Source organism: Ammospiza nelsoni, chromosome 5 (assembly GCF_027579445.1).
Source record: "Ammospiza nelsoni isolate bAmmNel1 chromosome 5, bAmmNel1.pri, whole genome shotgun sequence".
NCBI classification, from domain to species: domain Eukaryota; kingdom Metazoa; phylum Chordata; class Aves; order Passeriformes; family Passerellidae; genus Ammospiza; species Ammospiza nelsoni.
In genome coordinates, this window is record NC_080637.1 from 37,813,703 (window position 1) to 38,378,218 (window position 564,516).

The 564,516-nt window shown below is 37.8% G+C and overlaps 1 protein-coding gene across 3 annotated transcripts; it reads left to right on the forward strand.

Annotated features, from left to right (window-relative positions):
- Positions 1-223,011: 223,011 nt before the first annotated feature.
- On the forward strand, positions 223,012-474,579 carry NAV3 (neuron navigator 3). Of its 3 annotated transcripts, XM_059472358.1 has the most exons (39): positions 223,012-223,406; positions 293,492-293,609; positions 294,329-294,381; positions 317,996-318,068; positions 321,573-321,750; positions 334,954-335,022; positions 337,708-337,847; positions 344,864-345,902; positions 353,251-353,366; positions 366,480-366,588; positions 368,356-368,739; positions 372,100-372,219; positions 407,996-408,134; positions 411,435-411,711; positions 413,799-414,504; positions 416,055-416,543; positions 422,909-422,950; positions 425,262-425,422; positions 427,255-427,443; positions 429,824-429,876; positions 434,465-434,488; positions 436,770-436,847; positions 444,887-444,970; positions 446,610-446,721; positions 447,554-447,675; positions 449,495-449,667; positions 451,992-452,145; positions 455,016-455,190; positions 458,900-458,997; positions 459,633-459,728; positions 459,980-460,148; positions 460,891-461,126; positions 464,429-464,583; positions 465,474-465,545; positions 465,973-466,169; positions 466,786-466,904; positions 469,526-469,729; positions 471,895-472,042; positions 473,262-474,579. In XM_059472358.1, the coding sequence occupies exons 1-38, from the start codon at positions 223,164-223,166 to the stop codon at positions 472,012-472,014; spliced, it is 7,086 nt and encodes a 2,361-aa protein (XP_059328341.1). In that variant the 5' UTR covers positions 223,012-223,163; the 3' UTR covers positions 472,015-472,042; positions 473,262-474,579. The 3 variants fall into 3 exon arrangements, with proteins under 3 accessions (XP_059328341.1, XP_059328340.1, XP_059328342.1); XM_059472357.1 differs by having other exon boundaries at positions 471,895-474,579; XM_059472359.1 differs by lacking the exon at positions 422,909-422,950 and having other exon boundaries at positions 471,895-474,579.
- Positions 474,580-564,516: the final 89,937 nt, after the last annotated feature.

Sequence of the window (564,516 nt, forward strand, 5' to 3'; positions counted from 1 at the left end):
TCTTCTTTATCACAGGAGTTGTCTTTGTTTTCTTGGTATTTCTGACATATTTTACACACTGTCATTGGGTAGCTTTTGAATTTTCTTCTTCCCATCCATCTCTATGTGTAGCTGCCAGGAATTTTTTGTTTGTTTGTTTTGACAGTGTTATTGGCTCTATGCCATCAGATTCCTGCAGTACTGCAGTAATAGGAAATCAGTGACTATATAGGAAAGCATGGGTGAAAGAGAGACGACATCATTATTTTCCATGTTTTTGCAGTCACAGAACTCTGATGCATTCACTAGTGCTATTTATATAAGTGCCACTAAGCAGTCAATAATATCTCAGTGTTAAAATAAAACATGGCTTAAAAAATCTGTAGTAAAACCAAATGCACTGAAATGTGAGAGTTTCTTTTGTTTAAACAAAACAAAACTTTTGATTCCAAAGACTATTTTCTCCCAGTGATGGAGCTGAGAGAAGTAATTGTTTGCAACACAGATTTATGACAGTTCTTCTTCCAAAGTGTAAAGGTTTGGAAGGGGTGGAAAACGGAGTTAGGTGGACATCTGAGTCTTAAATCATGTGGTTTATCAGTAGATAGCTGAAGTGTTACAGAAGGGGGTTTAGGGGGATGAAAAATGGAACAGATGCTTTATAGTGCTTGCAAGCATGAGCTGGCTCTCTTCAGGTTGGGAGTGGGATTGGTGCTCTGAGGTAAAGGATGCTTCTAGCAGACAATGTTTCTCATGCCCAGACGCTTCACAGAGTGGGCAGGTGGCATGTAAGTATCCATGCTGGCCTTGGTTCCCTGGGAAGGACTGGCGTGGCCAGAGGAGCCTTACTTTGAGGACATGCTTAGAAGAGCTCCATGGGGGATAACCCGTGCCTGAAGCACGGGGGTTGTCCTCATGATGGAGAAGTACATGGGAAGAAATGCCAAGGGTATCTGAGAAGGGATAAAACTACAGCATGAGTGTACAGTCACCTGTAGAGTTCAAAAAATGCAATAGCTACTTCTCCTAAGAACACACACTTAATCTCCCTCTATTACAGGTAGATGAGTATCATGTGTATGCTAATTTGAAGTTTTCTTTATAACTTACTTCATTTGCAAATCATGCCATTCAATTTTTATGACATGCAAACCAAAGGTCCTGAAAATGAAATGAAATTTATTGTTTTAAGGAAAGATGAACAGCAGAATAAATCAAGCATGAGGACATCATTGTTCCATGGCTCTTTCCTTTTGGAGAACATACAGGAATGAGATTTAGAAAAGGGGGAGGCAGTGCTTGTACTAGAGAAATATATGGTGGTGACTGACAACCAAAGCATTAAGTATAAAGGGACCCATGTTTTCAATTAACCATGTCCAAGATCAGGCCTTGAAAATATGAGATAGTCTCTATGTAAACTATGCAAAATTTTTGCCAGTCTGTGTCCAAATGAGACAATATCACAATGTGCATTAGAATGGGTTGCCAGAGGCAAATGCTTGTGTGATAACTCCCCTAAGGGAATAAAGAAAAGAGCCAAATTTCCATGGTGTCAGCTGCAACATTTCATTTATTTGGCAGCCATTTGCCATTTGGGAAGCATGCTCTGCAAGCATCACAAATACACCCTTTACACTCAAGAAGAAGGGGCAGAGAAGTAGAACATATTAGGCTATATACTTTTGTTTGATTCTAATGGGTTTTTTAAAGTATTTTTTGGGGGAATCTTTATCACTCATGTATATAAATTTTCACTAATTTAATACATTGCTAGTCAGTACTGCAGAGTCTAAATTTGTATCAGAATTGCTTTTTCTGTGATATTTTAATGATCTATTACAGTCATCTATACATTTTTCCATATAGCTCTCTTTTAGTGGTAGGAATAATAAAGTGTTTGATTTGTACCTGAATCAAAAATGGATTCTGCTGATAAAAAAAAATCCAAAATAGCTTAATTATAGCTTAATATTGGCTGGTGGGTATATCTGACACTAGACAGAGTACAGAGTATCTTGTGGAAGCTGCAGGTGTTTCCTCTCCATTCAGGGAGGTGCAGCTAGTGAAAATACCTTGTCTTTGAAGGTATTTCAACTCCTCAGTTGCAATGAGCTAAATTTGCTGAGTGTGTTGATTCATGTACAGTATTGTGCTGGAACATTCTCCTAAAGTGAAATCAATTTTTTAGACATACTCTGACAAATTTTCTGTGTGGAAATATGTATTTGCTCTGCATTTAGGTTCCAATTTCAGAAGCTCCATATTGGTCTCAGGTCTATGCTTTTTAACAGCTGTTAGACTGCAGGCCTCTCAGACATGGTCCCAGTAGGAAAGTGGCACTTTCTTTGAGATAAATCTTGGTTATTAAGTAGTTGCAAAGACTGATGTATTTGCCCCTCTAGCCCCTATGAACATCTCAGTGTGGGGCTTGGCTCTGTGCACAACATGGTTTGAGTAGAGGCTGTGTTCAGTCCCACGCTTCCTCCATCTCATCTGTTCCTCTGGCTCACATTGTACTGGGTTGAGCAATGTGTGAGTGCACAGTGAGTCAGTTCAGCCAACTGATTGGACTGAAAACCTTTTGGCAGATTAATCTTCTGCCAGGCAGGTCACTGTGCCAGCTGGTGCCGTGCTCACATGGCTGCTCCTTCTGATGCTAGGGCAGAGCCTGGTGGGAGAGAGCTCCTTTCCATGGTAGCCCATGGTTTCACCATCCTGGGTGTCACTTTGTTCTGAATTTCAGGATTGGTGCCTGGATTCTGAGGCCTGGTGAGTGGATTTAATGCAGTCATTTGTTATGCAATTCATGCTGGACTGATTTTCAGTCTCCAGAAGCACTGAATTGTAACTGCCAACAAGCTCTGAAATTGCATTAGTCTTTATGAAGGGGTTTTTGTCTTTACATATTATGTGTGATTAAAAGCTACAGTAAATACTGTTAAAGGGTTATTTTTTTTTCTCCCCTGTTCATTGCTACCTGTATTGTTCAACGTATTGATGTGAATTTAGCTAGGCTGTAGTGTCCTGGATTCTCTGTGCATTTTTCTAAAGTTCAGTTCTCAGAAAGTGTTTTCTTTCTCCCATGGACATCTCCTCTGTTTATTTTTGTTTTGGTTATTGCCCATAAACAAGTGAAGGTGAGTTAATGTAAGCAGGTGGCCTTTTGTGTTGCATGACAGAAGAGGAAAGTGCTCTTTCAGTACAGACCTGCATGAGCTCTCGTGCAGCTCTTTCCAAAGCAGCAGTTACAGAGAACCATCACAGACAGCACTTTACAGAACACAGAGATAAAGCAGCTGTTCACTCAAGGCAGCTCCTGAGCTCAGACAGGAACTTTCCTTCTGATCCCTGGGAAGTCCTGAGATCACTGTTTAGGGTGATTGGTAGACTCTGTAGATCCAGGTCTTTGCCTGCAGGATGGATGATGCTCTAAGTTTTTGGGTGCATTACTCAAATATTTGGTCCCATTTTAGTACCTCCTTATTAGGTTTTTGTTGGAGAGAGATCTTTTATCCTCTAAGGAGAGGGAAGGAACTTGCTTTTTCTTATGACATATATCTCCTCTGGAAATTTATTACTTTTTTCTCTCTTAACAATTTTGTTTTTCTATTCCATTAATGCTTTTATCACTTATTTTAAGAATTCTTACCATCCACTTTTCTTATTTGTGTTGGTATTCATTTCTTTAATTTGAGGTTAAGATGTTTCACTTCACTTCCAAAGCCCTCCTAGTGATGTATGGACTAATGCCTTTACAATGCCAGTTTTAAGACACTTTTGCAAAACTTTCATGTAACCACTTGAGTGCTTCCTCCAGCCCCTATCTGGTGACAGTCCCATAAATATCTGCAAATGTGTTTTGGAGGTGTGTGCTGTGTATGTTTGCTTTCCATCAGATTCCTCCTGTTGTAATATGCTGAAACCAATGGCATGCTGCTGTGTTGTCTTGGCCAGTTGACAGACATATACTTTCTCTGTTGTTTCAATCTCTCTTTCCCCTCCTTTCTCATCTCTTCCCACATGTTAGCTCTCTAAGACAGGAATATTAATTTTGATTTCTTCTGAAGGTAATCATGCCCAGTGGGGGCTTGGTCTATGATAAGGATCACTTTTTTCTTAGGTGTGTACTACTAGCTGATACCCTTAGGCCATGGAAACCTTTGCTGCAGTACCTGTTCCTCAGCTTTAGTGCTTTATTTTCCTTCCAGCAGTTGTTTTACCCCAATCTAAAAATTACCACTGTTGTTATTTATATAAATTCTGGAAAACAGTCACAACTCAAAGAAGTCTAATTATTTCACCCAAAGTGAAAAAAGAAAAACAATTAAAAATCAAGTGTCTTGTGTGTTCTTAGTTTGTTATAATCTTAATAATGGTGACTTAATTACAGTTGTGATTGGAAGCTCTCTCATATGGAAAATGATATTTATATGTGTCTGGAAAATGTTACAGAAGTAGAACTAGGATTTTGAGGCTGACAGGCTCTGCTTGAATAACCCAGCTGAAAAAATTATCTCGCTCATTCTTGGGATGGCAAGTTTATCTCACCCTCCCGATTTTTCTATACTCTAAATTTTATGATCTTCTGCTCAGTAACAAGATCAAAATATTCCTCCTGTTCTCTTAGTTGTCACAGTTCTATACTGTAGAAGGTCACGATTGCACTTTTAAAATGTTCATTGCTATTTAGTGAAACTTGTTTCAAATAACTTGATGAAAAATTGTCTTAAAGGATGTTGGCTTCTAATATAACTGACTAAAAATATGAAAAATATTTATGACTAAAACATAGTTACTAGAGAAAGAACTTTGTAAAACTCTAAAAACAAGATCAACTCAAAAATTCTTCACTAAAATAAGAAGCTATTTGAAATCAACATGTGTGTAATGGAGAGTAGAAATAAATTGTTCAATTATGAACAAGTTATTTCTGATAAAAAGTAGTAATAAAACAAAATATTTTCTTTTTTTAATCTTTTAAAAATATAGTTTTTTATAAATAAGGGACCATGTTTCACTGTGATCATTGTACTTGCCTTATACATGTATGAAATAAAATCTTTTATTCAGTGAGTGCTGCTTAAGGCTCTGAACCCTGGTAAATCACATACTTAACCTGAAGCACTTAGGTAAGAAAATCTCAGTAATAAAGCTTAGCTGCCTAGTATCTCAGTATAAAAATATGACTTTATATCTATGTGAAAAACTCTGCTGCATTTGGAAACAAATCTTGGACAATATCAGATGATGCCAAAATGCAGATCAAGTAACAAAGACAATGGATAATTACAAAATTAGTCAAGATCTGTGAGATACATTAGATGATTTCCCAGGGCAATGTTGATTATTTTATGAAGATGGTATTTGCTGAAGATTTTTATATGCATATATATATTAGCTCTTTTTTATCCTTTCAAGCCCTTAGGACAGTTTTTAAACCTTTGGGTTGTCCTTTGCTTTGGTTTTTCCTTTCTTCTTGTCATATCTCACTTGAATCAAGTACATAAATTAACTTTGCATACATGCAATGCTGATTCCGTTCTTTTGTTCAAGACAGTCTTGCTTTATACAATGAAAGTAAAACATCCTCTGCTGGACTTCCAAAGACCTCTCTGACATGTTGCATACTATTCCCCGATGTTGTGTACTCTGTATTTCATAGTATCTGTTTCACTGCCCAGTATTATGTCATTCTCTTTACTGATCTCCATGTTCTACTTTGTTGGAGTTCTGGATGCACTACTTGTTTCTTCTTACCTGTCTAGTTGTTATAAAACCTCTCTTTTCCTCTAGGAAAGAGAAGCTGTGCAAGTTCAGTAGTTAACTGGTGCACACCAAATCAAAGAGCTGAAGATGGGTCTTTAATCTGAAAGTTCATTCAACTGCAGTGTATGAAAGACTCCTGAAACTTCCTGCATCAAAACACTGAGATAGTTGTCTCATGCTATTTTTGCAATATGTTCCTGCATCTACTTGTAAAGAATCCAGATACTGACACAAATCACCCAAATACTTGAGCAAGGATGGAGGATCATTCCCTCATAGTGTATGATAGGGACAGTGCTGGATGGAAAATTCATTTGCTTTGTGATTTCTATGCCAATGGGAGACCTCTTTCCTAGAGTCACTGACATTCTAACCAAGGCATTGACTCCTTAACTGAGGCCACTTCTCCCCTTCCTGCCCTAGACATCATAACAACAGATTCTTGGCTGAAAAGGATGGTTCCAGATGGATAACAGAATTTCAAAAGTTGTATGAACAGGAGTGGCTTGAGCCTTGCAAGAAGCATGTGCATTGAAGGGCAGAGAAGGTTTTTAGGACAGTCCTCCAGGAGCAGCACCAGTCCTGTGGCATTTTCCATCATCAGTCAATATAGCTCGAATTGTGGTTTAGGTTAATAGAGGCTTCAGTCATGAACAAGACAACTGTAATAATATAGTACATATTTTTTCTATCATTTTCCCTGCAGAGCAGAGCTCTTCCCACCATTTCTTTCCCTTTTAATCCAGCTTATCCATGTTTTCAGGCTATGAAATTCATCCTTGACTAATAATACTGATAGAGAAAAGACTATGTTTAATACAGTTCTCTGGTTGAAACATTAGACACTGTTTTTCAGCTTCCAGGAAGAAATAAAACAAAACGGTGTTGAAATCATTTGTGACAAAGCAGGAAATGGCTTGGGCATGCTTTCTTACTCTTGTCCTCAAACATGATTATGTTCTTCTCCTTATTGTATATTGCCTTATCAGCATGAGGATTAGACTTAGCAATGAATAAATTACGAGGAGAAAAGTATACTGCTGTCCAAGAATAATCAGTCTTATTGGATACTGCATTCAGGAGGATGTTCAAGCAATGTTAAAGGTCATTTCTGACTTCTGTAGTGTATTGTTCTAAGACAAGAGTACTGTCCCTCTGACTTTTCATGTTCTCCACTGTTACTGCTGTGTTTTTCTTTGCGTAAATATGTTGGAAAAGTTATAGCTCCATGTAAAGCATGTGAAATATTTCTGCTTGGGTGCGTTCCTGAGGTACTGGCATCCCAAACTCAGCATATGCACAAGCTGGTACACATAACCTTTGTGCAAGGATGTTGACAGAAAAGGTTTGCTCCTGTCACTGTCCCTGGGAGCAGCCAGGCTCAGCCACACGTGATTAGACATAGGGACCCAGCAGCTTTGTGGGCTGAACCAGGGTAACTCCCCACCACTCACTGCTGTCAGCTGTACCAGCTGTAGGAATTCTGTTCTGTTCTTTGAAGACTGGGAGAGCAACATTTCCAACCCAAACTGCTCTGTGATTCTGTAAGGTACCTGCTTCCGCTCCCATGGAGTTTTAAGCAACAAGACAGCCCAGGCTGGGGGGGCTTCATGGCTGTAAGAAGTTCCAGTGAGGGTTGGCCTCTTCTCTCAAGCAGCTAGAGAAAGGACAAAGGGAAATGGCCTCATGTGGCACCAAGGGAGGTTCAGGGGGGATATTGGGAAAGATTTCTCCACTGAAAGGATGGTTAAACATTGAAGCAGGCTCCCCAAAAAAGTAGTGGAGTTACTTGGGAGTGTTCATAAAATGAACAGACAGGGCACTTTGTGATATGGTTTAGCAGGCATGGGGAAATTCAGTTGGAGGTTGGACTGGATGGTCTTGGAGGTATTTCCCAACCTTAGTGATTCTGTCCTGTAACACTGGAGGGTTGAATGCTTTCAGATGGTGTCACTCTGCAGCTTCTTGCAAGAAAGGGAAGCTTGACCAGCTGACTGAAGTCCCACCCTTAACGGATATCCAAAGCTGTGCAGGTCGCTCAGCTTAAACCCAGGTGAAAACCCACATTTGTTTCTACAATGAGAACTGTCAGAATAAATGTTTGGCAAGGGGAAGCAGCCCCACTGAGGGCAGTGGCAAGGAAGGAATTGCACATGTGGTTGGTACTTTGCAGTCACTGAGTGGCAGCAGGCACCCTGTGAAGTTCACAGCTGCTACCTCTAAATCTTGCTGGTGCCTCCCTGTGGTCTTACTCAGGGACTCTGCTTCCTACCAGTAGTGCTGATCCTCCAAGGGATGCAGGGCCACGTGGAGGGAGCAAGGAGCCATCCCTGGCACAAGAGAGAAGCATCATGCTACAGCTTGGATCACAGCTAGTGTATTCCAAGAGGGAGTTGAAATCATGACCCCATCTATCCAGCCTTGAGAGAGAGCAGTCTCTCTCCCAGTGATCTTAATCATGAAGGAAATAGACCATTTAACATTCTTCCTCTGTGCCCTGGAGTCCTTGTAGAGAGGCCAGAAATAACTAGCCTTCGATGCTTTCCAATGCAAATTTGATTTGTTACTGCCAAAATGTGTACTTTCTGTTTTGTTTACATTTGGAGAATTGTGGTCTTAGACAAATTGTCATCACTTCCAAGTAAAATAACCTATTCCTTGATATTGCTTTCAAACTTCAAAGATAGACTGAGGGGCTGGAAGTGTCAATATGTTATTAATTTTACAGTGGCAAGTTCCTGGCACTAGTCATTCAGATGAAGAGCTATGATAAAGTGGAGCAGTTTGAAATTACAGCAAGTTCAAGGTAGATATAGTACCTCATTCACAGTATCTTCAGGCAAAATACTGAGATGAAATTGGTGAACTTTTGTTGATTGTTAATGACACCAATGGACTGAGTCAATGAAATAACCTGTCTTTGCAAAGCAGTGTGCAGCCATTCATTTCTATCTTACCATTCATGCATTTTGTGCAAGAAGTAGCTTTTAAAAATGAATTAAAATTGATGCAAGTAGTAGGTAGTGCAGATGCAACGCATGTGAATTCCAGCAATACCCATTTCACAGGGGCAGGGGAGACAAAACACACTTTCATTATCCCACCAATCATATTTGATGAACTAGATTAATGTGATTATAGACAGGAAAATAGCTCTGAGGGAAGGGTATCACCTTGCCTTGCAGTTCAACCCCCCAGAGTGCTGAGCTGTATTTGCTCATGCCCATGGAGAAAAGGAAGTGCCAGTACAGCAGTGAAGCAGCAGTAGTAGTGTATCCCTCCTCATGTGTTATACTGAATTCTTTTTACATAGACTGGCATCTCAGCACTTCTTTTCACATAAATTTAACATGAAATGTCTGAGTTTCAGAGCCTCTCTGAAGCAATGTGATTTTTCTGATTTTTCTGTGTCATTACCTTTCACTGCCCCTATAATAAGCTTCCAGTTCATTGTGGTGGTCAGAATGCTCTTTCTGAAGTGTCTGAGCCTCTCTGGTGTGTTGCTGCTGCTTGGAGTGAGAGCCATGCTCCTGTTCTCTCCTGTCCCATTCCCATGACTTCATTATCTATCCCTTTCTTGCAGTGACTGTGCTGCTTTTTGACACTATAAGCTATTTAATCCATGGAAATGGAAGAAGACTCCAAGTTTTCCTGCATGAAGTAGTTTTGTTACATTTTACTATTCACACACAGTGCTTGCTCTCATTGAGCAGGCAGTGCTGAGGGAGGAGGTGGCCCGAGGAGTTGGGGACACCTTACCTGGTGGGCCCATCTGTTGCTCAACCAGCTCACCTGAGTGCAGCTGACTCTGCTGAGCTGAGCTCGGTACATCTGACATGTGAGCCTTGTAGCAGTGTCCGAGCAGGGTGCACAGGCGGGCACAGAGAGAGACCGTGCATTGCTCTGGCAGTGCTTGCACAGAAACGGGTTGGACCCCTTCCTGAAAGTATTCCCATCTCTTTTCCAAACATCACCAAATACAAATAATAATTCTTTGTACATGTACTTGAGGAAGAGCCCCAGACTGCTCCTATTTCTACAGCTGAGGAGGGAGCCACGTGCGATGCTGAGGAGAGTGAGGGTGTTCGCTGAATATAGGTAAAGCCTTATAAAATAAGGGCCTGTTACCCTTGTAAAATCGTGGCTCAGGCCTGCTGCTTAGGCTAAGTAGAAGGGAACTATGGGAGAGTGACTCAGCTGGAACAGGGGTAGAAAGAAATGAGAGACATAAGAGATGTGCTGCGTGACTGCTGCCACGTCCACATCATGTCCACATCGTGGTGAATGGGGTTGGTTGACTTGGGCTTGCTGTGCCTTAAAACTATGCAAACTAACAACCAGCTAACTGCTTAAAAAGGCCTGGTTTTTGGCAATAAAGAACACTCTTTTGCACCTGCCTGGGAACTCTGTTGCTCTGCTTCATACAGGTGGTGTGTGCAGGGGCAGCCTGGGAATAGCAGCTCTCGCTCTTTGGATGCATTTGGAGGATGTGGAGGAGCACTGTGCAAGAGACAGCCCTGAGAAGAATTTGTGTTGAGAGTCCATGTTGAATTTGGAGTACTGGCAGCACAAACAGTGTACTTTGATTTGCAAATGGCTGCATTCTATATGCAAATTACTGGAAAAAAGATAAATGAGGAACCCCACAAAGTTGCTTTTAGTTATCGTCAGAATGGAATCCAATTTTAATGAATACAGCCTAAACTTTTAAAGAGCTTTCACTTAATTGGAAAAATGTTTATTTGCTGTGTTCATCTTTTTTTCTTAACGAATATTTGAGATGTGCTTGGACTATATTGCATAACATCAATAAACATTTTACTAGCAATATGTCTGGATTTGTGTGTGTTTGAATAAGTTTACTTTCCTCTTTTTATACCAGATTGTAATGCAGGAACTCTATTATCCATCTTGCAGCCTGCAAAATAAGCAACAATTTAATGACTCACTGGGACTAATTAAAAATGAGTCTTGCTGTTCACTCCCCTTAGTTTCACATAGACAAATTTGGAAATAGTACATCAAAACTTTAGACAGCTTCTTGTCCTCTTATACATTCCACCTGATCTGTGAAAATTGCCTGCTCACTGCAGGTGGGAAGGTTTTTCTCCCCTTTACAAGACTGTGAGGTCAGTGTGCAGCTCTTCACAAAGGGAGACAGTTTGCTCCCAGTCTGGTAGAGCAGAATCTCAGCTGGGCTTTCCAGAAGGTAAGCACAAGGCTTTGGCTGTGTAAGGGGCTGGACACAGAGGGAAAATGGCTTTTTACGAACAAATGGAGCTGACAGGGTGACAGGATGGTTTGGAACAAGTTGAGAGGGCAGAAGTGCAAAGGGCAAGAGACTGTAGCAGGGATTGGTATTTGTAAAACTTAAATACTGAAATGCTAGAGAAGTGGATTTTCAAAGGGGCAGAGGTTTTTCATAGACAAAGGGATTCACTACTTTGATTTCTGTATGGCTGTGGTCCTAATTTAAATGACAGGAGATGAGAATATAAATGTTAAACATATTCTCTCTTCACCACCCTCCCTTGCCTTTGGTGTTTTTTTTTTTTCCTGTGGTAGTATTTTTCAATTAATTCCACAATTTGAAAAAAGAAAGCTTTTTTCTCAGACTATAAGAAAGCCTCTAGAATTAAACCACAAAGTGTTAGAGCTATGTGATTTGTCACATTCATGTTGAAATAAGGTTTTATTTTTGTACATAAAGGAGGTGTTATCAGTCTCCCAATCAAAAGACCTTGTTATCTATTCAGTCCCCCCAGTCTGGGTTTTATGAGTCTTCTAATTTTTTGATAGCAAGAATGACTTAATAAAACAATCATGAAAACTATTTAAATCCAACTTACACCACTGGAAAGAGACAGAGGCATAGGACAATGTTTCAATTTAATTTAATTCTAATTTTACCTGGAATAACTGAATAATTCTTTTATCCAGATCTCCAGTATTATTGAAGTTTTAAGTAAATATACTTATTGCCTATGTCTGCCAGTAAAATTCTAATTTTTTTAAAATTCAGAAATATTATGGATTTATGGCACTCCAAATTTCTATGGGAAAGTAAACTGTGATTAGGCAGGCAAGAAATCATTTTCCTTGCCAAATGAAATTGGCTTTCACGTTAATTACAGAAAACAATACTGTTATTAATAATAAGACCAACATTTCAAAAATAAAATATAAATACCTTTACTCATTACTAAAATAAAATGTTTGTGATGGTTAGTTTAGCAACAGCTTTCTCCAGCAAGCTTTCTCAGTGAGTCTTCTGGCACCCTGACACTGAGATCTCTAATGGAAGATACTCTGACTCAGGCACCTTGAGTTTATTGAGCTGAGGATAAGGATGGTGAATTGTTTAAAACAAGGGAGAAAAAATGTTGCATGTCCTCACCTCCTCAAAAAGGTCAATCAGTCCTGAGTACTATTTCTCTTATTTGATCACTGCCTGGAATCTATCCTTTCTAATTTTTTTTTCTCTATAAACTTTTATAATCTTTCAGGAACAAATTAGAACACAGGTTTGTGTGAAGAGCAGAAACTGCTAATTTATTTAGGAAAGGGTGAGAAGCCACCACACATTTTAGCCTAAAACTCTATTAATTTGTTGACTAGTAAGGAAGCTTTTCAAAGCTTTGTATCTGTTCTTTGTGTTTCTCCATTTTTGAATATTCATCTTAGAGGAGTCGAAAGGTTGAAGAGGTAATGCAGGGTAAGGTCACATGGCCTATTTTGAATATGCCCTTTGTGCACCATATTTGGTGAAATATCTCAAATGAACACATCTCAAATACAGTGACTTCGACTGGGTGGACATTGTAAAAAAGAAACAAAACTATTTAACTGCTCTCATTGCTCAAATACTTCTGAATCCCACATGCAAAGGTGGGATCTGACAGAGACTCTATATTTTTCTGGTAAGTGGAGAGGTTTTCATCTTATCCAGGCTTTGTAGGGCAACACCTGGTTCTTGAAATCAAAAGTATAAGAAAAATTAAAACGCAGAAATATTGTGTGAATAGCAGAAATGGATAATTTATCTTGGAAAGGATTGTGATTAGCAGCTGCCACACAAATGTACAAGATATGATCAAATGGTAATATGTGAACTCAAGTAGTGTTTCAGCCTCTCTAAAACATGTTATGAATGAGCTCTCCTGCGAATTAATTAGGCGGGTCTTATATCCTTTTTCTCATATTTCACTATTAAATAAATAGGTGTTTCCTGTTGCTGATGAACTGTTGAAACAACATACTCAAATGCAGAGAGATTAAATTATCTATTCCTTATAGCACTTGGGCACTTCTTGAAGATCTAAAAATTATAACTTGATATTACTAATTTCTTCTTTTTTCTTTTTATACAAACCCAAAATTGCATAAATGTAAGATGCTATCTGAACACACTTGAAAACAACTTCCAACAACAACATCCACTAAAAAAAATTAAATTTGTAACATTTCCCTGCTTATTTCTGTCCCTACCAGCTGCCTTCCCTTGCTGGCACCAGTGGTTTTGTGTCAGCTTCATGAACTAGCTGAGGAAAAAAGCCCCATTCTCGGATCTGATTCATCACAAACTGTGGAGGGATAGAATGTAAGAGAATAAAGATAGTGCAGAGGTCATCTCACACCTGAGGAGTTGTAGCTGTACTAATCACCAAAGATTAGGAACAGGCCTGAACTTAATAGGCCACAGCTGTGTCCAATAAGGAGATGAGTGCTACAAAAGAGTGGGTGAGCTGGGTGAGGAGAGAGCTGGGGTTTGTTGGTTGAGCTGTGAAGAGAGTTGGAGTTTGTTGGCTATGAAGAAGGAGTCAGTGCTGCAAGGAGCTGCCCATGAGAAGTCACTGAGAAGGTGTGGGGGCTTTGCAATGACAACAACAAGCCTGTTGAGTAAGTGGCTAAAAATGGGAAGACCCTGTAGGGAGTGAAAGTAATGGCCAAGGGGGCTGAAGATAGGAGAGGACTGCTGGTAGGGGAGGGCAGCTGTGATGATGAAGGTTGTTGCTGAGCACTGTAGGTTCATGCTGCACTTACCCAGTGAAATTGCAGGCTGCCAGCAAGGGGTAGGCCTGCTTCTTCTCTGTCCCGACTGATTGCAGGCCAAGCCTGTGGGAAGAAAACCAACCTAAATGGAAGGTCTGTATTAGATCTGATCTTTAAGCAGACTTGTAACTTCCTCCTTGCTATACCAAAGGCAGGTTTACCAACAAGGTATGGGATGTGGAGAGAAAAGGTAATAGCCTCATGGTGACAACCTGCATGTATGAACTGAACTCAACAAACTGCATGAATCAGTCCTCATTTTTTGCTTTACATTACCTGCTGAAGGTGGGAAGTTAAGTTGTCTTAGGGAGTGAGGCTCCGTAGGATTTTTATTGGCATTTGTTTGTCTGACTTCCTGGATTTTATAAAAAAAATTCTATCTTGGGGGTATAAAATATTTGCTGAAGAGCTGTAGACTGCTTATTTTGGTTCTTCCAAGATTTTAAATATCAGTACTGTTATAAATTGTAGCCACCAAGACTGGCCTCCATGAACTAGAGTACTAAATCACAGTAAAGATGAACCCTGTTCTTAGAGTCTTATAATTTAAATTATAAGACTGGAAGTTAATTTAGGACTGTTAAAAAAAGGTTAAAGTTAAAAGTTAATTTAAGACTGAAAAGTAAGTCTTACTCTCCTGATTAAAGATGGATTGAATCTTAGTAAAATTAAAGAGGAAATGTTCCTTCTGCAAAAGTGAGTCAAATAGCTTATTTTTAACAAAAACTGTCCCCTTATCGTGGACTTGCTTAGGGAACAAAGAGAAGAAATCAGATTTTCTGACTCTCAGTCCTGCATCTTAACCAGTCATTCTGATCATCTCTCTTTAATATATATTTCAAAAAAATTGTTTTTAACTTAACATTCTGCCTTATTAAGAGAAGGCAGAATGGCTTGGTTAGTGCCAGAGAAACTGATTAAATTCCTTATGCTGAGAGAAAGGTGTGTTGGTTACTATGAAACATGTCCTTGATGTAGCCTCAAGCTCAAAAGGCCATTAAACTGTTGCCAGGAACTGCTAAAGGAGAATTTCTCTATTTGCCTTTTTTTTCTTACACTCCTTCTTCAGGCATCTGGTATAGAGGACCCTCACAAAAAACCCCAAAATCCTATACCCTTAAAGCTGTCCCTAATGATGTGAAGAAAACAGAAAAATACTATTTTGGAGGGAAATAAAATTAAAACTCCAGATGATTCTCCAGACAAATGAGACCAGAATAAGGGCCACTAATTAGAATCATGATGCTGGGCTAAGTTGCCATTTGGTTGGGAGAAGAACATGTCTAGTCTCAAAGTTTTAAATCCGAAAACTTTGACATTGATCAAGGAGCCCTAGAAGGCCCTTTCAGCTTGCAAGGAAGATAAGCTCGTCTGACCTTCAGTAGGAGGTCCATTTGATTTGTTAACATTTGTGTGCTGAAGCTGTTAATCTTGATTAACTGTTGCAGACTGATTTAATACTGTCACTTTTAGATCAGTATGCAAGGAAATGGTTCCTGAGTGGCAGAAGGCATGAAGAAAACCTGTCTGACTTGGGCTTGTTCTCAAATCATCCCTTTCAGTTAGTGTTCGTGTTTCTTTTCGAAACATGAAACTTGCCAGAATGATGATCACTACTGTGAAAAGTGCCTTAAGAAAGTTTCCTGTTCCCCTTTAGCCATTATTTCCTTTGCCTATTGTTGCATAGGTTGTGTGTACCAGTCTGGTAAGTGACAACTGGTGGTAGCAATGAGCCTGCAGACTCGTCTCTAACTAAAACCTGTTCCTCTTCCCATTAAATCTGCAGGATGTGTGTTGCCTCATTAATCCAAACAAGGGCTGTAATCTCTTCTCCCCGTTCCCCACCCCACCCTGAGCCGGGCATTAGCGCAGATCAGGAGCTTTTTTTACGTGCCACCTGCAGGAATTGGCTGCTGATCGCCGCTGCCTTTTCGGTCTGAGTGGGAGCCCCTGGCCGCTCATCGGTCAGCCGCAGGGAGCCGAGGGGCGGCCGGGTGGCATTTGCTGCTCTCAGCAGTGGATAAGCTCTAGATGCCCTCGTCGGTCACTCGGCACCAGGAATGGAGGAGTTTGGCAGCCGGGTCCCTCTGTCTGGAGCTCGCATGGTGTGTCTGAGCCACCTGCTTTTGCAGAAAAGGAGGGCACCTCTCAGAAAGGCCGGTGAGCTCGGCGGGGACAGGAGACTGCCAGCCCTTCCCTTTAAGGGTGGGCGGCTGGGCCTGCCGGGCCGGTGAGCGATCTCTGCTCGGACGTGGAAAGGTTTCTCTGTGTCATTCATTATAACTACCTGATAACTTGAATTCTTTGTTCATGAGCTGGAAGCTGCAGTTGCTGCTGTGATGCAACGCCGTTTGTGTGCGGATGCGCTCGCACGGATCCCCCTCAGGGCTGTCTGTCTGTCCGTCCGTGGTGGCCTCAGCGCTGTGCCCGTGTGCAGAGCACGGGGTGTGCACCGACGGCTCCAGTTGCTGTGGGCACAGTTAGCGAGGGCTTCGGAGAGGCAGACTCAGTCTGTCTGCATAGTTTCCTTATTGTTAGCTCCTACCCCTATCTATCCTACCCCAGCTGGGCGGAGTTAGCCAGGGCTTCTGAGAGGCCGAGAGTCAATCTGTCTGCGTAGTTTGCTTAATGCTAGCTTTTACCGTCCCTCCCCATTCCACCCTGCCTCCACTGTATTTTACCCCCCTGAGGAGTCACTGGAAATACCTATATGCCCTTCGGTGGGCTATTGCAACAGCTTTTTGTTTTAATCTGTAGCTAGTGCTGGCAGAGAAGGCTTATGTGGTTTGTTACTGTAAGACTGCTCTTTGTTAGTGCTATGGTGCCTTTTTTTTTGTGTGTGTGTGTAATTACAGATATATTTACCTAAATTTATGTGACAGTAATGTTCTGATTTGCAGCAAGAGACTCCTAAATCAGGAATACTGTGCATTGCAAAACAGCTGAAAAACATAACATATTTTCAAAGAGGTTTCATAATAGAGTTTATTTTTTATGGTGTTTGAATATATTTTTTGCCTCAATTCTAAAGAAAAAGCATGAAAATAAGTTAGAATAGTAAAACTCATGGCAAGATGTTTATAAATGGTGGCTGTGTAGCTGTACACAGAGCATGCTCTCTTTGGATTAGTTTCCACTGTCATGTTCTTCTGGTTGCAGGATATTCTAAAGCTTCATAAGTAAAAGAATTTTCATCACAATATAAATGACTATTGAGGGGAAAAAAAGAAATTGGACACTATATAACCTGGACACTCCAGTGTACAGATTTTGGGATACCAATTAAGATGAAATAATGTCATTTAAACTTGAAAATTAAAATGCTGCCTCTTTAAGGTAGCATTTTTCTTCTTTACTTTTGACAAAGACAGCTGCTGTCACTGTGCCAATGTCCCTTCAAGGTGCAGTGGTAGCACTCTGAAATTCGGCAGGTTGAAGTTTGGAATTGCATTATAGTGACAACCTTGGCCCTTCATACCTCCCTTTAAGGTAGAAATCCAGAAAACAGTACCTAGTTAGTAATCATTGTATTTGTTGGCATAATGTATATTCCTGAGAGAAAGGCAATTGGGCTAAAGTGTCATAAATAAGGATAAAACTAACTAGCAGAAATTGGTTGCTTAATAGATGTGATTTTTTTAAAAGCTACTGGTCAAGCTTAACCACCCTGGAAACCTTAAGGATAATTCAAAGTGATCTTTTAAGGTGATAGGGTGCCTATAGGGGTGGTGATGCATGTGCTTTCAGCACATGAATTATCTGTTACCTAGACTGCTGCCTTTCAAGGGTGCAGTCAACTGAAGGTCTTATTTTGTTGGTATATGGAAAAACTAGATGCTGGGTAAGCTGTTTTTCTACAGTGAAAACCTTTGCAGAGGCAATGAGGGCTGACCATGTCTGGGGAGTGTGATTGATGGCAAAAGAAAGGCAGAAATCACATGGTGGAGTAAAAACTTCCAAGCTCTTGAAAGAATATCAAGGTTGGAGAGGGCTTTGGTTTATTTGTTTAGTTTTGCCTTTGTTTTTTGGTTCCTGGGTTTGTGTGCGCTGGGTTTTTTTAAATTATAATTATTTTGGCGGTTTTCTGTTGTTTATTTCTTGTTTTTTTTAGATGTCTGGTCCTTTAGGATATATTCAGTTTATGCCTTTGTATTTTTTTCTTGCTTAAACTATGAGATTCAGAAATCTCCTTTTTAAGTGGAACTACAGGGGTGTTTTAAAGCTGTTTTTTTCTTTTATAATTACAAGTAGCATATAATATGAAAAAAAGGTAGTGTTTGGTGTCACTTAAATTATGTTGTCTTGTTTGCTCCCAGCTCCATTTATTTGCCAAGACTTCCTAGCATCTGTTTTGCTTTGGTCCTGAAACCGTCCAGGCAGCTTTTGCTCTGCAGCGAGAAGGCTGAGAGCATGGTGGGTCAGTAGGTAATGCCGTCCTGCAGATCCAGATGCAGGAGTAAGTTTGGGAAGGCAGCAAATGAGGCTTTGCCAAATGCTCGTGTCATGTACTTTTAACAAGATTTGTTGCCTGATAACTTCAGCTGTAAACCCCGGGGCCAGGCCGAGCTCTCAGAAGGCTGCTCTGACTGGATCAAGTGTCACTCTGCCAGCCAGGAGCATCTGGAGGAGTAGGCTCATGCTCTGCTTTCCATTGACAGTCTTGGGGTTCCAGGGCAGGTGGGATGGTGGGCACAAAAGTAAAACTATAGCTGGATGCAAATTAAATTTAAAATGTGTCAAGCTAGTCATAAAGCATTCTGCTTCATATTGTGGGTTGTGCTTTTAATCTAGTTTCCAGTGGAAGGCTGTGTACTTATTTCCAAGCATGATGTAGACGTGATCAGAAATTTCATAAGACCATCTGCTTGGATTTCACTCTAGAGTATCTCCCATGTGATAATTGGTCTATTTATTAAGCTTTCTAGTAAGCTTTATTCTTTCTGAAGATAAAGCAGCACTGAAAAAAACAGCAGGTAGACTGTGCATTTGTAAAACTCCCTGTCTTAACAGGGAGCTTCCTTCTATTTTGGTGGAATGCCAGTTCTGCCATACTCCAAATAGCTTTTCATTATCACTTAATACCCATGCACATGACAATGTGAAAAGTGCTTATTTTTATGCTTTTTATCACTGCTAAAAACTTTTTCTGTTATATATAAGTTTATTATTCTGAACACATGGGGTACATGAGGTAAGTCATGAGTGCACTATGGATTTTCCCTATTTCTTGCCAGTACCAAATTTGAAGGAAAAATCTTCAAGTTCTTTGAAGTCTGTAACAGTGAATGTTTGACGTGGTTACGGAAATATCTCATTGTTTTCTTGTAGTGTAGACAACATATGTGTAGGAAGGCAGAAGGAAAATCCAAAAGCTTAGACTCAAAAGACAAAAAAATTAAAGATCTTATTTCTTCCTCCTAACTTACATTGTTAGTTTAAATATTTCTTAGTGTCATTTTTCCTCTCCTCTGTTGCTCATGGGAATGCAGGAAATATCTGAGCTAAATGTGTCTTTGGAGCATTGCAGATCTAAGGTCCCAGAGTGAAATCTGTGTTTGCTTCTGCAGGTCCCAGAGCCCTGAGGTGAATGGGTCCAGTGGGATCTTCTGATTTACTCTTTCAGTTTAGCACTTTAGTGAGGCCACAAAGTGAAAGTCCTGTGTAGGCAGAACTCAGACTGTTTTTCACACATGTTGGTGCTCATCAGGGAACACAGTCTGTTGGTGGAATTACTCAGCTGCTTCTCTGATAATGCAGGTGTTTGGACAGTGTACAACCCTACTGCTTCTTCTCTGTGCCTGTCTCACTGAGAGGAATCACCTGAAAGTATCAGCTGTGGTGCATCAGGCTGCTGTTGTAGTGTGTTCGTTAAGTCCATTTAATTCCTCCCCCATTTTATGTATCTGTTCCCCCCCCATTTTGTGTAAAATGGTTCTGCCCTCCTCAGTTTTCCCGCCACAGCCCTGCCAGTTATATTGTCAATCTGTTAGGTTATATAATTCCTCCTCCCCTTTTTCCCTAGTATGTATGCTTTTTCTCCTCCCTGGGCCAAGTCAATCACCCCCCCACTCCACCTAGTATTCCAGAAGCTTCTCCTCTTTGGGGGTTGTGGTTGGCTGGGGCCCCTCCCATACCTGGTACCTATTGGGCTCTCCACTATGTCATTTGTGTTAAGTTCATCCCCTCTCCTCCCCCTTTTGGTCTTCTGTAAACCCCTCCCGGGTCCACTTCTTCCCTTTATAACCCTGAAGCACCTTTTGTTTTGGGTCATTCGCTGATACATCGTGGGCTTTCCAATAAACCTGTTTAGCCCCCCAGCGAGTGTCCAGCTCCTTCCTTCTCGTCGTTTAGCAGCGATCCAGTCCGCAACCAGCACAGCCCGAGGCCTTACGACACTGAGGGGTGCTGGCAGACTATGCAGTGAGGTGTCGGCCTTAACCTCAGCTAGCTGGACTCTGACCTTCTCTGCTCAGAATGCCAAATACACCTCGCTGCAGGCTGCTGAGTTTTTGAGTACGAGGCAGGGATTCCCTGGCTCCACTGGAAGTAGTCCTGCAGTGATCCCTATGGGTTTCCCCTCCTCCATGCCAGCATTGTGGGCCAAAGTGTTAAAGAAATAGTCCCTCTTTGTGTTCTCTTATTTAATTTTTTTGGCGATTACATGATGCAGGTTTTTTCTAGGCTACAGAAGTAATTTCTGGGCTTAACACAAGCTTTTTGCACAAATTTTTCTCTTTTTGTATGTGGTTTAAGGCTAATGTGTTTTCTTATATTTTGTATGTGCTAGATGGGACTGACTTAGTAGAGAATTTCCAGGCAGAACTTACGACATTGTGTGTGGTTATAGGCTCTCTAGAAGGGGTAGGAGGGAAAGGAGAGTCAGTGGGGTGGCTCTGTATGTTAGGGAGTAGTTTGACTTTATAGTGCTGTGACTTTATAGGACAGTGATGATAAGGTTGAGGGCCTTACTTGTGTAAGAATCAGGGAGAAGGCCAACATCCTGGTGGGGGTCTGTTACAGACCACACAACCAGGATGAAGATATAAGATGAAGTATGATATAAGTAACTGGCTGATGTTTTTATGATGCTTTCGGCTTCTGGGAGACTTTTATCTTGATGGCTGCCTGCTGGAAGCTCAGCACAGTGGCGAGGATGCAGTCTAGGAGGTTTCTGGCGTGTGTGGAAGATAAGTTGACATAGCTGGACCTTCTGTTTATGAACAGAGGAAGGCTGGTGGGAGATGTGGTAGTCAGAGGCCATCTTGGGCACAGCCACCACAAAATGATTGAGTTTTTGATTCTTGATGAAGTAAGGAAGGGGGTCAACAAAACCTGTACTTTGGGTGTCCAGAGGGTGGACTTTGGCCTCTTGAGGACACTGGTTTGGAGAATCCTTTGGGAAACAGGCCTTAGAAGCTAAGGGGTTCTAGAAGGCTGGATATAATTTCAGAAAGACATCTTAAAGGCACCAGGGCAGGCCATCCTTATAGGCCCAAAACCAAGCCAGAAGGCAAGAAGATGAGCCTGTCTGAGCTGGGAGCTTTTGCTGGAACCAAAGGGGGGAAAAAAGAGAGCTTAGTACTTTTGGAAGAAGGGATGGGCAACTCTGGAAGAGAACAAGGATGTTGCTGGGCCATGTAGAGAGAAAATTAGAAAGTCAAAAACTCATGTAGAACTCAGTCTGACCACCATTGTTAAAGGTAATAAGAAGTGTTTTTATAAGCACACAACAAAAACAGGCCTCCATTCTTTATTGGATGCAGAGAAAAGCATAGCTAAGGATGAAGACAAGACTGAGATAATTAATGCTTTCTTTGCCCCAGTCTTTAACAGAAAGCCTAGCTATCCTCAGAGTAACCAGCCCCCTGAGCTGGTAGGCAGGGATGGGGAACAGACTAGACCCTCTGCAATCCAGGAGGAAGTAGTGACCTACTATGGAGGTCACAAGTCAGACCCTCACAGGTCTATGGGCTGGAAGGAATCTATCTGAGGGTCCAGAGGAATGTGGAAGAAGGACAGCCAAGGGATCAGGCCCAGCCAGCATGTGATTAGGAAAGGCAAGTCCTTCTTAAAGAACCTGATTTTCTTCTGAGAGCAGGTGACCCACCTTGTGGGTGAGGGAAAGGCTGTAAATGTTGTCAGCCTGGACGTCAGTGAAGCTTTCAGTACTGCCTCCCACAGTGTTCTCCTGGAGCAGGTAGCAGCCATGGCTTGGACAGGTGCTCTCTGTGCTGGGTGACGCCGTCTGGGTGGCTGGGCCTGGCCCAGGGAGTGCTGCTGGATGGAGCTGTGTCCTGGCGGCAGCTGGTCACTCTGCTCTCTCCAAGGACCTGAAAGGAGGCTGTAGCCAGGTGGGGGTTGGTCTCTTCTCCCAGGCAACAGGGACTGGACAGAAGGGAATGGCCTGACACTGCATGAGGGGAGGTTCAGGTTGGACATCAGGAAGAGTTTTTTCACTGGAAGGGTTGTCAAGCATTGGAACAGGCTGCCCAGGGATGTGGTGGAGTCACTATCCCTGGAGTGTTTCAAACACTGGGCATGGCATTTTGTGCTATAGCTTAGGTGGCATGGTGATGTTTGGTCAAAGGTTGGACTCTGTGATCTTGTAAGTCTCTTCCACTCTTAATTATTCTATAATTTTGATTTTACAATTTATTTTGGTATGATTGTTTAGTGTCTTCAGTCACTGGATGAAAAATTTATATGTTTCTTTTCTTACTCTTCTGTCCAAGATAAACAGCAGTATGTGTGATTTCTGGTTAATTCAACCACCACAGCTCATCAGGTAATCTTTAAGTATACCAGTAGCAGATGAAGCAGGTACTTCACAGATAATTTCATAGCTCTATCCAACATAAGATTTTATCTTGTTTGAACAAAAATCACTCAATTTCAACACTGAAGAAAGGTGGTAGTGGCTGTTGAACTGATTAAAAGAAAAATCATAAACTGATTTTTGCTGGATGTGGGTGCAGTGTTAGAATTGCCACTTATGCTGTGGTATACTGGACTTGGCCCTTGTAAAATCAAAATGTCAGAATGACTGTGTTCATAGTGTTTAGACTGCAGTAAGGTATGCATGTGTCTTTCCTGAAAATGTTTACATCATATTTGTATGAATTAGCTTGATATGTGCTTTAAATGTAAATAATTTTAGGCATCATAAATGGGAAAAACTATTTTTCAACCTTTTCTGTTAGAAGAGAGTTACACTGTATTGTCATGTCTTAAGTTGCATGAAACTTTCCTGAATATTAAAGTTTTGGGTAAAAATCTTCTGTGGCTCCTGTTTGTCTCAAAAGATCTTTGAGGGAAAGAGGTTTATATGGAAAATATACCAAAAGCAACTCTCCATTTCTCAGAGCCAGTGTATGAAAAGTGAGTTGTTTTGCCCATGTTAGACTCCCACAGAAATATTGTTGAGAAGCTGTTCTCTTCCTAAAGTGTTTTATTTGGGTTTTTGTTTGTTTGTTTGTTTGTTTTGCTTATTAGCTTGGTTTCTTTTTTATTTCTGTGAAGGCATGGATCTTTTTGCCATTTTCTGAGGAGACTTGTTTGGTGTGTGGGTTTAATTTTTAACAATTGCTCAAAGCTGATTATGAACCTCTGGAATCTGTTTTCACAGTTACAATATTACAGCTGGTTGAAACTTGGCATGCGTGTTTTCAATGAAATGCCAATGCTGGATTTTCTTTTGAATGAGGATGAAAACAAACATTAATTTGTCCATAAAACTGATTTTTCAAAACATGTTATTTTAGCTTCATTGAAGCACTATTTTAAGGAAATCAAAACATTGTATTCGGCTTTTGACTCCTCTAATTGTTCTATATAATAAGAAATAACATCCTAAATGATAGGTCTTTGAATGAAGCATGGCTTTTTCAGAAAGAAAAAAAACCATAGGACTGAAAATATGTTTTGTTGTTCTACTTCTATTTGTTAATTGAAATCCTTAAAAGGAATCCTTGAAATTTCAGTTTCATCAGAGTGGCCGTTTCCACCATTGGTTCTGGACACAACTGAATTGTTCAGGAAATTAAGATTTCATCTTCATGCAGCATTTTCCAAGCCAGGAAGCATGGACTGAATGAGATCTCTCTGTAGCTGCTTCTGTCTTTGGCCAGGAGACAGAGCTCAAGACTATTTCATCTCTACCCTGTTATTTGTTCCTGGGCAGCAGGGGGGAATTTATGGTTAAGAGGATGTAAAGTACTTCCTTGCTTTTAGGGAGCTGGAAATGGAATATTTGAGGTGACAGTAGACTAACTGCAGGTGAAAGATGAGACAATGGGGTGGGTTGGGAATGAAGGGCTGTGCTGTGATGCCAGCAGTCACCCTGGGTTTGACCACCGTCCTGTCATCAGCAAGGACTACAAATGCCACTGAGGATGCATGTGTTGCTTCCCTTTTGTAGCTCCCAAAAGAGGGCTACAAAAACACTGCACATGGAGGGCTACTGCCAGTTCCATGTGCAGTGTGGTATTGTGGATCTAGCTGTTTCCTCTGCTCATGTTCTTCCTTGGGGGAAGTAAATAAGGAGCAGGTATTTCACTCTTTGTGAGGAGAGGTGTGTAGAATCTACACAGCGGTAAAATCTCAAGCAAATGGAAAACAAGTCTGTTCTATGTAACATGGTGTAGAATCTGTTGCCAGACAGAACTAGTTTTGATTTTTTTTAAAAGTTAGTGTTCCTATGCTTTGTGTTCTTGAAATTTGTAGTAGTTGTGACTGAGTTGTTGCTTTTTTTAATATATAATTTATTCCTTAGTTTTGCTGCTTTTAAGTTTTTTATTTTGCCAGTAATGATTCTCATTATGGTTTCCAGAATTCTTCTGAAGAATGATTTACAGAAAGCTTTTAAAGCTAGTGTTTAGCTTCTCTCTCAGAATTTTCATCAGGAATGTTTGAACATGGGCAGTATTGAATGCAAAGCTACTGTTTTGCTTTTCTCAAAATGATGTTTGCACTTACCTGCCCTTTCTCCAAGTGTTGAAAGAAAAAGGGATGCATTTGCTGTTGTTTAAATGTGGCTTTGTTTTGCCAAATTGATCCTTTCCTTAGCAGCAGCCTGCAGGAGAGCCCTAGGGAGGCAGTAGCATCCCTGTGATTGATTAAATTTCCTGCAGTGTATGCGAGGAGAGGTTTGTGGATGTGGGGCTGTGTGGTCCCACAGCCCTGCTTGTCAGAAGGGCTCTTGGACAAGAGACTCCCTGGGTAGCTGCAGGCTTTGAAGAGCAGTGACATCCACAGAAGCACTGCCTTCCTGAGCTGTAGCCAGACCTTTCTTTTTCTCTTCAGGTGTCCCATTTAAATATGTATTCAATTGTTTTCCAGGTGCCTTGATAAAAGCCACAGGGGAGATTCAGTGGCCACTCCTGGAGGAGTGTGAGCACTGTCAGTGACTGCCTATGTTTGGTGAACTACAAAAAGCAGGCAAATTTCTGCTTCACCTTTGCACAAAGGTGAAATTAAAATTAGAGGAAGCAGAGGTAAAAGAAAACCATGTGCAAGGTGAAGAAATAAAACTTGTGGGGATGTAATTCAAACTCCTGTTTCTCATTAACATTGAGAGACAAGATATAGCCACAAATCAGCTATCTAAATTAAACTACAAATTAAGCTTATAATAAAATTTAACATGGCAATAAGAACTAAATACAAGATTACAGTGGCAGTGGTAGATTGTAGGCATATTTTCTGACTTGAAATCAGGTTTACAGCTAGAGATTTTAAGGTGTTTTTCTATAGTGAAGATACAAAAACTTTGTGTGAGGGTAGATTGCTGGAATAATCTTGTGCAAGTAAAAAGCTTGAACTATACTGAGCCCTATAATCATTATACCCTAGGCTATATTTTAACTAAGATTTATCAGCATTTTTCAACTGCATTACGAAGTGTAAAGCTCCCAGGCATGCTTATGAACAATGCATAGTAAATATGCTGCCAAAGTGTTCTCTGCTCCCTTCTTCAAACCCTCCAACTCTTCAAGTTGAAAAAGTAGTTTTCTACATGTACTGTCTAATCCTTTGTTATTTAAATATATAGGGATGGTAGGGGCTGTATTTTTCTATTGTTTCTATGGGAAGCAGATTGCATTTCCATAAGATTTGAATTCAATTTGCAATTATTCTCCAACTTGGCAGTTGGTGCACATCTCTGGATGCTGGCCAAAAGGGAAGGTGGGAGAAGGTGTGCAGGCTTCTAAAGAGAGAATATTTGGTTTTAAACACCAGGGAACCACCTCTCCTTTTCCTATTCCTTATGTGCTAATATATCTTGGGGTTGATTGCAGTTTGAGACTGGTACCTGAATTTAAACATTTACCATTAGTTCTTACATATGAATAGGGTGTCTGACTCCTGTTCTATTGGTGAAGATCTCAGAATTTCCTGAACAGGCACCCCTCAGGCCTAGCATTGGGCACCCCCTGTGGCCTTTGGTTGCTATTCCTCAGATGTGTGAGTCTTCCATCAACCCCATCTGGTATCTGCCATCCCCTGGGCACTTTAAATGATGTGGAACTCGGATGGCAAGGCAAATTGCATGGAGCTTCAAGTCAGGACAGGCTGCAAGATCCTCGAGAGTGATTTGACTTTCCCTGAAGTAGATACTTTAAATCCATTGCCTTGACTAGTGACTATACTGGGAGCTTGAATGCTTTTCAGAGACTCTTAAGTATGGATGTTTTAATTTTGGATAGATCCCAGCCAGAGCAATTACCTTGCCTCTGATAACATCTTGGGATTTTGGCTGCCTTAGTTGTTAATTCACATTATGAGAACTTAATTTTTGTAGAACGTCAGCTTTCACTAATAACCTTTAATAAGATTTTCTGTTTTAGTGCAGGCCTTCTTTCTTATTAACTACATAATGTTGTTGCTAGAAAACCTATATATAGATGTGAATACCTAGCTGGAGAATACTTAGTTCAGTAATTGTTTGAGCTCAAAGTGGCTTGCTGGGAATAATTTGTACATGGGCGTGCATATAGTCTCTCTGTGCACATATACACTAAGAGCAGGTTTCTTGTATCATCTGATTTCATTTTGAATTATCCTAACAGCACTTAACATTATTTTACATTGTTTCCACTGAACAACTTATATTATAAATAATAATTATATAAAATATTTATTGATGGATTTTTATGTGGTCTTGGTTAAAATAGTACCTGCAGCAGTAGAAATGCATCCAGGAGTAGCCTGCCTCTTAATCCCTATCCCTCCGACTTTAGAGCTGCTAGGCATATCTGTAGGTCCTTTCTTTATTTCAACACTAATGTTATTAAAAAGGCAAAGAAAAGCAACAAAAATCCCAATAGCAGCGCGATTATGTAAACCACTTTATTTCCTGTTTTATATTATTCTAATCACAGAGTTGTTTAGGTTCAAAAAGATCATAGAGTCCAACCTTTGACAAAGCGGTGATGGGCCAACTGAACCATAGCATGAAGTGCCATGTCTGCTTGTCTCTTAAGCACTTCCAGGGATGGTATCTGGTGATGGACATCTCTCTGGGCAGTCCATTCCAATGCTTGACAACCCCTTCCTGTGAAGAAATTCTGAGGCTGTTTCTTGTCCTGTTGCTGGCAGAGGAGGCTGCCTCCCACCTTGCTACAACCAGTAACTGCTTTGTGGACTGTATTTTACAGAAAGGCTGGGGTAAATTGTTGGTCATGGAATCTGGCAAAAAAGATTGTCATTTAAAGCTGTAACAACAGATTCTGGACATCTTCTAGTTCAGGGTGATGTAAGTATGTTCCCCATTAAGTAACTGAAATCAAGTTTGTGAAGAGGGGTAGGAGAAAAATGTCATATAGATAAAATTAGACCTCCAGCTCTCAGAAGAGGGTCTTGAATTTTTTCCCTTTATATTAACTAATGCAGGCTGAAACATTTTTGCCAAGAACTAGCAAAGGTAGGAGGAAGAATTAAATTTGAGTAGAATACTAATGTTTTGTTTGAGTTTGTTAAAACTTGATTTTGAAAGAAACACAAAATAATGAAAAATGGGTGGAAAAACTAATTCTTCAGTGATGAAGTTGAGTGAGATATTTAAGCATATGTTCAGCTTTAAACATTCAATATATTTTTGGGCTAGATCCAACAAGAAAGCAAGTAATTTATTCTCTCTAAACAAAAAATTAAAAATGTCAGATTACTTTCTCAGTTACCATCTATCCTGGAGGGAAGCAAATTGTATTTGCAGAAAACTTCAATATTTTCAAATACTTCTTATGAGATTGAGACAATTCATTGACAGAATAATGGTATGATTTAAACTTGATTTTGCCTTTTCAGGTTTTAATACCATTTTCTTTGGAAGCTGCTGTCCAATGTGAAGGCATTTCTGGATTCTGTTGGTTCCTGACTCCGCCATTGCACTGAATGGGAGAACTCAGGTTTTTAAATTAGGGTTTGTGGTTTGGATTGTACAGCTATCTGCTACTAAGCTGACCCTTCCTTCACCAAAGTGTAAGTTGATGTGGTGCATAAGTCACTGGAGTGTTAATTTGGGCTTGCAGATAATTTTTAAGTTTTCTAATGTTTGAAATAATCACATGTAATATAGCTTTATCGTTTTAGACCTGGTGCAGTAAATGCTTTGTTTACATTCAGGTGGGTTTTTTTGGATCTTTTAGTGTGGAAGTTATGGTTTTGCATAAGGATACAAGGCAAAGGATGATTAAAGACTGATAGTAGAAAACGAATCTGGTGTGTTGTTCAGAAAAATGCAGAGATATTTTGTTTAAGAACATGCCCCATTTTCACACCAGGGGTGAAATACAGCCAGGAGCAAGGTAACAGTTCCAACATCCTGGGTCATTCAATCCCCTTCTGCACATAGATCCCACTGAATTGGAAAAGGCATTTCTGGGCTTCCTCTGGCTGAACACACAAGGTGCTGTCAATGGCTGCAGATACCCAAGGAAGAGTTGATGGTTCAGGTTGTAGCTGAGGTTACTGTGATACAGCTGGTTTGCAGAAACCTGTGAAGTGCAACTTGTGTGCTTAGCTGATAGTCAGCACAGGACAGCTGTACTTGGTTTTCTTTCTGGCTAAGTGAAGCCTTTAGCCCACACCAAATGCCAGTTAGCATGTGCAGAGAGAGTTGTTTGTCTTTTGAGCATGAAACAAGTAACCTGCCCTAACTCGCTGCATAAGTTTCCCTGTTTTAAACCCTCTTTGGAGGACATATGACCACTACTTGCTTCTTCAAACTAGTAAGTAGCTTGAGGAGAGGATGTAGAAAATAGTATGCTGACAGGGCATCATTTCCTTAGGCTCACTCAGTGAGGAAAGCAAACAGATGTGTTCCTTGCAAAAAGTTCAGCACTTCTCATTTTAGAAAGTACTAGTTCTTCATTCCATCCCCACCTCTCTAAAAAGGCTCTTTAGAAACTGGGCCAGAATCCTTTAAGATTTCCCTAGAACTTTATTTTTGAAAGTCTGGTTTCTGCAGATTGCTCTCTTTGGTGCAGCTGATTAGTCTTACCTTGTCTGTTTCTTGTCAAATCTTTCTCATGTCTGTCTTTTCTTCTGAGTGTCTACTGTGTGATTTTTCCAATTTGCTTTAATCTAACGATTATTTAAATTGTCCATGATTCAGTACATACATGTGTGGGTCTGCTTAGGAGAAATACCTATTTCTGCAAATTTTTGCTGACTCGCTATTCCTACAAGGAAGGTGGCCATCCTAGATTTTACCAGGGCATGGTTTTAAATTGCTTATTTTCATATAGGTCCTGAGTTAAGTTTTTCTTCTGACAAACACGGCCATTCTTCCCTTGATTGCTGGTCAGAGCAGCTTTATTGGAGCAGACATGCTGTTCAGTATTGAGCCTTAAACACTGAAGGAATGGGATGCTCTGGGAATCACTTTTTAATGAAGGTTTCATAGCTAAGGTTGCAATTGGAAGCATAGTCTAGCTGCACTACAAATAGTAGAGTAACTGACTGTGCAGTATGATACAATTAATACAGTGTCCATATCCCAGCACATATTTAATGTTTCATGTGATGCCCTGACTGATGCCAATGATGGTCAGTTATGGATGATGATGAATGACTGATGTCAATATGATGGAACAATATTTTCATTGCTTTTATACAGATTTCACTTGCAGTTTTTTTATCTCTTCAAGCTTTAGTGCCTTAGAGAAAATAGTTTCTCAGCCTATTATTAGAGTCAGGTTTATGCTGGCCAATCCATGAATAAGAAACCTTTTCCTTAACACAGTTCTGCTCAGGTTCTGTTTTGTTTTGCATTTGATGTCTCAGTACGTGGTGTTTGGATTACAAAACAACCCAAGCCCTCACAAAATTCAAAAAACAGCACCACGAAGTAAAAGAAAATTTCCAAAGGTAGTGCAGGAAACAAGGATGACAAAACTGCCAGCCATACTTGGTTTATAAATCAGGTGACTTTGTTTTCATGCTCAGCAATCACAATTAGGTTTCAGTGTTTCCTTCATTAATCATCTCTCAGATTTGGATTCCAGGTTTAATATGACTAACTCATGCTGTACCTCCATAATGGTGGGTTTAGAGAGGCAGGGTGCTGCAGAGGCTGTAATTGCTTGGAAATTACTGATGTCAGGACTCTGTACCAACAGAGTCCTTGTCACACTTTCCAGTGATGGGGCAGTGATAGTGACCATGTGGGATACCTATTCTGCCTGCTGAGCTCCAGTCCTGAGGAGGATACTGTCCTCTGCTGTGGAGCACAGCTTCACAGTCAGATCTTCTTGTCAGGCTGACACACCCTACTCTGTTCCTATTCTCATTTGTCAGGGCAAGTAATGTCTGAGACGTCTGTGAGCAGTGCTGCTTGCCAGCTGTGGATTTGGACATCATGATGGAATGACTGTGTCCTTCTCTGTGCTCACTGATGATGAAAGGCATGGTCTACAAAGATGAGATCCAGTTTCTCATACATCTCAGTTCTAGAAGTGTTCTGAACAAAGGCTCGTGTTTGTGCACCACCTCAGTCTGCCTTGTTGTGTGCTGGACTGCATGCACAGTGCATGAACATACAAAATCTCAGGTTCTTCTCTGTGTGCTGCTCCAGATGGGCCTGTTAATCCCATCAAATAGATCCCTTCTTCAGCCCTGCCCTTAGGAGAATGTAAATCATAACTTTCCACTGTTCCTGACTACACTAGAGCTAACCATGTGGCCATTATTGGGATGTCTTGCAATACAGCTGGACTTAAAGTTGGACTTTTTCAATAACCTTCCCTCCCTGCCAATCTTTGCAGCAGGATAAAGCAAACCTACCTAGTTATATATAAAAATTGGATCCCAGATGATTCACATGAGTCACAAAGATAATTCTGAGGCGTTTCTCTGAAAATACAGTCTTTACTTTCTTAGATTGCAAGAAATTTGTCTGTGCAGAACTTAGAGTATTAAAATTCAGCGTAGCGTAGAATTACGTCATGTCACGCAAGCTCTCAAAAATAGCATCTTGTTGATGGCAATAAAGTAACAGTATTTAATTGTGTATTTTTTCACAGATTTTCAAGATGCTTGGTGGAATTGTACATATCATAAGAAAGCCAAATGCTTTTTTGCTGTCTTTACTGAAAGAGCTAGACTGCAGCCCAAGGATGAGAGAGGACAAAGCATTTCATTTTGCCCTCAAAACTTTATCTGCTCTGTTTTAATTGGCAGAGCTGTGTCCAATCTACATTTCCCTGCCTCTCTTTGAAACTCTCTGGTTAGTAGAAAGCATTTGAGGTTGTAAGTGTTGCGCCTGGAGTCAGGCAGCACTTCAGCCAATATCTGCAATGGCTAAAATTGTGACTTTTTGATGGGGGATACTGCTACAAGTACAGATTTTCTCTGGCAAGAGACAGGTTTTACAGTGGGAGTTTGTTCTAACTTGAACTCTTCAAATAGCTCTAGGTCACTCAAGTAGGATCTTTCAGTAACAAATTTCTGCCATAGAGGAGAGAACCATTATGTTCTTTGTTCATTCCAAGCATGTTGCTCCCAGTGCAGGGCAGAAAAAATGTTGAGACCAAGGCTTGGCACTGGCAGGCGTATGCTCGCAGGAAATTGCCTGAAATAGAGTTTTGGCTGGTGAAGTCTGGCAGGATAAGAGCTGCTTTTTGCTATCTCTGTGTGAAAAGATGATTCGTGCTTGGGAATATATCCCTGTGCCTTTTGCTGCATGTGTAGGCACAGAGCAGGTGGCATATAGATTGTACCATATAGAGATCCACACATGCAAATTAGCATGAACTTAAATACAGGATGACTCTAGATGGAAGTGCCATGTACCACACACTTGGGAAATGGTATTGCATCTTGTGGAGCTCTGATCTGCATGCTCTTGCTCTCTCTTCCCAAACAGATCTGCACATGTCCTTAGGCTAGGGCAGCAACTTAAGCCATCAGACCTGGTGTATTTGGACAAGATGAACTCATATTAAAGAAATATTCGTGGCTCTTTCCTGGATTTGGAATGTAGACATGCTCTGAGCACCTACTGGTTTGAGTAGTGGACACGTTCTGTTCTCTCATTAATTACCTAATGCTTCCCACATCAAACAGTAAGGTAGTTATAAAGAGCAGGAGATAAGCATTTTGATCTCATGACCTGTGTTGGTTGCCTAAATATGGTGGACTTCATGTTTAGTTTTTGTTTACATTAGTGTTTGAGCTTGAATTATGGGTTCACTTTTAAAATCAATATTTCCATTTTGGTTCCTGGAGCAGTATTGGAACACTTAACTCTAGGATGAAACTACATGTTCCAACCACCAGTGTGTGTTCAGTCCATGGAGTTACTTAGGAATAGTCACCTTCCCACATACTCTGTGTGTATCATGGGTATCATATACTCAGCACCAGCTGCTTCACACTGCAAATCCTCTGTTGGGATTTGCTGCTTCCTGATACAGCCCTAGAGCTCTACTCAGCTGACAGGAAGAAGGATGGGTTCTCTGACTCGGGGTACCATGGTGGGGGGAGTATCTCATCCTGGAGATACAACCTGGTTCTGCTTTGGGGTCTAAACTAAGAAAACATCACTCTCCTTCTAGAGGCAGAGGGCTGGCTTTATGAAGTGATAATCAGACTGTCTAAAAATCTGTATTCAATACACAAACCCTAATTTGTGAAACCCATCGGCTAAGGTCAGCGTCTTAGCAAACTATGCTTTGGCAGCTTAGAAATCTTTTAGTCCCAAAACTCATTTATGCAAATATGTACCTATATAGTAGAGAAATTTAATTAATCATGTTAATAATATAAGAGAAGCACTTTTAAGACCTGTGGATTGCAGCACCTCGTATCCTCTTGTCAAAGTGTGAAATATTTGGCTGTTTTGAGCCTGTAGCTTGAGAGCCTGCCACGGCTTTATTGTATGCTCAGCTAGATAATAATTCAGTTTCAAGCTTGCATAGCTGTTTTTTTGACTGCTTCACAAGTGCATATGATGGCTGAGTTCATCTCTCCATGCATATGCCTGATTTACCAGTGCAAGATCATATGCATTATATGCATTTGCTGATCTTACTTTTTCTCTCTTTATGTCCTTTAATGAATATATACTTCTCAAGGGAAAATGGTGATGATAACAGCCCTATGTAGGGCAACTTTTATGCAGTTACAGGGAATTGTAATCCCAATGAAGCTGCAAATTTGCACTTTTAGGTCCTTCTTTCTACTGTTATGTTCTTTGTACTCATCAAAAAGAAGTCAGAGGTGGGTTTTCCTCTTGCCACTCTTATTAGGAACTACTGTTGTGAAACCCTGTGTAACTTAATTTGTACTTTTTAATATTATTGTTTTTAAGCTCTTTACTTGTGAAATGCTGGGTCTGTGGGTGTCCTGTCTCTGAGGGGGTCTTGCCTGTATTGGAGAAGATAACACCTTTGGACTGGCCACCCCACTGTAGCTTCACAGCCCCACTCCCACAATGATTCCTGTCTGTCTTTCATTCCCCAGTGCCTCTGCTGACATATAAATCAGAGCAGAAGTGTGAAAATGCTCAGATGACTTCTGAAGACTTTCTGGCACACCCATGCATTGCTCATACCTCCAACCATGCCTGTGAACCCTGAGTGTTAATCCTGGGAGCTGCTGTTGAGTTGTGCGCTCATGTTGAGTTGTGCGCTCACCCGTGTGAATCCCATACGAATGAATGCGTGTAGCCTGCCAGGACAGTCAGAGCAGGGGAAGAGGAGCTTGCTTGTGCTGCATGCTCCTCTTCTTGCTGTGTTACTGCTCCAATCTTGACTTAATCCTGTGGCAAACCCTTGAGCCTCCCTGGATTTTTGAGGTGCTCTGATAATTCCTATTTCTACTACTTATGTAGAAACAACATTGATCAATTCAAAGCCTGACCTCTTTTTCTACTATAGAAAGATTATTTTTTACAAGAATATGCGTTTTTTTTTGCTTTTCTGTCTGGTAATGGATTTTTTACAAATCATACTGTTCATTGCCACCACTGCTCAGCCCCCTCTTCTGTCACCTATCGTCACATTACAATGTGTTTATTGCCTCTTGTCTCATCTTGTGCTTTAGGGGTTGCAGGCCTTGGTCATTGTTAACGCCACAAGATCTTGATTGCCTTGGAACCTCTGTCTATTACCCTAATGAAAATATTAAAGAGTAATTTCCTCCTCAAAGGGCAATGGATGTAGCATTACTGGGACTCTTGAACTGCTTATCAAATAGAAAATTTATCTTAACACCTGTAGCTGAAATGAAGTAAAATATTTGATGGCTGCTATGCTAATGTTTCCTCAAAGGAGAAAAAACTGAAAGTCTATCCAAAGCCAGTGATAATGTGTAGTAAAAATATTTATATCCAACTTTATGAGTTGGTGAGGTGAAATGCTGGTGAGGTATAGTTTAATACTGGCATTTTTATGGAGGAGTGATTTTGATTGGCATTCTGTTGAGAGAAGAAACTATCAAGCATGTTTCAGCTGTGGGTTAAGATAGGATGGTATTTCCCTCTTTGCCCCCTCTCTCTTGCTCTTGTGCAGGAATTTATTTTTTGATCAGTGCAGGAAAGGTAAATGTTGTCTGCAGTGCTGTTGGCTTATTCCCAAGCTAGATGATTCTATTAAGGAAATTATTTTACAGTATGTTATGGCCTCTGAACTGTGGTGCGATATCTTTTGAAACTAGAGCCATAACTCTGCCTTAAATAGCAGACACCAATAGTTCCTCAAAATTGTGGTCTTCCTCAGGTCTAAGAAACCATTGTGTCAGTGAATGCAGTGCAAGGGGATAGTCTTTGAACAGGTACCTCGTCAGAGTTACTCACCTATTTGCAGACAGCTTTGCATTGTCTGCAGCAGCTCTTAACTTGATTTCTCCCAGGGTATTGAGATGCACAATTAAAATACTATTATACTTTGATTCCTGTTTTCTCTGTCATATTATACAATAGTATTTATGGTGCTATGGCAAGAATATCTTTTATGAGTATCCGCTGCTCTGGGTGTATTTCTGTGTTTAATCATTCTACCATGAGCAATACCCTCGAAAGGGTAACAGGATGTGAACATCTTGGTTCATGAAGAACATATGCAATAAGATTATTAAGCAATTAGTCTCCATAAATCATATGTTCTTGGTTTATTACTGTAAACTTCAGGCCTGTTCCAATGCTTGACAGCCATTTCCATGAAGAAATTTTTTCATATCCAATGTAAATGTCCCCTTAAGGCTATGTCCTCTGGTCCTATGGCTTGTTACCTGGGAGAAGAGACCAATTCCCACCTGGCTACCAAGTCCTTTCAGATAGCTGTAGAGAGGGATAAGCTCTCCTGCAAGCCTCCTTTCCTCCAGACTAAACAACCCCATCTGTCCCCCACAAAATTTGTGTTCCAGACCCTTCACCAGCTCCGTTGCCCATCTCTGATGGGCAGAGCTTCAGCACCTCAGTGTCCTCCTGGTAGTCATGGACCCCAAACTGAGCATGGTGCTGAAGGTGCAGCCTCACCTGTGCAGAGTACGTGGGGAGATTCACTGCTCTGCTCCTGCTGGCCACACTGTTCCTGATAAAGCCAGGATGCCATGGCCTTTCTGGCCATCTGGGCACACTGCTGGATCGTGTCAGCAGGCTGCTAACCACGATCCCGAGGTTATTTTTTACTGGGCTGCTTTGCAGCCACACTTCTGCCATTTTTCTGCCAGCCTGTAGCTCTGCACAGAGTTGTTGTGACTCATCTTGCAGTATTTTCTTCTTCCCCATTTCATCCTTTAAATGTATGCAGCTGAATTCTTTCTGTGCCCTCCAGAGTTTCTAAGGGAGAAGAGCTCAGAAATGGACTGAGTTTTACAAGAAATATTACACCCTTCTTCTGAAATAATCAGTGTTTCATAACTTAAAAGAATTTCAAGCCTGTTAAACCTTTTGAAAAAATAGACTTGAGTATCTTTAATAGGAAACATTATTAAAATTCCACTATACTAAGATGGCCAAAGTTCAGCTGTCATTAATTATCATAGACCTTCAGTGAACAAGTCCAATCTAAAATTCTATATCAAAATATAATTCATTATTAAAGCTAATTGTCATTTAATTATTCACAGAACTGTCATTCATTGATTTGTCTACAGTCCTGGGCTAGAATTTCACTCAAATTTTAGAAAAATTATGCAAAACATTTCTCTAATTTTATTTGCAGCATATGTAACTTTAAAAGTGTTTGTTTTGGTTCTTCATCCTTGAAAGCATTTTGGTTTATCTGTTAATAATCTCAATCTCAAAAATGAGGAGCACAATTCCTATCTGTGGATTGATTCTGAAGTTCTAATTTGATCTATTGCCTGATATTAAAAGATAGTTAAAGGAAAATTACAAGCCTTTGCATTAACTTCTACATTTATTGCTTCTAAAGAATAATGAGATAACTTGACAACACAGTAAATGTAGACTGAATGGAAAAGTTGATATATATTAAAGATGTGAATCCTGTCCCTCTCCCTTTATAATTTAATTGTATATTTATGGCTGAGGCTATACTAACTCTCTGTTTTTTCAGCTCTTTTGGTATTGGATGCCAAATGTTGAGAACGTTTTTCTGAAAGCGTATAATCTTAGCCATCATTGATTTAAATCCAGAGAAATAGGGATGGCAAGCAACTTGGCCATATGTCCACTGTGTTCCCACATGTGATCAGCTTAAGGCACTCCTCACCAGCATTTGAAAAACTTGTTGAAGTTTGTGTGTGTTTGTGGACCACATCTGTTCACTTTTTTCCTTTTAGGTATCCTGTGTTCTAGACCTGTGGATGTCCTCATGGTCATTAACTCAGTTGGTTTCAGAGGCTTCCCATCTTTATGGACATGCACAGATATGTAAGCCTGAGCACTGAAGAGAGCATGACTGTTTATATCTTGAGTGTCTTTTGTGTTTTGAAGTGCTGGCTAGCTTATCTCTCAGTATGAAATGGGCTCATCTTTTAATGAGTGACTTGTTTCTACCAGTATTAAAGAAGGGAGTGAGCAGTGTGATGCCTAGAATGCATTTGCAGAATATTTTCTCTGTAGGTGATGGTGTTCAGTCAAACCAGTGCACAGCAGTCTCAAGTATGCTTATATTGTATACTCATCTAGCTTCTCCTCAGTTTACAATCTTCTTGAATTGAAGTCATGTGTGAACACTATTGGATGCTGAATTTTAAGCAGTAAGCTTTCCTAAAACATTTTTGGACCTCTTTTAGACTTTTAACATATGCTGCAATGTGTGTCACTGCTTTTCTTTTGTCTGGAAAGAAATTACTTTTCCTTTTTTTATCATCAAACTTCTGTTTCCTGATTTAATTTTGACACTCCATATATCATTAGAATTAGGGAATATTATTTTCTGGTTACCTTTCTAGGTGATTTGTGATTGTACAGAGATTTGTATTGCTTCTATATTGTCTCTCATGCTCAATCTGAGTAGTTCTGCTTTATAGTCCTCTAATACAAAAGTCTTTTCCATTAATTTGTTGTCTCCCTCTCTGTTTCTTGTCTCAGACTTCTGTGATGAAAGACAACAGAACTCCATGCAGCATTCAAACTCATTCAGCATGCATATATATATATATAGAGAGAGAGAGAGAGAGAGAGAATTACCGCTGAAGATTGCATTTTAATTCTTTCCAATATTCTGTTGTCATTTGGAAAGCCATCAAACTGAGAAATGTCTATGGGGTGGCTTTGGTTGTGTGGGGCTTCTTGTTGTTTAAGTGTTATTTTTTTCTTTTGTTAAATGGTGCATTTGTTAATGAGTCTACACTACAGTCCTGAAATGGTAATAGCAAGTTTAGAGCCTATTATTGCATTTGGCAGCCAAAGCAAGTCTTGGTTTTGTGCCTTATGTTGGTACTTGAATTTCACTTGCATTTTATTGCCTGGTTTTTTTCAGTGCTGTGGGAGTTTTCTGTAGCTCTTCATAGTTTAGATTTTTGGAAATTTTTCAGAGTTACTAAAGGTGCTTTTCATTCATATTCCTTTTATCATTAAGCACATATTAATCTTTAAGTTTCTTTCCTCAATTTCAAGGTGGCCATGTTTTTCCTAGTTTTTAATCTGGAACCTTGCTGGTTTTGTGACTGCTGTCCTGCTTCCTGATCAAAGGCATTTTGTAAACCCGTGAGATTATCTTTTATTTGCATGCTAGCTAATTCCGTCAAAGAGTTTTTGATATTTTTGTCTGTTATCAGTTCTCTTGCTAAATCTATGTTGGCTCTTCTCCTGTATATCATGGAGATTTATTAATCTAATGATGCTATTCTTTACTGTAATTTCCAGCACAGCAGATGATTTAAATGATTGTACAAATGGGTTATTGCACAATGGTTATGACAATCCTTTGGCAATTTCACATAAGAAGTCCTTCAAATCTCTCGGGTGGAAACCATCTGGCCTTGAAAATTTGTTACCATTTTTTATCAATCTGTCCTACAGCTATTCTACTGACACATTAGTTTAAGATGACATTCTACAAAACAGAATGAATTGCTGTGAGATCATTCAGACATCTTCTAGGGCAAACAAGTCTTGTAACCATTTTGTAAGCTTTACAAATTCTCCTGTAGGTTTCTCATTCACTTAATTGTATTTGAGGGAAAACAGCTATTGCTGCTATGTCACTAGTAAATTGTTTAAAAATTATTTACTAATAAACCACCTTGTTTTCCATTTAAGTTGCCAGAATAGAGTGTGTTTTATTTACTTGTAACTTCTGTGACCAGTAGGTGACTCTTGTTGTCTTACTGAACAGGCAAACAAGGTGATTACTTTGGGGATTTCCTGGTACTTCTGTAGGGGTTTCTTGTTTGGTTTGGGGGTTAGTTTACTTGTTTGTTTGTTTCCCCCTTCCAGATATTTGTCTTTGATTCTTCCTTTTGCTATGTAAATGAGCACAAGAATTAGCACTTCTGGACAGATTATCCACACATGTGGAGAGGTGCTCCCTCTGCACCCAGCAGTGCAGTCTGAGCTTCACTGGCATCACTGACCCTGCTTTGCTTGATTGGGACTTGCACATTACAGGGCAGCTCCAAGCATCCTGTTCAGCAGAGTGAGCCAGAAAATGTGTGAGCCCCTGCTAGGCTTGTATTCATGTTTGCTTTCACCAGCAGATTTTGAAGTTCTCTCTGATTTTTGTGTTTGTTCACTCCCTCTGCTCTGTTTCTCTTCTGGCAGAGCACAGATCTTCTCCCTTCATTTAGTCTATGGTTTTGTGGTTTTGTTTGGGTATTGGCTCAAAATTAGAGACAAAGGTCCAATTAGTAGATGCACAATTTCATCTGGTCACTTGGGAAAGTCTTGGTATATGAAGTTTTTGTTTGTGAATGCTATCAGAAACTAAGGCTTTTTTACATAATTTGTTGGTGTTTTCTTTGCTGTTTTTTTTTTTTTTTTTATGCTCCATGTTCTCAATGGTTGTTTTGTTGCTTTACCAGAGCTTTAGGAAGAAAGTTAGAATACAGTTTGTGTAAAGGCTTAGATAAAATTAGAAGATGCCTTGGAGGTTCAGAGCTTTCATGTCATTTCAAAGAAAGAAATGAGGTGTTATCCAAGGGGATGTGTACAACTGATGTGCAATGCTTCAGGAATATCAGACAATGTTTGAAAAGGTAACAAATGAAAACATGATGGGATTAATACTCACGAAATTAAAAGCAGGATATTGTTCTTCATATTGCAAGTTACATTAAATGTTTACGTCTGATTCTTCTGTGACATGATGGACACTTATCCTAAATGTGTTTCCTTACAGTGATAACATTTTTCTACTGGTCCTTTTTTTTTCTAAAAACCTGGCTCTACTTTTGAGACATCCAGCAGCTTTTCAGATGTTATTACTGAAAGTATATTACGCCAATTAGAGAAGGGAGGCAGGACCATGTAAAATCAGAACATTGTGCATAAAATCTTAGCTATTTCTATCTAATCTGCTATTGACTTTTAACACTTAAAAACCCCCCATCCTCTCCCCTAAAACCATTGAAGAATCCTATTTAAAGATATCTTTATGGACTCTCTTTATCGAGTATCTTCTTAGTTGATGCAGGTTGTTACAGCTCTGTTAAAGTCCAATGACTTGCTTCAGTTTATGTGAGGTGAGGCTTCATGTGTGTAAATCTTGGACTGTGGGAAATATTTAATTGATTTACTTGAGCATGGTTTGGGTTCAGACAGCATCCAGGGCTTTATTCTTGCCACTGTCACTATACTAAGGGCAGCAGGACTGCAGGGTGCTCTTGTGGAGTTACTGAGAGCAGCTGCAGGACTGATGCAGAAAAGTACGGTTGAGGCCAGGTTGGAGCCAGGAGATGCTTGGGGAATTCAGTTGCCAACTCTAGGAAGTCTTTGAGCATGCATGGACTGCTCCCTTTTACTCAGTGGGGATTTTCAGAGATGGGAAGTTGTGGTCCAGTCAGCAGAGATGCTGCCTGGCTATTTTGAAACCTGTGCCTCTCAAACAGCAGTACCAGCTTGGTGCTGCTGTTTGAGAGTGGGGTCTCCATCCCAATTCATGGGATGCAGGGTGCATGCCCATTCATGAGAATTTCTTGCAAAAAATCTGTCTTGTTATGTCTGAGGAGTGTCCAGTAATAATGGCTTGGCTATAACAGATTTCATTTTTTTCTGGTTATCCCTTTTCCTACCTGCACCTCAGCATTTTCTCACCCCACCTGTTTCTCAGGGTGTTTTAATCTTCTTTCCCATCCAGTTAGTGGGCATGGTGGTCTGATGAAGAAGAATGCAGGGAAAGGAATAGGTGTGGATAGGCTTTGCAGACTGAGGAATTCCTCTGGTTGGCAGAGAGTTGTAACCAAAGGAAGTTTTCCTCAGATGCATGAAGCACTCCTCTCTCATGCTTTAAAAAAAAATTAAAAATTTAAAATGCTAGAGTTCCTCAGCCAAACCACTACCACCTCATTTGATTGATTTTAGCAGGGATTTAGTAGTGGAACTGCTAAGTCAGAATTATCTGGAACTCTGTGCTATCATCTTCCATGTTAAATGAATGCATCCTAGATTAGGTACTCTGGGTAGACTATTTCAACTGAAATAGTTCAGGTTGTCAAAGATATAATTGATCAAAACCAGTCTTAAAACAATTTGTACAAATAATTGAAATTGGTGTTTGCGGCCTCACCTCTGTGCATTTGCAGACATCTCTGAACCCTTCTTTAAAAATACGCAGTTATGGAATAGGAGTATACTGTTAACTCTTCATTCTAGAAGCTCAAATAGCTTTGTAATTCAGGATGGATGATTCTTCAAAGTCTTTGTGAGCTGGATAACTATTCAGTTTATTTTATGTATACCACATAGAAGTGGGCTGTCTTCAGCATCTGGCTGAAGATTTCACTATAGAGTTATATTTTCATTAGTAATGCTGTCATTAGTGAAAGTGCCAAGTTGTTAGTGTTTTGTGGCAGTGTTTGGTGAAGATCATTTGAGCACAGTGGAATTCAAGCAGCTTTTTGGCTGGAGAAAGATATGTGTTTATAGGATTAATCATTTGGAGGATATTTTTATATCTAATAAAGGGCTTAACTAAGAGTTTGATCAGTCCCTCAAGACATTCAGGTGCTCAGATTTCAGTTAAAAATTAAATAATAAAGCACATACCGAATATGATAGGGAGTATTTAGAAATAAAATGTGAATATATCCCATATATGTGAATATATCCAGTTGCTATTAAACACATTATAGAAGTTCAGTAGTAGTACATACTGTCATGTGAGCCAAGTAAAATAAGCTTTGTCATTATTTTTCTCACCCTCACAGTTTCTCTAATGCTACAGGCCTTTTTTCTTTAATTTGTCAAGAGAGTCTTAGCAAAAAATAAAAATGTACCTTTAGCTGAGAGGATAAATGTGCTTTAAAATATGAAATATGGCTACAAAAATTGCACCTTTTGGATCTCTATATTTTTTGTCTGTTTCATTCATTAATTTTAATGACTAAAAGGTCATATTTCACTGGTTTATCCCAGTAGGTTAGTAAACTGTCACGTAGCGAGAAACATATTTTATTTTCCTTTATATTTAAACATTGAAGTTGATTGCTAATCCTCAGCTGCAGGGCCTAGTTATTCCAAGTTTGGTCAGTCAAATTCCACAGTATAAATTGTCTTAAATGCTAAAGAACTGCATTTGAATAGCTGCAGATAATTTTTTTCCTTAATGTAAGTTTGATAGCCCTAGCTGGCAGAAGGGAAATTAGCTCATACTTCAAAACCCACTAGGCTGTGTTTTCCAGCTGCTACATCTGTGCTTCTACAAAGAAATTTTCTTTAAATTAAGGCAATTCAGTCAAAATAATTAAGGTATGCCCACAAGCATCCTCAAGAATTAAAGCTAGGAAGAGGTGGGACTAGTTCATGGGACTTCAGTGGGCTTTGGACCATTCTAGTGAAAATGTTCTTAACTAGTTGTTGACATCATAAATAAATTTGCCTTATAGTTGTTGCTGTCATGTGGTTTTCTGGGGGCTGGCAATATGGGTAGGGTTGACATATTCTTAATTAATTTTTAAGATTAGATAAATAGTTTCTACTGTCTACTGCTGTTTTGACCACAAATGAGAAACTACTATAAATTAAAATGTATATTTGTGTTTTTCATTCATTTTTAATTTAGGCTTTCAAAGCTTTGCTTTTTTTCCCCCTAATTTCCTTCTTCTGGTGACCTGTTTTGCTAATATGCTTACCATTCTGTTTGTACATTAAAATGACTACCAACTAAATTTACTTTTATGTTATGTTTATTTAAATCTTGTGGGGAAAAAAAAAAGCTGTTCTGTTTGTTCACAATGCCCACAAAGGGCTCTTCAGACATGGTTCAAGCAGTGTCCTCTATGGAGGAACATAGACATGCACGTAGGTTGAAGGAATTGTATTTGGACTAAAGGTTTTTAACTGCAGAGCTCCTCCTTAGCTTGTAGAAGTGGAGGTGGGCAGAACTTACAGGTGCCTGTGCATTTGCTGCCTTAGCACAGTTGTGTTACTGTGGGAGCACAAATTCTACCTCAGGGCGTTCCTGTCTCTTGGAGTTTTTGAGTGGTGTCCTGACATCCATGTTGGCCAGCAGTTGAAAGTTAGTTCAGCTTCCTGCCCCCTGTTCACCAAATAAAAATTGCTTTTCCCTTCTGGTGTGAGAGGTTCTGAAAAGTGAGAGTGAAGGGCTGTGGAGGGAATCCCATGTTTTCTTTGATCAGAGATGTTGATTCTGTTGCCTGACTTGAAACATTCAAAGGCCATTCTCAAATGGAGAACTGGGAAATGTTTTATCCTTTCCTTATTGGTATATGGATTATGGGAGAAGGGCAGACCATGAACTTGATACTTCTACGTTTATTTTGTAAAGGTCATCTCTGTACAAATTTACAGAAAGATCTTACTGATTCCTTCTGTGGTACTCTTTTGCTGAGTGGAGAGCCTCTAATGTAGAGAAATGAAGTTGTCACTTGGTGTAACATTTGTTGGCCTGGAGATGGGGAGAGTTCAGTAACATAATTTCTGAGCACGTATGTAGTTTACCAGAATAATCAGATTATTTTGTTTCAAGTAATACGTGCATGTGATAATGTAATTCATACAACTGTATGAAATATAATAGTTGGTCAATTAATAGATTTTTTTGCTATAATGAAGCCTGATTTGTATATAAAACTAATGTCTAGATATGAGTATCCAAGCAAGAAGTTACTACTTTGATGTGTGGAGATTCTTCACTACATCATTGCCTAATGGCTGAATGTTAGAAAAAAAGGTTTCAATGGCAGGATTAAGCGTTGGGGAGTAATTAGAGACAGAACTTGCTCGGTTCTTCCCATTAACTACAAAATAACTGAAATATGTTTTACTGAACTGCAGGGGTATAATCTGTAGCCCAAAATATTCTTCCATGTTCTCTTTAACTAGCAGAGATCCATTCCAGGTCTGTTTTTACCTTCTGGGGCTCTAGAGTAGTTGCCAATATGAATATTTGGAAACTGCATTAATCCTGTGCTGGCTTTTCTGCTCTCCAAAGGTGACAGCAACTGATGCTCAGGGACTGAGGTGGCCTTGGTACAGCTGCAGCAAGCAGGTTCCTGTGTCTGCAGGCAGGTGCATCATCTCAGTTAGCATGGGAACCAGAAAAAATACTAGATCAATTAATGAATTTAATTAATTTTTTCCAACAGCTTGCAGATAATTGGGTAGGAAGAGATAATTGAGGATTCAGGGGTAGGTTTCTGAAGTGTACTATAATTTGACAGGTAATTGATAAACTTGGTTTGGCAGCTCTGTTTTGTTTTAACAAGTGAGAGGATACTTCTTTCCTCTGGCATTAAGTGATAGCATGCTCAATTTCCAGTAAAACAGCAGCTTTTGTCTAAAGCATCTATACAAGTGTAAAAAAAGCTTGGTTAATATAGCGATATAATTTCTATTTTAATACCAAAAATTAGATGGCTTAGTTATTAAAACCAAGTCTTGAAGATAGTTACCTTGTGTGTAATGCACATCCTGGAACTCCATGCCGAGATCAGATATTCAGACTGGCTTCAGCTGATTTACTTAACTTGCTAATTTATGCAGCAGCTGTGCTCCTATAGCAATCGGCAGAGGAACTCTGTAGGAACCTGGCTTTGTTTGGGCTGTATAAGGGAAATGTGGTGGACCAGATTAATTCCTGCTCTTGAGCTACATATAGAGTTACTCTGTATCATGCAGCTGTAGGAATTGTTCCTATTCATGAAGCTTGATATAGCTGGACATCTGGGGAGTAGCTCTGATAAAACTCCTTAAGAATTCCAGTGTATTGTTTTGTTACAGAAATGTAATGCAGTCTGTAAAGGATACCCTGACTGGCCACAGCCAGTGCTGTGGCCAAAGGTGTCACACAAAATGTACCTGCACGCAAAACATGATTCAAATGGAAACCTCTGGCAGCTGATTTGTAAGGAAGGAGAAGGGGCTGAGAGAAAAACAAGTGGGGTTTGGCTGGAACCAGAAGGTGACAGGAACAGTGGTTCCTGAAGTGGGAGCTGCAGGATTGAGACAGGAAGGGTCTGGTCAGGGGCATCAGGAGGACTTGGGTATGGGTATTGCTTCCCATGGCCTTCCTTGTACAGACCTCTCTGGAGCTACAGTCCTTGGCATCAGATAAATGGAAACTGTGATGTTTTGTTTCTGTTTGTTGTGCTCTACCTATTAATTTTGCCTCCACATGCTTCCTGTAATTTGCCTTTACTCTTTTTGCATTTTGATTTTTAGTATGGAGAAGAGGAAATAAAGAAGCCCCTAAATGCTTCAGGTAGAGCTGTTGAAACACTTGATTTGAAACTGTGTCCTGTTATTACAGACTTGAAATTATAAGGCAGACCCACATCTCCTTTTCTGGTTCTGTGAGTGGCTGCTGGGAAATCAACCAAAAAAGTAAAATGTAACAGATGAATCATGACATCCCTTTCAGCATTTTGTTAGTCCAAAATTATTCGCCACATGTATTCTGAATTTGTATACAGTTTTGACCATCTCAATGGTATTTTTCAGTGAATGAAAATTTATGTGGAAGCATTCTCTCTATATAACTGACATTGGGGATCCTAAAAAAATTAGGATGGTAGAATAGTTCTGTGAAAATAAATTATCTGGCAAATGCCCCAGATACTTCTAAGTTCTCTACAGGCAGTTTGACAGACTACTTGGTTTTCCCTCTGTAATTCTGTATTACTGATTTCTGCATAATTCAGCACTAGCCTTCTTAATCTGTTTTGATATGTCTTACTGTAATAGCAGGCAGTTAAAGCAAGACTTGAACCATGAGCATTTGGTTCTGCTTGTCAGGCATCTTCTCTTTTTTTAAATTTTATTTTACTTTAGAAGGAGAGATATATAAAATGGGGCGAGTTTAAAAAAATTCCTTCTTTGGGAAGTAAGACCTGGGTTCTGAGTTTGTTTGATAGCTGCAGTGTTTTAGAGGTAGTTTAATCCTTAGAGTTTTATAAGAAGGTTTGATACACTTTGTTGAATGCATGTAGGTGATTTGGATCTGCTTCCAGATCCTATATTTTCATCCACAAGGCTGACCCTGTGGATGAACTGTGAGGATCCAAGTTTTCTCTCCTCAGGCTGTTGCTCTGCCTGCACATGGCCCCTGTGTAGGACATTGATTTCCACTTAGTCTTTTCACAGGGGTACAAGTGAATGTCACCCAGCTAAGATTTAAGGTGGTTTCTCTTTATTTCTGTCATTTTGTAGGTGACTTGTAGGTACAGAGGAAATGCTGTACCTTCTATTCACATGTGCCCTATGTGATATTTGGTGCACATACTTGGAGAGGGGAAAGGATTCATATCTGCCTATAAGATCACAAGATAAGGGTTTCTTCCATCCTGTTCACAAACCCAAGTTGTACATTTTGCAAATCCACAGTGGCTGAACTTGGTTTTTAAAGGTTAGTGCAACACTTAGAACTACAGTGGATGATGTGGAGCTTTGTTTGTGCCTAGGAAAGGCTGGCTGAGCAGGGAGGCATTTCTGGAGCAGTCTGGCATCCCCGTGTTTCCAGTACCAGCAGCATACTGGATGATTTCTCCTACTGAGTTCTTGTCCACCCTGCCTTCCCCCACCCCTGCCCCTTAACACGACTAGTTCTTGGCTCTTAATATTTCTTTAAGAGAAGAACCAATTTCATGTTTGTTACAAATGAAGTACTGTATTTGAAAATCACTGTGGGATTTTATCCCTTGCTAAGAAATCTCTGTTGGAGGCGTAAATTTGTGGAAACTTGTAATTTTCCAATACTATCTTTAGTCTATATTTTTTGTAAATAATACTTTCACATTGAGTCTATAAAAGCCTTTGTGTTGGTTTTGCTATCTTCATTCTTTGTATCAGCTTTTTTTTAAAAATTGCCCTTTATATTGAAATAAAATTTTCAGCAGTGGAATAATGATGTTCCACAGAAAAAGGAGGCATTGGTAGAAATAGATCCTTGATTAATTTCATGTCAAAATTTTTTAATAATTTTTAAAGTAGGTAATTATTAAAATTGAATGTGTGAATCATTATAAAATAACAACATCCTGCATTTCTTTAAAGGTTGTAGGTACTGCTTTTATTTAGCAATAAGTGTATTGGCAAAACTTCTAATGCACATTGTCAGGATCAGGAGTAGATGGTTGCTGCATGTGTGGTTAGCACTGGTATTTGGGAGTGACATGGAAAGCACTGTGGATGCTCCCTGTGCCCATCTCTGTGTCATGTGAGAGGAAGTGTTAAGAGAGCTCCAAAGCAGTGCTGGAGTCATGGCTAGTTTTGTATTTGTGTTTTTTCTATATTTTTAATTTTTATTTCTATGTTCCACTCCCTAGGAACAAGGAGATCAGAAGCCATCTTTACATTTGTGTGTTTTGTCGTTCTGGCAAAAGCCCTGGTTGAGAATAATTTTAAATATATATAGGAATATGCTTAAAACAAAAAAAAAAAAATTGCAGTTGTCAGGTTTTGACATTGGATAAACTATTATTTATTTAAATCTTGCGACTGTCAAGATGTTGTAAGGCACACGTGTCATGCAGACACGTGTGGAATTATGGCTGAGCATTTAAAGGCAAGAAGGAAAAAAAAAGTCAGGAAAACTCAAAGTGGTGGTTACCAGAGCAACTATGATTCTTCCACACTTGTACTCTTAGTAGTGCTGTGTGCTTCTCAGTGACACCAAGTGCTGATGTGTTAACACATGCATGCAGCATAGCTGAGTTACTGAGGGAACCAAAGGTGGGGAGGATTTTAGATTAAAAATGTGTGAAGGTCTCCTAGCTCAGCAGTCAGACAAAAGCACAGGGTAGGAGACATGCAGCCTTTCACGTGGCAGAAAATTATTATTTTCTTGCTCCTGGTAAAGAAAATAAATTAAAAGATTAGATTAAAACCAACAAACTTAAAACTGTTTTAAAGAGAAGGATCTAGCTGGAAGAGTGATGCACCCTTCCCACCAGCACGAGGCTGCCAAAGCATTGCACTGAGAGGCACAAATGGTGTTGCCCGAACTCTCCCTGTTTGGTAGAAGATCAATTCCAGACCAGTTTCTCCTCCTATGTGGTGCAGTGAGAGCTCCCCCTCCTGTTTTCTGCCTTACCTGAGCTTTCAGATAGCACCAGCCTTCATAAGCATTTCTAGACTATTTCTGAAATCTGTGAGGAGCTATGAAGCCAGTGGCCAATGCTTCTGCAAAGGGGACAAAGGCCTTTTAGCTAAGACAGAGCGTGACCCCATGGCAGGCTGTGCCTTTGGGACCTTGGGGCACCAAAACAGCGCTTGAGCTGAGCAAATACAAGACTGGCAGTGCCATTTGATGAAACAGTTAACAGTTTTTGCACAAAAACACCGTCCCTCTGTCCAAGAGGGAAGTTCTTCATGTCTTGTAGCCAGAGAGCCTCTGCTTTTTCAGACTTCATCTATTTTTGAGCTTTCCCCAGTCAACAATCAACCCTGTACAGTGAATGGCTGTTTTCTTGCTGAGCCTGGCAAGCAAGACCAAATAAATTCCTGTAGGAGAGGACATGATATGATGATGGGAAGAAAATCAGGAAGTTTGCAAGACAAGTTAACATTCCTGCTTCCTTGTATCTCAAGCCCTTCAGTGGCAGCTTTATTCAAGCAGAGTCATTCCTTTTACATTAGTCAGAAAGTATGACTGAATTTTATTCTAGCTTAGTGCTTTTTGTGCCAGATAAAATATCTGATAAAGTGACAGCATTACTGATAGAGTGATACCTTATCTGTTGTAATGCAACTGCACAAGCTGAACTGTCAGAATTGTTTGAGCTTAGATAAGATCAGTTATTTATGTCATGTAGTCATTGTGGTTTGAGTCCAGACATTAAAGTTGGATTTTCCATCCTGTCAATTCAAAGTTCTGGGAACAATCACAAGAAAATAGGCAACTTAAACTTGCAGGCTGAGCCAGCGTTCTTCACACCTTTATAACTCAATTTTTTGGTGGGCTAAGAAGTCAGATACTTCGTCTAGTATGGCATATCCTTCACAAAGATTATAGGTTTTATCAAAAATGGAAATTATTGTCTCATGGTAATGAACTGGAGTTTATATACTCTACTTTTTAGACTTCACCTGTAGAAATATAATTCTGGAGAGAAGTACCAGTTAAACACCCAGCCATGTGACCAATTTCAACTTTGCCTTTTTTATCTGGATTTTTGATTCCTGAAGAGAAATCAGAAAAAGCTCTATTGATGTAATGGATGCTGCATAAGATCTAAAATATCCTTTAACTTATTGCTGGAAGTAGATATCTGATAAAGACTGTTGGCCTTTTTGACCATGGTAAGCAGATTACAATAGTTTGAGAAAGGTTACAAACCTTGTAGCTGTGCTCCTAAGGTAGGAAGTGATTCATTATCAGTACATAAGTGAATCTGCTAAAGGAGGCTTCATTCAAGTGACATAATCACCTTAATGCTTCTTAAGTCAGCCTGGGATACCTTCTTCAGAGCTGCTCTTCGTGCAAAGTGGATCACCTAATGCCATCCACATTTAAAAATATTTAAATAACAGTTGTTTGCTGCCTTGTAACAGGCTTCCCTCCTCTTGATTTATTTTTGGACACAGCCTTGTTCTGTTTCTTCTTGAGCAGCACAGTAGAATTATTCCATAAATAACTTGGCACTTTAGTATAGCATGTCTAGCAGACAGATTTTTTTTTTTTTTTGTTTCCCCTGAATATATTCTTGTGTAGGTTACCATTGCTGGATTTGGTTTTTTCTTTTTTTCGTGACTTTTGAATGAAGCCACAGTAATCTGATATTAATTTAAATGTCAAATTAAGAATGTGTCTATGGGAGTCAAGTATCCTACCCTAGCTAATTATTCACTAGGGCGTCTGCATTCTATGTTAATGAGGTATAACACACAGAAGACAAAATAGCTGAATATCACAGCTGCTATGTGACTATCCAAGTGACTTAAAACCAAAAAAGCCCTGTACAGCACTTTCTCAATGTGTATATAAAAAAGGAGGTATGTAGATGGCTTAAAGCCATAATAAAATATGAATTCACATCCCTATATGGCAGTGCAGTGAGGAAAGCTATCCACAAATCAGTTCATAGCACATACCTATGACAGCCCAGACATGAAACTGATAGAGCTATGCAAATGTGGAGGTGATATTACCAATTTCCAAAGAGGGTAGGCCACTATTCTGAATGAGTATGAAATTTAGACAACCTGGATGTACTGTAGGGAAACCTGCAACAAAACTGCTACTAGAATCCTCATTTTCATTTTAGTGTTTGGCTTAGCAGTTTTTTTTGGTTAAACATCATAAAAAGGACTGTGCATCTTTCATCTGCCTAGAGTGGAGTATTGAAAGCTGCTGTCATTTTTTCAGGTTGACCTTGCTCTGTTCCTTCATGTGTGTCTGCCACCTTGCAATCACACTGATCTGATGTGTTAGGTAAGAGCAGCAATTTCCCACCGGCCTTCAGCAAAGCCTGCCTAAAGCAGTGGATTGGGACCTGTTATGGCAACCAGCATGTTTCAGTAAAATCCCTGTTTTTTGCAATTTGAGAGCTTTGAATTTTTCTAGATTAGTTAAGAGGGAGAATATCTAGGCTGTTTTTGATAGCATTGACAAAGACAACATTACTTTTTGTTGTGGTGAACTGGAGCAGGCAGTTATTGAGGTATTTTTGTGAAATCACTGGAAAGGATATGGGAGTGTTTATAGTCCCCTGGTGCTTTATTTAGTCTGTAGACCATTATAGGGCTGTTTAGTGAGCATGGAGCAATTTTCTGTTTGTTGCAATGACATTGATTAGATTGTGATTCTATCTGTAGCACAGAATTCTACACCACAGAAAAGGCCCCTCCAGAATGCCTGACATCTTCTATAAATCTAAAGAAATAATAAAAATAGAAAATGTTGTGTTGTGCCCAGAAAACACAGACAGTAACAGTTCACCTGGGAAATACCTTCTGACAGATTCACTGATTGGGAAATTGCTGATGGGATTAGAGAATAGTCAGGGACCAGTGGTGTAGAAAAGGAGGAGTTTCCTTCTTTGAACTTAACAATGTTTGTCCTTTAGGGCCATTTAATCATATATCAGAAGTCTTTGTTTTCTACAAAAATTGTTATAGATAATGGTTTTTTTTCTTAGGAAAATTCTTTCCTATTTTATAATATTCTTTCCTATTTATATAATAAACACCTATAGGTGTTTATTATAAAGTGTACTAGCGTTGATATTTGTATATATATACATATATAGAAGTTTGTTTCATTACACTGTAATGTAATGAGGAGTGGAATTTTACTAGTGACTGTGGTATGTTTCATGAGCCTAGCCCTGGAAATAGACTTTTCTTGGTAGAAACTTAAAGCAGCCTGTGAAGCATAAAGGATATCTGTGGACAGCCAAAATATGACAAGAATCCTGTCCTTGCTCACATGTCTTTGAAACATTCCCAGTGTTGTCTGACATCATAGGTAAGTAGCTATAGCAAGACTGACATCTGGATCAGTAGACACATCAAGAATGCTGCAAGAATGTAGTTGCTTTGCAAAGCTTTATCCTAAGCAGTAATCAGTAGTGTGGGTGCTAGTACTTTGTTAAATTGTACTGTACCTGAAAATTTGTAGATTATAATAACCCTTTGAATCACATTTGAGGTACCCTAGTTTGGCTTTGGCACCTCATATACCTGAAAGAATATTTGCTCTTGCCATCCTACACTTTGAATTCTAATCTCTCTTCCTGGTTGACATGGGCTAGTTGTGAATTTTTGTGGTAGTTTCTGCTTATGTCATCATATATTGTTTTCTTGCCTCATCCTTTCATCTGTCTTTCAATGCTTGGTGTTCTCACATTACTTATAGTTTTCCCTCCACTTCTTCATTATTTCTGCATTGCATTGTCCTTTCACAGTATCCAGCGGTTTTTAATCCTTCTTTTCTTTTAAAATCCTTCTTAATTGCTTCTTTATTTTTCTCATACCTTGTAAAATGTTCATCCTCCTCCTTCCTGCTGTCTCTCTCCTTGCCAAGATGTTCACCTCTTCTCTCTAGATCCAATATCCCCCATCCTCTCTCTGTGAACTTTTTAATTTTTCATTTCTTCTCTATGGTTACAATGTTCAAATATGCTTCCATGTGCATCTAAGAGATGAAAAAAATTTCAGTTCTGTTGGTGCTAATTATGACCCTTCTTACTGTTTTTTTTCTATCCTTCCAAAGCAGAAGGTGCTTTGTGTGTGCACATAAAGTTGCACTGAGCAATAAGACTGGCTCATAATATTCCTCTGCACATTCTGATTCAAACAGTAAATCAGATATATATTGAGGATTGGAGGGGTGAAGGGGGATAATATTAGGCTCTTTTTTTCCACCTCCTGTATTGAAATAGCATCTAACCTTTCTGGCCTTCTTTGATAATATGTTATTGAATAAATCAACACAAAGGAAAAACATTTAGAAGGAGGAGAGAGGTTGAATATATATTGCAGAAAAGAACAAAAAAAAATCCTGTTCTTTTCTGCTGAGACAATACTGGATCTCTGATTAGTTTCAGCAGTGTTTTTTTTTAGCCATGTGAGCTACTGAGAGTGAGGTAGGCTTTCAGATATTTCACATGCATATAACATTTTACACAGTTTTGACCTTGGGTTGTACTTGCTATGTATGTGTCTTCTCAATGATGGAATTATGACCTTGAAACTCAGTGAATGTTGGAGACATAATTTTTTTCCTTTTTTTATGATTATATTTTAGTCTGTCTATTTGTGTGCTCTAAACCTCTGTTCATTTAGCATTATCTCTTGAAATGATCTGAGAATCATATGAGACTCAAGGTTAAGCTGTTGAACCGAAATCTCTGATTTTTATTATGAACTTTTAGAAACGAATGCTTGTGCAATTAGTTGCCCCCAAGTGGTAAGCAGATCACAAGCAAAAATATTTTCAAAATGTGTTAGACATACCAGCAGAAACTCAGAGTAGATACTGATACACTGATTCAAATGTCAGAGGTCTCAAAAAGTTGCTGCTTGAAGCTGGCAGGGCACATTGGTTTGCCTTATAGCTACAGTGATTTTTATGCTGTGAACATCTGCTATTGGATTTTGCCTCTAAAACAATTCTCACTGTGAATTTTGATGAACTTTTCTTCAATAGTTGTGTGTGACATCTGTTAATTAGGACATATTGACAAACCTGTCCTTATAGGCTACAAGATGATATAGGAGCTCTTACTGCCATATCTGTAGTTTGTCCATGAGATTTTCTAAAACCCATCACAGGTCCTAGGATTAAGATAAAAACGTAGGCTTGGCAGCACGGGGGAAGGTGTGGTAAGTCTGACTTTGAAAAATAATGAATAATGTGTAATGAATAATGTGTTTTCTAAGAGCTCCATTTTTCCTGTTCCTTGGCAGTGATGAATTACAGGAGCTAGAGGTCATACAGGACAGTGTCTTATGTGCCTCAGCCTGCCTTTCAAGCTGACAGAAACAGTGTGTGCTCTGTAAGCATTATATTGCCTGGTGTTGATCATGCTCATTTCCCAGTGCCTCTAAAGGGAGGTGAGGGTCCTCAGCCTCACTAGGGTGGTAGATTTCTTCCTGTTAGCCCAGATGTGCCAAATTGTAGCTCTTCAGCCTTGCTGCAGAGCAAGGATTGTAAACTGGTTTACACCAGTGGATGGGAGCCATCAGGATTGCTGTCCTGGGTCCTCAGCAGTCCCATTTAGAGAGCTCTTATGCACAGGCTTCAGCTGAGGCAGCTCCCAGAACACACCAGTCCTGGGAGGTGATGCAGCCCACAAGCAGATCTGTCACAGCCTCTGTATGATTAGTTGATGCTGTGAAGCATGAAATAGCATTTGCTTTCTGTGCTGCTGCTATCAGATGCTGTGCCCTTCTTATTGCTCAAGAGGTATGATAAACAGCTGTATTTCATGAACTGGCATTTCCAAAGAGGTCTTGCTTGTTGAACTGAAGCCCATTAACACAAAATTTAACCAGCAATGACACATAAATCTCTAAAGCTAATTAATTCTAATAGTGAAAACCTATCTTAAGAATGATTTGATGTCTGGATCATTAAAATACTGCATGCTTTAGTTGAATTTTCTCCAGACCTGCTTACCATATTGGATATAAAATTTTGACCTTGATTAAAGATGGGATTACTTACAGGTGATCATTAGTTGAAGACAGGTTATAGTGATGCTATATAAGGGGTATAGCTAAAATAACATCTCATCAGTATGATGGGAAGAACTGAGGGTCCATAGTTGTTGGAAGATGCACCTGTCAGAAAATGAGGAAAAAAGAGAAATCTTGTTTCAGTTGGCTGATTTTAACAGAAGCATGTTTTAGAGTGATAGGAGGTTTTGTCCTTGCCAGCAAATTATTGCAATGAGCATTTTTTCGAAACACAAACTATTGGACAAAATCTTTAGCACTGAGCACACTTTCAAATACTGTTTTTGGGATTACTATTGTTTGCATGACACTCAGTACTTGTCTAATTTTGAAAATTTTATTTTGGATTAAAAGCTACTCTTGTTTTTGTTTAGGGGATGAGTCCATTAAGAGGATTGCAGCAGCAATCAACCTCATGTTTCTCTGGACAATGCACTTATCAGCTGTCGAACACAGACAGGATATTACAACTTGAGCCTCTGTATATGCACTGTTCATGCTTGGTTTTGGGGAACAACTACTTTTGTTTCATACAGAAATACAGTAACAAAATCTGATTTTTTTTCTACGTCTATTCACGTAGAACAATTTATTTACATAGGTTGCCCCCCTTGCAGTTGATTTGTTTGCTAATTTTCTGTCAGCTATACTCATATTTCTTCTAGAGTGAGTCAATTATATAAAAGTTACAGTGAATATTTGCCAAATTATTTGTTTTAATATTAAAATAATGTACAGCACAGTAACTTCTGATCTACTTAAATGCCTGTATCTTGAATCCTTCAATTTTTTTCTCTTTATATGATATATGACTTGCTGAGATGATTACATTAATAATGCATAACTATAAAAATTAAAGTGCATTGCAGAGAACGTACTAATAGGTTTAATTGATTTAAATTTGTAAATGGGTGCCAGCAATCAGAAGCCAGGTGCAAGTCTGACTTCAAATGAACTGATAGTGATAACAGTGCCAAAATCATTGCCAAGATTAATAGTCCTGGTGTTGAAGGAAAAAATAGTTAAATGCTATGAAGTTATTTAAAATTAAACTTGAAGAAAAATGTGAAGTACATCCACTGGACTTTTACACTGATACTTTTTATTGCTATTATAAGTTTAATTTACTAGTTTTATCCTTTCCTATTTAATTTCTTTTTGAATTTAGTTTCATATTGTAAGATTAAAACTAATTGTTGAGTAAGATTAGTTTTATGCTATGCAGATGGAGACAGTAATTTTCTAAAGAACTAATTTAGATTTCAAAGCTTCAGGAAAACAGTGAATATTTCGCACCAGTTAAATGTGGGATTCTGCCATTATGTATTATTAGTCTTTCTGCTTCTAGCTGTTCTAAAAGCAGGGGGAAATGGTAATATTCTTCATCTCATAAAAAACAGAGCATTTATAAAGCTTGGCTGTCATTTACACGAAAGTATTTTTCTGTTTTATTAACAAGAAACTTTTGTAGAGATTTGGGATTGTGAATTTGTGTGTCTCTAATTTTGATTTATATTTGCACTTTAAGGTAACTTTGCACTTGAAAGTGACTTTGAATTTCCTAACTTGTGTAGGTGCTTCTGTTAAAATTTGCAGACAATATTTTAAAATCAATTAATTATCAATCTTCATATGTAAAGTTTACTGCTGCAAAATAGATTTCTTTAAGAGTTTGCTTTTGTCCAGAGTGTACCATGTTCAATATTGTGTCTGAAGAGTGGAAACTTGAGGTCTGGAAATAAAGAAGTTGTCAGCTGTTTTCTGACCACTTCAGATACTATGATTTGAATACTGGCTTTTTTTTTTTTTTTTTTTCTTTTTTCATGCAGACCTCTTCTACAGCTTTTGTATCATACCAGTTACATTGAGAAACCTACTCTTTGTTTACAGAATCCCTTGTTTAGGAGGTTTTCTTCATGGGTTTTAGTTTATATTTTTCCTGTCTGTGCTGTAGCATAATCCTTCAGAAAGCTTATCTAGAATCTCTGCAGGATGCAGGGGAATACCAATATCTTAAATGTACAGACCTGAAGATAAAAATGGAGGCTTGTGGAATATCATGGAGGAAACTGGTATCAGATCTGGAAATTGAATCCACATTTTAGCACATAACTGTATACATCAATTGACTACTATCCATGTCCTTATTTCCTGCAAATTTAAATTTTAGACAGGAAGCTTTGCAGATCGTGGGAAAGATTACAGACTACTGAGATTCTTGTGGCTTTTTTTAGAGATCTTTATAATACAACACTCTTCCTTTTACAAGGGATAAATCAGTACAAAGGTCCACCCTGTGAATTAGCCAAGTACCTGACCCAGATGTGCCTTGCTATGCAAAGATAAGGCAAGAAACTCTGAAACAAAGGGGAAGGGGAAAAAAGCAAAAATAGAGAAGAGAATCCAGCAGAAGCAAGTATTGGAGTAGTCATGTTAAATATACCTTGAAATTTGGTGGTTCATTAATCACTTAAATGATTGGCCTCAATCCCTGCTTCACTCAGGCTTTGGAAGCTGCCTGAGATGCTGATGCATGGAAGTGGGGGTGGAACTGCAGAGTGGTAGGAATGAGGATGGGCTTGTAAAAACTGGCAGTCAGTGTCAGAACTTCATACTATCTCTAAAGTCATGCAGTCTTTGGTTAGATCCTTCACTGCTACAGCAGTAAGTCTCAATGAAAATGTTGTGGGTGATATTGCTGTTTAATTCCTTTGTTTGCTCTCTTGCCTGTGGTGGGACTGCAGGGAAGAAGGCAGCTGCCCATTTGTCCTATCCTGCAGGCTGTGTGCCAGTTTTGATGAAGACTCTGGAAAGAGGATGATGGCTTGTTCCCAAGGGGAGAAATAAATGTGCAGGAGGATGGTAATTCCTGGGAACAGCAAGGAGGAAACACATGGGAAGCAGCTGGGGTCACTTTCTGTGGGCTTTTGGGTTTTAAGAGAGCCTGGTGGGGGAGGTTGAGGGGAGCAAGAAACCTCAGAGAAAGTGTAAGCATGAACAAAAGGCTCCTTTTGGAAAAGGCAGGCTGAGCAGAGGAGGAGAGGGATTTGAGTGTCCCTTACTGTTACTCTGTTTTACACACCAGAGAAGAGTTCCCTCTGCTTTGAAAGGCCCTACCTTTTATTCTAATAAAAGCCAGCATGGGAGGCTCCAAGCCCTTCTTGTTGTCTTTGGGATGCTCAGTGTAAGAAAAGGTGTAGTCTAGGCCATCTGAAAGGTCATGACTTAGTCAGAAACCCAGAGGGCAAAGATTCCTTATTTTTCAGACCTGAGTCTCAAAGTTCAAATGATTCCAAAACATTGCAAATGGTGGTGACATTAATTATCTGTGGGTACCATACATTATTAATGAACAGTTGATTCAAATTATATTTTTTGCTGCATCAGTTTTTTATCTAGAAACATACTTAAAATTCAGATCAGGAAGCAACATTTTCTTAATCTTGCCCTAGAATGGATTTTCTGATTTTCTTCTTTTATAACTGAGGTTTGGCTAAACAGTAAAAAAAATAAAAGGTGCTTGATGATGTGTGTAGTGGGAGATAAGCTGATTGAAAAAATGCAACAGTTAATTACACTTCAGGTGGTGGTGGTGAGAGGCTATAGAGGGTTGATATTTACCTGCAGACTCCTGTTTTCTTGTCTACACAAGGGAAAGAAAATTGAAAAAATATTCTGCAAACATATTTTTTTCAAAAATGTTTTCCTCAGAAGTCTGTCGGATTAATTTCTCATACAGTAGTGGAAGTTGCATTATATATGCTTTACATGTCTCACTTGTCCTTTTTGCCTGCTGATATTCAAATAAGAATTAGTAACTCAGTCTTTTTTTTTACCAAAATTTTCATTCAAAAGGAGTTGAAAAACATGAACACTAGTTATGAATTTATTATTATAAGATTATTCTCTTGTGCATTCTGTTTCTGGGCACTGACAGAACAGAATAAAATTACCGGCCTTTTTAAGCAGCACCTTATTATTATTATAGCCTGGTGTATTTAATTGTAATTTTTCTTACAGGTTTTATGAGGTGTGGATTAAAGGTAAAAATCTCTGGAGCTGAACCGCCAATACTCATCCTGTGGGTTTTAATTATAGAATAATTTCTCCATTTATTCTGCTTAATTTTAGGAAACAAAGGTCACAGGAATAAATTTTGTTTGTATGAATAAACACTGGGGAAATTGAGGACCCAACTATTATTATATGAGATGACAGTCAGTTCTATCAATCTAGATATTTGCAGGTCATGGTGATGGCAAGTCTGTGCAGTGTTATTAGCAATGATGTTACTAATCAGAAATTTTAAGGGAGCCTTTGAAAATGTTCTCTCTGGGGGTGGTTGCTCCATTAAAGCCACTGCAGAATCTGTAGGTCTTACCATGAACACAGGTAGATCAATGCTGAACCTTTTGGTGAATTTCTTGCTTCTTTGTTTAGCAGTATGGGATAGAGTAGTGAATGCTACAGATGTGTGGAAACTCCTACAGCTCCTGTCTAAGACTGCATCAGTCATGTCCTTTCAGCTCTCTGTCTGGTTTTACTCACCCTTGATTTAGAAATCAAGATATTTTCATACTAGAAAAGATGGGGTGGGCTGATTGTTGCTTTTAAATTGTTGACAGTCTCCAAGGAATATCTACAGCATAAGAGTAGTGCAGAATATTGTTACATTTCAGTGTTTTAATCAAAGGTCATGGAGGATTGCTTCTGAGTGTCTAGAAATCCTCTTCTGCATCACTTGAATGTTAAGCAATCCTCTAGATATTGTAGTTGCTACCTGTAATTTCCACAGCTGTTAATCACATAAGTGTAACATGTAGAGTGCCATGATGTCAGAAAACTCCTCAGCTCTCTTCAGATACTGTTCAGTTCCTTGGAACTGGAGGGTGCCAGTGTCTCTGAGCTTGGAGAAGGGGGTGGCCAGGGGAGGCTGGGGTGCCCTTGGAGGCTGTGGAAAACAACCTGGCAGGACCTGAGCAGTGTGGCCTGACTTTGAATTCACACCTGAGCAGTGTGGCCTGGCTTTGAATTTCACTTTGTTTTGTGCACGGGGTCAGACCAGATGGCCTCCAGAGGTCCCTTCCCATCTGAGTACTTTTATAATCCTAGACTTGGCCTGGAGCATGCTTTCCCCCACTTCTCCTTGCCCTCTGTTCTGCATTCCTATATATTTCTTATCCTATTTCCTTGGCTGAGGAAAGCATCCACATCAGAACCACCAGACTGGAACAGACGTGTAGCTCTCTGTTGTCTCAATTAGCTTTGCTGTGAATGCTGTCTCAGCATTGTGGACAACATACAGAGAGGTTTGGAGGGGCTAATGGAATACAGCTGAATGAAAATACATGCTGGTTTAGAAAGACTGATACTTGGGAACATGGGCAAGGATAAATGATAAAAGGCATGCAGTTTTTCAGATGAAAAGCTATAATGGAGATCTGTCAAGACGAGGCCTTAGGGTAGGAAATGAAGAACAGTTTTATTCCTGTGTATAAATAGAATCCAGAGCTCCTTGACACAGTGAAGTAAAAAGGCAAAGATTTGTCACTTGGATGTAAAGGAAATGTGGGAGATTTATGTTCCTCCACTAAAAAATTTCATATATATAAACCAGCCAACCATTTTAGTTTTGTCAAATGAGAGGGGAATAATTATTCATTCTGGTTGATAGTCTATAAAGGAATGTGCTTATTCAAACTAGATGCATCTGATAGAAAATGTAAAGCTTTGCCTTTTTTGTCTATAAAAATCTGGTTTCTTTTTTAATGGTGATATTTTAAAGGAAGAGAAAAAAGTTAGCAAGTAGTAGCCAAAAAAAACCCAGCAAAACCCAACCCAAATCTCCAAACTGAAAATCTTTTGTGGTAGGGGAAGGGGGGAATTGTAATTAATTTTATGTGTTTAAACATAAAACAATGAATAAATGCAGGGAAAAAAGAACTGAAGGAATTGTAAGTGAAACTCCATCGTAAAGATGAAATTGTTTGGTTTTGAATCATCTACAAATTCGGGTGGAGATTTTCATGTTTGTTGAGCATTATTTTAGTTTTTCTCTGAATTATTCAAGTATGAATTCGTTTACACATAGCTGGGATAGGAAGTCTTAAGAGAATTTTGTGAAAGATGGACAAGATCACAGTAACAAAAGTGATGTCTGCACTCTTAACAAGTGCTCTAAACTAATTGCAGATGAGGCCAGGCCTGGAGTCCAGACAACCTGGTGAGACCCTGTGGAAGGGTACTTTAAAATCAGACACAGCTGCTTTCCCTTCTTTTCATAAGGAAACTTTTAATAAGACTGCCAATCCTTAGGTTTTTCTTGCTGGTCAATGTCATTTGACATCTCACTTCTATATGTGTTTGTGGTAAGGGAAAGGTTTCTGTTGCCAAACTGAAGCATAGGGATAAGTTAGTAATTCTGAAGAGAGAGCTCTGTGTTTGAGTTCTCCTGTTACTATCAGAGCCTCTACACTTTCATATTGCTGAAGCACAATTTTCATGCTTCTAGGACATTTACATAACTGCTTTGTTTTTGACTCTGAGGAGTCAGTTCTAGATGCTTTTCCTAGCAAATGATGATTTTTTTTTTTGTCATGTAAGAGCTGTTAGAGAGAAATGTGTTATTTACCAAGACATTGCCCTTTTTTCCTTGTGCCTATATTTCCAAATCTGAGTATGTGAAAATGATGGTTTTTTCAAGGTTTTGTGGATGTGATTCCTTGGTTGATTTCTTTCCTCTTTGAGGTGGTGCCATACACTAGGCATACAAGCAGAGACAGGATATTGCTGTGCATCATGGGGATATTACATCATGTCATAGCTCATCCCTCATGACACCAAGCTCAGATGGTGTTTCTTTTGTGCTGCTTGAGCTTTGCTGTGCAAGTGAAATCTGTGAATCAGAATATAGATAGCTCTGAAAGTGTTTATAAATGGAAGGCATCAAACTAGTGGCTAATAGGTGTGCTTAATATGTAATAGGTATTAAAGTGTTCTTATTAGTTTGGCTAGGCTTTAGTGGATGCTGGGCAAAGTCTGTTGCCACCTCATATGTATAAGAAGCCAGAATGAGATTAGTGAGGAATTATGTTAAAAGAAGGAACAACTTTAATTTGAGGGAGACATCAAAGACTTCCTGTGACTTCCTGGGGAGCTCTAACAAGAACTCCTTCAGTGATCCCTCTGATCTGGGAAAAGGAGAGGAGGAGGAGGAGTGTGTAAATATCTGTGAAGAAGTGATAAAAATCTCTCCCTGAATTCTCTAAATAAAACCAGCCATATGTCCAGAAATAATTTTATCAGCTTGTTCCAGTGTGTTTTCTGACAGAATGTATCTTAAAATTGGAAATGCTTTCTTATACTTTTAAAAGATTAATTTCTTAAAATATAATTGCATTTTTAATGGCAGTGGCGCTCTTCTAATATATTGTTTCTGAAACTTAGGATTTTTCTTAATAATAATTTTGAGCAGTTTTAGAAAAGTATTGAGCTTTCTTACTGTTTCTCAGCATCATAAAATATATGATTAACATAGTTACCATTGTACATAGATGACACTTTGATTTTTATAGCTATAGTTCAATGTCAGAGCCTACTTTAGCATTTTATTTGTACTGTGGAGAAAAGGAGAAAATGTAAATATAAAACTGCTTATCGATTATATTTTACCTTACTTAGGAGGATTGAGATGCACAGGTAATATATGACAAATATTTTTTAAAGTGTTTTTTTCTGTCTTCTCTTGAAAAGTCATTTGCTGTCATCTGCATGGCAGCTGTGATCACTGTTATAGAAAGTATTTCAGCATTCTCGCTCTTCAGAATGTTTCCATGAATCTGACAGTTGGTACCCAAATAAAGTCATTTCCGAAAGCAGCAGCAGAGAAGAGAATGTGCTGCTGCTATTACTTTTGAAGAGAAGATTTATTTTTAAACTCTGCTCAACCTGCTATTATGTGCATGCTGGTTTTACCTTGTTATTAAAATATCACAACAGGGATCAAATTCAGCTGTGAAGAAGAACCATGCTATCTGTATGTAATCTATTGCTTAAAAATATGATAATAGTCACCTGATGAAAAAATCCCCACAGTCTAAGAACTTATTCAACTGTATAAAGATGAGGCAAGGCTTAAATATTCATAGTTTTAGTTTTTAATTTTATTAAGAGATAGAATGGAAATGCAAGTATCTGGATCAATTTTTCAGGCTCACGTGAAATGTACTAAATGCAAGTGGTGTGGGGAGGTATCTCACCCTTATACACAGGGCTAAGAGGGATTTGGTTGGCTCTCACACAGCATGTGGTGGCTGAAGGCAGTTCTAGTTGATGCTGACAGTGACAGCCCCATCAGGGCTTTTGTTGGCGTGTGAACTGAGATGACTTTCTGTCCCACATATATATTTCAAAAGTATGGAAAAGAGACAGAATAAAATCCACTACTTTATCCTTTCTTTATGCTCTTTTCCTGTTCTTTTATGCTATATAGACTTGTATTTCAATAAGCTGCCCTGAAACATGTGGAAGTTATTTAGGTTGCCCTTTTATAATCCAGGAATTTGACCATTTCTTTGAGAGGGGCTATGAGATAAGGAGGGATGTGAAACTGTAATTCCCCAATGTTCTTGCAGTCTTCAGAGGAATAGCTATGATAATATAATAAGCAAAGCAATGTAATAATTCATCTTCTGTCACTGGCTATCACACAGTCTTATTTCCTTTGCTTGCCAACTGCAATGCAACGTTCTGGAAACTTGATTAAGGTGCTCCATAGCCTTTTAGCACCTTTTTAGGAGTGAAGCCAGGAGGATTTTTCACTTAAGGAAAGATGCGGTAAATGTACCAATAATAGCTGGAGCATGGCTGCCTTAGTCTTCAGAAATTGTATTTATGTGGGGGAAAGCACTCATCTCTCAGTCAAATAGTCCTTTTCTTTCCCTTGGGCATTCGCATGCCTAAATGTTCTAGTGAGCTGGGACAAATGGGAAAGCTATTGTTTTGGTAGAACAGCTTTGATCCAGCTCTTTGTGAAGTCTGTGGAAAGAGTCCAACTGACTTTCCTGGGAAATACAAAGTGGATGAAATATGCAGTCCATGGGAAGCAAAGCTATTGCATTTTCCTTTTCAGATTTAACTGAGACATATTAAGCATTTCTGTGCTCCAGTTTTCTTCAGAGGGCAATAACGTTTGTCACCCTCCTTCCCTCTTCTGCCTACAGAAAATCTGGTTTTGCTGGTGTCTTGTTCAATTGGCTTTTTTAATGCAAGTGTGGTGATACAGCATATACCTGCCTTATTTGCAGCATGACTGTGTGTTCTGTTATGAAAAAGCCTCATTCAGGTTGTTAAACAGGAGAAATTGCTAGCATAAACTGCATTTTTCTCTCTGCCTTATTCCAGTGGCTTAAGTCTAAATTGGGAATTGTCAGTTCTAACAGTTGAAAAACCTCTAACCACTCTATCTGGGGGTAACAGAAGTGTAGCTAAGAGATGGCTGTAGGTAGCACTTACTGTCTAAAATGCAAACTGTGCTTGTGTGTGACAAAACAGGACCGAATAAAAGCATTCATTGCCTAGAGGATGGCACTTCACACAGTGGATACAAAACCCCATATTATCTTCCTGTGGAAACCCAGAGCACCTGGAATATTTCTGTCTGCTCTGAGGTGCCCTGACACCCAGGGGAGCACTGACTTTGACTCTCATGGAGAAAGTTTCCTAGATTTCAAGGTAGACTAGAATCCACAAAAGCATGAAACGGGTTATATAGAGTGGTGTAGAGGTGTCACTTTGTGAGAAATTTAGGGTTTGGGATTTTTAGTATGTTGTGGATGGAAGCAAGATGGAGGGCACAGGGTGTCATCCTGGGTTTCTTCCTCCTTCTTCATGGGTTTGGGTGGCATTTTGTGATTGGGCAGAAAAGTCAGCATTGCAGCTCTTTGGGATCAGTTATTGGGTTAAAAGGGAAAATAATCTAGGTGTCAGTTCTTAATTGGATAGTTTAGTCTTAAAAGACCTTGTAACAGAAGATTGTTAGCCATTTTTTGCCTTCTAATGAAAAAGTGCCAAACTGACAGCAGTGAGACTGTTTTACTGATAAGAAATAAACACCAGAGTCCAAACATGAACCCAACAACTGGTACTGTCACACTTCCTCGTTGAGCAAGGCAGGCCTGAAAGCAGTGTGACTGCTGGTTGGTTACCTCTTTCAAATGTGTAGCTGCTTGTGTTGTTTTTTTCCATCTCAAAGGTCTTTTCCAACCTAGTTGAGTCTGTGAAAACGAGGCAATGAAGCTTGAGGGTTACGCAGGTTGAATGCTTGCATGTACTTGCACTGACCCCTCCTGATATAGTTTGTCAACAAGCTCTTGAACTGTTCCTACCTATCATTACCTGAAGCGGCAGGAAGGGAGTACAGAAGTCAGCAGAGTGTAGCTGTCCTCCTGGGCCTTGCATTCTCTTGCTGTGACTAGTATGTTCCTGGGGAGAGCAGAGAGGGTGAAAGGTGCAAGACTGTGTTATGTGCAGATATCATAATTTGCAAGAGGTGAGAAGATCTCTGCCAGGTGAAGATACCACCCTTCCTATTCTTCTGTCCTAATTCCTCATTCCCTCTGCTCCAGTGCTGTAATTTAATATAATGGGTTCAACACCGAATTTCACTAAATGCTGCAGCAGAAATTGCTGGGCAACTCTGTAAAGACTGCAGTGCATGGAACTTCTTATTTCCTACACAAGAATGTTTAGTGAGACTTTCCCTTATTTATTTTTATTTGTAAGGCCTGGATATTTAGTTTTACTTAAGGAAAAGTTAAAATCCAGAACACATAATCTCATCAGTTGTTAGCTCACTGAGTTACTGTAATGCCACTTCATATTTGACTTCCAAACATCTTGGGGATGATGGGGAGTAAGAGAACAGCTGTGAAAAGGTCATTCTTGGCATCATCATTATAATTAACTTTCATTTGTTGACTAGCAGATGTTCCTATCATCTGGGGACAGGAGTGTGTTGGTAACAAATGATAAAGTGACAGAACAAAGTGACCTGGTAGGGCCTGACAACAGAGTTGTTAAATACCTTCCCTGTAAAGATTTGTTTCTGTTTATCTCATGTAATTTCCATGTGTATAGATAAAAACAGTGGTGAACTTGGGAAAAGGGAAATTTCTCTCACTTTTTCTTAAAGTGTGTCACTTACATGAGAAAATAAGGAAGGACAGCAAAAGCTGTATGGAAAAGACAGTTTTGGAGGACATTTCCTGTGAGTCTTAAAAGGGGGAGCCCTTTTGCCTTAACCTTCCCAGGCAGCTTCACCAGCTGAATTTCCCTTTTGCTGGTTGGTGGCCTGCTTCTTATAAGGTCTCGTTAAGGTCTTCTCTGTATTGTCTGAGCAATTTCACAGCAGATTTGGAAGTTCTTCAAGGTTTGGTGAGTGACCCCTGGAGCTAGATTTTACCATAGATGGCAGGACAAAAGCATCTATTTTATAGTATTAAGACAGGTAAAATCACTTGTTCTCCATTATGCTTAACTTCCTGTTAACATTGGAGTATCTGACAACTTCTGTTAATAGCTGAGATGGCTGGGTTGGAAACCCGGGTTCTGATGTGTGTGAATGCTACAGGATACCTGTCCTGGTAAAGAAACATCATTCAAAATGTGAAGGTATGAGGGCATCCTAGCTATGGGTTATGATGTTTGAGGGCATGGCGCCCTGGTTGCTGAAAGGCACAGGCCAGTATTGCTACAGTGTGAAAGTGCTTAGTGCAGTATTGACACTTGTCTGCCTTGAGGAGAGCTTGGACCATTTGCTTGAGTCACTGAAGATGAGATGAAAGAGGATTTTTGGCAGCCAATTAGATAAGGTACTGTGAGAGAAGCAGCAGCTCTAACTATACAGAAATTATAGGTAGTACCATTTGTAGTCTTAAGTTGGGAGCCTCTGTTTCAAAGGAGTACTGCAAGAGGGTACAGATATTGGACAGCATAGCCAGATGTAGCTGCAAGTTCTGTAAACTAAGAGCCATGATGAACTTCTGCTGCTCTCATAGGTACAAGTGTGGAGCTTTATTGGGGAAGAAATAAGTTTCTGATGTTATCTTTGCATACAATTTAATTAGATTGTAATGTTACTAACTGTGGTTCTTCTCTTGAGAATAATAACAGGTATGAGGAGGACTTGATCTTTATGTGAGACCATATAGTTGCAATACAGGTGTCTACTTAAAATGACTGGTGTCTTAGCAATCATTGGGCATCTAAATTGGTGGGTTTTAGAGGCTTTTTCATTAAACTAGGCTATATAAATTAAATTATCCTCATGTTTTCCTTTCTCTTGTACATAGAATTTATCTGTATTTAAGTGGAATATAACATCTATTAAAAAAAAACTAAATAGAAACATTTAGAATTTGCATGAAGAAAAGATGATATTTGGGGAAAAAGTTTTCACATTACCTTATCCAAAGTAAACAGATATTTCATTATAAATTTCTATTTCTCTTTATTTTCTGAGGTCACTTATGATTCAAGCAGTGTTTTAATTGAGGCTTTAGGGATTTCACACAGAATCACAGAAGTTCAAGACTGGAAGAGACCTATAAGATCATCAAGTCCAGCCGATGTTCTAACTGTTCAACTAGATCATGGCAGCAAGTGCCACATCCAGTCTTTTTTTGAATTCTTCAAGGGATGATTTCCTGCATACAGTGATTCAAATGACTTTCAGAAAGTTAGTTTAACTTCTGAGAAACTGGCCAACAAATAAAAGCTTGTGCTTACTCCTACTTTGTATATGAAAATGCTCCTACCATGTAACAGAAAGTTTTAGTAAGTTATAATGCAGGTGGATGGGTTTTTATTATAAACTATTTTATTTCTTTCCAATTCAGAAAAAGCCTAATTTTCCTTCTGTTCTACTTAACATGTTTCCAAAGGCATGTGGTAACATAGTTATAGTGTATTTAGGGATGGAGGAGGAGGAAGGAAATGAATGAACAGGACAAACTTTCAACCATTCTCAGCTTGCTTGAGCTCCTTTTATTTAATAAAGGGAATGCAAAGTTCTAAATTGGCCTCTTTGCATAATGCCTGTTTATTCCGGAGCCACTAAACTTAGGTCCCAAGTAGTTCTGAAACATCACAAAATATTTGGACAAACATTTTCTAGAGCAGATTTTAGGAGTTTCCCTGAACAATGAGATAGGCAGGCTAGGTAGTACAGGGCAATATCCAGCTTGGGTGATGAAGCCTTTCTAAGAAGTCCCTTGTGCCACTCCTGAGTAGGAGTTTACCATTTGTTAGTGGCATGGTAGGAGTCCTATAGACATTGGGCACTGAACTGTAAATGAGCTCTATGGAAAAAAAGCTGAGTAAAAAGTAGCACACAATCAAGGATTTCTCCATTTTCATACATTTAAACATAGTTACGTGAGTTCTTTGAACAAAGATTATTGGCTTAAGCAAGTGGATGGAAGTGTCTCCATAATACTGTATATTGAGTTTGATTTAAATGTCTGTGGAAGTACCTAGTAAAACTGTCATATGTAGTTGGATAAAAATCAGCTGGTTATAATCAGCTGCTATGTTAATTTAAAACATATTCACCATGACAGAGACACGCCATGTAATTGTTGAATCTCCTTTGTATTTCTTATAATGGAATATTTAATTATAATTTTAAAATGATAATGTAACTAGCATAATTTATTTTTTAAAAAATCCCTGTTGCTGTCCTTAATTACATTATTTCTAACAATACTGCACATTAAAGATAGTCTGATAAGGGTTCACATATTTGTGCCTTGGTACTTGCCCTCTAGACATCTGATGGTAATTCTTACATTTCTGAGGGAAAAAATCTATCATTTCAACATTATAGAAATTCACATAGTTTGACAAATCAATCCCATTAACCTCCTTCACCCCATTGGTTTTACTATTCAGAGCTTTTGGCATGAAACCGTAAAAGCATGAAACTACAGCAAAGTAGGTTTAAATTCAAAGTAGGTTTAAGTCTGTTCTGCTTTCTGGATGTTTGTATCACTGAAGATGTTCTGAGAGTGTGGAATCCAAGTACAGGGTATATTGGATTGTTCACTTTTAAAGACTCATCTTTGAAGAAATACCTGTTCAATGGTATGAACTTCTAGTTGAGCCAGATGTCACGAATGTGATCTGAACCTGGTTGCTTCTAGAGCAATGCCTATTTATATGTTGTGTAAACTGGAAACATTTGGGATATAAACGTGCAGGGAAGCACGGACAGTGTTCTTGAGGGAGCTGAGGCTGTGCTGGCTCTGTCCCTCACAAAGGGGCTGTCTGTGAAGGCCTGGGGAGGATCAGCCAGCTCTCACAGCAGCTCCCAGCAGTGGGAGCCTGGCTGATGTGCCAGCTCTGTCCTGGCTGATGTGCCAGCTCTGTCCTGGCCAGGGTCACGTCGGGAGTTGCAGCTTCCTGCACGTCCCTGCGCCCCCCAGCTCCTGTGGGCAGAAGTGATACCTTGGGAGCTGCTGCCCAGATGTGGGATCTGGCATGTGAGTGTCCCTGCGTCACCAGTCCGTGCCTCTCTGCCTAAAGCTGGGGAATCTTTCCTGCCTTACTCAAGCCACTGGTGCCAGGAAAGTGACCAAAGCTTTTCTGTGTCTATAGAAGATATCCATGTATAAAATATTTATTACAATTAAAGAAATAAATGGTTTGACTGTTCTGTGTTCTCACTTTACATCTTCTTTCTGGCTTGAGTTTTTTTTTTCTTTTCATTCAAACAGAAGCTATATTTAGGGAGAAATATCAGTGACGTCGAAAGGAATGCATCAAGTTGTCTTTGGAACTCAAAAATCTTGGCAGTGGCAGGACTCAGACTGTCTGTGTCTGGGGATGCTGGACAGATTTTAAGCATCTGGCCAGATGCTGTGGTTGACTGAAACATTTTTATTTCACAACCCTTGCAAATTGTTGGTAATTTTAACTTGATGCTCCACTCTTCTCTTCTCTCTGCTTATACAACCCGGCATGAAGGAAGCCTTTTGTTTTTTCTATTTTGCTTTACCACTACAGCAGACGATCATCACAACTCAGTAGGGAGATAATATAGTTTAACAATGTTACACATGTGCACGCATGCCACTGGAACAAATCTTTTATACTTCTTGGTTTTTTGGTATGCTTTTTGATTATTGTTGATTTTCTTTATTATATCATACAAAGGAGCAACTTAAAGTATTCAGCTAATTCTGAGTATTAAACAAATTAAATAGGAGAAGAAAAAAGCTTATAACATTTTGGAGAAATAAGGTTAGATAAAATAAGAAAAGACCAAGGTTTATTGGATAGAAAAGGAGTTGTTAATCCTATGAACTAGAGAGGCTGAGATGAAAAGTATAAAAGAAAAAAGTAATGAGCATAGAAAATTAGTTGTTTAGGTAGGGAAAGATCCAGGTTGTATGCAGAGGTGGCAAATGAGGGATTAGGGAGCAAAATAAGCCAGTTACTGGATCAAATGTTGAGCAACCTGGATCAGTACAAAGGGGTGAAAATCTAGGCTGCTTGGGAAAGGATTAGTATTGAAAAGTGATAATTGCAGTTGAAAAGGAAGACAATAAGGCTTGCACAAGAGGGGGAAAAAGGATAAAAATGAATCTAAAAAGCAAAGTAGAAAACCCAGGATTTTGTGGAACAGAAGTCTGCTATGTAATAGAAGCCTCTCATTTAATCCCGGAGGAGATGATGATAATAAAATGAATAATCAATTTGCTTTCAGTTTTTCTCACATGGTGTGTGCCTCATGATCTTTCCTGGAGGACAGAAGCAGGGAAGTCACAGTTGTGTTTACAGGAAATTGATTTGGAGCACTTATTTTCAGCTGCTGCCAGGTATGCTCCAAGGGGTAAATATTCAAAACTACAATTGGAAAATGTGTGTAAAAAAGCTTGGGGTTTGTTTGGACAGAAATGGATTTGGGATGCATCTCTCTTCCACTGAGTTTCAATCCTTACATTTGTCAAGAGACCTCCCATTCTTCCCTAGAGTTATGCATTTATTTATTTAAATGTCTATATTTGGATAGTGGTAGGAAATTTCTGTGTAATTGGTGTGAATTTTGTTTTCTTCCCTTGAGTAGGAAATTGTGGTGGAAGAATAACTTAACTTGCTAATAATAGAGTTTGGAGAAATTTTGGCATTTTTCTTCATGGAATTTAGTGAAGCAATAATTCACAGAGTTAGTATAACACTAGTAAAAGTATGTAAATAATTCTCTGATTAGAAGAGTTATCATTGAATGAATTATTCATAAGCTATTTTTTATACACAGATTAAAGCAAAATGTATTCACATTTTATTTGAAGCAATATTGGAAAATTAAAATACGTTTGCAATTAATAACTTCAACAATTGTAGGCATGGTTCATGACGATTTTTACTTTCTACTATAACCAAGATATGGAAAGGAGTAAGTCAGGTACAGTGATCTGCAATGAAAATGTTTCTTTATGCTGCAGATCTGACCTCTTCCAAGGGAAAGAAACCACTGAGTCCCTTCAGAAATGTTCTTTAGCATTTTCACTTTAGTATCCAAGGTTGATACTATTGGCTGCATTAATCTGCTTCTTTGTGTGGAATAAGGATAAGGTAGTCCAAAGTTTCAAGTAGCAATTAAGAAATTGCTTCACGAATAATTTCTTAAATTCATTTTCACTGTCTGAGGATTCAATTCTTATAACTTCTGCATTTCGTTTAAATTTTGTTCTTGTCAATAAAGTAAACCATGGAAGTGAAATGAAGATCTGTGTGTTTGTGTCTTCCTTGGTTCAAGGGTGGATGCATTTTTTAAAGCTCTGTGCGAGTCTGTCATAAGTTCTTGGTTTCAGTCCCAGATCAGCTGTGATGGTCCACGTTATATGGGCCATTATACACTAAACTACATTAGAGGACCCAATCTGGCCTTTCTCAGCCTTGAGTTGTATCACCCTTGAATAATATATATCTGTTCAGTGTGAAACAGAAGCAAAAAGGGTAGACTCTAGTTTCAGATTATGTACATCAGTAAAAGGTGGTTTTCATCTTTTAACAAGAAGACTGTATTAATTGGAGGGATCTAACAGTAGTTGCTAACATTCTGAATTTTTGGTTACTGCTGTTGGTGCACTCTGACACCCCAGATTATAATGCTATCACCTGAAGCTAGAAGAAAAAATATATGTAATGCTCTTGGTGTTCTTCATGTAGCTTCTTTCTGTCAGGGAAGACATCACCTCTCGTTCCCTTCTCCTCTTGTCAGGCATAGCAGTGATGACCCTTTTTCACTTTGCTTCAGGAGGCCCTCTGGTGTTGGTGTGCAGTGCAAGAAAGAATTGTGTGAGTGGTGTGCAGCTCCCATTGCTCATCCTCCCCATTCTGTGGTGCAGCTGTGTCAGTCAGACATCTCCTCCCCCCACGCACCTTCAGCACCCAGTTGTTCCTCAAAAGCTGTGTCTCCCAAAATGGTACTAAGGACTAGGACTTGGCAAGCTGATGTGGCAGATGTGGAGCACAAGGCTTGGGACAGGATGGGGCCTGGGCAGGCCTGTGTCTTGTTGGGCATTGGTAGGGATGTGACAGCTTGTGCACGCTTACAGTGCCCTCCCTAATGGCAGTGTCTGGTGTGTATGTCTGCACACTTCCTTATGCAGTGTTTCTGGGTTGCTGCTGCAGTCTCACTGCTCAGCCCTGCAGCACCCTCAGAAGCAGGTGCCGGTCTGCTGTCAGGGCAGGTGGCCCTGCTGTATGAATGGCAGCAGGAACTACCTTCCTCTTTCTCTTTTCTCTTTGTCCCATCTTGTAGCTAGACACTGCAGTTTGAAGTTAAAAGCCTGGATTGTGTCCAGAGGTGGACAGCAAAGCTATTGAAAGTTCTGGAGTACAAGTCTTATGAGGAGCAGCTGAAGGAGGTGGGGTTGTTTAACCAGTCAAAAAGGAGGGCTCTCTACACCACCCTGAAGAGCCTGTAGCCAGCTAGGGATCAGCCTTTTCTCCCAGTTAACAAGCTATAGGACTAAAAGAAATGACCTCAAGTCGTAACAGGGGAGGTTTATACTGAATGTTAGGATAGGCTTCTTCACCCAAAGGCTGGTCAAACATTGGAGCAGGCTGTCCAGGGAAGTGGTTGAGTCACCATACCTGGAAGTGTTCAAAAGACATGTAGATGTTGTGGTCAGAGACATGGATTAGTGATGGGCTGATAGTGTTGGGTTAATCCTTGGACTCCATGATCTTAGAGGTCTTTTTCTACCCTAATGATTCAGCAGCTCCAAAAAGGCTAGCTGCAACCTTATTAAATTCAGGTCATGAATCCACATTGTGGTCTGTTAGTCATCTAGCTTTTGTATCTTATTTACCTTATTTATTCAAACCAGATCTTGTTTTTTCAGTGGTTTTTTTATTATTTCTGAGTATGTAAAAATTCATTTTTGCTGTTGACACATAAACCATTATTGTTGTTACCTTACGTGCTGTTGGTCACAGCCAAGTGCTCTTATACCTCCTCTTGCCTGGCTGCGCATGCAGGGAAATTTGAGTTATTTTGCCCATTGAAACTTACTTTATTATTTAGATTTTCACTGTGCCATTTCTGGACTGTTGCATCTGGCTCAGAATGTGTTCTAATTAAAGAAACTATTTCTGCTCAGTTCACAATGGATCTGTATCTGAAACAGGGAGAATTCAGTGAAATTTATTCATCTTGTGTGTGAACAGCAACACTAATGAAAGGAAATGAGTTGCTGTTCAGAGGTATGAAGAGAGGAAAAGTAGCTCTTCCTAGTAATTCACTGTGGTTAAAAGAAAACATTTACTGGCTTGCTTGGTTAAAATGACGCGACTACAGAAAAAGGTGTTTGAAAATTGAACATTTTTTCTCATCCTTTTTAGACACATCCCATATTACGAAATTGAGAACTGTATTGCTAGCTTCTAGCTGTAGGGAGTATTTTTTTTAAGTGATCTCATGTTCTAAATTAGGTTTTTTTTTAGATTTGGGTAAAATGTCGTATTTCAGAGTAATTAATCTGTTTGTGTCGAGTTTATTCTGGGGACTACAGCCATATTTTAAAAAAGAAGCTATGAGGTCATAAGACTTTTATGAAATAGGCCATTGATGGAAAAAGCATAAGATGAAGCAGCATTCATGTAGGCAGTGTGGGGAGTGGATTTTGGCACAGAAGCGGCACCCACAGCGACTGCGAAGATCAGCGTGTCTTCCATTCTGCTGTCTTGGAGCACTGCTTGGTAAGGAGATACCAGCTGCCACTAATCAGGTATTGACACTTCCAAAATTCAGGGGGTTTTGGTCTTGAGAGCTTAAAAAGTCTGTGGGTTTAGTTCTTGTCCTCCATAAAGAGGAATCCTATCACAAGTTGTTAAATTGTTCTGCCATGTTCTTTATTCTCTGCCTCTGTTAGCAGTATTAGTAGTTATTTGTTGAGTCCAGTCTGACAACAGTAGATGATGGCAGTGAGAGTCACATAATAGTCTAGTACTACAGTCAGTCATGCAAGAAATGACTCATGAAAGGGCACTGGAACATCTAAATTTCCTGTATTTGTGTTTTGAGGCGTGTACTGGCTTGTACCGAGGACTGTCAGGAGGCAGTGTAGATAAATGATTGTTATCCTGCTATTTTAGATGCAGAACTATAATTAAGCACTTAAATATTGGGCTACTTAACAGGAGGAGAATAAAGAAACCCCTAGGAATCTGAGAGAATTTTTTATTCCACTCTTTGCTTTCTTATGTACAGGCCCTTTTTCAGATTTAAATTTTGCTGGCAGTTTAACTTGCTTCCCTTGCCTGATCCTTTCTGACTGAGTCTCTTGATCTTCTTTGGTTAATTTGAAAGCAGTTTTTTCCTGCCTTGTAGTTTTTTAAAAAAGCCTTGGTGGGGTTAAGTCTGTCTTTGCCAAAATCAATCTGTATGATTTACTCAGTTGCTCTATTTTTAGATTTCTTCCTGCTCTGTGGGAGATGCAACAAGCAGAACCTTCATTTCTATGCGGAATCATAAATTCTGTAGCATTTCTAGTGCATATGTTCCAAGTCAGGCAGAACAGGGAATTGTACCTTTGCCTGCTACATGCAAGCTTAAAGTGGGGCTCAGCAGGATGCAGACATATGATTTTCTTATTTCCCCCGGCTACGTTTAGATATCAGTGCTGGATGGATACAACCAGCTTCAGAATCTGAGAACTGTGGGGACTTGGTTGTCTTCTGGCACTTCCCTCAGAACTGAGGCTACCTTAGAGAGGTGTTTTAGGTTTTTTGGATCCTGTGAGGGCAAGAAATTAGTGAAGTGTAGAAGGACTTGCAAACATTGACAGGGAAAAATGGAAATGCCCCAGAAGTAACAGGGTGCTGAAATGTAGACAAAGTGTTTTGTGTGATTAGATGCTTGTAAGTCTCTGCAAATCTTGTTCTCCCTGTAAATGAATGTCTTAAGTAGCCTGAGGTGATGAATAGGAGCATGGATAAGATTTCCATGCATAGAGTGGATTTGTCCATGATTTACTGAATACCGCTAAAATTCTCAGAAAGGAGACTTAGCATTTTATTATGTAGCACTTAGCCCAGGAAATCATGGTCTTGACTAGAATCTCATGGCAGTACCACAGGAAAAAATATATAATAATAATTCTTAACCAAAACAGCATTGTAGTCGATGCTTTCCAGACCACTGGAGAAAATGTTATCCCAGAATGAAGTAGAGAAATCGTGATGATTTCAGTAGAAGCCATTTCTTGCCAATGCCATTGAGAATGGCAGACTTACAGCTTCTGTGAATCAAGCTGCGTAGATATAGTTTTAACTTGCATTTATTGGAAATGCTTGCACCCAAGCATCTGTAAAACTATTAAACAGCAAATTATTTATTTGCTTCTTGCTGTAGCAGATAAAATGAACAGCCACTTATGCTTACAGAGTATTAATCAGTCCTGAACCCGTGAGCTATAGGAGTAAGTTTTAAAGGCCCAAACAATAAGGAGCTAACATTCATATCTGTGAAGTATCCTTCATATCTGAAGTCCTACACAAATTTGAAAACTAGCTGAATCTGCTCCTGGGTTTGGTTTTCTCAGCCAGAGTTATCCTTAAGAAGTAAAATGGTGTATAATTCAGATCCTGAATTCTAAAGTACCACTATTGTTCCCAAATATCACATAACTTGTTCCTAAGGGAATTCCTGAAAGCTTGTGCCATGAAAAAGTACACTATGTAGTTTCATGTTTCAAGCACATTTGGAAGCCTTTTACAAGTATCTGGTGGCATGAATTCACAACTGCTGGTATATGTTTTTGTGGTGTCACTAGACCTTGGTTATGTCCTGGGAGGTCTTCAGTGCTTACTATTATGCCTCTCTTGTATCTTTTCTATTATTAACAATCTAGCCTGTATAAATAATGATAATTTGAGAGACAATGCTAGGTTTGGGTTTTCTGGTATTGCAGTGATACAGCTTTTGTTGACACCTGCTTTCTTCTAGTTAGACAGGCTATAGAATTTTTCTTTTTTTTGCTTCTTTCATACAGCAAACCTAAATAACAACAGTAGCAATGTTTGCTAGAAGCAGAAGGTGATTCTGTCATTTTTTGAAAAGGTAGGTTTTTTGGTGCCCCATATGATATTCTGTTTATGGCAAATGTATGAAATGTGCTCAGAGAGAATCAGAAATATTTCTGAGAACTTTTTTCTCATATTTCCTTTTTTGTTGATTATTTCATTTGGAAGATAGCTCTATAGCAGGTTAAGTGCAGTTGTTTTCTGGCTGTACTGCTTCATGGTTCTGTTTCAGTTAAAAATCTGATCTGAGGCAAGAGCTGTATTTTTGTCAGTCTCCCTGTGTTAATTCAAACAACTCTTTAAAGATGAAGTTCCACGGTACAAAAGGCATTGGACTTTCTGGTGGAAAGGCTGAATAAGCAAACCTGAATGTGTCTGCAGTAATAATTGTGATCAATTTCTGTCTGCTAAGATGACAGAGGTTAGATTAACATTGGATTCTGCCACAAATTGCGGCTTTGCAACAGGGCTTAGTAATATGTGTGTCTGCCTGTCTGTCACAGTGTTTGATACATGTCAGACTCTAGCGTAATCTTTTCCTTGAATGAATAGGGCACTTGAAAATGTGTCAGAGAGAATAGTCACTCCATACACAGGCAGAGTGATCGACTTGGAGATTTATCAGCCTCTTTGCTGATTGGACTATGGTTTGCCCTATATATACATACTTTTACTATCAAAATACATTCTATTGTTGTAATTCATATGCAATTAAAATTTGATTTAGTAATATCCTCATACAAAAGATATTTTCCTTCCCTACTTCACAAAAGGAAACTTTTGAACTAGAGTGAAACTGGTTTTTTTAGTATATAGCAGTGCTTCCTGTTCACTTGAACACATGCTTAGTTTTAGAGAAATTTCTGTTTGAAGATGTCACAAAGCTTCAGTTCTGTGAAAGGTGTTTTGCTGGCTACAAAGTCCACTGATGATTAGTTGCTTAAGGCCCTTTTCATGTTCTTTTTTTTAAGCTTCATTGCAGATCAATTCATGCAACTGACAGAGTGACAAACCTTAGGCTCCTAATTATGGTTCTATCAACCAAAGGGTTATTTTAGAGAAGAATAGAATGCAAGTGATGGACTCTATTTTGTGCAGAGCCACCATTACATGCAAAATTTTATTTGTGCAATTGTAGTGCTTGTATATTTGTCTACCTACTTACATCTATCTGCATATGGAAACAGATCAGTTGCATTTTCTGTTTTTTAAAAAATACATGGCTCCAACATGAATAATATTTTATGGATGAAGTTCATTTGCATTAGGCTTAATTTTTGTTCATTTGCCTTCCATTATCATTGTAATTTCCTGAAAATTACAGTTTAGTCAAGAGGGACTTCAGGATGAATAATAGAGGGGTGAATGAATGCAGCATGTATGTTACTGTTCCAGCCATCTGCTGTAGGTTTATCCTGGGTGTTTCCACTCTGATTGAATCAGTACTGTAAACTTTGTTATCCCATCCAGCAGTCTCTGACTACAGAAGTGCAGAGAGAAATTCCCCTTTTGCACACATCTGTGCTTTTCAGGGTTAGGTAGCTTTGTCTGGTGTCCAGTGGTACACCAGTCTGAGCTCCAAGGTTGCCCTATGCCTATCTTTCAGTATGGACACTTTCTCTTAAATGAGATTTTAAAATTTCAGTCATGATTCATTTTCTTGTAAAGATGCTGCTTACCCTTTCAGACAGATACATTTCTTGATATAATAGAAGGGAAACAGACTCTGAACTCTGCTTTTTTCAGGACACACCAGGACACTGCTATCTGTTCTGCTCCTTGGGTGGTGGGATGTAACATCTTGGAGCTGGACAAAGTATGGAATAGCTTATGAATACCATGTTTGCTGCAGTAGGTGCATACTTTTTTTTTTTTTTTTTTTTTTTTTTTCTCTGCTAGGGGTTTTGCAGAAACTAGAAACTGAACTTGCACATCAGATTTGAGGTGAAAGTCTGATCTCTTGCCAGCAACTTCCATCCCTTAAGTGGGCAGGAAGAAATTCAACCATAATAGCATTATTCTGAGGGATAAAGGGGAGGTCTCTCAAGACTGAGAGGCTTCTTAATATACCTAAAAGTATATAAAATAGCAACTATTTCGTCACAGAGTCCAAAAGTATGTAATTCTGTTTGGGATTGTAAGCTTATCTCTAAAGTTAGTTGTGTAGGTGCCATGTACTTAGAAGTTGGTTATTTTCCTGTCACATTCACTGGGATTCGGCCTTTGTAATTTTTTTTTTCTTTAGTCTAGCAAATGCTTAGATGTAACAAGCCCAATGAAGCTGACTTCACAAATCAGAATAGTGCAGCATTTAGCCACTGTTACTGTTATGGATTTCCCCATTTTTTGCTGTGTAGCATTTACTCATTTCTTCTTGAGAAGTCTCTTCTTGTCTCCCAAATTTTTCATATTTTCTTAATGTAGTTAAATGTTTTCTAAATTACATACTTGAATTCTATTGTAATAGAAAATTATCATCTTGATTAAAATACCTGATTAAGTTATGTTCTTGGTCTTCCACTGTCTGATTTTTCACTTCTAGAAGTTTTAATGAATTTATATATTTATAAATTTTTATATATTGATACTTTTGACATATTAACACTTTTGCATGTGGTGCAGAAGCTGAAGATAAAAATAACTGTGAGAGCAAATACATATTTTGCAGTGAAATTTAATATTTTCTATCTTTCAGTTAGGAAAAAAACCCCAAATAATGTATTTTTTATCTATATGGAAAAAAGATGTAAGTGTTTCAACTTCTTCATTTTCACTGTGTTGTTTGACGGTTGGGGATTGGTTTATTTTTATTTTCATGATAAAAGCAAGCTCAGATGAAGTTTTCTTGCAGCTGGCTATTTTTGCTTCTATACAAATCCTTGCTGCTTCTAGCAAATATACAATTGATTACAAATAAATGCTATAATAAAAAATGACTATGGTAAAGAATAATTGAAAATCTAGGTGGCCAAGAAACCATTGAATCAAGAAAGAAACAACTTTTCAAAACTTGAAACAAAAGCATACCAAAACAATTATCAGATCTATGCTGATAGAAGATTCACAAAATTGCTCAGATTCAAATTTCCTAATGTAAGATTCTCACTCTTGTGTAAAATTCAACTTATTTGCTTTTGTCCAAGTTCTTGGTCATGTATGTGGTTTGTCATGTAGTGCAGCACTTACTAGAACTGTCTGGCTTCAGATATTCTTCAAGTGAAGTAACACATCAAGAGCTGCTGAGCCATGTTAAGAGTAATTGATTCTCATGATAACTAAATGAATTTTTTTTTCTGTGCTCTCAAATGAGAGCACTAGTTTAGCTTGGGGAAAGCAGCATTAGTGTAAGCATAGAGCTAAATACTATAATGAGATTCAGGAACTTTTAACTTACTTCCTAATAAGGAGAATATTCTTTAATCAGCAGAAATACCTGCTGAGATATGCATGCGTGCCTTCTCTTTAGCCCAATTTCTTGATTTTTGCCTTAAGGGTTCCTAAGGGTTCCTTCTTCCATTTCATGCAGACTAAACATTTCTTTGCAACATCTTTTCTGTGCAAAAACCTATGTCTGCCTCCTTAGCAGCATTTTGTTTTTCAAATGTAAATATATAAATAAAGAAAGCCTTAGGGGAAAATAAGACAAAGTCTCAGAAAAATTATTAATGCCGGCTATGTCCCTATAGCAACATGAAGATAGAGGAAGCAAGTAGGAAGTGTAATCTCTGTGGAGAGGAGTTGCATTTCTTGCTTTAGCCTAGCTCCTGGATGGTCTGTTCAAGTTCTTGCAGACTCTAGACCAGGAAAGATGCTGGTCTTACACAGGCTGTGCTGGTGATAGCACTGTCTTCCTCATCAGCTTCAGTCTTGTACTCTGTTGTCACACATTTCTCAGTGAATTGTCACACTGAGTCTCAGTGCACGGTTTTGTTCTGCAGGTGCAGATGAAAAGCTGGAGAAACTGTTGCACAGCTGTTAGGTGTTGTGGGAGTCTGCACTGCTGCTCAAGGCTTTACAGAAGAACTTGCAAGAGACATCTTTTCCTTGAGACTCCAGCACTGAGGTTGTTAGCACTTCTTTCTCATGATTATTTGAGAACAGTGAATGTTTTAAAGCACCTGTCATGCAGTAGAGCATTATTAGATATAGGAAATGTAGAAAAAGGTTTAAATTCTTTTGTGCGCTGATTTTCAGCTGGTTGTTCTCTTACTTCTGATGTCCTGTATCCCATGTGAACTTTAAAAGGAGTCATCCCAAAGCACCAATTATCATTTCTCTTTCCTACAAATTCAGACATAAACATGTAGTGACTTTTTTTTGAATGGCAGCAGTCACTTGTGACAGTAATTGCTGCTTATGATTTCTTATAAAAGTATAAGAAGTCTTTTATATGCTTAATTATATAGAACTCTATAACATTGGAAAGTGTGGTCTTTTTCAAATTGTAGTGTGGAGCTGATGTGCCTAATTGGTGAGGAAATACAGTAATAGCTAAAAATGTGTTATTAATAAATCTGAGGATCTGTAAAGACATTCCTTCAAACAAATAATTTTCTGTTGGGAATTTTGTTTTCTCTTTTGTTGTTGGATTCTTCCCTAGTAGAGATCATGTGAAAATGTGCTGGCTTACCCTGGTATGAGAACAGCTCTGAGCACATAAATGCAGTTTTGTGCTTAGCTGAAAATAAAAGAGCTGATCATTATTCTCAGTTCACTGCACGATTAATATGATTTTTTAAGTACTGATGTCTTGTAAGAATATAAACAGATACTCTTCTTCATTGGAGCTATGAAGCACCATCCAGCCAGTGTGTTATGAGCAGGAAATGAATAACCTTTTTACTAGCCTGTAGCATAATGCTATTGTTTTCAACTTTGTGATTTATTACATGCTTCTTGATTCCTGAGTAAGCTGTCACAGGCTGCTCTGTGCCTGTTAAATGAATATATGCTATGAAAAGACACAACTCTATCCTGGTAATATGACTTCATTGTTACCGATAATTTTCTGAATGTTTGTGGCAATACTTTTTCTTTGTTATTTTTATTTTATAAGCTTCTGATACTAGTAGTGTGTTCCTTATACTTTCTCCCATTGGAACTAGGGAAGAATGAATTGTTCTCTGATGATATTCTGAAATGTATAAACATTTGGGATGCTGCATCACATCTGACTTTCCCTCAGAATAATTTTATTTTTTCATATGTCCATGATGGAGATGGGGGAGGAGGAGAAGGGAGGGAAATTGTCCAGACTGAAATGCAAGTCTCTGCGTAGGCTTTTAATTAATTTCCCGAGAGAATTGATAGTGCACAAAGGATGGAAGAGAAATGCTGCTAATGGCCCTATTTGTGACACAAGGGAATATAGTGATGAACTTACAACCTGCAAACAAAATGGGGGCCTTTTGCTAGGGATGGGCTACTTTTTGGGAGCTGAATATTGTGTTTACTATAATCAAGATCCCAAATGGACAAATCCTCCTCATTCCAGCCAGGGGCTGGATACTCTATCCAAAGAGCAAACTGACTCCATAGTCAGAGCAGCCATTGGCCAAGCAATAGAGATTTTGCACATCACGAGAAGAGACTCCATGATTCATCAGTGTAGTCATAGGACTGGTGCTGGCAGCAGAGAGCAGTCCTTAGATGCCCTTGTGGGGAGAATGAAGTGGAGACAGTCTTGGACATGCAGGGTTGTGTCAGGTAAACTGTTGAACTCTTGCTTTGCTGCCTGTGGTCATATAGCAGGGTTTGATTTTCTGTTTTTCTGTTCATTTTGGAGCTTTTACCATTGCAGAAATAAAAAATGTTGAAATAACTTGATTCAACTTTGCACATAACTGCACTTAAGGCTGTGAGTCATGTGTCGGGACTAAACAATACCAGTCCTTCAGGCTCTGTGTTATGCGTTGTGCTACTTAATTTTTCAGCTCTGTAAATATTTCAGTCACTTCATGCTAAATGGCTGTTTTCCCTTCTTCCTGTGACCTTAGCATTTATAATAGAATTAAGTTTTTCAGGATGGTTTTGTCAAATTGATCTAGATGTTGGTGTCTCCGGGATGTTTATCTTCAGCAGCCTCTTTGAGAAAACACCATTTGTTGTAGTGTCTAATACTAACTGCTTTGAGAAGAGTAATTGTTAATATTAGGAGTCTCCAAGGAGGAAAAATATAAATATGCTGTAGTCCAGGTTGGCACATGGGCTTCTGAAGGACAGAAGCTGTGGGGAGGGTATGGAAAGACACATCAGCGTGAGCAGCTCACTGCCCACAGAGTCTGGGAAGTACAAGATAGATGTGTAGGCTCTTGTGTGGCTGAGCTTTGAAGGAGTTGATGATAAGGCTTATCACCAACTGAAAACAGTCATTTTTCATATTTTCCTAAAGGAAGTTTTTAGGTTTTTAGCAGTATCAAGGAAAAATATCACTCTGATGTGAAAATATATAAGGTGGTGGAGGAAAGTTTCATCTTTTTCTATGGGTAGTTGTTTCTGGAATAATCTTCCTGCTGAGATGGGCTCTAGTCCTCTGTTTTCAGACACAAATGAGAATCATAAGCAGCTCTACCAGATGTGTGGTGTTCTTCTGTTTCCTGAAGCACGAGGAGACTGATAGACAGGACATCACTGACTAACTCCAGATGTGCTGTGGCAGTAGCACTGTGTGCTTGGGTGGTGTACAAATCCCATGTCATTAAGTAGTGATGTGAAAAGAAATTTGTGTGTTTCAAAATTATCAGTCCTGTGCTAAGATAATGCATCACATGACCTGTTAATAGACTGGTAGAAAGCCTTTCAATAACTAACTCAAACTAAAAACCAATGGGCAAAGATTTTGGTGTTTTTCTCCTGAGCTTTTCTTGACAAGTAATCTGTCCTCAGCTGTGTGCATTGGCAAAGGCAAGTAGAGCAATTAGTCTTTACATATGTTAGGCCTTTAAAAATACATGTGTATGAATGTTCTGCAAGCATAGCTGCACGATGAAAATAAAATGGCTTACAACAGAGTTGGATGGCATTAGAGACTTAGAGGATCAAGTCTCTACTCTTGCTGGAAAAGTAATCAATTCTTCACAGGTGAACAGGCCCTGGTGATGAAATGATGCAGATATATTGAGCAGAGGACAGAATGGGAAAAACTTGTTTCCCAGGCTGCAGCTCATGAAGTCAGGGTTGAATAGTTTTGCATGCAGCAATAAACAAGACTGTCAAATCATCCTAATAGTGTGTTTCTCACCTTTTCTGAAGCAGCAGTATTTCAGAATGAAGCAAATTATATTTAATACATACATACATACAATGACTTTATATTAAGGCATGTGTTCCTTAATTTGTTACAGAAGGTACTAATCAAAAAAATCAGTTTTACAATATATTTAATTCTCTTCATATGCTTTGGTACAGTCACTACTTCACTGTCAGAAGCTGTATTATCTCATCTTCCTCTCAGTGTATTGTGTTTCATTTGGCCAATTTAGGATGCCAACTCTTCTGCCAGTTCTCTTTGTTTTTGTTACATCTGAAAATTTTATCGTCTAGAGAAAGGATGTTGTTAATTAACATAGTCTTTTTCAAGACGACCTGCAGAATCTATACTTAAAGCAAGCCTACTGCTTGTAGATGTATTAATTAAGTTTTTTTAACCTAATTCTGGTAACTCTTGCTTCAATTGCAACTCAGACTATTGGTTTTCTGCTAGGAAGATCTGTATAATAACTCAGCAAATCAGATGAGTTGCATCTATTTCTGCTGGTATGGATGCTCATTTGCTTTCTTTCCTTGTGAAGTTTCCGATGTACTGAAGTTTAATTTAGCAGTCTGCTTTGATGTACTTCCTTCAACATTCTATTAGATACTGAAAACTTTCTGATCTTAAACAGCTTGTCTATATTTACTACAGAATATGCCAAAATAATCCAATGGAAGTATATTGACACTTATACTACCTTATTTATGAAGTCTGAGATTAGTGGGTTTTAAGTTTCATTTTTTCATATTTTAGTAATTGAAAATTACTTGAATATTCTCAGTCACCAATATTCAGTTTACTCATCACTAAATCATCATAATTTATCTCCTAAAGAATTGAAATACCAAGAGACCTCTACCTGGCAATAAATATTATGGATATAGAGCATTAGTGTAGCATAGCATAGTATGTAGCAAGTCCAATTCTACTCTGCTTTCCAGAGATGGGAATGTGGTAAAGATAAAACAGTTGAGTTGAAAAGAAGATGCTCAAGGGAGATGCTATCACTCTCTACAACTTCCTGTAAGGAGGTTGCAGCCTAAGGAGGCTGGTCTCTGCTCCCAGGCAACCAGCAGGAGAAGAGCCCACAGACTTCATCTGCACCAGGGGAGGTTTAGGTTGGACATCAGTAAGAAGTTCTTCACAGAAGGGCTGGCTGGGCATGGAATGGGCTGCCCAGGGAGGTGGTGGACTCACTGTCCCTGGAGGTGTTTAAGGGAAGACTGGATGTGGCACTTAGTGCCATGGTCTAGTTAACAATATTGTGTAAGGTCATAGGTTGGACAAAACGTTCCCAAAGGTCTCTTCTGACCTTCTGTAATGACCAGTTGCAAATTTATGAACCTTTCAGAAAAGCAATTTTCTGAGGTTTAGTAATAAGTTTCCAACAGGTATTTGATCTCCCTCTTCTTACTCATTTTCCTGCAAATATTATGTTATGAAAATAGTTTGCTATTTGATGGTCTGGTTGGAGTGCAAGAGTGCATAACACAGATTTTGTCTCTGTGGCTGAATTTCAGGATGTAGAACTAAGTGGAATATGATCCTCATAATTCTGCCTCTACAGTTTGCATATTTCATCATCAAAGGGCAGATGGAATGTCAACAGGCAATATGGAAGAAGGCATAATAAATGTGTGACAGCACTATCAGTGATGACTCTAGAGATTTGGAATGAGGGGGGTGGTAATTTCTCTCTCAGTAATTCCTAACAGACTGGAATGAAGTTGCATTCTCCTTAAGCAGAAGTGTAATAAAATATAGGCATTCTAACATTAGTGTAGTTAAAAAAACCCTACCAAACCAAAAACAATGAAAACCCCAACACCATAGCAGTGTGAGATTTACTAATTTTCTAATCCTGTGTATTAGAAATATAGCATGGTAATTAAATGAATTTTAGAATAGAAAGAAGCTGTAAATAAAGGTCATGAATAGGCACTGAGTGTGTTGTTTCATTTGTTTAGTTTTCATGGCTCATGAGAAAACTACGGAGACAGTGTGAGTCATCTGATCCTGCATTTTAATATTGTAATATAGTACAGTAGAAACAGGTAAGGCTTACTCTGGAAGGTAAAACCATAGAAGCTAAGGTTGATTTAGGCTGGGAACAGATTAGGTGGTTCGCACATGCATGAAATAAATTGCATTTTCTGAAGAGATCTTTAAATGAAGCAAGTGTAAGGGAGTGCTGGTGGCAAAGCAGGGTAAGGCTAGGCTGAGATGAAACCAAAGAAGTGGGCACATTGAAGTAAAAAAAATTATGTATGTGTGCATATTCATTTAGCTGCTGATTTCTAGATTTGGAAGCCTGTTTTCAGATTGTCAATGAAGTTTCATTGGGTTGTGTTCCTTTTTGCTAAATTTTGGTTTTGAAGAAATAGAAGGAAGGTAGCATGATATCCAGTCGGTGGGCTACTTTATATGCATGGATTTATTGTTTCTTGATGTGATTGAATGCAGCAATAGTGAGATACCAAAATAATGACGCTGTCTGATCCAAAACCCACTGAGCTAAGCAGGGAAGAAAACAGAATGATGACTTTTTGGTCAGGCCAGAAAAGTGCCCCTTGTAAGCTTGAAACCCAGATGTTTTCCCACTGACCTTGTGCTAATAGATCTGTCATTGCAATATTCTGTTCCAATTACAGGGCTTGTTGGAGGTATTATTGCTCTGTTTCTACTGTGTGTGTTATTATCTTATGTCAATTGTGGTGTAATCCCCATCCTCGTGCACCGTCTACTAAACCATGGTGATCTATATGATGTGGGTTAATTGAAGGGAAAGGAAGTCCTGGGAATCAGTGGTAACAGGCATTAGCAGATTATTATGTTTTATTGGCTCCTCATTATACAAGCTTTGAAATCTGGAGAAGACTTCCTTTCAGAGGTTGGGGGCTGGGAAGAAGAATCTGCATTTCATATCAGCTGCCATCCCAGGCTGCCCTCAGGCTACCTTATTTGCCCTTCTTTTTTTTTTCCCCCCCTGCATTTTCCCCCCCTTTTTTTGGTTGGATATCTCTTTGTCTTAAGAGCTGGTTAATTTCTTTTTGTGTTGCAGCGCTGTTAATTTTTGCCTTTTGGAATAGTTTGAATGCAATGTGTGTTAAAAAAAGGCAATGAGAGCTTGGTTTTATTTTGGGTAAGAGCTCTTGTTCTTGGGGGAGGCCAAAGAAAAGACATCCTGTAAAAGAATTACGATTCATCAGTTTTAGTGACTGACATGTATCTTAATAACCCTTAGCTCTAATTGGCATTTTAATTAAAGATGACATTTTAATTGGTTATTTTACCAATTTAGCTTGGTTATTAGCATCAGCTACTTCTTTCATTACAGATAATTTATCTATGCCATCTCAATATCCATACTAGATATTTTAAAACAGTATTTTGCTGTTCTGACAAAACTGAAATCCTTTTTTCTTGCTCCTCCAATGCACTTCGTACTGCTTGACCTGAGACCTACAGTGTTTACCATTGAAAAATGTGGAATAAATGTGTCATAAATAGTGCAGATGAGCAATAAAAATATCTCAATAGCAAATAACTATAAGTTAATTATCATTGTTGGTACATTAAGTCTTTAGAATGCAAACCAACTGTGCGATATTACTTGTAGCTTACCTGCCAGTTGTTGTCTGGCTATGCATTTTTCAGGCATTTAGAAATATAGTCTCGTAATTGTTTCCCTCACTATTCTTACTCCATCCTGGTTTTGTGTATGATCTTAATTTCATATTTGGAATTTTACATGAAGGTCAATAGAAAACATACTCTTAAGTCTGAGATATAGTAATAGGATATTCTTCTAGAAAGTAGGAGAGTGCAAAATATTCACAGGGAACAGAAAACACCCATAAGTACTGCACAGAAACTTCAAGGGACACACAGATAAAGTCAAGATGGGGCAAAGGTGTGTGCTTAATAGGGTTTAGTAATACTGAGATTTTAATTTCTCTTTGAAAAAAGATCCTTGGGTTGATGAGGAAAGCTAGAAGCTTCAAAGAGGCCCACAGGAGCTCAGCTGGAGCCCTGAATAGGCTTTGAAAATTCCAGCTTAAGAAAATTTACCCTCAGCAGCTTTAGATTCTCCATTATTATATTTTGCTTTTTAAGCAGCTGTCATGTTGTTGTCACCACATTGTGCCATAGAAGACAGGAGTGTGGATGAAATGATTGTCTATTCTTTAAATACGCCTTTTGAGAGCTAATTAATATTAAGCACTTGAAAATTTTCTGGCAAAAGGGCATGATAAAAATGGAATATGTGAGAAAAAGTTTTTTATCATGAAAACAGCAGACTACTTTTAAATACTAGTGAAAGAGAACTAAGGGCTCCTCTGAGGTGCCAGATTGACCATGTTTCCTGATCCTGTACCCAGAGAATATATGCACCCTAGGCAGCAGTAGGGCAAATTATCCCACCTGTGTGCCTGCCTGTCATAGACGGACAGACAGGCACACAGCTTTCCTCCTGGCAATGCTAAAACTGACATTTAATAGCTGCTTTTGTGATTATAGGTTTTTTTTTACTATGGGTGGTTGCCTGCTGTGAACAGGATGGAGACTATCTTCTTCTCCATTTCATTTTTCATTCTGTGCAATGAAGGACATGGTGTTAAATGGTTTATCTAGCACAACAACAATTTTTATATAAAGGAAAGAGAGCTCACTAAACAAGGTGATGAAATGTGAATCTCATGGTCATTGTCATTAATTCTTTCCCCATTTCATGTGGAGATAGGAAATTGTGTTCTTGTAAGTGCAAATGGCTGCTGAGATGCTTCTCAGCCTGATTGTAGGAGCTGGACCAGAAAGTGGTTTGCTTATAAAACGTTAACATTGTTTTGATTACATTTTATTTTTGAAAATATTATGCAGAGAAATGTTACTATGAGTACTTAATGAAACAATTTCAGGTCATAAGTAATAATAGGGGTCTCTGCATTTTGACTGTGTTATGCTACTAATATCTGTTGTAAAATGCACAGATAACCTGTCTTTGTTACTAGTCCAGTTTTTGTGAATCAGTAATGAAAATTGGCTATGTTTATTTGTTTCAACTCATTTTATTAAGGAGTAAAAATAAAAAAGGGGTAAGGGGCGGGGGGGATGCATGACTAGTTTTTTGCTCCTAGAAGTTAGTAGCATGTTCAAGGTAAGCAAGTATGTTCATAATATACAGACCCTAAAAGCCTAACCAGGTTTTAACAATTGCTTTAAACATGACTTTAAAAAAAAAATGTTTGTGAAGAACAAATTCCTTTTTTGGCTCATTGGAAGAGAGCCTTATACTGCTCTCAGCGATCTTTTCTGTATGTATTAATTCAGATATATTTAATGCAGAACATAATTGTTCCAGTTGAAGATATTGATGTTTAGTGTGTGTGTCCAGCACTGTAATGGAGTGCTAATAAAACTTGCTGATGTCAGAGCAGTAAGTTCCTCTAGACTGTAAATACTAGTGTACAATTTGAACTTACTGAGAAGTTATGCATAGAAATATCTAGCTGGGAGAGCTAGCTGAGACTTTTTTTGTTATTATTTGTTTACAGTATAGCTGATTATATATTTTATTGCTTACAAATCTTTCTTACCCATCCCTAACTCAAACTCTTATGGAGCATGCAGCTTTTGCTTGCTTCAGTTACATTGAATGACCAGGTCATGAATTTTCACAATGATTCTTGTGCAAAAGACTGTGTTCTGCTTTCTATTATCTAGGAATGTTGTGTGCGTAAATGTTTAGTTGCTGAGTTAGACTGGTTTGCTTTCTGCTGTTGTTTTGGAGAAAGTTTAGTCAAATGCTTCTATAACCTCAAATGCTTCTATAACCCCAAATGTTTCACAGCTTTCCCTTTTATTTTTGTACTCAAGGGTTCTATATTAGAGATCCATTTTCAGTCAGAGGATGTCTGTGCAGAGTAGTCTTGCAGCCGATCGATACTGCTCCTAATGTGGCAGGATAAAGCTGTGTGTTCCACTCCAGGGGACTGCCTTTACTGCCTGTGCAGCTCCCCACTGCCTGCCAAGACCAGGCTTGGCTTGTTGATGTAGTGGTATGGGGAACTAGGCAGTGGGCTGTAAAGGCTAACAGGCTCAAATTAAACAGAGGTGTTCTCAATTTGTGGTACTGAGAAATACAGAGAAGTCTCTTTTTCTGAACTGCAATATCTAAGCTAGCTTGGTAGGCTGCATGGTAATGCTAGTCTCTGATGACAGCAGGCATCTAACATGCTGAGGATTTAATGCTCTCAGGCAAGTGCTTTCCTCTGTGTATCAGTTTCTGGTAAGGATGAGCTGTCACCACTTGATCTGACTGGAGAACAGAGGTCTCCTGAAATAAGGCTTCATTATACTTCCTGAAGAACCATTAAATTTCTATCACTGCAATATGATCCCCTCCTTGGGTAAAGACATTGTTTTCTGAGCCTTCTCTTCTGTCCTACCCTCTACTCATATGATGCTATATATTTTTTTTAATTTACAAACAGAAAGAATGTAGGAATATATAAGTAGTAATAATTCAGTGTTTTCACAGAATCACTATGCTGGAAGAGACCCTGAAGGTCATTCAGTCCAACCCATGCCCTAACACCTAAACTAAACCACAGCACCAGTGCCACACCCAGTCTTTTAAACACTTGCAGAGATGGTGCAGGCTAAACAGCCCCAGCTCTCTCAGTTGTTCCTCACAGGATTTGTGTTCCAAGCCCCTCAGCAGCCTCATTGCCTCCTCTGGATGCACTCAAGCATCTCAATGTCCTTCCCAAACTGAGGGGCCAGAACTGGACATGGCACTCACAGTGTGGCCTCACCAGTGGCAAGCACAGGGGAACAATGATCTCCCTGCTCCTGCTGGCCACACTATTCCTGATAGAGACCAGGATACTATTGGCCTTCTTGGCCACCAGGGCACACTGCTGGCTCATGTTCAACCAGCTGCAGCCTAGTACCCCCAGGTTGCTTTCTGCCTGACCACTGTCCAGCCACACCATCTCCAGTCTGTAGTGTTGCAGGGGGTTATTGTGGCCAAAATACAGGACTCAGCACTTGGACTTGTTAAACTTCATCTTATTGGTCTCTGCCCATCCATCCAACTATTCCAGGTCTCTCTGCAGCGTCCTTCTCCCTTCCAGTAGATTGACACACACTCGCAGCTTGGTGTCGTCTGCAGATTTACTGATGAAAGACTCAATTCCCTCATCCCTGTTGTCAATAATGATATTAAACAGAGCTGGCCCCAGCACAGATCCCCGAGGGACACCACTGGTGACTGGCCCCAGCTGGATGCAGCACCGTTCACCATCACTCTCTGGGCCTGGCCATGCAGCCAGTTCTGAACCCAGCACAGAGTGCTCCTGTCCAAGCCACGGGCTGCAGCTTCTCCAGCAGTGTGCTGTGGGAGACAGTGTCAAAGGCATTGCTGATGTCCAAGTGCACAACATCCACAGCCTTTCCTGCATCCACCAGGCAGCTCACCTGGTCATAAAAGGAGACCAGGTTGGTCAAAGACTACCTGCCCCTCCTAAACTCATGCTGGCTGGGTCTGATACCCTGGCCATCCTGTAAGTGCTATGTGGTGACACTCAATATAAACTGTTCCATAACCTGGGTACTGAGGTCAGGATAACCAGCCTATGATTACCAGGGTCCTCCTCCCCACCCTTATTTTTAATGGGCATCACATTGGCCAGCTTCCAGTCCTCTGGAACCTCACCAGTGAGCCAGGACTGTTGGTAAATGGTGGAGAGTGGCTTTGCAAGCTCATTTGCCAGTTTCCTCATCACCCTGCGATGGATCCCATCTGGTCTCATGGGTTTATGAACATCAAATATATTGTCATGCAGAATATCATAGTGACATGATGAAAAATCATACATTCTTATGGCCTAGACAACATTCACATCACATTCCTTTATATAAATTTGTGGAATTTGGGAAGCAGTGCTCTATTTTTAAAAACAAATCAATATTGTACCAGTATTTCAATGTGGTTGCTACATTATCCAGTAATAACTATAACAATCTTTATTTTGGTTGAGGCTGTTTAGACTGGTTCATCTAAATTACGAAAAGAAAAAGTTGAGTTTAGTTAAGGGAAAGTAATTGTGATACATTATAAGATGTACCAAGATTTTGTTTCTATCTGAAATTTGTGTGCATGCTATTTAATAGCAGTCATTGAATTTGTGTGCAAGTTTACATTGAGTGCGTAAAAAACGTGTGGAGCATTTTTCTGCATAAAAATAATATTCTGTGTATGTTGGCTGTATTTTTAGATGCAGTAATATGTTCAGGATTACCCTTTTACTCTAAAATGTTATTAGCTGTCAAAAATTAATAGGACAGGGACATCTTTTTAGGTGAAACCTTTTAATATTTGTACAGAAATATATAATGCAATTAATTACAGAAAGTTCTTCAGGTAGATACTATTTTTGTGGTAGAGTACATAATACATTTTACAAAACTGTTTCAGTCATCTTTTTGCCAGTCTGTGCATCTGGTGAACAAAATAATTAAATTTGAGTTTTTAATTTCAGAAACCAGATTTTTTTAAAATCTAACTGCTAAATTTCTCTGAGTTTTTTCCATACCTGATTTCTGATTATGTAAGGCTAGTGGTAAATTTGGTTTGTTACACATATGAGATGCAGGTATTATCCAGCTAAATACTGTTCACAACTCCATGTGTGTTTTATCACATGAAGCAATGGTGCTTATTTTGTTATTGTGGATGATCTCTGACCTTTGCGTTTCTTTATCTTGAATGATACAGATTCTGTGTGTTGATTACCAAGTGTGTCTGGGAGGCTGACAATATTTAGATGTAAATACAGCAGTGCAAGCAGTGTGCATTGTGGTCTAATTCAGCAGTGTGTTTGTGACATGAATCACATTTTAATAATTGGAAGGGCAAATTACAAGACAGCTGTCTCATCAGAGAAAATAAGAATTGTTTGCATTGATAATTAGCATTTCTTTTTTCTTTAATTATTGCCCATTTCAAATAGAGTTAATTTTTTGGCACTTTTTGAAGGGCTGGAACATGTGTTTGTTTAAAAAGAGGAATAGAACATCTGGTAGCTCACCTCAGTTGAGTTGTAGATCAGTTTTAACTACTAAATTGTTCTTATCGCAACATAAATGTTTTTCTTTTCGATTTCCTACCCCATTCCATCATGGTGGGAGGGAGGGCGAAAGAGAGGTTGAGCAAACCATGCTCAATTTTCAGCTGGTCTTAAAATCACAACATAGATCCTGTAGTTAATGTGGATGAAGGTGGATTAATAACCAGAAATTCACTGTTGAAATTTAGCTTTTAGGATCTGAGGAAAGTTTTATACTAAATAGAGGATATTAAAAATTGCTTAGAAATGAGAAACAAAATCAAAAGCACTACAGACAATGTAATTCATGCAATAAGTAGTAGAAGATATTACAAATAGGGTTACAAAACATGTTGCAAACCGAGCCTTTGATTTAAATTTCTCTAATCTCACTGTGTGACAAAGAATCACAGAATCTCTAAATATAAGCACAGGATATGGGTGAGGAGGGAACTTGTAGGTAGGTCAGGGATCCATGTTACTCAGATCTAAGGAGTGGTATTGACACAGGTAGAACTCTTAAGATTGTCCCAGTTATTGTTATTTTTCAGGGCAAGTAACTTGTATGATGCAATAAGGAGGTTGTCAGTGTTATATTACAGAAATAGGTCAAGCTACGTCTGCTAAGAAAAGACTGTGTCAAAAAAATGTTCTGCATATTAAGAGGCAAAAAACCTCTCAAAGCTGTTTTAAAGGTTTGAAAGAAAATAGCCAAAGGCCCAATTTCAAGTGTCCTACTTTTGGCCATGACAGAGTTAATTTTTTGTAGTAGCTGAGGAGCTATGACTAGGAGGTTTTTCTGTATTATCTCACAGTCAATGCCTGGGATTGGGCACAGGGTCTCTCTTTTGCTTTTGAAAAGGATGTTCCTTCCAGTGGGAGAAAATGTGGTGGGGAAGAGCTGATTGGTCTTTGATTACTGTTTACTATTGCAGGCTTTTTTGGAAATTCTTTCTTTGTCTTACACCTTTTCCTAATAATATTTGTGTTATTACTGTTTTCTTATCTCATTGCTCTTTCTAATAAATGGTTGGTATCTCAACCCATGATCTGTGTTTTTTGTGCACCCATTGGCAGGGGGGAGGGAAGCAAGTGTGGAGTGGTTTTAGCAGGACTAAGTTGGGGAGTATCATTCCTAAACCACAACAAGTTTTATTGTTGACTTGAGTAGCTGTAGAATACACTTTCTTTAACATAAATGAAAATGAGGAAAAATTTTGAAGTACTTGGGGTGTATTTTTGGCTTTCCTACTTAAAAGGAATCAGTAAGTTTTTGAGAGACTGTTGAAAAACTATCTACCAAGTCAACATTAAACTTTTAAGAAAAAAGAGGCATAGCTCTCAGTGAAGCAATTGTTCTAGGTAACTTTGTGTGAAAGGAGAAGATTCATTTCCCTTGGGGTAGCTCAGTTATTTACACCTGTGACAAAACAGAAAAATCTCATGTTCCTGGGCATCCACTTTGAATAAGGAGATAGCTGGTAGATTACTTGTATGGGATTGTTCCAGTAGGACTTGATTAGATTTGTTGGTGTGTTTAGACTTCATTTGTTTTTTGGGTTTTGGTTTTGAGTTTTTTGGTTGTTTGTTTTTTTTTGTTTTTTTTTTTTTTTATGGCTTCCTAGGATTTGGTTGAATGTATGAGCCTCACATAGTCCATCCTTTAAGATGCAAGGTTTGAAGGAAAAGATTCCTTTCACCTGATTTCATACATACAACAAAAGTCTGTGCATTCCAAAGCCATTTAGGTCATTACTCCTCTAGGTGATGGTTGATCTCAGCTAGTTGGGATGAGAAGAATTCCATTCTGCCTATTTATTTTCTCAAACTATAGCAAGACCACCAAGCCATGATTTTAGACTCATGCAGCAATGTTTGTTCAGATGAATCCAACTCAAGATTGTCCCATAGACACTGGGTAATTTGGTGTACCTAGTGATGCAAATCTCTTTACAAGTGAAGTGTGACATTCTTTGAGTATGTTATTGTCTTGAGATGTAATTTAAGCATTCACGAATGAACATGTGCTCTAGGTAGACAAAAAGACCTTATACTTCCCATAACAATTATTTCCTAGATGTTACCTCAAACCCTTTTTAATTCTACATTTTCAGTCAAGCTTAGGACTGTCTAGGTATTCCTGTATTTCCAGTCCATGTTATTGTTAGTTAAAACCCTTTTAACATAATCTGTGAATAGACTTCCATCTTTGAGATTCTTGGGAACAACTGCAAGTTTGTTTAGATACTCGTATTAATAAAAGAAGATTTTTTAATATGTTGCAAATTGTGAGGTTACAATTGTATATAAAAATATCTGGTGTTAGCAATAATCTGTGTTGGTAAATATTGATACAAATTGCTTGAAAAATGTAAAATTCAGCTTAAATTTTAAGTCAATATACCCATCTTTTGAGAAACTTCTTAGAGGATTCTTTTCTATTGGGCTGTTTAACATTCTCATATGGGGAGCACTGTGAGCTGTGTCACTTGGGAATTTAGAGTAATAGCAGAGTAAAGCATTAGGAAATACAATGTAGTAAAGTATTCTGCACTGGCAGATCAGGAAGTAATTTACCCAGAAGGCCTTTCCCAGCCCAAATTTAAACTAGTTTGTGATGCAGTGATTGCGAGGACAAACTTCTACCATCAAAGGTCATCTTTTTATTTCACCATTAAGATAGCACTGCCTAGTGATGCTTTTTGTCTTCAAATATTTGGAATATTTTTTGTCACTTGGGTCTTTCTATAAAAAATGTGCATAGTCCCTTTTCATCCCCTGTTTCCCCCTCTCTTTGCCTCCTTCCCCTACCCCAAATCGGCGGTCTCATTTGGTCCGTTTTCTCTCTGCTCTGCAGTCTCCAGGAGTTGTTGTTTCAGCCACATACTTGCTTGAATAAATTGATTTAATTGCAGGAGACTGGTCTGGACATGGATTGAATACTGAGGTAACAAAGCACTGTTTGCAATGTTTGATCAGCATCTATATGTGATTTCTTGTGGTGAGCATGGGGTTCACCTGGAAAGGCTGCCACTAAACAAATACTGAAAGAATTAATTGGCAGCCTTTGAAGCAGCTGTGAAATTGTCTGTGACCATAGGTAATATTTTTTGCTTTATCACTTGTACCAGGCATTGAGTTAAAAATATTCTGAAAATGCAGCTGAATCTTTTATCCAATTGAGCTATTTAGCAAGCCTTGATAGATCAAGAGAGGCTGTGTAATTTAATGATATTCTTAAATTTCAAGAACTTAGATTAATCAAGTTGGGGAGAATAAGTTCTTATTTCCAGTAAAGTAGGAGAGATGGATTTAAGTATTTCATGTAAGAGTAACTGGCAACCCTTCAGTATGCTGTTTTTGTGTTTGAATATGTAAATTGCTCAAAGTAGCAACATACGTGAAACTTTACATGCGCTCCTGTTGGTCATATTCACAGCCTGTGAACCAGAGAGACAACACCTCCTCTTAGGCTGCATTCCATTCATGGATGGTAGCAAAGTTTTAACATAGGTGGGGTATTGCAATATACCAGATATGTTAGTCTCCATAGGGCTACCATATATCAACATATTTCCCAAAGCCCAGGGGCCTTTTTCTGCCTAGAAATTTTGTGAAGTGCACCAAAAAAAGTGTTTATGCAATTTTTCTGGTTTTTTTTTTATGTCTTGGCAATCTGATTAGAGCAATAGCTGTAAATGATTAAAACTCCCAGAAGATTGGCCACTGCTCAGACACAGGTCAGCTGCATCTTTTTTCAGCATGCCAATCAAACTTAAAAGCAAGAGAAATGAAGGCTTAATAGCTCCCTAGGAAACAAAATTTCAAAGGTATGTGAGCTCTCTGCTATTTTTGATTAGCCTTTCTCATGAGCCTCATAAATAGTTTTCTTGCATAAAGAGGCTGCTTTGGTTAATGGGTCAGAGCAATTTAAGATCCTTGTAGGTGTACTTGTATTGTTTGATTGAATTGTATTTCCTTGCTTACTCTTTCTATTGTATACCTAGAATATGAAAATATGCTTTCTGTATTCCCCTTTATTTCCACCTCAGTGTTGTCTTTCTCATATTCCATCCAGGTTTTTGGTAGGCTTTGGAGAATATTTACCTATCTTTTTTAGGGTAGCTCTTTTATTAGACATGCAGAGTTATAAAAAATAATACAAATATTGCAGAGTATTTAGCATGTAAATAAATAAGGAATATTCAGTCTTCCTATTCCTTTCCAAATATTACAAACGTAAAAGCTACACCATGCTGTTTTCATCTATTTCAGTAGAACAGAGGAACATTCAAAACAAATTTGGACAGAAATGGAGAAATATTCCACTGAAACTGGAGTTGGAATTGATGTAAGGTGGAATTTGTCCTTTGCAGCATGTCTGCAGAAGTGCTGTAAGGCACAGTGAAATGTAGACGTTTCATGAATCTCTTAAGAGACTGCATATGTAGCAGGGCAGTGCTGGGTAAGATAACCAAATATCATTTAGGTCTGATGCTCAGATCCTGGCACAGAGTACTGTATGTGCAACAAAACTGTCATCCCTCACAACAAATCTTTGGGAGACATCAGAGTAAAAGGCTAGACTGGACTATCTCTTAAAAATAGACTTTGTGTTCCCTTTCTTATGCTTCTTTATCTCTGATATTCAGTGGCAAAAGAATTGGATGATGGAAGAGAGAAGACATTCCTGTCTGGTACTGGTTCCAAACCTGAAATAAAATTGTCATGTAATAGCAGCTCTAAATTCTGTATAGAGAGTTCAGAATGGAGGTTTGATGGAGGTTGCAATGTAAGATAAAAAGGATTTGAGAAAACCAGAAAGATTTGAGTTGTTGTACCATTTATAAGAATGGTTTCTGAGAATAGAACAGTCTCATATAAATGTGTATGTGTATATATATATGATTTTTAAATTTTTTTTTCTAACTCATTATGTGCACTGGTGTTAATTTGTGCATTCAGTTTTGATGGTTTTTGAGGCAATTGGCATCCTGCTTAGCAGAATAGCATTGCAAGGATGTAAATATTACATCACCCCTTATCTTTAATCTATACAAATATGAAAATAAATGTATTATTAAGCATTGGCTAGAGCCAGAAACACTGCAAACAATCATAATTCTATCCTCGCTGATAATGTGGTGGCTCCACATAGTATTCTGTGCTGAAGAGGGGTTTTGCCCTAAGAATAAATGCAGAGGATAAAGTGACACTACTTACAGAAATAATACCAAATGCTCTTAATAAAAGAAATACCATCTCTGGACTTGTCCTTATGGGGTCACTTTTTATCTAAGTAAAAACCATTACATTGTTTAGAAAGAGCTGTAAACACTGCAGCTTTTTGTATTGCTGTGAATCAGGCATGTGTTTGGAACAGAATTAATTTTGTATCAGAATAAATAATTCTGTAGGCAAGTCTCAGTGCTTAGAGATATGTTTTTGGCTCACCAGCTGCCTTCCCAGACTGCTTTTATCTGGTGCAGACAAGCCTTTCTATGGCACTTCTATCATATGTGTGTGCAGAGAACAGATACTGGCTTCTTATTCTGAATGCTGGCTAAAAGCAATGTTCCCTGGAATTGCTTTCAAATCCTCCAAGAGTCAACATCATCTTCTTTTTATGATAACTCTTTGTGTGCCTGATCATAATGTTTGAAGTTAGACCCATACAGAGAGCCTTAACACTTTCTCCCTGTGGGAAAAGACTACAAAGAAAGATAAGAAGCTTTCATGCTTAGAGTTTTTTTTAAGGCCATTGTGAAACTATTGCTATGGGTGAGTTATTAGAGCCATACTGGGGTTCCACATCACCTAGAAGATTCATAGGATCATGTGAAGTATGGAAGTTATACCCCTGATATTTCTGATCTGCCTGTCTTCAATGTGAAGCTGAATCATTTTGCAGAATGTTAGTGGTGAGCCTTATCAGAGTCAAGGACAGTGGGGCAGAGCATGCCTTGCACAAGATGTGCCCCACTGCCAATCTCAAGGGAGTCATAGTGTCTTCGTACTCTCCCACCATTTCTCTCAGCCATGCTGCCATCCCTGGGAGCACCGATGGGCAGGAACAAAGGCTGGTTTGTATCTGGGATTTACTTTAGCTGTACACTGAGGTTTACAGATGGCTCTTGCTCATGGTCCTGGCATACACGCTGTTGTGTTTGAAATAGGTAAATGGGTATTGTCTCCTGTTTGTTCTCCCTAGCAGCTCCAAAATTCCACATATATTATAACTGCACATAAATTAGAAGCTCCAATTTAATAATGAGGTATTAGTACTGAAAATTGCTGTTGTGTCCTTCTAAAATTTGCATGGCATTTCCTATCAGCATATCCAGAAAATAATTTCTCTATCTAGATTTCCAGAAATTTTAAAATAAAAACATAACTCTTATTAAGCATAAACCATTATCAGTACAGCTGATGATACTCAGGATGCAATTCACTTACCCTGTACACAAACAAGAAAATATGAAAACTGTAAATTAAAGTTTTATACCTGGACCTATCTCAAAGTTGCTTTAATAGTATGGCAAAAATTGAGAATTTCCATGTGGGCACAAGAGGATTTTGGAAGAGAAGGCTGAGTCTCTAACATAGCCCTTGTCCCCACCAGATAACAGAGCAATGCTTTGGTGTGAAGCCTCCCCGGTAGAATGCACCTTACGTGGCCATAGAGTTCTAAAACACCTGAAGGCCAATGACAGTGGGAAGAAACTTACGGAAAAAATCATTATCTAAAGTTTTCCTACAGCAACTTTTTCATTGTAGATTTTGTAGAGCTATTAGAATTGACTAAAACAGTATTTGCTTACAACTCCCCCTCCCTGAACATTCTCCTCAACCAGGTTGATTTGCAAAATCCAGACCCTGTAAAGATATTTGTGTTAACTTCCATTAAATATTTAATGAATATGCCACTTATAGGATAATATTGTTTGTATTACTACTACTTTTCAAGAGCTATCTGTATTGACAGTAAGGGCAGTATAGAAAGGATAATTCTGGTTGATTCTCAGAATATATTCTGGGGTTGTTCCCCATTAGTCTGTCAGTAATCTGTAGTTCACAGAGAAGTAGAAGATATTTCAGACACATTTCACCTGACTTAAGTCCACTTGAATTTAGGCAAGTATTTGAGATACTTAAACCAGAACTTAATCACCCTGAATGCTTTCCATAGTTTCTCTAGAGGAGGAAGTCACTAACCTCCACCCCCGACACCAATCGCAAATAATTTCCACATAGGATTTTCCTCATTGTGTTATTTAGCAGGAAAGTCTAAAGATGTTCCTGGCGTGGATAGCTTGCTCTACTTCCTTTAGGCCTGTGTTTCCAGTGTTAAGTGCATCTGGAAAACTATATTACTATAAGGATCTCAAAATTATTAAAAATTGTTATTGAATGATGTTTTTGTGTCTGTTAGGAGAAAAAATTGTAAAAAAACTCTAACTCAGCTTGACTTCTATATTTGTAGGTGACCTACTAACAATCTATTATTTAGTCTGTGATCATCATGCTATCCAAGACTATGGATACTTAATTCTGTGATTGTGTATATGTTAAATATCAGTGTAAAATAGTGAATAATAAATTTGGTATACTGTAAAAAAAAAGAAAAGCCAGTGAAGAGCATTTAATTACAGCTGTTTGTGTTGAAAAGGCTGAAGACCATGGAACAATGTGCTGAATGGAACAAGCAAGAATTGCCACCCTGTGCTTTGCATGTTAAAAGTAATGAGGGCAGTCCAAACAAAATTATTTGCATTCTGTCCAACTTTGGCTTGAAAACACCATGTAGTTCCACAGAATAGCTTAATTGCCTAGCATAGCATAATTGCCAGGCATGGGAAGTAATATAATTCACATGTCTGACCATGAAATGAACCAGAGAAACTGCTGGGTTTTAACGGCTTGGTTTTGACTTACCTTGGCTTTACAGCTGTAATAAGCATGAATCCAGATGTTGATCCCTGCAGCGGTATCTCATGTTTCATCTTCCTGCATCCTGGCATTACTGTTTTGTGCATTCTGTGGATCTGTGAAACTCTCAAATGGTGGAAATCACAGGTGGGGGTGGGAATAGGCTGCACCTGAGAGTGATGTCTGACTGTGTCCTGCTGTGCTCCAGATTCTCTGAAAACAGGGTGAGAAAAGCTATGTGTGCTAGGGAAGGTTATAGTATACTATTGAATATGATTTACTTCTTAATCCAATAAAATCATAAATTTATGGAGCTTTTAACAGCATAGTTTTAATGACTACTTCTTATTTTATGGGCAGTTAACACCTTAGTCTTGCTTTTATTTCAGTGACTTTCCTCAGGATGCTCTAAATAATGAATAGAAAAATGGTCTCTAACCATTTGAGTTTCCTTTGGTGAGTGTGTTTCTAATACACTGCTTATCTGCAGAAGGAGGCGATTCTCAAAAGTTAGAATAGCAAGGAAAATTCAATTGATTTTGAGGTAAGGTGTATCAGGCTTAAGTGGTGCTTAGGTAATAAGCTGTCTGGGTATATGTTCTCTCATATAGCAGCTTAGTGTACTATTGTTTATATTCCTGTGATTTCCCAAGGCAAATGTGTCTTCTGTTTGTTTCTAGTTATTTTTGTAAAGGATTTGTTCTTATTGCTTGATTAGTCCTTTATGGCTGTCATGTTCAATTGGATGTGAAGATAAATATGGATAAGAATAGGTGCCTCACACTGTGGTGTTGAGAGTAAATACAATTTTGTTTGTTGTTGGAGCACTCTTTGGGGAAGAAATTGTATCTCACAGGTACTATGCTATCAGTGCTTCTTTGTTTCAATATTGATTTCTTGATTTTGTCTCATTTTTGGGTATATCTCACCCTTGTGCCTTTTTCCTGTTTGTAACTGGATCACAATAAAAAAGCTTTGAGGTGGGAGTTGGCATTTTAAGGAGGATTTTTTTTGGTCCATTTTTAATTTAGTGTTTTCAGTATTTTAGTCAAATAGTCTTTGCTTTTCTCTTTCCTATAACTTTACCTTTCCATTGGTAGCTGGAACTCACTAGCTGCTTGCAGTGATGGGATGTAGAGGGGAATGAATGGGATCATGTATTACTTCATCCTGCCAAGTACTAAATTAAGTCGTTACTTCAGTACCACTTAAAAAAAGCAAACAAAACTGAAAAACCAAAACAAAACTAACCAATGAAAAAAAAAAAGCCCACCTCAACCCAAAACCCCCATGGCAAAAACCACACAAAATCCACATGCACTAATGAAGACAGATAATCAGCTATAGAGTGACAGAAAATTGTAAATCAATCCTGATGATTTTTTTTTTTATCTCAACAGGTTCACAGTCAGGATGTAACCTCTTGTAAAATGGAAACCTGTGAAGAAAGATACAGATAGCAGTTGGAGTTAAAAGTGGCAGATGAACATTTATCTTCTTAAGCATCAGCTTTTAAGAACGCTATGGTGATTTGGAAAGTCTCAAGAGTGAACTGCAGAGTTTTCCTCAGCTCAATCGATGCATTTCTTAGTCATTTCTCCAAGTCGATGTTCAGAGATGGTGTGTGATGGAAAAAAGCACCATGTTTCTGTGTTTGTAGCCCCTGCTTTTTGGATTAGTTTGCTGCATTGCTGAACCGATTTCATTTTGAAGGGCAAGGAATGAATGTGATGGATTTATCTTCAGAGATGAACAAACATGGAAGGAATCCAGTAAGTCATAAACTAGAAGATCAAAAGAAGGTAAGATTATTTTTAATTACTTAATTATATTTGAATGACTTGCAAACTCTTTGATTTTCAGTAAACTAGAAGTGAATGTGTTTTGAGGATTAAGTAGTTTGCTATGCTCACATGATATTGCAATGCAGAGAACTCCCAGAATTTGTCTAGCAAACTGTCTGTCAAAATCTGCACTTGCTGACCTGAAGCAAAAATCTGACATCAGCTTTAGACAGGGTGAGATCTTTGTTTTTGACTGTGGATGCATGGGTAGACCCTTCTTATTCTGTCCCACACATAGTTCTGGATAATGTATTCAATTTTCATCCTTCAGTATCTAAGGCAGTTTAACTAAACTTCCATAGTATGGGAAGTTCTTTCAGAAATCCCACTTCTGCAACACTCTCCGAAAAATCTCACCTTCCAACTTCACCCCCTTTACTTACTCATACTATGTCTGGAGATCTCTCTCATGCCTATTTCATAAACCTCAATTTGATGTCTTAAGCTTTATGGGGATAATAGAAGGACCCATGCTTTATTGGTCTTTTGGTATTACATTAATGAATTTTTTTCAGTAAAAAGCTTTTTGCTTGCTTCGTTTTCTGGGTTTTCTCAATCTCTAGTTTATTAAAAGTTCAAAATGCTCTAATTTTCTTTTTGCCTGGGTTCTAAGGTAAGGCCTGCCCTGATTGGCAGCCAGCAGAGAGAATATGTTCTGATGTAGCATCTGAGGCTGTGGTGTGCTTCATGCAATGCCTTGTAGTGAGATTTACTGGCCTCTTTGACTTATTGCACAGGTTTAGTGGGACTGTCCAAATAATGTATTGAAGTGCAGGTTACATGCTTTGTTATTACACAGACTTAAAATACATGCTTCTGGCTTGGGTATTTATTTTTTAATTTTTGGTATGAATGTTTGTCTAATGTTTTAAATACTTTTGATCTTATTTGGGAAAAAATCAAAATTGGTGTAGTTTATGGACAACATAAAGCAATTTTAAGACCTATAAAATCAAATACTTGCTTTTAGTGTCTCTGAGATTTGTATATGCTAATCTAAGTGATTCAGTTATAGCCAATAACCCTATAAAGTGCAGAGAATTTAGGTAATATGCCATCATAACACACAGGATGAAATTATTACAGAAAATATATATTCAACCTTTGAGCATTTTTTTTAATGGAGGAGAGAGGTATATGATAAATGATAATTAGTTTCAAACATGGTACTTTCTCCACTTCATAATTCCCAGCCTTCTGTGGGACAAAAGAAAAGCTGAGAAATGTTAGCATTAATCTCACCATCTGGTGAACTGTGTTTTGAACCATTTATTATGTGACCTGGAACCCAGAGTCCCCTTTTCCTCCAACCCACCTCTTATTTCAAAAGAATTTTTTTCCTTCATGCCTAATACCTGCAGATTCACTCTTAGACACGAGCTCTTTGGATTGTGTAGGAGGGGAAGGTTTGCTTCAAAGAGCATCTGTTGTACCTCAAGGTCAAATCTTTTCTTTGAGCCAGTCTGTAGATATTTGATCCCTCTGTAGAACTATGCAATAACCAGCAAAGGCTCTGCTTTTGTGCTGTGGTTGATGCTGAAGAAGTAAATGTGATGATAATAAACAGAAGACTTGTTAGTTTTAGTTTCATTCAGGGATCTTTACTAGAAATTGAATATCATTGATATGCTAATATCATTATAAAAGGCTGATATTTAAAACAAAAGAAAGGTTTATAGGTAGTGGTGAAACATAAGTAGTAGTAGTGATTTGGCTATCTCTTTTTGCTGTATTGTCTCTAAATCAAATTTTTACCTAATTTTACATTTTATCACTTTAGGAAATATTGGCTGACTTACTGGCTGACATGAGTGCCTTAGTTGCATACTACCCAGATCACACTAGGCAAGAGTCAAGCTGAATGTCTTGCATACCTTATGTCCTTTCAGCAAATAAAAAATATTGCATTCTGAAAAGACTCAATTTTTGTGTTGCTGCAGAACATACTGTTACTGTTTTCTGCATGAGCAATTTAGGAGAAAAGTCAAACTGAGAAAAAAGCTTCATATAAGACTTCTCAGGTAGCTTTAAAAATGCAGACTGTACTTTGGGATGCAACTTTTCTAATAATTTCATAGCTCTGCTATATACATAATAACATAGGGTTACTTTTCTGTGGTCTGGATTTAGGCCTGAACAACTATATTGAGATAATTTTTCATGTTGCTATGTATGTATGACATACAAATATACTCCTTATCTCAAAACTCATCAAATGTTATCACCTTCCTTTTAAATAGGTGCATACTTCTTTTGTGGCTGCAGAACTGTCCAGTTCCTTATTCTTCCTGTAGCTGCAAGATGCAATGACATTTTTAATGATTTCTGGCAATGGCTTGCTTATATTTGTGAGACTGGCATGTGTCACTGGGTTGATGCTCACAGTAAAAGATGAAGCTTGGTCATGAAGTTAGAGCTTTAGTTTAGTAGCCACGTGGAAGCAATAGTCTGATTTTTGTGGTTGAAGTGTTGAGAACAGGAGGGAGGCAGGCTAATAGAGCAGAGAGGTAAAAGGTTTTAGAAAGATTGTTGTATTTAGTTAATTTGACCTCTTACAGAAAACAGGCATAGGCCTTCCCTCTGCAAATTCTTCTGTCTGGATGCAAAGCCTCAGGAAACTAGGAATGAGCTGGAACAGGTAGTTCTGGGGTGTCCATCTTTTCTATCTGCCCAAGGACCGTCTGTCCATGGAAACTCTGTCCAAAAGAAGCCTTTTCTTCCTCCAGGCTTGATGTGCCAGCCATACTGCTTCATCCACTTAGATATTTCAGGTTAAATGCTCTGCCTCTGCATCTGTTTGCCCTTTCCACAGTGTACTGTAATTCCTTATTAAATCAGTATGATGAATCTGCTGAAGGCTTTAGGACAGAAATGTCAATGAGGAGCAGGTCCCTATATTGCTGTTTACAGTATGGTGTGCAAGTTCATGATTTTAGCACATGGCAGAGAGAACCACAAGCTAGCCTTTTGAACAACAGATTTATTGAGGCAACTTTGTTAAAATTAGCATTTTAAAACCTGAAAGGGGCTGTCTTATCTATCTCTAATTGTTCAGAAGGGTTCTTCTGTTTTCAAAATCAATGTTGCAATTTGTAATATTCTGCCACATACGTGGTTAATGCTAGCCAATCTCCAAAATGCATGTTCAAAATTTCCCGACTACTCCACTCATTTAATTTTAATGTTTTCCTTACAGAAAAGTCCCATTGTGGCCATTTCTTTGACAGACTATCCAGGTTGCATTCTATCTTCAAAAAACACCTGCTTGCTGCAGGCAGGGAAAGCCAAGCCTTAGACTGCTGCTGTTGCTGTGGCCCTGTTAAGTGTGGAGCCTGGGGGTGGGAGCCTGGCTGTGGCTCACTGTGTGTGTGCAGATGTCTGTGAGGCAGCACACAAATAAACAACACACGTGGCCGTACCCCCAAGTATCATTCATGCACTTGATCATGTGTAAATCTGTGAAATTGTTTCAGAAATACAGGAATGCACAAAATGTTTCCCAGTAACAATAATACTCTGTGCCTTAAATGTTTGGTGTATCTGCTTTGCTTGCCAAACAATTTACTGCTTTCTGTTCCACTATGTCTAGGGTGTTTCAGACAAGCCCTCTGAGACCCTATACTGACTTACAAGAAAAGATGTGTGTCTGGATTTGAAATCCATTATGCAGAATACAGTAGGAATGATATTCTTGCAGAATTTCTTGTTTCCAAAATAGGAGACTTTGTACCTCTACACATCTTGTCCATGCCTTGGAATTCTGCACACCCAGAGTGGTCCCAGGGATAGTTTTTCATAACATTTCCTTTAAACTCTCTTGACAAAAGGCCTTGATTTTTCTGTTTAGGGGCAGATCCAAACCTAATGAAAATAGAGGAAAGTTTTTAGCACTGCACAACCTCCTCTGCAAATATATGCTTTGAAGCTAAATATGAGAATGTATAAGAATTTCTGTTGTTTTCACAACAAATGACATTGTTTTCTTGTCTTTGTTTTGGTAGGCAGGTGAGCCACTGTACCTGGAGGGACTTTCAAATAGACACCAAGGCTCTGTTACTGGACAACAATTAAATATAACTAATTAGCAGGAATGTCAAGCAAGCCTTGTGTTAGATGTTTTGCTGATCTCCTTGGTAGCCATTTGGAGATTAATCAGAAGTCTAGTAATCGGTCAGGTTTTGCTTGGTAGGGTAAAATAATAGTTTACTGTCAAAAGCATCAGGCAGTCTTGATACACAATTCTTTAAAACAAAAAATCAAGAGAGAAGATTTAGAAGGGACAGGTATAACAGGAGTAATCAGCATGTACATTACACTGTTCCTCTGTCCCCTGTCTCCTTTGTCCTACTCAATATTCAGTGCACAGGACAGCATTTCAGGAAAATCAGATGTCATCCTCATGAGGCAGTTGGGCCAGAAGAATAATTTATTCTCATGAATACTCTACTACTGCTGTGTCTGTGCTCTCCATTTTCACACCTCAGTTTTCATTTTTATAGCTAAATCTGTAGTCATCCAACAACTGCTTTGAAAAATAGTGGCATGAAATCTTTGGCAGGCCAGAGTTGTTGCTATTCTTGTTTAATAGTGCATTTTCATTTGAAGACATAGGATCTGATTGATGTTGCTTGTTATGTGAACAAAAAGGTTGATGTCTCCCATTTTGTTTTATTTCTCCAAGGCTGCTCTAACTGAAATTTCTATCCCTTCTCCTGTGACACCCCAGTCACTCCTACATATATGTACATATACATGTATGTTCTGTGCAGTTCTTGTCCATCTGCTCATCTGTCTGACAAGGGATGCTTTGCAAACAACAGAGGTCTGCAGAACTGCTGAAGAATCACTGATTCATTAGGCTCAATGCTCACTGTTTTCCCATATTGCACAACAAGTGGCAGGGATTTTGTGGGGTGTTTTTCAGGACATATAAGTATTTTAACCAAAAATAGTGCAGCAAGGGAATAGTGAGGGGTCATCAGAGCTCAGGGAAGATACTTGTTCTTTTTTTGCCTTTTTACTTTGATACCCTAGAATTAGGCACAGATAAGAAGAGCCAAAACAGCTGATAAGAAGTAATGGGCTGTAGGGATAAAACTACAGTTGCTTTTCTATATCAGCTTGTCATACATTACCTCTGTCATTCCTTCCCTTAAGCTTTCTCCCTCCATATTCCATGTGTTTTCTGTTTCAAAAGTTTTGCTAGAAAGACTTGAATTATCTCCCTGTCTATCAAACCTCCCTGGGGCCCCACCACCTGATTCTTCTCACTTTCTGAAATTGTTCTGTACACGCTGCTATGGAAGTTCAAGTTCAACAAAAAAAAATAAACCAAAACCACACAACCTTTAAAGTCTTAATAAATGAAGTTAAATATCATTTTATGGAATATGAATCCATATTTAATAATTTATAAAGTAAACTCATGTCCTCTGCTGCATATTAAAAGGGCTTTTCTTCCTTTTGGAGAACCATGATGTAAATAAGATTGTACATGTTTCTCTTTTATATTTTTTCATTGCCTTCCCCAAGCCACTATTTGCAAGAAAGACTTGATTACAGAGAAGTATTTTGTCCCAGGGCTGCACCAAAACAGCTAAGAAATTAAATACTGATTAAATGAATTATTTTCTTAAAATTATACTGGGTAGCTGTTTTTTTTAATATATATTTTGCTAGTGTGCCTTGGTTTTGTAGATGGTTTCTTTCTTCTCCAGTCGCTATAAGTTTTGTCTTACAGTTGTTGCTGTTAATGTATGGCTGATAACTGAATAAAACTTGGTTTTATTCAGGAGTACCAAGTGAAAGTTGTACAGGGTGTCATCACTGCCTGGCTGGAAGATCAGCTGCTTTGCAGCTGTTACTGCTGGCAGATTTTTGTGTAATCAGATAGCTGAAATGAGTACTGTTCTATATGTATGTACACAGCATGGCTTGGGATATGCACTACAGAGTTGAGAGAAGAAAGTGGCTTCTCACTTGGGTTGATTACTTCCCTCCCTCTCCCCACTGAAAAAATAAACAGATTGACTGGCCTTGGTCTTCACCCAGTGCTAAGGACACAGTTTCCAATCTCTACTACATTGCAAAGGTAGATTTAAGTGTTGTGTCTCAAATGGTCTTCCCTGATTTAGAGTAAGATACAATGGCTAAGAAGCAGAAAACAGTGAAATTAATGAAGTTAGTATCTCATGATTGCACAAGATTCCCTAGGACATCTTGGTGGTTAAAAACTACCTGCAAGGCTTAAATATGTCAAGTAAAAAAGAAAATGAATGACTTTATAGTACAAATCCTGGTTTTTGATTGCTGTTTCTCCTACTTTTTTAAAACAAAGCTTTTATTAGCCTCAGTACAAAGAATATTTTAAGTGATAATAAATAGCTAGGCGAGTAAATGAAGCTTTCTTTTTTGTTGCTGTTTCTCTACAGTGTCACTACAAAGAAAGGAAATCACTGTAATTGTTATTTAGTATTTTCTTGCTCTTAGCATTGTTATTTTTCAAACTGTTCTCAATAATATTTGTTTGTCTGGTTTTATCCTGAGATCATCATCTGGGAAAATGTTATGAACTTCAAGGATTAAATGCTGAATTAATCAGTAACCTTGTCCTATCTTTTGTCTTCTAAGAAGGAGCATTAGCTTGAGAAGCAGTTGCATATGACACTGTACAGTGGAGAATCTGAGCTTGGCCTTCTAGCTGATCTCTTCTCCTGCACTATGACATTGTTTTGTTTATTTTATCACCCAGCTTCACAAAGATCATACCTCCAAAAGGAGCTTTGAGGTTTCTGCTGCTTGAAATCTCATCTTTATGACAGGTTCCATAATGAGTGCATTAGCACTTAGCTATCCTGCTTGCTGATTTTGAAAGTATTTTCCTAAATTTTATTGATTATCCTTTATCAAACCATAATTTAGAGGAAATGCCTCTTTTATTGTTTCCCTTCCCTTGAACTTGCACTTCCTATGGAATTCTTCACTATTCTTTGCTAGGCTTCATATAATAAACATACAATAAACATATAATAAACATATAATAAACACTAAAAAATGAATAGCCAGAATTCCTCCCAGAATGTTGGAAGTAAGTAAAAATCATCTGAACCTCCTCCTCATTGCAGCTCTGGACTAGATTTGAATCTCTGAAAGACACAAAAATCACGAGAGCAAGGTTGACATGGCTGCAACTAAAGCTTTTTTCGCTTTATAATTTTTGTACTTTAAGTGAAAAGTACTGCTGTGCTTACAAAGTAGTTGGGAAAACCTGCTGCTGCTGTTGTTGTTATTTTTACCATATTTGCATTGAGCTAGTTTCTTGAAATCACTCTGTAATGGTACCTTGAGATTTAAGTGGATCGTAAATTCAGGTCAAGGACTGTGCAGCTTCCTCATTAACTCTGCTGTCTTGCAGTACAAGTAATGCATTGTAAGTGTTGTTGAATCTGTATGTCACTTGAGGAGGTCCTACTGTTTGCCTCTCTAATTCCCCTGGAAGGCTAAATTTTAGAATTGGAAGGAGAAGCATCTGCTGCTGCTATATCAGAAGTAAACAAGCGAGGAGCTGTGCTGCAGTGTGCCTTTGTGGGAGGGATATAAAAACCTTTTTAAGATTGCATTTTATAAACATTAAAGCAAGAATTTTCTTGTGAAGCTGTATTGTGTGTCTGTTTATAGAGCAAAGTTAATAAGCTTTTAAAATCATTCTAGATAGGCCTAGCCTAAAGCAATATATGACAGGACAACCTTGTCTGGTACTGTGGCTTTTAGCTTCTGAATGAAATCATCTGGTGGAACATTGAGTGATTGCCAACAACAATTAGTAGTCCCAAATTAAGCCAGTTCTTGTTTTCTTAGATACGATACGCAAATACACACTCTGAATAGAGAAAATGAGAAAGGCTTGTATGAATGCAGAAATGATGCACAGAAAATTTAATGCCTAGCTTCTGCAAATGAGTTTTCCTGGGATTTTTGCATCCTTACTGTAAGAAATACATGTGAAAACCCCCCCAAACCTCAAAATTAGGGACAGAGTATACTGTGAAGGTTGCATTAGTTTGTCACGTTAACTTTATAGTGCACACAGCCCTTGCATATGAATCTCTAGAGTCTGGATATTGTACCAGAATGGAAGACTGTGCTGTGTTACAGCTTAACCTGAAGTGCCAAGGTGCATTCATGCTGTGCATTCACAATAAAAGATTACTGCTGGGAAGATGCTTCATTTTTATCTTTTTAATGCTTAGGTACTGATGTTGGCTGTTTTCCAGTGCTCAAGTACAAAAGAATGCAAAGGCAGGAAAGTATTCTGGAAATGGTTATAATTTTCTTCCTTCCTTTCACAGCTAGTTACTGGCAAGCAGGTATATATTGACTTTGATTTAAATATGTATAAATATGTATATGTACAAAGCAACATAGTTATGTTTTGTTTCCTGCAGGTAAATCAGAAAAGCTTCTTTGTTAGAGGAGAATAAAAAGCTCATAGGGCTATTGAGTTTAATGCCAATGTTTCCTGTATTTCACATCTAGGTTTTGTGGGTTTTGTAGTTGGGTTTTTTTTTTTGTTAGGGTTTGGTTTTTTCGTTTTGTTGGGAGTTTTTTTGTTTTTTGTTTTTTGTTTTTTTTTTTTTTTTTTTTTTACTTCAGGATACTCTACAGTTAGTTAAGTGAGCCTTGGAATATCCTTTTCGTAACAGGTTAATGTGTAATAAAATTGTATCTCAGTAGGCACTGGTTTATGCAAAATCCCTATACCTTTTTGATACTAAAAGTCCTTGATGTCTTCTAGAATTGTCAGTATTGGGCACAGAAATGTTTCTTAATAGCATTTTTTACCTAAGTCACCAAATGTAGCTTTTACCAGGGTGAGGGACAGCTTCAGAATACAGGAATATATCAAAAGTTTGTAGCAAAGTAGATTTGGTACCAGTTTAACATTTATTATTTTTGATGGAAAAATAAACCTGTAGTTGAAATGCAAGTCAGCAGGCTGTCTTTATTACTTGGGCTTTTGGTATTATTTCTTTTGCCTGACTCTCCTTTCCTATTGTCGTTACTGTTATTTTCTCCTTTCTCTGTCAGGAGTATTCTCATTACTTGTCATCTTCTCTCTATCCTTGTTGCATGTTTGTTGCCCTCTGTTTTGTTTTTGTTTTCCTTCTCCTATGCTCAACTGACCCCAGCTTATCACGTTTTTCAGTATGTGTGCATATACAAACATTCAGATAACTGTGTGTGTGAATATATGTGCATGTACATGCTTACCTGCATTGTATATTTTTGCATACAAGTATTTTGAGTGAATGCTTATATATGAATATGTAATATTGACAAGCAATGCATAGGAAAATCTCTAGTGTGATTGAATCTGAAAATATTTTTTTCTCTGTGGTCCATTTGTTGTTTTTTCTGGAAAATAGTATCCTTAGCACACTGTACCTGTGTGCACATTTGTGCTTAGGACAGGAATCACAGCTGAGGGCTCTTGAGTGTTTTAAAACAATCATAGTAATAAATATATTATTTAATTTTTTTTTTTTAAATTGGATTCTTTATGGTGGTGTTGGTGAGGAATATGTGTGTTTGTTTCCTCTGATAGATCCTGTCAGTGTTCTCCACCTTAGTCAGAAGCATAGTTGTTGCTCTTAGCCCTTGATATAAGAGGTGCAGCCTTAAAATACTTCTGGTCCCTGTGCCATCTGACTGACATGGATTAAACTTTCTCCTCTGTCTGAATTGCTGCATTGATGCCACTAGTGAGTTGCATGCTGAGTCCATGACAGTAGTCATTAGTAAGTATGGTGTAGGCATTGTACCAAGAAAAGAGGGCTGGGGGGAAGGTGCCAAAAATTTTTTTTGTTGTTGTTTGAAATTGCCTGATGTAAACACTGTGTCCATAATGTTTAATTTGGAAGGGATAATTTTCAGCAGGTGCTATTTTTGGCTTGGTTGCAGAGATCAGGCGACTTTGGATTTATTGTTGGCATTGCAAATGAGAAACAAAGGGAACTACAGTGCACAAACACAAACCACCCCTGTAGATCCACTGCCCCCCCTCTACCAAAATCTGGCCACACAAATCCAATACAAGGTAGCAGATCAATATTTAGTCCCAGTTCTGGAAGGTGGCAGTTTAGTTTGCCTGAACATACTCTATATTTAGAGTGGAGCAGTTACAGCTTTGTGAAACATCATTTCTATCTGTTGGTATTATGCAATAGCTTATTAATAATATAAATGTAATGTAAATATTCTTATTGCTATATGGTAGCTGGTGTATTATTGATTTTAGGAAGGATTATGTATTTTAAGGCTTAGGCAAAAGACTATTTCTCTTCTAGCTTTGTCAATTTTCTTTGTACCCTCAGGCAAGTTGCTTAAACTGAGTTTTATTCATCTGTAAAATTGAAAGATCTTCTGAATCATTTATCACTGAGCTTTCTCAGAGCATTAAGATCCTCATATTGAAGGTCAAATATATTTACCTAGTGTTTAAAATAAATATACTGCACTCATGGCTATTTATTTGCATTCTGGAGTCTCAGTTATGAATCAGGATACAGTTCTGCTGCTGCTGCTGTAGGAATACAGTAAAAAACACTGATTTAAAAGATCGTACTGTTTGCTTGTTATATCCCTTGATTCTATCCTTGTATTTAATCCCTAAGAGATGAATGTGTCTATTGGTAGAATGTGATCTCCTATACAAAACCACATGTCATTTAGAAATATGTGTGAGGGAGGAGGGAGATTGTGCACAGAAAAGAAGGAATACACAGGCTTTTTCTTTGTTATGCTTACCAAAGTACTTATCATGCCTTAGCTGTTACTGCATTGTATCTCTTTTCTTTATCCTAATTTCCCAGTAGTAATCTATGTATGTTCTCAGGAATACAGGAACCTGTTTGACTGTGCATTAGATAGGGGAATACTTTCTTAATTAATTCCATTTAGTGATAGCTAAAGTAGATGGCACTTTCTTGTCATTGTCTACTGCAACACGGCTACTTGGCCACTTCTCTATGTATTTCCAAATGGTCATATAAAGAAATAATTTCAGGATGACCAAATGGATCAGTCAGAGGAATGGAAGATAGAAATAATAGAAGAAAATTCCAGGATTTTCCTAATGTTTTCCTTTGTGAATGTAGGCAACTGGGATTGTGTTCTTTTTTGAAAGCAGATGGAGCTGGTTACAATTTGCTCTGGAGTAGCACCAGTCCTGCTGTAAAATGAGACTTCTGGCTCAAAATCCAGAGGAGCTGTGTTCTTAAAAATACACCAGTAATGCAAGCTGATTTTCAGAATTGACTCAAATACAAAAAAAAAAAAAAAAAGCCAAAATTATCCATGAAAGAAATACTCATGAGCTATAGCTGTCTGTTAGAAGTTGACATTACATCAGTATTTTATTTGCATCTCTTGCAAAAAAGGAGTTCAATATTCCATGTTCAACAGTAATGATCTAAAATGGTATGTACAGTGGTATAAACAAAATGATCCCAAGAGTCAGATTCCTAAGTGGATCTATAATTCAAAAGTACCAAAGAGTGATTGTGAAGACCTCTAGTTCATCATAAGCAAAAATAGTGCAAGTCTGCATTGTTCCCTTATCCTCTCCCCTAGTGTTTTTGCTTTTGATTAGCATTGCTATAAATGAACTATTAACTAGTAAAAGAGATGCAAAGTACCTTTACAGTAGTTAGTCTCGTTCTTGCCCTTTACTTATCTGTATATTTCCATCAAAGGATTAAAGCAAATCAAGTCATTCCTCCATAACGTGTATCTAATAATGGTGGCCAATCCAAATTTTCTCTGTTAAAAGTCTTGTGTTATCTTGATATGTCACAACTAGAAAGAAAGGAGGAGTTGTCATTCTGCTAATGTAGACAGCTGTGTGTTCCAGGAATTAATTTATTATGAAGGTAAGTTAAATTTCAGATTTTAAACTCTTAAATTTTCAGCTCTGGCTGTGCTGCTTGCCTGAGTAACAATAGAATTTCAAAGGAGCTAAAAGGGAAACCATGCAACATATGTTTGAGGGGTGCTGGTCTTAATTTTTATTTTCCTCCCCTGTAAAGGAGTTTTCTGTGACTGAAGTTGATTGCTCTGACAGCTGTGCAGGGAAACCAAAGACTCTCCTGTCTGGTAGCCAGCACATGTATACTATATGATCCTTTTTTCTTTTGTATCTTGATTTTCTTAGGATATTTTTTCATAATAAAGCAACAACTGATGCCTTATTAAGGGGGAAAACAAGTCCATTCCTGTTATTTAATATTTTCCAAAAGTACTTGTTCCTTCCTATCATGAGATCCTTGTGAGAGGAAAAAGGAGATGTGGACACTGGTCTTGTCTCTGTGATGACCAGTGACAGGACCCAAGGGAATGGCCTGAAGATGTGTCAAGGGAGGCTTAGGTTAGGTATTAGGGAAAGGTTCTTCACCCAGAGGATGGTTGGGCACTGGAACACGCTCCCCAGGGAAATGGTCACAGCACCAAGCCTGATAGAGTTCAGGAAGTGTTTGGAAAATGTTCTCTAAGTCAGTGGTGTGAATCTTGGGGGTGGTCCTGTGCTCCTGGAGAAGCTGGACCCAATGATCCTTGTGGATCCTTTCAACTCAGCATATTCTGTGATTCCGTGAGATACTGGTTGTCAATGTATTTTTGGTAGTCTGAACTCCATTTTTCTTCTTCCTTATTTATTGCAGTGTGTGTTTGGGAGTGCTGTGGACACCATAATCCTAGAAGTACACCAGTTGAATCATAAGGGTTCTAGTAAAGAAAAATAATAAAGGAATAAAGGGTTGCTAATTCAATTCTTCATGGTAAACTGCCCCCCCCCCCCCCCAATTTTTAGACTTGCAAATTTATTTCTCTGTGTGTTTTTTAATGTTCTTTAAGATTTTTACCATTTAATAACACAACTGGTGATTGAAGGGGCAGGTACCATATATTATATTTGCATGACACACTGTGAGAATTTTGGTACTGTATCTACTGCACCTTGATAAGGGCTCTAGGCATGTGCCATGAGTGTTTGTAACATCATGTTTCTCAAAATCAAATCATTAGCTGCACATGAATTTTTAAAGAGATGTAGTATTGTTGGCAACCTTGTGGTTTGGGCTGTGCTTGGATTTACATTAAAATATTTCACAGTTATACTCTAAAGGTGTAATTACCCAGACCTCTAGATAACAGTGGGAATCTTTCCAATGATTCTTGGCAGACTTTCTGTAGAAAATTTTCATTTCAATTTTTGATGGAACATATTGGTTAATTTTTTTCTATTTTTTTGGTTTTTTGTGGTTTTTTATTTATTTATTTATTTATTTGTTTGGGTTTTTTAACTCACCAAACAACCCAAAACTAAAAAAGCAACAGGCCCAAATGTATCTAGTCGCAGCAGGTGAGAGTTACGATCCCCATCAGTTGCTAGTTTCTGTGTATGCATGCAGTCTGTGACAAAATTTGGGCCCTGGGGTTACATTAAAGTAAGATATTTGTAGCTGTTAACTTTGTTGAGAGCAGCCTAAATTCAGTTTGCCAGACAAAGACTTATCAATCTGCATCAAATTATCAAAGCTATTGCAGAGCCATTGAAGTCCATAATCTTTTGTGTTACGACTTGGAGAGCATTAGTTAACTGGATTTGAAAAAAATAAGTCTTAATAGTAAATAATAATAGCAACTATTATTACAATTATTATAACAATAATATTAACAATTAATATAATCCAAAAGTTAGAAAAGGAGGTTCCTCAATAGCTTTGTTTTTAAGTCAACAATGCAGATTGCTTTTAAAAACTGAAAATCTTCCAAACCGTGTTTTGTCTGAATGAGGCCCTTAAATGAGACTGACTCTTCAGACAAGGGCTGAATTGGTTGAATTGCCTCTAATGTTGTTTGGAACAAACACATTTCTCTTCTAGAGGAAACATTTTTGTGTTTCCTAAAATTCTTCATTGAATGTCTTTTGCTTTTTGATTTGCTTAACAGAAGGTCCAGAAAGCAGAACATGAGCTGGTACTTAAAAACAAGATAATACTCTGATTTTACTTAAGCATTATTTCTCATATAGTCACTTTGCTGCTGAAAATTTACCAGATTTCTCCAGATCTACTGCACACTATCTTTCCAGACCTTCCCATCTTATGATTTGCAGAGTTCACTGTTCCCACGTGCAGTACACCCAACCTGCCTTGATAGAAAAGGGAAACCTGTGAGTTAAACTGAAGGGGTTGATACAGGTCTGGGTGTTATCAGTATTCTTCCAATGGAGTGAGCTGGGGGAGCAGACTGCTGATAAGGTGCCTGTGCTCTGTGTTTTCTGGGCTGTCCCATCAGTGGCCGCTCCACAACACATCTATCCGGTCCTATGTCTTGGTGAGTAAAGTCTTTTTAAGAAGATGGAGAGTGTAGATGACAGAAGGGGGAGCAGCTTTTCCAGTCATTCCTCCTCTTATGAACAGGAAAATACTGTATGTTGTTATGTACTCTCATTTAGCCAAGAGTCTCTAGATAGCAAGAGAGAATCATCTTGAGATGGATTATGTTATTGTCTTCTAGGTTTTTCTAATGAAGGATTCTTATTCCTCTTGTGGTTCACTTACTGAGTATGAAGTCTCAAAAGCCTTAATTCAATTTCCTTTCCTTAAAAGGAAGCATTTCTATGGCTTGGGACCCACATAGCAAATTCTGTCAATAAGTGATTCTTACATTATTCTTACCACATTTTTTCCCAGTGTTCTGAAGGCTGTGGAACAAAGTCATGATGTCAATTAACAATTAATATAAAGTTATATTTGGAAGAGGTCAACATTGATGAGAATAAAAAAAAGCCACTTGCAGGTTATCCCACAATACTGTTGCAATGGTCCACTGCTTGTACGAGAATTTGCCATGATAACAGAAGACAGAGGCACCTGTGTTTACAACTGTCTGAATCTTAAAGTACAAATTCTATAATTATTTATGGTTGTACAATTACAAATGCAACCATTTAAATGTTTTGGCTTAGGCATTATTATACAGCCTATGTACAGAATGGACTCTAGAATTGTTGGTACTGCTTTGAGAAAACTCTGCCTTTAGCTATATCTGTAGTTGCACTGGAAGACAAGAGCCTGTTGTCTGAGAACAGCTGAAGCCAAAATGTAAAGACCTTTAAGTCACACATCTGCTACTGAGAGTAAAGTTTGATGAGCAGGAGTTATTTTCCGCAGTTGGTATTACACCAGCTGAAAACAAAAAATGCTTGATTATCAGTCTCAAGGTGAGGTGAAAAGCTTCTCTCCCCTCCAAGTACATTTGATCTGTGTATCATGGGAGAAGTCCAAAATATTTACATTTTGCTTTCAAAAGTGTTAGTAAGTGCTGTGATTGAATGCAGCAATAGAAGCATGCAGTATTTAGTGTTTCTAGCCCTTCCTGCATGCATGATCAGCCACTTTACACTGCTGCTGTAAGTGAACTCATGAATGTGGTTGATTACACAGCCTGCTTGTGAACCATATAAAAGTTCAAAAGGAGAGCAGTTCTGAAGAACCTTTTGGGCAGTTCTGTATTTTTCATGTTGTCTTACACCACTTCTCCCTAGTCAGGAAGATAAATGTGTGTGAATAAAGATTGCTTATTAGAATTTAACTAAATGGCTACTGAATTAAATACATGTACTTTTTATCATTTCCCTGACTCTTTTCCTAGGAAATGAGGCAATACAAAGGAAATAAGCTTTAAACACTCTTCTAGCCCCCTAGTATGTAGATTAGAATTTTTATTACCTTTGAGCAAAAGAAGTGGGGTATTGCATGTACACACACTCAGCTATTTTAACAGGATTTGCTTCTGATGTAATGAAATTTTTGAAACAACAGTAAGAGAGAGCTCCATACATTCAAAATAAAAGTTTAATAGATGGTATAGAGGTAGAGATTTTTTTTCATCTTTATTAACAAAATTCAGTCTTTTGATTTTGAAGAATTTTATTATCTCATGGGGAATTTTTTCCCCTCTGGGGCTTGATGGGTAAGTCCAAATTGTACTTTATTAAATGAATTTAGGTATCAATTTTCCTTTTATCATCACTTACACTATATTTGAAACCAATCTATATTTTTGATGAGCATTAATCTAGAATATTTCTTTCTAACAAAGATATGATGTTAAGAATCTTCTTGTTATAGTCCTAATCTATTAATGAATAGTTGAAGTTCAGTAAAAAGAGTATTTTTCAATTTTTAGGTTTTTGTCGATAGCCTTTCTGATTTAATATTTCAGATTATTGAATTAAAAATGTGATAAACATGGAAATAGAGATTAAAATTTTAACCATATAAATATTAATTTAATCTTTCTGGAAAATTATTTTATAGCTCTTAAAATGCTTTGTAAATGTGGTAATTACTACAGTACTGGCTAAATAACCAATTAAAATTCTAATAAGGATATCAATTGAACATTAGCAGTCTTGTGATAACCATTTATCATCTTATTCTGTTATCAGTGTGCATATAAATTTATGAATCTATGCACTTAGATTTGTGTATATATATGTAAATCTATGTAATATTTCTTTAATACTGCAGTGAGATACAGAAGTCAGTTGTAGTCTTTCAGCATAACTGTGCTTCAGTGGATAGTGGTGGGTCCTTGTACAGCACCAGTTTTTATTTGAATATGCACTTTGGAAACATTTTTATCATCAATCTTGAAAAATAAATAAATGCATATAAAGAACAAGAATTGACAAAAAAAGATTCTTTTGGAAGGCGCTGAAGGAGCTGACTCAATTTGCATATGCATTACTACTATTCTGATCTTGGTTTTTCAAAATAACTTTCAAACAAGTAGCAGATACAGTGGGAAAGTAATTCAGTGGTATCACATAAGGCCTACTCACAATGTACTCATAAAATTCATAAATATGATAAAACTCCAGAATTATGCCATTCAGATAGTACACTGTATTTTAATAGGTGTGCAGGTAGGATGCTCAGGATCATTGCTGTTTAACATCTGTGAGCCACTGTAAATAGCAGGAATGTCCGTGGCTGTTACGGGGTTGTCAGGCCATCTCCTGCTGCCTCAAGTCAGGCGGAGAAAGGCCACTCTGGAATGAACCACAGCATCATCTGTGGTGCTCCCCAATGGTCTCTGTGTGGCAATCAAGACAGGGGACCCTGTGCACTAAAACACCTGTAATTTATCCTATTGTGTACTAGAAGAAACTGGACAATGCCTTCCACCCAGCAGATGTGTCTCTTTGAAATACTTACAGCCGTGCTTTTCGATGAGTACACCTACAGGCCTGGTGGAGGGCACCCTGTGGTTTTTATCACTTTGACAGTGAACAAAAAAAATAGTGTTGACTGCGATGTTTCTGAGAAAGTAAAAATCCTGCAGTTATTTCCACTATTTAGCTGACATTTTTAGATTTTGAGCTTCTAAGCTGCAGGTGCTTGTGTCCAGGCGCACCATTCAGACATAAATTCAGTGACTTGTCTCATTGAACCATCTCTTCACAAGGTCTTTACTATTAAGAAATCCATCTTATTTAGAAATTCATCTTCCAATCTGTCCTGAAAGGCAGCACATCAAGTCTGAGACATTGGATGCAGTAAAAGGATGGAATATATCACTGTTAGGTTTGCAAAATGAAGATTCTGTGGAGACTTGACTTTGTTTTTAACTGAGAGATGTTCGGGTTTGGCTGTATAGGTGGGGGGAGAGAATTCAGAAAGGGCTGGGGAGCTTTAAAGCAGAAGAGAGTTTGTAGCTAATCCTTATGTCTTTTAACTCCAGCTATCAATCCTTGCTTTTCAAATAATTGTAAGCACTGCAGGAAATGGAATGTGTCAGTGTAACATCTTTCTGAACCATGGTGGCTTTTCTCTCACACAAAAGGTTGCAATCAAGGAGCAAGAGGTAAAAATCAGATATCTCTTTAACTGAGTACTCAGTTTCCAAGGAAGATGTAATCAAAGCAATGCAGAAGTGCTAGGCTTTCTAGAAGAGCTCATGTATTACTTATTGGGTACTGAATCTTTTCTTAGGCTGGCAAAATATTTCTCTGGTATTAGTTGCTCTATTTAATACTGTTTTATTTCTTTTTTTTTCTAATTAGTTTTCATCAATGAATGAATCTTCAAATAATTTTTTTCTAAATGTGAGTCTTGGAATTTGTCTTGTAATGGGTGTTTGACAAGAGAGAATTTTTCTTAATAAGCGGTCGCACTGGACAGTAAACTAAATGCTAGATTTGCTATTAAAATACTAAAAATAACTAATTTTTTCATTATTAAGTGCTAGATTCACATTCAAGCCTATAAAGTGTTTTAAAATGTGTCCCTCATCTGGAAAATATACATATATATTACTTTCAACACAATCAACTTAAAAGAATGGGCTTTCTACACCAGGATTCTGAGATTTGAGTTACTCTTGATCTCTCTATTGTTCCTAAAAGGTTATCTTGGATTGCATTTTTCTTTGGATAGATTTGTCTCATATTTGTTTCTCTTTGGGTAGAAGTTCTCCCATTCTTTACTTCTTTTCTCTTTCTGCATCTATGCCATTGTATTTGAATGTTTCAATAATCACTTGGGCCTGAGCAAATAACTTTGGGCCCAAACCTTTGTTGTAGGTGTTGCTGTAGCAAGGCATTACAGTTTGCTGTCAGTGTGTGCACCTGAACAAACCCAAATACTTTCTGCATTCAGATTTCAAGATTTTCAGCTGTGAAGGACGGTCTCACCTATCAATGCTGGTAGCTCATTGATGTCTACAGCCATGAGTGCTGTTGTGGTCAGTAGGTCTGCTTCCCTCTGTTGCTTTTTTGCAGCCACCTTTCTGAAGGCATAACTGTGTTGTAGTGGGAGCTTTTTGTGCTTTAATATGGCAAGACACAGCTCTAGATTACCTCGGCATGGTGCCTGTGTGATTGTATCTGGCAGGTGTGACTAAGCTTCTAAATGCCATTTGTCAGTGCTAAGGGGACAGATTATATTGGAGCATCCAGACAATGAAATGGGAAAGGTTTCATAGTAACCTGGCTTCACCTGGTTTTGTGTGCCTTGTATGCAGACATCAAATATATTTAATGCTTATTCATGTCGGACAAATAAGAGCATGGTGAGCTGCTTAGCCAGCAAATATAACCTTTAGCTTTTCTCAATTCTGCAAAGATATTCATAATTTAATGTTGCAGTTACATAGTTTTATGCATTTAATTCCTAATTTTTTTTTTTCAAGTACTGCCTGCCTGGATACCCAAAGCTTCATCTCTCTACTGAAGCTTGTGTGTTAAGATTCATCTAAAACTTGAGCTGTGGCATGTGCTTTTTGAAGTCTTTGAACTGAATATAGCTTTAGTTTGAGTTCTGTCTACTTCAGAGGGAAAGGAAACGCTTTCCTATTCTGCTCACAGACAGCCTATGCTGGAGGGCTGCTGCCTCTCATCTCACGACTGCAGCAGCTAATCATGTGTAATCCCTGTGTTACACCTCACAAAGAAAATCAGTGTCATTGGAAAAGCATAAATCTGTGCATATACACATTTTACATGAGTAGATGCTTATATTTTATTTTATAAACCATATCGTTTTGGATCTATTGTTATTGTGCTTTTTATGTGACACGTGTCAAGATTTTGGTTGTACAACTTTGCTATTGTGGGTTCCTAAAACATCTCTGCAATGAGAGGCAAATCAAGGCAGAGTTTTTATTTTCATTCTTTAAGATAAAATGATTATCTGTTATAAACTATCTAAAAACTTATATAAACTGTATGCGTAATAAACAAGATGCTATATGTCTGAGTCTTTTTTCCCACCTTGTGCAAATATTGTTCATGGATATCTCTTTGCCAGCCTGCCAAAAAATTCTCAAAACCTTGGACAAATAGCCATTGCAAATGCATGAAGTGATTTTCTATTGCTGTGGGTCCAGTGCAGCAGGGTTTATCAGAATATGTGAGTTATGAAATGCATGTTTCCACCTTCATTTCCAGAATTTTCCAGACTGACTTATGAGACCCACTGAGTGTGATGGATTACACCTTGACTTACAATTTCAAGATCTGGATGGTTTGATGCTCCTAAGCAAATGGGGGTGCAAAGTTTCAGCATTTGCAGATGATGGTTTATATGAGATTGCCTGTTTCCATTATTGTATTCCAAATTGAGTTGAGCACAGTTATATTTTTTTTATTGATGGTTTGAAAATTTAGCCCACTGATGGTATCAAAGTGCTAGCTACAAGTTGGCACTTGGGCATTCACCCTTGCTCCCTGTAGAAAAGTCTGAGACGGGTTTTCTCACAACAATGAAGGAAACATAGGTGTTTTGGGATCTTCTGTTGTGGTTTTAGTTAATTTCTTTTTACTGATTAATTCTGGTATTGGGTTTTCAAAAGGGGTAGCAGAATGGTGTTTAAATCTTTCTGTTATTTTATTTTGATGGAGTTAAATTTGATGACTTTTCTGTTCTACAAGCACTCTTATGCCAATCCAGGATTTAGTTTTTCACCTCTTCTAGTGACAATACTAGGTCAAGTATGTTTCTACCCTATAATTATATCTGTGAAACAATTCTTGGAAGGATTTCGCTCACAGCTGAGAGTCTGAGTCCAAATTTCCTTTTGTCAAAAGCAGACTTCATTAAATATGGATTTTCTATTATCTTTATGAAATTAAGGCAGAGATAAAAATTATTTCAGCTTTAGTCTAAATCATGTAGAAGAATTTTTGACATGTGAGCTCAGTATTTGTAAATGACATTAGAGTTATGTTTAATCTGAGAAGTTTATTAATCTTGATGAGTATTCCCCATATATTTTTCTAAAATAGATGTCTTAAATATATCCTTATCTGTTAGGGTGACCTTTTCTTCCAGATCAGCCTTTGCAATTTTTATCCCTATATTTGTCACAGACAGATTGGATCCTGGTGTTCTAGCCTGAGTTTAGCAACATCCAAAGGGCATTCAGAAATTCTATTTAAATAGTCATTTTTCTTACTTAATCATGTCTCATATAGATCTGTACTCTGTAGATAGTATAGCTGATAATTCATTTACAGCCTTTAGAATTTCTTAGTAAAAGAAAGGGAAATCAGGTCTTTTGAGATTCATTGTAAAACAAATAAAAACACTGAAAAAAAAAAAGATGAGTACACTTGGTATGTATTTATTTATAATCGAGTCTGCTGTTCTGGGTAATAAATGAGGTGGGATAGAGAAGATAAAGCAAACCCACAAATGTAAAACATATGTAAAATAACAGCAAGAGTATGCTGTACCTAATTTATATTTAAACATAAAATGAAGATATGGAGTGAGGTTAAAAATGAAAAGGAAAAAGTTCAGCATCTTTTCTGCATGTGTTATGGTTAGTCTGAAATCTGGATAGTTTTGCCATGAGTAATTGAAAATTGACTATGCTTCACATCTGCTTTGGCTTAACTAAAATTTGTCGACTACTGCTTCCACTCAGAGCAGAAGTTCTTTGTGTCTTGTTCAAAGGTGTCCTTAACCTGTGCCATACTTGTTACATTTTGCAGAATGTAGTTGAGGCCCACAGTGTAACTGAAATAATTGTTTTAATTGCTCTCCCTGATCCCATTTTTTTTTCTTTCTTTTTATTCTGTAGTTCTAATGTCTATTATAAGGTACTAAAGGAATTCTGTCTTTCCTATTAAGGCCATCTTTACAGGACAAAGATATCCTGTGAATATTGGCAAGGAAATCTGACCATCTTAGCTTGGATAATCAGGTAGACCATACAGGTTTGTTTTGTTGATTTACTCCTGTCTTTTAAAATCACTCATTGTCTCTTGTTCTTTAGATACTGCAAATAGTGAAAGACTGAAAGATAAATTATCCTAAAGATTTAGACTAGGACTTTTTTATTATATTCTTGATGTGATCTGATTTGTGCTTTCAGATGCTTCAATCACAGTCAGAAAAAATTGTGTTAGTGTTTGCTGTTCAGCCAAGATGTACTCCCTCTGTATTACAAAATTCAAGCTGCTCTTTAGATACATTTCAAGCTACTCTTTCAGCTAGAGAATATACAGAGTAATCATTAGTTTTTTATTTTATTGTGTCAGGGAATATTTTAGGGTGAATTTCAATTCTGTTTTAGAAAGAGACACTTTATGTGAAGCTTCAGAATTTGCAGAAAAAGAGCAACCCTGCATTCAGTTCTGCTCCTGTGCTCCCACACAGGGAGAGGTGTGGTGCCACGTTTTGCAGTGTGAGTGCTGTCCTCAGAAAGGATTGTGAAAGAGGTGGAGGAATCCTTGACTGCTTAAGGGATGACATCATGGGTTTCCAGCTGCTGAATCCCATAAAAAACTGTCATGGCCCTACTTAAATATTTCTTGCTGAGGTGGTTGTCTCTTTATGTGTATTAATCTACTTCAATATTTAGCTGTATTCATGGCATTTCTGAACTTTGACATACTTATCTGGTGTTCTGGCACGTTGCAGAAGCTTCTTTGCTTCCTGAACACCATTTCCTAGAAACAGTCCAGTCTTTGCTTGCTAGGGGACCTGGCTATGCAAATGTGAATATCTGTGATTTCAAGCTGACTCTGCAGGGATATGTGAGGGAGCTGTCTAAATCAGTCATCTCAGGAACTGTTGTATCAGACAGGTAAAATGTTTCTGAAAAGATCTGGGGGAAGGAGGTGGGGGCAGATTCTGACACTAATTGCCTTTACTATATCTTTAAATAAGGTGCAAAATCAGCATCTGTACTCCAAATCTAATTCAAAGAATAGAGGACTGCTACTGTTCTAAGCTTAGGAAAAAACCCCAGAATCTTGGTTTAGAAGCAAAAATTAAAAGGTGGTAACTTGTTTTGCTCCTGATTCCTTGTGCTCTCAGAGCACAGACCCACGTTGCCCAGAGCATGTTCCTTCATCTCCCAAGTCTTCACCATCCTGGGCAGGGCTCATGAGCACCTAAGCCTGAAGGAGAGGAGGCATCTTCCCAAAGAATGGCACCTGAGCAGTGTGGCTGTATCACAGACTGAAATCTGTGGTGGGGAAAGATAGAGGAGGGCTGAAGGCCTTGTTCTTCACTGCCTTTGCAACATTTCAAGATTCTGTTGATGAACAAAATGTGCAGTCTTGTGCTCACAGGAATGCATCTGTTCCCCTCTCTTTTTGGTGCAAAAACATTTGCCTCTCATCCTGTATGGTTCCAGTTCAGAATCATCCCCTCCCTGATAAACTCTGCCATCCCTCATCACCAGGGTGGTCTTTGAAGTAGTCTGTCTGTGCTTCCCATATAATCCAGACTTTTGTTCAAAAGTACACAGTGAAGAAGAGATGAAGATAGAGACAGATTTTGGTGTGTGTGTGTAAAAAATTAGGATGCCTTGGACATAAAGAGCTGTGCCATGGTTTGAGTTTTTACAGAACCCAGAAATCATCAATCATCCAGCAGGTGGGAAAATTGCCTTAATATTAAAGCTCTTCAAGGATCAGAACAATAATATAAAAGCCTCTCAAAACTTTAGTTCTTCATTTTTACTCTTGATGCCAGCTTATGGCTTTGATTTCAGTCTGACTTTTCTGGAATTATAAATGTGCCTCAGTAGTGTTACATGTAGAGCTTAGGTGAAGCCTTATAGGAAGATTGCCCTGCTTTTTGTAGCAGTAATTTTTGCAGTATGTTTTAATTCTGTCCCAAATAAACCATACTATAGAAAGCAATTAATTTTCTTCACTGGATAACAGAAAACCACAGCACTGGCATTTATCTTTGCACTTACAGACATAGTCTCTCTTAATATAAGCTTGCAATCCATAAAAATTATTGTTTTGTATATTGCTTGATCCATATGATCTTGGGCAAAGGCTGTGGAGATGCTGTTTTAAAATTCTAGACATCTTAATACATCTGAATTTAGCAAGTTCTTTAATAATTGACTAGTTTTAGATTGGAAAGATAGTATGATTCTTTGAAAAAGAATATTTGTATTTGGGCAATCTCTAGATTTATCAGAAATTTTTCTATGTTATTGGAGGCACTGTCTTTCCCACATGCAAATCTCTTTTGTGAAAGATGCACTCACAAGTTCAGAAGTGAAAAGTATTACTTTTCAGAATCTGAGATCAGTTTTTCACTTTTATTTAAAACCAACCTTTTTGTTTATATAACAAATGTGTCTGTATAGTTGGTAGTTATTTCCAAATGAAATTTTTGCTAAGGTAAAGTTGGAGGCCTTTCTGGTGGAAAAAGCAGAAGTCCTTTCGTATCAGTGGATGTGTATCCAGCCATATATCCTGCATACACAGAAAAAAAGTTGTCTTTTTCCATCCCTTTCCCCAGGGGACTTTTTTCCATTTAACAGTAAATTCTGGTGGGCAGATAGAAAGCTGAAGCTGACTGCTCCAGTGTTTGTGAAGTTCACAGCATTTGGAAACTTGGACATTAAAGCTGTGCAAATATGTTTTGATTAATCCAACTCTGTTTGCAGTACTGACACTAGCACCCCAAATTTGATTTATTTCTAGCTGTAATTGCTCTGACTGCTGAGAATGGAACTATTTATTTATTTGTTTTATTTGGGGATCCCTGCCTACTGAGATTAGTTGCTATGGGAAATTATTTTAATTCTCTTAATACTGCAGGAAACAGTTTTTTAGAAAGCCAGGGTTATCCACAGGCCTGGAACTTGCAAGGAGGAATTCTAGCATGGAAACTGGACCACAATCCCAGCTGAAATAGCACAAGAGAAAATGCCATTTTGCAAGTGACAGCTGGAAGAAATCCAGGATGCAAAGTCAACAGCTGTCTTCAGTTGTCTCAGTACAGTGATTTCCTCACTGGTTCACAGTGAGAATTGTGATTTTTACCAGCCTCTTGTTTTGGGAGAAAATTACTATTTGTTTGTAGGAATGCTATAGCTAAATGATTTTGTGTCGTAAGAAAAAATATAGCATGAGAGTAGATTTTTGGCACGGCTTTTGATGCTCTCTCACACAGCGTTCTTGTGTTAAGGTGTTTGAAGCCTGAGATGTGGTTTGATCTCTTTGGATCATTGAGCCCAGAGAGTGATTTTAATGGGTTATACTTTGCTTGGAGGCTGGTAGTGAGGGAAGTACTACAGGATTTTGTTGTGGTCGTGTTCAATATCTTGATCTATGACTTGGAGGAGGGAACAAAGTGCTGCTCTTGGGAGTCTTGCTCCTGGGAAACAACAATTCCCCACAAAGAGTCTGAGGTGAACCAGTCTGTGGAAAAAGCACTGGGGCTGTGGTAGGGAGAAAGACAAGCATGGGACAGCAGTGTCTGCCTGACAGCAAAGGCAGCAAGAGCCTCCTCAGCTGTGTGAAGGGACATACAGCCTGAGATCAGGGGAAGGGATGAATCCTCTTTACTTGCCAATTCTTATACCCCATCTAAACTACTCCTTGCAGTTTGGGGCCCCTCTGAACAAGAAGGGCTGTAAATAAATGTGCTGTAGGGAGTTCAGCAGAGTGCTACCTGTGATGAGTTCAGCAGAATACTGCTTGTTTTGTTTGGAAGAAGGGATATCTTGAGGAGCAGTCTGTCGGCTCCTACCAGGAAATCATCAAGGGCATGGTACCAGACTCTTTGTCTCTTGTTCTCCCACCATGTTCAACAGGAGTAAATTGAAAAAAGAGGAGCTGTACTGAAAGGAAAAGGTTTTTCACCATGAGGACAGTACAAGTACTGTAAGAGATGGCACCTGCACAGGCTGTGCAGACAGTCCTTGGAGATTTTCCATCTGGGAACAGCCCTGAGCAAACTGACCTGAACTGACTCTACTTGGAAAAGATGGGAATAGAGGGCTCTCTTGACGTCTCTTCCAGCCAGTATTATTCTGTGATTATCCAGAGGGCGCACTTCATGAAATAAATGGAACAGCTGTGTCTTGGTCTCATAATTGAAAGGAAAAAAACCCAAACAAATCTCACAAAAAATAATCAAAACCAGCCTCATCAAAAACCCACCCCCTCCTCAAATATTTCCTATATAAAAAGGCAGGGACATCAATAGATACATATATCCTCAGAACAGAATGAAGTGCCCCTTCCCCCTCAAGAGTCCTTCTCCATCCTGCTGCCAGACATGCAAAATGAGAAACAAACACAGAAGGGTTCTGTATATGACATCTGAAGATGAGACTCTGAACAGAGGCTTCTCCCTCAGCTAACTATTCTGTTGGCTCCTCTTGAAGAAGGGGTTTTTCCTCTTTGGTTGGGACTCCTATTTTACTTTTTAAAATAGCTTTGATCACTACCATCTGACATCTGACAAGAGCTTCCCCAGGGCCTTTTCCAGAATCATGACAATATATCAGTGTCATCCCTAAGGAAGAGGGAAACTAATATGTGTGTGTATGTGCATGTATGAATGTATTTCCTGCAAGTGGGGGACAAAGAACAGGATATAATGATTGCAGAGAAGATGAACACAGAGAGCTGAGGCAGTCAGGCACAGGCACTAAGATGCATGCTCAGTCTCATCGCAAAAGAATGTTAAATGAAGATGATCATAAGAGAAGACAAGTGCTGCCACAGAAAACAAGATCTAGCTCTTTGTGAAGCATTTTGGGAAGGCTGATCTCACATACAGTCATGGCTTAAAGCACCACTGTTCCCATGCAGCCCTCTCTGGTCTCTGTCCTACCCCTTGTCCAGCTTAAAGCATTGCCTCTCTTGGCAAGGTCAGGGTCCCTCAAATGCGCTTGTGGACAGGTAGTGCAAACCCAGGAGCACCACTGATTAATGCTGAGGAAAAGTAATTTGTGAGAAGCTAACTGTGCATAGTGGAGCTGGGGTAATAAAGAGGATAGGGAACTTCTGTTGCAGAGGCAGAGCTCCAGTTAAAGTTAAAGCAATGTGTGGGAGCAGTCAGTTTTAAGAGTTACATCTTTGTCCTAGTGATGACAGTAAAGAGACATAAACACCAGTAATGTGGAAGGGGTATGATCAGACTATCTTAATTACAACCAAAAGAAGACAAACCCCAGCACTTCTTGCCTGGATAGAGCAAAATTCCTTACCAAAGTGCTTCGTTGATCAGCTGTTTGATGAGCACGAGTACTTCCTCAGTGTGTTGCAATGGAATCTGTGCCTGAAATTTTCCTCATTTCATCAGAAGTAATTCTTAAAATTTCTTGACACATAACAATAGAGTACCTTGTGACCTTGTCCAGCTCTCAGCACTGAGAGTACAAATTGATTATTTCTTGGGATGTTGTTTTCAGTTGCCTCCTACTGCCACATATATTGTTCTGCTTATATACATTTTCCACTGATCCACAGTAGACAGGAGACAATGTATAAATCATGCTTTTCACATACCTGGGTAGAGCTGCTGTTGATGAACACATTCATGAGAAAATGACTACTGTTTCACAAAATCTTAAAAGAAATCAACTACTGAAATTGCTTTTTTTACTTGAAGCAATTCTGACTATCCCTAGGAAAGCTTTTGGTGTGAAGGCCAAAATGGTTGTGTTTTCTACAGTACAATATTAAAAGAATTGAAGAAGAAATAGAGTTATCTACCAGATATTTCTGTAATATCTATCTCAATTCCAGCTTTCTAGTCTCACATAGAACAATGTTTAAACCTGTGTTATTTTTCTCCCTGCCTTATTCCAGAGACACATGTGGGGATAGTATTCATATTCTAGTGTGCTGCTTTGTGACAGGATGATTTTGACTCAGATGATATTATCCAACTGGGATTTTTTCTCAGGTTAGCTCCAGTGTTATGTCACCAGTTTGATAAAGTAGATCCTGTCATAGACAAAAATCATTTCCCAAAATAAATTCAGTGCAGGTTTTTTTTTGTTATGTATGAGTTGTCTTTCTAGACGTAGTATCAATATCAAAGTGAAAAGTTCAGGTCTCTGGTTTTTAGCCATTCAAATTCATTCAAACCTTTTCTCTGTCCCCTGATGCTGACCCACATGTGCTGGTTGTTGCAGACACTCATTCTGTTCCTTATTACTGACATTTTGGCATTTAGACTACTTTTTTTTTTTTTTTTTTTTTTTTTTTAATCCTGGATGAGCAATTCACAGCTATACAAGTCTTATTGTAACAATTCTCTAGACCATGGCCTGGTGTAGAAAACAGATGCATTCTATCTGAATTTACCGCTCTGAGTAGTAAAGCCCACAGATATGACCCAATTCTGTACCAAAATCTTTATTAAGCATTGATGTCCAATGTTGGTTAATCAAATTAGTTTTGTATTCTTCAACAGGAGAGACTGAAATGGATTACTATTGACAAGTATTTTCTAAACAGTGAAAAAAAATCTTTCAGCTGAAAGATATTTTATATTCATCAAGTCATTCTATTTGCCATTGACAGACTGATTGCTGTCCCCAAGGCTCAGGGAGACCAATGTGTCATTTATAATGTATGTCTGGAGTTCGTAGCTTGAGGAAAGAATTTTCAAGTGTTCGCATACAAATATGACATTCTGTCTGTATGTAAGCCTCAAAAATCTCTGGTTTATTAAGAAACAAAACAAGAAACACCAGCAAGCAAAAACAAACACAAAGGGGTTTTTTTGTTGTTTTCACTTTTTTTTTTTTAAGATTGTGAATATTTTTATGTTTCTCTGGTTTGGTGTTGTATTTGCCTTACAAAAACCTCATTATCCACAAATCCTTAATCAGAACATGAAAGGATCATTTTATCTCCTGTACTACTTTTTGTGCTCTGTTTCCCAAGGCTTCTATTGATTTTTTTTAAATGTAAATAACTTAAAAGGATTTAATTTCAGTTGTTGCAAAGCAATTACCTTTAGTTAGAAAAGGTTTATTTGTGATTTTATTTGAATGCTGTATTGGAATTTCTTCTAGTTTGTGATGTTTCTGTGTTTTAAATGAATTAATTATGTGTATGCAAAAATACTAAAGTATTTATATTAGATTAAAAAAGAAAAAAAGTTTTATTAGAGTTATACTAGAACTGTGTAGAGATTCCCAAACTGTCAACTGCTTTTTGAAGAAATTTTTAAGAGATGTATTATAGTTACTGGATTTTTTTTCATTATAGCCTTCCACAGTCTTAGATACAAATTAATTTAATGTAAAAGAAATAGTTAGCATTAAGTAGTCTGAGGATAAAGACTATGAACATATTTTTAATGATATGAGAATGTGGGGATGTTAAATTTTTAAAAAAAGTATTAATTTTGTCAGACTTCTAAGACAACTGGTCATATCCTACTGCCATGTGTAGAATTTTATAGTGCCTGAATTGCAGGATGATGTTTTTTAACAACTGATGTAACTGTTTCTTATGGTATGAGTACATTTAATGTTGTATGGAAAGCTTTCACTGTTCCTACATAAGAATCAGATTTCTTAACTGATGAATGTTCCAGTAACTTTGGGATATTTGCATATAAGCACTCCCCTTTGTGTTTTTAGCTAGATCTAATTCTCTGAAATTAGAGAATTAGAGAATTATTGTTCTCCAGAATCCTCATTTCTACTTGATTAGAAAGTATGGACTTCATTTGGGACAGTGAAGGGAATTAAAGATGTTGGCCTGTGTTTGCATAGTTTGAATATTTTATGTTTTAGCTTTCCAAAATTTTCTGGGTGATTTGCCCATAAAATAAATCTCCCTCTTAGTAGACTGTGTTAATGCAATGGGTTTGAGAATATTGAGAATATACTTATAGTGCTTGTCTCTTCTGGTGTGCCTCAGTCATATGCTGACACCCCTGTCTAGTGCTGAGGGGCTCTCAGTTGGGTGCAGCCTCAGGAACCCCAGTGACGGGGGGAAGGAGCAGGATGGGGCTGTGTGGGTGCAGCCAGGATGGCTGTGAGTGCAGACAGCCAAAGGTGCTCTTGTGGCTCTGTATTGAAGGGGCAGCACGAGAGAGCACACAGCAATGATGGCCTGGCATCATCAGCTGTTCCCAGTCAGTGCCAGCTCTCTGCAGTCTGTGCCAGTGTGAAGCCATGGGCCGTGCCCTGCTGCCCCAGGAAGCAGGATGCTTATCTGTGGGACAGGAGGGGCAGACAGCCCTCAGAGCCAAAAGCCTTCATGTCAGACACTGCCTCAAGTGTGTGTCTGTCTGTCTTTCGATAACCACTCAGTCAGTATCAGTATCTTTTGATTTGTGGTTGAGACTGTGACCTGCAAATTTGCCCATGTCAGTTCTGGGGCACTCTAGATTGTGCCAAAAAGTTAGGGCTGACAGTTCTCTCTAGTTTACCCCCCCTTCCCCACAGGCTGCTGTAACACCTCAGAGTGCCTCACTTTTCACATCCCAGAAGTGACTGTAAGGGAGAGGCAGCTGCAAAAATGCCTTGAAAATGCTTCCTAGACTGGGCAGCAGATCCTGTGTGCTGAATCAGACATGGACAGCGCAGAAAGGCAGTGTATCCATAATTATTAATCAGGGGGTTCTGTGAAAGGGACAGGGAAGATTTTTAGTGCAAAGGTTCAATTTCAGGAAGATGTGGTAGTGCTGCTCCTCTGTGTCATCTGCTCCAGCAGCAAGGCAGACAGTGCTGAGTCAGAGCTTCAGGACAGATCCTCTCTATCTGAACTGAAGGGGAAATCTTTCTGCCTTTCCTGTTAGAGCAGTTTGTTTCAGAGGAAGGTGTTGATCTTGCAGTGCCTTTGGAGTCAAGGCTTCAGGGATCCCAGTCTATGGAGTCAGTTCTGTTTCTCTCTGTCCCCCCCCAACTTTATTGTCCCTTTCTCAACCTTTTGCTCCTAAACATCCTTGAAACTGGGCTGAAAGGTCCTCTATTGTGTATGCGTTCAGGGACAACTTTCTCAGGCAAGGAACTGTTTAATCCCAATGTGGGGGTGAATATAGGGGCATTTTTTTACCTAACAAAAGCTCTTCGAATGTTAGTATTATCTGAGCAGTTCCATCCTTTATGAATCAACTGTCCCTCTTAAAAGCCTCTTATTCTTCAAGGCTATGTACTTTTATTTTTGTAGGAACATTTTTTGGTAACACTTGCTGTTGCCATTCTTCTTTATTTAGATGTTTTGACAATATTAGTGGGCTTACTGTTTCAAAGGCATCATTTTAAGGCAAGTAACATCTTACTTTTTTTGAAGATCAAGGTACGGTGCTATTTGTAGCTAATGTTTACTTTTAGCTTAAATGCAGTTAGTCTCATTTTGAAATGACCCCATGTTTTCCTACAGCAGTCTCCTTGACAAGAACCAAATGCACAGCACGTGTGGGTTTTATGTATTCTTACAGAGCAGGATAACATCCCTCAAACAAATAACCTCCTTCACTGAATGCAAGGAAAGGCTGGAAATTTACCTCTGCAGCTTGTTACTGCATTTATCTCCTATTTGTGGTGTACAACTGAGAAACTGTAAGAGCTTAAATAGCTTTGCAGCTGACCTCTTGACCTCATGAGGCTTTTTTTTCACTGCCTCATTCTTCTTATCTTTGATTATGACACTGAAATGCAAGTATGGTGGAAAAATCTCAAAATTTTTAGGGAGCCTCTGAGATGCTGAGCATTAGTACAGATATTTGCCACTACATTAGAAAAGTTGTCATTTTGCTTCTGTTATGTATGTATATTGTTGGTGCTTTACGAAACATGGTATTTAGTAGATTTTTTTAAAGTTGTGTGCGTGTGTCAGCTTCAACTCCTGTTACATTTTGATTTTCATGTTATGATAACAATATCAAGGAGAGAGAACAAGTTCTTTCTTTCTTTTCTGTAGTTTCATTGACTCTCACACAGCAGTAGAAATTTATTTTTGCACCTTTTGCCCTTCAGTCTTTCTACGTAGTAGAGATAGTAGTTAACTTTTTCTTAGTATTTAAAAAGATTTAATTTTCATCATGTGCACTTGCTTGAACATAAATGTGTTGTGGGCATATGCTTGATCTATGCACATTTCTCTACTTGTAGCTGTGGTAAATACTCTTACTTGAACTCATTGAGATTGTATTTGTTACGTAAATGAAAGTACATGGGTGTGTAAAGATGTAATCTCTGTCTGTTGCACACATCTAATGTGGCAAGACAACATGGATTTGGTGCAGAGCTGTTTGTGGTGTTTACGTAAAACAGGAGAGTAAGTGCTTTTAGTGTTGCTCACTTAGTGATTGCATTGGCTTTTCTCAGTATTTAAGATGTGCTATTGTATGATATTTTCAGAAGTGTTTGCATTGATGGAAGCTTTCTTTCTGTCAAAATCCTAGCTGTGGATTTAAAAATGATCCATGTTGCTTAGTATTGCTTAATGGCTTAAACTTCAGTAGAACAAAATCTCAGAGGGGTAAATTCAACAAAATTTGCATTGGAAAAGAATGGATGCTTGCTCCCTGTACCTGTTTCTGCTAAGGGATAGACAATTCTGTAGAAGGCAGAGTATTTTCCTGGTAACTTTTAAGCCCATTTGAGTACAACAAAAACCTGTTAGCACAAATATGTTTCCTGCTACACTACCCTAAGGATCAAAACCCAGTTGTCCCTGAATAGTGGTACTTTCTTACAACCCTCCCTACTTTTGGCATTTAAATAGACACTTACATCATCTTTAGAGGTGAATGCTTCTGTTAGCATAGAAGAAATTATGGGGGAGGATCCAGACACTTGTCAGTGTGTCCTAGTTTTAGGAACTGCCGAGAAAGTGAGGACTTAATGTTCTTTGGTTTTGATTACAAATGCCTTTTTTTCAGACAGATGGTTAAGTGAGGCCTGATTCAAGACCAGTTGAGGTGAAATGCAAAAAATCCCATTTTTTTAGAACATCAGAACAGTTAACCAGTTTAAAATATTTGATCCAGATATTAAGAAATTAAAGAAAATATAATTTATTAATCTGTATTCACCTGTATAGTCTGAGATCATCTAGAGATGGCACTTTAGGTTAGACATGGGCATGCACTTGTTTTGATTTAAATGAACATGAGAAGACGATGTGGAGTCCATTTGGTTTATGCTGGTTATGGAAGGACAGATCATATCTGGTTTGATGTAAACCCTGCTAGTACAAAGCTCTAAGTTCACACAGAATTTTTAAAAGTATCAGTGGCTCTATGAAAAAGGGAATTTTGAGATTACACAGACACTAATCTGTTTTCAGAGCCCCTCTTTCTCTGCCTTCCTACTGTAAATGAAGTCCTGACCATTTTTCATGATTGTTTTTTCTTTCACAGTACAATTCCTGTTCAAAGAAATAAAATAAACAAAAAATTGTCTGTGACACTCATAGTAAATTTGGTCAGAATACTGTCAAGTGACAGTTGATAAATATTTTTTATTTATAACTGTACCATCATTTCTTAGCCAACTGTGCTCTTTAAATGGAAGTTTTTCTTTTTAAAACAAAATGTTTAATGAAGATTTATGAAGAAAGTAAGTTCTTAAATTGTCTGCTCACAATTTATGAGCAGGAGAAAATGCAGTATAAAAACCTTTCCCTGTGTAAATAAATGTATGTCTCTGTGTTTAACGCTAAGATTGCTATCAGTGACTTTTCTCTTAAAGTAAGTGGTTAGATAATTTATTTTATGCAGGTTGTTGTCAGGATTTGATAGATAACAGCTGTTCAGTTATTTCGCAAAAGTGTAATAGACGGTATCTCCCAGCTGGTCTGTTTGGTTTGGGGAGTAAGTTTTGGGAGGTCACTATGAAGAGGGATTTTATAAATCATGTGCAAGTAACTTGTGCTTTTGGTGAAACTGTGGTAAATATTTGGACTTGTTCTGTGATTTAATAAAACCATTTATGTGAGAAAAACTTATATTTGTAGAGGAAAAAATCCCTTCACTTCTGTACTTTACCACAGGTCGTGTGTTGGAGTGAGGAAAGCATGAGGACTGTATAAATCAGTAGCTAATTTAAGACCACTGGTTTCAGAGTAGTAAATGGGAATGTTACTTCTCTGAAAAGTCAGAATATAATAGTTCTGCCATTTTTCATAAAAGTACTGATATAAAGCTATCTTTAGATTTATGAATAGAATGAAGTATATTATACAGCCCTACATTGAAGAATGAGTACATTGAGGTAGAAACAGGGAACTCCACAGCTTTATTTTAGTTTATTTCTTTCTTATCTACACAATGTTGCCTATGTTCTACATTAGAATTCAAGTCATATCATCTGCCTTTCTGAGTGGCTGTGGTTTTATCATTAAATACACAGACGAATAGCAACCAACAACTATAATTTGCTTGAGGAAAAAGTCCATAATGAAGAGTGTTTAGAGCCAAAATCTGTGCCTCTACTGACATCATGGGAATTGCAGTCTAGGCTAGAAAATGCCACTGATCACAAGGTCACATAGTAGAGGTTAGTGATCTGAAATATAGTCCTTAAATCTCCTAAACTTTACAAACTGTTTTAGAACTGCAAATTACATTACTTTGGTTAAAAATCTGAAGGAAAATATTTCCTGCAAACATGGAGATAAAAATTTTGGGTGAGGAAAAAAAGAACAGATGCAGCTAAGCTCTACTTAATAAGCCCAACAAGTCTTGATTAAATGGAAAATCGCCTTTGAGTATAGAGACATATATGTACAGAATTCATCTTGATAGGAAAGTTCAGTAAACTGGATATTGTGAAAAGTTGGGAAATGTGTTAATCTCTGACTATGACTACCTGGTTTATTTGGTTTTGTCTTTTTGTTTTTCCCCAGACTCTCAAGATGCAGAAAATAAAATTAATTTAATAATTTATTTAAATACATTTATTTATTTTTCCCTTACCTCACACTTATCAACATACACACCTTATGCTATCTAGAAACTTACTATTTTATGAAAATATAAAAATAATCATAGTGCACTGAAATCACTGGAGAGCAACGTTCTAACAATTGTTTCACAGTTTTGAACACAGCAGAGTTACTCATTCAGTGGTAGCATCATGCTCTCTTATTCCTTATGAAATTCCTTTATATTGTGTATGACTCAAGCATTTTCCTTGTTTCTTCAGGCTCTCCTAAGCTTTATCTACATTTTATGGAATGCTGATTTCACTGTGGGACAAGAGTTCTTAATTCAGTCTTTTTGGACTTTTTAAAGAGTCTGTTAGTCTGTAAAGGTAGAAGAACAATTCCACGTACACTTTGTCTTTCACACTTGTCAGAGGCAGATCTACCTTTTGGTGTGGCAGTGAGTATGAAGTTACGTCAGGACTGAGCACTAAGTCTCAAATCTAAATGTCTGTCTTTGGATTTGTGCCTCTATTACCATCCCTAAACTCATGGAAACAAGGAAGTTTATCATATTATCATGTAGATTCAGAACTTTAAAGATATGCTGTATGTTTCAGTTTTGAGTACTTTGATGATAGGCCCTTTAAAAATTTGAATACCATACCTGAACTTTCTGCCAGACAGAAGGCAGGTTGCACCACCATGCTTGTTTAAAGCCTAAGACATATTGGGCACTGGCAGTTTCAGAGAATGACAGTCTGTTCTTTCAGGGTATTTAAGATAAAAATGGGAGCTGCTATACTCAACAGCCATGAAAATAGGGTTAGTTTCAAATGATCTACTGATAAGTGGGTAAAAGAACATGTCTTCAGACTCCTGGAGGTTAAAGGGGGAGTCAGATCAATGGTGGGAGGTAGAGATTTTAAATGTGAACATAAATATATCATTTTTGTTAGCATATTAAAATAAGTATTGCAGATTCTAAATTATGCATGAAATAAATAGAAACATAACACAGGTCATAAAGCTATGACTCTAGCAATATTTAATTTTTGAATATCAGTCCAGATGTATTCTGCTTGCATCTGTCCTTTTAGGTACGAGAGATGTTAATAGGACAGTCTGACCTCCTCAGAAGGGAAAGCAAGTGCACAAAGAGTTCTTGACTATATTTTTCTGCAATATAGAATATCAGTTGCAATCTGAATGAGAGAAATCAGTGTTGTTTATGACTGTTTGGGCTTTTTGGCATGAAGGTATTCTTGATTTCAGATTGACAGCATCATTGAGACAGTGTTTGTTCACCCTGTGAATTTTATCTGAAGCATCCTGCTGTTGAACTCAGAACTGTAGTTCCTCAGTGTGATTATAATCTTGTCAATGTTATTTGCAAATACATAAGTCCTGTGAGCTTTGCTTGGTGATGTAGTCTGACTCACTTTCAGTATGAGATCAGGTAATACATTGGCTGGTTTTTATTCTACCTTTGTAGAAAATCACAAATCCATTCATTGGCTATAGTAAAACATTGAAAAGATACTGTATACAAGAGACAAAAATACCATTTGCTTGGTGATAATTACTAGTGTTCATTTTCTCACTTAAGTGATAGGGCACATCACACTGTTGCCATAGCAACCCCGATTCTGTCCCATTAACTGCCTAATGTGAATTTATGAATGCAAGTTTCAATGTGTGGAAAGCTGCTCAAAATAGGGAGTGATTCATCATGTACAGCGCAGACAGCTGAGTTGCAGACTAAGTCAGGGCTGTCTCATTTGGTCTTCAGTGTTAAAAGGCTATGCTGTGGTGTAGGTATCCAATTAAAGATGAAGCAATTTGATATTTAGTGAGATGTAAATTGATGGTTGAATAGCTGTTTTAATTTTTGAAGTGTTCTATACTGCATCACAACACAAAGAAAAAAATCTGCTAAAGATAATGGCATTTTTGAGATTTGAGATATTTCTAAGGTGTACCCATTTCAAGTTAGCTTGCTAATGCTGAATATGCTCTAGGATACAGAGTTGTAATGGATTTATCACAAGTTTTAATTAGCAGTTTACACCTCAAAAAAAGAACCCTGCGACTAAGGAACTGAAAAGATATCTGGGTTCAAATCCTGACTGCCCCATGGACTTCTCTGATTTTGTGATACATGTTAAGATCTGTGCATGCTTTTCTCCTGTGAAATAGAGGAAAAAATTAAAGAAAAAAAAATCCCCTCTTTACTTTCTCTTCTCTGTGTCATGGAGTTGTTAAGGTCGAAAAGGACCTTGAAGTTAATTTAATCCAACTCTTGACTCATGCAGGTCCACCACTAAACTGTGTCCCTAAACCATGTCATAGCTATTTAGGCTCCAGTCCTGTGCCTGTTTGCAGTTTTTACACTTGTGACAAGTTTTAGTAAATGCATCAGCATTTACAGGAATAGTCTTCTAGCTGAAATAGAAAATATGTCTCTGCTTACAGTCTGCCTACTCAGTCTCAGGGTGCTGTGCCATTCACCAGCTTTGTGCAGTCCTGAGGGTTGCTGTGGAATAGATGGTATCAAATGCACTAAAACTGGGTTAAAGAAATAATATAATGGATACGAAGCTAATCACATAAAGGTGGAATTAAGGTAGCTTATACAGTTTTATTTTACGTTTGTGCATCTGCAAGATGTTGCAGTCCTTTATCACATTATTATAAACTATTTTTATCAGGTTTGGAGTTACAGAAGTGCTGTATGTCTTTCTCTAAGAAGCATGTTAGTCTATCACTTATTATCATTGGGACAATAAGTGTTTAATTGAGATAAAGAAATGTACTTCCTTTTACAATACTGCTATCTTTTGGAATTAGATTCATAGTGTGGGGCTATGCACCCAACGTTTTTTGAATAGCATAGCTGTGGAGTCAGACTCCAGACTTCATGCTTTGCTTTTCTGTGTATTATTACATTAGACTGAACATTCACTTCCAGAGAAAGATTTCTGCTTTGTTGTAGTTGATAAATTTGCCCTTCAGGGTTGTTCTGTATGGAAACAAAGGACTCATTATTTCTGCTGTTGTACCTCTAATACATATAGCCAAACACAACTTACCCCATTAATGCCTCTTACCGTTATGGTTCCTCTGCTCCTGTGTGCACCTGCTCATCTCTTCCAACCACTACTGGCAGCACCATTTAGTGAGGACAATGCCCCTAACATTACTAGTCTTCCAGACAGAAAGGCCAATTTTGCTTACAAATCCTTAAACACAAACTTTAAATTATGTAGGAAAGATCTTGTTTTCTTTAATGCATAAACTAGGACTTGCAGCAAGTGCTTTGAAACCTCTTGCTGTCAGGATATGCAGCTAAAATGTTTAAAGAATTAAAAAGCCTCATAGTCTTAGGCAGCCATTCATGTTACCAGTTCCCAGAACCACAGATTGGGTCAGGTTGGAAGGGATCACTGTGGGTCATCTGGCCCAGCCTCTCTGCCCAAGCAGGGTCATCCTGAATATAATTAAGAAGAGGTACTTATATCTTAGGTAATTTGTTGCACAAACCCCATGGTATCACTGGAAGACAAGCATATATGGTGTGTTTAAGCCATAAATGTACATTTACATGTGTAGTCTCACATGTGTGCACGATTGCTGATAGAGCCTTTGGCTCATGTGCAGCTGATACAACTTCATTGTCACGGTCCAGTCTGTCTGTGCTGGTGATACAAATGCTCCCAGGCTGATAGGTGTAGCTGTGTGCAAAGGTTTTGGAGATCAAATTCAAATGTTGTGAACTTCTACAGTTTGTTTTTGGATACTTGAAGCAGAAGTTGTCTTAGAATCATGCTGCAACTGGGCTTATTGAATATTTTGACATTTATTTCCAATTTTGACTTCAAAAGTAACAGGAGACATTTGCTAAAAGCACCTGATTCCTTAAGAAAAACCCCTCACAAGAACAAGAAAATAACCTATAAAAATCCCAAACAAAAACAATGCAGAAAAAACCACTAGAAGAAAGTAAGAGGCTTTATATATCTTTTAACATTTCTCTAGTACTAACAGAGTAATTTTACAAATTGCACATTGTTGACACAGCAAGAATATACACTTATGCTTACAAAATGAAAAAACCCAAGATTCAAATTCCTCTTCTAATAGTAGCTCCTCTAAACTCCTTTCTGTGTGAAAATCATACTGATATAATTCTTTTGTTTCTATTTTTTATTTAGTTGGTTCATTACTGAAGTGACAGAAAGTGGTATTTACAGAGCTAATTCAATTAAAAAATGGTGGATTAATTTCTTAGTGGATTAAAGAAATATAAAAAATTGAGGATTTCAGAGGGAAAAGATAAAATGTTATTAGTGTAATAAGAAATATATGAACCAAAAGCAATTTTCTATTAATTATTTATGCAATTATAATAGCAATATGTATTTTCTCTACAAGCAGGAAAAATCAGTGTTTCTTCTTCTGAAGTCTGTTTTCCTAGTTTTCAATAGCTCATTTCTCTGAGATAATGGAGAACCAGTTTGGATAATAAAGTCTTCTAGAGATTCCTCCCTTGTAGGATACAGACTGCAGGTGTGCTAAATTTGCTCTGGTTTTTCTCATGTGGTAGAAATTTATTACTAGCTTAAAATAGGTACTAAAAAGTAAAATTAAAAAACAGAGATTTCAGAATTATGCTTTTACCTGATATGTTAATTTGTTTTTAAACAAATGCTTTTGAGACATCTACTTTTCACATCTCCAAGAAAAACCTAGATTTTAATTTAAAATCCTGTTAATTTAACAGTATTGCTATTGGCTGCCAGTGATGAAAGAATTATTACTACTAACAGCTCTGATCTCCTTTATTAGTGATAATTCTTTTATAAAATCAATTTTTATAAATGAATCAGGTTCATCAACAAACTTTTCATTGCATATTGGAGAGCTGTTCACTTAAACCTCATGTTCCCTCAGGTTTAGTATTTTTTCTTTTACTGAGGTAAAAATGTAGGTGGCCTAAGCATAGCTGCATAAAAATTAGGTTTCTAGTCTGTATTTGTTGTCTAGCATCTCTGAATAGCAAACACAGAAAATGTGTAGCTTCAGAAGGTGTGTCACTCTCGCTCCTCCTTCCCAATATCTATAAGAAAAGCTCAAGTGTAGATGCTAAAGATGGCTGAAATTTGCTACAGTGATGCTCTCATTAGTGCTGGGCTCTTCATATTGGTATTTTCTGCATTTCCCACCGGGGTTGAATTAACATTGAGTAGAAGCAACACAGCTTGCTTTATCTTTCCAGAACAGACTGTTTGCCGAGATGATTTCAGGGCAGTCAAACAGAGTAGCTCCTGAGTTCTGTTTTCAAGCTTTCTTGTGATGCTGAGCTATCTTTTGAATTTTGCCTGGTCTGTCTTGGCTTGTTTAGTGGAGCTGATGATATGTGCTGTGGTGGTTTACAGACCAGACTTTTCCTGTCTTTCCACACTGTGAACACCATAAACAAGCAAGCAAACAAAGAGATGCTGCAGATTATTAAAAAAAATTTTAAAACCTCTTGACTCAAATGAAGCAAGAACGTAGTGCCTGGATTCTTTACTAAAAAGGAAAAACAATGCCAGGTCCAGGCAGATTTACTTGAAAGTGCCTGTTTATGAAAAGTAATCTTGCTGCTTTGCAGTTGTATTTCAAAGTGGACTTTAAAGGTGTTTTTATTCTTCTTTACCCGTTGTGTAAGCTTGTTAACAAGATAACGACATTTTTAAGAAAAAAAAAGATGGCTTCATTTAAATATAGGACCAAGCTTGCTTTTAAGAAAACAGACTTTCTCTTTCTCCCCCCCTTCCATCCTTCCTCCCCCCATTCTTTGTTCAAAACCATACTCAGCCTAGTAATTATCTTGAATTTTCTAACGGGCGTGTCTTCTGAAAAAATATGAGTGAGACCAAAATCCTTCTGAGAAAAGATGTCTCTTGCTTTATCGGAAGGACAAGTCAGCTCCCTGGAAAGGCACCTCACCTCAAGCAGTGGGTGGGAGGTTGCCACTGTCTGGTGCAGCTTCTGTCTCCGTTCTGGGATGCGGAGGGCAGTCCCAGAAGGTAACACTGCCACCTTGGGCTCCAGCGCTGTAAAAGCACAAGCAGGAGGTTCTGCCGAGAAAATCATTTTCTGATGCTCGAGAGCTGCTTGTTGTCTTAGGGTAGGGAAACACAAACCCTGATGTTCCTTCTAAAGCACAGCATCCCTTCTCCCAGACAGTTCAGCAATGACTCATTGAAATGAGATTTTCTTGCTCTAACTGTAATTGGTTTCTTCTGGTTGCTTTGTGGTGCCTTTAAGAATTTGCTCCTCAGTGGATGCCTTCAAAGGAGTTCTAAAGTCCGTTTCATTTCCAGTAGCTCTGTAATTTAAGAAGTTCTATTTTCCTGCACCTTCTATAATTTCATGTTTTATTGACTATAAAACATATTTTGCCTTTCTCCTTAAACACATTCTTAGCTTATTTGTCTTCAGTATGTATTAATTGATGTTTCAGCAAATGCAATGTGAATAGGCAGAGGTTTGTATGGTTCTGCTTTCTAAGAGGTTTCTCCACATGAAAAAAAAAAGGTTTTTTGTAGTGAATTGTCCCATATATACTTTGGGTGATATATTCCTATGCCAATCCCATAGAGTATAAAGAAAAAAGCAAACTAACACATCAATATTTTTTTCTTGTTAGACCCTGAATTATGTCTCATCAAACTACTCCAATAGCTAAGTGTGCATCTAATACTTCCCTAATTATTAAGAAGATATGGGAAAAAGTAAGGATTAGCATGTCCTTCTTATCTTGCCATACAGCCCTCACATATATGACTAGAATATAGAGGGTGCCCCACTTCAACTCCATGTTGAAGACATTTAAAAATCAAATCAAATTCACCAGCATAATTCTTCTAAATTTTGCATACATATTTTTTCACCACTTGTTACTTGCACTGTTCTGGTTGTTATTTGTAGCTGTGAATGATCAAGGACAAAATAAATGAGCTGTCTGCAGGGCAAAGTAATTATGGGAAGGGTGTGCACCTGATGCAGCTGGGGAAAAGAAATAAAATTTTAAAGGTCAGATATCTAATTAAAGATACCAGTTGCCTCTAAAAACTGGGGAAAACACACCTTTCCTCTGCACAGTAAAGCATTCTCTCCAATTACTCTGGGTAAAAGAACATAAATTATTTTCTTTCATAAAATAAGTATGTTTTTCATACACTGTATGTAAATGATCCTTGGAAATTGCCTCATCTTATTTAAAGGAGTCTAGGCATGGATTCTGTATTTACCGAAATCATACTTATATATATGTGTTATATAGAAATAAAAAATGCAATATGAGTAGTATAAAAACATTCTGCACAAATCTTATGCAATCTATTCCATGGCTTTATTTTTCCTAATTATTATGACTAATTATGCAATTATAAAGAAAGTGAGCTACACCCTTGTAGCTGGAGTGGTGTGATACAATAAGAATACGTATCTGAAACAAGAGATCTTAGATACATTTTAAAGAAAGAATAAGTACTAACAATGGAATATGAAAAAGGAGTTTGTTCTGTATTTTGGGCCTTGTATATTTCAGGCAACTGCAAGAAAAATTCTGAATTAGTAATGAGGAGTTTTGACCGATGGCTTGTGAAGCAGTCTCAAGGGAGTTAATAAACCATTAATGTGATGTTCATTTTTCCTGTCTGGTCATCTTTTCACTTCAGTGCCCGAGACAGTCTGTCCCTATGTCACTTCAATAAACAGCATGTTTTATTCATTCTCCTAAAGAATAAAGGCATTATGGTTGATCTCATATGCAACAGGAGTGGTAGAGTGGTGTTATTTAAAATGTTTTTTACAGTGATGGAGATGTTCAGTCACATTTGTGTTATTGGGTAAATACTACAAGACATCCAGCCTATAGCTTGAAATTGGTTGTGTTCATGGGTAGAATAGCAAGTTGGCTTCTTGGCCATGGTAGAATGGCAGGGTAACTGCTCATGGGAGATCTTTACAGAATTCAAATTTTTTCTCCCTATCTTAGAGGAGATTGATCTATGGTTATAGTTACTAATTTTTTTTTTTTTTTTTTAGCAAATGAAAGAATTACTTTCCTGCCCAAGCATCTCAGTATAATCTAGCTCCTGCATGTTACTTCAAATATAATCTTGTGCCCATTGCATAACAAAATTACTAGCTATATTGCAAATACAAGAACTAATCTCTCTTTGAAAAGCTGCATAAACAGCACGGATTTGCTTTGAGGATAAAGGGAAAAGAGTACTCTCCAAATCTGTTTGCAGCAAGGAAATCTGCTCTGTAGTTGCTATTATGCTCCAGGAGCTTCTGCACCCCTTGCTGTGGGCTCAGGAATGCTTACATCTAGTGCCAGCAAGGCATTTAATTGTGTGCTTAACATTTAATTCAGCAAGACCTGTACACATAGTTAAATTCAACACTTGCTTGCCACTGCTGGAAAGAGTGGTTTGCTCCTCTGAGATTACAGGAAGGGAAGACAGATTGTGCTGGTAAAGTAGATATACATGGATGCATGCATCTATACCAGCATCCAAGAGGTCTTTTTTTGGCTCGGAAGCACTCAGATCAAAACCACAGTGCTTCCTTTCCATGATGTGCATAGCAGAGGAAAGGAGACAGCTCTTGCCTCTCTCTAGAAACCTCTCTCGTCATTCCACATCCTGCATGTTTGTCAGGACAAGTGAGGGTGCTGCGGAATTGCCTTTCTTCCTCTGCTTCTTTCCACCATAGAGTGGCTGGCATCGAGGTATTATTTTTTCCATATTGCCTCATGCCCTTGATGCTGCCAAAGATAAGTGTGGAAGGAAGGCTGTAGTGACCCACTGTACAAATGATATTTCTGTTATTCTCTCAGAAAATGTCAAGTCTCAACACTGTACAGTCTCAACATCACAACTTCACAGATGCTCACTCAGTGCCTGTCCATTTCTGTAGTTAACATTTGTAGGATAGAGCTTACTGCTTAAATTATTAACAAAAAACTCAAATTAACAGCGGCCAACCTGCATTGACTTACAGTCTAATGCAGCTCCTGCTCAGCTGCCACACTTTCCCTTGGGATTCACCTGAACTGCTACTATAGTCAGCTCTGTGCTGAGCATGGAAAACCACAGCCACAGATTTCTGACAAGGTAAAGGCTTCAAAAGAAGATGAGGTGTAAGGGATGCCAGACAGTTAATAATTGGGATGGAAGCATATGGTCATTTTTTAATGATAGGCAGAGGCTTCTAGTGGATTCCTTTAAGGATTTCTGCTGTACATGTGAAAAGGACTGTGAAAGAGAATCAGCATTCAGCTGACAGAAATTTTTATGTGATACAACATTATATACTGTAATTCATTGCTGTTAACTTATTTTCTTTTATTTATTTATTTATCATTGGTGTAAGCAGAACGTTTGAATGCCTCCTATTTTTTAATTAGAGAGTTTATGCATCAGAATTCAAATGTAAGTTATAGTTTGCATTTTGTTGGCCAATTATTCAGAAACTATGCCCAGTCTAACAGCTTTCCTACTGGATCATCCTGTATTAATACACACAGATCTTAGGAGCAAGCTGTCTGCTCGTTTTGCAGTGCTGCAAGGAGTAGGTTTGAATCCTGGACAAGCTGGCACCAAAAAGTTGGAAGGAATTCAGAGAAAGCCATCAATGATGATTAAAGATTTAGATTTCATGAAGACTTACTAAAAACTAATTATAGAGAATTCATCCACATGATGAAATAACAATATGCCAGTGCAGAATTATCCTCACAGTAGAAAGGTGAGAATGACTAATGAAGATCAATTTCCAGTCCTCAACACCCCCCATCCCCTCCCAAAAAACCCCCAAAACAGTGTCAAGCTCTGTGGAGTACACCACTGCTTTCCAAGTCTACAGAAACAGCTTGCTAGAAAGGAGTATGATTTGTAGGAGGCAGTGTCCTTGTCTACATTACTTTGTATAATCAACTTAATCTTACTTAATTTATAGTTGAATTCTCATTCCCATTGCTGTTTCACACCTTTTTCCTCTCACAGATTCTGAGAGTGAAGTTCATGGTAGATTAGCCACTCAGTGTGCACTGTGATTGCCTGCTGCATAATTCACAAACGTCAAACGACTTGACAGTCAGTGTAAGGGAGTTTCAAGCAATCAGTTGGAAATCAGAAGCTGGAGTCCCTCAAACCTTGCAAACCTTGGTCAGGAAAAAAAAAAAAAAAGAGCTTTGTGCAGCTATTAAATACCTCCAGGATAACAGGATTTGACTCTGATTAGGTGCCTGAGCCCTCAGAAGTATTGTGTGTTTGTGTTGGGTTTTTTGAATGGATTAGCACAATAGGATCTTGAAAATCATAGTGTAACCACAAGCTCAGTAAGTAACAGAACATTGTTTGGTTTTGACAGAGCCTACAGGGTACTGATGGAGGATCCTATAGGTTTTACTTCTATGAACCGACCTCCCCAGTGATAACTTGTGCTCTCAGCCTAGGCTCTTCCAACCTGCAAAGGAGGTCTGCGATGGAGGATATACCCCTCCAACCCCAATCAGCATATAAGTAGTTTTTTCCTCTACTCAATTGAGTCTCAAAAATTTAAAATGAAGAATTTAGCTTTTTTTTTCAATTTCTAAGATGTTTTTTGTTTTGCTTTCATTGTCAATGGGTTGCATATCTCTGAAATGTGGAAAAAAATTGCACATTTCTGCCTTTGCAAAAGCTCATTTTCATGCACATCCATTTCCTAAGGGATACCTCTTTTTAATAACTATATTAGAGTGCTGATCACAAGCCCTAGTGAAGATGAAGGATGTGCTTTGCTTGTTTGTCTTTTTTTTAAGAATATGGTCTGGAGGAAGGTAGCAAGTGAATGATGGCTGATGAAAATGTGTATTTAGCCTAGGTATCTTTGATTGTGTGAGATTTGGCAAAAATAAAATGTCTCAGCTTTGGGAAAGTAATGGGCTGTCTGTAACCCACTTGACAACAGCTGCCATTGAAAATGAAGACAGCACATCTCCTTGCTTGCAAGTTTCTGCTCTGCTTGTATTATATTCAGCTATCCTCCTCCAATTGTCATATTAGAAATGCATACCTTCATTTCTTCTTTTTAAACTTGTGAAATATGAAGCATATTCTCTAAGTAGCTGATAATCAAACAGCATGGGGAAGTGAAAAATCTACGTACTGAACCTCATGATAGAACAAAAAAAATATTTAGAAAGGAAAAAATGCAATGAGGAAGGAGCACAGTAATAAGCTTTTAGCTGTTTTACAGACATTCTCAGAAGCATATTAGCCTTAGCCTAGTGTGTACACATACCAGATTTCCTCTTGAGCACTGCATAGATGCCCATGAAAACAGGCATGACTGAAAAACAAAAGCCAATGAAGAGCTACAAAGGGAGCATGGAACAATCCCGTTTTTGCTGGTTAACTGAGTTAAAGCATGAAAGAGGAAGCTGAAACTATAATAAGGTGAAAGACATGCATGAAGTAGCAAAGAATATTTCAGAATGCTAACAGGGATGAGTAGGCTAAATGAATATTGCAAGCGACAAAAGAAACAACCTTTAAAAATCTGCCTCTTTAACAGGGTTTCCTGTAATTATTTATTCTGACCAAGATAATCCACTCAATTAATGCTCACCAAATTGCAGTTAATGTCAAATACCATTTAAATAAAATCTAGAGTCTTTGAATTTAGGATTTTTTGTCTGTCTTAATAATTCCTTATGCCACCAGTAGTGTTCAGTCTATTAATTTTTTACACAAATTTTATAGTGCTTCAAAACAAGGTTTATTCTTTAGCTCTGGAAACTGTTTTGGCAATACATAGTTGTACAAAACCAGCAGCCAGTGATTCAAAGTAGCATTCTTCAAGAAATATGAAACACAAATCATAAATCATATTTGATTCCTTTTGCCTTCCAATTTTTCAAACATTAAGAACCACCCTCCATTTCACCAAGGCAAACAATCCAGCTGCACTGAATAAACACCTGATTAAAACCTTAATATCTAATTCACTTTGTGAGAGGGGGAGAGGCTAAAAAATAAGCCTGGTTTCTAAATCTTTAGATCTACGGATCAGTGCTTAGCTGTCAATGTGAGCTGCATCTTAAACAGACAGGAAGGACTTGATTTATCTACAGTGTCTGCTTTGTATGATAAAAGAGATCATTTGACCTAGCTAGAATGTGTTCCTGAGACACAGAAGATGTGTGTTGTTTTAATGGCCTTCAAAATTAAAAATGAAATGCAAGTGATGTGAAAAGTACAGTAGTCCTTGCTTATAAGTAAGCTCTCAGTATTGTTACCTAGCTGACTTGACTTAGAAGGGAATACTGGAAAGCTGAGGTCACAATAACAGTGAGGAAATTTACAAGTCTTACACTGGATAATGGAGACCATAACTACAGCATTAGAAGATTTAGTTGGCAGTGCAGGCTAATGAACAGGCTGGTTTTATATTTAAACCCCTAAACAGCAGGATGGCCAAGTGTAAGTTTTGTGCAGTGTTTATTGTGTCCTCTGGAAAAGTTGCTGTGTGGAATTTAGGATAAAATTGTTCAGCTTTATATGTGACATATTTTAAAAACTTGGAGATTTGCATAAATTTTGCTCTGACCCCCTCTATGGCATATAATCTCTCTTGTGTGGAAAATGGGCACAGGGAGTCTCCTCTGACTTTTCCTCTGCAGTGTGTTTATGCTACCTTCCTCTTCTAGGGAGATGCCTTCTCACCCTCTTTTCAGGACTGGCAGCAGATTCTTTAAAGAAAGGTGTGTGCAGGTGTTTTGCCCCCGGGCCACTTTCATTAAATACACCATCCTTGGGTCAGTCTTTCTCTTCTTGGCTCCAATTTATTTATCAAGGTATAGTCCCTAGACACAAGGACCCCAACACAAATGGGTTTAATTTGTTCAAGTTGGAACGGGTGTGGCATGTGACGTCTCATGTAAAGTATCCTAATACTTTACATTTGTGTTTCTTAGCCCATGTTTTACTTTAATTGAGAATTGGCTTTATTTCACTACTATACATAGTGTGACATTGTAATATCATCTGCCTTGGTCATTAAAGACCTTCAGTGATGGAATATGCTTGACAGACACGGAAATAATACTTACATCCATTAGATCTGTTCAACTTATGGTTAATTTTAAATGTTTGCTCTCTTGAAAGAATTTACTTTTTTAAATGTGTACACACTGTATTTTACTTTCACAGCTGCTCCCTTTTTTCCTCTGCTATATATTGATGACTTGGTATTTATATTTTATTGCCCTTTATTTTCCCTTCCTGCTCATTCTGTCCCCTTATATTTAAAGAAGAAAACAATTTCAGCAAATCAGAGCAGAGGTGAAGGCACCATATTTGAATCCTTAAAATGTGACAGAACTTCTGGGAACTGGCTTATTATTAGCTCACTTCTCCATTCATTAATATGTACTAGAATTCTTCATTTGGTAGTCTTCTCTTTTTCTGCTCTTTTTCTTACATCCTGTCCTAATGTCTGCCATTGTTTACCATCAAGATGGGTCCTCTTCCTCTTGAGGCAGTGACTGATGATCAGTGGTCACACTGTTCCCTTTCTCTCACTGCCAGAACATGGGCAATCTCTCACTATTGTCTAGTGGCCCACATGAGAACCTGTGTGCTAGATTTACCAATAGGGCAATGAAGCCTTGTTTCAGGCCATGAACAGGGCTGAATGTTGTACTAGCAGAAAACATTGAAAAATCAGCATCTTAAACCTTTTCGATTGTTGTTGTAATGAAATAGTGGAGGGTCCTCTTCAATTGTGGCTTTTTATGTGGCCGTGGAGAAACTGTCCCTCCAAAACATGGATAATTGGCTATGATTCTCTCCACTTCCAAGCCCATCATTATAACATAAAAAATCTCACTTCAGGCAGTGCTGCTGTAATGTCTTTCCTTTTATGAAGAGTGCACTGATTAATCCATAAATGTATAACTTAATTTTTGGGATGTCAGCTGTATATATCCCCTTAGTTTTACTTCTTTTCTCATCAGGTGACAATTTATACTTAAGAGACTGAGACATGTTTATTGAGTTAAACTGATTTACGATGGGATGTAGCATTCAAATACAAACCTCTGGGCAGAGAGGTGCTGTGCTTTGTTTTGCCAGTGTCTGTATTTTTGTATCCTGCAGTGAGAGCTCAGCCAGACTTCCCTCTCTGCATTTCCTAACACATAATCTATGTTTACCTGGCATAAAATATTTTTGACATTTTACCTTGTCAATGTCAACCAATATGAATGCAAAGAATGAGGAGAAAAAAGGAACAGGTGTCTTTTCTGACATTGCAGATGCCCGAAGTGTAGATGCTTGTATGACCTTTCCATGTATTACAAAGGTCCTGGAATTCCTGCAGGTACTCACTCTAGAACACAAGTAGGGGGCCATGTACTCAAATGATGACAAAGCAGAGATGAAAAAAAAGAACTTTGCTGGCCAGAACTTTTTTTTTTCTTAATTAAGCCTGGTGAGTTTAGTGAATCTCATTATTCTAACAGTTCAGTAGGGACTGAAGGAGATAACTCAGCATTTTGTAAGAATGCATTTTTAATGTACACATACAGTCAGCTAAGTCAGGTTTTGTTATATGCAATTTTCAGTATAATCTGCAGAACAGTGCTTGGATAAGTGCAGAAACACACAAGGTCTGGAAAATGGTAAATAAATGGCAGAAGAAAGTTAACTGATACTGAAAATGATAGTTTTAATGAACAGGCATTTGTTGAATAAGTATCACTTGGCCTACCCACTGATTTTCCTGTCTAAGACTAAATAAATGCCTAGGTTCTGCGAGTTCTTTTTAATTCTAAAACATACATAGTCATGTCCTGAATCAAAGTTGATACCTATGTGCACATGCACATTAACTTAGACAATGTGGTGATAACATCTGTTGGTACAGTGATCCCAAAATTTGCATTCCAAATCAGAGTCAAATTAGGATTTACAGCAGACTCCAATAGAAGATAGAAATTAAATCTGAAAATGAGAGCTTTGCAGGTGACTTTGGAAGACCCATGATCAAAAGAAAGTGTTGGCAAGGCTCAAGAGAAGAAGAGCTGAGAGCAGGAGTGGCATTCTGCCCTGTGGATACTGTCCAGTGCTGCTGAAGGGCAGGAGGGCTCAGGGAACCATAGCACCAAAAACCACAGCCCATAGCAGATAAATCTCATGGGCTGCCCAGGCTGCCTCTTCCATACAATCAATACTGCCTGACTCTGAGCAAGAAAGACTGAACATAAATCACCAGGCTTTCTTCCAGCCTCCAATTTAGCTGGCAAATCACTGTCCCACGCCTGTTACAGCTTTTGCAATTCTTGTTTTTTGTGTCTGGACTCTCGCTGTGTGATCTTGTTGAATAACTCTCTACCCCTCTGGAGGGCATCAGAAGTGAAAATATGGATTAAAATTTGCAAGGCTAATTAAGGATTTTAACCTATTGTGCTCAGTGATGTTTTTTTCTTTTTCTTTTCTTTTTTCTTCTTTTTCTTTTCATGGAATGTGTCAGTATATATCTTCAAGGTACATCCTTCAAGAGCAAGTTAGGAGCTGACAAAAAAATGGCTTTTACCCTTTCTTTTATGTATGTTATTCCTGTTTGCTGTTCTGTTCTGGCCTATTATTATTCTTCAGATTCCATCCCTGATCTTTTGAATACAGTAAGATACAAAGTGATACAAATTTTCACTCTAAAATGTGTGACAGCACTACAAACATGTAATTTACTGTGTACCAGTTGCTATCCAGTAGTATTGACTGATTTATCTGGGGAAGCTTATTGCTTAATTTATAGGTGCAAATGCTGTAGCTGACCTGAAGATTATAAATTTAAGTGTCAGACGTATTACTAATGAGACAGAATGCCCCACAGGAAGACTTTAATGATAGACTTTGATAACAGACTCTTGCAAATGAAGTGTTAGACTGTGGAGATGTTAACTCATCAGTGTAAGAACCTTTGTGTTTATTGCTGAGTATTATCTGGAATTATGAAATAATCTTGTTGTAGGGCAAGAATTCTGCATATTGAAGGTATTGCATGGATGGATTCAATATCTTACCTATTTGAAGTAGAACATTTCAAAGCCATAAATGAATTCAGCATGTCAAGAGTAACCTCAGATGTACAAAGAGGAACACAATGCTCAGGATAAGAAACTTAGTAGCATATAATTTCCTTTTTTCTTTTTCTCCTTTAAAATGCCTTAACCAGGTAGATATGAATAGCTTAGAAGCTATGCTCATATTTTTTCTGTCTTTCAGAGACATTTCCATAAAATAAAAATTAAAAATAACAAATATTTAAATATGGCTATAATATGCAATACTTTGTTACATAGATTAAAAAAAAATCTGAACACTTGATAGTATATTAAATACACATGCACTGTATAATGGTCTCTATAAAGTATAGTGTTTCCTCTCACAGAAGTTTGAGAAGCTTAGTTTCTACCTATGGATATCTTTGTATTTAAAGGAAAGATAGTATCTTCTTATGTATATTTCTGTATGGAGCTGGTTTTTATTCTGTAAAGCAACCTTTAATTATGAAAACACGTTCACCAGCTTACTGGTGTCTCAATTTTCTCTCACCGTCTTGGTTTGTTTTCCTCCTCCTCATCCCTCCTCCCCCACATTGTAAAAATAAATAAAGGATGAGCTTCTGGTGTTTTCTATAGAAAGTCAAGCTTCACTGACACTGACTAATTTCTTCTACAGCTCACATACACTTTGAATTTAAAATTTAATCTGTTCAAATCAGCTTGCATTACCAGGGAATTGTGCTTAGCATGTTCCATGAATGATTCAATAGATCTTAATAGCTACCTTAGTAATTTCTTCTGAATCATTGAAAGAGATCACATTAGTAAACATCACTAGTAAGTGCTAAGTACATTTTTCATAAAATTTTATTTCTTGAGTACTGTTGATTCCAATATCTGTTGTGTAGCTTTCTCACATAGAGTTGTATGTTGTACCTTAGATTTATTGTGCTTGTAAAGAAGAGTACTTGATTTATAAAATTTTTTTGAACTCTCTGCAACTAAAACAAACAGTGCCCCAGCACAACCACCATGGCATTGTGCTGGCTAGCTCACACAGAGTGCCACACTCCAAGGACCAACTCAAAAAGCGATACAAATGTACCTCTGGCTTCCATGTGGAGCCTTTTTTACATTGTACTTACCACATATGCTGATTCTGATTTCTAGGAAGACAAAGAGTGCTATTAGCCATTGGAGGAATAAAAATAACACTTGAAAGAAATATGTATTAAGGGAGCTGGATGTTTCATAAACTTTGTCCCAATGACTTTGAAGTAGCTCCTAACTCAGCAGTAAGAAAGTGGAGGGATTTTTCTTAATTATGGTTCTCTTGAATACTTAAATTATGAATGAAGAATGCCATTGTTCCTTGAACAATGGTAATACTTATTTAAATTCAGTCCCATTTATAAAAAAAAAAAACAGAAAGAATAAATATTTTCACATTCAAAAGCTTCATTAAACTGCATACTCACAGTTGTCACATATTAATATTTAATATCTTCACTTTTATTTTGAATTTATAGAAAAGCTAATACAAGAGACTTTTAAGAGTTGTTGTAGTTTAAGAGAAATATATGCCACTATGAAGGAATCTGTGTGTTTTATTATCATCTATTATTTGGATGTTTTCAATTAATTGTTTCAAGTGTGATTTTAACATTATTATTGACTAAATACATGAGCCATAAAGCTACAAGAACACAGAATGGATAATTATAAATTTAAAGCCTAGGAGTATCAGTGAAACTACTTACATATCTTTTGAACATTTTTTGCTTAGAGTAATTGCAATAAAAATTAACTTAAAAACCCAATCACATTTCTCTTTCAAGTGTGAGATGGGAGGACAAGGATCCCAGACCTGAGGACAAATCTCGATCATGTCTGTGCACACAGAAATACCTGTGGTCCACAGTGAGCAGGGTCAAAAGACTGAGACAGGGCACATTGAATCTCTCTACTGTTCTACAGAGCATCAATAGATGTGGTTATTTTTGCAGTCCCATAAATATCCATCATTCATAACAGTCCTGTTTTGAACTTTATAATTATCTGATTTCATAGCATCCCAGAATGCAATTCAAGGTATACAGAACTAGATGCATAAAGGATTCTGACACATGCACATCTCTGGCATACATCACCTGTACTAATAGGAACAGGGAAGAAACTCTGGCAAGCAGTTCTCCTAAACTTTCTACAAAAGAGCAAGCAGGACATGCATGGGTGTTGTGATGTGGGATTCCTTCTTTCTCGCTCTGGAGAGTTGTTCTGTGCGTAGAGACTTCACAGTTTTGTGTTTGTCCTCTTACAAAACTCTCAATCAATTTAGGCTTGTGCAAAAGTGGTTTTGTCCTTGTGATAGTGTCTGTGTTTTGGGGTTTGGTAGTGAGAATACATCCAGGTAATGAGTACTCTTCTTATGACTTATGGTTTGGAAGATCTGGCTCTGATGCATGACAGTCATTAATTGGGCACATATGCGGGGTGAATTAAGGTGGGACATATAGGCATAATTCTGACATTTCCTAAAATTTTTAGTGTTTGACTTTGCAACTACAATATTTTTATTAGTATAGCCTTTGGTTAAACCAGAAAAAATCATTTTTGAACATGTTTGGAAGCTGTTAGAAGATATTTGTGCATGTCAGGTGTGAATTTTCCTCATGAACAGGAGCTCAAACTAAACTACAGGAGGAAAAATTGGCCTTGATTTTGAGATGTAAATAGAAATTTGAGTGAAATGAACCATGTGTCAGCTGACGCTCAAGAAAGTCTGCCCTTTTCTAAGAGAGATCCATTGTATTTAGCTTGAAACCAGGCACTATATTTCATCTTTTCTCAGGAATTTCTTACTTTTTTCATTTCTATCTTAATTCCAGACAATAAAAATAGTGTGCTTTTCAAGTAAAATTCATCATGTAGCTGTATAAACAGGATTATATTTAACTTTGTCTCTGGAAAGCTTATGCTGGAAACCATTGATTTATATAGGCATAATAAAGGTTAATGTAAGCAGCAACAACATTTATCTCTGGCCATAAGGAGTCATCACTTTTTTTTAATAGCAATATATACCCATTTTGTTGACATAGTAGTAAATCAAAGACTTCAATAAGGATTGGATTGGAGCAGAAAATTGTACTGGAGTACAAAAATTTGCCCTTTTTGGAGGAACAAAATAAAATCATAGAATCAACAAGGTTTATGACAATATATAGGCACAAAATAATGTGCAAGCAGATCTTTCTCTTCTTATATTGTCAGCCATTGCAAGGGAGTTTTTGGATAGCAGAGTACAAAATAGGAGTGTTTAAGTGTGGAAGCTGTATTGTTTAAAAAGAATTTTGTTTTAGTTGAAAAAAAATAGATATCATTTCAACAATATTTCTTGCAGTTTGTTTTTTTTTAAGTAGGTCAGTTTTGAACTAAAAATCCTTTTACAGAACAAAAGGTTGAAACATTCTGTTTAGAAAATTACTTCTAAAAAGTCAAAAAGCTAACCCAGGATTTTCATTCAGCCAGAATTCTTTGCCAAATCTGACTTGAAATTGTGAGTAATTTGGCCACGTCCAAAAAAAGCATTTTTAGTTAGACTTACTCTCAGCCAATAAATTGTTTCCAGCTCTGTTATTGTGTCCTTACTGTTAGCAGAATGGAGACTGTTAAAGCCAAGAAAAACATCTCTCTATATTCTTCTAGGCCTCTTAAAACATGTAGGGCACCACAGCTTGCAAAAATACCTTAATAATGTTGTTTAAGGAACAGTTGCAATTAGTTTTGATTACTGTATATAAAACTAATCAGAAGTAGTGCCAAGTGAGAGCTTATACATACACAAACCTTTTCAGTGTTTCAAATATGCTGAAGCAGGCATGAAAAGCATGAAAGATAAAGGAGAATTTGGGGTATTTTACAACCACATTAATTTTCAGAACAGATGCAGGGGCTTTCTTTTTTGTTGTTTGTTTTTATCGAAAATGTTTCATCTGCAATGAAAGAGCTGCTTTTTCAAATGGCATTTTTGAAGGTAATTAGCCTGTGATATTTCTATACTTCTTGTTTATATTTCAGAAATATTTTTAAATAATTCAGCATTTATTGTTTTCAAAGTCCTAAGACTAGTTTTTTTCCATGCATCTATTTCACAGTAGTAAATTACATGTTACATTATCAGCATATAAATTCTGTTTCATTTATTTGGAACGATTGCAGGCACTGTGGAATTGAATGCACCTGCTAATTCTTCTCTCTCGCACTCCCTTGCATGTGCGCTCATAATTTGCGCATTTTTATCGTTCGTTGTCCATAATTTCAGAAGTTCTCTGTAAAATGGTGCCTTGAGTCACATCCCCATGTCCCCATGTCCCTGAGGAGCAGTGCTGCAGGAGTAGCTGCTCCTCGTGGGGTCTATGGTGCCAAGCCCCCCATCTCTTGGCCTTGGTAGTGGGTGCCCGTGTCACATAGTGCTGGCGATCAGAACACGCCTTGAACATGTTTATCTTGCATTTCTGTCATCCAGCATGTATTTTGAGTAGCCTGTGGCTGCCCTTTTCAGTCAGATAGCTTGAGGATTACTGTAGCAGAAGCTTGTGGTACTTGAATTAATTCCTTTGTTTTAGAATGAGCATATGCAGCTATAGGCCTGAGATGCAGTTTGGCAGAAAATGTTACAAAGAGTCTGACCTTGGGAAAGTATATTCTTACATGTGGTGTCTGAGATTGATATCACTTAGAGGTGATGAGCTGTGTGCTACATTTTCAAAGGAATAACTCTCATTTTAGACATTTGTGTAAAAAATGTTGCATGTCATTTCTTTCCCAGCTCACAAGAGAGAGAGGGGAGATGTAAGGCTCAGAGAACTGTAATTTAATTGTGATTGTCACCTCTTCCCTTCTTGTTGGGAGGAACTCTGAGCTGTTAGCAACTGAAAATTAATTATTGTCTTACCAACTGTCTATTGTATAAAAAATAACTTAGCAATTGTGCTTCAGTTTTCAGTGCCAGGTTATCCTCATGACACATACAGTGATGCCAGTTGGTCTAAATTGTCAATTGTCCATATAGTTTGGACTTTAGGAGAGAAGAAGACAGAGGGAAAGAACTGACCTGGGCATAAAATGATGGGTTTGTCATCTCTGTTCATCACAGAAATTACAGGATGCTGTTGAGGAATACTAAGCCATTGTTCTCTTTTGATCCCTTTGAACTGATCAAAAGTAATGAGCTTCTTAGTTTTCATAACTTCAAAATTTCTTAAGCAATTTTGATTATATTTCTTCAGTACTCCTATTTATTAAAAAATAGGTTTTTTGCTTGCAACACTAGATGTTTGTGAAATGTCAGCACCCCAAAGATGTTATGTTACTTTGCTGCTGGGCTAATTATTTAGTCATGTTGAAAATAAGGAATCTTGCTTATTAAAAATAACTAAGATTTATCATTGACTTCAGTTTGCTGAGCAAAAGATCATATCATTGTATTTCTTACCAAGGAAAACACATGCTTTATTCAAATTTTACTTTTTTTAGCCTCTAGCAGCTTAGAAACATCAAAAGCTCTGTTCTTGAAACTAAGAAAGTTGTTTCTTTAAAAATAGTTTTATATAGGTCTGAAAGAATATTTAGAAGCAGAAAGAAGGCAAAAAAAAAAAAAAAAGTTCAGACAATTATTTTTAGCCCTCCTCCTCAAAAACCCTTAGGCTCAAGGAATTTTAAAGTATTTTACTTTTTCATTACCTGTACCTGCAAAAAAGTTTTTATTTCATGGACTCAAAGGTGAGCTTCTACAGAGTAGCACTTAGTTTCTGATTTCAAGCCATGTTAAGAGTTATGAATTCTGTGTTCTGATACATAAAAGCAGATCTCTGAAGGGTCTTGATGAAGGCAGTGTTAGAGGCCTAACACATAATCTGATCTATGCAAACTCATAGAGCAGTTTTCCTCTGCTGAAGGACGAGAGGCTCATTAGGGTACTTGAAGCTGGAATAACTTGATTAGTGTAAATACAAGACATAAACTAGATCAGCTGAAAAAAAGGTAAAAACCCTCTTTTCTAATACTGATTAGTTAGTTATTTTTTCCTCAAGAATGATTTTGCTTAAATTAATACAAGCTAAGAAACACTGGCAAAATACTTCCTTTATTACAGAATCTTGTACTCACAGATGCAGACATAAATTCAGGATTCAAAAGTGGTTTGGGGAGATTCTAAAAATGTAGAAAAAGCAGCTTCATCCTGTCTTTCCAGTTGGGAATATGGGCAGGTGGTATGGAGAGTCAGGTGGGAATTGAGAATTATGAAGCCTGATTGCACACAGACATTAAAAACTGAATTAATGTCATGAATCATGGTTGGACATGGACAGTTACAGTCCGTGACCTTCCCCTTTTAATTTCATCAGTTATGTCTGCCCATGTTAGCCTAGTCTACATCTCCAGCTATTAAAACATAACTATGTTTTCATTTTAAATAGAAAAAAATTGTGACAGACATCCTTTATTGGCTCATTCCATAAGATGGTACATCTCTTTTTATAGAGCCAACTTTAAAACATTAGAGATAACTAATGCTTTTATGCTTTTAGACCCTTGATAGTAAGTGAATTTGTACTTTGAATGACATTTCAGGGGGTTTTCTTTTAACTATTTATGTGTTTCATTATCCTTTTACAAATGTTACAAAATACTGAAAATGAATATCAGGTTTTATAAAATCATTATATTACCAGGTTTTTTTACTTGATTTTTTTTTTATCCTGAGAAAGCACATGGTGAATTGTGCCTTGTGAAAACCATTTTGTTTTAAGAAAATAAAAGAAAAATAATGGTGTCCATTGTTTGAAAGAGCTTTTAGGTTTGTGTTTCAGCTTTGCATGTTAATTACATTGAGATTCCTACTTCGGTACTTTATATAGTTAAGAATTACGTATGAGGATGGGTTAACGTTTCTTAACTATTATCAGTGTTTTTCAGAGGGCCTTTTTGCCTCTCTGTAACTTCACTGTACTGCATGTGGTATCTGCCACCTACTGGATATTGTCAGAATTGCCAGTTGTTTACAAACTATAAATAATTGCCAAGTGCCTTCCTCCCCCACCTGTTACAGAAATGAGTGCAGTGGGTATCCTTGCACAGGTTAATGTACCAAAGGAAGAAGACCACAATTCTCAGACAGCCACTTTAGCTGTGTGTAGTGGTTTTAGATTGAAATCTGGGCAAGTTTTAAGCAGTGTTTCTATGCCCTGCATCGTTCTAACAAATTGCTCTAAAATAGTTATGCCTTTTGACCAGGCAATGAAAATAACATATGAAATAAAAGGAGTAAGCTATCAAAAAATATGCAAACCAAGCCAGCTGCGAAACGTACACAGAGTTGTTCAGGTGGGAGGACTGTGCTCATGTTACAGAAAAATTGGAGACATGGGGTGAAAGCTCTTCAAAGTTAGGTATAAATGTTCTGGAAATAATTCTCAGATTTTATGTGTAGCTTCTGATAAAAAGTGGGGTTTGATTTATTGAGTCTAAATGTGAGTTAAAGTGCCTTGCCAAGTCCCTATAACTGCAGTGCCCTTTAGTCCCAGCCATAATTCATTCTTTTTTCTACATGCATTAATTTGCAATAACCTTTTCCCAAATAGAAATATGCTGAGTCTAGTGCACTGCCCTTCACAGTCCTCTGTTGGTACTGGAAAAATCTTTCTACCCTTGTTCTATGACCCAGTCTCATGCATGCAAAATGACCACAGGCTGCCTTCTTGGCTTAAAATGACAAACAGGAATAATTTCTTATGTGCAGTAATAGTTGAACCTAGTTTTCAAATTAGGCTGCTACCTAATTAGGGCTTTCTTTCTGGAAAAATTAAAGTTCCAGCTTTCTCAGTCTCCTGGACTCCATCAGTATTTAATACAATGTAGGCAAGATCTTTGTTTGCTTCTACTGAGATTTTCCTTATTTTCATTTGTTGCTATTAACAGGCTTAATTTTGTCTTTTGTCTAGTTTCCAGTATAAGCTGTTCTCTTTAATAAGATTTAATAAGATTTAAACTCTAAATAAGATTTTAGATTTCATACCTGAATTGCATACAAGCTCAAAGATAATTGAAAGATGAGCTTTTTCAAGTCTGATGGGTAGTGAAAAGGAAGCCTGGACTTTATAGCAAAGCTTGTAGCTTGACATGATACAGCAGAAATTTCAAGCAGAAATGCGTGAAAATTATGTCAGCTCTCAAGGCTGTCCCTTCAGATATTCTTTTTCCAACTGCTGTTTCTCTTAAAGAGTTGCTCTGTGCAAGCTGTTGAAGTCCTCATGGCAGCCAGGAATTAATTCTTTTAAATCTTTCCAGAATATGTCTTCCTGGGGGAATTTCAGCTTCCAGTTCAGAAAGGCAAAATGCTGGGTTTTTCTCCTCAGTTTCCTAGTGTCAGTGTGCTGGCTGATGAGCTGAAGGAATTTTACACCCCACTAACTGCAAAAGAAGGGGGGAAAACCTCTGCTCTTGAGATTTGCCTGAGTGAACTCAGTTAATTTTTTTTAATGCAAAATAGGAAGCTAATGTAAGACTAAGTGCCTTAAAGCCAAGCTATGTGTGTCTCTGTTAGTTTAAGCTTTTAAAGCTCTAGATGTACATTCTGGATGAAGCATGAGATGGAAGGAGAATTAGGAAAAAATGTAATATAAAGAATAATAGCTTTAAAGTGATTGGTATGTAATTGGAGCAGAACAAGTAAACTATGAAAAAGCTGCACTCAATACTCAGCAGTTCATTTCAGGCCACTCAGTCAGAGTTACTGCTCTTGAAGGGATTCTAACCTGAGCCTACAAGAAAATTAGGCACTGTTTCTGGAACATGGAATTGAAGTAAATATCATAAGGCAAAGCAATATTCAGGTCAGATTACAAAGTATATCCTAGACCAAATATTCCTTTAAGTTTCTGCAGTACAACTTCAAGCAATTGCTTCTTAGGGAAGATCTTAATTCTTGTTCATTGGGTAGAGTTCTAACACTTTAGGCTAAATAGAAGGCAAAAGTTCCTTAGAAAAGTGTGCAGCACTTCCCTGCTTTCTGACATGTGATTCATTCCTGCGGCAGCTTCTAAAATGAGAGTTGGTTTGAATACACTTTTTCCAGAAGGTTTGGTTGCATTCTTCTTCACTCAAATGCAAAACAGAGTTCATCCTCAAACCTTGTTAGCCAAGAGATGCACAACCATGAAATGTAAACAGTTTAAAACACAGAGGTTAGAGGGTGAAACCAGAAACATGTCAATTCCCAGCCCACATAGTCTTTCTATCTCAGGGGGGTGAGACAGTCACTCAGAGTTGTATTTTGAAATCCTCTGGATTATAAAAGCAACTTCAGAAAAAAACCAAAACCACAGCTCAAAACCTGTTCTCAGAGGAGTAGCCAATAAATATATATTTTATGTACAGTCAACTTGCTCTCCATTAACACTTTTGATGTACCACATTAAAGCAAGCATATGGAATTAGGTTCACTTTCATGTTATATTTAACTGGTATTTCCTTTAAAAGGAATGTTTTCCCTCTTACTCTGTAAAAGTTAAGGGAGTCCATGCTTGTCTCCACTAACTCTTTTTCCATGTTGCAAACAACAAATACAATGATTAAAAGAGGTTTGAGTGACACCATCATATAATTAAGCATTTACAATTGCCTGTTTAAAAAAAAATTTCTACACTAAGGTTTATTTAATGACTTGATGGAAAGGACTGTTGAGCTTTTGTTTGTGCCAGTAGGCACTGGGAAATAAACTTGATAAAATATAAAACTGTACTCCTGGTAGAGCGTGAGCATCAGTTGCTAAAACTTGCTATTTTGTTTTCTTCATCTGATTAAGGTGAAGCATCAGAAAAATAGATTTTATCTGATGTAGCTCAGATGAAAATGTCTAGGTAATGTCATCTGGGATTTGTTTATGTAATGAGTGTGGTATATTCAGAATTAACACTTATACAAGCCTAGACTGCATTCACAGAAATGGGTCCCTTCACCATGGATAGACTAGAGTTCTGACTTTAGAATAAATAATTTTAATACGAAGGGAGGGAAAGAATCATGCAGTCTTGTAACCCATTTTTATGAAGTAGAAGGGTGACAATTAGATGAAAAAGGGCTGTCATTTTGACAGAAAAAAAAAGTAGCAAATGTAAGGAAAGCAAATATTTATGTGACTTTTGAGGTAAACTGCATAGATAATGAAAGGGCCATAGTTAGAGTGGTCTGGAATTCACTGTGCTCCACCAATCACATCTCAAGGGCTTATGCCTAAATGTGAAAACTCTGGAATTACTTTAAACTTTGAAACCAGGTATTATTTGTCTAATTAAAGTATGGCTGAGTAACTAGTACAACTGGCACAAAGACTGAAGGGTTTGGTATGTATTAGTATGGATGGCAAAGAGAATAGATAAAATAAATTTACTTGGATCAACATCACTTACAAGAAAATGGGATAATAAAGACATACAGATTTTGATGTAGAATGTGGTATCTTTAGAGTTGTTAGAGAGAAAAATACTTCTGAAATGGGCATCAATATGGAAGATCAGTCCTTAGTTACAAATTTGAAAGTAAACATTTCTAACAAAGGTGGATCCCAGCAGTCTCAGAAATGACAGCAGTGTTTCTCACCACACTGCCAGTGAAGCAGCAAAGAGAAATTTTTTACTTTTGATTCTGTTAAATTGTGAAGACATTGTAGAACTATGAGCAGAAAGGATCCTTGGCTAATGTGGTCCCACATTGATACCATTTAAACAAAATGTAGACTTCTAACAGCTTTCATTTGTAACATAGCAAATTCTGGGGAATTAAGGAAGCTTCCCAACAAGGTTGATTAGGCTTGAGGGTTGGAGAACTTGGGGGTTTTTTGTCAAAACTGAAGGATTTAGAACTTTTATTCTCCCTCCCCTTTCTACCCCCCCCCCCCCCCAATAAAAAAAGAAAAAAAAAGGTTTGTGTCTTAACAAAATAATATGAATGTTTAAAAGAGGTATCTAGATATGCAAAGAACTTGAGCAAGCAGTACTGAAAGTCCATTTTAAAAGTCAGGAAGTACTGTGAATAAGTGAGATTCCTAAAGTGAAGCTGATTAAGCATTTTTCAGAAACTTACGAGAAATTGTGGTAGGTTCTTTGTTCACTTGAAAAGAGAGAGGAGAAAGATGGGAGATCATCACACTGTGACTGTAACATCCTCATTAAAGGCAAAGTCAGTGTGATCTCACAACTCAGTGAATACTTTGAGTCACTTTTCAGTAAGGATATTGATGTTGAACAGGAGGCCAAAGGCCAAGTGACTAAATGGCTGGAATGAGTGTGTAAAATGGAAATTACCATACCCAAGAGGCACGAAGGACTGTATTCTCCGTAAATGGACTGGAACCTTTTGTTCATAAGGTACAGAATGGGGTGAGGAGGAGGTGGGGGGCAAGTCTGGCATATATGAAACTGCTTGCTTTGAGTTTTACTGACTATCAAACCAAGGATGGCACTGGATGAACAAAAAGTGATGAGTGTTTCACAAATATTTTAAGAAAAAAATTAATTCAAGGAGCCATAAAACTTCATAAAATGCTCTATGAAATACTTCAGAAGAATGAATGTGTAGAATCAGAGGTAAATGAATGATGAGCAAGGAAGTGACATGGATTTACCAAGGTAGGTTATACCGTCTTGTCTTGACTAGACATTTGACTCTCTTACTGAAGGATATGTAATAGACCACAAAATGTGAATAGTCATGTGATGAAGTATTTATTAAGACAGAGAAAGTTAAAATTAGTACATGATTAAAAATATGTGTAAGGAACATTAATGAGGAAATCTCATACTAGGGTTTGAAGGAGATTGCTTGAAGACTTGCTGTAGGATAGGTTTGAGGGTGGATCTTATTCAACATTCTCATTAATGACTGTGGCACAACAAGGTTTTTACCAGTGGCACTTGGAGATCAAAAAGTTGAGATGCGTCATCAAAGGAGGATCAAAACATCATGAGAGTCTCTAAGGTCCATGAAATAACATGAAATGGGGCAAACTGACTCTGCATTTATAATTTATGAGCTGCTTCATCAGGAAATAAAAGAAAAGAAAATGATACCTGGTGATCATAAGATGAATATAACCTCTAAGAGGGATGAAAAGCCTAATGTGATCCTCTATCTAATGTTCAGTGAAAATAATGGCATAAAAACTTCCTTATCTGTGGTGTTGCTAGGTGTCATTTGGAATGTTGTTCTCAGTTCTAGCCCTCATAGTGCACTTACTGGAATACAGCTGGAGGGCTGCTGGGATGGTCAGGAGAATGCTCAATTTATCTTGTCTATTTCACAACAGCTTGTCTAGCCAAGTGAATCAGAGGTTGAGAGGGGATATAATTTCTCTTTATGATAGGGAGGAATAAGCATTAGGGAAAAAAACAGACTTAATGACTCTTCCAAGAAAGAAAATTCCACATCAAATGATCCTAAAATATCAGAAATATAAATTAGAACCATAAGAGAAATGAAGTTATGGAATAGTTTTCAAATTTATATATCGGGGTGGGGGGGAAGTGAGTAATTTCAAAATGGAGTGGGTAGTAATCTATGAAAAGAACATTGTGAAGTGCTTGATCTCCATCCTTTGAACAGAAAAAGAAAAAAGAGAAAATGTTGATTCACTTAAGTCACTGTTATATAATATTTAAAAATATGCATTTATGTCAGTAGGACTCTTATTTATACCGACACATGCATTCTTTTTTCCTGTTGCTTCTATAAATCAGTTTTTGCTTGAAATATTGAAATTTTGGCAGTTTTTACAAAGCACTCCAACTTTCTGTTTCTGTTATCCTACGCTTATGTGCATAATCCTGTTTGTTTCTGGAAGTTCCATTTCTATTATGTGAGTGCTTGTAAACTTAGTTGTTATGAATAAGGATGTAAACACCAAGAAGAGTGGAGTTATTTCATGTTGCCCTAGGAGAAAGCTGATAATAATAGGATATAACTAAGCATAGCAAGAGAGGTGAATACCAGAAAGCTGAGAAATCCCTATCATAGAAACATATAAAACTCCACTGGAAAAATTCCTAATATAAAATGTAGGGAAGAAAGATACAGTCCTGGGGAAATGAAAAATTGTACCACCCGATTTTTCTGTCTAATGTTGATTTTTTTTTTTCCTACTGCTCTTCTCTTTTTTTTCACCAGTGCATTGTTATGTTATTACAGTGTACATTTCCGTGTGGTGACCGCACGTAACACTATGAGCACTAAGATGACTAAACACTACTGACTCATAACAAAATGTGACAGGAAGAGAGGAATTACACTGTAAGATCATCAGTTAAGCTACAACCAGCTTTACTGGTTCGACCACCCTGTTGCTGCTGATACATATTTTAATCCTTAGTCAAGATACAAGTGAAACAGCTGTTTTCCCTTAAAATCTTTGAGTAAATCAGCCCTATAAGAAGTCATCAGTTTATCTTGCCCCTAAACCTTCAGTACTTGTTTTTCTGAATAATTTCTGCTTCATGTCAGTGCTACTGTATGTCATTGTACTTTGTTCCTGTCTGCACACTATCCTGTCCTTGCATTCTGCTTTATTTCCTTTCCTGGACTAATTCAGAATGAATGGATGAAACTAAGCTTAGTGGATTTTTGTTTTGTATTGATGTGGATTTTTCTGGCAGCTATTTTCATCTTATTTGAAATGTCTTGGCTTTGTTCTTATTTGGATTTTCTCTCTTGGCATGAATATTATACTATTATACTGGCTAGTTGATTTCCAAATCAAATAGTTTATGAAATAATTGAAGTAAAGTACACTTATAATGCTGAAATACTTTGTACTGCACAATGACATTTGGAATGAGTATAATTGCCATTTCTGAATACTCCTTTGTTTCAGGAATAATTGTGGGTTGTGGATTTTTTCTCTATAATTTTTATAAAGCAAAGTAAAATCATGTAAATGCTGGGCATTTTCAACTAAGTATTAGCTACCAAAAAGAAACTTGTATGGCAGCAATGTCAGCTTTCTGGTTTTATTCTGGTTTGGAGCATCGTGATTTCACCAATCTTCCCTTTAGCACTGTTTCTGAAGATCCTAGAAATAGTCAGGGGTCTTTCCACCAAAGCATGTTATTAATATCTGAGTGCTGCCTTTCCTTCTTAACAGTTTAAGCACCAAGCTGAGAACAGCCAGCACTAGCAGTTCACTTCCATCTTAGAACTCATCAAAATCCCAGCAGGAGAAACTTCAGAGCAGACAAGAAAGAGCCTGAATGAAACCATGCAGATAGAACACTTGGAGGAGAGGCACAGGAAATGCTCAGAGCCCTGGCCTTTGCTCTCTGGGGTTTTTTTGTGTTATTATCTGATGGAAGTCTCATGTAAAATACATGCAATTTTCAGGAAGCTGGGTCTGTCCTCTCACAGCTGAGTGTCCTGATCACAGGGTCAGGTTTTACTTGATCTGCACTGCAGCTGATCACAGTTTTTGCTTGCATGGTGGACTGGAGGAGAGAGTGCTGTGTACCTGCTGGTGGCCTGGAAGTGTAGGATAGTCCTGTTACAGGAGATCTGATTTCATTGCTATGCAAACTGAATACATCTGAGACCTAGATGTCCCTCGCGCAGGAATCTGGTCTTCAGCCACAGTCTTGACCTTTGCTGCTTTGCAAGGATCTTTCTGAAAAATGGGAGTGCAACTCAAGCTTGTCTGGGTGAACATCAACAGGAAAAGAATTTCGTCCTTTCAGGACACACTCCCAGCTGTCCTACTGAAAAAATTCAGACACTTCTTGTTTAATCGAAGTGTTCATAATGCATATATATTTTTTTTTCTCTTCTTTCCACAATTTATTAACTAATGCAACACAGCATTTTTGCCTTAAGCATACTCTAGATTAGTCACTTTACACTAAGTAGAAACTGTGCAAAATGAATCCAGGCTGGCCAAATTCTAACAAACTGAGGTGAGTATTCATAATGGTATATGTCTGGATTTGACACAAAATGAAATTGTCCTTATAAAAAACGAAAAAGAAACCCAATGAAGTATTATAACATTGTGCATCTTTTAAAAAGCCATTTTTTGTTAGAAAAGGTGTACTTCGAAACAGAAAGCTATTTTATAGTATTATATAACTGTCTTAAAGAGCACTGTGGAATTAGTGCCAGTAGAGGATAACAATAAAAGTTAAAATAGGGAAATTTTGACACAATTATTTTACATGTTTGCATTTTACCTCTCTGTTGCTTTTTAAAAAGTGCTGGTTTCATAAAAACATAGTTCTTTTTAATGCCTGGTGCTGCAGGTGGTTCTAAGTTCCTTGACATTTATGCTTTTATCAGATATTATTTTTCCTTCATGTTGCTTATATTTCTCTGTGGGAATGGCAAAAAAAATCTGGCAGAAAATGAAAGGAAATGTGCCCTGAAAGCTTCACCAAGTGTGGTATTAGTTTAGATGTCTCAAATAACACAATCATTTTGCTGGAAATATGGCATAGAGTCAGAGGTACTCTTCTGTCCTAGGGCAGAGCTCATGTGATTTTTCTGTAACCTGTTGACTGCTGCTTTGGTTGCTGTCCTGTGGGTTTGTGTGCTCTGGGACTGACACAGGGTGGCCACAAGTCTCATGACTTGTCACTTGCTTCCAGCTCTCAATATTTACTGTGTATGAGCAGAGCAGGAGAGGATGTAAAATCATGACAGTAGCTATCATTTTAGTAGTAAACAAAGGTCATAGAAACAATTAGGCATCACAAAAGAGTAATTATCAACTTGAACAATTTTTTTACCAGGGTGGTTTACAATCAGTCAATCAAGAAAAGAGCAAATAGATATTAAAGCAGAGGTGCAGTAATTCTATAGCAATTCCCTTAATGTGAACAATCACATATGACATAATGAATAAAGAAATAAGGCAAAGATTAAGAAAACTAAGATATTCAATTTATGTTAAAAATAGCATCAACAAGCATGAAGGTAAATGGCACAAACTAAAAAGCCCCAAACTTCCAACGTCCTGTCCCCCAACCAACACATTTTATGTCAATGTGTGTATAAATGGGTGAACACATTATAGGTCTTGAATAAACCCCTTCTTCTCTGCTTAGCTTCATTAGAACACATAAGCACATTAACAAATATGCCTGCTGTCATGGAAGCATCACAAACTTTGATCAAGAATTGAATAAGTAAGCATAATGAGCCATAAATCTTTTCCTTAATAAAAGTAAAAGATAGAGAATTATTACAGTGTAGAAAAAATACAAATATTTTATAAGTGAAATGAAATTTGCTATTGCCAGGAGAAGGTTTTTTTTTTTTTTTAAATATACAAATTATTGATGAGCTTTGAGATGGTATTCATTTTTTTCTATTAGTTTTTGTTAATATACCTCAGGGTTTATCGTTAACTAACTAGCTCAGAACATATGGTCTGAATATTTGCTGACATGGTTATATTAATTTCAAGTATTTTTGTGAACAGCCATATGTGAATTCTGCTGAGAATGAAGAATTGAATTTTGATAAAGTTCTGTTATTTTTTCTGGAGGACTCAGCTTGTTTGCAGCCTGATAATGTACAGTTATGCCAAAAAACCTTTTGTTTACAAGGCCTATTTCAACCTCTATAAAGCAGAGCATCAGTAGGAGAATAGTGCAAAGTTTAGGAAAGGAGAGTAAAGTTAATGTGTATTTACAAGACCTAAGTGCGGCAAGTGTTTAGTCTTTCACAGTACAGCTTTGGAGTGCTCGTTTAAAGTCTTCACATTTACATGCTTGTCAGAGGTGGTACGAGTCTCTGTGTAATATATTTATCTTGCATCTCTTTGTTGCCCCTTCAAAGCCCTGTAGAAGTAATACAGAGTTCCCTTGAGTTTCTTGGACTTGCTGTTGAAAGTCATTGCTTAGAAAACTAAGACAAACACTTTAGAAAGAAAAAAGATGTCTACCAAGAACTGAAGTAATTTTATATACGATAAACAATGTTAATATTAGTATTTATGTAATTTCAAGAGGAAGAGAAGGTTTTAGTCCCAAATTATATGGTCACATCAAGATATTGGAGCTTATGAAAGTCACTTTAGAGTGACCTACGCTATTATAACTACATCAGCTCTCAAATACAGAATAATTGGGAAAAGTGAGACAATGTTTAAAAAAGGATCAGTCTCCTCCTACACAGTAACAGATGTGGCACAAGGTGTGTGCCTGTGTAGATTCCACACCCAAATTATGGGTTAATTACCCGCAAGCAAACTAGCAAGTATGGGAAAACCTGGTTGAAAGCAAATAAATATCAATCAGAAAATATATTTTGTTCACATTGTTTGAAAACTGTGACAAGTTGCTTGTTTAAGGAAGGATTTCAAAGCATGCTAGAGGACAACCTCCAGTCAGAGGGAATGTAGCCTTTGTGGTGGGACTCCTGCATAATACAAGCCTGGTGCTCAGAAGTGGTTGACTCAGAAACCCACACTGTGTAGCTTTTCAGAGTTTCAGTATTGCCACCACAGTTCAGAAAAGAGTTGGAGGGGAAATTGCTCAGAAATAAGATATGTTTTCCTGCACATATAGTTTCCATTGCTCTTGGATACAAAACAGATGGACTCTCAATAAGGAGATGATTTTACAACTAATTCTTGACCTCACCTATCCAAATACTATTGTGTTTTAGTTAAGTACCTTTGTTAGTACTATAAATGTGTGAGTAGATGGTAAAGAATTAGAAACCTCTAGTTTATGAAATTTATGTGAGGAGATGCAGGAATCTGATATGAAAGTCTGTAGTCTGAAACTTTTTGCTGATTATACTAAATAAATGAAGAAGAAGAAGAATATACCTTGTATATTCTTCATATTAATGGTGCATTACATTAGGTTTTGATTAGGCTTAATGAGATTTACTTCATGTCTGCAACAGTGTTCAAATTACATCAAAATTACAGAAATGGAATAAAATGAAAATACTCTCCTTCAAGTTGGTTGAACTAGCCTTAATTTCTGTTATTATGCAGCCCATTGAGCTCTTTGAAGAACATCCAAGCTGTTTCCACACTTATTTTTATAGGGATATGGTTTAAATAAAAGAACTATCAGAACTGTTCTTGTATTCAGCCACATACATTGTCATTACTGGCAGAATATCATCCCATTCCCTTAAAATTGGAAATGTTTGTGAGATATCACAAGTTTCAGCCACTCTTCTCTGTGAATTTTAATTAACATGCCATGTTTAGTGAGCTGCCCTGAAGTATTTGGCTCATTTTTATTATGAGTATTTCCAGTGTCTGCTTTAGGATTCGAAACCATGATACAAGGGTTCTCCTAGGAGCTTTATGAGTTTTCTGCATCGATCCTCACTTTTTACCATTTTCATTATTAGTTTTTACACTGTTATGTGAAGTTTGAGCTGATCATTGTCCATTTTGCAGGATGTAGTCAAATGGGGAGAAGAACATGGCCCAAATTGGTCTTTAAATCAGAATGAAAAAGAAAGAAAAAGCTCAAAAAATCCCCCTCAAAACCCAGCAGACAAACAGTAGGCAAACATTAATGCTAGAATCCCATGGCAGCCTAACCACAAAATCAGCAAGGGGCTCTACTCTCCTGACTTGCAGATTGGATCCGGCACACTGGCAAATGTTTCAGAGAGGCCCCACAGACACTGGCAGGGGTTGGTATCTGAGCTAGCAAATCAAGGTTCTGGTACCCCAGTTGCTTTTTCAGTCACCTTGTCTCTTCATTTCCCACAATTGTGTTTCCCCCAGCTCCTGACCAGGGTTAGTTGCACATGAAAGCAATCTCAGGTCCCTGGCTCTTCTGTCAGATGAGAGGGTTTGCTTGCTCTAGGTTGCCTGACAGGTGCACACCCAAGTTTGGTGGTGAAAGGAGTGAAAGAACTTAGAACTTGGTCCTGCAGACATCAGGTCTGGTAGACATTGAGTTTGAGGTAGTCTGGTGGGACATGGTCTTAGAAACAGTCTTTTGAACGTACTCTCAGGCAGCAACTTTGAGATTGCTTTAATATATAGATAAGACTGGGAGGATCATTTAAATTCTCCTCTCACCTCACACATTACATGGTGCTGTTTATAATGAGTGCACCCTTGATATTTAATTGAGAGATAAGTTTCTGTAGATAAGTTGCTTGAAAATATCTTTTCCATTCAAATGAATTTCTATTTTTTTTTATTTTTTAAAAACATAGCTACATTTCCAGTAAAAGTAGTTCTTTTTATTATACCTTTCATGCAGTTATATTGGATTTTAACTGAAAAGCAGAACTAAAACTACATTTCACCTAGTAAATTCAAATATTTTCAGCAACAATCCCATTCTCCTTAGAATTCTGCCTTAAATTAAACCGTATTTTTAGCCTTGAAAGCTTTTGTAGAGAAAGCATTTTCATCAGCTTTGCCTGCACACAGGAATTTTGGAAGAACAGGCTGTGGTTTGTGCTGAAAGAAACATCTGCACCCGCATGGAGTACGGCAACCTGCGAGTCCGTGCGAGCGCTGGGGCAGCCAGCACGGTGGGGAGGTGACAGATGTGCCAAGCTGTTAACAGGCATACATTGATCCAAATTGCCTGCTAAGGGGCAACAACTACTATTTCAGTCCACAGCCAGCAAGAGACTGAACTGAGGCTGTGGCCTTTTAGATAATTATAGACCAATTTGTCTTCAGATGCAGAATTGTGGATTTCAGCCACAGTTTATTCTTTGGATATTAACAAAGCATCAGCCTCTTGCTATATTCATATACAGCATTTATTTAAAATTCACTTCTTTCACTAGAATGGCAATATGCTCTTTTGTTCAAATTCATTGTCTCATAGGTTTTAATGCTGTCATGAAGTGTCTTAACTTCATTGCTGGGACCTTGGGAAGTACACTGAGCTGTTACAGCAGATTTACTCATAGGAGATAGGGAACTATTACCAATGTGGAATTATTGGATATTGTTGCTAAAAGCAAATCCTAATCCATTAAAGACAATTAAATTTAACCAGAAATTATTTATTCTCATGGATGTTTTCCAAATAACAATGATAATGTACTCTATACCATTGTCTGTGTACATCTATCCTACCTTAAGATATGACTATTGCAGGTTTTTTAATTTTCAATAATTATCTGTAATTTTGTTGTCTAAAGAATCTTGTTTTATGGTAGATAGAATGAAGCACACATTGCTCAAAATGTGATTAATAGTTAAAACAGGTTGCATTATTTAGACTTGCTCTAATTCCATTTAAATATAAAATAACATACTAAATTTTAAGGATGGTCAATAGTGGCACAGGTTGTGCAGAGAGATCATGGAGTCACAAACCTTGGAGATTAATATTAAAAACTTGACTCTACATGGAACCTGAGCAACCTCTTGTAGTTTGGCCCTGCTTTGGGCAAAGTGTTGGACTGAATGATCTCCAGAGGTCCCTTCCATCTCAATAATTTGGTGATTGTGTGAAGTTTTGGAATTGTAGGCCACTGCCTCTTTCATTTAACTTCATTCACTGATAGAATTCTTCATTATGAAAGCTCTATAAAGTTTGATAACCAGCAAATAAAAGACAGGCATTTCTAAGCTCAGTAATTTCATGCACTGTCTCCTCCTCATGGCTGTCTCAGCATGTTTAGTCAGTTCAATTTAATTTTGAATGGCTTGATTTAGTATCCTTTGCTAAAACATAGCATCTTTCTGTTCCCTTGCTCATACTTGCCTGGCTAGATAGACTTCCCAAAGTGGTTCTTCACATAAAAATCTGAGAAACAGGATGTGTTTCTAAATGGTGTTTATAGATACTGTATTATTAGCCTTTCAGTACACCACTATGGTTAATTGTGAAATCAAGAAATTTCAGGTTTGTTTGTGTTGTTGTTTTGGGGGTTGTGTTTATTTGTTTGTGGGGGTTTCGTGTGGTTTGGTTTTGGGGGTGATTTTTTTTGTTTGTTTGATTGTTTTGTAAATAGAAAAATCTCTTTTTTCAAACAGGTGATGTTGCAGCTACTGCTGCTAGGCAGAGGTCAGTAAATAAATGTGTGAAACTAGAATAACATAATATCTTTATGTTCCTATGTAGGACAAGTAGCTGGGTCTGCATGTTTCCTGTTGATGACAGCATATATTCTCTTTTGAAATTTTACTAATTAGAAAAGGGGGCAAGTGGCAGATAGCATAGGCAGAATACTGTTCATTAGAGGTTCATTAATGTGGGAAGCAGCAGTACACGTGTTCAGGATACTAGACATCTGTGTTCTTGGGACCACTAAAGCTTGGGGACACTGACATAGAGTTTAGCCAAATTGCACTTAATTTTAATTAAATTTTGCCTTTTCATCTTCTGTCAGAAACTGGTTCTGAAAGTTTCAGTCAGCCACTCATGTTTGGAAAAAAACTGGGAAAAAATTTTTTTTTAGAATTCAAATCATTCTGATATTTCAATTTAAGTAGTTTAAATATGGTGGCCATGTGACCTATGTGTCAAACACAGGACTTTTTTGTAGTTGTGAAAACCTGTCCAGATCTGAGAGATTAATAAGTCTTTGAAGATTGTCATTGATCAGACATGTTCAGTAAAGGCTTCTGTGGCCTGTTCTGTGCTGGCACAAGTTTTTGTCTGGAAGACTTTCGTGTGTCCATGAACTGCCCAGGAAATGTTTGCCACAGTGATTCTGTGGTTTTCAACTCAGGCAGGTAAAGCAGGATTTTCCTGAAATGTTAGTATTTTGTGGAGGACATAAAGAACTCTGCTAGTTTAGGCAACCAGTCATTCCTGAATTCTCAGCAATTGTCCTGTTCTGCTGTCTTCTAAAGCAGCAGTTTGCTTTAGTTAGAAAGCTTGGATAGGGGATGAGAAGACTGGCACCAGAAGATAAGACAGTGAGAAGGAAAAAAAATTGTAAGGGGCATTATGATGGAGAGGTTTGGAAATCAGCAGGAGAGATTGGTAGAATTTGGACTGGTTTTGAGTGGGAAGGCAAGAGCTGTGAGCCAGCTACTGGTGAGGGCCATGGAGATCACACAAGCCTAGAGGAAGGGGAAGCAGAGTCTGGCTGGACAAACAGAATATTCCTTTACAGAATTCTTTATTCCCTAGTCCCCTATACATTGCATGCATGCATGTCCCAAGTAAATTGTGGTTACAAAGGATGACATTTTCTTCCTTTGCATTGTGCATGTACGTTATATTGTCTTCTTTTCAGATTTGCCACACCCTTTTTTTCTCATGTCTTCTTAATAAAAAATTCTAGGTTCAAAATACATTATTTTTGTTTACAGGGAGAAATCACTAAAAGTGAAGCAAAAAAGAAAATAATACTAAGTCCCTTTTACCATTTAGAGCTTTCTCAGGTCTCCATGCATTTTTGTCTTTTAGGGAAACTGGCAACATTTCTGCAAGATGAGATTTGCGTCTTTGCTGTGATTTTTCTGGATACTTACTTTTCCAATGCATCTTTGAAATGTCATTTCTTTGCAGAGGCAACCACTGCCCTTTTAAATGGTTCTATTAAAATAAATTTAAGGTACCCTAAAGCTTTCTCAGGCAAATCCCAGCAATAACAAATTGAGCTTCCTTAGTGAATGATTGATTTGGTAGACCTACTATTCCAAATAGCAGACTTTTTTTGTTATTTTTCCTTCTGCTTTTAAGCAAAAAAAGTAAATACTTGTCTTTCTTTTTCTCATTTGTTTTCTTTATTTCAGAGGAGTAAATTTTAAATAAAATCGATAATGACATCAAAGAGATTGCCTTGGTATAACCTTTATGTAAAGCATTCTTTAGGTTTCTAGTAAGTTACTGTACTTGCAATGAGAGTCAGAGTATAATTTGATTGAAAAAGCTCTAACCAGAGCTTTATTCATGGCTCTGCATTATTAATATGTAGGATTACTTGTAATTATTTATGTTATTTCTCTTTCTACTCCACAGACAATAGCTATTCTAAAAAAATTTGTGGTGGAGCCATCCTTCTCTAAAGTCAAGGAATTTTCAAAGCTGGCTTTTAAAAGGTCACTAAGACATTCTAGTGTCTCAGAGGATCTGTTATTCCTCCCCCCCACCCCTCTTTGTTTTGGATCCTGATAGAAATATGGAAGAAGAAAGGAAATTCATTTGGATTCCTACCATGTGAAATTCAATGTAATTGAAGACAAAACCAGTACTTTTTATAACTGTTGACATTAATAGAAGCATAGAATGATTTTTTCCAGTAAAGCTGTATTCAATTTCCTTTTCCTTATTAAAAAAAAAAAAACAAAAGCCGGTTTTCAGATGGTTGATGATGCCCAGTTATGAAGAGCATGTTTCAAAAATATTATTCTTAAAATAAGACCAATAACCAGAGCTATTCTGATATTTTTCAGGTAAATTTCAGTTTATTCTGTAGCTTTTAACAGATACATAATCTAGTTTCACTGCTCAAGCATCTAACTAGCATCTTTACTGGTAGGTAAAGGTGATAGGTATTATTACTGATAAGTATTATGAAAAAGTATGCCAGAAAAATGAGTAAGTAATATAAGCCTTCATATGTTCTCTTTTTTCCCTTCTTTATTTGTACCACTGAATTTAGATTGAAGGTTTAAGCAGAAGTAATGGCTAATTATGGTAATAGTTTGAAGATTATTACAAAGCTAGTCATTCAACTGCTAAAAACATCACCTCTCATCTCTGTTGCAACACCTTTTGATGTTTATTACAGACTTTGAAATTATTTTTTTTAATATTACAAATCACTTCATATATTACTCATAGAAAAGCTGTTGTGTGGCTGCAGAGACTTAAAATTCTCTTTTTAGTTCATGCTTATATTTACTTAAAAATAAGGTGTTAATGCCAGTATTTTGAAAGGAAAAATATTGGCTTAGCTGAAGACTGCCTCTTCTTGTGCATGAGACAAATCTGACTCCATCTGGTAAATGTCAAGGCTGTCATGGAGTAAAGACAATTCAAAGGAGAGTGAAAGATGCATCCATGCTCCCTCTCCCTGCAATTCTAATTGCATGTCTGTGTGTCATTGTATTTTTTAAACATCTGCCTCAAGGCCGACATGACGAGAATGTTGTTTTCACCTTATCCACCAATATATCCAAACATATTGTTGGCTTTTCTTTTTTTTTCAAAAAATAAACCCCTGACATTTGTGTCACTGGAAGGTTAGAAATGTTTTAAAATCAGCTGCATCTTTTAACTCTTTGTGCACTGTGTGGATCCCAGTGGGAGGAAGTGATGAAAAACATAGAGAAAATGGGCAAGGAATTTACAAGCTTAAAGTGATGAAGGATATATGTTCTTACCATATAACATGAGATGATTTGGGCATGGCAGGCTGCCATTATACTGTTGTTCCTCTTCCCTTCTCCCACCTTTGTTTTAATGATCCAAGACTTGAGGGAACTTTTGAATCGGTGAAACAGGCTCTCTGAAGACCAAAGTGCCTTCTCTTGCACAAAGTGCACATCTTGAAAGACAAGAATATCTATGCAAAGATAGAAAAATATTTCTGAAAAGTGTCACTCCTTGGTTTGGTATTCTGCATAGGAGTAGCAAGAAAGAATGACTTCTTTCGCACATATTTTTAATATAGACCTTTGTTCCTTTATTGAAAATGTACCCAGATGTGTATTCCAAATGACCTTACTGGAAAAAGGTCCACAGGCATTTGAGACCTTAAATGATAACAGGGATTTTGATCACAGCCCACTGCAGCACTTGCTGGAGCAGATGAGTCTCTAGGCACCTTTTTCCACTCTGCATAGTAACTCACAATAATTCAATACTCTATCTCATGGTGGAAAAAGAGGGTTTGTCTCTTGCATATTGATTGGCTTGTCTAATAAATCTCTTCATATATATATATTTGTGGAAATGAGTTGGAGGTAAGGTAATTTTCTATGTATTTTTGGGTGAAATACGAAGTGAACTGTCTCATAAGGTACTGGACTTGGATGCTTCATTACCTTGTAAAACCTTGAGCCATTTTTATAAATAAAAATAACTTTAGTGCTCTGACAGACAGTAACTGACTTGTCTCTACTGTGTGCTACAGCTTTGGTCCAGGCCTGTGCTGCTATTTTGCTCAGCAGTAAATGGGTAACTTTGAGCAAAAATTTGCAAAATTAATTACCCTAACCTCAGTCATTTGGTGGGCCATTGGGACTTGAACAGACTTCTGACTTGTGTTTTTCAAGGCTGATTATTTAAAGCCAAATTGTGTCACTGGACATGATCAGGCTGATATTTAACTGTGAAACTTAAGAGTGCAGTGGGCTTGTGCCCTCAGTTCTGCATCTGTCCTACTTCAGGCTCTGCTCAAGAAACTTGCCTTTGACTATCCTGACCCTTGAGGATGTGGTACTTCTTTCTTTGTATGCTTACTAAATTTTACAAAATGCTTCATATGCTAAAGCTTGTAAATATAATGCCATCTAAATGCTTGATCTTATCCTTGAGTATAACCTTAAAAAAACAAACAAAAAACCCCACCAAAACCTCTAAATAACATCAGTAAGGAGGAAGCCTTAAACCGCAAGCAAATTAATACAGATGATTAGAGTAATTTTATGTCTCTGGAAATAATTTATGGCTTTTAATAAAAATGGACCTAATGAAGTATGACCTTCAAAATGTATTTATTAGCTTGTATTTTTCAGCTGATTTTGTTTACCAACATCTTCTAATTGGGAAGATGCTTGTATGTTGATTTTGCTGGGAGATATTTATACTTGTGTTTCCTCTCCAATGTGTGAATTTGTGGTGTCTCTGCAATCCAGCTGTGAATGTTTCTGCTGTACCAACGGATATAAGAAGGGAGGTAACAAAGTAGAAGGATGCAGCAGAGTGGAGCCCTGGGGATCAGCACCCCAGTGGCTTTAGGGCATGTCTTTAGGGACCTTGTGGCACCCAGACAGTTTCTCATGTGGCTCATCTAGCTGCTCAGCACATCAAATGTATCCCTGCCCAGCAGGGCAGCTGCAACCCAGGCTGGGGCCATGACATCAACATAACACTTTAATGTTAGGTTTAGAAAAAGGAAATTATGCATTTTATCTTTCTTCCCCCCTTCCCCAGATACTGGAAGTGCAAGGTTCCTGTCAATATTTCAAAAATATTTTGGACCTAATTTTTTCTTAAGCTGTTCTGAACTATTTAGGAGTTGTTACTTATTTTTTCTGTCGTGCTTTGTTCCTACAACAATGAGAGAAAACTTTGATATAAGAACTTTCACTGCACTGTACAAAAAAAATTATGAATCATTGCATTTATTTCTTCTTCCTAGACTACAAATACCTCACTCAGCATATTTCATAACAAAATCTATTATTACATTTGCCTGAAGGCTACAATCCCACTAAGAGGAATCATAGTTCCCATACTAAAAGTTGACGGAATTTCTATCACAAGCAGGTTTTAAAGGGACTTACAAAAATAATAGAGAGACCTTATATCTGTGTATGTTATTTAACTGTGCTTCGCTCAACAGTAAAGTACAGTTCGTAAATGTTATTTCTGCATGAGGTGGTGGATGGGAGTATATCTCAAAAAAGATGGTGATGACCTGACTTTGGCAGTATATATGTTATTTGCAAATAAATCCTACTTCCTTTTCTTTATACTTTGGCAGAATCACCATGACTTCCTAGCATTTTGGTGAAACATAGCACTAGCATATCACTAGATGAGTAGGAGTTAATTTAAGAGAGTCTGAACATAGATACACAGGAATAAATTTCACAGCAATTTGTACATCATCTATATATTTATTCTACTGAGAAGAAGCTTCCAAATTAGTAGACTTTTATAGGTAGTCTTAAGTTTAGTGTGGTAGAAAAGAGTGTAGGCATCCTAAATGAGGCTCAGAGATCACCTAATTCTTGCATTCTTTGACAAAGAAACATCAGCTAAGTCTTCAAGTGTTTATTCTTCCATCAGAATGATACATCCAGCGTGCACTTTAAAGTATTGTCCCACATCTTCCAATGACAAAATTTAAAATAACCTGTTTATGGTTTTTGATTTATTTCTATCCAGAGAAGGAAGGATTTGTAGTTATTATCTGAAAGGAAAAGTGACTAGTAATTTATGAAAAGGACATACCTGGGTTCAAGAGGAATCACTTGAAGACCTAATATTTCTTATCCTCTGGCAATTCAAATCAACATGGTATCCTCGTGTCCCTAAAGACATTACTGTGATCATATCAGAGCTGTGAAAAAGCTGTTGTGTTTCTGCCCACAAGGCATTTCAAGTCACTGCCCCCTTTTGCCTGTGATTCAGCTTCTCACCCAGCTGTGAATTAGGGTAGCTGAGGTGTAGGTGCACATTTGCTTCTGTCAGTTCTTCTAGAGGTGTGATAACCTCTGGCAAAGGAATGAGTAAGATAACGGCGGTTGTGTATTTGAGAATATGTAAAAATAAATGACTAAAAGACCTGCTAAGAGTTCCAGAACTGTAGAAACTGTCAGAGACATGAGGCAGGATGTGTTGGTACTTGACTCTTTCACTTCTCCTGACCAAGGCTGTGGTATCAATTTTTTTCTTACTATTGAATTTGATGTGATTGTATTCCTGACAGACAAATGAGTTTATAAATGACACCTTACATGCAGAACAAACCGGGATGAAAATCTTCAAGGAGAAGAAGTAAGAAAATTAAACCAGACTATTTGAAATTTGAAATTTTTCAAATTCTATGAAAAAAAAAAGTAATTTCCTTTAGAATAGTTCTTACCTTCCTAAGAAGAAACTTAGTATCTAATATACCTAGAGCATGTTAGTAGTTTTCCCTATTTATTTCTTTATCTCACTCTTCCTCCTTTCCTCCCTCCCTTGCTCACTCTTTATATCTATACTGTAATAATTTGATCTAAATGCATATTGCAGTTCAAGGCCAGTCATTTTCCTACTACTCACAAAGTAGTAAGCTATTCCATGACATCAACTATTTTAAATGATCCTTCTGCTTGATTATTTGGTAGGTTATTTAGGAGTAATATTGGAAATATTAGACTACTTTGAGAATATAAATCATATACCGCCAGACAGGCGGGAGTTTGCCTTGTCCAAAATTAAAAGATATATGACTCATTTTTATCTTTGGTTTTCCACTGTAAAGAATGGGTGTCAGCTTCCTGTGTAATTTTGATTTGTTTATCCAGCAGTTTTGTTTGTCCATGCAGTTTTCTCTTTGCCATTTGTGGTCTATATTTGGTTTCCATAAAAGGTATGTTTTTTTTTGAGGCTATCTTCTTTTTATTTTTTTACTATTGCCAAAACCACAAGTGATGCACCATTACTTGGACTTTTGTTCTTAATTTAAACTTGGCATAGTGTCTTCCTCTGGTGTAAAACATGAAATAAAATTCTTTCTGACATAAAATCTAGGAGGTAACTCCTTCATTTGAGATTGAGTGTGGGTTCTGTTGTATCCAGTGAGCTGTTCTACTTTTCTTGCATTGGGAAGTGGGATATCAAGGATGAGGCAATAATATTTACCTGATGATTGAATATTTACTGGAGTCAGTTTGTCTTATGGAGTATAGGGAGAAGGCTGTAATAAGACATATAGAAGTTAAAAGTTGGGGAGAGGTAGTTTATTTTGATGAGAGTGTTCCATCAGAAAGCTGTACCAACCCTTTCTTACTTTTTTCCCTGGTCTGAATGACTTCGGTGTCTTTGAGCAAACTGGAAATATGTGAAAGTGGAAAAAATTGGTTCCAGTTGCTAAAACATAAACACATGTGGGTTTGTCCAGTAGCAATGGTAATAAGAAGTTCTGATGTAAAATACTTGTTAGACTAAGATGACAGCAGCTGAGAAAGTTTCTTTTCCTTTCCCTGCTTTTTCATCCTCCTCCTCCACCCCTCTTCTCCTTCCCTCTCCCCTTCATCCCCTTCTTCCATTTCCTTTTCTTCCCTCTTTACTTACTCTCTTTACTTCTTTTCTTTATTTCCTTCCTTATAAGACCAAGCTTGAAATGCCAAATTGGTGTGAAGCATGACAAATATGGAAGAGTGGACCACAGGGAAGTAATAGACATGAAAGCACAAAAGGTTCCTGTATTTCACCTTGTATTATAAATGCAATTTATTTATTCATCCTGGAAAGAAAGGAAATTGCAATATAATCTTTTATGTTATGCAGTGTTACCCAAGGATACCCAAAACAATTAGTGAAAAGCATATACAAAATTTCTATGGATAAGATGGTGAGCTTGCTTACCTCCTGCAGGCTATGGCAACCTTTGTCTTGTCATGATTGTCCCATCTATTTGCCCACTCCCAAGAAGTGTCACTGCGATCTCAGACGCCAACTGCTAAAGTTTTTCTGAGAACAGGCTGTGAAAGTACAGTCTTTGGCTTTCCTCAGCCCTTCGCTTCTACTGAAATTGGTATAAGTTCAGTCTATGTTGCAGTATAGAATATTACAAGCTAGTTTTTAATTATTTACCTTTCTCTTTCTGCCCTTTATTTAATAGTTTTTGTTCTTGGGAAAATCGCGTCAAGTTAGAGGCCAACACAAAGCTGTTGATTTACCTTGTCTTAGCCACACAGAAGTAAGTTGCTGTGTTTGAGCTCTTTAGTGCCATCTGTATCTCAGCAGGGATGAGAGAATTAGGATGTGGAGAAGGGAGAGGACATGAATTGTACAAGCTATACTGCTATGTCACAGAGTCTCTTTTCTTCCCTTCCCTTGTTCTGAAGTGAAAAATGTTGCTATTAATGCCTTCAAACAGTGGGGAAAAGAAAAGAGAGTATACCTTTCTATTTGTTAGAGCAACTCAGTTCAGATAGCAATATAAATAGTGTCAGCTCAGAACTTAAGAAGGATGGTTCACCTATATTTTATAAATAAAGGTGAAAAATGAAACAAATTGAAAAACTAACCTAACTCCTCCTTAGAAGCAGATCAAGTACTCTGCTATTTGGCCTAGACATGTAAACATGAATCTCCAGGTGTCTGTATCCTTGCTCTTGTGATGTTTAATGGTGCAAGTCATTCCAACTTCATTCCTACTGACTCTTTTAACTGATGCTTTTCTGAAATTTTCAAAGCAAAACCCACAATTGATCCTAGTAGTATCTGCACCAGATTTAATATCATCACATGAGTTTAACAGCAGGGTGGGGTCTGTTGGTAAAGCAAAACTTCATTTTGTAATATACTAATTTCTTCATATCTTTATCAAAATTTTTGCAGCTATAGTCTGCATTGAAAATAAAGAGAAGAAGTCTCTCATTTATGTAACAGCGCAGCTAAATAGTGCTTTTGGCATGCAGGGTGTGACTTGTCAGTGTTTGAATCTGAGTGATGAAGAATACAGGTATGCAGTTCAAAATCCCCATTTCTGTGCTCTGCAACTGAGAGGAGCGTGCCTGAAAAGCCTGGGGAAGGCAGCACTCTGTTAGCTCTAATTCTGGCCAAAGTCTCATAATTGGCATAAAAGTTTCTGTTGCTTTAGGGTTCTCAACTGTAAAAGTGGTAGTTTATTGCCTTCAGTACAAAATACTGAAATGGCTAACTTATGTAATGATATCTAGTAGTAAAAGAGAACTAATACATTGAAATGATTGAAATAATTTGAAATCATCTAGTAATTTCGATTTTTTTTTTCCAACAGAAAGGCCCACAGTTTCTATGGCCCTTTGATTTCTTCAGGATTTCCATGTACAGTTCATTGGAAAAATCACATGCAAACCACAGTTATGTAGCATAGCTTATTAGATAATTTCTTTTTTGATAGGTTTCTATATATGATCTAGTAGAGAATCTATGAGAGCCACATTATATCACTAGTCATTTCTATCACCACTTATAAGAATAAGAAAATTGAATTTTGTTTAGCAAGGATCAATTAGAAAAATGAAGAGAGAAGACTTTAAGCACAAGTCAGAGGATGCTGAAGTCAAGTGAACTCCCCAAAGTATTAGAAGTCTGCTTTGTTGCTCTTAAGTTCCTTGACTTTTTTTCCTCTTAATCCCATCCAAGATATTCTCCAGCCATATAAAATGAACTTTTGTTTTTATGCTGTTCTCAGGGCTTAGTTGAGAAAGAGGAGTACAGCTGTGATGGCCTTGGCCATAGACTCCTTTTCACTGAGACACATTCCTTTCTCCTTGCCTGCATCACTGGGCTCTTGTCCAAAACCAACTACATCATGTTTATATTGTGTCCTCCTATGCTTTAGCCTTCCTTAGGATCCTGTCCTGCTCAGCCCTCACACTATGTCACATTCATTACAGCAACTTCTTTATTCCCCTTTCCTCAGATTAATTGTGAGAACTGTGTCACATCACTTTGTGCTGACCACATTTAAGATTTTTTTGGTTAAAACAGATACAGACAAACTATTACAGGGATACCACAAAAAAAAAAAAGAAAAGTCTTCATCAGCAAAAATTATTAATACTCTTCATAATTTTAGCTTCAGCTTGATTTTCTAAGGATGTTCAAGTTCTGTCAGTCAGAATTTCTAAAATATCTAAAGCTTCAAGTGCCAGACTGTCATCCAAGACATGTCTTGGATTGCTTTGTGCCTTTTCCACTCTTGTGTTCTTAAGACTGAACCATTTGCTTCTCACTCTCAGCAGAAATACATGGCTGCTAATGAAAAGGCATTTTGCTGGCTGAACAAAGTAGTGAATACAAATTGACAGGTAATTCCATTTTCATGTGCCTTTGGAAAAATTCTTAGCCACTTTACCCTTACAATGAAAGAATTATGTAAAACATTCTAATCAATTTGTGTTGATGTGTCTTGCTGCAGAAAATTAGGTTAGTATAATTTTCATTTTAAAAAATTACCCTTTCTTGTGTGGCTCACTTTTGGATGATTATTGCAGTTCAGTTTTTCAGTACTGCAACTGCAAAACTGGAGAAAACAAAACTGCCAAAGGTCATTGAGAGAAGTGCATATAATTTGCACAGCCCTGCAATTTAATGTACAAGTGATTGAATTAAGAGTTTGATCCTTTCCTTCCCTTTCTGATCCCCTTCCTTCTTTTCCATTCCCTTTCCTTTTGATCAAATAAAAATAACATCAAAAATCTAAGTCTCCCTGGAGTACTAGATCACATTTTACCATGAAAGCCAATGATATTATGAAAATATATGACGATCTCCCTGAGGCCCTGTGTTACAGTTTTGTATCTAGTGTTTATCAGTGATTTATTTGCCTGTTATGCACTGCTCCATCGCTAGATATTGCAAATATCTTTTCCACAGCTGAAATGTCTCTTGGCTCATAAAATTTTCTCTAAATGAAAAATATTGCAGATCTGGCCACAATAAATAGCAGGGAAATAATTTTATGGTGGACGTTATCCATAAACAAGTTAGCCACCACATCTTCCATCAAGTATCACAAACATAGCAGTGCATTCTCCTATCTACATATGCTGTGTATTCTGTCAGAAGTATATATGCCAAATGCAACTTAATGAACTATCTATTTTTTTCTTTTTAGTTAGGAAAGAAAAAGATTTCTTCCAGTCCCTTTTTGATGATAAATGACAGAACACATGAGATTTCTTAATATTTTTAATTTTTTTTTTGGATTTAAGGCAGAAAGAACATCCAATGTTGAAATTCCAGTGACACATTATGGCAAGTGTATTTACTAGAAGTTTTTATAAAATCTGTTTCTCTACACAAATATCTCCTTTTGGCATCTTTAAAGAAATGTTTGAGGTACTTTTTAAATCCAGAAACATGTATCAGGCTATAATCTTTAAAGCAAACTGTGTACACTTGGACTTTTTTGGGACTGAGGGGAAGATTTTTTTAAGTACAATTTGCATGTAGCTGCATATAATTGTGTAAAAGCCTCTTCTGGAAATTGCCTAGAATGTCCTCTGCCTGGATGATCCACTGGCTTGGAGTGTGTCTCTGCAAACCCAGCTGCATAGCTGAGGTAATGTGATTAGTCCAAACCCAATCTGTGTATCATCACCCAGGAAATTTGAATGGAGGGCCCACAAGAATTTTTAGAATGAGAATTAGACAAAGCAGTATATCATTTAGTGAAAAGCCTGATCTGGTACATTAATGTTCCTGATGCTTTACTATGTCCTTTAGTGTGACTCCTGTGTCACTGTGTTGGTGTCACTAACAAACTGGATGGAGTCTCGTGTTCTTCTGGCAGCAGTTCTGCTTCTCCTGCAGAAGACGGACTCCTGTTTCCCATTCCAGCTACTTAAGGTGACTTTTAGCACTTTTAAGTTGACAACCTTTTGGGAATTTGCAAGATGGAAAGTAAAGAGAAAGAAAATGAAGAGTATAAAGTTTAAATTTAGATTTTTGACTCCCTGAAAATTTATCCTGGCCAGCAACTGACACAAACAGGAATAAAAATGCCTGTTGGGGAGGACCTGGCATAAGGACCTTATCTTATTAAATAGAAATTTGTTTTAAATATTGCACTGACATATTTTCTTGATAATTGCATGGAAGACACAAAGCTGAGCCATCCCATTGGACTAAAACTGCTGGACCTCCTGACAGCCATAGCGTGTGTTTACAAGGTGAAATCTCAGTTGAAGAGTCATGAAGGTTCAGACTCTGGGTGGGAAAGAGCAGGAATTTCCTATATTCGACATAAGCTTCAGCCATGGGATTATAGCTTACCTGTAGAGGTCAGTGTGTAATAGACGTTATTTGAATAGAACTTAAGTAATATTCATGAATTTACCTAATTTCTTTGTATACATAAACAGTGCTCAGGGTCCTCTGCATCCATATATACCCAAATACACACATTTTTATTATTTTTATGTGCATGGAGTAGCACAATTTTCCAGGAAATTCCCAGCTGAGAAATGACTTCAGGCTGCACATCATTCTTCTGATCTTTCTTCTTCTCATGAATTTTAAACCTGCAGGAAATGCATTCTCACACTGCTGAAGGGTGAAGTAATTATAGGTTTTCTTTGCTTTGGACACTCTTATTTCTCTGGGGGTTCCTTTCCTAAATGTGGAGCATAAGAACCGGCTAAATAAAACAGGTGTCAGAAATTGATTCGCACAATCGTTTTTATAGTGAACTGAGTAGCTGAACTTTCTAGACTCCTGAACTCTGCTAAAACTATAAGGATTCTCCTGTGTAAAATTAGGATATGAGGCATTTAACATTTCAAAACCTTTTTTTCATGATGTTAGGCCCAAGCATTACAGGGTAAATTCATGTGTGTTAGGAAAATTTGATGTGATTAAGTAGATGAAGAAAAGATTTCTTTTTCATTTTGCCTAATCTCTTTGTTGTCAATCATTATTAGATTTTAAGCTGAGAACTTTTCATTAATAGGGAGTTGCTGGAGTTCTATCATAAATTTGTATTGTTTTTTAGTTTAATAATGATAAAAAAAAAAAATTTAAAATCTCTGGCCCATGCTAGAAAGTGCTCCATTATTCTTATCTCATGATTAGAATTCAAGAGACACTGGAATGGCTGCAAATTTATTTGATAAAGAATAAGATGATCCTCATCTGCATTTTGGACTATGCTGTACTTACCTACATAGAAAGGCTTATTCTACTGCTTTTGAGAATGGGGGGACCATCACTTCATCTTGAAAAAGTAATTTAAGTCCTTTTGACTCTGTAATGGATGTTATTTCCATGGTTACCCATAAAAGTAAGAACTTTGGTATAAAATACGCCTTCACTGAGGTGTTGTCTGAGGTTGAAATAAATAGTTAAACAATACTAAAAAACAGACAAAACAATTTTCACTTGTTCTACAGTTTGAATGTGAGTTTTAGAGGAGAGAACTTCCTTGCCAAAAGCAGACTGCTGGGAACAGAAAAACAGAGCTAAGAGTGAGTGGGTGTGCAGGACAGGAACTCGGCTTTGGGATACATTTCTTAATTTCCAGTCTGTTCCTCTGAAATAAGGCTCTCATCCTTCAATTCTATGCTGGTTTTCCCACTACAGGATTGCAGTATTTGTCCTGAAACATTTTGCATCAAACTGATGGGTGCTTCTGCTTTTCAGCAGGATTGATGTAGTAGCACCAGCTACAGCACACTTAGAAGTATTTCCTTTAATTAATTACTAAAATCTACATAGGAGTTCTAAACTTGCTAGCCAGAATTGGCAAAATGTCCTAGAGTTGTGTCCATTGGTTCAGTTTCTTTGGTAGAAACAGCACTGAACCCCAGTGTAGAGCTGGGTGGCCCAATACTCATGCAGCCAGTGCTGGCTGCATGCTTATAACATCTGTTGATAAAAATATTTCAGAACTCCAAGAAGTAGAAAAGTGTGTGTGTATATAAAAGCAGTTAAAAACATTGTACTGCTGCTCCAAGAATAATGGTGCTTTGGCCATTTTGTTTTTCTGAAGTGTTTTGCTTCTTAGGCAGGACATACTAAGTCAGGATATATTAAGGCAGTGTTATATTAAGTAGTACAGTCTTTAAAACTGGCTCTTAAAATAGGTTAATGTAAATATAGTTACAGGTAATAGATTCTTCTCTCCCTTTTGAGCAGATCTGGTCTTAAGCTCTTTTTAGAGGAACTATAAGAACTATAAAGGGATGCTGATTTTCTGAACTCTAACTTTCTACTTAAAGCTCCAATGAGTTCACAGTGCTTCTCCTTATTAAAAAAGTCATTGCATAGTGCATTCAGCAAACTTTAGTCCTAGAAGTAGGACATCAAATATTATTCTATTATTAGAAACTTCTTTATTATTTAAGAAGCAGGAGTAGCACATTCTTAATGTAAATTATGCATGGGAATTAAAAAATTCCTGGGTGACTGGAGGTACAAAGCCAATTAAAGGCCTGAATTGTTGAGGTAGTTTGAATATCTCATCTTAAATGAAGTACAGAAAACAATTATGATCTTGTGGTAAAGTTCATGAAATAAGCTGCAGGGCATTATAATTTCTGGTTCTGCTGTAAGGTGACGTGTTTGATTTTGGAGAAGCAGATTTCTCTGTGCTCAACTTCCATACCATTAAAGGAGGAATAGCACTGCAGAGACAGGCAATGATGATAAATCTGTTGGATTTTAAAAACAGTTCCTGTGCTGATTGCAATTAAAAAAAAAAGTAGAAGCCCTATCAAAAATACAGTACAATGATATCTCATTATCTCTCTTTTTAAAATCAGTCTTGACATAAGGCTGCTTTATGTTGGCTTCAATTTCTTTTTTTTTTTTTTTTTTTTTTTAATCTCCTTGGCACACACACAATGCTTGATTGCCGAGAACAATCAATTTGTAGAGACGAAAATGGCTTCCAGAACTGTGAATATTAAATGATGTCTTGAACATTTTCTGTAAAAACATATTGGTGGTTATGTTTGAATGGGTGAATTCTGACTGCTTCAATTACTCCTTCAGATAGTTATGTAGTAACTATTAGTTAGTAAAACTCCTCTTCCTTAGTTCTTTTCACTCTCTAAAGACCAAATCCAGTTCTCATTAGTGGGAGCATTAAGTGCAACTGTTTTCAACAACTGCAGATCAGGTCAGTGAGGGTACTAAGTTTAAAAAAAAAGTTAAATTGCAAATATGAAATAACAGATTGTACTTAACTGTTTTGTAAAGATTGATAAAATGTGGGGAACATTCAGCATTCCCTAGTGGCAAGATCCTCAAAATTGTCAGGGCCTTCTGTTTCCGTCTTTCTGTGGCAGTGAGACATCTTAATGTTGCTGAGGATTTGGATTTAATTGATATATCTTTAGCCCCAGTTTACAAATAAAGGCTAGATTTTCAAGGTGTCTTATCATGCAAATAGGTATTTATGGAGTTTTAGAAATACCCTTAAGAATTTACCAGCACGTTAGGCAAGAAATGCCTTTAAAAACCAGACAGAAGTGACTTCAAGACTAGGGTTTAACACAGATGTTTAAGATTACTGACTTCTGTTTATGTCAGTGGGAGTTACATGCTTAAGCACCTTTGCAGATTTTGTCATCTTGATGTGAGAGTGCTTTACATTTCTGAATCCATATCTCTGTATGCAGTTATTTAAATATCTATCCCTGAGGATGAATATGTGCTTCATCCCATGTGTATTCACTGGGTTCCATTTTAAACTGCAATAAATTGCAATCTTCCAGTACGTTTTATGGGAATTAGATTATAAAATACATTTGAAACCTTTATCAAATAGTTTTTCAGTTTCAAGATGGATTGCAGCGTGTTCCAGATGTAAACGAGCTCTGCAGTTTTCTGAGCCATGTAGTTAAAGTATCAGGAGTGGACAAACTGTTTGTAACTTGGTGTTAACCCATAGAAAGAGCCATACTGCCCTGGATCACTTAAAGCAGCTGCAGTCTCTTTTAAATTAAATATTTCAGTGCTTTCAAATGCTTTCTTTGTTTCTTGTATTTACTTAAGCACCACTGTTATGAGTGCAATGTAAATCTGGAAGTATTAGACATGTAATAGAATGACTCTGTCTTGGCACCATTATAAATGCAAATATAGTCATTTGTCACCCCTGGGGTACCTAAACAATAGGCTGGGTCAGTATTCTGTGTAAAAGGAAAAGAAGCGGGCATAGAGCATCTGTGACTGCGTTACTGAGGGTATAACAACAAGGTAAAATGGTCAGCTTTTTTTCCCTGGATTGCTAACTGCGCAATTAGAAAAATTTCTGAAAAATTAGAAATATGAAGAGGAAATTCTTAATATGCCATTAGGGGAGAAATATTAGATGTTCTGAAAAAAGATTTCAGGAATCAGAAGGGTTCATAACACCACAAGAAGGACCTAAAATCAGAATTAATACTAAAAAACTGAGGAATTTGTCTTGATCCAGAACTTCTACTAAGGAAAAAATTGCATAAAAACAATTGACCTAAACCCTAAAATCTTGCCTTTCTTAAGACAATATAAATCTTTCAGAAGGTCCTGGTTCTGCAAGTATTGCTTGCAAGTGAGGATTCCTTTTGTGTTTAATGGATTTGCAAATGGTTTTTAGGCTGCTAGATCATACTTGCTTGCACTATGGGATAGAAAAAATTCCTGTTCTTGGAAAAGAGCTAATGAAAGCAATATCAAGAGTACTCTTGAGAGTCACTGGGACTGTGCATGTGAGTGAGTGTACAAAGACTTGTAGGATAAGGACATGGAAAAGTAAATTATGTGGCTCTCCAGTATCTCTGTGTAAACTCAGTTTTAATATGAAGATTTTTGTTTTTCTTGGCCCTTCACAAATTCTTGCTTTGTTTTTGATAGGTTTGTAAGTGTATTTATTTTGGTTTTAGGGGCAGTAGTTAAAGTAGGGAAAGATGTAATTGCCTTTTCTTTTTGCTTAATATTTTAAGTATACAAAATAAAACCCATAATTATTCAGTTGGCTAATTGCATATTTTTTCTGGCTCATTGTTACCAGTGGATAGTAATTTGTTGTCATAGATGGTGTGTTGTCATAGATGGTTGGGAAAGAGAGTTAGTCTAGTCCAGTGGTGATGGAACAGACAGGAAAATGAATTGTTGAATTACTTTAGCACACATTTCTTGACTGCTTTGAAGCTTCCATGCTTGTTTCTCCACTCTGTGGAATGGCACATAATATTCCATGGGTAAAATCAGTGAGAAGCAGTCCTTCAGCAGGGCCAGGTTTTACACCTGAGGTTTATCTCGCAGATAAACCACAGGAGACTTGTGACAACAAACTTAATATGCTTAAAAAGGCTTCTTTTTAAATAGAGTGATACAGGTTTTGTGTACTAATAAGAATATATGTTGTACAGAGAACTTTGTATTTTGAATATTCCATGTGCCAGTGTTTAATTGTCACAGATGAGGATTTTCACTCTGTGGTTTGTGGTTTCTTGAGGTGGCTTCCAATATACTACACAGTGGTTGAAGTACTTCCAGGAGGTCCACACAGAGGCCTTCATTGCTAGCAAAGTATCAATTCTTAAGTCTTTTGTGGCTCCATTTATAATACTTTAAGTTCCAAAATAATTTTGGGACCCTGCATTTTAAAATATGAAAATTTCTTAGCCTGCAGTTCAAATTCTCCAATATTAGGGCTCTTGCCATCAAGATAACTGTAGTCATGCTTTTTCTGAAAAGCCAGGAGATGACAACCATAGAAGTAGTGGTTCTGTAAATGCAGATGTGAGTGCTAAAGTAGAATGCCATAACCAGGGAATGAAAAGTTAACATTAGGAATATAAGGAAAAAAGATGGGTCATAGCGCGTCATAAGTGTTGCCCACATTGATAAAAGTCTATTGCATCTAGCTCCCTTCACACCATTCTAATGGTAATTGTGATACTTTCAAGCAGGCACATATCCAAAGAAACAGTGCATTGGAATTGCATGGCTCTGGGATAGGCAACTTTAGGATATTTCCTTCTTAAAAAATGGCCTTCAGTGTGACCACAATTGAAAAGCAGTATTCCAGGTTATATTTGGCCAGACACTGAGTACAACTGAAAGAAGAAAAAAATTCTTTGTTAAAATATATAAAATATGGGGAAAGGAGCAGAGTCTTGGCTAGATCCCAGGCAGTTAGTGGTCACAGGTGATCCTACTATGTAAGAGCATGAGAACTAGGAGCTTAATTCCGTCCCTTGAAAACCAACAAGGTATTCTCCATCTTGGTTTTTTTGTGTCTCATCACAGGATGGCTAACCCAAGGGTTTCTGTGCCTCTTATTTCATGTTTTGAGGGTTTGAGCAAGACCAAAGTAGAGACTACATCTTCACTGACCTCCTGTGTTAAAGTGAATTTCACCCAAAAGGCCTCTTTTGGAATAAACAGCTTTTATTTCCTTAAGTAAAAACAGAGTTTCTTCTGATTTGCTGAAACCAGATAAAAGAATCTAAATCCATTCAGTTCTGTTTGGTTTGGGTTCTGAAGAAAGGCTTCATCTCAGTTGGGTTCATACTGCAATTTATTTTTTGAGGGTTTTTTACATTAGGGAGAAGAAAGGGGATGTGGAAGGGAGAGATAACTATGTTAAATCAGAAGCAGCTCTTTTCTAAAAAAGAGTTGAGTTCCTTTTTCCATAATTAGCACGGTTTTTAAACTGCTGACAGGGCTGCGTTGCTGCTTATTATGAAATAAAAGCTGGACATGGATAAAGTTGGGTTGAAATCTTGCCCAGAAGGTTTTGAACACAACTATATTTTATGTTCAAATGTTATATTTTTATCTTAATTTTATGTCCCTTTTGACTGCTATTATGAGATTAAAGTTAGATGGATAAAGTCATTTGAGAAGCTGGATAAAAGTTAAATTGGCTGAGTCAGTTCAAACAACCAGAAACAAAGATGCATTCTTCCTGGGTTGAAAGGATTACTTCTGATCACTAAAATGGTCTTTTGTGACATTGAGATTAAGCAACGTTATATGATAGTGCTCAGACTCAATTCTCCTCATTCCACTGCAGTACTCTTTCCTACCAGCTGTTACTATCATCAATTCATTGTTTTCAGGTTGGCTCTAAGGATCTTCTCTCATTAAAGAAACATCATATTGATCCTTCTGGGCATTTTCAGGGTATCAAGACATGAAGTAATTTAATTAGTGTCATAATAGAGAATGTTTTCCTATAGTCTGGCACATGATAATAAGCAGAAAGGCTGCAAATATAGAGTGCTGCTGTCAGTCAGGTTTGACATATAGTGGTGTGAGGATGGTGTGTGTGTGATTTTTATCTGAATGCTAGAGGTAGCAGTAGCAAAAAAGCCCCCATATGGCCATATTTAAAGCTTGGGTTTGATTTTTGCTCTGCATCTTTCCATCACTTACCTGCAGTTTGGGGGGACTGAGAAAGTTTGGGGTTTGTTCTGTAAAGATATGTTTCTATTTAATCAAGAATTGTTGCTATGAGTGTTCAGGTGTTCGGTCAATATAATGTAATTTTTGTTCCTATTTAACTCATAAAGGGAGAATGTTAATTGCTGTGTTATGAGCAAAATGCATGGGAGATGTGGAAGACTTGACTGAATACCAGAGAAAAAAATGGAATCCTTCCCTGCAGAAATATCCTCTTTTCTTCCCATCAGTTCAGCAGAAGTGTATCTACTGATTAGGTTAAGGTGTAATAAAAAGTTCACTTGCAGATGGAAGTACATGAGACACTTTGTCATCCCAGTGAGTCTTTGTGTGTTGTCCCTGCAGAATACTCTTAGAAATGGAAAACCTGGGAGTTGCAAGCTGGAGGTGTCACCAATTCAGGGATTTCTGTCCAAAAGGTGTCTTGATGGCTCATATGGAGATACAATGAAAACACTGTGGCAGAGAAAAAAAAGAGCACAGAATACTAAGTGGTTCAAGTGTATGTGTATAGATATTCATGTATATGTATTTTTTTTTCTAAGCTTATTTTTTCACTCTGCCTGTGTTTTCATTTTTTACCCTTTTGTTGCTCTTGATAACCTCTTTTCTAGCTCTTCACTTTGTGTGTAGGGGAGCAATAACATTTCATTGTAAATTGTACCTTTTAGTCCAGATGAGAGTCATTTTCTTCCTGGACCTTTTCTGAGATGCTGAGGACAGATGTCACAAGCAGTTCTTTGCAGCGCTTGGCTCAGGCAGATCCTTAGAGCTGTGTCCCCTGCGTGCCATGCACAGCAGTGCTCAGTGTGCACTCTTAATTGCCCTTTAGTAGGTCATCTGTCTAAAACCTGGGAGAACTGTGTTCTTGTTATAAAGTTTATTTCATCCATGTAATGAAGAGACAATTTAAAGAGAATGCTTTTTGAAATGCTTTTATTTCACTGTAAATCTTGTCATATGAAATACTGTTTTGTACACTTGGGCAATGCATCAATAGAAACATAGTTCAAAGAATGAAGATAATTTCTTCAGTGTTTTGAGGCTGCCTATACTGAGCAGCATTCTGGGTGAAGGGTAGACATTTTAATGGAAACTATTTATTCACCTAAATTCAAAATCTTTGCTGCAACTATTGCTAAGCATTCCATAGAGCCATCTTTTATCTTCTCTCAAAACATAAGATAGATTTTTTTTTCTGTATTACTTGTTCAGTATTTCAGAGATTTCAACAAGAATATCATGAAATGGAAAACTCTCTGTATGACTTGTATTCCTTATGTGTAGCAGCTGTCAGTATAAGGAAAACCCCAAAAACCCCAAATATAGAATCTTCTTTACTCTTTGATGGGAATGCTTTTCTCAGTAACCCAATGCTCCTAATCAGGAAAATGGAACTAAAATATTACTTCTCTTTTCTCTTTTTCTTTCCTTTTTGGGGGGGGGGGGGGGTTGGTTTGTGTTGGATTGGTGTTTTGTTGTTTGTTGGTGGGGTTTTTTTGGGTTTTTGTTTTGGTTTTTTTTTTTTTTTTTTTTTTTTATCTGTAGGGTTTGGAGTTTTTAAAATTGTATGACTTTCCAGATGCATTTGCCAGTGCCCAGGAATCACAAGATGTCTTTCTGCTTCAAAGAAACTGTTCATATGAGATTCAATATGAAAAACATACTGTTGCAGGTGCCTGCAGATTAGACTGTGCATTTTTGAGTAAAGTATCTTCTCCTGTAGGTACCGAGAAGTCTGTAACAACCATCAGTGGGAGCAGGCTAAAAAAATGGGATTAGAGGATGTCATGCATCATGGCAGGCTATCAAGTGTTGTTATGTCTGCTTCTAGCACTGCATGACATGTCAGGTCTAAATGCAGGTGTTGTGGGAGGTTGTTTTTGTCTCTTAAAATAGCTAACATTACAGTCCTATGGGTAAGTTTTAGCTTTTTTTACTATTTTTACACATAATCTATAATGCTTTACTCAGTGTTGGTCTTTTAATGGTGAAAGTTACTTCACTAAATCTAATGACTTAGGAATAGGGGGCTTATAAACATTTAGAAGGAAATTTTAATGCTACTGTGAGATAAAAAATTGAATTTTTGGGCTTGTCTGTATGTGTAGGTATGAAGACTGCAATTTTTGAGTTGAAATGTCAAATATATTCTGATTTTTCTTATGGAAAGATCATATTATATTAAAGATGGCAAAATGTTCTCTGTAATGCTCTCAGCAGTAATGGAGCTTGTCAGAGAACAAGGCTCCCAGCAGGGAAAGAGTTTCTACAGTGTGATCAGATATGTAGGCAAAACTTAACCTTCTGCACCTAGGATAAGGCACCTTTTTCTTGCTAGGAATCGCTGGATTACAGAATAGTCAGGGTTGGAAGGGATCATCCAGTCCAACCCCTCTGCCAAGGCAGGGTCAGCAAGACCAGGTTACACAGGAAAGTATCCAGGTGGGTTTGACAAGGAATATACAGTGGGCTCATGGCTGGCATTGCAGTTGTTGTGCTGCTTCCCTGCAGGTCCCAAATCACCAAATCTCAGCAGATGCCTCTTCTGCCCACGCCTGAGTGTGCCGCTGGTGCTCGAGGCTCTGCGTGCCATGGGGCAGGAGATGCCCCGCGGGATTTGCCTTGTCCAGAAGCAGCAGCTCCAACTAATTCGCTCACTGCATAACAACCTTGGGAAGTGCATCTTAATGGGGTTTTAAAGGGTTTTGAAGCAAGATGTTGAGGTCTCATTTCAGTGCACTAGAGCTCAACTGGAGAAAACCAGCAATATTTTCTTTTCATTTCATTGCGGTATACTTTTCTAAATTATCAAAGCTGCACCTTTCCAAGTTGAAATTTTGGGGAACATACCTTCTGGAAGGTGTTTGGATAGAGTGCTTCCAACTGGAAAAAATTTTTGGCATGTCCCTAAATTCTGGGTCTTGATAGAAAAACAGTGGAAAAACAAGTATTTTTTTAAACGTGGGTAAACTCCTGCGTAAATTCTAAAATAGAACTTTTCATTTTATTTGAATTTCATCATGTTATAATTTGTTGTCCTAGAGGAATAGAATGCTAAAGTGAGAAAAAAAATAATTGGAAGTTGTTCAGTGTTCCATTAATAGTCCCTGATTAGGAGAAAATTAAAGAACAATACAGTAATGATAAATTATTCTAAGAGTGGCTGAAAAATGTGCCTATGTTCATGGAAAATCAGGGACATAAACTAAGATACTTCAGATTGAAGACAATTAATTATTTACTGTTTTTAAATTGGGATTGCCATACTGCAGGAAAGGTGGAAGTTCACATGCACAGAGAGAGGAAAGACATCGAGTCTAAGAAATATTTGTGACAGCATGAATTTATGCACTCATTCCTAAAATGGGACTTAAGTAAGATGTAAGAAGTACACAAGTCTTGTGCCAGCTCTCTGCACAGGGGTGAATTTAATCTAGAATGAATAAGGGTCTTTTACTTATTTTATTTATTTTTCGCAGTCTCTCTTGCCCACTTCCTAACCCTGTGCTTTTTAGACAGTATTTTGGACAGCAATGCACCACCTGTAAGTCAAATAGCAAGGGCAGTGTTTGTAGGAAAGTTAATATATTGCTTTAATCTAAATCAACATATTGGCTTTATGGCTTACTCAAATGTTAATAAATACACCAGTAATTTCTAAATGTTATAGTTTAGAACAAGTGCTTAACATTTACAAACTAAGCCAAATGACAAAAAAAAATATTTACTAATAATTGCAACAGAACTGGACTGGATGGTGCAGCACCTGATAATTACTGGCATTATTTGTTCTATGAGTGCATTTTGCATGCTATCCTGTTTAGTGCAGCATGTGGCTGCAGATTTTGCTACTGTTTCACCATTAATCTGTGTTGTGAACTGTGGTTTCAGCATGCTGAGATGTAAATTCAGCCAATTAAAGATTTTAAATATTATATTTCTGAATGTTCATGGGAGTAATCTGATTTCTTCTTAATACAACTGCTGTAAATGGTGTTAACACAGCTAAATTTTCTTTTAATATTGATTTTTTAAATGTATCATTAAAATTTAGACCCTGGGAGAAATGTATGGTAAAGGAAATTGAAGGTAATTTGCCTTTCATCAACAAATATTTTTGCCCAACGTTAAAGTAGTTTGCACTAAAGACATAGGAGGCAAGTTTGGAGTTTTGTGTTTGAAATGAGGTGTTAATTATGATGAAATATAAAGGCCTTCAATAATGGAGTTGGATCACAATATATTTCACATATTATTCTATTTGGATGTTTCCTGTGTTCAGCTGAACAATTACTCTTTTTATTTACTTATCTTTGTGTGCATTTTGATATATATGCATTTTTAATTTCTATTTCTTTTAAAATAAAGTTTTTTGGTAGATGGCCTTTTGTAAAGATAGTTGTTACATACAATTTTGTTTTGTCCGAAGTTACCCAGGGTTGGAACTATCTCCAACACACCAGTAGGCACAAAACTTACAAAACTTTGTAATGCAGATCGTGCTTTCCTTTTGTGTCAGACATGTTTTCATATTAATTCTTTGGTAGATTTTTAAAACCACAATCAGTCTTTTTTTTTTTTTTTTTTTCAATGCATATAGTTCATACAGATTGCAGGGGGAAAAAGTTATGGCTGTTTTGAAACCATCTTAATCTGTACATATGCAAGCAATCTTCCTGCTGAACTCTGAAAATAAGATCTGATTTTTCAAGGGAACTCTCATGCATGAGGTGGAGGTATGCCTCTGCTTTTTTTTTTTTTTTCAAATATCAAAAAGCACCTTGACTTTATGGATGTTAGAAATTTTAATGTAAACATTTATCTAAGCAATAGTAAACTTTGCCTCAAGCATTTTTTCAAGGAAAATTATTGTCATCCTACAAGGATACCATACATTAAAGAAAAAGTGCATACAGCTGCTTGTGGGGGGGACTGTATTCAGGAAGATCTTTTGTGGCAGTAAAAATCTTAGCTTTGGGGCTACTTTCAGCTTACCTCTGTGCAAGAAGTAGTGTAAATATTTTGCTTTCCAACTGTGCTTTACAAACAATTCATAAAATGTTATGTGAGGATGAAATATACTTGTCCTCAGGCTCCTTCATGGAGATCAAAGTGGCCATGAAAAAGGCATGAACTTTGAGCTTTAGGTTATCATCTGTAGGTTATAAATAAGAAGATACAGCTATAATCTTGTAGTGGATGCTTTCTGCAATTCTTTTTGAGGCAAGTAATACCTTATGGTAACTTTTGCAGCTAAGACAATGTCTGTGATGGATGTGATGCATCTCTTTACACTTTAAATAGGGAGTCAATTATTGAATAATGTTACTTGAAAGCTCTTTCTGTTCAGGCTTATTTAATAGCCAGATCAGGCTTATTTAACAGTTTATTGACACAGCCAGATCAATATTTAAGAAGGTGCTCAACCATAGTGATTGGATTGCTGAAGTTTATGGACAAGTTACAAAGCTCTGGATGTAGGAATTTAAAACAAAAGGACTGGAAAATCCTTAACTGTAATGCCCTCCTTGTCATCAGGCAGCTGTGTCATGGTTGGAGACATGTTTTACAAACAGGTCATTACTTATTAGTGGCCCTTTCATATTCTCTTCTTCCTTGTGTTCACACATCACATTATTTTCCTTTAGTGATCTTACATCCAAGTTAGTATTGAGAATAAACCTCTCAGATAAGTACCAGCTAAAGTAAAGGGAAGTAGTATATGCGCTACCCATAGAGCAGAATACTGTTTTACTTTTGAAATTGTAGGTTTTATACTAGGTCATGGTTGGACTTGGGAGTCTTTTCCTATATGCCTCCAACTGTATAATTACACAAACTCATGAACATTCACAGAATGTTATTCTCTCTCCTTCCTCCTCCCACCACTCCCATCTCCTGTCACTTGAAAAACCTGTAAATTACCTCTCATCAGTCTACAAATGCATGGCTGTTTCCTCCTTTCAGGAAACATACAGTCAATCCTGCCAGATTTGATGGGATTAGCAAGAGACAGGAGTAATCACAGAGGACATTTACTCAGGTAGTTACCTGCTCAGTGCCCTAACTATAATGCTTCTCAGCCTCAGTATTCCACAGGAATCCCCAAAAAAATCTACCAGTAGCCTAAAGTAGTTTTTCTAATAAACTTCATAGGGTGAAAGGGGCATGTTTTCTTCTCCCACTTCAAGGAAAACCCATGATGATAGCTCTGAAGCCATAAGGATGCCCCTGGTGTGTGTCTCCTGTTCCTCAGATTGCGCAGGGTAACCTGCTGTGACCCAGACATCTCTGGAGGTAGTGGGATGGTGCTCCATTGCTAGGAATCAACCTCATACCATTGTAAAGGGGGAGCAAGGCACACTCATTATGGGGTGTGCACCCTGCCCCTTCTTGTACCACCACAGGATGACACTGATTACACATCATATTTTTCACACCTTTTAATAGGTGTATGGCTTAGGTCTGAGGAAGGCATTTGAAACAGTGCTGTTAATACACAGTATTTCCAGCTCTGCTGCATCAGCAGGCCTTTGTGGCCTGGTGTCTCCATCTGCATTGATTACTTAGCTCTTCAAATGCTGCTGGATCTGGAGGTAGAGAAGATACTGTTGAGAAGCCTTGATTCCTCCAGCAATATGCACCTACCCTTGACTCACCTGAGGCCAGATTGATACTAGCTCAAATCACACAGAAAGTGGGACCAGACAATCAGAAAACCAAAGCAGTCAAGTGTCTGCCTACGTTCTTTTTTAACACTTTTTCATTTGTTACAGCTTTCATTTTTTTCTTTGGCTTCCACTATAACTGACATCTGCCTTTTAGATTTTTTTTTCTACAAGATCTCATCAAGTTGTTGAATGCCCAACAGTTGCTTCTTTTCAGCCTTCTGAATTCAACATTTTCCTTTGTCAGATGGAAAATGATGCTTTCAGCTACAGATATTTCAGCTTTCATTGATGAAAGCAGAGCTTATGGTGTATAGGGAGATGTGCTGTCTTTTATTATAACAGCTGATACAGCTGAAGGAAAAAACAAGCTTCTGAGCTCACAGCCCTGCTGAAGGACAAGCTTGTGAGAAAAAATTTTACTCCCTGCTTGATCCACATTAAATAGAATGTGGATAAGTAGAAGCTAGGAAAATCTCTGAGCAACAACAGCTGCTCAGTGTTTTGCAGTAGTTCAATACAGAAATGTTATTTCAGCCCCAACTCTCCTTTTTTTTAGCAAGTAGTGTTGCTGTGTTCACAAAAGGAAAGTAAGTAAATTCCCTTCCACCGTCATCTGCAAGTCTCCCAGTAAATGTCTACATAAAGACATGTTTTATTAATATACATTGTGGTTTAAATTATTGAAGAGATTCTATGTGTATAGAGACATGTAAATTCCATGTTTACTGTGGTGATTTTTGACATTTGGATAAACAAAGCAATATCTGCTTGGTTTGATTGCTTGGTAAATCAAGCAACTGGTCTCACCATCAGTAAATAAAATTACAATGGGGTCCTGGGATGGAGGTCAGCCTTGTGGCAGCTCTAGCCATGCTAGAAACACCACAAAATCTCTTTAAAGCAGAAGTAGCCCTTCCCTGAATAAATCTCTTTTTCTGAGTTCAAAGCTGGAGTTGGAACACAGCTCCTTTTCTATCTCCCTCCAAACATCCAGGATGAGGAGTAACCTACTCAAGGAATTTCCCACCCTATTCAAAGGACAGAGAACAGAAAACACAAAGGGGAGAAACTCCCATCTTTATTTTTATTCTCTGGTGTTTGGAGTACCCATGTTATATCAGTTGCCTTTTTCTCTTACTCTTAGAAAACAGAGGCTGAATTTGAAGTTTGCACTGTCAGGGCTGTTTCTGCCTGAGAAATACATTGCATGCATATCTAGCTCTCAGTCTCTCTCTTTTACATTTATAGTCGCTGATTGGCTTTATGAGTTTCTTCTTAAAATGTAGAAGCTGATTGGCTTCTAGTTTCTTCTTAAAACTGAGGTTGACTGACACAAGAGATGATGGGAATACTATGTGGTATCCGGTCTGGATTTCTGAGTCTCCAATAACTGTAGTTGAACTATGTCTTTTCATCAAAAATTTAGTGTTACCTAAAAAATTGCTGGTAAGGAAGATATCATCACAACCATTGAATGTTACATGTTTATTGGTTAATTATTCTGACAGTTAGGAAATGTATATGTATTTTCTGATTTTAAGATGGGGGCTTGAGTTTTCAGCCCTCCTACACCTTCTTTCTATTTTGCAGTCGACTGTCTACAGAGGAGCTTGTGTGGCATTTGCAACAGCCTACTTATGTCAGTTGTGTTAAGTCGGGCCTTAGGAAGAGGATTTTTCTCCTCTATGTCTATTAATCTGATCACAGCATTCACATAATGAGTTGAGATTGCCTCTTCTTTTTTATGTTAATAAACCAAGAAAATCTATCAATCTACTCAAAATATTTATTACTTTAGGAGGGATAAAAATCATGACATTAGGAAAAACATACTTTTATTAAGTTCATTATATGTTGGAAATCGCACTTATGGTGATCTAGAGTTTAATGTTGGGAAAAGCTGGCCTATTTTTGAGATTCCGTTTGCTTTGATCTCTTATTTCCTGGGGATTTTCCACAGCTTCTGTGTCATAAAAGCTGCTTTGCCTCTGACCTTAGTAAAAGTCATATGGCAGGCTGTTTCCTTATGTTTGTATAGCCTGAAGTTTCTCTTTATTCCCCTACACTTTCTGTTATGCAATCCTTGACTACTCTTTTTCCTTACATAAATTTTTTCCAAGTATCTACTCTAAATATCTTCTTCAAAGCAATAAGATCTGTCTTGTCTTCCTTCTTCACTAGAATGGCACTCAGATCTATACACTGTCAGTACACTAAGTCTTTTGCCAGAAGACAGAAGACACTGAGTGGAATTTGGCAAAATTGTGGCCTTTTTAAAGCTAGCTGGAACATATGTAAGAGCGAAATCCATGACATTTGTTTTGGGCGAATTCCTCAAAATTTAAACCATAAATTTCAGACAGTTCATTGCTTTGCTTCTCTGAATCTTGCTAAGGATAATGCACATCCCCTTTTTGTCTTTCATCATGGCATATAATGATTCTGTTGTTTTGACATGAACTTCCTGTTTTTTCTTCCTCTGCATATTTTAGAGTAGCAACTTCTAGTGACAGAGAGAGAGATTTGAACATGCATATACTTTTGGAAAAATACAACTATCCTGGATGAAATAGCTAAGAAGGTAATTTTGTATTCTGTTAGAAACTCTTGAAATGAAATGCAGTTTTGACCATGATGCTGCCATGTTTATAGAGACAAGACATTCCTCTGGAAAAAAGTGCTAGTGTAGTCAAAAGTTTGTCTCCTGTCAGTGGCTTCTGTGCACACACTTTATCAAAGCTTAAGGAACCAAGTAATTCTTTTGTTCAGTTAGCATTTCAAGAGTTTTATGTGATACAATGGCTATGTAGGAATATACAGTTTATGGAAGGGGTGATTTTTTTTTCCCCCTCCTTTTTCATGCCTTAATTTTTGCTCTCCTGAGACAGAGTTTTTCTTTTGCTTGTGAAATAAAATAAATCCAAATCAATCACAGTTTCTTTGCACTAAATCCTTTCATTTTATTTTTTTCTTTTCTTTTTCTCTTTTTTCTTTCTCTTTGCACTTTTTCGCCACAATTGGGTTGAGATGTTCAGTCCTACTTTATAACTAACCCACAGTTTTGTAGCTTTTTCCATGGTGAATTACAGATCAGTTTTTCTTTTAAGGATGATAGACATGGACTTGGTTAGACTATTGTATCTGTCTTAACTTGGGTTCATTATATTCCACTCTAGAAAAAAAATGTCTTTCCAAATATTTTTATTGGCTTGTCACCTTTACTGCTATAAAAACTTTAAATTGAGAACCTATTAAAACCAGATTTTAAAATGCCTGAAAGTCACAAGTATGTCTTCTAGCAATATGTATGGGGTAATTTTAGTGAATGTCTGATTTTTCATGAAGTTTTTGTAATTTTCAAAATCAACCTGCCTAATTTAAGAGCTCCTTAGGCTCCACAAATGCTGTCTTTTACTGTTTCACGAGGGAATGGATAATTAGTCGGAAAACTGTGAAAAGTTTCAGCTAAATTTTCTCTCTGAAATGTCAGGGGAGGACATGGTAGGAGGAACTGCCCTTTGAGCAGGATGATCCGCAGCATCACATGGAAGGTAATGCCATATGTCTGGCAGAAAGGCTCCAGGAGACAGACACTAGGGCAGATTTTCAGAAGGGAAAAAAGATTGTAAGGGGCTGAAATATCTGAGCCATTTGATCTGAAATAAGAGAATGAACTGGAGAATTACAAGGCATCTTTGTATTTTGGGTGGAATATGGACCTGGATACCTACTAAAGTTTTGGTGGACTTATCTCCATTTATAATGATTTCCAAAACATTAAAGACATGTACAATTTATTAAAACTGAGTCTTTGTATAATATATGTGAATTTTGATTTGCAATACTCTCCTGAGGTGCACTTTCTGATGAGGGCTATGATTAAATGGAATATCCTTATATAATAGCAGAGGTATTAGCAATGGTTTTTTCTTCCTTCCTGCCACCGAGCTGTCTCTAGGCCAGTGACTTTTCTTCTTTTCTTCATTTTTCACCCTTTTGCATTGTTGAAATCAAGATTAAGTTACCCAAGAATTAAATAATAGGGAATCCAAAACTGAGTATGTTTGAGAACCATTTTCAAAGTTAAAAATAAAACCGATTTGTACACTTCTGTTTATGTTTATAATCTCTTGCTGATATATAAATTAAAGAAATACAACCTGATTGTTGCCTGTAAGCCAAATCCACTTAATTTGACATTGATAGGAGCCCAGGCATAACCAAAAGACCAGTAGACCTAACAGTTCCATGAACTAAAAGTTACACTTGTGCTCAGGTCTGCTAGGAACTGCAGAGTACAGCCAAAAGACCAGCCTTTATTAAAGATACCCTACATTGCTGAATAAAATTGTGGCAATCGAATCTCAACATAGCAGTCTTATAAAATGTTTTTTTTTTGCTCCTTGACTCAGTATGGTAGGAGAAATTCAATAGGGTTTTTAAGTTCTCTCAATAAGATTTAGTTGCACAGCTCCCACTAATTAATTTATTTTGCTAAAGTTGTCACTTAAATTGTAAAAGAGTTGAATATACAAATAATTTTTTACAGAATCAAGGACCATTTTATCAATGTATGCATTTTAAAAAGTGTTTGTCCTTTATTTGGACAATCTTTTGCTTTATTTTGTTAAAAATTATTTTTGTTTGCTTTCTTTGTATATTGGTAAATTTTCTGTTGAAGGACAGGCTATAGTAACATTATATGAAAATAAAAGTAGTTAATGAATTTTTTTTTCCCACTCTGGTCTTAAATACAGTGGAAAAGTTGCAGTGTGAGGTGTGATAAAATCAGTACCCAAGGATTTAGGGTATAAAACATGCAAATATGTATTTAAGAACATGATCAGTGGCAGAAAAAAAATTGACTAAACTTACTGAGGTGTTGCCCACAAGAAAGATTTTAGGGCAACTTCCCAAGTTACAAAAGCAACAACCCTAATACTTCCTGCTGCTAAAGGCCACTCCCATACACATGCTCCCTTGTCATCCAAACCTCTCCCCAGCCAGAACTCATGCTGTTACCAAAACACCATGTGCCAGGAAAGGCTTTCTAATTGCTTTGAAGATAAAGTACTGGAACAGGTTGCTTAACAGAACTGTATTATCCCCTTCATGGGAGATGGTGAAGAAATGCTCGGCTGATGTGTGTGGCCCCTATATTTAATCCGCCTCTGTGCTTGGTGGTTGACTGGGTACCCTCTGGAGAGCCCTTCTTAGGCAAATTTCTAGGATCTTTGTGATGGCAAACAGATGTGATGTGATGTGGTAACAATTAGTAGATGATTGGCATTGATATTCCTCGTATCATTAACGTAGAAGGACTGAACCAGTACTTGGACAGAGTGGAAAATTTCCCCAAAGCCCTCAGCACAGACCCAGTTTGACTTGTAAATCAGTAAACGTTTCAGTTAAGGCTACACATGGCCCTGTGATCCTTATGTGCAGGGAGTGACTGGAAGTGGAACTAGTTAAAGTAATTTCAGTCCTTTTTTTCGTCTGGATAAAAATGCAGATAGCCCAGGTTTTGCCACCTGTCATATCAAGCCAGATGAGGTCATATGAGCTGCAGTCATAGCATAACAAATATCCCATATACATCTGTGCTACTTCTGCACTGATATCCTTGGAGATCTTTCACCCTGAGGACAGAAAACCTATCAAAGAGAGGAAATGAAGAGTGAATTGTGCCTTTGAGCCAAAATATACTGTAAGGACCATCCATAAGCAATAACACTGAAGGATAAATTTGTGATAAGTTACTTCATAATTTCAACTCCATGTGCCTTCATAAGAAACTGTTTTAAATATTGGGATGTTAACAAAAAGAAAGAATTAAATGTATAAAGCACAACCACACGTGGAAAACCACTTACTTGATTGACTTTTTAAATTGCTTTTTCCTGCTAAACACATAAAAGCTGTTCCCAAAAAGGTTTCTGGGTTTTATATATGAATACTTTTTGATGTGTTTTAATGAAGTTTTCCTATAACCTGATGTTCTTCAGACATGTAACTTATAGAATAAATTTATGCCATTCTGCTGTAATATTCTGGAGCTGAAGTCCCCTAAGGAAGCCTTAAAGGTTTGACATGGTTTAAATGCGGAAAGCTCATGTTGTTAAGTTTGCCCAGGTACAGATATTCTATTCGCTATGTTATTACTTGTTGAAATTCTGAGAAAGAAACTTGGATTTTTATATATTGTTACTATGTGGCTAGCAGGAGATGGTCAAAGACATTAAGTACTAGATGGGAAGTACTTTGGGAATTTTCCTTATGAATTAAGAGAAGAACCTGAGATGATTCAATTAATGTATGAGTTTCTTGTGTTTCACATAAAATTGTTTATAATCAGTGAAAGATAAGAGGTTGTTGCAAGGATATGAGTTTAAGCTCACAGTTTGAGCATCAGAACCAATTATTTACTTGTCAAAAACTATGTTTAAATTTGTGGATATGTACAAAATTTTTTGAGACTTGAGATTGATTTTATGCTGAGACTAATTTTTTTCCACAGGAAATTTGCAGTGGTGCAATTCTCTTAACCCACTACAGTTTTATCTAACAGTATTCACCACGTAAATAGTCCCATATGTATGGTGAAGAATAAAATAATAACACTGTGGGTTTGTTGCTGTTTGGGGTTAGGTTTGTGCTTAAGCAAATCAGTCTTGTCGTGCTGCCTGATTCAGAGCTGTAGTTCCTAGATAATCACAGGGATTGCAGCAAAGCCATGGTTGTGTTCAGTGCTGGTCTTTAATATGCGTTTTGTGTCCTGATCCTTGTTTTCATAATCAGGATACATGGAAGTCTGTAGAAGCACCGTAGGCTAAGAATCATCCAGAAAGCTTGGGGACCATCAGTTTGGAGATGTGCAATATCAGCCATTGACCTAAAGAACTTGCAGTCTAAGTGGATGCAAGGGATTTCCTGTGGGTGGCAAGTGGGACCATCTCAGCTTTGGATGGAGCACAATCACTGTCCTTATATATGGGACCAGTGCACTGTCCCAGCCTCAGAACGTGTCTTTGATGACTGGTCGTATAGGATGCTTCTGTCCTTAGCACCAAAATTTGGGTTGTCTTGGATGTTTGGATTGTAACCTGAAGCTCATGTTACTGAGTATGATATGGACTCGGGACTGACTCAAATTACACTTGTTTTCTTGTTTTGTGGTTTTGGTTTTTTTTTGTTTGTTTGTTTGTTTGTTTGGGTTTTTTTTTTCTTTTTTTTTTTTTTTTTGCCAATGCAAGCAAATGCAAAAGATGGAGGAAAGCCCAAAAAGAAAAAAGAAAAGAAAAAGAAAAAAACAGAACAATCAGTGTCACCGGGGCTTTTTTCAGAGTCAACTCAGGAGAAAACAAACTGTTGGTTGTTCTGGAGTTAGATTAGGGAAACTATCCTACCCTTAGGAAATACTAAAAAAAAAAATAAAATAGAAATGGATAAATGTTTAGAAATGGATAAATTCAATTGATAGTCATGATTGGCACTGCAAAGGAGAAGAGGCCTGTGTCATGGAATTGGAAGTAATGTTGGGGTCAGGAAGAAAAAGGTGTGAATAGTCTAATTGAGTAATTCAGTGGTTTTGCCTCATTTTTTGTAACTTGAAACTGTAACCTTGTCATACCAATCCAGTCATACCTACAGGAGATTCACAGTGTTTGGTGGAAAGAAACAGGCATCTCAGGAGGTTGGTTAGTGTTATACACAAAGCAGCCACTTGTTTCTCTCTGTTGAACATAATTACAGCTGGGGCTGACTTGTTTGCACATAGATCTATGAAGATGCATGAGATTAATTCCTGCTTCCATGTGTCCTAGAACAGGCAAAACCCTTTCTGCCTGTTTAATTCTCTTACTCTCTTGTGTGACTCCTTTCTTTTAGTACAGACTAGGTCTTAACTATGACTTCTACTGGTCTTCTCAAAGGCTCCCTTTCCATATTAAGTCCTCAATTCTAGTGGCTCCCTGCCTAGCATTAAATAGCAATTATATGGGATAAATTTAGTCATCTGTTAGTCAGACAGATGAAGCAGACTTAACAGTTGAAGAAGTAGGTTTCAAATTGCAGTTTCAATGGTTTTCCAGTGTCATTCTCCCACTAAGATGTCAAGCATCTTTTGCAGGAAGGGCAGCTGTCTGGCAAGGAATTTGATAGGTTTGCTTTGGGCAAGATTAGACATATGTTCTAACATAATACAAAATGTAGCTCATAATTTCATAGAGACATGTTCCTCTCTGTAACGGATACAACAGACAGATGGGGGAGCACAAGTTTCAAGAGACACAATTATGATTCATTTGTGAAAACAGGCGTGTTGCACAACAGCTGCTTGCCAACATCAACTATTCTTCTTTTGCCTTACAGCTGTGCAACTCTATTTTAAAAGGTTTTAATTGTTTTAGAGAGAGAAACGGATTTTGTTTGATCTAGTATGTTTTAAATACTTTTTATAAATAAACCATCTAGAATGTTTTGAAATGAAACACTTTCAAAATTAAGAGTAAAATATCTGGAAGAAATGTGGCGAAGATATGCTTTTCAGTGCTTTTTTAAAATGTAATTAGTCACGGAAATTTATCAGTACCTGACTTAAAAGGTAACTTAAACAGGTCAGTTTGAAAGAAGAACAAAGTAGTTTTCAGACAAGAAGCAGGACTAGTTTTAAAAGAAGGAATAATTTGCTGTTAGTAATTTTCAGTCTGGAATTTAGATTTTCTTACTATATCTTACCTGTTTTTTTATTGAAACATTTCTTTTGTTGCCATCTGTTTCCTCATGTTTTTATAAACTCCCTTTGTCAAGTCCCAGTCCAGATCTGAATCTGTGATGGTCATATGTCTTCAAAGTTGGAGGAATAGCTAAATCAATTTCCTAATAAAATCACTATTGCCTGAAATATAAAGCCTGTATTTTTACAATTATTTATTAAGTGCTCAATAGATATTTTATTGCTCAGTGGATAACAAGGAAACATAAACTCTGCTGTTGTACTTGTAAGTATAAAGTTTATTACTCCTATTACAATTTTTCTGGCTTTCTTAGAGAACTGACTAACATCTATACATTAGAGTAGTAGCTTTTAATTGTTTCAGAACTTTCCTGGAAATGTGGGATGATTTAATATTTCATGTGGTTTTCTTTCCTGCTTTTGTGCTTCAAAGGATGGTGAACAAATTAGCAGAAACCTCAGAGCCAGCTACCGTCCTATATCTGCACAACTCCCACCAGCTTCAACTTGCAAGTTCTGCTTAATGACTTGAAATGGATATGGCTTTATAGTCTGCATGTGATGATTGAACTCATGATGTGATGAGAAATGAGTATGTGCTAGAGCTGCAGGATCAAACCTTTAGGAAGTACATTACCCTAGTGTACAGCTTCTAGTATGCCTTAGCTTTTTTCACTACAATTGAACTCATGTATTTTAATCTATACCTCATCATATTTGACTTAATGTGAGAAAGAAAATTTAAAAATTGCTCATTAACTACGCCTATTTATGCATACATCTAACAAACTCTATAGACACGGATTGTTTCAAAACAGGTTCCGCTGCAAGCAGAAAAAATGTCTGGTGACTCTCAGTTCTCCTCTTCAAGAGCTTATAAAACTTGGATTTAGTATGGAATCTTTAACGTAAAAAAATTATGGTGAGTTAGGAATTTTGTAAAAGTGGAAAAAAACCCAAGTATTAATTTCAAGCTGGACCCATAATAGTTATAGGGTAGGTTTTCAAATCTATATAATTAAGGGCTCTAGAAGGATTAGAAGGAAGCTTAAATCATAGGATTTTTTTAACTGAAATGCACTCATAGGCTATGCATAATAATGTGGATTTTTTCCTACATTGATCAGCTGAAGAACAGTAGAATGGGTAATGATGAAATTACTGTAGAATCCAGGTCATGACTCAAAAACACTCAGTACTGTGAGCATAAGAATACAGCAGTACTGTTTTCTTTTTCATTAGATAGGTATACAAATAAAATGAACAGGAGAATAACGAGTGGCCAGGCTCCCATAATACTTTTGACATAGATGCATGGATGGATGAATGGATGATGGATGGTGATAGGCTCTCATCTTGCCTTTCCTGCAAGTAGATACTTTTTCTGAGTATCTACTTTGTTCCATCTGAATTCTACTGACTATAAGATCATAATCTCTCACAATATTTTTTTTAGAATCATAGTTATGATGGTTTCCTGATTGGACAGTTCAGATCTCTTCAAACAGACTGGCATATGTTGAGGTATTACCAGCAAAATCTGGATGACTCCCAGTCTCTCATCCACTCTATTCCCTAAGGGTGGACAGACGTTTTTGTTCTCTGTACAGATCTGGGGTCCTGTAGTTATGATTCTTATCTTGAAGCAAATAGAAAAAGACTACTGAGGTTTGATAGGGCTTTCCATTGCTATACAGTCTCATCTGTATAAAATTAATAGCTATAGGAAGGTTTCTAACAGACTTCACAAAGACTCTGGGTGCCCTGCCTTTGGGGTCAAAACTCCAGGGCATGAGACTTAGAATTTGGAAGCATTTGGGAATCAACACTTTACTCTTATATCATGGCAAAAAAGCAATGACCTCTCTCTGTGACCCCTCTCCAGAAGGGAGAAACCAACATATTTATATGGATTCAAAATAATTTAAAAAGCATCCTAGGCTTCCAGATTATAAATCCTTTTCTGACTTCTCAGACTAGCGCTATCAATATAACATTCACAGATTTACTTCTGGGCAAAAAGTCTCAGCTTTTACATAACCCTCTGACATTCAAATGACTTTTTCCAATCAGAGTTAAGGTTTGACTTCAACTTGGCTGCCAGTAGCGTAAGAGAGTTTGAATAAATAAATCTTTAAAACCAGCCTTGATAAGTTTTTTAATCAGTTCAGAAGAGCTTCTGCTTAAGCCAAATTAGTTTCAAAGAGTTTATAGAAGTGATGCCGAATAGGTTAGCCTGCCAATTTAAGCAAATCTCATAGTGGTCCTAAAGTTTATACCATTCCCACTAATTTCTACATTTTCTTTGAACTCATTTACATAAGTGAATAATATAATCCCAGCCTCAGAGTCCTTGAGTGAGAACTATTAGCACATGTGGCCACCAAAGTCTATGGAAAGATTTCTGTCTGTGGAAAGATTTTTGTGGAAATTGGGCTTGGTTCTTGGGTTCCCTGGGACCACTGTAATTAGGAATGGATTTTTCCTCTCCCTTTCATTGAAATCAGTGAGAATTGCTTACTCAGAGACCTTTAAAGTAGAGACCTTTAAAATTCTAGCCTTTCAACAGCCTAGCTTGAATCCATGTTTGAGAACTAGCTATTCTGTAAGATTTTGATTTCATTTGTACACTGTAAATCCAGATAGTAGTGAGAACTTAAGGTGGTCTAAGCTGAAGTTTAACATGACTGGATATTTACACCCTGCTGAGGGCATGATCCAAAAGGTATGGCATAAAGGTTTAGCTCACTTTAACTCTATTTCCTGTTGGGAAATTCTCCAGTTTAATGTTTTTATTTTTTTTTAAATTAAAGCCAACTGTCTTTCCTCAAAGAGGGGGAAAGTGTAGGAATCTTGAAATCAAAGATCAAAGAAAAGCAATTCTCTAGTCACAGTAGGACAATGTCAGAATTTCTGAGCTCCAGGTACTTTGGTGTTATGTGAACAAACAGGGTGGGTTGAAGCCACTAGCACGCACAAGAATATCTCTGAGACCCTGCTGGCTTCTGTGAAGAGCAAACAAAGGGTGACATTATCAGCAAAATTGTTTAAAAAAAAGCCCTACTGGGATAAATTTTTAAACAGAAGTTATAACTTAAGAAGGATTCATATTTTGTTAAATCTAGTGAATTGTTGGCATGTAATATAAACAATAAATTCTTTCCTGCTGGAGGAAAACTCACTGGAATTAATTAAATTTATACCAGGGATAAAGTTTATGCAGCACTTATAAAGTACACTTCATTGAAATAATTTTTATTTTTAATGAGTTCAGTGGTTACAAAATAGTTGTCTAAAGGTTTAAAGATATAGATTTAGTGAACTTTTTGAACTGCTTGCTATTTGAATAATATTAGCAGTCTAGAGATTAATAAATAATAACAGTTCTGCAGACTTGAAAAAGAGTTGGACAGTCATGCATGAAGCCTGTGTCAGCACAGAAGAATACTTCTGTATTGTTCTTAAAGAATTTCTCTGAGGAAAAAAATACTCCTCTCGATACATACATTCTCAGTAATTACATTTTCCCTTGATTTGGAAGTGAAATCTTTCGAAATATGATTCGTATTAAAAATTCCAAATATTGTGTCAACTTGTAGAATAGCTTAAAGGAAAGAAGAGGGGGCTATGGTGAAGTTGAATAGTCACAAGTGTGTTGGAGGATAGCAATCTTAAATAGTATAATATCTGTGAGCAACCAAGAGGCTACATTCTGCTCTCAATTACTCTGGCATAAATCTAGAATTACTCATTGGAAGTTCAAAGTTTTTGCTGCAGATTTACACCCATATAATGAAGAACAGAGTTCAGTTATGCAAGGGTGGGAAAATCAATTTGGCCGGAATGTAACTAGCCTGGAACGCAAACTCTAATCACAAAGGAAACCTTTTCCAGGTCAGAAAGCAGACTGCACATTGTGTATCCCTCTTTTATTCTTCCCTCCTCCTCCACCATCTTTAGCTCTAATACATTCAAGCAAGTATAGACTCCTGCTCCTTGCATTAACATCCCATGGCATTAGGCATTGGAGTGCTTCACCTTTATTATGTAAGGAAGCATAAAAGTGCTCAGGTATATTAGAGTCAAGAAATTCCATAGAAAGCTAAAAAAGAAGTAGTACAATATAAGCAGAAGTAGCTGGATTATACTTTAGGTGAGTAAAATATGAAGCTAAAATCAAAGTAATGGGATATTGGGAAATTTCCTAATTTGAAGTAGGTTTCTGAGAAGACCAAAATCTTTTGAGAGGTTATTGGAGGAGATTTTTGAATAGTCTGCTAGTTACAGATCGCAGTGTTGCTCAGGTGCTTTTTACTGCAGAAATTTTCATGCTGTGCTGCAGCAGTTTCTGAAAAGAAAATAAAAATACTGCCTGCACATCTTGTTCTTATTCTGGAGAATATTCCTTCACTGGGTGCAGAGAAGGGAATGGAATGAAAAATGAAAATTTCAAAGAGAATATAAGAAAAAAATAAAGGAATAGAAAGGAATTATGTATGGAATCTAATTATATCTTTTCTAAACAGAGACAGAGACTGTACTGTATGTCTTGTACTTGGCCTAGAGAAGTGGTGGGAATCACACAGTTTTGTACCAATAGAGACTCCTCCTGGATCAGGAAAGTTACTGTATTGTTGGCTGTAGTGCTGCATGAACATGTAATGAAGATCTTTTCTTTCTAAAGACATATCTATCTGAAGCAAATAGCTTCTGCCTTTGTCACCATTGAAGGTGCACATGCCACCAGTGATGTTTTCACTAGTGGCTGTTAACTTCTTGCTGATTTATACCTAACAGTGTCTGTTTAGCTGAATGCTGCAGCTAAATAGCCAGTTTAGTCTCCCTTCTGGTTTTGATAAAACTGTACTTTCTTTGTAGCTCATCCTAGTTATTGTAGGTGGAAAAAAAACTATTTTGGCTTTCCGTTTATTTTTTAATTTGTGAATGCTGATGTTGCTTTTGTGGCTGCCAAATGCTTGTTACATATGTCAGCTCTAAAAACCCAAGTGATGGATGAAAGCTGGGAAAAGAGTTGTATTATTTGTCTCCCATCTAGCTCTTTTCTTGCACTGGAAGGTAAGACCAATATATAAACATAGCTTCCTTTTTTTTTTTTTAATAACATACCACATCTGTAAGGTCATATTTCTCCCCAGTATGCAGAAAAGCAGGAAGGAAGCATCTAACATCTGCAGGATTTGAAGTTATTTTTGACAGCTGTGTGCTATTGAGGGTTTGATGGTTTCTGTTTTCTTTTTTTTTTTTTGTGAAAGATAAAGCAACCCAGGTGAATTGCTCAAAGGACATTAATGTCTGACATATTAAACGTGTGTACTCATGTGTACATAAAGATACACACAAAAGATAAAATCATGCATCTTTAGACAGTGATGAAGAAATACAATTTGCTGACTGGAAAAGCTGCTGTTGTAATTTACTCTTAGATTTTTGTTGGGGTGACACAAGGTGTATGGTTTAGCATAGATGGGAGATGTTTGGTAATGAAAAACAGCAGTTCCTTGACACTTATTGATCAAAAAAGGGGAAGGTTTAGTCTAGTGACATACAGAACACATTTCAGAAGTTGGTCTGGAGCACGCTCTGCTCACAGCAGAATGGAGAAAGGCACAAGCTTTCAAGGCTCACTGTAGGAAATGTTCACATATGGCCAACAGGAGACCAAGGCAGATGGTTGAGATTTTTAGTATGTTAGCATTAGACCAATTTTTATTTGAAAGAAAAGAGCACCCACTTACAGCTCAACTAAATGTGGTCAAGGTATTGACACATTCATTGACACACAAGGCCTGTCTGCTTAATATTTTCCAGGTAGAGGTGAGTGACCATCTCTGCCATAGTTCCAAGCTGGCCAAGCACTAGACAAGAGCAGGAAAATTACAGTGTGTATAGTGGTATGCCTCGGTGAGGAAAGGCTGTTGAAAAATGTAGATTCTGTATAGTGTTATCATAACTCCTCAATAAGAGCAGGCACACAACACATGGTTAAAAGAGCATATCTGTGGATCAAAACAAACAAAAAACCTTCGAATGGCTTCAAGGTACAATATCTGTTCTTCATGTAGCAACTTGAGATCCAAAATGAAAATACTGGTAACAGAAAAGATTCAACACTCAGGATGGTGCCTCTGACCATTAGAAAGAGATGATGTGCACGGGAAGTGTGCAGCAGTGAATCATACAATTATTTATGTTAGAAAAGATCCTTAAGATCGTGAAGTGAAGCTGCAAACCGAGCACTGCCATGGGGCGTAATGCTTCACCAGTACATCCACCCAGCATGAGAGCACTGCAAATGCCAGATTTTCTGATGGGAATTGTGTTAGGGAATGTGATATAATGATGATCTTCTAAAACTTCACCAAAAACTATAATGTTTTCTCATTCTTTGTATTGAGGTATTATGTTTGCCAAAGGAAATCTTTAAAATGCCTATCAGTGTCTCCTGAATTGCTGCAAATCACAGGAAATATAGGATAAATATCAAATATTTATGTGGTTAAAGAAGATGAAAATAATAGGGGCATTGTAGGAAGGGTTACTTGATAACAAAATTAGTTATAATGATTATCTGCAAAGGCCAACAAGAAACCAAAAACATTTCTGGGATCATTCCGCTATACTGATAAGCAGTGAGGAATAACAGGAAGTATTATGCAATAATTGCTACTTAGATCAAGGTCTGGGGTAGCAGATGGGTAGAGGTGGTATAGCTATAGTAGGTATGAACTGTGGGGGATGCAAGTTGGCATTGAATGATTACAGTCTCAGAGCAAGAAAGAAGCAGACAGTAGATCATGAGTCAGAAGTGCTCCTCCAGCTGCAGTGCAGCTTGCACTTGTTTAAGGTCAAATATCAAAGCTAATCCCTTAAAATATATCCATCTTTGTTTTCATGAAGTATTCTCTAAGTATTAATATAGGTTTTTTTTTTAGCACCTATTGCTAACCTTTCACTCCTAACAATTTTCATGATTGTTAAAAAAATTGTTCTTTTCTTCATTGCTGTCTATATACACTTTTGGCAGAGCAAGTTTTCTTCATATCTCCTAAACTCTCTGCAGTAATTTCCACTGACTGCAGGACTATCTGCCGGTGATAGCAAAGCTGATTGACTTCAAAGTCTCTTACTGTTGTTTCTGCACTTGGCCAAGAGTCTGATCATGACTGTAGCAGATGTTTCTAAGCTATTTTTCTACAGTAAATTTTTTTTTTTTTTAATAGACCAGTGGGAACCTTATGTAGAAGTTTTTCACTGCAATGCTAAAGTGAATGCCAGCATAACTGTGATTTTGAAACCCTCTATCAGATCCACAGGGCTCGTAAGAGGAAAGTTTCCTGCAGATGAAAGCATAGGTTTGCCACTCTGCCAGCCACCTGATGGCAGATAATCAGCAGATTCCTTCCTGCTTAGTCGCAGTTTCTTTTTAAGTGTTAGTTTTTATAGTTTGCTAGGAAATTTTATAGTAAGAAAAGCAAGTCAGTTTCTCTGAAGAAATTTCGGATGAAAGTTCTGGACAGTTTGCAGTTAGTATCAAGAGTCAGAACAGCTTTAATTAACCACAAATAACATCATTTCCTTCTCATCTAATTAGAACTTATAAATATCTTGATAGCATCATCTGAAATATTCCATCAAAATTTTGGGGCATATGTACATTGGGAAATTTTTTTCCAGGGGAATTCATATTGAAAGCAGTAGTGATTGCAGAGAATTCATGAGGACCATATTTCAAGGGGAACACTAGATAATTTAAACTTTGATCAAAATTTCAAATGGAACAAAACCTCTTCCATCAATATCGTTATTAAAAACAGGCTAGGAATTCTGTTCCTCACCACTTCTACTGAAAGTAATGTTATCACTTAAGAGCTTAATCATGCATTCTGTAAATGTCTGGGTTTGTTGTGTCTACCTTAGACTTTTCTCCAGCAGTACTACAAAGAGCTGAAGCTCTTAATTACCCTTGTAAGTGGGAGAAATGCTCTTTGACAATGCAGCAGTGAAGTAATGTATTTTAAGACAGAAAAATGTAGGGCAAGCAGTAGAAATAATAATTTGCCAGGGCCCACCAGAAGTGATACAAAGCCAGAAATCCTTTCAGAGGAAAAAAAACAAATCGGGAGGAGAGCATAAATGGAAAAAGGCAAAGATACCTGTCAGTGTCCAGGAGGATACTAGAGATGTCAGTGTGCCTGCTATGACTATGTCTGGGAAGGGCTTTGTAAATGAGAAACCAAGGAGACAAAGGAAAAAATATAGAAAAGCTGTCACTTCAATCCTTAGGATGACTGTTAGATTTCTGGCCAGTGTATGGGTTTTTTGTGGGTATATTTCCTTGTTAGCTGCAGTTAACATCAACTTTGAGAGTCTTTAGCATTTGTTGTTTGGGTCATTTGCTTAGAAATGAACAAACAGAATATCCTTTTCTTTCCCTTTTCCTCTTCCACCTCCCAAAGAGAAAAGCTGATCCTTTCATTAAGCTTTACCAGCTGGCTGTGTGGTCTAGCCAGTAGATCAGTATGTAAATACTTACATAGTGTGTTCAGTTGCCATCAGTTCTTTCTTATCCTCATAAAAATTTTAGTTTATGTTTTCCAATCCTATAGTATTTAAGCTCAATTCCTTTAAGCCAAATACTTCATGATTAAATAGAGTGGACAACAAAGCAAAAAACCTGTAATTTTTAACCTGCACAGATTTAGAATTAAAAAAAAAAACCCACCCTCTACTTAAGAAAGAAAGTACTGAAGCCCCATATGGATCTGGGAAGTTCATTTAGCCTCATGGTTCCACTTGACAATATTTTAGTATACCTCACATACTTCACAGGGTGGATTGGTACTAAATTACACATAAATGTTTGAAACTATCTGATGGAAGATGCTGCAAACATACAGCATGAATGGATTACAGAAAACTGGTCACTTTATCAGTTACTGCTTTCAAACCCTTTAACTCCTGTCTGAGTTTTGAAAGGCCAAATTGTTCAGATGATAAAACTGTATCCTTATTTAAAAGTTGTCCTCTTAAAAAACTTCCCCAAACATTCAGCCAAAGCAGAAGGATTTCCTTTAGGAAGCCGGATGCACCTTTTTCTGTGACTGTAACTGGGCTTTGGATTATATATCTTTTGAAATACAAAACTGTTAAGAACAACAACAGCAGCTTACTCAGTAGCATTACATACTTGCAGAGAGGATTAAATACTTGTTAAATGTCTTGCCTTGAGACTAATGGTTTCACCTGATTTTTTTAATAACAAAAATATTGTCCATAGATTTATGCTGGGAACATGAGTCGGAGCTGAAGGATTTGTCTCATCAGTATCTGACAGGTTGAACGTATTTTGTTACACCAAACAGACATGTGGTGTGTGTTGGATTTGCATTTTTAAAGCTCAATCCTGTCTTATCTGGAGTAAATAAATAAATCATCTTGCTTCAGGTACCTTCAGTATTTTAGAACCATTGGTTGCTTTTTCAAGAGTTGTCCATCCCCAGCTGGGGAAAGCTTTCTGCTCAACCTCAAATCAGTGAGCACAAAATCTTGAGATTGTATCAGTTCATTCTGAAGTTGGCCTGGCTCATGTAAACTCTATACACAGCTGCTACATCAGTGGGATGAAGTGGGGAAACAGCTCTGAACAGAGCTCTGCAGTCTCTGGACCCCTGACATTTCCTGTTTGACCCTCTACGCATGCAACAGCTTCCTTGTTGAAGATCATAGAGCAGAAGGAGCAAACAAATATCTTGGCTCCACTTTTGAGGCAGGTGTCCCCTCTCTTGATATTTCCTGTGCTCTGGGACACACTGCCAGCTGTCTGTTCAGTTCATGCGAAGTTTGTCTGAGGGCTGGGGGTGCAGAAGGGGAGCAACCTTCATGGGATTTGTACTGATATCAGGCTCAGTGAAGGAAAGGAAATATATGCTGGGGTGTTGTGCTGTGAACAGTTATTTCTGTTCAGTCTTGAGAACAAAAATTCACCATAACATTACAAGTGACTGATACCTTCTTTTATGAAGTGGTTTAGACTTCAGGTGTGTTAGCTCCTGCTATTTGAAACAAATATTACATTTTTTTTTTAAGGATGTATGGACTATTATACTGAATGCATACATGCTGTGTTACTTTGAGGTACAGATCATTAATATAATCTGTAATTTCTGTGAAAATGGATTGTGTGACACTTTCACAGTCATGCTTTACAGCCAGGTTGTCACTATTTTATCAGCTAAAACAATGGCCCTACCTTCAACATATCACTGGAGCTACCACTACAAAACTACTAAAGATTGTGTTTTGACCTTTGCTTTGTTTTCCTATTTTTTGGCTCCTCTTTACACTTCTATGTTCTTACCTACCATCCCAATTGAAATGTTGCCCTCTATTTTTTACTCATAACTCTCCAACCTTTTCTGAACATAATTTCCCTTGTGTCAGGACTTCAGTCATGATTTCTGGTCATTCTCCTGAATCCAGATGATGTCCCCTACCTGTCTGGCTGGAGGATGTCTACTCTAAAGTCTAAGAGGATAAATTACAAACCTACAGTTCCTATCTGAACAATGCTTAGCCTGACCTGTTTCTCTGCAGTCCCTTATTTCTTTCAGTCATATCTTTTTACTCACTGCTTTCTCTACCCTGACTGGAATTCTTTGTCCCTCATGCTAGAGAATTGTGTTTGATTTCATGTAACTCCAGGTTATAGCCTTCTCCACCCTTATTTCTCACAGATATGCCTTTTTTTCTGTTTGGACATTATTCACACATATCTAAATCATCCTCATTTTGACTCTAGGTTCTCCCTGTCTGCCTTGCTTGGCCGTCACTTTGCTTTCCACTACAGAGATACTTAGGAAAATACTACCAAACTTACATGGTCAGCTTGATGCCTGACAATGTGCCCTTTGAGCTTCCAACTTTACCCTTTCCCCTCAGTTCCTTCCCTTACAGAATCTTTGGACACCTTCTGCCTGCAGGGTCATCCCACCAGCACCTGCATCTGGTGTGACAGTTTGTGTATGCTGTCCACAGATGCTTGATCCTGTACTTTCCTGTTTGTGTGGAAAACAGTACTGAAGCTTATTTGTTAAATATTCTTTCCCCCAAGACAGCCTTCATAAGACCTACATTCACCATGAAGTACACAAGGGATTTCAAGCAAAAATTGTAGTTGATTTCAAAGAGTAGCAGATGTTTGTTTATTTATCTTTTGCTTAGAGTTAGAGAAAACAAGAAAAGGAAGACTAGGCTTGTAGCTACATTCTTACTTACAGAGTAAAATTGTTTTTCTCAATTTTTCATGATTCCTGCAAAGAATCTTGCACACTCTTCTTTGCATCCTCAATAGCTCAGAAGCACTTCTGTGATTTATCATTGTATAAACTCTAGGTAGTTTCGGTTCTGAAGCTGATGGCCCTGACCTGGTACTAGCTTTAAAGTCAACATATAATGAAAAATTATTTCAAAAGAGTAGCAGTAACACCAGCCTCACATCATTGTTTCCAAATCCTGTTGGTTATGTATTACAGATGACTCCTAGTAAGTTTGCTTACTTATTACTTTCAGGGTTTCTGTGCTGGGAAAATGGGTTGCAAAAGAGACTGTGGGTATCATGACCTCATCATTCATACTCAAAAGAAGATCAGCAAGATTACCAAAGTGCATTACTTTGTAAAATTATAACCCCAAGAAGTAATAAGATTCAATTACATTTTTTTGGCAAAGTTCTTTTTAAGAAAGTATCTATCTCATGGCTGTAGTTTATTCTTTGTGTTGATCATTGGGTAACAGTTCTCATGAGGATTTTTCATCTTCTCAAACCTTGCAAGAGATAAATCCTTCTTTTCCTGTGGTCCACTTCAGTCTTTGCATATGTGCATTTTCTGAAGTGTTAACTGTTAACAGTTGTGCCTAAGAAATCTAAATTCCTTACACAGCATCAGTGCTTTATAATGCTGGAAAACAAATACAGACTGTGCAAGGAGCTTTCTTCCCCTTTGCTCTGCAGAAGATCTGAAGTATCACACTGAACAAAAATATTCCAATCATTGGAGCAAATTGATGTATCCTGTGGGCTGAAGTTGTCTAAAATGCAGAGCAGCTACCTCTGCACATTCTTGCACAAAACCCATGGCATCTGTTGTTAATGGTGGCAAAACCAAATGGCATATAAGCAGAGGATGCTGAAATGTGTTTGCTGATTCTCTGTATTCTCCCTTCAAAACTCAGGAGATTACTACAACAGGTTAAATTCACTTCTACAAACCACAAGCAAGAATGGAGTAATTTGTAAGTCGATACAGAGAGCTGAATTTATTTACTGCGTCAGTGTGATCTTTGTAAATGAATGATAGAGGCAGACATCACACATTTATTCTGCAAAATAATTTTAAAGCATGAATTAAGATCTTTTTAGTCTGCTTCTCATTTACTTTCTTTTCAATGCTTTTCTAAACTTTTGCCATCCTTGTTTTGAGAACATAAAAGTCCAGAGGGCTCTTATTTTCTCTTGTGCTTTTATCTCTGGTGGTAATAGTACATGCTGTCCAAGGAAGGTGTAGTTAATACCATGTAGTATATTGGGGCAGAATAAGTCAAGTCATCTTATGTTTTATTTTGGAAGACATAACAAAAAACCCTGTGTCTATAATGCTGGGTGATAAAATCCCATCGGAGTAGTTGAATGGTGTGATGTTTCTGCACAGGTTTTTTCCTCATGTCAGTTTAAAAGGGTTTCCCCTGCTACAGACTCTCAAAGGAATTTACAGTTGTTCTTTTAAGTAAGTGTTTATGCTGCTCAACAATTTGGACTGTCCATCATGACTCATTTTGGAGCTTGCTCTGCCTGCCTGACTTGTATTTCTATGTGCAAGGATTTGAGATTGCCAGAAAGAATATTTCTGTGAGCAACAAGCAGAAATGATGTGTTGGACATGGACTTCACGGAGCTTTCAGTGTTTTTAGAAAGGGAAGTGTTAACACTGAATAGATGACGTTAACACCACCACCAAGAAAGAAAAAAAAAAAAAGAGCTCTGAAAACTGTATTGACTAAATCTTCGAACAATGCTTGAAATTCTCCTATATCCTACTCTGTTTTTGTATGGATTTTTCATAGCACAGACAGATGTTACCCGCAGTGTGATTCGGTGTCTGTTTCTAGCCATGCTCTTGCACGATTTTAACCTGATTTCACGGGAGGAGCAGAGAATGAAACACCGTAGCTCATGGTTGTCAGCAGTGAAAAATAGCCAGGAATCAGACAAACAGCTTCATTGCTGAGATTATTTCCGGGATGAAAACTCGTCCAACAGCTGTTTGCTTTGGCCACTACTCAGGTCCTTTTTTTCCCCTTAAACAGAAAAAAAAAAAAAAAAAAAAAAGAGGTTTGTTTTTTTTTGAGATGTGGGCTGGTTATTTATGTAGTCAGGAAGAGGTCTCTGCTTCCAGTGTTGTGGTCTCTGAGCTGTTTTGACAGTTGGAGTACGGGGAGGTTTCCTCTCTTCTCTCTCTCCTTTTCTCCCGTCCTTCACTCACTTAATGCACAGACCTGGAATGCTGTAGGAAGAAGAGAAAGCGAGTTTATGAGTTCTTTAATCCCAGACAGGCAGCTCTGTGGCAGTTACCTTCAAGAAAAGTTCACGCCCCAGAGGAGCGTTTAGTCTTACAGAGCCACTGACTCACTGCGCAGTGCGTGTGAGCGGCTGCGAGGCAGAGGGGAGAGATGAAGGAAAGATTTTGCTTCCTTGTGAAACTCGCAATATTGTTTTAAGACTTTTCGAAAAGATGACTGCTACTTTTGTTTAAAGCATTTGCTCTGAAATTGCTGAAGCTGGAGCCTACCAGACTGAGGTCAGGAGCATTTTCTTTGGCAGAAAGAAGATACTTTTATAGAAGCCATGCCTGTGCTTGGGGTTGCCTCCAAGCTGAGGCAGCCAGCCGTGGGGTCAAAGCCTGTGCACACTGCCCTCCCGATACCCAACCTTGGCCCCGCCGGCTCACAGAGGTACTCACCAAAGTCCTTGGAGCTTACTGGGGCAGAGAGCTCCATGCTTTCTTGTCAGCTCACGTTAAAGTCAACCTGTGATTTTGGAGAGAGGAAAACGCTTCAAGGAAAAACCCAGGAGATCGAAGATAGCAAGGTTAGTTGTAAACTTTACCTGTGGAACTCAATTATATATTAAAAAAAAATTATTTGCTTTAAAAAAAAACTTTGATACAAACTTTCTGCATGCAGAGCTTGGGGGTAAATGAGTAAATAGACTTTTGCTGTCATCACTGGACTCCCATAGCAGCCTTGAAAATTTGTTTTGCTCAGTGCTGCTGTCTGAACAAATATTATGTTTTTAAATGTTAGTGTTACTCACTTCACAGATTAATTTTGATAAGCATCAGTAGAATCATAAGGAGAGAAAAATCATTCTGGCACCCAGTAAACAGAGTATTTAAAACAAAAAAATCTTGGCAGCTTTATGTTATATTACGAAATTTAAAAGGAGATCTCACACCCACACCTATTCCCACAGGGAGGCTCTTTTAAAATAAAAACATGCAATTGATTTTCTTTTCAATTTTCAAATGATCTGGCTATTCTTGCTGCAGAACTGCTGAACCAGAAAAACAGCTTCTCAGTGAACAGTACTTGTGCTTTTCTCTTCTGCAAAATAGCTTCTTCCTAGCCCCTATCAAGCCCCAATTCATTGTGATTTAAAAAAAAAAATATTATCTGAAGTAGGATGCCACAATATTTTTTAGACTGCTTAGGGTTTTTTTATTTTGTAAGGGGATTATTTTTGAGTCCTAATTAACTTTTAGAAACACTTCTGCTTGGTTTTCAACTAGGCTTTCTGTTGTAGTTGAAAACATTTTTCATGTTTTGTACATGAGTACTGAGTCCCTTCTTGTCAGCAGCATATATTTCTGTAGATCTTCAGTCAGTACATTATGCCTGCATGTGTGGTTTACACAGCTTCAGCAAGCTGTGAGGCTACTTCCTCTTGCTTTTCTAGTACTCTTGGTTTGTGGAACTGATTACCACCCTGGAATTAAACATATATTTTTAATTGTATCTTAGTTTGAGAACACTTAAATGTCCTTAGAGTTGTTACAGTGGCAAGATGCACATGTATGTACTTGTTTTTTCTTTGTTTTTAGTTACTGGGTTAATTCCATTTTAGTGAAGAAAGTTGGTTTTGTGGTTAAAGCATAGGGTTGAGATTCTGAACATTTGGTTTCCTTTTTAAACCTTGCCACATATTTACACATGAGATTTTGGTCATGCCACTTAACTTTTCCCTTGGAGTTTTCTGTGTCACATCTCCCTGTCTCCCAGAGATGATGCACTGGTGGTGTCAGACATCCTATACAGAAATGTAAATAAAGGAGCAAACTGTTCGTCTCTTGATAACCACAAGTGATGAACAGCCTATTTCTAGAATGTGAGTATGACGATAATATATGTTTGAAGATAATAATTTTTCAACACAATGCAATTCCTACTTGTTACCTATTTTTTAGTAGAAAATATTCTTTGCTTGTTTTTTAATACTGTTCCATAATGGATAGTCCATGGAAAGTAAATTAGATTAGCAAATACTGTTTTCCAAGAAAAAAGCAAAATGTTATGTTGGCTACTGAGAATTGTTTCTTGTTTACTTATAGAAGTGTGGAGAAAGATACTTTATATCTTGCCTCCAGTATTTAAACCACTTGGGAGCTATTAGTAATTAGTGTGAGACCAACTGGTCTTCCAAGGCATGGAGTCCTGAACTCTGCTGAACTTCTAGCGAGTAAAATAACAGCCTGGATGGACACAAACGGTGACACCAATTTGCCATTTCATTGACTATACCTGTCATCTCGGAGACTGTTTTTCTAAAGAACAAAAAGCAAAGCAACTTCCCAAAATCAACCTACCAGCCATGACATCCTTCTCTATCTATGTTCTCAGTGGAGGCTGCTGAGCAGTTTTAGAAGATGATCCATAAAGAGTAAGACCAGGCTGTGCACATGATGGTTTTAGAACTTCCCCCAGCCACCTGGATTTACAGAAGTGCTGAACATTCAAAAAGTTACTAATTCCTGTAGCCTTTCTGTGTTACCCCCTTATAAGTCTGACATTCCCATTAAAGCTTAGTGGCAGCCCTTTACTCAGTTTTCTTCCTGGCCCGTTTTTTGAAAGATGCTCTTTTATTCACCTTCTAAGCAAGTTGCATGAAATCTTTCTGCAAAAGGGGTTTGGACTGTAAGGTGGATGGTTATTTATGAATATGACATTATTTTAATGCTTTTCTTACTATTAAGCTTCAAAGGATCAGCCTAAAAGTATTAATTCTGTTTTCTTCATCAGTGGTGGAGATCCATGCCACCTGGGTAGCCTCTGAAGTATGTGTAGGTTATTCAAACAGTAGTTCTAAGCAGAGATCTGTTGGAGCTGTTAGAGTTAATGTCTCTTCAGGTTTGCTGAGCAGATGCAAGTTCTGCACTACAGGTTGTGTTGTCCCAAAGCTTGACCATTTGTAAGTGCTGATTTCAACAGACCTTTTGTTAGCAAACACATTAATCCATGTGATATCTCTGTGTGACTGTTGTATGCAATGCTGTACATTGGGATTGTGTGACTATAAAAATGGTCAGATAAAGGGTTTTTCAATCAAAATGTAGTGAATACCTAGTCTGAGTTTCCAACTGAGAGTAAAATCTGACTAACATATTTCTTGTATGCTTATGTTATATATATCATTACATATAAGGCAACACTGATTTTTGAGGGAAAAAATATGGGTCTCTATCTGCAAAAGACAATGGAACATATGAATTCATCATCTGGTTAACTTTGGCTCTTGTCTGCTGAAAGCAGTGCCTTTTGCACTGCTTGCTTTGGTGTTTTACATTTGCTGCACTGTGGGTCCCAGGTGTTCTCATCCTGGCACTTAGATTGACACGTGTGGTCACTGTGACGTATCCTGTTGCTACCTATTAAGGGCTAAGAACTCTAAAATAAATTTGGGTTATACATGTCAATGCAGTAGGTCATTGCCACACAGCTGTTTCCTCTATGAACTTCACTCTCACCAGACCTGAGTGTTTGAGAATTTTGTTGCTTGTGTTGGTGTTCTCACAGGCCAAGGCTGGTTGGGAATACAGCAGCAAACATCAGTTCTCTTTTCCCTCACTGTTTCTCTCATCTCACATGGTTTTGTAGAACTTGCACATGTAGTCTTGGTTGTTTTCTTGTTTGTGGACATAATGAAGTTTGAGGTTTAATAAAAGTGATATTGCCATGAAAACTGTGGTAGAAGTAGTTTGAGGTGATTATGTTTACCTTTTTTCTTAATTGTAATGAACTTAGTTTAGCTTACGAAAGCAAATAATCAGTTGCTAATGATTTAAATTATTCTGTGTGTAGTTTATTCAAATGCACTTTTGTTCAAGATTTTCATAATTTGTGCTTTGGTACCTATGTCTCATACAACAGGTCCATCTGCTTTCTTGCTAAACCCACTAATGTTTAGGCTGACTGCATGAACACTTTATGCTGCAAATAGTCATGCAAAATTTTTGAACACAAGTATTCAGAGCACATTCTTTTTCCCTGAGTATCATATAGACAAAAGTTTATTCCTATATATGTACACAGGAACAGAATCCAGCTGCTGGATTCATGAGGTGAAATGCTGGCTGTCTTTGAAGCAGATGGAGTTTTGCTGTTCAGCTGGACCATAGAGTGTTTTTATGCAAAACCATGTCTGAAAACACGACTGTATTTTCAAATATTTTTCTAACTGTGGATATAGTATTATTTGTATTTCTTTACCACCACTTTTATACTGCTTGCAAAATTATTCATCAGGTCATGGTAGGTTGCTTTTTTGCTTTTGAGCCACTAAACGGTAACAAAGTGAATAAAATATCCATTGATACTGTAGAAAGGTAAATTAAGCAATGACTTAAAACTATAGGAATGAAGAAAGAATTTATTTGGAAAACCAACTTATTTGGTCACTGAATCCTATCTCTGCACTATATTATTTTAAGGGTGGGTGTTGAGAGGCTGGGGCCAGGCTGTTCATTTGTGCCTAGAAACAGGGCAAGGATCAAAGGGCACAAACTGAAGCACAGGAATTTCCATTGAATTTCAAGAAAAAAAATCTTTACTTTGTGGATGACAGAGCACTGGAACAGGCTATACAGAGAAGTTGTGAAGTCTTCTCCTCTGGAGACATTCAAAACCTGTATAGGTGCAATCCTGTGCAATCTGTTCTAGGTGAACCTGCTTTAGGAGGGAGGTGGGACTACAGGGTCTCCTTCAGTGAGTCCATAATATTGACCTGTAGCAAAATGCAACAGTGTTTTACTTCAGGTCACCTGAAAGCATAATTGATTCAGCTGCTTGCACACATTTGATGGTGAAGTGACAAGTGTGTTGCCAGGAGTCCTCTCCAGCACAAAGCTGTGCAGCTGCTGAGAGTCAGCAACCCCTGCTAGACACACTGCTTTTCTGGTCTGGCTTCCTTGGGCTGATCCTTGCAGTGCTCTGCTTTATGTTCCCAAAGTTTTCCTCCCATCATTACACTTCCTTCTTTCAAGAACTCTGCACCATCATTTATGCTTCTAAAATATATTTTCTCTGAGATTAATCTGATATATTAATTGTAGTGTTTTGGTTGTATGACTTGGATGATAAGAGTTTAGCCTTCTTTCTGAGTTAATTAATTCCTTTACTGTTGTATTATCTTATTTCTTTTGGGTTTCTTTTTTTGTTTTCAGTTTCTCTTTGTTCATGCTATCTGTCTGCTGCTGTCTGCTTTATCTGCTTCTTCTTTCCTGTTGGCAGACATCTTTACAGGCTACTGAATATGACTTATTTTTCTCTGTATCCCCTAATCAAGTCTTCCTGTCTTGCCTGCAGCATTTTTCATATCACTGTTCATTATCAGAAAGTGCTAGTCAGCCTCCCCAGCTGATCCAGTACATAAATGTAAACCTAAAACTTTGCTAGATGCCTCAGTTGCAGGGGCTTGTAGTAAGGTCCTAGTAGTATGGAGCTACTGGTATCCATAGGATTAACATACAGTTGTTTGTGACCTCCGTCACAAGGGTCCAGCCTCACTAAGTTCATTAAACAATTCAATTTTTGTACAGGAAGATCTTAGGGGAGCTCTGGAAATTGACCTTCTGCTAGGCCTTCTGGAAGAAATGACAAAGAATACTGTGTGTCCACCTGGGTAAAGAGACACACTCTAGAGCACAGTAATCTGAACAATTAACCTGGGGAAGTAGTCCCCAGTAAATCAGGAGGACAGAGCAGTGCTACCTGGGGAGCATGTCCAACAGAGAATGAGGTCCAAAACACTTAGTTGTAGCAAGTGAATATTGTTAAAGTAATCCAAAATGAATCTCAGTGTGACAAAACCAAGCTAAATATTTTGATCTGATTAGGCAAAGGCATGTGCTGGAGCTGTTGAAGTGACTCTTAAGGTCCATTTAATTTGGCATCTTACCATTGCATCTCAGTTTTACTCTGGGGCCTTCTAGAGTCATTCAGCCAGCCCTTTTGCAGTAGGTCATTATGATGTACATGGAAACCTCTCATTTTTCCCTCATCAATTTTAAGTAGTTTGTCAGTGATGTGGTAAATCCTGCCTGTCACAAGACACCAAACTTACTTGGAGATCTTTTTATAAAGCAAGATCTCAAGACAAACATTTTTGTTTTCCATACATGGGTGGGGCTCCTGTTCATGTCAAGGGAGTGCTGTGCACATTGGAATACCAGATGTGTGCCATAAATGACTTCCATATCTCTGTCTTTCCTCAGCTAACCCTTCCACACACTTACTTAGGTTTCATGTGACCCTTTCCCACCATTCCCCAAATCTCTCCAAAGCAAGGCATCTGTTGCAATCACACATCTCTTTGACTTTTCAATTTCTTGGATGCATTTTTGTCTAGTCTCTGAGGGCCAAGCTCCACAGAGTTTCTTGACACACTGAATCTAGGGAACATAAATAAATGAGTTTCTTTCCGCATTTTGTCATACCCTTCCTTTTCTCAGCACTAGTGCCCTGGAGGTATCTGCCTTGTGGGTTGGCAAGAAAAGAGGCTGCTCATTGTGCCGAGTGTTTCATTTACAGCACTAGAGCCAAGGCAACAGAAAGAGCAGGCAGAAGCAGCCAAAAGCTGCCTATCTTCTCCCCATAGTGACCACTAGTGATGGGAAGCCAGCAGTGTTTCAAAAGCATTGAACTAGCTGCCAGAAATTTCAGTCAGCACTGTGGACACCTGGGACTATGTGTGTTTAAAATTCACACAGCCCCAGTGAAGCCAGGACAGTTGGCAGGAGTTCAGATTGTCAGCAATTTCAGCTTCTTGTCTAGTGCTCTGAATTATTTCTTTATCAAAGAGATAACAGTGTCTTTAATGTGCTTTATGTATCCAGTACCATCTGTCTTCGCTATATTATAACTGATTTAAGAGCTTAATTCTGTATGAGCTTGGACTAAATTTCACTGTTACATGTTTATTGTCTAATCATCTGTATCAAGCACATTTTCATAGAGTTGAGATAAATGCAAAGTAACACAATATCAACTCTTAAATCTTTTGCATTTGTGAACAAATTGTATTGAATGTAGGTTGAATGATGTTTCTTGCCCTGTAATTTTTTAATTGGGATCATGGACAGGAGGGTATTCATCAACCTGAGCTTAAGTACTCTGCCCGAATTTCTACTGCTTTCATGTTATTTCTCTTACAAAATAGGAAGACAGAACTCAACTTACTTGATATCAGTTGGTGCTTTGTGAGTTGGTATTACACATCATCAGAAAACAATCACACTTAAACACTTTTGTGTTGCATTTGTGCCTGGGAAGCTGCTTGGGGATTTTCTAACCAAACAACTATTTAATGAAAATCCTTTTCTCAAAAATGGGAGTGTGTCTGCAGGATGATGCACTGTGAATGCACCAGCAGAAGCAACCCAGTAACAAACCCAGTAACATTTGCTTGGTGCAGCACTCTTGCAGTCCCCTGGGATAGGCTGTTCTTCATAACCACAAATGGAGCTAAGTGGTCTCCATCTTCAGATAAAAATTATGGGCTTCTATTATACCCCAGGAGGTTCTAGTTAGGCTTTAGTAAAACTTCCCAGCTGTAACAGTAGTTAAACAGAAGAACTTTGCCTGTGGAAAGTACAGTATCTCCATCACTGGAAAACCCAATGTATACACTTGCCAGTCATAGTATTATTAGCAATGGTTCTTCATTGTGCAAAGGAATTGGTGACAACCTTGATGGTCTTGTCATTCTCTTCAGCCATTCGTTGGTTCAGCTGACTTAGGTGCGTGGTAACGAAACCATGCTTCCCTGGGAACCTGAGCTGACAGCACCGTGGCCCAGGGTGATGCGCATATGCAAGGACTGACTCTCTTTGAAGACAGATTTACTTTCCCAGAAAAAGTGCCATTGTGCAGTGAGGGTTGTTTGTGTTTCCAGGGGCATTGCTCTGAAATATTGCCGTTCCTGTTAAGTTTCCCAAAAGCACTGATAGAGTGTTCTTGGGGCCCAGAAAGCTGGTGGCTTGCTTGGAAACACTTATTTTGCTGGCATATCAGTATTGGAGTGTCCTCATGCCTCAGGAGCCTGTGAGACAGTGGAGTGACTCTTGGGGGCTAAGTTCTTTACAGCAAGGAACATGAAAGCTCTATGAACTTAAAAATCCTTAATTTAAAATCCCTTCAAGAGCACTGTAGTGAATACTTCTTCTAGTTGCATTTTATAGGGGGGTCCTAGAAGATGGAAGCATCCCAAAATACCCATCAGAGTGACGGGTGCCACTAAGATTAGGGAGTTTGGTTGCACTGAAAAGCATTTCTTCTCTCAAATAAAAATAATGTTCTTTCTGTGGATTTTTTTGTTTATTTCAACCATACCTTGATCCTATAAGTTTTTACTAGATTGATGCCGTATTATGGCAGGTAGTGTGCATGTGTGCAAAAGTCAGTCCAGCCCTGTAGAACATATGGCTCTATTACATGGACTGTGGGAGAAAGGGAAAAACATAATCCCCACAGTGCAGAGGGAAGGGAGAGATTAAAGGGAAAATGGATGATTTTCTCACACTCAGGCTGGGACTTTGTGGCAGGACTAGGAATTTCAAGTCATATATATCTCAAGTCCCGATCTCCACATCATAACCACAAGCCTATCCTTTGTCTTTTCTAAGGGATCAGTTAAGAAGGCAACATCCAAATAATGAGTTATTTTTCCTGCTTTCCTCAGAAGGACAGTTTTGGCTTTGTCATCGTTTTCATGTCAATAGCTAGCGTAAGTGTGGGCCCAGCTCTGAGCTGGAGGTGGAATTTTACTCCAGTAGACATATTCTCTTGATTTTGATGTATCCAACCAGCACAGACTAGCACAATTTGTTAAAGATGCAGAATATTTTGTGCCCTTTGTGAAGCAGTATAACACTCATCAATGGTCCTGTGTGTAATGATGTTGATAGGCTGCAGACTTGTTAAAGATGATGTGGAAAATCTAAGTATTTGTGAAGCAGGCCTGTTTTGAAGAAAAATGGCTTTTTTGGGTCCTAATTTCTGCCTTTGAGTACACTGCCTAGATTCTTTGTAGCAGAAACGTGTATTTAGTAAATACTAATGGCATGAATTACAAATGAGAACTGCTAATTTTTTTGACTGAGTATTCATTCGAGTGCTCTAGGTCCACTGTCCCTTTTTGTCCAGTATACTGGACTATTCTTTGAGTCACACGGTTTTTCTTGTACTTACTCACAGGGCACGCAAAGAGCAGTTCATTTAAATCAGCTCTGTGTTTCACTCTGACCTGATTCACAGGATGTGGTCTTGGAGGAAGCCCATGCCTTAACAATAGCCTTTTGACAAGTGAGGGTGTTTGGGGATTAAACTGGAAGAGGAGGAAGCATATATCTTTTCTCAAACCTAGTAGTGGACTATTTTGTGTGAATCTTCATTTGCCCATGATGTTTTTAAGGTCACAAACCTTCCTTTTTGTTTTTACTGGCAAGAAGATGTTGGCTGAAAGATAGCATAAGTTCTTTAAAATTCAGAAAAAGAATGCAGAGTGTTTTGTCTGGTAAACGTGAAGGGATAATTCCCTCATGTAAGATGTGCAGATTTCTGATGGCTCTTGTGTATGTTCTGTGTAAACCAAGCTGAAAGAACTTGGAAAGTAAGCAAATCAAAAGGAAGCATAATTTTGAAGTGGTTAGAGCTGGATCATAATATTTCTGGATATATAAACTGAGCAGGTGCCAGCCACTAATTGTACATACTCTGCATAAAACATGAGAGAATTTGACCAAGTATAATATTAGTATTGTCCTAACCTACTTTCAGCATGACATTTGATCTGACTTATCTTTTTAGTTATATTTTTTCCTTGTAAACCCTCCTTTCCTGCTCTTCCCGTCTGATCTTAATTCAGCAGAAAGCATTTCATCCTTCAATATATCTCTCAACAGTTGATAAAAATATTTTGTTCAGGTAAAACTCTCCAATTGCAGCAAATTTGGAAACAAATTGGAACAAAAATAGTTGTTGAGCTCTCTCTTGTGTTTTTTATTTCAAATTATCTCTCTATGACAGTTTTAACACCTGGCTTTGTATCTTGTTGATGTTGTGTTAAGCTCCAAATGATTTGGCAGTGAAAACTTCCTGTTGTGCATAGGATTTGAATTACAGGGCATGAGTAAAACCATCACAGCTTAGTAATGAGCATGGCCATGCACAGAAAGATGACTTCCTAGCAAGTGTTCTAAAGCATTTGACCACTTTCATTAATCAGGAAAGGCTGCGTGGCTCATACGTGATTTAGGGGTGAGTAAGACATAAGTCAGGGTGCAGGATTTTTACTCACCGCTACAACAATGAGATTTCCTGGCAGCACATCTATGCAGTAAACAAGTTGGTTTCTTTTTTTTGGGGAGTATTTTTGTTTTGGTTTGGGTTTTGTTTTTCAGGCTCTTTTTTTGTAAGCTGTCTCTGTAGTGGAAATAAATAGGCATTAAATAAGAATGTGAAATAACAAATAAAAGTTCAAAAGGAGTTTAGAAATTTCCTCAGCTGAGCAGTCTGCCTGCTTTCGTCATTGCTGGCCAGCTCACTGGCCATAGACAGAGTGCTGGAAGAACTGAAGGAATCTGTTTCTCATGAAGGAACAGCACAAATCTGAAAGCTTGAGAGCTGCAGGTTCAGATTTTCTTTTGAAATGCTTCTGAGAGGGAGTAAGGCTGAGCGGCTCACGTGAGAATTCAAAATGTATTTTCATTTCTGGTTACTATCAAGTACCTCCTTGAAATCAACTCATATGTGAAATGGTAATAATGAATGGGTTTTTTTAGAGTGAAGTTGTTCCTTGGCTAACTATTAATTGATTATTATTTTTTAAATACCGAAGAAATAATCTGATGAGCTACTTTTCAAAGTGTTATTTAAGTTACTTTTAATTGTCATAGGAAAAAGATTTTTTTTTTAACCTAATCTGCTACTGATGTTTTCAGCTTCCTGTCTGTCAGGCTAATAATGAATCCATTCTTTTTTCCTGCCTGTAATAAGAAGACAGAAGTAGAAGATATTTTATATAAAAAATGCCTTTTTTTCTGTATAACCTTGTGATCCTGACAAAAATAAGGCGAGAATAACAGCATCTTTGCTGTTTCATTTACCTTGCTGCAGTATTACTCTGAAAACTGGTATGGTTCTATATTATTAGCTGAAACCTAAGAAATAGGTTGCTCCACAAAGAGACTATTGTAGTGATTGACAGTAAAGTACTCTGTTCACAGGTGATGCCATCTGCAGATGTGTGGGGGAGGTTAATTTGCAGGACTTGCACATCCAGACCTCTCCTGTGCAAGAACAAGTTTTCTCCAGCTGGGTGTTGGGAATGGGTTGTTGTTTGTGTTACCCGTGAACGAGAGCAAAGCAACCCTCCCCATCTGTGACAGCTATGTCAGTCACAGCCTGAAGAGTTTTGGCTTTTAAGATAAGCTATTAGCACGAGGGAGTGGGGAATAAAAAAAACTGTGGAAATGAAAACAAGGCCTTTTCCCAGGGCCCCACCAAGTCAGAGCAGGACTTTTTCTGAGTTATTCAGCCTTATTTGTGGATGTGAAACAGAGATGTAGACTACTGAGGGGAGCTGATTAGGCAAAGTTTCAGAAAAGGGAGCATGCAAATCTCACCACACTGAGTAAGGCCATGTGGAATTGAATAGTGTCATTCAAAAAAAATTATTTAAGGTGATTTGGCAGAAGAAAAATAATATTGTACAGGAGATTAAGATCAGCAAGACCTGATAACTCAGACCTCCTAAAAGCAACGGAATTATGGATGTATTTCCGTCAATGGGAAATATTTTCCCTTTTCCCTGGACAGTTAATAGTCTTTATTTGAGTAAAGTTGCAAGATTTTATTTTGACATACTTATATAAATGCCAGCAAAGACAGAGTGATAGTAGTCCCATTTCAGTCTAAGGGACAAAACTTCACTTCCCAGTAAAAGTTTTATTTTATAAAGTCAGTATTTTCAAAAATAATTTTCACTCAGATGTATATTTGTCTTTAAAGGTCTCAGCAGCCTTTGCACAGAGTAACGCAAGATTCACAACACCATTTCAATATAAAAAAGTTACTTTTTCCTAATTAATTTGAGAGAAATATTTAATATATTCATCAAGCCATAAATCAGTGTCATATCCAAATATTGGTCTTTTGGAAGGTATAGATGAATTTTGGTTCCAGCCATATAGTAAGCCTGTATTTGTAATTTAGTCAATTTCTCATAAAATTCTGCATGGATGCAGTAGTTAACCTGAAGGTTGAGTAGAGGCTTTTTACAATGTATGAATACTGCCATCATTTCAAAGCAACAAAACACTTGGGATCATTTTGGAAAAGGCTGGGATATTACTTCACATATATCCACTATGAGGCAAAGTGTAATTTATTGATAGTTCTTGAGCTGCTTGATAAGATTAGTGTGGATTTATCACTGTGTGATTAAATATTTTTTTTCTTTTTAATGCTGAAACACTTTAACAGAAATATTCAAGTGGAACCTTAGATACAAAAAAAAAAAGAAAATTCCAAGTGCAACAGCACTCTTCTACAACTACCGTTGGTTTTCTTATTTAGACTTTAGAAATTATGATATTTCAACTAATATTTGATACAATTCCAATTGGATACTTAAGGACTCTGTAAGGCAACATTATTTTAAAGTGCTTTTTCTTTGAGATCAACCCAGTGTCTTCCTTTGAGTGCAGCTTGGGTGTTTTGCCCTTAGCAGTTCAGCTCTATAAAACAGCTATTTAACTAATATTTTTTGTGCTCATATGATTAATTTCATTCTGCTACTGCTTTTAGGATACTTTCACATGTGTTTCAGTGTGGCAAGCATTGGTTTGCCCCAGCATTTTTGGAGTAGCAGGATACAGCTTGGATATGACTCAAACTGTTAAACCAGCAATTCATGGAATAGATTAGTACAGCTTCTCTAAAGCCACCATGAGATTTGATTTTTTAGCACATAGATAATAATCATAGGCTTAGCATTTTGGCACCAGCAGTGAATCCTACATAGAGTGAAACCACTATACATATTCAGTCTATGGTTCATAGACATGGGTGTTTGTGCTCATATACAGATCCTGTTAACATTTATCCATGTATTTGCAAAAGTTGAAAGAGTATTCTATACATTTATTTCAATAATGTGGAAGGTGGTTTAGAGATGCATATATGGATGTTACACATGTGCACATATATCTACATATACATCACATGTCATATATGTTCTCTTTTTGGTAAAGAAAGGATAGAATTACTGCTTATAGTAACATGAAAAACATGAGATGTAGAACATACCTTTTTTCTTATCATTATTTTTTTAATTAATTGTAGCCTTAACTGATATGTTCAATACTGAAACAGGCAAACCCAGCAGAGCACTGATTCCCTGTGCTGCTCAGCCCATGTGTGTCAGTCAGTGCACCCTGAGCACTCAGCAGCAGCTCAGCAGCCCACGCTCCCAGTGACAGGCCTGGGGCTGGCAGGTGCTGCTCCACTCTGTCCCTCCACTATTCCTCTCTCAGGCTGCATTACCCCCTCCAGTTCCTCTGGGGGGTGAATCTGCCTCTGCAATGCTGAGGAGACTGATGGAGAAATGGTAAATACATTCCTTGCCTTCCTGAGTGCCCGTTTCCAAACAGATTGGATTCTCTTACCCTATATTTGAATGCTTCTGCAGCTCTCTCACCATCTTTGTGATGTCTTCTAGGAAGATGTCCATTGTTTGCTCCGTCAATTTGAGCTCTTCATTCTAGACACATGACAAAATAATCCTTCTGAAATTAGAACTTGCTGTGTTCTTTAAATTGGTGGGAGTTTTTCTGTTACTCAGTGGAGTAAGAACATCATCCCATTTTGTTGTGGTTAAACAATTTACAACCTCTTACATTTTCACATGGTAAGATTTTCAAGCCATGCTTTTGTGTCTCATTTTTGGGAATGTTGAGCTATGTTTGTATCCTGTGAAGTTTTATGTCAGCTGACTGGTATTTTCTGATAATCATTTAATCTGAGATATTTATTCATGGAAATCATGCACTTAGAGAGAGAAAAAAAAAGAACAACTTCTACTTCTTTGCACACTGAAAACATTCAGAATGAATTGTTTTATGACAGTTGGGCTTCTTACAGAATAAAATAAAACTCTGTCCTTTTAATATTTTTAAAAAATTCTATCTGTTTAGATGACCTATGTAATTTGGTTAATTAAAAATTCACAAATATTTAGGTTATCCTTGTTGCTGAAATATTTGGACATTTAGATATTTCTTATAAGTGATACCCTGTTATGTTTTTGAACAAAAATTTAAGAACTATGGTTGGCATGTCACTGCCTTTAATTTCCTTGTATGGTACAGTATGCAGTTCATGTCCATTTTATGCACTGTATAGCCAACTGGAGTATGCAGAAACAGTATAAGGAAAGGGTAATCAATCTGACTGCGTGAAAACACTGAGGAAATACTGATAAGTACAACAGCTCATAAATTCTGCAGAGAGAATTGTTCACATTCATGGCTCTAAAGATTAAAATTGAGGCTCCTTCTGCCCCACCCATAAATGACTGCTGGCAGTAGAAATGTGGTCAGTAAAAATGCACTCACAGTCTTTACTGCCAATCCATGTCAGCTTTCTCTGTATTATTCTGTGTACCCAAAGAGTCCAGTGTAATGTAGGACCATTGTCCTAAAATACTGTATTTGTTTTAGGAAATCTTTCTTTCTGAGTTCAGTAATATTAGGTCCTGATAGCTGAATGTTGCTGTTAAGTCAGGACTAAGTGTGTGTGATTAATGGTCAGTATGAATAGAATATGTGGAGCAAAGGCAATAGGCTCTTTAGGACTGCTTTTTCCTGTCTGCAAATAGCTTGGGACCAATGGAAAATATTAGGAAACTTAAGAGAGTCCTGGCAGTTTTTTACTGCATCATAGGTCATTGAAGTTCAGAATCAACAAAGAGTAGGGAGCTCAGAACAAAAATTAATTGACAAAAATTTTTAATTCTGTCTTGTAATTTTTGTAGTTATTGAGAATTAGAACCCTAATAATTATATTAGTCAGTTTAGGAATGGATGAAGGTCCTGCTGAAAACTGAGAACTCTCTACACCCACCTGAAAGGAGCTGTAGCCAGGTGGGAGTCAGCATCTTCTCCCAGGCAGCCAGCAACAGGCCAAAATGACAGTCTCAAACTGCACCAGGGAAAGTTCAGGATGGCCATCAAGTAGTATTTCTTCACTCAGCGTGGCACTTAGTGCTGTGGTGTAGTTGGGTATGGTGATGTTTGGTCAAAGGTTGGACTCAATGATCATGGAAGTCTTTTCCAACCTGAATGATCCTGTGGTTCTATGAGGCTCCAGTCAGAGTGGAATTCACCTTACCTCATTAAAGCCAGTTAAAAGGTTGGCATCTAGTCTGAGCTCCTACTCTATCCAGATGGGAGAGATAAATGCTTCTTGAGGGCAATTCCTTCATTTTTTCTGAGCTGTTTATGGAAATGTAGAATGACTCCACCTCTGGCAGTTTGTGCATCTATTGCTTAATTAAGGAGATGAACCATCTAATTTAAGGTAAACACTTGATTTTCCATGTCTGAAATTAGCTGAGATAAATCTTACCTGTAGTACAGAACTTCTATTTGTGAAGTTCTTTTCAGATACTTGCTAAAATATTACCATTATTTTGGCAGATTGTACAATTATGTTTCAAAGTACATTATTTAAATCTTTTGAGGCTACTTTGCAAGCTACTTTGTGGAGATATAGCCCTCATAAGGGTGATAGATCTGGGCGTGCTTTTATCAGAGGGACATCCTGTTTTTGATCCTTAAAACAGATTAGGAATATGAAGGTATGGAAAGTCCCTGAGAAGAGGTGATGAGAAGAAGTAGGCAAGCAAAAATAATATTCAAAATGAGCCATTGCATGGGAGATAGAGACATCTCTGTGAAGGAGACAGGTTTCATTTTGATATATTCTCACAGCTTTCTGCTTGATGCTGCAGAGATTGTAGAGATAATGAAATGGATCATTAACCAGAAATACTGTAATGAATCAGTTTACTGAATGTATGGCACCCCAACTGTGTGTATAAACACATGAGTCTGATGTGTGCACACACAAGGAGAAATATTTAATGAGTTGGTGGGCAGTCAGCTTGCACATGTGAACGTACACATGGGTATACTTGCAGAAATGTTGAAAGTTCTCTGCTATCTCTACAGAATCTCATACAGATGTACACAGCACCTGCATTCATCTGCCAGCATTAGAAGCCCTCCTTCTTCACTTGCTGTCACAGTCTTTGTGAGGAGAAGGGTGGCATTAATCTAGAAGCTACTTATATACTTAAAGAGACAGAATCTGAAGACAAGTAATTCAGCCAATATAAAAATGGGATGCTCATGAATGTGTTCTCAGGCTTACAGAGTATTGCATACATCATTTTAGGAAAGTTTTTCTTGAGGATTACCACCTCCCTTGTGAATTATTTTTCTTCTTGTTAGGAGCTGAATGACATTGCTGTAACTGCTTCAGCCATTGCTTATGGGAAAGGATATCATTAAGGAATTGTGGTTTCTGCTTAACAACTTGAAATAAGCAGGAAGGCTTATAGCAAGTGACAGGGCGATGTGCAGGCTTAATCATGTTGGATGTGTGCTCTGCAAAGGGTGCTGCTCGTTGGCTGTAGTTGCTGTAATCTCTCTGGTAAATCCCTCATGAGCTGTAAGCTACTTTGCTTGGCAAACTGTCATGACGTAGAAGTGTTTGGAAAGCATTGGAACTGTCACCTGTCTAACCAGTCTGCTTATTTTCATTTTGGACATCGTGCTTGCTGTGTTCGCTAGAGGGAATGTGCAGATTGGTCTGAGTGTGCCCTGCAGGTGTGTGTTGTTCCTGACAATTTGGTTGCTGCCATTTGTATTTCAAACCAGGCAGTCCCAAGAACACAGATGCAGAGCCTTATACCAGTGTAAGGAAGAGAAGGCATCAGTCAAATTATGATGGTGTCTTGAAAAATAGACATCAAAATGTAGCTAAATGCCTGCCATTTCAATAGTATAAACATTTGATGTTTAAGTCTTAAAGGTGTATGGGAAATGGTTATATTAAAGGGTTGACTGGCTTTTGCATCTGAGGGCTTAAGGTCTTTACAAAGCGCAGAAACTAATTTCCTTTCAAAATTTTTAAGTTGGACAATATAATATTTGAGGCTATACAGCTCACTAGATACATCTAAAAATCGTTCCTCTTTATTCAAAGCACTGCTGATCATGCTGAAGTGCCTAATACCGTGTTAGTTTTCTCATGTCTCTTCCATTACATTAGAAGTGAAAATAAAATATTAACTAAGAGAAAAGTAGTTCATCAAGTTGTTAATATTTTCATGTCCTTTGGAATCAGTTTTAAACAACAAACTTATTTTAAATTGTAGCAGGCTGAACTTAATATTTTTTACCATTTCTCTGAAAATGTTGGATTACTTGTGAAATCCAACTGAAAAACTGGTGATGTTTTTCAGTTTTGTCCACTGTGGCAGCTGTGGTACAACTACTGTACAGCACAGCTTATTCTCAAAGGACTACAGTGCTTATTGTTAAAGGGCTCCAGTTCCTGCTTTGTGTTCTTTTATTGTACCTACTTCCAGGGCATTTCTTAATAGATCTTCCAAGCTATCTTTTTAAGGCTGAGGAAGCTATATTCTTTAGCTTCATGATGATAAATTTGAGAGTGTATCAGAAAATAAATATGGCGTATTGTAGACAAAAGTTCAATTAAAAAAAAACAAGCCCTTTTATCTTCTACCATCTTATGACTTAAAAACTATTGAATCTAAGTACCTAAATGACAGGATCCGTGATACTATATGCTATACAAGTGGAATAGTGATTTAAATTCCATTTGCATCATTTGTGATGTACAAAATGTCTCATAAGTGAGGAGAGAAGGAAGCAACTCACAGATACATAAAAATTTTTATCTATGTTTATGTTAGAACATAAATGTTTAAATGTTGAACTTCTTTTGGCCCTGCTGTAGTATGCTAACTTATTTCTTGTCAAATACCTCAGCAGAAATTACTCTTTGGAAGAGGCAGTCAGAGTCCTAGAGACTTTCAGTGCCCTGGGGATGGAAAGCAGCATCTATGTTTGGGTGAAAACTGGATGAGTGAGGAGCAAGGCTCTGCTATTGCTCTGAAGACAGTGGAGCAGTGTTAGCAGTTGGATAGCTATGTAAGAGCTGTGTCTGTTTGATAGAGCCTGAAGTTAAAGACTAGAAAATTGAACTCAAGTGAATTGAAGGAAGGATGTTCAGAGAAATTGACAAAAAAATCTTCACAGCTGTCTCTTCTGTTTGGCATGTCCTAATTGCTGTGATTGTTTTTTATGCAGTGCTTTGATGATTAGGGGAATCTTTTCTAAACAAAGTACACATTGAGCCTGATACTGCAAAGTTATCTGAAACTGTTTGTATGAAAATGGCTGCAACACAATTGCCACAGTCATTGCATTCACTTGCTTGTTCAGGCAGCCTTTACTTTCTCATTGAAAGAGAGCTTTTCTCCTAACTCCACGGGAGGGTGGAAGCAAAGAAAGCAGAAAACTGATAATAGATTCTTCTATCTTATTTGTCCTGTGTCTGAGTGTCACTGTGCTTAGAACTAACATGTCCTTCTCAAATTTTGCTTGCAAGGCTCAAACTCATCCCTCAAAAAGGATTTTAAGGAGGGGTGAGCAGGGAGAGAGATGGGGACCCTGAGGAGACAGGATTACCAGCTACAGAGAGGATTGTACACCTCAGTGCTCATCGCAAAAGGCTGACTCAGCCTCTGCCATGACAAGGTTCATAGACACGGTCCAGCAAGTTTTCTATGTGCACTGACTCCAGATGCATTTAGGTTCCCTCACTTTCTACATTACTACTCAGAGACCTTATGACCTTAATCCTGCAAAACGCAGGATATTTGAAATGTAGATATTTGAAAAGGAAATTACAACTTGACTCTTCTCTGATTGTTTACAAGAACTGAAATTCAACAAAGGCAAACGCAGCATCCTGCACCTGGGGAAGAATAACCCCAGGGACCAGCACAGATTGAGGGCTGGCCTGCTGGAAAGCTGCTCTGCAGGGAAGCACCTGGGGGTCCTGGTGCACAACAAGCTCTCCATGAGCCAGCAGTGCCCTTGTGGACAAGAAGGCCAGTGGTGTCCTGGGGTGCATTAGGAAGAGCAGATCCCTGCAGATCAAGGGAGTTGATCCTGCTCCTCTGATCAGTCCTAGTGAAGTGAGTCTGCAGTGCTGTGTCCAGTTCTGGGCTCCTCAGTGCAGGAGAAACATGGAGCTCCTGGAGCAGGTCCAGCAAAAAGCAGCAAAAGATGATGAAGGGACCGGTGCATTTCTCTTATGAAAAAAGGCTGGGAGAGCTGGGCCTGTTCAGCCTCCAGAAGAGATGGCTGGGAGGAGACCTCATCAATGTGTACAAGTATCTGAAGGCAGGGTGTCAAGAGGAGGCTTCCAGGCTCTTCTCAGTGGTGCCCAGCAATGGGACAAGAGGCAATGGGCACAAACTGAAGCACAGGAAGTTCCACCTGAATAGGGGGAAGAACTTCTTTACTGTGTGAGTGACTGAGCACTGGAAAAGGTTGCCTAGAGAGGTTGTGGAGTCTCCCTCACTGGAGGTATTCTAGACCTGTGTGGATGCAGTTCTGCACCATGTGCTCTAAAGATGACCCTACTTGAGCAGGGGGGCTGGACCAGATAATCCACTGTGGTCCTTTCGAACCTGACCCATTCTGTGATGAATAAATCTACCCATTTATAGGTGTGTTTTACTCTTTTATAGCTGACCTAATTAGAGTCACAATTTAACTGAACCGTGAGGTAAATACCTTATGTTAATTCTGCACCTCTTCTGCTTCTTAAAAACCCTTTTATCCAAGGTGTTTCAGAAAAATACTGTGAATCATCTTTCAAAATTTACCACTAAAAGAAAAAAGAACAGCTTTTTCCTTTGACTTTACATTGGAAGGTGTTTATATGAGATGGAGAAAACTTGGTAAATTTTGCCAAGTTAAGGATAGGTGCTGTAAAATGCAGAGTAGTGAAAATTTTCTGTCAAGAGTAATGGACTCAGCTGCTCTAGTCTTTGTAGGTGGTTGTCCTTTCTGATTCCTCATTTGCCCATGCGCAAAGGAACCAGATTGTGGTGCCACCTCTACTGCTTTGGAAAAATATTAGTTGGGATGGTTCCTGAAGCACCTCAGTGAGCTCTTGGTTTGATTGCAGAGGATAACTTGGGAACAGCACCGGATGAGTAATCCTCCACCCCTGCCTTCATGGACTGAATATTTCCCTTTCCCAATCCTCTCAGTTCTTGTTAGGCTATTCCTGCTGAATAGAGCTGTGGGAAGCAGTGCCAGCATGGGCTTCTCTCTAGGAAGCTCTGATTCTGGAGGACTGTGAATGCTGTCAGTTATAGCAGATTTCCCTTCCTGAAGCTAGTGAAAATTTCACCAGCAGTGTAGTTTGTATCTGTGGGGTCCTCAACATACAGAAAAGTGGCTAACTGCAGTGTTTGAAGTCTGTGTCATACCTGACTGGTATGTAAGCAATCATTGGTGCTCTGCTGGATACTGCTGTAGCAGCATCATGCTGCTTCTAAAACTGGATATAGTTTCATGATTTTTTTTTGGCTTTTTAAACCCAGAGATATGTTTTAGAGTATTCATTTTTCTGCCTATACATGGTAAAATCAACATAAACAATGCTGAGCTAAATAGGCAAAGTCTAGCTTTTAGGGGCAACTATTCAATTTTGAACCTAGAAATACAAGCTTCAGTTGTTCAGTTCTACAGTTCCTGCGTTTGAATACAGCAGCATTATGCAAGAAGACAAAAAAAACCAAAATAACATTAACTGTTGGGCATACTGTATAGCAATTCAGTTGAAGAGAAAAAATTTATGGTCAAAATATTAGAAGCAGCTGTGGATACCTTAAACAGGTTTAAAATTTTAAGAGAAGTGCATATGGCTTTAAAAGGGAGCAGGGTGTAGCGTTGGCATTGGCTCATACAATTTTTGAATGGCAGGGAACATAATATTTCAGTAAGTCTTAGTCTTAGTCAAACTGTTCTAATTAGTCTACAAAAGAAAAAAGACCTTATGAACTGAAAACATCTTGCACTGAATGGGTAAACTTGATCAGTTTAGTCTGAATTTTTTGGCTTCAGTCTACATGTCTCATTTGATGTTTGTTGGCCTTTGTACAACTGCAGAAGAGTCATGTAGGAGAGAGGGGCTGGAAGCACTGTAGGCTGTTCTTTTCAGAGACATTTGTCCCTCAAATTTGTGTACTTGAGCCAGAAAGTTCAGGGTAATGCTATGAAAAATATTGCTTCTTGAAGCATAGCCTTATTTATCTGGCTTTAATTCATATACAGTGGATACAACACTGGCACAATTACAGAAAAGGAACTGATTACAAAAGTGTATGGAGTGGTGATTTTAATAGGGTAATAGTTTATTAAAATCATAGAAAATAGAAAAGGAAAACTCTTTAGAAATATTTTCTTATTTCTCCTCCTTCCAACCTCTCTTCTATATGTATTAATCTATTAATATCTACTGTTTTTTAATTTTAAATCTAAAGAGAAAAAGATATAGTATCCTTGACGGTTTCATCTTTTTAAGGCTCTTCAGGCCATCAAAAAAATCAGAAGGTCACTCTAGCACACTGTTTTCACAGTGATGAAGGCAAGTTCTGGAAGATTAAAATTAATAATATGTAAAATGCTATCAGTTGTCCTTCTTCAGAATCCATACCTCAGAAAGCATTTGCTGCATGTGTAAAATATGGAGATACTGTGAATATTACCTAGTTGATCCAGCTCTTCTAGCTTTTTAGGGCCTAACTTAAATTACTGGTGAACAGAGGCCAAAAGTCAAATATATATATACACATACATAAATGCATTTTTGATTTAGAAAGGACTTTGGATGTCTGCAAGTGCACAGACACTGTTTGACCCGAACTCTTCTGACATCAACCACCTGTTGCATAAGCTATAGGACTAATAAAATAGAGTTGCAGAAGTATTCTGTTCTTTTTACTTTCAAGACAGCAAAGCATTGCAGCCAATTTTTGAAAACTGAGCGGGAAACAGAAAGGAGGCAATAAAAAAACCCTCTAGGGATGTGGAGTGTTTTTCCTCTTGGCTGTTTATGGTACTGTCAAAGATATAGTTGTGCTCTACAGAAAGGAGTAAAACTGCATTACTGGAAGCCATTTAAAAAAATTGCTGCTTGGACTCCATCCAAAAATCTACTGCTAATTACAGGTAGATCAGTTTCTATCAAATACTCAGAGGCGAAACTGTGTCTGAAAGGATTTTACAGTAAATCTCCAAATCATAATATAATTCACTTTTAATTCCAAAATGTATTTATATTTACTGAAGATTTTTTTTTCTTTTTCCAGTCTTTCTGGTGTTTTCTCAGTAGACATTTGGTATTCTTGCAAGGTTTTTTAAACTTGGCTTTCTGTAACTCTTAAGGGGCTTTTCCAGATGTTGGATGCTCATTAAAATGATTCTGTTCTAGTTCAAAAGTCTTTGGAGAAGCACTGAGTAAGGCAACAGTCCATTGATTCTCTCATATTAGACTCAGTGTTGGGTTCATTTCACGGACTTAAGTTCAACAAGTAAAAATGTGCAGCTGTTAGTTCATTTCTCAACGGTGTTTTTGGCCAAAGAAGACTTATGTACTATTGCAGTGACTTATAGGTTTTTTTTTTTTGTTTTTTTTTTTTTTTTTTTTTTTTTTTTTTGTTGTTGTTGTTTTTTTTTTTGTGGTAAACGATGCTCCTTGCTTCCTTTGATTATTGTTGTGTGAATCTGATGCACCAATGATGAATTGCTTTTAAATACACACTGACAAAATTGAGGTTTCTGCCATTAGTTAAAGAAGCTAGAAACAACATCATGACCAGACTTTGCTGAGTCTTCTGAGTAATTTCAGCATGTTTAGATTGGCTTCTTTTATGACTGGGAGAAGAAAAAAAGAGAACAAGAGTCAACTTGAAAATTCGTTTTAAGACTAGGGTAATCCCACATAAAGTCAGAACACATTACAATGGAGGGAAGTAAATTCAAGAACACAGAGGCTATATCCTACTTCCTTTCTTTTTATACTGGCACATAGTAACTTAATAGACTGTACTAGAGAAGTTGATAGGGGAAATATATTTTTTTATTTTCCTAGGGAAGACAATTTATTTTCAGATTTGACTGCTAACTGCAGCCTTATTTTTACCTAACACATATGAGTTGCTCAGGTGTGTTATTTATGGGTTAGTAAATTGCTTATCCCAATAAACTTCTTTATTTTTAACTTAAACACTTTTTCCCATCTTTTGAAACAAATTGATTCTTCCTATCTTGGTGAGATTGTGTTGATGCCAAAGGAGTTGTCCCTTTTAAAACATTTCATTTCAAAAAAAGTTTCTAGAGTGTAGGGAATAGCATGAGTTATTTATAATTAATACTCAGGTAGTTTTAATGCCAGTTTTAAGTATTCCCCCTGCAAAAATTACAGATTGTTGATTTGCTTGTTTTAATCTCACTGTTCCACTGCCATCAAAAGAAAAATCTAGTTCATGTTAGAGCTGTTGCCATCAAATGGTAATTAAAGATTTCCTTTTTGCCTGATAACTGAATTTAACTATGAATGCTCACATGGCTTTACGGACTCTATTAACACAGCCATTATTGTAACCATTGTAAACTGGACAGTGTAATATTCAGCCTATCTGATATATTAATTCTTTTACTATGCTAAATCTTACTGCATTAGATATTCTTTTCTTTTGGCCTGCTTTTAGTGAATTGAAAAGCTTTGAGTTTTCTTATAGGGAAAAAATACAAATTTACTTGATGCAAAATATATAAGATGCTTCTGGTTGGCTGAGTGCAGGCAGCATTTGATGAGACTTTTAAAGGCCTATATGGCAGAAAGATAGTTGGAATATGTACAGAAGGAAAAGAAATTATTGAGCTGAAAACATTTATACTTAAAATAATATGAAAAGAAACTATGGGAAAGGCACCTAAAATTAAGAAATTTAGCTTTCAGATTGAAAACGTGATTTGAAAATAGCTTTTCTATAGCTTACCCCATTTTCATGGTTTACTGGAAAAGTTTTGTCATTACTCTATGAAATTTATGGCAGATTCTGAAGGCATCCCTGCAACTAAGGCCAGTATTCATTAGCCCTGAAAGCTTCTACACATTTATCTGCATGAGTAATGACCACAATACTAATTACCACTAATCCAAGGATTGGGATTTCTGTTTCATTACTATCATGTGATTATATCATGTGCAGGTTTTTCACTGTAGCCTTAAGGCAAGGAATAAAAACCACCAGTTTACTTCACAGTAACTGGTTCTTGTTCCCAAACTTAATTACAGAAATTACTTTGGTTTTACCAGGGCACACGGGAGGACAGGAACCACTGTTACTGTGTGTAACTGTCACCAATATCAAAGGCGTTTTTGCAGCAACTTCAGGGGGGCCCAGATTAAAGCAGATGTGAGATGAGACAAAATTCACACCAAACCTGACATCACTTTGGGCTGAGCATTTTATCTGTGAGTACATCTGGGATCCATGCATATCCAAGGACAGAATATAATCCTTTATCTTTTTGCCAGAAGTTAAGGATTTGAAAGTCCCATTGGCCTCATGGTTGTTATTTATTCTAATGAAACTATCCTAGCACTTAAAGAATTTATTTATAACATATATTAGGAGTTGTCTTTCTTCTTCAGAAGACTGCACATGTGCACAACAGCAGTCTTGTGGTGGTTGGCAGGTATCCTTGCCTCACTCAAGCATCAAACTGTTGAGGTTTTTTTCCTGAAATTCCTGCTCAGGAGAAGATGATACTCATGGTCGCCATCTGGTTGGCCATGTTCTTTTATTTTCAAATGGCAGGGAAATCTGCATCAACTGCACAAGGTTAAGTTTTTGAGACCTGATTTGACTGTACTGATTTGTTGTGTGTAGGTCTCTTTCTAGGCATCATATCTTTTTAAAAAACTTTACTGTTTGTATTTGAAAACCTGTAACATCTTAATATGATAGACTTGAGCATAAGGATTCATATTAGAGATCTACTCATAAGATGTAATTTCCTTGCAGCCTAATTTTCTTGGTAAACTTTCTCCTCTTCTTTGGGCAAAGAATTATTTTCTGACAAATATTAGGGTAAAATCTTCATATTGCTCCTCACTGCTTCCTTCACCGGGTCTTTTGGTGAAACCTGTGTTCTTCTGTACTTAAGCAGGGTCTAATACTGGAATTTTTGCTCCTAAGGTGTTTCTTGTCAACAAAAAGGGCAGCATCCTTTAATCAGCACACAACTTTCATCAGCCACATGTATTCTTTATGGCATCTATTACTCTTCAGTAAACACTGTTGAATTATACCATTTCTTCCTAAAAGTTTCCTTCTGTGATTTTACCTCTCAGATTGACTTCAACTTATCAAAAAAAAATAAAAAATCTCTTCCTTTGCTGTCAGTGTATGGCATCTACATTGAGGATAGGATAATGATTCAGCTTACTGCTGAGCCACAGATATCTGTACCTTTCCATGATTCTCAACTTTCAATCTTATGGAGAGAGAGGGAACATATCTCTGCACACATGACCTCTGTGTGTGCACCAGGATGCCAGGAAATGCAGGTATTTGTAAAAACTGAGCAGCTCTATAAGGTCTGGGTGTACACGATCAAAGTACTGCAAATCCTGTAAGCATAATAACTCTGCCTAAAAGACTTCGGAGCTAAGTCTTTTCCCATTCCTCAGCCAAAGAATAAAACTTTATTTCTAACAATTTCTGCATGCCTTCCTCTTGAACAGAAGGAAAACTGCAGATTTTACAGAGATTGCCATTGCAGAAAATTAGAAGGGCTGATGGTCTTGGATGCCCATGGTAGCCTTGGGATGGAGCAGTAATTCAGATTCTCATTACTTCATGCTAAGTTAAAAGATGGTGCACCTCGCCTCCCCTCACTGCAGATGGGAAGATGGATGATCTTAGCAGACATCAGCTCTTCCAGAGTTCCTGTGTGTTTATGACATGATTCCCTCCTCTCTACCACCCACTCACATCTGTTTAAAAATTTGGTATGATTTCATATATCCCCACAACTCCAGACACAGCTCAGAGCTTCCCTTCATGATGTCCTGTGAGCTAGAAGGAGTTGCTCTGGCACCTCTTATACTTGGTCCCTATTCAACAGTAAATAAAAGAGGCCTCAGCAAAGGTGTTGTCTGTTTGTCTGTTTTTGTCTGTCTCCTACTAAAGCCCTCTGAGCAAGCTGGCATTGATCTTGGAGTTGAAGCTAGTTTCTGGGTCACTAATTCTAATTTGGACTTTGTAAAGCAGACTTTCTGAAAGGCAGCATGAGGCATCATTGTGAATTGTAAATAAGATGGTGATGAGGTCTAAAACAAGAGAGATGGTGTCCTTTGCGTTCAATCTAGGTGTCTCTCTTAACATTGTTTCCTCCTAGATAAATTCATTTTCATCCAGTTTTATTTCACTTTCTTTTCCTTTACAAGGGAAAGGATATTACCGTGACAGGTGCAAAAACCCACCAAAAACACTGAGTGTTGTCATTTAGCCAAATTATAATCCATTAAAAGTGTGGCAGAAATAAAAGAAAGATTAGATATTAAATGCAAAAACATGATTATTGATACTTAAATCTAAGTTCCTGTATTTTTGTTTTCTTTTTTTGCCACAAATGTTACTTAATTGTGGACAGTCCTACTCTTGAATGGTCTTAATTCTCCTCATAAGTGGGCAGGTAAAAAAGACAGTATAGGCACCACCTGGTTCTGTTAAGTCTTCCATTAATGTCTGTCATTACAGAATTTGTTCAAATATAATATCTGAGGAATGTATGGTTTTGACCGCTTTGATCAACTGGCATTTTCTGGGTAATATGTACCACTTCTGTCATGCTGCTGTAGATACAGAAAGAGGATGCTCATAAATGGCCTCATCTGTTATTTGAGGATATTTCTGCTATTTATAGGGGATTATGTAGAAACCCACTTATGTATGATATTATTTTTAAAACTGAGAGGTCTGTTTGATTTTAACAGGGCTCTGCTGATATCCAAGAAATTTTATTAAACAATTTACCAAATCCTTTTTTATCTCCTCATGTGTCTTATACCTTTCAAGTCTAAATGAATTTAATGTCAGGTTCTCATCAGCACATATGCAAATCAGAAAGGCAAGTACTGAACATTAAAAAAAATTCTGTAGAGCTACCCTTGAAAACACATTCATATTTTTGTACATTGGTCAGTGCCTCTTTGAGAAAGTTAACTAATATTAGGTAAAATGGTTTTAGAAAGTGAGCTTAGGAAACTCCCTGAAAATTACTGAAACAGTATTGTTAACTATACTTTTAACTACAAGATCCTACTGGATGCCTAGTGTGTAGTCAAAGTTATGAAGAAAGAGCAAAATGGCTTCATTCCTAAAATTTAAATGGTGCTCTTTTCAGTAACATTTATTTCATATGTACATGTTGGCCAAATAGTTTCATAATCAGCCTATGAACTACACATCTCCCAAAGGCTGCCTCTCATCCACACATTACTCTGAATATTTCCTGAAGTTCATGTGCAATGCATGAGGCATTAGTGCTTTTCCACCTGCATTTTCTGAATAGTGATTAGAGTATCTCCAGTCCTGCTTTTCCAAACACTCAAAGTATGGCTGTTATTCTCCTTTTGACTCCTCTTACACTCAGTCTTGAGCTAGCATGAGTATTTGGGTAGTGATGTAGACAAATAGATCAGAATTCATAGGTTTTTATAAGTTAAGTAAAAAGCATGACTTAATGTGGATCTGTTTTCTAGTACTGTTCACAGACTCTTGTAACAGGAGATGAAGGGAGGAGTAAGCAGTGGGTGTAGGAAGTGGATAGGACTTTCACGGCAGTTGTCAGTTTATATCAATTTTAAAACAGACCTTAGAATAGGACTCAATAGCCTCAGATTAAAAATAAAAGCACCTGAGATGAATAGGAGAAGCTTTTTAAAGTTTGTATCTATGTCTTTGATGGATAGGAAATTCTTATTTGAAAGTACAGTGGATAGATTTAAGATAATTCTAGTGTTGAAACTCTTGTTTGAAAGTATTGTGGGTAGACTTAAAATCATTCTAGTGTTATTTCCTAAATTTATCTAGAATCACTGGAAGATCATCTGCTCATCAGAAAATCTGAACCTGAATATTCTTGGCTTAAAAATTAAGCATTAGATTTATACAAAATAAAGCCATGGAACTCTGAAGTTTTATGTAAGAAATAAATAAAAAAGGAATTCTACAGATGATGCAGGATACTGAGTATTGCAAGCTTTTTATAAAATGACTGCCAGAGGAAATTACAGCTCTAACATGTCTGGAGTTAGTTTCTATCTGTGTTAATTTACATATCAACAGAACTACATGACCAAAATCACCTTCCCCCCCTCCCCATCACAACAAACAGTAGTTGAACCTGTGCTAGGTCTTAGGAGTTAAGAATAAATTTTCCTGTGGACCAGACAGTGTTCATAAAGTTTTGTACATTTATATAGTTTTGTAGGAAGATCTGTAAAAAAAAGAAGGAATGTTGAATTCTACTTTAAATAAGAAACATAATTATGCTTCAAAGGACAAACACACATAATTGTAAGGAAGGAAACATTTAGTCGACTAAAAATTTCTTTTAAATTAGTGCCTAACAATGAAAAACAGGTATCTATGTATATATGCTTGGGAAACATGAAGGGAGTTATTTCTGATCATTAAGAGCAAGTCAGCTATTTCCTTAGCTAATCAAATTTATCTCTCTTTTTTATTATTCTTTTTAAGGGAGCTACTAAGCAGATTTATGAAACAAGTAATCCTTTTGAAATTTTATTGCTAAAGCAAGATGAGATATTTCCAAAGACAATATAATAATAATAATAATAATAATAATAATAATAATAATAACTAGTATAGTATAGTATAGTATAGTATAGTATAGTATAGTATAGTATAGTATAGTATAGTATAGTATAGTCTGACCAGAGGTCAGCTTGTTTTCTTCTGCTCTACCCCAGGTTTCTCTTTTTATTGTTCCTATGATGAATTGCTCAACAAACTCACTTCCTTCAGTTTGTCTTTCACTCCATACCTCTTTTCTGCCTTAAGATCTTCTGCTGCTTCTGAAATATTCTCTGACTGCATCCTTTGTCACATCTCCTCCATTGTTTACATTCCTTTTTTCTTGTCACACCTTTCTCCTTGCCCTTCATGGTGTCCCTGAGTGTGGAAGAAAAACAGAGGGGTGTTGATGGGGTGTTTGAGGAGAAAAGGGTATTTCTGATTCTGTAAGAGCTTTTTTATTTTCCTAGCATGTCAGTCACAGGAGGAGAATTATACTATATTGGAAGAAATTTTAGAAATACAAGAGAGACAGAAAGAGTACTGTGAACTTTGGCTTGTTCAGATTTTTCCTCATTGAGTTAATTTGGAAGGTGGACTAGTCAGTTAGCACATACTGCCTTTTTGTTCAAATAATTGAAACATTCTATTTACCTCTTCATCACAGACAGTAACTTCATGATAAATACCTTATGCAACAAAACATTTTTCACTTAAGCATGAAACTCTTATGAGCATAAAAGAGTTTTGAACCACAAAATAATAACTATGGTCTGTAATCTTCATAAAAATATAAAGAATATGCCCTGTGAAGAGGAAATATCATTAAATTATGTATCAACATAATTTTTGACTTTATATGTGTTTTTACACTGTGGTAAAAATAATGCAAAAGACGTATTTGGGGTTTGGCATAGAATGTAGTTACTTAATTTTGTTACAGCTGTGATTAGAAGTTATGGAAGGGAGAGAAGAAAAGCCTTGAAAAGGAGAAGAATAAATTAGAGAGTCTGTCAAATGCAGAACTCTTTTTCCAGGAGGTGAAAGATACACTATGGAAGGGGAATTAATCCCATTCAGTGGCCAGACAAAGAGAGGCATTGGAAAAAGAAGACATCTGTTGATGAAGTAGAACATAGATTGGCAAGAGATGAAGTGAGATGACTGAAGGAAAACTTTTTAAACATCTCAGAGGAACATATTTTAAATTATATTTTGGAATGGAACGGACTGAAGATTGTAATGCATTTTGATCTGAATATAGAAAGACGATGCCAAATTAGGAAAAAAAATAACATTCTGTGGTGGAATTGAATATTAAGGAATGAATTTATTCTAGATGAACAGTGGAAAAGAGTATATAGTTTTTTTCAAAAGTAGGCATGTGATTGTGAAAGTGAAAAGTGAACAAGATTCTGGTTGTAAGATAAAGATCCATGCTCTGAGCCCCAGGTAGAAGGCATTTGAAGAATCTCCCTGATTAGAAATGCTGACTAACAGTGGCAAAATTTATAGCTGCTGGGACAATGCTTCTTGATACATTAAGCCAATATGAGCTGATCCATCTTGACATGAGGGAGGTGGAAACAAGGAATGCGTTTACAACCTCTTTGAGATTATAATCATAAAAATAAAGGACTTGATCTTAAGAGCAGTCTTGAAAACAGTAGTTAAAGCCAAAAGATACTATATTAACAGTGAGATCACAAATTCACAAATTGGATCAACCCCCAGGGATTTAGGAAAACAAGCCAAACAATTTTGCCTCACTTTCTAGCCAGTGGCAGGTACACTTTAGTTTTTCCTCAAAGAACTCAAGTGCCTAAGTGAAAAATTCTGTTAGTCTGGGTGCCTCAGAGAGGCTCCCTGTGGTCAAACTGAAAAGCTATGTCCCTGTTTTATTCATGGGGCTTTCAGGGATTTGCTAGTCCCCAGAAGGTCTTAGTTCTTGCACTAAACTCCAATCACATATCTTATTTTTCTTTCAAGCTCTTGTAGAAGGAGTATGTGTTTACTTTGTGCTTAACAGTTGAGTATTGTACCTAAATTTTGTACCCACAACAAAAAGCAGAAGACATGAATTTTAGGCTTTTCTCAACTGAATTCATAGGCCCCCCATTTCCTTTAAGAGTGCCCTATACACTTCCTTCTGAAAGCATTCAGAAAAAAAAATTGTTTCTCTTGTGTAAGTGAATAAGAATAATTCTTTTTAGAATAATTCTTTTGGCCTGTAGTATCAATTTTGAGGTAAATTGAATGTTATTAGATTACTTGATGAGAAGGCTGACAAAAGGAAGAGACAAGTTCCTCAGCAGGCTGCATCTGTGGCCTGAGCAATGAGTGAGATGGCTGCTGCAACTTGCAGAACACAGACCTGAGAAGGAGCTATAATTAACCACTGGGGACTATTCAAAGTATAGCTGGTGATTAATTAAAAGGTAAAGAAAACCCATTGCCTTTATATATATGCTCCCTACAGTATGTAGAAGGGAAATCAGTTTATTTGAATTTCAGTGTGACATGATCCTCAGGTTCCTATTACTTTACTCTGCAGAGGATGAAACATGCTCCTATGGACTGAATATATTAAATAGGTCCCCAGTATAATGTGTCTATGGAGAAATGGAGAAATAGGTGTCTAAAAGCCAGATGCATGAAATAACAGGATAAGGGCCCTTAAATACTGCTCCTTGTGAAAGCTGGCTTTGCACAGTACAAGTGAAGAGGCAGACCACCAGTGAACAACTCGATTTATAGATTTATAGCAAACATTACTTCTGCGGGATTAGATGACGTGACAATTTTTATAATACTCTAAACTTGTTAAGAAAATATAGAAAATAACCACTTTTTCTGTGAGAACAGGAATTTCCTCAACCAAATCCTTAGTTTTCTGTTTTATTTTCCAAAAGAGCAAAATGGATTTAATATTAGAAATATGTTCTCTCTGGATCCAATTTCAGTTTTGGCCACACTCTCTAAATAAGAATCTATAATCCAACTGACCGGTCTCACAAAGTTCCCTCTAATGTATCTGTAAATGAAAATATGTGTGCTAGAACAGACTGCAAAAGTTTGACTAAATTGGCTTGAAACACACATATTTTAGCTAAGTGAGTGCAGGATTTTGTGCAGACAATGTCTATATCACCTGCCTATGTGCTCTGTTTTAGTTAGGAAATATAAGAATGGAATGTCTGTGGGGGGAGAAGAAAATTCAGTTATAATCAGTTATTAAAGGATTTTTAATGCAAGCCATGTTATGGAGGAATACCTACCAGTTTTCAATTGGTTAGTATGAATGTTACTGTAAATCTGTAAACTTTGTTACTTATTTTTGAAAAAACAAAATCCCTTTCTTGCTGGGAAATATTTTTCCACATTAATAGGAGGAATAAAAAGAAATATCCATTGAGATAAACAGAAAATACTCTTTTAATGTTTAACACCATAATTTAGATCCTTTCAAGAAAAAAAAAAAAGAACCAAAATCTGCTCTTGATTGTACATGATTTTCAGTGAGTCAAAAAGGGGTAGCACAAGCACATCCAAAGAATAGAATTTAGCTCATGGGGCATAAGACAAAGAAGCGACTGGAGAAATAAAAAATAAGCATCATCATCATTATTATAGTAACACACATTTGAATTTTACAAATTATATGAAACTACTAAAAACAAAACAGCAACTAAAAACTATTGCTGTTCAATAACAGGCACATTAAAGGGTTATCTGCAAATTTACATGAGACATATATTTTTAATTCAATTCTTCCAAGTTGTGTGTCATTTGCTTTTGAGGTATTGGTGTGGGTTTTTTTGTTTTGGTTTTTTAATATAAATTATGCATTATAATTATATTTACCTTAGAAGTTTTACAATAAATTCTTATTTAAATGTTCAAAATTTAGAATTGCTTGAAAGGGTGAATTTTTCCATTAAGAACAGTTATGGTAGAATCAAAGGAATGGTGAAAGCCTTTGAGTGCTGTATCTTTGTAACTGTGCAATTTCAGACCAAGAAGGAGTTGCTGTGTGTCTGGTTGTGTCTGGTACAGCACCATAAATAACCTAGTATCCATTGTATTGATAATTACAAGCTCTAGGGAACTGGTGTAAGAGCTGTTGGCAGAAATGTACTTCCTTCCACCACTTGCAAATGAAGAACACAAGAGAGCTGAAACTAAATAAATAGCTGTTCTTTTCCCTGGTTGATAAGGTGATCCTGTACCAGAAATCTCCATGACAGTACAAAGCATTGGAGACAGGAGGAGAGGAGGGTATCATGAGCTCTGCAAATGGAAAAAAAGGATCATGTGAGCAGGAGGACTATTGATTAATAAAATCTTGCAATATGTTTTTGTGGTCCTGAGTGGAAATTATCATAGTTGGTCTTCCTAGATAAAGGCTGGATACTTCAGAGTAATGTTTGGTAACTAAGTACACTGTTACTTTTAGGTAACAAAAAAGATCAGATTATAGAGAGTTTCTCCAGAGGTTGATTTTCTGTCCATTTCAGTGCCCAGCAGATCTCAGCATCAAGCCTCATCTTGGTTGCATTCACTGAAGTCCTGATTCTTTTTATTTTAGAAGTCAGGCATGCAGAGCTGGCAAATCCTAACATTTCTTTCTTTGATTTCCTATCATAGGTTATAGTGCTATAGTCCCATTCATCAGGCTAAGCTTCATTTATTTTCTGAGACTTGAGTCAATGCATCTCACTCCACATTCTAAGTCATAGTTGATAGTGACTTGTGGAAAGGAGTTGGTTTCTGCTGATGATTCAGAATTTTAAAAAATGGATAGGTCAGTGAATACTCCTACATGATTCATACTGTTTTTTCAGGATTGCAAGAGTGCTTGCCACACTTGAAAGGAAGATCAGAGGCTTGGAATGGAAAAGGCTTTGAATATTTATTTCAAAGATACTGGAAGAGAGATAGCAAATAACAACCACAAGTCTGTAACTGCAGTCTTCCTTTCACAGAGCTCTCTCATTGCTAATAACACCCTGGTTTTAAAAACTGTTTGAACTTTGGATGCCTAATGGAATGTCCCTACTTGGACCACACCTGTTGTTAATATTTTGCTTGAAATAGACAACACTGATGTAAATTCATGTCCAATCTAAAAAATATATATATTCTTCAAAAATATTTGTTATTGTTTTTTCAAAGAATGTTTTTTCTGCTCTTCATGCCTACTCTCTTTATCAGTGCCAGGGATAAGTGCTGTCCAGCTCTGCTGGCATGACTGCAGGAAACACAGACCCCCAACAGAAACACCAATGTAGATCACTGCTATTTCTCCCTGTTTTGAGTCTGAGCTGCATGTGTTATTTCACATACTATTCACCAAAGCCAAGGCTTGCAGGAATGCACCATGGCTGTTTGAAATGTCAATTACGGCTGGGGACAATTTTACTCTTTAGCTGCTTTGTAGAGCAAAAATGCATTGGTTTGGCCTTGCCTCAGATCAAGCACACTTTATTTTTATTGTCATTCATTACAACAGCACAGTGTTGGAAATGAGATTGGTAAAAATAATTTTTCCAATAAATTACACACAAAAACGCTGAAGAATGATTTTACTATTAAAAAACATTGCATAACCTCTTTATTTGAGGAAATAAAAAGGCTGGGCCCAAGCCAAAATATCAGGTGTTATCCTGATATGTATTTTACCACTATATTCTTTTCTTCAAATAATAATTGAATTTATTGTGGTAATTTAAATTATTAACATGCAAGGAAGTTTGAAACCTATTCAAAATTTGCTGCCTTTTTGCAGTTAGAGCTGTAATTCATTCTCATGCAGGGGAAATGCATGAAAATAGAGGTAGCCCCTAGCAATGCATTGGAAGGACAGTTCATAAAACTTTGGCTGGGCCCTTGCACAGTGGGAAAGTTGATCCTAGGCAAAAGCTATAGATTTTATTCATGCTGAAAGTAGTTTGATTATTTGTAGAATCCTGCTAGATAATTATTCAAATGAGACAACATTTGTAAGTGCTAACAGCTGCCAAAAATATTTGCAGTTCAAATTGCAGTTATGAGTGTGCAGCCAAAATTGGGAAGTAATGTTTAAGCTCATCTCTGTAAGAGATGCAAAAAGTTCACAGCATTTTACAAAAGACATTAGAAAGAGTAATAGGACAAGATTTGGGGTCTTAAATTTTTTATTCCATTTGAGTAAAAGTTTTGTTTTAATTAAAAGGGTAGGTGAATTGGAGTAAAGAAATTCTGTTCATTAATTCTATGCCATTCTTACTGCGCTGTGGATTACAGACGAGTTCTGCTCTGAACTGGATGAAAAGGTTCCCAAGAATTTTTTTTATACATTGTATATGAAAAAGTGGCTTATCCAAGTTCAATATTTCATTGAAATTTTATCTTAATCTCTCCCTTAATTAAGACATTAATTCATTTCTGAAACTGAACACATTATCAAGACTCATAAGTACATCCACAGGCTGATTTGTCTTGAAAAATCAGCTAAGAGAGAAAGTTGAAAGTGTGCACAAAAAAGAGCAATAAAGTCAGATTCTTAGTGAACATGGGGAAAGACCCTTCAGTTTGCTCCTAGTAAAACATCTTGATGGGTAAATTTTGTCAGGCAAGGAATTTATCCACAAAAGATGGAAAGGATTTTCAGGCTAGAAAAAATTAAAAATTGTGTCTTCTGCAGGATGATTGAAATTTTTCAGCCTAACATCTCTTGATATCTCAGCCTTCAGTATCTTAAACTTACCAGATGTCTCTCAGTGTAACATTAGAGTCCACTAGAACATGACTTCTGGCTCTGGAGGAAGCACAGGCTGTCCAACTCGTCTGCCTGCCATGAGCCAAAGATTAAAAGCTGAACAGAAGAGTCTGTGTCCTCCCCCAGGAAGGTACTCCCACCAACCAAAAGCTCTGAAACACTCATTTTGCATTTTAATGTGAGTGGATTGACCACTTTTGGTGAGGCATCATTTTAAATAAAAAGGTGTGAAACGTGGCAATCATCCTCTTGTCTGATGACTACAGAGACCTGAGAGCAAGAGTCTGAAGTTTTAAGCTGAAATCACTAGACTATGGGCAAATGTAGCATGACTCCTCTATTGTTTTTTAATTACTGCCAATAATGGAAGACTTGGGAAGAATATCTCACTGAATTTGGTTTTTTTTTTTCGGAAAAGGTGGGCCCTGATTTCCAGTCTCACTTTAAGGCCTGTTTACTTAGTGTTGCTTTAATGGACAAGTTAAAGAAATAGTGGGGAAATGAACATACAAATGATTTCAACATACCAACTACAGAAGTAAACACCATCTCTGCCACCTCAGATGTGACACAGAAATGTAAGCCTTACTTAGTTCACAAATCCTGTGAGAAAAATCCTCAAGAAAATGGAGCCTTCTCTGAGGCTTTTATCTGAGTCTCAGTCTTTGAACATGCTATGCACTGAAGTATTTCTTTAGACATTTGTAATTCCAGTTAGACTGTTTTTTGTTGATGCCTATTTTTTCACAAGCTCTGTATAAGTAGCCTAGGTGACTCAGAAAGATTTATGTATTCTTCTTTGTAGCAAAATGTTTAAAGACAGGCAGTTAAATAACTGATTTCTTGTACCTTTTTCATTTAACAGAACTGATCTGCTTTGTTAGGGTGCTCCATATCTCAGCTTGATCACTTCAAATATACTTTTTTATGAGATGTAAAATAATTAAACTTCCTTGTATGAATCAGTACATATTGCTGACTCTATGAGAACTGCTTAGGAGACCAAGAGACACGATGTTCCTGCTTAATCCAGAAAACTAGGTCATTGAGAAACATAAAATATTTATGGTTATATGTGGTGTGGAAACAGAGGTACAGCAGATGCCTATAGTGGGATATGAGGTGGAAAAATAGGTGCAGCAGATTTTCCCTTTGTAACTGTTGAGGTGATTCCTGGAAAGTCTGCATCAGTTTCAGCTAGAGGCCACCCAGCTTCCTTAATGAGTCAAAAATCTTGTGAGCAAAACAGCCTAGGCTGTCCTAATAGACCATTTTATTTGCTAATGAGTCTTTACTATCATGTTCTCTTTTCTCCTCACTCCAATTTATCAGGGTTGAATTTAGTTGCTGTGATCACTGAAGGGAAAAAAAGGATAATTTGATGCCTGGTGTTCTAGGTTAAATCAACTAATGCATATTAATGACTTCATGCTTCTGTAATCAAGCTAATAGTGACCTCAGACCCTGCTAAGTGTGGCAAAAGCCAACTAAAACAGAGCTCTAATAATTTTGTAGACAAAGTGGAGTTTTCACATAATGTAGGAATTCCATTTGGCGCCTATCTATTTTGGTGAATTTTGCTGAAGAATGAGGAAGAACACAGTATTTCTAATAAGAATGTTTAGTTGATGAGTTTTCTTGCAATCTCATTTAAAAAACAAAAAGCATTAAGGATTCTTACGTGCTTTAAATTATCTTCCTGTGTTTGAAGAGATTCTCAGCGACCATTTTAAGAAAAATCTCTCCAAACCATGTCTGAAAGAGGAAAAAAAAACTTAAAAAAGGAAAATCAGAAACTAAAATTAGGGATTTAAATGGATTTAATGGGAAACGGTAACTAATGAAAAGTCAAACTAGTATGAACATCGTAGAGACTTTTATTTCTAGGAGGCTGTGATTCAGTTTAAGTCCAGATCAGTCATAACTGGCTGTGTTAGGCCTGTGTAGGATAAGTGTGTGGTCCTGCATGTGAACAGATGTTGATATTCCAGAAGTCTACACCACAACTGCAACTAATTAATACCATGCTGGAGAACACAGTGAGGAGGCAGTGACTGAGATAACTTAGAGACTAAACTGTCCTCTGACCCAAGAGATGACTTTGCCTGTGGCAGCTGACATAGTCATCATTAAGGAACTTGCTATCCTCTGTACCATATGCATGCTTTGGATAAACAGAGAAATTACACATTTTTAGGTTCCAGAGGCCTTTAATGGTTGTTCAACTTGTATAAAATAGGGTATGTAAAAATGTTAAACCCCAGTGTCCTTGTCTTGTTTTCATGCAACATTGTTGATGGTAATGATTTGCATAGTTAAAGTAGTGTTGGCAGATCTTGTAAAGCCAATTAATTATAAATCCTTATTTGTAATGATGGTAATGAAAGTCCCATGGATACTTTACTGAGTTTAAATTTATGTTACTTTTTAAAACCATGTGTGTGTACAGAGAGGTGGAAACTGCAGCACCTTAATAGAGATCCCTTTGTATCCAGACACATTAAATGCTGAAATTATATGGCTGGAATACCTGCTCTTTTAGGGAATAGCTTACAGTCTTGTGGAAGATTTCAATGTGGAGAAATTAGGGTTCTTGACTAAATCATTTGTGTACAGTTCCATACAGTTACTTCCAAATATTGGACCCATTTTAAAAAGCAATAGATGTGTAGGGTACCACACAGATAGAAGTTCATTGTCCTGCCAGTGTATTAAATTTCAGCTTGCTCATTGGAATCTGAGGTAATTTGTGACATTTTCAAGATGGTGAAGAGGTCTACATCAATTTTATGTTTGTGCAGTGAGATGCTGCCTGCCAGTGGAAAGTAGATGTGTTATAGAAAAGGAGCTGAGTTTCTGTGTTAGATTAGAAGTTACAGGCTTCTCCCCACTTGGGCCATCGATTGTTTTAAGCAAAGGTGATTAATAATTGCCTGTCTCAGAGCTGCCAGAATAAGGTATGTAATTATAACTCTGTAAGACAGCAAATGTATGCAGGCATAAAGTAACTATGGGAGATTTAAAAAATTAGTTAGGAGTATAAAGTGACTTTCTGAAATCTTCTTGAACAACCTTAGTTTTGAGGACAGGATCTTCAAACCAATTTGGAAAATTTCGGTCATTGCATGTAAATGATGCTATAAACTATAAAGTTACTGTCTCTAGCATTATTTGATTTGATCTATAAACAAACAAATATAAATAAGTATATGCAAACACTTATTTCCTTCTACTTTGAAATGTTTCTTCAATCATGACAGTAATGACACAATAGGTCCTCAAGTCCCTCCTTTTGCTTGTTGGAAGTGTGTTTCTTAGCTTTTTTTTTTTCTTACCTCTGTGTGAACATGCTTTGCTCTTTCACATAGATAGTGACTAAAGACACATGTAAACACTGAAATGAAATAGATTTAAAGTGTGGTCTGAGTCCAGCACTTCCATTGGTGACCCACCCTGAGGTCCTTGTGTGAAGCCCTCACGATTTGTGCAGTGCTGGCTGGTCATCAGCAGTGGCTTTTGGGTTCTGTGGCAAAGTACTTCAAAAAACAGCAAAACAATGTAACCTTTTTAATGCTCTGTAAGTGGGAAAGGAGAAAGTTCTCAAGTGGTGAATTTCTTTGTTAAGACCTGAACCACATTTGCTGTGCAGGACCAATTAAAATACTGCTGGAAATACTTCATTGCCAAACAGGACGAACTGGGACAGCCATGAATGGACAATCTTATCTTTTATCTTTAAACATTGCTTTCCTAGTACCATTTTCTTTACCCATTTAAGTTTTCAGAAAGAGCAGGGAACCATAACCACAGGAATCCTCATGCAATTCTTTGATCTAAATCATGACAGTAAAAGCATTTTAAGATTTAATATGCACAAAAGCATTACCTTTTCTGTGTGTTTAAAGGTTCAACTAAATTATAAAATGGATTTAGCTATGCAGTGCAGGTGGGTGCTTGCAGTTGTTATTTCTATTGTAAGCTATCAGGAAGTCAGAAGCCTAAAGCTTTTAGAGATGCCTAAAGATCCTTTTTAAAGTGAGTGTATAAAGATGAAGTCAATTTTAGTAGATCTGTGACCCCAGAGGCTTGTTAAATTACAAACCTTGGGTGAAAACAGTGCTATAATAAACATATAGTCAGAATATTGTATCATATTTAACAGTGCAAAAATAATAGCTCATTTCAAATGGCAATGGTATGCTTTACCAAAAACTGGTAATACATAAGGACATAAGGATTCAAGAATGCTGGTTTTATGGTAGGTCCATCTGTAAAGCCATCTAATAGAAAAAATTATTTTCAAAACACTGCAAAATACATTTTGGATTTTCAGATTGCCATTACTACTTCTTATATTAGATTTTATAACTTTGTTGTAAAATATGTGCTGAGCTGTTTTACTGAAGTTAGATCTGAAACTGTAAGTCTGGGTCAGTGCCATACACCTGGCTTCTTATAATCTGAGCTTTGAGACAGAAACCAGTTCAGTTTTAGGGTACATCACTGTTTACATGGCATATGTTTTTTAACTAACTTTTGGTTTTCTTTCAGAATATCAAATCAAGCCCACAGGTCAACAGAAGTCAGTGACTTAAACCAGTTGTGTCTTACCCAAAGGTCATTAAAATCCTTGAAACAATTCTAATTGACTTCAGCATGCTTGGAAATAGTGATGTTTAACTAAACATTGAGCAAAACTCTGCTGTTGTGTTTCTGAGACATCTAGATTGTTGCAAGCAGTTATACATGGGAAGCGGTTTTGACTTTCAGTGCAAATTGTTTGGCTTTAAAAAAGAGAGGAATTTGTTTGTTTTTTGGGTTTTTTTTTTAAATGCTCTGGGTCACCACAGCACGATAGCTGAAGGGTCCTTAAGATTCAGAAATAACATATGGCAGTTACTGGGGTTAAGCAACAAAATGAGTTTGATTGTACATAGTTAGTCATCTGTTGGGTTACATCCCATCCTTTCCATCAGAGGAGCCAGAGAGAGAACAATTGGGTGGAAAAGACATAAACAAAAGAGTTAGAGATGGCCCTGAGGCATCCCCATTTAATTGGTGTGTGCATTTTGGATACACATAGATGCTGTTCCCTCTTGCTCATGTGCATTCATTATGCTGCGTTTCACAACATTTACTCAAGTGTGTTGACTACATGTTGTCGTGCAAGGACCAGGACAGGAAAGGTAAAATTTTTGTCACTTCCAGTTGCTAATCTGTCCACAGAAGTTTGAGTAACTACTTCCGTTAGCTGGTTTTGATTGGATTTTTCTCTCTTTTTAAAAAAAATAATAACAACATGCAAGCAAAGCAGATTGTATATCTTGACCCAGTTTAACTGGAAAGAAGGTGTGGCTTAAAGCTTGCACACAAGTAATACTTCGTGTATTGTGAAAGCCATATTTAAATATGTGCTCAATCTTAAATGAAGATCGAGCATATGTATAAGCCTAACTATTTAAATGTTGTTCACAGGATTCTTTGCTACTTACATGTTTTATGCTGTTTACTGTGTTCTTGTTTTCCTTGCTAACACATTCTTTGCTGGGGTTTTCCTGAAAATTCTTTGAACACAAGGTTTTATTCACCAGCAATTTATACTCTGTTGTTGTGACCCTTGACCTTGCTTCAGAGGTAAGCCTGAAGCTGGGAAGACAATCAGTAATTAAATAACATTGTCCCAAAATAGTGTTTAATGACAAAGTTAAGCAGAAATAATGTTTGTTAATGAAGAGGACATTTTCCTCAAGACCCTCTCTTCTTGTGCCTATGGCCAGCACTGATGCTTGTCAGACAGCTGGATTGATTCAGCTTGCCCACCTTTTCAGTAATCATTTCTCTCCGGTTGTCAGGCTGGTTTCTGCTGTATTAAATTTCATTTGTTCAGCAAGGTGAGTGATGGCTATCCAGCTTTGGAGAAGACACATGGTGCAACAGGAGCAGGTGACAGATGAATAGAACAGGACATAATTCTGCACCACATCATGCAACGTAAGCTTTCATTTTTCCTCATGCATCTGGCTTAATAGCCACAGTTTCATTTCCTACATGTAATGCTCTTTATTTGCTATATAAGCTAAAGGAACAGGAGGAATTCCATCCATACATCGCATATCCAGTTTTGGCGTTAGCTGTCTACCCATCTCTTTAGTAATTCTTACTTTCATTTTCTGCTTTTATCTGCATCAATATAAGTATTTAATATTAATTTATTGTAGTAGTATTGAGTCTAATTATCTTTCTAAGAGAAGACAAAGAGAATTTGGAAAAGGATCATAATATTAGTAACTTAAAGTAGCCTTTCACCTTGATACCTTGATTGTAAAAGGGAAAAGATTAGTGGGCTGTGAGTATAAAGGTTACCCTGCATAAGCCTATATAGGCAGCTTGGAGTTCCAAGTGTGCTGCAGTATTTTTTCCCAGGTAGAGTTTGATGATGGTTGAAAACTTCATGCATAGTAAAATGGTCCTTCTAGGACCCAGCTGAGAAGTAAAAGAGGCAATAACATTTGTCAGTAAGCCATTTTCTGCTGATGTAGGTTTGCTGACCACTTGGAGGTGATACAAAGGGAATTGTATCTGGAGCTACAGATACTGCTGGAAGCTTAACATGAGCAAGGAGCCCAGAAGTGCTCCTAAATCAGGTCTGAATTGACAAGTTTCGCTGTGACCATAAATAATTTTGAATGTGCTTCCTTTTCCTTTTCCTCCTCCTTGCTCAGCTGATCTTCCCAAGCAAAGAAGAATTCTTCAAACAAGGGTGTGACTCATAGAATAAGTGTCCTTTTGCTGATACTTGAGCTCACGATATGTGATTAGTGAACCCAGATATTGCAAATGTATGGCAGCTGTTAGAATTCATCTCCTTGTGATCACTTAACCTAAGCCCTTTAAGTTGGCAAATGGTTCAGGTGGGATTTTTACTTATGTTAAAACTCCCCCCTTGTCCCAGGTTTCAGAAGAGTTTAAAATATTTCAATTATCAAATTATTCCATTTTGTGAAGTAAATGATGTTCCTTGTCTAAAGGTATCAGCTTTGTACTCTACTTCTGTAACTTTTCCTTAGGAGTCTATAGTATGTTTTTATATGATTGTATCCAAAGACAGATAATGTGTGGGAAGAGGTTATCAGTTGAGATATTTGTATTTATATATCTTTAAAGTGAATTCAGTGTCTCTAGATTATTTTTTTTTCTTATCATTTGCTCTCAGTTTTTTAATCTGCTTTTAATGTTTTTATTTAATCTTTTTGGCTTGGGATGTTCTTGAGATATTAACAGAACATGGTGATTCTGTACTTTCACATTTCTTTCTGCATTGTATATGAAAACTAGAGGAATGCACAAGTCTTATCTCTGAGCTCACTTAGATGTACTGATAATTTAAGGACTAAGTAATCCAACTTTGGAAGTTAGTAATAAGCAGTTATTTCTGTATTTCAAGACCATGCCAGAGTATTGTTCAGAGAGAATAATCAAGCACAGATTTCTTTAACTTTTTCGTGCAGAATGAAAAGCCATGTCCTTTTGCTTTTCAGATGCTGTATAAAATGCTGACTATGAGTCTTTCTATTCCAAAACAGCATTTTTTATCACTTCCTTGTACTTTCCATCAGTTATAGTCTTTTATGTTCCTCTCTCCCTTTTACATAGTATCTACAGATGCTGTCATCAAAATACCCATTTAATGCCATACAGGTAAATTAAAACTGCATGTCAAAACTTCCTTGCCTGTTCTTCTTCTTCCCCTTTTGTGCTTTCCTTGGGATAAACATTTGTCATTCTTTTTTTCCCAGGTACTTTTTATAGATCGTATGGTATAGTTATAGTATATTGCACTTTCTAAGGTATACATTCATTTGTGAGAGAACTTTCTACTGAATATCTAAATATCAGTATGTATTGGTTGATGTTCATATTATTCTTATAACAATTCACAATGACTGCATGTGAAATTTTCTTGTTTGAGCCTCAAAGGACTAAAAGCTTAACTGCAGTTTTAAAATTCTTAATGATCAGCAGAAAGTGTAATGGTGAAAGGAGGATGCTAAAACAATAAGCATAAGATGACTCATTACTATTTAATCTCTTTAAAATTAAAAATGGTGAATACTGGAACACTGCATGTCCAGTAGTCAGTGAATAATATTTGAGGAAAGAACATAGGGCATTGAGGTTTTTTTCTTCAATTTTCATCACAGTACTACCTGCAATATGCAATAATAAATTAGTCTGTACATAATATGTTCTTGATAGATTTTCTTCAACAGAGCCCTATATCTAATGCTGCCCAAAATTATACCCTTACACATATTGTATTTGTGGATATTTAAAAAATGTGTGTGAAGACTGGCTTTACCCTTTCCCTTAAGGATGACTTTTTAATTACTAACAGAACTTATACAGCTGTTAGTATTTTTATTATACAACTGTGAAGAATTACATGGGAGCTGCATTGCTAAAATTGCAACAGCACGCAGTCTTCTTCCGGTTACATCATTGTAAACATGAAGCACAGATTTTAAGAAGTTAGCTTCAGCTGCAAAACCATGTACCTGCAGAATACAGGTACTCTTATTTTAAAAAATCACAAATGAAGAGTGGCATTTTATATGATCTCCCTAAACTAGCTGGCCACAAAAGGACAATGAAAACAAATTTAATTCAGGAAATACATAGTCCCCTTTTTCTGCTGAACAAATAAAGCATTTCATTGACTTCCATATGGTTTTGTGGTTCCCCTTCCCCCCTTACTTTCATATAAAAGAAGACATTTTTTATGGAATTTCCGGGTTTATTGCTGTATTTTTAAAAACTGAAAAGCAATTATTACGAAGGAAAAGCATAACAGGAAAGCAGATCCAAATACTCTGAGCCTGAGTGTTGGTGGCTGTATTTGAATAAAAACAAACCCCAAACCTTCCTGTGACCACAGTCTCATGCCTGCTTTTACTTGAGCATTGTTTAAACTCTGAGGTTACTGTGAGTATTGTAAAACAAATGATGCCAAAAGTGAAATAACAGCATGTTTTTCTCTGAAAAAAATTGCTCCCCACTGTTGTTAGAATCTCCCCATCCCTTGTCAGTCAGTTAATGGCACAGAGTAGCTGACAGTACATTAAGATCCTAGCAGGCTTCACATCAAATAACAAATGGCTTTAGTGACTTCCCCAGTAAAGACCAAATTCCTCTAACATATTTATTGGGCTTTTGCAAACTGTTATTTCTGCCTTCTTGTACTTTCAAGAGTTTAAAGTGTATGCTTGCCCACTTCTGGTTCCTTTTCCACTCTTCATTCCTTCTCCTTAAAGGTGACTTTTACCCCCTTGGGGCCAATATGGTCATCTGAAGTTCCAACACAACATTTTAGTTGTCCATAATATGTTTTTTCACTTCAGGTAGTGTTTGATGCTGCAGGAAATCTACATTCAGAGAAAAAATCAGAAATTGTGATATCTTTCATATAACTGGGAACACCTTTTATTGTGGGTGTTTTCTTTATGAAAACAATATTTTGGGAAAGGAGCCTGAGAAAGCTACTTCACTTAGGCAATTGTTTCATTTATAGGCCTATTTTATAGTTGATTGAGAAACTTGAAGAAATGCTATTTTTAGAATATGGGTTGTGGTCTGCTGGGACTGACAGAAAATTATAATTTGTATTTTGGATGGGAAAAAACCAGCACAGCCTGCATGTTAAATGCTTAAAACAATTAATAAAATTGCTGAACTATGGATTATACTTTGGGACTGTGTTACTCCATTTCTGAGTGCCATAACGTCCATGCCAGAGACCCCATAGCAAAGGGGGGGTGCAGTTACCTCCAGCTCAGAGGGCTGGGCTGGGGCCTCTGCTGAGCCTGCCCAGCAGCTGCAGGGTGCTTCTGCCACATGTGGCTTCTGACTCAAGGGCTTATTTATTATTGTTCCTCCTTCCAGCCAGCTAATTAGCACAGTGGACTGTTCGTATGTTGTGGATTTTAATTCTGACTCCATGTCTTTTTCCAGCAGAGAATTTGTAACTGCAAGCAGATGATGCACACGCTGCAGAAAACTAGTCAGGTCCTGGAGGGGAGGCATCTGATCATGCAGGCTCACTGAGGTTCTGCACACAACTGTCCTAGGGTGGGATGAGGGGTTTCAGAGAGACTTTCTGAAAGACTGGAGTCTCTCACTGACTTTACAGTTTAGTGATACCCACCCTTTGAAGTACACTGCAGAAAGGAGACAAGAACCCTGTAATCTGTCTCTTTATTTCCAGGGAGGAGATAGTTGACCTTCCCCATGCATGCCATAAAACCTCCCAAGAGGAATAAAGCTGAAGTAATGCTTCTGAGCAAATTTTCAGAGTGATTTAGGGACCTGGCATTTAGAGCTCAATGAAATTCAATGCCATTCTATCAGATATATTAAAAGATGTAAGGATGATGGATATCTCTGTTTATCACAAGGCCTTGTTTCCAGCTGTTTATAGCTTTGACAAGTTTGAATACATGGGCTGATACTTTTAAGGCAAGTACTTGCTTTAAGCAGAAGTTTTAGAAGATTAGCAATCAAATTATATTTCACTTATTTAAAAGAATGAAGATGGAGATAGGCACTATGGTGCTAGATACAATGAGGACAGCCTTATGACTGTTTCACTATGAAACTATGACAACTCTGTTTTGGAGCAGTCTTCAGATTTGGCAAGGGAATGCTGGAGGGTCAGCAAAATGCTTTTCACTCCTTCCCTGTGAAAAATCCTCTGCTATTTGAGCAGGATGTGAGCGTTGGAAAGTCTCAGTTCACACAAGCTTTCTAAACTTGGAGATTAGAAAATAAACTGCCCATAATTATCCTTGCACTGAACGCACTCCAGTGCTTGGGCTTGCTTTTCCCAGCAGCCAGAGGTCACTGTAACACTGGGCATGGGCACTGAGGGTTCTGCCCTGAGCAATAGGATTTATGTTCTTCAGGCCTGGTTGGCATTTGGGGGAAACAGCATCAATGAAATAATAAAGAGGTTGTGGTTTAGAGCACAAACCTGTTGAGAAGAGAAACCAAGTTTATGAGAAAGCTGGGGCTAAATAAATAGGTGAGAAAAAAAAAGGGGTCTTGAAACTTGGATGAGAAATCAGAAGGAGTGCCACCAGTGAGAATTAAGTGATAATGTTGATCTTAGCCATTTATAGTAGGGTCATAGCAGGAGTGGAGAAGGAAGCAGTCAAAACTAAGTTTTGGGAACACTAACTTGGCAGAACAAATGTCCTCAGAGCCCATGATATTTGGGTAAATTAAGAAATTGCTAAGAATCCTTATTACTGAAGTAGAGACTGAACTGTAAAAAACAAGAAGGCTGGCTGAGGCACAAAATACTGGGAATGCATTAACTGTGGCTCCCCAAGGTGCCTGGCTACCGTCACCTGGGCAGCACAGGACTCAGAAGTCTTCCAGTTTGCTTTCCAGAGCATTGCTGCTCTGGAAAGTGCCCCTGTCCCTGCTCCTGGGGTTGCCCCTCCTCACCTGTCAAGCACAGGGCCCTTCTTTATACCTTCTTTATACCATCAATGGAGTTTCTCTGCTAAGGTGATAAGAACATTCTGAAATTGAACAAGGACAAGCAGATTTTTCCGAACATCAGATTGAAGCTCTAGCTAGGCTTTGTAGGATTCTTCTTAGTCATGTTGCTTTTAAAATTTTTGAGGGTAAACAGTGCAATTTAAAAAAAAATCATTGTAGTGATATTTTTTCAGTAGCTTCAGGCATAGTCTTGACACTATTTCCTAATTAAATATAGTTCTGGTTCACCCAGCTATTTCTCCACTAACACACTAAATAATCCAGTGCTTCACAGTTTGGCCACACATCCACAGAGGTCAAAACGTCATAAAACTTTTCCCCTTTGCACAGTAATTGAGTTCACTTCCAAATGGTCAGTACCTCCAGCTGTAGAGACTGACCTCTAATGCCACATATTAAGAGCAGAACATGTGCACACTTTCTTTACTACCTTCCTGTACTGCAGAACCTGTTTATTTTTCCCTTAGAAAAGGCAGATGTTGATTTTGAAAAGCAGAGTATTTTGACTACTACATTTATGTTTGTGCATAAGTCATGGATAATTTGCCTTTCAGTTAACCTCATTCACTGTGTGAATATTGCAAACATTTTCTTTTGTAAACTGTGCATTTGCAAGAGGATCTTGAGGCCCCTGTTGGGATTCATTTGAATCTGCATGTAGATAGTAATGATTCAGAAGAGTGTAAAAATAGGGTAGCTCACAGAGCTGTCTCTGCATGAAACACCACTGGGACTGTGTCCTGTAAGGAAAGGGGTGGAGTTGCAGAGAAATAAAAGCTCCCTTATGGCTATTTAAATCACAGTTCTTGCCCTATTCTTACTTTATTTTCTGAATGCCCTTTTCTACTGTCTGGTGTCTAACAGTTGCTGAAGAGTGAGTGTGATTCATTTTTCTTCTTGCTTTGCATTTTTCTTGCTCCTCTGCTCTTAAGACACATTTCTCTCACTTCATTGCCCAGGGCCCCACCTCCACTTCCCACCTCCTACCTGCTGGAGGAAAAGAGGATCCAGTTTTCACAGTTTTCTGTCTGTTGGCAGAAAGTCAGAAGTACCAGTCACAGCATGTCTCTTAATTCAGAACTATGGAAGAGCTACAAGGATGAACAGCTGCTTTGGAGGGAAGGGAGGTGCTTAAAAGGAAAAATTTGTGAAAGAATTCAGGTCTTTCTGAAGCAGTTACTTTCAGACTGCCATTCTCCAGGCAATTTGAGCTCTCACATTCACAAAATAATTCATCCTAATAATTAATTTAAGAAAGAAAGAGTTGATGGGGCTTTTTGTTGTTGATAAACAGCTTCAGTGGGGGTGATTTCTTGGTTTATCAGCTGGTCATTTAGATCTGAGACAGGCACCACTGCTATGGAAGAGGATTTTTCTCAGAATGCAACAGCTTCACAAGCTTCCTTTTCAGGAAGCTTACTGTTTAAGAAGGAGTGCAATTGTTGTTCTTTTGCCTTTTCCTCCTTGCCTTTGTGGCACTGGATCAATAGAGTGTTCAGCAGAATTCCAGTATGTTACTTTTTGGTGACAGACCGTAAAATAAGACATATTTTTAATTAGGTGACATACTGATGTGAATAAAATCCTGTTCTAGCTTCAACCATCAGTATTTTCATATATTAATTAAACTACTTTCAGTGCCAAGCCGCACGTGATACGAGAATTTTTAGAGTGATATTTCAGAAGATAAGTAGCATGGTTGTAAAAAATCTGGGCAGTCTTTCTCAAAAGGGCAGAATATAATTTAAATAGTGTTGAAAATTAATCCAAAAAAAGTGAGGCAAAACATGAATTAGATTGGGTAGATCATTTGAGAAGATTAATGTGCTAAAAACTACATGGTGATTATTCTAGTGAGAAATAGGAAAAAAAATGTAAGTAGAAGCCTCTTAGCTAGAAATATGTTCTACGCTTAAGTTCCAACAAAACAGGTATGAAGTAGCATCCTTCCAATATCAACACAGACCAAAAGGAGGGCTTTTTGGACTGTGCAGAAAAGAAGATATAAACCATTTGGCGTTTTCTTATATTCATCATCTTAACACTGAAAACTGCCTCCTTAGCAGGCCAAGTAAGCTATAGCGTCTTGTCTGAGTCTGTATGACCTGAGTCTTAAAACACACGGAGTGTAATGCCTAAAGTGAACGTGATGTTCATTGTGCTGGTGCTGTGCAGTGAATGTTGTCTGCTCTAGTCACCCACGTTAGTGTCCCATGCGTGCCCAAAGGCTCCTGTCCTTGGCAGGGCAGACACCCCATCCCAGTGAGCTGACTCAGTACTTCCACATCTCGTTGCACTTTGACCTGCGCATTAGTACTTGTGCACCAGCAGAGCATGAAGATACCACAGATGGAGGCTAGAATTCACTCCCTGAGGGACAGGACATTTACCCTTCAAGAGTATTTCCTGGGTGATAGAGTTTATTAGAGTGTACTAGCACTTAAAGAGAGTGGGCATGTCTGGTGTTCTCCTAAAGATGTCTTTTTCTATCAATCTGCAATGTCCTCTCTTGTAGATAGATCTTACACTGTCTAAAGCAAGAAATACTTTTTTATTCCTTATTTATGTAGTTGCATTGAAAATCCTGGAGTGTAGGAGGACTTCTTGATCCTGTAGTACTTTAATTAGTAACATGCACAGCACTGTGTTCAGCTGCTCTAGAATATTTTTGAATCTCTGCAATGGGGGAGTGTTATAGTTTAAATCATTACAGCTGCTGCTGTTTCTGAAATGCATTTCGAGAGCAGTGCAGTAGTTGACACTCTCTAGATGTTTCTCTTCATTAATGGTGCTGCACTGGCTCTAAGAGCATTTGGGGAGTGTAACAGGTGCCAAAAGAAAGGACTTGCTGGTGGAATTGCAGAGATTGGGCAGGCTCCAGGGAGAGAGAGGTAATATATTTTTTGGTTTAAATTTCACATATTAGAAATGGTCTTAGTTTCATTAACAATTTTCTTTCTCCTTACTAAGCTGAGATACTTTGGGCTGTCACTTGTTCTTCTTCAGGGGGACAAAATACCAAATTTTTGTTTTTGTCAGCGTTTTGAAAATCTTGATTTGCACTACAATATCCTGAGGAAAGAATTTGAAGCTCATGTAAGACTGTATAAGCTGGCAGAAAAGAAATAATGTAATCAGCACCAAATGTGTTTTCTACAATGCTAGTTATTCTTCCAGTGATTCTAGCATATGTTCCTGAAGTTTTCCTTTGAAAATAGGATGCAACTACATCCTGAATGCTGTGAGCTTCCCCCAGGCTCTGTTTGCTGCTGTGCTCCCTCCCCAGCACCTCTCCTTATTCTGTCAGCTCAGTGCATCTGAGGGGCTGCCTAAGTAGGGCTGGCAAGCTGCTCTCACTGGAGCTCAGGCTTTCCTTTGCCTTCAGCTTCCACACAATTGAAATGAATGATACACCTCGATGCTGAGAAGGTGCAGGCTGTTCCTGGGAGAGCACGGACAAGCTGAGTACATTCAGATGGTTCCACAGGTTTCCAAGCAGAGGATATGGGTCCTGCCCTTAAATTAAAGCTGTTTTGCTGCCAGTCTAAGTGCTGCTAGTGATGAGAAGGGCTCAGGAGTTTTGTAGCAGCAGCAGCTGCTTGAGGAGATGTGTCTTCAGCTGTGTGAGGAATCTCCAGCAGTCAGGAGCTGATTGATGCAGTGTGGAGGCTTTGGGACAAATGGCTGATAGGATGAGGGTCAGAGTGGACTAAAAGCACATACAGAATGTTATTAGTTTGCTCCAACCAACATCTGGCCTGCTTTAAAAGGTGTTTGAATGCAGCTATTGTAAAAAACAGGACTAATTTTTTTCATCAAAAACACATTCCTGGCAGAGTGGCCTAGTTTCCTCCCCCAGTTCTGATTTGTTTTCCTATTGAACTGTGAAGTTGGTGGTGTGGCTGGGACAAAATGTTGCTTTTCTTACACATGTACACATGTTAATCAATAATTAATTTTTTTTTCAATTCCAGTTAATGCATTTTGTTTTTTTCTCCTTAGTTGACAGGTGTTCTGATGATATTACAGTTCCATGAGTCCAAGTGAGGGTCAAAAAGTATTTCTAGAGGGTCTGGTAATTCTAGAGCAGATTTTCACCTCAGTCTTTGCTGCAGTTCTTTGGATTTCCATCATATTTTGAGAGAATAGAAATAACAAATTCTCCTGTTATTACCTGTACAGCACATATTTCCTCATAACCAATTTAAAATAAAATTATATTTTTTTCTTTATTTGAATATGCCATGGTATTTGAGACTATCAAGCATTGTGCAGTGTATACTTTGGTAGTAAGATAGACAGACCTGTGAACAAGTTCAAAGGCTGAGGTAGGATTTTTAGTTGGTACACCAGCCAGCTTGTAGGTTTTTCTCACTTTTTTTCCAGAATTTTTTGCTGGAAAATGTTCATGATCCCACATGGAATAGGATCCTATGGAATAGTAATAAGGAATACAGAAAAGGCAAAGCAGACTGGGGTCTGCCTCTGCCTAATGGCAAAACATTCTTCCCTGTCAGTTGATAGCAACCACACATGTAAGCCAGGAAAGATTTTTGAAACAGAAAACTTTAAATAGCTTATACTGATTATCAGAGTGTTTTTACTTGCTTGCAAGGCTGTTGAATTCCTATCACCAATATGCAAATATGAAATATGTTTCCTGTTGCAAACACTCTTATGTGATACTTCAGAATAAGAGATCAGGTGATCTTATAGTGATCCTTTCATGATGTGGGTCTGATTTCTTGCTTCACATTCTGATCTGGTTTGGGACAGTTTTTTTCTTTCTCTGGCTGCTCTATATTCTTATTGACTTTTTCCAAGCAGAGACTCAGGTGCTCTTCTAAATTTTAACATCATCTTAAAGATTCTGGCTTGCAGTATGTCCTGGGAGGTTTGTAATAGATTTCTTCATAAGCTATTTATGTTCTTTTATTAATTCTTTTAGTCTTGTGCAAAAAAGTTGATGACCTCATTTTATACTTGTTTTGATGTGATGGAAAAAGAAATGTTTCACATTGAAGATAAAATAGATTTTTTTAAGAGGATGTCATTAATAATATCTGGATTAAGTTAAAAGAGCAAATACATGCTGTTGGCTGTATAGAATACACTGTGGCTCTGGCCTGCTTATGGATGCCATATATTTTGTTTACATAAAATGTCTCTTGAAAGAGTTCCTTTAGAGTTAATAAACATTTGTAACCACCTGAGACTTTGAAGTGCAAATGATTTGACCAAAAGTGCCCTTGAAGCAATAGTGAATGAGAAGGTGGAGACAGTCAGGAGAATGAGAGTTTGGCAACAAGTTGAGAGTCTGGAATTGCTGCTGTAGAGGGCATGCCAGTGATATAAAAAGAAAATTGAGGCTAGGAAAAGGGTTACAGATGCACATCAACAAAAGTCAGGAGGAAGTTACCTGTTGATTTGTCTTGGGATAGCAGTGCCATTCTTTCCTGCAATCTGAAATGCTTTAGTGGTCAGTGTAAGAGTGTACATCAACACAGCCTACATCTTCTTGGCTGTAAGCAATCCAATATAGTTCTTACTCCATATGAAACACTCTGCAATTGGAATTATGTAAAGAGTCCAGTTTTTACCAAAAAACCTTTCCAAATTCTTTCTGCAAAAAAAAACAAGTCAAGAAAGCACACCACACTCGTAACAGTCTAAGCTGCTGCTTTACAGTGGCTTAACAGTGGCTTTTATCATACTCCTTCCCATTTTCACTTTAGACATTTGAGTGACTTATCCAAGAAACAACCACAAATTGTATGTAGTTTTCTTTTACACAATGTAACAAACAAACTGTGAGAATCCTACAATTCTTGTTTGTCTCCAAAGGCAGTAATTTTTAAATGCTCTTTTCAGATTTTCCTCTTGTAAATAAAATATGTGCCTAGAAACAAATAGTCTATGAAACCAGGCTGGGAACAGTTCTCTCACTAAATTATTGATTTGTTCAAAAAGTTGACGTGGATATTACAATTGATGGCAGCTTATCACACTGATAATTTCCTTCCCTTTCTCTCACCAAGGATTTACATTAAAATAAAGCTTACCAGCAGCTTTAGTTCTGTATGTATGGACTGTTTAATTGGAACCCAAAACACCATGTCAAAGTATGACTCTTTCCCTCAGGATCTTCCCCCAGTACCAGACTCTTAATATTGCCTTGTTGTATAGCCAGGTGAGCAATGATAGTTTAGGTCAGTTTAGGTCGGACTTGGGAGGATTCAGAGCAGCACTTTCAGCAGGTGGGATGGGTGTCATTTGATGAGGGTCCCGGTGGGGGATGCTCAGTCTGGTGGGCCAGGGAGAGCCATGACTGCTGGTAGGTCTGGTAGAGCAGCTGTAGCTTGGGACAGCTTCAGCCCCTTAACTGATGAGACTATAGAACAATTTAGTCAGCTGCAACAAGGTGAAGCATTTTTAAGGCTACTTTAATTAGTGCCAAAATCTTGTCCTGATACAGAGCTGGGCTCAGGATCAGAGGAGAATGAAAGCAATTTATTGTGTTCATCTGTATGTGCTCTTTATATGTCATATAAATGTATTAATAGTGCTTGACATATTTATATTTTTACATTGAAAGGATGGATAGCTCTGCAGTAAATTACTGCTGTTACATTATTTCTCATATGCAAACTGAATATATTCTCATATTCTCAAACTGAATTTGCTAGAAGCAGTTGACTGCATTTCTATGCTGTATCAAGTTATTAGGCAGCTGCTTAGATATACATTCTCACTTCTCTCCCTATATCACCTCCTTCAGTGAGATAAACAGAGGTTTTGCCACATTATGAAATCCTGTTCTCAACATATTTTTCTGTATTTTTATTTCTGGCTTTCAGTTCCTACTCAATACGTGATCATTTATTTGGATGTGTGACCAGCTTGTTCGTAGCACTGTATGTGCCAGGCCCGGGATACTTTCTGATTCTGCAGGTAGAAAAACAAAGAGGGGGCAGTGAGACAGTGAGATACAGGTGTTTATCCATATTCCAGGAGTGTGGCCCTCCTGGAATACTTGCATCTCCATAACCTCTTGCTTTGCAAATTCCTGCTGTCTCTTTGCAAGAAAAAGTCACTACAGAACAGATGTACTCCATTCAGTCTTGCTCTGGTAGAAATCACCAGATAATTTAGCCAAGATTTCACTAAAACTGTGAGGAAAACTGTCTGCTGTGCACTTTTTCTACAGACCCTTCTATTCCACTTTCTCAACCAGATGCTCCAGAGTCAACCACAAAATTAGAGTTTAAAGATAGTCATGCACTACATGTGGGATTAGTCTCATTAGTTTTTGTCCTCTAAAATATAGGAATTTTACTCCAGAGAGGAATTAGTTCTTGTATTAGGCTCGCATCCTTCTTGGGTTAAACTGCTTCACAGCTTCTGTTTCTCTCAGTACTGAATGTGAATGGAGCCTAGATGCCTACCTCAGGCTAGATGCCTGCATTTTGGAGGAAAAGATCTGTTTCTTAAATACCATCAACTTCAAGCGATCACCCATATTTATTTCCATATCAGACATACTGGTATGGAATATGCATATAAGTATTAATGAGTTAAATGTGCAGATGTAATCAAATATGCAAAAATGAGAAGTATTGCAGCATAGTTATGCAAAGTTATTATATTCTGTATTATTTGATATATCCTGTTGCAATTAGTTAGTGCATTTATTCTGTGAGTGCCTCAGGTGTGGGAGCAGCAGAGGTCACAGATCTGAGCTGGGAGCGTGTGCCCCCACTGGATGCAGCCCTATTTTTCCGTAGGTGTCTTCCTGTGCAAATTCTGGCTGTTGGTGCTCTCCTGCACCTGTGTGTCACTGAGCTGTGGGCTCAGTGACTGCCATGGTGTGAGGGTGGCAGGTGACATTCCTTCTCCACCAGGGTAAGTCACAGCACATCCTGCTTTCCCTGACTCACCCGCTGGCCTTGGTGCCACCCGCTGTCCTGAGGGCTCCCTTCTCAGGCTTTGCTGTGCTGCTGGCAGTGCTGGCCCTCTCCTGCCTGCCTTGAACTTATTTTTGATGCCTGGCAAAGAATACAGTGTTAGAGAAAGCAGTTCATTGCACCTAATTCCACATGAAAAAGGATTATGGCAGAACAAAGTTTTGAATGGCATTAGTGAAGCAACTGATCCAGCACAGAAACAAGGCAGCTTTCTAAGTATCTGCAAACAAGACAGAGCATCAGATACTCATTAGTACCATAAGCTTACAATAAGCTGTGATGAACCCTTCAATTTGCTCAGCAGTGCCAAGGGGGGATGTGGTTGGTTGGTTTGTTTGTTTAGGTCCAGGCCCTACTTTTTACCCTAAATGCAACAATTCTTCTGTTTGTATGTTGTCTTTAGTGGAGATATTTCTTTCTTATGGTAGAGGTAGGGGGAGGCCAAACCCAGAAACTGTAATGAAAGATTCACATGAAAACAGATGAATGTGTTTTAACTCCTTTGTGAGGAGAGGAATGTTATTTATTTTTTGCATCAGTATATGCTGCAGTTGGATATTCTTGAGGGAAGTGAAGATCTTGCCTGTACCTGATGTCATGCCATTGGGTGTCCTGGTAGTAAACAGATTTACTGAAGCACATTCCTAACCCTTTGTCTGGAATAGCTAGTAAAAAAATTCAGATTTTAGTAGGTTATTCCTGGCTGAAGGAAGAAAAGAGAAAATTTTAAATCCTGTTTTCTACCTTACATGAATTTGGGACAACTATCTATCTTAAGAGGTAAAATACCTAAATAATCCAGGCCAATCTCTTGCCTACATCCCAAGATTATTTTAGCCATAATCTTAACATGAAATGTTTACTTTTTCTGCACATTGATACTATACAGGTTATTCTGTGATTTGGGCTTTTTTTTTCCTGCAGTGATTTTTCTGACCCTGGGTTTTGTCTCTGGTTCTTCTAGTCAGCTCATTTTTCTTTGTTCATCATCTCAACAAAAACAATTTTCACAAAGTCATTCTGACAAATTTATCTGAATCCCTGAAAACCTCACAACTGCCTTTGCTCCTAGCAAAACTCCATGCCTAGCTGTGTCTTACAGATATAGCTTATCTCTTAATTTAGATATAACTTCACAGAGACATATCAACCTGCTCTCTTAAGGGAAAAAGCAGTAATGAAAATTATGATATAAGAATATTTTATGAAAGGATGTCTTCTTTCCTAATTGTTTCCTTCCTTAGTTCTCAATATTTGATGTTGTATGAAATATTCCCTCCTTAAGATTTACAGCACAACATACAGCAGACCACTATGAATCAGTGGACTGTTTTTAAGGCATCTGTGAAAAGTAGTTGAAAAAGCACTTACTGTAAGTCCATTTATATTGCTTTACAGAAGATAAAACGGTTCTGCAGGTAAATATTTTGAGGCCATTAAAAATTTTGACAGCCACTCAGGTTCTGGATTCAAGGTAGAACCATATACAAGGTCTGTCAAGAATATATCAAGAAGTGATGGCAAAAAGGATCTTTCATGCAAAAACTGGAGAAGTAATTATATGAAAATATTTTCTGTCTTTGCCCTCTTCAGGCTGAGAGCAATTGACTCTTCCCAAAGATGAGTGTAGAGAGTAAGATTAAAGAGCATCTTAAAGCTTAAAAATTATGGTGCTAGAAAATCAGAAGCATCTGTTGGAGCTTGTACGTACAGAAAGGCAAAAATAGAACAAACGCTACTTTTGAAAGGTGGCTGTTTTAAAGGGACAGAGCACTTGCAATCAGCTTACACAGGAGCGGTGGATACAGATGTATCCTGCATCCTGGGTCCACATGACCTGCTTTGGGGTTTAAGAGAGCATTTCTACTTCAAGGAGCCCAATTGCAGGCTTGGAATGGACTAGGCCATGTTGTGTCTGTCATGGCTCTCTAAAAACTCCACAGTCACAGTGGCAGGGGAAAACACACCAGTTCCTTCCAGCCAGGAACAGAGAACAGACTCCAGTGACTTTATGAATGCTTTCAAGGAACATTGAAAACAGGCAATGGGAAAAAAAGGCCGTGTTTGTTGCTTTAAGCCTTTGCTCTGCCTCCTGACTTCAAGTGAATAAATACATGAAGTTTGTTTAGAAGTGTTTGGGTTTCCCTGCAAATTCTGATTCTGACAGCTTTCCACAAAAAATGTTCACTTGTGCCAAAGTCAGATGGTCTGGTCAGTTGAAAAAGCAACATAAGAAACTGGGCATGCCACAGCTGCTTTGAGCTGTTTGCACTGTCTGTTCCCATTAAGGGCACCAAGAGGGCTTTGTACATAGCTGGGGATTTACACAATTCTACAAGTTGTGCTTCAACATCATGCCTTCCCTAATTTTTGTTGCCTCTCTTCACATGATTTTGCTGTTCATTTAGCTGTTAGATCCTTCATGAACTCTGCTTACATAGTGTTTGTTCAGTGACTGAAATATATATAGCTAAAACAATTAGATAATAACCATACTAGCTACCTGTTGAGATATTTTCATTCTCTCAATTCTTGGCTTTCTTCCTGTGTCTTTGGGGTAAATCCATCTAAATGCACACTGCAGATTTTATGGTTTTGTGCTTTTTTTTTAAAAAAAAAAAACCTAGTTACTGCTGAAGGACATGGGTGAGCCTCTCATGTAAACTGGAATGCCCAATAAACTCGTAAATTTTGTTTTGCAAAGAATGGACAATATGCAAATACATGTGCATGCTATTGTTTTTAAATAGCTTTGCTTCCCATCAGGCACATGCAGATAGGTTGCCCACTCTATGAGCAGTTTGTTGGTCGAGCATCATTTCAAAGCTGATTATGCAGAATTGTCCTGTGCCCTCTGTATCACTGTGGCTGTTGTGTGATTGGAATTTGGAGTGTGCTGACACAGTTAATGGAAATATATTGTTCTTAAGATAATTATTTACAGAAATGTGTTCTGCCACTGAATATCACTGTGAGCATTTTAAATACCATTTTCAGAGTATAATATTTTTAATGGCTTACAATACAAGACAGTTTATCATTTTTATGCTAAAATACATCTTTTACTGCAGTATTTTCATTTTATAGTGTTCCTTGGGGATTCAAATCCTGCAAGCTTGTTTGACAGTCATCTATTTTGCACAGTTGCTTAGAAGAGAATGCTTCTGTGGATTAGAAGTTGAAGAAATATAATTAATATACACAATACATTTATATATGTATATATATATGTATATATATATATGTGTGTATATATATATATATATGTGTGTGTGTGTGTATATATATACAGTATAATTATATCTATCTATATATTATGGTGAGGTACATTTAATCTATTTAGCTGATATGGGTGTTTTTTTTTTTTTACTTTAAAACCACAGACTAGAGAGTCCATTTGCCCACTTTCATTCTTCTTTAATGTATGGAACATCTTTTTTCAGTCAAAGGGACACAGATGAACCTTGAGTAGTTCAGCAGACTCCAGATCAGAGCTTGAGACTTAAAAGAGTTTTACTGCTGTTACTCAAGAATAATTATTAGGCAGATAATGCCAATACCATTATAACCTGTAACAAGATGATGACAGTAACATAAAATGAAGCATTGGTGTAAGTATGGAATTTTATTCCTGATAGTGAAGTAAATTAAACTGTCCAGGGAAGGTGAGAACAAAGCCATCTGGTGCAATGTTTGAGAAACCCTCTGTGGGACTGAACAACTTGAGAGATATATCAGTTTCATAAAATTTTAAACTTCACTTTCCATTCCAAGTTCCCAAATGTAAAAAAAGGAAAATGCATGAGGGTTCTTTATGCTCTCAGTAAGTTCCTCCAAAGCATTTGTCCTTACATTTACATCAAAATGAGAGACATTCAGCAAGTGCTAATAAAAATCTGCAGTCCTCTGCTATCAGGGACCTTCAAGAACAACTATAAGAATTTAAGGAAAAACTTGTTTTAAGGACTATTCTATTACCTATTTATGCTCTAAATAATCTAGGAAATGGTTGGACTCTTAACAAAGGATATTCTTTGCACAGTAATTCCTGAAATATGATCTTCCCTCCTCCCCCAAAGAATTTATGTTCCTATGACCTATCTCTCTTGCATTTTAGGTGTCTATATCCATCATTCTCATCCTCAGAACTCCCACTCTGCAGCTGTCAATTTTGGCAGTGCTCATGTTCCGTCCTTAGCCATTGCAGGTTTTTACATTAAGGATCTGTACAGACATGAAATTGTACCTCTGAGATTGCTCAGAAGCTGCACTGGCTTCACAAAGTCAAGCACCTTGCCAGCAAGGTTTATTTAAAGGGCAGGTGAAATAAGCACCTGCCTACTTTAACAAAATTTAGAGCTGGGGAAAAAATAACCTTGCCAGCATTTCAGAATGAAATATTTATTATTCATCAGCAATAAGTATTTCCTTTAAAAAAAAAAAAAAACAAAACAAAAAACAAACTAGCACATGTAATTTATCTTTTTTCTTATGTTATCAGGCCGTTAGAAGGTTTATGGGAAAAGGTCCAAAACCACCGTTTTTCTTGTTGAAATAAGTAGACCAAATGGAGGGGTGTCAACAGAAGTCTCCAAAGTAATACTCCATATCCCTGTGAATGATTGAACAGCTGTGTGGGCTGTCCTGGAGTGCCAGCCTTCTCAGAGCTACCTGAGGAGAGAGCTACTGGTGCCATTAGTGCTGAGCAGCGCCACAGTCCAAGAAAAGAACTGAGCCTGATGTGGGATGGGGCACAGGGTGGTAGGCAGCTGTGTTAGGGACTCATTTGAGAGAAGACATGATGCTTCTTTTACTGGATCATTTCCGTTTCTTACTTACATTAGTAGGACAAAATACAAAAAGGCTCTTGGAAGGAATGGCTGGCTCACAATCGCCTCTGTCCAATATAAATGCTATAATCTCTAGCCAGCAGAGTTATTTGTTTGTGTTTTCAGTGAGTCCCTTTCTTCCTCATCTGCTTCCTGCTCACAACTTCTCAAATCTTGAATTATTTTCTCTTTAGTGGTATGGCTGCAGTGAGAGTATCCCCTTCCTAATCCTTTACAGAAGCCTTTAGTCCCAAGGGGTGAATGTGTGGGAGGTGGAAGATACGGATTTAATTAAATTTACAGGCAGTGGCCCTTTAAAGTGAGTTAGTCAGTCCTTATCCTTCATTTCTAGTCTGTCATCCAAGAGACATGGTATCACCAGAATGTGTATTTTAAAAGAAAATATAGGACAGTGAATGAAGAGTTGCAGATGTGGAAAGCAGTCCTCTGAGGAAGAGGGCCCTGTGTATGGGCAGTCATGAGGGCCCAGGAAACAAGCCTCAACACTAAAGCACATTTTGTCTCACAAAAGAAGGTGGTTTCATTTCAGAGGTGAATCATGGGTGAAAAAATTTTGAGTCATGGATCATATCTCTTTGGGGCTTTTTTGGATGGTGCTGTGGTCCTATAGAAGGGTGTAGGAGAATCAAAATCTGGTAGAATGTATGCATGGGAGACTGCAGATTGAACAGTGAACAAAAACCCCCATGCCCTGCCCTAAAGTCCTCCCTCTGTGTGACTGCCTCTTCTCATGCAATGTGTAGCCAAAGCATTCACTAGAGGCATTTAGGCACCTTTTGTGATAGAAAGGAAGGGTGTTATGGGCATTTTTAGTAGGAATCTAGAACCTTTTTCTTTCCATTGTAGGATCCTTCCAAATCTGGTTGTGTTACAGAAGGTGTACATGAGACCCATCTTCCATTAAGAAATGAGAAAGATTAGAACACTGATTTTCATTCTGAGATGAAAAATCTTCTGCTGTCGTAACTATAAGATTACTTTCTCCTCTTAATTGTTTAAGAATACTGACTGAGAGAATTTACTTAATACATAAAATTCATTTCCCTGAATGATTGCGAATTTAAGTGTTATTATAATCAGAATGGGTAGGTATTTGTTATGGGCAATGCTTTCAGTGTTGATCAGAGGGAAAAAAAGGAAGTGTCCTGAAGTGGTATCCCTATTGTACCAAGCTGCATTTTCAGTCTTTCAAGTCTTTGAAACACTGCATTTCTTGAGCTGAAGAGATGTAAGTATAGGCTGTCATCTGTGTAAGCATAATTTCATTTTCCTAAGGTAAATAGGAAGCAAAAGGCAAAGCAGTTGCACACAGGGCCATTACAACTCTCACATTCACCACCAAGGCCTGTTTTAACAGAGATTCATGACAGTGAGAGTCTCAGATCACAATACTTCAAATCATTAGCTTACTCAACATTACTGTGTCACCTATAGCACCTCAATGGTCTTCTGAATGTGTACAAGACCATAATTGATATTAAAATCATAGAGTTGATGAAAAACAAGTTTTGAACATCAAGGCACAGAGAAAAATCACCCAGGAGTTAAAATATCTTGTTTAAAATATGTATCTCAGAAAGCAGTTTATTTTGTTTACTTTGATTTGTAAAACTATTCTTCCACATGAGACAAAACTAGAGAATTTAAATTAGTTATCTAAGCCTCAAAAAGTGCTGAAGACTCTATATTTAAAGTTGTTTATGGGCTTACTTGCTACTGTTTTCTCACAAGAAAAGAACAAATGTATGTCTTAATATTTTTGTATTTTTATATATCAGAAATTTGCCTTTCCACACTTAAAAAGAAGTGCTGGCAAAGAGGGTTATTTTGATCCCTGGGCCAAGTTCTTTAATGCCAAATTGCAGTGTGGAAAGAATCTCCCTGTCCAAGTTATAAATCCTTAAAATGAGCTTTGATGGAAAATCTGGAGTAGTTTCACAGTGGAATCTTCTCAGCTCCATGTAAGGAGCCCCATTGCTGATTTGGAAAGGCAGGTGTTCACCCAGAAATGGTCTGTTTTATAGCAAGAGTGGCTTTTTGCTTGTGAACAGAAAAAGAACCAACAAAGCAATAATGCTTTTGTTCTCAAAATTATTTCATGCTTTCTACTAAGATTGTAGAAGTCTTGTCCATTCATCTGTGTGTTTTACTGGTGAGCCATAAAGGAAACCTGTTCAAATTCAGTTCAATTTTCCCTTTAAAGGAAACTTAACTCTGTTTACTGTGGGTTTCTTTAATATAGTGAATGCAGGACTGGTCATGAAACTTATCTGGGCAGTCACAAGACAGATATGAGACTGGAGAGTCACAGAAATGGGGTTTCTGTTATCCTGGATACCAAGAAAACTAAAGCATTGCTTTCTTGAAGGTTTTAGGGTTTTTTGGTTGTTTTTTGTTGTTGTTGTTTTTTTGTGGTTTTTTATGTGAAAGGGATTTTTGAGAGAGACCAAGTGATAGGAGACCACCTTTAGACTCACACTGCTTATCTGAACTAAAATGCTGACCCCTTATTAGTTTAAATCAATGTTTTCTGTAAAAGCTGCATGGAATAATAGGCCTAATAGTTTATTTTACTTTCACTACATGGATGCTGAAATGCACTTTAAATACTATCTATATATATATATATATATATAGATATATATAGATATAGATAGATAGATAGATAGATAGATAGATAGATAGATAGATAGATAGATAGATATAGATATCTATATCTAAGAAATACTTCCAAAGTTGTATGAACAAATAAATGGCATATTTAAAACAGAAAGTCTCAAGGTCGACTGCTTTGGAGGATTGCTTTGTATGGGTGGCACTTAATATTGCCTCCTGATAATTCAGGAAGCTGGAGGCCAGTGTTAATAACTGTGGTGCTGTTACTCCCTTGCCAAGTACCACTTCCCCACAGCACACAAGCCTGTAGAGTAGCAGCTGTCTGTTCAGGCTCCCTGCAGCTTCAGGACGAAGATCTGGCTCCTTCCAGTGGCATTTTATTGCTATTGCACAAGACTGAAGCCAGTAAATAAAACGATATGATTAAACTGTAAAGCAAATCAGTAGGATTCTTTTCAAAGTATGAACAAGTTAATTTATTCTATAAAGTGTTGGATTTTTATCTGATCCAATATAAAAATTACTCAGTGAACATTACACATACACACACAAATACACATTCAAAGAAGCATATACTGTTACCCTCCATCTGGCACAGAAGCATCAAAAGCCTTGCTCCTGTACCATTGGTGAGTATTGGCCTCAAACATATGTGTTAAATAAATTCTAAGTTGGGGTTTGGGAAGAAATGAGTAGAAAGGGAGCACAGTAAGCCAGTACTAATGTTACTTCAGTGACTCGGTCACAAACTGCAAGTGGAACTTGGAAGTATAAAACAGCCCCCTTAAAAGTTGGGTAAGTCATCTAAAGCTTGCCAGTGATTGTTGAAGAGTATTGTTTCTACTAATTTTCTTAGCTGGGATTAGTGGAATTTTGTTTAATTGTGTTTTTATCTGTAAACTGCTGAGTAGTGTTGATGGATACATGCTGCTATTTACAAAATTGTACTACAGGGATTCTGACATTTTGGTTAATTGGCATGTATCCCTCTAAGTGTTTTCTATTCCTTAACTCATAATTGTTCTCATTTGCTCAGTGGGATTCAGAAACAGGGTTGGTGGAATGTCATTTAATACTCATTTCATTTTATTAAATAAAGTGCATTGGCTTCCATCTTGCCTATAAATTAAGTCATTCTAGCTTCATTTTCTGGCTATATATTTTTAATTGTGTAAATATTTTTCTTTCTCATGTAATTTTCTTGTTACAAAAAGTGCCACCCCCAGACCCTAGATTTACTTCATAGCAAATGAATTGCAGAGTATTTTCTATAACCAATTAAATCAAGACATAAATTGAATGGTTGATCTGTCTCTTATGGCAGTCTAAATGTGAACCATTGTTTTCAAAGTTAGTCTTTTTACTTCCTAAGTGGAGGACTGAAACTAATAAATTATTCTTCTGCATCCCAGACACATAACCTTCAAAAAGAAAATATTTAAAAGGTCAGATCCTCCCTTCCAGTTGAGATTTCCTTAATGTATAGGCAGTGGGAAGGAGAAAGGCTTCTTTCTGCAATCTGATTTCCTCACCCTAATCTAACACTAATCAATGTGTTGCCCAGCTTCTCTTTATAAATACAAACTGCTTCAGGGACACTCTAACACATGCTTTGCTACCCACAATTTATTAGCCAAGAATAGCTAAGTTGAAATAAAGTTGTGGTCATGCCCTCTCCTCTGGCATATCCTCTTTCACAGGGACTCTGGGAGTGTTGCTCAGGCTCTGTTGGGTATTCAGCATCCAGAGTAGGCCACACACTGGACAACCTCCCAGGAAACAGATATACAGCATTTCCAGCCCATTTTGTAACATACTGGGCAACAACAGAACTCATCAATCTCTTCTTTTTCAAGGGCAATTTGAAAAAGTGTTCTAAGTGCTATCAACTATCAGTTGTTTCCAATGGCAACATTTTAAGTAGAGTGAAAACATTACACTAGAAGTCACATAACCCTTTTATAAAGTTAACAGTGGCATATTTCCATTTTGGCTGACTGTTAATACTCTAGTCTTGGGGCTATTTAATACTTTCATTTTCCTTTACTCTATTTTTCATAAAGAAAAAGAATTATGAAATGTACTGTTTTAATCCAAACATAGAATAAAGGACACACTCTCTCTGCTCTGCTGAGAAGTAGCATTGTGCATTGCTGTGAAATATTGCAACCCAGGTATACTGCTAGGAACTTTTTTTTTTAAATAGATAAATTTTCCTTCTCATTGTCTCACTGTTATTTGCCACAAAAAAAAACACTAAAGAAAAATGTGAGAGAAGCTTGCTCTTGCCTACAGATTCCTTTTGGGAAATGAAGTTGTTAAAAAGCCTCCCCACCCCCAAAGGTGATTATGCTAGTGAGCGTTGGAGGACAGCATTTCAAGTCTGCCATGCTAATGAATGGGGATACAGTTGCCTCCTGCAGAATATTTTAAAGGACAAGTGATGAGAACTGGATTCTGCCTTTTCATTCCACATAACATTTTCATTTAGTGGAAAAATATTTACATATTTTTGAAAATTAACCTATACTCCTAAATGACATGGATGTCTGTCAAGGTCTTATTGCACCTCAATTGGCAGCAAGTGCTGTTCTCCCTGAGCAGCAGCTCTGCTACATAAGGGAGGCGTGTGGAAAGCCATTTCTTGGCAGCAACAGGGGACCAATTCAAGAGATTCTTTTTCTGTAGCAAACAAACAAAAAAAATTCAGGAAGGATCCAAATTCTTGGAATATGCATTTTCCCAGCAAGCATTTTCCTAAAAGTACCTGATATAAAAGCTCACAGAAGAAATCACTTTCAAGTCAGAATATCTGGGATGTAGTCCCAGCTGTTTGCCCTTGAGTGAGCCACATCAAAAAGCAGCCTCTATGCCTCAGTTTCCTCACATCTACAGAAATAATAAATAGAAGGAGTGATCTCATTTATGCCTGGAAAGCATGCTGAGCTGATCTAGTGAGAGACACTGACGAAGTGTCATGCATTATTATTGCATTAGGCTGACTGCACTTCTGAAACCCCTCTGACATTTCCCACTTGGCCTCGATTGTGGGCGGTAACATTTCTGTATTAAAGAGGATGCTTTATATCACTGCCTGATGTAAATGACATGGTTCATGATTAAACATTTTCTAAAAAGGCAGTAACCTGTGAGATCCTCTCCCTTTCTCACTTCATTAAGCTACCACATTACAAAGTGTTCTGCTTCATTATGGATCCTGCCAAGCAGCTCCACTGCGCTCCTTGTAGCTACATGTGAAGTATCAAGGTGAAGTTCATAACTATATTTGGGTATCAGGGTTTATTTCCTCTACTCCGTTGAAGGGGAGCATGACGAGCAGCTGAGGAATGCTAGGGGAAACCGTCATTAGCATAAGCAGCCTGTGCCAGGGCTCGGGCTGCCCGCTGAATCCCGTTTGTGGTGTGAGCAGTTAAATCACCGGCCTTTGGCATGGGGCTGGGACCACACAAACACAGCAGGATCAGCTCTGCTCCGCTAGCGTGCTCCTGAGAGCGGGGCAGAGCACGGCACAGAACAGAGGCTGTCCCTGCACTGCCACCTGTCACAGGTGACAGCGGCTGTCCCCTGCACTGCTGGCTGTCACAGGTAACAGCGGCTGTCACAGGTAACAGCGGCTGTCACAGGTAACAGCGGCTGTCCCCTGCACTGCTGGCTGTCACAGGTAACAGCGGCTGTCACAGGTAACAGTGACTGTCCCCTGCACTGCCAGCTGTCACAGGTAACAGTGGCTGTCACAGGTAACGGTGGCTCTCCCCTTTGCTGTCACAGGTAATAGTGGCTGTCACAGGTAACAGTGGCTGTCCCCTATGCTGTCACAGGTCACAGTGGCTGTCACAGGTAACAGTGGCTGTCCCCTGCGCTGCCGGCTGTCACAGGTAACACTGGCAGTCACAGGTGACAGTGGCTGTCCCCTAGGCTGCCACAGGTAACAGCGGCTGTCCCCTATGCTGTCACAGGTAACAGTGGCAGGCCCAGGTGACAGTGGCTGTCCCCTAGGCTGTCCCAGGTTACAGTGGCAGTCCCCTATGCTGTCCCAGGTCACAGTGGCTGCACTGCCTGCTGTCCCAGGTGACAGTGGCTGTCCCCTATGTTGTCAGCTGTCCCAGGTGACAGTGGCTGTCCCCTAGGCTGTCCCAGGTGACAGTGGCTGTCCCCATGTCTGTCCCTGGTGACAGTGGCAGTGCCAGGTGACAGTGGCTGTCCCAGGCTGTCTCAGGTGACAGTGGCTGTGCCCTAGGCTGTCCCAGGTGACAGTGGCTGTCCCTGGTGACAGTGGCTGTCCCCATGTCTGTCCCAGGTGACAGTGGCTGTGCCCTAGGCTGTCCCAGGTGACAGTGGCTGTCCCAGGCTGTCCCTGGTGACAGTGGCTGTCCCCTGCGCTGCGGCTGCTGCCGGAGCGAGCTGTCCCGGTCTGTGGGCCGCGGGGCCCGGCGGGCGGCAGCAGGGGAAGCCGGGCAGGAAATGAGTCAGGCCCCGGCCGCAGCCCGGCCCGATGTGAGGCTGCAGCGCCGCGTTACTGGAGCAGCGGAGAGGGGAGGAAGTGTTGCAACAACTTACACTCGTGTCTGTGTTTCTCTCTGAAACAGCCTGGTTATAGAAAAATCTAAGATAAGAGGATTTTGGGGAAGCGTTGCTGCACAGTTAGTGCAAGATGTCGTGACCTATTGCTAGTTCTGAGAAGAGGGAGAGCATGCACGGCTACTCCTCAGAGCTGCTCTGCACCCAGTGGAAAGGGAGCACTCATAAAAAGGAGACTTTCATGAAGTTACTGGTTTTTGATCTTCTGTTCTGAGTTTTCTCCCATGATAACTGAGTATTGTGAATGATGGAGCACACTGAAGCTTTATATTTTCCCAAGGATTTAAAGATAAAACTTAGGAGGTGCATTGATACTGAAAGCTGTGTAGGGTAGAGTCTCTATTTCTCATTACTTTTACATGAGAGAATTTAGTGTAAAAAGGTTATAGTGGCATGTGTACATTCTTATAATTTCACGTGTCTCTCTTCATGCTTTTCATTTTTTACAAGACTCCTGAGCAATTGGGTCCCCAGAAGAATGAGATGAATGAGAAAGGCATCCTATGGGGAAGGGAGTAGAAACAGAAGCAAGTGGTATTTCCTACAGAAAGAGAGGAAATAAAGTGTGACATTCCACTGCCAACTGGGTGTTGGTTTGCTCTATTGTCTCCATCCATAACTTTTTGCCTTCTTAATTTTTTTATAATACATCTGAAGTGAAAAATCTCTTCTTTTAGCACAGGCTCCTCCCAGTACTGTTTTTGTACCATTGCATGACTATTAAATGCTGACCATCAGAAAAAAATTGGTATGATTTAGATAATCAGCCTTTGCTTACAAAATGCTGATTGCATTCTTTATGTATATCACTTTTAAATTCATGAAAAAAGAAAATGATGAAGGGGTGGATGGATCAGTAAAGTCCATTCTTTGAATACTAGACACTTGCAAAGCAGCTGCTATGTTGAAATGTCTTTGTCTGCTTAGTGGGAGGATAGTTCAAATTGTAGTCAGAATTAGGACTGATACACCCATTTATGTGAGGGTGTGACAAATGAAAAAGGAATTGCCTGGTATTTTTATTTGTAATATGAAACTAACCTATAATAATACTAGTGGTATTAAATTTTATATGTTCCAGTGGATCAGTTTCATTGGAATACAGAAAATAGTTCTGCTTATATTAATAGAGAGTATTTTTGAACCATTACTTTAAAAGTATGACTGAAGTTGAAATACTAGTAGTAGGGAATATATGATGCTATGGGTGTGGTATGTGTCTTTTATCATCATGGTTTCATATTATTTTAAATATGTGTTCATACAATCTTTATAGAGACCCCACATTCACTCCATATGATTTTATGGATGAAGAAACACTTCCTTAGCTACAGTTTGCTTTAAAAAAACCCCAACAATTTAATGGAGTCTTTTGTGTTACTTGGCTGTAATAGAGAAAAAAAGAATATCAGTGAAAACACTGATTTCATTCAGTGAGAGCACAGGAGATTTAAGTGGACTTTGGGTGTAGCAGGGAGATTAAGGGTGCCATTGAACAGCAACATCCTTTGACTGTAGGAGAGCTGAATGCGCTTCCATAGTTTAATTCTGTGGAGTTATTTAAAGTTCTAAAGCTGTTAAGAAAGCAATGACAAATCAACTAGTGGTCCACCTGCAAAAGCATGGGAAGAAATAGAGTGGACCAAACAAATGCTTTTTTTCTCTCTTTTAATAAAGAGGGAGAAAATCTGTGGCAAAGGTACTCAGGTAGTAAACAAGTCCTTATCAGGTGAGCATGGACTGTGGTGATACTTTTGTGGGGTGGAAAGCAGATAATGGTTCTCTGGGTTAGGCTCTGGACTGGGAATTGCATCTGCTTTCCCACCCTGGGTCTGCCACAGATTTCCTTGATGAAATAAGCAAGTTGTTAATGGCTTTGGCCTCTGTTTTACTCTTCAAAAACTGGGATTCTGACCCCTTCCTCTCCCAAGGGTCTATGAGGTTAAATAAAAGGATGTTTATAAAGTAAGCTTATATTTTATTTTTTTTTAGGAAAAAGATGCAGTTTCAACATTTTCAAACAATATTCTCAGCAGAGGAAGACTCTTGGTTATTACATTTACTCACACGGTGGTGCTATCATACATCTGTGCTTTCTCTTAGTGTTATCATCCCACAGCAGTGGGAGGCTTGGGAGGTTCTGTACAAGTCCTGTTTTCTGGAATGAGGAAGGAGGTCACAGACACCCTGCAAAAGGGAGCCAGGGCTGACTGCCACAGATACCCTCCTGTTGTGTGACACCCCCTGCCAACCTCCACTTCTGTGAGCTCCTTCTGCATGCTGGGACACCCCAGTAAGGTGTGAGAAGCTCTTGGGGTGCACTCCTCCTTCAGTGTAGAGGGGAAGGTGTCCCTCTTTTCCCATCCTAAGGAAGCCTGGTTCTGCTTGTGTGTGTGCTGTAGGTGTTAGCAAATGCTCTGTGTACTCACACACCTTATGAAATGCCTCCAGCCTCTCTCTTCATGCCCCTCTCCTCCCTTATTTTGCAGGATGTAATTCAGCTGGTCCTTTTCAACCTTTTGTTTACAACTGCCGTTTTTGTGCTGCCAGTTGCCAAGCATTTGGCACTGCTCAGTCTCACTGTTCCTCCCTCCTCTTTAGGCAAAGAAAGGGCACAGCATATCTCCAGAATGTATGTGCTCTAATTCCAGTGATACGACTACTGTTCATCTGGCACTCTCAGTCTGTGCACATTAGAGCACTTTGAACTGTAGGCAAGGGGTAAATGAACTGTCCCTGGGCAGTGGGACACCGTGATTCCTGCGTAAAGTGTTACAGAGGCACCACCAGGTGCAGGAACACCAGTGACAGCCCAATTAATCCTAACACAAACACAGGCACACGTCTCTTCTATCACTTTCTCTTAGGCAGACCCAGAGTATGAATGCTGTTGGCAGGGCATGTGTGGAGGTAAGAAATGTGGTGGGAGGTGGAATTTTGGTAGATGTGATTGATTTACGACAGGAGTTTCCTTTACAGTCATAAGGGGAATTTTGCTTGGTCACAGCAAGTTTGAACCCTCATGAAAGGCTGAATCATTTGAAGCTAAAATAAAACAGAGAATGGCAGGGGGGAGGGGCATGACCGTTAGGGAGGAAAAAAAAAAAGTCAAAAAACACATTAAAATTGTTTTCCTTAGTGCTGACTTCTTAAATGGGAATGTGTTCCAGAATAGTTCTGCTATGTAAGCCAACATTTGTTTTAAGACTTTTTATTGTCTTTTTCCCTCTCTTCCCCTTGCCCTCCCTCTCTGCTCTGCAGATTTACACTGACTGGGCTAACCACTACCTAGCAAAATCTGGCCACAAGCGGTTGATCAAGGATTTGCAACAGGACATTGCAGATGGAGTTCTGCTAGCAGAAATCATCCAGATCATCGGTAAGACCAGGGCTGAGGGGAGCACTGTGAGCTGACTCCTTGCGTGGGGGAATATATAATTCAAGTTGAATATATTTAACAATAAGATGAACCCTGAATAATGCAATTTGACTGGGTCCATATGTCTCTGATATTTGTGTGGTTCATCCTTGTCTTAATTAAAAAATATGTTTATGTGAGCATGTTTGGAAGTTGCTGTTTAACCATACTTTAAATGGCCAGAACTGTATCTTACACACTTTGAATTGTCAGAAATGAATGCTCCATTAAACCATATGTCTCCCATGTGTGCATTTTGTTAGTTGGAGTGGCTCATACTTTCTGGGATGCCTTGAAACTGTATCCTGACCCTGCAAAGACAATTGTGGAAGATTTTATGTCAGCAGTTATTTTGCAGGGGCTGAAGAATTAGCAGCGACCTCCTTCGCACTTCCCCCTTTGCATGATTTGGTATATGGAAGCAACTGCTGCTAACAAGAGTGTTGTTACTGTAAGACTGAGCTTTACTTAGAAAAGAGCTCTCTGTCAACAAAACCCTCTGCATTTTATTGCTGTGCCTTTTCTGCTTTTCTTCAGGTTTTTTTTTTTGTGTTTTGATTTTTAGGTTTTTGGGTTTGAGTTTTCTTTTTTTCTTTTTTTTTTTTTTTTGACCAGGGGTTGGAAAGGAAACTTTTATCCCATTGTTTACTTTTGCTTTTCCCCTCACTGTTTTTGTTTAGCAAATGAAAAAGTTGAAGATATCAATGGCTGTCCACGGAGCCAATCTCAAATGGTAAGAATAAAATATATTTTTAGTTTGTGTTGGCACCACTCCACTTTCCTAAAATGTTTTTTAATAAGGATTTATATAAAATATGAATATTCTGTCCCATTATTACCATAAAGTCCTAATTCTCATACAGGTTCCTGATATTTATTTTCCACACATGCTTAGTGTTTTTAACTTTGTTTCTGTGCTAACTTTGGATCTTGAGATAACCTGGCAGCAAAACTTCATCACTTCTAATTAATCCAGAATTGCTTTATCAGACCTGTTCTTCTGTGGATCCAAATAATTCCATTTAGCTTCATTTTAAGGACAGTGAATTCAAGAGTATATTATTAAGTGGAGTCTTTGTGTCTGGAAAACTGGTTTGATAAACAGCACTTGCCAAATTATTTTTAAAATATAAATAGCCTTTTGGATTGTCCACTGTGAAGTCCAGTTTGATGACTCCAAGGCTTTCAGAAATAGCACTTTAGTCATATAGCTCTCTGAGCTATAGCTGGCAGCTGTCTAAAGACTTTTTAATACTCTCAGACAAGAAGCATTTAGTGACTGTGATTCATATGGAGTCCTATTAATCTTTTACTGTGTTTATGGCTAGTCAACTACATTTAATAAGATGAAACCTCCTTAGAATACTGTGAAAGTGACAGACACAAAATCTGAGCCTCAGTAAAATCACTATTCATTTATTGAATCATTTGCAATCCAAGTCATGTTCTCCCATGCTGAGGTCTTTGCCTTTCTGTTCACATTCAAATAATATATAAATAAGACGCATAATTGTGTAGCTGGCAAGGATTTTGGAGTATAGTGATTTAGTTTAACTTGCATAATGGTAAACTGCTGAAACTGGGTTTAAAATGGAAATTAAACAGGAAAAAGTGCATTTTTTTCAGTGCATTTTTAAAGGTGGAAGGTGTTTGCGGCTTTTTTCCACAAAGTGCCAAAAGGGTACTAGTGAAGTGAATAGTGAGGTCTTTTGGTTCTTATTGTTCAAAGAATGTGCAGATTTAGAATAAGTTTTTTCTCTGACTTTCAGACTTTTTGAAACAGTCCATAGAAAGCAACACACACAATTTCCTTAATAATAGTTATTATTTTAATTACTCATATTACAGCAGCACCTAGTGGCCCTGGCTGAGAACTTTGGGAACTCCAGCGTGGAACTCTAATATTACACACACAGATCAAGAGATAATCATTCTCTGTTTCAATCATGTTAAAACTTGCCATTCCAGACAGGCAAGACAAACAAGGAGGCACAAAAGCACAGGAAAGGGGTGTGATTTCCCAAGGTTATATAAGTGGTCAGCGGCCATCTAGGACTGCTTAGGGACCCACCACTCTGTTGTCTGTCGAGCTTCATTTCCATGACAGAAAGATGAACTGCAGAGAGAACTATCCACTCTAGCAATGTTTGTATCTCCAAAACATTGGTGTATGTTCCCTGTTGCATTCTTATGTGGAAAAGGGATTCTTGATTTCATCTCTATCTCCGTGCAGCTGTGGAGGAAATGTGGTCAGTGCATGCCCGTCGTGCAGCAGTACTTGTGGCTCTCCTTGTGTCCATCTTTCTCCTCCCACAAGCCCATGCCACAGCTCAGCCACGCCACAGAATATGTCCCAGGTGCTCTGGGTGTCAAACCAGGTGCTTTGAAAGCTGCTGTACATAGTCATGCACCAGTGTTTGCACAGTGACTAAAGTGTCACATTTAGCCACTTTAACTTCATAGTAATGTATTTATTTATCTGTCCTTTGACACAGTCTCTTTACTGAATTGTTTTATGTCTACAGACTGATCAGATTATTCTCCTGAATTTTCACATACCAGTTCTATACTGCTGATTTCTTAACTGAGTTAGGACATTTAAAATGTACAGAAGTTAAAGTAATTCAAATGTGTCAGTTTTTCTCTCAGAGACCCCAGGTTTTATGCCTGTTCTCCATTTGTTTCCTTTGAGCTCTGCACTGGTTTAACCTAGCCAAAGACACAATTTTACCATATTTTCAGGTAATTTTCTTTGGCAGTGCTCAATTTTGCTAGCCTGCTCAGTTAATTGTAGGGCAATTCTCCTTATAGCAGTGGACTCTTGAGGTGTTCGTGATATGCAGGGTTAAAAAAAAGAACAGTAGTCAAAGCTAGTTTGCATGTTGTATGTTTGTCATACACCAGCATGTAGCAATATGTCCTGTCAGTACATGCTAGAACATCAGCCATGAAACCAGCAACAGTCAAAATACTCTATTAACATTTGTTAGCCATTCATTCACTGCTTTAATTTAAAACTTTTTAGTTATTAAACCTCAAGAATCCCACTACCCTCTTCTTGAACATATGTTTTCATAATCCTTGCTCTCATAACTTGCAATTAAGGGGAAATGTTTTCTCTATTCATCTGCCATTTGATACCCTTCCAGGAGGCCTTTGATAGCCATTTTCAGGAGGTCTAAGATATTTTATTATTAGCTTAAAAAAAGCTAGGGAGCACTGACATGGACTGTCTGCTGTTGGAAATTCTTGATACTCTCTGTGGTGAATGATATTGATACCAGTTCATAATTAATCACTACCAATACTCCCAAAGTCTGTTCCACTCATAATTTGATTTTCCTCTTGCCAATGGCATAATCTTTCAAGTGAATGATGCCAATGGCATAATCTTTCAATTGAGGCATCTCAATTCAGCTGTTATTGAATTTAAATTGTAAACATATTTTAATGTTTATTTTAAATGTATATAAAATACTTAGTTTTTCTTTAGTTAGTTCTATTGCAATGTCTTGTGCACTGTGCTCATTTTGGCATTGATGTATAAATACTTGCAGACCAGTTGAATTGGCTCCATAGGTCCAAGTTCATAACAACTAAAAACCTGTGAAGCCCAGCAGCACCGAGCTTCTGCATAGTTAACTTTACCAGGATTCATTATGTTCACTCATTTGATGTTGCACACAGAACCTGAGTATCTGAGATAAATTATCTCATATTCAAACCTCAGAAGTTTTAAGTAAATTAAATTAGAAAGAAAATTGGGAGGTTTGCTTGTTTACTGGGTCAGTCTATTGTGGTGAAAAGGTTTTAGTATTACTTATGAATCATTTTTGTAAATACAATAAGGCTTTAAACCTCTGTGTATTGCAGCATATGTCTGTCTGGAGTGTCATGTAGAGTCTTGGTTATTTTTTGCCTTACAGTTATGCTTCCAAGGAGCAATATAGAACTTCTATTTTTTCATTATCTTGTTGAATCCCTTCAATGGAAAATAATCCCACATTAATTTTTATCTTTTCCTTGTATAGATTATTCCATAAGTCTATCAATTAAGGACATTTCATATCATCTTTGTTTAGAAAGTTATGGGTTTATCTGTTGATAAAATCCAAAGCTAATTCCTTTCTGCTTCTTTATAACTCATTTGTTTCTTTAATTTCTGTTTTAAGTTCCCCCATCATTAGAAAAAGTGAGATAGCTTTTTTTGGCAGAAAATACATTATAAAGCTTTTATCTAATTGTTCAGAGAGAAAGCATTCAGGGTTTGGGTTTTTTTCCTCTTGAGCAAATGATAAACATAATGGGAAATCTCCAGTGTTTCAGCTTTTAACATATCACATCAAACACACAGTAATCACACAAAACATACCAATTCAGTCCATGCTGGAGTAGTTGAAGAAAATGCAAAAGAATCAAAAGGTGCTGGACTGAAAATCCTTTAATGGTGAGATTTTCAGTTTTGTCCCTAGTGACTTTTTCAAAACTCATGTTTATTTTCTTTCCTCACATAGTTTACAGTGCTGTCAGTGGCATAAATGGTAAAATAAATTCAAAGTTGACAAAAACTTTTAGTTTGTTGCACTTCAAGTTCATTTTTCCTTCAGAGATCAATGCTGCCTTAGTAGGTGTTTTTTAGAATTAGCTCTCGCTACTTCCCACAAGAACTGTCTCTGCTGATACCCATCCCGGTACAAAAGTGTCTTTAATTTTTGTTGGCAGCAGGGGTTTTCTCATAGTTATGATAGTGCTGGAGAGACCTTTCTTATTAAAGAGTTTCCTAGTGTTGTTGTATGCACTTAATGAAGACGATTTTTTATGTTGTCAGTCGGATCTTTGGCACACTTTTCTACTAGTTTTTACAACTCAAGGTATGCATCAAAGGTAATTTTATGATTTAGAATGTAGATATGCTGCTGTCCTACAGAGAAAATTGAGTTCACTAATAATACATGTCTTGTTCCTCCTGGAAAACAGGGAGGAGAGAAAAGGTGTTGGAGATGTAGAACATTGCCATATTGATAAGAATCTTTACTAAAAAGCTTTAGTTATCAGAACTAGCACCAATTTTCAATTAGCAGCAGTATGTCTGATAAAAGTGGGAATTGGTGTGACTATGTTTAGAACTAACAAGATAATTTCTACAACACAGTTCTTGATTTCATTAATTATGCCTTCAAAAAGATGCTAAGTTTAGAATGTTTTGTAAAAAAAGACAGAAGAATGCCAAAAATTTTGCTTTATTGTATGAGACTGAAGAAAAGTTATGTTTGTTAACAAGAGGAAGGTAACAGGAGTGGGTGAATCAGTCTCTGCTTAACCAGGGAGCTTTTTCAGTGACAGAGAAAGTTAAAGTGTCTGAAGCCTAAAGACAGACAAGAGTACTGTGTATATACTGGTAGACATTGCTTTGTAATTTATTGAGCTCGGTGTGCTCCGTAGTGTTCCTGTAGTCCCGCAGAAGCCCATGGTGGCTCTGCTTGTATGCTTGGGTTTTTCTCTGGAGGAGGACAAGGTTGGAAGAGGATGGGGTGCCTGCAGATCTTTTCTTAACAAGGAGTCAGCCTGTGGACAGGATAAATGGGTGGAAACTCCAACTGCTAAATGTACCATGTGTCCTTCAAACTTCCTGTGACGCGGATGTGCTGGGCAGACAGTGTGGAATAGCGCCCATCCATGTCCATGAATGTCAATATCCAAGGATGACAACATCAGCATGATATTCTGTGTCTAATAATTGTTTGTGCAAAACAGGATCGTTGTGTATAAAGTAAGAATTGAGGTTTCTACTAAGGTTCATGAATTCCACGTGAAAATGTGTGTGGTATGGTTGTGTGTTTGAGGAACCGGAAGCCTGAAAATGTCATCCCTATGTTCGCTGTCAAGTGGGCACACATGTGAGCTCTTCCTGCCCTGCACAGTTTTAAACTGTATTAAGAATTTCCTGGCTTTGCTGGTGCAGTTGTTGGTGAGATTGGCTGTGTGGGTTCAAGATGTACTTTCTGTGCTTTTGAGCAGCTTCAGGTGAGCCTTCCATGCAAGCGTAACAGATTGAAATATATACAGAAATTTGGCTGGGTGAAGAAATACGGTCCCTTGGGAAACTGGGAATTAAATCTGAGTTCTGAAAACTAACCCCAGCTACTTTAATGTGTGGGCCAGTTTCTTCCTGCAGTGACACCTATATGACCCCTTTTGACGTCTGTATGACTCCCTTTTTTTTAAATTCAGACCATATTGTCTACACTTTTTGTGTACACTTTGTGTACACTTTTGTTCTACAACAATCCAGATTGTTGTCCAGCTGGGAATTTCATGAGGACACTGCCCTCGGTGTAGGTGAGCCTGTCCCCAAAATTAGCAAGCTCCCATCAATTGCATTTCTTCCTTGGACTTTTTAAGTGGTGGCAGAAGCATCATGATCCCCATTCCCTGGGAAAATTAAGTCATGGCAGTGCACAGCTTATATGTTCTTTGGTGTCCTGCCTCACAAGGATTTACTTACCTGTTAATTACACATTTCTGAATCCAACTCTTGTGGTTTGGCCTAGTTAAGTCTCATGCAATAAAAATTTTATGAGGGCAGCTGTGGGTTAAATACACATTAGAGCCACACTGGTGACAAACACTTCTCTTCACAGTCTGTTCTCTCCTGACTTGCAACACTGCGGCTCTATGTGGAAGAGCAGACAAGGCTGATACAGCTCCATTATGAAAGGATATAAGCAGATGTTTTTCTGTGAGGGAAATGACACTCCTCAACCTGATACATATTCAGATTTCCCATTTTCAAGTATATATTTTTGCTTAACTAGCTGTACTTTGTGAGTTTCTTCACTAGGTAGGTGATTTACATTAAACTTTTAACCTCTCTGGGATTCCCAGAACCCAAGGGCCCGATACTGTCATTGCCAGGAGCATGTCCTAACTAGCCTTCTGAAGATGCTTTCTTAGACAAGCCCTCTCATTTCCTAGGTAGGTTCAGGGTGTGATCTGCTTTTTAGGAGCTAATCCCATTCCCACATCCTTCCCCAGTGATTGTCCTCAGCTGTTTGAGGAAAGACTTTCTTGAGCATGTTTGACACATCCAGACCCTTGCAATCCACTGCTCAGTGTATAATGTACAAGATGGCTTCAGAGCATTTGTAACTTGTTTGGTGTTCAGTGAATACTGAAGTCAACTATCACTGGAGTCTCCCATATTCCAAGCTCTTGAATCATGAATGATGAGTGCAGGACAAAATTTTAGAAGCTGAACTTCTGGATTGGAGTTTCCTTGTTTATTTTAGACATCAACAAAGCCATTTTATAAACTTGTGTAAGCCTTGCAGGGGGCTCATGCATTTTTTATGTAATCCTCTGTGCCAGAGGATTAAATTTAAAAATTCTCTGGCAAAAAGCAATGCATGTAGACACAAGTGCAGTGAAAATATGCAAATAGATAATGCAAACTGAAAGATAGTTAAGGGAAGTAACTTCTTTACTAATCTTCATTAGTGTATACCTTAAAATTTTTTTTGTTTGTTTGCAGATGAAATTAACTTGACATAATGGCTAGAGTAAAAATGAAAATTAGTGTATCAGGACCAGATATATATATAACCTCAAAAGAAGAAAGATAAAGAGAATAATGAAAGTCTATATAAGAATACATTTTTGGAATTATTGTGACTATATGAATGGAGAAATTAAAGGAGAGAAAGAGAATGATTTCTCTAAGGGCAAGTTTAAAGGTGTTAACGATGGTTGAATCTCAAGGGTGTAGATGTTTGAATTTTTGGTTCAAGTTTTGTTGATATTAACACAGCCAGTTTCAGTAAGATGAGAGGCAAACTGGTTTAGCATAGAACTGGAAGAGGAGTGATTCCAAGTGCTTTTGTAAACAAACCCTAAAATTTCCAGGAACTGAAGAAATTTTAGAGAATATATAGATGGGATGACAGCTGGACAGACAGAGTAACAGATGCCTTTTTGTGGTAGACCAAGCATATTTTTACTCTGAGAGAACAAGGAAGCTGAGGAAAGGATGGAAGAACTGCTGGAAGTGTGAGATTAGTAGTGAATAAAGAATGGAACCCTTCATTCATCTTGCCTAAGGAATGTTGCTGTCTTAAAAAGGCAGGGGAGGAAAAGGCAACAAAATAATCTCCTTTTTTGATATTGTTTGATTCTCACTTCTTGTGAGACCTCTTTATTTTACACTGAAACAAGCAGTTCTCTTTACATTTAGAACATTACATTTGAGAACATTAAAAGGACCACAAGATTTATAACAATCCCTCTTCACAGAATAGGTCTGAGTTACTCACTGGTGTCAGCCACTGAGATTCATATTCCCCTGAGTCACTCACATTTGACTGTGTGAAGCCATAAAAGAAAATGCTGCAGGAACACATCCTGAGTGTTATTTTACTAGGCTAGAAGTACATTATTCATGAAGGATAAATCATGCGCTGTTATTAGCCTTTTGTTTATACTTATAAATCCCTTGTCTTATTACTGTGTAGAATCATAAGAGAATAACTCATCTAGATGTTAATGAAATAATCATGTAATGAAAAGTACATATATTATGATGAATACTCATACAGTCTCCAGGAAATCTACTGAGTCATTAGGTTATAGTTGAGTTTGCTTGGTTAGGACTGGAATTAGGGTTTTGCGCACTTTGCTTCTATAGACACTTCAGAAACACTAAAAGATCTTTCTGTTCCTTAAAGTCACCTGTTTTCCCTCAAACAGTGCCTTCCTCCTCCCTCTGCCCCCTGCAGTTCCTTGAAACTCAGCTCCCCTCAGTCTCAATCTGGAACATGCCACTCAAGCCCCTGAGATATGACCACCTCACCCATCTATCTCTTCTCCCCATCCCTCAGCTGAGTTTGTCAGGAATGTAAATCAATCAGAAACTTGACTTAAAATCTATTGGGAGGACACACAGAGATTAAATGCTGCAGTATGTTTGAAAACTAATGAGTGATGTACACTTTGAAGTATTTATTGTTTGAAGAGATGCAGTTTACAGTCTCCATTTCACCCACCTGTAATTAACTTTCCATGCTCTTCAATTTTTAGTTGGGCTTTTTTGGTGGTTATTTTTTCTTTTTTTTTTTCCCCTTCAAAAATGTCATGTGAACATTCCCTGGAGTTTTGGAATAGAACAAATATATATTTGCAATGCATATGCTTAGACAAAGAGGTGAGGAATAAATGGCCTTGAAGCCTCCAGTAATAGCAATACAATGAAAATTCTAAACATAAACATGCAGTTAAATACATCTACACAAATTGACTATGACATACATTCTAGAAAGCACCTGTGGTATAAGATATTAACAGATTTTTCCCAGATAGCAGCAGCAGATTACAGTAAATATGTCTGCTTCATGGTGGTGTATTTTTATCGTCTTCTATAGGGAGAGTATGTTATAAATACCAGGAATGTCTAGAATGTTTACTGGATTTAAAAATAGAGAAGAAAGTGTGTTATATTTAGCTGAACAGCAAAAATGCATATTTAGGCTGAACAAGAAAATAAACAATGTATCTGAAGTGGTTTTATTTTACAGTATAACCAAACAAGGCTTTCTGGTAATGTTGCGATTTTGTCAGCTTTCTAGATTTTTTCAAATGTCTGATTATTTTGGAACTGTGGCAAAATGCCAGTTCTCTTATAGTTATAGTTGAGGACTTCTATTTAAATATTTTCTAACCACCCCCACTTCTGCATAGACTTTCATAATTTTGAGTGATGTATGTTATTTGGAGAAGGTTATTGTTCTGTGTCTGTAGAGCTTTGAGTTTCCGCAGAGAGGTAGATTTTTCACAAAAGAACATTTCTTAACATCGAGGTGAAGTACCCAGCCTTTTATTTATCCTTCTTCCTAAAATAATCTGCCACTGCCTCTCCTGACAGTGGAGAATTCTGAGGCTTGAGTAGCATGCAAGTCTCTTGAGAAACAATGTGACCGTGTGTTTTAATGGGTGGCTTGCACACATGGCCGTGCACCTCTGTAAAGGACCTTGTGCAGTTCTGATTGAACTCAATGATTTTACTCACTTTCAAAGGTATTTAAGTCTCTCTACCTCTCATTTTTGAATCAAAGTTTGTGGGAGTTTTTAAATTCTTGGAATTTCTGTATTATCTGGACCTCTGTGAGAGCATGAGATGGCCACTGTTCTACAGATTTACCAGAACTAACGTCTCTGTTCCTTAGGGTGAGTACAGATTAAATTTAGATTAGAGCTACTAGACAGATTTTGAGAATTAAGCATTCACATCTGCAAACAATAAATGAGGGCACATTTGCTCCTACAGCAGGTAGGAGTATCATCAGCTTTTACTTGGTTGGGCTGGGAAATGCAACTACTGGGAACATGGTTTAAAGGAGACACAGGAACTGTGCAACTGTCCATAAAATGCTGACTGTGGTCTAATGTGTAAAGCAGCAGAGGGTGCCAGAAAGCAACGAGTTGTGGCTTCCATAGTAATTAAAGGAATTAGCAATGTTAGGGTGGAACAGGGTTTGTATTGTGAGTTTACCTGCAGAAGGGAAGAAAGAAGACACCCTTCTTGTAATTTATACTACTTATATATGTTTAAAATTAAAATAAATACTATTCAACAAATGATCAAGCTTTTGGAGGTATTGTGTGGTTTATTATGCCTAGGTGACAGTACTGGGCTCTCCGTCATCTTTTAGCCACTCTACATACCTGGTATTTAAAACTTTGGTCTTACAGCAAAGAGTCTGCAAGACATGAGGCTAATAAAGTAACACAGAATGTCCTAGCAATCTAGTTGTTCATTACAGACTAATGTGGCAGCAAAAGTTATCCTTTCTTACTACATTTAAAATTATGACGTACATTGGAAAGTCTTGACACCCTCTCCCTGCTCTCCTGTTAGAAGGTAAAATATAAAAAATGTGTTGCCTTAAAAAGTTTGATTTTTCGACAGCATTGCATTAACTTCCAGAATACAATACAATTACAGTGTTAAAAAAGGAAGAGAAAGAATGAAAGTAGGTGCCTATTGAAACTACTGTGGTCTGTCCAGATGTATTTTCTCACTCTGCCCTTGATCTTTGCCGGAACAGAAGCTGCCTGCATCTGCTGCAGCTTAATGTGAACTGGTTTCATGGAAAGAATGCCAAATCTGCTTGATTTTACAGTGTCTTTTACATACTCACCATTTTGGAGTTCCTTGACTTCTATGCACACTAACATGCCTAACCTTGTGCTCTTATTTGCCATTAATTTTATTCCAAGAACAAACTCCTTTTTGAACCCTGCTGCAAATCCCTTCCGCTCACAGCCTCTCCCCAACGTGCTATTGCTGGCACATGTGACTGGCACACAGCAGTGGTCTATCAGGTCAATATTCCCTCTCTGAGCATGACAATGTGAGGAGTGACTTAAAAAGAACAATTGACCCTGGTATTTTTTTTCCTTCATTCTCCTCCTCTTATCCCAATATCTAAAACTACAGTGTTAGGGAGTTAGAATGTACTTCCTTGCCTGCTCTTTCAGTGTATATTTATGCACTACTGTTGTAATCACCATATTTTCCATGAAATGTCAAAATGAAACATCCTGTATTTGTCAATAAATGTCTCGTGTCCCCACAGCCATGGGACCAGATCAAGAGTAGTTATGGATTTCTCGCCATTGAAATAACTGCTCTGGCAGCCGTCTCCTGCTGTCAAGAGCCCATGGATCTGACCACTCTGAAGTGGCACCAGATAGCATGAGGCACCTGAAATTCGGAATTAGTAAAAATTTAGATAATTTTTGAACTGGACTTAAATACTGATGTTAATTCAAAATATAAACTTTATTACAGCTGGTGAGCCTATTATACACAATGCTGTTAAGGTACAGATGAGTAAATTGGCTTAAATTAACTGTAGGACAAGCAAGTTATCACAAAGACTGCTTATTTCAACAGCATTAACTAATCCTTTTTCATGTAAAGGCTTTTGATCAAGTGAATTAAAATATTAAGACAGTCTCCTTATATTTTAATGTAACTTGTCTGTTTAAATCCACTATGACCTGAAACTTAATATATAAATAGTTAGAATACAGTACAACCATTTTTGTTTCAGCAGAAATAAATAGTATAAATATAAATACAGTAATTTATTTGGCAGCTATCTGATGTGCAGAAATTATTTAAAACACTCCTAGTCTGAGGAGTCTGCTGACCATATGATCAACAGATGACCACATAACATAAATCAGAGGTTTACTTATTTAGAGTTGAACTTATTTTAAGTCGGCCCAGTGTCTGGATATGTATTAGTCTGGGCAGGGTTCATTTTCAGCATCTATTTTCAGCGTCTGTCCAAGATTTCTTTTTTTCTTTTTTTTTTTTTAGGCAAGGTTATCGTCAGTCTCACAAACTGATCACAAATATTTTTTGCTTTTTTGATTGTTTATATCAAATTAAAAGCATTTGTTTACCTATGCAGTTCCAAGCAACTCTTTCAGGTGGCATCCCGGATCAACACCAAACCTGCAAAGTTCTGAAAGGTGAATCTGAGTCTTCCTGAAAGTGAAATATATTTGTATTTTAGCTTGTAGCTTTTGGCAGTCTTTAATTCTACCACAATTAGATTATATTTTGTTTAGACTTGTATTGGCAGCTAATTAGAAGGTTGTTTGGATTATTCATACCTCTTGATTCTTCATTATTTCTTTGGAACTACAATGGGACTGTACAAATGGCTTTTTCCTCTAGGGGAAAAAAGCACCACAAGAATTTTCTTTTTCCCTTGGTTTCCATACTTAAGAACTGTGACCTATTTGCATGTAATAGTTCATGTCAATTATTTTTTTTCATAAATACTAGTTCATAGAGTTAGATATAGTCTTTTGTATTCTAACTGTACACATAACTAACTAACCAGCATCCCAGCCCTGTGAGCTGTTTTGCCTGTCACACAGATTTTCTCAGTAATTCTGCCCAATAACAACTTTAAATTAGGTGTTTGTTGTTTTTCTTTTGGTAAGAGCTCTTACTTAGTTCATGGACAGATCAGCAGTAACACTCCAGGGTAAACACATGTGCAAGGGTGTTTTCACAGTTCTTGTATATATAAAGCTTCTATTTAGATTTCTTGGCATAAACAATTTTAGATTGTTGCATCGTATGAATTACTGTATTTCAAGATATGTGCCCCCTCTAAAATGCTTTTTTTTTTCTTTTCTTCAAGTAAAACTGGCAGTATTTTGGAACTTTAAAACACTTGGATGACTATTAAAAAAGTTGTTTCCTCCCACACTTTACACTTCATTGACTACAGTTGGAAGTGATGTGACAACAAGCCCTAAGTGCTTGTTAAGGCTTCATTTTATAGGCTTGAGCACTTCTGATATTTCTCTTATAGCATTTGGCTGAGAAGTCAAGAAAAAAAATCTGACCCCGTTGAGCTTACAAGCAGATACCCACTGCCTTCTCTGGTTCCAGGTGCTTTTATTGTCCCTGACCAAGAATCTAGCCTCGAGATCTTGTGAAAATGTGGAAAATTCATACCATATTTATGAGAAAAGGGCAGAAATGAGCAAGCATGAAAGCTGTTTAGAAGCATGGCTTGAAAACATATACAACATGGCTTTATATTCCCATGTATGCTAAACATGGTTTGAAATGCAATGCTCAGGTACACTAGCAAAAGTGAAAGCCTGAATGTGAGTCTCTTGTATTATCCCTGTGGGTTTTAAAGCCATTGGTTTAATCTGAATGGTTTTAATAACCTGTGATGTCAATTCACCATCAGGTTTTCTTGTCTTTTTCTTTAGGGCTTAGATCAATTTGAGTAAGTAATATAAAAACTAAACATAGAGGAAAACTAGTAACCTATGTTCTCTAATTCATATCTTCCCAAGGAATTTAATTTCCAGCCAGAGGACTAGCCACATAACCTTAGTCCTACAGAAAAATCTAGGCTGTACTTTTAGAGGGTGCTTATAACAAGTACTTTTTATCCCTTTTCATTTGATGAGCTCAATGTTCTACGAATACTGTATGTTCCATAAATTCCATAACTATTCCCAGGGTAATATGAAAAAATATATCTAATTAAAAAAAACTTTGAATGTTTATAAAATCAGAAGGGCCAGATGGATAGGAGCAAACTGTTAGTGTCTCTCCTGCACAAGCTGTAGCATTATGACTTCTGGTGCAGTCAAGAGGGAGCATTCAGAAAGCACGCAACTGGATGGATTCCAGTTGCAAAGTTCAAGAGATGAAGTGAAATGCCTCATAGTTTACTTGTTTACTTATTTTTTAAAGGATTAATTCCGTTTCCGTTAATTGCTTGTACTGCCCTTTTTTCTGAAAGCTATTTTTTTTGAGTGAGCTGAATGAAGTTGCTATGCATTAAGTAGTGGTGAAGGAGAGAACTGGAATTCTTTCAAAGGTTTAATTAAATCTAATAAATGAAGACTCTGTTCTAGACTCTCTTTTGACCTAATGGAGAGAAGCTCCTCTGTTTCAAAGAAGCGTGCTTTTTCACACTGCACTCCATTTTTTTAGAAGTTGCCAAGTTTCATAAATATTTAGACACTGGTACCTTGCTGACTCAGAAGTGTTGCATAATTAAAAAAAAAATGGTAAAAAGGCTCACTGGAGTAGAGCATTGCTTTAAGAAATACTGTGTTTAAACACACAGTTCTTTTTATCATTGCCTTAAAAAAGATCCTCCCTAAAGGGTACTCCCTAAAGGGTAGTATTTATCTTCAATTTTGTGTTCTTACTGCATGTATAAGGCTCTTTCATGGTAGTGGTGGCCTATAGAGATGAGTCCTGAAGTAGCAAGTTATTTGCAGACACTCAAAGAGAATTTTGCCCCGTCTTTTCTTTTGATGCATTCTGCTGTGCAGCCATACGCTTTCTAAGAAATTTGTGCAATGTATTGAAATACATCCATGGTTTTCTGAGTTCAAACCCAGCACTATATTCCAATCAAAAATCCAAAACTTTCTTCTCACAATTTCTATTATGGTAGCGGAAAAGTATTTCAGAAATTGCCATTACTGGATTTTGTGCTTTACAATGTCTGCTGCAGGGACTACTGTATAAAAAGGGGAGAGCAGATGGGGAGAGACTACTGTATATGGGGAGAGCAAATGCAGACAAGACAAGAAACAGAAAGAAGAGTGAGTAAAAAAGCTCACACCATTATCACACCATTCTCTTGTGTGGTGTAGGTTTTTTGGTGTTTGTGAATAGAGCATTTTTTTTGTTTTACATGAAAATGACGGGCAGATACTTATAATGATCTGTTTGGCCATCTAAAAGTTATGATTAGGGTTGTTTTTTATTTAAATTATTCATTAACATGCTGATATGTACAGACAGAAGCAAACAAACTGTATTCTGTATTTGCCATTACAGAAATTATCTCACATTCACTCTGAGGTTTCCAAGCACCAAGTGAGGAGCTAGGTGAAAAATTTGCAGCACTTATTATTGCTTCGGTGTTCCTGACAGGGCTGACAGTAATTTATGCCAGAAGGGATCCAATTCCCACTGTACCATTTTCTTAAAAACAATACACACCCCAGCTTATGCTTTGACCTCACTAGTGACCTCATACATTCTTTTATCAGCAGGTCAGTACATATGTCTGATGAATTCTCCAAGTACTTGAGAAGTGAATTTGTTTTCACGTTTCTGGTTTTACTGGTCATATTTCATGTTTGGACTGCATGTTGGAGGAATTTGATGTGCGTGTTTCTTAACATCTCTTGGAAAAGGAAGTGGAAGCTATTTCAGTTTTAAATAAGATTGTAATTTTTTCCTCAAAAAATAACTAATAATTAAATAACTCCTGTATCATTTCCTAAAAATTTTTGCCTGGGAGGCCTTCTACATACCAGTAGTTATTATTCTCTAAGGTAAAATTCTCCCCAGATGCCTTCAGTAAATCAGTTTTTAATTTTCATATATGGTCTCTTATTACAAAGTCAATGCTTAGTTTGGAACAGTTTTCTGGAATGAAGCTACATGGTTCAATGATAGATACTTTTATTAAGGGCTCCTTAAAGTATTCTATTGCAAATAATGAGGAGTTTGCTACAAAAGAGTTAAGCTGAATGTGTCTGTATGTCAGTGTATTCTGCTTAACCCGTGCCATAATTTTGATAGAAATGTGGAATGTGCCTTAATCTAGGCCATGTGCAACAGCAAGTCAGCAGAATGCATGAAACATCTCCCAGCAGGACTTTTAACACCTGTTTTGTCTGGTTGGGTTTTCTAATATACACCACCCATGGAAACTTGACATTACCTTCCAGTGTAGTCACAAGAAGTTAATCCAGTCAGCTGCTATGGCAGGAGCTTATAGGAAATAAACGACCAGAAAATAAATGACATGATTTTTGAGAGCTTGTTTATCTCCCAGTTTTCCCTTTCTTCAAATTTCCCTATTTCTACAAGGGAAACTGAGAATTCATGGCAAATTTCACTCAGTCTCAGCAGTCTGTGGCCAAGGGAACTGTGTAACATGCAGCCTGCCATACAAGCATCTTCCACAAGAACTGCAAATTTAAAACCAAGCAGCTTCCTCAGAAGAGTCATTATAAGTTTTGCATTACTCTGGGCCACATTTCTTTCCATTGCATTTACTTTCAGATTTGGAAGAATTTGTGTGTATTCTCTGCTATTCCAAGTGTCCTTATTATGTAGTATTAGTAAAAAAAAAATTATTACATAATAATACTTTGTACACTTTCTTCACAAGGAATCTTGGTGGAAATATACAACTTTTAGACAGACTTGCTTAAAATTAGGAATCTGTAATTAATTTAGTATGAACACATTTCTGTGTTAATAAGGACATACAACTGTGAATATGCAAGAGACAAGAAAGCAGATCTCTTTCTGTCACTTGTGTTTAAACTAGTTTAAACTGCACTATATATATAAAAATAATTAGCTTGCTCGTGATAGTTTCATTATAATACTTGCAAAATGAGCCCATATGAGTCTATTTCACATTGTTCCCTTTGAAACTCTACTCTTAAATTTGAAAAAGAATCTTTCTTTTCGAATACCTATGAATCAGCTGTTGGGGATAACATACAATATTACAGTGTAGTGAAAATGGTGCGATGATTTTGCAAGTAAAATTTCTTGATAGCTTTTCACAGAAAGCAGGTAAATCAACAACAGTGTCAAATGGAAGGGAGTACATGGCATTGAAGGTGTTTCTTATAATGATTGAGGTTATTGATTGTTACTTTTACAAATAATTGAAATAAATCTTACCACGTATTATAATAAATAAATCATAATTGCATACCTTTTATGGATTAGCTACATTTTATCCCACAGGACATGTACAATTAAAAAGGCATTAGGTTTTTTTTCATATTTTAATTATATTACCAGTTGCACATTTTTCTAAAGAGATGAGCAGAATTTCAGATGTGCTGAACCATCTGTTTTATAGTGAAAAACAGGGAACTCTCACTATTGAATATTCTTTATGCAATAATTTAAGAATCACATTGACTCCCAAACAGTGTTGAATATGCAGCATTTGAAGCATAGATAGGCAGGTGGATAAGGAAGTAATCCATTTTTGTATACCAGTTTTAATCTGGATGGTGCTTTTGAGCTCTTCAGTTGGATCTCTTCAGAATAAGTCAGCTATCAAAAATGTATTTCTGCACCCAATACTCAGCTTTAAAAAATCATAGTGTATACAGATATGTATAAAGCAAGCATGCTCATAAGTAGTGAGCAATGTATTCCCTTATCACTGAAATGGAGCAAGTTCTTGACTTGCTTAGTGTTTATTTTTTGCTGAAGGAAGTATTTGACATATGTCCATTTCTACATAGTTTAAAAAAGCTAAATGTGCACTTATGAAGTCAGGTTTATCAAGCCTGGTTTTGTTAAATAATCTGAGCGATAAAACCGAGGTTAAAACCATGGCACTATAGAACAGCGAATATTTTCTGTTTCTCTATCTCGTAACTTTTTAGCTCTTTGTTTTAAAGACTGGCAGAACATAAACACAAACTAGTGAAACCAGCTGGGAAGAAAACCCATAAGGAACAAAATTACAAAGCAAACCAAAAATCTGGGTGTTTCCCACACAACAAGTGAATTGTCAACAGGTCACAATGTGTGCAATGGATGAGTCATTTAAGAACAGAAAGTGAAATAAACTTGTCCTTTTAAATCTCTGAGAACACCTATGGGCATAGCAGGTTCTGAAAGTTTATATATTTGGCCAAAGAATAGTCTTAGGTAGTGTGTGTATGAGGATTAACCATGTATTTGTGAGAGTGTATGTGACCAATTCTCTTACTGCTATTAGACATAGGAAAATCAGAGTTTAGGCCATTTCCAACTTGAAATACTTCTCAGTGTCTCCCCAGAGCATTCTGTATAGCTAAATCTATATGGAAAGTTTAGTTCTCTTACCAACTCCAACATGTGCATCAAAAATGATTTTATTTACTCATGAAGATGTCTCAGTTGCTTGCCTGAACCTCTGCTTATTCTAGAGCCTGCAATTGAGACCAGTTCACTGGCACTTAACCTACTGAGTAAGCAACCAGATCTCAAAAGCTTGTGCATCTCCTTACATGGCTGATTCCTGTTAAAATCAGACAAATAGTATCTGCTTTTACATTCTTTAAATGTTAATAATTTTATGCAACATGTGAATTGTAAATATTTAGAGTCCAGATTACTAGCTGTGAGGCCTGAATTTTATTTGATTTTGATTCTGCTAGTGCTCCAGGACTTGAAAGAGGAGGAGATGTGTAACAACAATATGTTTTCTAATTCTGCATTCATTTAAATCCTCCACAAAATTTATAAGTGATGAATATCCATGCAAGAGGAAGATTCAAATGTATGTTTCTCAGTTCAGGTAAATACTCTGGGGACATTTATGAAGAAACATGCTGGTAAAGTGTGTTTTAAATACAGTTATCGTGACACATACTATCTTGTATCATAATACCAATCTCAAAGAGTACTATTTAGTATTTGCAATTAAAAAGAAAAAAAAAAGCAACAAATACTGAAGAGTTTTGTGGCGTTTCTGTTCTTTGGAAAGTGAGTATGAATGTGATTCACTGGATTTCTGTGGAATATTATTTGTATGGATGTCCTTAATCAACCGTCAGCAACATTACAAAACTTCTACAGGGAAAATCCTTTGCCAAATTTTATCTGGGAACTGGGTCACGAATCAGAATGTCAAAACACACACATGGAACTGTGGAAGATAGCGCTGAATGAAGTGCTAACAGAAATAATTGTTTTACTTTTGCTGCCAAAATAATTATGAGCATTTAAGAGCTTGTATGTATAGAAACTCTATGTGGTTATAATAATTTGTTGTTTTTATAAAGGTATCTCATTCTTCAGGAAGAATCCAGCTCAAAGTAGGCGAACAGTAACTAACTTGTGTGGCTATGTGTTCTTGTAAACTATATTGTCATAAAATTAATAAGAGGGGTTTAGTCAAAGCAAGATATTTTTTGAGCTTCTTATACACACAGAGAAACATAATGCTATGTTATTAATAATTACATGTCTTATGAGCGTCCCACAATTAAATTTATTTTTGCATGTGAAGAAAGTGTCTTTCAGACAAAGGAGATGAAAAGCAATCTTGGCAACAGCAAAAATAATAGGAATAAATAGACATATTCTATGTGTTAAGTCACTGGTGAGTACATCCCACAAATGAGCTCTTCCTGTAAATCAGCTGTGTACTAAGTACTACTACTATACAAGTCCCTCAGTCTGATTTAGTGATTTATTTCTGACGATAAATTTCAAATAGCTTTCCCTCAAAAGCAGGTTACCCACAACTATGCAATATCATATGTGTAAACATATTTCAATATATCTTCTTTGCATGTTACCTAATCTATTAATATTATCAGAGCTGTGACAACATTTCTGTTTATTTCTACATCTTCATATGAACTTTATCCCCTTACATACCTGTGCAAAAAAAATATATTGGAGATTGCTAGTATTTATGGTGTTAGGTGTCCCAGATGCTTTTTTCATGACGCTATGTGTATGAATACTATCAAAAAGGATCAGATTTATGAAGAAAGCTTAATATATTGTAAGCATAACCTTTTAGGCCTTAATAAAAAAGCATCAAATGGTTATCTACCTGATGATGCCCACAAATTAATTCCTAAATTATCGTCATCTTTGCCAAGTGTATCTTTACCCACAATGCTGGAGATACATTTCAGAATTTGACATAATATCCTTGAGTTTTGATAAGGAGGTGATTAGGTTTCCAAATTAGGGTTTTGTTACCTCTGGAAAGCAATTTCATGTAGTGTTGATTGAATAGCTAAGTGGCAAATGTCTATATGGCAATGAAGGTTTATTATATTATTAATTATTTAAGCTATTTATAGTTGTTAAAGTTTTTAGTATTTAAGTCCTGCTATTCAGTGTGCTGCATTTATTTCATGCTTTTGAATCTTTAATATAAAATAAGAGTCTTGGAAAAAAAAATAAATCAGGGATTGACAGGGGTGGAGAACTTTATCATCAGCAACAGTCTTGGCAGTTTGTACCTGTACAAACAAATTTGCAAATTTGAGACTCTTCTCTGTTGTGACTTGTAAAATTTGGAGTCAAACTGTATATCCTGAATTCTGTAATGTAATGAGCGATATCATCTGCTACAGTACCTTGTAGTTCTCGTGATACAGCTCACTACAGTGATAAACATAATCTCTGCTATAAACTAGTTCTTTTTGCAAGCAAAATTCACTACAGAATTGTGGTCATATGTAAGGTACAAAATTTGTCTGGTGTCTGTGTTGTGTTACACCACAAAATCTTCAGCCACTGATATATGAGCAGCACAATTCTACACACACAGTGTCAGCTCTAGGAGGAGTTTACCCCAGTGAATAACTACTTATATAAACACGGGCTTCAGGAATTCATACCACTCTTGATTGAAACAGTACTGAGGAATGGAAGCTGCTTGAAATCTCTTGGAACTTTTGTAATTGCAAAATTACTCTCATCTGTGAGTGAGTTTGAAGAAAAAGTGTTTGGGGCTGCTTGGGTTTGAGTTCAAAGAATAACTGTGGTTTGCCAGGGCAAGAAGTAGGTAATTAAAGCAATATTTGGAGACACACTGAGAGCTTCAAAATGGGACAATTTTAAGGCTAACATTTTCTAGACTGGAGTGGAAAGAAAGTGAACATAACCCAAAAACATATTAATGCATGTCTCATTGAATCCTCTAAGAGTTTCTGAGAGTTGTACAGTAACTGCAGTTATTATGAGAGAACTGACTGTAAGAGTTGTTTTCTGACATTTTCAGGGTATTATGGGCCTGTGAGTTGCCACACCAAACTTGCTCAATTCACAAGTCAAAACAAGACTTTATTATAAAGCTAACAGTGCAACCCCAGTCTATTGTCTGAAAGTTGGCCACTGCTATTGCTTCATACACCCCTACCAAAGGGGTGACTTTGGACTCAGGGCTTCTGTTACACTTCTCTTGGTGAACTCTGATGCCAAACAGAATTTGCTTTGTAGTTCTGCAGCCTACTGAGTAATTGGTGTTAGTGGTAATGATTCATTTTTTCTGAGTTTAAGAGACACATGCTGTAAAAGTAGGCATGTGACTTAACCAGGTGCTGTTTCTATAGGGTATTATTCACTAAATGTATGTGAAGGTTTAGGTAGTAGGCTTATTATTTACTATTATTCAGTATTGCAGATAGATATTGAGATGTTTCCACATTAGGGCTTAAATATTCTCCTGTTAACTCTTCTTATATTTGTGGTTTCCTGAACTGCTGCAGAGGGGTCGTGCCCATTATCAAAAATTACTTTATTAAACTAGAATATGTGTTAGAAAATATTGTTCCAGTTATTATGCTACTGGTGTACTGTACTGATTTTTCTTTATTTATTTTTCTTTTTTCCCCCTCCCTTTGACTTCTAGTGCTTACAGAGCTGAATTTCCCATCTTTGAAGTAATTGATACTGCATTATGGTTGATTTGAAAGTCCAAAGACACAATGAGTTATGCAGCTAATAGCCCACCAAATCTTCATTTCTTTTCAGTTTTTCACAGCTTAGATTTTTCCATTCAAAGTTTTTTCTTACATAGTTGACACTGTTTAAAGGTTGAGTAGAAATATTCTCTTCACGTGCACAATTTTCTCAACGGATTCAGGGGTTTGGTTGGACGTCAGCACTGAGCCAGCCCAGTGCCTTGCCACCGCCACCAGGAATGGCACCATCCACCTTGTCCCTCCTTCCCACCTCCCCTTTCCTCTCCCAAGCCACACTTTACTCAGGCTGGGACACGCCCTCCCCGCTGCTGGCTGCTGCACTTCTCTGGCTGCACGGGAAACTGGAATGACTGAAATCCCTTTGCCTTTTTGCTGGGTGAGTTCTCTGCACGGAGCCAGCTCCGGGTGCGCTCAGAGAAGTGCTGAAGCCCAGCAGCAGCAGGGCCCTCACACCTGGGAGGAAGAGGAGGTGAGGAAGAACCAGATCTTCCTATTTTAGCTGCAGCCAACTTGCAACTGATTTAGTTATGTCATGTCTCTATGTATTAACAGAATTAGGTAATTTGGCGTTTCTTCATTGTGTAAAACTACATAAACATTTAAGAAAATGCCAGTTAATGCCTGGATTGCTGCCGTGACTGTGCTGGGCAAGAGCTGGAGTAATCCCATTGATTTTAGGGTGATTATTCCACATTCTAAGCTGTGAAAATTGGTGACACCATTAAACTGATTTATGAAAGCTTTATGGTAGACCCCAATTTTTTTAGTAAATTTCATTAGTTTAACTGCAGACTTTGAGTTTTGGTTTTCCTCTGTAATTGACTCAGTAAAAATATTGTTTATCATGCCCTTGTAATCAAGGTTTGAAAAGACTTCTAAAAATGTGTTTAGTAGTGTATTAACCTTTATTGTCCTTGAAGAGCAGATCTGAATATTTTTCAATATTTATAAATTTATACATTTATACCCATGGATCAAGACAGTCTGTAGACTCATAATACATATTGCTAGGGTCAGTAGTAAAAAGAATATTTAAATCCTTTTAGCTACTACCATTTCCAGAAAACAATGGCAGAATCCAATGTAGAAAGATGACAGTAGTCAAAGACTTTCCTAGGTGAGAAAAGATACTGCCAAGGATCAAGTAGCTTTCTTTCAAGGAGTGAATTTACCCCTTATGTTTTGATGGTTGAAAACAATTGACATGAGACTTTGTAAAATGTGTAAACATTCAAATAAAATAACTGCATGGACTTGAGCTACTGCAGTTTTATGTTTTTAGTGTTGAATATTCTTTGCTTTATTTTTAATGTTCTCCAATGATAATGGCATTTAAAATATATTGTTCAAATTTTGTTTTATTTTTGTGGTCCTAATTGCCTTGAAATAAATGAATCAACCTAAAATAGTATTTTAAAATCAAACTTGTTAAAGCCACTTGAAACAAAACTTCTCTCTGTACCTATTGTTTCTGTTTTCATAGCAGCGTATTTATAGACAAAGATAGTAATTTTTATGTTTATAGCTGATTATTCCTTCAGAGGTCCCGGAAGGACTGGGGTAATCAGCTCAGGATGGTGACTTGAGAACATTTTGGAGCACCCCATCTCCATCATGTATTAGAAATAGATGCATGAAAGCAGTCTAATTCTGTTATTATTCATTTTAGAAGCAGAAGTTTTATCCTTTTATTGATCTACATTTAGGCTACATTTTTGTACCTAAAGCTCTCTGTGGTAGCTGTAGATTTCTTATAAATCACCAAGAGAAGCCAGCACCATGTTCTTTACTAAGCAAAAACTCTTCTGAGGAAAGAAATTAGAGGAACAACCACTAAAGAGAGTGATATAATTTCCGCAGAATCCCACATCATCCCAAGCAGTACCTTTGCTTACACTGTTTTTGCTTACATTTTTTAGTAAACTCAGCTGCTCACATCTCCAGATATATATTCAGTGTCCAATTCTCTATGAGTGCTTTCACTGCTGCTTGTTTATAGCATACAAAATCCAGTTTTATGTTAACTAGGTGGGTTGCTGAGTTGCCAGCATGCCATTCTGGATTGGGCATTTGTGAATTGTTTTAAGCACCAAAGCGGACAATGAAAGCTTTATCTGGATTCCCCAATTAGCAGTAATCATTCTTGCTAAACTTTGATAAAGAGCTGTAGTATGCAATGAATGTAAAGTATTCATTCCTGAGCAGTTTTTTTTGGTTATTTTTTTTTCCCTTCTCCCAACATTTCTGTGTTTTGTAAAATAGTCTTATCCTGCTTGTTATTTCTATTCATGTTGCAGATTGAGAATGTTGATGTCTGCCTTAGCTTTCTGGCAGCCAGAGGCGTAAATGTCCAAGGTCTTTCTGCAGAAGGTAAGAGAAACAACTCATCAGAACAAATAACAAGATTTTCTTCTGAAAACTGAATTTCTTAACACAAATCACTTGCACCTAAATACCAAGCTCCAGCTGTCTTGAACAGCATGCAGATATAGATTAATGATAACAAGTGAGAGTTTCCTTTTAATTTTCCCTTGAAATTGAACCAAGAAATGCAATGTTTATGAATCTTGAGACAATGTTTTAAAGCAATATTTTTTCAATGGTATTAATCTTTTAATGTTAGCTCCACAATATTAGATAGGCACAGAACTTCCTGAGCATACTTTTTTTTTTAAATTTTTCATATATTTGATTCAAAATAGCAAACAAGAACGTAAGAATCCTGCTCAGTTAAATAAACCCCAGGAAGACTATTTGTTTCAGCAAATTTATTATTAGTAGTAATGCTGTCCAGATGAGTCTGAAAATTATAGTATTCCTTTGATGTCTCTTATTAAGTCAGAGTGAATGGTTTTGCTGCTTCAGTTATTCTGCTGTGTTAGTCACCTTAAATGATTGCCTAATGTGGTTGCAACTAAATTAATAAATATAATAAATAAAAACCATTAAAAATACCAGTTGTCTTAATAATTACATAATATTGCCTTGTTCTTCATGTAAGGGGCAAATGAATTAATAAAATGTACATGTCTTTGTCATGTAGCAAATTAAGCAGTTCTGCAAGGTGTGGCACTGAAGGTAACAGGTCCAGAGATGCATCCCTGTACTTTTATTTTGCTTGTAGCATAACTAAAAGCTGGAAGGAATTTTTTTTTTCCAGAGATGCTAATTTCAGTTGAATTCTAGAAGATGCATAGAGAAGAAAATTGGAATGCTAACCACTATTTGATTGTGAAATTAACTCAGAATTACTATCTTTCACCATCTGAACCTATCTAGGATTTTACACATGCAACACAGACATGATGTGTACTATCTATTCACCTTGATTGTCAAATTGAAAATTTATTATTAATTTATTTTATGAGGATACTCATTATTCTCATACTCATCAATATATCATGACATGGTACATGACATATTTTCTGTACTTTTTAAAATCAGAATCTGCATTCTGCAATGCCTTTATTCCTACCTTTGTTTTACTTTGGAAAATAATTGTAATAGGATATATGCTTCAATTGTGTAGTTTTAAGTTCATATGCTACTAAAAGCAATAGTACTACATAGAACTAAGTGCAAGGACTAGGATTTAAAATGCTCTTTATTCTTAAAAACCAAATTTTAATGTTTAGTGCTGAAGTAAAATTAAAATTAATTCTGCTGTTACACAATTGGTCATGAATCTGAAGTAAATCCACTACTACCTTCATAATGATATTCTTCAAAGTCCTGCAGAGGTGTGATCTCCTTAAATATACCATTTTTACTGTGTATAATCCTGAATATGACAATTTTTAGGGGGAGAAGAAGTTGAGTTTCTTGTAATAAGATTTGGTAAATTTTTCTTGTTACTAGTGGGTAATTTATTAATGACCACAGAGGTTGCAGAAAAATAAACCATTAGCTTAGCAGGTTTTGAAGATTTCACAGCCATTTTATGACCTCATTTTGACAGTTGAACAAAGAGGTCTAAAAAAATAGTAATTTTCAAATCTTGGCTACCAAATCTTGGCTACCAAATCTCTGCTTGAGAACCCAGTTGATAAATAATTATCCAGTTGCTACAAAGAATATCTTCTCATTTTCCAAGTATATGTTTAGTACACATGAGAAGTTTCTGGATTGTTTGATTGTGAGAAATATTCTAACTTTAACTCTGTTAAAATTAGGAAAGAAAAAGTTACTGATAGCATGCTTCCCTAAAGATAGTAACAAATATATTAACACAAAAAGAGCAAAATTTTAAGATTGAAAAATACTGAGTGGGATTTACTAAAGGAATCTTCTGAGCATCAAGTCATGCAAAATGTTAAGAGTAAATAAACTGGTGTCACATACTGGGAGTCTTCTCAAAACAGAGCCACTTAAAATGGATAGTTACATGTTTTTTTGGGGGTGTTTTTGGGATAATTTTAAATACAAATTTTCTGTATTCCTTGACAGTGATCTTCCTTGAGACCAACATGACTGCAAAAGTCATATTGCCTAAAAAGTTTACTTGTTCTGGGAAAGTTGTACATATCTCTCATGCTCTGATTGCTAATCAAAGATCCTGCAGCATCTTCACAGAGGAGATGAATAAGTCTGGCTGCTTAGAACAAATTCACATTCTGATAAGTATATTTCAGTGTCCAGGATTAGGTTTGATTTTGAAGAACATGTTGTGAGCATAAAAGCTCCCGTGTTCACTGCCTTAGTATATGTATTAACATTTCACCTAATCCTATTGAAAAAAAAATTAATTTGGTTTAAGAGACATGAAAATGACAGTAACTTTGTATAAATTCAACTTGAAAATTTCCCTGGGAAAGCTGTGCAGCACACACAGCTCAGTATTTTGATTTGCAGGGAAGGCAGAAAGGTTGTGGCATTGCATGACAGGTTGCAAGTCTATAGGTCTAATAAAAACCTTTCCCAAGATGGTCAGTGCCAAAGAAAATTAATAAAGAAGTTATGAACAGACCTACATGCTGCAGATAATTTCATTAAAGTCTTCTGAGGTTTCTTTTTGTCACTGGAATCCTTTATCAGAAAAGAGTAACAGCATCCTTGTAAAATCTTCATCTCAGGCTGGGAAAAAGCTAAAAATGTAATGGGAGTCATATGGATGTAACTGGGGTTCACCAGAATTATATTCAGGTAGCTGTTTAGCCTCGTCAAAGCTGCAATTTTTGTCTTCATTATCAGTAATAGCAGTATAAAATAAAAAGCTATAAAATCATGTCATTTGAAAGTTCAAAGATGTAATCATGAGCATTACAGTTGCCTTTTTAAAAAACAACCTTCCGTTTATTTTCTTTTCTCATGTTTCCTGCACACCTCTGTATGAATGGATAGGTGCTCACTGACAATAACCATAACCATAATACAGTCTTTTTGATTTTTCCAGAACTCGCTGTTTATTACCAATGTGCACAGAATTTGCTCCAAAAGCAAAAAGAGTAATTTAAAGTCATGAGGTTTGAAGGGATGTATATTTAAGACTAGAAAGAATTCAGATTTTTTCTTAATGGGCTGTTCCTTAATTAGAATATTTGTACTTAGTTGGGACAGGACATTTCAGAATTGTGTCTTACTTAAGGTTGGATATACTCTTGTTTATGACCATGCAAATGTCTCATGATGAAGGCATTGTAGAGATAGTTGTTTATTGCAACACTGACACATAAAACCCCAAAAATTATAATAAAAAATATACTATCAGTGACACCTAAAATGTCTCTGATATTACAGGTAAATTAAGAGATATAAGACATAAACATGTATAGCTATAGGTATGTACAGACATACTTTAGTATGGGTTTTACAAAACTGAAATCTAAAACCAAAGTGTTTTCACTTCCTTGTCTCTTTTGTTTTTTTTTTTAATAGAAATAAGGAATGGAAATTTGAAAGCCATCTTAGGGCTGTTTTTCAGTTTGTCTCGGTACAAACAGCAGCAACATCATCAGCAACAGTACTACCAGTCTTTGGTGGAGCTACAACAACAAGTCCCTTCAACTCCAGCTGAAATCAGCCAGTCCAAAACACACCAAGATATGCAGTCAAGGTAGGTTAAAAAGTTATTTTTCTCAAGTCTAAAAGCTTTTTATTTTTCTGTTCAAAAAGACAATTTTTTTTTTAATAGGCTTTTAAATTATTTTTTAGCTATTTACACAGTGGCTTCTATGTGTTTTTTGATAGTAAGCCCAGATTTCTTGGTAGTAAAGTTAGAGTAAGTGCAGAGAACAATACAAATTAGTTTTAGTTCCAATTTTAGTTAATTGTTAGCCTTTCTTTGACTTTATTATTGATTTTTCTGCGCATTGCACAATAAGAGGCTGCTATCTCTGCATGTGGTCAGTATACTGGTTATTTTCATGTTTTCTTCACATTCCCAGTTCCACTTGCAAATGAAAAATTTCCAATAATCAACAAAACAGATGGGGAAAAGGCATAATTAATACTTTCATTTCTTATAAACTCTTTTTATCTCCACACACTCTGGTTTTTGAGGGCCTAATTCTATTCCAATGTTTTGTACAAGGGAGAAGAAATAGCCTAAATCTAGTTGGTTTTTTTTAAGTGGGCAGTTTTTATTCAGTTTTAAGGAAACAAAGCACTCATTGCTAACCAATAATTGCTGAATTACATTGCTTTCAGACTGTACCTGAAAACATATTTTTAGAAGGTAGTTGCTTGAAGGCCAGTATAGAAGAAGGAGTTTGAAACAGAAATATCTGTTTAAATAGAAAGAATATTAGCAATGTATATTTTATTGGGGAAATTTAAAAAAAGTCAACTGTAGATCATCATGAAGAGTTTTGTCTGTTGCTTTGTTGTGTTCAGTACTTGTTCAGTTTTTTATATCCTTGTTCAAAAGATTTTTGTGGACTTACTGAACAAATGTATGTTGAGATTGTGGTAACTCAATGATCTAGATTGGATTAAAACTATCAGAATTATATATTGATTGATATATAAATTACACTTTCACGTATATAATAAACATATTTCTTCTTAAATGGACGAAGCTTTAACACTTCAGTCTTATATAAATCTGTATCTTGGAACTAGAAATGTTTTAAAAATATGCTTTGGAGGGACATGTTGCTTATAGCATGTTAATTACCGCATTTGATGCAAAAATTAAGATACATGTGTTTGGCTGGGGCATTATGAAGTGAAATGCTTTTATTTTCTCTGCTGCTGAAAATTAATGTCTTTGAAGGTTTTTCCTGTGAACTATACTATTAACGTGTAATCTAGGAAATTATAGTCGGGTCCTACAAGAGTCTGACCATTCACAACATTTTCCAAAGCTGAATTTCTACTTTATGGAGGATATTTAATACTGCATAAGAGACAATAACATCTTGTTATATAAGGAAATAAGTGTTCACAGATTTAATCACAGGAATTAAGAGCTTAGCCAGCTTCCTATAAATACCTTTGGTTACTGTTTTTTGTTTTTAATTTAGTGAAAGAACTGAAACATTTCCTGATTTTATGATTTATCCATGGTGAATTTTTAATAACAAAAAAGAAATTACAGTGTTCTTTGTACATCATGACTGTTGCAAGAGTTTGTCCAAAAGAGCCTGGATAAAGCAGGTTATTTACTATTTGGATGATGGTGATTCCACATGGTAGGCAAAGAGGTGTTGAATCTTTTATTAAGCTTTCCATTATAATTCCCTGAGATCTCCTGGTACTTCTGCACTTTTTTATTCTTTTCTATTTTGCTATATTAAAACATGCCTCATTAAGAAGAAGAGAAATTCTTCCATGTCCCAGATTCTCCACATTTATGATTTTGTAGTGGCATATAAGGCTGGTGTAAAAAAATTTCAACTTTCATCAGTGTGCTTTAAACTCCACTGTAATCTAGGAGTTTAAAATAATTTAATTCTTTGATTAATTTAAGAAGAAGAGAAATTATTCCATGTCCCAGATTCTCCACATTTACAATTTTGTAGTGGCATCTAAGGCTGGTGTAAAAAAATTTCAACTTTCATCAGTGTTCTGTAAACTCCCTGTAATCTAGGAGTTTCAAATAATTTAATTCTTTGATTAATTTATGTTCATAGCTACGTTTCAGATGTAAAATATTTCTATGCAAAAAATTACCAGACCAAGATTGATGACATCTTTCTTATTTCTTATCTGTAAACTGAAAGCAAAATTTTTTCTGTTTGCTTTCACATACAGAGAAGTTTGATGCTTGTTAATACAAAGTCTGTATTGCCTGAGGGAATATGGTTTCTTCTATCCATACATTTTTCATTTCAGTCTTTAAGAATAAAAAAAGATGCCTACCAAAATCTTTTTCCTATATGAAAATTTTCTGTCATCTACTATAAATTTAAGTACATCTAATATTATGAGCTCCTAAGCAAAAGAAGGAGCCCTGCTTAGAAACAAACAAAAATACAATTTTTCTTAATACTGATTTTCTTTTTTTTATTTGTCAAATTTTGAAGTAATATAAGTAAATTAGCATAAAATAATATTTCCCTTCCTAAGAAAAATGACTACATGTGAAAACAAGTTTTCCACTAATGGATGGGCATATATAAACATCTACTGATGGGAATTCTCTCTGGTGGATTTAACAACACTTCTTTTCATAGCAGCCATTTATTTCAAGTAATTATTTCCCAATAAAATAAATAATTTGAAATATTATTTAAAAATATTTACCAAACACATTTCTAGTTTAAAGATGCTAATGAGTAAATAAAAGCTTCTTTTTAGAAAGAAGCCAAAATATGAATTGAAAAAGAAAAAATTACTTTGGTGAGATCTATCTTGCCTCTTGCCCACTCTTTGCTGTCTGAAATGTGGGCAGGTAGCTTACATGATTCCTCAAACTGATTTCTATGATTGGTTTCATGTCAGGTGTCTCAGCTGTGTATATTACAAATGTCACAACATAACTGAGCTGGGGGAAGCTCATAGTTTAGGAGGTCCTTAGGAACTCACATGGCTGCTCTACCGGACACTTGAGATCTTTAGATCTTTTTGGCAAAAAGTAGTTTCATACAGATACTGAAACCTACACATTTTGCTGTATGGAGAATTTTGGAAAGTGATAAGATTTGAAGTGTATATTAATGTACATTCTGCACACTGTCCATATGAAATTAACTCAATAGATAATCTAACTGCTATCAATCAAAAATTGAGTAATTTTACTTTTTTTTCTGAAGTGCTGTTGATAAAACAAGCTGTTTTATCCTTTCATAGTAAATGTTTATCTTAATGGCTGTTTATTATTACACAATTATTGTGCAGGTATGCCATTCTTTATTACCATGTTGCAGTTCTGAATATGTTTTTAAAAATTCTTGATTCTTTCTGTTTTCTAACATTTGTAACATAACTGTGGAAAGGTTTGGTATGCAGAAGCCCTAAGGCAGAAAATCCCTTACAGTTTATATTTTGGAAAAAATACTTGGCAAATGCACATAACAGAGAGTAGTCTCCATTAGATTGACCCACAGTCTTTTATTATCTAGAAATAGTTCTTTCAGGTTTTTGAAAGGAACAAGAATTATCTTATTATTATGGCAGAAGCCAGATAATTCATATAGCTGCTAACACATGAATGGGACATTTGTCTTTTTTCAATAATGGCAAAATGCTTCAAACCTAATTTGAGTAAATTTTCAAGGGTGAAAGTCATCTTCTTACACCGTGAGTATTTTATTTCACTGGAAGAATCACACGTATTTACTTTGCATATTTACCTGAGAAATAAGGATGTCTTTTTGATGCACTCTGTACATTTAAGTGCATTTGATATCCATATGCTTGTATGTGTGCCTACATGTAAGCAAAAAAAAAAATATAAATTTGTCCTCGGGTGACGTTATGATGCTTGTATCCCCATTCATCTGCGCTGTGCCTTTAAGACTGTCTCTGAGGAGTGAAAGTTTTGCATCATAACGTCACCCCAGGACAACACTGAAAAAGGTGGGTGATTTTATAGACTATACATTTTCTTAAATCTTCAGTAATAAGTCACAAATAAACTATGTCTTAGTTTACATTAATAACAGGTTATTTTAGGTTATAATATTCTGTAAGAAAAGTTAGCTTCTTCATTGCTTCCAGGTAATGCATACTAAACATATTGTGTAATGTCAACTTTATTTCCTAGGAGGTAAAAAGCTGTTGTATTTTCTTTATTAAACAAATATAAGAAGGCGATGCCCTTCACTTTTTCCAAGAGAAATACAGATTATACATGGGAAAAGGAAATACCTCTGAGAAGTCACACTGAAAATGGTCAAATAACAGAGGTTGCTGAAGACCAAGAAAGTTTTGGCTTTGTATGTACAGGGTTAGCATCTCACTCACCTAATTTAAAAGACTGGTGATGGTGGTGATGGTGGTGATGATGGTGCTCATCCCCATTTGCAGGTTATGATGTCCCCAGTAATGATCAATGTCTGTGATCATTACCACATCTGAATATTTCCCTGTGCCACTGAAGACAAGCTACTTTATACAGTGTTTGAGCCCTTTGTCAACAGAAACTGAAACAGGCACCAAATTATATTAGGTCTCTACAGGTTTCATACAGAGGCCGTTTTGCTAAGAAGCCCTGGGGGAGGGTTATAATCAGAATATCACAGGACTGGACAGGTTAGATTTGTGCAGAAATGGGGAATTCAGGAGACTGATCCAGGGGGCTACTTGTCCTCGTGTGACTAGGAGACAACACAGACAGGAAGGTAATTAAACCAATTTCTGGAGGAACCTCCCTTTCCTAAGTGCAAAGTTAGCGTGGGAGGATAGTGAACCTTCTTTTACAGGCTCCTTGCAAAGTTATCCAAAATTGGTCAGTGTGGCAATCTTTAACATTCCTGTTCCCATGTAAGCTGTCTGTGACCAATGTCAGAATTGTGAAAGTTGTGCATACAGAAGGCAAGCAAGATTCTTCTTGTGAAAGAGTGTAATTTGCCTATCTAGTCCTATGACCAACAGCAACATTTCAAATTAAATGTAAAAGGAAGGAAGGAAGTTGATTCATGGTAAGTGAAATTGCCTTGCAAAAAGTATGCATTCTTTATGGAATATCATAGTTTTGTACCAGTAATTATAAAAACTCTGAAATTATTAGACTGTTAGTGAAAAAATCTGGAGTAAATAAATAGTAATGAAAGGCAAAGAATAGTTTTAGGCGTGATTTCTGATTTCTTTTTACCCTAAAATTTCCTGTATTCTTCCATGACTAACTGTGGGAATTGAATATTTCAAAATCTGAAGTTGGCATTTCACTCTTTCCTTATGACTTTATTGCAGCTCTGAGATTTATTTTTAAAAATACAGTGCTGGTGGCCTTATTTATATCTGTCAGTACAGATAGATGACAACAATGGCTACATTATATTTTTATGCTTCGCTTTGGTAGTGGATTCCATTATCAGAGCAATACATCTGTGGTGATGATCTTTCAACCACCCAGATACTAAGAGAAAACATATGTGGATGAAAGAAGTTCTGTCTCATTTACAGATTAGACAGTAACTGGTTTCAGTAAGCTTTCAGAAAAATTCCCCTAGATGGAAAAACTATTTTATCATGAAGAGAATGATGAGCACAGCTTGAGGTCCAGATGGATTTTGTTAAATTTGTTATATTAAAAGTGCACCCTGGTTTTCCTGAGCATATAAACAAAGTTAGGTAGCTGATTGGTGCAGGCAGTTGCATATATAACTACTGTAAGGAACAGGGTTTCATGTTGCCTGCTGCTCAGAAGTACTAGGGAAGAAATTAAGCCTGTTGGATGCAGAGCTTGTGCTTTGTGAAATACAGTAATGAAAATGCAGTGCTTGTGATTATGAATTGAAATAGATCCAAGTCAGAATGGTGGAAATCTGCATGGCAGTCGTGATTACATCACTCTGTTTAGAAAAAGGCCTTCATTTAAATATTCTGAAGGTTTAAAATATGGTTACAGCAGTCTACACCAAGTGTTGCACTGACATAGGCTGGAAAATGGAAGATGTACATAGTTGTGTGTGTTTCTTGGTTGATATATAGGAAAGGGATGAAACAAGTCCCTTTGCTGTCCTTAGCTCATGCCAGTGCTAGCCACTCGGTTTTGGTGAAAGGAAAGAGGCAGGTAGTTCCTGCTTTTCCCACTGTGGAATCATTACCAAATCTGAAGGGAAGAAAAATTAAGAAAATATTTCTTCTTTCTGTTTGCTTTTTGCTAGTAAGGGTCTAAGTGCTATTAATCTAATCTGATGTATTTTTACATGTCTGGGAGATAATGCAGAATGAGTTGCTGTATGTGATTGTTCCAGGATCTGCAGGAAGCTGACCTTTAAATGGCCCTTAGGTATTTAATTTTACTTTAACCTTTTATTTTACCTTGCAAATCAGCTGTGGCTCCATTTTTTTCTGCTCCCCAAAGATACAGTCATTACAGTCCTCAAGGTTCCACATCACAGAAACTTCAGAAAGGAAGTTTTTTCATTATATTTTCCTGAAGTCCAAGTAAATAAAGCATTTAGTGTGTCTCAGTGGCAAATGACTAACCTGTCTAATAACCTTCATGCAGAAAAGATAGAACAAAGCATTAGTAAGAATATACTTCTCATATACTTCTTCCATGTAGCCCATCCTTCTAAGAAGATACCTAATAATATTTTTTCAGTTTAAAATAATGAGGGAAAAGGTGTTTCAAAGTGAAACACATTCAGGTTCTAAAATAAATGATCTTTTCTATAGTTATAATACAGCACTCTAGCAGACTATTGCATGCCTAGAGAGAAAATAAAAAATGTAAATTAAAAAGCGTTTTTAGTCTCTCAATAGCATTTCAGATTTTTTTAAACTGTTCATCCTCTATTGACCGTTTCACCACCAGTCCTTCATAAACTGCTTGAGTCTTTTACCTTCTTAGCTATTTCTGTGTGCTGGATCCTACAAACTTGTTCTTTAGTGATTGGTATCTCCTTTTGTTTGTTGCACAGGCTTTTTTCTCCTTACAAAGTACCTGATGTATGTCTGAACACTGTTTAGGAACCTGTGGCATGCAGTTACCCTGGGTTCTTCTGTTTATAAGTTACCTCTGTTCAAGAACAACATTTTTCCCTCCATTTCTGCTGTTTGCAGTTCAAAATGCATCTGTCATCTTTTCTCATTATCTGTTCTTGCAGTTTTCAAAAGAGTGTTTTAAATCAGTTTAGTGAAATTTTTCATTTTGTACATTTCAGATATTCTCATTGTCTGGCCTGTGTCACCCTTGCCACTCATTACTATTTATATGTCAGTTTTTAATGCACTTGGGCCATAATTTTCACTGTTGCTAACCCAGATCATGTAGAATTTAACGGCAAGCATTCCATTCATCCTTGTAGCACTTGAATCCAATCTTTTATGTATTTCTTTCTGAAGGAATAGAAGCTTTATAATTAAGTTATTTTCCCTTCAGACATTCTTTGTTGCTCTACACTCACTTTCTACTGAGATTCATTAGACCTTCTCATTCTCTGAAAATGAAATCTGATGCAAATGTCAATACATTTATTACTTTCCAGGGCCTGCCACCAGTTTAATTCTGACATCTTGTGAACATTGGAGGTTGCAAGTCAATGGGGAGACTGAACAAAATGCTTACAAATGTATTTTACTACTGTCAATAGAAACAGTTAACCATGTGATAATTTTTTGACTGATGCAGGTTTATAGCAATCCCAGCCATACATTAGGATGTGTTATGAATGTGGACTTTCTGAAAATCTGTGCAAAGATTCAAGAGATAATTAGAATACATTTGAAGAAGTAAAAGCATCAGCATTTTTGTCATCTCCATTTCCATTTCCTCTAGGAAAAAACTTTATTACAGTTTTGTTGTATCAAACTGTGAAGTAGAATGGTGGCATATGATTCTGTGCAGATACTCTGATATAATTCTATTCTAGTATAAGATCATAAATGATATGGAGATAAGGTCATACAATGGTACAGTTGGTCCCTAAGGACCTAATCCTAGTTCTGGCAGCACACTGTAATCCACTTGTCTAATTTGTTCAGAGAAAAATAATGAGGTTTAAAAGATGGCATTTTAGGTGTGCTACAGGTTAGTATTAAGCACAGTAGTGAAGTAGCACAGTGTCCTGAACCACAACACACTGTTACTGCTAGAGATCCACTTTGTTTCTTTAATGTTGTGGTTCATGTACTCCTTCATTAAATTGCACAAAATACCTATACTACAATACTGGGACCGCAGCAGAAAAGCTATGGTCACTGTTTATTCATTCTTATTAAAAGGCTCTGTATTCTGCAGGAACATAAATATTGATGCAAAACTGGGTTATCTGCCTTTTGGTTTATGAGTTGTGAACAATAGGAAAATATTGAAAACATAATTTTGCTTGTACCTTCAAGCATGAATCATTTGGAGACAGACTGCTTGAATAAGATGCCAGAAGTTCAAAGAGCGGAAGGGAGAAATGTCCAAATAATTTAGAACAGATGACAGGGTATGAGCTAGAACTGCCTGAGCCACAGACATTTCCTCTTGTGAATGAAAAAAAAAAAGTGTATTTATTTGTTAAATATATAATATTTATCTCTATATTTATATATATATTTATCTCTATATTTATCTAATTATATTTATTTTTATATTTACTTCTATCTGTAGATAATATACCTCTATCTATAAAATACACATTCATAAATAACATTTATATAAATGTTAACTGTTTATTTATTTATAAAAAACCAAATTGGTAAAGGTATAGATATATGTAGTTATATAGATACATACGTGTGGATATGGCCATATAATAATTCACCAAGGCTGGACTAAAAAAGGGAAAAGAAATGTCTGAAAAATATTGTTTGTACAGAAAATTAAGGTTTTTTTGGTTTCTTCCTCAGTGTTTCTTGAAAATACATTTGGGGAATCAGGCACCTTCTACCTTCCCAAACTGTTTGGTAGGGTGAGGGCTTGGTAACTTTTGTTCCCTGTGGCATCTTTCCAGGCACACTTGGAATTTGGGGTCAGGTATACCTTAGAATGTTATCTCTTGTGCTTTTCAACCAGTAGGATGATGAGCAACCAAATAGAAAAAATTTAAGAAACAATTTTTTTTTCTTATTTAAGACAGAAACTATTTTAAAAAAAGATGAACAGGACAACTGAGACCTTCTGGGCAAATTTTTACATTGAAAAAACACTTTTTAAACTAGTCTTTTCCAGAGAATTGTTCTAATACAAAAGTCTTGAACAGCTCTGTGGTGCATTCAGACTAGAGACTAAATGCACTTTGTAAGATCAACAGCATATTAAAATTCAAGTATGCCAGTAAGGAAGAAAGAGTTTGATTATGTTCTGCAAAACCCTTTCCCTTTTTCTGATTTGAACATAGTGCATAGCTGGCATTTTAGAACCACCATGTGACTCCTAACATTATAGGAAAATGACAGTGTGATGTAACATGATCCTATTGATCCTTTGGAGGACTTAATAAAAAGTATATTATATTCAGGGTGTCACTGCATGGGTTACTTTTTGAAGATGGAGGTTAAAATATTTTTAGCTTGATTTATGCTCTTTTCAGGTTCATTGAAGGTTCATGGTTCAGCTTTATGTGTTAACCCACTTTCAAGGGCCTGCTTCTTTTCCGGCATATTATATGACAACAAAATAGTTTCTGGTAGTTTCTGGTAGTTTAGTCCAGTGTCAATCAATCTGTTGCCATCTTTCTGCATAGAATCATAGAATGATTTAGGTTGGAAAAGACCTCTAAGTTAATCAGGTCCAGCTGCTAACCCAGCACTGCCAAGTCCACCAGTAGAACCTGTCCCTAAGTGCCACATAAACTCATTTAATATTGTAGCCTACATTGATTTCCTAGTCTCCTCTACACCTTTTAGGACCTTTCCATAACTGTGCCATGCTTGCAAATGAATGACCCCTGTCAGCTCCCCATCCTGATGGAGCATGGTGCAGAGGCCTGGCACCGTGCAGCCACTCAGCACAATACACACCTGGCGTTCTCCATCAGCACCTCAGGCATCAGCACCACCACTGTTCTTTCTTCCCAGCTACCTCTGTGCTGAACTGCCTTTCTGGGCAGTCTCAGGATGTTTATTCCATTTTCTCACAGCAAATGAAATTTCCCAATTGTCACCATTTCATATCTGCTGTGTTGACTACTGTTTCCCTGGTTTGTAAATCAAAATATTGCTGGAAGACAGAGTCCATATTATTTTTGTAGAGTCTAGATTATTTCTGAGATTTCAGATGCTTATATGCCATTTTACCTGATTTGGACAGCATTTACTTCACTTCCCCTGTGTGTTATTTGGAGAGGAAAGTTAAGCATCATTTCTGCTCCTGTGTACATGATGTAGATGATTGTTGATATGAGTATTATAATAGTGGAAAGGGTCTTGTAGACCCTGAGAAATGGTAGTAAACAGCTGAGAACAAGAAGCCTTAAAAATCCCCCTTTTCAGCCCTCTGACAAGTAAATACTTCCTTGTCCTGAATGCTGTAGCATTAAACTGGCACTGTCTGATATGTTAAGATCCATTTACTGCTTTATTACAGACACACACTTTTTATATCATGATGTGGACTTTTAAGCATTAAAATTAACTGTTATAAGCAAAATGGGTTTATTTTCCTGACTGAGAGATACTACCCACAGACAATTACCTGGTAGGGTAGAGGGCAGTATATAAGTATTTGTTCATACATTTAGAAGAGTGGGTAGGCTAAAGTCTAGTCTCAAACAGCATTGCAGTTCACATCCATGAAAGTGGGCCAGCAACTGGGACATGCATCCATGGAAAGCTTTCATGGGCTCAGCACATCCAGAGCTAATAAACAAGGAAAACCTAAAGTCATTAGAACTTGATGCAGCTGCTTTATGAGTTAAATTCTCTTTTTGCCTCTCTCTTGTCACATTACTTTGGGAAATAAATTTAATCAGTCACAGTGGAAATCATGCTTTACAAATCATGGTTTACTGACATTGACACTTTCATCAATTCCTGTCAAGCCTGTCTGGAAAGTTTTAAAGTAGTCTATAGGCTAATGTTTCATGAATTTGCTAGTGGATAGAATCCCAAATAACAGCCACAGAAGGGAAGCATTCTTGCAAGCATTATCAGATAGGTATTTTATATATTTATTGCTATTAAAAGTATGTGGGGTAGTTTAAGACCACTGAGATTAAGGGGTTTGATCTTTCAGTTTACTCTTGAATGTATTGTTTGAGGTAGAAATGCTATGATACACTAAGGCACTGCAGCCTACTCACTCATTTTTCCCATCTTACATTCTGTGTTGATTGTACTGTGTATCATTCCACCTTTTACAGCATAAATGCACAAAGGTTTTATGTGACAACAATTTTTCTCACAAATCCCTTATTTTAGTCAACGCAGATAACCAGCGATTCATTTCTAGATTCCTTCACTTTAAGTACGTTGGAAAAAAAACACGAGAGAAAGATCTCATCAAAGGATGGACTATAATGCCAGGCACAAATGTAGCAAATTCAGTAAAACAACCTATGTCACATTTGCATCATAAGTCCAGACATTATTAAGAAATGTAGCCGTAAGTGAAATATAATTCAATGTACTAAAAACTAGATTGAAAAAAAATATATAAAGTGTGATTATTATGGAATTATTTTGGTATTATTATAAGTAATATATTACATTATTATAAGTGATATTATAATACCCACAGAAGCTATGGTCATACAAAAAAGCAATTTGTCAGTGTTGCTCTGAAGATATATGTCAGAGAATTGAATGATGCTTTTACATATTGAATGATTCCTTTCTACCCTGAAGTATTCTTATTACTTTTATATTCAAATGCAAATACATATATTACATCATATGTAAATGTGCCATTTTTAATTGGCAGGAACAGAGGGAGCTGAAACCCTTTGTTGGGGTTTAACTTAGTAAAGTAGCAATAATCTTGCATCTCATTGCAGTCTCACATTGTCCCTTGGTTTGTGCCTTCTCACCCCTTTTCAGCACTGCACTGCTAAGGAAGGGAAGACCTTTCTTGTCAGACAGCTTCTCCCATCTGGTTTACACTCAGGTCTGGCTCTTCAGTGGCCTGGCACAAATTGCTTAACACTCTTCTGGTAGACTCAACACCACCAGGTGCTTCTTAAAAGTTCTGCTAGTCTATAAAGCTGGGACTAGAGCACTGGTTTCTGCTGCTACTCAGAAGAATTGCTGGAAGATGCAGAACTCTGAGAAACAAATGAAATCTGTGACTATCAGAGTTTCTGTTTCCTCAGTTGTCCATGACTTCCCTAACAATTCAAGGAATTTGATGATGTGGTAGCACCTGGCTTAGGCACCTCTCTGCAGCCTTAGAGTGTGTGGATGCCAAAGGATGCACCTGTCCATGAAAACTGAAATTACCTGACAGAAAGCTGTACCTTGGCCACACATTTGACATATCCCCTATGCAAATGTCTAAAAGATTAGAGGAAGTAATTTGCTATCTAATTATGCCAGGTTGTTGGGTGTCAAAAGGAACATAGAGCTTTTAGCCCTGTAGCATAGAATGTTTTCTGTTGCAGAAATGCTACTTGGATGCCTTAACAGACAAAGGTGCATTCCCTATGAATTCCACAGTGAGTCTAAGCACATGTCTGGACTTCCTTAATGCAGCCTCTGTGTCATTGCCTGGGTAATTGCATACATGACCTGTGCTGCAATAGTAATAAAATTTGTGACAGGGTGCTTCTTCCATATAGCTCTACTGTCAGGAAGGTGACTTTGCTTTAGTGGGATTTTTTCTGAGCCCACATTGAATTTGTTAGAGCAGATGTGTTCTTAAGAGCCCTTCTGAGAATCCAGTCAGGTTGCTGGAGAGACCAGTAGGGGTGTACTTGTGCTTAGTCCATTTCATGGGGGAAAAAAAGGCAGCACAATGTTTTGAAGTTCACATTCTGTGTGAATTGAGCTATACTTCAGGAATTCAGTCACTGTGGAAATTTGCTCACTTTTTCTATTGATAAGATAATTTCTAGCAAATGAGACACTTTATAACAATATCCATTATTTCATAACCTGTTCATTGCCTCATAAAAATCTGCATGTTTACATTGTTTCATATTGTTGCCAGTTAATTTGCATTTTTTATCCGTGTTCGATTTGCATTCATTAACTCATCATTTGCTGGTAAGTGTGTTCTTTCTATACATATTCAAAGAAATTCTTTAATTCAATTTCTCTGTTTCTTCTCATACAGTCTCACAGCCAGATATGCAACTCAGTCTAATCACAGTGGAATTGCAACCAGTCAAAAAAAGGCTTCTAGGTCAGTTAAATATCTCTAATTTATTGCTTGTTAGTGATACTCAAGCAAGTATATGCCCATTGATATTTTATCCTTTGGACTTAAGCAGACACTAAACAATGTGCAATTTTTGTTATGTGAGCAAGCTTTGGAATGATGAGCTTTGCCACAGAAAAGCCTTGTATTCATTGGCTTTTGGCCAATTGGCTGATTTCTACTATATATTAGCAATATTTCTGGTTGTTATGTATCCTGCATCTTTGTATTCTGCATGTAAAATATTGGATGTGAGGGATTAGTTGGTGATTTTAGTGCTCTGTGCTTTCTGGCTCAATTCCTTACTTTAGTCATGAGTGCAAAGAAGTTTGGGAGTCCACCCCAGTTCCCACTAGATGTTTTGTATATATAGCTAACCCACCTGAAAGTCTGAGTTCACAGAGTCAAGTTTACACAGAAGCAAAATAGAGCAGAAAAAAAGAATGACTTCCAAGACTTCTGCTCCATCAAGAATAGCCTGCACACAGTCCCCATGAATGAGAGGCTTTGTTTTGGCAGTGAATTTGACAGAGCTGTGTGTAGGAACTGATTTGCTTCAGATTTCATCAGTACTTTTAGTCTGTCATTTCCATGAGCACTAAAATCTACAAGCCAGATTATAGAAGAAAGAAGCTGAGGTCTAAAGCTTACTTTTTTTTTCTAGCTTTTTTTTTTTTCTTTTTTGTGGGGGGATAATTAATGTGTTCATTAATTATGCCTTTGCATTACAGTTCATTGGTGAGACCAATGAACTCTAAGTTGAATAATCTCCAATAAAGATTGTGTTTTGCGGTATGGAACACTAACACAATGTGTGTTGCTGGTGATAAGTTGAAATGAGCTATACCACGGTCCAGTCGCTTTGCACCTGCATTTATAGGTCTTCGTTTTCCTTATTGCTGATGCTCCTGTCTTGTCCACATTCAACTTGTCAAAGTTAACAGTCCTACTGTCTAATACTTTAAATCTGTGGCAGTGTTTCCGAAGCCTGTTCAGAGGTATGTGACTTGTCCCTTATTTGTTATACTCTTCTTTGCATTTCCTTAGCTGCTTAACATGATTCTGCAAGAGCAATTTAAAACCTGAATTCAATTAAGAAAGTCAGCAGATGAGGCAAACTGGAAATTGTGTAGGGAAAATGACCTCATGCATAATGTGCTTATTGTGGCAAGTTCTTGAATTCTGGCCTACAGAATACATGCAGAACTATTTTGTATTTTAACAGAACAGATGAGTTTCTAGTGTTGCACATGCCTTTTCATTGCTTTTGTCATTACCTCTGACAAACGGTCTCAGAGCTCTTACTGCCTGTCAAATTAGGGTAATGAGAAGGAGCAAATGGATTTTTAAGTTTGTTTAGTGCATTCCTCAGGGAGCAGAAGATCACTTGAATTCACGGGTCATGGCAAAGGTTAGCACGCGCACCGCTGCAGAGCGGAGACAGTCTGCTCTGGGCTCGGCACAGAGACTAGCAGGGCAGGCTGGCAGCCAGAACGAGCCATGAAAATAACCAATGGATTTGTTCTCTGAGGTTAATCTGGTAAAGAGACTATGGAGTTGTTTACAAATGTTTGCAAATGAAAATTAAGTTATTTGAACATTTCTGTATGCTAGTGTATTAAACAAACAAAAAAGTTTTGAAAAAATTAAATGTTTTGTAATTTTTTGTAATGTGATTTTTTTTCCTTCCTTCTAATGCTACTCCTTTATGATAATAATAAACTAACAGAATTTGATAATTTTGGTAGAATTTGCACTGCTATTATTAATATCATTCCAATAAGCAAGAAGCAGAAGAGATATGCTGTTCTATGGCAAAATCCTATGACTGATTTGAGCAAATAATTTTATGTAAGACGTAACAAAACTAGAAAGGAATGGGTGTGCCTACAAAGGTGCTTCAGAAAGTTTGGAGTTGGCACGTATTGAGGAATCTTACAGCACAAAACAAATTTAAAAAGATGCAGGCTTACACATACCAGAAACAACAAGAATCTACATTTTTTTTCCCCAGTATACCCCCATAGTAAGGTTCAGATGGTGGCAGCAAATACTAAGAAATGAACTGTATAGTCTACATTATATACTTCTAACTAAAAGGTATAAATGAATCTGTATCATCTAGATAAAATACATATTTACAATTTTTTTCATTTAAAATAGTAAGGAGGAAGTATTTTAGTCAATAGCCTTCTGAAAAATAACTGAAGAAGATAACTAAAAAGTCAGCTTTTATGCTAAACACAACTGTGAAAAATTTAATGATACAACATATTTCTTGACTATGTATTGCTGTGCTTTTTAATCTATTTATTTAATATTTACTCTCCAAAAGTGACATATTAGTAAAGGTTGATACTGCACTTTAATATTTGTTAGGGTGAATCTGTTTTAGCATTGTTAATGGCAAATGCAAAGCCTCTTCTTACATGTCCTGTGACTCTAGAAAGCATCTTTTTCCCTTTTGTGTGCATAAGGATAAGTTTAAATTTTCATTTGTGGAGTCTGACTAATTTGAATCCTCCTGTCTGTTGTTGCTTCCTGAATTCCTTGGGTTAAGTTGGTTTGAAATTGTGGTCTGATATTTGCACACTGTCTCTGCTATATGTTGTATTACATAAAATTAACAGATTTCTCACTGGTTCCTCACTGATTTTGTCACCATTCCAGGCTTCCAGGACCCTCAAGGGTGCCAGCTGCAGGCAGCAGTACCAAAGTCCAGGGAGCTTCCAATTTAAATCGGAGAAGTCAGAGCTTTAACAGCATTGACAAAAACAAGCCTCCACAATATGCAAACGGAAATGAAAAAGGTAAGGGATTAAAGTTACTGAGTTTACTCTCCATAACACACAAGAAGGAAAAAAAAGAACTTTCCACAAGGGTCAAAGAAGAGAATGTAGTATTTAGACTTGGTAAGGAATACCTATGGGAATTGGGGCCTGAATTAGGACTTCTGCTTCGGTTGGGATTTAAGTTCAGATACAAAAACTTTCCAGATGTTACAATTGATGAAAATATCACAGGGTGACTTTTACAAAGTAAAAGTTAATCTGTATTGGATGCCTGTTGTTTTATTCCATATAAAAGTCTTCTCTTACCCGAAGGAGTACTGCCATAATTTTCAGGGGACTTGGCATCTTAGCCTCTAATGGAGAAGAATCAGAACATTGTATTTGCATCAGAATGTTACATGTATCGATTCTTTCAGAACCTGACCTAGTGTGTGTATAATACTGACTAAAGGATTGCAAGTGAAATGAAATTTTGCAGGGATTTGAAGCAGCCATTGCGACAATGAGCTGAGCACCCTGAGTCTTTCCATTTCTCTCACCCTGTTTTCCTGGAAAATGTGCCTCTTCAGGCTTTATCTCAAAAAGAACAGTGCAGAAATGCAGCTTTCCGAGTTGTGTAACTAATCCATCCCCTTCCTCCCCTTCTTTTTCCCTTTGTGTAATGAACAGCATTTTATTCATATCTCTGGGTTAGAACCAAGTTGAATATGATACAATATACATAGTACCCGTTTGCATCCTTGGGGTCTGTGGGAGGAACAAGTATGCAATGAATGTTCTTCATCCAAGCAACAGGCAGCTATCCAGATTTTTTTTACAAAACTCTGATGACCATGCTTTGCCCCTAGCTGTATCTGAAGATATAAAACCATCCTTTCAATAATTATTCCTTTATTTTTACTATCAGGATAGAATGTTTCACGTAGTTCTGTAGTGGGTTTAATTTTATCAAGGAGTTGTTTGTGTCAAGACATCCAGTCTAAAACTAGAAAAAGATCAGTGTGAAAACTGAGCACACACTGTGTAATTCACAAATACGATAGTGAAGTTATGAAGCAGGAGATGTGGCTACTTGAGTGAAGGTATGTACAGCAGTTTAGGTTTTCAAATTGCTTCATAATGTTGACATGTTTGCTACTGGAATATGTGAGAATGAAATGATTCAAGGTGGGACATGAATGTACATAATAATATTCTTAGCTCATTACTTGGAAACTGTCTTTTGACTGCTAAGACTTGCATTGCATTGTACATGTAATACGTGACTTTTTGCATGATGTATTTCTTTACTTCCCCATTTTTTACAGCAGAGAATGAGAACCTCGATGAGGTTTTTACTGAAGTCACCACTTGCAAGAGAATAAGGAGTGGCTTTTTTTGTAAAGTCAATCAATTAATTTTACAGAAAATAGAAAAAGTAATGCTGCCTATCTACAGACTACTGTATTTGATATGTTTCTATGTGGGTTTTTTTCCCTATCAAAACAGCAGAATAGATGAAGAAAAATTAATTTTACATGATAATCAAAGATAAATACAAGTTTGTTTTAGGGTATAAAGCATAAGTTCATTAGAGAAAATGACTGCTGTGAATGCAAGGGTAGCAAACTGAAATTCTTTCATAATATCCTGAAAGAACAGAAGAACTTGTATTTGAGTATGCTGTGCTCTACTTTTACTAAATAGAAAACAACCATACTATGCTATGTTTTAAACTTAGTTACTATAGTGACTAATTTTTTAATATTACGATGGGATTTCCAGGTACTTTTTTGATATTTTTTAAAGTATTTTAGAATGTTCTGTAACTTGAGATTTTTGAAGAATTTGTTTAGAAACAGACTTCAACCTTTATAATAGTAATAATATAAGATAATATAAACCCCATCTTTTTTAAAAATAGTGCTACCATACAATAAGAAACTGCTTGTTTCCCTATAGTACGTCAAAATTAGACCTTACATTTAATTTTTACTTCTGATGCAGATGCTTGGAGCAAGATCACTTTACCAGCTTTTTTTGAATACATGCACAGTACATATACCCTAATTTCTAAAACAGGTGACTTGTGCTAATTAAATAGCTGTTAGATATTGGGACCATCAAACCTGTTTAAGGACAGACCACTGTTGTTCTGTTCCCCGCTGTACACCTTTCTCTATGTGCAATAAAGAGACCTCAGAAAATACATACAGCATAAGATTTTTTTTTTTAAATCCAGTTATAGGTAGTACTTGTAATCCATTCCTGTGTAACACGGTCCCTCATTCACAGTGGGGAATGGATATGTAGTCACAGAGTTAAAGGAGACCTGAAAGTGATCCAAAAGAAGTGATATAATACTAAATACTCTTATTTCGTATTCCATTATTTAGTCTCTCATTGATATGATCTCCTTTGAACGTTGCTTAGGGAGTAGTTCACTCAGTAAGAAACCTGGCTCCCCTGAGCAAATGCAGGTTTGCTCTTTGTGATGCAGAGCAGCGTTTGACAACAGACCCGATCCATTGTGTGGTACAGGTAACTGTGTGTAGATCTGGTCAGGTCTGAAACACAGAATGCACCAGGGCATTAAACAAGCCATTAGCTGAAACTTGTCTGTGGAGCTTTAGTGCAATGCTTTTTGGTTTTTGTTTTTTTTTTTTTTTTTTTTTTTTTTTTTTTTTTTCTTTTTTTTGCTGGACTCTGCAGCTTACAGATCAATTTCAAAGAACATGCATGCTTTTCAGACATGTCAGATTTATCTGCCTCTGATTTAATAACATAAAGATAAAAATAAAATGAGGAAAATTAGACTGTTTTAATGAAATAATTACTCAGATTGCTAATAAGATTAAAAACAGTACATTTTGAGTACAGCAAAGAAATAATGTTCTAATTCACACATTCTTTAAACAAATCTTTATCCCTTAGATCTTAGAAACAGTATATTGGAACACTGATGAAGGTCTCTATGTCATGGAGTTGTATATCCAGCTTCTCAATATAATTTAGTGATATAAGATGGTGTTTCTGTTTTCTCCAAACTCAGTTTTAACAGTATTTGGTTATTTTGCCGGTATGAACTCTGTGAAACTCTGTCCTGGAGCTCTATGGTGTGATGATGCTGATGCAAATTGTTCATCTCTGGCCAGTATGTATATTTGTAGCTAGTTTGTGTATGTTTCTTCTGGTGCCCCTATTTTTCCAGTTATTCCTGGTGGCGTTCTCCTCTTGTGCTGATAAGGGGTAGCTACTTTCTCATGGACACCTACAAAGGGACAGTTGAACAAGCTGAATTCTTTTAATCTCACTAGATAGACCTCCCAATCCTTCAAACATTCTTATAGCAGCCCTTTGCAACTCACATTTTCTACTAACCTTTTTTATTGTGCCTGGCTAAAAGTGGATAATCTGGACACCTGCCTATAACAGAATATTTAGATTATCGTGAGTAATTTTGCTGCAGTGGAGGAGCTGTTGTTAAGAGGTTGTCTTCTCCAGCAGCATAGAACACAGTTAAGGTCACAGATGAGAAGACAAAGGAGATTGGTTATGTACTGGGCCCAAGTGCAACTCTTCGCATGTCCTTTATATTTTCAACAGCCTATGAAAAGTGGATTTGAAAATGTCCATTCAGTCATCATGTTCTTGCTGTGTTATGATAGAAGTTTCTCTTTTTGCATTAAATATCTGAGGGTGTTGTGTTTCTGCTGTGGTTTTACAGTGGAGGTTGAGCTCTGAAGCACTGAGTTCTCAAGCAGAATGCAGAACTCTTTTCACTGGAATCTGACTATGCATCTCAGGAATAAGGGGTTAAGCCCAAAACAGAAGACAGACTTCTCTTAAAATTTAGTATATAGAAATAACAAATCTTTTTCATAGGCTGGTTTCACTCTGTCTCAAAATCACCACAAGGTGGGGACAGGTTTCATGTAATGAGCAGCTAAAGCCAAGCCCAATGGAACACACAGAAAGCAGTTAATTGTGTGCAGCTTCAAGTAATGCATTTGTGCTGGAAGTGGGGGCGGAATAGATCTTTTAATTCCACTTCTTTAAACATACAGACAGGTTGTCAATATTTCTTGAGGGCATGCAGTTCACATTCCTTGCAGAAATATTAAGGTTGCCCTTTGAATTGAAGATTAATGACACACTAAAATTCTCTAAAATTTTTTGTTGCTGTTTATGATTTGTGACATAGGGATCAAATAAATACCAGTCCAGGAACCTGTATTTTTTTGTTATATATGTAGCAGAACAAGCTGCTGTCAAAACAGTAAATACTCTTCTTTTTACATTTTCCCTCAATGAGCTCAACATTATACAGCTGGAAATATGGCAAGGCAGGCATTCTTCTTTTTAATCAGAATGCTTTTTTTTTTTTTTTTGGTAGTAAAACTAATAGGCTGAAGCCATAAATATGTAACATAACTAATACAATAGAACATGGTGGCATCACACTTTTCACAGATTGTTACATGTATTCCGCATTAGCTTTGCATATTCTTATGGTGAATTGTTCTTTGGCAAAATATTGGTATAGCTTAAGACTCCAATTCTCCTGTGTATTTAGGGCTAGCTTAGTGCAAGGCAAGATGTAGGCAAGTGCACACCCACTTTTGAGCTATCAGCCCTGTGGCTGACTCCTTGTATAAATTAAATTTTAAAAAAGCCTGAGGGCTGCAGTAATTTCCAACAGCTGTGGTTGGCCCCAGGCTCTCTTACAGCATCTGAGGCTCACTAGATGAGAGTATAATTCCTGCCATGGTCCCAAGGGATCAGCTATAGCAGCTGCCCACCAAAGGTTCTCCATGGTGCAAGCTGGAGCCTGGGAAATTGGCTGTAAGTAAGCCTGTCACAAAAAATACTCTGAAGCAAGCTTTACCTGCAAAAGTTTCCTGGCTTAAAACAGGACTTGGAAGAGCTGCATGAAACCTTTTGTGAAGGTGGAATGAGCTCATCTGCAGAATCACAGAATGTGCCAGGTTGGAAGGGACCACAGTGGGTCATCTGGTCCAACCCCCCTGCTCAAGCAGGGTCATCTCACAACACATTGAACATGCATTCATCCACATGTTTTTTCGTATCTCAAGTGATGGAGACTTTATAACCTCTCTGTGCAATTTGTTGCAGTTCTCAGTCACTCACACAGTAAAGGAGCTCTTCCCCATATTTGGGTGGAACTTCATGTGCATCAGGGTCTTCCTGTTGTCTCTTACCCGATTGCAGGCACCACTGACAAAAGCCTGACTTCACACCCTCCCTCTCGATACTTGTATACATTGGTGAGGTGCCCTCTCACTCATCTTTTCTGGAGGCTGAATTGGCCCAACTCTCCCAGCCTAAACTTGAAGGAGAGATGTTCGAGTCCCTTCATCATCTTTGTCACCCATGTAGCACTGTGGCATTTGCATACCAGGCTGAGATGCACACAAAAAAACAGCTGGGCAGATGGAATTACATAGCATCTAATGAGGTGGAGGTGGTTTGCTTAGTGGAACTAGTTACTAATAGATTTAAGCAAGTGAAAATTTTATTTGTTGTCATATTACTTTTATTCAGACTATTTTTAAATCTTTTTCAACTAGAACTTCTTAATGCTATCCAGAGCAGTAAATTTTGCTATGTTTTCATTCTCTTTGTTAAAGGAAAAACAGCTTAACTTTCAGTATTCTCAAAATTCTGCCTTTCCTGAATATATTAGTAGACTTTAGACTTCCAGATGGGTAGTTGAATCTTTACTTGAGGTTTAGGGCTGAGACTGCAAAAATGAAAGCGATTCATAACTTCATACTCTGTGCTGAAGTTCTAATACTGTCCTCAGCATTCTCATCTATGATATTATTCAGACGGGGGGGGCCCAATGTATAAAATACTATGTGTATATGCAAAGCATCAAGCACTCTTTTTGTCGTTGCAAAAACTATATTTGAATTGTATGTTTCATGGGGTTTTTGTAGTACAGAATTCAATATACTATAGACCAGCTTACATCTAATTCCCCAGCAGTCCCAATACTGAATGGCACAGCAAGATGCATCCACTAAAAGAGCACATGTCAGCTGCAGAAATAGCTGTGTATCACATGATTTGATTGCTATTAACGCTTCATTTCTCTGGTGTTTCAGGGTGATGGTGTTTATATACTCAGAAATGTCTAGGGAATCTGAACTTGGGAATACTGGAGAGCTTAACCCTTTCGTGCATTGCTCTGTTTCGGTTAATGAGGCTAGATGACAAAAATCACAGCTATTAATTGGCATAGTTTGATTATTGCAGAAGGGGCCTTGTTCTCATTCATTCCAAAGATCCACTGAAGTTCATGGATGATGCAAATGTAGTGAATGTGCCAGAGCCAAACCAACTATCATTGCTGTACCCATGCAGATGATGTATCACTGTAACTTGCAAGTACTGACACTAGTGAAATTGTTGATAAATTTTTTTCCTACCTTTGAAAGTGTACTGGGATAAGTTCCTGAAGTGAGCTGCTAAATATTGTTAACAGTACTTAAAACTAAAAAATGTATTGCCACCAGCCTTTTTTGCTTTTATGACTATTGATTTTATGCATTAAATTTCAGTATTACTAAGTCCTTCTCCTGTTGCCCAAAACCTTAGCTTTCTAGCACATATTTTCCTTTCACTAAACATCAGACCCCTCTTTGTCAAGTTCTGGTTTTCTGACATAATTGTAGCATTCTTTTTTTTTTTTTTCTTCAGTGCTTTGTTATGAACAAGTGATTGGAAAAATAAAATATTAAAAGATTAAAAAATAAAATCTTAAGTTGGAAGGCTTGATTGGCATATAGAAATTGTTGTAATAAAGGTGTTTCTGAGGCTTTCTTGGACTTGTAGAAGTATCAAACACCGTGATAATGGAGGGAAGAAAGGCATATTCTTTTAGCATCCTTCATGTTCCATGGACATTTAAATTATGGTTATTTTAAATCACATGTAATTGTGTTTTAAATGCCAGGGAATATGACATCACCCTCAAGCATGAGATGGAAGACTAACTATACCACTATGGCTTTTTTCTGTTTTTTCAGCAGATTCACCAAAAGGCCCTCACCCCTCTTCAGGCATGAATGGAAATGTGCAGCATCCCACCAGCACCGGGCAGCAGCAGGTCTCTGCCATACCCTCTCCAAGTGCCAGCAAGCCTTGGCGCAGCAAATCCATGAATGTCAAACACAGCGCGACCTCTACCATGCTGTCTGTGAAGCAGCCCAGTCCCACAACCTCCCCTACTCCTACTCCTACTTCAGACAGGCTCAAGCCACCCCCTTCTGAAGGTGTGAAGCCCCCTTCATCTGGACAAAAATCTATGCTGGAAAAATTCAAGCTGGTTAATGCTAGGACTGCTCTGAGACCTCCTTTGTCACTGAGCTCAGGACCCGGTGACAGTGGGAGAGAGGATGACAACTTTTCAGAGTGTGGTGACATGGATGTCTTAAGTGGTGGGGTGAACAGCGGCGGCTCCACAAGTAGCAGTCCCAAAGTATCACCCAAGTTAACCCCTCCAAAAGCTGGCAGCAAAAATCTCAGCAATAAAAAGTCTTTGCTACAGCCAAAGGACAAAGAGGAAAAGAACAGGGAAAAAAACAAAGTTTGCACTGAGAAAGCAGTCAAGGAAGAGAAGGATCAGGTCATTGAATCATCTACAAAGAAGAGCTCAAAAATTGCAAGCTTAATCCCAAAGGGAAGCAAGACTACAGCAGCCAAGAAAGAAAGTTTAATATCATCTTCTAGTGGGATCCCAAAACCTGGATCAAAGGTGCCAACAGCAAAGCAGAGCACTTCCTCCGCATGCGCAGGGAGTAAGGAGCTTGAAAAACTGAGGACTACAAAAGGAAACCAGTCCCAGTCAACACCAAAATCTCAGCTTAGTGAGAAGGCTTCTCCTTCCTCTGGTGTTGTTTCTTCTGAAGGGAAAGAACCAAGTGCTGCTCTCACTCCAGGATCCTCCATTGGCGCCTCAATGGCTGCAGGCAGTGGCCAAGGCACAGGAAATGGTGTAGTCCAGCTTCCTCAGCAACAGCAATACAGCCACCCCAACACTGCCACGGTAGCTCCTTTCATTTATAGGTAAGATCATGGAGAAAATTGGGGTTTGTGCTTCCAATTAGGAAAGAGAGCTAAAATGGATATAGTAATGGTTGATCATGCTGTTATCCCCCAGTTTCTGTCGCAGCATCATGCTAATGTTTTTCTAATATTATTTTTTTAATTAATGTTACTCTATGAACAATTTCTTACAAGAACTCTGAGCCTTTACCTTGTACAAAAGCAATCCACTGCAAATATTTGCTATGTTTTGATTAGAAATACAGATCATGTGGTATATTCTCTGTGCTGCTTTTGAAAGGTCACGGCTGAGTCAGGTTTTTAGTGTGAATATTCTTGTTTGCATTCTAAGAACCTCATCATCTATTTGCTGATATTTGATAGTATTTGCTTAGAACTCACCATTCTTTTAAAAGATCATAAAATAAATTCCTGATGTTTTCAGAATGTGTTACAGTACTGGTGGATATTTGAAAAAAAAGCATACACAAACTTCTACAAGTATTCAAAAATATTTCAACAGTTTGTGTAGACAGAAAAGGTTGCTGTTTGCAGTTCTTTTCCTGTTTAGTTTTCTACATTAAATAAGTGTAGATGAACTCCCTGCAGACAGTTAATTTTTACAGGCAGTAGTAACTCTTCAGAGGGCCAAGGCTCTGAAAAAGAACAACAAAAAAGTTGAATGTATCAACATTTCTCTGAATTTATTTTGCTGTATGATAGTGCAGTGAAAGAGAAGCTGGGAGATTCATTGTTGTACAACTCAGAAGACAGAAAAATGTAGAAAGGTTGACAGGCTGATTTGAATGTTTTCAATTGTGAGCTGTTGGAGGGTTTTAGCTACAGTTGTGGGTAAATTTAACATCTGATAAAATGACAAATACATTATAAAGCAAAATATACTGCCAGTTTTTGTTAGTGACTAGTACTCTGGATAATCTTGGCTAAAGACTAAAGACGTGATGAAGTAGTCTCTGAGGAAGTATATATATCATTACACACAACTAAACATAGCTTCAAAACCAATCTGGATGACTGATGAATTCAGAAAATCATATGGGAGGAAGAAAAGGCTCAGTGTGGGTTATATTTATTCTAATATGCAGTGGAGCCTCTGGAGTTTCAATTTTATGTATCATTGGATACACTTAACATGCATGTGACAATCTGGAATAACCTCAGTGATACAGAAGATTTCTAGTGTGGTTCATGGGACAGCCTACATATGTGTTAGGGTGCATGTACAAGGAGAGAGAAAAAGGAGCTATGCTTTGCCTTCAGATGTGTGTGCTGCTCAATGGCTATTTTGCTGCATATTGATGCTATTTCATTACATGATGGAGATGTCATAGTTTTGTTTTAAGCTTTCCCTTGAAGCAGGGTGTATTTTGAATATTAAAAGGTGATAGAAGCATGCATCTTACAGTAATATTTCTTATCAATAATTGTCTCTTTGCTTCAAACAAAGAGCAAAGGAGTATTTGAAGTTGAATCTCACATGAAAATAAAACTCTCAGAGCCAGTTTCTGATCTCAAAATGCCTTAAACTCAGAGCAAAAGATGGACTTTGATTAAGTTGCTTCAATATGTATCTCTCTAACTGAGTACAGAATCTCACTAAAAAATACACAGTAACTAAATTTCTTTAAAATCTTGAGGAGTTCATAATACCAGACATTGATTTAATAGAAAAATATAAATATAACCAAGGATAAATTACCCAAATTTTCAAAGTCCGCATATTTATTTCTGTGGATATGTGGTAAGTGGAAATGAGCAAGAGCTGGAGCACTATACTTACATTCTTTGTTCTTCAACATAATTGTTTTCAAAGCAGACACCACCATTAATACACAGAATTTTCAGGTGTGCTTTCTAATAGCGGTATATAAATTAGTAAACAATGATTACCATTTAGACTAACAGGGGTTTTTTAGCCAGCTACAAGGAATATCTAGGCTCTGTGAGTTTGAACTTCAGTCTTTGTACAAAATTTCAATAAAATTTACTAAAAATACAGTTACCCAGAGTTCTGCAGAATATTGTAATATATTTGTGTCATTTATTTAGACCATTAGCACAAGAATAAGTAAGCTAGTCCTTTCTTGATTTGTTGCTGATACCTGCAAATACCATGTATTTTGAAATATTTTTTGTTAACCAAGAGGATGACATTGTAGATTACTGTGAGGAAAATTAGGTATTCCAGGGAGTTTTTTTGAGAATGCCATGTATTTTCCTTAAGTAAGTAATGCAAACCTATAACAGTTACTAATAGTCATGTTTTCAAGAAGTCTATATTTTTATTAATGGACTGTTTTAGCGGGAGGTTCTCAAGTGGGATATTGCACTATTCAGCTTTGCAGTCTTGGTGCTTTGCCCTGTCTGATATCATGTGGTATTTTTATTCCTCTTAAACACCTGACATCAAAATTCATATGGGATTAAAATTTCTCTTCAAAGATTAACAGCAACAGTCAGAGTTGTGTTTGAGATTATCTAAACAGGTATCACTTAAATTCTTCCATTCTGCCAGAAAGTGATGCTTTATTTTCAAAAGTGGCTGTGAATATCCTATTTACAGTCCCCTGTGTGTCCCCTTAGAAGTTGACTGCAGTGTCCCACTGATGTAAGACTGAAGAAGATGTAATTTATTTGCCAGAAAGCTTGATAAGATAGATACAGTAGGAAGGTTTAAGAGACTGTATAATTGTTTGAAGTACACCAGCTGCGACTTAAAATTGCTCATTCTTTTATTTAGACAGAATTGTAGGAGACTGGAAATTGTACCATTTTCCCAAGACCCTTAAACTTGTATTGAAATTGGCCTTAGAATTTAGCTGTCTTCCTAGTAGTGCTTAAATTTCAAGCACAGAAGAGTAAACAGAAATTTAGCACTTACTAGGCTACAGTGCAAACGGGAGGAAAAAGGTACATTAATGACAAAAAAAGAAATCCTGCTGAATTTCAGTAGAAGAACATTGGGTTGTAACTGGATGCATGTACTGCACATCAGCTTTATTTTATTAACTTATTTATTAACAGTAACCACTGTAGGGGATTAGTAAGTCTCTTTCCCATGGCTGAGATACAGAATCTAAAGCTCTCAAATCCCAGGGCCTGTGTTGCTCAGGAATTGCTTACTGCCCAAAATGCTGAAAGTAGAGAAATTGCTGCAGTGAATTAGCTGACCACTCATCATCCCAAGCTACACTTCTATGTTGTACATTGCTTAAATTTCCATTTTTCAGCTAAGTTTTTGTTTGATGATAGCAACATCTGGAAGATGTTTCAGCAGTGTCTGAATTGCAGTCTTGCAGAGATATTCTTTCAGTACTGGACTACAAATGCCAGTTTGGCACTTCTTTTGTCCCTGCAGAGTAACAAACTGGCAACTTCAGTTACCTAGTATGTTGGTGTAGAGAAGATATTGCCAGACTCTTCTTTGAAATGCAGGGTGAAAGGATAAGAGGTAAAAGATGCAAGTTACAACAGTGGAGGTGCTGACTGAAAGTTAAAAAATATGGGTTTAGTTTGAGGCAGTGAAACACTTGGTGCAGGCTGTGGAGCAAAGTTATGGAATCTTTGTCCTTGGACATGTTCAGGATTCAACAAATCAAGACTCTGAGCAACTTAATGTGACCAGACTCTCTTTAAGAAAGCCATTGGACCAGACAGCACCTAGAACATCTTTCTGATCTCAATTACTTTATGATACTGTAAGGACAAAAGTATTCAACAGGTAGGGCAGAAAAAGGATGTATCAGTGTAATAAATAAACATGTTACTGGTTACTAAAACTTTCTTCCCAGCTCCTTTACTACATGGTGATCAACGCAATTGTTTTACTAGGCCATAGTCTCAAAGGTGAGCAGGAGGTTCAGAGCAGTGACAGATGGAAAGGAGGATATATCTGGTCGCATCTCTGGAAGTACAGTGACATTCAGTTCCAGATGCCTATTCAGGATGTTTTTGTAAAGGCTTAGGGAAAAAATTGTACTACTCTTCAAGGATCCTGCAACTATAACATGCACAGGTTTTCTTGAAGCCATATTGATATCCTGTTTTAATGACCAGAAGCTACTTCTGTGTCACTGATTGTGGAGTTGAAACCAAGTTTACAGAAAAAAAAATTCTGTCAGTTAATTGTGTTTGTTAATAACAGATTATACTGCTAAACATACTTTCTTCAATAAGTGAGGACTCGAAATCATACTGCAGTGCTTTATTGATTCCTGTTATTTGCATTGCTGCTGTGAAAATAAAGCAACAGTCACTCCCAGAGTTTTGCAATCATAGGTAGTGCTAAAGATTGCCACTCACCAGTTTTAGTTGTAACAAATACATGTACTTTAGACACACATCCTCCCATTTTTCCATCATAGATTTTCAAGTAATTGTGCAAGAAAATTTTCCATTGTAGAGGTGTTAGTTGAGGAGATGGGAAGAAGCATAATAAATGAAGAAATCATTATAAACACATATTTGATTAATTCAGTCCTTTGACGTAAAAAGATGTTTTCCTTCTCTTTGATTGCTCTTTTTAAATATGTGAGAGAATAATCCCATTGCCTTCCTTCTGTTTTGTGAGGCTAAACCAAATCAACTCTTTCTGGTTTTGTGTTTGTTGTTTTTCTGGTTTGTTTTGTTGTTTTTTTTTTTTTTTTTTTTTCCCCAGAAGGCTTTATTCTTCCCCATTCATTCTCCCTTATAGCCCTTCCTTGCATCTGTTCCCAATTTAACTCAGAGTTCTCGAACATGGGTGATCGAACTGCTCATATTGCAGACATGGTCCTGCCAGTCTGTTACACTGACAGTGATACACATTCAAGACAGCTGCATCTCAGGGAGCTGTTGGAAAAATGCCATCATTTTTATCTGATATCTTTTGGAATGTCAACTAAAAAGCAAACAAATCTTTGATGTTATCTATGTTTACCTAAGGTTGGCTATTTTTTTGAGACAGGAAATGACTGACTGTGTTAGAGACCATTTTTTAAGTAGTGTTTCAAACTCTGTTCTTAATTACCCTGGACAGGCTCATTTTAATCAGAATGAATAAGCTTGTACAGATCTGACTGAAAGAGGGATTTTTCCCATTAAGTGAGTTTGATACTCTTACAAATAGGTAGCATGTAACTCAGTGGGTTGGAGATAAATATATTCTTTGATTGCCATGATTGAAATAGAAACAGATTGTTCTGTTTTCATGAAGGTTGCCTAAATTAACCTCCACTGTAGATGCACAGCACTGGAAGAAATATCACTGGACTGGCTTTGACCAAACTGAAATGCTTTTCCATTTTTCTGATATCAAGAGAGATGTAAGAATTTAATTCTCTTTAAGGCAGTGGGCTGTGAGTAGGTAGAGGATAGAGGATAATTCATTTAGGCCAGTGTGCAAGGCTAATGAGAAGATCACTTCATTTGCTGTTTACTTGCTTTGAGCTTAATCTCCAGTCCTGCAGCAATCACTTGAGTTGTTCATAGGATTAATACATCCCACTGAAAGACATTAAAGCCAGAAGCATAGAAGAGAACCTCACAATTTAATTTCCCATTTTTTATAAAAATTAGAAGAGGCATTTATATTCTTGGTCCAATGTATCAAAACCCACAATGGACCCACAGCAATGCAACTTGAAGTTTTAGGTACCTAGTGTGTACCTGAGTCCTTCTTGTTCCCCAAGAGCCCAAAATCCTACATCAACAAATAACCTGTTGTCTCAAGCAAGCAGAACCTAGGCTGCTGAAAAATCCATAGTCCTCCACGAAATTTCTGTTGTTTCCTCAGACAATTAAAATTTTAATGATTCAAAGCCCTTTGGGAAAGCAAGCAGGACTGTGGAGTTTCAGGATGTGTTCCCTGCAGAGGGATAGAGTGAGCTCTTTTTTTACTTAAGAGACTCTCAAGCATCAAATGTAAAACTACATTTAAGGTTGGCAGGACATAGCTAACCTTGCAACATGTGCTGAGCTTGTGTTTCCAGTAGTGTATGACAGACAAGAACCAAAAGTAGTTTTTTATAGAGCAGTTCTCTGTTTCCAACATCTCAAAATACAGAAATTGGTAAGAAAAGATTGCATCTGATCAGGCATAATTTATATTTCTGTTTCTGAGCTGTATTATTCTAATCAGTAGATTCCACCATGGAATCAGTAGATTCCACAGTAGATTCCACTGTGCTGCTCTTTGTGCAGATATCTGTTTCCTCATCTATTGTTATGACTTACTGAAAAAGTTCATTCAGCAAAAATAAAGAAGACATTAACTGGGCATTTATTTCATAAAATAAGTTGTAATGAAATTATTTTGAGAGATAAGTCACTTTTTATGTGTTTTATTTATAAAATACAGATACATCACACAGTTAAATGTTTCTCTTTTAAGTTTAGTTGGTAATAGGAAACACTTTATGGTGAATTCTGAAAATTGAACTATAAATGTCACACTTTAAAATTAGGATATAAATATTTCACTAGTCTTTCAATAAATCAGAAGAGTGACTGCCATTCATGTCAGAAAAGCTGGAAGAGCTTAACCTCTAAGTGAAGATCTTTTAAAATTTTATTTCAAAAACAGGCTCTTATATTTTTAGATGTGTTCTTTTACTGTATACAAATGGTGGTACATGTTGCTGTGTGATGACATCATAGTTTAGCAGTTCCAGCGTAAAGCAGATTCTTCAGCTGTTCTGTAAGAAGAGGCCATAAGTGTGCGAGATATTTTTTATTATAATCAGTGTGCTCATGTATTTCTTGCTATTTACTTTCATATAACAGAAAGTAACTGTATTCGGTGAGGAGTTACCATTATAATTTATCATTGATATTCACAGAAATATACCCTCAAAGCACATATGAGCTATTTAGTAGAGAGTTAATTGAAAAACTCGTATTATCCCATTCCCCAGGGTCTTCTAAGGGGCATTTTCAAAAGAAGCTGCACATAGATTTAAATATCTGGGCCAAATTTCCATCCAGCCTTGCATAAGCTTTTTCCCACATGGCCTTTCTCATTTAATATTTCATCAATTACAAGTTTTTATTTCCTTTATGTATGTGCAGGGATGTGACTTAACCAATGTAAATGAATTCTGATTAGATCTGGTTGATAAATTCTTCAGAAAAAAAGTGAGGGGAAAAAAAGGCTTCAAACCTCACAGAATTAACCACAACTTTTTTCTGCAGAGAGCCTGTTTGCTTGTATATTTGTGTAGCTGGACTGTAAACTAGCATAAGAATGTGACAAAAATTATATTTTCACCCTAAGTGATATGATTCTAGATGGAGCTGCAAGTAGCACTTTCTTCCATGAACACATGAATGACAGATAATAATAATAATAAATCTTCTTGCTTCATTTCAGAACTCTCTCAGAAAATGACAGTACCTCTTTACCACCTGCTGACTCCTGTACCAGTCCTACTAAAATGGATTTGTCATTTAGTAAGACTGCCAAACAGTGCCTAGAGGAGATATCTGGTGAGTAACAATGAGTCAGGAGAAGATTGTGAACTTCTTTATTTACATCTGTTTCATACTGGGAGCTTTGTGATTGGTTGAAATTATACTTCTGACCTTCAATCATGAGGGGTATTAAATACACAGAAAATTTAGGTCATGCATGTTTAGTGATTCAAATCCACTGTTATCTATTTAAACTGGTTCCTTCTGTTCAAATACCCTCTTTATCAGTTTGCAAAAACTGCACTTTGACAATCTAGGGTTTCAAGTAATTGTTACTTCATTTAATCATACGGAATGTTCCAAGAGGAGCAGTGGAAAGTGGACTTCAGAAAGTTTAACTCTCTCATTTAATAACATCAAATTAAATCATAACATCAGAACTGAGACATAATATACACGTTCCTTTCATTAATGAATCTGTATTCAGAAAACAAGCAGGTCCTTACTATTGTACCTGACGTATAAGCTGCTGCTAGAGCTAAGCTGCTAAAGGTTGTGTTACAAGGAATTCCTTGTAAACATGGATTAAGGTCCTTACTAGGTTACAAAGCTGAAGGGATGGGATATTTTAGTCATATTGGAATAATTCCTTTGAAGTCAACAGAACCAAGCTGAGTTACACCAGCACTGGATCTGGCCATGACTCTGCCTATCCCTGCAAAAAGCAAAGTGTGCCACATCTTACTTTCTCATCAGGACTGAACTGCACTGCAGGGTTGTGTACAAGTTCTTCCAAAGGGACTCTGCAAGAGCTGTTACTTGGGGGTTTAAGGGTTTATTTTTGCTGTGGCTTTGTTTTGTTTTTCTTTAGCATCCTTAATCTTATAATTTTACAAAAATTGAAGGTGATATCCTATCTCACTGGTTTAACTACAGTTTTGCCCTTTTACCACAAATTGTCAACATTCAAATGGATTTGTCATGAGTCTTGGTTCTTCTCACACAGGATATAACTCACTTAAAGCACTAATTTGATACATCATTCTAAAATTATCTCTCCACCGGAAGGGTAATCAGATGCCCAAGATTTATAGGGACTGTCTTGGCATTTATCTGACTCCTACTGAAATAGGTTTTGTCCTGGTTTGTCTCAGTCCCTTTGGAAGTCTTCTGGCATTCTTTATTTGCACAGCCAGGTTCTGTGATAAATATATCACCTCTTTGGAGGTAATGCTTACCTGCTAAAATATAAAATTGTTTTTAATTACTTCAGAAATTGGACTCCTTGGTCTAATGTATATAAAGAGTTTAATTGAAATACTTACCACTAATCAAGAGATGCTTCAAGGAATCATCCAGAGAGAAGCTAGAAAAACCCCAAACAATTCAATACCTGCTGAAATGATCATACAGAATATCATGTCTGATGACCTTTTCACTGTTGTGAACAAAAACTAAACAGCATCAAAAGGAAGAATATGGCATAAAGAAAACTAGACACCAGAGATGTTCCTAGTCTGATTATTTAGACTCTGGCATTAGCCATTGATTGGCATAACAGGCTGTAAAGCAGAACCACTGGAAAAATGTGGTCAGTGATTTGCTGTGCACATAGGGAAGCAGAGGTGTGTCACCTGTATTTAACTGTTAGCAGCAAAAGGAATAAATGGATCAAGTACTATATTTGCTGAGTAATTATTTTCCTGCATGGATGAACTATCACCAATTCATTGGTGATTATGCTGTTAGATCTGTGTGGATAAAAGCTCATGTGATAGTTGCTCAGAGGAGTATTCCATGATGGATTACCTATGAGAAAGGACAGTTCAATTTTTTACTTAAGAGCATCTTTATTCTGATATGATCAAGGGATTACACTAGTGTAGTAGCAAAGAAATAGGAAAGTTAATTTCCGTGGTTTGGTCACTTATTTTCAGGGTATTAAGCAATGAATCCACTTTCTTTCATTTTGATATTACCTTTTTCCTGAAATTTTCAACTGTTGCTGTGGGTGGACATCATCTTTATATTATCTTGATATTCTTCTGAAACTCAGTAGCCACCACCCTAGCACAATATGTTTGTAAATAGTAAGGATCAGTAAGGATAATGCTGAAGAGTGAACATCTGTGGAAATCACTAAACAGCTTGGAGGAGTGTGTTCATGAAGTGTTGTCCCACCTGTATTGTGTTTCTGCTTCATTGATCATTATTATTTTTAAAGTGCCAAATATTTAGAACTAAGGCTCACATCCTCAGGACTAGAATATTTTGGCCAATGTTGTTGTATAAACTGTTCCTCTATTTTCTGAATATTTACACATTCCTGTTTGTTATTGCTTCTTGGCTGAAGATTACTGCTCCCATAACCAGCCAAGTTGGTCATATCAGAGCTCCTAACTCACTTCAATATCAGCCAACTAAATCTAAACTGATGCTTTCAGCCTGTCTAGTTCAAGACTTCTCCATAATAAAGACAAAAGTTGAATGTAAAAAAAATGATCTTAAAATTATTTAGGAGTGGTTGGCCAGGCACCATTCTCCTGGTGTAATTCAGGAATCAAGCCCAAGATAATTTACTTGCTGTAGTGGTGAAAATTCATGGCTCTGCTTTCTGCGTCCAGCAAGGCAGTTCACATCTCTTTGCTACTGTCTAAACAGTGGTGATGGGAAAGTAGAAAGTAAAGGAAGAATCTGTAGAGGGAGTTTTCAGCTCTCTTCTCCTCTGTCTTCCTCCTCCAAGGGAGCTGGTTACCTTTAAAGCTTCTCCTGTCTTCCAACTCAGATGTGGTGAAAGGTAAAGTCAGAGCTCAAGCCACGTGTTTCCTTTGCTTTGCGAGTGATTTCTTGGATTTACCTGCACAGCCATGAGAAGAGAATAGTTCTGGAAGGCAAGGGAGGTGAGGAAGCTGGTGTAGGCATAGACTCAGAAGTGTGGCTTGTGGTTGTCCTGATAAACTGGACATCCTCTTTATTTTTATATTATCACCAATAATGTGTTGCTCTTGGTGAATATATACATGGCTTATGCCTAAAGCCAGTATACACAGCATATGCCAAAAAGCAGTTCTGCATCTTGGTAGAGGTATTGTAAATCTGTTCCCATGTCTCTGGTGGAAATTTGTTCTAGATGTGATCTGAAGTGCTTCAGACTTTTTCCTACTTTTTTCCCCCCTTTGAATATTCCACAGCTCAGCCAGAACAGCCTCAAGTGTTTCCACAGTGCGCATGGCGATCAGCACGAGAGTACACCTAGAGCAGCTTTTAGTCTTCCTGCACACCTTGAATCCCCTCTGTGTGCACAGCTCCAGTGATACATGTACTCCCACTGAGTGAGCCCTGTTTGTAGGCATGAGACACCTGAGGAGTAGGTCTTGTGTGTTCTGTGTGTGGTAGGCTTGTTGCTCATGTGGCACACAGGTGTGCAGACCTCTGTCTGGAAAATCCCAGACAGAATCTGAGTCCCCTAAATAAGGAACAATTCTGCATTCAAGTATGAACACAGTTTCTTGCAAGTACTTTATATAGTGTTTGCGTCAACAAGACTACTCAGTATCTATCCACTCAGTTTCTACAAAACCGGAATGTATCTTTATAAGCAGGATTATAATATGATAATGGCAATAATGGCTAATAAAGTAACTCAGGTTGGTTGTTGTTATTCACGATATGGCTGGGAACAAGTTGTTCAGACTTTCTTACCAACTATTTCTTCTTGAAGTAGCTGTGACATTTATCACCTTCTGCAGCAGGTTTATTGGAGAAGGATGTCAGCAAGTTAATTAATAAATAATCCATTGTAAACTGTACATGTCAGTAAACTAAGTATTATTTCATTAAATCAGTGATAGTATTTGGCTTTCACAAGTGCTGGCATGTTCTCAGAGCTTAATGCAAAGTGTTTGATTAAGTAATTATTCATGAATTTATAAATATTGACTAATTATTTAAAATCTGATGAATGAAGCAGAAATGAAACAGTACTTTTAAAAGTTATAGGGCTATCTCAATGGTAGGATTAGCATAAAAACATTCAAATTTAAATATTTTATGTTTATTGTGCTTAATTTTTTTTCTCTGAAAGAAATAATTAATACATGCAGGAATAGTTTATTTTTTTTTTCAAGTAAGCTTAACTGAAGAGATTCATAATCTTATGCATTTCCGTATCTATTACATAATTCATTTGTAGGGTTCTAAACCATCCACTGAGACTTCAAAGAAAGTCTTATCTGACAGCAAAATTGCCCAAAGATTATTAGTTCTTAAAATAATTTTTATAATTCCTTTTAGGAAAGAGACTGTAAAAATAAAGTAGTATGTTACACTGACTGTGATAGAGGAAATTCCCTAACATATTCTTGATGTAAACATATTCCTGCTTGGTGGGTGGGGAGCGCACTGAATTGCAAGGTAGTTGGGGAATAATGCTGTCATGACATTTGCTCTTCTCTACTCTCCTATACTTTCTTCTTACCATAGAAAGATGTATTTTTTGGTTACTATATCTCAACAGTTTAAAATGGAGAGCTGAGCTTTAGAAAGTTCTTTTTGAAGAAATAAACCTAAGAATTTTTCACATTGCAATTTTATGTTTTGGCAAATGACACCCTGCAGAGGGATGTGGGAAAGTACAAGGATAAATTCAGTGTTGTTTCTACTGAGTACTTGGCCTGAGATAAATAAGTATTCACTGTGTCTGGGGATGATCACCATGGCCTGTCAGCCATGTGAGGCAATGGGATTAATGGGAGGAAAGTTCATATGACTTTATAATTAAGAGATGTGGTAAAATGTCTGTACACAGGAAGGCTGAATGAAGGTTGTGTGATAAGCCTCAGTACCTCTGTAGAAAAGCAGTGCACTCACTGTGTTTTCAGTGTATTTCAAAGTGAGGTAGATGAATGCTGCAGCTGCCAGCTACCCTCACATGGCTCTCACACAGTCCAGGGTCATTCCCTTTCCAGTATGATGCTCTGTGACCTGTGTGCTCTGAAGCTGGGCTGCAATGACCAGCTCAACGGGGAGCAGTGACAGGTCAGCAGAGACCCTGAGGCTCACTGGGTGGCCCAGGACACAGCTGTGTCACTGCCAGAGACCTGTCCAGCCTGGGGGGGTGTGGCACCTATTGGCAGCACCCTATGGGAGGTTTGGTGTGGCTCATTGGGTGAACATTTTTCATCCCTTGCCAAAACTTTTTCTGCTCCCAGCTAGAAAGAGCACTGGCTGTACCTGTGCAGTTCTGGTAGCTTTTATCTGGTCTCATGTTGGAGCTGAGCAGCCGTACCATGCGCTGCTCCCCTAGCAGAGCAGTGCGTGGCACGAGGGCTGTGCCCTGCCCACAAGGGTTCCTGAGGCCAGTGCAGCCCTGCAGTGCAGACTGCTGCATGTGACCATGCTCACTGGGAGCCTGCATGGAGGCAGAGCAGGTCCACCTCTGCCTACAGCCTTCCATGGAGACAAGTCACTGCCTGCAGGTGTTGGGGCATGACAGGGCAGGTGGGGAAGTTATTAATGGATTTGAAATATCAGGGAGAGATTGAGACTTGCTTTTTATGGTAGGAAAAGAGCCTGTTCTCTTGATTCCAAGACAATCACCAAGAGAAATTTGGCATCACAGAGCCAAATCACAGAATCACGGTCTGATTTGGTTTGGAAGGGACCCAGAAGGATCATCAAGTCCAGCTCTTAAGTGAATGGCCCACACAGGGATTGGATCCACAACCTTGCCATTATTAGCACTATGCCCTGACCAACTGAGCTAAATACCATTATCTTTCCTGTTAATTCAAAATATAGCAATGGAGAATACTGTACCAATTTAAGTATAATTTAGGATATAAAACAAATTAATGCAAAAAAAAGTGAGACTGCCCTGCCCTTATTTTTTTTGAAATTCTCTATTGTCAATACCTCCCTGTATTTCTAGCAACCACAGCTTTTTCAGGCTTGTTGGACAGGCTGGGACAGCCACATGGCACTGTCAGTGCACACCAACACAGGAGTGTGCAGGCAGTGCTCTGGTATTCTGTGACAGCACCAGCACCACAGCATCTCTGAGACACCATTGGCATCCCCACCACACCTGCTCTGCTGCAGGCAGGCACCAGCACATTCACAAAACCCTTCCAAGAGCCCATATGTCACTGCAGCTGGCAGACCCTGGTGTAAACACAGCAGTCTTATCTTTTATTTCCATGCTGAAAAAGTGATAGGTGTTTAATATTTGGGACAGTTTTGTACTCAGGCAGACAGACCATTCATCTTCTCTGCCCTTTGACTGTGTGTTCTAGGTGGGGATGGGAGTGGTACCTCCACTTGATATCTTCCTCAGAAATCCAGGGCTTTAATATGGAAAACCACCATTACTTTAGACTTCTGATTTTTTTTCTGAGTTATTCCATGTTTCTGAGAGTTATTCCATGTTTCTGAAAGTTATCTAGGAAGAAATGTACCTTTCCTTTGAAATTTCTGAGAATTTTCCCCTGTGTATCTTCAAAAACTGTAAATTGAACCAGTGAAAGGCAAGAAATACACACTGAAGCTTCTGCTAACATCTGTTTATTCATATAGGAAATCTGTGAACAGCTTGTAATTCTTAGGGTGGCATTTTTAAAGGTTATTTTTCTGTCAAGGTTTCTCAGGTAGAGACTTGAGCATATTTTCACACTGACAAAAGCAGTTTATTTTTATACAGCAGTTTTATTATTTGTAGATTTCTATATAATGTTTTGTGAAATTAATTTCCCCTAGATAAAAAGTTTGTATCTAAAAAAATGATAATTAAATTCAGGTATTTCTTTGTTCATCTGTCCATTTCTGGGACTAATATCTTTTTCTTTGTGAGAAAAGATATACATTTTAGCATGTCTTCTTTCTCTCTGGACAATGAATTTAAAAATAGCATTCAAAATTGCTGAACTTAGTTCTGACACAATACTAATTTGCTTTATTAAAAAAATCACTCCTCCATGAATAGGTTTTCTTCAAAATAGTGTGGAACAATGATTTTTTACAGATTTTATAATTCTGTACTAGCCTCTGAATCTCAGAGAGGTGCAAACAGAGTAGCTTTCTAAGGAGAAAGAAATTAAATATTTCCTTTTATGAACCATTTTACCAGACAAATACTGTTGTGTTCCATGTCTTATGATATTAAATTATATTTTTTTATTTAGAGCAGAAATTGCAAGACCGAAGGTCCTTTTGCAAGTCTGCTTTTAGCTTCCTGCATAGGGAGTAACAGTGATATGGAAGAAATAGTTTTTCATCCTTACCTTTCGGGGAGAAAAATAGGATTTGACCATGAGCTAGATCTGTTACTGTAGCATCCCATTCAGGTGAAGCTGTGTCTTGAAACCTGTGGCACTGTAAACTGGGCAGAGGCTTCTGTGTCTCCGGTTTAATTCACCAGGATGTTTGCTGCCATGGCAGCCAGCAGCATTCACTGCAGTAGCAGAGAAGAGTCATATATCTGGGAATGCAGGTTGAATACTAAAATGTAAGGAGGCTTGTGCTTCAGTGGTTAATTTTGGCTCTTTATTGAGCTCTGACGTGGAGGCTGTACTTGCAGCTCTGTGTCAGCCCATCTGAAGTGAAGAGCTGTGCACTAGGATCAGTCATGAGCTGGTGAGAGGGAGGGAAAAGCCCGAGACAGTACTTGTGCCTACTTTGGATTTCAGAAGGCAGCAGCTGTAGAAAGAGATGCAGGCCCACCGCTCCGATGAGACTGGTGATTGGATGGAGAGGGGAAAACACAGTTGGCTTTTGGGATTACTCCTGTGCTGGAGCAGAGTGTTTGATCCACTCTCTTCTGCTTGAGAGAAATCGAAGTGAAAATGACTGTAAGTACTGCAGATTAATGTGACGGACAAGAAGTGGCTGAGCAGAGACAGCAGCGTAATTTTAAAGAAGGTGACTGTGCCTGTCTAGTCCCTTGCAGTGTGCAGAGTGCATGTGGGAGCTGTGCTTTCCCTGTGAGTGCAAGCGTGTGCTACCTGGGGTGTGCAGCATGCGGCGATGCAGGGAGCACCGCCCGCAGCTCCCGGGGGAATTCAGCTGCTGTCCATCTCAGAAATATGAAATCTAACTGAGGTGCAGCCCAGCCAGAAAGATGCAGCGATCTGCTGAACTGTCAGTGTTTAAAGGCACGGAGGTTAGAAGAGGGTGTGCTCGTCTTCAGAAGCAGAAGTCTCTAACCAATCTCACGCTCATCAGTGAAGGGGAGAAGAGGCGACACTCATACAGGGAGAACTGGTTTGGAAACGCCTCCAAGTCCAGCCAGAGTTACCAACAGCGGCATGCAGAAGCTGGGTGCAGAGGCTCCCTGTCCAAGGCATTCTCACTGTCAGTGCACTCGCTCTGCCACTCTGGATTGACCACAAACCAGGCATTTCAGGGGATACCACCTGCTGGAAGCAGGACATCCCAGAGGTCAGGAGACCGGTGTACAGGTGAAGGCTTTCAAACTGACAGTGAGGAGAGCAAAAAATCCGATGATGAAAATGCGTCCTGCACATCCCATTTCCCCAGCAGGACCTGGGCAGAGGAGGAGGAGGAAGGGTGCTTGCGTGAAGGGACTGCACATCTGGATGAAGATGTCATAATAACAATGCTGGGTGACCTAGAACAGGTCCTTTATACTGATATTTTAGGTAAGTTAACTTTGGCTTGTCATCAGGAAGGGCAGGAGGAGACCCAAGTGTTAGCACATATCTGCACAGAGCAGATTTTTGATCTTGACAGTGATTTCCCAAGACAGAACTGGGTTTATTTGCAGTAGTATGCAAAAATAGGGTCTAGCCACTTCTTCTTTGTTTCCTTCCTGTGACATCTAAAGACTGTGTGAAATGAAGACAAATGTCTAAATTGCTTGTGATGGGTGCAGGGGCAGCAGCAGCCTGTGAATAACTGAACATAGCTTAGCTTTTTGAAAATAAGGTGAAATATTTAAGTGCTATTAGTTTATTGTTAAATAAATCTATTTTAATGATATTTTTTCTCATTAATTTGAAATTGATATCTTGAACCCAAGTTTTGGGTGGGGCGAAGCACATCTCGGCCTTCCTACAAACTGACCCTCCAGTGTTTCATCCCCCTTCTCTAGCCCCTCTGCAGATAACTGCACCCCTACATGTGGAATTGTGAGTGCCAGGGTTTCAGTGTAGCTAAATAGCCACTTTTGTTATATCTGTGCATGCCAGTGAGTATTTGAAGTCCACAGCCATAGGTGCTTCAAAGGCTGCTGTGTTACTTTTCATCTCTCAGCCCTTTAAGAGTGCTCAAAGTGTTCATTTCCAAAGCTTTGTTCTTCAGTCTTCAGTTAAATGGTTGAAGTAGCTGCTTGCTTTTCAAAGGTTATATGCCATGTGTCTAGCCTGGAGCTTCTTGCTGGTAGATATGTTAGCCCTGATTGTGTTTAAACATTAAGGACAAAATTTTTGCTGTGTATATAGTGTAAAAAGCTGTTACCTCAAAACAAGAAAGAAATAAGAATCCTCTTTGTGTGCATACCTTTTATTATTAGAGTGTACCAGTAGGTTAAAAGGGCTTCTGCTAGAGATCAAAAGCTTGCTAGCACAGAAGACTGAGCTCTAATGTGCCTCTGCTCCTATTCAGCTGTTTGCCACTGACAAATCCCTGCTCTCTTGTAAGCCTCAGTTTCCCTGCTTGCAGGGTAAAACTGGTACTTTCCTTTCTGAATTAATATCTCATAGTGGACAATTCTCTGGGGAAACGTTTCTTATTTGTAAATCCTTTCATGCAAATCAGACTATTGATGGAATTGTTACACTCCCATTTGCTTTGGGCTGTGATTACATGTGCAGAAGAACAGAAATTATTATGAACACTATTATTGAGTGTGAAATTATGAGGGAGCTTCAGAAATGTGAATGTAAAAGACTGACCTGGGTATCTAGTGGTTTCTGTAAAATGTCCAATTTGGATTTCCTGTGAATGTATCACACAGTGAAAGAAATCAATGTATTTTCCAGAAATTTACTGAGGGAATAATGATTCACTGTTTAGGCAAAAAAATTGGGGACAGTCTTTTGGAATATTCATGTTTATAAATGCTAAAGCTACAAATGATTGGATAAAATGGCCTTTCTTGTGAGAGGAACAGAATTTTGACAGAAAGTTTCAGGTTTCAGTTTTAGTCTTATCCCAGTTTCCCCATGTGTGATACAGAATGATTTTTTCTCAGTGTATAAACTTGAGATAACAGACTGGGAGCTTTTCTGATATGTTAGGTCCTGCAAATATGGCCAGACTCTGTGATGACTGTGCCATATTATAAGGAACAAGGTACCCAGAGGAGTCTGGGATGCCTTTGAACCAGTCCTGATGCAATAAGCACCAAAGTGTCTCCACTAGCAGGCACAGTGTAGCTAGTTTTCTGAAAAATTAACATCTACATCATCCCTATGGTCCTCTTTACAGAAGGAGGCTTGATGTGGATGGGGAGTCAGTGCTATCATGAAAACATAGGATCTTGTACTCAGTACAGAATATTTCTTCACTGTCTACTATTTATACTTTCTGACTTGTTCATCCATGGTACAGCAGGATTCCAGTGACATTTAGAGAATGATGGAAAGAAAAAAGAACTATTTCTTTCAAATCACTCTAGCAGTTAGTGGGAGATTTTATTAAAATACTACTATGTAGTATTTTAGTATAATAAAATTTCGGTTTTAACCCTTTTTTTTGTTAAAACTGGTGGAAATTATCTGCTGTGTCACTGAGAGATCAAAAGACATTAGATCTCAAGTTTTTCACCTCTGCAGGATAGAATAACCAAATTTTATGGTATAATTTGTCTGAAAGCGAAGTATTCTTTACTGTGAAAATATATTTTGGCAGCTTGCCATATATGTACCTTTTTTATTTAATGTATTGCAATTATACCTCAAGGCTTTGTTATGCCATTTACTGTGCAATACATATTAAAAAAGACAGCTGCTGTCATTTTTGCTGCAAGAATTTGCAATGTTAACATACACCAAAGGACAACTGACAAGGATAAACAAGGAAGGAAAAGGGCAACGTCACTCTAAAATATGAATTGTATTCAGTTCCTCAAATAAATATAAAGGTAAAGTACTGCTTTTTCCTTTAATTCTGCCTGCAAAGACCCCAGAATTTGTCTTTACGTGTAAATAGAAGATTTTCTTATACCAACAAGCTACTCTTTCACCTCTGGTTCAAGGCAGGGCAAGGTCTTCCTTATATAGGTATTATTGCTGAGGAACTGAGTGCACCACAGACAGCTGGCTGGAGGCAGGCATGGACAGTGTGCCTGGAAATTGCCTGGGCTTTAAAAAGCAGTCTGAGTCTAACAGGATGTAAATGTCCTCAGCCTAGCCTGGCCATGAGCCCTCCTGCCTCAGAGGAAGCTCCAGGGTGGTACAGAAACTTCTGCAAAGAGCTCCTGGGATCCATGAGTACATTGATTGCCAGTGCTTTAGCGAACACATGTAGCTTGAAACACAGGAACAGTTGTAAATAATTTCAGTGCAGGCATTTGTCTCCTGCAAGACACTATATGTAAAAATGTACACAGTTAGTTTATTTTGTGAAACTAAATATTGTGAGCAGACATGGCCTTGGGGTGTGACTTGAGAAGACAGAGTTTGGCAGCAGTGCAGGACCTGTATCCCCACTGCATTTTTCCATCCTGTCCACATGTTGATCCCACTGTCAGTTCATGGTGCCAAACCAGACATTTATAGACATTAGCATCATTAAAGCACTGAAAATTTTTTTTGTGAGTGATGAAATAAGCAAACATAATTTCCCAAAGGACTGTTTGTCTGGAGCAAAGAGGACAGAAGACACAACCAGGGCAGGGTAGATGGGAAAACCTCAAAATTGTATTGCTGTGAAAGCTGGTTTGACATTAAGCCACAACTGCAGGTAATGTTGGCTAGTTAAATGCATTGTTTTCCTGTTGAGGAGGAATTAAAGTTTATATGGAATTTATATTAAATAATTTATTTCCATATAATGTCAGGAGTTGAGACTTAGCAGCCTACAGAGTGTTTGGGGAATAGGACCTGACTGCAGAAGGCCTGTGAGGTATGATGTGAAATTTGTAATTGATAGAGTCAAAAAGGAATTATTTGCACTTCAAGTTCAGCATTTTACATGTAACTCTAATACATGTAAAATACATCTAACTCTAATACATAACTCTAATGGCTTCTTGCCAGCTTTTTTACAAGAAACAGGTACAGGACATGAACAGAAGTAGAACACTAGCCTTGAAGAAGTCAGAGGTTTTTGTCATAGAATTTCTTTTGGAATTCTCTTGTTGTTCAAAAGTAAAATGAATTAAACTTCCTTGATCTATGAATTTCCTAGAAAACCTGCATTTCTAGGTTTTTGTATATGACCACTGGAGGCTTCTTTGAGGTTTATGATGTTTCTCTTTTGTAACATATCATATATAAGTTCTCTTTTAAATTTGTTTTTAATTTTATGAAGTAAACATTGTTCTGGATGTTACAGGTGAAGTTCTGAAAGCTTCATTATCTGAGATATGAGACTAGCTTTTCACAATGAATCCTGAAGGCTGTTGAAAAGTCTAATTGTATAAATTATGTGTGTGCTTTAGGGTGTTCCAATTTGTATCCCAAGAAGCATATTTTTTTCTGTCCCATATGAAGAATAATGGCCCCTTCAGAAAAGCATTACAGTCTAGGAAAGATGCTTTATTAAGTGCCTTACTTAAGATGTACTTTGAAATAGCCTTTATTAATGTTAAGTGAATGCTGAAGAGTTGTTCTAAGAGTCATCCCAGTTTTTTCTGGGATGACAGATCACAGATTTACTGTGGCTTTTTTTACTACTGAGTTATGTAAAATGTCAAGGACTAAAAAGGGACTTTATAATTTATCAAGTGGTCTGGGGCTGCATCCTGCCTTGATTACAGAGGATAAAAATCCCAACACTGTAAATCAGAGTTTCATTGATAGATTTGGGCCTGCCTTAACAGGCAGGTGGAGTTTTTTATATACCACATGTTGTTTAAGAGTGTATATGTGTTTTATTAATGAAAGGATGAAGTTTTTTTTTTAAATATTAAAAGATATTTACAATCATATGTGTGCATTCTTGTGCACTTTATTCAACCTTAATTACACACATGCTTAAGTCTATGCTGGTTTTACTGTTTTCTTCCAGGGGAAGACCCTGAAACAAGAAGAATGAGAACCGTCAAGAACATTGCAGACCTGAGACAGAATTTGGAAGAAACCATGTCCAGCCTTAGAGGGACCCAGATAAGCCACAGGTATACTGGTTTTGTGTAGACTACTAAAAATATGGACCATGGGAGAGTATTACTAGTTGCTGAATGAATGAGAGAATTGCAAGGGAAAATTAGCTATGACACTAAACTGCCTTAGCAACTTACATGTGACTTTAATATACTATATTGTCAGAATGTCTTATACTATCATTCATAAAGATAGTTATTGTTTCATACACATTTATTTAGAAGCTGATAAAATTTATTTTAGGTAATTTTATAAGTAGATGTTGGGGTTGAGATCAACTGCAAGGAAAACTCTAAATGTAAAAAAGAAATATGTCAGCAATAAGAAAAAGACATACTGGTGTAGTGTTACAGTTTTGAGCTCTCCAGGTGTTTTTTTCCTGTCTTCCCTTTTCTTCCCACACGAGCTCCCTTTTAATTTTGTTACAGATAACCACTGCCTTCTGTTAGGTCCCTGGGGTCTTTACTAATTTTGTAACACACAAGACATATCTCAAGAATTCCATGCATGTGATTATGTTCAGTCACACACTCATATAGTGGATTTTCTACCAAAATAGTTTTACCACACCACCTTCAATCACATACACAGATTAGTAAAACCTCTAGGGTCAATATTCTCTTGTCCTAATCTTGGTTAAGGTACTGGGTGTTTTGCATCATTCCCACAAGTAGAGGTTATAGAATCATGGAACCATTTAATTGTTTAGTTTGGAAAAGACCTATAAGATCACCAAGTCCAACCATCAGCCCAGCACTGCAAAGTCCACCAATAAACACTGGGCTGAAGTGCCGCTTCAAGTCTTGTAGATACTTCCAGTAATGGTGACTCTACCTCTTCCCTGGGCAGCATGTTCCAGTGCTTGGCCACCCTATCCATGAAGAAACTTTTCCTCATATCTACTGTAAACTTCCCCTGTTACAACTTGAGGCGATTTGCTCTTGTCCTATCACTTGTTATATAGGGGAAGATGCCAATCCCCATCTGACTGCAACCTCTTTTCAGGCAGTTGTAGAGAGTGATAAGGTCTCCCCTGAGCCTCCTTTTCTCCAGGCCACTCCCTGAGCCGCTCCTCATCAGACTTGTGCTCCAGACTCTTCACCACCTCCACTGCCCTTCTCTGGACATGTTCCAGCACCACAATGTCTTTCTTGTACTAAGGAGCCCAGAACCGGACACAGGATTTGAGCTGTGGCGTCACCAGTGCTGAGTAGAGGAGGGTAACAGTTTCTCTGCTCCTGCTGGCCACGCTATTGCTGATCCAGGCCAGGATGCCATTGGCCTTCTTGGCCACCTGGGCACACACTGGCTCGTGTTCAGCCACTGTCACAAGCACACAAGTTCTTTTGTTGCTGGGCTGCTTTCCAGCAACTCTGTCCCCAGCCTGTAGCACTGTGTGGGGTTTCTGAGACCCAAGAGTAGGACCTGGTTCTTGGCCTTGTTGACCCTCTTACAATTGGCCTCAGCCTATTGATCCAACCTGTCCAGACCCCTCTGCAGAGCCTTCCTGCCCTCCAGCAGATGAAGACTCTTGCCCAACTTTCGGTCATCAGCAAAGTGACTAAGGGGGCACTCAATCCCCTCATCCAGGTCATTTGTAAAGATACTAAAAAGGACTGGCCTCAGTGCTGAGGGCATATAAAGGCATATGTGTGCATATGGTGGAAGCACATACACACAGAGTTTTTAAAAACAAATTACTTTCCTCCAGCCTTCACTTTTCTTGATTTCTCAGAAACATAGAAGGCACAGTTCACTGACTTCTCCATTCTGTTTGGCAGCACATTGGAGACAACTTTTGACAGCACTGTGACAACTGAGGTGAATGGGAGAAGCATACCAAGCCTATCCAGCCGATCGAGCACCATGACTTGGAGGCTGGGGCAGGCCAGCCCTCGGCTGCAGGCGGGAGATGCTCCGTCCTTGGGTGCTGGTTATCCTCGCAGCAGCGCCAGCCGCTTCATCCACACAGACCCCTCTCGGTTCATGTACACCACCCCGCTCCGCCGAGCTGCTGTCTCTCGCCTTGGAAACATCTCTCAGATTGACATGAGTGAGAAGGGAACTGCTGACTTGGACATATCCTCTGAAGCTGATGTTGGTGGCTACATGAGTGATGGGGACATTCTTGGGAAAAGCCTGAGGACTGATGACATCAACAGTGGGTAAGCGGCACTTTTTCCCCATATGAGCTAATGCATGATTGGTAGGACCAGAAGGATTCTTCTAAAAATTTTGGCACACAAGCAGAAGTTGCATTATAGTTGTAAAATTTAAATATACATATCAAAAAAATAAACCTCTAATCTGCCAGTGATACTCTCAGCTGCCTTCAAATTCTGTTCTTCTCCTTTAACATAAAAATTACTTTGCTGTGAACTTTGAATTTTAATATTACTTACTGGAAAATTCTGGTTGTCCTGTGAGCCATCAGTTTGCATTTCTTTCCCTGGGGTAAGTCTTCTTTTGGTATTTTTATGTTTTGTTTGAGATGGTATGTATGACATTGGATGCAGCTGATGAAAAGCAGTTGTTGACAGCACTGACTTTCTGTTTCCACTTCAGATATTGTCTAGCATAGTCATTGTAATGGACTTTTATTGTAGGTTTTCAGCTGTGCATATCATTTGAGCAGCAGCAATATCTTTTCATTAAAGACTAGACCAGTTACTCTTTTAGTGTATCCAGGAGGAAGAATCACAATTTTTATTTTTGTTTGCTCTATCAATTGGAGTACTGCAGTTTGAGGTGCTGCATTCCTTGTGTTTTAAATTCAACAATTCTTATCGCAATCTAGGAACACAAGTCACTTCAGTCCTGTGTGTGTTAGACCTCCTAGAACATCTTTAAAAAAGAACAGCCATGTTACAGTTTTACTCATACTTAAATTACTATTCACTGCTGCTTTTGGCACCTCAAGGCTGCTTGCTGACTGATGTAACACTATGTTAAATAGAAGTTCCATGGAGTACCTGGTCATGTCACACCACACTGCTTCACTCTATAATTTTAGAATTCTTGCTGTCAATCTAATCTCTTAGTTTGAAGCATAGCTATGATTAGAGAATAGTGGGGGATGAAATTGAGTATGATACATTCCTAAAGGGAAATCTAAGTGTGTGATTAAAGCTCTCTCTGGAGTTGTGTCTCATCTCAAGCACCATCCAAGGATAGATCTCTAGAAAAAGCATCATTTTAAAGAAAGCAATTCCTGTATCTCCCTGGTCTACTTTTTCAGTGATCTGTGTATACAGCACTGCTGACAACATTGTCCACAACACATCAGTAATGACTGTCAAGTAAGATGCCATATTTCTGTGTGCTAGAAAAGAGAAAATACATATGGAAAATATGATATTTTAATGTCTGAGGACCTCTTATCATAAAGGAAATATTAATGCTGGCTTCAACAGATTCATGGTTTTATTCAAAATTTTAAAAAAGGGAATCCTTTGCAGTGCCTCATGAGTTGTATTAATTAGCTTATCACATTAAAGGGTGAATATAGTCATCTTATGTGAATTTTCTTTGAATCTGTAATAAGGATAACTCAATAGATAGTAAGTTGCTCTGTGCTCAGTTAAAATTTTTAGGTGCAGTAAACGTTAAAAACAAGTTGATATGCTCTGAAATTTCAGGATTCACTGAGGCATGTAAAGTCTTATCTCCTCTATGCCTCTTCCATTATCAGTTTAATTACTTTAATCACTTGGGGAAAAGAATGCAGCAGTAATTAGAAATTAGTGTGAGGAAAGCCTGTTGCACTTGTCAAGTCTATCCTTACTTATACGGGGAAAAAAATGCATTTAATCTGGATTGCATTCAAGCCACATCTAAATTTAATATGCAATTCTAGAGCTGTGGAATCTACTGGATAATTCACAGCTAGCTAAATAATCTGTCAAAAAATTCTGAATTTTGTCTTTAATAAAAGATGAATATAATATGTAAATGTGACTGTTAATTGACCTTTGCAAACAAATGTGAAGTTACCTCTAAACTCCAGATCCCAAGGCTTCAGAAACACACTGCCAAACTACTGGCTGAATCTCACCCATGCTTTAAACACCTCAGAGTTTTGTTGAAAATAATCAAAGGGATCATTTGTGTTTTAATGCACTTGAGGCTGCCTTCACCCATCCGCCACCCAGGACATGCTGCCTTCTCAGACTGGAGCGACCACACAGGGCTCCACTGCTGCAGCTTTGCCCTCAAGGGCTGCACCTGTTCAGCCACCCCCAACCACGGGGAAGGAGCCACAGGCAGGAGCTCCCAGGCTGCTGAATTGGCCCTCAGGTCTCTGTCATAGATTATTTCAATTAAATCTGCTCCCAGAAGGAACCACAGGGGGAGGGCCAACAGAACAGCTGGAGTAGCAGCAGTGTGTGTGCGTGCCTTGGTTTGTGCCTGGGATTCTGTGTAATTACTAAAGTGGAATGTTTGTGTGCTTGCATACATGCTTAGACTGAAAGGTGCATTTGTGTGGCACCATTTCATGGCTCAAGGAGAGCTTGTGTAAAGACTGAATCAGGAGTAAACTCTGGGAGATCATTTTGGCCATACACCTGACATTGGGACTACACCTGTTTCAGTAAGTCAGTAATTTGAGTAGGTTCAGTGAGGTACAGAATTTTTTTCTGAATATTTGTGCTTCTATGTTCAGTGCCATACATGTGCATGGTCCTTCAAAAATAAATTTATGCTAACTTTGTTGGTAAATTAAAGTTATCAGAAAATACAAAAGGGAAACAGAAAGAACAAGAGCCTTAGAGGGAGGACAGTTTAACAAAAGGTCCTTTGGGAATGTAATGGAGAGTTCCTGTGGGTAAGACAGGCTGATGATGCTGCTCCATTATAAGGGCCAAGACATCTCAGACAGACAACCAAACTGTAGGTAGACATTCCAGAAATTATTGGTGTACTTTTAATTCATAAACTTTTAATGGTTCTCTAGTGAGTAAACAGCACTATACTCACTGTTTCATTCATTAGACATGCATTATAATGTGGGGAGAATCAAGTAAGAGGAATACACAATACAAATATTCTTAAATATCATTGTAAGGTCTTCAGTGAATATCTCTTTCATGTCTGAATAATTGCATACCAACAAGGACTATGAATTTGGGTTCCTAAACTCTGTTCCTATTTGGATAAATGGAACTAAAATTTTTTTTCTTTTTTAAGCTAAGTGATTTTTCTTGCACCTGGTGCTATTTTTTGGCAAAACCACAGTAATTAAAATGTGCTTTTGAACATACTTGAGAGCTTCAGTCTAAAAATATTTTATTAAAAGAGCTTGGCCTGTAAGCCATGACAGAAAAAGGCAAATGATCCCAGAAAACAGGCAGATACCCAGTCTCCCTATGCCAGGCACATAAAGTGGGAGTATTTGGTATAAGTCTGCCATCTAATAAGACAACCTGTACCTTAAATATTTGAATTTCACAGACCATTAACTTTAAAGTGAAACATGTTGCCAGATGGCTGCATTTCCCACCGACTGACCACAGATTTATTTTCAGGTACATGACAGATGGAGGACTCAACCTATATACAAGAAGTCTGAACCGAATACCAGACCTTGCTGCCTCTCGAGACGTCATCCAGAGAGGGGTTCATGACGTGACTGTGGATGCTGACAGGTAACAGTGCTTTGCTAAGTAAAAACCTGTCTGAGCTCTATAAATACTTTGCATCCTTTGTGCTTGCTAAAATATCATATAAGGAACAGGAAGCAAGCTTCTGAGGCTGCAAATTTTCTGAGCACCCAAAATAGCAAATACCACAATGAGTGGGGGAAAAAGCAAATTTCTCACATGAGAACGAGACTCAGGAAGAGCTTTTTGTTATAGATGTAAGAGAAAATATTAAGAAGCCCATACCTTATTTGCAACAGGTTGCCTTATCAGTTGAGGACCAAAGGGAAAATTCACCTCTAGGCAGCAGACAACTTGTGTGTGCCTGGTGACTTGGTTCAAAACATACATTTGTATTTGGCTGGAGCTAGAACAATGATCTTGTCCGCCTTGTTTTGCCCTTTGCGAGTATCAGAAGAAGGCAGTACCGGCAAATAGTGAGAAGTGAGAATTGGGGTTCTATCCCATTGTTTGTACAGTGTGAAAAAACAAACAGCTCCATCCTGTTCCTTAAACTTAAAGTAGATTCATATTGGTGGCTTGTATCATATCTGAGAAATAAAAATTCATAATCTAGCTTTTGCAGAACTTGGAGCTGTCAGCTCTGAGGTTTTGGTCAGACCATCATAGAGATAAGGAACAGCTGTGAAATTTGGCAGTCTAAAATGCTATGGGGTCTCTTTGAATGCCTTTGTTTTAAAATAAAGTTTCTTTTAGGAAAAAAAAAAAGTATTCAATCACAAAGGGGGCAAAGGGGGAAAAGATTCGTGGAGTGGTTCTGGTTTTATAAACCTGGCATAGTAGTTGAAGACGTTCTAGGATATTTACCTAGGTATGATATAATTTTTACTTTTCACATTTTCTGATGAAAATATGCCTGTGACATAAGTCAGGAATAGTCTGAATTGGTCAAACAGTGTAAGCAATGCATCAGGATCAAGGACATAATTTTCATCTAGGAAACCAGTTACTTAAAAAAGAAGGTTGCTTTAGCTGACATCAGAGCATTTGTTGACCTTGCAGAAAAACCCTATTTTAGATAGAAATTCAGATGAACACAGATAGCTTCTTTGGAATGCAAGCATTGACATGATGCAAAGACCAGAGAAAGTGTGCAGTAGGCATGTAAGAAAATAATTTGGATAGAACTCATGCAGTAACAGAAGGAAGAAATGAGATGTGGGCAGGAGGGACTTTTGTGGAGCTCTGTATGTGAGAACAGGAACCTTATGCTCAAAGTGAGAGAGAGGGTGGAAAATTTAGACGCTGGCAGTCATGTAATTAGAGAATGTCACTAGTGCCCACGTTTTTGTATGTCACTCATTTTTCCCTTGGGAGTGAAGTTATTAGAGCTCTTCCCACCATGCAATATTCACACCCAGGTTTCAAACCACGCAGATTTCCCCTGGGGGAAGAAAAAAACGTCCAAAATAAGGGATTTTTTACTTTTTATTAGTATTCCTCAAGTTCTAGATGGCACTGAAACACTGGATACTTATTTGTCTTAATGTAGATATTTGTTCTGTGCAGTGTACAGGTTCATACATAATTTGCAGAGTCTATAAGCTACAAAGGTGAAGTAGAACTTCAAGTAATGACTGCGTTCCTTTACACAAAAAAAGAAAACTGGATTCCTATGTTCTTCTAGACCCTCTAAATGCAGCTTCATGGACCATACTATTTTAATATTTAATTGAAAGGTTTGTCATAATGCACAGGCATAAGGTATTTAAGTGATGGCTATTCAGACAAATTCTGGCATTCCCTGACCTTTCAATACATTACTTTTTCAAACTTAATCATTCTTCATGGACCGAGGAGGGAAGTTTTTTACATATAAGTGCATGCTATTCCTTGAAAAAGCAAAAGTTGTTTAGGAAGTGTAAAATGTAAATAATTTTATGAGTTCTGATGATAATAAAACACATGCTTACCAAAACTGGTTGCAAAAAAACTGCGGTGGGTAGAAAAAAATTGTTTATGATGATCTTCAAGAATGTGTTCCACATTTATGATGTGAAATCAGGGAAAAAAAGCAATAGAGATTGCTGAGACTTCAGCAGAGTAGCTTTGTTCCTTCACAATGGTGTAAGTACCTAAGATTTCATCGGATCTTACAAAGCCTTTTGCATCATTTTTTGTCTACTCTGAACAAAAAATAATAGGCTGCAAGGTATGCCTTGCCACTGGGATGATGAACTTCTGTGAAAGAGGATTATTTTCCTCACTATCATCCCAGTAGATATGTGAAGGACACATGGATTTTCTCTGTGGTATCATTACTAGAAGCCTTTTTCATAATTGGCACGATGTGCCCTTGCCTTTCTGTTGTAAAGGACTCTGCTGGCATCTTTTTTCTGGGTAGAAAATAAATTATATGCTGCAAATATCTGATTTACATTAGCAAGCAGGAGAGAAGTTTTGGTATTTTGCCCATTACTAGAGGCAGCAACTTTTGCTGATAGCAATCCCATGTTCATGAAAACTCAACCTGGGGTTTTTTCTGACAACTTAAGTTATATCTTCTGCTTATATTTTAAAACTTTTTCTCTTTGTGAGCTGGCAGTACAATATTCTTTAGAGATGTGGACTGATATCTTTGAGGGTCATGCCATTTCTGGTAATTTTTTAAGTTCAGACTGATTCTCATTTCCTGGATCGTGTAAAAAGACATGAAGGTCCGCCGTGTGATGACACTAAATTGTTACAGGAGAATACCTGTATCTCCACATCTTTCCAAAAAGCAAAGGATTGAAGGATCTCCATGTTGGAAACCTAGCCTGAGAGAGCTCATCCCCATTGAATTGCTCTTTGAACTTCATAAAAGTAAAATTCACCAAGTCAACATAAGCCAAGGCTTAATGTTGTTTGCGTAAAGCACATTGTTGCAAAAAGTAGTACAGCCAAATTGCTTGTTCCGGTGAATGAATTGTAAAGGCTGAAAGGACACTGGCAGCATCAGATGTCAACAGTTAGTTCAATAAGTGGTGGCTTTTTTTGTTTGTTTGTTGGTGTTTCGTTTGGTTGGTTTTTGGTTTTTTTTTAATTGGACATTTTTGGTTCTTTTTTTTTAATTGGACACTTTTTAAATTGGACTTTTTTGTTTGTTTTTTTTTTTTTTTTGTTTTTGTTTTTTAATGAATGCCTATTCCTTCCAATTTACCTTGTTTCAGTCACCATAAGAAATTAATCAGAGAGGAAGATGGATTTTCTTTATCCGGTATAACATGGGATATAGCTAAGAAAGGTCTCAGTGGTATTATATTACATTTTATTTATTGTCCTATCTACTTCCTCTACGCTCTAGCATTTGCCTTCTGGGACTTTTAGAGGGAGTATTTGAGGAAAATTCTTGGATTTCAAAGCCTTTTTCAAAGTAAGATGAGCCAAAAGAGATTAGATATAAGCACAGAGAATGAATCATGTTCTTCAGAAGAATAAAGTTTGTTGCAGTGTAGGTTGTAATGTTTCCAAGTCACCCTGTGATGTTCATGAAAACTGTTAAGGAAGTTTAAAGTAAGCCCTATTAAAAGGGGATATAGCTCCACTGAGTTCAAACATTGTCCTTCCACTCCCTATACATGCAGAACTTAGTGCAGTGAGTCATAAGCCACAACTTTCTTCACCTTCATGAGATCAACATTGGTTGTACAACCAATTTCCCCTCACATCCCTGGAATGCAGTATTCTTTCTCTTTCACATTTTTTATTTTGGATGAAACCCAAAGCTTTAAAGTTTATGCTACTTAGTGTGCTTCTGTCATTACCCACTTCAGCTACTTTGCTGTTGCGTTGAATCTGAACCCCCATAATACAGAGTTCTTATGCATAAGGAATGTCCCAAATGCTTCCACCATCTGCCACATGTGCAAAAGATTTGGCACTTGTCTCAGAGTAGCTCAGGCAGGCCTGGTAGTTCTCAGCCAAACCATAATCACCATAATACATTATTAATTATGATAAAATAATCCAGATTTTGCCTGTAGTTTATTAGCTAACTTCCTGTGTGAATGACTATAAGTCTTCTTCTGGTGTTTGTCTGAGTAGATGAGCCTTGAGTTGGAATGCTGTGCATTTGAAAAAGAAACTTTTCTAGAGTTTAATACGCACTGAACTGGGAGCTCTGTTTCGTAGGGCTGGTCATATCAGAAAAGGCTGAGACATCATGAACAGTAACTTGAAATGCAAACAGAATACAATGCCTGTTCTCATACTATACAGTTCTAGAAGCTCATTGAAAATTCTGCTATCTTTTGGAATTTACCCCATTGAGATGTTGCTAAATGGAGGGGCATACTTCACTTTTTGCCTTTCTATCCAGATGAATCTGTGTAATGTTTGTTTCATCACTGGACTAGTACTGTGTTTTCTGCTATGTGCAGTTTGGTATTGATGTGACCATTTTTCTGCCAAGTTGCAACTATTACCTGTTCAGTTTGCTGCTTCTGTTGCAGAGCAGGATTTACTGTGGATAAAGGAAATGTATATGCCACAGTATTGAGCTATGCACTGTGTGCATACATTCAGCTATCTGTCCTTTCCTTTGCCGACATTCCAGGTCTCCCCAACACTGGGTACCTGTGTCTATTGCAATAAATATAAATATCCATCCCACAGATATGAAATAGTAAATAATAAAACACAGAAACAGATATGCCTTCTTCTTGCTTCTGAAGCTTTCTTGGCCAAAACTGAGTTTTGCTGTAAAACTTCACTGTGTAGGGAAGCTTCCAATGTCTTTGCATCTGCCCTCACCACTCAGCATGCCTGCGACTTACTCTGTTCACAATCTAAAAAAGTCATTGTAGGTCTTAAAATCAGCATGATTCATATAGTTCTGTGATCTGTTATAATTTTCTTGGTTGTGATTTTATAGTATTAGTAAGTTCTTAGGATTTTGGAAAAATTTAAGTATCTGTACCTCACTGTGTTTGCAGTTACTGTTCAAATACCTATAGAAACCATAATTATAGAATCTCTCTTGTGAAGCAATTTAAATTTTAAAGAGTTTTTACTATTATTGTTCTCTTCTATACTTTTAATCTTCTCTAATTTCTTTTCACAGCTGTTGCTGTTAACATTTCCCACCATTTACTTTTTTATTACTCTCAAATGATCCTGCATTTTCTTAGTCTCTGGTGTAAATCTTTCCTTATCTTGGCATCTCCTAGGCTATCAAGAAAGTTACTAGTTATAAGTATCTATTTCAGTGTGTATCTTGGCTTTTATTGTTTCTGCAAAGTATGGATGCTAAATTTAAGTACCTAAAGCATAAATATGTGTGCATCCATGCATGAAGGGCAGAATAATTGTGTCAAAAGGAGCACTCCTGGAGTTTTGGCTCAATATGTTGTTAAGTATTTAGAATTCTTTGAGGCTGAATTCCTTATTTTCGAAAGCATAATGAGAAATAAATTTTTCAGTAATACAATTTTGTACAGCATTATTAATTTAGAGAGAATGCTATTTGAATTAAAACGATTTGTTTCTGGTCATGCTTTTTAAAGTCAGGATTTGAGCAACATAAAATAGGCAAAGCAACTGGACTTTGATATAGTTTTGTGAAGTTCACCCTTCCTTACTTACTTTAAACATCTACTGTAATTGCCCATAGAACCACAAACCAAAACATGGAAACATTTACCAGCTGTGTGGATTTAGGTTCAGATACTATATTAATATCAGTGACATAAACAAACTGCATTGTTAGTATGCTGTCATTAGCATATTAAAATGTCATGATCCTGGCAACATCATGTCTGCAGACACATTTTTTGCACCCAGCTTACATTAGAAAATCACACTCAGAAAAGGCAAATGTGAATGGCAGATGTTTACCTTAAAACAAGACCAGGCTGCAAATGACAAATTAAGTTTTCTCTTTTTGAAATTGTTGCTAAGTGGAAGAAAGAGGGACAATTAGTTTCAGTTTAGATTAAAAAGGAATCATTAGAAATAAGTATTTCAATTTTTGCAGAAATACAAGTACGTTCTCATGCCATGCTAAATGAGCTGAGCATATGGTTTGCTGCAGGTTTATTGAACCAAAGGCTGGCTCTTTACAGATGACATGTATAATATTCTCATAAATATACTTTTGGAAAGTGGATGGTGTGGAGCTGGGTATTAATGACATGCAATCTGTTGGTATTTCTGCTTATTTCAAAAATTTACTTAATATTTAAAAGGTATTTGAAGTGCGGCAGGGCTTTGTCTTTTATTAACAGATTTCTAATTCTTGACTTCGGGCAAAGTGTAGATGGTTTATTTTGATTGCAGTCTACTTCTGAAGAGAGTATCAGTCTATTTAATAAAAGCTTTCCAAGACTCAGCTTACAGTTTCAGCAGCAGCAACATTTTGGTCCACCATTGTACTTCATTGATACCAGCAAAGACTACTGTACTGCCTCTTTGTGTTAGAATAAAGCATGGGTAGTATGATTTAAATCATTAACCAAAATACCCCAGACTCAAATATAAAATTCAAGAACTTGAATCTCCCATGTGATACTGACTTGAGTCCTGGAGTTAAGAAAAAAATTAATTTCTTTAAAATGTCTTGATTAATTTGATGGCTGGAGGAAACAAATATTGTGATTTTATTCTCCTGCATGGCTGTTTTTGAAAAATCATATTGAAATTTGCAAAAGAATAGCTGCAATTGATATTACAGTTCTACTATTAACAAGCACGTGGTATTTTAGACAGAAGCCTCATAAAACTGAATATAAAAATAGGGATTTTGATGATTTATTACTGGAGATAAAGCAGCCCATGATTGCTAAGCTGCCTTTTGTTCCAAATTGCCTGAGAGATACTTCTTTCTTGGTTAGTCATTTTTTTTAAAGAACTGCATTTATAATAGTTGCACTCCAGACTGAGGTATTGCCTGCTTGTCAAACGAAACATGTGAATTATAAGAACATTCCAATTAACCCTTTCATGGAAAACAGTTAATTTGTGACTCTATAAAAATCCGTTGCCATGGATTTATTAGGTATAAATTTACTTCAAATAAAATATTGATTTGGCAACTTCAGGAGACCTCTAGAACAATGAGAAATAGATAAAAATGGAGAGCCCCATCAGGATGGGCTTTTTACACTCATGAGATGTCATAAGAAAGGGGTTAAATGTACTGTTGTTTCCTACACCTGCACTTTCTCCTAGTTGACAGGTGGAAAAATAGTTAAGTGAAAGGAAGAATGAATTTAAGTTAAATTAAGCATCTAAAGTGTGAGTGCACTTTGCAACTCAGGCTGTAGGGCTGCTTATGGTGCACAAGAGGAAAATTGAAAGGTTTTGACACTCCTTTGCTGTGTGCTGCTCCTGGAGAAAAACAGTGCTACTGTGTCCTGGGCGTCCAGGAAAGCAGTGATGTTCAATACATTTTGGAACTGAAATGCCATTGCAAGATAACTTTATCATTAGTGGTTAAAGATAGCTGGAATCCAGATGGAAACTGGTTATGGGTTATCTATGATTAAATAAAATGAAAAGAAGGATGTCTCTAAAGCTGTGCAGGTTAAAAAACATTGAAGCCTTTTATTTTCCTTGACAGAGAAATGGACTTTGAACACTGTAGGCTGGCTAAAGAGTGAGTTCAAAGGGAGAGAGCATGAAGGGAAAGGTGGGAGGAATACCACGTGGCTGACAACCTGCCAGCCAGTGTGTAGAGTACCCTGTGCTGCAGGCTGCCTGCTGCAGAGCACACCATGTGCTAACCTTCCCTTCTGGAAAAAAAAAATCCCTCCATTTTGCTTATATCAACATTTTACTTATAAATCTTGATGATGTCACTTCTGAGTCTTCTTTTGATGGAGAGAGAAAAAGACAAGGCTCCCTCCTCAGTCTGTTCTCCAAGAACTGTTGTGGAGGCTTCCTGCCCCTCCTGAGCCCCTTGGGACAACCTCAGCTCCACGCAGGGAAACGTTTGGCGCAGCAATATGCTACGAGTTTGTTTCCTTTTGATGTTACAGCACTAATCTCATCTGTATCTAATTGTTAAAATATTAAGTCTTCAAAGATTTCCTTAGTAAACAAAAGATTGTCATAACAATTTAAGCAGGATCAGATGTGTAAATTTTGAGTGGAATCCTCAATGAATTCTACAGAAGTTTTTTTGCAAAAGAATACAATACACTTATAATTCAAACCTGCTTAGGGGACTAAATAATCTAAAATAATCTAAAATACGTTATTTGAAGGCGATTTAAAAACCAGATTTACCTAATTAATTTACCTTAATAAGCAAGTTAATCTCTTACCCATGTGCATTACCTTTAATTTCTGATGTGCTAAATTTTCCCTTTTATTCGAATGCATTGCACTCTAGTATGTTTCATACTGCAGAATAGAATGTAAAATGGCTGCTAACCATATCAACTGCTGTGAATGTAAATTCATAAAAGCAAAAACTGCTGTACTGCAGTTTAAATACATGTGTAGTGTTGGAAATAATTGCATTGCCCTGGGAAGTACACTAACTGTTAAAACAGGTGTTTGTCATTCCTCAATGTGCTTTATCTAGAAACAAATCTTATTGATATAAGTTAGTGTCTTTTATGTTTAAATACCCAACAGTTTTTGATCAGATGCTAGGTATACTGATTTAAAAGTGAAATTAGGGTATTTCAAATGGATAGGATTCCAACCAGTTTCTGCAAAAAAAACTACAGAGTCAGAAACCACTAAGTTTTGTATGGCATACCTTCTGGAATTTTATCAGTGAACAGATTCATACTGATAGCCAGACCTAAAAAGCTGAAATTTTTTGATTCAAACTGCAAATGCACACACAATTTTAATAGCATTGTGAACTTTAGGAACAAGATATGAAGAGTAAAGGTACTTCATTTTTTAAAATAAAGCCTAGATCTTTCTTTAAGATATTTATTTACTGATTTAAATACTAAAGTAGCAAAATTTAATAAGTGGTCTGTGTCTGGGGTGACTGGAGGACATGTAATGCTTTCTGACAAACCAGAGATCAGCAAAGGTGTATAATCTTCATGATTCATGAACCACCATCTCTGGAAGCCCTTATCTCTGTTGACTGTACTAGCAACATTGCTAGACATCTAGCTTTTGGGTTATATTAAGATAAAATATAACTGTTTTGAAAATTTAAAAAAAAATTCTTTTAATTTTAAATAAAATAAATTCTGGTGGAGCATTGCAGTGAAGTGACAGCCTGTCACCCAGGGAACGTTCCTTAGTGGAAGGAATTATCTTTTAAGGATTTTTAGAATGATTTCCCTAAAATGGAGTCTTTCTCTATAGATCAAAGTTATTGAAAGAGAAATCATCATGGTTTTTTAAGGCTGAAGAATTATTCTTTTTCTTCTTTGAGTTAAAATCATTCCCCTTCATGAAAAGAGTTGACTCAGTGTGCCACTTATAACCCAAATGTTCTGATGCATAGTAAATAACTGAATTGCTCTATTTTGCAAATCTTTTTCCTTTGTTCAATACAGAAAGAAATTTTTGATCCCTTCTTTAGTATGTCTTTCTTTCTCATAATTTAAATTAATTATACCAGCCATACTCTTGGGAAATGGATTAATATCAAGTGGATAAACTCAATGCAAAATCATGTAGGAAAAATAATTTTGCGTATTAAAAATAATAAGTGTTGACAACAATAATTTAGAGCCTTCCAGATAAATTTTGAAGCATAATATCCTAACAAGATTTTCAACATCTTTCCCTAAACAGCTTATTTTCAATAAACTTTCCACTTACTTTCTTTTGAAATGCATCTGTATGATTGGAAATGTTGGAAACTTTAAGACAACCAGGCTTGTGTGTGTGTGTGTGTGATTCCAGCAAGCCACTGAATTGTAGAGTAGTGGTAAGTAAGCCCCAATAACTCTGAATCAATTTCTGCTGCTGTCCAGTGTGGGCAGTAAGAACAGCCTGCATCACAGAAAATTGATGATAAATAGTTTATTAATTTTGGATTGTTGCCTTGGTGATGTTTTGTCAGATTCTTGGACTTACTGCAGCTATTTGGTCCAAGTCAGCACAAAGGCAATAAATACTGAAGGCAGCTGGTCAGCAATGCCACATGTAATTTTGGTCCTCAGTCTGTAGTGGGTTTGACTAATGCTTATTGAGGTAACCATAACTATTTCCTTGACAAGTGCTCCTTTCCTTTAACTAGCCACAACTCCACTATAAGGGAGGACTGAATAATGTGATATTTGCTGTCTTAAAGCTGCAAGGAAATTCTCCTATTTCTGCTCCCAGTTTCTGAAAAACCACCTTCCTGTATTTGAGTAGCAGCTTTCTGGGTTTTGTTCCTGGTATTTGCAAGGAGAAGCTGGGATAAAAGCTTGAAATAAATCCTAAGACTAATGCAACTTAAGTATCTCACATCTGGTTTTATATGATTTTTATTTGAAAACCTGAGCCAGGTTATCAAAAAATAAGTACTGTCTAAAAAGAAAAAATAGGAAAATTTAGACAAAATAAATAAGAATTCTTTGATTTAAAAAAATGAGAATTGTAAGTAACCTAATAATTTCAGGATGGCTTGCACTACAGAGGTTGAAAAGCTATAAATAAAAATAAATCTTCAGAGGACAGTGTTAAATCTTTACATGTTTACTATTCATCTTTTAGGCAAACAGAAATGCTCCTGAGTGAACTTTAAACAATTGAATCTTTCCCAGTTAATTGTTTTCTATTTCACCTTTGAATGTTTTTCCAAAATACTGTCTGCAGAAGTGTGCCATAATGTAGAAATTATGCCAAACATGTTGTCAGGTCTTTCTGAATGGCACATGATTAGATTCAAGAGCTGAATGCTTAGTTGTAGATTTAGCAAATTACATTCTCTTTTCATTTGACCCTGGAGAATTTCCTCAAGAGAAATTTGTGGATTAATGTACATGTCATAGAAAGCCATATCTATTTAAGGAAACTCAGTTAGACATGAATGTTTCTCTCCTTCTCTGTCTTTTTCTATTTCAGATAGAAAAATAAACCCCATTATGTTGAAAAGCTATAACTTTAGAGGATGTGGGACAGTCTGATGAGAATATTGTGGGTCTCTAAAGTATTTAAACAGCCTAACTTTTGCTATACATATTTTACTACTCAGTCTCAGTGAAAAAGATGAAACAGTTCCTACACTTCCTCTCCAGTGCATACCCTGCATGCAATACTGTATTTGTCATTCAGAGATTTCCAAAAAGGATTTTATTAGCACACTGTAAATACTCTTTACACATCACTAAAATGATTTAGTGTTTTCCTTAGCAGCTCTTCAGGATGACTTTATGTTACAAGGGCAGTCAGAAAGTTACCTGCTGGTTGGCTAAACCAGGAGCAGGAAGCTTCCAGAGAGACAGCAGGGAGGGGCCTTCATCATGAAGAGGATGCAAACTGTGTTACTAATTATGTATCAAAGCAGAATTACCATACATCTCCTAACACCTCAAGGTCCTCTAAAGAGACTGTTGAAAGTGTGCATAAAAGATATCAGAAGGGTACTGAGGAGACTGCTGTTCTCAACAGTGTTCATAGCATGACAAGCACAGTGTCTGTGCCTGTGTGGCTGCCCTTCTCCTCTGCTTAGTGTGCCAGCAACGTTAGACCCTGAAATATCATCATTCCACTCGACTGGGATATTCTCAAATTATTTTATAGGTTGTTGACAAAAAAAAAAAAAAAAAAAAAAAAAAAAAAAAAAAAAAAAAAAAGCAAGTATGTATTTTGTGTTTGGCTTCAGCATGGGTGCTTTGACTTATTTTAGAGAAACATGATTGGCCTTTATTGCAGAGGATGTTGGCCAGGTGCAGAGAGAGCCCTAAGCATCCCTGCAGTGCTGCTGGCTGTTCAGAGGGGCCTGTGAGCTCAGCAGAGGTGCTGTGGCTCCCTGAGCTTCATGTCATGCCTCAGCGCTTGCCAGTTGCTGCAGGTAGCCAAGTGGTTGCAGAAGAACTCTTTGTGATGCTCTCAATTACAAAAAAAACATTTCATTAATTGCCAGTTATCCCCAGACTGTGGAAATCAAGACGTGGCCTGGAGGCATCAATGTGTTCTGCATACAGCTGGGATGGAACAGGGGATTTAACCTGCAGTAGTTGAGCATGTAAAACTCAAAAAAGTACATGAGGAGAACTGCATTAACTCCAGATAAATCACTGCTTATTGTGTCAGGAATGGAAAGACATTTATCACAATGGTACTTCATAGTAATATACTAAAGTGGGAAAAATTTACTGATAGTTGTTCTTTGTGCTACAGTTTCAAAGTTCTTTGATACATTTTTAGCTGCCAGTTTGTAATGAAGGCTGTGGGTCATCTGGCTTCTTATTCTAATCACAGTAGGATCTCATGAAGCTAATATCAGAAGCTCTATAAAAATGTATGGCAGCAACAGTTTTTAAGAAAAAATACATAATTGAAGGTGTGGTGTGTAATAAGTTGCAGTCTTTGTACATCAATTTACTTTAATGCTTAAGTTGCTTTAATTTTCCATTGGTTAAACACAAGAAAGACATTTTTTGGTTTCCCAGTCTATTTTCATTTTTATGTTGTTACAGAACTTATTTTTGGCAGAGAAAAAAAGAAATTTGGACAAGAACATATAGAATCATTCATGCATTTCCTGAAAGCTAGTATTATGTTGATGTTTCTCTATGAAGCTCTTCCATCTGCTATTTTTCTGTAAATTCCAAGAGAAATCTCAGATATTTTTTTATTTTAGGTTGTCACGGGTAAAGCAAGGATTTCTTAAGAAAAAGCTTTTGGCAGTTTTGATTTTTTTCTTGTTAGAGATGGATTTTTTAAAATAAGCAGCTACCTCAGTTATTTCTGAATCACTGCTAAATTAAAGTTAGATCCCCTTCCTTAATGGGTTTCTCTTCCTAGTGCTAGTTTTTTCTTCTGATATTTTTATAAAAGCCTTCTGTATTCCCATTTGGGTAGCATTGCTTCACGATGCTTCTTCTCTGGTGTTATCTCTTGCCTGCAAGACTTGTCTGAAGCCATATTACTAATTGGTTTCCTCCCCATTTTTCTTTTACAAGAAAGGAGTTTTTTAATCTTCGAACTTTTAACTCACTTTGGTAATTTCTTTTTCCCTGCATTTTTCCTTTTGAAGCAGTATTGAATTCCATTACACCTCCTGGGGTGTCTTTTAAGTTTGACCAGCTTTCCTGTATTCCAGTAGTTATGTTCTTTGGGGTATTTCACATTTCCAGCTAGTTTCACTCATACTCAGCATCTATTGGTTTGGTTTGCTTGATTGTTTGACGGAAGAGAAATATATCAAGCTTTTCCCTCTAGTTGCACCTTTCTAGGATAAACTATAATTCAAAATAGATTATGATTCTCCATTTTAATAGGTGTTTGATTCTGTTAGTTACTCAGCAATTAGCTATAGGCCTGTCCATAGTGATCCTCTCTTTTAAGTTTATTGCCACAGTGTTTTTGATGGTGAGATTTTAGGTCACTGATGGTTCCATTTTGAAATGTCACTATTTTTTCTGTCTCTGCAGTAAATATGAGAATCTGCTTTTACTGTTCAGTCACATTTATGAAGATGATTACTGTTTGTTCTCCAGATTGGTTTTGTTCTCTCACATTTTTTTCCCAGTGTACCAGTTTTCAGTACCTCTGTCCTCTTCCAACTTATTTTTCAATCTTTTCTAATATCAGAGCAAACTTAAGTGATAAACACTGGCTGTACTTTAGGAGAGAGGAATGGTAGTCCGGAATGAGAAAGAACTGCAAAAGGCTGTTGTCAGTATTCAATTTGGAAAAATGTCTTTGACATACTGCTGCTGATGTGGAGCATTTAAAGAATTATTTCAGCTTTTGCAAAGTGGGTGGTGACAGACATGACAGCCAAGAAGTCTGGAGCGAGAGACGAGGACCAAGTTTCCAAAGATGGCAGAGACTTAATTAATTGCAACAGACTTTAAATATTTTTGCTGTCTGCAGCTATATTTTTATTTCATCTGTCACTTGCTAGCCTGCTCTCCAACTTGAATATTACATCTATTAATGTAGGAAGTGGGGAAAGTATTTCATTGTAATGGGGAGCTTTTAAGTTGGGATCTTTTTTGCCCTGCATAGTGAAGCCATCTATGGCCACCTTCCATCTTTGTTAGTGACTCACCTCTGAAGCTTAGTAGTCTAACTGGAATAATTAATAGGCTAAAAGAGATGTGCTATATTGCTGGTATGTCGTCCTCAATATTTCTAGCTGATAAAGGCGTTTTAAAAATCGTTTTCTTTTGAGCTTGGGGTTGTTCTTTTTGTGTGTGTGCGCAGCCAAGCAGTAGCCCTGCTTCTTTTGTCATTTCTGGCTTTAACTCAAGATGACATTTATGGGAGATGAGAGAGCTTCAGGATGCTGGGGTGAGATCCTGGGTGATTGGTGGCTGTTTGGCAGTGATTTACTAAAGCAGCTTGCCTTATCTCCCTGGCTGTGACCCTGGTACATTTACTGCTATAAACACAGATAGCCAGAGGTCCCATTACCTTCTCAGCAGAAGTTTGTTGTGTCATAGACTTAGTTCTTGAAGTTCTAAACCTAAGAATTATTTAATTTTTAATATGAAACATTGATAAGTTCCAACTAAGCTGTGGAAGCAACCAGCCATTTTGTATGCATATTGCCATTTGTGTAATTTAAATGCAAAGTCTGCTTTGCTTTCTCAGAAAAAAATAGCATATGTTTTATAGAATTTTTGGAAAAGGATGAGTGTGCTCTGGGTTTCAGCCAGTCTCTTTGTATTATGTGCAGGTGCTTTGGGACTTTAATAATTAGAGGATCTAATAAAAGAATCAGAGGCTAAGCCAGGAAAATTACTACAACGTGATATCTCTTTGCTGTTACAAAAAACAATCTTTCCTGTTTCACCTAATACAAAATTGGAGACTTACAGGTGAATTTCAGCCCAAACTTACAGCAAACACATAACAGAATTGATGAAATCATTAAATCATTATTAAGTAGCCACTATTTCAAGATGCATGGATTTAATTGCTTTACCTTGAAAAATAAACGCCAAAATAGTGAGCTATAATTGAACAGGTAAGCAGGGCAAAGGTCTGAAGTTCCTGGGTTAATACTATGTCACTTACTGTTTTTAAATTGTCATAGTACAGTAAATCTATGTGGACTGTTTCTTTTTCCCCAGACTGACTGAAGAAGTGGGCATGCTTTCTGTTGCAGGCAACTTTTCAGAAGGCAAAATCGTTACTTTTTTCTTTACCATGTCCACCCCTAAGTCACACAAGATTTAAGCAAACTCAAAATATTGCTTTTCTGTTCTGCAGAAAACCCATCACTGCAAACCACCAATCAGCACATTATATTTGCATCAGCATATCTATGCCTACGTGTGTCCTGCCTGCAGGTGTTTGTCCAAGGGTGTGAGCATGTGCTCATGGTACACACCCATGAGTCAGTGTCTGTGAGTGTGTACAGTGAGGCATCAGGTTCTCCATGGAGGAAGGAAGAAGTGGTGTTCACTACCTGTGCTGCCTCTTCCTGCTGTCACCATCTGTGCTGGCTCTTTGCCTAAAGCTGGTTGACTTTGAATATCACCCTGAAAACAGATAGGTGTTAAAAACGAAGAGGTTGTGACCTTAAGTGGTTAGCAATGACACAGCATGATAAGTTTTTAACTCTTGAAGGATAAAGTATAAGGCTTGTCTTAGGAAGGTAACAGATAAATAATGACCCTATGAGCCAAGGAGAGAAAAAGGCAGTGAAAATGTTCTCCTAGTGATTATAGATATATTCTCCAAGTGATTACAGATAGAGTAAAATTATTCATCAAAGAATTTTGCAAATATGCATTAGGTTCCAGAAGCTGTTTTGGCTCCTCCAGTCTGATGAACTAGATAATTAAAAATTTACTCTGACAGTGTCATCTGAGTCTGCTAATTATTTACCAATTTCTGCTCGACAGCATAGTGCTGTATATTAGACCTAATTTACATTATTTCTTGCTGTATATTTCAGAAGTAGAAATGAGCAAGCAGCATATGCTGATATTTTCCTTTTGTTACAATTACAAAGGAAGGAAATATTCTATTATCACTCTGCCATCACCAGTTTTAGGAAGCATATGGTATTTAATATTTTTATCTACATGTACAAACATTCCCTGATACTCCGAACATCACAGTGCTGAGTATTTTCCTTATTTTGAATCAGGGAAATGAAAGAAAAAGAGCTATTCTTGTCTTAAAAATTGAAGTTCTAAGTCTGCTGATTTTGCAGACTGGCTATCAACCCTTTTAATCCTCCAGAGTTAAGTTTTTAAAAGTCATATACCCATTTTTCCTCAAAAATATCCACCTGTGCTTTTTTTTTCCCCTGAATTCTAAGAATGTATTATTTTCCTTAACTGTGATATATCTGCTCTTTACACCCTTACTTCTCATTTTATTGATTAGGCAAACAAATTCTGTGTGGCTCCTTCATCTGCTTCTTTGCTCAGTTTTTGCATGTGGTCACCACTGATGCTTCTATGCTCACGCTGGTTGTTTTCTTATCCTCTCATGTCCTAAATACTATGGAAATGATAAATATTCCGGGGCAAAGATTTTAGTTGCGTGTTGCTCCAGTATGCAGGGAACATACTCAACTAAAATATTTGAGTATTATTTCTGGAAGATACCATAATACATTTTATGGTAACCATCAGTAAAGATCATCTGAAACCACTCCTACAAAGTTAGCATTACAGCTATCATTCAAATTCAGTCAAAAACATCACCTAATGTTATTCCTTAATGAGTCAGTTATGCTGGGCGTTGTTACTTTTCAGCAGAATCCTTCCTTAAAATGGCATGCCTAAAATAGATGAAAAAATGCATGAAAAGATAAATTGAGGGTATTTTGTACTGAGGTAGTAGGGCTGTGAAATTAGAGATTTGGATTGGAAAGCCCTTTTGTTTCACCATGTAGTCTAATTCAGCACTGTTGCTAAATAATTATATTTGGCTGTTCTCACTTGAATATTCTATTTCCCATAGTGAAGATTTATGTTATGCCCAGAGCATCTTGTTAAATTGACTCTTCTCGCTGGGCTGGGTTTTTATATAGGTTTTGTCCAAATGCAGTAACATAAAATACTAAAATAAAAATTAGCAATAAATACTAGAAGGCAAGAAATTGCAAGGAATATCTGTGGGAGCACTATCAGAAAAGAAGTCAGAGCATAAAAGGTAAAAAAGCAAAGCAAAATAATATTAGAGCCAGGAGTCAATAATATAATGAGGACGATGGAATTTAAAAAAGGAATAGATGTCATAATCTTACTAATAGTACATTAAAAAGGTGCTTTTATCAGATAGTAGTATTTATGTCTATTTTGATAAAGTATTGATTTTCTGCAAGGCAGTAGTTGTTTATAAAGGTACAATTAGCACTTTGTAACAATGACAGAGAGAAATATTCCTTTATAACTTCATGATCTGATGTATCTGGACAAAAAGAAACCTAGCATTTTGAAAGGAAAAGCAGGGAAACACTTTAAAATGATACTCAGTGAATTTTGGAAGACAGGAATTTGGTATTAGTTAATTTGAGAAAATAAATGCAGAACCACGCCATGGGAATATGACCCACAGGGAATCAAGAAGTCATTGTTCAGTAATCCTGATGCTTTATGCAATAAATTCAAGTGTATGTTATTTACATAATCCTCACATGAGAAGAAGGCGTGCTGTATTTGACAAACAGCAGTAATGTGATGAAAGAGAAAATGTCAAGCATATTTCTGCTTTCTGTAGTGCTACTCCCTCGTATTTGCTTTAGATTTTAGGAAAAAGCTATTTTATGAAGCTTTCAATGCCACCTCTCACTGATGGTTGATTTCTGCTATAAAATAACAGAGGCCTCCCAGACTTGGTACATGAGAACTCAGGATAAGCTCATTGTCTAACCAGGGAGAGGAGTTTCCTGGCTCACTTGGTGGTGTTATATAACTGTGTGCACACTGTAGGTGGTCTACCTACTAAATACTAACCCCCAGAGCACCTTGTAATAAACAGTTCGTTAGACAAACTGGTAAACCAAAATGAGATTTAGCAATTTCAAAACTCTTTTTGGCACATAAACCACAAAGAAACGGGAGAATTATGTTATTTCGCAGTGATTTTTCTCGCTGGAGACATTTTAATATTCATTGCTCTGTTAATATATTACTGAGTTAATGGAAATATTAATAGGATCATGAAAAAAATTCTCAGTAGTAGCAGAAAAATGGTTAAAGAAGTTGTCAGCCATCAAATATCTGAATATCAAATTAAATTAGACCAATTCATAGTAAACTGATTAGAAAACAGTGAGAATGAAGTTAGGTAAAATAATTCAGCCTAGATCAAAATAAAATAAATTTTCTAGAATGCTGTTTTCAGATTCCATTTCTCTGCAGGCAGTTTCTTGAAAATAACTGCAACTACTTCTTTAAAATCTTTTCTTTAATCAATATTTTTTACAGCAGTTGAGATTAGGTTGTTCATTGTAGTGACAACAATGTCGATGAACTCATTTGGCTTTAATGATTTGATTCTGGCAGCAGCTACTAATTCTGCCTACCACCATATGTAAGGTTTTTGTACAAAGGTTAAAGATAGGAGAGGCTCCTGGGATGGCTGACAGGGTGGATTAGTGCTGCTGAGCCCTGCAGGAAAAGGTCACCACTGCAGTTCAAAGGAGGGTTGTCACTGGGGGAGGTGAAGTCACAACTAGCCTACAAAGAGAGCTTTGGGTTTGGTAAATTAGCCATTGGCAGTAATAAGTAGGATTTGGTTGTTCTCTCCTGCTTATCTTTGCCTTTGCCTATCAACACTGCTTCTAATCTTCACTGCCAGGCAGCCATCATGTCAATTGAACTGTTAGCTGTTCTTCCTTCTCTCTCCTCCCAATATTATTTGTTTGTGTCGTTTCCAAATAGAACGTATTGAGCCAGCACAGCACTGCTGGATGAGCAAGGGGAAATAAAAGCCCTTCTTCTGCTGGCAGAGGCTTTTAAGCTTATGGAAAGTTCCTCTTGGGTTATAATTTATTTTTGAAATTGAATACGGTATTCTGCTCTCATCTATGTCTCACTGAGAATTCATGCTCAATCCTAATAATGTCTGTGTCCCACTTTCAGTAAGGGAGTAACTGAAGATCTCATTACTTAGGACTTTACATGATTAGTTGTTGGGATGTAGGTTCTGGGCAGATTCATAGGACTGTGTAGCATGTCGTGGCCTTAGGAGACAATTTCTCAGTTGCTCAAGGTAATCTTGGCTATGAGATATGGCTTGCTAGGAAAATGATGGCTCAGCAGTTCACCCTGAAATGTCACACCATTTCGAAGGCTTATCTTTCACAGTGCTGCATGTTGTGAACTTACTAGGCTGTGCAATGAACCCTACATACCCAGTAAGAATATTATACATATAGTATATAATATGTGACAGTACACGAGAAAGTCGCAGTTTGCAAATTGATGCCTGAATTATAAGAAACAATAAGTGATTGCCAGCTTTTGATTTGCCTTTAATGGTACCAAGCTGCAGTGAGATGAAGACTGCTATCTGAATTTGGTGAGCTGATGGTCTGGTCTCACTTAAGAGGACTAATTTTTTTCAATACTGGATTTCTCCATCTAAGAGGTGGAGAATTTTTTTCTTACACCAGCTGCATGATATTCTCTCTCATCAGTCATTCGGAATTTTCAGATTTTGGGGATTTTACTGACCCTGTGTACTCCAGTTGTACTGCAGTATGTTGCAATGCAAAGGTTAACTTTCTTATTTTAGGGGAGCAATTTCAAATCATGGTAGAAGTTCCTTCCCAGTCCCAAAAAGTAAACTTCAGTGTGGAGAGTAACCTATTAAAAGGCATGTCACAAGCTTCCACTGATTTTAATGAGATTACAGAGAAAAGGCATGGTCTTGAAAGCGCAGTTTAGTGTTTCTACTTGTCAGTTGTCACTCAGAAAAAAGCACCTAGGATGCATTAAAAAGGCAGAGGAAACCAAATGGCTATTTTTAAGAGCTTTAAGCCAGTGAATTTAGTTTTGGAACAGGAATATTCATCAGATCTTATTCCCTAAAATAATCATCAAACACAGCCTTTCTTTGGAAAGCTGTCAAGTTTGACGTACCATGCATTCAGAGCCTGACTCAGAAATTATTAACTTTCAAATGGAAGGATCTTTTCAAGCAGCATTAAACAGGGCATTTTAGCATTTCTCATCAGATTTTCTTGAGTATTTGTGGAGTTCATTGATTTCAGAGAAATAAAAAGCATCAGTGTATGAAAGATGAAGACAGTACTCAGGAGTAAACCAACTCCTCCCTCTTCAAACTTTAGAAGTAAAAAGAGGCTAAGAAATTAATTCAGGTAATTTAAAGTGGCAAATTAATCTGTCTCATATTTAGGAGCAATAGATAGAAACAAAGAAGTAATAGGAGATCTTTCTGCTTTCCCTGCTCAGGTGCATTATTTGCCATAATTTTAGGCAGATTTTCTGCCAACAGACTGAAGGGTGTGCAGTAGCTGGGGAAAATCAGGCCATTTGGTGGTGTCCTTAAATGCTTAAGTGCCACAGTTTTAGACATTTGTGGTTGAGAATGATCCAACCTAAACTTTTTGATCTCTACCTAAATCCTACGTGTCATAAAGAAACATGATTTTACATAATATCAAGAAACTTGTATTCTGAATCACTCAGAAGTAAGTGCTGAAAATCCTCTATGTTACAGTTTTAATAACAAAGGCAATCTCCATTCTCTAAGGAAAGACTTAGGAAAATGCCAATCCTAGGGGAAGGATATTTAGGGATCATTTATACATTAGAACATAAAGGGCTTTTCTTTTTACTCTAATATTAAAAATTTTTATTTGCATTGTCCTTATGAATGTCTAATTATTTCAAAAAGACTTGATAGGATCAGATTTTATTTGTGCTCTGCTTTATGAAATATATTTCATTGTTTCCAGCGGGTGTTTTTAAAAATTTGTCAAATCGGTTTATATATCAGTTTGTTTCATTTCTGCCCCAAGAGACTTCCACTTTGGTGAGTGTCTCAAGTAAGGGATTTTAAAGAAATTACTTTCAGCAATTGAACTATAAATAAAATAGTCAAAATTTCCTTCAGACAAACTCTGGTGTAAGTTTTTGTACCATAAAAAACAAGCAAACAAAAAGCCAAAAAATTGTTAGTAAAACCTAAACTGAAGAATTTCATAAGAAAAAAGGCAAATAAACAGAGAATGAAGTAACAGTAGATGTCAGAATTGTTTTTGCTAACAAATAAATATCTTGACTTCTACTGACAGACTATTTTGATAGCGGAAAAGAATAAAGATATAATGAGATGGACTCGCATGCTGCACAATCAACAGGAGAGCCCTTAATAGCTTGTTTATTTTCCAAGGATGCACACTCCAGCATTCCCAAGTGTAAGCCATCACAATTGACAGATTTGAGAATGACCAGAGGCCTGAACTAGCAGCTTGCCATGTTCAACTCTGCCAAATGCTTTTAATAGCAGAGTAACAGCAAAAAAAGTGGGGGCTGAGTGCCTTGTCAGTCTTGGGAGGCTCCTAGGCTTTGCAGTGCTGCAGACAGCCTGACTCATACCCATATTTTAATAAGAGGAGGAAGGAGTAAATTTAAATTTTTTTCAGAGAAAAACTTGAATAAGTGAATGAAAATCCAATGGAGTCACAAGAAGTAATCCTGTGATGTTTTTTATAATTATCTGTAACGACCAGATTCTCTTTCCTCTGTGTGGGAGCACCTGCCAAGAGCTGGACAAGTCTGCAGCCATGGACAATTCTGTTTGCAGATGACTGGGGCTGGCTTCCAGCTTGAACTTTGATTTGGCACTCTCGTCTTCACTCGTCACCAGCATTAATTACAGGGACATTTTGGCTTGATGCCTAGATTTATGTAGAACGAATCTGAGGCCAAAAGCAAGTGTGTGCTAAAGCCAGTGCATGGATCAGGTGCCTCAGCAGGGAAAGAGGAGTGGTACCAAGGGAGGGGAAGGCCACACACAGAGCATTGCTGCTGAACACAGAGTACCCTATGGCCACTTGGCTTTTGAAAGGTGTGCATATATTGTCTCCAACATCCAGTTTTCATATTGTGATTAAAAATGAAAGTTAGCAAAAAGTGAAGGTCAGAGGTCCTCTGACTGTTCTCTCTGGTGTTCTCTTCCTTTGGAAAAAGCCACAAAAAATAGCAAGGCAAGTGAAGGATAGCCTCTGTGATACTGCTGCCCCTTTGCCTTTGCATCAACTGAAGCAATATAGTCAAGAAAACTCAAGTTGTGTTTTTTGCAGGATTTTCTTCTGCTCTGCTGCAAAAGAAAATGGTAGTCATCATTCATTTTTCTAGAAATTTAATACTAAAATAAATGTAGCTTTTCCCATAGTTGGTCCTATCTGTTACATGTTAGCACAATAGTCCTAATAGTTACCCAGGATAAGTACCCCATTACTCAAATTTTAGTTCTTCAAAACCCTTTTAGGATGTTTTGTGTTTTGTATTTATGCCAGTAATTCTGTATCTTTCCTTAAAAATTAACCTTTGGGGGGATTACATATGGAAATGGGGACTTCTTATAAGGAAGAAAGCTAGATGTTGTAAGTATTGATTATTTGTAGAAGACCTATCTTCTACAAATTATAGAAGTACATATTGTATGTGCTGGAGATTTAAAAGGTAAGTTTACAGTAGAGGTTTTTAGCTTGCCATAACCTGTTCTCACTACTGCAATACCCTCTGCCATTTAATATCTGCTGCTTCTGATATTTTTACGTGGTCTGTCAGAGAGCAAAAATTATCTGAATTTCAGGTTAAATGGGAGAGAACAGGGCAATTTCAGGTGAAAAGTAAGTAAACAAAGTGCTTGACTAATGTGAAGACAATTTACTTTCTCTGCTGGAGTTGCACGGGAGGGTTTTTGCTGCAGGCCCTGTGCTGCTGTCTGTAGTGCCCTTTGTCTGGCAATATGTGCCTAGGGTAGAGACAATGCAGCAATTCAATTCTCCAAACTCCACTCCCTGCTAATGTCTAGAGCTCCGACCTTTGTAGGTGACATTCCTCCTTTTTTTCATGCAGGATTTGAGCTTGGTGTCCCTCTCTACTGTAATCCATCATATTTCCACAATCTCTTGCTGTCTGGTCTTTTGTTTCCTTTCTTGCATGCTAATTCTTTCTGCAACATTGCAGATGAGAATTTTAATTCTCAGTTCTCCTAGCCGGTGGTAAAGAGGATTCTAGTCCTTTCTGTTCTCTTTCCAGCAGGACTACAGGCTTCATGCCCATCCTTTATGGGGTGGTTTTTTTTGTTTTTTTTGGTTGTTGTTTGGTGTTTTTTTTTCATGTAGAGAAACTGAACTGAAAGAACAGTGAGCATGTGTTCTTTCTTTTTCTTTTCTTGATGATTTTAGATCCACTTCCCCACTTTCACAGCTTGCTTGGGGTTGGGGTCTTTTGGGTGAGAATAATAAATACTGAACTTAGTCATTATATTACTAAAGTTAATTAAAAATTCACACAGCTGCAAGGATAACTTGTGCTTAAAATGTGTCTTGCTTACAAGCCCAATGGAGTCATCATCATTTTGGAGGACATTTAGACTGGCTCTGAGATGAGGGGTCCAATGCAGCAAAGTGAGTTGCCTGGAGAGATCCTGCCCCTGGTGCCCAGCAGGATGCAGTGGGACTGACAGAGCACATGTGCCTTGACAGACAGTAAAGATCTATCAAGTGCCAAAATCTCCTCCCCTGCAGTCTATATCTGCTGCTACCATTCCTCAGGCACGTGTGTTCAGCTGGGGAGGGCTGGAGAGGACCAACCAGGGGACTTTTGTCTCCATTATTCACTTCTTTAGTCCTATCACAAAATTCTTTTTCTGCCCCTTGGTGTTGATCTCAGTGCACTTCCCAATCTTCCAGATTCCATTAAAAACAGCCAGAACTGAATTCCTTAAATTTTTGATAGATTTTGATATGTTAAGCAAGTAAATCCACTTGGACAGATGTGTCTACAGGGAGATCAGGCATGATTTTTCTGCTGAAAATGTTCACAGGCAGAAATGTGTCTCCTTTTTAAAACCTGCCATTCACACCATACCTATGAGCTGTGTCAAAAGCGTCTTGAGCACCATTATTCTCTTTCAGTCAATCTGGTAATAATAGTAATTTCAGTACTTTCATCCCCAGGAAAGGGAGAACTCATGGTGAGATGCATTAGTGCAGCCACCTTTCCAGCTGATAGGAGTTCTTGTAATGTGCTATTTCTCTGAAATTCAAACTAAAAATAGCCAAGGGAATTATTCTGTTATCCAGAAGGACTGCAACTTTCTGAAGGGTTGGGATTCTTCATTTTTTGAAGAAAATTGTTTACAAAACAGAAGCTAGCAATGCCTCCAAGAAGTATCTGTCACTGTACTAGGAAGAATACCAAAATTTTTAGTATGCAAAAAAAATGGTTATTGTTTTTTGGTTGTGTATCTTTAGAGATTTGATCAAAATATGTAATTTCTTTTTAAAGGAATTTTTCATATTTTGGCTCTGGTTTTGCATTAAATTTTGAGGGTTGGTTTTTTTTTTTTTTTTTAGTTTGTTACAAGGGAAATTCAAATATGTTTCATTTAGGAAAAAAGAAATTATATTTGAAAATTTTGTGTTCCATTTTATGTTATCCTTTATTATTTTATTATCTATACATTTTTTCATATGACTAGTATATGTTATAATATTTCATTGAAGATGCTCAAATTTACTAAAAGGTAGTTTTATTCTATGTTAAATCATTTCCACAATGATTTGAAATATCAAATGAAGTAAATTGAACCATCTGAAAGCTAGGATACAAAAAGAACATTTGTAGTGTCCTATTACACCTGTTTTCTCAGTGCAAGAAAATTATTTCTGATTGCAGTACGACTAAGTATAGATTGACTGAAATTTAAAAATTAATTCCTAAACTAGTCTGGTTTTTGAGAAAATAATTATTTTTTTAATTTTGCAAGATGTTTGATTTTCTTTTAAAAAATAGTGTACTGTCAGCTATATTTATTTGAAAATTTCCACCTATTTTTATATCCCCACAGCTCCATGATGACTTACTCTTTCATAGTCCAGAAACCTAAGCAGTTTATCTGGCCTATAATTTACTCCCAAATCCCTGCCTTCTCCAGACTCTTAAAAATTGGATAAGGATTAGGTTGAAACCTCAACTAACAGTTCCATAAGTGAGCTCCTACCCTCATTGGCAAAATGATAAACACATGGCAGAGAGACTTTTTAAGAGATTAAGAGACCAAGGATTGGGTACCACTGGCATACGGAATAAGAAAGATGTGTGAAAATGTCTGATGATAGAATAAATGACAGCTGTGATCTCTGAGCACAATTAAATTACTATCACTGTCAATGACTGCTGTTAACAACCATGTGAAAAGCAGTCATGTAACATAAGGTGCAAATTAATAGCATTTAGATTTGCTGCAAAAACCTGGCACAACTCAGGATTAAAGATAACATTAAACCCTTCTACCACAATTTGTCTTAAAGTAAGCAGTGTCAATAATATAAATTCCAAGATAGCCCTTTAATGCAGAGCAAAAAATTTTGAACATTTGAGAAACTGAAAAAATACCAAATACCGAATAAGTGCTTGGATGGGTAAAGCTCTGTAAATAAGTCAGGTTCTGAAATCTCTGTTTTCTAAAATCAGCACCCTGGTCTTTGTGAGTGAAAAGGCTAGAGGGTCTTGAAAATCTCCAAATCTCCAAATATCAAACCTGAATAAAAATATTCCGTGAACCTATTTATTAGGAAGATAACGCCTGAAATGTATTAAGCTTTTGGTTTTGCTAATTTATAAGCAGTCTGATTTTATGTATAGAATCATGAATGTCTGATACTTTTAATTCATATTGCACATTTCCTCTCAGAAATATGTCTACTTTGCCTCTGTCTTCATGTGGCTGCGTATTCGCTTGAGAATTAAGAAATATATTTTTTGACCTTTATGTTTTTTGCAAATTTTTTGTCAAAATCAGTCAGTAGTTTGTCCAGGCAGCAGTGATGAACAAGACCCTGAAAGCCAGATGCACAGGGAGCGTGACCGCTGAAGCCTTTAGTCCTTACTGATGCTGAAAATGAGGTCATGCAGATGCAGGTTTCTGCTAAAGCAGAATGACCTGATGAGTAATGACCTGGGTCATTACTCAGCAAAATTTGGGAAAGAAGCAAGAAATATAGGATACAATCCTGGCAAATAAAACCAAGAAAAGAAGGACCCTTTTGTTCTGCTTAACTTGCCCTTTGCCAGACAGGTTGTTGTCCTGATGCTGACTGCAAGCAAGTAATCCTATTAGGCTTCAGAAAATAGGCTTACCTTGTTATCTGAAAATATTTGGGTGGATCAAGCTCTCGAAGAAGTTCAAGGGGGAACACTTTTATTAAGGAGTTCTTCAGGCCTTGAACTAGCACCTTTACCTGTAGTCACAACTTACTGTTAAACTCAACAAACCAGCACCTCCTCTTGAAACCTGCAGGGAGAAAATATTTTGCATGAGACTGTGTGTGAGGAAGCAATTGCCCGCCCAGACTGAACTCACTTTGCACTTTCAGAGGCCCTGTTTTTCCAGCAGTTCTTGTGTGTTCAGGGATGCATCCTACAGCTGAAATGCTCTCCTTGGATGGCAGTGCAAGGCTGCCTACTCCGGGACCATGTTATGGTAAGAAGGTTATTTAGGGAGTGCTGCAATGAGGTAACAGGGATAGAAGGGGTCCAACTCTATGTTGTGGCTGCCTACACTTGTAAAGGATGATTCTAAAAATCCCAGTGAAATTACAAATGAAGTATAAAAATTCTGGTTTAGTCTCTGTCTGCCACATCTTCCTGTTCTAAGGAAAAGACTGTGTGGGGTAAAAAATATTCATCACAAGCCAAAACCACTCCAGATTTTGCTGTACTGCAGCAGCAAAGCTGTATAAAACTACTGGATTTAAGACTTGCTAAGTCATGGAGATTTAAAGGGTGAGTATCATGACTAGAATGAAGACAGATTTACTTATCATTCTGCTAACATAGTTATGTACACTGTTTATTTCAGATTGAGTTTAATCAGGCGCAGACTGGAAAAATAAATCCTTGCTTCTGCTCATAATCAAAAACAGGTAGTTCTAGGAACAAAGGTGCTTAAGCGTGAGAGACTGTACACAGCAGAGAAGGTTAGCAGTAAATCAGGACTTTGACATTGGGCAGATAATTACTGGGAATAGTTCTCCTCTGAACAATTATCAGGAGGATGTGTTTGGTTTCTTAATATGCTGTAGAGCCAAGGTTGAGTAATGAGGTTTGATATTTCAATGCCTCCCTCCCGTCTGAAGCAGCTGACTGACAGTTTGCAAAGGTGAATGGCAAATTCTGCTTCTCTCATGATGTTTAAGGGGCTGATTTTGGTATGATTTTTCTTTGACTATAAATGCAGATACCATGAGATATCTTGTGTTGGGGCATTTCATTTATCTTTTCAGTTTTGGTGTTGGGAATTGGCCATATACAAAGTGAAGAATGTGATTTTTACTTCATAAAGTGATGAGTAAGAAGTAATAGGTCTTTAGATTGCTTTTCAACTTCTGAAGAACTGCATGGGCAGTTTGTTTTTTGTCTATTTATGCTCATTCAACTAATGTTAATGAACTTGTCTGAATCTGCATTTGAAAAATGTAAACATCTCTTGCATCCAGTGTGTAGAAAACTTAACAAACAGCAGCGGGAAGATAATTCCATCAGAGGATTTTCTTCCTTTGTTTGTTATGATATTGTCAACAGCTCTTGATGAAATTACTTTCTTACATCTTGCTTCAGCCCATATATTACTATTTTCCAAAGATTGTTCAAACTATAACTAAAAATTGATGCTTTTCATGTGCCTCATGTCAAAAAAATAAAACAACTCTCTACATTCCAGAAATATCTTCCTAGATGGATATTTATTGTTTTGTTCACTTGCCTAAATTTCATTTGAAAAAAATCCTTCTTCTAGTTGTTTAAATGTTCTGTTAGGAATTTAGAGCTAGGTAATGACTTTCTGCTGTCCCTATCATGTCAGATTAAGTGTTATGTTCAGAAATAAGTGAAAACCAGAAGGGGTTCTGGCAAAGACTTTTTCAGATCCTGTGGTGTGGATATGCAGGTTTTTCAGGGTATGTATAATTATCTTAAGGAATGTAAATGTTCCACTAGTTCATTTTTTTTCCCTGCTGGGTCTAAAACTAAATTATTTCTTAAGGTACTTATGAAATGCTTGGGAGAACATGGAAATTAACTGACCTTGCAAAAATGCATTTTTCTTTAATTGTTCTCATGGGCTAGCTGTATTTCCTGTAGCAGGATATAATTTCTAATGGGATCATCTTAAAAAATAAATTTCTAACCTGAAAAAAAAATCCTTGCGAAGTGATACTGCATTAAAGCAGATGCTTAACTGCATTCCTATCCATTTTGAAATGTACATGGGATGGTTTTCTACCTTAAAGACCTCAAAGTAATTTAGGATTAAGGCTTCAGCAGTCGCCTTGTTTCGGTATGACAGGTGATGCATTACACTTGCTGAGGAAAAAGCAGTGAAGTATGAGTCCATCTGGCTATGTTTTCATTTAGCTATGAGCACAAAATAGCTGTAGGGAAATTTATGGCTCCTGCAAGTTTCTGGTTTGATTCAGAGCCTGGGCTTTGGCTCTTGCAGTCTGTGGAATGAAGGAAAGTATTGATTTTACAAACTCTGTGCCCTCTTGAATCTGTCTGTGAAGGGTCAGCATAGCTGTTTCATGAATAATGGGCAGCTGAGATCACAGTAGAAGATTTAAAAAGGATTAATTCATGTTGAATTGAACTTTGAAGGAGAAATTTTGCCAGCTGATATATTGGCATGTTAGTGAGGAGTTGCTTTAAGTAAAACTGTCCAATTATTTTCTTATCTCTTCTTCTTAATGAGCTAAGATGACATTTCTGTTCTCAAAAGTCAATTATGGAAGTAGCTATAAAATCTTTTATTCAGCTGAATTGTGCCTTACTCTCCTGAAACATGACCTGAAATATGGGTGTCAGAAAAGAGTTCATGGCAGCAGCCCAGAATGCATGCTAATATTCGCTTCTCTGCTGTGCTGTAGAGAAGAAATGACCACCTGCATGGAGGCTGATTTCTCTATTTTGTTCTCTGTTTTATGGATTTATGTGTGTAGAAAGAGCTTAAACACTATCTTCCACTTGCAGGGCTTAACTTGTGTGAGTAAAGTAAAGGTGTACTAAGTTCAAACTTTCTACTCTGGGCATATAGTTTAAGTCCTTTACTTTGCTGTTACCTTTTCAGTCCTTCCTGCTTACCCTTTGGATGTACCTGCCTTTGACTGTTAACTACCTAGGGGATTAAATGCAAAGCTTTTATTTTCTAACACACATTTAATGTAGATGCCTCACACATCACTGACACCAAATGTCTTACACCACCCTAGCTGTTTACCTCACAGGCACCAAAATCTAGGAATTTTGTATTTTTAGAACACTGTAATTTAAATAGGTATCCAGTGTAACTGATGATGTCCAAGTCCCATCCACTGCAGTAGACTACTGTACTAGCATCTTATTTGGCAAACATGGAAGTGTGCTATACTAATCAAGAAATTCCTGGTGCTTCCCATACATCCACTGTTTCTATGAAAATTGTGTAGTGATATCCAGTAGTTAAGAAAGGGACAGGGAGACCTGCATCCTCTATGGATTCATTGACATAAAACAATGAGCTGTGTGCAGGCAAAGAAAGGGGTAACACCTTGCTGCTCACCATTGATCTGCTCTTAGGATGGATTTGTAGATCCTCGAACATTGAGAAGTCAAGTTCTGGTTTAGCTCTGAATGTTCCTCTTGGATGATCTCACTTGTCTTATTTGTCCTCTAAGACCATTCCTCCCAGCAGGAGAAATACACTTGGGCTCCACCCTGCATGAGCCTGCCATGGCCGTGAAGGATTTAGAAGTGTTTAAAAGGGCTTCACGGTTTGAAAGCCCAAAGTTACTATAAAAAGCAATTAAAGATTGTTTTGCTAAATGTGTTCAGGTTCTTTGAATCACAAACCCATACAAAAGTCTCTGGGGGTATGTGAGTTCCATTGGCATTATCAAGAATGTGACTAAGGGTTTCTCATTCCTAATCAAGTATGTGTCGTCACTGCTGCGGTCTAAAGCTCTTCATGTGCAGTACAAAACATGTGACAAATACAGTGCTACTTTTCATTCGGCTACAAGCCTTCCCAGAGAGAACAGTTATTCTGATTATATGAATTCTTTAAGAGGAAAGATTTTGGTTTTGTTTTCTAGAGCTGTATGGTTGAAAGCTGTAGCTCCTGCTTCTGCTTACAAAAATTGGTAATGAAAACAATGCAAGCAACTTGTCAAATTGTGCAAGGACTGGGTACATTGAAGGAACCATAATTTTCTGGCATTCATGATAGCGCATTGATTGGAGTCTTGCTGTGTCTGATGATTTTCTTGTGAAAAGCCTCTTTATTTGCATACTGAGGCACTTTGACTGGAGGTGGTCTCAGAAATTAATGAAGTATGCCAATGTTCAAACAAATTCCACGCACTGACCCAGCTTAACAGTGTGATGAACTTCAATAAGCTGTCAAGTTTAAGGGCTTGTAGTAAAATGCTGAAAGTAGAAACAGGAAGAGTGGGATGAAACACTGACGGTGTCTAAGTGCTCTGTCATGTCTTGTCTGCAACTAGACCACTTTGAATTTCTACTTTTCTTTGAAAGTAGACTATTTTAGGTATCCATAGAACTAATACAGATTGTTGATACCACTTCCTCTCATCACATACCTTCATAATTCATTGCTCTCCTAATCCAGTGCATTTTTACTTTCAGGCATCATGCAAAAATCTAGAAAAATGCATTGCATATTCTCAGCGGGTCGTCATTATGTAGGCAAAAGTCAAATTGCATCTTTGCCCTAAAGCACTATTGCTTGCCTGCCTGATGTATAAAATAATGTCTTAATTTGTATAGAATATTCCTCATTTTGTTCATGTACTTCAGTGTGTGAACTCCAAAAAAAAACCCCAGATACTGTGGAAAGCAAATGAAAAAGTTTCATGTGCATAGCTGAGTGGAATTTATCTTTCCATTTGAGGATACTTGCTGGGATGTATTTCTAATCTTTGTTCAGCTCTACATACTGATGTTAAGCACAGTGTTTTGCCTTCAGACACCTTGCTATTTCCAGAACATTATGTGGTAGGGAGGTCAATGAGGGGATTATTGTGAGGAGATCTTATCAGTACTAGCGCACACTAATGAAAGTGAGACAAAGAGTGGTAGTGGAGACTAACCAACTATGTAGATAACAAGTTGTGGATTTCTCAGCTTCATGGAGTATTTGATATGGTCAAGGAGTTGAAATGTTGCTTGAAGAATTTGGAGCAATTTGTGAAGAACTGGAATGTGTGCAATATTCATAGCCACCTTTGCCAGTTAGTGACAATGTCTTGCATCAAAACAGGCAAGAATTGTTCAGATTTGATAGGTGCAAGCTAGAATTAGGGAATGAACTTTAGCTAGTGCAAAATTATCTCATTGGCATAACTAATACATGAAAGGAAAACATAGATCTAAGCAGAAAGCATACTGGCAAAGTTACTGCAAAGAGTCTCAGCAAAGTCAGAGGGTATGAAGTATGTTTTTGGATGAAAGCTGTAACACAGTGGCCATCATTTTAACCATTTGTGTGTGTATTTGTTTCTGTTTTACAGATGTAAAGCTGAGGTACAACAATAGTAAGGCTGAAAAAGAGGTGCTGGGTTTTGACATGTAATTTGATTTGATAGTAACCTAAATTTGGATGTATCTCTGCAGCAAAATGTTGGTTCAAAGCACATATTTCCATGCATTACATCTTTGTAAGTCGACTGTGAACCACTAAAGTAAATTAGAAGCTCTTTATTGACGTCTGGTTTATTTTAAAATGTTTGGTAAAGCAGTCACCTTGCAGATTTTGGGGAGTCTGGTACACCAAGGGCTTCAATCATGCTTCATATAGTCCCTTCTGTTAGAGAACTTTCAACTTCTTTGAATGAAGACAGAAGGCATCTTTCCTTAATGCAAAATTCAAATTCATCCCTAAAGCAGACTTCTTACAAGCATTAAATTAATTAAGCATTTCTAGAGAAAAAAATCTGTGATTGTGTTATCAAACACTGTGGTGTTACATGCATTCACAATGAGAGCAGTGACTGCTGGACTCTTTGCTTGTTCTCTGTTTGCTGATTTGAACCCAGACAAAGCAGAATGAGCTGAGCTACTGAAAAGTCTGTCAGGTACGTGCAAGCAGTGATTTTGAAGACACTTCAGAATTATCCAGATTTAAGAAGATTTCTCTTAGAAATAGCCAAATTCATATTCTTAATGAGAAGATTATGTCTTGCTATCTTGCTGGATATCAAAGTTCTTCTCAAGATCCTCTTGGGATCCAGGGGTTTATCAAAGAAAAATTTCCAGAACTTGTCAAAACAATGCACTTTTCTCTTAGCTTCAGTCTCCCAGATAGGTGAACACCATTTGCTGACATTTTCTTTTAAAGAAATCAGCCTGAGTCTGACACCAAGAAAAACTAAGCAAATTCTGTCAATATTATAAGTAGTTAAAATGTGCTTTTCAATAGCAAAGAGTGTAATGCATTAATGAGCACCAGTCCTAACCTGACCTGTTACAGAATTTGTAGAATGTGTGAAAAAAGAGAAAAATAAATAAAAAATGAAAGATTCATCTCAGCCAGCATATTAAAGTATAAATTAATATTGTTTTGATGAAGGGTAGGAGGAACAAGAACTAAAATTAGAGTTTGTTTCAGACTCCCACAAATGAGTTTTGAGTCTCAAAGTGATGCACAATAATCTTATCAGATATTTTTTGTCATGAGTTTACTGGTTTAAAGGATACCTTAATATGAATCATCAAGAATTTTTTTCCAAATTATAAACAAGGCATTTTCATTATCAAAGGCATTATCTTGTCTGATAGCAGGTCTACTATCTAAATTTGGGGGAAAACATTTATAAAAGAAGAAACAGTAAATACTGTAATACAAAAATTTGGCTGCATGAGAAAGTTTAAAAAACTCTTGCTAATACATTGAAATTGTTGTAAAAACAATTTTCATTGCCAAGAGGTTATCTGATATGGTCTGTTCCGTTGTAGTTTTTGGGTTTTGCCGTGTCTTTTCAAAAGGCTGGTATAAAACGTTGTGTCAAGTGGGCATCAGTTTCTGTAACAGTCCTTAGAATATGCCAGAAAGAAAGCAGGTTCCAATATTCCTGGTTTTTGTAGGCATACTGAATATTGTCAGAAATTTTGGTGTATGATAGCTCCTGAATCTATGAAACACCTCAAGCACCTATCATAAGAGAAAAAAAAAATCCAGGCAAATACAGTGATGACTCTGAAAGGTCAGTAGTAGAGGTTTCAGAATGATCTTCTATACAACTTACAAGATGGCCCTGAGTGCTCCCTGAGCCCACTAATAATCCACTGGTGAGTGAGGTGTGATGAGTGTGGGACACCACAGGGAAGCCATAAAACAGAACACAATCACAGTAATATTTGCCTGAAACCTTCAGCAGTAGAGAACATAGTTATATTTTGTGAATCAGCTGAACCGTTCCAGAATTTAGAAAATGTAAATTCTCTTACAGAGAAAAAGGAGCACAAAATGAAGTATGAAAAATTAAAATAGAGTATAATAACAAAGGCACATGGGGAAAAAGGATGAAATTTTATCCCCAGGGTCTTAGGTAGACTCAGAAAATGGATGGCCAAATATTATTTGACATGAATGTCATAAGTTAAAAGCTCATGTTCCTTCTGGAAGTACCTAATATATATCCTTTTGGATTTGTTTTATGATTTTTTTCTGTTTTTTAAAGAGCAGCTTTTAGTGAGGTAATACTATCTTTTCTGCAACTTAATCACATTTATATTGCTTATGTTTTTATCCATCCTTAAGGTTCTCAGTCTTAACGCTGTTCTAAAGGTAAATTCGCACGTAGTACACAGCGTTTAATTAATGGCTTTTTATCATCAGTGAAATTATGCAGCACATTAGACAGTGAAAAACACAGAAGGCCTAAATTACTAGTGCTTCAGAGATAGTTCTTAGATGAATGTGGACAGCCTATTATGTATGACATTATAATTTCATTATTAAATCATTCATGTGTTTATCACCTGGAAATGTAGCAGAAGACATATTTATTTGTAGTCATTGTACTCAGTGGTGGAAAACTTTTGCCCTCTGAAATATGTTTATCTTGTCACTGAGCTGACTTACCAATGTGATTTTCTACCTTTGGCAAAAGAAAGGTAATGCTTGCTGCAGTTGCTATGATACAAGACTAGTGCACTGAACTTTCCAAAGCATCAGCACACATTTTGTTCCATGCAGTTCCCTCACACTGCTACTGTCTCTCAAAACTCCAAATTTAAAATAAGTACTCACAGATATTTTGCTTGTTTGCTCTGAATGATTAGTGTCAATAGTACTGAGCTTTAATTTGACTAGGGGATTGAATTACATATTGTTTTCTAAAATTCGTAACAGGCTACAGCAAAACAAGGATAAAATGCACTTATCTAGAAGAGGCTTAATCAACCCTCTCTTCTCTAAGAGAGGAAAAGACAAAAAGAGGCACCTTCAGTGTAAAGTTTATCCCACAAGCCTAAGACTTTTTAAGCAAGGCTGCTTTTAATACTGGTTAGAGAGGACAGCTAGGTAACCTAAATGAAATGAGATACCTAACTTTTATATACCTAAAATTAAAGGAGATGAATCCCTTTGAATGGGAAAAGGTGAATTTTTTTTCAAACTTTTGGCCTGTGAATAATCCAAAACCAGATGTACAGATGGAGATGTCGCAAAATACTGGCAGTATAATGCTGTATATGGCAATAAAATAAAAGTCTAAATTTAATGCCATAGAGAAGCAATTCTGTAGAGAAAAGTCTGATAAATACACCTCAACCTCCCTTTCGTGCAAAAGCAAGGCTTTTGTTAGAGTTGTTAATGACATTTCTGTAAGAGAAGCCTTTCTCTCATTTGCATCCTTTGTCTCAATCTCCTAAAGCAAAACAGTTGACAGACTGTTTCTTCAGAGATGTGTAATGTATTCTCTGTCAGCTCCTTTGACTGTATTCTCAGGGATTCCTATTTTGATGACATTGCATCAGCTAGACAGATACTGAAGACAAGAAAATAAAACTTTTGAAAATACTGGCTTCTTGCTGACAGTGGATTAGTCTGCAGAAAAGATACTCCTTTTATTTTTATGTAGCCTGGCAATTCATCAGGTCTTCTCTAAGATATTAATAATTTTTGAGACTGGCAATATCTGGTAAGCTTAATGGATTTCCCTGCCGGTGTAATGAATGTGATTGCAATGAAGCATGAAACGAACTGTTTTAATGGCTTACACTTAGATCTGATGGTAATTTTTTTAAGGACACCTGCATCTTTCATTAGTTGAACAAGCAACCACTTGACTTCGAGTGAATAATTAATTCAAAAGTCTGAAGAACCATATTTATTGAACCTTAGGAAATATTACTGAAAAGTTTCTGGTAAATCACTTGAAAAATAAGTAATCACATCTATTGATTTTGAGATACCTTCTGCATGTTGAGACACAGTATGTAAAGTAGATGTGCTCTTTTCTCTGCAGCTGGGATGACAGCAGCTCGGTTAGCAGTGGCCTCAGTGACACTCTTGACAACCTCAGCACAGATGATTTGAATACCAACTCATCTGTCAGCTCTTATTCCAACATAACAGCCTCTTCAAGGAAGAACACTCATGCCCAGGTGAGTAGCTTTGTTGCCATTTGTTGCAACATCCCTGTACAGGATAGAAAAGTTTGGTATCAATGCCTTTAAATGAATGAGGTATTAATATCTTACAAAATCTTCTATTACACCTGGATGCAAGAAGCCATAGACTCCATTGACCCAGCCTTGGGCTGTGAGCTGACATTCCAAATTCCCTGCTCCCAGGATTTGTGTCACTGCTGAAGGTGCTGGCTGGTGAGACCCAGCTCTGCCCACCCTGGGGGAGCAGCCCAGGTCCCACCCCAGCTGCACCCTAACACAAAGCAAACACAGTATGATTGGATCTGTGATAATGGATTTCTACTCACTTCAGCTCATTTGGAGCATCTCTTCCAACAGATAACACAATAAAAAATAATATATTTTTTGCTTTTTATGAGCTGAAACACATTAGGGAATAAATATATGGGCTGTACTGTCCTTTCAAATGGCAGAGATTGTCTTCTCCCCACTGAGATCCAGGGATGAAAGTGTCAATGCAAGGTGACAATGCATTATGTCAAAATAGAGTTCTTAATACGATACAGACACAAACTATATACATCATACATATATGTGTGTGTCTGTGTATGTAAAGCTCTTGTGGCAGGTATTCAAGCATTTTTTCCCAGCTCCCCTCAAAATGGTGAGTAACAGAGAAGTCAATACAGAATCCTTGCAGGACTTGGTTCCCTCCAAAAAAGAAATAAAACCAGAAAAGTTTGTCTCAATAGGAAAGTATTGTCTGCCATGTCATCTGCTGTTCACTAGTAGGGAACTTTGAGCACTCAGCACAGGGGAAGAGTGGCTGCCTCCAGTGATTTGATGTCAAGTACGCAGGACACAAGACTGACACTTCTGATTCCATTTGGACTCCTGCAGGCAGCCAGTGTCTGGAATTCAGAGGTCTGTTTTGTCAGTGTAGATTTCAGCAGACTCTGTGAGCAGGAGAAAAACACATATTTGTTATTTCCCCCAGACAATAGGGAAATATAGTTACTTTTGGAATGAAAATTACTTTAATCTCCAACAGGACAGATACCAGACCAATGCTGTATTCAGGTAGTCACTCAAATGACTCCAGATAGCTCCTGCAGCCTACCATCCTGAAGCGAGGCAGGTATGTTTTGTTTGCAGAGGAAAAGGGCAGAGGTTTGTGTTCAGGGCCCCATTCTTCAGCCCTTACCATTGCCTTTCCCACTCCATCAGGGAATTCCATGGTTTTTAGCTGGAGATCAACCTCTTCCCTTTCACATCAACAATGATGGCCAGCTAGTTCTGGTTTGCTTGTTCCACTGCATAGTCATCAGGATTGGGAAATCTCAGGCTGACTTTTTAACTCCGTGGTTTTGTTTTTTTTTATCATTTGGGTAATATCATGTTCTAGCTACTCTATAATAAGCCTCTGTTTTATTTGCAAATTGTTCAGCTATAGACAAACATGCAGTGCATGTTCCAATTTTAGTTTCATTCCAGTTTGCTTATATTATGAAAACTAGGAAAATACGTTTATCAGGTATGCCTTTACCAGGCACATTAAGCAGAATTCACTGTATTCCAGTCTAGGTGGCAATCTCAATCAGAAGCTGAGATGAACAGAATACTCATTTTGACAGATTTTTTCAGGTCTTAGATATACTGCAACACAGAGATCTCTTTCTCAATCTTTTTAAGTGACTGGAGCAGTAAAGGCTGGCTATAGACTGAGACAGAAATTGCATATTTTCTTGTTGTTTTCTTATTACACGAATTATAATGGTGAAGAGAGGCTTTTAGAAAGTATTGTACTACTCTTTTTTTTTTTAAATTAGGCAGTTTGCTTTAAAAATGTATGACTATACATTTACAGTCATTCATTTATGATAAAATGTCTGTAAGCATGTTGTTACCTGTTACACATGTTGTAGCAATAACTTCAATGAAAACTTGCTTTTGAAGAACCCTGCAATATTTTTGTAGATATTTGCTTGGGCTTTTTTCTCGTCAGTCCTTACCCATAGTCTGTGCTAGTGCATCCAAAGTACATACGTAATTATGGAAATCTAGAGAGCTTTTGCCTTTTGTACATCTCAGCTGACAAATATGTAAACAGGAACTGATTATTCTGTCTGTCATGTAATCTATATTAATCCTCCCTATGGCAGCAGTGCCTGGGACACAGCCACAGAGGGGTCTCTGTGGTGAAGGAGCTGTGACAGCCCAGGATAATAAATAGCCAGTCCCTCAATGAGTTCCATTTTGCAGCCCCTCTTAGGCTGGTGATACCTGAGAGCAGCACCATATTTTTGCTGTTAACGAGGGGCAGAGGCAAGCAGGAGTGGTGAGAGGGTGATGTGCAAATAAGGCTTCAGACTGAGGTCAGGAGGCTGCAGAAAAACACAGAAGGAAGAGTTGCACTGAACAGCCTGTCAGCACAAAGAACACCGGTCTTGTCAGACACAGAGGGTAGGGTCAGTCTCTCTTTCTATTTAAGCCACTTTCACAGCTTCTACATTGTCTTGCTGGGCTGCTCTTCAGCACTCCCTTATCAGCATGCCTCAGGGAAAGCAGATGCCACAGGGGATTTAGGTCCTCACTGGTGTATCCTCCAAGTGGGTCTGAGTTTCAGAGGGAGCATGAGCCCAGCTGGTTGCCTTCACACCACGGATGAGTAGTGCTGGCATAAGCCTCTTTTTTGCTCTGTTAGCTGATATAGCTAGAGAGAGTTTCTTGTTGGACAGAATTCATTTCAATGGAGACAGGCCAGTAGAAAAGCCTGTCAGTACAGGCTGACAGTAGTACAAGTATTTTTGGGGAAGATGCTATCCTTGGTCACTGGTGGCACAACATACTCTGTTCTGCTGGAGAAATATTCCTAATCCAGTCATTGGAAGTCTTGGGTAGGAAAAGGCAAGAAGCCAGGCTGAGGTGATTTTAGTAGTGTATTCAGGAATTTGCTCACCCAAGCTTTTAGTTAAACCTCTCAGCACAGTGATTCACTTCTGAAATTTAGATTTAATTGAGGAACAATAGGGTATCACCACTGATAATTAGAGTGAATTACTTTCACTGTATTATAGTTTATCTCTATAAAGGAAAGGGGTTAAGTCTTTTGCAAATAAAAGAAAGAGAAATGTCATCCCCAAATGGCTATATTTTGTATGTTTTTAAACTTTTGGAATCAGTATACTAGTGTTTTAGAAGTTTCTGTGGCCCTTGCTGCAAATAGGTCAAATTCTCCTCCCCTGCTATAATTTAAGAAATCAGCAAATAACAGAGATGCTGGGACTGACCATTTCTCACACAAATCTCTTGTAGCTGAAGACAGACTCAGAGAAGCGCTCAGTTACAGACAGTGAAACTTGGGGCAGCACTGAAGAGCTGAAGAAGCCAGAGGAAGACTTTGACAACAGTGTAGACAGCAGTGGCAAGTGGAAAGGCCTTCCCTCGGGGCTGTCTGAAGAGTCGGAGAAGGGGGGACAGAAAACATCTCTCTCTGTGTCACAGACCGGATCTTGGAGGAGAGGCATGACTGCACAAGTGGGAACAACTCAGTCCAGGCACAAAGCAGGAACAAGTGCACTCAAGACCCCAGGTAGGAAACAGTGTTCAGATTACAGTGGTCTTAAAATAACTGATGGATGTTATAGATGTATACATACTATATGCATTGTTTGCTACTCTCATAAATGACTGAAAGCTCAGATTTTAATATTAAAATAACATTTTCATTTCTGCTAGTTTGCTACATGCATAATAATGATTTATTAAGTATGCATAGGTGCCTACATAACAAAACTGTGATTGCATTTTGTTGTGCTGTCATCTGTGTATGTCAATGCCTATTAATTCTTAGAAGTATTTTTGGACTCATCAGTGCCTTATCCTTATTCTCTAGAAAAACTTACTTTTGATAATTCAACATATGGATAGAAATGGCCACATATTAGAAGCTGAATCAAAAAGATTTAATATTCAAGGGAGGGGACTCCAAATGATATTTTTAGTTATTTCTGAACTAAAGCTGAATTATCACATTCCACATACTATGAGTGCTCTTTTTATCACTGTTAAGTGATAAAAAATTGTAAAACAAAAAGTCTTTTTACACATTTCAGTGCTAAATGCCCTCCTACCTAATTTTGGAAAGCCTCTCAGAAGTAGTAACCACTTCTGCAATCTACTTTTGAAGCAAAAATACAAAGCTGATGAAAGAGATAATTATTAAAAGCATCTAATCCTAATCTATCATTTTACTAAGGAAATGTGTATTCTCAGTAGAACATTTTCTGGTGCTTTTTCATGTCCTGAGACAACAGTGCATGCTTCAACCCCTAGTGGTAAGAGCAACTAACCAAGATCTCCTCAGAATAAGTTCCTGCTCTTTGTGAACCCCTTTTGTTTCTTTGCAATTTGGAACTGCTAAAGATTGATCAGTCTCTGGTCTGAGAGATCCCTGAGGAGCACTGCCATGGTGATCATATGGATACAGAACTTTTATCCCTCTAGTAGCAATTAAAAATGGACATACTTAAAGGTTTGCTGAACACCAAGCTAAGCTTTCCAGGTCTGTTTGGCTCAAGGTGATCAGGCAGCCACTGTGCAACACAGAATTGAGGCCTTGGCTACTAATGAGCTGTAAGTTTGCTGGGTCAGAGTCTGATCTGTATCATGGCAGGTGCATCTGTTTGTGTAGCATAAAGTGTGAGCTGGATAAAAACATGAGTGTAATTAGTTCTGCTTTGCAGGTGTCACTCTTTATTACATTTTAGTTTCTTAAGAGAAATTAGGTCATCCACCTCCAAAGCTTCCATAATTACTTCAAGAGTAAATTAAAAACTTTGGTATGTTTTAGGAGTTGTTAGTGGTATACAGTAGATGCTTAGAGATAAATTAGAATTGAAATGGCGATTTTTATCTATTTGTAAAACAGGAAAAGGATACTTTCTGGTATAGCAGAACATCTTACTTTGACCTTCCTGCATGTAACAATAAAGTTTTAGGAAATATGGAAGAAAATATAAATATAAGTTATATAGTCACAAGCCTAGACAGGACTGAAGAAAACCTCACAAAAAAATCAAAATTCTTGAGAAGCCATCAAGGATACAACAAAGACTAATTAACTTGTGTAATTGATATTGTTACAGATCAAGATGATTCATTCCATAACATAATCGCTCCCTGATAATTTTGTGTAACTAACCAGAACAAGCTTAGTCATATGCTAAAAAGATGTAATCAGTGAAAACTAAAGAACTCTATAAGTACCACTAATTTCTACACACATCATTGATGTCATACTTCAGGAGATGTTTATTGCATGTAATGTTTTATTTTCAAGTAGTATTTCTTTCATATAGAAATACTGTTAACAGAAAAAAAATTCAGTCAAGATTCCTTATGGTTCATTCAAGATAATTTTCTACAACTACATTTTCCACCTATCTATGAAAGTGGAAGTTCTCACGGGAATTTCAAGCTTTTAATACTTAAAGCTTATCTGTTATGTGTCCTACAGATAGCTGATGGGAGACTAAAGACCAAACTGGTCTGTTTCCTTAGGGGAATTCTATTTGTGTATTTTTTCATTTTGCAAGTGTAATCATACAGTGTTGAAATTAGATATTTAGACATTGCAGCTTAAACACAAATGACCTTTTTAAATATTCTTTTACTTAGGAAAAACTGATGATGCAAAAGCTTCAGAAAAAGTGAAAACTCCACTGAAAGGAGCCTCCATACAGAGATCTCCGTCAGATGCAGGGAAGAGCAGTGGTGATGAAGGGAAAAAGCCTCCCTCTGGCATTGGCAGATCAACTGCTACAGGGTCATTTGGATTCAAGAAGTCTGGGTTGGGATCTTCTACCATAATCACCACAAGTGGAGCTACGATCACAAGCGGGTCAGCAACGCTGGGAAAAATGCCAAAATCCTCAGCCATCAGTGGGAAATCCAACGCAGGGAGGAAGACGAGCTTAGACGGTTCCCAAAACCAGGACGACGGCGTCCTGCATGTGAGCTCAAAGACAACTCTGCAGTACCGGAGTCTGCCTCGCCCCTCGAAATCCAGCGGCAGCGGGATCCCCGGCCGCGGCGGCCACCGCTCCAGCACCAGCAGCATCGACTCCAACGTGAGCAGCAAGTCTGCGGGCGCTGCTGCCACCAAACTGCGAGAGCCGAGCAAGATCGGGTCCGGGAGGTCCAGCCCTGTCACCATCAACCAGACAGACAAGGAAAAAGAGAAAGTGGCCGTGTCCGATTCTGAAAGCGTCTCGCTGTCCAGCTCCCCTAAATCCAGCCCGACTTCGGCAAGCGCCTCCGGCACACCAGGACTTAGACAGCCAGGTTCCAAATACCCAGATATTGCTTCCCCCACATTTCGAAGGTTAGTGCATTTCTGTGATTCTCTGAAGTTGCAATATCTAAAGCAGAGATTTTCAGTATGTTGAAGTACTGTGCAAAAAGCCTTTTCAGGGAATATTTTGCCACAAACAAGTCAAGTACAGGAAAATAAAAGGGCGGTATTTTTTTCATGCAACACAATGATTTCTTTGAGATTTGAAGACCTCCTAAGACCTGAAATGGCTGCCCCCTGAGGTTTAAGCATTTTAGGTACATCCCCATAACCACAGTTTGAAGCTTAGGAGGTGGAATCACTGATCCTTATGGGCCCCTTCCTACACAAGATGTTCTATGATTCTAAGTTCAGCCACATGTGCAGTTTCTTCTCAATACTGCAGTAAACTCCCAAAGGGAAGAAGGACCCTATGTTCAGGCACATTCTCTTAATGGAACAGGCATTGCCACATTCTGGATGGAGAACTGAAGAGCTCTTTATAAATTATAGAGTTAGATTTACTTTCCCATTGTTGGCAGCTCCAGCTACAAACACTTCATTATCTTAGCAGCTTCGTTCCATTTTTTGACACAAGCATTGGCAAGGCTAAATTTCAATTGTAAATGCTCTATTGTAACATTTCTGGAAGTATAAATCTGGATGCGAGCTCCATGAATTGGGATGGAGCACTTTCACTGCTGGAGAAGAAGCCAATAGTGCCCTCTTGTGCCTATTTACCAAAACATCATCTCCAGACAGCTGGGGAGCTGCAGCTTAGTTTTGTGGGCTTGGTAAAATGTAAAACGGGTTCTTATCTTGCTAGACATGCTTACTTTACATCATGATAACTTTTGCATTTTTTTTACCTTTAATTTAGAAGCTGTACATTAACTTCAGCTTAAAATATTTCCAGAAATACATTAAAACATTGCATGACCTTTTAATTCAAATTTTAGAGGACTTGAAGTCTATTTTTTCATCATCACTATAGAATTTTCATATCTAGAATTGCTGGAAGATATTATGTGACATACAATTTTATCATTCCTGCCCTTGGAGACAAACTGAGCCCATTTAGCCATGGTGCAGTTTATTCTGAGTGGTTACTACGTGACTGATGACTGCATGACCATCTGTGCAAAAAAAAACAAGAGGGGAATTTTGCACAAATACTTAGATGTTTATTAAACTATGAAGGAATTAGGATTTTGCAAGTGTTTGTTGCAATCATTTAAGCAGATTTGAGAGGTGAGGAGTTTAAAAGCTAATGACTTGGGAATGCTTAATTACTGAATTTGGGTGAAAGTGTAATCTGTTTATGAACTAGGAAGACAAAAATGTGATTATTTTACCTCTCTCTGGGAGGGTCTGTGCAAAGAGCACATCTGAATAGGAGTGAGTAAGCGGTTACTAAAGAAACAAACCATGACTATTGTGATATGGTTAAGTGAATTTAAATTTGTGCTGTGATTGATCAACTAGGTAGGCGTGATTTTCGTAGCAATAATTAAAAATGTGTAGTTTGGCTCTTAGGATGTTGCGCCATGAATGTTTAATGCGGCTGTCAGTTTCTCTAAAGCTATTTGTTTTACATTTAGGTTGTTTGGTGCCAAGGCAAGTGGTAAAGCTGCCTCTGCACCCAGTACTGAAGGTGTGAAACCCACATCGGCAATGCCCAGCCCTAGTACCACATTGGCACGGCAAGGCAGCCTGGAATCGCCATCCTCGGGCACAGGCAGCATGGGCAGTGCAGGTGGGCAAAGTGGTAGCAGCAGCCCCCTCTTCAGTAAACCTTCGGACTTAAATGCAGATGTTGTAAGCTTAAGTCACTCCCTGGCTTCCAGTCCTGCCTCAGTGCACTCTTTCACATCAGGTGCTCTTGTGTGGGCTGCAAACCTGAGCAGCTCTTCAGCGGGCAGTAAGGACACACCAAGTTACCAGTCCATGACTAGCCTTCACACCAGTTCCGAGTCTATTGACCTCCCTCTTAGCCATCATGGCTCTCTCTCTGGACTGACAACAAGCACTCAGGAGGTTCAGAGCCTGCTCATGAGGACTGGAAGCGTCAGATCTACTCTTTCGGAAAGGTGAGCTTGCCTATAGATACAGTGACCACAAAATAAGTGAGAGGCAAAAGGACAGGAGCCAAAAAAATAAACCCTCCATCTTTTTTGCTAAAGGGACGCTGTTTAATTAACAGCTTTGTCCTTTATGTAATAAAAGGAAGGAAGAAAAGAGAGCTGAAAGGCATTATAATGTGGAATCAACTGCCTTTTAAGGTTTTACAAGCACTTTTTCTACCTTGAGAATTTTTTTGGGTTCCCTTGTTCTGGAGACAGTGAGAGAAAAGGGGGAAAATGGTCTAACTAAAGGCAAGTGTAAACAGCCAAGAGGCACATAATGATTCCTGCAGCAGGATCCACCTGCTGTCCCAGCATTTGGCAGTTCCAAAGCAAGCAAACCTCCAACTGGGGGATCCCTGCTTTTCTCTTCCCATTAGCTGAAAGCACAGGCAGAGCTGGTGTGTCCTGGTCTTCAGCTGACCAGTCTTGCCTTAAAATACTCAGTCTTGACAAGTTTCTTCTTACATGGTAATCATTACACAGATCCTTACTGAAGTGCAGCTTCACTGGCAGGAAAGCAGTTTACAAGATGAGATCCTTGTTATATGATCAGTCCTGGCAAGTGCCCAGAACAGACAGAGAAATGCAAGAAAATGTTTTTCTGTTTGCTCTATTAAAGAATTTTTTTATGTGCAGACATTTTACCATTTAAATTACATTATGAAAGGTGCGACCAGTCTGGCACAGTTGAACCAAGATTTCTTCTTTGATATTTTCTTTTTTTTCCCCTTTTTTTTTTTTTTTCTTTTTGAAACACTTATCTGGCTTTGGAAGGAGAGAAAAGAAATCAAATTTTCTAGGAACTAAGTAACTTCCGTTTCCCATGAAAAATTTCAGGATTTGACAGTGAAACTCTTATCTCACATGGGGACTGTAAAATCAATATTAAATATTTCATTAGCCTTTGATTCAAAAAACAAAATTTTACTGAATCAGTCAAAAATATTTTAAACTCAATTAGTTTTTTAACATTCCAAACATTTTAAGAAGAAAAGACCTTTAACATACAACATAGAGTTTTTTTGCCCTTTATTATATAAACTCAGAGATTGTTCAATACCCATCCTTTGCATAGAAGGAATTCACTTTCAGTAAGCCAGCATTTTAAAAAACCTCATAAACAAAACCTTAGAGAAATCTAGATGGAAACTTTTCATAGTTTTCATTTTCTTATGTTGCATTCATAAGTACTACTTTATCAGCTAAAAATCACACCTCTTACTAATATACAAATTATATTACAATTATAATATAGTATTTTAATACTTATAAAACATATATATGTATCAATGTAATGTACACTAACAACATATAGTATTGTTAACAATATAGTAGTTATAAATACACTGATACATGAGCAATTTGTAGTTTGCACTTTGCCTTTAATTTTTAAACAGGTATTTAAATTTGTGTACTATGAACTGAATGTGACAATATTAAAAGGTCAGTTATTAATACTAAGCTTACAAAATCCTTCACTGCCACATATATGGATGATGAGGTCACTAGAATGATGTGGACCAGTATGAATTCATGCCAAAAATTATATTGATACACAGGATTTTAAAAATCACGTTTCAAAAATTAATGGCTTGGCAGAAGTTTCTGAGCAACCTCCACTGCTAATACTTTATGTATTTGTTCAGTGACTTAATTTCAGTGGTTCCAAATACTTTGTGGTTGGCAATATTTTTAAGTTTCAGATTAGTCCACATGGGGATATTATGATTGAGTCCAGGGAGAGCCATTGTTCATGTTGATCTGGCCTCAAAACAAATATATGTACCTAGAGTAAATGGTGTCATTTCTTGAATTATAGCCCCAACAGGGGTTTTGCAGTTCAATTTTTCTAAAAGGTTTGATACCAGTGCTGAGTTTCTAAACTCTTTTATACATGAAAACTTACTTGTAGCAAAGTATTTTTTCACAACAAAAGCATTGATTTGCAACATTGGAGACAGATATGCTTGGCAGCACATTATGTCCTTTTTTCTTTGTAATCTCATATTTGAAATGCCTTTTATTATACTAATTATAGCATGGCAGAGCATAAAAAATTATCTGCAAGGAGGTTTTTTCTTTTTCTTCAGTCACCCTAGAGCTTGCAAAAGGCTGAATCAGCAGTCCTTACAATCAGATGCACTAATATAATGTAGGGACAAAATCAGAAAGCCCAAAGTGCACCATGAGGTACAAATAGCAAGCAACATAAAGTCTGTGCAGAGAAAATGCAGGAAAATACTGAAAGAGAGGAGAGAGCTAATGATAGATGATATAAAATTTCAAATTTATTTCATTGAGGCATTAGCTGTAATTTGGTGGATAAGTATCAGTAATGGAAAGCATACTAAGAGGAAATGAAAAGGTTGACGTTATCTTCGGTTTACTGGTCCTGATGAACTTTTCATTTCCCTGCTTCAGGCAGAGCCTGAAACCCTGAAGTCATTAGAATTGAAGAAAAGTTTTCAAAGGCTTTCTGCTGAGGAAAGAGTGAGGAGGAGAGCAGGGATGGAGAGCAAGGACATTATGGGAAGGCCAGTTTGCCTGGAAAAATACAGAAGACATTAAACAAAATAGGTTAAGTAACAAATAGCATGATATTAGTCATTAACAGCCTTTTAAATAATAAAGGCTAATTTAATTCATTTGCAGGAAAATATGCTCTCTGAATGGCAGAGAAATAGTAAATGCAATAAAAATCCTGAATTTACTAAAACTTTAAGTGCTATTCCTAATAACACTCTCATAAGCAAATGGGGGGAAAAGTGCTAGTTGGTAAAGAGTTACTGAAGGTGAGTGACCAAAGGCTGATGAGTCTGAAGGGATATACAGGGCAGGATATATTTGCATAGGTACAAAATGGAAAATAGTGAGGCTATCTTGCAGTACCTGTGTACAGAGTTGTAGTGCCGTGCTGGGACAAAGCATTTTGAAAATGAAAATGTTGTATATAAGTTTTAGAAAGTAGATATCCCATTATGCTTGATACTTTGGGACATCAAGTTTTAGGAAGGAACAGCTGGAAGGAACACAGAAAATGAGGACAAAATCTCAGAGTACATCTACATTTTCTTTGAAAGAAAATAGCCCTTGACTGCCTCCAAAAAAAGAGTCACCTTTCATGGAGACAGCAAATCTGCAAGGTCTCTGCTATTTTTACCCCCTGTCCCTCCAGGGATGCTCAGACTTTGCCCACAGTTTTCAGGCTGCCCACTGAGTGATGGTACGGCATCAACGCAGAGCTCCCTGACAGCTCCTGGAGTGCAGTGTCAGAGCTCGCTCTACCCAAATTCTGTGTCCTTCAATGAGATTCTGTTGCATTGCAGCAACCAGAAAATTGACTCCGTAAAAGCAAGCAAAATATTTTTTTTTTCAGAAGGAAATTATTTTGCACCTCTCTTAGGCCTTTTGATGGTTTTGCACTAGCAGTATTCAGAAAAGTCTAATTCTACTGTTGTAGCAGTGTAGCTCCCTATATGGGAGGACACTTGTACCTTACAGCAATTCAGAGGGATTAAAATGATCATGCAGGTACTTATACTCTAAAATAAAACCATCTTCTGGGGTTAATTGAAAACATTACTGCTTTAGTTGTAAAATTTTCCATGTGGGCACATCACCAGTAGTTCTTTCAAACCCTTAATTGCTGTTGAGCATTGCCAATTTGTAACTTTCTTCTGCTTAATCTGAAGGACACAGCAAGGAAGGCATAAAAATGCAGCAATATAGAAATAAACAGTGGTCTGATCAGCAGTAATAGCTGCATTTTAAGATTAGCAGAGTGGAAGTGGTTTTTACTTACATGACTGGCTTTCTCTAGTTTGCTTTAAAAGAATGTGTAGTTTTGAGTGCTAGGAAAGTGCATTGAAATCCACTTAAGCCCTTCAAAACGTTCAATTATTTGAAATTATCATAATTTATAGTTGTGGTTGTAAGGTGTGAAACAGTGCATCACGTATCAGATTTTCTTATATGCCTAGCCTTTGTAGAAACTAATTTGTAAGACCCATATCAGCTTGGCCCAGCCTGTCATGGAGCTCCCTATCTGTTTCTTAGCTTGCAATAATTTGTTTTATTCCTTAGCAGCTCTGAAAGAGTTATATGTAGCTCAAGGATATACTATTATGGCTCTTTCCCAAGATAACCTCATCACCAAGGGCAGGTAGGAAAATGGGGAATGTAAGGCTTCCTGTAATTTCCCTCGTAAAAGTTATACTCAGTTTCAGCAGTGTAAAATAAACAAAAGAGAATGAGATGCCGTGGGCTTGATAACTTAAGCCTATGTCTTCATCTTTTTGCAAGATTGCTTTTTCCACTTTACATAGCAAAGGAAAATATCAGGAATATTATTATATTCTCATCCTCACTTTATATTGCTCTTTGTCCATGTATGCATTGCTTCTTTCAGGAAAGGACTGTCTTTATTATCATTATCAACTCCAGAGATGTGAGGTAAATTAAGTTCTATTTACCAAAAGTCCAGTTTCTGTGGAAGCAATGAACCCAGGTTTTGGTGGATGAATGATTTCAGATATTAAAAAGATAAGGGAAGTTATTGGTCTGAAGTAATAGTTACATGAAACTTTGCTTAATGGTTTCATATAATTATCTAAAATTTAGGAGCATCTTTGTAAGCATTATTATTTTAAAAACACACAATGAGCTTTTGCTACACTCACTTTAATGCAGTTGCAATAATTCCATGATTATGTTGAGGAATATTCATCTCTATTTCATTTGATCATCTGAATTCAAAAGATTTTTGGAAAATCTTATGGTCACTCTTAACCTACTTATATGACTGGCATACCTTTTGGCTTGCGGGTTGGATTAAAGGAGAACTGACTCCCTTATTTTTAGATAATGTGCTATAGATTACTTTTAAATAAATATATCTCCAAGTCAAAGTAATATTGGAAAATACATTGTTCATTTGCACTTTTAAGTGTTTGCATAAGAAACTGGTGTTTTGATCATGTTTTTTCATCTTGAAATTTAGAGGTGCATAAAGGTAAATGAAGGAACATCAAGGCTGCATTTTTCTCTGTGAAGAAAAAAAAAGTAAATAATTCATTCAAATTTATGTTTTCTTTTTGCCAGCCATTCTAGGTCCTGTTAGTTATGTTGGGAGCAAAATGCTGAAAATACAGTCCTCTGTCTGACATGGGCCATGGGATTACTCCACATGGATCATGATAACTGGGCCTGTGCTGAAATACTGATGATTTTCTCTTTCCATTTGCTTTCTCCAAATGCAGAACCAGGCCCTTTATTTAACTAGTAAAATTGTCTCTAAAATTTACTGGTGGTAAAAGTAGTTTGCTTCCATTTGCCCAACCCCTGATAGTAATGCATTGTCCATGCCAGCAGTGTTTTCACTGCTTTTATCTGCTAGGATCAAGGATACATAACAGTAGGACTCCCATCACCCACAGCTCAACAGGAAACACCTTTAATAAGGGTGTTTCTTGGGTAGCAAGGGTCCTAAGTTACTGCTGCTCTCAGAGGTGTGATTATGATATGTAATACAGAAGCTTTCAGAAGCCATTTTGCTATTTGATCCATGTGATGACACTAAGCTATGTTCTAAAGGGAGAGAACTTTGCAGTACTTACTTGATGATAACTAGTTCAAACCACACCGACCAGAGACCAAGACTTTTTGATGAAATGCTGAAATGGCACTTGGAAGGAGGACTAGTGGGTGCTCTTCCAGTGATGGGGTTTAAATGAGGAAAACTCCATCCATGTGTTTTGGGTATTCAGCCACTCTGACACTTTGTGTGCAGGAAAACAGAACATCGCTCTGGTGCCACTTTTCATTGTCCCCACCATCACCTTACTGTGTGAGCCCCAAGTTTCTGAATCTTTAGGACATATTTCTACATGCAGAGCTGTCATTTGGCTTCTGACAAGGCCATGCTGCCTCTTAGCAGGTCCCACAGACTTCATTTCTTCTGGAAATATATTGCCTTATCATAAGCAACTGTGAAAAATAAAGATTCACACTGTGACCATATGATTCTCACACAGATTGCAGAGCAAAGCCGTGGAAAGGTTAGAAATAGTAAAGAAGCACTTCTTTCTGACTTGGACAGTCTCCAAATTACTATTGACCCAGCCCAGAGCATGTCTAGATGAAAAATGAATGTGCAGCAGTCCATGTCCTATTGTTCCTTCCAACGAGTTAAGGATTTATCATGAAAGTTATATTAAAAGGCGTTAAATGACCTTCTGTTATTCACACAAACCTAGAGCTTTAAAATTTGTGATTCTGTACAGTCCTGTTTGCTGTATGTCCTTAGGGATTTTTTGTTTTTGTTTTAACAGCATGCAGCTTGACAGAAATACACTACCCAAAAAGGGATTAAGGTATATATATTTTTGAGCATGACTGCTGCTTCTCTTTTTTCCTGTAACCTTTTCTATGCTGCCTTTATTTTTCTTTCTCCTTCTGTTGATCCTGTTTACAACAGAGTTCTTGGAATTTCAATTCAAACCATAAAATGTAAATTTTAACAATGGACTTTTTCTTTCCATGTCTGCCTAAGGAATAAACCTTCTTTCAAGATATACCATGGAAAGTAAATACTATTAGGGATCATTTCCTTATGGAATGAATCTTTAAAAGGCATTGAATCCTGGAGAGCTAAAAGAGACAGAACAATATATTCATGCAATTCAATAGGTCTAATTATTGAAAACATTATGGAGAAAAACAAGGTTTTAGAGGTGGATCTTACTTTGGACTCATTCAAACATTCATGCAGTTAGAACTGGAGAGCTACTGAAGGGTAGGGCTAGAAAATACTAATTTTACTATCTAAGGTTTGTAAGTATAAAATGTTTTCTGCTCATACAGTTTTCTTGGTCCTTATCCAGCAATACAGAGTCCAGCTTTGCTACTAACACTTCACTAAATTCTATCTTCATCTCAGAAAACAGAATTTATCTACCCTCTTCTCTCCTCCACTGTGAAAAGAGAAGATTATTAGGTAACTTGGTTAGTCTCATGCGACATGGAAGCCCATCTCCCCAGTCCAGGAAGATTTGGCAAGCAAGGATATATGTGCATGCACACAGACACTGCAGCTTTCCAATAACTGAGATTGCACCATTAAATCTCCTGAGTCATGAAGAAATATTTGTGAAATTTTAAGATAGTGCTAAACTATTGTCACTATATTGCACCTTCTGACGTTCTGCAATAGCTGTTCCTTAATAAGAATTTAGTCAATTTTTTTATTATTTGGAGAGAATGGAAAAGGTGGAAGACATTAAAGGCATAATGAGGACCCTGTGAGGATACTATGGGATGATCAAAGTGTGTGGCTGTACAGCTGTAATGGTGGCTGAAAGTGAATTGGAGTGGGAATAGTGCTTACAGACATATAAAAAAGATCAGTTAGCCCAGGAAAAAAATTCCGTTTGATTTAATGTCCAGAGAAGCCAGTCCAAAACTCACATCCTGATTTCTTGTTTTGTCATCTTTTCAATCTGATAACTACTCAGTAACTTTGTGCTCTACCACAATTATAGGCAAAGATCATAGCTGTATTTTTGAAAGGAAAAAGGAAGTAAATATTTAATAAGATCAATATGGTTTACTGCTGTAAAATACTGTACAAAACCCCAAGCACAACACAAGAACTTACATGTTCATTTAATTTTCTCTCTAAGCAGAAACACTTGTGCCTCACAAGCCTGAAGCCAGAATATCAAAAGCCCTTTCTGCTCTGCTGTTTTGGGGAACACTGATAGCTCATGACAGTAGCAAAGGAGGTGTTCATATCTCAGCAGTATTTTGTCTGAATAAAGTATTTCATTCTGATTTTCAGGCATTGCTGAAAACAAATCTCTTGATTAAGACCCACAGTGTCTGCACATTTTAATGTTTAATCACTGCCAGAATTGCCCTTCTTCCAGCTCAGCCAAGGCTGGACCAGTGAGTTACAAGTTCTCCCTCTTGGCCCACATGTCACATTGCACTTGTTTTATTGGTTTACCATAGGAAGCAGTTGATTAATTATTTGATTGCCAAACTTCTTCCTTCCAGAGAACTTCTTTCTGCTATTTTTTATTTTTCCTGTCCCTTTCCCTCCCCTCAGTTTGGGGCAGGACACAATGTCAGGTAGCATTCAGAGCGGCACATCTAGTGCATATGATCATGAGTATCTGTTGTTACCAATGCAAACTCCTCTTTCAGAGTTGTTGATCTGTTTCACTCCTGTTGTCTAATCAATTGCCCACATGATGTGTGACTGATGTCATTTTGTAAGTGGCTACTAACGTTCCTTGGCTTCTATTCTGCCTATCCCCATCCTAACCATACAGCTTCCAAGCTTTTGCATCAACCTGTACACTTCCTATAGCTTTGAAGTCTTTTTCTGTCAGCTCAGTTGTCTGTCTGCTATAGTTTATCATCCTGTCTCTTCAAAAGAAGGGAATGCTGTTTTGGGGAGGGGGATGAAGAGTAGGGGGGGTTCAAGTCCTGTATGTTTTCAGTGTAACCCAATGGTAAACTGTACCTAGTTAAAATCTCTGGTGATAATCACTTGACTGGACTTGATGTTTTCCTAGGGATTTATTCTGTCTAACTGGTGAAGGTTATTTACGTAACAGCTGTTTCTTTCTAAGGCGTCACCTTGTCATTGTCTTGAGCATGCCAGCTGTGGTTTTTCAGATATGCACCATCATCCCGGCAGACAAGTCAGGAGGAAGGCAAGGAATGGCTGCGCTCCCATTCAACCGGAGGCCTGCAGGACACTGGCAGTCAGTCCCCGCTTGTTTCTCCTTCAGCTATGTCTTCATCTGCAACTGGAAAATACCACTTCTCCAACCTGGGTAAATGCTGTTTCCCTTCACTGTTTCTCCCTCTCTTCGGAAGCATAAAATTCAGCTGTACGTATTTCTTAGTCTGCCAGACTAGGTAGTTTATTTTTAACATTGTCATCACCATATTGTTGTACCTCACTAATAAGGGGAAACTCACAGTGTGGTTAATGAAATGGGTCGAGGTACCACCTGTTTTGCATAGAGGAAAAAAAGAAGCACAGATTCTTTATGACTTGACCAAGGACATAAATTTTGAGGGAGAGCTGGAAATTAGCTTCTAGTTCAAAGCTATTCATCTTTTAGGCTTCACAATCAGTAGGATTCGTTCCAGTGATTTTAGTGAATGTCAGAAACTAAACATTGAATTTTTCCTACATAGAGGTTTGCTTTGAGATAGACCTTTTCAATGTGTTTCAGTAGCTGGACCTGGCTATAACTGCACTGGGCCCAATCCAAACCTAACCTTGAATGCAATATAGTATTTTTGGGATGTGAGTGACATTGCAGTTTTATTTGATTACAAACCAAGTTTTAGATTTGGTTCTTCTGAATATTGTTTCAAATTAATTCAACACAAGGTTTTTTTTAATAGTATTATTTCTTTCTTTAATTCTGAGTAAAACCCACTTCTCTCCACAGAACTTGTCACATGCTTAGGTTCACAATGAGGTTTTTATGATTTAGGCCCCTAGTAAGGAATTACTAACATCCTTTGAAGAATTAAGACTTCTATCTCTCTGTCACAGCTTATGGCATCTGTAGGTTACAATCACTCAAAAGAATTTGATCAGACATACACATGTTCGTCTTTACTACATACAGGAAAATAAGTAAACTACTTTTTAAAATGAAATTGGATCCTCGCTAAACAAGCCACTGCTTTGAATTTTTCTCCTGTAGTTTTAGACAGTTTTTTCTGTGTCACAGTTCTAGGCAGTGTTTTTTCACTATATTATTTTCTGTTTACAATCATCTCATTTTCTTTTTGTTCATAGTTCTTGTGTACTCACAATATAGAGAAATAAGATCATGGGGTGTAAAATTTATTTTTTCATTGTCCTTTGCTTTATTTCAGTTTTCATATCCCTGTGGAATAATTTGCTCTCACAACACAGCTGTTCTGGTAGTTTTTAACTTAGGACACATCTTGGATGATCTAAACTAAAAGTCCAAATACTGAGGCTGAATTTGGCTGCACAGTTAGGTTTTTCTTATAGGCATTGAGGTGTGGTCCGGGGTAACCATAGCTAGGCTTTCCTTCCTCCTAGTAAAAGAGCTTTGTGAAAGCTTAAAGTAGGTTCATCAATGCTGTTCTTGATTTCAACCATGTCTGACTACACCTCTTTATTAGGATGAAATTCAGCTGAGGCCTTTGCACAAATATTCAACCTAGTATAGTGGTAGGTGTGCTCCTGTAAATCAAAGGATAAATATCTTATATATGCAAATAAACTTTGGCCTTAACAGCAGTCAGTAATACAGGTATATAACTATGAAATACAGATTCTGATTCATTAGAAGAGCTGCTTATAAAAGTACTTATGACCTCTTATTCCTTTTTAACTTTTGAATCTCCCCCATTGATTTTCTATGGGCTGCCAAAGGGTGTTCAGACACCAGTGTTAGCGTTACCATGTGCTTTACAGGATTATTGTCATCCATCTCCTTTGAGGCCATCTGCTCCACCTTTTTGTTGAAGCTTTAAGTGTAGGAATAAAAGCTTTCCATTGTCTCAACAGCATGAAGTCCACCTAACCGTGCTAGTCCTACATTAAAATTTTGTGCAGAAGCAAAATTCACTTAATGGAAATGTACTTCAATAATAAAGCTTTTTATTCCAGTGAGTCCAACCAACCTATCACAGTTTAACCTTCCTGGACCCAGCATGATGCGTTCAAACAGCATCCCTGCACAAGACACTTCTTTTGATCTCTACGATGACTCCCAGCTGTGTGGCAGTGCCACGTCCTTGGAAGAGAGACCACGAGCAATCAGTCATTCTGGTTCATTCAGGGACAGCATGGAAGAAGGTAAAACTGAGTAACTACTTAAATTGATAAACACATCCCAAAATAGATGTCCAAAGCATAGTAAAATTTTAAAATATTTCTTCTGCACCCTGCACCACAGAAACTTAAATGATTTTGTGAAGCTTATATTAATCGTGTTGAGTTGGACTCACAAGCCTTTCTTATCCTGAAACATGGAAGGTATTATTTTCACCCAGTAAAAAGCAATGCTGTATGTATTTCATACATGTGCAAATCCCCTGTCAGAAATTTTGGAGGAAAGGAAGCCATTCTTGGAAAATTATTCTTTTTTCCTCTAAATCTGAAATGTCAGAACGTACCCGACTACAGTGTTCTCTGCTTTCTTAGTCCTACTTCTGTGCTTCCTTTTTTTTCTCCCCAAACACCAATGCTACCTAACATCTCCTTTGTTTTGTAGTCATCTAAATTCCCCACTTTCCTACAGCCTCCTTCAGCAAACACCCTGTGAATTTCTTTATTGAAATTCTGCAATTTGAACTGACCTCACTATTTTATGCAGATTATTACTGTCTGCTTTCTTTAATGCTATCTGCAACATCTGGAACTTGGTGAATTTTTTTTTGGGGGGGGGTTTTGGTCTTTTTTAATCCACAGAGAACCTGACAACTCCTAATTAAATGCACTGTAACGTTTTCTTCTAACTAACATTTCTGGTAAATCTGATTAGTTGCAGAATTCCCATGAGTGCAAAGTCCTTAAATGCTTTAATTAAACAAAAAAGACAACTAAAACCCTGTGCAATTCATTCTATAACAATCATCTTGTTTACTGCTAAGTGATGACAATGTAAATTATCTTTGTAATAGGCAAATTAAAAAAGTCTTGCCTTAGCCCCAGAGGTCACAAGAGAAAAGGAATTTAAAAAGTCCTAGATAAAACAACAGACAAATAATGCTTCTACTTTTTTGATTCCTTTTACTGTATTTTAGATGATATATCAGGCAGACATCTGGATCTGTAATACTAGCAGCAGGGTGCAGGACAACTCAAGCTGTGAGTTGTCAGCACAGAGAGGATGGCTGACTGCACAGAAGAATATCACATAATTCAAGGACAGAGCTGACTACAGACCCTTTGCTGAGGAACAGAATTATCAAAGGAAACACTGGAAGAATAATAGAGAAAACAAAGCAATTAATGCATAAAAAAAAGAGGTGTTAAATGTAGAATTTCAGTAATGGGCCACCAGTGGTTTTGATAAAAGCTTTTCCATTAGTTCTGTTTCATATCCAGCTGGAGTGGATAACTGTGATCAACCTGAGTTAATGAAAGTCAATGCAGCAGCAATAAACAGTTTTCAGCAGTTTATGATCATTAGAGATTAACATGAAATGATGCTCTTAGAAGGTCAGATGTATTTTAGGATAGGAGCTCTGAGGAAGGTTAAAGTGAAACAAGTGAGGTAATGCATAGAGCCACAGAATGGCAGTTTAGCTCAGACATTTACACCAGAGACTGAAAATCAACATACTTTGGAAGCCACTCCATTTCAGTGGTCAGTGTTCCACATTTCTGTAAGTAGAAAACTAGGTTTAAAGTCCATTTGGCTAATCCAAGTATTCTTGTGTCTGTTTGTTGCAGACAGTTAGCTATTAAAGCAAAATAATTCTTTTATCAAACTGTGGCAAAAGATAAATATTTTTTAAAAAACCCATCTTGTAAAACAAAAATAAAAAAGGTAATGAAATAAATTATCTTCTTTGAAGTTACATGTGTGTATAGCCTTCCTCAGGACAGTCAGCAGAAGGGGCAATTTTTTTACAGTTTTAGTCTTCATTTGCCATCTCCAGATAGGCCAGGAACCCCATTTCTTAAAGTGCAGCCCTGCAACATTCACTTAATGCTCTTGAGGCAGACTCCACTGAGGATTAAGGGAAATATGTCACTACCCCTCACAGTTACCCTTTCCCATGGACTACAACTACACAGGTCAGCCTTTCTAAGGAAAGCTTGGGAGCTCACCCCACGGAATGTGAAATGTTTTTCAAAGCATAGTATCTTACTAAACTCATTTAGTGAACTTAGGACGGGTGTATAAACAGCTTGATTTCTGGTTTCTCTGAAGAGTATATTTATCAAGTGATTTCTTGCCAAAGCAGCAAAGGAGATGCTTGGTTTGCTGATAATAACACAAAATGTCATTGTCTCACTTACCTGCCCCATACCCAGGAAAATGGTTTTTCTGTATAGGACAATCTAATTGCAGGGAAATCTATCAATAGCTATTCTATACTGATAGCTCATAATTGTTCTTTGTGGAAAATTGGTTCTCATTTTAAAAATTTGTTTAATTATTGAGCTACATGTGGGAAGTTTTATGCTTTCAGCAATATTTCATGTTATTTTCCTTTTCTTAAAGTGCATGGGTCCTCATTATCACTTGTCTCCAGCACATCCTCTCTCTACTCTACAGTGAGTATTGATATTTTAGAAAAAAATTCTGCCTGCCTCTGTTCTTGTTCATTGTTTGTGAAAATTTCAATACTTTGAGATCCAGGAGAATTACAATTTTACTGCAATAAAGTAGGAATGTTTGTTTTCAGCTTTGTACTACTGCATACTATTTTAGAAAACATTATTTTCACCTTCTTATGTGATTTGTTTATTAATGTTTAAAATCATTTAGTATACATTTTGAAAGCTAAAAACAACGTGAAACTCTAAGAGTTTCTCTCTTATGGGGGTCCTTATGCTTTTGTAGTTGACCATTTTGAGTCATTTTGCTTACCGTCAGCTAGTACATAATTTAGAAAATTACTTCTCTCCTGGTCTTGTTTGAGGTAAACTTCTTGAAAGCCACAAGGTTGCCTTAGAGTAAGGGAGATGTAATTTGGAGTTTAAGTGTCTACTGATTTTACTTGCAAGTAGCAGCATTTAATTGTTATTTTAAAAGAGAAGAGAGCAACTTTCTAAAACTTTAATCTTCATTAGTTAGATTAATTAGGTTGAGTAATATCTGTTTGTATCTCCAGAAGTTACTGTAATTGATTTTTTCCCTCTATTATATTTTTTTTGTTTGGTTGGTTCTTTTTTTTAATCTTATGGGGGTTTTTTTTAATATATTCTGCATTATTTATTGCTTTGGTTGTTCTACGAACAAGAAATCATCCATAGGGATGTTTGGACATTCCCTTGCTGATACACAGCAGTTGCTTTGCAACCTCCTCACTAACACAACTAGATGCTGCAGGAACCCCTTTTCACAGGAAAGCAGCCCACTTACCTGCTTTATCCCATGCATTCATCAACAGTGTGTGTCCTCTCCATATGTCCAGCTGCTGAGTCATGTCAGCTGACATTCCAGAGATGGCCTCCCCTACCCAGAGCCAGTTCTTGCCTAGGAATACCAAGCTCCTGCAGTTTGATGATTTGTAGCACGTGGTGGCTCTGTCTCAATGCTAAACTCACGTTAGCTTGGGAAGTGTATTGTACCCATGCACAATGGTGCCTCTCCTAGCTCTGTTTAACCATAAAAAGGTTCTTTCAAGGGCATGTCTAAAACATTGAGTACACATGCCTTAGGTTTTTACAGGCCTTAAACTGCAAGTTGCAAGTCATTCCAGTCCAGACCAGTCCTGAATTATGTGGAAGCAGGAGAGGGGAGGTGAAGGTGAGAGGTGTAGAATGTATATACAGGCTGGCTACATGTGAGGCATGACTTACAGTCAGAGTTAAGCTTCTCACTGATGTTTTCAGGGTTGAAAAAACCTTTCAAACTATTTCCTTGTCTATGAGACACTACTATCAGTTTGCATGGGAAGGTGTGTCAAAAATTATAATTCAAGCTTTCATGCCAAAGTTTAGAATGTTATGGAACTGATAGATGAAAAAAATCAAGCTGTAAAGTGACACAGGATGCTTTCAGCACCCAGTAAGTGAGTAACTCTGAAATATCTGTGTTCTGATGTTGTGTAATGTAGCAAGAATTTACTAAACTTACTATTTATATAACCTTTTATATTTCAACAGAATATCTTGGAAATATTAACTAAACCCCCATGATATTAAAGAGTGGTATTTCCCCTGCAAAATAAACTTTAGACTGTTTACCCAGGTTCATACTATAAATATCTTCTGACTGTGAATTCACATTGCAGCTGAGTCCCACTCCTTAAGTAATGGATTATATAGGCAAGATAATGGAAGCTGCAGAAAAATCTGAAAAGGACCAGAAATAAATTGGTGTAAATAATTACTGGCATTGACTTTTAGCAAAGATTTTTGATCTGAATTTCTTCTGCTTGAACCCTCTTTGAAAATGGTTTAAACTTTTCAGCAATTAATCAAAAGATGATGCATAAGTGGAGTAGGAGCCTGAAAAGTTTAACACTCAGTATCACATCAGCTGAGTGAAGAGAGCAATGGGATAGCTTCACAGGGTTATCTGAATTAAATGTATTTCTTAGCTTTATCAAGCATTGTCTTAAGCCTTAGTTCTAGTGTTTTCTGTGACCTAATCACTTGAGAAATTCAATCAAAGTACTAAATGAAGATCAAGACCTTCATGTATAATTACCAGAGGATAGTTGAAAACAAGTTATTCTCAGAAGATTGTTTCTTTGGGAATTAGAATATGAGATTCAGAAGAGACATTTCATTATTTTCTGCCATTAAATAAGTCCAATGCCACAGAAGTTCTTCATTCACTACCCTTTTTTGTATATATGAGCTTTCTTCTTGACTTGCATTTGGTTCTCAGGACTTAAGTTGCATAGACTGGAAATCAAGCTTGTAGCAATATGCATGTACAGAGACCTCCATTTTGTTTCATAGAAAAATATACCATGTGAGCAGACATAGTAAACTGATTCAGTTTTGGCAGTGAATTCATTCAGCCCTGTGAGTAATTGAAAAAATTATGCTAGGTTGTCTCCATTTTCAATCTCCTCCTGCTCAGTAGGTGAAACACTTAAATTTTCCCCTATTTAGTTAATTGCCAATTTCCCGCACCGGCTCTCAGCATTAGCTACACTCTGACTCCCTAGGCCTCATTGATTGTGCTAGGCCGTGCTCAGAGGAGTTCTACAAGGACATGTCATTTGTACCTTAATGTTCTAAGACTTCAAAGAAAGAAAAATAATCCTTGCAAGGATGGGATGCTTGCATATAATGCAGAAGTAGAGTGAGAAAATAATTTTTTTTCCTTTTAGAGCCTATTGGAACAATGGCTGAGTTCTGGGTTTCAATGGTGTGAGAATAAACTTAAGTAAAAACTACTGAGATGCGTTTGGTTGTCAGATTCTATTTTTTTAAGCTAGTCCAAAATCCTGGTCTTTGTCATTCATTTACTTCCTTCACTGCTCATAAAATCTGACTTGTGAGAGCCACCTCTCTGAACTCAGGGAGAGGCAACACTTCCTTGTGCATTGAGGGAGTTGTCTGGTAAGGAAATGTAGCAATGCCTTCATCATCAGCTTTGGTGCTCCAAGGACAAGGACCATGTCTCCACATGGCAGTTCTAGGAAAAAGTCACCAACCCTAATTTTTTGCTTTTGTTGTCATAGAAGAAATCATAAGAGGACATCATCACCTCAATCCCTTTGTGACCCTCCATGTACTGCATGTTTGATGTAACAATAATGGGAATAGAATATAATTTTTTTTCTGTAGGCAAATCTTCTTTTTGTAAATATTCATCAGAAGGTTAGTGTGTCACATCAGTGATGAGAAAAAAAAATCATTATACTAAATTAGCCTCACCTAGTGATGTGTCAGGTATTGAAGTAGTTTCAGCCAAAAGCATTTCTAAGTGTTGCCAGGGTAAATATCATAGCATCACAGTCTGTTTAGTGACTGCTAACAGATAAGCGTGTATGGAAAGAGGCCTTTTCCAGAAGTCTTCTCCCCTTATGCAAGGTAAAGCAAAAAAAAACATTTCTGTTATAAATCATTAAAATCCTGACAACAAAATTAATGCCTAATACAGGCTCAAATTCAGCCATACTGATTTTCCCCACCAAGTATAAGACAGACAGTCCTATGCCAGAGAAATTTTGAAGTTCCCTTACCTTGGGTTTTAATAGGGTTTCTAATGTTATTTAGAGATAATTGCTTACCTACATTTTCCTTCTACTGTTTACTATTCTCTTCCAGATAACATAGACTGTTTCTCTGAACGTGGGCCACTTCAGACCATGGGGTGGATTAATTTCCATTAACTGATTCATTAACTGATTCTTATGTTATGAAAGGGTTCCTTTCTTGTTGCATGCCATTCTTTTCCATTAGAATCCCACTGAAGCAAGATTTATCTGTCTGCCAAATGTCTCCTGAATAGGACTGATCCAAAGCTTAGAAACTGAATGACTTTGAAAGGTTTGCCTTGCAGTGGTTTCGTTTCTTAGCTTGTTGAAAAAGGCTGCTGAATAAAAAGTTTCAATATATGACACAATATATTACAATATGGACAATACCTAAATTATTAAATATTAGCAAGTTTAATTGAAAACTTTAACATGCCTTGATAGCCTTTAATATTTTGGTCAGTACTCTGTATGGACAAAATTACATTAAGATGCAAGTTCCTCTCCCCTTTCCCAATGAGAAGTGCTGTCAACTTCTCTTATCAGAAATTACATAGTATCATATTAAGGACATGTCTTGGTATGCAGTAAAGCAAATTTAAATCCAGGAGCCCTAATAATCATTGCAGCATAAATGTTTTCTTTTGAATCAGACTAAGGCCCATGCAGTGAGAGCATAGTAAATTTTTGTTTGTATCTTAGAAATGTAGCTCCAGTTTCTGCTTTTCTGGTCCTGCTATCCATTTCTCCACCATTTCATTTTGTCCCTATGCTGGCAAGCTCTTTGGGGTTTCAGCTGGAACTTTGCCAAGCCAATTGAAAATAGTTCCATTTATTGTTTTTACTGGATACCTTCCTTAAACGTAATGGATGCGTGCAGCTATTCATTTCACTTCAGTGTGGCTGGCTTTTATGTTCTATTACCAGAATTATGTTGCACACTGATTCTAAGCCATTTCTTCTTTGTTTTCTTCCAGGCAGAAGAAAAGGCACATTCAGAGGTAATAACTTTTCTTCCTTTTTTTAGTTCTGTATTGCTTACATTATTTTTTAGTTTATTGTTTACCTGCTTTGGCTAAACTGCATAGTTGGTGGGGGAAATACACCCTTTGTCTTTGCATTGCCTTTTGAGAAGTATTGGTGGAAACCTGGTGCAGCTTTTAGTTAACTAGAAGGTGTTTTCTTAGCATTGTGCTGAAGAAAGTCTCCTGACTGTCATTCTGAAAAGATGAAAAGAATCAGTAAGAACTGGGCATTGAGTGGAGGAGTTAAGATAGGTCTGATTTCAGACTTAATTCCACTCTGTGCAGGATCTAAGGAATTGTGCAATTCAAGGTAAGGTGCTACCTTTCAGGAGGAAAAATACTTCACATGATCGCTTTGAACTTCTCTCCCTCACATTTTGAATTATATTAAATTTCTGAAACTGACCACTTTGATGGATTTCAGAGCAATGCAGATTGATTTCAGATATAAATCAAATTTGACATGGAAAATAGCTTCTTTCTCCTCACAATGTATAAGAATGGATGACAAGCCTGGGTCAGCAGCTGGATACAATTACAGCCTTTCTCAAAATGAAGTCCTGATTGTATTAAAAGGGCACCAAAGAGTAGCTGCAATAAAATACAGCACCAAGGGGTGCATTTCCACTTCACAGAGCTGCATGCCTTCCAATTCCTGCATTTATGCTGCTCCTATTTTTACTATTCTAATCAAAGGAAAAGTCAACAAAAAGATATTTTGAGGACATTGAACAAATAAACATATCCTTCCCTCCTTGCTGCAGTATATTTCAATATAATTTTGTCTAAGCTCACATCTCTTTAAGTTAAAAAGAGATAAAGAGGCATGTTATAGCTCAGTAGTGTAAATTCCAGTTCCTCATTTTATTGCCTTTTCTGTAGGTCTGAATATAGAAAATAAACATTTCTTTCCTGTATATTTCTACATGATGTTTTCTCAATATCTGGGTCTGCTTGAGATGCTCTTACAGGAGATGTTGGACAGCACTTCATGAGACCTACCTTTGTGATTTGCAAGAGCATGATGAAAGTGTAGCTTAAGCTGGAATGCCAAATAATTGCATTTAAAACCAAAAGAGAAAACTTGGAAAAATAAAAGGGTCAGTCCAGGATGGAGAACAGCTCGATAATCTGCCCCTTTTTGAACTGAGCTAGTGTAAATGACTGAGCTATTTTTGCGTTACAGAAGTACAGGAACATGTTCATGTTGCTTGTACAGTATTTCTTGTTAGTTTTCATGGGAGTCATAAAACTAAAGTACTGCAATGGTCTTTACTAGTGACTGTAAATGTTCCCTTTCCTAGGCTGGTTTTACACATTTTATCTCTCTTGTCTGGAATAATTTACAACTGAATATGAGAGCTTCTTCAAAGTGAAACTCCATGCTGTGCTTGATTTCAGTACAGTGCCCAGAAGTCCCTGTAAGATCTCAAATAGAGTTAAATGGGCTTAAAATGATGTGCAAGCTTCATGTTAGGTATCTGCCCCAGCTGAAATGGAAACATATTTTTCATAAGGATTCTGTTTTTCATTAAAGGATAAAAGGGTCTTGAGTTTATTTTCATGTCAACAAGCACATTTAAAGATACATTTTTTTTTTTAAGTTGGCAAGCAAGTTTTTGAATACTATATAAGATTTAAAGAGGTTGCATATTTGAATTTCAGGGACTGTAGGAAGCATGTGTTAGAGAAAAAAAATACTACTTTACCTCACCTCATTTTAGACAACCATAAAGAAAAATCTTGTGTCTGAGGTAGCCATCAAAGCCTTCTTCATGCCAGGCAGCATGAGAGTACATTTTTCACGTTATCTTTGTCTACTGTAGACATACAACATATGTTGGTTGCATCATGTCTACAGTCAGGCACGGCGAACCTCACCCAAATGCACTCGTGTTTCAAAACCTCAGGCCACATCTCCTTGATTGCACTAAGCATATGTTTGGGACTTGTGGGATTTGGTAAAAACTTATGACATTTCCCTTGCAAAAAAGGATAATATATACAAAGTAATTAAGCATTTACCCATGTGTGCTCCCTTAACTGGAATCCTGGCTCATACACCGATTGAGTGCTAGAAAACAGTTGGAGCAACACTGAGCTACAACTTCTAATAATTTGTATTTCTGGATAGTTCTGAGATTAAAATTTGAAGCTCAGACATTGTAAATCTATTGGTTGTCTCTCAAGAAAACATACAAAATAACCACAATAAAAACATTGCTGAATTACTGACAGCAGTCTGTTGTTTCTCTAGCAAATTCAGAAACTACGGAGAGAGTTGGTTGCATCGCAGGAGAAAGTTGCTACACTTACTTCTCAACTTTCAGCAAATGTAAGTATTTTTGCTTGTGATGATAAGTAGTATCAATGAATACATTACGAATTGCTCTTCCTCAACACGTAGTCTTGGAGACATTACTATTTATTTATTTAGGGTTTTTGTTTTCCGAGTTAATGACTTCATTGAATTTCTATACTGTCCTAGCTTCAAGAAAAACTAATCTTGTGGAAATGCGAAGTAGGCAGTGGAAATGGAGTTTCCGCAGTTTGAATGTGACAGTCCTATCCTGTTAAATTTTACCCTTTTCTCAGAATCAATTATAAAAAAATGGCCAAAAGTAAGGAGACACAAGCAAAGAAAGGCATGATTTGCATATTCTAATAGAATTCATTCGCGTTTAATTTCACAAAGACAAACCCTGCAAAATGCAGTCAGGTGTGAAGGGAAGCACAGTCTACAAGTGTATATAGGATTCATATGCTACAAAAGCAGTGCTGATATGTAATTAATTAAAACTGGGCTATTTCACAGAGAGCTTCCTGGTGTTCCTTCAAATTGACATATATTGGTAATATGAGTTATGGAACGTGTTATCTGAAAATAATGCCAGATACAGAATGCAAGAGACAATCCTGTCTGGTTGATGTGGTTTCAGGTGAACTTACTGAACAATCTCTCTTTGAAGTGTAGGTGTCCTGAATATTTAGATTTACAAATAAGTGCTGATTTCAAAGAAATTATTTCATGTTGTGAGAAAATAATTTCTAGCTCTGTGAAAGCTGCTTGTTTGTGTGTGACTTCCACACATGAAAATGTGGAAAAGCTATGCTTAGCACTTTCTTCTCTGTTCAGAAGGCTGCAGAGCACCTGTATTTGTACATCTGTAGCAGTTTAGGTTGCCATACTCTGAGTACTGGGAGTGAACTAGTGAATCAGATGATGTGGGACATTGCAATGTTTGTAAATTCAAAATCTGGATTCTGGGTTGGGTTTTTGCATTTGAGAATGTATAGCTAGAATAGCCAGCATATCTGTATTGGGTTTGGGGCTCCTTCTTTCACATGTTTTAGACACTGACCTTCATCTTTACCAGTTTGGGCAGTTCTTTATTCATCTATCCTGAGAGCAACAAACTAAAAACCACACTGAGAGGAGAGAAGAGCTAAAATAGCATGCTTTGGGTAGGTGTGTTTGCTAGTGAGTCTGTTGCTCTCTGCAGGGCCCTTTTCTTTCCACAACAAATGCAGAGATGCAGCAGCAGTGGCGAGCATCGGAAGGTGATTCCTGGCTGGACTTGTAACACAGCACAATCACAGACATGCTCATATCTACTCTGAGTGCCCTGGTGTTATCCAGAGGAGTTGTCTTGATTCCAGCAAGCCCCTGATTTAATGAAAGATGTGTCTGCCCCCAGTCAGAAGTTGGACTAGATGATCATTAAAGGTCCATCTCAAACCAAACCTTTTCATTATTCTAAATCGAGGTGTCATATCAGTTAAATTAAATTGTTTGCCTTTGGCGAGCTTGTACTCAGTGCCTGTTCCAGGTGATAACTCAGGACCCCTGGCACCACTCCTCTCTTTACTCTGCAGGTAGAAAAACAGTTTTCCCTTCCCTCTTTTCACTGGCTCAGAACAGAAACACCAGCAAATTCTTTCTAACTGCTGTGTTGAAAGGGAGAATTGAAAGATTACTCAGGCTCTGTCACTTTTCAGTCAACCCAGAAATGCTGTAGTCTATAATATGGCAACAAGTGCAATAATGTCAGAGCATTCTCTGCAGCTGAGGAAATTAAGCTATTGTTTTGTTTGTTTGGACAAACTGGCTCCTATCTCTCCTCAGTCTTATTTAGAAGTCCTTCACTGTACCTCTGGCCAATATGACTTTCTATTAAATAAACACCATACAAGATGGTTTCTAATAACATTATTTATTCTAGACAAATTGTCCAAGCCAGGTCCACGCTATGATTAGATTTGATCCATAATTCAAAGAAATGGAGTTAAGTTAAAAATGGGAATTTTGGCTTGGTTTTTACTCAAACTAAATCAGCTGTGTGGGTAAGAAATAATTTTGGGTTGATCTGTATAAATCAGACTGGATTGTTGGGAATCTGTTCCTATATGCTGCCTCTGGGCTTCTGAACAGCCAGGAAAAATGCTTTTCTATGGATCTAACTGTAAGGACATTTTCAATAGGATGGCTAAATATATATGCATAGACATCTGGTTTTCCTATCAAGAAATACCACATTTGGTTAATTTAATCATGTTCTTTTGACTGTTACACACCTTCTAATCCATCTCCATGGAGATATTCTTTAAACTCTAAACCTAAGCAACCCTAAGGCTGCTCCATTTTGCACATGCATTTTTTAAATTATACAAGAGAAATCTTTCCTCTTGCCAAATCCCCAACATGTAGAAATTCCTTCAAAATTAAATTTTTCAGGAGCACGAAATGTAAAGGCTTCAAAATCCCTAGGCATGAACAAAATTATATTCACAATTAATACCATCTTTAAAAAAAAGTAGATATTGCTAGATATTGGGAGTAAATATTTTTGGCAGGATGTTCTCATGAGATACATACTTTACAGAACCAAAAAATTGAGAAGTATTTCACAATAAACCTGGTCCTGAATTCATTTTCTGCTGTTTCTGATAGAGAACTTGTAAAGTATTAAAACAATACTTTCATATGAAACCAAACAATCAATAGCAAATGCTTTTTAGGGATCCTTCTGTCAGTCCTTCAAGGATTTTATGAGAAGAAATTCTACAAAGTATCTCTTAAACATCAGAAATAAAATCCAGGCTGAAAGCAGACAGTATATTCAATTACTTAATTGTGATAGAACCACTGAAATTTATTTAATTACAGAATTGATGTTTAAATGCCTCATATTAAGTACTTTTCATGAAAATTCTGAGAGTTATTAACAAACAATTGATTTAACTTGGCAAACTTACAGAAAACCTAGATGGCTTTCTAGATTTCATGAACTTGTACTGCCTTAGCAATGCGTTCCTTTCGTGTACTCATTTATCGTTTATTTTGTAGTCTAAGAGACTACATATTTCACCAGTCACTGCCTTTTAAAGGAGAAATATTCCTAATCACAAAAATCTGGAATTTATTCTCAGAGAAGAAATCAAATCTCTACATGGATAATACTACTGTGACCCTCATTTTGAGTCATGTTTTCTCATCAGGAAGGCTAAATCTTGAACCAGCCTTAAGTTTAATTCGGAAAAGTTTGATCACTGTCTGTCTTCTCTGGCAAACAGAGAACTGCGTGAACAGTCTGTCTTTTGTGGTGCTTTTGCTAACGAGAAAAATGCTCAGTCCTTCCTGATGCTTTTGCTACAAATGCATTCCTCTTAGCATTCGTCCTTAGTGTTAGTCCTGAACCCCTCCTAATTTCCGTATCCTCACTGTCTGAAAACAGGCAGCACTTTTTGCCTTGCTGTAGTCTGGAGAAGGAAAGTGTTAATAGCCAGAAATCTTGTTCCTTCAAAGCTCAATCTCGATGTGAATTTGTTGTTAGCATTTCCCTCTGTAGAACTGAGCAAAAGTACTGTACATGAGTGAAAAAAAGAGCACCTTATTCAGCTCATTTCAACACTATTTGTGCCTTTCTTTGCTTCTCCACAGAAGACTGTTGGTGACATTAGTATATAAGTAATTCAAAGACTGGCAGGTTGAAATTTGACCTCTTCAATCAAGCCTTTGCTTGATACATTATTTTATACCAAAATCTGTCAATTGGAAGTTACAGCATTTCTCAGGCATTATTGAAAACTCTGCTAAAATTTTTCTTACTTGGTTTTTTTTGTTGTTCAGTTTTCGTTGGCTGGACTCAAGTACTATGCTTGACTTCAGCAGCTTATTTCATTTTATTAACCCCAAAGGGCCAAAGTGTTTTGCCTGCAAATGATTAAATTCAAGCTGCGTCCAGCTGTAATTTAATCTGTAAATTAAGCATCATTTCGATGCTTAATTTACAGATTTTCTCTGAGATTCTTGCTTTACCCCTGGCATCTGTCTCAGTGTGGCTGAAAGGTAAATCTCAATACTAATTCAGAAAGGGCCTGTTTTCAGTGCAGAAAATGTCCAACCAGCAGACTCCGTATGTGACTGACAAGGGCTCAAATTCCAGTGAGCAGCCTGACCAAGCCTGTTCAGAGGGACTTTGATCAGAGCTTTGTACTGTATAAAGCTGAAGGGTGCTTGCTTGCAAGCTGTAGTAGAGCCAGGATGCCAGTAGAAAGCGGAGGGGGTGTGCTGGCTAATGCTCTTGTTTGGCCAGCTCTGAACCGCTATCCTGCGGCCAAGCAACAAGCTGCTAGCAGGCAGCAAACAGAAAAGGCCACCAGATCTACAGTTGCTGCTTGCAACCAGCCTGATCTCTTCTGGCCTTTCACAGCTCCTTCCATTCAGCCCTGTCAGGTGGGAGGAACTTTATTTATTTGCCTTTGTTTTATAAATCTGAACGCCACAGGTCAAGTCCCAAAGTGTGTTGGAAGGCAGATGTTTCGTATGTGAATGTCATGTTCAGGATAGGCTGTAAACCTGAGCTGAGGTATTTGGGGCTTGCCTGGCTGGGATAGTTTACTAAGGAAATCTTTAAAATCAAATCTGTCATCTTAGCACTGAAGACATCTCTTCAACTGTTTCCAGTGTGCATTTTGCATGTTAATAGAAGTCAAAATTAACTCGTATGTGAAGGATATCTACAGATTAAGAGCTGTCTATCTATGTATCTAATATGTATCTCAAGTTAATGATGGATATATTTTGCTGCAGGCGTACTTCAAGTAATGCCCAGTTACTGAACTCTAATTCCAGGATGTCTTTTTTTCAAGTACAAATACTGCATTCAATTTTGAAGACATATTTTTACTATAGAATGAGCATTATATAAACCACATATAATATTCAGGCTACTCTTTGAAGTATTTCAAGGATGTGTGTACTCCATGAATGAAACTTCTGAATCTAACACAGAGATTTCTAAGGTGTGAGAGACTGGCTGTATCTTAAACAAACAAACAAAACAATTCCTGAATATTTTTACAAGAATGAAAGAATGGAAACTTCTAGATAAATTTAATCATCCTCAGAAACTGAGGATTAGCAATCCAATCAAAATAAATTACCAAATTTTTAAGTGTTAAAAAAGTTTCTAATTAGAATTTTTAATTTCCGATGAACATTATTAAAGACACAGATTTTTCTTTCTCTTTGCTTTAATTGCTTTATGAATTATTCTGCATTTAACTGTTTAAATGTGAAAGCTGATCTCAAATGGAAATACATACATATACTTCTGTTTTATGTATACTTCAACACACACATATAAGTATACTGATAATTTAGCCTTTTTGAAATGAAATTTTCTTATTTTATTGTATAGTATTTCTGTAGGGAAAATGTTCTTAAGTTTGCAAGTCATAGCTCCTAGACAGCTGAAGGAATGAATATTAGCTACAATGGAGAAAGAACAGTTTATTACTCTGAATATAAAATCAATACTTCAGTAGATGAGTGTTATCTTGTAATAAACATTTAAAGTAATGAACAATGCAATTAAAAGGTTTTCTTCTTGAATAGTTTATGGTAAATGGGACTTTGAATTACATTTCTTTATTATTAGGAAATCAAGTTCTAATAGTCTTTATTTGAAATGAGTTAGAAAAATGCATCATCTTGATCCAATGACATTTATGATGCAAAAAGTTTGGTATAATATTCCAAGAAGGTAATGTTCTCTGTCACTGGGTGAATTTTACTAAGAACCCTTGTTACATGGCTGTCTTTCTCTAAAGGCTGTCAGAAAATAAGAGTTTCAGTGACCTTTGATGACATTTTTAATGCTGCTTTTTACTACTTAATTTTTCCTGTAAATTCTTTGTTGTCTATTCATGTACTATACAGGATGCATTTGTAGCTATGGAACAGGAAAATACTTTACACAAGTATGCATAGTTTGGTACCAAAGTACTGTGGTTATTACAGTCTAATTTCTAGAAAAGGAGAGAAGCAATGCATAATTAAACAAATTATTCCTCTTTCAAGCCCTCAGTCCCCACTGTAATTCTCAGAGTAAAACAGAACCATGGGCCGTCAGCCAAGACAGATTTTTTATGAGGCAGGGAACAGTGAGCTCCATTAGTTTCCTGTTAAACAAAAGTAATGAAGAGACAGTTGGCTAAAATTCTGTAGTAGTGCATCTATTTTGTCTCTGATAATGTTCTGGGTGTGTGATCATCATCTTTGGAAATAAAACGCCATAGATTAATCTGGATAAGTTTAACATGTAGCTAATTAATAAAGTTTAAATTAAGTTTTAAAACAGTTATTTTTATTTTCTTAGAGAAATAGAGTAGTGAAAACAACCAAAGGCTGTAGTATTGATTGGCAGGTTTTCAGGTTCATTTTATCAAAGATTTTAACTTCCAGAAAGTAGTCTAAGTTATAAATGTTAAAATAGGAATATATACAATTATCTTCTAGAGATTCTATATTTGTCTAGTCTCATGTTTATCTGGAGTTAGTCCTTGTGGTATGTGTCCTTTTACCACAAAAGTTATCCCTAAGATATCCCTGCAGATGCAGAAAGCAGGTCGATTGACCACTACACCTCTAAGTAATTGTGTACCTAAGTATACTAATAGTGTGGTTTACAAGGAGTAAACTTTTAGTAAGGTTAATAAGAATAAAATAAGAGGCTTTCAAGATACCTAAATATTTATAGCAATCCAAAATTATTTACAAGACACAAAAGTCACTCATCAGTACAACAGCTCTGAAGCAGAGATGCATAAGTAGCCCACTATTATATTTATGGTAATCTTCTTCAGTTTGAGGGATAATATACAGAGGAAGGTGGCAAGAAGCTCTTTTCCCTCTCCTAAAATGCAGAACAAAATCCTTTTTGGACCATGTCTTTTCTTGATTATACCTCAGATTCAGTACAACCGCATACATTCAAACAATTTCAACTATGCTTGTAAAAGCATGCAAATCTGCAACTGAAAAATTTGCCAGGCACTGTGTGTGCCTGAACTGCTATAATAAAAACTAAATTTTCTCCCTGAGGAAGCTCAGTTAACCCATTTGTGCATATAAGTATGGTGAGTTTGAGTTATATTTCCATGTGCCAATGGTTGGAGACTTTGTCTATTACCACTTTTGAGATGGAAATGAGAAAATAAGCATTTCCTTATGCTTTTACTATTTGATGTTGGGAGAGAAATGGACGGGATTATATGGACTTCCTTAAAAATTAAATCTTTATTTTCCCTTGGCTCTACTTTCCCTGGCTTAGCATATTGGGATTTTTACGACCATTTGCTCTTTGCCCTGCAAAGCTCAGTGCCAGTTAGATCTGATTAAGTATAATTCGTATAAATTTAGTTTGATTACAGTGTAGGATGCCGGTTGTTTAAAAAATAAAAACCAGACAGAAGTTTTATATTATTTTTAATATTTTGATCTGTTTCAACTCTATTGCTTTTTATACTGAGAAGTAAGACTTCCAGTTTTCAGGATTTTATTTTGTTTTATATATATATATTTGCACACATTATAAATGTTATATTTATATTTTACAAAATATATTTTATACACAGACATATATGAGCAATATAGTATTAATAGACTAACTGTGATATTTTTTGTTTAAGGCTTAGGATTTTTCTGAAGGTTTTTATTTCTGAAGTTAAAATTTGCTTTTCAAGATAAAGTGCTTGAATTCCTGTTTTGAAGTGTCCAGTAATTGAAAATAATTGCTCCTGGACTTCTCTTTGGGAGCAGACTACTTTTGGCTAATACATCAGTAAACTTAAAGCCAGGCATTAAATCCATAATTCATTTCCAGGCAGAGATACCTGAGCTAATCTCATTGGGAGCTAAAGAAGCCTGAGGAACACTGGGTGCATTTGGCTGATTCATCTATCCAACTTAGCTCAGTCTGAGTTTGAACTAATATTAAAGAGCTGGAGAAAATGTGCTTGAAGGAAAAACATACTTTTAAAAATCAAATAGATCTGGGAAAATTTCCCTGTATTGTCTTTCTTTCACAGGCTCATCTAGTAGCAGCTTTTGAAAAAAGCTTGGGAAATATGACAGGCCGACTGCAAAGTCTAACAATGACTGCTGAACAAAAGGTAGGTTGGTCAAAGAGGATGCTTTACTGTAGAAAATAGTCAGAAAATTATGTTAGAGTTTGGTTTAAAGAACACTAAAAGGAAAAAGGGACATCTGTGACAACAAGACAGATTTTTCTTTAATGGTTGCTGCGATCAGTTTTTCATAAATGTCCAGCAGCATGTGGAAAAAACTGTGCAGTATCAGGTTTACACAGATAGTATCATAAAACAGTTGGACACTAAAATCTTTCATTTCCAGAATTCAATGAAAACATGCATGACTTCAGGTTTACTCCATACTGAAGGATCCTGTAACAAAAATTTATCATAAGCTGCTGCAGTGCTTCATTCCGGCCTCCCAGCACCACCAGAACAATGGAATTTCAGGAAACAAAGAAGTTTAAGTAGAGAAAAATAGCTTAATTGAGAAGGTTAATGAAGGTTAGGCATCCTATCCATAAGTAAACAGTTTGGGTTTTCACTTTTTCCCTGCGCTATTTATCTAATGGGGGAAAAAATACTCTGAACCTGATACAAAGAAATTTAATGTGAGTCCTTTTACCAAGCTCAGGATTAAGAGGCTGCTTAGCACCTTCCAGGGTTGAACTTCTGCAACTTATGAATTTTCAACAATGTCCTATTAATGGAAAGGTCTCCTTGACCCAAACTGTGAAAGAATATGTTTATCTGTGAGCTGCTAGTCACCACTGGAGTCTGTAACTGTCTACAAAAATAACGTTTCAGAGTTTGGTTGAGCACCAACAGATGAAATGTTGCAAGACTCATTGTGAACTGGACAGAAAATATTTGTATTGTTTGCTTTTTTTTCATCTGGGGCGGGGGGGAAGAAAAACAACACAGTCACAATGGAATTTTCTTAAAAACAAAACTTTTAACTATTTTACGAAGGATAAATCCATCAGGTTTTCTTTCCAGAAGGCAGTTAAGCAGTGACATTGAAACAGATCATCTCCAAGTTTCTTTCCCAAAAGATTTAAAACTTATTCTTTTCCTTCTCTTCTTTTCTCTATTGTTGAGTTTAAATTCCTTTAACCCTAATTATATAGGAAGGAGACTGGAAGGACAGGAAGTAATAAATAAAATATTGCTTATAAAAGCAATAATAAAATATATTTTCTAATAAAATCAGCTGTGCATTCTGATACAGAACTTCTTGCACTCAAGTGGAATAATTTTACTTTGACTTGCAGGACAATTTCTATTAAACAGGGGCTTTTAAATTAAATTAGTATTTAACAAATTAAGTCTTTGGAATTCATCCATTAAACAGTAGCCTCACATATTAAAGGACGTACTTCAAATGGCTTCATTGTATTTTGTAACGAAGTCATTGAGCTTTTCTTAATTATTCATTTTATAGTCAATTCAGACCCTTTTTAGATTACTCCTAATTAAAAATGTTTTCTTCTTAAAAATAGCATGATTGCTTTATATAGAGTAAATGAAAAAGAATATGTTAGTTAACTTCAATATCTTTGGAGAGAAAGTATGCATTCTTTTTATTGCTGCCCTTTTGATAACCCAAGCAGTCCCATGATCTTTAATTTGAACACTCTTCCCTTGCAATTTTTTCTTTCAGCTTAGACAAACATTGTTCTTTTGCCATTATTTTGATCTCTCTTTGCTGTTCCCACAGGAATCTGAGCTTATAGAGCTAAGGGAAACCATTGAAATGCTGAAAGCCCAGAATTCTGCTGCACAAGCTGCTATTCAAGGAGCCTTGAATGGCCCTGATCATACCCACAAAGGTATGGGCTTGTCTTTATCAAAATAAATGCAGAAGTTCTCCCAGGGGAAAAAAAAGCTAAGTCACTACTTTTCTGTTGTTTGGGAGCTCTGTTGCAAGGCAAAGCACATTCTGAAGTGAGTGGTAGGCATACTTGTGGTATTTCCAGAGCTGGAAACCTTGCCCAAGTTTCCTGTCTGCCAAAGTTCCTGGAGCTTTATCTTCTTAGAGCAGGGTGGCCAGGAATTGATCAAGAGATAACTGTGTTCCTGCAACTGACTAGTGAAGTACACCCGAGACACAAATGAGGTCTTACAGTATAACATGGTTAGAGCTTGGGAATCCAGTCAAAGCTGTAGCTTTGTAAATTGGTGTTCTTGTTGGTAAGAGACAGGCTGACAACAGCTCAGCTCCTTCTTGAAGTGCTAAATCAGTGCAGGAAAGCAGGTATTAAATTCCAGATGTCAAATTAATTTGTCATTACAGTTAGGCCGATATTGCATGGTAAATACATACTTCAAAAGTGCCTGCTGATAAGCAATAGCAAAGAAATTACTTGAAAAAAAATAATATGGTATTCGTTTTTGAGAGTGTTACTGATCTTCCATTAGAGAGGTCATTATTTAGGTGTTTGCCTAAACCCCTACGTATTGGACTAATTGTATGCATCCCCCTAGGTCCTTATATGGTTTCTCACAAGCTTCAATAGCTTGAATCTGAGCCACGGCTAGCATCAGTGCCATTTATGTTCATTTAGACTGCCTTTGAGGAGGCAGATGCTACATAAATATAAAAATTAATATTACTATTATTAATATATTGAAAGTGGTTTCACAGTAACATCCTTTCTTTAGATCTACGTATAAGGCGGCAACATTCTTCAGAAAGTGTTTCCAGTATCAACAGCGCTACAAGTCATTCCAGTATTGGCAGTGGTAATGATGCTGATTCAAAAAAAAAGAAAAAGAAAAACTGGGTGAGTACTCAGCAGGTTTAAGCCTCTCTTCTAGCTATTCTGTCATTTCCTAGTGTCTGAGTAAGATAATGGTTCATTTCATTACAATGTTCTTGTGAGGCCAGATGGGTATAAAGAAATTCATGTGTATCTGTACTGTGACACTACCAGCAAGCTAAAAATTATTGAATATCAGCAGGGTTTTATTTGCATAAGTCAGAGTAATTAAAACAAACAAAAGTACAAGCAACAATTACAACAACAAGAAAAGAAGAACAACATCATATATTTAAAATAGCTGTTGTGACCAAAAACCACCTCTGGGCCACATTGAAATCCTGTTTGATTTTTCTTCAATTGCAGTTTGGTTCAAAAGCTTGATTCAAATATATTACCCAGCTGTGGAGGGAGTTGAAATCAGTTAAGAATTCTCACTTAAAAATACTACAGTGTTTTAAGAAATTAAGATGTTGCTCAACTGGAACATACAAATATCACATACTGCTAAAGATTTAATTAAATACTTTCAATAAATAATCAGAAAATATGTTTTTATTGTTTTTAAAATATTATCTGCATAAACATTTGTTTTAAAATACTGATGAGCCTTCATTCCCTTGATTTGTAATTCCACACTCTTTCATGTTTCTGCAAGGTGAACTCTAGAGGAAGTGAGGTGAATATAAACCATGGAAAAGTTGGCATGCATCTTAAAAAAACCCTATCTTGGCATGATTGCTATTTATTTTGGCAGTAGGCTTTTATACCTTCTAAAACCAGATTATCCTGTATGTCTTCTCAGTTTGTCTTTATTCATTTTAATCTCCAAGTTTAGGCTATAGAAAGGGGGAGTGTAGCCAAAATCCATTTCTTTCTCCTTAGACATCATGAGCTGGAAAGGACTTAAATATTGTTTCTCATTAAGATCAGTGGTCACACTCCCCACTCTCCAATTTTACCATGAAAATAATGTGTTTGAAGTCCTCATTTTTTCATAGAGGAACCAGCTGGTCGTTGTGTTCTGTACAGTTTTGACCAGAGCAACTCTCTGAAAAGAAAAATAAAACCTGTATTTTTCCTAAGATGAGTAAGTTCTGTATTTAGACAAAGGTATGAACAAATGACATAGTTAATTTTAACTGGAGACAAAACTGTTGTCATCTTGGCTTCTGAAATAAATGGCTCTTTGGCTATTCTGTCCCTTTTCAATACTGGATACAAGCTTCTAGAGGGAAAAGGCAATGCTTTTATGTTCGGTAATCCTACCACTCTATAGGAATCTGCAACAAGCCGTGTATACCTTTCAGCTAACATTCTTCTCAGTAGTACAACAAGGCAAACCTCTTGTTCCCATTTAGATCCTCTTGATTGTGATCCAAATCATAGAGTTTGCATAGTTTGACCATTCAAAGTTTTAATGGGGAAGATAAATTGGCAAACACTGTAAATTGGACTTATCTTCTGATTTCAGCATTTAGTTGAGCCTGTACCTAGATGCAAAGTGGTTATTTAAAGCCACCCCTAGAAGGGAATGCCATGGGAATGGGATTCCACTGGGGCTTAATGGCTTTAAATGAGCACCCCTCCCCAATAGCTGTACCACTCAATCCTGCACTATCTCCATAGCATTACTTCTGCACTGCGCTGGATTAATAAAGTCAAAACAAAGCACTGTATCATGTTTTTAGAGATACTGTGTTGCATATGTTAATACCTTGCTTCTGCATACTGACCTCAGGCAGTAGCTAGGGTGGCATCTGCAAACTAACTCTTCAAAACATGAGCTGCACACAAAGTGCTGTGATGAGGAAAATAATCTTACACTGTATTTGTTTTCCAGCTAAGAAGCTCTTTCAAACAGGCCTTTGGAAAGAAAAAGTCCACCAAACCTCCTTCCTCACATTCAGACATAGAAGAGCTGACAGATTCCTCCCTTCCTTCCTCACCTAAATTGCCCCACAGCTCAGGAGAGTGTGCAACAACATCGATGAAACCATCACAGTCAGCATCTGCGTAAGTCTCTCTCTTGGCAAATGGGGTGGGCTGGGAAGCAGACCTCCTCCAGCGTGGCCATTTGCAGTTCAGAAACCATTGTCAACAGCTGTGGTCTTCTAATCCTGAGCTCCATCCATTTGCCAGATTTCTCGCGAGCTTCACCACTTGCACACTGGTTCTGCAGCAGGTCTTTATTCAGTCATAATCTTTCATTCTTTCACAGATTTTACCCAAAATCACCTAGCTATACAAACTTCCAAAAGCCTGTGTTGTGCTCTCCCTGCACCAATAGCAACTTTATAGTATCCACTTAGCAAAGGCCAAATGCTAATGTTTCCTTGTTACCTTTTTTCATGACATTCTAAAAGAATTCTTAAATATATATATTTTTTAATTTTTACAGTATACTTATTTCTCCTGTTACTACTTTATCTATTTTGTAGCTACTGGTGTATATAAATTTTAATCTATTTCCTTTCTTTTATCAGCTTGCATTTTTTTGTGGGATTTTATTTTTATTTTATTCAAATCACCACCCTGAAGGTTTCAGGTCTGAGAACAAGTGAACAGTCAACAGCTGTCTGATTTTCTTCAGTATTTTTTGAATATCTGATATGTTCCTATGGAGTTCCTAGTTCTTTCTTATTCGGATTTCTCTGCTTTTTTTTTTTTCACTCTGCTAAACTCATAACTCTTTCTGATATTGGGAAATCAACGTCTTTGAACCAAAAAATGTCTACCACTGATGTTAGCTTTACTTTCCTTCTCCTAATTGAGAATAATCAGATCATAATTGATTTTCTTAAGGCACTCAAGGAATTCTAGTCTCATGACTGTTTTATTAGTTAGTAAATGGAATATGCATGGAAATAAAATTTCATTTCTTATTTGCTTAGCATAGGAAGGTATGGACACATGACAGAAAGAGCTATACCATAATATTCTGGAAAAAAAATCCTGGTGTATGTCTTTCTTAATTTTTAATCACATTTAAAACATTTGTGCATATTTTGAATGATATTCATTATTTTTCTTCCTCTACTTGACATGTATTTTATTTGCCATGAACTTCATCTTCCCTTTGCTTACGATTTCTTAGTATATTTTCTTGATGGGGTCTCGTGTTCTGAACCATTCCCTTTACTTTCTTCCAATTGCATCTGTCTAATACATGTGCGTGCAGGTCATCTCTAGTCTGGGCATCAGAGAAAAGGCAAAACGGCCGCGTGGTCTACAGGCATAGATCCCGGTAAAACTGAGTGTGGGGCATGGAATTGTGTACCCAACTGCTGACCTGAAGAGTGATGCATCTTCTTTCCCAAAATGCGTTTGCATGCATTCTGGCAATTAAATGCTGACCTTTGTTTCTTTTTTTTTGTTTGTTTTTAAATATTAGCAGTGATAATCACAATAATAATACTTATTTTCATAAAATATTTTTCATATTGAGATTTTTCTGAAAATATTAACTATTTATAGTCACAGTAATAAAGAACAAATAACATTTGCTGAATTGACTGGAAATACTGCTTAGTGTAACAAGCCAAAGTTCAGTGTTTTATTTTCTACTGGTGGTTCTGATGATGATACAAAGATGCAAAACAGTCTAACAAGAGAGCTGGACGGTTGTGGGTCCCTGAGCCAGTCATGTTTCAATCTTTTCTTACACTATAATGTTTTTTTTTCATTAAAATAAATGCATATGAAAAAATATATATGCATATAACCACATGGAAATCCAGTCTTCAAGGGAAAAAAACAAAAACCAACCCGCATGATTTCTTATATTATACATTACAAAATCACAGGCTATAGGCAAAACATCAGCCATCACAAATCAAAACCATCACAGATCAAAATCTTGTAGACTATTCAATGACTGTCCCTTTGTGTAATATTCATATCAGAGGAAAATATTGATGCCTAACAAATAATAAATATCAGCAGTACAGTTTAATCAGCACACATCAGTTCTGACGACCGTTACATAGAGAAACCATAAACTTTGCACCAAAGAAATTATGTGAGTAAAAAATACAATTAAAACCAATGGATGCTAGACACTCAAAGATACCTGAAAAGTAGTTAAGAATTTGTTTTTCACCATAATGAGCTAAACTAAAAAGCCATAAAGCAATCTGATCACTTCTTTTGGAGGGGACTTTTTTTTCCTTTTTTAATTTGCAGTTTGATCGTTTTCATGTTTCTTTGAAAAGTTTCTTTCTTCACTCATAGGTTTCACCAGCAGCAAGCGTTTTTCTGTTCTTTGATATTTAATAATGACACTGCTTTGGGGAGAGAACATTCCTTTAATTTCCTGCCTGTTTCCTGCTCCTCTTTAGGATCTGTGAGTGCACAGAGGCAGAGGCTGAAATTATTCTTCAGCTAAAAAGCGAGCTGAGGGAGAAGGAGCTCAAATTAACAGATATCCGTCTGGAAGCCCTCAGCTCTGCACACCACCTGGATCAGATCCGGGAAGCCATGAACCGCATGCAGGTCAGTGCAGCAGCTTAACTGGTGACAGGGATGCACACCAAAGGTATGACTGGTGTGTTTCCTTTCCCAGGACTTTGTTTCAGGCACCAAAAAACTGTCAATGTAAAATAAATTGCTGGATTGACTGAAGGACTTCTGAAGGATGGGTATGATAAGTGTTCACCTTCTAATAAAGACATTCTTAGCATGTATATTAATAGCTAAAATGTGTTTAAGAGATATGGAAGAAGACATAATCCCTGCCCAAAGGATATTTACTATCTCAAGCCTATAACTGGGGTTAGCAACATGACAGAGAAGCAGATCAAAAAGTGATTTCTACAGCATTTTAAATCCTTGAGTCATGGAGGGGGCCAGGATGTTATGTGCATACTGTTTCATCATTTCTGATTCCTAATTCAGTCATGGCTTGCCAAAGCAAAGAACGTAAAATTGAGCTAATTACTGTATCCAGCATCATAAAATTTTGCTATATTGTTTTGTTACACTGCCCCAATTCCTCTGTGAACACATTTTTTTTCATTAGAAGATTTTTCCTTTCAGGAGGCTGAAAGGATGCAAAAGGATGGCAGTGTTCTTCAGTGGAGCACAGAGCTTTATGGGTCTCAATTCGGTTGCTCACGTGCCAATGCCTACTGCCATGGTGGGTGCCCAAAAGGATCTCTAATATCCACACATTGTGACATAAATACTTCAGTGGAACTGGGCCCTTCTGTAATGGCAGCTAAGATACCCATGTAATCCCTGAAGGCACTGTAAATCTGTATTTGGGGAACAGAATCAAGGCCATGGGCTGGGCATTCAGGTTGAGACAGCGTTGGTTACATTTAAAAGTCTGGGAATGAGCTACTTGATAAACTTCTGTTGTAGTCAGTCGAGTTTTAGTCCTGTAGTAGTGAGGGCTAAAGAGCTGTCCTAAAATTACCCCAAGATAGGTACAGAGGGTGAAATAGAGTTCCTTGAGCATAGGTACTTCTTACCATTTGAACCAGCTTAAGTATTTGCATCTGCAGAGGACATGAAAGTTTAGCATTCTTCCATGGAAGACCATATTTGTCATGCCACTGGAAGCCCACATTTCCTCAGCTGAATCCAGCCCAGTGCCTTGCCAGCTGAATTGCTCTCTGTTGGGTGCTTAGGTCAGGTGACTGTAAGGCATTTGTGTGTAGATGCCTTTAGCACCTGATTTCATAACTACAGAAATGGTGTGCTTGATATCCTTTCTAGACCTCCTTGTTTACACAGTGCCTGTATCAGTTTCAGCCAGGTCTTTAAACATCTTTGGTACCTGCCATCCTCCCAGGTGCTCACAACTCCAGGTGCCAACATTAGTGTGGGATATTCGGCTGAACTTCAATTAGAGGGAAGACTTATCAAGAACTGGTCCATAAATGTGGTTTCATTTATCCTGACATAAGTAAAGCATTGCTCTTGAGGCACTGAAAGGTTTTAAGGAACTGTGAGGAAAAGAATGTGAAAAGGAGAAAAGGATGTGAAAACTTATCATCTGATGACAGTCTCATACTGGGACATGAGTGCCTGAATCCGGTAAAGTTTCCAGAGAGAGGAGTCTGCTGCAGGCACATTTCTCCAAAGTCTGAACTTCCTCAAATCTGGGCAGAGGCAGCTAGTTGAGATACTGTTAATGGTAATGACCATTTCTGAAATTCACCCAAAAGAGCAGGCAGCTGCCTTGCAGTTGCCAAAATTTGATATTTTAGAGGATTGATGAGGATTGGTAAAGGGAAAAAATAGGACTGGTGGAAGTGATACGTGAATATTTTTAGGTTCAAAGCACTTTAAAAAACTAAAGCTCATGTGAATGGAAGACTGCTAAGAGCTATGTAATTAATAAGCATAAATTGCAGAGTGGCTACTGATTTGAACCCTAGACTAAACTGATATACCCATCTATTACCTTCTGTTACTATTGTGCTGGTTTGTCCCTTCCCGTTCACTGTCTTCTCACCTGTGTGTACATGATCTAATATTTTTGTAGCTGAAGCAGGGGTTTTTGTGATGCTATCTATCCCTTATGTTTTCACTTGTATAATATAGCTGTTGAGCCTCCATTAAAAATTGAGAGTTTTACCAGGGTGATGTGAATTTAGAAATAAATTTGATGTGCAGAACCATCTGCAAGAATAAGCAGTTGCTTTGTAATGCACTTTGTTAAGCAACTGCTAGATTTAGATGGTACCAGGCTGTTCTCAGGCTTTTTCATTTTATTATTGTACATTCAATTATCACTTGGCAGCACAGAGGATTTAGCTAAAAAATTGCAGTTGTTCTGATTCATCTGTCACTGTCTTTTTTCATCAGAGAATTTGCTCACTGCTATGTTAACAATCCCATGTTTGAATGATCAAAAAGTCTTATTTGATAGCAAGAAGGGATATGAAACTGTTAAACTATCAATTTCTAATTTTTCATTTTTAATTTTTAATTTAATTTCTCTGTGAAGTTATGTTTAAATTTTATATTCAATGGCAGGAATAATTTTCTGTGTCTTTAGAAACATTGACATATCCAGTAACTTTCTTAACTAACTGTTACCTTAGGAATTTGACAATAGAAAGTAGCTGAAAAAAAATGGGGATAGCTGGGAAAATTATGACCACACTCACGTTATGGTCAACTTTACAATAAGCACAAAAGCTTGAAGCTGATATTGTTTAGGATCTAAAAATAAGGTTATTGGGGGCTTTCCCTTCATTTAAGAAGTAAAGGCCGTCCAGTTTTCATTGTGTTGTGAAAGTGGTAAGCCAGTTAACTGGGTCAGAGGGACAGCATCACCAGCCTAGCCACCAGTGGTGGTTTTCCAAAAGAATAACCTCCTGTGCTTTGGTGTTGATTTATTTTGTCTATAGAATGAAATTGAGATACTGAAAGCAGAGAATGATCGCTTGAAGGCAGAGACTGGAAATAGCGGAAAGCCTGCTCGGCCATCATCAGAGTCCTCAAGCAGCACATCATCTTCTTCCTCACGGCAGTCACTGGGACTTTCTCTGAACAATTTAAACATCACAGAATCTGTTACATCAGGTAAACATGCTTTGGGCCCATGCATGCCTCAGCAGTTGGTACAATATTTTCAGCCCCTTAATGGGCCACATAGGAGAGGCATGACTGGAAATTAAAACACCTCATATCATTCAGGTTAACATCAGATATATATTCAGTAACAGAGAAGAGGAAGAATGCTGGTGGTCATGTCTGAAATGTAGCTTTTAGAAGCACCTGAACAGCAGTAACAGACTGTTCATTATGTTTGCTTTGTTCTTAGCCATGACACTCTCTGCCTATGAAGTTTACAATACTCTTCGGTCATCCAATTTACAATTTCTTTGAAAAGAAATATTTGTTGAAGTATACATAACAACTGTATTGATACATTCTCTTGCCCATATGGGATAAATATGAGTATAGTATGTGAAACTTTCTTCTTTTTGTTTACAGGTCTTTGATCATTCAGTTAGCTCCCTTAACTTGACTTCATATTTGCAGCTAAGGCAGAAGGTGGTCTCAGTTAGCTTTATCCCTTACATTTTTTTAATTGGTACAGCTAGCTAGCCTATGTTGAACCAAATCACCATTTACCACAGGAACCAAACCCCTCCTGGTCTATTAGGCACTCATTGTCGTCTGTGAATGAAGGAAAGCAAGCAGAAGTTGGGTCCACATCCTGAGCATCAACATTTGATTATTTTCCATGCCATGGAGTTTATGATAATAAGCCTTCTACATTTGTTTTGATAATGTAGCCAAGAAACAGAAGTGCTGTCTCTAAGAGTAGAACCAGGAGTAAAGCAGGAGCAAAGCAGCACTCATTAGCATAGACGCCACAGAAATTATGATGCAGTCTCTGGAAGTAATAAAAATGTGGAAAGAGTCTAGGCAAGAGTACAGCTGGGAATATGCCAAACTGACTGTAATTTGGATTGGCAGTTAGTCATATTATCTTGCCAGTCATTGATTGCACGGATATTTGAACTTTTTTTCTGGTTAATATCAGATTTTGTATGAAAATTGGTATATTTTTGATTTACATTACAACTCTTTGAAGGGTTTAACTTTTAGCATGGAGGACCCTGAACTAGGCCTCAACATGCAATGAGCTGTTGCAAAAGCAGGGAGAAAAAATTTAACTGCTCACAGATCCACACATATTAAAAACAAACAAACAAAAACAAAGCAAAAGTAATTTTTTTTTTTGCAATATGGTGGCTATAGAATGTCTTTCATGAGTAGCAGCCTTTCATTAGCACTTCGTTGCTTGGAACTAACTCTGTCTAGATACAGGAATAAACATGTAGGAAGAAAGGTGTGAAGAAAAGGAGGGGGAACTAGAGAAGAATACAATGGGTGAAGAGGAATGGGTGAAAGAAAAGAGAAGGTAAAAGATAAGATGAAAGAACAAAAATAAAGAAAATTATGAGGAAGTGTTCAGCAAAAGAATAGAAATAATAAAAGCTGGAAGAAAAAAAGAGGAAGGGGAAGAGGAAAACAGGGGAAAGAAAGAAGAACAGGATGACTGGAAGAAGTGGTTGGATTTGATGATCGTAAGGGTGTTTCCAGCCTCAATGATTCCATAATTTCATAAACTTGATATAATTTTCTGTGTTATTGTTCTAAATGTTTTTCTCACATGAAAAGTAATTACTTTTCATTACAAGAAATTAAAGATAGAAGAGTGCCTAATGAGGAGTGGAGAATTTCATTTGATTATGAATCTAGAATTTTTGATCATTATGATGATCATTTTTTTGCCATGCCAGAGAACTTGGAAGGGTGAACGCTTCCCACCAAGTCTTGTGGGATTTCTGAGACAGCTGGAGTACTACTGAACACAACTCCCTGAGATATGGGGAGGTTAATCATGATGAGGATTAAGCTGAGAGAATTGAGTGGTTTAGCTCTTCATATTATAAAAATACCATTGCACTTTTTGGGAGCAATGTCTCCAACCAACCAGGTCATCTGGAAATGACCAAGCTGTGCACTGTCACTACCTTAAGGGTGTGATGGCACCCTCCAGATCAGGGTATCAGGGTGAGTGGCAGCCTGGGAAGGGGTGTGGGGGTCAGAGACACCCCTATTTCAGTCAGTCACTGCAGTGAAAGGAGCAAACAAGGACCAGTACAGGACTGGCCCAGAGTGCCAGAGCTCTGACAAGAATTGAACTGAGGTAACCATAGCATGCCTAAAAAGAAGGCCTAGCAGGGGGAAATTAAAACAGTTAGTACCACCATGAGATTAGAGGCCCTTGGGCATCTTCTCAGCCCCTTGTATCAGTGAAAGAGAGAGCTCTTAGTGCTACAGAGTGGTTTCTCATTCCTAAAGACTTAAAGAAGAATGAATTTAAAGGGCTACATACGGGTCATTTACAGATTGAAAAATTTCACAGGGGGATCATATCATAATTTGCCCTCAGACAAACGATGACAATGACGTTATCAAAGCTCTTAGCTTTGCTCAAAGGTTTGTCAAATACGCCAAGGCACAAGTGAAGTGAAACATTAAGTGGTGACACAGAAAATCTTTCTGCCTGGAACAAAGCAAGCATAGATTTATTAAAACCCACCAAAAAAAAGCTTCTTTGTTCAATTAATTAAAAAAAAAAACACCCAAAAAGCAAAACAAAAAAACAAAGAAACATCCCAAACCAATAGCAGAATCTGCATTCTAGATATGGATGTAAGTTATCAAACTTCTAACATGAAAACTTATTTTTAATACATTAATTGAAATTATATTCATAAACCTTCTTTAGTTTTCCTTTGAACAAGTGACTGAATCTTACTGGAACCTCATTTAATTTGGATGAAATCTGACCTTGTGCAGACTATGTCATGAAGTCGATGTTTTTCACACTAATAATGAACAGGTTTTAGGTTAGTGGATTACTGTGCTGGCCTTTGAAGAAAATGCAAATCCATAATCTCATCTAATTTTATAGTTAGCTTGAATGTCTAACAGTAAAATCTCAGAGAGAACTTCTAGAAGAAAGCAGCGGTTTTATCACTTGCAATAAAGCTGTAGGCCCAGCCTTTAACAGAAATACATCTGCTTTCTCATTTTAGGAGTTAATGAAGTGATAGAAACAGAGGTGTAGAGCAGATCAAAATCACTCTTCACCTCCAAAAAAAAGGAAGCCTTTCCTTAGAGGAATGGCTGTGAATAGAGTAATGTATTTTGGAGGAATCCAAAGTGGTTTTCTAGTGGGGGTGAAAAGGACTCTATCCATGGCATATGTGCAGAAGGCAAAGGAATCATCTGGAAAGTGAAATTAAATGCTATTTAACAGCAGAAATATCAATGCAAGGATTTCTTGTTTTCTCTTTGTACAACATTCTAAAGAGCACAAATGAGTGCTCAAAGACATACATTTAATTTAGGACTTAAACATTACTTTGTGAACATACTGTAATTTTGAAAAAGTTCCAAGAGGGAAAGCAAGGGCAAGACTATAATGCAAGATTTTATTTATTTGTGGATTCTTTATCCCTTTCTGCATGATTAAAACTCCTAATAATCCTACAAAAATTGACAACTTGTAACTTTTTTTCACCTCCAACAGAAATGGTGAATCAGGAATAAGTACAGATTACAACAATTGCAAGTTGTTATCATGGCAGCCTTTCTTTTTAAACAGATCGTTAACTTTTAAATCCATTGAACAAATATTGAACTGATGATGTGAATATAATTGATGTGATTTGTCTGACTGATCACTTCCCTTCTTTTAATGTAGATATATTGTTGGATGATGTCACTGATGGAGCACTCCACAAAGAAGGTCATAGTGTCAAAATTTTAGTCACCATAAACAAAGGCTACAGTCGAGCCAAGGTAAGTGCATTACCCAGAACAGAACTATAGCTCAAGCAAATGCTGGCATATAGTAGGTCAAATTTTTTTCAGTATTTTAAGCCAGGAACTGAAGGGAAGTATCTCATAGATTGTGGCTCTCTTCTGTCATCCATGCTCAATACAGTTAGGCACACTCCATAGACTAATGCCATATGGCCTCTTTATGCCTTTGTGGTGGCTTAGACACTACTAATTCTTAGTTTAATTAGTAGTAGGATGTCCTGGGACTTGCTGTCTCTAAGTCATTATAAATTAGATCTATGCATTGATCTCCTTAGGGTGCAACTGTGAATTTGCTGCTGAAAAGTTGTATTGTCATGTTTTCATGTTCTGTGTTGTAAAAAATGACAAATACAGTGCAACCTTTATTTTTAGTCATCTCTTTAAAAACACAGACGCAATCAAAGAGCAGAACAAGATTCTGTATTCCTTTCTTTATAAAGATGTATCAAAGTAATACAATCTGTACCTGCTTCTGGCACAGAGATTATTACCAAAGTTGTTACCTCTCATTCTAAATAATAATCTTATTCTTCATTAGGAAGACTATGAATCTTCACAGAAAACTAATTAGCACCATTTTTAGTCCAGTTTCCAAAAATATCTCTTTGCAGGATCAAAAGCCACATGCATACCTGATAGGATCAATTGGAGTCAGTGGAAAAACAAAATGGGATGTTTTAGATGGTGTAATCAGACGTCTCTTTAAGGTAAGACACTGAAAAATTTGCTTAAGTATTATTACAATTTTCTTTTCCATTTTAGAAAATTTCTATATTCTTTGAGTTGTCTTGCCAAGTTTTTGTTTTGGTTTGAGGTTTTTTTGATATATAGCTAACACCAACTACTATTAAGCTTTATTCTCAGTGTTGCAGTTCTTTTTTCTATAACTGTAGGCAGTTTTCCAAATAGCTTTCATTCAATAAATGTTTTTATGACTTATGTTTTCATATAATTTCAGGAGTATATTTTTCGAGTGGATCCAACTACTAGCCTGGGTTTAAGCTCTGACTGCATTGCTAGCTATTGTATAGGGGATGTAACTAGAGCCCATAGCCTAGAAGTGCCTGAACTGCTGCCTTGTGGATATCTGGTTGGAGATAATAACGTCATCACTGTGAACCTGAAAGGTAAAACCCAAAGAATACTTCTGCAGATACCACAGAGTTCTACACTACAGTTCTCTATCCTTTTATGTTTATTTTCTTACACCTGACCTTACTGTATTGTCTCTAGTTTGAGGGCACATTTATCACAAACTGCCTGTAAGACATTACATAATAGCCATCACAGCCTTTAGAGGGAAATATAAAAATGTCTGTCCTCCCCTGCCTGATTGCCAAATCAAAACAAAGTACAGATTTCTGAATAGTGGCAAAAATCCAACCCCAAAACAGGGATTAAAATGAGAAATACTAATGCTTTATTGAGTTCCACAGGAAAAATTCTATACATTTCAAGTGCTCTAGGGATTTGCTATTGCAGGGGAGAGGGGGCCTTCAGGAGAACTTTATTGATGTGATAACTGGTAACTCTTGTGGCTGTCAGTTTGACCTTTTTTATTTCATCGTTGTAAGTAATGTCTGAAACATAGATCTTTGCCTCACTGATCCTTCTCTTCACATTTACTTTGGTTTCATCTCTTCCAGTCATCTCAACTCACCACTGCTGTTCAATTTTTTGTGGAAGTATACCAGTATTTCTACAGTAAAGAAATCCTTAACAGGGATTTGATTTAGAAGATTTGATTTAGTAGCTATCTTACCTTGCTTTGGGCATAGCACTGATGCCATCAGGTGCTGGGCCAAATAACTACCTTAGCAAGGATAAGACAGGCCATTTTTCTTTTCTTTTCTTTTCTTTTATCCCCAGGAGTAGAAGAAAACAGTTTGGACAGTTTTGTGTTTGACACATTAATTCCTAAGCCAATTACCCAACGGTACTTTAATTTACTGATGGAGCATCGCAGAATTATTCTGTCGGGACCCAGTGGCACAGGAAAGACCTATTTAGCTAACAGGCTGGCTGAATATATTATAACTAAATCTGGCAGAAAAAAAACTGAGGATGCAATTGCAACTTTTAACATAGATCACAAATCAAGCAAGGTAAGTTACAGTTGAAAACATAATCTATTGCCCAGTTTGTAGAATAGATTCCATTAAGGGGTGTACTCTTTTGCTGTTCAGTTAGCATTTCTTCCTACAAGAATTCAGTCTCCAATCCCAGTGATGTACAGGGACCAGATCTTTCTGTCCTAAACAAACCATTGAAGCACTGTCAAGGCAGTCTCAATTTTTTCCCTCTTGAGGAAACCCATTTTAAGTATAGACGCAGAGTCCAACTCCCAAGTAAATTAAATTTTTGAAGTGTCTGTAATTCCTTTATCAGAAGGTTTGCTATATAGTAATACTAGTGTAACTTGGTTTTTTAGGATGATAACATCAGCCTTTGTAAGCAAAGATTTCAGAGGAGTAATTTGAAATTACTGTCCTGGGCTCAGTTTCTTAATCAGCCCTGAGCACATACAACTGTCATGATTTCTGGTGTGCATCGGTCCAGAAGCTGACCATAGTGAAATTGCTTCACACATCATGTCACATTCCCAGTGATTTACAAAGCTCAGATTATCAGGTTTCTAGCAGGGCTACTGTGCTAGCCACAGATAATGCTATTCACCTGGCTGTCCTGAATTGAGTGTACTCCTGACTTGGTTCCTGGGGGGAAAAAAATGAAAGGGTTTGCCCAGAGCTTTCTGATTTGCACAGAACATAATGAATGCTAACATAAGAAGGGAGAACATACAGATCCCAAAGGGGCAAAAGGACCATTCTGGCAAAAATAACTGCTTTTCACTGTCTTTATACAGAGGATTTGTGATGCCATTTACTTTGGCAGAGAATGTGTTTGTGTTCTATTGTTATACTATACACATCTGTAAAGAAAATTGTCCCACAAAAGAGCCTTTTGGATTTCTAGTAAATTGCTTGTTCTGTGTGTTTTGGTGTTTCACTGTTGCTTTTGGATTGGATTGGTTGGGGGTTTTTTCCCTTTTTCTTTACTTCTATCAAAAGTAGAATTCATGTAGAATTTTCTGAGTTTTTAATAAAAATAAAAAAAAAAAGAAAAAGCAACATTGTCAAATACCAAGGGTGTTTGAATAATATAGATGGTTCTATTCCATGGAAGAAACCTATAATGTTCTCTGAGAGACATCTTGTCATGGTTTGGGCCTGGCACAGAGCCAGTGCCCCCATGAGAATACCCTCTCCCTGGTGTCTGCTGTGAGATGTGACCAGGAATAAGCAAAGCAGGCTCCGGCTTAAACATGAAGAAAACTTTATTACCTAAACTACAAGAAAAGAAGGAAAAACCTATAAGGGAAAAAAATTGAAAACCTTACAAAAAAAAACTTTCTTCCTCCCCACCACCAAAATTTCCCAATCCGATACATTCCCCCAAATCACCAACTGCCCAGTCTGGCACCACCCTTTAGGATATTCAAACTTCAGTCCATGAAGAGGAGAGGAGTCCTTCTTGCCCCATAGGCTTCCCCTGGAAACACGCTGAAACCTCGTGTGCTTCCATGTCACTCGGCACGGCCCGGAAAGTCCTTTTGCCGCTTGTGACATCTTCCTTCCATGCCCAGTGCTCTCACCACTGTGCATGGACCAGAGCTGCTTTTAGGGTTGTCTTTCAAGGATGCCTTGTCTCACTCCAAAAAGGCACAGTCTCTGCTTTGGGACATCTGTCCCCCCCATTTTTTTCCAACCCCCTGGGGCCAAGGGGTCCCCACAATGAACCCTCCTGGTTCTGAGGCACTGTCTCCCCCTAAATGCAGTCTCTGTGTCACAGGAATAAAACTGGGTGAGTCTATGGCTACACAAGAAAAGTCCAGCCAAAAGGCCACTCCAATCATCTCTCCCCACTCAGCCAGGCTCCACATCCTTCGGGCCAGGTCCTTGTTATCTTATCTCTTCTCCCTTCTTATTCAGCTCCGATGAGGATCAGCATTTTTGCGAGGTCCCAATCATGAAAGAAAGGGGTTAAAAATTTCAGTCTCTGCCTGTCCCAGAGCTCCGGCACTCCCACACTCGCTGCTGCTCCGGCCAGCACCTCCTCCCTCGCTGCATTCCCCCCCTTTCTCCTCCTGGGCCGGCTGCTGTCACATTCCATCGCCGGCTCTCCCTCTCTCTCTCCCCTGGGTGGGGGGCTGGCTGCCCGACGTCTCTTGGGGCTCCTCCACCCTTCCATCCTCAAGGGCCTCCTCACCCCCCCTCTCTGTCCAGGCCCAGGCCTACCGCATGGCTGCTCCTCCCCCGCCCAGCAGCAGCAGCTGGACAGGGGAAGGGAGATCCGACCTCCTTCCCTCGAAGTCCCAAGAGAGCCTCCAGCGCCGAAGCTCTGGGTTTAACCCCTGTGTGTTCTCAGAGGCGTGTCCAAACCCCACTGGCTACACCAGGTGCCAGTATCAAAATCCGAGCACCCATTGGTTTGACCACAACATCCCAGAATTCCCACTTCTTCCTGGTCAAACCACCACATATCTGATCATAAAATGGCAAAGAAAAATCATTCTTGAAATAAAAAAGGTGCATGTTCCCATTAAAAAAGAAAAGATTCAGCTATCCCTGATCCAGAAAACAAAATGGCAATAGGAACTTTGTCCATAATACTAAAGCATGTTCAACCCTGAAAAAATTAGATACCTTGAGAGATACAGCCGTAGAACTTGACTAGCTCAAATTCTCAAGAGCAACTGTTGACAAAAATATGAAATGTTTGGATTGTAGAAGGCTGTCTTTTACTGCTGCACTAAACAGCAGCCAGACAGCTGACGGGAAAAAAGAACTTACACACCAAATTTTATTATGAGGTATGATAAAGCATCTCCAAGGTGCCAGCAGATTTTCAGTGAGAGTGCTGAAAGGAGATATCTAAAAGAGTAGTTCAATACACCAAAATTGTGTGACGGGGTGGTGGGATTTTGATATATAAATGTGGCACTCATAAGAACGAAGGTCCAAAAATTATTAGGAGCATCTCAGCCCATTGGAAGTGGCATATTTTATTGCAATGTATATTCCTCTGGATAGAAGATATTTTATCAGTAAATTTCTAAGGAATTTATCCCCCAAATCAGAATGCTTCAGTCATTTGCCTTGTATTTAGCACCTTTGTTTTCTCCTAGAGTGAGGCTTTAATGTTGCCCTGTGCAAGCAGCATGTTTTCCTGCATGTGCAGATCCAGCTGAGTGATCCAAAGGAGGAAAACTCTTTAGCAGTCATTTTAACTTTCTGATTTTTTTTCCAGTGAAATTACATCTATGGTCTAATTGTTTAATCTTTTCTGGGCTTGGGACTTTTTTTGTGATTTCGTTTTTGGGTTTTTTTTATTATTTCTGCTGAAGGATCTGCGACAATACCTAGCAAACTTAGCTGAGCAATGCAGTGCTGACAACAATGGTGCTGATCTTCCTGTCGTCATAATTCTTGATAACCTCCACCACATCAGTTCACTAAGTGACATTTTCAATGGTTTCCTCAACTGTAAATATAATAAATGGTAGGTAGTACCTTTTCTCTCTCCTTGAACACAGATTTTACAATTAAAACATTAAAAGCTACTTGTTATTTTGCGAAATAAAATGTCCCAGTGCAAACTTAGGCTCCCATAGGCCATCTGCAAGGCCATTATGGGCTTCAATAATTTTAATGCCTTTCAGCCAAGAAGGTAGCTGTCTCCTTCACTTCATTTACATGACTTCCATGCTTCTGAATGAGATGTAAATGAACTACAAAATTTAAGAATGTGCTTAAACACTTGACTGTTTTATAGTGTTATCCTTTGCACCCTGTGAGATCACAGCAGATCATTAGTACCATAAGAACAGCTTACACATTGTCATAAGGGAATTTGGGAAAAACCATGCCATACAGAAGCAGCTGTGAATCTAGCAGATTTTCCCTTCCCACAGTTTTCCTCCAGCAGTGCAGAAATAGAAAGTTGGCTGACTGTCCTTTATTCTCAAGCAAGAGTAAAAATAATGTTTTCTAGAACTTTTATTGGCTTTTAACATTGGTTACTTCTGCTGTAAAAGTGATATCACAGGGACTTCCTTCATAAAATCATTGCATACATCTTCCTCATGAGATTCATTGGCTTTTGAAATTAAAAAGCTAAGCATACTGCCAAATTACAAGTTACATTAAGACAGGGTTGCTTTATTTATTTCTTCATTACAGATGGGCACTAGTAAACTACATACGTGCAAGAGGGAAATCATACAGGAATAAACATTTTTAAAAGGGTACCTCAGAAATATTTTAAATGTATGACTGTAGTACACCCAGACTCTTTTGAAATTGGCCTAGTACAGATAGTAAGAAGGAATATACTCTGAATATTTTAATGAATTCTCCCTCAAAAAAATCCTACTGCTTTTATATTTCCAGTCCCTATATTATTGGAACCATGAACCAAGGAGTTTCTTCTTCACCAAATCTGGAGGTGCATCACAATTTCAGGTACATTCACTCTGTATTTACTGTGGCCATGTTTGCACAGCTCCCTGCTTCTGAGCCCAGTTCTTTGGCAAATATTGATCTTGTGTCTCATCACAGTAAAGCATTTCAGTTTCAGCGTCTCTCCTCTATTGATGGGTCTCTGAATTGTGTTTGGGAATAGTAAAAGAAATAAGACATTGTCTGGCACCTCTAGCAAGTTGCTGAAGGTGATTGCATTCCTGCTTTTCTTTTGTCTTCAGCAGTGTCTTGAATTCCTTCTGGAACCTGAAATGCCTACATTGAAACAGTGAGCAGAAGTGAGGTTCATTGGAGCAGTGCTATACTTGATGACTAATGAGACTCTATGACATTACTTTTATCTATATGTTTAAGAGGAAATAATGTATTTGCTATTCATTGCTGCTTGACATTTATCTCTTCTACCTAGGTGGGTGCTGTGTGCTAATCACACAGAGCCTGTTAAAGGATTCTTAGGAAGATATCTGAGAAGGAAACTGATTGAAACTGAAATAGAAAAGAGCATACGCAATAATGAGCTTATGAAAATCATTGACTGGATCCCCAAAACATGGCATCATCTCAACAGCTTCCTAGAAACACACAGCTCTTCAGATGTAACCATTGGTGAGTCCACTGCTGGAACGGTTTGAAATAAGGATGCAGGCTGAGCATTTTAGAGATTTGTGAAGAATATATTATTATTTTTTTTAAGTTTCCATGTCTCAGTTGGAAGTACAACATAGATGTGGGAATTTTTCTAGTTGTCAGCAAGCTTTAAAAAAATTGAAAGTTTAATGAGAGTACATATATTTCCTGGTAGTTCTTTGTTGCTAAATACTTTCAAGTAAAATATCACTATTTTAAAAACTAAATTTAAAAAACTACCCCGATAGTAACTTTCCTAAGCTTAATTATTTTCTCCTGCTTTCACACTGCAGTATAATTATAGCAATAAAAACCTTGGACCTGAGGTCTTTTAATGAAATAACTCTGTTAGCAAAATTGTCAGCTTTTACATAGCTTTGCCATAAAACTTGTAAGTGTTCATGAAGCCCTAAAATTGAGCTAAGGGACACCAGTTCATTTTTAATAACAGGAGACTGTTAGCTCCTTTAATGTAGTCCTGTTTCAATATTTTCTGGACTTGAGCTGGTTCCAGTACTGCTCTTTTAATTTTGAGAAGATTATTTTCAGTGTGTTTCCCAGTTACAGCCTTTTAATACTCAACTTGACTTCTCAGGCCCCCGCCTCTTCCTCCCTTGCCCTATGGATGTTGATGGCTCCAGAGTGTGGTTCACAGACCTTTGGAACTATTCCCTGGTTCCGTATCTTCTGGAAGCTGTGAGAGAAGGACTCCAGGTATGTCATTTGTTTCCTAGAAATTTTTTTAATTGCTTTCAAAGGCTTTCTCCAAGCTGTTTTTAAACAGTGCATCCTAGTATAAATGCTATTGCAAGAGGAAAATCTTTGGATGGGTTATAGAAGGCAGACTCAAATTCCTTTTGGCCTGCTCTTACTCTGGTGTATAATTTGACTTTGTAACATATCTTATTATGGATTTTATGAAGAGGGTTTCTTCTGTATGACTGGAGGAAGGTCTTTTTTTCCATTGTTTAAAGAGTTCCCAGCATGGTTAAATACAGCTCAGATTGTCTCCCTTAGTCAAGGCAGTCTCAGCCTCCCCCGAATGGAACAGTTAATGAGCTTTTTACTGGTGCCAGAAAATAGCTCCTACCACCTACATACACATGTAGGCACACAGATTTGTGGGAAAAAGTTTGTGAACAAAGATGTTTTCATAAGGCTTGGATTGGAAGGAACCTAAAAGATATATAATTCCTGGCTGTGAACACTTGCAGGGATGGGGCATCCACAACTTTTCTGGGCAGCTTTTTCCAGGGCCTCATTACCCTTACTGTATAGAATTTCTTCCTAACATCTAATCTAAATCTCTTCTGTCTTAGTTTAAAACCATTCTCCCTTGTCCTAACACTATCTGCCCACATTAAAATGTTGTTCCCACTCATTTTTATAAGCCCCCTGGAAGGTTGTAATGCCGTCTTCACCAGGAGGAAAACTCTCTGGATTATACCAGAGGAGGTTAGGATTTTGGATCATTCCACATCTTTGGAGGGAACCCAAATATTTACATTGATCCATTCTCTCTTTTTTTGGTATTTTTCCCCCAGTCTTTAATTGGCTTTCTCCCTTTTCCTTTTTTTTTCTTTTTTGGTTTATGCACAGCAATTCTATATCCTCTAAAAATATGCTTTGTGGAAAGGCATTATTTTCCACATATGACACCAAAAAGTATTACTGCATAGTGTAGGGGGGATTGTTATGGACTAGGCAAAAAACTGTGTAAGCAGCTGCAGTTTCTTTATCACCTGTATTGACACTGTGACATACTGATGCAATGGAAGCTCAGAATCTTGCCTATTGAATATCTCATGCTTTCCTAAAACTGCTTATCTCTCTGAGAATTACAGTGTTTACGCCTCGTGCAGAATACTGCCAAACATTTGATAGAACAGCCACAGTGAGATTAACAGCACTTGTTTAGACCAGCTATAAAAATGCAGTGATATTCTTCATGCTCGTATTTTCTCAAACATACAGGGTAACTACTTAAATGGAAACTTCAGTTGTGCAGCAGAAGATGGCAGCATATAGAAGAAAATATGTTTGTTTCATGAGCTGTACCGATTTTTAGCTGCTTTGGATGGCTTCCATAGAATAAAGTTATTAATAATAAACAGCATTTTTATATCATATAATTAAGTGTTCCTGGAACCAAAGATGGATAAAAACTGCCTTTCTGGTCAGGTGCTTTGCAAACTTACTTGTCAGACATAGGATTTACAAGCCTTGCTCTAGATTCCAGAAAAGATTTAGTCGCTGGTAATCTCAGATGAAGGGAAGTGCTACAGCCTGGAGTTAGCCTGCTACCTCTGAGAAACATTTCTCTTGGCTTATTTAGGCAAATCCCTTTTGTAGCAGCCTAGCCTCAGTGCAGGGCAGAAAAAGTCCAAGTATCTGTGTGCCTAATACAGAGAGCTTGGCTCCCTAACCTGAAGCTCTGCATTCAGCACGTGCCTGGCAGCAGGTGTTGCAGTGATAAGCACAACCCATCCTTCTGCCCTTATCACTAAAGTCCTCCCTGTTATACTCCCTTTAGGAGCACAGCCCACCTATATCCTCCACAAGTGCGTACCCTGCCAATGGCATGGTGTTCCTTGGATTGTGTGAAACTGTTTGAGGCAGCAGAAATTATAAAAAGCCCTGGTGGATGGCTCCCCATCCCAGTGTATCATTGTCACAGCTAAAGGAAATCTTTAAAGCAGCTACCAAGTTAACATGCTGCTTGTGAACAGCAATACATAGGGAGGTGAATTTTAGTGAGGATGCTACCAGATCTCCTAAAATTACAATATTCTCATTCTTCCTCTGTCCTCCCCCCAGAGTCATAGGCATTTTATGCTTCATAGTGAGGAAAAATATATCCCTTGTGAAGTTCTTCTCTTAACCTTCTGAAAGTTATCACATTTAGGATGTGGACAGATGTCTGCTTTAGCATCTCATTTTTCTAGGAGAAGTGAACAATCTGTACTTCTAATTCACTTCAAACAAAATCCAATTAACTTGAATGCTTTTGATAGGTCTGTGTTAATTTCCCTGATATGCCTTAAGCAAAATACCTTGACGTCTCATTTCACATTGTATCAAAGCACTTGCTGTTGTCTACAAGTGTCACTAGTTATGGAGCATTTTCCAACTTGCAGCCACTCTGTGTATTGAAGGATCATTAGTGGAGATGATCCAATCTCCTTAAGGTCTTATTTTACCTGAGTACTGAGAACATCCAAAAGCAAATCTCTTTCTAAAATGGTTTTGATGTTTGTGGTGACATTTTTTTCTGCTGTTACAACTGGTACTGAAAAGTCTGTAAAATACTAACATGTCTTATGTCCATAATGTAGATGTACGGTAAGAGGGCACCCTGGGAGGATCCCTCCAAGTGGGTAGCTGATACCTATCCATGGAGCTCTGCAACTCTACAGCATGAGTGGCCATCACTGCTTCAGTTAAGGCCTGAAGATGTTGGTTATGAAGGTTATGCATCAGCAAAAGAAGGAACAACCTCTAAGCACGTTCCACAGACTGAGACAGAGGGGGATCCCTTGGTAAGATTCAAACTTTTGAATTCAAATATTCAATATGCACTTTACTCTTACATGTTAAACTGTACACTGTGCAGTTAAAAAGTACTGTGCACCTCTTCCAGAACAGGCTTTTAAAATGAATCCTCCTATAATTTATGAAAATGTTGAAAATGAAAAGAAGCAGGAGGGCATGTATCACCAACACTTTAATATCTCCTTACATTGTTTGTGTTTCCCATCTGCCCAGATGTATCTGATACCATGTATCAGGTCTTCATCATTCTATTGTTTGGGAACCACTTTTAAGCAGCTTATTAATCAATTTTATCATGAAAACATCTTTTTTCATCAGGCATTTTTGAAGCTACATTATACAAATGAAGGACTGCAATATTCACATTATCTAACTTACCTATCATTGAGAATTTAGTGAAAATAGAAATTATCCATCCTCCCATTTCTCATAATATTTCAGGTCAACTGATGATTGTGTAATAGTCTTAATGCAGAAGGAATGCAATTGTGGTGGCATTAAATGATAAGAAGTTGATTTCCCTCAATGCCAAGTATTTTTTTATTTAAATATGATCCCAGACATTCAGGTTTACCATTGACGCCTCTGATAATGGACTATTAAAATGCATATGTTGAGCTGCTGTTCTTTTGTAGTGCTTTCTCTGTGGACTGCCTTTATCACAATTCAAAATATCATTTTAGAGAACTATATTTCTAGAATAGGCAGCCCTTGGAAAAGGGAATTTCTCAGAGAAAAATGCACTGATCTCTTAACTGTGTTAAGAAAATGGTTCCTCAGCCTCAGTGTTTCATGTTCAAAAACAGACAGTGTCCTGAAGAAGTGTAGAAAATCATCTTATTTCAACTTATTTTCCATTCCATAAGCTTCCAGGTGATATTTTGACCCTGTGAGCTTCCAGTGAGTGTGTTGGACAGGCTTCCAGCACAGCATAATCTCCAGTGTGGTGAATTTCAGTCTGTGGGCAACCTGAGTTCAGTTCCACTCACCCCTGCTCCCTGCACACTGTGGTCAGCATCTCTACCTGAGTAAATATCTGAAGCTTGAAAGTTGGGACTGGAGGGTTTGCCCCCACCTCCAGTGGAGCTCATGGGTGGACAGACCCTGCCCTTGTGGCAACAGAACACATCTCATGCAGGTTGTATTGAACACCCACTGCAGGTATCCTGTGGTCACAACTATGGATATGTGTTAAAGCTTCAGCAAAACTACAAAAAATGTTGAACACTGTTCAGTGCCAAGAGAAGCTTCACCATGCAAGTTGAAAGCATAGAGATATAAGGATTTCTGAACAAACTGGAAATAGGGGCTTAAAACACAAATTGGTAGGAATACATCTTTGGCTTTGATTTTTCTTTGCCTGCTTTTTATAACAGCAGTGAATTTGTTCCTTGAAAAACACTGAAGTACTCTCGACATTGCTTGCAGTCCTTAGCATGCTGGCAGAAGTGGATGCTTCATAAATAAAATCCTGACCATTTTATAGTCAAGCATCAAGCATCCAAGTAATTTTCTGGATCTTAATGCTGCTATTTGATTATTTTCAGATGGTTTTCAGGTACTGTTAATCCCTAAATTTTGGTGGGCTCTACCCTCCTGGGTAGGAGAATCTGTTGGTGTTTCACTCCTGAGGGCAGCCCCCCAACAGCAGATGGGGCTCATTTATGAAGCAGCTGGCATCAGTCCACCCCTCTCTCATTCCCTCTCCATTTTTCTCTTGTAGAGGGGGGATATGTTACTGTGATTATGTTTTCAGTTGCTTTTCCAGTGTAATGCATCTAAACCATCCAAAAATTTTCTGGAAGCTTGATTGTCTCCAAATATGGGCCCAGATGTCCAGCTGAGATATGGCTTCCTTCCTCGGCTGGTGTTGCAGCTGCAGCTGGCCTCACCCCTGAATTGAAGAGAGTTATCAGGCAGCTCCATTTATATCCCTCTTTGGACCTTTAAACTTCTATTTAAAAACCAGAAAGCAATGGAAAGAGTGCCAGTAGGAGCTGCTAACACCCTGCCCTTTCAGGAATCCTTTTGTACGGTCCCTCCTCAAGGTACCAGCACACCTCATACAGCAGGGGAGCTTAATTAAATTTTAACACGGTCACTGCAGTTTTAAATGAGACGAGATTATGTAAACATTGCTTTCTTCTTTCAGATGAATATGCTAATGAGGCTTCAAGAGGCAGCCAACTATTCGAGCGCACAGAGCTGTGACAGTGATAGCACCAGCCACCATGATGACATTTTGGATTCATCCCTTGAATCAACTCTCTGAAAGGGACAAATCTTGCTGTGGGATGATGGTAAAATCTGTTTCCACTAGACCACTGCCAGTAGTAAAGCAGCACACCGAGGTCTCTCAGCAAGAACGGTGTGTTGTAGGGAGGCAGGAGACCTAACTCTGCAAAGTCAGGAAGAAAAATTGAAGTGGAAAGCTTGAATTAGTTTAATTTCAAGGCATTTCAATACCTATGGAGCTGAGTGAGACTCCATTTGTCAACTGGAAAGTGCCCTAGACCAAGGGCATCTGAGCAGATTGCACACGTGTTAGCCAAACTGGAATATTTTTTTTCCCTTATCCTCTTTCTCTCTCTCTGTCTCTCTGTGTTTCTCTGTACGAGTTCACAGCGAAACTTCTTTGGATTTTTTTTTTCCTTTAGTTTATCCTGAGCTGCTGCATGAACAATGCAGTCTTCTAATTATCTTGTAACCTCTGTTGTGCCACATGGTGCTGGTCACAGGACGGCAGTGGTGTTTGTGTTAGACACTACTGCCAATTCCAAAAGGAGTAAAAGATGATAGTAACTCAGAAAGCACAAACAGTATTGTGCAATCACCAGAAAACATGACTGTGATATGCTGGATAAGTGCCAATTTAATTCTAACTGCCATGGTCACGGTGATGCGCTCCATAAAGTTTTTAGTACACAAGTCACAGATTTTATAGAGTTATTTTTACCACAAAGGTCTTTTTTAACCGCCTGCCCACTCCTTAACAACAGTTTTCTACCAATTACTAACCAACACTGATTAAAGGCTTTTTAGGGCTTCATTTGTTTGAGCCTTTTCAGTGAAAGAAGGAACATTTCTTATGGTGCTGTCTCACTGCCTTAAAACAGATTTCTAGAACAGTTTTACAGTTGGTTTAATTCCTAAACCATTGGTAATTTACACTGTTTTTTTCTTCATTTACTAACAAGAAAACATCAGTTAACATAGTAGCCTCATATCTGTATATCATGATTTTTTAAAGTAATGGATACAAGAAAGAACAATTGATATATAATATTTTTATCTTGTGAATAGATTTCTCTGCCTACCCTCAGAAGTACACAAGGAACCCAAACCCACTTTCACTGCCACTTAAATGCTGACAAAATCGGCTCAAATCCATTTGGTCCCATGGAATGGAATTTTTGGGAGGATAGATGTTTTGAATACTTATCCAGCAGAGCTGGATGCACTTGATGCAGCATGAGCACAAATATATGGGTTTGTTTTTCTTTTTTTTCCTTTTTCTAGTTTCAGCATGTTGTTTTGATTGCTATAGTTGTACATGAAGAATTCAGCATAAAAGAACACTGAAGCAGTGATGTCCACTGTGGAAGAGGAAGAGTTTATACTGTAAAAGTGGGTTGGTTTTGCACAGTCTACTGGGTGGGTATTGTAAATATAGAGAAAAAGAAAAAAAAAAAAGAAAAAAAAGCCTTGCACAAATCAAATCAAAAGCAAACAAACAAAAATATTGTATTTTATTCTGTTGGTGTTAAGAGATGTTTCACTTGCTGAGATTTCCTGTATGTTGCAAACAAATACAGAATGCAAAACCTAAAAGCTGTTATTACCCGGTGTGTTTGTCCTGTACTTAACAGTTGTTATGACTATGCAGGAGCTATCAATGCCACAGCTAGCACGTTTCAATATCTGTATTAAACCAATACATTTTGGGGGGAAAAGTCTGAAAATGTTGAAATTCATATGTCACGGCAGGCTAGAAGCAGGCTGCATCCAGACTGCTCAGACTGGAAACACTCTTTTACCACCAGAGCCATGGTTAAAATAGGTGCACGTGGGCAAGAAGGTACCCAAGGGCTCTGGCATTGTGTAGTCACATACTGTACACCTCCATGGATGTTACCTTCGGGATGTGTATCTGGTGCTATTCACTCCTCGTGGCCACCCCGTGGCTGCCTGCTGTAACTTAAAGAAATCAATGCAGTTTCCAAATGGCACTGAGCTGCATCGCTGAATCTAGAGGTCCCTACACGGTGCTATTGCCCTAATAAAACTCTGAAGTTATGCACGTAGGATTCAGTCTGACCAACATCGTGCCCCCCAAACCTGGATCTATTTCTGATGCAAAATGTCAGTTCATACACCTTGAATGACTCAAAGAACTAAAGCAAAGCTGCTCTTTCTTGTACCTGTGCTCTGAGCAAACCTGCAAATCTTTTCCTGCCATATTTAGCTCACAAACACACAATATTACATATACAAAACTTCCTGCAATACATCTCAGTGAGTCCACCTAGTTTACAACTCAGAAATTGTTTGTGAAACATTTGTCTGTACACATTTTATATTTTGTACATTTTTGATGTAACATATCTTGTAAATAGACAGAAACAGTGAAATAAATCATCTGAAAATTTTTGTAGTCTTTGTAAAACCCTAATAATAAGTATTTGGTGTCATCGGACTTAACTGGATGATGTATTTTCTATTGGTTTATTGTTCCTCTAGCTTGTAAACCAGCTTGCGTATATTTTTTTTGCAGGTGTGCACACTGTATCTGTCTAAATTATTACTTTGCCATTAAAGTGGAATTATTTATTGAAAACACAGTCTGATGTTTTTGCAGTCAGGACTACTTAACAGATATTCTTTCAAATATATGAATATGAAAACAAAATGACATACTGAAGGATGTGATTTTTCTGTATTCAGCACAACTAATCTCTGTAGAAACAAAATTAAGTACTGTTTCCAGTTCCAGTGATTCAGCAGGATTTTTGAATGGCTGTTTCCTTGGTGGGAACAGGTTATGCCATTCAGAAACAACTTCACAATCTCCCCATTCTCAGAATTATTTTAAAATACAGGCCTATTTATTTTAGTGTCAAAAAATCTATCCAAAACCAGTGAAGTATAATGCCTTATTTTGAAACTCAAAGAACTAAGGACTACTTCCTCAGCAGGTATACATTAATATTATTTGATAGAATTCAAACAAAGAAAGTATAATTGTCCTAGCTACCTAATCATAGACTTTGAGGTTGGAAGACATCATTATGCTCCTGCAAGTTGCAGCACCTCAGCTGTAAGTCTCAGCAGCTGGTCTGTAATTTCTCCTGCAAGTGCAAGATCCTAGGAAAGACCTTTAGACATATGGGTACAGAGTAGAAGATTCATCACCTCATTAAAGATGTGGGTAATTATTCACTGGGTGGTTTGGGTTTTTAAGGGAGTTTTTTAAGATTTGCAGTTAAATCTCACATACCACTTTTTCAAGAGAATAATATCCCATACTGTCCTATCTTCTTATACTGAAACACAAGTCACAATCAAAAACACCTTTTACAATAGTATTCTTTGCTTGTGTTTTTGATAAGACGGTAGCTTGCTCATTCCTAGCTTTTCACAATAAGCCATGCCTTTCAGGCCTCAGTATGTTCATTGCAGGACTTCATGACTATGTGGTTTATCAGAGAGTCCATTCTGAAATGTGGGTATGAGAGTTGCACACAGCATTCCTGTCATGGTTTTACATTTGCTATAAACAGAGCTAATATCACCTTCCTACTCCCACTTCATATTTTCCCTGCTTAGGCTTCAGGGCTGACATTCACTCTCTAATTGCATCATCCCACTGCAAACTCATGTTCAGTTAATTATCTACCAAGACCCTGACTTCTTTTCATGTTCTATCATTTTGAAATACTTAGTCCGATCCTGTCTATATAAACTGTGCTCTTTCTTCCTTAGATATATGAGTGCTAATTTATCTGTATTAAAACAGGATATTAAAATCAGCCCACCCTACTAAATGATTAATTCTCTACAGTCATCATCTGTCTAATTTACAACTTTGGCAGCTTCCATATTTTCCAAAACCTGCATTGTCATTTTACTATGTTTTTCAGTTTGTACATAAAGGTAATAAGATATGTTTTGTCAAGAGCAGAACCCTGTTCAGTCCTGACAGGACCTTTCATGAAGCTTTCCTGTTTGCAGCTACATTGTTTACAGCTACTCCTGCCATGGGTATATGTGTACTTCAGTTAATATGGGTATAGGGTATTTATATAATATTATGGGAAATACATGGTGAATTACATGGCTTCTCCATCAGTGTAGGTCTCCAAGGATAGATTAGATTTCTTTCTACTGAAAATTACATATGTAGAGATTATCTTCCACAGAAAAAGGACTAGGCTACGGTGATCTCAGTGTGCCTTTCCTATAATTCAGTGCTGCAGTCTTTGCACATTGTCCAGATGCCATACTTAAGGGAAAATGTATGAAATTTAATTGTTAAACTAATTTTGTGTCTCCTGTCTCAGCATATCTAGCTATTAACCTTCATCTGGAGACCTGCTTGGTGAATGCCCAGGTTCCCATGACAGGAATGGGATAATGCAGCCTCAGAAAGAAGTGTTTTTAGCAAAGTACTTGAGACATTGCTCTTGCTTACAAGAGCTCATTTTTTATGCTATCATTAACTACACTGTTGCTCAGCACATGCTTTTTCTTGATAACTGAATAATATCACACAAATTAAATGCTACCACTAAGTTTGGCAATGCAAGAGCTCCAGATGCACTGTCATGGGACAAATGTAATTCTGGTAATAATACTAGTAGCAGAAAATAGAATCTGTCATGAAAGATAAATTAACTAATGCCAAGGCCATGTGACCTTGCCTTTATACACTAAACTGCATTTACTATTCTTTCTTCAATTGCAGCCTTAAACAAATGCTGATAAACAGCAATGAGAGATCACACTGAATAATCAAGTTATAAATAAAAAATTTCATAAGTGAAATCATGTTTCACCTTTGTTAGTGCATTCACTTGTTTTTCCAACAGTTTTTGTTAAATTAGATTATACAATTTAGGAAACTTATATGCATCTTGACAATTAAATGCCATACCTGGAAGAAAAGACACCTGGTAACAAAATAAAGCATTTATGTGGTGACACATAACGAGCACTAATAATTTTATCCTGCCATATATGGATGGCTCTGACAGAACAAAGAAGCAGACAAAATCTGTGTTACCTGTACAATGAAAGCCCAAGGACTTAGTGAATGAAAAAGTAATTTAAATTAGTTCATTGTATTTTAGCACTGATAATTCAATACACTTTAGATATGTTGTGCTGTGAAAAGACTCACACAGTCTGAAAACAGAGTCTTCAGTGCAGGTAAGCTGTTCCACTCATGCAGGCCACATGCCAGAAAGACATATGGCCTCTGTACAGCAGTTCCTGAGCTGCCAGACATAGTTTGTTGGCAGAATGAATAATTTAGCTCCATCATTACCACACTCCTCATGTAACTGCCATGATCTTTAGTGTACTCTGTCCCTGCTTTTCTGGGTCAAGCTAGTGGCACTGTTTTGAACTAATGGTACTGACTCTTGATTGTGGCTGTGCAAAGTCACACTGGAGACAGAATTTTCATCTTAACTTACATTACAATGTAAATGTATTTTTCATCTAAAGGAAATAAGAAACATAAAAGCTATATAAGAAAACCTTTTTGTCTCATTAGTAATTACTCATTACTACTTAATGTTTGCTTTTGTAGAGTCAGTGTGTCTCAAATACTTTATAAGTAGTTTTCTTGTAAAAACAAATTACGTTTCCAAGTATATAATTACACTGCTTGTTTGAGAGCTGGTTATTATCTTGTATCAATATACCAGCCTGTTTAACAAACTACATCCACACACAGTAAATTTCATGTCTAGCTTAAGGGTCTCTGGGGTTAAATAACATGCTTAGTCTTGCTATGTATTCTGTGTAAGTCATGTTCTTTAATTTCTGTCCTGAATATGGGGTTAAAGCATGTGAAGTACTTCCCTAATTTCAACTTCAGTGCCTGCAATTTATTCCTCCATAAACCATCATCTTCAGAGAATAAGATGGTCAGCCAACTGCTTCAAGATTCAGCTGAACATTGTAGCAACTGTGCAGAGTATTACAATCAAGAATTATAGTGTAATCGCATGCTTAGGCACAGTATTCAGTGGTTTGCCATTTTGCCAATTGTAGTGTTGAATAAAACCTGCAGACCATGATGGTAATCAGAATGGAGGGAGGTCTCCTCTTTTCTGGAGTGGAGCAGCTGCTGGCAATAAAGCCCAACTGCCTATTTTTAGCTGCAAGACAACAGAGAGGCTACTCCACCTAGAGAAAGACAGACAAGCTATAGCATGATGTTACAGGGCATGCTGGAAGAAGTGGTTCATATGGAAAGAGTATCAAGATTCAGCTGTTACCAGTCCTTGATAAGTGAGGTAACTTTTTAAACTAATCATAAAATTTTCTTACCAGGTGTCAAAGACATTGGTGAGGGTGGGGTCTGAACTAAGCAATACTCAAAATGTAAAATGTGAGACTGAAATTCAGCATGAACTTTAGAACAAATATTAAGGGCTGTTATATTGAAACACTCTGCCTAATTTTTGGGGACATACTGTGATGCACAGAAATTTCACCTATACCTGTATAATCCTCCATATTTGCTCAGTTATGCTGAGTCCTGTTCTTGTTCTTCCTCTGAAAGAGTAGGATAAAGAGAAAAAGAGAGTTCTGGTTCATTTGCCTATTTATGTCTATGAATTCTCTCCCCTCAGTTTTATTAGCAGACCTGCTGAACATTAGACCACAGCTGGTCAGGAGGTTTCCAACTAACAAGGTTGTCCTTTGAAGCCAAAATGGTGCACCAAAGAATATCAGAGTAAATAGACTCTGGATGTACCACAAGCAGAGAATATTTTTGTCCTTGTTTCCTGCCAGTTCCCCAGGCAGATGCCTCAGAACTGAAATGCAGAGATCTGCAGCTCTGGTGGAGTTCTGTTCAGAATCCAGAGCATGAAGGTTCTTGCCACAGAGACAGATGCCTGTTGCAGGAATTCAGGCTCTCACTTTCCCTGGAAGCTCCAACAGCCCAAGTGGATAGGGTGTCCTGGCATCCCTCACTATGAGTACTCACACCACCCTCAGCTCCCATGGAGGAACATGTCCTAAAGTTGATGATGGGGTAGAAATTGCTAAGATGTGTGAGAGGAGGAGGGGACAAAGCAGACATTGCTCTGATCTGTTCCAGATAATATGAGCAAAACCACCTATTCCTTCTAGAATGAAAGAATGGAGAATTTCTTCCCAGCGGTATTTTTTAGATAAGCTTTTACTGAAATAGTTTCCAACACGTACACATTGAGGATGTTACTGCAAAGGTAATTTCTATATGGATCCAGTTTGTTGTTCATACAGGGTCCTTAACAATCTGTTTAGACTGCACTGGCAATGGTAGCTTTGTTGAGGCAGACTTTGCAACTTGCTCTGAGGACTGCCATTTCTAAAGAAAGGAAGGCATTTTGTCAGAGAACTCCAAGAATTGAGGTTTTAGCCTTTTCTTTTTTTTTTCTGCTTGGATCCTTTCATACACAAGAAAACATTTCCTGTCACTGTCAGGTTCTTTCACTCCTTCAGTATTTTGTTCACTCCCCTCTCTGCCCTTATGCCATTTAGCACATCCCTTCTTCTTCTTTTTCCTTTCTTCTACATGTTCCTCTTCTCTCTGCTGTTCCTGTTGACACTCAGTTTGGCTCCCCTGCTCTGCCTGACACATTTCACTTGTCCATCCCCTCACTCCCCAGAAGGCTGCTGGCTGCTCAGAGTGTGCAAGGACAGCATCATGTCCTTTTCTGGCTCTGAATGCTGAGCATATGCTGTCACAGCTGAGCAGAGTGTGGCAATCACAATCCAGCCAGCAACATCCCCTCCTGGACCCTGCCTGAGTGCTGACTCCTGTGCCAGTGCCATGGCAAGACCCACTGCAGCAGCAGGAGAGGTCAGCAGCCTCTGGGAAGCCCTGTGCCTCACCCATGCTAATAACTGCAGTGAAAAAGCTGAATGACTTGCAAGGTCGTGGCCCCTCAGTACTCCTGTCCATTTCTCTATACCCCCATCTCTGCTGACTCAGGAATATTAAGTTAAAAAGAAACCTTTTACTACTTCTAGTAGTCTGCCAAAACTAAATAGCTCATATTTTGTAGCCTAGAGGAAGACTGTGGTATGTAAGATGGGAGACACACGCTTATCTAGGATACAGGACAGTGGGAGCAGAGCCTCCACAGTTATTCTTCTGCTCTCAAAATGAGTATTTTCAAAGGAGTTTTATTCTCTTTCTTTATGGTTGGCTGAAGGAAAAAAAGAATATCAGCACTACCACATCTGTGATCAAGAAAGGTGAATCTTTATTGTAAAAAATGGTAGAATTTTTCAATTTCAGAAATTACAAGCAGAAATATCTCATCCTGAAAGTGAAGCAAAGTCTCATTGGTAATTTGAAAGAAAATTAGAAATAGTCATGTTACTATAGTGATATTTGTTAAGTAGTCATTAGCTCTGGGCAAACAGGAAATATTTTTCCATGGTTGTCACAGGAGTTATAATGATCAGGTAATATTATTTAATACTTTCTTAGTGATTTTGCAGCCCCATGTTGAAGTACTTTACAAAGATTGGGATGAGCATTACCGTTAAGGACTGAATGGGAAAGGAATCTCATTAACAGCAGCAGGGTGCAGATGACAACATAGCACAGCTTCATGCAAGGACTGTGTGTCAAGGTGCTGCTAATGAAGAAAGCTCTGGAACTGACTAGCACTCCTACTGTCTATCACCCCTTATTTCAGAGGGTATTGTATATGATATGCAGCTTTACAACGTTTTTTTGAGTTTATAGTGTAAGATACTGCTTTCAATCTATGAAAAAGTAGATTCTGGAAAAGCCTTTTAGACCCACATGTTGTCCCTATGAGCAACTAAACTAATGTTTAGTATGAAAAAATTTGGTGCCTGTGAGAACATATTCAATCCCATGTGCACATATGGAGAAGGGGAAAATTAATCATTGGATTTGGGGATTATATAAATGGGAATTTCACAGGGCTTAGTTGGTGAAGGGGACTGAATTCTATTTTCAGTAGTTACTCAGGATTACCTGAGAAGATTTCATATTATCCCTTGATGATTTTTAAATTCATGGTAGTTTGTGACAGTTTTCTTCAAAATTTCTGTGCTCAGGGTTAAATGAGAGAAGGTAAGCATTTCTGCTTAGAGTCACAGCAGCATTCATGTCTCTAAATTCAAAATTTCAGGTCTACCAGTTAGCTGGACTTGCAGACCTCCATGGCCCAGTAGAGCAGGGATTTTCTGTGTGCCTTTGGGAAGCAGAGAAGATTAATCACATCCTATACTGTGATCTAATGTTAGATCAGCAAATGAGATTTCCAGGCAACTGCTAGACATGTGGGTTAGGATCCCATATTTCCAGTTTGATAACGGTAATCTTAGATAGAACTCATTTACAGACTAGTCTAGTCCAGCCAAAAGAGCCCATTTCATTAGGATGTGGTTAGGCAGACATTCTGGCAACAGCTCCTGTAACTCCATTAAACATGCTCCACCCAGCTTTTCTCAGGAGATGGCAGCAGCAGCATTCCTGAATTGGCTGCAAGCATTAACTTTGAGTGCCATGAGATGTAAAGCAATATTTAGGTGGGAAAAAACCTCTGGGCCCTGAAAAATCCTCTCTGCAGCCATGTGGAGCATTATGCTTTGAAACACAGGCCCATGGGTGTTTTGTGCAAAGAGAGTGATGGCTGAAGTGGTACAGATAAATATGAAGGGGTACAGAAATAGGAGAGTTAGCTGGGCCTTACCTGAATATTTCATATGTAGCCCAAAACAAGTCTTTCAGTTTTGGAGCCATCCAAAGAAGGCACTTTAAGCAATGCTGTGGCAGGGCAGCACCATTGCACTGCTCCCAGCTTGCTTACAAAGGTCCCCTCTGTCAACACAGCAGAAGGCTGAAGAAGGAGCATGATTCGACTGACAATGCTTGTACCTGCTGGTGAGCAGGATTTCACTTTGCCATGGGAGATGAAGATAGGCAAGGGAGAAAGAGAAGATAGGCATGGCATGACAGAAGCAGGCAGGAAGCAGAGAAGGCTATTTTACATTTTAATCCATATGGGGTTTTTTCTGATGCTGTATTGAGAGCACCTGAGCACTTAAATACCATGACAACTTTCATGTCTTGTTTGTACTATAATCCTTCCCCCAGGGGGAGGAGCAGGGGCAGAACATTTTGTTTTCTGAAGACATTTTCATTTGCTTTTCTTTAAATCCACATGCTTCTGTGAGACTGGAGTGGTCAGAGGTGGGTCTCTGGCAGTGGTAGGTGAGGAACTCGCTTTCAGCGCAATGCTCCCTGTGGGGCATTCATGATCACAATCCACCCTGCTCACAGAGAGGTGGAGGACTCTCTTCCACTCAGATGTACAGAGTGAGATTTATATTTATAGGTCTTGGGCACAACTCCACTATTATTTTTATGATAGGAATGTGCTTAGTTTTCTTTCAAATTCTGTGAAAAGCTTATATGCATCTCAGAGAGAGGTTTGCTATGTGTGCAGCATCCTGACTTGCAGACAAACATAGCTGTTTTACTCCATGTTACCTGGAATTTTCTAGAACTGTGGACTTCACTCTCAGATATATCACAGAGCTTCAGTCCAGCTGACAGGTGACAAAAGCGAGAATAACCATTGCCCTGCCCTTACCCTCTGCTGTTTGCCAGCTGTAATTTGTGTTCCATTTCAGCCTGCCACTTTCCATCAGTTCTTTGATCACACCCAAGTATGAGATGATATTGATGGCAGTGGTATAGTTATCTGTGACAAAAGACGAGTCACATGTATTTTTCACCTGTGGTTGCACATGAGTCCAGACTTCTTATTCTTGGTTAGGAAAAAAAACCCACGTGTTCTCTAATTATTAATGTAATGGCTGCTCAAAAAAAACAAAAAACAAAAACAAGCAAGCAAACAAAAAACACCAAAAACAAACAAAGAAAAAAATTACAGACAACACCATAATGCTGTGGGTTTTTTCCTACTTAGCTCATCTAGGAGTCCCGCGTAGGGAAACAAGTTCTCCTGCACAAAGATGATAACTTGTCTCAAATCCATAGTCAGATGCTACATCCATTTTTGCCATCTTGAATAGGCTGTAGGGTGCTCTTAACCTTAACAGTGCCTGAGTGTCTGATCAGTGTCCAAATACTGAGTGACCCTTGAAGCTGCTTGAGTGCATCATCTGTGGTCAGATATTTAACAGGAGTTGTTGTCGTTATTTTTACTAACCCATCCAATGAATGTGGCACATGCCAAGCCTTCTGACACATACACAGCCTTTTTCTGCCTGATGCTTACAGAGGGTAGAAAGGGTAGGTTTTGTGTAGGCTCCAACAGGAAACCTGTAGATTTAGGTATACCTAAAATCCTATACCTATATGTGATCTTAAAAGAAAAAAAAAAGACAGGGGAAGGAGAAAGGGGTTGCAGATAAGCCACGTTTGCTTTAAGGTGGAGAAATGAAGCATCACAGTTATTCATTCATGTCCTTGGGGGGGCCAACTGAATAAGAATGAAAAACTGAGTTTCTTCAGGGAAGGGTTTCTCCCTTTCTTCCCAAAGCTCCTAAAAGAGACAGCTGCTAAGAAGGACAAGACAGGTGACTTTTGAGAAAATAATGTGTTTTCTAAAATTATTTATCTCACCCCTGCCCAGAGCAGGCATGTGAAGAGGTCAATTTGGTACATGACATTTATGTGACAGCTGAAGAATTATCATTTAAGAAGGCCATAGCCAAGACTGTGATAGCAATTATCTGTAGGCCAGAAGGAACAGGAGAGACACAAGAAGAGGTATTTTATGGGAGCAGCAGTCTTTATCTAAAAACACAGGAGTGTTTCTGTACTTCCTTTCACGTCACACCCTTCTGATTTCAAATGGTTAATGATATGGTAAGGTGAGTGGTTTTTGTTTTGTTGTTTCTAGGTGGCACAGCTGATGTTGTTTGGATCTAGTTCCCTGCAGCTGAAAAACAGAGGTTATTAACAGTGAGAAACAGTGATAGAGGAAGGGTTTTGAGAGAATACAGAAACATGAAATACCTGCTACTAAAAAACTACTCTCAATTGTCAGAATATTTCACATTCTCTTTTGTCTTTGAAAGTAAAAACTGAGCAAGAGGACAAAATATATCCTCTTCCCACCTGAAATGGTAGACTGTAAGACAAAAAAGCTGAGTAGGGATCAAAATGAAAATGGTGAAACACTGGAAGAACTTGCTCAGGTGGTCTAAACCTGAAAGAATATGACCACAAGCAGCTTGTTCCAAGTTAAACGTGATTTGAGCAAGGAGTCAGGCAATGTAGACTACAGAAGTCAACTCCAGCTTTAGTTATTCTGTGATTCTCGTAAATAAGGTTCAGGAAAGAACAATGTCCATAAAAAGTGACTTTATTTACTAAAATGAAACACTGCATCTAGCTGCAGCCAACTGCAATTCTGCTCTAAAGAGAACAAGTAGGACAAGCAACAATTCCTTTGTACATTTCTTTGCAATATCTCTTCACTGCATTCCAGCAGGAAGAACTCAGATTATATTGTCTTCTGAACAGAAGTTTTGCATCCTCTTTAATCAACCATCTGTGCCTCAGGCACCCTCTTCTTTACCAAATTTTCAGCTTTGTTACAAGATGTGCTGATTGCTTCACATTGGGAGACTTATAGATACTCCTTGATTATTTTAAGGTGTGGGAAGTAGAACAGTGAATTCTGATGGAAATGTTCAACACTGAGCTCACTGTTAAATTTACTAAGTGTGATAGACAAGAGCCTGAGAGCCCTACAGACTTGTGCTCTGGTAACACTCTGCACCTAGGAGGGGCAGCATTTAGAACTATATCACTGTTTATTGTGATTATTATTCCTGATATGGAAATGATGAAAACAGTCATAGCTAATAGCATTACTTGGTTTGTAATGTCTGGAGGTGGTCACCTCCAAAATATGGAGGTGATAAGATTTTCAGAGGATTTGGGAAAAAGATAAGGCACATAATGGCAAATAAAACATGCCTTAGGAAACAGAAGTATTTCAGTCTTTAATAAGCACATGGAATTATTCATATACTTGCTAGGCTCTCAATTAATGGTAAACCTTGACCATCTGTGAAAAACCTCTGCATATTCACAGTGATGAAGGCATATGGATTGCTGGGAATTCTGAAAAATGGAATTTAAAATAACACTGGGGTTGTTATATGAAAAAAATGCTTTACATTCAGCTGGTATGCTGATGATCCCCATTCAAAATGATAGTAGAAGAAGAAAATTATTAACAGTATGTGAGTGAAGATGAATAGCGAGGGAATTCTTGGAAAATAAAAGATCAGTAAAAGTATTATAAGCCATGAACAATAATACAGAATAAAAAACAAATGATTTTCATTTCCTGTTTCTGTGCTACAAGTGAGGAAGGAGAAGGACAACCAGTGAACCAAATGATGAGTTAACAACCTGGCACTGTTGGCAGGCAGGATGCATTAGACAAACACAGCTGGGCTAAGGATATCTGCCACCAGAGTCCAAGGGTCAGGATAAAGAAATAACAATGTGCCTTAAAGAAAGGAGGTTCCCATTAGGCCCACAAACACTTGTTGTGGAGTGCTGAAACACGATGATCGGAATCCCTACCAAGGGTACACATTTAGCTGAGTGCTGGGCTCTGTGTCCTTTCACTGGTTGTACTGTTTCTCTGTGGGTATAGCAAAGCACATCTCTTACACAGCCCTGGGATGATGTCTGGCACAACAAGGAAGGCAAATCCTGCATGCTTCCAGGCTCCTCTTGCTCTGATGTTATTCTGTTGCTTTTTTGGCAGGGTTTATTTAAAGGGGGGGAAAAGGAGAAACATTGAAAACACAAAGGCAGCCAGGACTCACACCACCTGTTTTCCCCTGGTGCTTTTGTGTAGTGTTTGACTGGGTAGACTTTGGCAACAGAACTGCACATTCATTGACACGACAGGTGGTTTTAGCCGCAGCCTTCAACTTTGTTTAGCTGTTATCATAGAAAATCAGATTTGCTATGACTTTGTGCCTGTAATATTACAGCAGTTCACCTTAATTAGACACAGAAACTAACTTTGAAATCCCTGTTGTCCTTCTGGATAGAAAGATCAGCCAAAAGTCTTGTGCCTGTGTTAATTATTTGAGATTTTGGTCTACCAGTTTTTCTAGTGAGGACATGAAGTTGTGCTGCAAGCAGAACTGACAGAGTGCTGACAGGATTGTTAAAAAATCCCAAATAAGGAACAACAAAATTGTGGTGATGCTTTACTTACACTTGACACAAACTAATAATTTTAAGGAACTGTTTTCATTATTTGACCTATTTAAGCTTTGTTCCCCCTCTGAAGAAGTGTTTCACCTCTCAGAAATCTCTTTCTCAAGCATGTATTCATAAGCTGTGACTATGCCATCTTTTAACCTTGATCATCAAATAAATTCTAAGAATCTTCTTCAAAAACTGGGCTTTTTACTCTGTTACAGCATCTCATTGTTCCTTCCTGACCCAATTCTTATTTAAAAGCCTCCCTTTTGAAGTCTGAGCTTAGGAACTGGACAATCTGTTCCAGGCAATGTCATTCATATCACCGTCTAAATCTCTCAAATTTACCCTGGTCATTATTACCTTGTGGGTGCTACTCCTGTTTAAAAGTTTTTAACCATGTCTAGTATTATTCTTCTGAAATGGTCTGGAATTATTCAGTTTTCCCTATTTACTCATTTTTAATTAGCAGAATTGTGCAAGTAGTCTAAGGTTGCTTAATAAACATCTGTGATCATTTTTTACTTTTGAGAAGTTCTTGCATTATAAGTATTCTGCATTTTGTTCATTGCTTCTATTCAGTCCTTTCAGTTTAACAAAATTCTAAAGCACTCTGAGAGAGAATGTATTTTATCACTGTATGACATAATTTTACTATTTGCTGTCTTTCTTTACTGTGGATAAATGTAGTTCTGTGTTTTGCCTTGTATCTATGATTATTGGCAATTCTATCTTACCTGTTAATTCTTGGAATTTTCTTTGTTCAGGCTCCGCTTTATGGACTTATAATCAAGTCATGTTTTTCTGCAACAGATTACTTCTTCTTTTGCTTTACTTCTCAGTGTTTCTCAATTCCTTGTTTCTGATTTATGTAATTCAAAATATCAGAAAGGTCTTATCTTGTGAACATGTCTATAATATTTATATCAGAAGAAAAATATTTCTAATGTAAACATAAATGTAGACATAAGTGTACACACACCTAGACACATAAATAAGGCCTTTATTTTTTTGTGGTTTTTTTCACCTTCTCCCTTGTTTTCAATCCATTGTTATTTTCATCTGAGTAGAAGGATTACAGTTTTTGATGTTCTTAAATTTCCAGTCATGTTCACATAGTTCTGTCAAATTCCTTTTACAAATGGTTCATCTGCCCAATTTTTTTTTCAGTTTCAAGAACACCTCATCATCAAGAAAATTTTTATTCCTCATTCTGTTTGCAAAAAGCCAAAGTAAAGAGTCATGATTTTATCTGTGCCATGTGATCACGTCTGCACAATCACAAAGATCCCAGCAAGGGTCTTTCTGTGCTGTCAACGTGTCTCAGGTTAATCCTGGATTGTGGCCCTGTGATCCAAACCCTACTTATCTGTCAAGATGAGGCCCAACACAAAGTTCCTTGTGTTGAGTGAGCATATCTGACTTTAGACATAAGCATGCTAATATAAATTAGTATTGGCAGTGTCATGCAGAACAAAAGCTCTCATGATGATGCAATATTCTCTCATTTCTCTCAGTCAGTAGTACATATGTAAGATGCTGCAATATTCTTTTATCCCCTCCGGATTTTTTTATGGTCAGAATTTATACCAATTCCTGTTTGAAGTCTTGGAATAGGTGATACTGCACAATCCAAGACACTCTGTTACCCAGGAACGAGACCAGTAATTGCTAAGCTTGTCTAATTCTTGCCCTTCAACCCACTTAATTGACCTGAAATTGAATCTACCCAATAGCTGATCATGTCAAAGTTCCCACAACATCTCAGTAACAGTTTTAAGGTGAATAGTATGCCCATTAATGAGCAATTCTTATTACTTGTGTTCATTAATCAGGTTCCTTATATTGCTTTATATGCAATTAAAGGTTTTTTGCTCCCCATGTGCTTTCATATCTAGAATAATTTTGATTGCAAACCTTATTCTGGCACTCAGCTCCCCTTTTCATCATTTCTCTTTCTTCTCAATGCCTTCTGATTTGTTTATCTGGGCTGTCCCCTCAAAGCTTTCATTACACTGACATAGATTCCACCCAAATCATATAACCCCTTTATCTTGTGAAAGGCTAACAAAATGCTCTAGCAGAAGAGAGAACATTAATCTTATAACAACTAACTTGCAAGAACAAAGCAGACAAAAATTTTAGTCTTGTTCTTTGGGTACTAGTGAAAGATGAAAAAAACAGGAAAACTCCTGGCTGTGTCCTACCTTCAGCTCACTTCTGAGTTTCTCTGGAGCAGTCTGTGGGGCATGAATGTGCCATGGTGCAGCATCCTTGGGCCACCACCTTCAGTGTGTCCTCATTACACATTTCACAAGTCTGTTGAATCTCCAAGTACACTTGAGGCTACAATAATGTAGAGGTACCCAGCCAACCTTAAATGAACTCACTTGGCATTACAGTTTGCAATGGCCACAGCTCTAAAATTGTAATTTGCTGAAGAAGCAGGGACAATTAACTCACTTTGACTTCTTTACTGCTTGCTCCTCTGCTGCCAAGACTCAAGCAACCCTGACCTTTTCTTTCTTCTTCTTCTACCTTTTTTTTTTTTTGCATCACTTCTGAACACCAGTTCTGATACTGAAATACCTCACTGCAGACCTGCCAGTAGCTGTACTTAGAGAGTGACACCTTGTGTCTCTGCCTCAGGGAGATAGCACACCATCTGCTGTCTCGTCCTTTACAGGATGTTCTCTCAATTCCATTTGGGGGAGAAGGCATCACACCAAACTCCATTCTGATCTGCAAACTTGTTTCAAACATTACATCCTTGAAAAGAGATTAGCCTAAACTTTTACTTGAAATCTTTATTTTAACCCAACACTGACAACTGACTATTGTTTCTTGAACCTTGATTGATTTTTTCACCTAAAATTTATGAAAAAAGGTAAACAACAAAAAATCATCCAAACCCAAACTTTAAACCTTCTATCATGACTGAATTCAAAACAGACTGGACTGTTTTGGACCAGTCTATGTGACTTTTTGGATAGATGGCGTCTTTTTTATCAATTTACTTAGTTTTCCTACAGCTGAGAATTGTGCACCTGCGTCTTCCTTTCCTTTTTCTTCACAGTAGCTTTTCTTCCTTCTTGGCCAAATCTCACCTACAGTAGCAGCTGCAGTTGCCAAGCATACAGCCTAGTGATCTAACATCAAATTCTCCTGTTTTCCTCTATGTTGACAAGAATGCAGCCATTCTTCTCTACCTCCCTGTCCTGGTCCTCAGCTTCTAATTTCTGTTGGTGATGAGTCATAAATCTCTTTCCCATTCCTCAGTAGCTAGCTCTTTCTCATTTGAAATTTTGTCTTATCTTAAATTACTCATCTCTGTTTCTTGGTCTAATTAATCACTCTTCTGGAACAGCCATCATTTCCCATTTTATACACAGGATATTTCTCCTGGCTTGTGGTAGGGAAAACCCCAGCTCATCCATTATCACAAATAACCACTGTTGTTTATGACTTCTGAACTCCTTGGAGAATCTAACTGCTAAACATATTTCCAAAGTAAATATTTGAGAAGATATAATGTATCAGCATGGGTTTAGATATAAACTGAAGACCTCATCACTGTGATGAAGAATCTACTGTTTTGTTCTGTTTTTATAATTCATCTAAAATTAGCCAGTGGCTGTTTGCAGAGGAAAAAATACTGGATTAGATAATATCACAGAATTGTAATGTAAGGAAATTTTTGAGCTCTGTGTGAAATACCTTAACCTTGACAAGTCATTATATGCCAAAATATTTTGAAGGGGTTCCAAATGAGATGAAGAGCAAACATAACTGCTACCTTTTTAGTCTCCCTGTCTACAGCAGTAACAAGTAATGGTAAACATGGAAAACATTTTATTGATATAGAGGTAGATAGAAATCATCAACTATTTCTGCATCCTCATAAATGCTCTTATATTATTTCCAATCTGCATAATTTAATTATTAGACTACAACTTGAAATTAATAATCAGATGAAAAAGTCTTCTTAATAAGTATATTGTTGATGGGACAAGAATAAATCCTTGAGGATGAGAAAAAAAATGCCGTAAAAATACTCAGAAAAGAACACAATATAGTTAAATATTCAAATCAGTAGAACTACAGGAAGAGGAAGGTGAGGTAAGTAAATAGCAGCCAGGATTTCAACTCCCTGTTGTACTTCTTCGTATTGCAAAAGCATAATAGCACTGATGTGGAACAGCGCTGCCCAGCCTTACAAGCTCTGAAGATCCACCACTCATAAAATTTTAATAACCTTTATTACATGCAGCTTTTCAGAGATAAAGAGCCTGGCTGTAAAATTACAAACAGTCTTTGTGGAGTAAAGGCTAAAACTGCAGAACAGCATCTGGACTAAGGTGAGCTTGAAGAAAATATACATGCTTGCTTCAGAATTAATCAGGCAACACTGTAGAAATTTTGACTTTCAATATAAATTAATTGAGGGAGGGAAGCTTGTTGGGTTTTGGTTCATAGCACTCTTCACAAACCTCATTCCTGCCACAAGTCCCTTTGAAGCACAGAGGTGTTGCTATTAAAGCCAATTTCCTATGTTAGTACTCTAAACCAATTGAACTTCTACTTCAATTATTCATGTATATTTCATATCAATTGTACAGACACTATCTCTTCAGGATAGTTTCTTACCCATTTCCTTCATTTTATATATATATATATATATGTATATACACATAGTCCTAGATCTTCAGAGTAATATTTTAGCCAATTTCTTTGTGGTACATGCATCTTCATATCTTCAGAAGTAAGAATTTAGAAAAACAGTCACAGCAATGAGGACATTGATCAGGAAAAACTGATTTTGGGGCAAGAGGGAAGGCCCTTGGGCATGTAGAGGTCATACAGAAGGCAAAGTTGAAAGAGAAAACGGAGAAGAATGGAAGCCAGAATGAAGCAGGGATACGGATGAGGAAATTGGGATGCACAAAGAAGATGGTACAGGACAGACCTTGACTGAAGATGCAATCAGATTCCTAGGGAGACCCTAGTCCCACCAAGAACATGCTTGACAGCAGAGAGACTGTAGGGGAAAGGAGAAATGAAGCTGGTGCTTGAGAGGGCAGTGTTCGCTGGAGGCTCGCGACAGAATGTCTGTTGGCAGACATCAAGTCTGCACCAGCACTAGAAAAGATTAGCCAAATGTAATCACTTGCATTTGGTACCAATTCACTGCCTTTCTAAGAGGGCCTGCCCTTCTCTTTATGTCCTGAAGCTTTCAGCATCCTGAAAATATGTATGCTGCTCTCCATTATGTAAAAAGCTTTTTTTTTTTCCCTGTTCAGACTCCTACAGCATGCCAGGTGGCATGGAAGGCAGAACAGTTGCACAAAATACCCTTTTTACATCAGACAGCATTTAAATAGTGCTGTTCATAGAGTGTGGCCCTGTTCCCACTGAAGTCAGTGGGTGCTACTGAGCAAAGCTACCACAACGAGTTTGGGCCTTATGCTTTTGAGGCACTGTCCCGTTATAGTCCACACCTCAAATAGCATCTTCCCTCTAACAAACAAGCAGGGATGGATGGGAGCAAGCTGCTTCTCTGGCTGTTTCCTGCAGCACTATTTTATACTCACCGTCTGCCCACCCATCTGTTCAATCTCTCTTACAAAAACTGAAAACATTCCTGCTTTTTAAATGGGTGAAAAATGCCTCAGAAGAATGAGTACTGTGAGATCTCCATGAAATGACTACTAGGCTTTTCCCAATTAAAGGAGATAAAACCTAGAAATTAAGAACATTTTTATTTGTTGAAGGTTGTGGTCTTTTTTGAGAAATTTGTGAAAGCAGCATATTTTTTCAAGGATTTAGCAAAAAGCCAGTTATCCACTCTGGTGTCACTCAGTCCCCATTTATGGATTCATGGCTGATATTGAAGTGTTTGACAGAACAAAAGTGCTGGCTGATGTTTCTGGGAGCCTTTGCCTGTAGAGTGAGCCACAAAGCCACAACCTCATAGGTTGTCAGGAATATTCCCACAAATACTGGGAAGCCACCAGCCCTGGGGAGCACTTCACAGCTAAGCTCCAGTGATGGCACCATCAGTCACTGGTTAGTTCTTGTCCTCTGTGGACCTGGTTTTAGTCACAGATAAAATTTTGGAGCTTGTGACCAGGCCTTGGCTCACAGCTACATTGAGGATGGCAGGCTGGTCCGATTTGTGAAACAAAACCAAGGTGAGGCTCAAAGTGGACAATGAGAGCTGCATGGGGGACCCTTCTCAGAATCCCAGGTGCCTGTAGAGGCAATCCTCAGCTGGGGGTGGCAGGGCTTGGTGCTGACCCAGACTGATGTCTGCTTTCTGTTCTGTCAGAGGCTGCCTCTCTTACGAGGGGACCACTCCTTGTGGGTGGCATAGAAAAGCATCCTAAGAAAAGTCAAGTGATGGCAAGGATTCTCTCTTAATGAGGCCATGGTCCTTCAGCAAACTGAGAAAGAAGAAAGGCTTTTGGGTCAGAAAAGAGGAAAGATATTTCCTAATGCAACCAAATAAGAAGGCCCATTAGGAAGCTTCTTGGAATAATTAGGTAAGGCTACTTGATGTTTTGCCATGGCTCAGAGAGGCACATAGACCTGGCAAAGAGTCACTAATACTCCTCGAGCAGAAAGGAATTTGCTTGCTTTTAGGCACAGTTATAAGGATCACCGTTAAATCATCTAGACTCCAAACCTCAGCCCTTACTGCTGGCTTTGCAAATGGCTGGAGAATGATTCTTCCAGCACCCCCAAATAGAAAACTCTAGTAGAGATTAGGGCTGGCTCTGCATGGGGAGTGGCTCATTACATTTTATAGCCCTTAAATTTTGCTCTTCTGGTAATTAAATCATGTTATTCGTGAGTTTTCAGGAAGGGGAAAGAACAGATAGACTGAAGAGTCTCGCTGTGACAGGAGGGAGCGCTGCTGTTGAGGCTACCTTGGCTTTTGCACAGATAAAGGTGGGTGAGCATGAGAAATTGTGTGTATGATAACAGACACAGCTGAAAAACAGCCTCTAGAAATCACGTATTTCAGAGCTCTATTTGCCTTCCTATAAAAGTAGCCAAGTTCAAGCAATGTCTGTCTTGTATGGAACCTTCATAATGTTCTAGTCTTAGACAGGGAACAGCTACTAATGACAGCTGTTCATCATTTAACAGAGAAAAAGATACTTTTTGTTTGCCAGTAGGCTGGTGCTTAACTTCATCTCCTCTTGACTTCTTATAAATCTAAGACAGCTCAGCACCCTGGCTGCTTTTCATGTAGTGAGCAATGCCTTTTTTCATTGAAATCAAGGTTTTTGAAGGAGTTTCTTCCAATTTTCCTATTTGAAGCTTATGACTTCAGCTCTTATCTGAAGAAAAAGAATCATACACAACACATGAATGAGTTTTAGCTTGAATTACAGAATGCAGAGTCAGATTCCAAACTAAGTAACTTGGATTTGGGATATTTTTAAACATTAGTTTCAAATCAAACTGTTGACAATCTCTGCACAGAGAGTATTTTGCTGCATTAAAGAACAGGGTTATCAGCAGACAGTGTGCACTTCAAAGACTTATTCTCTTCCACTAGGCTTGTCTCCAATTAGGACCATAAATATTAGAAACTGCTGAGCAGCTTCATGAGCAGGAAGAGATTCAGACATGTTTCTAGCTGAGAGAATATTGTCTACTGTAAAATTTGGAGTGCAAGAAGGCTGAGTACTGCCTCTGGAACAAATGGTGCCAATATTCATCTTGAAAGATCAATCCAATAACAATTACTCTCATTTTGTGCCATTTATAGACTACGAGTCCCACTCTGCAATGCTTCACAGTGCTGCAGGTCAGAAGACAGCTTGCAGGATGTTGAGTATTGGCAACTGTAGTCTGTGCATGATGAAGCTCCATATGAAAAGTTTTTACAAAAGACCTGTTTTCTGCTGGCAGACTGCAATATTTCTGACAGATTCTAACCCACACTTTGCCTAAAAAAGAAATCTTCTGGTCCTTAGTTAAAGGAGAATATACTTTTGCAGTTTGAAATAGTAGTGTTTCTCAGGTGATGGGAGAATTTTAATTTTTATAAAATTATTTTCTTGTTAGGGAAGCAAAAAGAGAATGACTAAGGCAGACTGCCTAAAACTAACTTCATGTGAGGAGCTAGTGGAATACATGGTGCAGTCAAATGATTTTTTATTTCCTAAGCCCCAATATCTCTGCATTTCAATCTTAGCCTAAAGAAAGTGCAGCTGATCAAAAGAGGCTCCGTATACTAGAATAAAGGGAAAAAACAGCGGGGATTTGTGGAATCAGAGCTTGCCTTGGTGTTTCTGGTTGGTATTTATACTCTGAAGTCAGAGTGTTCTCAATACGTCCATGGTAGGGGCAAGGCTGGTGTGTGCCAGCCAGAGCAGAATGCTGAGGCCACTGTTTGTGCCACCCCTGCTCTTCCCAGAACTGTGTAAAACTACTGCTCATATCCAAGTCCCACATGGCCTGCCTAATCTTTAGATGTTGGAGCTCAGCAGTCATTACAGACCTGGAGCCTTGGAGCTTCAGTCCCAGACTCTGAACTGTGTTGTGGGCTAAATGAGATCTTGTGGCTAAGACTGTAATTGCCATTGTCAGCACTGCAAGGCTGCAGCTACCATACATCTCCAGTAGATATAAATGCATGTGCAGAAAGTAGTAAAGGAAATCTTAATGTGCATAAAGTTAAAAAAAAAAAAAAAGCTGGAAGGTCTGTAAAGAAAGAAGATAGATAACATTAAGATAGAAGCTCCTTACTCACAAAGCAACTAACAAGTTTTCAAGAAGGTTTTCTTTTCTCCTGTGTTGGCAGCCACTTTGTTAGGTAATTGCTCTGTTCCAGCCAAATGATACTCCTAAACAGCTTCTGGAGATTGTCTGTTGCTTATTAGGACAGAGATATTGTCCTTTTTATAAGAGTTGCAGGCAAAATAATAGGAAACTTCTAACATTGTCTTTTCTGCTGTGCATACTTTTGGGACTTAGAAATCAGTTTTGAGGATGAGAAGTGTATCTAGTACAAGCAGTTGCACTAGAGATGTATTTATTTTCTTCTGGAAGTGAAAAGCTCATTAATTTAACTTTGCAATTAAGATGGAATTTCTCTATTAAGAATGCGGAGAATGGAAGATACAGTGAAGTAGTTTTCTTCTAGACTAGGGGACTATGCAAGTAAAGAAATAAAGTGTTTTTTGTCCTTCTCACTGGTCTGCTGCTATAATTGTGATGGAGGAGTACAGTCTACCTTTTCCCAGGCTCTCTGAGGGGTTTTATAGGAAGCATGTAGTATGGAGGAGGACAATCCATACAGTGCGCTTGCCAAGTTAAAATGAAAGCACAAAACAAATTGCAGCTATTTGAAACAGCCTCGTAATAACTCCACAGCTCAGTGGAGAGAGGCAGTCCAGTATCTCTTGTAAGACTATTTTAATCAGCTGGCCCAAATACCAAAGTAAATCTCTACCAATTTCCCAACGATCTTGTTTAAATGCAAGCAGCGCTTAGTTTGCGCAGAAGAACAATTTAGAAGACCACAGGGTGAGGTCTTTCTCTTTCCTTTCTGCCACTTTCCTGCAGTTATGACAAAGTTTGGTAGAGTAGTGTGGCACCCTGACAAGATGCTGAGGGTACCAGATGTTATTAGGCTGCTGATCCATCCCTGAAAGTGCATTAGGGCAGCATTTCCTTCACTGCAGCAAAGCACTGGCACCACAGTATGGATTCAGCTGGTCAGGGTTTACCTGAGATTTTTTTCCTCTTTATTCAAGGTCAGATGCCGAGTCCTCATATAATGCATGTCGTTGTAATCTTCCCTTATCTGGTCACATAAGGTCCTCTGAGAATATTTTTTATAACATGTGTGTGGTAGAACACAGTCAGTGGCTTCTCAACATGATTTCTAAAGAGTTAGGGATTTGGTAGGGCAAAAGATCTCACCTTCATCTTTGAGTATTTTTTTATTTCTGAAAATGAAAGGCATTTTGTTCATCTTAATGTAGAAAACCAACCAAAGAAACTTTCTTCCAAGGAGAGGTCATTAAAGGTCTGATATCTAACATTAATCTAGCTACCACTGCCTCCTTTTATAGAAATAGTTTTTCTAGAGAGTGATTCATCTCATCCAAAGAAAGACACCTAATGTAGGTCAAATGAATTGCTGTCTTGTGGCATCTATTTTTCTTCCTTGACTACAAAGAGGTCTTGAGATGAGTAGCACTGGTGCCTGAAAGTGAAACATTTAAGCCAGGGTAGGTGAATCCCACTTGGAACAGGGAGACAAAGAAGCTCCATGGGGGAAAGTATGCTGGACCTCATCAGGAGACAGTATTGACATTTATTTTATGTTGTTTTTTGACATGCTAGTGACTCCTTAATATTAAATCATTTTGTCTCTGGCTTTATGGTGCCTCTATCTTTTCTCTCTTCATTCTCTGATGATCTCTTCCTTTTCTGTCTGTTCTTGATTTTCCCCTCTGTCTCACTTTTCCTTCATTAGGTTTCTCCTAACAATTTTTTTCTCTCAACCACTTGCAGACAAGGACCCTCTAGGTGTCTAATGCATAACTGCACAAGCTCACAGCTCATCCCATGATAAAGAGCTTGAAGGAGTTGTAATTGCACAGAGGAGAATCTGGGGGTTGAGGACTGTCCTTGGCAACGTCCTTTGCATTACTGGTAGTGCTCCTGTATGAGAAACTGGCTTTTATTATTCCTTTCCTGACTCGGTTTTTGTATCCCATTTTTCTGTCAAAGGGAACTGTGCTAGCTTCCTGCCTCTGCAGATGGAAGCAGCTGCCTGGGAAATTGGCAGAGCCCACTCTGAGCCATGGCGAAGCCAAGTCTGTTCAGCAGGGAGGCCAAAGAGACTGCTGCAGGCAGGAGGTTTCAGACCAGAGACTATTTAAGCAAGTCACCCAGGGATAGATGTTTCTCTTTTACTATAACAGCTTCTCTGAGAGACGTTTAGGCAGTGAAACCTTTTTGGAATTTCACTTATGAGGTCACAGTTCTTACTGGGATGCCCATTCCGCATGAATCATGGGTTTTGCGCATTCATGGCACAGATTCTGGAAACATCTTCCACAAGGTCACCTCTGTTTTTACTGCAATCTCTTCCAATACCCTGAACAACTAATAGCACTATAGAACTACAGAACTAATAGAACAACAACTAATAGTATTATAATTTATATTCTTTGCCTTAAGGTTTTTTCACCCTTACCAGAACCCCATACTTAGAACAAACTGGAATGTGGCATTTTCCCCTTACAACAGCAGAGGGACAAAAGAAAAAAAAAAAAAAGAGAGAGAAAAGGTCTTAGGCTTCCTGTTACACATTTGTAGAAGCATTCTGTATAAGTCCTTGGAGAGTTTAAATGGATGATAGTTGTATTAAGTCTTAATTGGGTCTGCCTCCTAACAGGTAATAGTCATGAGAGAGACAGATCCCTCTGTGTGGAAATTGCTGTCATTCCATTGACCACCACTGAGCTTCACAAACTCCAACAGTCTGAGAATGAGGCCTGTGAGGTCTCCCTGAATCTTCAGAGTTCATTGTAAATGGACCCCACTGTACCTGAGACTGGCATTAAGGAGCTATAAATCATTTGTTTTAGGGAAAGCAACCTCTTTATAGCTTTTGCTTTCTCTATAATTTTTCCCTGTCTGTTAGCTTGTGCTTTAGAGGTTTTTTCTTGTCTCTTTGTTCAGTGGCATTAATTTTGCTTATTAGTAAAATTTGTGCTGAAAGATGTTAAAATAAGGGGAATTTTCTTATGCATAACATAATTTCATTATTTGATATTGATGACAACAATTTCTTATTGCTTATTTCCACTGCATTAGCTCTTACAACCTTAATTAGGTCAGGGTCCCACTGTACTAGATGGGGATGCCATAAAAAAGAGAGGCTCTGAAGCAGAAGACCTAAACTGTACAGATAAGAAACAGCAACTGAGAGAAACAAAAGAACAGAGAGGACACGAAAAGGTCTAGATAGGCATGAAAAACAGACTCTAATTTCTATCTGCACAATTCCTGGGTGTATTAAGCCAATCAGTAGCAATGATAGCACCTCTGCTATTTGCTTTTCCAGTACAGCTAGGCTGAACAGAATTTAAATTTCAGAGCACTGCATACTAATTGTGTTTGTATTACCCACTTGCCTTTTTCTCCTTTTTTTTTAATGCTTTATCACAGACCTTGTATTAATTAAAGCTTTGCAATAGATAGGATTGTTTGGCCTGTACACACGTGACTTAAAATATCAGCCTCCTTCACAGCATCAAGGAAGCCACGGCCAATTGCTTGGATAATGACCTGCAGAGCAAGGCCCTCCCACCATGATGGTGCACAAGCTGATCCTTTTCCCTTCTGACAGACACCAATGGATTGAAAGCAGCCAGTCCAAAGCCATCATACCTCAAAGGCACCTTCCATGGCTGGTATGTCCCTGCAATACAGTTGCTCCTTCTGCAGACTACAGCACGAGTTTGGACAGATCATGTTGATTTTGACTGCTCGCTGAGATGCAAAATCATGGACCTGCAGCTCAGTTAGTTCACTCATGCTTCTTTGCCACCCTAAAACTATTTTGACCTTAGTATTCTTGTATATTTCCTTTGTGACATTTCCTTTGTGACCTTCTGGTTCATCAAATAGGTAATAGCAAATATGTTTTGCAATGCTAATTCTTATACTTGCTTGTTATTTCTTTCAGAACATTGCTGTACTAGATACTGACCTCTTAAGCTCTGGACCTCAATCATTTTGCTCTCAGAAACATGCAGAATGTAAGTCTGTGAGGTTAATGATGAGGAAAATGGGTAGCAGGAAAGTTGACTATGTGAATTATGTTGGTTATAGAAATAAATAATGGAAAAAGCAAGTGACACCAGTGAAAATGAGTCAATGTGGGAACTCAGCACATCACTCCGGATGTCCAGAGTTGCTGAGAACCTTCTTGGGGGGCTCAGAAGACCTGGAATGTTGCCAGAAGTGCCTGGTGGCTTTACTTTGATCCATCTAGGGATGTGCCACCTGTGTATGAGGACATGAGAGTCACATGGGTATGAATGGTGCAGGAATGATATATTTATAGGGTGAAAATATAGATTTTAGGGGTTTTTGGTATAAAGGGTAATGGGGACAAGATGGAGGAATCAGGGTGTGTCTCGTCCTTCTTCTTCCTTCTTCATGTCATCCATTTTCTGTGATGATGTTGGCACCTGGGGATTGGTTTAGAGTAGAAGTGCACTGTCTAACATAGATGATAGGTATTGGGACATAAAAGTAAATATGATATACATAGTTTGTAGTATATAAAGACGCTGCCGCCTCGGGGGTGGTCAGGGTGCCTGTGGCCGCCTTGCTATTCAGACCTTGGCTGGGCAGAAGGAAAAACTTTGTAGATAAGAAATAATAAACAACCTGAAGATTGAAAACTGAAGAGTCCAGTCTCATGCTTCAAAGCTCAGGTTGCTACCATCCCATGCACCTCGGGACAGAGACAGACAACAGCTCCTGAGAAGCTGAGATTCTGGATCAGTCTTCCTGATTCTTAAACCAGGGTTAATTATATACAGCCTAACTTTGCTGTGTCTTCAAGTAAGACTTAAGGAATTAAACAATCCAGCAAATATAGAGTCCTGCCCATCTCTTCATTATTATACTGCTTTTAAAGGTGTACTTTTTGCATTCCCTGAAACCATGGCACACTGCGGAAGGAGCGACTGTATTGCAGTGACATGCCAGTCATGGCAGGTGCCTTTGAGGTTTGATGGCTCTGGACTGACTGCTTGCAGTCCATTGGTGTCTGTCAGAAGGGAAAAGGATCAGCTTGTGCACCATAATGGTGGGAGGGCCTTGCTCTGCAGGTCATTATCCAACTGGCCTTCCTTACCAAGTTACCCCAGCCCAGTTTGCATATAGATTACCTTCTCATACACATTATAACTGAACTGCATCTCAGGGGACAACATACTGGGAAAAAAATTAGTTCTTGTATATGTAAAATATGGTTCTGGTGAATCTTTTTGTCCTTTCTATCATTAGAGGGTTTTAGCAGGATTGTGTATAAATGCCTGTGCGTCTCAACAGAATGTTTGATAGCAGGGAATTCTTTATGGAGTTTGTATTTACTGAGGTATGACATCTACTGATGTTAGTGCTTCAAAGGACAGGCAGATTTCTTGGCTGAAAAGCAAGCATCTTCATTTTAGGTTTTGACACAGCAGGAGATTTATGGCAGCAAGAAAGAGAAGGAAGGGATGCTCTTTGTACATAATTAACTGAATCACCCAGACAGATATCTTTATAACTGGTGTTGCTGCAAAACCAAATTTTATCAGGTTTTCACTTTCTCTATAAATCAATATTTATTTTATCTGGTGCTGCAGAATCCAGAAGTCACGTATTTCCAGCTTGAAAAATCTTCAGAAACTAAACTGATTTATTTCCTGACCTCTGCAAAAGAAAATTTGTTTCATTCTTAGATATTTTTAGTAATTTTAGGTCATGCATATTTTGAACTGAATTTAATTGTTGTGCTTCAAGATCTGCAAATTTTTCACTTCTAGAAATACAGGTATATTTTTAAGCATTTAAAAATGTGACATTCTTTCTTCCTAGCAATAGGCCAATTGGCAGTAGGCCAACAGGCATTTATATTTCCATTTTTTCTTTGGTATCTTCAGTCTTCAACCTCTGAGAATATTTCTAGAAATATCAGCAAATTCTTACAAAATGAATATGTATTGGAATAGCATACCATAGGAAAGAGATAAATATAAGATAAACCCCCTACAGTCCTAAAATCAAATTACCAAATCTTGAGTTTCCTTAGATTGGATACATTTTTCATCTTAAAGGAAGGAAAAAAACCTTGCCTTACTTCTTGGAATTGTGGTACACCTTAACCTCACATTTAATCTAGCTCTAGTTCCTTACAGCAGCAGGTTCTAATCCATGTGCAAAACAGGAAGAGGAAAGAAGTCTGGCTGGGAACAGATTTTGTGAAGTATGCTAAGAAAAGTCTTGCAGTTCCCCTGGATTAAGAATTGCTCTGAATACCCTCAGATTTCCAAAGGCATTCCAATTTTACTCCCAATTTCAATATACAATGCAGTTGGACTCCATTTGTCTTTCTTGTATTCTTGCAGACAGTCTAAAATGCCCCTAGGAGAATCAATTCTCTCTCTCAGAAGTAGTTCACACAGATAAAATCCCATTTATTTATTTTTCAGATCATTCAAATGTGCAGCATCAGTATTATCAACTCCGTGTGGACATAAATGCTTTGAATTCATGCTTGAATGGTAACCATGGTCATTAACATGCCATATTATTTGGCTGCAACAGTGGGATTATAGCAGAAAATCACTGATAAGTGGTGTTAGGGCAGAATTCATTATCAGAAGATCCAGGAGTCGAATAGTTAGTGGATGATTTTAATAACAATAATAACAAAAATTATCCCCTCAAAAGTTCCGGTTATAATGATACTAAAAAATCATCCCCTCATAAATGCTGAACTACTTCAGTGTCATTGTGCTTCTCAGGTATCAGCCCCTGGATGACTGTTTCAGAGTGCACCTGCTGTGTGGAGAGCTACACCCATTTTTCTGCTAAGATGTATGTGCAGCAGTCCCCCTTCCACTGAGGGTCTGTAAATTCTGGAGCAGCTCACAGGAGTTTCCACAGCACCAATTCATCACATGTTTGTGAGATAGGCCATAAAAATACTCACAAATATCCTGGGCTGGATGTTAAAATCTAGTGACTGGTTCTGCTTTCAAAATACACTTTGGGCACATGAGGGTTTGACCAACAAGTACATTAGGATCATGTACACTTACCAGAAGACAAACATCATTTGGTATCATCAGAACAAATTCCACCTTAGTAAGATTTTCTCTTTTCTTCCCCATTTTAGCCTTTTATCAGCCAGAATAAAAGTAATGCTCCTGGTCTTTCAAGCTTTATTATTTAGCAAAGGCTTAAGAGGAAATTAGAACCTGGCCTCTTGTTTGGAGAATGATCACGACAGGACTTACTTCATTCTCACCTAGTTACAGCCATTTTAAGAGTATTTTGTCTCAGTGTTCAGGAGATTTACTCAATGTACGCACAAATGAAAAAGCAGGGGATTTAATAACTTTTCTCTGACCTTCAAGAAGGATTTAGAATATCCAGTTGTCCCCAAAAAGTCAAATGAAGGCTCAGGGACAAATTCCAGCAAAAAAGCAGGGAAATGTGTTGAGATTAAACCACTGTTGCCTCCGTGATACAAATATTAAAGCCTGAATGAAAAAAAGAAAAAAAGAAAAAAAATCTGTATAAAAAAATTAAAAAAAAACAAGTTGAGAAAAAGTTTTGGGCTGATAAAATGGCACACAATTCTTCTAAAGGTTTTCATTAGGTAGTTACAAGCATACACCTGCCTTTCAGCCCTTTTTGAGAGAAAGCTGGTTAGCTTTAAGGCAACTTCCTTAGTGGGAGACTGGCTTTTCCCACTCTCCAGGACCTTTATCTAATGGAGGGGCTTGTCTTCCTCTGGGGAGAGAATACCATCACTGCATTAGGAGTGAAGTCAAACAATTGATGTAGGCTTGGCATTTACTAGCTTTTCCTGAGGCAGTAACCCTACTGGATGTGGGAAATTCTCTAGAAATATGGTCTCCCCCTTTAATTGTAAAACAAACAGTGAATTAAACAGTTTCATGCTGTGTAGCAAAATTGTAGGAACTGCACTGTTAAATCATAAAAATCTTACTTTCAGCAGGGAGCAGGGTACAGTCAGGGGCTGCTAGGAAGTTGAACTGCTGGCAGATGAAGCTGCTCATGGGGTTGAGGACCTGGACTCATGGGAGCTCTGCCTTAAGATTTTGTTGGCAGTGTGTAGGTGCTGGCCAGGCTTTGCTGGACCCTCTTCTGTAATGACAATTTTAAAGTGACATCAGGGATGAATAAACAAGTATTCCTACAATAAGAATTCTTGCTATTTTTGTGATAAATGAAAGAGTGTGCATGTGAAGTAGCTGCATGTGTTTAATTAGTAAATGTTTTTCTCCTCCTCTGAGGGAAGCTCTGTTCTGGAGCAGGGCAAGCATTGTGAGCAATGCACTTAGCCTCTATTTGCTTCCTCTTCTCTTTATCCTTTTTTTCTTTTTTTTTTCCCTTTTCTTTATGCCAAGGAATGGTTAAATGGCATGTACCTTAAATACAGCACATTTATAGAACAGTGACCTTAAGAGCTTTAAACGACTACATTGTTTAATGTGAAGGAAAAGAATACCACAGATCAGTGGAAATGTCAGCAGTACTTTTAATGAATCAAGTTTGTTTTAATCGATAGCCAAGTCTTCTTTCCGTTGCCCTGAGATTGTCATGCTTTGCAAAGAGATAATAGTAAATGTCATGCTCTGGAAAAGCAGTGACTTGGTTCCTATAAATCAACAGAAGCATTGTTCTACTAGATGTGACATATGAGAGACAGAAGTGCTGTCTTTCCAAGAAATTGTTGTTTCCATACCCTATGTAAAAAGGGAGCTTGAGGAATATTCTCAGACCCTCAGCACTCTGTATCCAGATGGACTCTTCAATAGCATAGTGAAAAGTGAGGAAATGCTTACAGGGTACCCCTGAATCTGAGTGGAGAACTACCTAGAATTGCTCACATATAGAATTTTTTTTGTTTGTAATCTGTACCATGAGTTTTGAAGTCCAGTTGAGAGCTTAGCTCACATAAGAGCTGATAAATAAGCTTGTTCCATTTTTACATTCAGATGAAACAAGAAATGGCAGAACCACACCACAGGGTTTTCCTATACAGGCAGCTGAGGGTTATCTCTGTGGGAAAACCTCTTTGCCTTTTCAGGAATTTTTGTTGTTGTGGTAGTTTGGGTTTTGGTTCTTTTTTCTCCCTAGCCTTTACGAGAATGTCTATAACTTGTTCTATATCTTGTTTGCTTGTTTATTTGCTTGTTTGTTTTATAGGTCATTCTGTCTTGCTTTTCTGGGGTATAGTTAGGAGTAAGAGCCTGTAAATTTTATAGCCAAGCAAAGAGATATCTGTCTTCATAAACTCCATCCATCTCTAGCCCTGCCAGTAATACAAATGAGAGAAGGGGTCTGTCACCTAGTCCAACACAAGAATTCATTACTTTAATGCCCAAAGCAGGCAAAAGTATGCCAAAGTATAAAATATATTTATTTTGGACCTTGAGACTGGGACCATTTGGATTTTACATTTACTTTCTCAACTTTGACTTTATACCCCTGCAATTTATGCAGTAGTGTAGAATTTGAACAGAGAGCACCTGTCTAGGTTTGTGCTCCAGAAGCTTTATCAACTTTATAAACCCCTGGAGTGTGATCCTCTCAATGCCATAATTTCATGCTCTTTGTTTAACACCTTACAGGCATGTTGCTTGACCAGCTGGGAAACAGCAAACTGCTTTTTGTTGGCTTTCTCTCTCTGCTCCCACTAATCACAACTTCTTCCATTTTCTGCTTAGGACAGTGCTCCAGCAGAATTACCCCTTATCCACCTCTTTCATGCCTGAAAGCTTTTTAAGAAAACTTTACCTCATGTCTTACTGTCACATATTTCTGAAACTAACAACTTTTCTGCCTGGCAGCTCACTCCTGAATTTACACCAGTTCTATTCAAGCCAAAAAAAAAAAAAAAAAAAAAAAAAAAAAAAAAAAAAAAAAAAAAAGTAATCCCATCAGGACTCAAAACTTACAGATGGAGGGTGGAAAAAACCCAGAGCACAGTAATGCAAAATAGTATCAGTATGCACTAGACTGCTGTTATTCCCTAGGAAAAAAGCCAATTGTTTGAACTTCTTGATACCTTCCTCAAATTTCTCTGCATATGCTTTTGATTTTCCAGGTTAGTTTGTACTTACACCAATACCAAGATTCCCAGAGTAAGGGGAAGCCTGGGACTTAGAGAGGTTGGCTGAGAATCAGCTTCTTATCTGTGCTGTACCAAGGTCTGAAATGTTCACTTTTAAACATAGATCTATTTGATGGCAATTTTCTTCCTTCGTTGTCTTTCAAAGATAGCTTCTGTTTCACTGCAGTGGAAGGATAAAAAGTACCATAGGCAATGCAGTTCTTGCTGACCTATTTCCTTAGGTGTAAGACTGGCATCAGTTCTGGGGTGGGAAAACATTCCCTCAAAAATTCTGCATGCAACACCCAGACTCTACCACAGAGTCCTTGTTTGCTAGCAGACACTCGTGACATGGCTGGTACCTAGAAGAAATTGTTGTTATGATGGTTTTCTGACCCATGTATCCATTGTACTAAATAGGAATCATTTTGGGAGGTTCATTATATGGACAGATTTATAAGACTAGACAGGAAAAATAGCAGAATCATATGACTACATTGAAAGAATGAAAAACTTTAATTAATTAACTGCAATTTTATAGAGAGATGGATGAATTTGAAGAGGCAAAACTTCAGTGGTTTGAATTTCATCTGAAAATGTACTGAGCCCCCCAACTAAGTGAACAGGGCTTTTTATTTGGTTTTGTGTCACAGACAGTTAAATTTAGACGCATCTTTGATGTTATGAGAGTATGGGTTATGAGTTATGAGAATAACTACAAATTGTAGGCCAAGTAGAGACCTTTCCTTCTGCCTTGAGTCAGATGCTCTGATTGACAAGCACTCTGGGGTGCTACCTAAGGCTTTGTTCTTTGGGAGGTAGGGATGAAGTGTCCTTGTTCACAGACCTTGGTCTTCATAATCCCAAAGTGGCTTATGGACACCTTTTCCTGACAGTTCCATCACTTGGGTGTGACAGGCTTGTGCTGTCACACTTCTTTTTTTGTGTTTTTTCTTCACATTTCTCATTAATTATATATGCCACATAATAAAAATATGGCTTCTCCCTGCACACTTGCAAAGAGCTGGTAGAGTACTGAAGTAAGAAAAAACAAATTACAGTTCTCCATGAAAGGATAAGCATGCTGAGGTGCCCCCTGTGATATAATTCCTTTTGGATGAACTAGATGTTGTGCTGCATGCATTTGCTCTGAGCATGCCCTCTGAATAGCTTTTTCTGTCAGCAAGTCCCATCATGTTTATTATAAACTCTATTAAGTGTTCTGGGAAAGCTAAGAAATGTATTTTCTATAAGCAAAGTACAGAGAGATTTGTTAAGGCGAAAAAAAAAATCTAATTCTACTGCAATATGCAAACTGGACCACAAGATTGCGGTTGAGTTATCATTCTGAAGTGAAATGGGCGACTGAGGAAGAGGAAATGTTTTCTGAACATTAGCAAATTGGCATGTTTGATGAAAGGCAGGAGGCACAGGTAGTGTTCAGTCAGCTTCTCGGGAAGGGGGCTGCATTCCTCAGGGAGTTACATACTCACCTGTGTCAGTACCTTGCTAGCCAACCTTAGATGCTCTTTCAGGCTCAGATCAGGCAAAACAGTGATTTTCTGGTTTGAATATTAAGCAATATATAACAACATTTAGAATATTAAGCACTATACAAGAAGTTTTCTGGGATGCTTTTTGGAAATAAATTAGTTTTCTAGAAAATATTAATTTCTGATGCCAGTTCACAGGGAAGCCTGGCAAACCATCATCAGTAGCTTTGACTCATTTTACCTCAGTCTAAATGAGTAGGTCGACCCATTCTATGGTTAACAGCATTCCTAGTTTGTCCTAATCACTTGTGACCAAGCCTTGTGTTCTTCACACACCTGCAGAGGCTCCTTATCTCCTTCCATAGCTTCTTGCAACTCTGCTGCAGACAAGCTGCACAGGATATTTCACAAAGCATCTCTGTGTTAAGAAAAGGGAAGTACCATGCTGAAATAAGAGAGATCAATTAAACAACACATAAAAATCACTTACCAACACCCATTCTCCCCAAAAGACTCTTCTTACTTTTAAGCATATTTGTATGCTTGTAAACTTGCAGATACACACAAATTCTCAAGAAAGTGAGTAGGAAGGTCAGAATACCCAGAGGCATGAGGTTGGCATTACATCTGGCTTTGAGATGTGGCTTCTACTGACTGACAGAATGGTAGCTGACATTTGAATTGTGGTGGCTGAACATACCAGATTTGCAGAAGAAGTGGTTTTGCCTGCATGCCAGTGTTGGTACAGCTCCTGGCAGCAGTTGTAAAGTGAAACTGAGCCAGTGAAACAGAATAATGTTGCTAATACTGCTTAAAACCATTGAAAAAACCAGCTTTTACTACTGCTTGGTTTCTTTTTTATCACTTGACTGTGATTGCATCACTGAGTGCACTCACAGAAATGTAGGATGAAATCATACAGCAGGCAGAATATAGGGCCCTCTAAGTGGAGGATGTATAATGAATTGTAAAATGCACATATAATAAACTTCAAAAACATATGCAGAGATAATTAGGAAAATAATAATCTTTTAATCATCCAAATTATATCAGTTATTAGTAGGACCTAATACTCAATGCAAGCCAGAACATGATTTTGAGGCTAACTTCTAGTTTGCTCTCACAACAGCATCATTATTTATCATCTCTGTCTTACCCTGTATGTTTCAGATGCTGTAGACTCCATATCCGGGTCAATTAAATGTGGCCAGGAACATTTGTGGGCTGAGAGACACAGACCTGTGAAATTTTCTCTGATTCTGCTGCCTGTGGGAGTGTTCCATGGAGGAAACAGCATCCAAGACAGGCTTGGTAATTGCTGAGAATAGTGATAATTTTTAGAGGCCAAAATAGACCAAGGAAGCATTATAACCATTTTATTAATGTGTTAGCAACTGGTTTTCGGCATTTTCCTGAATACTTTGATTTACCAGTATGCCTTTAGCTGCTTTTACTGATAGGCTTAAATTTACTCTTCACACATCATAAACATATTTTATAATCTTTTACAGAGGCTGTTGGGTGCTATATAGTATGTGAATATACTCCTAATTTCTTCATTTTATTTCAGCAATTCACCTTGAATTGAAAGATAATTTCTTGGGTTTTCCAAGCCTATTATTGGGCTTAGTACCTTTTTAATTATGCCATGTTTAATGATAGAAAAAAAATTTGTAAAACAAATGTTTCTTCTGTTTTCTTCCTCGCCACTCCTCTTCAGTACCAAGAGGAGTACTTTTGTTGCTTGAAAAATAGCTTGTTTGTCCCTTGTATGATAGAGAGATTGAGTCTTATATGTACACAGATATTTCTTTTTCTCTCTACTTAAAACACCACAGAGCTCTTTACAATCATCACATGTAGAAATTTGAAGAAAGACCAAAGGGGATAAAATCAGCCAGTTAATCCTGTTAACTGATGTTTACTAGATTATGATGTATTTGCCCAAGTTAATTATCCCACTGATGATACCCTAATGGAGAATTTAATATTCATTTCCCTGTTTGGCAAATGGCAAATCACAAAAATTTGTTTTATAAGATATATATTACACTGCTGTGGTTCCTCTCAAAATGGTGGGGTCATTTGATGTGCTGTATGAGATAGAGGAAAAACAAAGAAAAGGTTTTTTTTTTTTTTTGTAGGAGAAAACAGGAGAGCAGACTTGTCCATATCAGAGCTCTGTGGCTCCTTTGCTCCCAGCAGTGCTCCACAGGCTTCCTGATCTTGGAAACCTTGCAGGGACCTTTCCTGTGCTTCAGCCGGTGTGGAAGCACTGATAATGGTAATTTTCAACAAAGCAGAGGATGTATCTGCTAGTATGATCCAAGAAGAAAGCCCCTACGCTTTAATTATATGCAAATATATTTGAAGAGGTTAATCAGAAGTGTAAGGTTGCTCCAATACCGTGAGCAGAAGAGATTCAATCTGTCTATCCATTTGCCGGTATTGTCACTTCTGATTTACTGACTGAATCTTTGCAGCCACCAAGATCTTCAATAAGGTTCATATACCCTTGCCCTTTGCCATTCACAAAAGTTAAGAACAAAAAATCCCCACCAAAATGAAACCAAAGCTTTCACAGTGAGGGATATCCTGATACAACTATCAGCACATCCTTTGCAAGTGTAACTGCCACCTTAAATAAATGTTGTATAACAAATGAGTGCACTTAGTAATTAGCCCTGTAGAATGTAGGACTAGAAAGGGTTATTTGAGCTGAAAATGCACATTCCCATTATTCACAGAACCATCCTTCCAGATTAAGAGTCCTATTTCTGGTGTAGATTCACAGAATTACATATCACTATGATTTATGTTACTTAAATATCCAGTAAAATATTTGTGCTCATAGAGACTTATTTTGTTTGGAGCAGAACACACTATATTTCTGATACGTCACCCTTTATAACAGTGCCTTTTGAAAGAATTAATAAGCCCCATCTTGCTAAAAAGGAAATATATTGAAAAGCAGCAGGGTGTTTTCCAAGCAACCTAAATACTACAGCAATATTATCAAATTTCTAAAACACATGATCCATAATGATGGGCAACAACAGTTTCATGCTGTCATGGAAACAGGAAATCTTAGGGTTGCAAATCCATAATTTGAAAAGATTAGTTTGAGAGAGCAAAGGGGTTTTATACTGCAGCTGCAGCCCTAGTAGGCACAATATACTGTTGCTGGCTACTTCAAAAGCGGTATATACCTATTTTTTAAATTTGTGCTGCTTTTCATGGTCTTTAAGCCTCATTTGTGTGTTTGATGTTCTTTCCTTAAAGGATTTGTTTTTCTTTCATTTCACTGTGAAGTTTTCATTAATCTGATTTCATGCTAGTTTATAATCTGCTTTTATGAAAAGTCTGGGGGTTTGGCCACATATTTATTTTGTAATAGCAAATTTAGCTCTTCTTTTAAGGGGCATGTTATTTTGTGTCAGGAGTAATTTTTTTTATTTAATGTGTACTATCTCATAATTATAGGTACCTAGGCAATGTTCCCTTTAGTGAAATACCCTTTGCTCCAAGCACTGCTGATTGCTACATAGCCATTGGTGCTGATTTGGGGTTTTTTATCCTCCAAAGATTGGTAAGAAGTAAGCAAGGAATAACAAGGAGTAACAAGGAGCAACAAGGATTTAGGGGTTTTTTTCTGTAACAGTTACCCTGTGATTTCAGCAGCCCGACTCTCCCACTGTTTGCTTTTTTTCAATGTTGAGTAACCATAGCATTAGTTATATAATATGTGGACTGCAAAATGTTGTCTTTTACTGTGATCAGTTAGAAAATTCCTATTATCTTCTGGGGAGCCAGGATTTTAAAGTAAAAGGATATTCTGTTCTGAGGAAAGGAGGCACGAAAAAATTATGTAATGTCTCTCCTGATCTAAGATGCAAGATTGCTCTGCTTAGTCACATGGAAGGGAATGTCTCTGCATCCCAAATTTGTCCTTAGATAGCAATCATGGAGGAGGAACCCTCTCTAAGTAGATGTACCTTGTTAGCACATTTCGTAAGGCTGAAGGGAATTCCTGGATACGTGCCATCATAAAAAATTGTGTCACACAGTTAATGAAGCTTTATCCTAATGCTACACAAGTTTTTTTGCCTCTTGATTACTCATACTGAAAGGCCATTCCTGTAAATATTCCTAAACTTCCTTCCAGCCTAAACTGAGTCATACCACATACCCATTTGTTCTTGTGCTAGTGCTGTTCCTTAGATTTAATAGGCCTTCTCTCCTTCTGCTGTCAGCCTCTAAAGCATTTAGCGAGAAAAATCATGTCTTCTCTCAACCTTCATATTGAGAGCTGAGCTCCTTGCTTGCCCTGGTGGTTCATTCCTGCATTTCTTCCCTTTTGAATTCAGCTGTCCTGAACAACAAGGAAGGCAGACCACTGCATTTCACAGGACAACCAGTGCCACGCTGGGTCTCCATGGCAGAACTTACATAAAATCTCCAAATCCACTTTGTTCCCAAATATTTTTTATTCTATACATCACAAAGTGGGATTAACTTCTTATGTGGTTATATCTTTATCACCTCTTAGAATTTGGTTTCTTACACTGAAATGTCATTACGTGTAGAAATTAAAACAAATAAATCTTACCAATAACAAAACTACCAGTAAATGTGAACAGAAGATGTGACCACATTTTAATCAATGAGTACTAATGAGAATATCTTTATATAGTCTACGCAGTGCATCACATGAGATCTTAATAATATGAAATGTTCAGTTGCCTTGAAATCTCAGTATGGCATAGTATAAGATAAAAGTTAGGTTAAGATAACCTAAGAGACCTTAAGATAAAAGTTAGGTTCACTGGAGGACTATTCTACATGGTTTTCTGAACATAAACCTGTAAATATTTATGGAACACATGTTTTTCTAAATATTAATAAAATTCATTTGTAGCTCTCTTCAAACTGAATCACATATGCACCTCAAATACCTGTATATGTTAGGAAACAATGATTTTGTATTTCATAGAGGTAAGACTGAGCTATAAGACTACACCTATGTTTGCAAAACTAAAAGTCTTAGCAAGGACTCACAGTAAAACTGAAATAAGAAATATTGCTCTAAGATGGTTACTGACTAGAGGATAGATAGGGCTTTATCTTTTTAAGTTCTTATCTAGAACAGCACATAGAGAATACAGAACAGACACGGCTTGAGTTTATCTTACTCATTTCACAGTGCTGTGAAAAGTTATAAATTCACTCTTGAGACTCCAGGGCTTTTTCAGAGCTAGACTGGGGTTTGCATTAGTGCACACATCCTGAGGCTTTGCTCCCTTGGCGTCACTCTAGTCATAAGATCCACACGGAGCCACAAACTCATTTGGGCTGAAAATTATGCTGGATGTCTCCTAGACAAACTTCCTGGGTGAAGTGGGGTCAGCACTGAACTCAACATTGGCTTTTTCCACAGCCCTGGGCCACTTATTCCCATGCTTAGTTTTCCTTATTGAAGTTTTTATTTTTTCTGTATTTCAAGTCAGAAGCTCCCATTTTGTGACCACTGTTGTTATTCTTTTATCGTGCACCACAGTAAAGGATTTGCTTCTGTCTTGCTGGTAGCCACCTCACAGGTACCAGGGGAAGCTATCAGGGCCCCCTGGAGCTGTCTTTTCTCCAGGCTGAACATTCCCCCTTCCTCACAGGGCAAGTGCTCCAGTCCCCAACCATCCCTGGAGCCCTGATAATCAGATGATGAAAATAGTGATTAAAATGGCTTTACTTCTGCACAAGGAGTCATTATAAGAACTACAGAGTGTGTGTGATCATGATTGCTGAGTAACTGGTTATTGAATAGTATTTAAAAACACTGAAATGCATGAATATGAAATTGATGATGGAATGAAGGGACTGGGGTGATTTCACTTTGTAGACTGATTTCAGTGAACCGAACAACGTTGTCACATTGGTTAAGAAACAAGTGGTCTATCAGTGACTCACTTCTGAAACCTGTTGAAAAAAATCTCACATGGGTACATTGCAGCAAAGCTTAAGATTCCTGTTTCTGGCTACGTATCCTACTGTTCACAGTGCCTGGTTATTTCCCCCTCTCTGAAGAGAAGCTTCGTGCAAACCTTAAATGCAACTGGACCAAGGGCTGGACCAAGACCCTAGATTCTGTATCGTATTCCCTGGAGAAAAGCAGGAGTGCCATATAAAGTATAACAAGTGTCAGTACGACTGGTTCTGATGTCAGACTCCAGTTTCCCCTTTGCTCGTCCTTTTTTGCAGCTCAGTGTTTCAAGCTGTGTGAGCTCAGCTGCTTGTCTCTTCTGCTCCTTCAAAGCTCTGCTCCTGTGGCTGCTCAGTTCTGTGTGTGGAAGCAAAGCTTTGAAATAGATTCTGTGTGACCACGGCATCCAAGTAATGAGTATTTAAAAAGAAGATATGAGAGCACTGGGGAAAAGGAGAAAAGGATGGGCTGAGGAGGGAAACATTCATCTGTTTGAAATGTCAAGGCTTAAAATACTGCTCCCAAGGAATTTCAGGGAGCTTTGAGCCCAGTCAGGAGCTGCCTGCTTGTCCTGCTTCAGGCATTCTGTCATCAGAGAGCTATGGCCTGCTTAGAATGGGGACATTTTTTCCGGGTCTGAATGCTCCATAAGACTGCTTGTTTGGAAATCCTGATTTATTTATTTATTTTACATTATCAAGATATTAATACAATAGTATACGATCCTGAGTGTACATTTGTTGAGTTGAACCAAAACTTATGTGATCTCTTGAACAGATGAGATGTTCACATATCTGATGGGTACACATAGGCTTTAGCATATTGAAAAAGTATCTTTCTCATTGGCTATTAAAAAGTTTTGATACTTCCCACCCACTCCCTCCCAAATTTTCTGATTAATGCATTATGTGTTATTGCTTATGGCTTAAAACATTGAAATTACTGCAATTTAATTAAAACAATTAATATTCATGTAGTAATAAATAGTAGGAGTGATTTTGTGAACAAAATTGGTTGAAAGTACCCTTTATGCATACAAATAGTTTAATTTAAATAAATACTATAATTAATGTCTTATAGCATAGATCAGGAAGTGTTTGCAGAGCTCTGTGTTGTGTAGCACTTTTGAAAGACAAAGCTCCAGGCACTTGCAAACATGTAAAGAAACAGGGATGAGGGGGTGAACAATACAGCCATTGTACTATTTTCTCAGATTTAATCTTCCAAGACACATATAATCACAATTAAAAGCAAGATGCAGGAATGAAAGGAAGGTAAATAATGAAAACTGAAAGACATAAATCACATTGCTGTGACAAAAGAGATTTGATTGAAATTCTTGTGAGGAGGTGCTGAGTTTGAATCCTCTCACTTGTCACCATTTCATTACATTATTTTTAGCGAGAAGCTCAATATAAAGCCTTCAGTGGATGACAAAAGTCACTGTCTTCCTGCAGATCTATAATTCTAAGCTATCAGGTGTGGAAAAACAACTGACGTGCACAAGGACATCCTGTCACCGCACCAAGGTGGGAGAGCACTTTGAGTGTTAGTGCTGTGCTGTGACTTCTCCATAAAGGTCATGTTGACAACATCAAAATTTTTCCCATTTAAATCAAGCTTCATCTAAAATATTTTTTGTTTGAAAGCATTCCTCTTCATTAAAATTATTAGTAAGTAGCATTTGGACTTGGGGGAGGAGCAGGTGAACCGTTTTTCAGGAGCACTCCATCCTCCTACATTTCATTAACAAGGCTTTCTGTGGCCTGATTTCTCATTGGAGCAGAGATGCTCTGCAGAGATGATTCTCTTTGCTCTGTGCTGGTTTCCTCTACAGTAATATGAATCTTTTTTGCATGTGGGAGATACTTTTCTTAAAATCTCTCAAGATGGTCATTCCAGTTGTAGCCTATTATCTTTCTTTCCTCCTTCCCTTCCTTGCCCATTTGCTTATTTCTCCATTTCTCAAGCATCATGCCTAGACTTTCAGAGCAGACCCACCCTGTTTCTTTAGAAACATGTTTTTGGACCCACACTGTTTCTTTAGAAGCATTATCCACCATTCAAAATATAAAAGGAATATTGTGGCTTTTTTCAGGTAGATATTTCCTCTACATCAGAATAAGTCCTAAAATGTCAAAGCTAGAGTAAAGAATAAATACTATTATACTGCACAGATGTAGAAGGTATCTCTTTTTCTCTAGGAACCTGAAACACTTGTACCCTGTTCAAATCCTGATTATACCCAGCAGTTTGTCCTAAATTGCAAGCAGCACAGATGTAGAGAATTTGTTCCTACTGCTGTATGAGTTCTCCTGTGGGCAGAGGCTGCAGAGTACTGAGCTAGGGGAATTATCTTCCCTTCATTGAGATTGTGTTGGTCTTCAACCAAAATTGAAAATTTTAAGAATCAAGATACAAACAATTAAAAGCCAGCACAATCTGCAGTCTAACAATTAGAATATTCATACTGGGAACAGGCTAGGCTTCTGCTCCTTCCAGTTTGGTCTTTATCTAATAGTAAAAGGCTGTGTTTGTTAGATAGAAGACAGAAATCCTGACTAGCTCATGGTCTCTGCCTCTTTTTATAAGAGGTATAAATAAGCCTTGCATCAGAGTAGACTGAGAGTGTTATGCCCAAAATTTTACATACAGTTACCTACTGATCAGTCTGGGAAATGGAATTTCAACTGTACGCTTTGCTGAGAGAGTCAAAAAAGTGGCCATATTTTATTCTGTTTTATTATTATTTAGATTGAGAGTCTGTTTTCCTAAGTAGAAAGACAATATTTTCTAAATGTGCAACAAGTATAGTAAAATACTTTTACCTACAGATGCAAAAGGGATTGTAGAAGAGGTTTCCCCATAAAAGTGCATAGGTTAAGCATAAAGGCAACTAAATAATTATTGACTTACAACAAATTATGTTTCAAAGCCTATTCATTCATCTTTCCAGGAGCTTTATTGACTCGGGGTCTTATTTGACTTATTAGTCATATTTTTTGTTTAATTGTAGTCCATTGGTTTTAACCCTTGTTAAAAAACAATTCTTGCCTTGTGAAACATTTTCTGTTTTTCAAGCTATTACTCTTGTGTGATGATAAATGTGTTGTGTGGATGGGGTATTTGAGGGCAACATTTTACAGAATTGGAATACAGACATAGATGCAAAGTACAGAAGAATGCACTGGTAGCAAAAGAAAGCTTTGGAGTTAGCACAGAAATGGGATTCATTTCCTAAGAAGCTGCTCATTAGGAAGCCTGTATGGTTTTAATGCTTGAAGAGTTGTGAAGTAATTTTTCGGTTGTGGTTCTTCCCTCAAGGCAAAGCTTATTTTTAAAACATCAGTGTGATATTACTAATAGATTTCATTTAGAAGGAAGGCCAAATGAAAATATCATGTCTACTTCTTTCAGAAAATTCTGATGCTTTTCTTCATTTGTATTTTGTCTCATTGAGAAATGTATGAGCCCAAGGAGAACTGCCAAGGTTTCATTTGTGTGAATTGTTCTTTTTTCCCTTCAGTAAAGTGGCTTAGTAAAACCCAGTAAATTGCTATCTAATTTTGTTTCTTTATCTCTTTGCAGTATACAGTTTCCAGTTGTATTTCTGAAAGTATTTATTGCAGAAATCTACTGCAATAGGTTTCTGTCATGGCTGCAGTTCAGGTTTAACTGGAATTACATTGTCTCTTCAGTACAAAAGGAACCTCTGTCATTGGTCTTGCACAGTATAAAAGGTGTTTACCAAGAGAAAGAAAGTAATTTCCACTATCATCATACAAAGGTGATTATGTGGATGTCCCGGAAAATTCTTTTGGCTGTTTACCACATCAGCTTCAAAGTAATTGCTTGATTTTTGCCCACTCTATCAGAGAAATATACAAAATCTGTTGTACATGAATCAAAAGGGAGATCCTGCACTGGCAGACACTGAAGCACAGGGAGATCCTCCTGATTCTGATGAAGAACTCCCTTCCTGTGCAGGCAACTGAGCACTGGCACAGACTGCCCAGAGAGATTGTAAAGTCTCCCTCGCTGGAGATATCCAAGAATCATGTGGACATTCCTGTGCCATGGGCTCTAGAATGGAGCTGCTTGAGCAGGAGGCTGGGCCAGATGACCCATCTCTGTGTGTGACCCTTTGTTCGGTGAGGGAATCAGTGGGCAGCTCATTCAAAGCGTTTCTCTGCAGGAGTGGATGCAAGAGGGAAATTAAAAATTAAGCCAAACTGACTTGGTTTTTAAGAATCAGGAGCAGAACAGGAGGGTAAATCCCAAGTGACAATATCTGACGGAAGAGAAGAGCTGAGCACTTCAAGAAGCAAGTCAATGGTACTATTTGAGAAGACATTAAGCAAAGAGGAGGAAACAGGCATCAGAGCTGTAACATACAGACAAAATCGATTGGGTGGTCCCCACAGATCAGATAAGCTCATCTCATTAGCCCAATTTCTTTCTAGTAGCAGCAGTGAAGGCCCTGGCTGTGAGAATAAAGGTTAATATTTCCAGAAAGCTGTAGCACTGAACTTCCTGCTCTCCAGAAGAGGGAGCTTAGCATGGTTTGATGCAATCTTGTTAACCTCTGAGTCCCAGAATAACCTATTCTAAGTCCTTGTCACAGCTGCAGCAGCCATCTCTGTGGAACCTCTGCCCCAGTGCACTGCCCAGGGTGGTGGCAGCAGCACTCACTCTTTGTTCTAACCATTTGCTTGAAGTGGCCCCTGACTTCCCGGCTCCCCGCTACCCTCAAGGGAAAGTTCACTTATGAGATTTGGAGCCTGAGGGACTACTCCAGATCCCATTAGAGTCAACAGTTTCTTAAACCCCTTCTTCTTTCATCAGCTATGTAATATTGTCCACTCTACTAGGTTCACGGGCACTTTTCTCCAACATCCACTTATTGATCTTTCAGGCATTCTTGCTTTCAGGCTTTCTTTCAGTCACTTTCTGCTGTGGGAAGGAAGCACTGAAAAGGAGAAGGCTTTAAATCAATTTATCTGGGTCTTGCAATGCTTCTCTTCTGAAGTCTTTCTCTTTTCTTCATACCTTTCACCTTTGGTAACACCAGGTTTTGAATTTCCCTGTTCTTATATAACATTTTGTGTAGGAGTCCTTTACTTTCCCGGAGATCATGACTTTGTCATACTTCTTTCTAAAGTGTGAAAGTCCACATTAATTTTTCCTAATTTTCTTAATTCCATTTCCATTTGCTTGAGATTCACACTTTTATTTATTAATTATAGATACAACTGTTGTATTAGTGATTTCACTGAAATGCTACAAAAATGGTCTAGTAAACACTGAGATTATATTACACTCCAAAGGCAATAACAAAAGTTGTTGGAGCACTTAAACTAAGCGCTATGAAAGTAATATAGACATTATGGATAAAGTGATTGTTTTTCTTGTTATGTTATTTTTTTAAGCTCTACCCTTAACACTTTCATATGTCTCCTAGGATTTCAGAGGGCTTATTCAAAATCTCATTTTATACAGTTACCAGCTTTTTGCATAAAGCAGCATCAATATACTCTTAGTATAATTTAAAATAGTTTGACTATTGCAATTATAGCCATATAACTATGTAATCTGCTATATAGCAAACAATACTTAACTGTGCAGAACAAGATAAGGCTATTGGGTTTCTAAAGACAAAGATATTGACTTGATCTCAGTGTTATTTAAGTATTTGATTTCTGTCTGAAAACAACAATGTTCCATTAGTTCTTAGTGGACTCTACTGTTATAGAAGAGTTAAAAACCATTTCTTATAGAGGGCAGAGGGTATATTGATTTGCAGTGACTCTCAGAGGTTTGCATGTTATGCCCAGGTGTGAATGTTTCCTCTCTAAGGGAAGCCTCTGAATTGCCCTATGATCCCTCTTGTGTGAAGAGAAGATTGCATGAAAACAGCCTGGGTCTATCAAGAGGAGGTTTGGTCTATAAGTGCTTTCCTACTACAGGAGTTTCATACTTGGAACTCGGTGACAGAGTAAGGGATGAGGAAGGGCATCTGGAAATGGGTTAACATGTTTTTGTGTGTGTGTAGATGCTGAATTTGATAGCTGGGTTAGTAGACTTGTGCATAAAGAACCTAAGGCAAATCCTGTTCTGGTATTATCCTGGTAATGCAGGATATCAGTCCTCCAGAGCAATTTTGTTACAATAAGGGTCATTATGGTATCCCATGCTGTGATTCATTAAAGGAAACATGGGGAGGGGGAAAAGAAGGGAGCACATTAATTCTTATTTATCACTTATCCATGGACAGTGATCTCTACAATGAGGCACATGTCTTGAAATTAAGTTCTATCCCCTCTTCATCAAGCAATTTATTTATTAATTTATTTCCTCCTGGAACCCTGTGCTACTATCCAGCAAATACTAAGCAAGTAAAACTGTTGGCTCTTTTGTAGACTCCCATTATATGAGACTGGTTTCAGATATTCCAATTGTGAGATGTGGCAAATGAAAGGTGACTATTAGCATTACATTTGCATTTTAATTAGTGGATAATTAGCGTTCTTTAGTGTTCTTATTAATGCAATTTAGAAAATAACTTACAGGTGATAATTAAAGGAAATGTGTTTATTCAGTTTTTATCTAGCACTCTATAAAATTCAAAGGGATTTTTATAGGAAAAAGTGAACTAGAAGGAATCACTCATATTTAATTCTCTTCTTATCATTGTCATGTTCAATTCAATTCATTAAACAATAGCTCTTAAGCTCTATCTTTAACACTACTTTCTCCCATTGTACAGCTGCTTCGCTCCTGTGATGGTTTGAAATCTTTTCTTATTTCAAGTCTAAATGTATTCATGACTGCTTTATAATCATTTATTCTTGTGCCAGCACTGCCTCCGAGTTAAAGAAGTTCCAGTGTCTCTGCATTTATTCTTTCTTCCCCCACCCTATCTATTACTACATAGAAGTCTTATCCACCCTCATCATTCTTATAGTCAAGCTTAGCAGGCCAAGTTCTGCTAGTCTCTTCCAAAAGCTCAGGTCTTTAATTCTCTGCCAGTCCAAGAAAGTGGACTGCAGCTCTGCTGCTTCCGCTCGATCTGCAGCATTGCCAATGTAAGTCAGGTATTTTGAACATATGGAAATGGAAACATCTGTCTTGCAGATGAGGTCCTGGTAGGAAAATGTATGTGAAGCATAGAGAAAAACTGAAGACTGTAGAATATCTATCTCCTGCTGATTTTTAAACCAGGATATCTTGGTTTTTGTGTTGGTGTAAATTACAGGTTAAAATTTTCCTGCATCATTTTTCTTATATCTCTATAGTTTTAAAGATACTGGAGGACTCTTTGAGGACCAGCACACCATTTTTTTGATACACCTGTTTGTCTTTTCTTGCCTTGTTTGCAAGTTGTCATGACAAATTGATTAATTCAGGTGCCTTTCTTCTACCTCAGATCTGATGCTTTCACTTCCACTCCCTCTAGGAGTATATAACATTTTCTCCTAGGACAAAACAATGCTTTGAAAGAGGCTTCTTAATGAAATGGTTGTGACTCAAACAAAAAGCTGCTTAGTCTGTGTTATTCATTTTACCTCATGGCATCATTAGTGCAGGTTACATGACGCACTTTTATGTACAATTCTTTTTTCCCAAAAGAGATTGTGTCCTTGGGCTTGCTTCCTTCTCTTCCACTAGGTTTTATTTACCTCTGCAACACCACTTTTTATATTCTAAATCAGTGGCTAGAGTTGCTCCTTGCAATTATATCCTGGGAGCCCTCCCATCCCCAGTTAGCTTGAAGGACTATCTACAGCCATTTAATTTACACCACTGTCTCTCTGGGCACTGAGCTCACCCATATGGGTACCTTCTGCTCTTTTCAGCTCTATTCTGTTCTTCTTTCATTAGAAGTCTGAATCAAAACCCAGGGCTCCTCCTTCCCTAGCTGAAGGGAGTGATAATAACAGTGACATAAAATGAGAACTAGGAACAAGCACAGATGGAAATTTGCTGTAAGAATAACCATTGTGATTAATCTGCATTTCAAATCTGAGTCCCCCCCATCCCCTGTCATTTCCCTCTCTCCTCCCCCTACTCCTGCAGCAAAGTCCCCAAAAGGTTGCGGGTTACACACTGATGTTTTACTTTTCTATACATTTATACTATTGTAACAAAATGGTGATCAATAGTTCAGTTACAAAATAGTTTGGAGGGGAGGAGAGGGTTTGGCTGCTTGTGAGGCAGACAGCTCATCTCACGCAATGAGGCTGAACAACTTCTGTTTGATGATCGTCACGCCTGGGTGAAGTGGAGCAGGGAGGGAATAAATGTCTTTCAAATTAGATTGCAAAACTACAGGGCAAAATGCTGCCTTGAATTTTTAACCAGCCGGAGATCTGGTTAACTAGAATTATGGCTTTATTTAATTTGAAAGCTACTTCTCTAATTTGCACTTAAATTAGTATGGTCCAGCCCTTTTTGAGAGGGGTCTGTTCTGAAGCTGGTTTTGTCTGCCCAGTCCTCCATAGGTACCACCAAAGGCAGTTTTGTCTGCTGCGTCTTCTCCCAGCTTTCAGTGAATGCAGTTATCTCTGCACAAGCTGGGAGTGGGGGGTCTCTGGCAACATCTGAATTCATTCACAGCATCCTAAGGCACCTTCTGAGTTGAGACACTCCCAGGCACTTGCAGTGTCAGATTCTTCAAATGGGGCAAATTCACAGTCAGGATAGACTGTGCCAAAATTTTAGAGGCAAGAAGGACAGCCCTCAAAGGTCAGGGTAGACATAACCACTGAATTTTAATGGAAAGGCTGCCTTACTGGGTTATGGATTGACAGCCCAAAGGCCTCACAAGAGTTCTGTTTGCTTTAGCAGTCTAAAAATGCACTCAAATTTGTTGTTGAAGTAGCACCTCTCAGACAATAAAACTATATAAGCAGAATATAAGGCAAATCTCACAAACTTTGCTTCCAACTAAAATGCTTCTATCCTATTTCTCAGATGGTAGCACCAGTTAATTTGCTTCTGCTGCTGTTTTAACAGATGAATTACAAATGTGTTTGCTTTTCACAGTAACTTTGGGCTATGCTGGACTCATTACGCTTTTGACTGAGCAAAGTCAATGCTGTGTTGTCAGTCTGTTTGCATGGATCTTTTCATCATCAAAATTTATACTGTGATCTCAATTGTCAATGGTTTACTAGTGTGATATGTGGAAATATTCTCATAGTAGAGGTCAGGTGTCTCTTCAGAGTGGCAACAAAACCTTTTGTTCAGAAGCTTAGGTGATGTTGTGACTATTCCAATTTATGCCATTTAACAGGCTGGCCCTCCAGTATTAGCCCAAGGGGACAATAAAATTCTTCAGAATAGCTTTAATTCAGAAGCAATATTCCTGTCTTCTTGCTGCTACCCTCCAAAGGGAAGTGATTGACTTGGATTTGTTGTGATTTCTCAGTCAGGAAAAAAACAACAGGTAAATGGTGCTGCCTCTGCCATCAGCAAGGGGTGTTGGGAGCAGCGTAATGGAACGACAGACAACCTGTTATGACACTGCTGGGTACCTGGAGGAAATCAGTTCACTCCTACCACCAGAGAAAGGTTCAGGGTAAAAGAATCAATTTGCCCCACACAACTTAAGCTTCAAAAGAATAAAGCTGTCCTTTCCAAGTCCTTAGCTGATTGTAGTGGACAGGAGAAATGAGGTGTCACTAATCCTCTTGCTGCTTTCCCTGGCTGTTGGAGGAGTACAGATCTCTTTTAAAAAGGCCTCCTGCAGGCAGCTCTCTGGCAGGTGAGTCTGTCTGCAGTGCCAGTGGGGTTCCATAATGTACCCATATAACAGGGCAGTGGTCAGCTTCAAGGTCTTTAAATGCTAGGTTTTCAAAAGAAAACATCCTTTCAGTTTCAGGATAAAAGTCCCTAAATGCCTTGTTTAGTTGGGTTACAGCTTAAATAATAATTAACACTAGATTTGGTAGTGGGACCATGAATTCTATTCTTTTTTTCCACAGCTTTCTAAACTTCACAGTCTGAAGAGGGCTTAATCCTTAGCTTGATTTGCCACTTTATTGCTGTTGTTTGGGCAGAATGCCATCATGCAACTGAAAATAGCTAGGATAGCATGAGCTTGGACAGTCTTACAAATAGTAGATGTAGCAGGAGCACCTGCAAATCCCTTCACTGTTCAGAGTGGCTGAACCCAGTGGACTGGTGTGCATCCTGAGGATAATGTACATCCCTGCACAAGGCATGCAGGTCTGTGCCTTTCCTCATGCCTTGTTTCACCTTCATCAGAAAGCTGTTTTTAAGAGGAATCTTGGCTGAAATTATTTCTGCTGGGACAGCCACAAAACAACTGAGCCACTGGGAGCAGGAGGTGGAGGGGTGCTGCGCATATGAGCAGGACTGGACACTGCAGAGACAGCATCCAGCTCGTGGAGGAAGGCATTTTAACAAAGCTAGGCCAGTTCTTTCCTGCAGGCTCCCACTGTGGAGCAAGATCATGACCCTTGTTCTTTTTCAAGCAGACATATTTTCAATTAAAGCTGCCTTCTTAACAAAAAGGGTACGTATTAGAAAGGGCAGGCTGGGACATGTGATGGCTCCTCCAGGCTTTTCCCCTGCAGTCTAGCTGGAACAATGGCCTCAGGCAAGGCTGCTTACCAGAATGGGGGAAAACTTTCCCTTGCTACCTTTCATGAAAAGGCAAGGGTGGAAGGGCATTTTTTCCTCTGAGTGTTGGGATTTTTCCTCTATATAGATATCCCCTCTTACTGTTCAGCCAGCATTAGTGCGTCCATTACAAACCTGTTTGTGTGAAGCATCTATTTTATACGGTTTCTTAAAAGAAAATCACATATAATTTATAAATGGGAGAAACTTTTGGTTTGTGAAAAAAATAGTACCCTACACAAAAATAAGAAAAGAGAGAAGCTGTAACATATCCTTCCATGTGGCGTCCCAGTGATATCTGTTGCACATCCCCTATTGATCCAGTTACTGGGTCACCACAGCTCTGCCCTCATCAGCTCTTGAGTCCTGTTTGGTCTGAACAGCTGCAGGGTTGGCTCCTTTCGTTATCAAACTGGCATACTTACTGGGGCAGGCCTGAAGGTAACCCTCAATAAATTTTTCCTAAGAAAACCCTTCAGTTTCCTTGTCTCTTAGGAACTAACCCTTCATTTCATATTTTTAATGAGTACTATATTATTCAGAGCACTGGCTTCTCTGAACTCTTTAAAGACCCACCCAGATGCTAGTAGAGAGATGCATAGGATCATCCTCTTTGCTCTCAGCACTACAAATATGCAGATCTTGACACAGCAGCAAATGACAAAAAAGCACATGAAGAGTGTCTGCCCTACCCCATATGCTGTCCCTGACATTTGTGAGATGCTGGTACTTGTCTTCATGCTCTTCTGTTGTCCACTCTCCACCTATTTCCTCATCACTCCTGGGACAGGGACAAAAGTCCAGCTTCCATCTTCTCACCTTCCCTTCAGATGGCTGCTTCTCTGGAGACTGTTTTCCTTCTCTGTGATACTTTCTGCTTCCATTTCCCTAAGTCCTTTAACAGCTCCTTTACTGCAGCTGTGTACAATTGACACCGCTTTAAACCTAGGTCCTATGGGTGTGCTTTATAGGTGCAGCTGTTTATAGCTGTGGCTTGGTTTCACTATTCCACAGAGAGATTTGAACCTATTCCACAACCAGTCAGCTTCCTCAGGAAGGGTACACAGTGAGCTGGATACTCCATTTAGCTCTGAAGGAATACTCTGCACATAGCCCTTTCATATTTTCCTAATAAAGAGTTCAATGTTCATGTAATTCACATGAAACATCTCACCCCACCTGTGATTTGCCACCTTTACTGGTCCCTCATTTTCTGAACAAATGTGACTCCCAGCAAGAAAGTGTCACTTCAAAGACCCTGGAAGTCACTTGCAAGACTTACAATGTCTTACAAGATGCTATCTTGCCAAGACTGGGACTCAGTTGCAAAAGCATAGGTGTGTGGAAGATGAACAGAACTAACAGACTATGAATGCTTTGACTACAATCCAAACCAGAAATTTTCTAAAATATAATACCTAATTTTCTAAATGTTTCTAAATTGTTTTCTAAAATGTTTTTTTAAGAAATAGTATCTTCCTTTTGCTGTGATTTTTGAGAGTCTAGCAATATCTCATAATATGGAGGGAAGGAGATAAGAGAACAAGTTCTCTGCTATAAAACAATAAGGAAGTAGACATGTAACAAATCCTTGAGATACAATCCCTGAGACATAACGTGGCTTATTCTTTCATAGTGGTTATAGAGGAGCAGCAGTTGTATGGATTATGAATAACACATGCCCTGATGTGTTTGCTTCTGATCTCCAGGAGGAAATGCCCTTCCACTCTGCAAAACTGCAGCAGCTCAAGTGCTGTGCTACCATTGACTGTTAGCAAGCTTTCATTCCAGTTAAAGGGTCAAAATGTTGTCAAACGAAAATGAATGTTGTGATTCTGCCAGGCTGAGTTACTTAACATCTTCTTTCCCTCAGTTTTTAACAACAGGACAGGTTGACCTCAGGACAACTGGCCTCCTGAGCTGGTAGATGGGGACAGGCAGCAGACTAACCCTGCTGCAATCCAGGAGGAAGCAGTTCATGAGCTGCTGTGCCATTTAGATGCTCACAAGTCTATGGGACCAGATGGGATCCATGCGAGGGTGACAAGACAGCTGGTGGAAGAGTTCACCGAGGGGCTCTCCATCATTTCTCATCAGTCCTGCCTCACAGGGGAGGTTCCAGATGACTGGAAGCTGCCCAATGTGATGCACATCCCTAAGAAGGGCTGGAAGGAGGAAAGAGGAAACTACAGTCCTGTCAGCCTGACATTGGTGCCCAGCAAGGAACAGATCTTTTTGAGTTCTGGTGATGTAAGGTCATAGGTTGGATTTGATGATCTCAAAGGTCTTTTCCAACTTAACTGATTCTGTGATAAACAAATTTAATATCTGTGTTTAAATCAAGCAGTTCTTCCAGTCCTGATTAGATCTGTGTCTGGCTGGTCGCACCACCATATTTTGTGGAAGGCCTGTGTAATTTAAAGGAAAATACAGATTTGAAAGCATGTTCTAATTTTCTCCTCCTCCAGATTTTTCTTTTTCAATATTCTTTTTTCTTTTCTTTTGATTCCTTGATTCCCATAAAACAGAGCACGCAAGCTTGTTTTACATTATCAAGTAGGCTAGTGGTTGGGCATTTTTGTTTTGGTTTGGGATTTTTCTGTTGGTTTTTTCTTATTCCTTCTCAGATGTTACAAACCTTCATGCCATGTAGTCCACACATTGGTTTTTATCCATCCTAAAGCGATTCTAGCATGGAGCTTTCATAATAAGTTGTACTCACTGAGTTGAAACAATAACTTCAAAGTACCCGTAGGGGAAAAAGATGTATAATTTCTTTTCATGTGGATTGCCCTCAGTAAATAATGATGGTTAGAATTGTTTTAAAGTAGAAATATAAAACTCAGCCATGTATCAACCACCTCCATAGGTGCTACTGCAGAAGCAAACTAAGTTCAACAGACAGGAAGGAATTATCTTAGAGGGATTTTACAGGCCACAAAAAAACTAAAACCTACAAGGACTTGTATGCCCATGCTCTTAAGTTTTGTCAAGTGCAGAGCAGACTATATTGAATTATGTACCCACACACCTGTTTTGTTTGGGTTTTTTTTGTAAATCCAGTAATGCTAATTTTTCTAGTGCACATCACTGTTTTCTTTGCGAAGCTCTTCACAGCAGCTTTTAACTCCCAGCTCTGTGCTTTAATAACAATACCATCTGGCAGAGTTTTCCAGACTTGCCTCTAGGGGTTGAAAGACCATTTTTTCCATTATAATTCATGAGATTTGGGTGTCCAAAACCCCTGGGCAGTTTTGAATACATCACCTGCATCTTTTGGGGTTCAGAAGTGCTTGGAGACTTTCAGACAGAAAAGCCATTAAGCTGACCTGAGATGACAGGATGCTGTCCAGTATTAATGCTCAATACTCCTTTCTGTGTAAAGTGACCAAAGTTGGCTCTGTTGTACCTGAGAGGAAATGTTGTTGGCTTGGTTAAGAGTGAACAAAGCTCTTGAGGACCTTAGCAACTGCATTTAATTTTTATTCCGGAAATATTGACCTGAAGCCCAGAAAGATGTTTTTTTGTTGCCCATATAAAAGCAACATTTTTAGTGTCTTACATTAGAGCAAAACTAGGTACTCATAGAAGTACATAAAATTCTGGCAAGTCTCAGTAGCAGCCGCTATCTTTGTTATGATAAATGTGCAAAAAATTGCTTCAAAATGCTATGCACAAAGGGTGGCCAGATTTTATGTCAGGTTCCAAAATCTTCATATGATCCCAGCCAACAAAACCCCTTCCATATTTACAGAAGAGATGAGAAAAGAGGGCAGGCAGTTGCTCCTAGTCATCTTGCAGACTGGATTTCAGCTGTGAGGGCAGAACTTAACTGTCCCTTCTTCATTATTTCTGGCAGCTGAGGGCTTGGAGGCTCCCACAGCTGGAACATCTGGACCTAGTTGTTCTGGGGAGTCACATTTGAATTAAACAGGTCACTTCATTCTTAAGCAAATTGCTAAATAGACTGACAGCATAAATGGTTGACACCAAATTATTTCTATTCTGTGAGTAAGTAAAGCCTGTCTGATGGCAGATGTATTTCATAAACATAAGCCAGTCCTTGGCATTTATTATGAAACATTTCTCCATGAAAACTGTGTAAAAATAAAAGTTTCTAAGGCAGAATTGAAAATGTATTCTCTCTACTGCAGGAGAATCCTTTCAGCAGAGGTAAGATAGATGGGCTCACTAAAATAGCAAATGATATAAAAGGAAAGTGGCTTCAAGCAGAGGGCAGTTATTTGCTGTTAAATGGCAAATAAAAAGTAAGTAGTGAGTCAGTTCAAATGATGTTTGGGGTAATCTATTTGGGTGTGCTTATAAAATCTATTTATAAGATTAGAATCTTCATTAAAATCTCTGTACTCAGCCTTAAGAGCCTTGTTCAGTTTTATGTTGTTTTGGGCTTATAGCAAAGGTTCTTTCTGTATGTTTTACAGCAAAAAATGAATTTTTGATAAAACTCATGAACTGTCAGAATTTTCATGCAGTAGTTTTCTGGACTTAAACATGATACCTCAGATATGACTCAGTTATTAGATTTGTAAGCTGCATGTGGGAGGATGTGGTTCTGTGCTCAGTGTAAGCAGATATGTATCTTGTACTACCTCTCAAAATAGCAATTTTACTGCAGGATCTCAATTTTCCCTTGTGCCAGTGTTCACAGGGATCCGATCTGGCTGAAGATTAACCTTCAACTCAGAAAATTAAAAATAAAAAACAAGCGTAAATATTTCAGCAAGGTAAATTTGCTTGGCTGAGCCAACTCAATGAAAGGATGGAAGCACAAGGTTAAGGGCAGACAGGGAACAGGAATCACCCTTCTGGCCCCTATGTGCTCTCAGGTCAGCTTATGCTTCTAACATCATCACACTCGACATGAGCACACAGATACAGAAAACATACAGGCAATTCAAGATATCAGAAGCAGCTGGCTACATGCCAGCATATAATAATTCTTGATAAATCACATTGCTGACTGTTGAATCTAGAGGGGGTTGAGTGTTTTTGAGGTTGTGGATTTTCTTTAAGACTGGCAGCTCTATAGTCTACGTGGATTTTAGGCAAGATCAGAGAAATAATTAGCTATGTAAGTATGCGCAGAAATTTCTCTTTTAGTGAAACAGAAGGAAATCCTGACAGACCTAGATGACATGGAAGAAAGGACAGCAATTTTACCAGGAATAAGACACAGGTTTCAGAATAAATTCTGCGTATAAAGAAAGTGACAGTAGACTCAGTAGGATGTCAAAAGATATGGTACGGTAATGTCTGCATTAGTATTTGTTGTGAATTTCAAAGACTGCAGACTGACCTCCAGAACAGTTTATTAGCTGGGCTCAGCAAATCACTTCTTCCTTTGTTTGCTGGTATAAGTGAGCAGAAAGGGAATAATACTGTAATTCAAGGAATTACAGGAAATTCATTGCAGAGCATTTGCACCATGTAGACAGTTGTTAAATGATACAAACATTAAAAAGGCAAGACCCCACTTATGCTTGTGGAAGGGTAGAACCTTTGTATTAAAGGGAAAAATAATGTAAACCTATTTGAGAGCAATAATCCAAGAGGGGATTGTTGATTCATGTATACTGTAAGAAAATCATTGTGAGCTACTGCAAGCTTCTATTTATTTTTCCATGTTTCCACCACCACCCCCCTCCTGAGACAGTAACTGTGACTGAAATATTGTTTTTCCATCCCCAGATGGCAGTGCTGCCTTCCAAGATAATAACACTCGGTAGCTCTGGGAGAGAAATGCTGCCGGTCTCTGGCTGTCTTATGTGCCATGTTTCTTTGTTTCAAGGGAAATATGCTACAAATTCTCACATAACAAGACTGGGGTAATCAGGATGGGCTTTCTCGACCAAGTTTGACAGAGCAGCCATCTTCTGTTAGAGACACCCACCAGATCACAGCCTATTCATGAGAAATGATGCCTGTGACTACCAGTCAGAAATTCTGCTGAACTTTAACTGTGCAGTTTTGAATATCTTCTAGGTGGACTAGAGAAGAAATAAGCATGATGGCCATTTTTGCTCTTAAAGGTGCTGTAGAAGAAGACTGCACATACTAATCCTGGTTCACAAGCCTTTGGCATCTGGCCTAATCCTGCTTCCACTTTCCTCACTAGCACAATCCTTGCAGTCCTCAATGGGCAGGCCCTGAGCAGCATTGTAGGCACTGCATCAGGCTGTCACATCAGGCTGTTAAATCTCACACTGGCTTGCAGGCTGAGATCCTGGCTTTGTCCCACCGTGCCTTTCTCTGCACAATTGCATGTCCCTTCAGTTACCTGGAGCAAGAACCAAGCTCTTACTCCACCTCTGCTACCCTCACTGAGGTGTAACAACACCACAGCTTTGCTAAGCAATGCTCCTAACTTTATCCTAAACAAAATAAATGTGTATCAGAATAAAGAAACCTGGTGCATAGGGATGGCTGCCAGCTCCAGCAATGTATTGAAAAGATAACAAGGAGCTCTTAGTCCCTCTAGAGAACCCAGGAGAGCTAGACCTGATGTCTTGGAAAGTGCAGCTTTCAGCAATTGAAAATCCAACTGAATGTTCTAGCATGTTGTTCTCTTCTATTTCGAATTGATGAGCAAGGTCCTTCCAGGTTGGGAGGGTATGATCTTTTCCAAAGATCTTCACTCCCACTGCGGCTGTTTTGTGGGTAGCAGGCAGGAAGCTGAAAAAGAACTTGTTCTTTTCCTTCACTGGAGACTTTTGTGTGTGTCAAGCCCTCTTTAAAAATTTCTGTTACTTCTTGAATATCCTAAATCCCAGATGGCACTAAACTACAGTTCAAGGTAATTCTCTGGCCCCCTCCCCCAGCTACCCTGTTTGCGGTTTACAACTCCGTGAGGAGAGGCTTTTCTCCACCTTCCCTGATGACATGCTCACAGAGCCAGTAAGGAAAGATTAAATACAGTCAGAGCCGGGATGTGCATTGTCCCTCTCCTGGCAAGCCCAGGGCAGAGGAGGACAGGGGACTCCCCAGGACGTGGTTGGGCAGGGAGGAAGAGGGGAGGACAGCAGCAACTGCACGAACAGCCTGCCACAGAGGCTTCGTCTGGAGGCGGTGCTGCTCTGTGCTGCTCTTTAATTGGAGCAAGCAGTAAATATAACCTGGCCTTCCCACTTAATAGGATAAGAGAAATGCAGATTTAGTTCAGAGCAGCTACTGTGTTTTTAATGGTGCTTGGGTCACAGCTTCTATCCTCAAGCCTTCCTTTATCCTCTTTTATTCCCTTTGATTTTCTGCATAGGAAAAAAACCTTTTTTTCAGGAAGGAAATATTTACTGTCCTTTTCCAGGTTTCTCTAATTCATCCCTTCTCACCCCAAATTCCTGTTATGTCCAGAGCCATGTTTTCCAACTCATCACCTCCATGCCCGCCTCTTTGACTGACCTCAGAAATTAATAACTCACCCTACCTAAAATGAAGATATATCAAACTTAAATTGTGCATTCTCAGAGGTCTACCGCAGCTGGAATTTCTCTATTCTTCTCTGCTAGCTGTAGAGAGCTTAGAGAAAAATTTTAAAAGTTAAAACTAAAAAAACCCCTTAAAATAAAATCAATAAGCAATTTTTTTTTTCTACTGGAAGCACTCACCCTTCTTGCCTATTGAGAAGACCAGGACCTCCTTATCACTATGCCACACACATAGGCCAACAAATAAACATATCTGTAAATAAAATGCAATAGACATAGCCTTTGGAACAGAGAGGAAGAAGCTATCTTTCAAAATGTAGGCTGAATTTTGTGCTATTTTCTCAATCAAAATCCCTCTCCTTCTCAAAAACATGAGCAAAGATGAAAGGGACAGTTTGTTTTAAAAGCTGTATTATCAAATCCCTAAAATATATCTTTTTTTCCTCCTTAAGTCTCCATACACAGAAAAGAGGGAAAAGGAACTCAGTAATCTCAGCCATTTAAAGACACATCTGCTCATCCCCAGAATTTTATTTTAGCTGTCACCAATTCACCTGAAATGATTATATGGGAAGCCAAGCTTATCAACTCCAGTTTCTTATTTCCAGTGATTACAGCACTTTGCAAGTCTGATGGTTTTTGCCTGCAGAATATGGCAGACTGAAATATAATATTGGTTTATTTTTTAAATAACCAGATTTCTCAGTTCAAAAGAAAACCAACACAAAATATAAACAGTATTACTGCTGCTTCAGAATAAAGATACTTCCATTTTCTAGAATAAGTTTGCTGCCAAATCGATGACTTTTCCATGGCTAGAACATATTTTTCATTTAAATGTTAAATACATAAAGTTTACTGAAAACAGAGATATTTTATCTGAAATTAAAAAACCCAGAACAGTCCTCTTCCCTCTAAATAGAAGAGAAAATTTGTAACTGCTTTTTATAATTTCCTTTATATATGTACTGAAAAATTACATTTGACACAACTTGGAAATAGAATCTTTTTTCCCCCAATGTATTAAATTGGAAGATAGTAGCAAAATTTGTTGCTGTGGTTGGATTAAATCACTCTTAGATTAATATTATATACCTTTCACTGTTAATAAACAATGTAAAAAGTAAGAACATTTGGTATCTTCTCCTTAAGACCAAGATGGTACAACACTTTCTGGGATACAGCCATCCCTGGCATACTTGCAGGGTACATGTGGATAAAGGGATATGGATATGGGTTTCTCCTTCTTCTGCAGGGAAATAGGTGGAGAAAAAAGGCATTGAAAAGTCTATGAAAAAATTAAATTAGAAGTAATTAGAAGAACATGAAACGTTACGGGGTTTATGAGAAAGGGCTAAGTAAAAAGAGGCTGTGAATTTGCTCATGCACAAACTGTTTTCTTATTTTGCTTATGGAAGCCTAGTTAGAAATACACAGGTTGCACAAGAGAGTTGTCATTCTAATCTTGGATTTCCCTTTGAACCAAAATCCTCTGTCTAGCTGCATGGGTCACAAAGGGCAGCTGCGTTAGAGAGCTTAGCTGGCAGAACTTGGTTAAATGTCTGTCTTCTGACAAATCAGTGGTTTTAAAAACAGAAGTGACTCAGAGACGTGGGACAGGAAGGCTGTGCACCTCAACTGGCAGCAGCTTAACTCTCCAAATCCTCCCAGGGAAGGTGAACTTCTAAGGAATATTTGTTTTGATTCTGTGTCATGTCTTGTACCTATGCACACTCTTGGGACAAAGGGTGATAGAAGGTGCCCTTACCCAATCTTCCTGGTTTGAGTAGGCAGGAATTTGTTGCAGGTCCTCTTTCATAACTTGGCATAACTGGGATTCCTCTCACTTCTGGTTCTGTCTCTCTGCCATCACCTACTATGCAGCTGGAGCACGAATTTCATTCCAGACATTTTAACTGCAGTGTTCTTTAAGACTGCTAATAGATATGACCCACTGCAGGGGCGCTTGGTATTTCCAAGATCTTTCTCTCTCTTGCAAACTGACAGGTTTTGTTTTCTTCACTCATGTGAAAGTACCCGACTCAGCTGGTGAGCAAGCACACTGACTTGGCTGAGTGAGCTGGAGGGGGCCATCCCCCAGCATTCCCAAGACTGAGCCAGCCTGGCCCCCACACCAGGAAGCAGGATCACACTGAGATCCAGATTGCTTTGCAGCCAGATATTGTCAATTTCTATTCACTTTTATATTTTTATTTATTTACTCACAATCACTATCCAGGATATTCATCCTGGACCAGATTCTGACATTCTGAAGCCCTAATTACCAGTCTAACAGGGAAGCCTACGTTAATTGTCAGTAAGACAGTGAGACTATTATTGAAGTAACTGTTGGCAACAAACCTAAATGCCTGTTATCAGCAAGGGAGAAAGCCTGCCAACTTTATGCTAAAGAGAGTTTTTATGCAGAGTGGGTTTTTGATTTGGGAAATTAAATCAAAATGCAGAGGGTATTTCCAAAAAGAATTATTATGAAGGGATACTAAAAAGGAAGATGAAGCCAAGAGAATGAGAAAGAAAAAGATGCTTGGGAAATTTTTCCTCTGGATGCATAATTTGGTTTGAGGGACACAGAAGATGGGGAAATGAAAAGAGAAGTTGTCTTTTTATGCGCTAGGAGCTGGAGATGGGTTGCTGGGAGTAGTACAGGAGCACTCCTACTGCTTCTAAAATTTCTCAGGGCTTGATTACTCTGGCTTGCTCAGGTTTAAAGAGACTGATGCCTTTGTGGGAATGAAGGAATGTTTCCAAGGAATGGACATTCAAAGCTGGATTTATTTCTATTTTTTTGCTTAAATTCATGGGGCATTACCACAGACAGTCCAGAATCAACTGCACAAATTTCCTGCTGCAGAGATCCTTGATCTCTTTTGCTCTGCACTTGTGACACATTGTAATAATGTGCTTTTACTGTTTAACCGTACACTTAGGGTATTCAGGGTTTATGTAGTCCCATGGACCTTTCTGAAATCATTTTTATTGTGTTTACCTGTGTCAGTGAGGGAGATAAATGGTATTAGGTGCCATTAGGTGGTTTGTTCCCCCAACAAACCACCTAAGCCATTAAGTGGTTTGTTGGGGGAACAAACCACCTAATGGTACCTAATACCATCACATGGAGAAAAATTTGCCATGAAATCACATGCCAGCTTGTAGCCTGCTTCCTCTGAAGCACTGGACGTGGCTTAGAGCAAAACTCCTACCCCCAGGTCTTTGTGCCATGCAATCTTGTCAGGTATTTTTATTCACTCCTAGGTTTTATGAAAGTAAATAGGCTAAATCAGCTGCCATCCAGTACACTTCATTAGGAGTTAATGTTCAATCATAATTTCTCAGAGTTCCAAGGGACAAAAATCCAGGATAACTTGAAAGATGATCTCAATTTGATATTGACTACCAAATATTGTGGTGGGCTATGACCTCCATGACAGGTGTTTCTCAGAAATTATCTAATAAATCACCACTAAACAACATGGAAAAGTAAAATACATAGATTGCTGTGCAAAGCAATCAGTGAGCTCATTTCTGTTATCTTTGCAATGCTTTCTTCTGGAGAAGATGTTGGAGAGGTCTCTTGGTGCCAGTGGATATTTCCACTCAGTAAGGCCAGCTCAGTTGTTTGAAGATGTTTATTCTGCTGGGAAATTTATGTTGATGTACACTCTGTCATGCTTTAGCCCATTCTGGTAAGAGGATCTTAGGATAGAGTTGATAGGAGATAGTAAAAAAAATTCCCAGAGAAAGTGGTAAAACTTCTTTTTAGAAACTCAAGAGTTTTGCCCCTCAAACAAAAGTTTTTAAAATATAGACAGTCTTTAGAAAATTCAATTGAAAAAGAATATTTCTCTGTCAGATTCATGGAAGCAGCTGCAGTGGGATGTAAGTGCTGAGTTTGGTGCACAGGGTGACAATATTGATGTTGAACTGAAGGGCTTTTACTTGGAATATTGTATGTGAGAATCTGCATTAGCTTTGAAGCTCTAGTCACACCATCATGAATTCCTCAGTAAAATACTCCTTGTTCTCACATAAACAAGATTATCTGATCCTCTTAGTATTTTTCTGTAATGAAGGATCTAATTTTCTCTTTCCTGATTATTCAGGGTCTTGACTGATGCAAACTCAAAAGCCAGTACAACTCTGTTCTTTTCCTTGTTACTGCTTGAGTTTTCTAAAGGTAGTTTTAACTTTCTTGATTGCCTTCCCTGCTGTACAATCTAGCACTGAAGTATGATAGCAACTATCACTTGATCTATTTCTGTGATCCTAATCTGAAAAATAATATTAATCTAATTTATGAAAGAATGTTTACTAATTTTTCTTGGCTTGCATGATTTGGACTGTGAAGTCAGATTTTCCAGTATGTTTTTCAGCCATGCTTTGTAGTATGTTCCTTCCCTTTTCCATAATGACTCAGTTAAATACTGTTTATTATGCCAAAGTTTGCAGAATATTTTTTCTTCCTGCATCTGCTGGGGCATCTTTGTTAATGCTCATTATGGGCCTGTACCAAACCTTCACAAAGTAAAAGGGAACATTCCCCTTGGAGGAATCTGACTTTGGATCAAGCTCTCAAACTCCATTTTGATTTTAAATGGCATATCCTTCCCCAACCCTCCCACATCTTTGCAATGCATTGAGGGGAGGAAAAAAGCTAACACTGTTGCAATATCCTTTGCTCATTTGAAAGCAATGCTTTTAGAAGGAAATAAATGTGATATTGTGTTCTCCCTTATAATAGCCATGGGTAAAATTATGCTGCATTGGTTATTGTTCTTTACATATATTACCAATTGAAAAGGAAATGAAGTTAGAATTAATGGACCCATTTGTACAAACATGATTGTTAATATTAATATGCAGGGTAAATCACTTGGCAAGAGCAGAAATAAATTAGTGAGTGTCTCGAACACAGTATTTCACTAGAGACTAACTGCACAGATGCTGAAAATACAATCCTGTAGTTAAACCAGTGGGTAGGGAGGCTTCTCTTAGAGTTTGGGAGAATATCAAAGTGTGGATTCCCCACAGTACACTCCTATTGTCCAAAAGTCTACAGGTGTTGCCAGGAGATGATTAGTGTTTTCTGAGAAAAAGCACTCTGCAAAGGAAGGAGCTGGTGGAAGAAACAACCTTCCCTGTTTCCCTCTATGGCTGCTGGGCTCACACTGCAGCTGCAGGAAATTCTAGATTGATTTTTCATTTGAAAAAATAACCACAGGGAGTCAGTTGGCTGCTTTTATTTTTTTTATATTTTGGTAGGCTCAGGCAGAGATGTTATAACCCGTTTCTGAGCCCTGCCTGTCTGGGGAGTGCACAGGTTGACTTCCTCGTACTGCCACTGTACAAGCAGCAACACAAGCAGAAAGACTGCAAAAGCAGTTTGTGCAATCTCTTAGGACCAAAACCCTGTCCCTAGTTAAGAGGTAAAGCTTTGGACAGCTCAGTAGGACTCTTAGTAGTAGAGTAGAAGTTTTGGTAGTCAGTTAACCTGGTCTCCAAATTTTTCCTCTGAAAACATTCCATTCTTGGCCTGTCATTATGATGTTGAAAGTAGTATTTTTGTGCATCAAGCCCAAACTTCTTTTAATTATTAATTATCTTCCAGGCAATTAGTTTTTAGGAAAAGTCACCCATCATAACCACACATCCTTGTTTTGTAATCTCCTTCATTACACTGATTCTTTCAAAAAAAGATGTGATGGTTTTGCTGGCCTATTTCAGAGCTGATTTTAAATTACCTTACTGAGACAAAGCTATCAACCTCTTAATCTGGAGAAACTGTAGATCAATCCAAAGCTTTCTTTTTTTTATATAACAAGAAAGGGTAATTTTCCTAAAATCAAGGAATACTCTTGAACGTGGTCTTTCTTTGTTTATGTGAAACATTCTATTTTTTTTTCCTTTTATTCATTCACCAAGCATTTCAAATGTAACATATAATAACATTAGAATAACATTAGAAAAATAAATAACATTAGAAAATAAAATGAAAATCCCTAAAATGTTATATTCTGCATCTGAATTATAAGAATCCAATTAAAACCCAACATTAAAGTGTTGTTTGCTGGAAGAAAAATTGTTACGACTTTGATAAAGAAAAACAAATCCTACCTTGGCTTTTACAGCTTTAATCAAGTAATTTGTGAGAGTAAGAGCTCTGTACTGCTGAGTTATTTTTGGAGCATTTATCACAGGTGTTTCACTTGTGCTCAGCACATCCTGATTCTAATCTTAATACTCTTAACAATAGTAGGGCAGCTTTTGAGAACAAGCAGACTGGCTCTCCTCACAAGCTAACTAACTCTCTCTCTAGTTATTATGTGCTGCATTCTTACACAAGCATTATTTATTTGGGATTTGAAAATCTTTTCCAACATTCATTACATCTAAAAACTTGCTCCATCCACATAGGGGGTCTTCTTGCATCACTAAGTTGTATGAAGAGAGACATTCACAGAGAAATCTAAAATTTGGGCCAGTTCCTTCAAATCTGAGCAATGATCAGTGTGCTGGACAGCAACCATGTGAAAAACATTTCTTCTCTGGGTGCTCATCACTTGGGATCTTCTCATCCAGCTGACTGGCATCAGAGCTTTATTGTGGGCTTAAATCATGATGTCATATAAACAGAAGCAGAAACAACCCAGAGTTCTCTAATTAGCCTCATTAATTCATTACTTGTGAGAGCTCCTGGCTTCACTGGTCCTATGATGGATTGCAGCAAATGCAGTGTGCATCCCAAGCCAAAGGCGAGGGCATGTAAGAGCAATGTCCATGAGATGATCTTCAGATCCAGCAGTGAATATTTCTGTTTAAGTACTTAATGTTTTTTTAAGTACTCCAGATCATTTTTCTTCGAATGATTATGCTTTTACTCTGTGATAAATAAGACTCTGCCTGAGGATACCAGGGGGCATGCAGCACCAGAATAATATCTTTGCAACATATTTTGAGTGGAGATCACACCATTTCTAGCTCACCATATGGCTTAGTGCAGCTGTCCTAGCATTAAAATGACCTTCTTCATTACATAAAGGTCACAGATGCAGAATTCAACATTTTGTAACCCTTGGCAGGGGTACAGGCTATGCAGGGAGTACACCTGTTGTCCTGCCTGCAGTTCAGAACACCATCACCCATTAATTGATTAAAATAAAGAGATTGAAATTTAGCTTGCATTGCTGTAGATACCACCAGTTTATAAATGTAGGTGTTATTAAACAGTTTAATGTGCTGAGTTTAATAAAAATGCTAACATATTAGCATCGACTTCTTTGTAGGTTTTTCTTTGTTATCCCTAGTAAGCACAACTTCTACACCCTTCTTTACTCAACCTGGTAATATTCTCATGTTTAAGAAAAGAGAATATAGAGAGGAAATTAAGGCAATGACCAGGTGTTTCTGTACATAAAACAGTTAAATTTTTCTTCACTCCTAAAATAATTTTTTTGCATATTAATGGTGGAGTGGAGAGAATGCCCAGTTTTAATATTTTCCCTGCCTTATCCTGCAGAAGATGCTCTGCTAATGAAGAGCTGAACTGGATTTCCCTGCCAGCAGAAAAGCCTTGGGGTGTTCCTCAGTGTGTTTCTCCTGCTGCCTCATGCTGCTGGAGTCAGGCAGCATTTTGAACAAGACAGAGTACTCGGCCTCTTGACTTAATCATGATTGTGGAGGTCAAAAAAGGGCACAGATAAGCACTGAAACACACTTCTCCCATAGGAGTGCTCAGCAACATTGCCTTTTGGTGGGTATCACTAGAGAAAAAACAGCTGTAGTTTGCTTGCACCTCTGAAGAACTGCTAGATAACATGTTTTAAACAGCATATTCTAAAAAATACATTGAATCAAACTGAATTGAATTGAATCAGAGCTACTATTTCAGCTGGAAGGGACCTACAGCTAGCCCAGCTGCCTGACCATCTCAGATTTACCAACAGTATGGTCTTAAGGACATTGTCCAAATGCCTCCTAAATATTGATAGGTTTGGGGAATCAACCATCTCTGTAGGAAGCCTGTTTCAGTGTGTGATCCCCTTTCAGTAAAGAAATGCAAATTTGGCTTGATATTGTTCTTTCCAGCTAACCATCCAAAAGTGCTTTGAGGCAGCCACTTCAAATTCAGTACTCCTTTTGAAGGGATTTCATCAGTACAATGCTAATATATTTAGGAATATCTCCAAACCACTTTCTCTCAGCCAGCCTCAGAGCAGAATATCACTCACACTATTTCTGCCTGCACTGTGTATCTTCCTTAGCAATGAGCTTTCATGAAAGCTACTGATTTAGTTTGTTTAGGATGTAACCAAAACATGCTCCCTGACTACCTAACTGGACTTGGAACACCTAATGTAGGAGATATTTCATTACAAAGGGACTCCAATAATTGACCTGGGATTTGACATTTTTTCTAATAATTAATAAAAAAATACTAAAGCATTTGAAAAAATTGACACAAATAATACTCCAAACCTAACAAGCACCCTGAGACTGTATTTTATTCTCACAGGACAAAAAGTAGTGAAATGGCACTGAAGGTAAAGTACATGATGCTCAGGGAGATTGGCACAGCATTATGAAGCATCTAATTTCAGCTACCAAAGGGCCTCATATTGATTTTTTTTTTTCATTCTCTGTGTGTTCTTTTATAGAGACTTCAAATAGAGTCTCTATTTTGCTCTTAGGAAAACCACGTTTCTTAGAGGGCAATGTGGGAGAGGGAAAAGAATAGTTCTTTCTGCTTGAAAAATAGCAGCCTACTTAGCACTTAACAGAGGATTAGACACTCTAATGTTCTGAGAAGTGCTTTTTCAGGTATGTAGAGGGAAGATGGATGCCTTGAGAGTATTTAGAAATTATTTAAATCCATACAGGTTGCTGAGTGTTTTCTCATTTGTGCATTGTGAGAGACAGATCCAGATTCTAGTCATTGCTTTTGGAGCTACAAAATTTAAATTAAGGGCAAAGAACATGGAGCAATTCAGAAATACCTCTATTTGTAGGTCATAATTGAAATTGTTGAAAAGGTTGTTAAACAGAAAATATTCTCTCTTCAGGGTTGCCCCAGTAGCTAGAATCTGACTCCTTGATGTTCAGACAGGGAATATGAAAAATTCCAGTCATGATCCAGGGCTGAATGATTGAAAGATCAACTCTTCATTCAGTCAATTATTTCTGACTGTTTAGAAAATTCTAAATCTTTTCAGGATCAAAGGAAGCTATATTTGCAGCATCAATACCTGATTTTATTCTTTTTTTTTTTTTTAGAAGGGTTGGTATTCTAAAGTAAAAGATGCTTGCGTTCTAAGAGGCACATAACAATTATTAACATATAAATTTTACATCAGCATGAGCATGTGACAGAACTCAACTTTCCTCACTTTTCCCTGGTTGTTTTTTGGAGAGGCTTTGACCAGAGTCCCTCCAAACTTTTGTCTCCAGCATGCCTTCCTAACAGCTGGGGAAGTGTCACAATTTGTGCAGTCACACACTTGTTTACAGCTGTTTCCTGCAGTCTGGTTCAGAGATTTAAAATGGCCAGAGATCCCAGCAGACAAATAGCTTCCTTTGGATCTGACAAATTACTTGTTCTTTTGCTTTTTAGAACAATGTTAAAAAAATAATTGTGTTGGAATTTCAGCAGAGGAAAAAATACTGTAAAAAATACTATTGCTGCTTCTTATGTTTGGCACTGTAACAGACCAAAATATGAGCCATCCAAATAACAGTTTTAGAGAAAGGGGAGGGAAGGAAGGACAGCAAAAAATTCTCATGGCTCAAACAACTTTCCTTCCCCCCTCCCCTCCTCCCATGTTACCTGACAGAATTAATAAACCAGCAGGAAATTAAACCTATACACCTGACAAAGAGCTGCTTAGATGTGATGTGTGATTATAGATGACTCATTCCCATTCTGAAAGACTGGTCTCCTTAAAAGATTCCAGAAAGCTCTGTTTTCTTTATTTTTTTTCCCAAAAGACATTTTAGATCTTCATTTTCTAAATATGATCTATAGATAGTGTTTATTTAATACAAAATAGGAAACATAACAATCTTCTTTTAATTCTATTTGTTAGATAGTCAAGTGATTATGAATTTATATGCCAGGTTTTTAAATTAAAATATTTTAATACTCTGTTTTCCAAGCCTGTGGAATGAATTGCTTCCTAGGTGCCTGTGAACTGTATTTTTAAATTTGTGTGGAGATAGCTGGACACAGCTGAAAAAAAATCAATGTAATGATATTATTGCAAGCAACCTAATAGTACTTAACCCTTGCATGGCAGCTCTTGCATAAAAGTCTGCAGTGCCTTCACAATGACTGAAATTATTATTTTTCATAACACCTCTAGGGTGCAGAGAACAGCTGCTCAATGAGTACTCAGTTAAGTGCAGAGAACCACTACTGGTTAAAGTCTTCATCAATAATAAACAGTTCAAGCAGTAACTTCATTTCTATCACTGAAACTGTCAAGGGATTTGAGTTTTCAGCATGTTGTTCCTGAGCTGGAATTTATCCAAGACATCCAGGTTAAGAGGCAAAGTGTGACTTCCAGAAAAATTACTGTGAGTGTTACATGATCAAAAAGAGGGCACATCCCAACAGTAAGCCCCATCAAAGGATTAGACCTGCAACATTAGAGTGCTCTTTAATAAACCCCTATCAGAGTATTGACTCAGTACAGACTTAAAAGGAGGACTGCAGTCTAGTGAATCACCAGCACTGTGTAGTGCAGACTGAGTGTAATGTCACTTCACTTGAAGGATTTGACATGATGAGAACACAGTGCTGAGATGTACAGCCTACAACCACCAAGGACTTGTGCTTTCAGGAAACACATTTAAAATATTGTACTAAATTCACAAGGACTATATTCAACTCAGTGCTATACTGGGCAGTCATCACCACGGTAAGTGGTGCACCTATAGAAGTAAGAATATCCTGCACACATTACTGTGAGATGCTCTTATTAAGTGTTTATAACATTAAACAACTTGAATGGTCAAGAATAGTGAGCTTTTTCTGCTCAGGGGCATCATTTATTTGTTTTTGAAAGTTCAAGGTGTTTCCAGGATTGATATCACTAACAAAAGACTATTTATTCTATATTAAAAGGTAAGGTGTTTGACTGAGAAACTCTCTGTTATATCTTATTCTCTATTTGTTGTTGATTTCTCACTTCTAATAATAATTAGTCCATATTTTTGTTCTTTTAGTATCCTTCTCCTCTAGTAGAGTTTTTACTATACATATAACCTGTGCTACCTAGAGATGTTTAAACCTCCTGTGGGTGCTCCTGCCACTGCCTGGGTATCTGATGGGGGTTTCCAGGTCCCAGCTCCTGGAACAAGGCTCAGGGGTGATGGCCGGGTGGCTCTGAGCTCAGGAGTCCCCTGCATCCAACACTCACTCCTGGGTTATCTCAGTCACTGCTGCTGCCACCTCATGGGCTCTTGTTTTCAAAGATAGAGTATCGCGCTATTTTTGTTAAGAGCCAAAACTACATATTTTTTAAGTGGTAACTGATAAATCTGATAACAAAATTCTGACATGTTCCAGCAAATGGCCTGGACAGCCTTTCTCCTTGTCCAAGGAATAACTTTCATCTGCTGGCCCTTCAAAGTTTTGCTAGAAAATAGCTTTTTTCCTTTTCAATGGGAAGAGGTTGGACCAAAACACAAGCAAGTGAGGAGCTCTCCGGAGATAAGAGATGTACAGAAAAGACAGAGCAGAGGACACTAGTGAGAGCTAGAACTGGGAACAATTAATTTGAAACAGTAAATCTGTAAGAGAGAGAAAACAAGAGAGAGGGGAGTTACTTTGAAAAGGAGGGATTAAGGAATGAAAAATAAACCAGGTTGTGTTCAGTGGCAATAAAAAATGAGGAGCATCTTAGGCATGATGACAGAGGTAGTCAGTGGAGAGAAAGGATGAAAAGTGGTGGGCAAGCTTCAAGAACTGGGGACATGAACATTAGTATAATAAAACTTCCTGAAATGTCAGCTCTTGATACAGCTCAGTAGAAATTCATCCCTTAGATTTTAAGGGTTTTTCCTCCCCCTCAAACTTGCATAAGTAAGGCTTTGCTCAAAGCTTGGTAAGACAGCTAAGATATAAACTCAGATTCTCGGAAATGACAGAAGCAAGAGTGACTGTTTCTGTCAGATTTTATCTGGTTTGGGCATTTTTTTTCCTTATGTTGCAATGAATGGCTTATATTAAATCTGGGCAGTTATCTAGGGGGAGAGAAGTAAATCCATATCTATTAAAAAGAGAAGGAGAAGCTGAAATAGAAAGATCAAAGGAGGGGGAGATCAGTTGGAATCGGTGCAAGGTTTTGGAGCCTTTTCTGAGCTTTATTAGTGGTCACAACTTAGTCCAGTCTAATAAAGATTGAAAATGATAGTCATCTGTTGGCATATGAAAGGCTTCAACTTTTGATAGAAAGCAAAGTGTAATTTTCTTGTTTTGACAGAAAAAAGAGTTCTGAAAACAAATTCTATGGGTATGGAATATAAGTTTTGTTGTTGACAGCTGGGGCACTGTGAATGCCATATGATGAGAGCAGAAATATAGAAACCACAAAAAGTTTTGGCACAAAAAGTTTGGAACCACCTTCCAAGGGAAAAATTATGTTGCTTTCCAATGACCCTTGCTGGAAGGCTACAGGTGACTTCCCAGACCTTTGATATCAGTACCTGACCCTACTGCAGGATAACTGCAAACCCCTTGCAGGCACTACTCAGAAGTTGCTGAAGTAGGATCCTTGGTTTATTTCTTTGACCAAATAAAAGGCATAAACCAGTCTGCTTTGCCAAAGCCCTTCTTAAATTTGCAGTAGGTTTGCTTGTAGCAACTGAGGAGATTTACAGATGCATACAAAAAACCAATATCTGACAGCAAATTCCTCCCTGTTGTATCACCACCATTGCTGGGATACCTTTCAGCATCCTTAGGGAGGACATGTCTTTCCAGACCTTCACTTGCTCAGCTCAGCCCTCTGATGTGGTTGGTGATTCGTCTCTTTTTGTTCTTCTTGAAGAGCCTGTCTCTTTGATGACAGTCTTTGATGTTCCTGTTTAAGATTCAAAGATACTGCCTTTTTCTACCATAAAAAAGAAAGTTTTAAAGCAAAGCAGAGGTCATAGTAGTAAATAGAGTTCATAAAATCAAACAAAATTAATTAAGATTGTATCGTCAGATTCCTCATAGTTTCTAGTGCAGTAAAAATCACAGACAGCTAATGGATTTGTCTGTATATATTTTTTAATTTAGGTTTGAGGGTTTTTTTGTTCTGCTGTATGTTTACATGATTTAGATAAAGCACAAATTATTGCAGTTTCTATGAATCATTTCAAATGTTATTCATGGATTATGAATAGTGACTATGACCACTATTTTCAACTCTTTCAGATGTTGCTTACCTTACTGAAAGACATTATCACTGCTATTGAGAGCATTTGTTTACAGGGAGAGGAGGTCTCCTAATAATGTCACCCATCTTTTTCTCCTTAGGAATTCCTCCAAACCATTTCTTTCTGGTTCCTGGAGGACTTGCCCAAACTCTGCAGTGGAACAACAGTGACAAAGTAATCATAAGTAGATATCCCAGAATGTGCAATTTCTTTTATTGGGTGGATAATGACAGTTATGGGCAAGAAAAAGTCTTTTCCTTCTAGTGCAATGAATTTTCCATTGTGGCAGTGCTTTCTGACATAGGAAGGTGCAGTGCTTAAGGATTGAAATGGGCTCTGTACAGAGCAGTGTGTCATTCTCTGCCCTGGCTGTTGGGCTTATTCCCTCTCTGTTATTCCTAACTGGTGTCATAGATTGTCACTTTTGAATTTTAAAGCAATGAAATATGCCATTAATATAATAGAATCCCTGACTTGCATGAGTTCGGATGATCAGAAAATTCATTCCCCGGTAGGGATTTTTAAACTGTAATGAAGAATTAAAAAACCTCCCTGCATGACAAGCAGACTGCCAGATTTTCCTAGGCTCTATCACTTATAAGGTAGGAAAGGGCAGAGAGTCCAGCTGTTAATGGAAATTATAGAGGAGAGCTAGAACTTTGCCCGGCAGAACTTTCTGGTTTCTACACAGGCCAGTGAGCTGTAAACAAGTTTTAAAAATGCATGCTTGGGAAGGACTATATGTGTATTATGTCACTGTATATATTTTCCTCAGAAAGAACCAAATTAGGATTTCAGCCATTCTGACTGGTATTATGACAATTTGGACATTGAGCTAGGAGAGGATACTCATGCAATTTTGAGAACAACATGATTGTATATAGAAGTTTTTTGTTAGAGTGACTAATAGTGAAATTTAGCTTGTGATTTTTTACAACAGAAAAAACTCCAGATCTTCCAAAAAGCATCAGAAAGTGGAAATTTCTTCTCTGAGGAGTCTGACACAATTTTGTGGGGTGTTGAGAACATATTAGCTATAAGCCATAGTTCTATTCAGAGCCTCACTCTGTAAATGACATTGCAACTGCTTTGCTCAGGAGAAAAGAAAGTGAAGATTTTTAATTTGTGCTGTAGGACTCACTGAAGAGAGTGGGATATAACAAGCAAGCTTCAGCTTGCCCATTACTTGGGGAAATGAAATATCTATTTAAGGCAAATAGTTTGTGGCATGTAAATTTTAAAGTTCAGACTAGTTCTCAAACAGTATAGATTGAATATGTATAAATAATGTGCAACTATTACACCATGATATTTACCCTCATAAGGCTGTTGTCGCCGTGATGTCTCTGCTTGTCATCTTCCAGGATGTATCTTTGAGGGTTTGGTTGGGAATGTTTCCTTGAGGATTTTGGTACAGTGATGCAGAGTATGAGACAAGTCCTGTATCTTCCCCAGCTCAAGAAGATTCTAAGGATGATCTGGGGCATTCAAGATCAGCAGGGTAGGTAAAGAGAATCACTGAGATTCAGCTCAGTACGGAGAATTCCCTCTTTACCTGTTCATCAGATAAATGGGGGAATAGGGAAGTGAGAAATGAGGCACACTCAGATCTGAGTGTCAAGGCAGATAGTAACACAGACAGAGGAAGAGATGGACAGGTGTCTGTTCCTCTCCCCATGCCTTGGTGAATGCTTTGGTGCAGCTGCCACCACCCACAGCCCTGAGCCCACAGGGTAAGCCCAACCCAGTGACACTGGAAAAGTGCCTTTAGATGAGCCAAAACCCAAAACTCACAGCTGGTAACACCAGTTGCAAACAACTTCACCTACAAGTGTCAATAGATTAGACAAATATTCTCTGCTACATGACCCTGGTAAAGAGAGCAACAGAGAATGTGGTCTGGGCAAAAGAACGGGGAATGTGAACAGCAGTCTAGAGATAGACATGGGGAGAAGGGGCCTGGGAGAAGAAAGAGTGAAAAAGATATGCACTGTGCTAATGCCTGTGGCCTTTCAAACTCCTCGCCTCTCCCTGTTTTCTTTACTGCTTGCACACATAGCTTGACAGATTCTCTAGCTAAATTATCAGCGCTACTTTCCACTGGTTTTGTTTGTGCTTATTTTTCAGCCTGAATATGTACTTTTAAGATGGTCTCTGCAACACTGAGAAGCACTATATGAAAGAAGTTGCATGAGCACCCACCAACATGGAGGCAATTAATTTCCTACTTCTCAGATGTGGGTCTAAGGGGCAAGAATAATGAAGCACAATAGGGTGAAAGCAAATTAAAGGAAAGCAAGCAAATTTGTAAGTAGAGCTTCTTGGGGTGGCTTAGAAATCCAGCTTTTAAGGTAGAACAATAATTACAGCGTATTTTCACTTAGACTGTATTTCTGTTAGTTTTGTGCCAAATTGTGCAATTTTTCTGGCATTGACACCAAAAAGGGAGCACCTGCATCTGCTTCAAAAATCTGAACAGTCTTAAAAAAAAAAGCCTTCAGACAGCAAGGCATTTCTGTATCATACATGTTGTTTTTCTTTATTAATTTACAACCTGGATCAGGAAAGGAATTTTGGCATTTGTTTGTTTAGGGATGTTTTCCTTCCCAGGGGCTTTTGGAACTTGAAGGTAGAAAATCCTTAGGTAGGGATATATTTTATTCTTGAGCAGTGAAATTGCATTCAGTTTTGACTGATGTAAAAGTTATTTATAATAATTAATTGCCTTCAGTAATGTGTCTTGATTGGGAAGATTCTTCAGTGCGTTAAAGCTAATGTCTAAAAATGTTCCACAGAGGATTGCTCACTAGTTTGATCAGCATCTCTTGCACCAGTTGCATCACCTACTGTGTCCTAAAATATCTCTGGACTCGAAATATATCACCATTGCCACTGTCTCATTTTTATGGGTCACGCCTCCTACTCCCTCATATCTGCTGGGTAGAGAAAAATACACAGAGCTCTCTGGGATTGCAGTTGGTTCCAGCCCCACCCCTGTGGTGAGATGATGAGGAAAGTCATCATGGGGAGTTTCCAGATTCTTCACTTCTTCTCTCTGTATGGGTGTTAAGTGCAGGAGAAGTCCCAAATGACTATTTGTTGGACTTGATTCTTCTGCACTGTCCCTTGGAACAATGGACTTCTCCTTTACCAGCTGCTTCCTTGCAGACATGCTGTAAGATGTCTGTTCTGGAGGCATGCAGTCCAAACACTCCTCATACTAAATCCTGGGTTTGCTATGAAAAGTTACTCCATACTTAAATTGGAAGGGCAAACTTCTGAAATATAGGATGCTTCTGTAATTAACTTGTCTGTGTAATCTTAATTTACATACAAATTTGTATGGACAGCTACAGTTCATAATAAAGCTTTCACTACAGGAGCTAGGTCTTGATAAAAATACATTCTGCATGCAGAGGAGGCAGAGCTGAGGATTTCTAGGCAACCATGGAAAAGGTATTTTCCAACCTATTAATCTTCAAATCCTGTGGACCTGCCAGGATCCCTGATGTAGATGCAGAAATCCCTATGCAGTATAGAAGAGTGGAGAGTAAACATAAAGCTGCTAAGCACAGAAGGATTTCAAAAAGACTTTTGAGGCTGCTCACCCAAAAAGACAAGACTGTCGCCAATACTAAGTCAGATCAGCCATGCTGTGTGTAGCTGCATCTTGAGGACCTCAAAAAAAGGGATGGAAATTTCAGAGTTTACCTGCACACCTTGACAGGGCTACACTGCAAAGGTTTTCCTCCTGGTGATAAGTTTTTCCTTAAATCCCTTTTTAATTTTAACTCCTCTTCAAGTAGTTGTTGCCTGCTTTTAGACCAAGCCTAAGACTCTTCAGCAGTCTCAGTATTTCAGGATCTCTCAGTATTTCCTTGTGGTCCAGTAGGTTGTCCAAAACTTGATTCACTTTTTCACATGAAGCTCCAGGTAGATGGGAAAAGCAACTTCCTCATCTCTTTTAGGGAACTCCTTTCAACAACAGGGTAATTCTCATTTTACCTTATTCATAGGAAGAGAGAGTATTCAAGCTAGAGTCCGACAATAATCTTCTTTTCAGCAGGATTACTACAAATTCTTTGATCACATGTGAGCTTATACTATTCCAAGAGCAGAAGTTTGTTTGTCTCCTTGTTGGAAATCATGAAGTTTCTGTTTTCCCAGTTCTCTAGTTTATAAAAATCCCTGTGGATTCAAGTAACTCCCTCTAATTTAGCATAATTAATAAATTTGCATGTGTTGCTTCCTAGGTCATCACCTAGGTCATTGATTAATACATCCAACTGTGAGAAAGAGAAAGACTGCTCTGCTCACTGCTGGTCACCAAGCAGATGCTGAGCCGCTCATTGATAAATTTCAAGCCCAGAGGTACTGTTAATTTTTGGTCCATCTAAATATCATTTCTTCCAGTTCACAGTTCTCATCTGCCAGCTGGCAGAGTATGGAGTCAAAAGCTTTCCTAATGCTGAGATACATGACATCCATGTACAACAAACCTCACTTTGTTGTAGGAGGTTTGCAGAACATCATTTGTTCCTGGTAAATCTGGGGATTGCTGATTAAAGCTGTAAAGTTTTTGTTCTTCACAACAATGCTTATTAAAGCATCCCAAAAAGAGAGGCTGTGTGATTTTTCCAAGGTCTGAGGAGAGCCTGGATGACCTGTAAGTCCCCAGACCCTTCCTCTTGTCATTTTTAGAAATGGCGCCCAGCGCCACTGTGAAAACCATCCAGGGAAATGTGTGTTTTCTCTGTGAAGGACAGGGTATCCTGGAATTGCTTTGCCATGACAGAAGGGTCTGAGCCTGGGAAAGCACCATGATCATGGCAGCACACAGTGAGCTCTTGCTGCTCCTTGAAAATTTGGAGGAGACCGCGTAAATCTCATGCCAGGCCGTGGCCATATGTGCAGAGGTATTTATGCCAGCTGACTGTGTAATTTGTGTGCAGTCATACCAGGTTTTGGCTTTTCACTTAGACACCTGAATTAGGAGGACAACCTATCACATACACAATAATTTCTCTACAAAATAATCCAGAACTCTCATTTTAATCAACATTTTAGCTCAACTTCATTCTGTGTTTTTCCCTCTTGGGGGTATAATGATAATAAAGGAATCTGACTCAGTCCCCTGAGTTAAGAAATTGCTCCCTTAGGCAGTGTGACTCGTCCTACTGAGTTCAACTGGAAATTTATTTTGTTGCATAAAATAGAAAAATATGATTCATATACTGTTAATACTCAGCTGCATGTTTGCAATTTGAGCATTTAATGAATTTCAGTTCAACAAATTAATTGCCAGTTTAGCCTGAAAATGTTTTAGAGGTCCTTGGGAATAAGAAAGAACACAATTGCGTTCCTTCATCTGCATGGATCAGCACATGACCTCTGCAGCTAAGACCATCATAAGAAAAATGTTTTTTTCTATTTAGAATAGCAATCACCAAGCCAGGAAAACCATTCTCTAAGTGAGGTCACATGCTAAGGGTGCTTTTGCTAATTATTTCTGGGCATTAATGCAAAGAAAATAATTCAAATTTCATCCAAAATAATTTATTCTCTACTTGAAAACAGTCATAGGATCATAAAGTTTTGAAACAAATATAGCCTTTTAAAAGACTTCTTTAGGAAAATATTTGAAGATTGATTGTTTTAGAGGTGGCTGCACTTGGAATTGCCTTATTAGTTGTAGTCTTCAATTTTACATCTAGTGCATTGTGAAAAACTTTTGGCCCACTTGAGGCTTTGTGCAATGCAGGCAGGCACTAAACTGCTCATCCTTGATCCTTTGGCTTAAGTGGCAGGGTGGGGAATGATTACACAGAGAGCACAAGCAGCAGCAGCAGTCTGTGTTTTGGAAAAGCTACATTTCAAGACCAAGAACGTTGAAAGAACAAACTCAGGAATCCTGTCCCCCTGGTTTTAGTTGTTTCTAAACCTCAGCCTTAAGAGCTTCCTTCTGCCCTGTCGATGATACTGCTGCAAGTGGTAACAAATATGAAATGCTGATAGAGATTTTTGGAGAGGGTTAGTGAAAGGCCAAATGAAAGCTTTGGGAGAAGCATTGTGAAGCTTTGTACTTCCCAGGTTTGTGACTCTGGACCCCGTTTGCAGAAACACAGGAAAAAATCCATCCCAGCATGGATGCCACTGGAATGGTGTTAATTGAGGGCATGGATCATGAAAATATTGCCAGCTTTTGTCTCTTGTAACAAGTTGTTGATTTATATGGGAAATGAGAGCTACAAAGGTGTGTTTGTGGATAAGTATTCATGTTTCTCTCTTGGTATAAAGGGCTGAGAATAGAGGTGAAAAAGCCAAGAAACGAGAAGAATACAAAAGATACACACACATCTAGTGAATATTATCTTGTTCAGTAAGTGACATGCTAATTTCCTCTTTGAGCATACGTACTGTGGCCCTGCTGAAGTTTATTATCAAGTAAATTAAACTGGAACCTTTGGTGTCTCAGTCAGTCTAGATAATAAATGCATTTCATTATTATTAAAAAAAAACAAACAGAAAAGAAAATTGATTTTATTTTCAAAAAATAGTCAGGTGGAGTGATGCATGCTGTCTGTGCTGTATTTTAGGTGCTTTATTATGCAATTTCCCATCTCTACATGAAGTTGCTTAGAAGCTAAAGAAAAATAGAAAAAATAATTAGAAATTCCAGTTTTGTAAAAGCTTGTCACTTTGACTGTATATTAGCTGTCTCTTCAAATGAAGTGAAGTGATGGTGAAGGATTAAATATGCTAACTTTGCCCCATGTCTCTGAGCTACTCCTGAAGATAAAATTCTGCTTTACTCACTGCACTTATTTGAAAAGCATACAGCAAAGTGTTCACAAAACTGTGATCCAAACTTAGCTTCCGTGTGTAAGACTTCATTAAAGAGTGAAAAAAAAGTGCTTCCAATTCCAAAAGACAATAGTTTGAGCACTGAGAATCCATGGCCTTTATGCAATAGAGTTGCATTTTAAAATATATCCTAAAGTCAGGGAACCAAAAGACCTAGATCTTCAAACCAGCAATCATGGTTGGTCTCTTGATGCTGGACTGCAAGGTATGTGCTGTTGTCTTGGTAATTTATATCTATATTTCTCAGAGCTCCTCAAATAATTGTATTTTTATTAATTTGTTTGGATTTCACTTCAAGTAGTTTGAGTAATGTATGCCAGGGAAGACAGTAGAAGGTTTGGCATAGAGGAGATGTCAGTTATTTAGCTGTTGTGACACTGTCTTCTTTATTCTTTCTAAATCTGCCATTAGCAGGTTACAATGAACTTGACTCCCTAAAATCTATACTATCTCAGTAATTCCTTATTGTTTTGCAAATTCCTCAATAGGCTATGCAAGAGAATTTCTCTGTAAAATTAATTTAAATAGTCCTTGAAAACAGAATTATTAAGCCTTTGTCAGATAGTGGTTTGAGGGTTTTGTGTTGTTTTGGTTTCCTTTTTTTTTCCCCCAAAATTTAATATTTCCTTAGAAATAAAGAAACTTTTCTGCTGCCATTGCTGAACTGACTGATGGCTCTGTGTGGGTGTTGCTTATTGTGGTTATGCAAAAGAAACCATGAGTCACAAGCAAGTGGAAGAAAGCAGTTGCTGTAGGCACTGCCACCAGCCCTGGAAGTGGCAGAGTGCTGCAGGCACAGGGAGAGCTGCAGTTCTCTCCCATTTTGGCTCCTCATTTTTCCTGCAGTGTTGCATTTGACAGATCATTAAAATGGTGAAGAGAATGGCTACAAAACAGAAAGGGGAGCTGGGACTGAACTAGGCAAAAATACAAAAATAAGATGGATTAGGCAAAAGCAAGAAACAGAAATTGAGAAGTATACTAGCAATGATAAAAGAATTATAGTGAAATTTGATGAGGGACAAGTTTATTACAACCCCCAAACCTAAAACATGATTTGCCCACCTGTGATGAAGGATAATGTTTTCCCACCTCCTTTTCATTCAAGTGAGACAGACAGGATCAGCAGCAAAGCTGTCCTTGGAACAAGTTTATCATTCCACTAATCCATCAGCATTATCTCCTGAGCTGCTTCCTTCTCCTGTGAGCCTGCAGCAGATGTAGTTACATTGCAAAAAAAAAATGGAAATCACTTTCCAAGTCATTTCAGTCAGTACCATGGGACTACTTAAGCAGTGCTACACTGACCACTTGCACTGAGACCGTCCACCTGAGACCCTCCTCTGAGCCTCTCCCTCCGTTCTGACTCATGATCAGTGAGGTACCAGCAACAGGAGGTGTCGGCACAAGACAGTGAAGAATTGCCAAAACCCCAGGAAAAATTTTAAAATGAGCAGCCAGGTGTGTGCTGTCAAAATAAAAGGCAATAGGGTTAGAAGAGGAAATAGCAACACATGAATCTTGTGGTCAAAGAGATTTATAAGTAAAAAATAAGTAGCCAAAAATACTATTCTCCCAGTTGTTTAATGAAGATATGAAATGAATAAACAAATGAACAAGAGGTTTGACAGTACTATGATGATGAGCTTAAATGTTACAAATGTGGTTGTCCTAGGACATGTGAGGATCCTCTGCATTGTAAAATGATGTAGCTGTCCCCTGTTAATGTAGCTGTTTCTCAGTTAATACACCTAGAAATCATGCTTCAACACAAGTTTCCTTCAACACTTCTGATCTCTCTGTGGAACAAAAGGTAATGATTAGTGTGTTTCTTTCTCAGTTCTAGGCTGCGTACCAGGGATCCAGAAACCTAACAGAAGCAATGATATTGATTCAGTACAGTACCTTTAAGAAATCAATCACCTTCTAGATGCTGGTTTCTATCTCTGTTTGTTGTGAGGATTCACCAACAATTATGTTTAACTCTCTGCACCATCATCTGATAACATTCATTGGGAATGGTGATGCTAGCTGATATTACTAAAAAAATATTCAGGTGTAATTTTTTTGTCATTGCAAGAAGTACAAGTTTCCATGGATAGAATTATCTCAGATTTTGTATTCAAATCCATCAAGGGTTTTTTATTTATTAAAAAAGTAGCATTGGCAGATATATACATCAAAAGTTTAATTAACAAATGGGGGGGAAGAAAAACCCTCTTTGGTGCAAAAATCAATTGAGTAGAATGCTGTCACAAATAATCCCAAGACCAAGGTTTTTGTTCTGCACTGCCTGTGGCTAGTTCCTACTCCAGGCAGTAACTAATAGCTTGCAGTTTGGCCTTGTTTTTCTGGGATAGTAGAATAGTGCTTAAAGCAAATTTGAACTAGAGGGAAGAGGCATTGAGACACTGAAGCATATCCCTGAACCTCAGGTAACAAATGCCAGCCTGTGTCTGTGAAACACATTAAAGTAGCTTCAGGGCTGCTGTCACTCATGCTGTCTGCCTGCTCCAGAAGTGCCATTAGGGCTGCTGGAGAGAAGATGAATGGAGTGACTCTTCAGCATTTTCTGGTGGCTTATCTTTGGAGGGGTGGCATGGCACAGAAGTAACCATGGCTCTTTTATGACATGGTGACAAGTTGGTTGCATATTAAGCCAGTGAAAACTTGAAACTTTTCATCTGGCTGAGAGTTTGAATGCACTCGCTGGATTTTGTTTTAACAGAAGCACTAGTGTCCGCAGACTTTCCCATTTGAATATTCCTGAAAAACAAAGTACTTATTTTTTCCTTTACCCTTCAAAGGAATGACAGACTAGCTGCCAGATTGAACTCTCTTTTGTGATGAAATATGTGCCAACTCCTTCCTGTCACTATAATCCTTAGATTTACTAATTAGTGCCCTTCAGGGCTGTTAGGTGAGGAGCTGATGGTCAGAGTATGAGTTCTTTCCATGACATCTTGTTCAGACAGCTAGTCAAGAAGATCAAAGTGTGTCCTGTGTAATACCCTCCAAGAGCAACACCTGTTCAAAAAAAATTGGTCTTACAGTTTTCTGACAGCACTTTTCTTCATGAAATTATCCTCCTAATTGACGCCAAAAGCAGAGGTCTGCTATTAACAGGTGGCTGGTGCAGAGCCCAGAAGGCAGGGTACTCAGCATGCTTTGGGCAGGCTCACTTGCTTTTCTTAAATGTTTCCTTTAATCCTCCAAACCTCTGCAAAGCCAAGTTTTCTCTTTTACTGCAAATGGACTATTTTGAGCTAAATATGTGCTAGAAAATTGAAGCACTTTAATGCCCACACCCACCAGACTAATTTTTATGGCATGGCAATGTTTGACAGATAGAAAAGCTGTTGAGTTTTCCTTAGAACTTAAGAAATGAAAGGAAATAAGCTTATAACAAATTGTCTCTGAAACTCCAGGCTGCTTGTGAGACTGACAACACAGAGAGTGCTCTGTGCTGAAAGACACTAAATTCTGGGAAAACAGATATAGGAAAATCAGTAAGGAATAAAGACAAAACTAATACATCATTTCAGTCTCTTTGTTTCAATCCATAAATGCTTCCATTTCTATACTTATTTATGTAGGTGGTGATCTCCTATAGTTATTGAAACACAGAACATTGCTATGCAGATGGGACAAATAACCATGATAAGCAGCAACAGAAGTGACTGAAAACCTTAAATACTACAGGGCAAAGAATATTTTGTCCACCCTTGCATGTATATGGGTACTACATAGATATGTATATACTGTAAGCAAAGATAATCATGTGGTAATCCACAGTCTTATATAACAGTCTTTATTTGTGATTTCTGCATGCAGGTTTTGCCATACATCTTGCACTATGGTTTGTTTCTTCATCTCTTTAGGCTGTGTTTCCACCATTCCAAATGTGTAGCAGCAGATAAAGTCCCAATTTGCCAGGTTCTTCTTTTTCTTTTCTCTATCCTCAGTGAATTAACATTCCAGGCAAGTATCTTTGTCACAAACAGAAAATGTAAGAAAAGGTAACGTGAATGTGGTGCAATTCAATCCTTGTCACAAAAAGAAAAAACATTTACTTTTCCTTATTGTTTTTCAATCATATTTAAAAAGCAGTGATAATCATCCACAATGGATTTTATTTTGTCTCTGTTCCCAGATTCATAAATAGGAATTTATAATGCAAAAGTTGTTACAAGATATAGTTATCTCAGATACATTGTCCTAAACAACAACACATTAATTAGCAGTACTCAAAAATGCATCAGAAGAGATATCTTTAATTTTTTTGCTCTTAATGTCCCTGAGGTGGCTCAATACCTTCACCAGTAAAGCAGACATTGACCAAAACTTCACAGATGTGTGATCTATGGTGGTCATTTTTCTGAACATGAATAATTAAATATTACATAAGCCATTAATTGTCATGGACGTTTGGGGAGGTTTTTTTCTCAGTAAAAAAGCCTTAGAAATCTCAGATTTCCTTCTTGAGAGTTGATATTAGTTGCTAGCAAGACTGTTGCGTGGAGACCTAATATGTCTGGTGAGCAGCTATGTCCAAACCACAGCCAAAACACTTACCTTGTCTGGGGAGCTGATGCCCGAGCAGCACCCTTCTGCTTCAGAGGCTGGGTTTGACATTATAAATGGTGCTTATTTTTTGCAGCCACCATCTTTCAGTCTCCAGTGTTAGCAACCAATCCTTCCAGGCATATTTGTAGGGAAACAAGGCATTCAGAGTCACTCTTTGTTCATTTGAAAATGAAATGAATTAGGCAATGTGCCCTACATGTTTGTCACAAAGGCTAGTATTATTGCTATTTAACCAATGGCTGTCATTTACTGAAATACTGAAACACATATTTAATTTTAATGTTACTGTCACATCTGAATTGATAAGTTAGGTATGCAAATTTGATTTCAAATGAGAAATTAAGTGGCTAATCAGCTGATCATTGCACTCATAGTATGCCATTAGCATTTTTGGTTTTATGTTGTTATTTGTCTTTGACTACTGGGTAGTTTTACTCTCACAGCCCGTTATTTAATGCAACTGCCATTTTTCTTGTTATATTTAATTAAAACTGATGAAGAAAACAGTTACAAGGGAAATAAAATTCTTGTTTTAAAATAGCCTGGTATATACCTTACAGAGGTAGGAACAATGCTAGATAAACATGTCTGTGGATGTAAGATACCACACATACACCTTCAGCACAGAGACCATTCTGTTGAACTAGAATTTTTGTATTTTCCATAGAGTGCTATATTTATATGAATGGAGTAAAACAAATCAAAGACAGTAACTACTTGATTTTTTACTTTTCCAGCATTTGTACTTTGGATTGGTTTCCATTGTTTTGAGCATTCATTGTACTGCAAAGCTACCAGCTGGTCCATTGAACTGATGACAGGTTACTCCTGAAGCATGTTAGGGGAGGTTTTTCTTATATCTGGTTCTCTAGTTTGATTTTCCAAATCCAGTCCTCAGATGATTATTCTCTGTGGAAAGCATCAACAGATTGTTGGAATTTTTTCCCCTGAAACTTATTTTTTGTACTGTAGAAGAATGCTAAGAAGAATGTTTAAGGCTCTTATAAGCCACTAACTTCCTTTTTTTAAAGAGGGAGATCGGGTTAGAGAAAGTTTGCAGGGAATATACATTGTCAGAACTGTCTTTTTGCCTGGAAACTCCAGTAGTTCTTGGCTTGGAGGCCAATTTTACATTTAGTGAGGAGCAACTTCTTTATACATGAAAACCCACACATACTTGATAAGTCAATGTAGACAGATCACACATTTTGAAATTCCAGAATATAAATGCCCTGAAAATGTCATTTTCTCTGAATGTGGAGTGGAAGGAGGTATCTTCCTGCCATTGCAGCTCTGTGCTGCTGTGACTGTACGTGGTCTACACCCCCACACTGGATGAGTTGTGTGCTTTTCCAGTTCTCTTCCTGTCCCTTGATCCAGCAGTTTGCAAAAAGCTAACTAGATATTATGCACAGGGAACAAGGCAGAGCTGAGGCAAAGACTCTGGAAAGATGCATGGCAAACAAAGTGAAAAACTTAGACTGTGAGTTGGACTGGGGGACAAAATTGGGAATTTGGCATAGAGCTTCTGTCAGAGACTTTTAAATGTTTTTGGGCAGGACCAGGAACCTCTGAGAGTAGCCAAAGCTCTTGATCTCTTAAACAGCTTGCACAGTGATGTAGAAACTGGTGAAATTTGGGGGGAAAAAAGGATAAATGAATCTGAAAAGAAGCTTCAGTGCCAGCAGGACAGCAGCAACTTCTTAGGCAGTGGTAGTGGGGAGCAAAGCCGGAGGAGGCACCTGGAACAGAGTTTAGAAGACAACTAAATACTTAGTGAGACAAGAAAAATTTAACTGAGCTACCAGAAAGGGAAAATGAGACTAGTGAACAAGACTACTGGGTGAGAGAGAAGGCAATGCAGCAGTGAGTGGGCAGCAGTGCAGAAAAGTAGAGGAAGGCTGGTTATGCAAAAGAACTGGGAGGAGGATGAGAAATTAACTACTTTTCTGGGACTAATGAAGGGAGAGGATGTGTCTTAGGAGCAGTCAAGAGTAGAGCAGAGGCATTTGAGGAGCATGGGCACACTGAATCAAGTTTGGAGAAGTTGGGGAACAAAACATCGAAGTCTGTTCCCAGTAAAGCACACTTTTCTACAGAGCCTGGCATTGGACCTGAGATCCAGGGCCTCTTACACACAATAGTATGCTATCGTTTCCAGTCAAGGCCAGGTGCCCATGAATTGACAGCAGATGTCACCCATGTCAGTTTTGTCAATTTAGACATGATAATAATGAGGATATGGCAGTTTGATCTCCTTTAGGTGTGATTGCACCCGCTCAGAGACCCAGGAAGGGCTCAGTTCATACCAATACCTCTGACACCAGATATACATTAGGGTTAAATGAAAGTTAATGTGTTACTACATACTACAGTATATAAATACACTACGATGTGTTCTACACCAGTGTCTAGAATATCCCCTTATATGTGGGAAAGAGCTGAAATTATTAAACCAGAAGCTGTACTGTAATGACTGCATTAAATGGCACTCTTTGGCATGAAAAACCTGAGTGATTTCTGCTGACTCTTCTCCATTCTGACTAAAAGAGTTAAAACATTCAGCTGAAGTAGCATCAGAACTTGTTCCCTAGATTTTGTATCCAGTACCCATAAGTGCATGTCTATGAATGCCCATCTGTTAAGTCTGAAGCTTTTTCTGCTTCTCTAGTTCAACACACATCTATGTCACCTTGTTTGTCACACAATGGGAAATTGGTTCCACTAAGGGTTGGTGAATAAGCAAATTTGTGAATTCTGCTCTTAGATATTGTGCAGGGAACATGAGGTTATAGAAATCTAAAAATGGACTGGGTTCAGTATATGGAGCCTGGGGTGTTGGTGTATCCAGCTTTAAACCAGTACTTTGCTTTGCACTGATACTTGGTGCTTTCATCCCTCGTCTTGCAGAGCCTGACCTGGGACATGTGCTTGGATTTCCAGGAGTACCATATGAACCTCACTAAAACTGATGCAGTAACAGCTACACTTTGGGTGGATATGGTAGTGCATAAGTGATTATTTTCAACATTTAGGCTCTGGGGTTCAGACTGAGCACCCAAACATTGCGAGTGCTCCACGCCTGGGCTCTTTGGCTGTCAGAGGGAATTAACACCACTCCTGACAATGCCCAAGGCTGCCCTGTGCATAGTGTGTGTGAAACATCCAAATTGCATTTTGAAGAGCGCCACAGAAAAACCTTTAAGGAGATTAAACTTCAGAAGGGTTTGTGTAGTACCTGAATTCAAAACCTAAAAATGAGAAGAAGGAAAACAGTCACAGTCAGCTCATTAAGTGAGGTTGGGGGTGAAAAAAGAGTATGTAACTGTTAAATTGAATAATATATCATCTTGAGATGTGCATGATATTGAGTACTCTAGCATTAATTCTTCATTTCCAAATTTTTGAGTGTTAGACACCATGATCTGTTAATATAGTTCTGCATTTTTTATATGACTTATAATCTGACAGATGGCAAGATTTTGCAATTATTATCCCTTTATTTCCCCAGAATACGACCTAGTAGCTTTTGGAATATATGCCTAAGGGAAATGTTGCTTATTTCAATCGTTGTGTAAGTTAAAACTGTAGCATACAATATAATGCAAAGGACAATTCTATAGTGATAAGTCAGAGGACCGTATGACTTCATAGGGCTTTTTCTATTTGTGCTTTGTGTGGTTCTGGAAAAGGGAGTTAGCTTTTCTCTGTGTTATCCTGCTGCTCAGCCTCAGGGAAAGACTGGACTTGGACAGGATAAATTAATTTTCATTTGTACTGTGTCTCTCTCCCTTTCTCCCATCATCACATTTGAAGCTGCTGTGTTGTGTGATCAAAAGGCATGTGATGCAGAAAGGCAGTCAGCCCTGCTACCATCAGCACAACTGTGTACAATATAGATGGTACTAGGGATTATGGAGATTCTATCTGACCAGTAAAGAGAAGAAAAGTATCCAGTCTTTAACAAACGGTTGTATCAATGGGAGTGGGAAAACATTTGATCAGTGCAGGCAAGGTAACACTTAGTAAAAAACTTAAGCATTAACTTCTAAACTCTAGGTGATGTGGGAAAGAAAAAAGGAAAGTGTTTACCTTCTGAAATCAAATGCATTTTCTTCCCAGGGCACCAAACATCCCGCACAGAAAAAATCTTACTTTGACTAACATGCATTGCCTAACTCCAGAAGAAGTGCCAAGTTAGTCAGAGAGAATCAGCCTTCCCAAAGTTAGACCCTGCCTACTTATTGTCTTTGGAGTTAAGCAATGAAATTGAGAACATCTCAATTTGTATGATTAGGATTTTTTTCCCTTCCCTTCCCTTCCCTTCCCTTCCCTTCCCTTCCCTTCCCTTCCCTTCCCTTCCCTTCCCTTCCCTTCCCTTCCCTTCCCTTCCCTTCCCTTCCCTTCCCTTCCCTTCCCTTCCCTTCCCTTCCCTTCCCTTCCCTTCCCTTCCCTTCCCTTCCCTTCCCTTCCCTTCCCTTCCCTTCCCTTCCCTTCCCTTCCCTTCCCTTCCCTTCCCTTCCCTTCCCTTCCCTTCCCTTCCCCTCAACACCCTTTCAGTTGCAATCTCTCCATATCATGTGTCTGGACCCTTTTTTCCTCTGTAAACTCAGAACATTCAGGTTTTGGTCCAGTTGGCAGGACTGCTGATACATGAACTGTTCTCTGTCCTCCTGATGTGCCTGGAGCTGCCTGAAGGAAAAAAAAAAAGTGTTGCTGTATGAACAGGATAACTAGCAAGGGATAATCTTGGCAAAAACAATTTCTATTAGCACTGTGAAATTTGAGAGGATTTCTTTGATTACCTGTTCTAGAAATAATGTATTTCCTGACTGCAGAAATGTCTGTAATGCCTGCTCCAGTTAAGTTTTGGAAAACATTTATCATTCCGATCCTGTTTTCAGGTGCTCGTAGCTTCATGGAAGCATTCAAATTTCATTTTTCAACCCTGCTTAGCTAATGACAGCTAAAGACACAATGCTTTCTGCTGGTAATCATGTAGAGGGATGTGGTATTTTGGAGAAAACAGTGTTCTACTGTCGCAGACATATTTTCATTAAAAATCCTTTCTTGGGATTTTTCTTCCTGAGAAGCTGAGAGGCTTCAGGAACAAAATGTAAGCAATGGTTATCTGCTGCTGTGGAATGCAACAGGTGCATCTGTGATTGGCCCATGCTGGATGTTTACAATTAACGGCCAACCACAGCCCAGTTAGCTTGGGCTCTCTGTCCGAGACACAAACCTTTGTTATTCATTCCTTTCTATTCTTAGCTTAGCTAGCCTTCTGAGATGAAACTTTTCCTTCCATTCTTTTTAGCATAGTTTTAATGTAATATATATCATAAAATAATAAATCAAGCCTTCTGAACATGGAGTCAATATTCTCGTCTCCTCCCTCACCTGAAAAGCCCCTGTGAACACTGTCACATTCTACAATTTGAGAAGAAAAGTAGGAGCTTTGATCACTTTAATTTAATAGACTCAGACTATTTATTCTTCTCCTTTACTATAGAAGAAATACCCTGCATATTAGGACTACTTGGCTAATGAAAGATTATGAGTCTAATTGTCCTAACCACATCTCCATTGTTTTGTTCTGTCTTCTTACAACAGCATAAAACTTGTCTATACAAAAGCAGTGTCACAAAGATGAACCTAATGAAGCAATAATATCACTTTTTATTCTAGTAAGTCTCCACAGTCTTCAAAAAAAGCTGCCCTGTAGGTTTCATTATTCCTTCATCCCATGGCACACAGTTGTCCAGCCTTTGCCTTCAAACTTCTCTCCGCTGTGTAGATGAATACATATATCTGCTCTGTCTTTTCTTCAGCTTCCTGAAGCTGGAAGGGAGGATAGGAAACAGTTTCCCACTCAATGGACCAGGCAAAGATGCGTTTACCATGGATGATACCACTCAGTTCTGCAGGACTTAAAACACCATTGCTATTGTTATTGCAAAATCATGTTTATCAGGGAATTCAACTGACTGGTTGAGAACTCCTTTTGAAATTGTCTATTGTGTGGCTTTGAACAGCTCACGTGTTCTTTTCAATCTAGGAGAAAAACATCTATAAACTCTCTGCAAACTTACTTTAATATTGCAGCTGATAACAAAGAAATCTGTGCAAGAGAGAAACACACTTCTGCAATTGTTCCAAAACAGTATTCTATTTAACAGTCTAGTTCAGACTGCTCTATACCAAGTTATTTTGGAGGCTACCTGATCCAACAAAACCTGAAGCAGTTACTCCTTAAATGCTGTCTTGTTGTTTAACAAGTGCCACCCTTGGTCAAGGGAACAAGAAGTTTCTCCTGTACAGGGTAACATTAAATGAATTTGATAAATCATCTGCCACTTGTGTTTGTGGGAAAAATCTATGAGAGCTTTGTCATGGTCAGCAGGGAAGATTAATGGCAGCTGGGACTTGAGTCAATCAGTGTTGAAACACACCAAACCAATTAAATAAATGGAAACATTTAACAGAGCCTGTATCAATAAATACAGATGAATATTAAAGCAGACCTGTAAGATTTGGAGTGGGGGAAAATAAAACTGTAAAGAAGAGAAAATGCTTAGATGGGAAGAGTTTCACTACTCATTTCTGCTGCTGATCACCCAGAAGGATTTGGCACTGGAAGGAAAACTGTGCTAGGACTTGGAGAGATAAGCTGGAGCTGTATTATTTTTCCATAATATATCTACTTTACCGTTCTCTCCTATTTTTCAGCTGTAATCTTCACCTAGCTTTTACATGTTTTGGGTTTGTGTTGTTTATATTATTGACTCATAATAGAGAACACACATGAATTTTGGTGTTTAATTACATGATCAAGGCAAAGTTCATGATTGGATTTTGAAATGTTCAGCACCACAGGATAGTTAATGTAAATATGGGCACTGCCTTTTCCCTAGGTCAATTCTTCAGTGGGCGGAAATTCTTCTAACTGCATACAATGAGACCATCCTTGTCACTGGGGAAGTTTCTCTGGACTAGTTAACTTTCTGAATTTTCCCAGAGACCCTGTTTATAACTTATGAAGACGAGGTTGATGATGATGACAGGAGTCTTAGGACAGCAACTAGGCAGCTCTTAAGAGATGTTTAATTTTAACTAATGCTGTAGATGTATCTTTTAAGAGCATGAGAAAGTACTGGGCAGTGCTTGAAGGGGGTCTGACTGTGACAATAAGGAGAACTGTGGTGAAATGCAAATACTGAGGATTAGTAAGTGGACACAAAGATATTAAAATTCCTACATCAAAGAAAGCAGTGCTCAAAAATAATTTATAGAGTCTGGTGTGCTGGAGGAAAGAGTATGTTATTCAGATTGGAATTTTGCAGAACTCTGGAAAAAAATCAATTATTTAAAAAATCATGGGGCATTTTTTGTCTTTCAAATGACTGAAAAGGGGAATTCATATGCAGAATAAGGAATGGAATAACTTGTGTCTTTCTCCTCCACTCCCTGACCACAGCAGTAGGAACTTAGACATATACACACACAGAAGATTTTGAAAATATATGACATTTTCTTAAGAACTTGATTTCTGCATGGCAACCAGTTATCTTTGGGGTGCAGCTTTCCTTCATAAGGGAACACTGCTGGAAGGGCTCTAAACAAGCCTCCTTCTATAGAATACTAATTGAATTCAAGTGTCTCTCTGAGCTGGAATGTGCCCCTGAAAGAAAGGAGAAACAAAACAGAGCATCATGCAGTTAAATTCACCTTGCTGTATCTCACCTTCAGTAAGTTGGTGGATGGTATGACCTCAGAGAGGTTCATCTCACTGCTAAGGGGAATTGTTCAGCTGAGTGAGAGCAGACAGGAAAGCAAGCAAACGAACCACCAGCAGCAACAACAACAATGAAAACTGCTCCTTCTAATTAAAGACTGAACCAAAAAGGATCAAAATTTACTCTCTGCACCTGATGTAGTTGCTTTAAAAATTGTATATTCTACACAAACATAATTTGAAACATTTTGAAATTTCATTTCTGTTTTTTAGTTCTAAGAGGCAACTTTTTATTGCTTTATAATGACATGAACATCAAAATGTTCAATACTTTTAGAAGTTAAGTAGTAGGAAAATAAGTTTTCTTGCTGCCTTCCTCTCTTTCCCAGGAGGGCAATGGAGCACCCGCATATAAATAAAAACACAGCTTTGACCAGTTGTCAGGAAGAGCAGGAAATAGCCATTACTTAGCAAAGCAATAGGTTTTAAAATTAAAATCTAGTGTGAAGGCAATAAGAAAAAGTACTATGGCAAAAAGACTGGTACAAAGACAACCACATTGTCTATTGAATTTTGATCCTCTATTTTACCCTTAGGACTCTTGAATTGGCCTACTGTAGCTTGACAACACCATGAAAACGAACATAACAATTATTTTTGGTTTTAGACACCTTTTAATTTTCAGGCAAGTTTTATCAAGGTAACCATTCTGATAGAATATAAATATGTTCTTATTCATGTTGTGAAAATCACTGCAGAAATGTGCTGGTTCTTCTTCCTATTCTTGCCATGCTTCACAGAGCTAATATATTAAATGGGCATGAATCCTTGAACACGTCATTTTCACTAGGGGAATTCTGAAATTTCAACTTTTTTGGCATATTCTAAACATGCAAAATATTCCTTAAAAGGAAACAGCTGCAAAAAGTTTCTCTTTACTATCTCTCCTTTGGCACATTAGATTTTTATTTTGTTTTGTAACTTGTGTGTGTAGTCATCTGTGTGATGACTCCTGAAATGAGAAAAATAATTAAAAGAACACCAATGTCGACCCTGAGACTAGCAGAAATCCCTTCTCAGACAGTCCTCAGGTCTGTGCCTTCCTGACTACTCATAACATCAAAGAAGACCCAATTTAAATTAAGAAGCTCTAATAATCTCCTGAGACTTTTCCTAATAATTGCATCCATATGTAGGAATAGGAG

Excerpts from the sequence above, each read along its gene's own strand:
- NAV3 (XM_059472357.1), top strand. The coding sequence starts at position 223,164 with ATGCCTGTGCTTGGGGTTGCCTCCAAGCTGAGGCAGCCAGCCGTGGGG. Across the intron at positions 425,423-427,254 it reads ATACCACTTCTCCAACCTGG|TGAGTCCAACCAACCTATCA; the intron begins GTAAATGCTGTT and ends TTTTTATTCCAG. Across the intron at positions 466,905-469,525 it reads CTGTGAGAGAAGGACTCCAG|ATGTACGGTAAGAGGGCACC; the intron begins GTATGTCATTTG and ends TCCATAATGTAG.